A 576,716-nucleotide genomic window follows, 5' to 3' on the forward strand; every position below is an offset into this window, starting at 1 on the left:
GGGTGAGGGGTTCACTTGTAGGGGAAATTTAAAAACCATGAATTAAAGGAGGATGTAAAAGTACAGAACTCAGGAGAGGTTATTACAATCTCCAACACAAACAGTGTCTGGAAAGGGTCAGGAGTCAAATTTCAAACACGCTGGACAAACGAATGACACTGAGCAGAGGGACAATTAATACAGGACTGATGGTGTTATATTTGAATGAGCACAGTATAAGGAATAACGTAAATGAGTTTGTGTTGCAGATAGAAATTGGCAGGTATGACATGGTGGGCATCACGGAGAAGTGGCTGCTAGGGAATCAGGTTTGGGAGCTAAATACTCAAGAATATACATCCTATCGAAAAGATAGGCAGGTTGGCAGAGGGAGTGGGGTTGCCTTATTAGTAAGAAATAAAAATAAATCAATAATAACAAAGTAGAGTCAGATGGTGTAGAATCTGTGTGGGTAGAATTGAGGAATTGCAAAGGTAAAATTATGTACAGGCCTCCAAACAGTAGTCAGGAGCTGGGGTGCAAGATATATCAGGAGATAGAAAAGATGTGTAGGAAAGGCAGAGTTACAGTGATCATGAAGGACTTCACTGTGCAACTGGACTGGAAAATCAGGTTGGTAGTGGATCACATGGATAGGAATTTGTGGGATGTCTTGGAGCAGCTTGTGGTGGAGCCCACTGGGAACAGACAATACTGGATTTAGTGTTGTGCAATGAGACAGACTTGATAAGGGAGCTTAAGATGAAGGAACCCTTAGAAGGCAGTGATCATGCCTTGGTTGAATTTTCTCTGCAATTTGAGAGGGAGAAGATAGAATCAGGAGTAACGGTATTACAGCTGAATAAAGGCAACTCCAGAGGGAGGAGCTGGGTAAAATTGACAGGGAGAGGAGCCTAGCAGGAAAGACAGTGGAACAGCAATGGCAGGAGTTTCTGGGAGTAACTTCGGAGAGACAGCACAGAGTCATCCCGAGGAAAAGGAAGCATGGTCCAGGGAGGATGAGGCAAACATGGCTGACTAGGGAATTCAGGGACAGCATAAAAGCAAAAAAAAAGCATATAATATGGTGAAGGGCAGTGGGAAACCAGAGGATTGGGAAGCTTACAAAGACCACCAGAGGGCATCAAAAAAAATGAAGGAGAAATTTAATTGGGTAAGCTAGACAGTAATATAAAGAAAGACTGTAAGAGTTTCTTTAGATATATAAAGGGCAAAAGTGGACATTAGTCCACTGGAAAATGTCACTTGAGAGATAGTAGTGGGAAACGCTGAGGAACTGAATAATTTCTTTGCATACATCTTCATGGTGAAAGACACGAGTAATATCCTCAAAATTCAAGAGAGCGAGGGGGCAGGGTTGAGTATGGTGGCCATCACCAAGGAGAAGGTGATGGAAAAATTGAGTGACCTGAAGGTGGATAAATAACCTGGACCAGATGCACTACACCCCAGAGTTCTATGGGAGATTGCTGAAGAGATGGTAGAGGCATTAGAGGCGATCTTTCAGGAATTGCTAGAATCAGGGAACATCTCCGTGACACTCACACCAATCAACCCCACCGCCCTGTAGCCCAACATTTCAACGCCCCCTCCCACTCAGCCGAGGGCATGCAGGTTCTGGGCCTCCTCCACCGCCGTTCCCTCATCACCCGACGCCTGGAGGAAGAACGCCTCATCTTTCATCTCGGAACACATCAACCCCATGGCATCAATGTGGATTTCACCAATTTCCTCATTTCCCCTTCCCGCACCTCACCCCAGCTCCAACCTTCCAGCTCAGCACCGCTCTAATGACCGTCCTACCTGCCTATCTTCCTTTCCACCTATCCACTCCACCCTCCTCTCTGACCTATCACCTCCATCCCCACCCCCACTCACCTGTTGTACTCTATGCTACTTTCTCCCCACCCCCTCTCATTTATCTCTCCACTCTGCAGGCATCCTGCCTCTATTCCTGATTAAGGGCTTTTGCCCAAAACGTCAATTTTCCTGCTCCTCGGATGCTGCCTGACCTGCTGTGCTTTTCCAGCACCACTCTAATCTTGACTCTGGTTTCCAGCATCTGCAGTCATTGTTTTTACCTAGAATCAGGAAGGGTCACAAAGGATTGGAAAATCACTAACGTGACACCCCTGTTTAAAAAGAGAGTACAGCAAAAGATGGAAAATGACAGACCAATTAGCCTAACTTTGGTCGTGGGTAAGATTTTGGAGTCCATGGTGAAGGATGAGATTTCTGAATACTTGGAAGTGTATGGTATAATAGGGCAAAGCCAGCAAGGGGAGATCTTGCTAGACCAAGGAGAACCAATGGATGTTATCTACCTGGACTTCAAAAAGGTCTTTGACAAGGTGCCATACAGGAGGTTACTGAGGAAGATAAGGACCCATGGTGTTAGAGGCAAGGTGCTAGCATGGATTGAAGCTTGGCGCCAGGGACCTGGGTTTGATTCCAGCCTCGGGTGACTGTCTGTGTGGGGCTTGCACATTCTCCTCGTGTCTGCGTGGGTTTCCTCCAGGTGCTCCGGTTTCCTCCCACAGTCCAAAGATGTGCAGGTCAGTTGAATTGGCCATGATAAATTGCCCATAGTGTTAGGTGCATTAGTCAGAGGGAAATGGGTCAGGATGGGTTACTCTTCGGAGGGTCGGTGTGGACTGGTTGGGCCAAAAGGCCTGTTTCCACACTGTACGAAATCTAAAATAATTCCAGCCTACTGCATCCTGCTGAGTTTGAGTTCCAACTAAAAAGATCAACTGTGTACTCACCTTCTGGACCCTCAGGATCATGTAAATTTATGTCCATATTGAATGCAAGAGTAGGGAAGGGGGTGTTTCTGTTATACAAGGCCTGGTGAGCCTGTATCTGGGGTACTGTTTGTAGTGTTAGTCTTCTTACTGATGGAAGGACGTAAAGGTATTGGAAGCAGTTTAGAGCAAAGATTTGTTGCAGCTCATTTTTATAAAGGCTGTATTTATGGACAAAACAACTGCTCAGTGGAGAAATAATGCACTGATGCAGAAGCACAGTGTCTTAGCGCAGATCCTCTCTGGAAACAGGTGGCAGCATCCAAAATATTGAGTCCTAACTACTCCACAGCAAATCTCCAACTGCTGTGCATAATGTATCAAGAAGCAGTTTGCAATCTTGTCAGGAAAAGCTATGAGCTCACTCTGACACCGGAAGAATTGGCAGATTATATTCCTGCGTGGTCGGCAGGAAAGAATGGGGAAGGAAACATTGTGTTTTTAATGAATGCCTGGTACAGACAGTTCTGTTTGTATCTGCATACTTCAATTAAGGAAATGTTTGAGTCTCTGAAAGGCCAGTGCGGAGCGATACCTGTGGAGTGACAGTTGGGTTGTCAGTGCCTCGAGCTGCACAGTTGGACCTTGGTGTCATTTATAACATTTCACTGGCAGTGGGAACTCTCCATTGGGCTTCACAAACTTGGTGTTTGGGGGAATACACTAATAAGACCTCAATAGGAGCAGAAAGAAAATTAACAAACTCCTCTGCTTACTAATACAGGAGGAGTAAAAGATAGAATAATTCAATTTATCTCACTCCATCCATAGCAGGTCCATTGAGCTGCTCTTCCAGCTGCTCATCTTGTCTGATTTGTCTACCAATGCCATTTTCTTAAACTATCCCTAGACCTAGAGACCTCTTTAATTTCTTCAAATCTATCAATTTTTGTTTTGAGTGTGATCAATGACAGAGAGATCCCACAACCCCCTGAAGAAGAGATTTAATTTTAATCTCAGAGAAAGGGATTGATGACAGAGATGAAGAGGAATTTCCTCCCAGAGGCGAGTGAATCCATGGCCTTGTTTACCACAGAAGGCTGTCAAGGCTGGGTCAGTCAGTATGTTCAAGGCTGAGAGGGACCGATTTTTAAATGGCAAGGGAATGGAGGTTCATGGGGAAAAGGCAGGAAAGTTGAGAATAATCAGAGCAGTCATGACCTCATTGAATGGCAGAGCAGACTTGATGGGCTGAATGGTCTACTTCTGCTGCTATGTTTCATGGTCTTAGGGATGCCTTACATTGTCTCAGTTTGAATTGAAATCATTGCTCATTATTCTAAACATGTACAGATTCAATCTCCTGAGTCTCTCCTCCTAGAACAATCTGCTATTGCAGGACTGAGTCGGGTAAACCTTTATTGCATTCCCTCTGTGTAGATATATCCTTCCTTAGGGAAGGAGACCAAAGTTACAGACATGAAGACAACTCACCATCATCTTCTCAAGGATAGGAAAGGATGGGCAGTAAATGCTGGCCCACCCACTGACACTCACTGACACTCACATCCCATTTGTGGAAAACGTTAAAAATATGTTCCAGACAAAGTCTCAACAACTGCTACAAGACACCGTTACCCTGTTACTCAAATCCTCTTACAATTAAGGCTAATGCAATGTGATTTCATAGTTGCTTGTTCTACCTCTGTGTTACGCTTTCTGTGAGATATAAACACTGGGGTTCCTCTAAGTATCTTACTGAATACCCAACATTTCCTTCTTACTGAGGCAGGTCATCAGTTTGTTGCTCGGATTTGTCTCTCCCTTCTGCTTTATTTGCTACTGTCCAATCTGCAGGAACCATTCCAGAATCTATAGGGCTTTGAAAAATGATCAGTACAGCCACAATTATTTCTGCAGCTGCCTCTTTTAATGCTCTGGGACATATCAAGGGCAAAAGAGAGGCAGAAGTGGACATTGGGCTGCAGGAAAATAATGCTGGAGAGATAGGAGTGAGGAATAAGGAAATGGCTGAGGAACTGAAGCATCGGTCTTCATGGCGGATGATACAAGTAATATCCCAAAAGTTCAAGACAGTGAGGGGGCAGAGCTGAGTATGGTGGCCATCACCAAGAAGAAGGTGCTAGAAAAACTGCATGGCCTGAAGGTGGTTAAATAACCTGGACCAGATGGACTACACTCCAGAGTTCTAAGGGAGATAGCTGAAGTGATAGTGGAGGTGTTAGTGGTGATCTTTCAGGAATCACTAGAATCAGGGAGTGTCCCAGAGGACTGGAAAATCACTAACGTGACATCCCTGTTTAAAAAGGGAGTAAGGCAAAAGATGGAAAGTTACAGACCAATTAGCCTAATGTCGGTCATGGGTAAGATCCTGAAATCCATTGTGAAGGATGAGATTTCTGAATAAATGGAAGTGCACGGTAAAATAGGGCAAAGTCAGCGTGGTTTCATCAAGGGGAGGTCATGCCAGACAAATCTGTTAGCATTCTTTGAGGAGGTTAAACCAACGAAAACCAATGGATGTTATCTACCTGGACTTCAAGAAGGCCTTTGACAAAGTGGTGCACAGGAGCCTACTGGATAGGATAAGGGCCCATGGTGTCAGAGGCAAGGTGCTAGCATGGAGAGAAGCTTGGCTGTCTGGCAGAAAACAGAGGGTGGGGATAAAAGTGTCCTTCTCAGGACGGCAGCCGGTGACAAGTGATGTTCCTCAAGGCTCAGTATTGGAACAACTTTTCAGTTTATACATAAACAATCTAGATGAAGAAACAAAAGGTATTCTGGCTAAGTTTGCAAATGATACAAAGACAGGGACAAGTAGCACTGAGGAGATGGGAATGCTGCAGAAAAGGATTTGGACAGGTTAGGAGAGTGGGCAAAGAAGTGGCAAATGGAGTACAAGGTGGGAAAGTGTGAGGTCATGCACTTTGGTCGGAAGAATAGAGGCATGGACTATATTCTAAATGGGGAGAAAATTCAGAAGTCTGAAGTGCAAAGAGACTTGAGAGTTCTAGTCCAGGATTCTCTCAAAGTAAACTTGTAGGTTGAGACAGTAGTTAAGAAGGAGGAAGTAAGGAAGCAAAGGTGTCCTGTTTCCCTGATATAGAGGAGACCACACCAGGTGCAACAGATGCAGTAGATGACATTGGTAGAGGTACAGGTACATTTCTGACACGTGTGGAAGGATCTCTTGGGGCCTTGGACAGAGGTGAGGGGAGTGGTGTGGGCACAGGTTTTGCACTTCCTGTGGTGGTAGGGAAAGGTGCCAGGAGTGGGCTGTGGGCTGGTGGGGATGTGAACCTGATGAGGGAGTCGTGGAGGGAATGGTCTTCTTAGAATGCTGATAGGGATGGGGAGGGAAATATATCTCTGGTGGTGGGGTCCATTTGGAGGTGGCGGAAGTATCGGAGTATGATGCGTTCCACATGGATACCCGGCGCTGGCCTGTTACCTGCCCTTGATCTCTTCATTTCAAACTGCCACCGTGACATTGACCACCCCAACCTGTCCAACTGCTTCACCCACTCCAACCTCCCGTCCTCACAACGCGCAGTCCTCCACTCCAACTCCAACCTCACCATCAAACCCACAGACAAGATGGGGGAGTTGCAGTGATAGTTTGGCACACTGACCTCTACACCGCTGAAGCCAGGCACCAACTTACAGACATCACCTCCTACTGCCCCCTCGACATGACTTCACCTCCCATCACCAAACCATCATCTCCCAGACCATCCACAAATTCATCACGTCAGGGGATCTTCCACCCACAGCCTCCAAGCTCATTGTCCATGAACCCCATACACCCGATTCTACCTCCTATCGAAGATTCACAAATCTGACTGCCCCGGTCGACCCATTGTCTCAGCCTGCACTTGACACCATCCTGTTCCCCTTAGTCCAGGAACTCCCCACCTACGTTCAGGACACCACCCATGCCCTTATCTCCTCCAAGATTTTCATTTCCCCGGCCCCCAATGCCTCATCTTCACCATGGACATCCAGTCCCTGTACACATCTTTCCGCCACAACAAAGGTCTCCTAGCCCTCCATTTCTTCCTCTCATGCCGTCCCAACCACTAACACCTTCATCTACCTGGCTGAACTAGTCCTCATGTCAAGATTAGAGTAGTGCTGGAAAAGTACAGCAGATCAGGCAGCATCCAAGGAGCAGGAAAATCAACGTTTCGGGCAAAAGACCTTCATCAGGAATTCCTAATAAAGAGCTTTTGCCTGAAACGTCGATTTTCCTGCTCCTCAGATGCTGCCTGATCTGCTGTGCTTTTCCAGCACCACTCTAACTTTGACTCTGATCTCCAGCATCTGCAGTCCTCATTATCACCTATTGAACTGGTCCTCACCCTCAACAACTTCTTCCAATCCTCCCACTCCCTCCAAACCAAAGAATAACTGTAGGCACCTGAATGGGACCCAGCTATGCCTTTCCACTCTGCAGGCATCCTGCCTCTATTCCTGATGAAGGGCTTTTGCCTGAAACATTGATTTTCCTGCTCCTTGGATGCTGCCTGACCTGCTGTGCTTTTCCAGCACCACTCTAATCTAGACTCTGGTTTCCAGCATCTGCAGTCCTCGTTTTTACCCAGCTGTGTCTGTGTTTGTCAGATATGTGGAACAGTCTATCTTATGCAGCTACACCGGCACCACACCCCACCTGTTCCTCCGCTCCATTGATGACTGTATCAGTGCCACCTTATGCTCTCACGAGGAGGTTGAACAGTTCATCAACTTTACCAATACCTTCCATCCCAATATCAAATTCACCTGGACCATCTCATCAACCTCCCTCCCCTTCCGGGATTTCTCCATCACCGTCTCTGGCAGCCGACTAACCACAGAGAGAAACAACAAACCCACCGACTCCCACAGCTACCTGGACTACACTGTCTTCCACCCTACTTCCTGTAAAAACACCATCCCTTATTCACAATTCTCCACCTCTGCCTCATCTGTTCCCAGGATGACTAATTCCACATCAGAAAGTCTCAGATGGCTTCTTTCCTCCATGATCACAACTTCCCTTCCCATGTGGATGATGATGCCCTCCAGTGCACTTCCTCCACTTCATCCACCACTGCCTTTGAACCCCACCCCTCCCGCTGCAACAAGGACAGAACCCCCCCAGTCCTCATCTCCACCCCACCAACCTCTGCATACAATGCATCATCCTCCGCCACTTCAGCCACCTCCAAACGGACCTCACCACCAGAGATATACTTCTGTCCCCACCCCTATCAGCATTCCAGAGAAACCATTCCCTCCACAACTCCCTCATCAGGTCCATGCCTCCCACACCAGCCCATACCTCACTCCTGGCACCTTACCTCACTCCTGGCACCTTACCCTGTCACCGCAGGAAGTACAAAACCTGTGCCCACATCACTCCCCTCACCTCCGTCCAAGGCCCCAAGTGATCCTTCCACATCCGTCAGAAATTTACCTGTACCTCTCCCAATGTTACCTACTGCATCCGTTGCACCCGGTGCAGTCTCCTCTACATCAGGGAGACAGGACGCCTTCTTGCGGATTGTTTCAGAGAACATCTCTGGGACACCCACTCCCACCAACACCACTGCCCCGTGGCTGAACCCTTCAACTTCCCCTCCCACCCTGTCAAGGCCATGCAGGTCCTGGGCCTCCTCTATCACCAAACTGCTACCACCCGATGCCTGGAGGAAGAACAGCTCTTATTCCGCCTTGGGCCCTGCAACCACATGGGATCAATGTGGATTTCATCAGCTTCCTCATTTCCCCTTCCCCCCACATTATCCCAGTCCCAAGCCTCCAACTCGGCACCACCCTCTGGACCTGTCCAAGACTCCCCCCTCAATCTATCACCTTCTCCATCACCTTCATCCACCTATCACTTTCTCAGCTATCTTGCCCCCAACCCCACCCCCACCCCCTTCCATGTATCTCTCAGCCCCTGGCTCACAAGCCTTATTCCTGAAGAAGGGCTTATGCCTGAATCGTTGATTCTCCTGCTCCTTGGATGCTGCCTGACCTGCTGTGCTTTTCCAGCACCACACTCTTGATGTAGTAGTTAGAAAGGCAAATGCAATAATGGCATTTATTTTGAGAGGACTTGAATATAAAAGCAGGGATGTATGTCTGAGGCTCTATAAGGCTGTGGTCTGACTATGTTTGGAGTATAGTGCATGGTTTTAAGCCCCATGTCTCAGGAAGGATGTACTGGCCCTGGAGTGCGTTCAGAGGAGGTTCACGAGAGGGCCAAGAGTTATTGGTGGAAAGCGTGAGAATGAGGTTGAAAAACGTATCAGCCACGATTTAATGGTAGAGCAGACCCGATGAGCCTAATTTCTGGTCTTATAAGGATTACCATGTTCAGGGAATTTACCAGCTTTCATATTCATTATTTTCTCCAATACTAATAATTACTAATTGTTACCAATAATAATTTCTTTAGGTTTCTCATTCTCGTTAGTCCCTTGGTTCTCCAGTATCACTGGAAGGTTCTCCTGTATATTCCTCTGTAATTCTGTCATTTCGTTAGTCCCCTTCATAAATTATCCTGCCTTTCTCAATAATGGGCCTGTTGTCTTTGTTTTAATGTTGTTAATATCCAAATGACTGGATGGCCTGTCCACTATAAATATAGCCTGCCTTTCCAGCACCTACTCCCTACCAATTTTAATCCCAGCCATTTCTTCCACCCTTGCCACTTCTAATGTTATTTTTGTCAGTAACCCTGTCCTTAGTAAATACTGATCATAAGAACTCATTGAATGCTCCAGCCTTGTCCTGTGCCCCTTTGTGTATATCACCCTTTTGTCCTTGATATGACCCAACCTGCTTAGACTACCTGTTTAATACTTACTCATCAGTTGAAGATTTTTGGGTTTCCTTTTACATAGAAACATAAAAACACAGCAGCAGGAGTAGGCCATTTCGCCGCTTGAGTCTCCTGCACCATTCAATAGGATCATGGCTGATCATCCAGCTCAATAGTCTGTTTCTGCTTTTCCCCTCTGACCTTTGATCCTTTAGCCCTGAAGGCTATATTAAATTATATACCAGCAATGGAAGGTGCCTGGTAGAAACCAGAGTGCATGCAGAAATGGGACTTTGATGATTGGCAGCATATGGCAAGGGATTGTGCTCAGGCCTCAACATTTCACACTTTATGTCAAGTAAAGGATCGAACGTACGGCAGCTAAATGTGTAAATGACACCAAGCTCAGTAGGAAAGTATGTTGTGAAGAGAATGTAAGGAGGATACAGAAGGATATCGATAGGTTAAGAAAGTTTCCGAATCTTTGAGTATAATGTGGCAGTAAGAATAAAAAGCAGATTGTTATTTAAGTGGAGAATGGGTGCAGAATTCTAAGGTGCAGACACATTGAACATAGAACAATACAGCGCAGAACAGGTCCTTTGGCCCTCAACGTTCCGCCAACCTGTGGACTATTCTCAGCTCGTCCCCCAACACTATCGCATCATCATCCAAGTGTTTATCCAAGGATTGTTTAAATCTCCCTAATGTGGCTGAGTTAACTACTTTGGCAGGTAGGGTATTCCACACCCTTACCACTCTCTGAGTAAAGAACCTGCCTCTGACATCTGTCTTAAATCTATCACCCCTCAATTTGTAGTTATGCCCCCTCGTACAAGCTCTCAGCCTTTCCTCATAAAACCTTCCCTCCAGACCAGGCAACATCCTGGTAAATCTCCTCTGCACCTTTTCCAATGCTCCACATCCTTTCCGAAATATGGCAACCAGAACTGTACACAATATTCCAAGTGTAGCCACACCAGCGTTTTGTATAGGTGCAGCATGATATTGCGGCTCCAGAACTCAATCCCTTTACAAACGAAACCTAACACACATCTGAGTGTTTTACAACATGGGTCAGTATTCAGGTACAGCAAGTTATTAAGAATGCTAACAGGATGTTAATCTTTGTTAAGAGTGAAATTGAACATTAAAGTAAAGGATGTTATGCTTCAATTATACAGGGCATTGGTGAGACCATATTGTAAATACTGTGAGCAGTCTTGGTCTCCTTATTGAAGGAAGGGTATAAATGTGTTGGATGTGGTTCAGAGGAGGTTTACTGGATTGATTCCTGGAGTGAGTGGGCTGTCTGATGAGGAAAAGTTGGACAGATTGGACATTGTTTCCCCGGACTTTCAAAAGATATAGGAAATTAAGCAGGAATTTAAAAAGGAGGTCCTCGAGGGTAGTAATGTCTGGCTTACTCCTGGTGCTACAGGTTACTGAGGGTAGTAATAGGAGGATAGAGTAGATGAATGTGTGGCTGAGGAGCTGGTGCAGGGTTCACATTTTTGGATCATTGGAACGTCTTCTGGGGGTAGAAGTGACCTGTACAAGAAGGACGGATTGCACCAGAATTGGAAGGGGACTAATATTGGAAGAGAATTTGCAAGAGCTGCTCGGGAGAATTTAAACTAGTAAGGAGTGGGTGGGGGTGGGTGTGGGTATGGGGAACCAGGGAGATAGTGAGGAAAGAGGTCAGTCTGAGACTATTACTGAGAAGGTGGTGCTGGCTATCTTAAAATGCATAAAGGTGGATAAATCCCCAGGACCTGATCAGATATACCCTACAACTCTGTGGAAAGCTAGGGAAGTGATTGCTGGGTCTCTTACTGAGGTATTTGGATCATCAACAGTGAGGTGCCAGAAGACTGGAGGTTGCTAACGTGGTGCCACTATTTAAGAAGGGTGGTAAGGACAAGCCAGGGAACTCTAGACCAGTAAGCCTGATGTCAGTAGTGGGGCAAGTTGTTGGAGGGAATCCTTATGGACAGGATATACATGTATTTGGAAAGGCAAGGACTGATTAGGGATAGTTAACATGGCTTTGTGCGTGGGAAATCATGTCTCACAAACTTGATTGAGTTTTTGAAGAAGTAACAAAGAGGATTGATGAGGGCAGAGTGGTGGACGTGATCCATATGGACTTCACTAAGACATTTGACAAGGTTCCTCATGGTAGACTGGTTAGCAAGGTTAGATCACATGGAATATAGGGAGAACTAGCCATTTGGATACAGAACTGGTTCGAAGATAGAAGACAAAGAGTGGTGGTGGAGGGTTGCCTTTCAGACTAGAGGCCTGTGACCACTGGTGTACCACAAGGATTGGTGCTGGGTCCACTACTTTTCACCATTTATATGAATGATTTGGATACAAGCATAAGAGGTATAGTTAGTAAGTTTGCAGATGACACCAAAATTGGAGACCGAAGAGTGTGTTGCTGGAAAGGCACAGCCAGACAGCATCCGAGGAGCAGGAGAATTTACATTTTGGGCATAAGCTTTTCATCAGGAATGTGTCTGTTAAAGAGCTTATGCTTGAAACGTTGATTCTCCTACTCCTTGGATGCTGCCTGACCAGCTGCGCTTTTCCAGCACCACACTCTTCAACTCTGATCTCCAGCATCTACAGTCCTCACTTTCTCCTACCAACATTGGGGGTGTAGTGGACAGCGAAGAAGGTTACCTCACAGTACAACAGGACCTTGATCAGAGGGGCCAATGGGCTGAGAAGTGGCAGATGGAGTTTAATTCAGATAAATGCGAGGTGCTGCATTTTGGATTTGCAAATCAGAGCAGGATTTATACACTTAATGGTAAGGTCCTAGGGAGTGTTGCTGAACAAAGAGACCTTGGAGTGCAGGTTCATAGCTCCTTGAAAGTGGAGTCGCAGGTAGATAGGATAGTGAAGAAGGCGTTTGGTATGCTTTATTTTATTGATCAAAGTATTGAGTACAGGAGTTTGGAGGTCATGTTGTGGCTGTCCTGGACATTAGTTAGACCACTTTTGGAATATTGTGTGCAATTCTGATCTCCCTCCTGTCGGAAGGATGTTGTTAAACTTGAAAGGATTCAGAAAAGATTTAAAAGGACGTTACCAGGGTCGGATGTTTTGAGCCATAGGGATAGGCTGAATAGGCTGGGGCTGTTTTCCCTGGAATCGTTGGAGGTTGAGGGGTGACCTTATAGAGGTTTATAAAATCATGAGAGGCATGGATAGGGTAAATAGGCAAAGTCTTTTCCCTGGGGTCGGGGAGTCCAAAACTAGAGAGCATAGGTTTAGGGTGAGAGGGGAAAGATATAAAAGAGACCTAAGGGGCAAATTTTGCACGCAGAGGGTGGTGCTTATATGGAATGAGCTGTCAGGGGAAGTGGTGGAGGCTGGTACAATTACATTATTTAAAAGGCATCTGGATGGATAGATGAATAGGAAAGGTTTAGAGAGATATGGATCAAGTGCTGGCAAATGGGACTAGATTAGGTTGGGATATCTGGTTGACATGGATGAGTTGGACCGAAAGTTTCTATGCTATACATCTCTATGACTCTATGAGTGAGGGGACACTGGATTGAAATGTCTAGGATCCTGAATTGTCTGGACACGGTAGATGTGGGAAGGATGTTTCCTCTTGGGGAGTCAGTCCAGAACTGGGGTGGGGGATTGCTGTTTTAAAAGTAAGTCACATTTTAGGAAAGAGATAAGGAGAATGTTTCTCTGAAGGACATGCAACTTGGGAACTCTCTGCCTCAGAAGGTGGCAGAGGCGGAGTCACTGCATACCGTTAAGGCAGGGAGACAGGTCCATGGGAGATGGTGGGAGGCGGGTCAAAGGGCATTTGAAGAAAATGGGATGTGGAATCCAAAACATAAATAATCAGCTATGATCTTACTGAGTGATGGAATATGTTTGAATTAGTGGCAGAGACCGGGGAATTTTCATTGAGTAGGTGCCTGGTCTTGAGCTGACCTCTGATGAACCTGAAGCAGTTCTCCCTTGACCAGCTGAGGGGACATGTAAGCGATGTGCTCACCAGAATATGCTCCTGAGGCTAACCTGGATGGAGGGGACAGTCTCAGAGCTGCTGGGGGTGTCAGTGAAAATGTCACCATCTGCTCAGAGAGAGAGGTGGAACTGCCCTCTTCCTGGCAGATGTTCCATGGCTGCTGCGAGAGGAGAGGGAATTAATTATGAGAAATAGACAATAGATTAAAAATGAGTTAGCACTGGTGGTATGGGGAGAGCAGTGTAACACAGCACAATGAAACTTACTTGGTTGGGATTTCCCTTTCCCTGTTTGACTGATCATGCTTAGCTCCATCTAGATTGAGTACTTTCTCCTCTGAGGGAGTGAGGAGTCTGTTCCTCCTCCTCCTCCTGCCATCTTGGTCTGGATTTGGGCCAATGGCAAAGGGAGAGATTGAGTATTGAGGAAGGTGGATGTAAGAGCAGTCAGGAGAAGAAGAGAGTTGATGGCTGAGTGAAGTTATCACTGGACTGTTAATCCAGAGATCCTGGGTTCACATCCCACAATGGCAGATGGTGGAATTCAGTAAGTATCTGGAATTAAGAGTCTGATGATGATATTAAAGTTGTTACCAATTGTCAGAGAAATCCATCTGGTTCACTAATGTCCTTCAAGGAGGGAAACTGCCACCGTAACTGGTCTGGGCTACATGTGACTCCAGACACACAGCAACTTGGTTAACTCCCAAATGCCATCTGTGCAATACATGCTGGTGCTCTCATCCTGTAAGTGAATGGATGATAAAGAAAAAACAGGCTTCCACACACTGACTCTCACAGGGATACAAACCCACACACACTCACTCTCACTGGGGTATGGGTCCCACATACACCGACTCTCACTGGGGTACAGTCCCACACACACACACTGACTCTCACTGGGGTACAGTCCCACACACACACTGACTCTCATTGGGGTACTGTCCCACACACACTGACTCTCACTGGGGTACAGTCCCACACACACACTGACTCTCACTGGGGTACAGTCCCACACACACTGACTCTCACTGGGGTACAGTCCCACACACACTGACTCTCACTGGGGTACAGTCCCACACATATTGACTCTCACCCAATTACAGTCCCACACACACTGACTCTCACTGGGATGCTGTCCAACACACACTGACTCTCACTGGAGTACACACATACACTGACTCTCACTCGGTTACAGTCCCACACACACTGACTCTCACTGGAGTACAGTCCCACACACTGACCCTCACTGGGGTACAGTCCCACACACACTGACTCTCACTGGGGTACAGTCCCACACACATTGACACTCAGCCAATTACAGTCCCACACACACTGACTCTCACTGGGGTACAGCTCCCACACACACTGACTCTCACTGGGGTACACTCCCACAGATGCACTGACTCTCACTGAGGTACAGTTCCACACACACTGACTTTCACTGGGGTACAGTACCACACACACTGACTCTCACTGGGGTATGGGTCCCACATACACCGACTCTCACTGGGGTACAGTCCCACACACACACTGACTCTCATTGGGGTGCTGTCCCACACACACTGACTCTCACTGGGGTACAGTCGCACACACACACTGACTCTCACTCAGTTACAGTCCCACACACACACTGACTCTCACTGGGGTACACTCCTACACACTGACTCTCACTGGGGTACAGTCCCACACACACACTATCACTGGGGTACAGTCCCACACACACACTATCACTGGGGTACAGTCCCACACACACACTGACTCTCACTGGGGTACACTCCTACACACTGACTCTCACTGGGGTACAGTCCCACACACACTGACTCTCACTGGGGTACAGTCCCACACGCACACTGACCCTCACTGGGGTACAGTCCCACACACACTGACTCTCACTGGGGTACACTCCTACACACACACTGACTCTCACTGCGGTACAGTCCCACACACACTGACTCTCACTGGGGTACACTCCTACACACAAACACTGACTCTTACTGGGGTACAGTCCCACACACACTGACTCTTACTGGGGTACCCGGTACTAAACACACCCTGACTCTCACTGGGATACAGTCCCTCACACACTGACTCTCACGGGGGTACAGTCCCTCACACACTGACTCTCACAGGGGTACACTCCTACACACACACTGACTCTCAATGGGGTACTGTCCCACACACACTGACTCTCACTCGGTCACAGTCCCACACACACTGACTCTCACTCGGGTACTGTCCCACACACATTGACTCTCACTAGGGTACTGTCCCTAACACACTGACTCTCACTGGGATACAGTCCCACACACATTGACTCTCACTGGGGTACAATCCCACACACATTGACTCTCACTGGGATACATTCCCACACACACTGACTCTCAATAGCGTACATTCCCACACACACTGACCCTCTCTATGCTACAACCCCACACACACTTTCTCTCACTGGGGTACAGTCCCACACACACTGACTCTCACTGGGGTACACTTCTACACACACTGACTCTCACCTTGGTACAGTCCCACACACACTGACTCTCACCGGGTACAGGTCCCACACACACTGACCCTTACTGGGGTACAGTCCCACACATACTGACCCTCTCTAGGGTGCAGTCCCACTCACGCTGACACTCACTGGGGTACAGTCCCACACACGCTGACACTCTCTAGGGTACAGTCCCATACGCGCTGACACACTCTAGGGTACAGTCCCACACACGCTGACACTCACTGGGGTAAGTCCCACAGACTCTGACACTCACTGGGGTACAGTCCCACACACGCTGACACTCTCTAGGGTACAGTCCCACACATGCTGACACTCACTGAGGTAAGTCCCACACACACTGACTCTCACTGGGGTAAAGGTCCCACACACACACTGACTCTCACTGGGGTACACTCCCATACACACTGACTCTCACTGGGTACACTCCCACACACATACTGACTCGCACTGGGTGCCATCCCACACACACTGACTGTCACTGGGGTACGGGTCCCACATGCACTGACTCTCACTGGGGTACAGTCCCACACACACTGACTCTCACTAGAGTACAGTCCCCCACACACTGACTCTCACTAGAGTACAGTCCCACACACACTGACTCTCACTGGGGTACAGTCCCACACACACTGACTCTCACTAGAGTACAGTCCCCCACACACTGACTCTCACTAGAGTACAGTCCCACACACACTGACTCTCACTGGGGTACAGTCCCACACACACTGACTCTCACTAGAGTACAGTCCCCCACACACTGACTCTCACTAGAGTACAGTCCCACACACACTGACTCTCACTAGAGTACAGTCCCCCACACACTGACTCTCACTAGAGTACAGTCCCACACACACTGACTCTCACTGGGGTACAGCTCCAACACACACCTACTCTCACTGGGGTACAGTCCCACACACACTGACTCTCACTGGGTTACAGCTCCAACACACACCTACTCTCACTGGGGTACAGTCCTATACACACTAACTCTCACTGGGGTACAGTACCACACACACTGACTCTCACTGGGGGCAGTCCCATACACACATTAAATAATTGAGAATAATGATTGAAGGGAGGAAAAAGCATTACATAAGGGATAAGTATCAGATAGGGCAAAGAGGGAGGGAGAATAAGTCTGTGACTCAGAGTGGGAGAGATGCTCTTCAGTTGCACTCAGCAGGGTAGCAATTAATAATTTGAATATTCTATGATGGAGAAAAAGGAATTTTATCATTTCAAACTGAATCAAGTTTCTTATTCCTTTTGTCAATCTAATACAAAAGTTTCAAAAGATGATGTCATTTTTTATTTATACTCCTGGAATTATTCATGCAGAAATTAATTTTACAATAACTTTGCATGTCTTTTCAGTTCTTTTAACCCTGGTTTTTAAAATGTGTTTCTTCAGATGATTATGTAAAGCAGAAATATTTATTGTGAAGGTGAGCATCACTGCGGATAGGGGATCAGGCAGCTTTACCTCAGAATGTGGCCATTCTAATGATGCTACTTTTCTTCATTAGTTTCTGCCTTTCTGACTCCACCTTTCCCTAAACACACCAATTCCTGAGCAGTCACTTTGGGAGGCTGTAATTTTACATTCTTTCATGAGATGTGATGGAGATGGTTATTGCCTGACATTTGTGGGGCATAGATATTACTTGCCACTTGTCAGCCCAAGCCTGGATGTTGTCCCGATCTTGTTGCATTTAAACATGGTTCAGTATCTGAGGAGTTGTGAATGGTGGTGAACACTATGCAATCATCAGTGAACATTCCCACTTCTGACCTTATGATGGAGAGAAGGTCATTGATGAAGCAGCTGGAGATGGTGGGATCTAGGACACTACCCTGAGGAACTCCTACAGAGGTGTCCTTGAGCTGAGATTATTGCTGAGAGAGGCAGTGTGATTCTGGTATAAATATGATGGGCTGAATAGTGTTCTATGCTATGACATGTGAGTGATTCTGTGGAATGTGGTACAGCTGTCTTACTGAGACAGTGCCTATTATCAATCCTGATCATCATAGGAAAAAGTGGGACATTCAGTTCTTCCAACTGTAATCACCATTCAATTAAAACTCAGTTCTCCTACATTCCAAATGCATGTACTCCAAGTTCCTTGCTATCAATCTGTTCATCTCAAAGTTTACAATTTACCACACGTTTAGCAGCTTCTTGTGGCGTTTTTTGGCGTGGAGGGTAGAGTACCAGATTTATCTCAGTTGCCTGGACAGTTGGTTTCTGAAACTGTGTGGGTTCAATTCCCATCACCAGCTGAGGTTACCATGAAGGACTCTCCTTCTCAATCTCTCCCCTCGCCTGAGGTATGTCACCACCAGCCAAATCTCCCTAATGAGAACTGCCCTATGGTCTGGTAAGACTATGGTGACACATAGTTGTCATGGATGTTAGGGAGAAAATTGCAGAGCCCCATGCAGAAATATTTGTATCATCTATAACTACAGATGATGGAGAGCTAGAGGGTAACTAACATTGGGCCTTTATTTAAGAAAGACTGTAAGGAGAAGCCTGAGGACTATACGCCTGTGAGTCTGACATCAGTGGTGGGTAAGTTATTGGTAGCAATTCTGAAAGATAGGACTTATATGCATTTGTAGAGACAGGGGATAGGCAGTATGGTTTTGTGCATGGGAAATCATGTCTCACAAACTTGATGGAATTTTTTGAGGAAGTAACCAAGAAGATTGATGAGGGCAGAGAGGTAGACATTGTTTACTTGGACTTTAGTAAGGCATTTGACATGGTTCCACATGGTAGACTAATTAGTAAAGTTAGCTCACATAGGATTCAGGATGAGTTTGCCAATTGGATACAAAGTTGGCTTAATGGCAGGAGACAGAGGCTGACGGTGGAGGGTTGTTTTCGGACTGGAGACTTGTGACCAGTGGTGTTCCACAGTGATTGATGCTGGGTCCACTTTTATTTGTCATTTATATAAACAATGTTTTGAGAATATAGGAGGCATGGTTAGTAAGTTTGTGGATGACACCAGAATTGGTGGTATAGTGGACAATGAAGGTTATCTAAGGTTACAAAAAGATCTTGATCAATTGAGTAAATGGGCTAGAGTGGAAGATGGAGTTTAATTTGGATAAATGCAAGGTATCACATTTTGGTAAAACCAAACAAAGGCATGACTTATTCAATTAAAAGTAGGGCCTTGGGTAGTGTTGTAGAACAGAGATCAAGGGGTTCAGGTACATAATTCTTTGAAGTTTGCGTCACAAGTAGACAGAGTCGTTAAGAAGGTGTTTAACACCACTGCTCAGACCGGGTATTGGAATTGGGACATCATGTTGATGTTGCGCAAGACATTGGTGAGGCCTCTTCTAGAATTAGACAATAGACAATAGGTGCAGGAATAGGCCATTCAGCCCTTCTGTCTTAAGTTCTGGTCCCCCTGTTAGAGGAAGGATATTATTAAGCTGGAGAGGGTTCAGAAAAGATTAACAAGGATGTGGCCAGGAATGGAGGGTTTGAGTTATAAGGAGAGCCTGGGAATTTCTTCACTGGAGCAAGAGGATATTGATGGGTGACATTATAGAGATTTATAAAATCATGAGGGGTACTGATAAGGTGGATGGCAGGTGTCTTTTGCCCTAGGATGGCAATTTCAACACGAGGGGGCATATTTTTAAAATGAGAGGGGAAAGATGGAACTTTTTTTACACGGAGTGGTTCATGTATGGAACGAACTTCCAGAGGAAGTGGTGAATGTGGGTACAATTAAACATTTAAAACCGGCACGGTGGCTCAGTGATTAGCACTGCTGCCTCACAGCACCAGGGTCCCAGGTTCAATTCCAGCCTCAGGCGACTGTCTGTGTGGAGTTTGCACATTCTCCCCGTGTCTGCGTGGGTTTCCTCTGGGTGCTCCAGTTTCCTCCCACAGTCCAAAGATGTGCAGGTCAGGTGAATTGGCCATGCTGAATTGGCCATGCTGATGCTAGGTGCATCAGTCAGAGGGAAATGGGTTTGGGTGGGTTGCTCTTCGGAGGTCGGTATGGACTGGTTGGGCCGAAGGGCCTATTTCCACACTGTAGGGAATCTAATCTAATCAAAACTATAGTTCAGTTGCTTAAAATTTGTTACAACAGAGAGAGAACAAGCCAAACCAATTCAGACTCCCAATCACAGCCCAGTGTTCTTAAAACATTCAAAACTGACCCTCAAACTTGTCCAATTGTTCCTATCTAGACTCTGTGAACAGCAAATCTTCAACATCAAGTTTATAACTTAAACAAAAATTAACAATTTATTATTAAGAATATAACTTTGCAGAACAGATAAACTACAGGGTACTCAAATTGATATCGTTTTTATTAATTTGTGTGATATGGATATCCCTGGCTGGGCCAGTATTTAGTGCCCAATCCTAGCTGCCCCTTGAGAAGGTGGGGGTGAGCTGCCTCCTTGAACCTCTACAGTCCATGTGCTGTAGGTAAACCCACAATGCCATTAGGGAGGGAATTCCAGGATTTTGACAGTGACACTGATTGAGTAGCAATATATTTCTGAGTCAGGATGGTGAATGGTTTGGAGGGAACTTGCAGGGAGTGGTGTTCCTTTGTATCTGCTGCCCTTGCCCTTAAACATGGTAGTGATCACAGGTGTGGAAGGTGCTGTCTGAGGATCTTTGGTGAATTTCTGCAGTGCATCTTGTAGATAGTACATACTGCTGCTACTGAGTGTCGGTGGTGGAAGGAGTAGAGTTTTTTGGATGTGGCATCAATTAAGTAGACTGCTTTGTCCTGGATGGTGTCAAGCTTCATTAGTGTTGTTGGAGCCACACCCAACCAGGCAAGTGGGGAATATTCCATCACACTCCTGACTTGTGCGTTGTAGATTTAGGGAGTCAGGAGGTGAGTTACTCGCTGCTGTATTCCTAGCCTTTAACCTGTTCTTGTAGCTACTGTGTTTATTTGGCAAATCCAGTTGAGTTTCAGATCAATGGTAACTCCAAGGATATTGATTGTGGGTGATTCAGTAATGGTCACACCATTGAATATCAAGGGGCAGCTGTCTCTTATTGCAGACAGTCATAGCTTGGTATGTGTTGACAAATGTTACTGGCCAGTTGTCAGTCTAAACCTGAATATTGTCCATATCTTCTTCTTCAATGTGTACTGCTTCAAACTGTTTCATTATCTGACAAGTCACAAAAGGTACTGAACATAGTGCAATCATCAGCATACATCCCCACTTCTGACCTTATAATGGAGGGAAGGTCATTGATGAAGCAGCTGAAGATGGTTCCACCAAGGATTCTACCCTGAGGAACTCCTGCAGAGATGTCCTGGAGCTAAAATGACCTCTACAACCTTAACCATCTTATGTGCCTGATAGGACTCAGCCAGAAGAGGGGCTGTCCTGATACCTATTGATTCTGATTTAGCGAGAGCTCCTTGATGCCACACTCAATCAAATGCAGCCTTGTTGTAAAGAGGTGGCACTTTCACTTCCCCTCCCCTCTGGGATTCAGCTCTTTCGTCCATGTTTGAACCAAGGCTGTAATGAGGTCAGGAGCTGACTGGTCCTGGCATAATCCAAACTGGGCATCACTGAGCAAGCTATTGATGAGCATGACAGCACTGTTGATTGTCCCTTCCAGGAGTACAATTCTGTTGCTAAAGGCCACAGATTCCCAGTCTTGTGCTGCTATAGCTGTTTCAGGTCTGTCCAATTTAGCATAGTAATAGTGCCACACTGGATAGAAGGCATTTCCAATCGAAGATTGGACTTTATCTCCACAAGGATTGTGCAATGGTCATTCGTACCACTATCGTCATGCACAGATGTATCTGCAGCCAGTAGGCTGGTGATGTAGAGGGCCAGGGTATGTTCCCCACTTATTCATTTTCTCACCATCTGCCACAGATTCAGTCGAGCAGCTATGGTCAGTAGTGCTGCTGCTGAGCCACTTGCGATAGTGGGCATTGCAATACCCCACCTCACGTTAATAATGGGTGTATTCACTGACTAAACAGGGTGGCTTTCCTCCAGCCAACACAGGAGCTTCAAAGGTAATTTTAACTTCCTTTTCTGCAAGACACTACCACTACACCCTAAGCAGATTTAGTAGTAACACTTAGTTTTATCTATATTCCCCCAAATTACCTGTGGGTTTTTTTCATAGTGAGACAGAAAAATGAAGACAGTTGTGAATTAACTTTATTATGCATTTCTTTTTTGTTCCACACCAGGAAAGCACAAAGCCTGTTAAAGGCTATGCTACATCAAAAAAGCGAAGGCAGGGTTAGGGAGTGGAGGCAGGGGAGATAAAGCACTGTACCCCCTCACAGTGCCTACCTCTCTCTAAGGGCATTGAGACAAAGATGGACACCATGGGCTCCCTCTCCAGTGACATCCTGGCACAAATGTAACCATAGAAGAGTGGCACACAGCCTGCGACTTGGACCAGTTAATGGCCAGCCTAGTCAGGCCCAGGAATAGACCCACAAGGAGGTCCTCCAGTCTGCCCACTCCAGATGCCCAAAGATCAAGAGGTGTGAAGCTGAAGTGCAACCAAAAAACTTTTTTTTTTCAAATAACTAAAAAGTAACAAAATATTTAGACATCAGAATTCAACAAGAAACACTCACCCGATAGTTCAGCACATGTAAATTTAGCTCTACATTCTACCCATCAATCCCAACCCATATTCAAAACTCTATTGCTAGAGTCCAATCTCACACCAAGTCCCCTTCACGGGTCTCTCCTGTGCTCACTGGAGGGTAGCTAATGTTACTGCTTCAATTAAAAAAGGGATGTAAAGAAAAAACTAGCAATTATCGACTAGTCAGCCTAAATTTCAGTAATGGGGAAATAGGTTAGAGGCTGTTATAAAAATTTTAATGACTGATCACTTGAAAAACAGTGGCAGGGTCAAACAGAGTCAGTGTGGATTTACAAAAGGGAAACCATATTTGACAAATTACTGGAATTCTTCAAGGACCTAACCAGCAAGGCTAATGAAGGAGAGCAATTGAATGAGGTTTGCTTGGACATTGAGAGCGCGTTCAATCAAGTCCCACATAAGAGATTAATGTGTAAGATTAAAGGACATGGTATTGGGCGTGATATATAGAGATCTGGTTGGCAGACAGGAAATAGTAGGAATGGCAGGCAGAAATTAACGGACTACCGCAGGTATCAGTGCTAGGATCCTTGATTGCAATCATTACTGTATATGGTGACTATGAGGGAACTAAGTATATCGGAGTTTGCAGGTGACACAAAGCTGGGTGGGAGGGTGAGCTGTGTGGAGGATACAGAGATGCTTCAGTGTGATTTGGACAGGCTAAGAGTAGCAAATGATCGGCAGATGCAGTATAATGTAGATAATTGTGAAGTAAGCACTTTGGTAGCAAAAATAGATAGGCAGATAATTAGCTGAATGGCTATAAATGGAGAGTGAGCAATGTGCAATGAGATCTGGGAGTGACTGAACGTAAACATGCAGACATTAAAGTCAGCAATCAGGGTGTGCTGTCCTTCATAGGGAGTGGATTAGCGTATGGAGGAGGAATGTCTCATTGCATCTGTACTGAACCTTGGTGAGACCACACCTGGTTTATTATGGGGAAGATACTTCAAACACCTCATTAATACCTAAGAATGGTGGGGGAAGAATTAAGTACCATCACTAGAGATATAGTATTAGACAACATAATAAAAGCAGATAAACCCCCTGGCCCTGATGGCTTATATCCTAGGATCCTAAAAGAAGTAACTGCAGAGATAGTGGATGCATTGGTTAGAATTTTCCAATAATCCTTAGATTCTGGAGAAATACTGGAGGATTGGAAAACTGCCAATGTAACACCCCTATTCAAAAAAGGAGGCAAAAAAAAGTGTAATTAATAATTAAAGTAATAGCAGTACATTCAAAAAAGCTGCAATACAAAGGGACCTGGGAGTACTGTACATGAAACAGAAAGCTAGCAAACTGGTGCAGCAGGTAATCAGGCATTGTTGTGGTTCTGTTCGCCGAGCTGGGAATTTGTGTTGCAGACGTTTCGTCCCCTGTCTAGGTGACATCCTCAGTACTTGGGAGCCTCCTGTGAAGCGCTTCTTTCCTCCGGCATTTGAAGTGCTTTGTATCTGCCGCTTCCGGTTGTCAGTTCCAGCTGTCCGCTGCAGTGGCCGGTATATTGGGTCCAGGTCGATGTGTTTATTGATTGAATCTGTGGATGAGTGCCATGCCTCTAGGAGTTCCCTGGCTGTTCTCTGTTTGGCTTGTCTTATAATAGTAGTGTTGTCCCATTCAAACTCATGTTGCTTGTCATCTGAGTGTGTGCCTACTAAGGATAGCTGGTCGTGTCGTTTCGTGGCTAGTTGGCGTTCATGGATGCGGATCGTTAGCTGTCTTCCTGTTTGTCCTATGTAGTGTTTTGTGCAGTCCTTGCATTGGATTTTGTACACTACATTGGTTTTGCTCATGCTGGGTATCGGGTCCTTCGTCCTGGTGAGTTGTTGTCGGAGACTGGCTGTTGGTTTGTGTGCTGTTATAAGTCCTAGTGGTTGGAAGGGGGTTAGACTTTTAACAAATAGAATTATGTTGACTGTTGATAGCTGTTTGCCCTTGATTAGAACCTGTATTTTTTCATAAATAGCACAACTTTTGTACACAAATCTGGTCTGTGGGTTCAGTTAGCCTGGATCGATTTCATACATACATTTGCATACTCTGATAACATTTTTAATGTTTAATACAACTCTAGAAATAACAAGGCTTGATTTCACCACATTCCCAGAGTGTAGTGTAACACAATGAAGACCCAAGGATGCTTCGTTACTTTGGAAGGTGCTATGTAAATGTAAGCCTTTGTCAACACGATGTGTTATTTTTGTTTCTGGCTAAACAAATGCTGCCGCATGTGCATCCTTCCACTGCACTCCTTCAGAGACCCCACAACATAAGTCGGAGGGCCAGTGCTGAGGGAGTGGGCACTGCCGGAGGGTCAGCGCTGAGGGAGTGGGCACTGTCGGAGGGCCAGCGCTGAGGGAGTGGGCACTGTTGGAGGGTCAGTGCTGAGGGAGCGCCGCACTGCCGGAGGGTCAGCGCTGAGGGAGCGCCGCACTGCCGGAGGGTCAGCGCTGAGGGAGCGCCGCACTGCCGGAGGGTCAGCGCTGAGGGAGCGCCGCACTGCCGGAGGGTCAGCGCTGAGGGAGCGCCGCACTGTCAGAGCAGCCATCTCTTGGAAGAGACATTAAACCCCTTAGTTGAATTTGCATTTGATAACATCTTTAATAGATAATAAGTGCTCAGATGCTTCACAGCAGCATTAATGGGTAAAAAACCGGTACATAATCCTCTTCGGAGGATCGGTGTGGACTTGTTGGGCCAAATGGCCTGTTTCCACACTGTAGGGACTCTACAAGGTCCACGCTACCAGCATGGAGGAGCTCCACAACAGGCTCATCAAGATGATAATCACCCCAACAAAACTGCTCTTCCTTAATAACCCGTGACTCCCACAAGAGAGGGAGATTTGCTTCAACTCTTGCTGAAGATAAGATCGAGTATTGTCGGGGATTTACTCTGCAATGAGATGGTGGACAAAGCAGGACAATGAGGAATAAGGACGCAGTTTAATGTAAAACTCATTCAATGGGATTTCCAGGTGGGGAAGTATAACAGCCCCTCCCCCACGCAGAGTTTTGTTTAAGTTTGGAACTGATCCCAGCGATTAGAATTTCAAAGAAAGTTATCACTGACTCAATTTTTCAAAATATGAACACATTTAATCTCAAGAAAATGTATTACAAAGACCTTAAAGATTATAGAACATAACCACACAACATGTCACCCAGTCAGCTCAGTCAAACTCTGAATAAAATAAATTTTATACACGTTCTTGCTCAAATTCAAAACCGTTAATGCTGTTTGAGAGTAGGCCATCCCTCCCACACAGATTCCTGGTAGGAATGACGCAAGGCTGTTGGAACTACAGAAGCCGTGCTACATGGAATTAAAATTTAAAATACTTCAACAAAAAAACACATTAGAATTTAAGTTAGCACTTCAGAAAAAAACCCTGAATTATTTAACAACTAATCAAATTCTCTTGGCAAAACAGTACGCATAACAGCACAAGAGGGAGGCTCTGGGTTTTGTACTTCATCAGCATTAACTCATCTTTGTTTCTGTATCAAAGCTCTCCCAGTTCATTAGCATGGGCTTGAAGTCAAATAGGTGCTCAATTAACTAATCTCAGCAAAGGACAGTTACCTTTAGGACCCTGGACTAGATTAGGAGATATCAGCCAAGATTCCTGCTTGATTACTGTGCAGGGATCCTTGGGGTACAGCGTCCAGTTCAAACATTGCGCCATCCACATCAGACTTGGGATAAAAAGGAAGCGCAACAAGAGTAATTAAACCTTCAAGAAAGCAAAAAGCAGGGCTGAGACAGAGAATGAGGAGTTGGCGGGGAGCAGCAAGCAAGTTGAAAGGAGGATTACTAACTACTGCAAACTTCAGCCCACTTGGTTTACAGAGCACCGACAGTGACCGGCATGCAACCACAGACCCACTACTTCTCAAACTCGTACAGTGCCTCTTACGCACGAACACACTGCTCAGGATAAGGAGCCTCGGGCTCATGTTTTTCTTTCTCTGGTCTTGCATCATTTGTACTGAAGAGATCATCTGGTGGGTTTGATAAGTTCTCAGGCTCTTGAGGTTTTGATAAAGTTGACTAAGTTCAATTCACTCTTGAAATTGTCAAGACTGCTGGTTATTTAACAAAGGAAGATCAGGTGTTAATAAAAGCTCCTTGGTCAGGTCCGAATGTCTCCGGGCAAACAGTGTGACTCCTGACCTGTACGCAGCAGGAATGACCACATAGGATGAGTGAGAAACATTGTCTGGAGCAACATCTCCAGAAACCATCTGATTAATCTGCCCTGAGGAGAGAATAAACAGAGTCACCCCTTCACTCACTGCGGGTTACACTCAAGTGAGCATTCCTCTTAACATGTTGTCCTCCAATCCCAATTTATATTCTCAAAACTATTAAACTCTTCACCTCTTACAACTTTTCCTTTCCTGCATTTGACAAGATTCAAAATTGTCTCATCGGTATAAAGGGGGGGTAGTTTCAGGGCTTTAATGGGAAAGGAGAAAATAGAAAGACTTGCATTCACCTTTCATTACTATCAGACCACTCAAAGTGATGCAGAGCCAATAACCTACTTCTGAAGTGTAGGCATGGTTGTGATATGGAAATTAGAATAGCTGATCTATGTACATCAAAATGCCACACAAATCTGATAATCATCAAAAAACTAGTTGAGGGTCAAATTTTGATTTGAACACAGAGAAGAACTCCCTTACTCTTTTTCAAAATATTGCTACTGTACCATTGATATCCACCCTAGCAAGTCAATAGGCCTCAATTTAATTTCTAATCTCAATGACACACTAGCGGCAGGGCAATTTCCCCTTAGCACTGCACTGGAATATCACCTGAACCAATCAGGAAGGTGAGCGATTTTAAGGGGATCTTGTAGGTGGTAGGGTTCCCTGCTGCTTTTATCTTCTGGGTGGTAGAAGTTGTGGGTTTAGAAGGTGCTGTCCAAGGCACCTAGGTGAGTTGCTGAAGTGTATCTTGTAGATCGTACACACTGCTGCTATGGAGTATCATTGGAGGAGAAAGTGAGTCTTCAGACATGAACAGTTGGACTGTTTGACCCTGATGCAGTCAAGCTCCTAGATGTAGACAAGCAAGTGTATTCCACTAGCCTCTTGACTTAGGCACTGCTGATTGTGGACATCTTTTAAGGAATCAAGAGGTAGGCACTGGCCTTAGAATTTCCAAAATTGTCCTTGCTGTTAAGAGTGTAATAAATGCAGTGTGTTTCATACACTGGAAGACTGCCATTTCTGATCTGTATGACCCCTCGAGTGGGTAGCTCAGGGAAACATCACTGCACTCACCTACAACATCCAGCTCCTCCCACTTGGAACAGTCCACAGTCTCTTTAAGCAAAGAGAAGTCTGGGTCCCCCGACAACCGACTCATGATATCCTGCTTCCGAATCAGCAGCTGTGATTCACTGCACAGGCGTTGCTTAACAAGGCTGCTTCTCTCTGCAGAGAAGGGAGATATTGTTAGACTCAAGGGCTAGTCAAACACCTCCAGTCAGTTATCAACAGTAGCACATTGAAAGCCAAGATTTAGTCCTGAGGAGTGGGTAACACTGGAACTAGTAGAAAATCCCAATAATTCAGTTTCACAATTCCATCCATGTCACTAACCCCAGCACAGGATCTGGGTCATGGTAGAAGCTGCATGATAAATAATGGTAGGGACAGCACAAGATATTACAACACACAAGCTGACTGTATCTAAAAAGTAAAAATTGTCACTCACTCAGTTATCCGATTTACGTTGGCAATGTCAATATAGCTTATCAGATAGCAACCTGACTGCTGGCTGGTTGTGTTCAAGCTCCAGTCAGTAGACTTTCAAACAATGATGTGAGTTAACACTTCAGTACAGTACTGCCCCTCAAATGCATCATGCTCCCTCAATGTGACCTCAAAAAGAAGTAGGTGAGTGCCGCACTGACAGACAGCCAGTCCCAAGAGAGTGCCAGTTGTCTTTTGTTGAATCTGCTTTCACTACTTTTTCGGGTGCTGTGTTTTAAGCACAACAACCTCACGTTTAGCTCATCACCTCAGCTTAAAGTCTTAGAGTCATAGAGATATACAGCACGGAAACAGACCGTTCAGTCAACTCGCCCATGCCGACCAGATACTCTAACCTAATCTAGTCCCATTTGCCAGCACTTGGCCCATATCCCTCTAAAGCCTTCCTATTCATATACCCATTCAGATGCCGTATAAATGCTGTAATTATACCAGCCTCCACCACTTCCTCTGGCAGCTCATTCCATACACATACCACCCTCTGCGTGAAAAAGTTGCCCCTTAGCTCCCTTTTATATCTTTCCCCTCTCACCCTAAACCTATGCCCTCTAGTTCTGGACTCCCCCACCCCAGGGAAAAGGCATTGCCTATTTACCCTATCCATGCCCATGATTTTATAAACCTCTATAAAGTCACCCCTCAGCCTCTGATGCTCCACCTTCTGCCACTGGAAAGCTTTGCTTTCTTCCTTTAACAAAACCTCACGACTTTGAACACTTCAAACAAATTTTCCTTTCTCGGATTCATAATACCCAACATTAGCGGAGGTCTTTCAATCCTAGAAATCTAGTGATTCCCCTCTGCAACCTCTCCAAGACATTTTAAATTCGTTTCTACTGTATCGTACTCAGATCAATCCTCTAATTGAAGCATCAAGATTTCATAAAGATTTAACATAGCTTCCTTACTCTGGTCTTTCTGAATTAACCTGCCTTTCAACAGCTTTCTCAACTTGGTTATGACCTTCAAAGATTTGGTTACATATACCCCTTTAAAACTTTACCATAGAGTAAGTATGTAATAAAAATGTAAATCCTGAACCAGACAGTGAACCAGTACTGACTTTAATCTCCTTAATCCAAACACTTTCAGAGCAACTAACAGTTTGACAGGCTCAAAATGAAAGAAACAACTCAGTTTGACACTCAAAACTGCATCTCACCAAACAACATTTACACAAAATGAAAGGATATTGAGATCAGAAACCAGAGAAGCCGATCCCTACACCAAAATGAAAAAGGAAATTTCATTTCATTTTTTAAAGTTTGCTCACACAATAACTTGAATATGGTTATGTCCTCTTGAATAACATACTGCAATGATTTAGAACAGTTTGCTTCTGTCTGAAGTGATGAATCTTGGAATATTGTGCAAGTTGTTTATTTACTAAAATCTGGATCACCATTCCTTCTGGTACAGAGAGGATAAGTGTTGGGAATGGGAAACCAGGTTTTGTCTCCTGTAACTACCTATTTCTAATGGATTGGTCATGTAAATCCCTTCAGAGTCCACTCCAAAGATCATCTGATGATGCCAAGCATCTGGAATTCCTTCACCCTCCGGCACGGCAATTTGCATGTTCATGGTTGCTACAACAATAGCTCCTTTCTTCATCCAGCTGGCCAGCCAAGTGGTCAGATCTACATTTCGTTCAGGGTAAAAGCTGAAAAATCTCCCTGTAACCCTTCCTTCACTTGCCTTCTCTGCACCCTCTATCAGCTGCTGATGGGTGGCACCTGGAACACAGAAGACAGCAGTTATCGACAATTGAAACCATTCTGATCACATTCCCTATCCTAGCTCTCTGTTCTGCCTTCCAGATTCCCAGCCACCTCAAGCATCACAGAATAAAATCCTGCCCCGTATGAAATCATGGGCACCTCCCATACTCAAGAAACTTCTGTGTACCTTTCATCCCAATCAAAACCTCATCCAGTAAGATGTATGTATCACTGGCTGGCTAGCATTTATTGCCCATCCCTAATTGCCCTTGAGAAGATGGTGGTGAGCGACTTTCTTGAATTGCTGCAGTTCATGTCATATAAAGGCACCCAGGGTGTCTTTGATGACCAACGAACATCAAACAGCTAAAAGCAATTCTTACTATTAATGTTCTTTAAAAATCAAATATGCTACATACAGAAGCTACAGGGAGTCTGCGATATATAACATACTTTTTTACCAAGCACAGCACTGACATGTATCAAAAACATCAATGCCTGGAGACTCGGTGCTAGATGGTCTTGTACACTGCGGTATCAAGTGACAAAAAGTCAGAACGATACACGAGGTTTGTGTTTGAATTTGTCATTCATAACTTGGATTGAAGGGATCAAGGAATGGGTAGTCCCTACTTGGAAAACCAGGTTCAAAACTTCACTGATAAGGACCCAAACAGCCTGGTGAGCAGCAACAGTTGCACCAGTGAATTGGAAGGAAAGCGTAGTATGTACTTTGCTTGGAGGTATGTAACACAATATTGCCCCAAGTAACAGCCCTATCTCAATCTTTCTTATGAGAGAAGTTGCCCTGATACAGATTGAATCAGAGAGTTTAATGCTTTTACAATCCTATCTCCTCCACCCACCGACCAACCCCCACTAAACCCATTAATCTTATGGGGAAAAACATTCCCCAATATTGTTTTGATACAAGTTGCACTTTTTCCAACTTATATTGAGGATCCCCTCAGAGGGGATGAGATTGCAGAAGGACGCAGCTGGAGTAGGATTCTTGCTGATGTAGTGGCTTGGCCTAATGGCGGAGCCAGGGACTCTTAGTTGTAGTGTGCCTGGAGCGGGGACTCCTGGTTATCAGCATAGTGGCAGCTTCGGCAGAGCCGATTTTGCTGAGGATACAAAGCTGGGTGGCAGGGTGAAATGAGGAGGATGTTAGGAGATTACAGGGTGACCTGGACAGGTTAGGTGAGTGGACAGATGCATGGCAGATGCAGTTTAATGTGGATAAATGTATGGTTATCCACTTTGGTGGCAAGAACAGGAAGGCAGATTACTACCTAAATGGAGTCAAATTAGGTAAAGGGGCAGTACAAAGAGATCTGGGTGTTCTTGTACACCAGTCAATGAAGGTAAGCATGCAGCTACATTAGGTAGGGAAGAAAGCTAATAGCATGCTGGCCTTCATAACAAGAGGGATTGAGTATAGAAGCAAAGAGGTTCTTCTGTAGCTGTACAGGGCCCTGGTGAGACCGCACCTGGAATATTGTGTGTAGTTCTGGTCTCCAAATTTGAGATAAGACATCTGGCTATTGAGGGAGTGCAGCGTAGGTTCACGAGGTCAATTCCTGGAATGGCAGGACTATCTTATGTTGAAAGATTGGAGCGACTGGGCTTGTATACCCTTGAGTTTAGAAGACTGAGAGGGGATCTGATTGAGACATATAAGATTATTAAAGGATTGGACACTCTGGAGGCAGGAAACATGTTTCCACTGATGGGGGTGGGGTGGTGGGAGGGGTCCCGAACCAGAGGACACAGCTTAAAAATAAGGGGTAGGCCATTTAGGACAGAGATGAAGAGAAACGTGTTCACCCAGAGTGTGGTGGGTGTGTGGAATGCTCTGCTCCAGAAGGCAGTGAAGGCCCAGTCACTGGATTCATTTAAGAAAAAGTTGGATAGAGCTCTCAAGGAATCAAGGGTTATGGAAATAAGGCAGGAACAGGATACTGATTGAGGATGATCAGCCATCATAATGAATGGTGGTGCAGGCTCAAAGGGCTGAATGGCCTACTCCTGAACCTATTGCCTATTGTCCTTGTTGCGGGGTGAGTGGTGATCCAGCATGGGTCAATACAGTGTGGTGCTGGAAAAGCACAGCATGTCAGGCAGCATCAAAGAAGCAGGAAAATCGATGTTTTGGGTATAAGCCCTTCATCAAAATGTCATCTCTCTTGCTCCTCGGATGCTACCTGACCTGCTGTGCTTTTCCAGTACCACACTCTCTCGACTCTGATCTCCAGCATCTGCAGTCCTCACTTTCTCCTGATCCTGCATGAGACCTGGCATTGACAGCCTGTGGCGAGGATGGCCCAGTGATGATAAGATGGCACCTGAAGAGCGGCCAATCTGACGGTGGTGGGTATGGTGCAGGTGGCGCCGTGGGTATTGTTGGTCAGCTGGCTCAGTACTCCGACTTGTGGAGGAACGGGCAGAATGATGATGGACTCTTTCAGCTATGTCTTTTTAATTCTTGAAGTGTTCGAATGGTGCCGGATCGTGGCAACAGTTGAAGCTTTTCACTGTAGTTTATTGTATTGTTCATTGTGAAGCCCAGTGACAATAAGTCATCATTACAGAAACCATTCAGAGGTGGTTGGAAAGTATAAGACGAGAATGACAAACAGTATGGACTGTGGCATCATTTTGCAATGATGTGGCTTGACAGACTCACCAGCTTAAAAATGAGACTCATTTAGTTTCCCCTTCAGCAGAACATTCAAGCAAATTAAATCTGGAACCAGTTCAAACAGTCACAGAGGCCTCCTCTAGTAATCAGTATTAAATTCATGATTCAGTGAAAACAAATTTTGCTCCTTGTCCATTGCAGCACTGTTCAGATCATTAAAACATTGGTAGAATTATAGAGTTAGTTAATAATGTATGAGCCACATTAATAGAGGCGTAGAGGATAAGAGCAGAGAGGTGATGATGACTTTGTATAAAACACTTGTGAGATGTCAGCCAGAGCACTGTGTACAGTTCTGGGCATTTAGAAAGAATGTGAACACATTGGAGAGGCAACAGGAGGTTTACGAGATTGCTTCTGGGATAAGACAGCGCAGTTACGAGGATGAGTTGGAGAATTTGGGACTGTTTTCCTTGGAAAGAACATGGAGATGACTAATCTTTGGAATTCTCTACCTCAGAGGGCTATGAAAGCTCAGTCTGTTTCCGGTACAGATTGATAGAGGCATACAGGGCATAGTGACAGGGTAAAAGGCATGGAGAGATTCGATCAGCCATGATTTTCTGAAATAGCAGACGAGGCTCAAAAGGACGGAATGGCCAACTCCTGTTCCTAGGTCCTTCACAAGTACCTGCATAAGGAGATTTGATAGTTTTCAAAAACTGAATAGATGGGGAGAAACTATTCCTGCTTATAAAAAGATCAAGAACAAGAGGAACATAGAACATAGAACAGTACAGCACAGAACAGGCCCTTCAGCCCACGATGTTGTGCCGACCACTGATCCTCATGTATGCACCCTCAAATTTCTGTGATCATATGCATGTCCAGCAGTCTCTTAAATGCCCCCAATGACCTTGCTTCCACAACTGCTGCTGGCAACACATCCATGCTCTCACAACTCTCTGTGTAAAGAACCCGCCTCTGACATCCCCTCTATACTTTCCACCAACCAGCTTAAAACTATGACCCCTCATGTTAGCCATTTCTGCCCTGGGAAATAGTCTCTGGCTATCGACTCTATCTTGTATACCTCAATTAGGTCCCCTCTCCTCCTCCTTTTCTCCAATGAAAAAAGTCCGAGCTCAAAAAAGGACAAGCACATAATTTGATAATGTAGCAAATGTGATGTAGCAACTTTTGTTTTTACTTTGTTTTATTCCAGGCCTTGGTTGCTGTGTACTCAATGGGCCGAATGACCTAATTCCACACTGTGGGATCCTATGATTCTGTGTCTTGCAAAAGCACTGCCTGGAGTTGTGAAAGGGCAGGTTCAATTTAGGCATTTAAGAGGGTATTTGATGATTATTTACATAGAAACAATGGGCAAGGGTATGACGAAAGGGTGAGAGAATGCCACAATGTCATGATACTCATTTGTAGAGCCATGGTGATCTGAATGGTCTCCTTCTGTACTGTAACAATTCTGTTTCATTGCACTGAAATAGGTCATTCAGTTCATGGTGCTTATGCAGAGCTATCCAGGCAGTTGCATTATTTTGCTCTTGCCAAACCCCCAACAAAATCTCCCATTCAGCCCATCAAGTCCATACTGACCCTTCGAAGAGCAACCCACCCAGAACCCCCCTCCTACCCTATTCTGGATTAGTGGTGCTGGAAAAGCACAGCAGTTCAGGCAGCATCCAAGGAGCAGCGAAATCGACATTTCGGGCAAAAGCCCTTCATCAGGAATAAAGGCAGAGAGCATTAAGGGTGGAGAGATAAGCTAGAGGAGGGTGGGAGTGGGGAGAAAGTAGCATAGAGTACAATAGGTGAGTGGGGGAGGGGATGAAGGTGACAGGTCAGGGAGGAGAGGAGAGGGTGCCCTCCCCCACTCACCTATTATACTCTATGCTACTTTCTCCCCACCCCCACCCTCCTCTAGTTTATCTCTCCATGCTTCAGACTCTCTGACTTTATTCCTGATGAAGGGCTTTTGCCTGAAACGTCGATTTCGAAGCTCCTTGGATGCTGCCTGAACTGCTGTGCTCTTCCAGCACCACTAATCCAGAATCTGGTTTCCAGCATCTGCAGTCATTGCTTTTACCCCCTCCTACCCTATCCCTGTCACCCTATATTTCTCATGGCTAATCCATTTAGCCTGCACATCCCTAGATACTGGTCAACTTTGCATGGCCAATCCACCCTAACCTGCACATCATTGGACTGAGGGATGAAACCAGAGCACCTGGAGGAAACCCACGCAGAGTTTGAGGGAGGGGGAAGAAATGGGGGATGTAAACTGGGGAAACACTCTCACCTGCAACACTTCGTGATACTAAATATTCAATCAGGGGTGCATCGTTCTTCCGCATCCTGGTCTGGACACACTTCTCTACAACATCAGAGCAAACGTCAAATCCCAGAGCCTGCAGGGCATTAAGGACTGCAGTTGCACCACACGCACTCGATGCAATCTGCAGTACCTGCTTCTGCACAGCCTCCTCCAAACTCCACACCATCACAGAATCACAGCTCTCGGCCTCTGATGAACTCTCCGGATTCTCAGCTCCATCACACATCTCCCTTGAGTCCATTCTCCAGAATTCTGTCAGTGGGACCAGGAAGTCCAAATCTAAACGACTTCCCAAAATATTCAGGAGGATCTATCTTCTGGGTGTATGAAAGCTCTAAGTGTGAAAAAATTACAGTTATTGCTTTTCTGAGATCAGGGTCAAGATACACTGATGGAGAGTGCGCAATTAAGAGTTATAGAGATGTACAGTACAGAAATAGACCTTTCAGTCCAACTTGTCCATGCTCACCAAATATCCTAAATTAATCGAAGTTCCATTTGCTAGCATTTGGCCCACATCCCTCCAAACCCTTTCTATTCATATACCCAACCAGATATCTTTCAAATGCAGTAATTGTACCAACTGTCACCACTTCCTCTGGCAGCTCATTCCATACACGCACCACCCTCTGCATGATAAAGTTAGCCCTCAACTCCTTTTTCAAATCTTTCCCCTCTCACCCTAAACCCATGCTCTCTAGTTTTGGATTCCCCTACCCTGGGAAAAGGCCTGACTATTCACCCTATCCATGCTTTTCATGATTTTACAAACCTCTCTATAGTCACCCCTCAGCTTCCAATGCTCCAGGGAAAATAGCCCCAGTCTATTCAGCCTCTCCCTATAGCTTAAACCCTTCAACTCTGGCAACATCTTTGTAAATCTTTTATGAACCTCATCAAGTTTCACAACATCTTTCCGATAGCAGGGAGACCAGAATTGAATGCAGTATTCCAAAAGTGGCCTAACCAACATCCTGTACAACTGCAACAGGCCCTCCCAACTCCTATACTCAATGTTCTGACCAATAAACACCTTCTTCACTACCCTGACTACCTGCAACCCCACTTTCAAGGAACCACGAATGTGTACTCCAAGGTCTCTTTGTTCAGCAACACTCCTCAGGACCTTACTATTAAATATTAAGTCCTGCCTTGATTTGCCTTTTCAAAATGTAGCACCTCACATTTATCAAAATTAAACTCCACCTGTTACTCCTTGGTCCATATGCCCATCCGATCAAGATCCCATTCTATTCCGAGGTAATGTTCGCTGTCCAGTACACCACAAACTTTGGTGTCATCTGCAAACTTACTAACTATACCACCTATATTCACATCCAAATTATTTATATAAATGATGAAAAGCAGCGGATCCAGCACTGATCCTTATGGCACACTGGTCACAGGCCTCCAGTCCAAAAAGCTACACTCCATCACCAACATTCGAGCCAGTTATGCATCCAAATGGCTAGCTCTCCATAGCTATATGATCTAACCTTGCTAATCATGCAGAACCTTGTTGAACCCCTTATTGAAATCCACATAGACAATGCCCACCATTCTGCTCTCAACAATCATCTTCGTCACTTCTCCAAAAACCTCAATCAAGTCAGTGAAACACAATTTCCCATTCATAAGCCATATTGACTAACACTGATCAGTCCTTGCCTTTCCAAATACTTGTAAATCCTGTCCCTCACAGAATCCCATCCAACAACTTACCCACCATTGATGTCAGGCTCATCAGTCTGTAGTTCCCCTGCTTTTCTGTATCTAACAAACCAAAACAACTACTGGCTCAAAGCTCAGACAGAGACGAAAATAATTGATGGCTCAGATCCTCAGGTATCCTATCGTTAACTGATCATAGAATTGCTACAGTGTGGAAACAGGCCCTTTTGCTCAACAAGTCCACACCAACCCTGTGAACAGTATCCCACTCAAACCTATTCCTCTACATTTACCCCTAACTAAAGCACCTAACCCCTAACCTACACATTCCTGAACACTATGGGCAATTTAGCATGGCCAATACATTTCAGCTGCACATCTTTGGATTGTGGGAGAAAACTGGAGCAGCCAGAGGAATCCCACACAAAGAATGTGCAAACTCCACACAAACAGTCGCCCGAGGCTGGAATCGAACCTGGGTCCCTGGCACTATGAGGGAGCAGGACTAGCCACTGAGCCACTATATTGCCCCAGCAAAGTCTTCTGATAGAAGACTGTCCATGACTCCACTTCTATCCTCACTCCTTCTCTTCCCTCCCACAACAATAGACCACACCCCCCCAACTCAGTCCCCACCTTTCAAAGGTTCAGAAGCTAATTCCAGGAGGATGCTACCACACACATATTCTCCTACCTGCCTTGTCAGCATTCTGCATCGACTGATCCCTGGTCCACTCCTACTCCCCACACGCCAAAGCACTTTCCCTTGCAAATCACAGAAGATGCCCATTTACCTCCTCTTTCCTTGCTAGGCAAGGACTGAGACACACCTGCTAGGTGGCCCTGAGCTTGCAGTCACCTGCCATTTCAACATATCGTTGTATTCCCTGGCCAACATCTCTTTCTCTGGCCTGCTGCAATACTCCAATGAGCCTCATTCCAAGCTGGAGGAACAGCATCTCATTTTCCACTTGGGGACCTTGCAGCCTTCAAGACTCAATATCAAATTCAATAATTTAAGAAAATGATACACCTCCTTCCATGTCTTTTCCCTATCCCCAAACCTCAGATCCTGTCAATAACAGATTGTTTTCAGCACAGCAAACCCATTTTCACCCACACTGTCTCCATTATCACCAAACTGGCTTTTCTTCTCCTTCCCATTATCAATAATCTGCTCATTTCTTTTTCTCTTCAACCTCCATCTCTCTTCCACCACTTTTTCCTGAGATTCTATCCATCTGAAAAGTCATTAACTCTGATTTCTCTGCACAGATAGATGCTGCCAGGCCTGCCAAGCTTTACCAGCAATTTCTGATTTTGTTTGAATTACAGCATCCACAGTTCTTTCAGTTTTTATTGAGTTTTTATGGCAATTTGTTTTCATTAATAAAGACTTTAAATATTTTTCATTTGCACAAACCAAGCTCCACGAAACAAAAAAAAAAGCCACATAATTTGTTTCAGTAAGTTTGGTTGAGGGTGTCATAAAATAACTGATGAGCACGATCATACTGTCACAGAGTATGGGGGATCAACAGTAGAGACAAAAGACCTTCAGTCCATTAAATCTGCAGTCAAAAACATGCATCTAATAATTCTAATCCCACTCTCCAACACTTAGGCAACAGCCTTTATACCTTGGCATTGCAAGTGTTCATTGAAGTACTTCTCAAATGCCTGTATCACCATTACAGAGTACACAAGCAGGAGGCTGGGGGAACACAGCAAGCCAGGCAGCATCAGATGGTGGAGAAGTCAACACAATCCTTCTTCAGGACTGGGGCTGGGTGTGGGGGTGTAAGGGGAGCTGCAGATAAAGGCGGGGCGGGAGAGGGAGAGTGGTCAGGTAGGGATTGGTAATCACAGGTAAAGGGTACAACCTGGTTGGTTGATGGGAGGAATGAATCTGGTTGGTAGCTGAAAGGAAGGGTCGATGAAAGGAAAGGAAGGGTCGATGAAAGGAAAGGAAGGGTCGATGAAAGGAAAGGAAGGGTCGATGAAAGGAAAGGAAGGGTCGATGAAAGGAAAGGAAGGGTCGATGAAAGGAAAGGAAGGGAGGGGGGGAAAGGAAGGGAGGGGGGGAAAGGAAGGGAGGGGGGGAAAGGAAGGGAGGGGGAGAAAGGTTATTTGAAATTGGGGAACAATGTTGAGTCCTCCAGGCTGTAGTTGAGGGTGCTGGAAAAGCACGGCAGGTCAGGCAGCATCCAGGAGCAGGAGAATCGATGTTCCCAGCAAAGGCCCTTCATCAGGAATGAGCTGTGAGCAGAGGGGGTAGTGAGATAAATGGTACGGGATGGGACAGGAGGGAAGGAGCTGAGAGTGCAATAGGTAGGTGTAGGTGAAGGTGATAGATCAGAGGGGAGGGTAGAATGGATAAGTGGGAAGGAAGATGGACAGGTAGGACGGTCATGAGGGCAGTGCTGAGTTGGAAGGTTGGAATTGGGGGTGGGGGGGAAAATGAGGAAACTGGTGAAATTCACATTGATGCCATGGGGTTGGAGGGTCCTGAGGCGCAAGATGATGCGTTCTTCCTCCAGGCGTCGGGTGATTAGGGAGTGGCAATGGAGGAGGCCCAGGACCTGCATATTCTTGGCTGTGTGGAAGGGGGAGTTGAAGTGTTCAGCCATGGGGTGGTGGTGTTGGTTGGTGCAGCTGTCCCAGAGATGTTATCTGGAGCATTCTACAAGTAGGCATCCTGTCTCCCCAATGTAGACGAGACCGCATTGGGAGCAATAGATACAGTAAATGATGTGTGGAAGTGCAGATAAAACTCTGACGGATGTGGAAGGCTCCTTCGGGGCCTTCGATGGAGGTGGGGGTGGGGTGGAATGTGGGCGCAGATTTTGCAATTCCTGCGGTGACGGGGGAAGGTGCCGAGAAGGGAGGGTGGATTGCTGGATGGCTTGGACCTGACAAGGGAGTCACGGAGGGAATGGTCTTTATAGAAAGCAGACAGGGGTGGGGAGGGAAATATAGCTCTGGTAGTGGGGTCCATTTGTAGGTGGTGGAAATGGCTGAGGATGATTGATGTATATGGAGGTTGGTGGGCTGTAAGGTGAGGGCCAGGGGCTTCTGTCCTTGTTGCAGTTGGAGGGGTGTGGTTCAAGGGCAGAGGTGCAGGAAGTGAAGAGGATGCGCTGGGAGGGGAAATTACAGTCTTTAATGGAGGCCATCTGGTCCTCCTGGGAACAGATATGGCGGAGACAGAGGAATTGGGAATAAGGGTTAGCGTTTTAACAGGAGGCAGGGTGGGAGGAGGTGTACTCCAGGTAGTTTTGGGCGTCGGTGGGTTTGTAGAAGATGTCAGTGTTGAGTCGTTCACCATTAATGGAGATGGAGATGGAGAGGTCCACGAAGGGGAGGGAGGTGTTTGAGATGGTCCAGGTGAACTTAAGGTCAGGGTGGAATGTGTTGATGAAGTTGATGAACTGGGACTGGATGCCCATGGTGAAGACGAAATGTTAGAGTCTAGGAAAACAAAAGTCTTGGAGAAGGTGGAGGGCATGGGTGGTGTCCCAAACATACGTGGGGAGTTCCTGGACCAGGGGAAATAGGACAGTATCAAGGTATGTGGAGATGAGTTCAGTGGGGCAGGAGCAGGCTGAGATAATGGGTCGGCCAAAGTAGTCATGCCTGTGGATCTTGGGAAGGAGGTAGGAGAGGGCGGTTTGGGGTTCCCAAACTATGAGGTTGGAAGCTGTGGGTGGAAGATCCCCTGAGGTGATGAGGTTGTGTATGGTCTGGGAGATGATGGTTTGGTGATGGGAGGTGAGGTCATGTTTGGGGGGCAGTAGGAGGTGGTGTCTGCGAATTGGCACCTGGCTTTAGCAGTGTAGAAATCAGTGCGCCAAACTACCATTGCACCCCACACCTCGCAACCTTGTCTGCGGGTTTGATGCCCAGGCAGAAAATGAGGTGTTGTTCCTCCAATTTGCGGTTTGATTTGCTGTGGCAAGGGAGGAGGCCAAGGATTGCTATGTCGGAAAGGGAGTGGGGAAGGGGAATTAAAATGGGCAGTAACTGGAGGTCAGGTCGGCCCCTGTGGGCCCGGCTGAGACGCTCAGTGATATGTGCCCTGAGTTTATGTTCGGTCTCCCTGACGTAGAGTCTCCCCTCCCTCAGCACTGACCCCCACCCCCTCCTCGCCCTCAGCACTGACCCCCGAACAGTCCCCTCTCCCTCAGCACTGACCCCCCCGCCCCCGGACAGTCCCCTCCCCCTCAGCGCTGACCCCCCCAGACAGTCCACTCCCCCTCAGCGCTGACCCCCTCCCCCTCCCGGACAGTCCCCTCCCCCTCAGCGCTGAACACCCAGACAGTCCCCCCCCCCCCAGACAGTCCCCACCCCTCAGCACTGACACCCCCCCAGACAGTCCCCTCCCCCTCAACGCTGACACTCCCCCAGACAGTCCCCTTCCCCCCAGACAGTCCCCTCCCCCTCAGCGTTGACCCCCCCAGACAGTCCCCTCCCCCTCAGCGCTGACCCCCTCCCCCGACAGTCCCCTCCCCCTCAGCGCTGACCCCCTCCCCCGAAAGTCCCCTCCCCCTCAGCGCTGACCCCCCCGACAGTCCCCACCCCTCAGCACTGACCCCCCCCGACAGTCCCCTGCCCCTCAGCGCTGACACCCCCCCCAGACAGTCCCCACCCCTCAGCACTGACACCCCCCCCAGACAGTCCCCACCCCTCAGCACTGACACCCCCCCCAGACAGTCCCCACCCCTCAGCACTGACACCCCCCCCAGACAGTCCCCACCCCTCAGCACTGACACCCCCCCCAGACAGTCCCCACCCCTCAGCACTGACACCCCCCCCAGACAGTCCCCACCCCTCAGCACTGACACCCCCCCCAGACAGTCCCCACCCCTCAGCACTGACACCCCCCCCAGACAGTCCCCTCCCCCTCAGCGCTGACCCCCCCCAGACAGTCCCCTCAGTGCTGACCCCCCCCAGACAGTCCCCTTCCCCCCAGACAGTCCCCTCCCCCTCAGCGCTGACCCCCCCAGACAGTCCCCTCCCCCTCAGCGCTGACCCCCCCCAGACAGTCCCCTTCCCCTCAGCGCTGACCCCCTCCCCCTCCCCCTCCCGGACAGTCCCCTCCCCCTCCCCCTCAGCGCTGACACCTCCCCCAGACAGTCCCCTCCCCCTCAGCACTGACCCTGACCCCCTCCCCCTCCCCCTCCCCCTCCCGGACAGTCCCTTCCTCCTCAGCGCTGACCCCACCAGACAGTCCCCACCCCCAGACTGTCCCCACCCCCTCAGCGCTGACACCTCCCCCAGACAGTCCCCACCCCCAGACAGTCCCCTCCCCCTCAGCACTGACCCCCCCAGACAGTCCCCACCCCCAGACAGTCCCCTCCCCCTCAGCGCTGACCCCCCCAGACAGTCCCCACCCCCAGACAGTCCCCTCCCCCTCAGCGCTGACCCCACCAGACAGTCCCCTCCCCCAGACTGTCCCCACCCCCTCAGCGCTGACCCCCCCAGACAGTCCCCACCCCCAGACAGTCCCCTCCCCCTCAGCGCTGACCCCCCCAGACAGTCCCCTCCCCCTCAGCGCTGACCCCCCCCAGACAGTCCCCTCCCCCTCAGCGCTGACCCCCCCCAGACAGTCCCCTCCCCCTCAGCGCTGACCCCCCCCAGACAGTCCCCTCCCCCTCAGCGCTGACCCCCCCCAGACAGTCCCCTCCCCCTCAGCGCTGACCCCCCCGACAGTCCCCCCCCCCCTCAGCGCTGAACCCCCCCCAGACAGTCCCCCCCCCCTCAGCGCTGAACCCCCCCCCCCCCCCAGACAGTCCCCTCCCCCTCAGCGCTGACCCCCCCGACCCAGACAGTCCCCTCCCCCCGACAGACCCCCCCCCAGACAGACCCCTCCCCCTCAGCGCTGACGCCCCCCCGACAGTCCCCTCCCCCCCAGCGCTGACCCGACCCCCCCGGACAGTCCCCTCCCCCCCAGCGCTGACCCGACCCCCCGCCCCCCAGACAGTCCCCTCCCCCTCAGCGCTGACCCCCCCCCCCCGGACAGTCCCCTCCCCCTCAGCGCTGACCCCCCCGGACAGTCCCCTCCGCGGGCACTGACCGTTGACGTTGCCGCGTCTTTAAAATGACCAGAACTCTGCGACCGTTTGACCGGATATCGGTCCGGATGTCCCGCCCCGGTCGCTGATTGGCTGAGTGCGCTGTCCGTCATGTGGAGGGGCTAGGCCGCGGAGCCTGGGCCTGGATTTAGAACCGGCGCCACATGGAGAGCGGGAGGGAGGTAGGTAGTTGCCAACCGGGGCGCGGGCATTTCGGGAGAACCCAGCACGTGACGTTCGGTCACATGTTGTATCCCCCCCCCCCCCCCGCCGAATATTTACAACCCTTTCCCTCCCCTCACTCAGGCCTCCGCCACCCCCTTCCCTCACACCTAACCCCCCACGTCATCCACATTAACCTCCAGCCCATGCCCTCAGACCTCCCTCTACCCCCAACTCCAACACTGTTGTTGGAGCTGTCTCTGTTCAGGCAAGTGGGGAGTATTCCATCACATTTCTGACTTTATTTTTTATCCATTTGTTGGACTTGGGCATCACTGGCTGGCCAGCATTAATAGCTCATCCCTGTTTGCCCTTGAGACAGTGGTGGTGAGCTACCTTCTTGAATCACTGCAGTCCACTTGCTGTGCATTGACCCACAATGCTGGTGGGGTATGAATTCTAGGAATTTGACCCAACGACTAAAGGAACAATGGTATATTTCCAAGTCACGGTGGTTAGTGGCTTGGAGGGGAACTTGCATGTGGTGGTGTTCCCAAGTACCTGCTGCCCTTGTCCTTCTAGGTGGAAGTAGTTGGGGGTTTGGAACATGCTATCTAAGAATCTTTGGTGAATTTCTGCAGTGCATCTTGTAGATAGTACACACTACTGCTACTGAAAACTGGTAGTGGAGGATTGAATGTTTGTAGATGTAGTGCCAATCAAGTGTCTGGATTAGTGGTGCTGGAAAAGCACAACAGTTCAGACAGCATCCGAGGAGCAGTAAAATCGACATTTCAGGCAAAAGCCCTTCATCAGGAATACAGGCAAAGTGCCTGAAAGGTGGAGAGATAAATGAGAGGAGGGTGAGGGTGGGGAGAAAGTAGCATAGAGTACAGTAGGTGAGTGGGGGAGGGGATGAAGGTGATAGGTCAGGGAGGAGGGTGGAGTGGATAGGTGGAAAAGAAGATAGGCAGGTAGGACAAGTCATGGGGACAGTGCTGAGGTGAGGTGGGGGAAGGGGAAATGAGGAAACTGTTGAAATCCACATTGATGCCGTGGGGTTGAAGTGTTCCAAGGTGGAAGCTGAGGCATTCTTCCTCCAGGGTCGGGTGGTGAGGGAGCAGCGATGAGACCTCCAATCAAGTGGGTTGCTTTGTTCTGGATTGTAGGCGAAAGTGAGGGCTGCAGATGCTGGAGCTCACAGTCAAGATTCGAGTGGTCCTGGAAAGGCACAGCAGGTCAGGCAGCATCTGAGGACCAGGAAAGTCGACGTTTTTGGTAAAAGCCCTTCAGGAATGAGCTCGTTCTTGATGAAGCGCTTTTGCCCAAAACATCAACTTTCCTGCTCCTCTGGTGCTGCCTGACCTGCTGTGCCTTTCCAGCACCACTCGAATCTTGTCCTGGATGGTGTCAAGCTTAGGGTAATAGAGATGTACATCAGGGAAGCAGACCCTTCAGTCCAACCGTCCATGCCGACCAGATACCCCAACCCAATTTAGTCCCACCTGCCAGCACCCGGCCGATATCCCTCCAAACCCTTCCTATTCATATACCCATCCAAATGTCTTTTAAATGTTACAATTGTACCAGCCTCCGCCACTTTCTCTCAACGAGGTAAAAACAATGACAGCAGATGCTGATAACCTGATGTATTCCTGATGAAGGGCTTTTGCCCAAAACATCGACTTTTCCTGTTCCTCGGATGCTGCCTGACCTGCTGTGCTTTTCCGGCACCACTCTAATCCACCACTTTCTCTGGCAGCTCATTCCATACATATACAACCCTCTGTGTGAAAAAGTTGCACCTTAGGTCTCTTTTATATCTTTCCCCTCTCACCCTAAACCTATGCTGTCTAGTTTGGGACTCCCCGACACCAGGGAAAATACTTTGTCTATTTATACTATCCATGCCCCTCATGATTTTGTAAACCTCTACAAGGTCACCCCTCAATCTCCAATGCTCCAGGGAAAACAGCCCCAGCCTGTTCAGCCTCTCCCTATAGTTCAAATCCTCCAACCCAGGCAATATCCTTTTTACAAGTTTACAAAAATAAACAAAACTCTCAAGTACAAACATTGATATACAATTAAATCTTAAATAAATAATAACCAAAATTTAACAAAAGAAACGTACCGAGAAAGAAAAAAAAACAAAACTCAACTAACTACTAATCTAACCTACAACTAACCAGAGTGTATAATTAAGTCTCTTACATTATTCAAATAAGAGAAAGAAAAATAAAACCAACGAATAACACAGAAATTGGATAGTGAAATACATGCTCGGAATGTGTTAACATCAAATGTAACAAAACCCGTATTCGTGCGGGATTCCTCTCCCAAGGGGCCCCAGACCAGCCAGGTTCGCAATCTCAATTAAATAAAAGCCCTTGTTAGGATAGCCAAAATATCTGTATTCATATAATTCAAGAAGGGCTGCCATATTTTATAAAATAATTTGGTCTTTCGGTGCACCATATTTGTAAGGAGGTCAAGGGGAATACATTCCATAATTAATCTGTGCCAATTTGAAAGTCCAGGGGGGCCCTCAGCCACCCAGTTTACCAAAATATTTTTCCTTGAACAGAAAGAGAGAATAGAAAATAGTCTCTTCCCGTGCATATCCAGGGAGGGTAAGTTCGAAAAGCCCAAAAGGAGAGATACAGGGTCCACTTTAATTTCCATTCCTAAAATTTCTGTCAGGGCACTTGCTACTTTAATCCAGTATCTATGGATCTTATGACAGGTCTATAGGCAATGTACAAGAGTGTTCACCTCTATTTTACATTTGGGACACATTAGAGATGCTCCTGCCTTAAAATTTGCCAATCGATCCGGTGCTATATGGGCCCTATGAAGTATCTTCGCCTGGATAGCCTGAGTTCTGTTACAGATGGTGATTCTTCTGGCGTTTTCCCAAATGTCATTCCACGCTTCTATAGAGATTTCTAGTCCCAAATCCTGATCCCATGTTTTAAGCAGATTGTCCATATCTCCCGATATTTCATCATGTAGTAAATGATAAATAGTACTGACAGAAGGTACCCCCACTGGTCGTAGTATTCTACATTCTCTATCTGATTTATAAAAACTATCTAATAACGTAGTTTTCTTCTGTATAAAAAGTGAGGTTGTCCATTTTGGAAAGACAAATAAGAATGCAGAATACAGGGTTAACGGTAGGGTTCTTAGTCAGGTGGAGGAACAGAGGGATCTTGGGGTCTATGTACATAGATCTTTGAAGGTTGCCACTCAGGTGGATAGAGTTTGTAAGAAGGCCTATGGAGTATTATCGTTCATTAGCAGAGGGATTGAATTCAAGAGTCGTGAAGTGATGTTGCAGCTGTACAGGACTTTGGTTAGGCCACAGTTGGAGTACTGTGTGCAGTTCTGGTCGCCTCACTTTAGGAAAGATGTGGAAGCTTTGGAGAGGGTACAGAGAAGATTTACCAGGATGTTGCCTGGAATGGAGAGGAAGTCGTACGAGGATAGGTTGAGAGTTCTCGGCCTTTTCTCGTTGGAACGGCGAAGGATGAGGGGTGACTTGATAGAGGTTTATAAGATGATCAGAGGAATAGATAGAGTAGACAGTCAGAAACTTTTTCCCCGGGTACAACAGAGTGTTACAAGGGGACATAAATTTAAGGTGAAGGGTGGAAGGTATAGGGGAGATGTCAGGGGTGGGTTCTTTACCCAGAGAGTGGTGGGGGCATGGAATGCGCTGCCCGTGGGAGTGGTAGAGTCGGAATCATTGGCGACCTTTAAGCGGCATTTGGATAGGTACATGGATGGGTACTTAATCTAGGTTAGAAGTTCGGCACAACATCGTGGGCCGAAGGGCCTGTTCTGTGCTGTATTGTTCTATGTTCTATGTTCTAAACCCACGCAGACACGGGGAGAATGTGCAAACTCCACACAGTCAGTTGCCTGAGGTGGGAATTGAACCCGGGTCTCTGGCGCTGTGAGGCAACAGTGCTAACCACTGTGCCACCGCGCCGCCCAAAGAGATATTTGCCTCTTTCATCGAAGGCGGGAGACAGCCCTGACAGTATGCGTACTTATACATGTCCATAAGTGGACCAGCCAATATTCCTGTAAATTCTTTATAGATTTCAGCTTGAAAACCATCTGGGCCAGGTGCCTTACCGCTCTGAAGTTGCCTGATTGCGTCAAGTATTTCTTGGACTGTTAGGGGAGCATTTAAGACTGATACCTGTTCCGGAGTTAGGTCCGGAAAGGTCAAATTTTTAAAAAATGATTGCATCCTCCTAGTCCTGCCTTCACAATCCTGCGATTTATATAAATCAGAATAAAATTTTCTAAAGATTGCATTAATCCTTTTATGATCAAATTACCCGTACTTTCCTTGATAGACATGATAGTTTGAGGGGCCTTCTTTTTTCTTTGCTAGAAATGTGTAGTATCTACCCGGTTTGTCGCCAAATTCATATAACCTTTGTTTTGCAAATAATATTTCCCTCTTAGTCGTTTGGGAAAGCGTGGTGTTTAGAGCTGTCCTAAGGGCCGTAATCCTTTGCAGTTTGATAATAGAAGGTCTATCAGCGCATGCTGTTTCAGCTGCTTTTAAGCGAGCTTTGAGACGCTGTTGTTCTCCCTTTAATTTTTTCTGGGCCGCTGAGTAGGAGATGATCAAACCTCGCGCGTAAGCTTTGATGGTCTCCCACATCATTGATGGGTTGCTAGCCGTACCTAAATTAATTTCTAAAAAAGTTTTAAATTCTTGAGAGAAGTCTTTACAAATTTACTATCTTTCATCAGGAAGGGTCCATACGCCAATGCCGGGGGGATGTCCCGTTGTTCCTCGCCTTGTTTTCCATATGTACAGCAGCGTGGTCAGAAATTGCTATACGACCTATTTTACAGGATGATATGGAATTTTAAAAAATCGAGGGGGCAAAAAACATATTAATTCTGGTATGACATTTATGTGGATTGGAGTAAAAAGAAAAATCTCTGCCCTGTGGATGAAGACATCTCCATACATTTACTAATCCTAATTCTTTGTTCAGATCCACCAAGTGTCTAGATCTGGGAGATACTCCTGCAGTACTCTTGGGAATCCTATCTATTTCTGGATCCATAATACAATTAAAGTCTCCCCCTATAATTGTATGACGGGCACCAAGATCCATCAATTTTGAGAAGGTTTCCGTGATAAATTTAAAGGGGTGTGCCGGGGGGGCAGTATAAATGGATATCCCTCTCCATTTATAAGGGCTTTAATCAGAATATATCGTCCAAATTCTTATTTTATCTGATTTAGGATTTTGAAAGGGAAATTCTTCCGAATAAGAATAACAACTCACCTACTTTTTGAGCTAAAAGAAGAAAAAAAGGCCTGATCAAATCCACCCTGTCGTAATTTCAAGTGTTTTTTATCCAACAGATGTGTCTCCTGTAGGAGAGCTATATCAACTCTTTCTTTCTTGAGATTTGATAATATATTTTTCCTTTTGACTGGCGAATTACTCCCCTTGATATTCCAGGTGCACCACTTAACCGACTGATCAACCATAATCGTCCGGGCAAATCCGAGACCCCTCGGGAGTGGAAACCCTATCCAGAACATCCCGAGCATAGACCATATAAAATTCACAAAAATAAAGGCTCTCTAATACACTCACAACAGTATAATAAAAAATCATTTCTAAATAATAAAAAAAATTATTATTTAAATGGAGATTTTCCGCCTTGTTCCTAGGGGGTGTCACTTCCTTTCCAAAGGTCCATCATATCCTCTCCCAACCAATGCCCCACCCTTGACCCAGACGCTCCTCAATAGGATGAGGAGAATTCAAACATACCACAAAGCTAGAGTTAACAGTGAGCACCCTACCCCCACCCACCCCACCCACACCAACACCTGGATATATTTGGTAATGTTAATACCATATATAAACATATATAACTATAAAATTACAACCTCAACAAATAATAACAAGGGAAAACACCCCCGCTCCTAGAGACAGAGGTAAAATAGAATAAGGTAACCCACCAACATTAACTAGACCCCCCGGCTTATATATATATATATATATATATATACATATAGAATAATAAAGAAAAACCCAAGTAGAGAACAAATAAATAAATCCCTCTCCCCACCCCCCCAAGATAATATTAAACAGTAAGGTAAAAAAAGGGGAGAAAAGGGGGGGATATAAACCGGAGTAGGGGGAAGGCAAACCAACATCCATTATCTCTTACAATTTATCTAAGAGAGTCCAAAAATTCCTTAGCCTTTTCCGGCGATCCGAAGTTATATACGGATCCTTCATGGTTAAAGCGTAGCGTTGCTGGGTAGTGTAAGGAGTACTGAATATTTAAGTCCCTTAAACACTTCTTTGCCTCATTGAATGCCTTCCTCTTTCGGACCAAAGCTGGGGAAAAGTCCTGGAATAACATGATCTTGGATCCTTTATAGATCATGGCTTGGGAATCTTTTCCAAGATTTCTAGAAGCTTCTAGGAGTATCTGCCTCCCCTTATAGCTCTGCAGCCGGAACAGGACTGGGCGGGGGGGCTGGTTGGAGCCGGGCCTGCGTATTGCGACCCGGTTGGCCCATTCCACCCTTACCTGGCCTGATCCAGCATGCAGATTTAAAAGCTGTGGCAGCCACTGCTCGAGAAACACTGTAAGCTGGCCTTCCTCTTCCCGTTCGGGAAGGCCCAGCAAACGAATATTTTTTCGACGACCTCGATTATCGAGGTCATCAGTATGATTCTCTAAGGTCCAGACTCTCGAACAGCGAGTCTGGACCCGATCCACGGCCGATTGCGCTGTAGTTTCGGAGGTCGCGGCCTTTAGCTCCAACCCTCCGACTCGGCGCTCGATTTCCTTGATGTCTCGGTCGTGCTTTTGCAGCGCGGCAGAGAGTGAGTCCCATCGACTTCAGGATTCTTCAATAAAAGTGTTGATCTTCGCATCCAGTTTGAAGATGATTTCCATGAGGTTCGCCACCGTAGGTAAGTCCCCTGGGGCGGCTGCGGATGCCTCAGCTGCAGCTGGAGAGGGTGGGGGAGGGGTTCCTGCTTGCTGAGAGCTGCGGGCTCCCTTCCCTTTAGTCATTTTTACTGAAGATTAGATTGTTTAAATTTAATACTAAGCAACTAATTAAATTAAACAGCTGTTTTAAATGATTTGGTGAGTGTGGTGGGGGTGGGTGACCCACTTTGCCCAAGTCTTGGGAGGATCACTGGAGACTCAGACCTGCTGGGTCGCCGCCATCTTGGATCCCCCCTCCCGAGCAACTCCAACAAATCTCCTACCAGTATATTAGTCCCCTTCCAATTTAGGTGCAATCCGTTCTTGTACAGGTCTCTTCTACCCCAAAAGAAATTCCAATGATCCAAAAATGTGAATCCTTCTCCCATACACCAGCTCCTCAGCCATGCATTCATCTGCTCTATCCTCCTATCCCTGCCCTCACTAGCTCGGAGCACCAAGAGTAATCCAGATATTACTACTCTTGAGGACCTCCTTTTTATATTCCTGCCTAACTCTCTGTAATCTCCCTTCAGAATCTCAATCTTTTCCCTTCCTATGTCATTGGTTCCAATGTGGACAATGACCTCTTGCTGGCCTCTCTCCCTCATGAGAACACTCTGCACCCTCTCTGAGACATCCTTGTTCCTGGCACCAGGGAAGCAACACACCATTCTGATTTTTTGCTGCTGGCCACAGAAACAATAGACAATAGACAATAGGTGCAGGAGTAGGCCATTCAGCCCTTCGAGCCTGCACCGCCATTCAATATAATCATGGCTGATCATTCTTAATCAGTATCCTGTTCCTGCCTTATCTCCATAACCCTTGATTCCACTATCTTTGAGAGCTCTATCCAACTCCTTCTTAAATGAATCCAGAGAGTGGGCCTCCACTGCCCTCTGGGGCAGAGCATTCCACATAGCCACCACTCTCTGGGTGAAGAAGTTACTCCTGAGCTCTGTCCTAAATGGTCTACCCCGTATTTTTAAGCTGTGTCCTCTGGTTCGGCACTCACCCATCAGTGGAAATATGTTTCCTACTGCCAGAGTGTCCAATCCTTTCATAATCTTATACGTCTCAATCAGATCCCCTCTCAATCTTCGAAACTCAAGGGTATACAAGCCCAGTCGCTTCAGTCTTTCAGTGTAAGGTAATCCTGCCATTCCAGGAATTGACCTCGTGAACCTACGCTGCACTCCCTCAATAGCCAGAATGTCTTTTCTCAAATTTGGAGACCAGAACTGCACACAGTACTCCAGGTGTGGTCTCACCAGGGCCCTGTACAGCTGCAGAAGCACCTCTTTGCTTCTATACTCAATTCCTCTTGTTATGAAGGCCAGCATGCTATTAGCCTTCTTCACTACCTGCTGCACCTGTACGCTTGCCCTCATTGACTAGTGTACAAGAACACCCAGATCTCTCTGTACTGCCCCTTTACATAAATTGATTCCATTGATGTAGTAGTCTGCCTTCCTGTTCCTGCCACCAAAGTGGATAACCATACATTTATCCACATTAAACTGCATCTGCCATGTCCAGGTCACCCTTGTCCAGGTCACCCTGTAATCTCCTAACATCCTCATCACTTTTCACCCCGCCACCCAGCTTTGTATCATCAGCAAATTTGCTAATGTTATTGCTGATACCATCTTCTATATCATTAACATATATTGTAAAAAGCTGTGGTCCCAGCACGGATCCCTGCGGTACCCCACTGGTCACTGCCTGCCATTCCGAAATGGAGCCGTTTATCACTACCCTTTGTTTCCTATTAGCCAACCAATTTTCAATCCAATCTAGTACTTTGCCCCCAATACCATGCACCCTAATTTTACTCACTAACCTCCTGTGTGGGACTTTATCAAAAGCTTTCTGAAAGTCCAGGTACACTACATCTACTGGATTTCCCTCTTCCAACTTCATAGTTACATCCTCAAAAAATTCAAGAAGATTAGTCAAGCATGATTTCCCCTTCATAAATCCATGCTGACTCTGTCCTATCCTGTTACTACTATCCAGATGTGCAGTAATTTCATCCTTTATAATAGACTCCAGCATCTTTCCCACCACTGAGGTCAGACTAACTGGTCTATAATTACCTGCTTTCTCTCGCCCACCTTTCTTAAAAAGTGGTATAACATTAGCCACTCTCCAATCCTCAGGAACCGACCCCGAATCTATTGAACTCTGGAAAATAATCACCAACGCATCCACGATTTCCCGAGCCACCTCCTTCAGTACCCTGGGATGCAGACCATCAGGCCCCGGAGACTTACCAACCTTCAGACCTAACAGCCTCTCCAACACCAAATCCTGGCAAATATAAATTCCCTTAAGTTCAGGTCCTTCAGGCACTGTTACCTCAGGGAGATTGCTTGTGTCTTCCCAAGTGAACACAGATCTGAAGTACCCATTTAATTCCTCTGCCATTTCTTTGTTCCTAGTAATATATTCCCCTGTTTCTGTCTTCAAGGGCCCAATTTTTGTCCTAACCATTTTTTTGCCTTGCACATACCTAAAAAAGCTTTTACTATCCTCCTTAATATTCTTGGCCAGTTTACCTTCGTACCTCATTTTTCCTCTGCGTATTTCCTTCTTAGTAATCCTCTGTTGCTCTTTAAAAGCTTCCCAGTCCTCAGTTTTCCCACTTATCTTAGCTATGTTATACTTTTTCTCTTTTAACTTTATATGTTTCTTTACTTCCCTCGTCAGCCACGGCCGCCCATGCCTCCTCCTGGGATCTTTCTTCCTTTTAGGAATGAACTGATCCTGCAACTTCTGCATTATACACAGAAATATCCGCCATTGTTTCTACACGGTCATCCCTGCTAAGGTATTGCACCATTGAACTTTGGCCAGCTCCTCCCTCATAGCTCCATAATTCCCTTTATTCAACAAAAGTACTGTCACTTCCGACTGTACCCTCTCCCTCTCAAATTGCAGATTGAAGCTTATTGTATTATGGTCACTACTTCCCAATGGCTCCTTCACTTCGAGGTCTCTGACCAATTCTGGTTCGTTACACAATACCAGATCCAGAATTGCCTTCTCCTTGGTCGGCTCCAGCACCAGCTGCTCTAAGAATCCATCTCTGAGGCACTCCACAAAGTCTCTTTCTTGAGGCCCAATACCATCCTGATTCTCCCAGTCTACCTGCATGTTAAAATCCCCCATAACAACTGTAGTGACATCTTTGCGACAGGCCAATTTCAGCTCCTGATTTAACTTACATCCGACATCCAGACTACTGTTTGGGGGCCTGTAGATGACTCCCAAAAGGTTCTTTTTACCCTTAGTATTTCTAAGCTCTATCCACACTGACTCTACATCTCCTGACTCTAGGTCCCCCCGCGCAAGGGATTGAATATCGTCCCTTACCAACAAGGCCACCCCACCCCCTCTGCCCCGCTACTTAGTTTAAATGTAGCGGTGTTGCAGTAGAAAACCTGCCTGCCAGAATACTGGTCCCTAACCTATTAAGGTGCAAGCCGTCTCTCTTGTAGAATTTATGTTTACCACAAAATATACCCCAGTGATCCAAGAACTTAAATCCTTGCTTCCTGCACCAGTTCCCCAACCACACGTTCAAGTCCATTATCTCCCTGTTTCTGGCCACACCAGCCCGAGGAACTGGAAGCAAACCGGAGATAACCACCTTGGACGTCCTGCTTTTCAGCCTTCTTCATAGTTCTCCGAAGTCTCGCTGTAGTATGTTCCTCCTCTTCTTCCCGACATCATTTGTGTCGACATGTACCACCACCTCTGGCTCTTCACCCTCATCCTTGAGGATTTCCTGCACTCTGTCCGCGATGTCTTTCACTCTAGCACCAGGAAGGCAACACACCATCCATCCTTAAATCCCGTCTGCTGCCACAAAAACCCCGGTCAGTTCCTCTCACGATGGAGTCCCCTATTACCAGAGCTCTGTGCGATGTCCGACTCTTCCGCTCTGCCTCTGCGGCAACTTTTGATTGACAAACTTGGCCTGCCTTGCGAACTGGCAGTGTCATCAGTCTCTGTTTCCAAAAGCTTCAACTTGTTCCTGACAGGTACTTCTCCCGGGGTCTCTTGCACCTGTCTCCTCTCTGCCTTCCTCATCATTTGCTCTCTTCTGCTCTCTTCTGGCATAGTTGGTGTAATAACATCGCTGAAGGTCTTGTCCAGAAAGATCTCGTTTTCTCGGATGAGCCTAAGGTCTTTGAGTTCTTTCGTCAGCGCTGCAATATGCTCGGTCAATTGCTGAATGTGCACACAAACGTTTGTCTGTACCTCGGACTAGAGAATCCCCTAACACAATTGATCTCTTGGAACCCACCATAACTCTCGTTACATTAGAGCCAGTCTCAATACCAGAAACTTGGCTGTTCGTGCTACGTTCCCCTGAGAATCCATCACCCCCTACATTTTTCAAAACAGCATACCTGTTTGAAATGGGTATAGCCACAGAACACACCTGCACTAGGTGCCTACCTCTCTTAGGAGGAGAAAGTGAGGTCTGCAGATGCTGGAGATCAGAGCTGAAAATGTGTTGCTGGAACAGCGCAGCAGGTCAGGCAGCATCCAGGGAACAGGAGAATCGACGTTTTGGGCATAAGCCCTTCTTCAGGGCTTATGCCCGAAACATCGATTCTCCTGTTCCCTGGATGCTGCCTAACCTGCTGCGCTGTTCCAGCAACACATTTTCAGCCTACCTCTCTTACCTTTCCTGGAGTTAACCCATCTATGTGACTGTATCTGCAACTTTCCCCCCTTCCTATAACTGCCATCCATCACAAACTGTTGCTGTTGCAAATTCCTCATTGCTTCTTACTGTCTCTCCAACCAATCCATTTGATCTGATAAGATTCACAACCAACAGCGTTTGTTGCAGATATAATCCGCAGTAACCCTTAAACAAAAACTCCCACATCTGACAAGAAGCACATATCACTCTACTAAAGGCCATTTTTGCTCCCTCACAATCTCCAGACCCAGAAAATAACACAATTTTATTCCTCTACAAAACACTGCCCCAGGTTAGATTAATAGTTATGGCTTATATTTTAAGTTTAATCAAGAGACATATCTCAAAAACATATAATCAAGAAAGAACTCACTCTACTCACTACTGCAGACTTTCTTTCAGCCACTTAAAACAATTCACTTATCTGATTGTGTGCTTTGAACTTCGCCCAAACAGTACCTCCAAGATCAGTTGTGAATTTCACTGTTTGTTAATTTTCCCAGGTGCACTCTGATGTCCAGCGATACATGAATTCAAGCAGCAAAGGCAGTTACTGTGCAGGTTCTCTCTGGTGTCAGTTTTTTTCTCTCTCTCTCTCCTGCACTGACCTCACCATGTGCTTCCCTTGTCTATTCTTCTCCCTTTTAAAACTGCTGCTGTTTTGACTTTTCTTTTCCAAAGACCCAAAACAATGCACAGCATATAAAACAGTAATTGCTGCTCCTGGAATTCGAGGAAATCACCTCCAGCACCTAAAATACCTCAAAAAAGGAGCAGCTGTTACAGCCAGAAATTTTTCCTGTCCTCCATCTTGGATTACCCAGAATCTTCTTCTTCTTGAATGTTGTTGGAGGCAAGAGGGGAGTATTATATCATGCTCCTGACTTGTGCCTTGTGGATGGTGGATAGACTTTGGGGAGTCAGGAGTGAGTTATTTGCTGCAGTATCTCTAGTCTCTGACCTGCTCTTGTCACCACTGTGTTTATGTGGTGAGAGCAGTTGTGTTTCTGGTCAATAGTATGAGTTATGGTAATACAGTTGAATGTCAAGGGGCAGTGGTTAGTGTCTCTTATTGGTGATGGTCGTTGTCTGGCATTTGTGTGGCATGAATGCTACTTGCTACTTGTTGGCTCAAGCCTGGATATTGTCCAGATTTTGTGACATTTGAGTGCAGACTGCTTCAGTATCTGAGTCATCGCGAATGGTGCTGAACACTGCAATCATCGGTAAATATCCCCACTTCTGACCTCATGACAGAGGGAAGGCCATTGATGAAGCAGCTGAAGATGGTTGAGCCTAGGACACTACCCTGAGGGACTCCTGCAGAGATGTCCTGGAACTGAGATGACTGACCCTCCACAATTACAGCCATCTTTCCTTCTGCCAGATATGACTCTAACCAACGGAGTGTTTGCTCTCTGATACCCATTGATTCCAGTTTTGCCAGGACTCCTTGATGCTGTACTTGGTCAAATGCAGCCTTGACATCGAGGGCTGTCACTCTTACCTCCCCTCTGGAATTCTGCTCTTTTGTCCACGTTTGAACCAAGGCTGTAACGAGATCATGTAGCTTGTACCTTGTCGATGGTGGACAGGTTTTGGGGAGTCAGGAGGTGAGTTATTCACTGCAGAATTCCTAACCTCTGAGCTGCTGTTGTGGTTGCTGTGTTTATGTGGTGAGTCTAGTTCGGTTTCTTGTCAGTGGTAACCCTCAGAATGTTGATAGAAAGGTTTCAGTGATGGTAATGCTATCAAGGGATGTCAAGGGATGATGGTTATATTCTCTCTTTTTGGAGTTTGTCATCTTCTGGTGTCATAAATGAAGTAATACTAATCAACCTAAGCCTGGATATTGTCCAGGTCACTGTTGCCTCTGGAGTTTAGATCTTTTGACCTTATTTGGCCCATGTCTGAAATGAAATGTTGAACCAATGTCCATAGGAGGAAACCAAACTGGTATCAGTGAACAAGTGGTTATGGAGTGGTGTCAACCACCACTTTTCTAATCAGAGGAGACTGATGGGTAATTGGCTGGGTTGGATTTGTCCTGCTTCTTGTGTGCAGGACACACCTGGGCAATTTTCCACATTGTTGAGTCATTGCAGGTGTTATAGCTGTACTGGATCAGCTTAGCCAGTGGTGTGGAAAGTTCTGGAGCTGTGGGCCCACAACTTTTGCAGTGTCCAGTGCCTTCAGCCATTTTTTTTGTTAACATTTGGAGTGAAGGTGCTGCTAAGGCAACAAAGAATGAGACAATAATAACAGTGAGTAGGTTGAAAATGGACAAAGTGTTAGTTAATAGATCAGTTAACTTAAAGCAGAAAATCTTAGGATCAACTGGAAAGCATCATTGATCTCGGATGGAACAAAAGGTGGAAACTGATGAGGCTCTGGCCTTAATCTTCCTTTGATATGGAGTTAGAGAATTAACAACATGTGATCAGCAAATTAGGAGGAGTAGAAGGCCACACAAACCTACTCCACCATTGAATAAAATCTTAGCTGAGTTTAAAGACTCATGAGACCCCGAGAGAAAATGTTTGCCTCAACTCTCTCTTTTAAGTGGTGACCCTGATTTTAAGTTGTGATGTCTAAGTCTAGAATCTCCCATGGGAGACTGGTTAGCAAGGTTAGACCTCATGGAAAACAGGGAGAACTAGCTATTTGGATACAGAACTGGCTCAAAAGGTAGAAGACAGAGGGTGGTAGTGGTGGTGGAGGGTTGTTTTTCAGACTGGAGGCCTGTGACCAGTGGAATGCCACAAGGATCGGTGCTGGGTCCACTACTTTTTGTCATTTACATAAATGATTTGGATGTGAGCATAAGAGGTACAGTTAGTAAGTTTGTAGATGACAACAAAATTGAAGGTGTAGCGGACAGCAAAGAAGGTTACCTCAGATTACAACAGAATCTTGATCAGATGGGCCAATGGGCTGAGAAGTGGCAGATGGAGTTCAATTCAGATAAATGCGAGGTGCTGCATTTTGGGAAAGCAAATCTTAGCAGGACTTATACACTTAATGGTAAGGTCCTAGGGAGTGTTGCTGAACAAAGAGACCTTGGAGTGCAGGTTCATAGCTCCTTGGAAATGGAGTCACAGGTGGGTAGGATAGTGAAGAAGGCATTTGATATGCTTTCCTTTATTAGTCAGAGTATTGAGTACAGGAGTTGGGAGGTCATGTTGCGGCTGTACAGGACATTGGTTAGGCCACTTTTGGAACATTGTATGCAGTTTTGGTCTCCTTCCTATCGGAAAGATGTTGTGAAACTTGAAAGAGTTCAGAAAAGATTTACAATGATGTTGCCAGGGTTGGAGGACTTGAGCTATAGGGACAGGCTGAACAGGCTGGGGCTGTTTTCCCTGGAGCATCGGAGGCTGAGGGATGACCTTATGGAAGTTTACAAAATCATGAGGGGCATGGATAGGATAAATAGACAAGGTCTTTTCCCTGGGGTGGGGGAGTCCAGAACTAGAGGGCATAGGTTTAGGGTGAGAGGGGAAAGATATAAAAGAGACGTAAGGGGCAACATTTTCACACAGAGGGTGGTACGTGTATGGAATGAACTGCCAGAGGATGTGGTGGAGGCTGGTACAATAGCAACATTTAAGAGGTATTTGGATGGGTATATGAATAGGAAGGGTTTGGAGGGATATGGGCCGGGTGCTGGCAGGTGGGACTAGTTTGGGTTGGGGTATCTGGTCGGCATGGACGGGTTGGACCGAAGGGTCTGTTTCCTTGCTGTACATCTCAATGACTCTATGCTCCGCATATCTACCCTTTCAAGGTCCCTCAGGATCTTGTACATTTCAATCAAGACACTCTTACTCTCCTAAACCTCAGGAAATAGGAGTCTGGTCTGCCAGCTTTTCCTCATAAGACAACCTGTCCATTCCAAGTTTGAGTCTGGTCAACTTTCTAAAATCATTTGAAGTAGTTCATTTCTTTGATTGTTTTCAAAGAATCCCTACAGTGTGGAAGCAGCCATTTGGTCCATCAAGTCCACACCGACCTTCCAAAGAACATCCCACCCAGACCCACACCCTACACTATCCCTGTAACCCTGCATTTTTCCGTGGCTAATTCACCCAACCTACACATCCCTGGACACTATGGGCAACTTACTATGGCCAATCCACCTAAACTGCACGTCTTGGAATTTGGAGGAAACTCGTGCAGACGTGAGGAGAATGTCCAAACTCAACACAGTCGCTTGAGGGCACAATCAAACTCAGGTCCCTGTGCTGTGAGGCAACAGTGCTAACCACTGAGAGCCATTGTACTGCCCCAAAGTAAGGAGACCAATAGCATACACAGTACTCCAGATGTTATCTCACCAATGCCCTGTAAAACTTCCTTACTTTTGATTTCATTTCTCCTTACATTAAACATTAACATTCTGTTAGCTTTCCTCATTACTTACTGTACCTGCAGGTAACCTGTAATTTGTGTATTGGAACACCAGATCCATCTGCATCTCAGAGCTCTGCAAGCTCTCACTTAGATAATACTGTCAGTCCTCAGGTTACCAACCGATTCTGTTCTTGAGTATGTTTGTAAGTCAGTTTGTATGCAAATAGAACACAATACAGCATAAAGTAGCAATTCATAAGTACAAGCAAATGTTTGTATGTTGGATCTTTAAATTTATTGGAGAAAGTGAGGACTGCAGATGCTGGAGATCAGAGCTTAAATAACCCCACCTCCGCCCTGATCTCCGTCCCCGCCTCGATTCCCGCCCCCATGCCTAACCCCGCCCCCACTCCCAGCTCCAGCCCAACACCAGGTCCTAGGTCCCAGGTCCTAGCTCCCAGCCCTGCCATGTTTTTACCATCCCTCCAGAACTACCCCTCTCTGAGGATGAAAGATCAGTCCTCGGCAGAGGCCTCACCTTCATTCCCCTACGCTCTCGGATTAACGAGTTCAACACGCGGCGAGACATCGAACAATTCTTCCGCCAGCTTTGGCTCCGCACCTACTTCTTCAACCAGGATTCTCGCCCACCCTCTGACGACCCCTTCTCCCACCTCCAACACACCCCATCCACCTGGACACCCTGTCCTGGCCTCTTACCTGCCCTCAATCTCTTCATAGCCAACTGCTGCCATGACATTAACCGCCTCAACCTCTCCACCCCTCTCACCCACTCCAACCTCTCACCCTCGGAACGTGCAGCCCTCCACTCCCTCCGTTCCAACCCCAACCTCACTATCAAACCAGCAGACAAGGGAGGCGCGGTAGTAGTTTGGCGCACCGACCTTTGCACCGCTGAGGCTAAACGCCAGCTCGCGGACACCTCCTCCTACTGCCCCCTTGACCATGACCCCACCTCCCACCACCAAACCATCATCTCCCAGACGATCCATAACCTCATCACCTCAGGGGATCTCCCATCCATCGCCTCCAACCTCATAGTCCCACAACCCCGCACCGCCCGTTTCTACCTCCTGCCCAAAATCCACAAACCTGACTGCCCCGGCTGACCCATTGTCTCAGCCTGCTCCTGCCCCACCAAACTCATCTCTGCATACCTCGACACGGTCCTGTCCCACTTAGTCCAAGAACTCCCCACCTACATTCGGGACACCACCCACGCCCTCCACCTCCTCCATGATTTTCGCTTCCCTGGTCCCCAACGCCTTATCTTCACCATGGACATCCAGTCCCTGTACACCTTCATCCCCCATCACGAAGGACTCAAAGCCCTCCGCTTCTTCCTTTCCCGCCGTACCAACCAGTACCCTTCCACTGACACCCTCCTTCGACTGACTGAACTGGTCCTCACTCTGAACAATTTCTCTTTCCAATCCTCCCACTTCCTCCAAACCAAAGGAGTAGCCATGGGCACCCACATGGGCCCCAGCTATGCCTGCCTCTTCGTAGGATATGTGGAACAGTCCATCTCCCGCAGATACACTGGCACCACCCCCCACCTTTTCCTCCGCTACATCGATGACTGTATCGGTGCTGCCTTCTGCTCCCACGAGGAGGTTGAACAGTTCATCCACTTTACCAACACCTTCCACCCCGACCTCAAATTTACCTGGACCGTCTCAGACTCCTCCCTCCCCTTCCCAGACCTCACCATTTCTATCTCGGGCGACCGAATCAATACGGACATTTACTATAAACCGACCGACTCCCACAGCTACCTAGACTACACCTCCTCCCACCCTGCCCCCTGTAAAAACGCCATCCCATATTCCCAATTCCTTCGTCTCCGCCACATCTGCTCCCAGGAGGACCAGTTTCAATACCGTATAACCCAGATGGTCTCCTTCTTCAAAGACCGCAATTTCCCCCCAGACGTGATCGACGATTCTCTCCACCGCATCTCCTCTACTTCCTGCTCCTCCGCCCTTGAGCCCCGCCCCTCCAATCGCCACCAGGACAGAACCCCCTGGTCCTCACCTACCACCCCACCAACCTCCAGATACATCGTATCATCCATTGTCATTTCCGCCACCTCCAAACAGACCCCACCACCAGGGATATATTTCCCTCCCCTCCCCTATCAGCGTTCTGAAAAGACCACTCCCTCCATGACTCCCTCGTCAGGTCCACACCCCCACCAACCCAACCTCCACTCCCGGCACCTTCCCCTGCAACCGCAAGAAATGCAAAACTTGCGCCCACACCTCCCCCCTTACTTCCATCCAAGGCCCCAAGGAATCCTTCCATTTCCACCACAAATTCACCTGCACCTCCACACACATCATTTACTGCATCCGCTGCACCCCATGTGGCCTCCTCTATATTGGGGAGACAGGCTGCCTACATGCGGAACATTTCAGAGAACACCTCTGGGACACCCAGACCAACCAACCCAACCACCCCTTGGCTCAACACTTCAACTCCCCCTCCTACTCCACCAAGGACATGCAGGTCCTTGGACTCCTCCGTCGCCAGACCATGGCAACACGACGGCTGGAGGAAGAGTGCCTCATCTTCCGCCTAGGAACCCTCCAACCACAAGGGATGAACTCAGATTTCTCCAATTTTCTCATTTCCCCATCCCCTACCTTGTCTCAGTCCCAACCCTCGAACTCAGCACCGCCTTACTAACCTGCAATCTTCTTCCTGACCTCTCAGCCCCCACCCCCACTCCGGCCTATCACCCTCACCTTAACCTCCTTCCACCTATTGCATTTCCAACGCCCCTCCCCCAAGTCTCTCCTCCCTACCTTTTATCTTAGCCTGCTTGGCACACTTTCCTCATTCCTGAAGAAGGGCTCATGCCCGAAACGTTGCTGCGCTTTTCCAGCAACACATTTTCAGCTCTTTAAATTTATTATCAATTTGGGATCTTGTTTGTCAGTATTGAGCGTTCACAAATCAGGAACTGCCTGTATTCTTTTTCGTTCCTCCTGCCGAAATGGACACTTTTGTCCCATTTTCCTGCATTATGCTCCATTTTGATTAGACTCTCTACAGTGAAACAGGCCATCTGGCCCAACAAGTCCACATCTCCGAAGAGTAACCCACCCAGACCCAATTCCTTCTGACTAGTGCACCTAACACTATGGGCAATTTAGTGTAGCCAGTTCATCTGACCTGCACATCTTTGGGCTTAAAGGAGGAAACTGGAGTATCCGGAGGAAATTCACACAGACATGGGGAGAATGTGCAAACTCCACACGGACATGCGCTGAGGCTGGAATCAAATCCGGGTCCCTAGCGCTGTGAGGCAGCAGTGCTAACCACAGAGCCACCGTGTCAACTTATCATATTTGCCATATCTTTACCCAGTCACCTACTTTATCTATATCCTGTGTACCCTTTGTATGTTCATTTTACAAGTTAGTTTCCTACAAAGAACAAAGAAAATTTGCAGCCCAGGAACAGTCCATTTGGTCCTCCAAGCCTGAGCCGATCCAAATCCACTGTCTAAACCTGTTGCCCAATTCCTAAGCATCTGTATCCCTCTGCTCCCCACCTACTCATTGCATCTGTTCAGACACACCTTAAATGAATCTACTGTGTCTGCCTCTACTACCTCTGCTGGTAACATGTTCCAGGCACCTACCACCCTCTGTGTAAAGTACTTGCCATGTACATCCCCTCTAAGCTTTTCACCTCTCACCTTGAACACATGACCTCTCATTATTGAATTCCTCACCCTGGGAAAAAGCTTATCTCTATTGACCCTGTCTATACCCTTTATGATTTTGTAGACCCCAATCAGGTCCCCCCTCAATCTCCTTTTTTCTAATGAAAACAATCCTAACCTACTCAACCTCTCTTCATAGCTAGCACCTTCCATACCAGGCAACATCCTCGTAAACCTTCTCTCTACCCTCTCCAAAGTGTCCACATCCTTTTGGTAATGTGGCAACCAGAACTGTACACAGTATTCTAAATGCAGCCGAACCAATGCCTTGTACAATGTCCTATCTATCTTTGTGTTATCAGTCTCTTCATCCAAGAAGTTTATCTACTTTGTAAACCAATTTCTGTGGCACACCACCCAGTATATCTTGCTGACTAGAAAATGACACACTTATGCTTTCTCCCTGCTTCCTGCTAGCCAGTCAATCTTCTATACATGCCTCTTTATTACCTCGTACACCATTTTCTATTTTTGAATCTGAAGCCTTCCAGAAATCTGAAATACAGTTAATTCACTAGTTTTCCTTACCACAGCGTATGTTACTGCCTTAACCAACTGCTTAAAAATGATTTCTCTTACACAAAATTGTGTCGACTCTGCTTGATTAACTTTAACTTTTCTAAGTTAAATAGCTTAACAACTTAAATAATAGCTTTTAACATCTTCTTCTTGACACACATTAAACAATGTTTCACCTTGTTTACAAATAAAGAATAAACTGGTAAAGACCAGTTGACCTGTCCATCAGGAGTGGGAAACATTTTTAGAGGTAATAATCAAGGACAGAATTAACTGACTTTTGGAAAAGTGTGGGTTAATCAAGGTCAATGGGATTTGTAAAAGGCAAATTCTGTTTCACTAACTTTTAGTGAGGGCTTTGAAGTAACAAAGGGTTGTGTGACTGACGTGTAGAGACTTTCAACAGACATTTGATGAAGAGCCACATAATAGACTTTCTTGTAAAACTGAAGCCAATGGAATTAAAATGATGGTGGCAGTGAGATACAAAATTAGATGAGAGATAGAAAGCAAAGATTCATGGTGAACAATGGTTTTTCATACCATAATGTACATTGGAGTTCCACAGCAGTCTGTATTGGCAACACTAAATTACCTAGAGCACTGGGTGTATACTTTCAAAATCTGCAGATGAAATGAAACTGGGGAAGTGCCATAAACAATGAGGAGGATTATAACAGACTTCAGGGGAATACAGACTGGCTGGTGAAATGTACTCAGCAGGTAGAACTTAACAGAGAAATATAATATGATTCATTTTGATTACAGAAATGTGAGACAATGTAAACCACACAATATAGTTATTAAGATGATGCAAGATTGGAGATACCTAGAGGTGTATTCATATCAATCTTTGAAGGTAATAGGACAGGTTAGGAAGGTTGTTAAAAATAGTTACCCTTGGTTTTTATATAAGAGTAGAGTATTGCAAGATTGAAATTATGCTGAATCTTTATAAATATCTTGTTTGGGACCAGCTGGATAACTGTTCAGTTCTGGAAACCACATTTTAGGAAAGATATGGAGGTCTTTGAGAGAATGCAAGGGAGGGACTGCAGGTACATGGAGAAACTGGGGAATTGGAGCTGTTCTCCTGAGAACAGAGAAGGTTACAAGAAAATGCAACATATTCAAAAAGATGGTGATGAAATAAATCAGATGAACCTGTTTCCAGTGGCGGTGGTCAGTAAAATAAGTGGCCAGTGGTAGTGTCCCTTCTCCTTCAGAGATGTGTAATAATGTCTTTGAACAGATTGATTGGAAAAATAGGTTAAATTAAAATAAGAGAATCATTTGTCAAAAAATTCAGAGAGAATGTGTGGAATTTGTTTTGACGTAGCAAAGTCGTGTGATCTGCTTGAACAGGAGTGGGAGCAGATGCAACTTTCACTTTCAAAAGAGTATTGGATAAATTCCTGTTGGATAAAAGTTTGCAGAATTTTAGGGGAAGAACAGGAGAAACAGGACAGATCTTTAAAAGAGCCAACACGAGAAGGATGGGCTGAATGATCTCCTGCAGTGCTGCATCATTTTCGATAATGAGCATTTTCTGTAATATGTAGACCAAGGTCAAAAATATCATGATGTTGTGATGAAGCTCCTGCTTAACTGTGGCCAACAGCCTCACCTCCTGTCTCTCAGCAGTACTACAGCTGTAATGTAACGATGCAGGCAGGGACTTCTTTTTATTCCTTTTATGGGAAGTGGTGGCACTGGCTGGGACAGCATTTATTGCCTGACCCTAATTGCTTCAGGGAAAGTTGTAGTGAGCTGCCGATTTGAACCACTGCAATCCATGTGGTTTGGTATGTGCACTGTAATATAATAAAAGAAAAAAACCTACAGATACTGGAGATCTGAAAGAAAAACAGCTGGAGAAACTCAGCAGGTCTGGTAGCTTCTGTGGAGAGAGAAACTGTTAACGATTCAAACCAAATGACTTGTCAAAATCTGCAGTGTTGTTGGGGAGGGTTTTCCAGTAGTTTGACCCAGCCACACTGAAGAAATGGTGATATACAGGTTGAGTACTCTTTATCCAGATGTCTGAAAACTGAAAAGACCTAAAATCTGAATATCTTTTCAAAAGCAGATGTGAATGAACCTGTAGAAGTGCTGCATTCGTACCTTAGGAAATAAATATTGCCTTTAGTTCCATTTGGTTCTGTTCGGGTCAAGTAAAGATTTCTTCCACAAGAGCCCGAGGGCCAGAGTGGACCTGAGTGGTAAGAGTAGCAATAAATGGAGACTGAATAGCAAGATCAATGGAAAGAAAACATTTACAGATATCATCAGGTTTTGATGAACCCATTCCCCAACAGCCTTAAGTACAACAAGTTCAAGAGTAGACTGTGGTGGTAATTGACTAGGCTGGATTTGTTCAGCTTTCTCTGTGCAGAACAAATCTGGGCAATTTTCAATATTGTCAGGTAAATGCCAGTTTTGTAACTGTAGTGGAACAGTCTGGCTAGGATCGCCGCTAGTTCTGGAGCACAAGTCTTCAATATAAACCAACATAGGATAAAGAGTAGACTGTTCAGCCCCCTCAAACCTATTCCACCATTCAATGAGATCATGGTTGATCTGTGATCCAACTTCATATACTCAACTTTATCCATATTCCTTAATACTTTTGCTTAACAAAAATTATCTATCTCAAATTTAAAATTAACAACTGATTCTGCATCCACTGTTGTTTGTGGAAGAGAGTTCCAAAAATCTGCCACCCTTTGTCGAAGTGCTTCCTAACATCTCTCCTGAATGGTCTGACCCTAAGTTTCAGACTGTACCCCCTAATTCTAGAATCCCCAGCCTCTGGAAATGGTTTATCTGCTCTGATTTTCCTGTTATATCTTGAAAACTTTGATCAGATTACCCTTTAACCTTTGAAATTTTAAAAATGTCCCACTTACTGTGTATACTCAAGTAATAGCCTACTTGTTTTGACTACTTTTTAAGATTAAATTTATGGGGTTGCTTATTACATGGATATTACTTTTGAATGGCTGAAATTCATGACCGTCAAAATTCATACAGTATCATTAGCAACTGATCTCTGAATAAATATGAATTACGGTAATTCTGAAAACCTGGATCGGAGTATGCTGACTGGCACATTGACTCAGAAATGTTGATCCGTTATCTGTGAAGAACGAGGGTTGACTCTTATGAGATATGTAAAAGATTCCAGATTTTTTTTGGCCAAAAATAGGGGGTAAATTTTTACAAGATCACTTATTACTTGAGTATAATCAGAACTTGCATTGAACTCCATCTGCCAGAGTTTTGCCCATTCACTTAGTCAATCAATATCTCTTTGTAATTTTATGCTATCTTCTACACTCTGTTCAATGCTGCCTAAGTTAGTGTCATCAGCAAATTTGGATGTGTTACTCTCAATGACATTATTCAAGTCATTAATAAATACTGGGAATGATTAAGGTCTTTACACAGATCCTTATGATACATCCCATCCTACCAACTTGTGCACCCACCCATTATCCCTACTTTCTTTCACTTGCAACTGAACCAATTTTCTAGCCCTGTCAGTAATTTGCCCTCAATTATGTGGGCTTTTACCTTTGTTAACAATCTCTTATGTGAGACTTTATCAAGTGCCTTCTGGAAACCCATGTAAATGGCACCCGTAGACATCCCCCTGTCCAGTAACTTTGTCACCTCGTCAAAAAGTTCAATGAGGGTCATCAGGCATGACCCAGCTGTCATGAATCCATGCTGGTTCTCCTTGATAAACTGAAAATGTTCAAGATGTTCAGTTACTCTAGTCTTGATTATAGACTCCCAACAATTTCCCCACCACAGATGTTAGGCTAACTGGTCTGTAATTTCCTGGTTTCACTATTTTTCACCTTTCTTAAAAAGTGAAGTGACATGTGCAATTTTCCAATCCAGAGGGACGAGTCCTTAATCTTGGAAGTCTTAAAGGTATAGTTAGGGCATCTACAACGTGCTGCCCTACTTCCCATCCTCTGATGGAAATTGTCACAGAGATTTGTCTCTCTTTAATTCCATTAATTTCCTCATTACCATTGATTTACTTACATAATTTTATTCAGTCCCTGTCCCCGATCCACTATTAATTTCATTGGGACTTCCAGCAAGCTATCCTACTTTTCTACTGTGAATGCTGAGGCAAGGTTGGTGCAACAGCGAGGGCCAAAGGGCCTGTCCTGTGCTGTAATGTTCTATGTAATTATTCATCATGTCTGCCATTTCCCCATAGTAATTGACAATATCCTAACTTCTAGTCTTGTGTGGACCAACATTGCTCATGACCAACCAGTTTTCCTTTAAGTAACTATAACATTGCTACTTGATTTTGATATCCATGGCATGTTTCCTTTCGTAATCCCTTTAAGTAGTTCTTATAAACCGCTTTGTGGCCCTTTGTATCTTTCCCATTTAGTAGGATCTATGATTCCTTTTGTATTTTTGTAAGCCTTTTTGATTAGTTTTATGCTGCCTGTTATTTTTCTCATTATCCATGGCTTTTTTTCTGTCTATTGGAGGTTTTCCCTTGGAGGGGTATAAACTAATTTTATTGTGTTAAATATTTCTTTAAATACCATCCACTGTTCTTCAGTTCAGTTGTTTTACCCATGAGCAGATTTTCCCAGTTTAGTGTGTACAGTCCCTGTCTTATTTTATTAAAGTTGGCCTTACCTAAGTCTGAAATGCTTGTTGCTGATTCATGCTTTTCATTTTCAAATGCTATATTAAACTCGATTATGTAATGATCACTATTTGATCAATGTTCAAAAGTCCCCACAGTGTAGAAAGAGGCCATTCTGCCCAATGCATCTGCACTGACCCTCAGGGCATCCCACCCAAACTCAGCCTGATAACCCCATATTTCCCATGGCTAATTCACCTCACCTAGGAGAAAGTGAAGACTGCTGATGCGGGAGATCAGAGTCAAAAAGAGTGGCACTGGAAAAGCATAGCAGGTCAGGCAGCATCTGAGGAGCAGGAGTATTGACAATTCAGGCTGAGCCCTTCATCGGGACCTGCTGTGTTTTTCCAGTGCCACACATTTTGACTCTAATTGACCTAACCTGCACATCACTAGACACTATGGGGCAATTTGGATGACCAATCCATCTACCTGAACATCTTTAGACTGTGAGAGAAACCCATGCAGACATGGGGAGAACATGCAAACTCCACACAGTTGCTCAAGGGTGGAATCAAATCCTGGCCCCTGGCACTGTGACAACCACCGAGTCACCATATTCAATTCATGCACAATAAATTACTAAATAAATCCAACTCATTACTAAATCCAATATTACTTGTCCCCTTGTTACATCCAGTACAAGTTGTTGTAGGAACTGACACTGGACACACTCAAGAATTTCACTTCCTTTCTATCAGGTGCATGTCTGCCACTCCCATCTATGCTAAAGTGAAAATCACCATATAATACTACTTTAGCTTTGCTACATACTTATCTATTTTTTTCTATTTATGCAATCTAGCACTTCAGAAGTACTACCGGGGGGTCTATACACAACATCTGACATTTTTAGATCCTTTACTGTTCCTCACTTCCACCATATGGTTTCCACTGAATGCCTTGCCTTCATTATATAGTGCCTCACCTTCAAAGTAATTTTGTTTCTAATCCAGCTCCTCTGCCGCAATCTGTTGTTGGAATGTTGTCAAAGCCTGTACCTGTTGCATTATTTATGGCTTCAGCCATTTCATGATATCACGTGGAGTGAATCAAATTGGTTGAAGAGTGGTACGTGAGATGCTCGGGACCACTGAAGGAGGCCGAGATGGATCATCCACTTGGCACCTCTAACTGAGGATTGTTGCATATGCTTCAACCTTATCTCTACAATAAAGTGCTGGGCTCTCCTATCATTGAAGAAGTGGGTATTTTGGGGCCTTTTCCTCCAGTGAGTTGTTTAATTATCCACCACTATTCACGACAGGATGTGGCAAGACTGCAGAGCTAGATCTAATCCTTGCATACAATCACAGTGCTCCCATTGCAAGGGAGTTCTAGGATTTTGATCTAGTGACTGAAGGACCAAGGAAAAATTGTCAGGTCAGAGTGGTTTCTGCCTGAATGATCCATCCACTCTTATTTCAGGTGTTTTGTTTTGCACATTTTGGCACAACTCGTTTGTGTCGCAACCAGGATGGCAGGAGTACACCGTCTCACTCTCTGTCTGGTCCCACTGTTGATCTTTGCAGAACAAAACTTACTCATTCACACACACATATACTGGGCAAAGGAGGGTGAAATATTCTCTCAGCCGAGATTCATAGAACGTAGACCAGTACAGCACAGTACGGGGCCTTCGGCCCATGATGCTGTGTTGAGCACTTATCTTAATTTAAAATCAACCTAACCTACGCACCCCTCAATTTACTGCAGTCCATATGCTTGTTCAGCAGTCGCTTAAATACCCCTAATGTCTCTGACTCTACCACCACTGCTGGTAGTGCATTCCACGCACCCACCCCACTCTGCGTAAAGAACCTACCTCTAACATCTCCCCTATACCTTCCTCCAATCACCTTAAAATTATGGCCCCTCAAGCCATTTATGCCCTGGGGAAACGTTTCTGCCTTTCTATCTATGCCTCTCATTGCCTGGGACACCTCTATTAAGTCGCCTCTCTTCCTTCTCTCCAGTGTGAAAAGGCCTAGCTCACTCAATCTCTCTTCATAAAACAAGCCCTCCAATCCAGGCAGCATCCTGGTAAATCTCATCTGCACCCTCTCTAAAGCATCTCCCATCTTTCCTATAATGAGGTGACCAGAATTAGACACAATATTCCAAGTGTAGTCTAACCAGGGTTTTATAGAGCTGAAGCAAAAGCTTGTGGCTCTTAAACCCAATCCCCTTGTTAATGACAGCCAAAACACCATACGCTTTCTTAACAACCCTATCAACTTGGGTGGCAACTTTGAGGGATCTATGTATGTGGAACCCAAGATCCCTCTATTCTTCCATACTACCAAGAATATAGACAATAGACAATAGGTGCAGGAGTAGGCCATTCTGCCCTTCGATCCTGCACCACCATTCAATATGATCATGGCTGATCATCCTTAATCAGTATCCTGTTCCTGCCTTGTCTTGTCTTTAACCCTGTATTCAACATTCAAATTCGATCTTCCAAAATTAATCACTTCGCATTTATCCAGGATGAACTTAATCTGCCACTCCTCAGTCCAGTGCTGTATCCTGTCAATATCTTTTAGCCTGCAACAGCCATCGACGCTATCTACAAGACCATCAACCTTTATGTCATCAGCAAACTTACTAACTCACCCTTACACTTCTTCATCCAAGTCATTTATAAAAACTACAAAGAGCAGAGGCCCAAGTACCGATCTCTACAGGACACCACTGGTCACTGACCTCCAGGTGGAACACTTTCCATCCACTACCACTCACTGTCTTCTTTCGGCCAGTCAATTCTGTATCAAGACAGCCACATTTCTCAGTATCCTATACCTCCTAACTTTTTGAATGAGCCGATCGTAGGGAACCTTATCAAATGCCTTACTGAAATCCATATACACCACATCCACTGTTCGACCTTTGTCAACTTGTCTCATCACATCCTCAAAGAATTCAAGAAGGCTTGCGAGGCATGACTCCCCTGTGGAGAGTGAGGATAAAAGATCATCGCCACAGGCGCAGCAATCTCATTCCTCACTTCCCATAGTAACCTTTGATATATCTGGTCCGACCCTGGGGACTTGTCTATCTTGATGCTTCCCAGAATTTCCAGCACATCCACATTCTTAATATCAACTGTTCAAGTCTATTAACCTGGTCCACTGTGTTCTCACTATCAACAAGGTCCCTCTCTCTAGCAAAAAACTCATTTAAGGCATCCCCTACCTCTCCAGGTACAAGTTCCCTTCGCTAACTCTGATTGGCTCTACCCTCTCTCTGATCATTCTCTTATTCATCATATACGTGTAGAATGCTTTTGGGTTTTCCCTAATCCTTCCCACGAAGGCTTTTCCGTGTCTCCTCCTAGCTCACCTCAGGCAATTTTTGAGTTCTTTCCTAGCTACCCTGTAATCCTCTAAAGCTGTCTAAAGATTTACTTGGAAGAAATTTGAGCAGTATCTCAGTGAGAAGCAATGTATAGTGGAGATGTAGATATTTTTTAATCTACTTGTTCAGAGATATTATTGCACATCTGTGGAGCAGGCACGGCATGAACCCAAGGCTCCTAGCCAAGAGGTCAGGACACTATCACTGCACCACAAGAGCTCTTGCAGTGCAGCTGTATCCCAGTTGGCAGCAGTACCCAGAGGAGCTAAATGCCAGTGAGAAGCTGTGCCCAATGAAGTCATGAGAACTGACCAAGGGAGTTTATTCCAACCTGGCTATGAAGGAGTTGTGGAGTGGCTTAAAGTTAGCACTGCTGCCTCACAGCGCCAGGGACACAGGTCCCTGCGTGGGTTTCCTCCGGGTGCTCCAGTTTCCTCCCACAGTCCAAAGTTTAGGTGAATTGGCTATGCTTAATTGCCAATAGTGTTCAGGGATGTATTGGATAGGTGTATTAGTCAGGGATAGATATAGAGTAATAGGGTAGGGGAATGTGTCTGGGTGGGTTACTCTTCAGAGGGTCAGTGTGGACTTAGAGTCATAGAGATGTACAGCATGGAAACTTGTTGGGCCTAATGGCCTGTTTCCACACTGTAGGGATTCTATAAATCAGCCTTTGATCCATTGCATACATTCCTGTGTCTGGGTCAAGTTCCAGGTACTGATCCTGCTGCAGACAGTTCAAGAGACTGGAGTGGCATACTCCACCTGGTATTCAGTTCGGCTGGTTTGAGAATCTCCCTGCCCTTTCTCTATTAGACTAACTCTCTCTTTTGCGTAGAAGAAAGCTATGTCTTCAGATTGTGACCAGGTTGTTAATCAGCTGAGAATTGAGCCCATCTGCAACAACAACTGGGTGACGATAGCTGACATTAATCTGTTAAACCTGATGGGGTGAAGCTGACATTGAGATTGAAGGTTAAATACTGTTAATCAGGACACTTTACATACATGGAAAATTCCAGAATGCTGAAATAATCTTGTTTTGCAGGTAGGGCATGCGGAGGCAGGTCAGAGTTAATGAGAGAAGTGTATTTGAGTACAGGTTTTGTTATCTAATCTGAGCAGCTGTGATAAACTTACAATGTGATGTTCAATAGGAGAACAGTAACAACCAATGCTTTCAATAGCTGGCAAAGTAATGCAAGGTGGGAGTGGCAATGAGACTGGGGTTGGGATGCCAACATTTTAACCCCTTCCCTGAGCCTCTGATTGATGGGAGTTTAAATACACCTGATGATAGCTATTTGTGACTTTGAGGATTCTGTGAATGTACAGCTTTGGGTAAAGTTCTTGATGCTGAGGAATGTTAATCTCCTTCCTATTTATGTAAAATCTCATCCTCCAGAGCCAGAGACTTTGTCACTCCTTCAACTACAAACCAAACCTGTTCCTGGGTGGTTCTATTATTTTTGTCTTTGTTTTGTAGAGTGCAGTTACCAATTCAATACTCTTTGGAGGCTGACTGGGTAAGTAGTGAATTGGCTCTGCTAGTTTAATAATCCAGAGAAATGAGAGTTTAAATCCCACTGGGTAAATTTGAGATTTTAAATTCAGTCAAATGATTATTTGAAAATAAAATGCAGGTATGACAGTGACTACGGGTGGAATTTTATCCAGGACTGGGTGATACGGGCTATGGTGGGATTTGTGGTAGAATTAGATGAGAAGTCTAGCAAGGTCCATCTTGATATTGGATGTTGTGGCCATTAAGGAGACTTAGAAATCCCAGGGGCAGGAATGGTTGTTGGATGTTCTGGGGTTTAGATGTTTCAAAAGTAATAGTGAGGGAGGTAAAAGAGATGGGGGAGTGGCATTGCTAATCAGGGATAGTATCACAGCTGAAGAAAAGGAGGTTGTCGAGGTGGATCTGTCTACAGATGGAAGTCAGAAATGGGAAAGGAGTATCACTTTATTGGGAGTTTTCTATAGACACCCCAATAGCAATAAAGACATGGAGGAGCAAATTGGGAGGCAGAATTTAGGTGTAGGAATAACCGGGTTGTTGTCATGGGTAACATCAACTTCCCTAATATTGGTGGGAACTTCTTTAGTATGAATAGTTTTGGATGGAATAGATTTTGTCAGGTGTGTTAAGGAAGGATTCCTGACTTAATATGTAGATAAGCTGACCAAAGGGAGGCCATATTGTATTGGTGCTTGGCAATGAACCAGGTCAGGTGTCAGGTCTCTCAGTGGGAGAGCATTCTGGTGACCACATGACCTTCACTACAGTCATGGAGAGGGATAGGAGCAGATGGTGTGGGAAAGTATTTAATTAGGGGAGGGGCAATTACAATGCTCTTAGGCAGGAACTGTGGAGCATAAATTGAGAACATATTCTCAGGTAAATGCATGACAGAAATGTGGAGATTGTTTAGGGAGCACTTGCTGTTAGTGCTGGATAGGTTGTCCCACTGAGGCAAAGAAGGGATGGTAGGGTGAAGGAACCTTGGATGAAAAGAGACATGGAATATCTCGTCAAGAGGAAAAAGGAAGCTTACTTAATGTTGTGGAAGAAAGGATCAGACAGGGCTCTTTAGAGTTATAAGGTTCCAGGAAGGAAATGAAGAATGGACTTAGGAGAGTGAGAAGATGCATGAAAAACCTTGGCGGGTGGGCTTAAGGAAAATTCCAAAGATGTGAGGAACATGAGGATGGCCAGAGTGATGGTTGGGCTGATCAGAAATAGTGGAGGGAAGTTGTGCCTGGAGTTGGAGGAGGTAGGGGGATGTCCTTAATGAATACTTTGTTTTAATATTCACTAGTGAGAGGAACCTTGTCGTTTGTGAGGACAGTGTGAAACAGGCTGATATGCTCAAACAGGTTGATGTTAAGAAGGAGGATGTGCTGAAAATGTTGAAAAACATGTGGATAGATAAGTCCCCTGGGCCAGATGGGATATACCCAATGTTGATCCAGGAAGCGAGGGAAGAGATCGCAGCGCCTTTGCGATGATCTTTGTGTCCTCACTGCCCACTGGAGTAATACCAGATGATTGGAAGGTGGCAAATGTTATTCCCTTGCTCAAGAAAAGGAATAGGGATAACCCTGGGAATTACAGACCAGTCTTGCATTGGTGGTGGACAAAGTATTGGAGAGAATTCTGAGAAACAGGATTTATGATTATTTGGAAAAGTTTAGCTTGATTAGAAATAATCAGCATAGCGTTGTGAGGGGCCAGTCATGTCCCACAGGCCTTATTGAATTCTTTGAGGATGTGACAAAACACATTGAACGTCGAGCAGTGGGTGTGGTGTACATTGATTTTAGCAAGGCTTTTGATAAGGTTCTCTATGGTAGGCTAATTCAGAAAGTAAGGAGGCATTGGGTACAGGGAAATCTGGCTGTCTGGATACAGAATTGGCTGGTCCATAGACAGAGGGTGGTGGTAGATGGAAAGTATTTAGCCTGGAGTTCGGTGACCAGTGGTATTCCGCAGGGATTGGTTCTGGGACCTCTACTTGTGATTTTTATAAATGACCTGGATGAGGAAGTGGGAGGGTGTGTTAGTAAGTTTGCCAATGACATGAAGGTTGGTGGAGTTGTGGATAATGTTGAGGACTGTTGTAGGTTACAACAGGACATTGACAGGATGCACAGCTGGGCTGAGAACTGGCAGATGAGTTCAACCTGGAAAAGTGTGAAGTGATTCATTTTGGGAGGTCAAATTTGAATGCAGACTACAGGGTTAAAGTCAGGATTCTTGGCAGTGTGGAAGAACAGAAGGATTTTGGACTCCATGTCCATAGACCCCCAAAGTTGCTGCTCAAGTTGATAGGGTTGTTAAGAAGGTGTATGGTATATTGGCTTTCATTAGCAGGGGGATTGAATTTAATAGCCACGAGATTATGCTGCAGCTCTATAAGAGTCCTGGTTACACCACACCTGAAATATTGTGCTCAGTTTTGGTCCCCTCATTACAGGAAGGATGTGGAAGCCCTAGAGACGGTGCAGAGGAGATTTACCAGAATGCTGCCTGGACTGGAGGGCATGACTTATGAAGAAAGTTTGAAGGATCTAGGACTTTTCTCATCGAAGCGAAGGAGAATGAGCGGTGACTTGATAGAGGTGTACAAGATGATGAGAGGCATAGATAGAGTCGACAGACAGACTTTTTCCCAGGGTGGAAATGGTTATCATGAGGGGGCATAATTTTAAAGTGATTGGAAGAAGATTTAGGGGGGATGTCAGTGGTAGGTTCTTTACAGAGTGGTGGGTGCATGGAATGCACTGGCGGCAGTGGTAGTAGAGTCAGATACATTAGGGACATTTAAGTGACTCTTGGATAGGCATATGGATGATAGTAAAATGTAAGGTATGTGGGTTAGTTTGATCTTGGAGTAAGATAAAAGACCAGCACAATATCGAAGGCCAAAGGGCCTGTACTATGCTAAACTGTTCTTTGTTCTATGTCCACTGCTTGTTTTCATTTATATAAATGATTTGGGTGTGAATGTAGGAGGTATGGCTAGTAGGTTTGCAGATGATACCAATATTGACGGTGTAGTGGGCAGCCAAGAAAGTTACCTCCAAATACAGTCGGTTCTGATATAACACGAAAGCTGTGTTCTTGTGCAATCATGTTATAAGAATCATGCAATAGCCACACCATTTAAACAAATGGGGCCAGAATCATGTTGTAGCCAAGGTGGTGTTCTACAAATAACTGTCTAAATTCTTCAATCGCATTAAAACCAATAGTGCTGAAGAAACACACGTTATAGCAGAGCCGACTGCACAATGGGACCTTGATCAGACGGGCTGAGGAGTGGCAGATGGAGTTTAATTTAGATAAATGTAAGGTGCTACATTTTTGAAAGGCCGATCAGGACAGGGCGTTTACACTTAATGGTAAGGTCCTGGACTGTAATGCCGAACAAAACACCTTTACGTGCAGGTTCATAGCTCCTTGAAAGTGGACTCGCAGGTTGACAGGATCAGGAAGAAGGCTTTTGGTATGCTTGCCTTTATTGGTCAGTGCATTGGGTATATGAGTTGGGAGGTCATGCAGCTCCATGTTTGGAATACTGCATTCAATTCTGGTCTCCCAACTATAGGAAGGATGTTGTGAAACTTGAAAGAGTTCAGAAAAGATTTACAAGGATATTGCTAGAGTTGGAGGGTTTGAGCCAAAGGGAGAGGCTGCATAGTCTGGGGCTGTTTTCCCTGGAGCGTTGGTGGCTGAAGGGTGACCTTTACAGAGGGTTTATAAAATCATGAGGGACATGGATAGGGTGAACAGCCAAGGTCTTTTCCCCAGGGTAGAGGAGTCCAAAACTGGAGGGCATAGGTTTAAGTTGAGAGGGGAAAGATTTAAAATGGACCTAAGGAGCAGCTTTTTCACGCAGAGGTCTATGCATATATGGAATGAGGTGCCAGAGAATGAGGTGGAGGCTGGTATAATTAGTGTTTAAAAGGCATCTGGATGGGATAGTAGGAAGGGTTTAGAGGGATATGGGCCAACTTAGGATATCTGGTCAGCATGGATGAGTTGGACTGAAGGGTCTGTTTCCAAACTGTATATCTCTATCCACTGGCTCTCCTTTGTCTAATTTGCTTGTTACCACCTCAAAGAATTCTAACAGATTTACCAGGCAGGACCAGCTCTTGGCTTCGTCAGCCCTATTTTATCATGCACTTGCAAGTACTCTGCAATTTCATCCTTAATAATGGACTCTTAAAATCTTAGCAATGACTGAGGTCAGGCTAACTGGCCTATAATTTCCTGTCTTCTGCCTCCCTCCTTTCTTAAACAAAGGGGGTATTACATTGGCCATTAGTCCTCTTGGACCCTCCTGACTCCAGTAATTCCTGAAAGATCACCAATTCCTCTACAATCTTGGGTATCTCCTTCAGATCTCTGGGGTGTAGTCCATCTGATGAATGTGATTTATCCACCTTCAGACCTTTTAGTTTCCCCAGTACCTTGTCCTTCATGACAGCCACTACACTGACCTCTGTCCTGATTCTCTTGAAGTCCTGGTATGCTGCTGGTGTCTACCACTGTGGAAATGGATGCCAAGTATCTCTTCAGCTCCTCTGCCATTTCTTTGTTCCCCATTACTACTTCTGCAGCCTCATTTTTGAGTGGTCCATTGTCCACTCTTGCCTCTCTCTTAGCTTTTTTTTAAAGATATCTAAAAAGCTATTGCAATCATCTTTTATATGACTAACTAGCTTACACTCATATTTCATCTTCTCCCCTTTTTTTTAGTTGTGCTCTGTTTGTTTTTAAAGGTTTCCCAATCCTCTAGCTTCCCACTAATCTTCACCTTATAGTATGTTTTCTCCTTTGCTTTTATGCTGTCCCTGTCCCTTGTCAACCATGGTTGCCTCATCCTTCCCTTAGTTTGCTTTTTTAAAAATCATTTTGAGGGATGTGGATGTCGTTGGCTGGCCAGCATTTATTACCCATCACTTGTTGCCCTTGAGAAGGGGGTGGTGAGCTGCCACTTTGAATCGCTGCAGTCCATCTGCTGTAGATTGCCCCACAATGCCACTATGGAGGTGTGAGAAACAAAAGCTCACTCACTTCAATAATTTCAGTCCAAGACCAAAAATCTGAAACAGTGTCGTTTATTTGTACACTTGCAAGTGGGTGCAATGTCTAATGCCAGGTAAGGCAATGACAAATACACACCAAATCCAACAAACTCTCAAAATTTATACAGTTTGAATCCCCATATTTTTTTCTTATTTCATTGTTTGCCCCCATCCTCCGCTTACGTCATTCATTTCCTTAAGACTGATCCCACAACTTCTGTTTATCCGGCCTTGTCCGTGACAAATGCCTATCTCTGGCCCCCCATAAGGTTGTTTGACGTCATCCCATCCTTTGCTTACCATTATCTACTCCCTCCATCTGCGCTGCCCCTCACAGCATCTCATCACTAAGCCCTTTTAATTGGGGTTTGTTCCTGTGTCTCTGTACAAGTGGGAAACAGATGTTTTTCCTGTTTGCCCAGACATCTACCATTGTTCTATAATCATGTCTCATGCTAACATATCATTTTTTAGCTGAATATATATATTTCCTCATTCTTGTTCTGTATCAGAATTTATAGTTGCAGAAATAACATTAATTCATCTATATCCCACAATTTCCCCTTTTTCTTTTCATTACCATTTGTTATCTTCTGCATTTTTGTCTCTTTTTTTTTTAAACATCGTTCCCAAAATTCACAAGCATCATTTCAGAGATTTCATCCATCTTGGTTTCACTCATCTCCTCATTATTTAGCCGATAAAGTTCCTCTGTCTGATTCCCTCTTAGGGGCATCTGTTTCATCAAGGCTGTTTCAATCAGTCTTTGGGTGAGCCCTCATATACAGGGTATGACACAACAGCCAATGGCCACCAATACCCCGACTACTACTATCAGGGAAGTAAGAATAGAAACCACCACCCCCTTCCATTTTCCAAACCAGAATTCAAGCCATCCCGTGAGAGATGTGTCTACTCCTGAATTCTCAGCCAGTTCCTCTGCTAAGGTAGTCAATCCCCGTAAGGCCCGAGTAATTGAACCATCAGGCGCAGTATTATTAGGAATAAAGGTACAACAGCTTCCTCCTAACATCACACACACCCCCTTTTTCTGCTAAAATCATATCAAGGGCTATTCTGTTTTCCCATGCCATCCTACTTGTCGCATCAAGCTGTTCTGATATTCCTTTAACTGCCTCTCTTATATAATTTATAAATCGCTGCTGATTATAAAAAATGTAATTTATCCAATCTACATTTTCATTAGTTGTTACCCACCAAAAGAGAGCTGACTCAAAGCCTGCTGCAATCTGGTTACGAGCTTTGAATTCAGGTACTCCCCTAGGGACTCCTACCGAATCAAGATAAATCCTGTCATCAAAAGAAGTATCTAACAGTAATCTCTTACCCCTTCCCTTTTTCCCTACTATCTTTTCCTTCTCAAATGCCAAGGTAAATGAAATTGCCAATTGTACAATTGCGCATATCCCTCTCCAATCCGGAGGTAGGGTGAGTCTCAATATTTTGCCTCCACAGTACCACCACAGATCCGCTCGGGGAACCTTTAATGCTGAGTAGTTCCCTCCCTTCTCCGTTTCGGTAACGTTCTTAATCTCTGTACATAATTTCAGCTCCCCCAAATCTCTCGACCGACTTGTACCTTGCCTGCGCACACACGACGTGTGATTTCCAACTGCGGCGGAAAATGTGGGGGGAACTTTTGCATCTTTCTCCTCCAAGGGAGGGAACATTAGAGATAGGGAGGTACAATTCCTATCATTCCATGCAGTCTCATCCTGGTACAGGGCTATCATACATTTCATGCCCTTCCTGTCTCGCTTCCACCCGAGTGGAAAGGGAACCACCTGGGCCACTGGCCTACTGGAGGCACATGCACAGCAATTGCTTTTGTTCAGACTTTTTACAGTATACTTTACCCATTCAACCCAGGCATTGCATCCCCGTACCCAGTTTCTATCTCGATGATCTGTTTCAAATCCTTTACCTCTATAATTTTTACTACTTTAGGATCATCGGGAGGGGTGAAAGGTTATATCTTATTACCCAGTAATTCTATCCGTTTTCCCTGTCCTACGCTAATTCGAAAACAACAGCCCACGAACTCCTTCCCATTTGTTTTCATTTCAATCCCAAATGTTTCATTTAACTGTATCTCATAAGTGCCCCCCCCCCCCCCCCCCAGAATTGCTTTGTGCCATGTGGTTTTCCTTATCGTTAAGTATATTGGGTTACACTTCTTATCGAGACAATTGCGAGCTGGTCGGAAGGGGGCCCGGTGTACTGTGACGAGACCATAATACCAGGTACCATCCCCGAGGCCATCCCCATAGGACTTAAGATGTATCTCAGAACTGCGGTACTGTCTCTGATTAGCTACATTCCCACAATTTATAAGCTGCATGCATCAGTGTCTATTACTTGTGGATTATCAGACTCAGAAACCATTAATAATACATATGAAAATGATATTTGACAAAATCCCAATACCAAGAGGGCTAGCATCATAACTCTAAACATTCCCAGCATTCTAAACATCATGCTGAAGCACAAAAAGGCTTAATATACAATCTTACAGAAATAATCCCGCGCTCGCGTCGCCACTGTATAGTCAGTTACTCAAAGTCTCTTTAGTCTGAGTTTTAGCGGGTCTTGCGTTGATTCGGCTGTCCAGACTTCTTCCTCAACTGGAGGGTCCACTGGCCCTTTGATCCGAGTGTAATGAGTCCAGCCTTTCTCCGCCGTCCTTATTGCCGTTTCGGTAGTCAAAAGAGCCTGGTACGGCCCTTCCCAGTCCGGCTGCAATTTAGTCTCTGTCCATGATTTTACTAAGACCCAATCTCCTGGCCGAATGGGGTGAACAGCGAATTCAAGGGGCGGAGTCTGTGCCAATAGACTCTGTTTTCTGAGGAAAGATAAAGAGGAGGACAAGCCCAGTATATACTTCTTTAAAAACAAATCTTTAGTTTCGGGAATTGGCAATTCTCCATTCGTTCCCAGATAAGGTAATCCAAATAAGATTTCATAGGGGGATAGTCCCAAATCTTTCCTCCGCCAAGGGACAAGCCCAAAAGGCATCCTTTAAATCTATCACACTAAACCATCTGTGGTCATGAGGGATCTTACTTGACAACATATAGGGGTTTGGTACCACTGGATGCCTGACCTGTACTATTCGATTTAATGTTCTCAAATCCTGCACCAATCGATAAGTTCCATCAGATTTCCGCACTGGTAGAATTGGGGTATTATAAGGAGACATACATGGCTCCAACAGTCCATCTCTAATCAGTCCCTCAATTACTGGCTGCAGTCCTCGTTTACCTTCTATGGAAATAGGGTATTGTCGTTCACAGACAACGTCCCCTTTCCGTTTTAAATTTATTAAACGGGGAGGGATCTGTAGTTTTCCACAATTCCCTTCTCTAGCCCATACAATAGGGTCTATCTTTCTCTCTGCATCCTCTGTCAACATTGCCAGTTGTACAACTAATTCCTTTTCCTGAATTCCAATCTCCAGTCCTAAAAGGATAATTAAGTCTCTCCCCAGTAAGTTACTTCCTATATCAGGGATATCCTTAGGACCTTCTATCATCATAGGTTCAAATACCGGAACAGTAAATCCTTCCCCTTTTATCCCCGAAACAGTAATTGATCGTGTTGACATTTCTGCTTTCTTTGGTTTAAAATTCAGCGATGACCGTGCCGCCCCCGTATCTACTAGGAAGACTGCCTCTTCCCTACAGGGTCCCACCTTCAAGTTTATCAAGGGTTCCTGGTGGGCCCCCGAGGACAGGAACCCCTGACACACCTATTCTTCATCAAAATTCATAAGCGGAATTGCCCTTTCTTCCCTTTGTAGATCAGGACACTCCCGCTTAAAATGCCCTACCTTTCTGCAATAATAGCATCCTGCCTGTGGAGACTTCCATCTCTGCCCCTGTCGCCCAAACCCTCTATCAAATGTTCTCCCTTGTCCTCTCCCTCTTCCTCTTCCTCTCTGTCCTACATGCTGCCACCCGCTGCTCCGGTTGCTCACTATTGGTTCCATTCTCCTCTTAATTACCTCATCAACCGTAGCTACCATCATTTTCGCCTTCTGTTTTTGTCTCTCATCCTCCCTCTTTACAAAAACTTTCTGTGCCTCTCTCAACAATTCATCTAATGGTTTTTCACTCCACCCTTCTATCTTCTGTATCTTTCTCTGTATGTCTATCCATGCTTTTGTCACAAAATGTACTTTCAAAAGACCATGTGCCACTGGGTCCTCAGGGTTCATTCCAGAATATTTCCGCATTGAGTCCCTTAATCTTTTGCAAGCAAGCTGAGGGAGTCTCATCTTTCTCCTGCCTAACTTCAAAGGCCTTAGTCAAATTCTGTGACTTTGGAACTGCCTCTCTTATTCCTTTTAGAATCGGGTCTTTCAATTCCCTCATTTCTTCTCTATGCTCTGGGTTTTGGTTTTCCCACTGGGGATCTCTGAGGGGAAACTTCACCTCTCCCTGTCCAGCATCCCCATCTCCAATCGGGTGTTCGTTGTCCCATAGTTTAATAGCAGCTCCCCGTATGAGTCCCCTTTCCTCCCCAGTAAACAGTATATTCAAAATAGACATTAACTCAGCCCAGGTATACAGACTGGGCCCCAGAAATTGATCAATTTGTTCAGACAACCCCACCGGATCCTCAACCAGGACCTTCATTTCCTTTTTAAATGTTCTGACCTCCCCACTAGTGAGGGGGCACTTACAAACCCAATCTCTTTGTCCCCTATGGGTACCTCCCGAAGGGGATAAGTCCGTTACGTTCTTCCCCTTTTTCTTTTTTTTAAAGCAATATTGCAATATTTCTAGCTCCCCATAACTTCAAACACCAATTCATGCTTGACTAACCTTTAAAGCCTGTTCCTAACTTATAAATATATTTATATATTTATATATTTATGTTCATTTCTTCAGTATTTAATAGTTAAAATGCATACAGTTCCCAATTTTGCAATTCACTGTAATTACCCAGTTTTAGTCCTTTAATTTAAATCCAAAATTAGTTTTCTTAAATAGTCCTGACCAATCATTGCTCAATTACAATACTATAGGTCGTAAAATAATCAGAGCTGCCTTAAAAGAATTTGTCTACTCAAGTTTAAAAAAAACTTCTAATGCATGAACAATGGCTGAATCCAAGGTCACAGATATTAACCATAGAATTTTGCTTTTACTACAATCTAATGTCGAACTGAAACTTCAACTGTCCTCCATAAATCGCTTTTATGTAAAGATAAAAGAGATTAGTTAGAAACTGATAGTAAGGCAGTCATGATCTGTAAAAAGAACAGGAGTTATCATTTTTTTTTTCTTCATAATCTCGATAAAATCCTTAACCTTAAAAGAAATCATGTTAAGTTTCCATAATAAAAATCAGATTCAAAACAGTCCTGCAACTCAAGCTCCAGGGAATAAAACACAAACATTCAATCACCAACAAACAAATGTTCACTCAAACCAAATCACAAAGGGTTAAACTTCCTACCAGCTGTACAGCTCTTTTCATTCTCTCTCTCTCGCACATTGACATATAAATTCAGATATTTACAAACCCAGTCTTCGTCCGATCTGTACTTTGGCCAGAAGACAGCGGGACGAAGAATGGATTCCTTAGTCCATACAAAGCAACAATATTTAATCCTCTTTCTCCCTTGTACAAGTATTATTTTGCCAATTCCACAACATCCTGCCCAAAGGACTTTCTGGAGGTATGTTGTAAGGGACCCCGCCTCCATTTCCATTGCCTTTTCCTTACTTTGTTTTCCCGGAGGCTTTTTCCTTACCCACAGCAAAATCCATATTGAGTTCCTTCGTTAGTCCCTTATTAACTACTAAAACTCAATCCCGGCCACCAAGGCAATACTTAAAAGTCAATTTTCTTACCTTGGTCTGTGCACAGAGTTGCCTGGCCCCTTTTTCCCGTATTGTCTATCAACCTCCTATCACTGTCTGATTCAGATGTCTCTCTTGTAGGATTCACACCAGTCACCCAAGGGAGCAGACCAAACTGGGACACGAGACCGCTCCTCAATGGGGAACGGGACACGTCTTCCCAGTGTCCAAGGCCAGCCACTCCCCCTGGCGATGGAAGAAAATCCCGGATAGCCCCCAATTGTGAGAAACAAAAGCTCACTCACTTCAATAATTTCAGTCCAAGACCAAAAATCTGAAACAGTGTCGTTTATTTGTACACTTGCAAGTGGGTGCAATGTCTAATGCCAGGTAAGGCAATGACAAATACACACCAAATCCAACAAACTCTCAAAATTTATACAGTTTGAATCCCCATATTTTTTCTTATTTCATTGTTTGCCCCCATCCTCCGCTTACGTTATTCATTTCCTTAAGACTGATCCCACAACTTCTGTTTATCCGGCCTTGTCCGTGACAAATGCCTATCTCTGGCCCCCCATAAGGTTGTTTGACGTCATCCCATCCTTTGCTTACCATTATCTACTCCCTCCATCTGCGCTGCCCCTCACAGCATCTTATCACTAAGCCCTTTTAATTGGGGTTTGTTCCTGTGTCTCTGTACAAGTGGGAAACAGATGTTTTTCCTGTTTGCCCATACATCTACCATTGTTCTATAATCATGTCTCATGCTAACATATCATTTTTTTAGCTGAATATATATATTTCCTCATTCTTGTTCTGTATCAGAATTTATAGTTGCAGAAATAACATTAATTCATCTATATCCCACAGAGGGAATTCTAGGATTTTTGACCCAGTGAAAGTGAAGGAGCAGCAATGTATATCCAAGTCAGGAACTTGAAGCTGTTGATGTTCCCACGTGTCTGCTGCCCTTCCCCTTCTGGATGGGAGTGGTCGTGGCTTTGGAAGGTGCTGTCTGAGGATTTGAAATGGGCAATAAAACTGATCTAGCCAGTGACGTCCTCATCCTGTGAATGAATAAAAGAAACCCTGTGCCAATTTGCTTATGGCTTAGCTAGTAATTCTTTTTTGGTTCTGCTATTTAATTTAGCCCCAGCTGCTCATATTCTCTTAGCAGAACCTCTTTCCTCTTTCTAACAATATGGTTGGTACCTACATGGACTATTATAGTGATTTTAATGGGGTCATCCAGGTGATCCTCATAGAATGAGTTCCTTGATTGGGGCTGTTCATCTGGTCCAATCAGGGAGCCCTGTCTGACATGGGGAAAAAAGAAACAGGAGTGTCAGACATTCTGTTCACTGAGAGTTGAATTAGTGTCAAGGACTGTCCCCATGTAAATAAAGCATGACTTGGTGACGGGATACCACCCTCTGTGGAGTTAGTTGAACCAAACAACTGGATCTTTCTCCTCCCACTCCATGTTCCTCTGCAGCCCACATGAGATATCCTGAACCCAGGCAGCAGACAGGTAACACAGCATTTGGGGCTCTTGATTTTGGCCACAAAACAGTGCCTATTCCCCTGACTATACTCTCCCTGATTACAACTATATTTCTCTTTTCTCCCACCTCTTGCATGACTCCATGTACCACGTTGCTACGGTCAGTTTGTTCATCCTCCCTGCAGCCCCTACTCTCACCCACATGGGGCAAGAATCTCAAACCTGTCAGACAAGCTCAAGGGCTGAAGCTCCTTCAGCATTACCTCCCGGAACCCTCTACCTGCTTGGCTGGTAGTCGCAGCCTCCTGTCCCTGATCACTGACTGGATTTGAGGTAGTTCATCTGAGGGGTGTGACTGCCTCCTGAAACACAGCATCCAAATAACTCTCCCCTTCTTTGATGTGTTGCATAGTTCAAAGCTCAAGAGTCCAGCTCAACAACTGAGTCAGAGTTCCTTAAGTAACCAGCACTTGCTACAGATGTGGTCACTCTGAACCACAATGCGATCCACCAGCTCCCACACCATGCCTGGCCCAACATCTCTGATTAAATTAATTAATTCTTAATTTGATTTTAAAAGTTTCATGCAGGCCTTTTAATTTGTTGCCTGCAATTATTTATCCTTTTTTACCTTCAATCTGAAAGTAACCTATAATAATCAAATTAGCAGCTATCACCAACCAGTGAGTTTACGGGTTACCTGTGATATCACTCTTATGCTGGCCCCTTGATCCTGGGCTGCAGCTTATCCTGTTAAAAAACCTTATAGACTGAGCAAAAAATAAGCATAAAGCACCTCTTCCCCTTGGCACTGAATTTCCATTGTTATATCAATTCCCCGAATTATGTACTCACTCTGGATGTGATCTTCTTGACCTGTAAAAGCTTTCTGAAATGGCAAGTAACTTCTGTGCCAGGCAAAGAAAGTTACCTTGACATTCGATGGCATTACCATCACTGAATCCTACACTTTCAGCATCCATAATGACTCTTACCGATTATTTTTAAAAATTTTTTTTAAAAAGAAGAACCATAGAAATCATCCTCTCAGGATGCATCAGAGCTTGGTATTGGCAGCTGCTCTGTGCTAGGCCACAGGAAATTAGAGTTGTGAACACAGCCCAGTCCATCACAAAAAACTGCTTTCCTTCTATTGAATCTGTCTACATTACCCACTGCCTCAGGAAGTAACCAACATAATAAAGAGCCCTCATACCCCAGTTATACTCCCTTCCACCCTCTTCCATCTGACAGAAAATACAAGAGTTTGAAAACATGTACCCACAGATTTAAGAACAGCTCCTTCTCTGCTGTTGCCAGACTTCTGAATGAATCTCTTGTATACAGGGTGTATTAGAGTTGATCTTTCTCTGCACCTCTGACACTATATTCTGCATTCTGTTCTATTATCCTGATGTACTTATGTAAGGTATGGTTTGTTTAGGGTGTAGGTTTGCTCGCTGAGTTGTAGGTTTGATATCCAGACGTTTCATTACCTGGCTAGGTAACATCATCAATGGCGATCTCCAAGTGAAGCGAAGCTGTTGTCTCCTGCTTTCTATTTCTATCTTTCTCCTGGATGGGGTTCCTGGAGTTTGTGGTGATGTCATTTCCTGTTCATTTTCTGAGGGGTTGATAGATGGCATCTAGATCTATGTGTTTGTTTATGGCGTTATGGTTGGAGTGCCAGGTCTCTAGGAATTCTCCTACAGCCCTACCAATCATCAAACCAAAAATCTAGGTCCGCTACGTAGATGACACATTTGTCATCACAAAACGAAACAAGATAGAAGAGACATTTGACATCATCAACAACACCCTCACAGGCATAAAGTTCACAAAGGAGGAAGAAACCGACAACAAACTCGCATTTCTGGACGTCACAGTAGAAAGAAAGGACAAGGGAGAACTACAAACCTGCATATACAGAAAACCGACAAACACTGACCAAATACTTAACTACACCAGCAACCATCCCAACACACACAAACAAAGCTGTATCAGAACACTATTCCAACGAGCCACCACACACTGCAGCACAGACGAACTTCGAAAAAACAGAGGAGAACCACCTATACGACATATTCAAGAAGAACGGATACTCAAAAAACACAGTGCGCAGATTCCTCAAGAACAAACCACAACAAGCAGACCAAACACAGCCAGAAACCCTAACCACCTTACCATACATCAAAGAAGTTTCAGAAATGACAGCCAGACTACTAAGACCCCTCGGATGTCATTTCCTGTTCGTTTTCTGAGGGGTTGATAGATGGCATCTAGATCTGTGTTTGTTTATGGCATTGTGGTTGGAGTGCCAGGCCTCTAGGAATTCTCTGGCATGCCTTTGTTTAGCCCTTCCCAGGATAGAGCTGTTGTCCCAGTCGAAATGGTGGCTTTTTTCATCTGTGTGTAGGGCTACGAGGGAGAGAGGGTCGTGTCTTTTTGTGGCTAGCTGGTGTTCGTGTATCCTGGTGGCTAACTTTTTTTCTTCCTGTTTGTCCTATGTAGTGTTTGTGGCAGTCCTTGCATGGAATTTTGTAGATGACGTTGGTTTTGTCTATGGGATGTACTGGGTCTTTTAAGTTTGTTAGTTTTTGTTTGAGAGTCTTGGTGGGTTTGTGTGCTACTAGGAATGTCTGGATATCAAACCTACAGCTCAGCGAGCAAACCTACACCCTAAATCTCAACCTGAGCTACAAACCTTGTATGGTTTGTCTGTTTAGCATGCAAAATAAAACATTTAAGACCATAAGACATAGGAGCGGATGTCAGGCCATTCGGCCCATCGAGTCCACTCCGCCATTCAATCATGGCTGATGAGCATTTCAACTCCACTTACCCGCATTCTCCCCGTAGCCCTTAATTCCTTGTGACATCAAGAATTTATCAATTTCTGCCTTGAAGACATTTAGCGTCCCAGCCTCCACTGCACTCTGTGGCAATGAATTCCACAGGCCCACCACTCTCTGGCTGAAGAAATGTCTCCGCATTTCTGTTCTGAATTTACCCCCTCTAATTCTAAGGCTGTGTCCACGGGTCCTAGTCTCCTTGCCTAACGGAAACAATTTCCTAGCGTCCACCCTCTCCAAGCCATGTATTATCTTGTAAGTTTCTATTAGATCTCCCCTTAATCTTCTAAACTCCAATGAATACAATCCCAGGGTCCTCAGCCGTTCCTCATATGTTAGAGCTACCATTCCAGGGATCATTCGTGTGAATCTCCGCTGGACACGCTCCAGTGCCAGTATGTCCTTCCTGAGGTGTGGAGACCAAAACTGGACACAGTACTCCAAATGGGGCCTAACCAGAGCTTTATAAAGTCTCAGTAGCACAACAGTGCTTTTATATTCCAACCCTCTTGAGGTAATTGACAACATTGCATTCGCTTTCTTAATCACGGACTTAACCTGCATGTTTACCTTTAGAGAATCCTCAACTAGCACTCCCAGATCCCTCTGTACTTTGGCTTTACGAATTTTCTCACCGTTTAGAAAGTAGTCCATACTTGTATTCTTTTTTCCAAAGTGCAAGACCTCACATTTGCTCACATTGAATTTCATCAGCCATTTCCTGGACCACTCCTCCAAACTGTCTAGATCCTTCTGCAGCCTCCCCACTTCCTCAGTACTACCTGCCTGTCCACCTAACTTTGTATCATCGGCAAACTTCGCTAGAATGCCCCCAGTCCCTTCATCCAGATCATTAATATATAATGTGAACAGCTGCGGCCCCAACACTGAACCCTGCGGGACACCGCTTGTCACCGGCTGCCATTCCGAAAAAGAACCTTTTATCCCAACTCTCTGCCTTCTGTCAGACAGCCAATCCTCAATCCATACCAGTAGCTCACCTCGAACACCATGGGCCCTCACCTTGCTCAGCAGCCTCCCGTGTGGCACCTTATCAAAGGCCTTTTGGAAGTCTAGGTAGACCACATCCACTGGGTTTCCCCGGTCTAACCTACTTGTCACCTCTTCAAAGAACTCCAACAGGTTTGTCAGGCACGACCTCCCCTTACTAAATCCATGTTGACTTGTTCTAATCCGACCCTGCTCTTCCAAGAATTTAGAAACCTCGTCCTTAATGATGGATTCTAGAATTTTACCAACAACCGAGGTTAGGCTAATCGGCCTATAATTTTCCATCTTTTGCCTTGATCCTTCCTTGAACAAGGGGGTTACAACAGCGATCTTCCAATCATTCGGGACTTTCCCTGACTCCAGTGACTTTAGAAAGATCTCGACCAACGCCTCCGCTATTTCCTCAGCCACCTCCCTCAGAACTCTAGGATGTAACCCATCAGGGCCAGGAGATTTATCAATTTTAAGACCTTTTAGCTTTTCTAGCACTTTCTCTTTTGTAATGGCAACCATACTCAACTCAGCCCCCTGACTCCCTTTAATTGTTGGGATATTACTCATGTCTTCCACTGTGAAGACTGATGCAAAGTACTTATTAAGTTCTCCTGCTATTTTCTTATCTCCCATCACTAGGCTTCCAGCATCAGTTTCACTGTATCTTGGTACATGTGACAATAATAAATCAAATTCTAAAAAATAAAATCCTAGGGGTCATCATCGACCAAAAAAACTGAACTGTACCAGCCATTTAAATACAGTAGCTACAAGAGCAGGTCATGGGCTCAGAATCCTGCAGAACGTAACTCACCTCCTGACTCCCCAAACCTATCCACCATCTACAAGACACAAATCAAGAGGGTGATAGAATACTCTCCACGTGCCTGGATAGGTGTAACTCCAACAACACTCAAGAAGCTTGATGCCATCTAGGACAAAACAGCCCAACTGATTGACACCACATCCACTCCCTCCGTCGCCAACACTCAGTAACAGTAGTGTGTACCATCTACAAGATGCACTGCAAATATTCACCAAAAATCCTTCCAAACCATAGAACATAGAAGAACATAGAAGAATACAGCGCAGTACAGGCCCTTTGGCCCTCGATGTTGCGCCGATCCAAGCCCACCTAACCTATACTAACCCACTATCCTCCATATACCTATCCAATGCCCGCTTAAATGCCCATAAAGAGGGAGAGTCCACCACTGCTACTGGCAGGGCATTCCATGAACTTACGACTCGCTGAGTGAAGAACCTACCCCTAACTTCAGTCCTATATCTACCCCCCCCCCTTAATTTAAAGCTATGCCCTCTTGTAATACCCGACTCCATACGCGGGAAAAGGTTCACACTGTCAACCCTATCTAACCCCCTAATCATCTTGTACACCTCAATCAAGTCACCCCTAAACCGTCTTTTCTCTAATGAAAACAGCCCCAAGTGTCTCAGTCTTTCCTCATACGATCTTCCTTCCATACCAGGCAACATCCTGGTAAACCTCCTCTGCACCCGTTCCAGTGCCTCCACGTCCTTCCTATAGTATGGCGACCAAAACTGCACACAATATTCCAGGTACGGCCGCACCAGAGTCTTATACAACTGCATCATGACCTCAGGACTCCGGAACTCAATTCCTCTACCAATAAAAGCCAGTACGCCATATGCCTTCCTCACCGCACTATTTACCTGGGTGGCAACTTTCAGAGATCTGTGTACATGGACACCAAGATCCCTCTGCTCATCCACACTACCAAGTATCCGACCATTAGCCCAGTACCCCATCTTTTTGTTGTTCTTCCCAAAGTGAATCACCTCACACTTAGCTACATTGAATTCCATTTGCCACCTTTCTGCCCAGCTCTGCAGCTTCTCGATATCCTGCTGTAACCTGCCACATCCTTCCTCACTGTCAACAACTCCTCCGACTTTCGTATCATCCGCAAACTTGCTCACCCAACCTTCTAACCCCTCTTCCAGGTCATTTATAAAAATGACAAACAGCAATGGTCCCAAAACAGATCCTTGCTGAACACCGCTAGTGACGGCACTCCATGAAGAAACTTTGCCATCAACTACTACCCTCTGTCTTCTTCCATCCAGCCAATTCCTAATCCAAACCTCCAACTCACCCTCAATGCCATATCTCCGTATTTTCTGCAGTAGCCTACCATGGGGAACCTTATCAAACGCCTTACTAAAATCCATATATACCACATCTACCGCTTTCCCCTCATCAACCTGCTTCGTCACCTTTTCAAAGAATTCAATAAGGTTTGTGAGGCACGACCTGCCCTTCACAAAACCATGCTGACTATCCTTGATCACATTATTCCTATCCAGATGTGCATAAATCCTATCCCTTACAATTCTCTCTAAGACTTTGCCCACAACAGAAGTGAGACTCACCGGCCTATAGTTACTAGGGAACCACATTTGCTATCCTCCAGTCTTCTGGCACTACTCCTGTAGACAAAGAGGACATAAAAATCAAGGCCAATGGCTCTGCAATCTCCTCCCTTGCTTCCCAGAGAATCCTAGGATAAATGCCATCAGGCCCAGGGGACTTATCTATTTTCACCTTTTCCAGGATTTCCAACACCTCTTCTCTACATACCTCAAAGCCATCCATTCTACTTATTTGTGACTCAGTATTCGCATCGACGACAATGCCCTGTTCCTGAGTAAATACTGAAGAAAAGTATTCATTCAGTGTCTCCCCAATCTCTTCCGCCTCCACACGCAACTTCCCACTACTATCTTTGACTGGACCTATTCCTACCCTAGTCATTCTTTTATTCCTAACATACCTATAGAAAGCCTTAGGTTTTTCCTTAATCCTACCGACTAAGGACCTTTCATGTCCCCTCCTTGCTATTTCCCACAGCTATTTCCATCTAGAAGGAGAAAGCAGCAGATACATGGGACACTGCTACCTGCAAGTTCCCCTCCAAGCCACTCCCCATCCTGACTTGGAATGAAGAACAACACAGAACAGGAACAGCCCTTCGGCCCTCCAAGCCTGCACTGACACGTTTTGCCCTTCCATACTAAAACTGTCTTCACTTACAGGATCCATATCTCTATTCCCTTCCTATTTATGTATCCGTCCAGGTGTTTCTTGAATGCTGCTACTGCTACCACTACCACTTCTGGCAGCGCGTTCCAGGCAATCACCACCCTTTGTATGAAAACCTTGCCTTGCACATCTCTTTTAAATTCCCCCCCATCGCACCTTAAACCTGTATCCCTAGTAATTGACTCCTTCACCCTTGTATTTTCCACTCTATCCATGCCGTTCACAAACTTATAAACTTGTATCAGGAAATATATTGTCACCAGATCAAAATTTGGGAACTCCCTCCCTAACAACATTGTAGTCCTATACCAAGTGACTGCAATAGTTCAAGAAAGCAGCTCCTCACCACTTTCTGAAGAGCAACTAGAGACAGTCAATAATTGCTGGCTCAGATAGTGAGGCCCACATCCCATGAATAAATTAGAAAAGCCTTTTCAGAATTATCAACGCTTTTAATGAGATTCCTTCACATTCTTCTAAATTCAGTGAATACACGGGCAGTCCACTCAATGTCTCCTTATGGGACAGTCTGCCATCCCAGGACTCAGTCTGGTGAACCTTCACTGTACTTCCTGTATGACAAGTATATTTAGTAGGTTAGGAGACCAAAACTGTACACAATATTCAAGGTGTGTCTCACCAAAGTCCTGTACAGCTGCAGCATGACTTCCTTACTCCTGAACCCATCAAGGCCAACATGCCATTTGTCTTTCTAACGACTTTGTTTGCTCTCCGTTTGTTTTCAGTGACTGGTGTACAAGGAATTCCAGTCCCGTTGCACATCAAACTTTCCTAAACGATCATCATTTTATAAAGCCTGCCTTTCTGGAAGTTGTCAGCAAACTTGGAAATGTTACACTTGATTCTCTTGTCAATATTATTGATATATTGTGGATAGCTGGGGCCACATTGATCTCTGTAGTACTGTGCTTTTCACTGTTTTCCACTCCAAAAATGACCTCCTTATTTCTACTCTCTTCGAAATGCCACCTAATCCTCGGTACTTTGACTGTAGAATCGTACAGTGTGGAAGCAGGTAATTTGGTCCATCAAGCCCACACCAACTCTTCAAAGAGCATCCCACTCACATCCAACCTTCTATCCTATCCCTGTAACCCTGCATTTCCTATGGCTAATCCACCTAACCTATATATCTCTGGTCAGCTCCACGCTCCCCAACAACCCACCCTCCCATCCTGGCACCCTCCCCTGCCACCGCAGGAATTGCAAAACCTGCGCCCATACCTCCTCCCACACCTCCATCCAAGGCCCCAAAGGAGCCTTCCACATCCATCAAAGTTTCACCTGCACATCCACAAATGTCATTTATTGTATCCGTCGCTCCCGATGCGGTCTCCTGTACATTGGGGAGACTGGATGCCTCCTCGCAGAGCTCTCAGGGAACATCTCCAGGACACCCGAACCAATCAATCCCACCGCCCCGTGGCCCAACATTTTAACTCCCCCTCCCACTCAGCCGAGGACATGGAGGTCCTGGGCCTCCTCCACAGCCGCTCCTTCACCACCCGATGCCTGGAGGAAGAACGCTTCACCTTCCACCTCGGAACATTTCAACCCCAGGGCATCAATGTGGACTTAACCTTACTGCGAACCCTCTTGCAAGGATGCCTAACTTGAAGAAGTTCTCCTTCTCTCGCCAAAAGAATCTCAGTGAGTCTCTCTCTCACTGCAACCCCCAGGTCATCTCCTCTGCAACCCCAGGGTATCAATGTGGACTTCACCAGTTTCCTCACTTCACCTCCCACCCTTCTTTCCCCCCCCCCACCTTACCCCAGTTCCAACCTTCCAGCTCAGCACTGTCCTCATGACCTGTCCTACCTGCCAATCTCCCTTCCCACCTATCTGCTCCATCCTCCCCTTTGACCCATCACCTCCATCCCCATCCCTATTCACCTATTGTACTCTTTGCTACCTTCTCCCCACCCCACCCCCATTTATCTCTCCACCCTGCAGGCTCCCTGCCTCTATTCCTGATGAAGGGCTTTTGCCCGAAACGTCGACTTTCCTGCTCCTCGGATGCTGCCTGACCTGTTGTGCTTTTCCAGCACCACTCTGCTCTAAATTCTGGTTTTCAGCATCTGCAGTCCTTTTGCCTAGTTTAGCATGGCCAATCCACCGAACCTGCACATTTTGGCTTGTGGGAGAAAATCGCAGCACCCAGAGGAAACCCACACAAACAAGAAGATAACGTGCAAACTCCACACAGATAGTCAACTGAGGGTAGAATCGAACCTGGGTCCCTGGTGCTGTTAGGTAGCAGTGCTAACCACTGTGTCATGAAATGCACCAAAAAGCTTTCTGAAAATCCAAATATATCTCATCTACTGATTCTCTTCCATCTATTCTGCTAGTTACATTCTCAAAAACCTCCTGGTGGTTTCTAAAACATGATTTTCCTTTCATTAATCCATGTCGACTTTGTTTAATATTGTTGATATTTTCCAAGTATCTTTTCACTGTTTTCCTCTTCAAAAATGACTCTGCATTTTCGCTGATGTTATTGCTAACTTCTCTATTATTCCTGTATTTCTCTTCCTCTCCTTTTAAATAGTGGGGTTACATTTGCCACCTTCCAATCTGCTGTGACTGTTCCAGAATCTGTAGAATTTTGGAAGATGACCACCAATTAATTCCCTGTTGCCATGACCACCACTTTCAGTTTCCTTGGATATTGACTATAATGGCCTGGGAATTCAGTCTCATTAATTTCACCAATACTTTTTTTAATAATACTAATCTCCTTTGATTCATCCTTTGAATAGACCCTGCGTTGGAATACTGATCTGTCTTTTCTAGTGTAAACTCTGGAAACCTTGAGGATTCTTGTCTTTTTTAAAATTCACTCATGAGATATGGGTGTCACTGGCTGAGCCAGCAGCCCTTGAGATGAACTGCCTTCCTGAACCGCTGCAGTCCATGTGTTGTAGGTAGATCCACAATGCCCTTAGGGAGGGAATTCCAGAAAGTATACTGTAGCACTGATTTATCCAATTAGAGAATTGGTCCATCATTATATAATTAAATCATAAAACGTGGAGTTGGATTGATTAGGGATCAAAAGGGGGATATACACCTGGAGACAGAGGCGGAGGTGTTTAAATTAATATTTTGCATCAGTCCTTAATAAAGAGGGAGATGCTGTCCAGGCCATGGTGACAAACGAGGAAATGCTGTCACTAGAAGGGTTCAAAATTGATAAAGCAGAAGTGTTTATTAGACTTTTGGTACTTAAAGTTGACAAGGCAGTTGGACCACATGAGTTGCATTCAAGGATTTTGAAGGAAGTGAGGGTGGAAATTATGGCGTCATTGACCATGATCATTCAGTCTCCCCTGGAATCAGGGAGATGCCAGAAGATTGGAGAATTGCAAACGTTACAGCATTGTTCAAGAAACATTGTACGGATAATCCCAGCAATTACAGAGCAGTCAGTTTAACTTCATTGGTGGGAAAGCTTCTAGTAGCTATTATTCACGATAGAATTAGTAATCACATGGAAAAAGGTGAGTTAGTTACAATGGGTCAGCATAGATTTTTAAAGGGGGAAACAGGTTTAACTAACTTGCTGAGGCTTTTTGAAGAGATAACAGAAGGGCTCAATGAGGGTAAGGCTGTTGGTATAGTATATGTGGATTCTAGAAGATGCCTGATACAGTGCCACACAACAGACTTGAGGAATGTTATGGGCCATGGTATAATAACATGGCTAAAAAATTGGCTGACTGATAGAAACAGAGAGTTGTGGTCAATGAATATTTTTTGGGCTGGGGTTCCCGGAGGTCGGTGTAAAAATGGTTGAGGAACAAGAAACTTCAGTGATGAGGATAGAGTGAAGAAATTGAGACAGTTCACATTGGAAAGATCAAGGCTGAGAGAAGGCAGCTAAGAGGAGATCTAATAGAGGTTTTCAAAATCATGAGCATGGTAGACAGGAAGAAATTGTTCCCATTCATAAAAGGATCAAGAGGGCTTACATTTAAAGTGGTCATTGAGGTGATCATGTGAGCATTGTTGACATTTTTGTAGCATCTTCTCACACTTTTATGTCATGGTTACTGAAACAGAAACTTTGACAATGAGAGCTGCTCCTGGTGTAACCCTAAATACTGTACACACTAGGAAGAGGGAAAGGGTAGAAATTACAGCCAATCAGTTGTTGATTCCTGACTGTGTCTACTGTCAGTGTAAGTCATACTGTCAGCTTGCAAATTTACAGTGACTTGGAGAACTGATCTTACGGATTGGACGACTCCTGTTGCTTATTCTTATAATCTGTTTGTGTTGTTTACGGCTGAAGCAAAATGGATCAGAGTGAATGATTTCCTGGTACAGGGTATTCTATTCTGTAGCCGTTTGTCAATTCTGCTGCATTGTTCCTGATATCAGGCAAAAGCAGAGTAAATGCAAGAGAAAATATTCCCAAGAGATCTTACCAATTGTGCAAAGATTGGTGATGCGTTTTTTCCGAGTTTTAGTTCCTTGCTCATCTACATTCTTTGCTGTTGAATCTCTCTCTGATTAGATGATTGGGAATTTGGCTTCACCTCTCAACTTCTTCACATGCAAGAACACTCCAAGTTGCTTCATGGAAGCTGAATCAAATAATTGATTTAAAAGTTGAAAGAACAATCAAGCTGAATTGCAGAGGTGAGATTAAAGGAAGGGGTAGAAATGTTTACAGAGTGTGACAGTTAAATAGCTGGAGAAACTGAGTGGGTCTGGCAGCATCTGTAGAGACAGAAAGAGTTAGCATTTTAAGTCCAGGGAGGCAATTCCTAGCGGTATTACCATAGACTATTAATCCAGAGGTCCATGTGATTCTCTGCAGTCCCAGGTCCAAATCCCAGTAAAATCTATAGTGGCAATCATGAAGCTGTTGCTAATTGTCTAAAAAACCCATCTGGTTCACGAATATCCTTGTGGGAAGGAAATCTATCATCGTCGGTGTTTCATTTTATGGAAGAGTTCATTAGGATTGACCTAAGGAAAATGTTGCCACTTGAAACAGAGACCATAATGAGGGGCCAGAGGTATAGTGTAGTCACAAACACAAAGTGTTCAATTAATATAGTATTGAAATTTAGACCGTCTCATTCACTGGGGGAATTCAGGAGGACCTCCTTTTGCCCCAAGGTTTGTGAGAATGTGGAATGTACTCCCACAGGGAGTGGTTGTGGTAAATAGTTTAGATGTATTTAAGGGGGAGCTGGATAGGCACGTGAGGGGAAAAGCACAAAAAAAATAGACTGAGACGAAAAGGAATGGGAGAAAGTTCATGTGGCGCATAACCACCAACAGAGACTGACTGTGCTGAATGGCCTAGGACATTCCAAGTGAACGGCATCAACAATCAGAAACATTGAAGTGAGCATTGAACTGCCATAGTGCATCATTGAGAATACTTATACTGCCTTCCCGTTAACAGAGATTTTTTCTTCTGTTTCTCCCTCAGTTTTATATCAAGTAATTTACAATACGTTGCCCGGGTTTAACCTGAACAGGTCCACCTGTCACTCTGCAGCCATGATGCCCGTTCTGGAAGAGGAGGTGCTTCCCAAGGATGGGTCACTGACTGTCCCTGTCCTTATCGTAGGTACGTTCATTTTTGTTTGTTGGAGCATTATTCTTAGCATGACAGGCATTGTGATTCCTCACACTGGGTTCCAGATAAAACCACAGCCCACCCTGAGTGAGGAGTGTAAGGTAGCTAATGGCTCTGTGCTGAAGGTCAGTTGGCTTTAGCCACTTGGGCTTCACCAGTGTTCCTTGTACACGGTTTGGGACCTTTAAGCCTTATTTCTTTCGTAACATGGCTGGAATAATTGAAGGGGGTTGAATGGCCATTACCTTCCCTAACCCCCATCTTAGCCCCACCCTGTCTTATCACATGGGAAGACAGGTACCTCCACACTATGGGGAGAGCCTATTGATTGAGACATAGTGCAGATACACAGGAATCAGTTCTAGGCCTTAATTTTTCACCATTTGAATGAAGGAACAGATATCTGAGAGTCTAAATTCCAGGAACATATAAAGATTAAATGAGTTAAGAGAAGAAAGACAATGTTGGGAAATGTAGAGCCATTCACTTTTCAGTGAGGTTTTTGCTTCAAATTCATAAACTGTAGAGAAGCAGAGATTTGGGAGTCTGGTTATGTGAATCATTTAACCCTATTTCCTCCTGCTTTTGCACAATTGTCCCTGCTGTCTCTGTCTAATGATCAACCTCTTTCTTGACATCCAGAACTGACTGAATTGCAATTTCCTCCAAGTAAATGTTAAATCCTGCGATCCCTACAGTGTGGAAACAGGCCATTTGGGCCAACACGTCCACACTGACCCTCCGAAGAATAACCCACCCAGACTCATTCCCCTACTATTCTACATTTACTCCTGACTAATGCACCTAGCCTGAACACTATGGGCAATTTAGAATGGCCAGCTCACCTAGCCTGTAGAACTTTGGTCTGTGAGAGCAAACTAGAGCACCCGGAGGAAACCCACCGACACACAGGGAGAATTTGGAAGCTCCACACACAGTTGCCCGAGGCTGGAATTCAACCTGGTGCTGTGAGGCAGCAGTGCTAACCACTGAGCAACCTTGCCGCGTGTTTGAAAACTGAAACCACTGTCTTGATACTTGCTACAAACTCCCTGACTATCAACTCTAATCCTCAGGTATCCACCTGAGATTAAACTATGTTCATAATCTGTGTATCACATTTGACCCTGAGATGAGCTTGTAGCCATGAATCATCACGAAGACAACTTATTTCCCTGTCTGTGTGTCATGTTGCTGGTGAACATGCCTGTCCGGCCTTTGTTCCCTCCGACTCAACTATTCAGACACACTCCTGGCTGGCCTTCCATTTTTCATAAATTTGAGCAAATTCAGAATTTTACTGCCCGTGTTCTAACTCACACCAGGTTGTTGTCAGTTGTTACTCCTGCGTTCAGTGACGTATGTTGTCTTCCAGTTTGGCAACACTTCCAATTTAAAGCTCTTGTCCTTCTTTTCAAATGTCAACATTGTCTCACCCCTCCCTACATCTGTAATCTCCTATAACCTTCCAAGATCTCTGCATTCCTCTAATTCTGGCCTTTTGAGTATCTCTGCTTTCTATTGCTCCACTATTGGTAACAGTGCCTGGGCCTGGAATTCTGTCTATGTATTTCTTCACCTCTCTGTCTCTTACCCTCTTTATGAAATTCCTTAAAACATACCTCCTTGACCAAGCATTAGACAGCTCTCCTGATAGTTTCTCAGGTGGCTGGGTGTCAATTTTGTTTGATTATGCTCCTGAGAAGCAACTTTGGACATTTTATTTCACAAAGACTTGCTATGTAAATACAAGTTGTTATTGTATATGGGTGCTAATGGAATGTTGGCAATTCTTCACACATAAGTATTGAATCTCTTTCCACCTCTAAAGATGGTGTATGTTGAGCTGCAGTTGAGCTTTGAGATTGCTAATGTTTTGTTGGGAAGGTGTATCATGGAATATGGAGAAAGACAGGTAACTGGATTGAAGAAGAGGTCAGCCATAATCTAATGAAATGGGAAAGCAGGCTCAAGGACTGAATGACTTCCTGTGAATGTGCAGCCTCAAACTATGCAAATAAATGTTATTTATTCTTCAGGGAATGGTCCCTCTGGGATTTGCTTGTCCTACCTACTGTCTGGGTACAGGCCCTACCTGTCTCCTGCAGCGAGTCACCCAAACCCAATTCTACAGCATAAACTGGAAGAGAACCAACACCTATCAATTGTTGACCAGGTAATGTGTACATAATCACTGTCAAAATGCTGAGATAGATACTTAATCCAAACTCTTAACCGATTTCTTGATGTGAGATCCCGAGCTAGGCCAGGAGGTTATTGGTGTGAGATCCCTAGCTAAACCGGTTGATATGGTGTATATGGATTTCAGCAAGGCGTTCGATAAGTTTCCCCACAGTAGGCTATTATACAAAATGTGGAGGAATGGAATTGTGGGAGACATTGCAGTTTGGATCAGTAATTGGCTCGCTGAAAGAAAACAGAGGGTTGTAGTTGATGGAACATGTTTATCTTGGTGTCCAGTTACTAGCAGCATACCGCAAGGGTCGGTGTGGGTCCACTGCTGTTCGTCATTTTTATAAATGACCTGGATGAGGGCTTAGAAGGGTGGGTTTGTAAATTTGTGGACGACACTAAGGTCGGTGGAATTGTGGATAGCGACAAAGGATGTAGTAGGTTGCAGAGAGACATAGATAGGATGCAGAGCTGGGCTGAGAGGTGGCAAATGGAGTTTAATGTGGACAAGTGTGAGGTGATACACTTTGGCCAGAGTAATGGGAATGCAAAGTACTGGGCTAATGGTAGGTTTCTTGGGATTGCAGATGAGCAGAGAGATCTCGGTGTCCATGTACACAGATCCCTGAAAGTTGCCACCCAGATTGACAGGGTTGTTCAGAAGGCATACAGTGTTTTGGCTTTTATTAATAGAGGGATTGAGTTCCGGAACCAGGAGGTTATGCTGCAGCTGTACAAAGCTCTGGTACGGCCACACTTGGAGTATTGTGTACAGTTCTGGTCACCGCATTATAGGAAGGATATGGAAGCTTTGGAAAGGTGCAGAGGAGATTTACCAGGATGTTGTCTGGTATGAAGGGAATGTCTTACGAGGAAAGGCTGAGGGCCTTGAGGCTGTTCTCGTTAGAGAGAAGGAGGTTGAGAGGTGACTTAATAGAGACATACAAGATAATCTGAGGGTTAGATGGGGTGGACAGGGAGAGTCTTATGGGGACGGCAAACACGAGGGGACACAACTTTAAAGTGAGGGGAGATAGGTATAAGACAGATGTCAGAGATAGTTTCTTTACTCAGAGTAGTAAGGGTATGGAATGCTTTGCCTGCAACGGTAGTAGATTCGCCAAGTTTAAGTGCATTGAAGTCATCATTGGACAGGCATATGGACGTACATGGTATAGTGTAGGTGGGATGGGCTTCAGATTAGTATGACAGGCGGCGCAACATCAAGGGCCAAAGGGCCTGTACTGCGCTGTAATGTTCTATGTTCTAAGCCAGTAGGTTATTGGTGTGAGATCCCTAGCTAAGCCAGTAGGTTATTGGTGTGAGATGTGAGCTAAAAATGTGTTGCTGGAAAAGCGCAGCAGGTCAGGCAGCAGCCAAGGAACAGGAGAATCGACGTTTCGGGCATAAGCCCTCCTATTGGTGTGAGATCCCTAGCTAAGCCAGTAGGTTATTGTCATGGAGAAGGTGACTGTGTCTGTAAAGGGGTAGTGAGCTGCAAGTTTGAGCTGCTTTCTAATTATGTAATTAATGAACTTACCCTGTCACGGCAATGCTCAAACCGTAAACCTGTCTCTTAGCTTTATTCATGCAGCTTTCACCATGCACCATTCACTGATTACTGAAGAGGATTCTCTTTTCCAGTCTGATGCTCTCCATGAATAGCCTAGCTGATTCTGGACCCAGTAACACGTGAAATGAGGTGTATTGGGTCAGTAGGGGTATCTAGTGGGATCTTTGTGTGGGATTGGCTAGTGACAAGAACCATTTGGGGATATTTTTGTTGACTGGTCTGCTTTCTCTGGAGAGCTTGTGTGTGATTTACAGACTCCACATGAGAGAGAGGCTGGAGTTTTGTGTTTGATGATATTGGTGTGGTTAACTCTCCTGTGACAGACTCAGCATCGGACCTGGGATAGGTGTCCTGTTTTAGATCCTTGTTTCTCCAGGTCACCAAAGCAGATTTTCCTGTTAGTGAACCTTCTTGTATTGTTAGAGAACTTCTCCATATCAAGTGAAAAAGTGAGCTGGGTGGCTGGGGCTGACCTGTGACCTGTAATCCTTATCCATACCTGCCTTTGTAATGTTGCCAACGAGCTGACCCTGACTCTATCTGAGATGAGCTGCTCACTAAACCTTTTCTTATTTAAGTGTCATATTGCCTTGGGACAGGGCACTTTTAATTAACACACAAAACCATGTTAATGGTGCTTCTGAACCCTCAGTCACCCTTGCTGTGAAGATTAATAATCTTTGATAAGATTACTAGCACACTGCTTTCACTGCCCTCAGGATCTGGAATATCTCTCTGAAGGGTTAGAAGGACGGTCATCCAATCCAGTGGCTGTGCTCTTTGACACATTGCTGCTGCCTGATGGTGATTATGGGCTGGATCACACTTCCCCACTGTGCTGGAAGCTGGAGTCTTGGCAAGGCATACCTCACCTGGTCTTGGGTACAGGCCCACCTGGAGGGTCCTGGAATGTAAGTGACTGCTGTTTGAATCTCACATGGTTTATTTTCATTATTCATTCTACTCTTGAAAGGTTAACCCAGTAGGATATAGAGGAGGACTAGCCATTCCACCCCTCAAGTCTGCTCCATCATTCTAGATCTTGGCTAATGAGCTACCTCTACGGCATGTTCCCATGCTATCCCATTTCCCTGCATGTTGTTAGTATCTATAAATTTATCAATCTCTCTCTTAAACTTAGTTAATGACTAACCCTTCACGTCCTCTGTTGTAGAGAATCCCAAAGATTCACCAACTCTTGAGTGATGAAATTCCTTCTCATCTCAATCCTAAATAGATTGCCTTTTATTCTAAGACTGTGTCCCTGGCTCCAATTCCCACAACCAGGAGAAACATCTTTCCTGCATCCACTCTGTCTGTACCTTTAAGAATTTTGTAAGTTTCTATGAGATTACCTCTCATTTTTCTAAACTGCAGAGATTCCAGGCCCAGTCTCCTCCCTCTCTCCTTTGGGACAGTCCCACTCTCCCAGGAATCATTCAGGTAAATGTCTGCTGCACTCCCTCTGTGGCGATTCCATCCTTCATTAGGCAAGGGACCAGAACTGGACACAGTGCTCTGGGTGCTGTCTAATCAGTGCCCCATATCAGCGCAGCAAAACTTTATTTTACTCCTGTCCTCAGATCCTTTTGTGATAAAATCTAACATATTATTTACCTTCTGAATAGCCTGCTGCTTCTACATGCTAGCTTTCAGTGACTCACGAACAAGGATAACCAGGTCCCTGCGAATATCAACACTTTCCCATTTCTCGCTAGTTTAGAAATACTCTGTTCTACTGTTCCTCCTACCAAAGAGGATACCTCACTTTTGTACACATTAGAATCTATCTGCCAGGGTCTGGCCTGGCCCATTCACTCAGCCTGTCTAAATTCCCTTGAAGCCTTTTTGCATCGTCCTCACAACTTGTTATTGTGATCCCAGCTAACATTATTATTTGACAAATAAGATCCCTGACTGAAGTCTGGCATGATAGAGTTTTTTTTTGGTTTTAGCAACTTGGTCTTTCACTGAAAGCACAAACACACAATGCTGGAGATTCAAGTTTAATAATAAAACCTGCTTAATATGCAAGAGAAATAAAGATAAATAGAAAAAACAATTTACGTATGACACAAATTTAAAGATTTTGGAACACAATATAGAATACACTTGTCTTAATCCCAAGCACTTCTTTGCAAAACTCATACCAGAAAGTTATGATTTGGAGATGCCGGTGTTGGACTGGGATGGACAAAATTAAAAATCACACAACACCAGGTTACAGTCCAACAGATTTAATTGGAAGCACACTAGCTTTCGGAGCACCGCTGAAGGAGCAACTCTGAAAGTTAGTGCTTCCAGTTAAACCTGTTGCACTATAACCTGGTGTTGTATGATTTTTAACTTTGTATACCAGAAAGAATTCCCTTTTATTTCAGATCTGTAAAGTTTAGTTTAACTGTGACTCCAATTCCCTGTCTTGAGAATCTGATGGTCTGTTCCTTGATCTTCATATGACTGAGCTTAGACTTTCTCAGCTTTAATAACTTGTTTAGGTTTGTAACCAAACACTTCAGATCTGGAACTTTTTAAACTGAGCTGCTTACAATTTTTATCAGTCCTAAATTACTTCCCTTTCTCAAGGGCAATTGTTTTACAACATACAGTTTCAGCGAAGAGTTTTAGAAACTGCCATAAAGTGAAACCTTAAAATTTTCAAGTTATGGGTATTTCCTCAATTGGAAGGGAAAAAAAATCAAACTCAGACTGTCTAAACCGAGAGCCTGGTCCACCACTGTTTACCTTGTTCATCTGTAAACTCTGTCCAAACGGAAACACAGTTCTATTTGCTTGCTTTATCTCTCTCTTTCTTTCTTTCTCTCTCTCTATTTCTCTCTCTCTCTCTTTCTCTCTCTCTCTCTTTCTTTCTCTCTCTTTCTTTCTCTCTCTCTCTCTCTCTTTCTTTCTCTCTCTCTTTTTTCTCTCTCTTTCTTTCTCTCTCTCTCTCTTTTTCTCTCTCTCTCTGACTGACTGTGTTTTAAAATATGTCACCCTGGCTACAGAAATTCTTACAAGTTAATGATTAAACCCTTTCAGGCACACAGACCATACCCAAATGCCTCCAGCTCAGATCTAAACTTTAATATAAATAATATTAAAATATTGGTAAATCCCACACCTTACATCACAGCATTCCCACCTAGTTTTGTCATCTGCAAACTTAGAAATATTGCAGTTTAGTCCCCACATCCAAGTCATTGATGTATATTATGAACAATTGGGCCCCAAATACTGATCCTTATGGTACCTCAGTAGTCACAGCCTGCCAACATGAGAATGACCCTTTTTATTCCGATTTTCTGTTTCTTTCTGATTCTAAATCCACATCATCTCCCTCCCCTCCCCACCATGCCCTACCCCCTCTAGCCCATGTGCTCCAGTTTTTTTTTAACTGACTTTCTATTTGGGACCTGATCTGAAAATTCAAACGTTCCATGTCCACTGTTTTTCCCTTATTGTCTCTGCTAGTAACATCATGAAGAAACAGGTTTGTCAAGTATGATTTTCCTTTTCATAAATCCACATTGTTCACTTAATGTGTCCATTTATCTCCATAGCCATCTCTTCAATAGTCTGGGATGTAGACCTGGCTGGGGACTTGCAGGAAATTTGAAAATGATAATTTGCATTGTGGTGAAGGTGCAGTGACAGAGCTGGTAACCCTACAGAAACACAAAAAAATTCCAAATGTTAATAGCAGCTGCAATTGAGAACTCCTGTGTGATATGGTCCCCAATTTAAACCTCCCTTGTGTGAGTCCCATCTGCAGCTCGAGAGGTTTCAGCTCTGAGTTAGGGAGTGGGGATCTAAATATTGCACACTAAACATAAAGTCCATGTCGACAACATCCACTGTCCTACTTTCACCAATCATCTTCATCACTTCCTCAAAAAACTCAGTCAAATTTGTGAGACAAGACTTCCAAATTTATTCAAATACATACCGTTTAGCACGGTGATAGTGTCACGCATCACAGCGGATGTAAAGGTAGGACTTTGTCTCCACAAAGACTGTGTGCGGTGGTTACTCTTACTATACTGTCGTGGTCACGTCCATCTGCAGCCGGCATATTGGTGAGGATGGGGTCAGGTATGTTTCTCCTCGTTGTTTCCCTCACCACCTGCCGCAGAAGCTTACCTGGACACTTTGTTCAAGGAGTCAGAGACACCAGTTTACATAGAGATGCCTGATTTGGTCCAGAGTCATGAACAGGGTGGTGTGAGTATAAACCAATTCAGTATGGGAATCCGGATTTGATTCAGTGTGGGAATCAGATGGAGGGGGGGAGCTTAGCTGAGGGGCGAGAGCAGAAGACACATCACCAACAGCAATGTCAGCTGTTTCCTCAGCCACATGCCTATCTGCAGGGCAGTGGAGATGGACTCTGAGATCCTCCTGGCACAGGGTCTTCAGGTAGACCATCAGCTTTCGAGGTACTTGAGCTCCCTGTGCATCAGGAGGCCTGGGCTGACCTGGCAGGGTCACTGCTGACATCTCCAGCCTCTTCCTCAGTCCAGTAGGTGGGCACTGTGTGCCAGACCGAGGCCAGTGCACCTTCCAGGTCTCTGCCTTTCCTTGAGGTTTTGGGCTCTTCTGCAGGAACAGAGAGCAGAATGGAATGAGTGCCAGTCATGGGGAGCCTTTGTGGACAGGAGGGAGAACACTGCCTGTGGAGGGTGACTGTGAGGTATGATTGTGAGAGGGTCATCAGCTGAGGCTGAGTGAGAGCTTAGACTGTTCACATTTGATGTGAATTGTTGGGCGGGGGGGGGTGTCAGAATGAGTGGAGCTGTAAAGTGTTGATGTGTGCACCTGCAGATCAAGGTGGATTGTGGGATTCATCAGCTTACCTCCTGTCCTGAGGCTATCTCCAGGTGTGAGGGGACACACTATTGCTGTGGAGATGCTCAGCATTTCCATACTGCCTGCTCGCTCAAAGAAATTGTCCTCTTTCTCTTGCCCTTGGGAGAGTTCACCTGAACTCAACAATATTTCATGCGATCAGGTCCCAGTAATTACTGTAGGCTGCTATTTGAAAAATACTGTGATATCTTGAACATTGACCTAAAACATTAGCATATGCAAACATGGGACCTTCCTTTAATGTCTCCTGTAGAGTTCATGTCTCTCACACAGTTGTCCAGCACAATGGTCCTGATTTATGTGGACTCGGGTCTTGGAGCACAACTAGGTTCCATACCTTTGAACTCACCAAGTGTAGCCATGTGAATGACTCCGTGACACTGTTTTCATCTGATTATATGTACATTCACTGAAGTATAGTTGAGAATGAAGTGGGCTTGTTGACTTTGTACTGTTATTATGTGCACCCAATATCCCTCTATATATTAATGTTCCGAAGTGTCCTGCCATTTACAGAATACTTTTCTCTTGCATTTGATCTCCCAAATGCATCAGCTCTCACATGTCCAGATTAAACTCCATCTGCCATTTCTCTACCCAAACTTTCTAACTGACATATATTCTACTATATCCTTTGACCGCCTTCCTCACTGTCCACAATTCCACCAATTTTCTTGATGTCTGCAAGCTTACTAATCAGACCACAAATATTTTCATCCAAATCATTTATATATATATTATAAACAACCGAAGTCCCAGCACTGATTCTTGCAGAACAGCACTGGTCACAGACTTCCAGTCAGAAAAACATCCCTCCACAACTACCCTTTGTCTTCTATGACCAAGCCAATTTTGTAATCAACATAGCAACTCACCGTGCATCCCATGTGACTTAACCTTTTGGACCAGCCTACCAGGAGGACCTTTATCAAATGCTTTAATAAAGTCCATGTCGACAACATCCACTGTCCTACTTTCACCAATCATCTTCATCACTTCCTCAAAAAACTCAGTCAAATTTGTGAGACAAGACTTCCAAATTTATTCAAATACATACCGTTTAGCACGGTGATAGTGTCACGCATCACAGCGGATGTAAAGGTAGGACTTTGTCTCCACAAAGACTGTGTGCGGTGGTTACTCTTACTATACTGTCGTGGTCACGTCCATCTGCAGCCGGCATATTGGTGAGGATGGGGTCAGGTATGTTTCTCCTCGTTGTTTCCCTCACCACCTGCCGCAGACCCAGTCTAGCAGCAATGTCCTTTAGGATCCAACCAGCTCAATCAGTAGTACTGCTGCCGAGCCACTTTTGGTGGTGGACATGGAAATACCCCACCCAGAGTATGTTTTGTGACCTTGCCATTCTCTGTGCTTTCTCTAAGTGTTGCTCAACAATGAGGAGCATTGGTTCATTCGCTGAGGGACTACAGCACATGGTAAACAGCAGGAGGTTTCCTTGCCCATGTTTAACCTGAAGCTGTAAGACTTCATGGGGTCCACAGTCAATGTTGTGGACTCCCAGGGCAACTCCCTCTCTACTCTATCCCACTGTGCCCCTCTGTTGCGTCTGTCCTGTCGGTGAGACAGGGCATATCCAGGGATGGTGATGGTGGGGTCTGGGACATTGTCTGCAAGGTATGATTCCGTGAGTATGACTGTGTCAGGCTGGTGCCTGACGAGTCTGTGAGACAGCTCTCCCAATGTTGGCACTAGCTCTCAGATGTTAGTGAGGAGGACTTTGCAGGTTTGACAGGGTTGTTTCTGTTGTCTTTTCTGGTGTCTGGGTCAATGCCGGTGATCCGTGCGATTTGTTTCTTTGAGACTTTGTAGCGATTGATATCACTGAATGGCTTGCTCGGCTGTTTCCAAGGGCAACTGAGAGTCATCCACATAGCTGTGGGTCTAGAGTCACATGTAAGCCAAACTAAATGAGGATGGCAGATTTTCTTTCCTGAAGGACAGTAGTCCCACGATAATACCACTGAAAACAAACCCAACAGCTCAGCGAGCAAACTGACAACCTGAGAATACCCCCAGGCCATCACCTCCCTGCTTGAACTACCTAAACCCTGGAACGTTGAGCTGCCAGTCCTGCCCTTCACTCAATCGAGTTTCTGTAATGGGTACAACATTATAGGGCCATGTGCTGATCCAGGCTCTAAGGTCATCTGCCTCCCCTATTATACCCTTGCATTACAATCAATACACTTCAGACCACCAGTCCCACCGTGTTCATTAACCTGGCCCTGCATGTTCTTCCTATTAGACTGATTTGTCCTAACGTCTACCTCCTCCTCAATCACTCCACACTGCGTTGGTTCATACCCCACTGGCACAAAGGTTTAAACCCTCCTGAGTGGCACCAGCATATCAGGTAAATGACCAATTGATGATATTTCAATTAACATTTGAGTTAACATGCCTTCAGAACATGAGGCTGCTGGAATCAATAACTCCCTCGGTGCATTCTCATTTGTCATCAACCCTCAATGCAGCAACATTTCTTTCATAAAAGAGATTTTAAAATTTCATTTGGAATCTTTTAAAGTTCATTTCTTATCATCTTGCTTTCAGCAGACCCTTCAGATGGGGAGCTACCCTTCTCTGCCCTTTGTCTAAATAATCACTCCTCATGCATTACCAGAGATAGTTGGATATTTTCCCATTGCTGCAAGACCCACCTTTTCTGAATCGGTCACTATTGCTGTCAGCCTGTACAACACATAAAAAGGCCATTTGACCCAACTCCTCTTTGCTGATGTTTGTATTCCACATGAGCACCCTCTCCTATCCATCTTTACCTCTACCTATCAGCCTAAACTTCTATTCCTTTCTCCCTCATGTGTTTATTTTATTTTTCTTTGACTGCATCTCTGCTACTTACCTCAACCACTCGCTGTGGGAGCAACTTCCACATTCTCCCCATTTTCTGGATGAAGAGCTATCTTCTGAATTCCCAATGAGGCTTATGAGCAACTGTTTTATATTTATGATGGCCAAGTTCTGATCTTATCTGTGAGTGGAAACATTGTACCTACCTTATCAAACTGCTTTGTAATCTGAAATAAGTCTATGTGGTTTTATATACATTGCTGTTCTCACTGGCACCAGTTCAGTGCTACCATGTTGAAGGTGTGTTTTCTCACAGCTTCCTAATGTATTCATTCATTCTTTGTCTTCCAGGCTATGGAGGGCTCAATGCTCACACTGAGCTTTGGGAGCTGGATGGAATTACCGGGTCTGAAACTGAAGGATTGCATTGGAGAGAAGCGAAGGTTTGTAATAATCGCAGTTTCCTGTGGATGGGTTCAACCTAATAAGTTCAGGCACCTTGATAGGGAATATTATCGTGGGGACAGTGCAGACTGACCAGAGTGCGTCAAATATGATCTTATTGAGTAGCTTGGCTGAATGGCCTACTTCAGTTCCTACATTGTATGTCATTACATTACCTAAACCTGAAGGGTCAGACCGTGGGGAGAGATTTCATAAACTAGGCTTAAATTCCCAGGAATATTGAAGGTTACAGGGGGAACTGATTGAGGATTTCAGGATTTTGAAAAGCGTTGGTGAGAGAAACGTTTCTGCTTGTGAGTGAGTCCCAGCCATTCCAGAGAGAAGTTAGGAAATGCTTCTTCATGTACAGTATAGGATGGACAGAATGATGGAACACACTCCTACAACAAGCAATTGATACTTGCTCAGTGAACTATATTAATTCTGAGATTGGTCTATTTTGCTAGACAGGAGGGCAGTGATACTTGGGTGGACGGTGGAGCTGCAGTGTGCATCAGCCGGGGTCTCATTGACTGGGAGAAACAGCCCCGAATGGGTCACAGGATCCCACCCTGGTGCATTGCTGCAGCTCCTGCTGTTTGGTACCTCAGAGGTCAGATCCTGTTATAGTGTGTACACACCTCCTTGACCTTCTGGTTGTTAATCTCAGGGTGGGGTTGTGGGGGTGGGGTTGTTGGGGTGGGGGTGGGGTTGTTGGGGTGGGGGTGGGGTTGTTGGGGTGGGGGTGGGGTTGAAGGTGGAGGGTGGAGTTGTTGGGGTGGGTGTTGAGGGTGGAGGATGGGGGTGGGTGTGAAGTTGTTGGGGTGGGGTGGTGTGGAGGGTGGGAATGGGGTTGTTGGGGTGAGGGTGTGGAGGGTGGGACTGTTGGTATGAGGGTGTATCCAAACCACACCCCACCATAAACCGTAGATAGTACCCAACATTCTTCATTTATACCTTTCACCTTTTTTTTTTCTGTCTCTTTTGATTCCCACTCTCTTCCCTCCTTCCTCCTCCCTATCTGCTCTTCCCTTCCATCCGTTTCTGTTCCCTATTTACCCTCCTCTTGATATCCCTTGTATCCCCCAGGAACCTAAGGAACAACCGAGTGACCCCAGCTGAGGTTGCTGCCTATTACCAGCACTATGTCAGTGAGATGGCTCTCGACAAGAACTTTGTGCCCAGAAGCTGCCTGACATCGCTGTGTCGCATCAATGATGTTGCTGAGAGTGAGGATGCCAGCAAGAGGGGAGTGATCCAGGAGAGGGCACAGGAGGAAGGAAGCGGGGCAGCAACACGGTCGTTGTGGGAGGTCAGAGGTTACCAAAAGGGGAGCAATGGGGTGCAGACACCCTTTATGATCTTGGCAGAGAATGTGGTCTTAGCGACTGGGACACAGGATGAGCCTGTGAGGCTGGGTGTGGAGGGTGAAGAGCTGCCTTACGTCTGTCACAGCATTTCTGAGTTTGAAACAGCCATCGTGCACAGCCGGGTAAGTGAGTGCTCAGAGCCAGTGCTGATTGTTGGAGCAGGACTGACGGCAGCTGATGCTGTTCTGTGTGCCCATCACTATGGGATACCTGTTCTTCACATCTTCCGACAGGCAGTCACTGACCCCGACCTGATCTTTAACCAGCTGCCCAAAGTGCTCTACCCAGAATATCACAAAGTGCACCAGATGATGAGTCAGCAGAATGCTGGCAGAGACTCTGCTTCTTATCGAGGTTACACCAGCTTTCCCCAGTACCAGGTCAGCAGCTTCAAGCCGGACAGGAAATGTGTCCTGGAAAGGTGGGACAAGTGTCAGACGGTGGTGAATGTCTCCATGGCATTGGTGTTGATTGGGGCTAATCCCAGGCTCACCTTCCTCAGGGACAATGGCAGTTACCTGGGACTGAACTCTAAGATGCCAATTTCCTGCCGCTATAACCCTTTGCAGATTCATCCTTACACCTATGAGTTGCTCCAGGAGCCCAACCTTTTTGCAATGGGTCCCCTGGTGGGTGATAACTTTGTGCGGTTTGTGAAGGGTGGGGCTCTGGGTATCACCAGCTGCCTGGTGAAACGCCACAAGCAACAAAAGGAGCATGTCCTGGCAAAGTGAAGCAGGAAACTGGCAGCTTCTACTGATCATAAACCAGACAGAGGAGTCACCACTCGTTCTGTCTCACTCCTGAGCAGACTGATGGCTGCTGAGTGCATTAGGTGCAAGGTTTGCTGCTTTGTCAGCTTTCCTCCATGGGTCTGACTCAAAGACCACTCCACTCTCACATCTTCTAGGAATCTGCTTTTGGGAACTTTGAACTTGCTTCCTGTTCCTTTGGAATTTCTCCATGCATCAATAGAGGAGGGTGGGATCGAGACAAGGTAATGAAGGAGAGAGCTGGGGCTGTAGGGTCAAGGGTGCCCTGTCAGTAAACAACTGTGGTTTGCTCCATTACAGACACATGAAAATGTCCTGTCTTTTTGGTAAAACTGACAAAAACACTGGACAAATATTAGGCAGAATCTATATTCTCACCCATTGACACTCAATCCTACTGCAGAACTTTCTGAACCAGACGTAGATCCAAGCACTTGTTTGTCACTCATTGTCAGGTCACTGAGCGAAGATAGATAAAAAGTTAAAGAAATTCTTGATCTGGTTCCTGGAGAAGGTTGGGTTGTTAAAGTTGCAGTAACTTATGTAAAGTGAGAAACTGCATGCTTCAGGATGTGCTGGCTCAAACGTTGAGTGTTTTGTGCAGTATCTCCCTCTCTTGATGATATTCTGTCTATTGCCAGGAGTTAACTGGAATTGATAGGGAGTCTGGACACAGATGTGGTACCTGCTATGATGCCATCAGCCAGCACTGTCAGAGTTATTGGGCCCAGTCTGGTTGGAATGGAGCACCTCACTACTGCCTCCTTTAATTTAGACTTTTCTTTCAAATCAGATGAAAAATGTTTTGCAATTCTTTTTCAATTCAATCTGTTCAGAGATAATATTACACAGCTCTGCAGCAGTGGGAGTTGTTGTGAACTGGAGCTGGTAAAGGTTCCGAGACCAACACGATGTCTGGGACTTCAATGAATAATGGAACCAACAGTTTATCTCCTTAACAAATGAGTGTGAAAGAAACTCAGAATGTCAGAGAAGGAAACAGTGAATTTAAGTGAAAACAGACACAGAAAGAGAAATGGAACGAAGGAGAGATCAGCGTGAAAAAGGAAGGAGACTGAAGGGGAGAGATTTGCAGGAATGAGTGAACAGTTTAATTGTTCCCTGTCTGGGACAGGGAGAGGTTTGTATAAACAATGATCATGCTGCTTGAAAGCTAATTAATGCTGTCTTCAGCCCTAACACATTAATGAATTTAGTATGCAAATTCTGCAAGTTTTCTAAAACACTGGGGACGTGGACTGTGAGAAGCTGTTGGTGTAAACTGAGCAACGGTTTTGGGAGAATTAATTCTGCTTAATGTGCTTCCTGGATCCACACGATCAGTAGAATTAGGGAACAGCATTCCCAATTTGGATATTGCAAATCCAGGCATAATAATTAAACGCAGGAGAGATTGTGATCGTTGTGAATGTGTCCGATGTGGCTCATTGCAGGATATTGTTGTGTCTAATGGGAGGAGTCGGAGTGAGTGGGACAAGGGAGAGAGAAGAGGGCTCAGGGAGTGGGGAGGATGTTGTGTGTCGACTGTCGGGGCTGATCAATGTGATTCGGCTGTGTTTTAAACTGTGTGGCTGACTCTGTGTATGATCCTTTGCCAGTGCGCTTCTGTGAAACTGGTTTGAGGTTGAATATAATGACTGTAAAACTGGAACTGTGTAGTGAAGCTGATTATTGATCCAGCTGCTCTGGTTTCTTATATCCAAAGTCCTGAGCTGTTACTCTGGCTCAGCAGTTCTCCTGCTTGAACCTGCTTCAGATACATCCACTTTCTGCAGTCTCCTACCCAGCATGACCTCTCCACAGGGAGTCCTCTCCCTGTCACTACAACTGACCATAGATTAAAACTTACCAGAAAAAAGCCATCTCCAAACAAAACCTGATCCAAGAATTCCACAATCCCGATATGATCACAATCCTGATTCCAAGTTCAGTGAGGAATGCAGCCTTGCACTGACACATTAAGCACCTGGAACTGTTGGTAATTAACTGGCATGGATTGAGAATTGGTTCCCAGACTGGAAATAGTGTGAATAAATGGGTCATTTTCAGAGGGGAGGTGGTGACAAGTAGGGCATTGTTTGGCCATAGCAATTCACAAAATAGGTCAACTGTTTGACTGAGGGAATCAATTGTAATATTTCCAAGTTTACTGATGACACAAAACTAAGATGTGTGAAAGTGAGGAGGACGTAAAGAGACTTCAGTGTGATTTAGATAAGTTGAATAAATGAGTAAACAGGTTGCTGATACAGTATAATGTGATGAATGTGTCAAGTTGTTCATTTCTGTGGGAAAAACTGGCAAGCAAGGCAGTGTATTATTTAAATACTGATCGATTGGGAAATGTTGGTGTACAAGTGGGCCTGGGTGGCCTTGTGCACTAGTCGCTGTAAACATGCAGGTGCGACATGTTAGGTAGGATAGTGGTATGTTAGCCTTCATTACAAGACAGAGGTAAAAACAATGACTGCAGATGCTGGAAACCAGATTCTGGATCAGTGGTGCTGGAAGAGCACAGCAATTCAGGCAGCATCCGAGGACAGGCAAAATCCTCGGATGCTGCCTGAATTGCTGTGCTCTTCCAGCACCACTGATCCAGATTCATTACAAGACAGTTTGAGTACAGGAGCAAGAAAGCCTTAACTCCAGCTGGACAGGGCATTGCTAAGACCACACCTGGAGTATTGTGTGCAGTTTTAGTCTCCTTTCCTATGAAAAGCTATCGTCATCATAGAGAAGGTGCAGTGAAGATTCACCAGACTGATACCTGGGATGGTAGGACTGTCCTATGAGGAGTGGTTGGAGCGATATGGTCTATATTCAGTGGAGTTTAGATGAATGATAAGGATCCCATTGAAACATTCTGACCGGGCTAGACAGCCTGGTTTTACCTGCCTGGGGGAGTTGGCCTGAACGAGTCTGTCTCTGGTTATGGTGTAGGCCATTACAGACTGAGATGAGAAACCTTTTCACTAAGATGTCATTCTGGACCAGACCAGACCCCCTCAAAATATTTTAAGAAGGTGGCTAGACCGTAACCTTTTCTTATTTTAAAGGCAGATGTGAAGTACAGTGTTCCAGATGCAATGTGATTGGTCAAACTACTCGGTGTTAAGCAAAACATAATTTATTTAAACACTGTAGTTAAAATACAAACAAAAGGAAGAGGAATTTAGAATGACCTAACTATTAGAAAACTTAACCAAACAATAAGATACAATACTGTTACTAATGAATTGTTCCAAAATAGTAACATCCTATAAACACACCCTTTGGCAAAACAGCAAACTCAAACACAGATTTTCACATACAGTTCTCCAATCCAGGAGGAAGAAATATCAGGAGAAAATTCAGAGAGCGTAGCAGCCAAGAGATAATCACTTAAGCTTCCAACTCTTTTTGAGACTTCAGACAGCTTCTGATATTACTTAAAAAAAAATCAAACTCCAGAAACCTGGATCCGTGAGAGCTGGCTACACCCATTCAGGCTGCATCCATTGTTCCAGCTTTACAAAAGCCAAAAGGCCTCACTAGTTGTTTACTTAAGTCCTCAAGTAGCCAGTTCGGTACCTCTGCCTTACAACCTCTCTTCAAACAAAAGGACAAAATAATCTTTTAATGTGACAGCATCATTACAGTCATGAACCTATGGAATTCTCTGCCACAGGAGGCTGCGGAAGATGGGTCATTGAATATATTTGAATCAGAGAATCCCTGTAGTGAGGAAAGAGACCTTCAGCCCATCAAGTCTGCATGAACCCTCCAAAGAGCATCCCACCCAGACTCAGTCCCCTACCCTATCCCTGTAACCCTGCATTTGCCATGGCTAATCCACCCAACCTGCACATACCTACTCACTATGGACAATTTCCTATGACCAGTCCACCTAACCTGCACATCTTTGGATCATGGGAGGAAACCGGAGCATCTGGAGGAAACCCACGCAGATGCAGGGAGAAAATACAAACTCAACACTGTCGCTCCTAGGATGCTAACCACTGTGCAACCATGTTGTCCTTAAGAAAGAAATAGATAAACTTCTGGAAGCTAAAGATATTAAAGATATGGGAAGAGTGGAGTATGATGTTGAGACAGAAGATCAGCCACAATCATGTTGAGTGATGGAGCTGGTTTGATGGGACAAATGGCCAACTCCTGTTCCTAGATTCTATGTTGAACTCCATCTGGAGGAAGCACTGAGAATGGCAAGGAAACAAAATGTACTAAGGTCAAGGGACTTAGAATGTCCATCACCAAAATTGTCTCTGTAGTATCACTTCTGATTGAGCTGTCTCAGTTTTTAAGCACTTTGCTAAACTGGATCTGCAAAACAACAAAGAGAAATAAACCTGACTGACCTCATCCTCACCACAAAAACCAAGGCAGATCCAAATGATCGAAAGGGTCACCAACAGTGCTATCAAGCGGCACTTGCAAAGGAATATTCTGCTCACTGACACTAAGCTTGTGTTTTGCTGGGGCCATTTGGCTCCTGACCTCACTATAGATTTTGTTCAAACATGGACAAAAGAGCTGAAATCTACAGGTGAGATGGGAATGACCACATTTGACAGAGTGTAGCACCAAGGAGCCCTCACAAAACTGAAATAGAATTTCTTGAATGTTGCATTTAACATCAACTAAGATGAAGCAGCCTGCTTGATTAGCACCCCATTCACTAACTTGGTATGCATAGAGACATGCAGCATGGAAACTCACTCCAACTCATCCATGCTGACCAGCTTTCGTAAACTGAATTAGTCCCATTGCCTGAATTTGGCCCATAGCCCTTTAAATTTTTCCTATCCATGCACCTGTCCAAATGTCTGTTAAGTAGTGTAATTGTACCTGTCTCTACCACTTCCTCTGCAGCTCATTCCATCCATTCCCTCCACCACTGACATTCATTAACAGCAGGGTGTCATCTACAGCTGTCCATATTCCATGAATGAATTTAAAATGCTTTGTTTTATTCATTCATGGGAAGAGGACCTCGCTGGCTGGGCCAGTATTTATTGTCCATCCCTCGTTGCTCCTTGAGAAGGTGGGGGTGAGCTGCCTTCTTGAACCGCTGCAGTCCATGTGTTGTAGGTAGATCCACAATGCCATGAGGGAGGGAATTCCAGGAATTCGACCCAGCAACAGTGAAGAAATGACAATCTATTTCCAATTCGGGATGGTGAGTGGCTGAGACGGGAACTTGCAAGGGGTGGTGTTCTCATGTACCTGCTGCCTTTGTCCTAGCTGGAAGTGGTCGTGGGCTGGAAGGTGCTTTCTAAGAGTCTTTGGTGAATTTCTGCAGTTTTTCTTGTAGATAGTACACACCGCTGCTACTGAGTGTCGGTGGTTGGAGGGAGTGGGTGCTTGTGGGTATGGTGCCAATCAAGCGGCTGCTTTGTACTGGATGGTGTCAAGCTTCTTGAGTGTTGTTGGAGCGGCCCCCGTCCAGGCAAGTGGGGAGTATTCCATAATACTCCAGACTTGTATCTTGTAGACAGTGGATAGGCTTTGGTTCAGGAAGTGAGTTACTGGCTGCAGTATTTCTAATTTCTGACCTGCTCTTGTAGACACTTTTTAATTAAATTTCAAAAATATACTTTATTTTTAAAAAACATTCTTGTCTACATTCATTGTCACAAATGCATTTTGGTTTTGTATAGTATTTTCCCAACAAACAAACATTTACATTTGACTCTGTGACTGTAGACCGACAAACCAAAGGCATTTCTTTTACATACAAGACTATATTTACATACATTGAGACACTGGGAGGGTCTGATAACTGAATGAACCCCCCCCACCACTTGCCTTATTTGGAAAGGCAAGGACTGATTAGGGATAGTCAGCATGGCTTTGTGCGTGGGAAATCATGTCTCACAAACTTGATTGAGTTTTTTGAAGAAGTAACAAAGAAGATTGATGAGGGCAGAGCAGTAGATGTGATCTATATGGACTTCAGTAAGGCGTTCAACAAGGTTCCCCATGGGAGACTGATTAGCAAGGTTAGATCTCATGGAATACAGGGAGAACTAGCCATTTGGACAGAACTGGCTCAAAGGTTGAAGACAGAGGATGGTGATGGTGGAGGGTTGTTTTTCAGACTGGAGGCCTGTGACCAGTGGAGTGCCACAAGGATCGGTGCTGGGCCCTCTACATTTTGTCATTTACGTAAATGATTTGGATGAGAGTATAAGATGTACAGTTAGTAAGTTTGCAGATGACACCAAAATTGGGGGTGTAGTGGACAGCTAAGAGGGGTACTCAGATTACAACAGGATCTGGACCAGATGGGTCAATGGGCTGAGAAGTGGCAGATGGAGTTTAATTCAGATAAATGCGAGGTGCTGCATTTTGGGAAAGCAAATCTTAGCAGGACTTATACACTTAATGGTAAGGTCCTAGGGAGTGTTGCTGAACAAAGAGACCTTGGAGTGCAGGTTCAGAGCTCCTTGAAAGTGGAATCGCAGGTAGATAGGATAGTCAAGAAGGTGTTTGGTATGCTTTCCTTTATTGGTCAGAGTATTGAGTACAGGAGTTGGGAGGTCATGTTGTGGCTGGTACAGGGCATTGGTTAGGCCACTGTTGGAATATTGTTTGCAATTCTGGTCTCCTTCCTATCAGAAAGATGTTGTGAAACTTGAAAGGGTTCAGAAAAGATTTACAAGGATGTTGCCAGGGTTGGAGGATCTGAGCTACAGGGAGAGGCTGAACAGATTGGGGCTGTTTTCCCTGGAGCCTCGGAGGCTGAGGGAAGACCTTATAGAGGTTTACAAAATTATGAGGGGTGTGGATAGGATAAATAGACAAAGTCTTTTCCCTGGGGTCGGGGAGTCCAGAACTAGAGGGCATAGGTTTAGGGTGAGAGGGGAAAGATATAAAAGAGACCTAAGGGGCAACTTTTTCACACAGAGGGTGGTACGTGTATGGAATGAGCTGCCACAGGATGTGGTGGAGGCTTGTACAATTGCAACATTTAAGAGGCATTTGGATGGGTATATGAATAGGAAGGGTTTGGAGGGATATGGGCCGGGTGCTGGCAGGTGGGACTAGATTGGGTTGAGATATCTGGTCGGCATGGACAGGTTGGACCTAAGGGTCTGTTTCCATGCTGTACATCTCTATGACTCTAAGAAGACCTCAGACAGTGGTCTTTCCCACTGCGCCATGGCAGCAGATGCCCCAACCCCCAGTGTGTCCCTCAGCATGTATCCCTGGACCTTGGAATGTGCCAGTCTGCAACAATCGATCAGGGTCAACTCCTTGTTCTGAAGACCAATACGTTTTGGGCAGACCAAAGAGCGTCTTTCAGTGAGTTGATGGTCCTTCAGGTGCAATCGATGTTTGTCTTGGTGTGCGTCCTGGGAAACAGACCATAGAGCACACAGTCCTGCAACATGGAGCTGCTCTGGATGAACCTCAACAAAACCCACTGCTTCTCTTGCCAGACTTGCTTTGTAAAGGCACATTCCAGCAGATGTATGATAGTCTCAGCCCCACCTCTCACCCTGCAGCTGCTTACAGGGACAGCATATGAATAGCACAGACAGATGGGGGTACAAATGGATCCCACAGGCAGTGCCTGTCTCACCACCAGCCAATCAACGTCTTCGTGCTTGTTGGAAAATTCTGCTGATTCTCCTCAAAGCCTGTCCACCATCTTCATGGCATAATCCTGATGAAGAGCTTATGCTCAAAACGTTGACTCTCCTGCTCCTCGGATGCTGACTAACCAGCTGTGCTTTTCCAGTACCACACTTTTTGACTAATTTACATGGCACAAGGCAGGAGTGTGATGGAATACTTCCCCCTTGCCTGGATGGGGGCAGTTTCAACAACACTCAAGATGCTCAACACCATCTGGGACAAATGACTTTGACAGTCTGCTCAGGGAACCATGCAACAGGATCCACACTCTCCTTTTCCCTCAGGGTCTCTAGAACGCTCCGAGCTGACCATTTCCTGATGGACCTGTGGTCAACGGTATTTTTCTATGAAGGATGGTGATACAGAACGGTCCAATTACTTGGAGTGTTCTGCGGCAGCAAGGCCAGTTCCATTGTCCGTAACACCAGGGACAGGTAGAACCTGAATATGTAGTGCCACTTGGTGTTTGTGTACTGAGGGTCCACACACAACTTGATGCAGCCGTGCACAAAGGTGGTTGTCAGGTTGAGGGCGATGTTAGGTATGTTATCCTCCTCTTGCTCCCGCCCCTCCACACCCCATCCAGAGTTTTGTACATGGAGTCCATGCTGCCCTCGTCTATCCGAGGCTTCCAGATGAAGTAGAAGACAGCTCAGGTGCTGTTTTGGGGAATGGGCCAGACCTGTGGCATGTACAACAACAGAGAAAGGGTCTCACTCCTGATGACTAGGTTTTTAACCTCTTTGAGAGGAGTACTGCTCCAAAAGGACCAGTTTCTGCCTCATCTTGGTGATGAGCTCCTCTCAAGATTTAGTGCACTCCTCAGCCCCTCGGAACATCTTGCCAGCACCTTCAGGTAATCAGTATTGACGATGAGGCAGGATGAAGGATTGGTTGGCTTAGTTCCCAAAGAACAAAGCCTTGCTCTTGCTTCCATTTACCATGGCTCCCGAGACCTGTTGGAACTGGTTGCAGATGCTCATGAGTCTGCACACTGACAGTGGATCTGAGCAGAAAATGCGACGTCATCCATGTACAGGTAGAGGCTTTGAGCTGTAGACTTCCACTGCCTGGAATAGTCACCCCTCTCATGCTCACATCCTTCCTGATGGACTCAGCAAAGGGCTCTACAACACCCAAACAAGGCAGGAGAGAATGGGCAGCTCTGCCTGATTCCGGATCTAATCAGGAAGCTTTCTGATTCCCACTTGTTGATTGAGATTGTACTAATGATGTTGGTGTAGAGCAGTCAGATCCAATTGCAATTCCCTCCCCAGAGCCCATTTTGGACAGCAGGTGCCAAATGCATGTATGCAATATCCTGTCAGAAGCTTTCTCCATGTCCAGGCTGAGGAGGCAGGTGTGTCCCTCCACCTTTGCCTGCACGGAGGCGATCGTATCCCTGAGGAGCACGAGGCTCTCACAGATTATCCTGCCTGGTACAGCACAGGTTTTGTCAGGGTGGATCACCAATCCCAGAGCAGACCTGACCTGGTTGGTGATGACCTTAGACAGGATTTTGTTGTCTGCATTCAGCAATGAGACTAGTCATCAATTTCTAATTTCCTCCCTCTCCCTCTTTCGCTTGTAGAGGAGGGTGATGATGCCTTTCCTCATGGATTTGCTCATGGTACCTGCCAGAAGCATACTGACATACACCTCCAGCAGGTCCTGGCCAATCAATCCCAAAGAGCCGAATACAAATCAGCCAATAAGTTGTTGCTTTCGGGTGTTTTACTCTTTTGTAAGGATTCGAAGACCTTGGTCAGCTCACCCAAAGATAGTGACTGATCCAGCCTCTCCCTCGTGCTGTCGTCTAAGACCTCAGTGATAGAGACAGGAACTGGGAGACCACACTATAGGCTTCATGTCATACAGACTGGCATAAAAAGGATTTTGCTGATCCTCAGGATGTCAGACTGAGATGATGTTACCGAGTCATCTTCCTTCAGGCATCTGAGCACGGAGCTCTCCTTGTGCACCTTCTGGTAGAGGAAACACAAGCACGTCTCATCTTGCTTCGTGGTGCAGACCCTGGACCGGAAGGTTATCTTGGAGACCTCCGAGGCAGTGAGCGAGGATTGCTGGCTCTTCACTTCCTTGGGATTCTCCATGGCATCGACCCCCATCGTCTGCAACAGCAGCAGGTCCTGCATGGTTTTCTGGAGTTTGGACAGCTTTACCCACCTCTCTCTCACCTTCTGAACACCTTTGAGGATGAAGAACCTCTTGATGTTCCCTTTAACCAGTTCCCACCATCTGCTGGAGATTCAAAGAGGGTCTTTATGGTTCTCCAACCTGTGTAATCCTTTTTGACTTCCTCAATGTTTTGAGGTCAACAATTTCAGGTTTAGCTTCCATGTTCCCTTACCAGCCCGCTGCTCGTCCTGTAGGTGACAGTCGGCCAGCAGGAGGCAGTGGTCAGAGAAGAACACCGGCTTGACGTCAGTGGATCTGACCAAGAACGCTTGGGACACAAACAGGAATCCTGTCCTTGAGCGGATAGACCTGTCCGCCTGTGTCAAGGTGTATCTACACTGTGCTCCATGTGCAGGGGTGCTGAAGATGTCATGCAACTTGGTGACTTTAACCATTTCCATCAGAAATCTGCCCATGGGGTCCAGTTCGCTGTCAGCCCCTCCAGATCGTCCTTCCCCATCGCTGATGCAGTTGATGTCTGTGGCCAGAATGACTGGCCTGGACATCACCAGCAGCACTGGGAGTTGCTGCAGGCTGGCCAGCCGCTCATTCTTTCCCGCTGGGGCATACACATTTATTAGTCTCAGGGGAGCGTTTCTGTACATAACGTCTGCCCCAAGGAGGCGCCTGCCTAACACCTTCCTACCCTCAGAGATAGTGACACTCAGGATACCCAGGCCAGAGGCACAGCTATCATTTCCTCCCGACCAACTCGAAGGCCCATGGGACCCACAAGCTTGACCATCTCCTGTAGCTAGGCGAAAGTAAGGACTGTAGATGCTGGAGAATAGAGTGGTGCTGGAAAAACAAGCAGGTCAGGGAGCATCCAAGGAGCAGGAAAATCAACGTTTTGGGCAGGATCCCTTCATCAGGTCTTTCATCTCCTGTAACTGCTGAGGTGCAGTATCCCACACTCCTGCAGAAACAGGAGGTCTGCTTTGACATTGGCCACGTGAAAGTGAGGACTGCAGATGCTGGAGATCAGAGCTTAAAAATATGTTGCTGGGAAAGCGCAGCAGGTCACGCAGCATCACAGGGTCAGGAGAATCAACGTTTCGGGCATAAGCCCTTCTTCGGGCTTATGCCCGAAACGTTGATTCTCCTGACCCTGTGATGCTGCGTGACCTGCTGCGCTTTGACACTGGCCAGGTAAGCCAATAGATTGGATTGACTGACAGCTTCAGGAAAGCAATTGGCATGGTCCAGGATGTTTCCATGTTGCGGTCTGTCAACATTGAGAATGTGGCACTGGAGATTGTTGATAGACTCACACAGCAAGGCTTCACAATCACTTGTGATCGTCACTTGATGCTGAAGTCAACATACACAATGCAAAAGCTGCAGCAGCAGTTATTTCCCAGCTGAATAGGAGAATAGAATAACAGCAACAAATGTGAGGTGCTGCAGTTTGGTAAGACATATCAAGGAAGGACTTGTACACTTAATGGTAGGCTTTGGGGAGTGGTGCCAAGCAAAGAGACCGTGGGGTCACATTCATAGTTCCTTGAAGGTGGTGTCACATGTAGACAGGGTTGTGAAGAAGGCATTTGGTACTCTTGCCTTTATTGGTCACTGCATCGTAGGTTGTTCTGTATTAATGTGACAGTTGTGTTCCTTTGCAGCCTCGCACTATGGAAAACCGCTATAGAAAACATGCTGTAGAAGATTGCTAATAGAAAATCGCTAGACCCGATCAGTAGAAAGTTTGCATTATCCAAACAAGGTCCACAATTTGTCAATCACGTTATAGTGAATTTGCGCTAAGAAAATGCACATTCTAGCAGATCAACCTGTACAAGAGTTGGGATGTTGTAGCTTGTCTAGGACATTGGTTAGGCCACTTTCGGATTACTGCATTCATCGGAGACTGAGGGATGATCTTATAGAGATTTATAAAATCATCAGGGACGTGGATAGGGATAAATAGCCAAAGTCTTTTACCCAGGGTGGGGGTGTGCAAAACTAGACGGCATAGGTTTAAGGTGAGAGGGGAAAGATTTAAAAGGAACCTGGGGAGCAACTTTTTTTTCCCATCATCGAGTCATCCTTTATTTACACATGGAGTGTCCTTGACACTGACCCAGCTCCCTCTGAGACAGCTCTCAGAATAAGCAGGATGTCTAACACTCCTGTTTATTTTTTAAAAAAAATTTTCTTATTTTTTTTTCCCCAGCACCCTTGTGTGTGTGCAGGTGTGAGACACAGTGAAAGACACAAGGTGCATGAATCTTTATTCAAATTTCCACCACCAGGAAGAAAGGAAACACCGGAGTGGCCTGTGACAAGCAGTGCCCTTCACATCAAAGGGCAATGCTGTGTGATCAAACAGTGAAGGCGAGGGCAGGGACTAAATCAAAATAGAGTTGGAGGGGGAAATAATGCACTCCACTCCCTGCGGCACCCACCTCTCCCTGAACAACTCCAGGGTGTTGGTGGACACCGCGTGCTCCTTCTCCAAGGATACCCGGGCACTAACGTAACCGCGGAAGAGGGGCAGGCAGTCGGCCCTAACGACCCCCTCCACGGCCCGCTGCCTGGACCTGTTGATGGCCAGTTTGGCCAGGCCCAGGAGCAGACCCACGAGGAGGTCTTCAGACCTGCCCTCCCTCCTCCGTACCGGGTGCCCGAAGATCAGGAACATGGGACTGAAGTGGAACCAAAAGCAGAGGAGGAGGTTTTTAAGAAAATCAAAAAGGGAGTGCAAACGCCCACACCCAATATACACATGGTCCACGGACTCCACAGTGCCACAGAACAAGCAGTTGGGCTGGGAGTCCGTGAACCACCGCAATCTGCGGTTGCAGCACCCTCCACCCCAGATCCCCGAGAGAAAGAGGGGGGACCCCCACGTAGAGAGCCCTCCACTGGGGATCCCCACCGCCCCGCGGCAAATGGGCACGCCAAGGAGTGTCCAGGCAGTGGATGAGGGAGAAGAGGTGGATGGTGTGCAGCAGCAGTCGATACAGGACCTGCCTTTTTACATCCTTATTTATGTAGAGGGTGGTGTTTGTATGGAATGAGCTGCCAGAGGAAGTGGTGGAGGCTGGTACAACTAGAACATGGACATCGGGATGGGTATATGAATAGGAAAGGTTTAGAGGGATATGGGCCAAATGGGACTAGATTAACTTAGGATACCTGGTCGGCATAGACGAGTTGGACTGAAAGGTCTGTTTCCGTGTGTCTCTCTGACTCTATTTAGGTGTACGTTGGGTTGGTTGCTGTGCCTCCACACTGGTTACCTTTTCCTCCTCTCTGGTCTGACCTTCCTTCTGGGTGACCCTTGTATCAGTTTCTTTGCTCCTGGATGGCATCTTACTGTCCTTTGAGGGTCCATGGCTTGCATTGCTACTTCTGGCCATCTGAGTGTATGTTATGCCCCCAGCCCCGCCCAGTCTTCGGCAGACCTTATACAGGTGGCGTGCTTCCTCACACGTTGAAGCTCTTAGACTCCTTCCAGTCATTACTCAGGTGACCTTCACATTTGCAATTCCCACAGACAGTCACTTTGCAATCCACTGCCATGTGCCTTGCCCTCCTGCTGCCCAGTGTACATCAGGTAGCCTTGGCTCCTTCCAATTGTGAAGCTAAAGGATGGGTGGAGGATGTTCCCACTGGCATCTACCCTCAGGATTACCTTGACCTGCCGCATACTAGTTCAGATTCCAAAGGGGTTTGCAGCATTGGTGCTGCCCCATTCAAGCTGGGTGTACCTTCCCAGGAAGGTCAGGACATCTGCTGGGACGTGGGCGTTGTTCATACAGGTTATCACAGCCTGGCTCCTCTGTGCAGGGAGAATGACCAGTGGTTCTGTAGACAGGGCGGGGGCGGGGGGTACCCTCACCTCCTTTCCCCTTCTCTACCTTTAGGAGATGGTGACATTGCTTCACGCTCCTGAAGGTCATGTTGAAGTAGCCCATGTTGGGGAAATCCTGCAGGCAGAAAATACCTGCTGCTTGGAACTCACAGCAATCCAGGAAGACTCTCTTCACAAACGAGGTCTGGTCAACCAGTGAACCTTCCTCCACCTTCACAGTCACCCTGACTGTAGTGCAGACTCCCTGGCTTGGGGTGCGGGCACTAGCAGAGGCCATCTCCTTGAATTGGTGTGAGGCTGAAGCCCACATAAAGGTCCATCATGTTCAGCTCAGCTCAACCAATGAGCTTTCAGCTTCTGCTCACAATCTTCAAGTGATCAAGGTTCTTAGCTCAGACCCTGGGTCAAGGTGTCACCCTGCCATATGATTAGGTATGTTGGAATGCCTCATCATGCAACTTTAGTGGCAGTGGATATGGGATTGGGATCAGATATTTACACCATACAAGAGCCAGGTAATGCCCATCTTCAACAAGAAGAATATAATCATTGCCTCTTGGTAGCCACTGTGTTTATGCGGCAAATCCAGGTGAGTTTCTCTTCGATGATAATCAGTGATGGTAACATCATTGACTGTCAAGGTGAGGTGGTTAGATTGTCTGTTATTGGAGATGGTCATTGCATGGTATTTGAGTGATACGAGTGATTACTTGCCATTTCTCAGCCCAGGCTGTACTTGAACATGAACTGCTTCACTATTTGAGGAGTCATAAATGGTGCTGAACATTGTGCAATCATCAGCGAACATCCCCAATTCTGACCTTATGGTGGAGGGAAGGTCATTGATGGTTGGGCCTAGGATGCTACCCTGAGGAACTCCTGCAGAGATGTCCTGGAGCTGAGATGACTGACCTCCAATAACCACAGCCATCTTCCTGTGTAGTAATAAACTTGGTGAATGAGGAGGGGATTGCTCACTCTGGGTATTTGGATTTGCTAAATAAAAATAATAACAGACACTGATTGTGGCTTTGTCACTTCACTCTACTCAGAGTCTCAGCTTGAATCATTGTGAGAATTTGCCTGCTCTTACCTCCAACTGGGACCTCATTTTCGGTAAATTAAGGAAATTAATCTCTGTATTCGGTGTTCTGACCATCTGCTGCTGTTGACACACTATTCAATGTGGGATTTAACCTCATTCTGCCTTCAGTAGCAAGAGTTAACTTGGCCAGTTAGAGACACAGTCGAGGATAAAACTGGCAATTAATTTCCTTGTTCTTTGTGGATTTTATTGATTGACACCAAAAGTAAATCGTTACAAAGAGTATCAGAGCTGTGGCTACAAACAGCCGAATCGATGTGAGCTGTTTATTTCAATTTAATTGTATTTTATAGGAAACAGCAGGAATTATATATTCAGGTTTGGACTTCTTGCAAAGTCAATACTAATTAAAATTGAATTAATCGTTTTACCACATACCAGTACATTTTCAATTGAGAAACTGCCTCATCTGCACCACCAACTTTTGTCCACCAGAGAGCAGTCTTGACCAATGGATCCCAGGCCAGAAATTTCAAAACTGGAATCAAGCAGATACAGGATTCTGGATTAGTGGTGCTGGAAGAGCACAACAGTTCAGGCAGCATCCGAGGAGCAGTAAAACCGACGATTCAGGCAAAAGCCCTTCATCAGGAATAAAGGCAAAGAGCTAGAGATAAGTTAGAGGAGGGTGGGGGTGGGGGTGGGGAAAAAGTAGCATAGAGTACAATTGGTGAGTGGGGGAGGTGTTCTCTGTAGGATGAAGGTGATAGGTCAGGGAGGAGAGGGTGGAGTGGATAGGTGGAAAAGGAGCTAGGCAGGTAGGACAAGTCTGGAAAAGTCAAGGGGACAGTGCTGAGCTGGAAGTTTGGGACAGGGGTGAGGTGTGGGAAGGGGAAATGAGGAAACTGGTGAAGTCTACATTGATGCCCTGGGGTTGAAGTGTTCCGAGGCGGAAGATGAGGCGTTCTTCCTCCAGGCGTCTGGTAGTGAGGGAGTGGCGGTGAAGGAGGCCCAGGACCTCCATGTCCTCAGCAGAGTGGGAGGAGGAGTTGAAATGTTGGGCCACGGGGCGGTTTGGTTGATTGGTGCGGGTGTCTCGGAGATGTTCCCTAAAGCGCTCTGCTAGGAGGCGCCCAGTCTCCCCAATGTAGAGGAGACCGCATCGGGAGCAACGGATACAATAAATGATATTAGTGGATGTGCAAGTAAAACTTTGATGGATGTGGAAGGCTCCTTTAGGGCCTTGGATAGAGGTGAGGGAGGAGGTGTGGGCGCAGGTTTTACAGTTCCTGCGGTGGCAGGGGAAAGTGCCAGGATGGGAGGGTGGGTTGTAGGGGGGGCGTGGACCTGACCAGGTAGTCACGGAGGGAACGGTCTTTGCGGAAGGCGGAGAGGGGTGGGGAGGGAAATATATCCCTGGTGGTGGGGTCTTTTTGGAGGTGGCGGAAATGTCGGCGGATGATTTGGTTTATGCGAAGGTTGGTAGGGTGGAAGCTGAACACCAGGGGCATTCTGTCCTTGTTACGGTTGGAGGGGTGGGGTCTGAGGGCGGAGGTGCGAGATGTGGACGAGATGCGTTGGAGGACGTCTTTAACCACGTGGGAAGGGAAATTGCGGTCTCTAAAGAAGGAGGCCATCTGGTGTGTTCTATGGTGGAACTGGTCCTCCTGGGAGCAGATACGGCGGAGGCGGAGGAATTGGGAATACGGGATGACATTTTTGCAAGAGGTAGGGTGGGAAGAGGTGTAATCCAGGTAGCTGTGGGAGTCGGTGGGTTTGTAAAAAATGTCAGTGTCAAGTCAGTCGTCATTAATGGAGATGGAGAGGTCCAGGAAGGGGAGGGAGGTGTTAGAGATGGTCCAGGTAAATTTAAGGTCAGGGTGGAATGTGTTGGTGAAGTTGATGAATTGCTCAACCTCCTCGCGGGAGCATGAGGTGGCGCCAATGCAGTCATCAATGTAGCGGAGGAAGAGGTGGGGAGTGGTGCTGGTGTAATTACGGAAGATCAACTGCTCTACGTAGCCAACAAAGAGACAGGCATAGCTGGGGCCCATACGTGTGCCCATGGCTCCCCCTTTGGTCTGGAGAAAGTGGGAGGATTCGAAGGAGAAATTGTTAAGGGTGAGGACCAGTTCGGCCAAACGAATGAGAGTGTCGGTGGAGGGGTACTGTTGGGGACGTCTGGAGAGGAAAAAACTGAGGGCTTGGAGGCCCTGGTCATGGCGGATGGAGGTGTAGAGGGATTGGATATCCATGGTGAAGATGAGGCGTTGGGGGCCGGGGAATCGGAAGTCTTGGAGGAGGTGGAGGGTGTGGGTGGTGTCTCGAACGTATGTGGGGAGTTTCTGGACTAGGGGGGATAGGACAGTGTCGAGGTAGGTAGAGATGAGTTCAGTGGGGCAGGAGCATGCTGAGACAATGGGTCGGCCAGGGTGGTCAGGCTTGTGGATCTTGGGAAGGAGGTAGAACCGGGCAGTGCGGGGTTCCCGGACTATGAGGTTGGAAGCTGTGGGTGGGAGATCTCCTGAGGTGATGAGGTTCTGTATGGTCTGGGAGATGATGGTTTGGTGATGGGGGGTGGGGTCATGGTCGAGGGGGCGGTAGGAAGAGGTGTCATCGAGTTGGCGTTTGGCTTCAGCGGTGTAGAGGTCAGTGTGCCAGACTACCACTGCGCCCCCTTTATCCGCTGGCTTGATAGTGAGGTTGGGATTGGAGCAGAGGGATTGGAGGGCTGCGCGTTGTGAGGGTGAGAGGTTGGAGTAGGGGAGGGGGGGTAGACAGGTTGAGGCGGTTAATGTCCCGGCGGCAGTTGGAAATGAAGAAGTCGAGGGCAGGTAATAGGCCAGTGCGGGGTGTCCAGGTGGATGCCGTGTGTTGGAGGTGGGCGAAGGGGTCCTCGGAAGGTGGGAGGGAATCCTGATTGTGAAAGTAAGCTCGGAGGCGGAGGCGGCGGAAGAAGCGTTCGACATCACGGCGTGTATTAAATTCATTGATGTGTGGACGGAGGGGGATAAAAGTTTGTTGTACTTACAGTTTTTGATGTTTGAGATGGAATTGAAATACTGTTTGTTGAGAGTATGGATTCTCCTGAGGATGTAGTACAGAGTGGGTCCTTTGCAATTGTGAGAGAGTGTGGCCCTCAGCTGAGGCAGGGCTGACTGGAGAGTGGTTAGGTGCCGGCGCATTGCTGCAAACGTGGAGCGGAGGATCTTTAAGCAGATACACCATCACCATCCCTCCACCCCTCTCCCTTCCTCCTCATACCGATCCCTCCCTTCCCCATACTGTTCCCCTTCCCACGCCATTCCCACCCCATGTCCCCTCCCCATAATGTTCCCCACCCCATACCCCCTCCCCACACCATTCCCCGCCCCATAGCCCCCCACATCGTTCCCCTCCCATTACAGTTACCTTCCCCGTACCGTTCTCCTCCCCAGACCAGCCCCCTCCCCAGACCGTTCCCCACCCCATACCATTCCCCTCCGCGTACCTTTCCCCTCCCCATACCCCCTTCCCATACCGCCCCCCACCCCGTACCCCCTCCCCGTACCGTCCCCCTCCCCGTACTGTTCCCCTCCTCACACCGTCCCCCTCCCCGTACCGTACCACTCCCTGTAGCGTACCCCCGCCCCGTACCGTTCCCCTCCCCATACCCCCTCCACATATCGTTCCCCTCTCCCTACTGTACCCCACCCCGTACCGATCCCCTCCCCGTACCGTTCCTCATCCCGTACCCCCAACCCGTACCGTTCCCCACCCCATACCGTTCCCCTCCCCATACCGTTCCCCACCCCATACCGTTCCCCTCCCCGTACCGTTCCCCTCCCCATACCCCCTCCCCATACCGTTCCCCACCGCGTACCATTCCCCACCGCGTACCATTCCCTTCCCCGTACTGTTCCCCTCTCCATACTGCCTCCCCACCCCGTGCTGTTCCCCACCCCGTACCGTTCCCCTCCCAATACCGTTCCCCTCCCCATATCCCCTCCCCATACCCTTCCCCTCCCCATACCCCCTTCCCATACCGTTCCCCACCCCATACCGTTCCCCTCCCCGTACCGTTCCCCACCCCGTACCGTTCCCCTCCCAATACCGTTCCCCTCCCCGTACCATTCCCCACCCCATACCGTTCCCCACCCCATACTGTTCCCCTCCCCATACCCCCTCCCAGTACCATTCCCCTCCCCCTACTGCTCCCCACCCCGTACAGTTCCCCTCCCCATACCGTTCCCCACCCCATACCCCCTCACCATACCATTCCCCACCCCATACCCCTCCCCATACTGTTCCCCACCCCATAACCCCTCACCATACCATTCCCCACCCCATACCCCCTCCACGTATCGTTCCCCTCCTCCTACTGTACCCTACCCCGTACCGTTCCCCTCCCCGTACCGTTCCCCTCCCTATACGCCCTCCCCATACCGTACAGTTCCCCTCCCCATACAGTTTCCCTCCCCCTATCGTTCCCCACGCCATACTGTTCCCCTCCCCATATCCCCTCCCCATACCGTTCCCCACCGCGTACCATTCCCCTCCCCGTATTGTTCCCCTCCCCATACCCCCTCACCGTACCGTTCCCCTCCCCCTATTGTTCCCCACCCCATACCGTTCCCCACCCCATACCGTTCCCCACCCCATACCGTTCCCCTCCCCATACCGTTCCCCTCCCCATACCGTTCCCCTCCCCATATCCCCTCCCCATACCCTTCCCCTCCCCATACCCCCTTCCCATACCGTTCCCCACCCCATACCGTTCCCCTCCCCATACCGTTCCCCTCCCCATACCGTTCCCCTCCCCATATCCCCTCCCCATACCCTTCCCCACCCATACCCCCTTCCCATACCGTTCCCCACCCCATACCGTTCCCCTCCCCATATCCCCTCCCCCCCCACCCCATACCGTTCCCCTCCCCATACCGTTCCCCTCCCCATACCGTTCCCCTCCCCATACCCCCTTCCCATACCGTTCCCCTTCCCATACCGTTCCCCTCCCCATACCGTTCCCCTCCCCATACCCTTCCCCTCCCCATACCCCCTCCCCATACCGTTCCCCTCCCCATACCGTTCCCCTCCCCATACCCCCTTCCCATACCGTTCCCCTCCCCATACCGTTCCCCTTCCCATACCGTTCCCCTCCCCATACCGTTCCCCACCCCATACCGTTCACCTCCCCATATCCCCTCCCCATACCCTTCCCCTCCCCATACCCTCTTCCCATACCGTTCCCCACCCCATACCGTTCCCCACCCCATACCGTTCCCCTCCCTATACTGTACCCCTCCCCGTACCATTCCCCACCGCGTACCGTTATCCTCCCCGTACCGTTCCCCATCCTGCACAGTTCCCCACCCCGTACCCTTCCCCTCCCCATACCCCCTCCCCATACCGTTCCCCACCCCATACCCCCTCCCCATACAGTTCCCCTCCCCATACCCCCTCCCCATACCGTTCCCCTCCCCATACCCCCTCCCCATACCGTTCCCCACCCCATACCCCCTCCCCATACAGTTCCCCTCCCCATACCCCCTCCCCATACCGTTCCCCTCCCCATACCCCCTCCCCATACCGTTCCCCACCCCATACCCCCTCCCCATACCGTTCCCCACCCCATACCCCCTCCCCATACAGTTCCCCTCCCCGTACTGTTCCCCACCCCATACCCCCTCCCCATACAGTTCCCCTCCCCATACCCCCTCCCCATACCGTTCCCCACCCCATACCCCCTCCCCATACCGTTCCCCACCCCATACCCCCTCCCCATACAGTTCCCCTCCCCATACCCCCTCCCCATACAGTTCCCCTCCCCATACCCCCTCCCCATACCGTTCCCCTCCCCATACCCCCTCCCCATACCGTTCCCCACCCCATACCCCCTCCCCATACAGTTCCCCTCCCCATACCCCCTCCCCATACCGTTCCCCTCCCCATACCCCCTCCCCATACCGTTCCCCTCCCCATACCCCCTCCCCATACCGTTCCCCACCCCATACCCCCTCCCCATACAGTTCCCCTCCCCATACCCCCTCCCCATACAGTTCCCCTCCCCATACCCCCTCCCCATACCGTTCCCCACCCCATACCCCCTCCCCATACCGTTCCCCACCCCATACCCCCTCCCCATACCGTTCCCCACCCCATACCCCCTCCCCATACCGTTCCCCACCCCATACCCCCTCCCCATACCGTTCCCCACCCCATACCCCCTCCCCATACCGTTCCCCACCCCATACCCCCTCCCCATACCGTTCCCCTCCCCATACCCCCTCCCCATACCGTTCCCCACCCCATACCCCCTCCCCATACCGTTCCCCTCCCCATACCCCCTCCCCATACCGTTCCCCACCCCATACCCCCTCCCCATACCGTTCCCCACCCCATACCGTTCCCCTCCCCATACCGTTCCCCTCCCCATACCCCCTCCACGTATCGTTCCCCTCCCCCTACTGTACCCCACCCCGTACAGTTCCCCTCCCCGTACCGTTCCCCTCCCCCTACTGTTCCCCTCCCCGTACCGTTCCCCTCCCAGTACCATTCCCCTCCCCCTACTGCCTCCCCACCCCGTGCCGTTCCCCACCCCATACCGTTCCCTTCCCCATACCCCCTCACCGTACAGTTCCCCTCCCCGTACCGTTCCCCTCCCCCTACTGTTCCCCACCCCATACCGTTCCCCTCCCCGTACCGTTCCCCTCCCCCTACCGTTCCCCATCCCATACTGTTCCCCTCCCCATACCGTTCCCCTCCCCATGTCCCCTCCCCATACCCCCTTCCCATACCGTTCCCCACCCCGTACCGTTCCCCTCCCCGTACCATTCCCCACCCCATACTGTTCCCCTCCCCATACCCCTTCCCAGTACCATTCCCCTCCCCCTACTGCTCCCCACCCCGTACAGTTCCCCTCCCCATACTGTTCCCCACCCCATACCCCCTCCCCATACCATTCCCCACCCCATACCCCTCCCCATACTGTTCCCCACCCCATAACCCCTCACCATACCATTCCCCACCCCATACCCCCTCCACGTATCGTTCCCCTCCTCCTACTGTACCCTACCCCGTACCGTTCCCCTCCCCGTACCGTTCCCCTCCCTATACGCCCTCCCCATACCGTACAGTTCCCCTCCCCATACCGTTTCCCTCCCCCTATCGTTCCCCACGCCATACTGTTCCCCTCCCCATATCCCCTCCCCATACCGTTCCCCACCGCGTACCATTCCCCTCCCCGTACCGTTCCCCTCCCCCTACTGTTCCCCACCCCATACCGTTCCCCACCCCATACTGTTCCCCTCCCCATACCGTTCCCCTCCCCATACCGTTCCCCTCCCCATACCCCCTTCCCATACCGTTCCCCACCCCATACCGTTCCCCTCCACATACCGTTCACCTCCCCATATCCCCTTCCCATACCCTTCCCCTCCCCATACCCCCTTCCCATACCGTTCCCCACCCCATACCGTTCCCCTCCCCATATCCCCTTCCCATACCCTTCCCCTCCCCATACCCCCTTCCCATACCGTTCCCCTCCCCGTACCGTTCCCCTCCCTATACGCCCTCCCCATACCGTACAGTTCCCCTCCCCATACCGTTCCCCTCCCCATACCGTTCCCCTCCCCATATCCCCTCCCCATACCCTTCCCCTCCCCATATCCCCTCCCCATACCCTTCCCCTCCCCATACCCCCTTCCCATACCGTTCCCCACCCCATACCGTTCCCCTCCCCATACCGTTCCCCACCCCATACCGTTCCCCTCCCCATTCCCCCTCCACATACCGTTCACCTCCCCATATCCCCTTCCCATACCGTTCCCCTCCCTATACTGTACCCCTCCCCGTACCATTCCCCACCGCGTACCGTTATCCTCCCCGTACCGTTCCCCATCCTGCACAGTTCCCCTCCCCATACCGTTCCCCACCCCATACCCCCTCCCCATACCATTCCCCACCCCATACCCCCTCCCCATTCCATTCCCCACCCCATACCCCCTCCCCATTCCATTCCCCACCCCATACCCCTCCCCATACCGTTTCCCACCCCGTACAGTTCCCCTCCCCATTCCCCCTCCCCATACCGTTCCCCATCGCGTACCATTCCCCTCCCCGTACTGTTCCCCTCCCCATACCGCCTCCCCACCCCGTACCGTTAACCACCCCGTGCCGTTCCCCACCCCATACCGTTCCCCTCCCCATACCCTCTCCACGTATCGTTCCCCTCCCCCTACTGTACCCCACCCCGTACCGTTCCCCTCCCTGTACGCCCTCCCCACCCCATACCGTTCCCCTCCCCGTACCGTTCCCCTCCACATACCCCTCCCCATACTGTTCCCCTCCACATACCCCTCCCCATACTGTTCCCCACCCCATACCCCCTCCCCATACCATTCCCCACCCCATACCCCTCCCCATACTGTTCCCCACCCCATAACCCCTCACCATACCATTCCCCACCCCATACCCCCTCCCCATACCATTCCCCACCCCATACCCCTCCCCGTACCATTCCCCTCCCCATACCCCCTCCACGTAACGTTCCCCTCCCTATACGCCCTCCCCATACCGTACTGTTCCCCTCCACAATACGTCTCACCGTACCGTACCCCCTCGCCGTACCGTACCCCCTTGCCGTACCGTACCCCCTCCCCGTACCGTTCCCCTCCCTGTACCGTTCCCCTCCCCGTACTGTTCCCCTCCCCATACCGTTCCCCTCCCCGTACCGTTCCCCACCCCGTACCGTTCCCCACCCCGTACCGTTCCCCCCCCCGTACCGTTCCCCTCCCCGTACCGTTCCCCTCCCTGTACCGTTCCCCTCCCTGTACCTTTCCCCACACCGTACCGTTCCCCTCCCCGTACCGTTCCCCTCCCTGTACCGTTCCCCTCCCCGTACATAGAACATAGAACATAGAACATAGAAGAATACAGCGCAGTACAGGCCCTTGGGCCCTCGATGTTGCGCCGATCCAAGCCCACCTAAACTACACTAACCCACTATCCTCCATATACCTATCCAATGCCCTCTTAAATGCCCATAAAGAGGGAGAGTCCACCACTGTTACTGGCAGGGCATTCCATGAACTAACAACTCGCTGAGTGAAGAACCTACCCCTAACATCAGTCCTATATCTACCCCCCCTTAATTTAAAGCTATGCCCCCTTGTAATACCCGACTCAATACGCGGGAAAAGGTTCATACTGTCGACCCTATCTAACCCCCTAATCATCTTGTACACCTCAATCAAGTCACCCCTAAACCTTCTTTTCTCTAGTGAAAACAGCCCCAAGTGCCTCAGTCTTTCCTCATACGATTTTCCTTCCATACCAGGCAACATCCTGGTAAACCTCCTCTGCACCCGTTCCAATGCCTCCACATCCTTCCTATAGTATGGCGACCAAAACTGCACACAATATTCCAGATGCGGCCGTACCAGAGTCTTATACAACTGCATCATGACCTCAGGACTCCGGAACTCAATTCCTCTACCAATAAAAGCCAGTACGCCATATGCCTTCCTCACCGCACTATTTACCTGGGTGGCAACTTTCAGAGATCTGTGTACATGGACACCAAGATCCCTCTGCTCATCCACACTACCAAGTATCCGACCATTAGCCCAGTACCCCATCTTTTTGTTATTCTTCCCAAAGTGAATCACCTCGCACTTAGCTACATTGAATTCCATCTGCCACCTTTCTGCCCAGCTCTGCAGCTTCTCTATATCCTGCTGTAACCTGCCACATGCTTCCTCACTGTCAACAACTCCTCCGACTTTCGTATCATCCGCAAACTTGCTCACCCAACCTTCTAACCCCTCTTCCAGGTCATTTATAAAAATGACAAACAGCAATGGTCCCAAAACAGATCCTTGTGGAACACCGCTAGTGACGGCACTCCATGAAGAAACTTTGCCATCAACTACTACCCTCTGTCTTCTTCCATGCAGCCAATTTCTAATCCAAACCTCCAACTCACCCTCAATGCCATATCTCCGTATTTTCTGCAGTAGCCTACCATGGGGAACCTTATCAAACGCCTTACTAAAATCCATATATACCACATCTACCGCTTTCCCCTCATCAACCTCCTTCGTCACCTTTTCAAAGAATTCAATAAGGTTTGTGAGGCACGACTTGCCCTTCACAAAACCATGCTGACTATCCTTGATCACATTATTCCTATCCAGATGTGCATAAATCCTATCCCTTACAATTCTCTCTAAGACTTTGCCCACAACAGAAGTGAGACTCACCGGCCTATAGTTATTAGGGCTATCCCTACTCCCCTTTTTGAACAAGGGAACCACATTTGCTATCCTCCAGTCTTCTGGGACTACTCCTGTAGACAAAGAGGACATAAAAATCAAGGCCAATGGCTCTGCAATCTCCTCCCTTGCTTCCCAGAGAATCCTAGGATAAATGCCATCAGGCCCAGGGGACTTATCTATTTTCACCTTTTCCAGGATTTCCAACACCTCTTCTCTACATACCTCAAAGCCATCCATTCTACTTATTTGTGCCTCAGTATTCTCATCGACAACAATGCCCTGTTCCTGAGTGAATACTGAAGAAAAGTATTCATTCAGTGTCTCCCCAATCTCTTCCGCCTCCACACGCAACTTCCCCCTACTATCCTTGACTGGACCTATTCCTACCCTAGTCATTCTTTTATTCCTAACATACCTATAGAAAGCCTTAGGGTTTTCCCTAATCCTATCTACTAAGGACCTTTCATGTCCCCTCCTTGCTGCTTTTAGCTCTCTCTTCAGGTCCTTCCTGGCTACCCTATAACTCTCAATCGCCCCAATTGAACCTTCACGTCTCATCTTGAGATAGGCCGCCCTCTTCCATTTAACAAGGGATTCCAATTCCTTATTAAACCACGGCTCCCTCACACGACCCTTTCCTTCCTGCCTGACAGGTACATAATTATCAAGGACACTCAGTAGTTGCCCCTTGAACAAGTTCCACATATCATTTACACTCTTGCCTTGGAGTCTACTTTTCCAAGCCACACATCCTAAGTCATGCCTCACCGCATCATAATTTCCCTGACCCCAGCTATAACTCTTGCCCTGTAGTACACACTTATCCCTCTCCATCACGAGTGTAAAAATCACCGAATTATGGTCACTATCCCCAAAGTGCTCACCTACCTCTAATTCTAACACCTGGCCTGGTTCGTTACCCAGAACCAAATCCAGTATGGCCTCACCTCTTGTTGGCCTGTCTACATATTGTGTCAGGAAACTCTCCTGCACACATTGAACAAACACTGACCCATCTAACGAACTTGAGCTATAGCTTTCCCAATCAATATCAGGAAAGTTAAAGTCCCCCATAACAACCACCCTATTACTGTCACTCATCTCCTGAATCACCTTCCCAATCCTTTCTTCAATGATTCTAGGACTATTAGGAGGCCTGTAAAAGACTCCTAACAGGGTGACCTCACCTTTCCTATTCCTAACCTCAGCCCAAACTACCTCAGATGGCAAGTCCTCATCCATCGTCCTTTCCACCGCTGTAATACTATCTTTGACAAGCAATGCCACACCTCCCCCTCTTTTACCCCCACCTCTGACCCTACTAAAACATTTAAATCCCGGAACCTGCAACAGCCAATCCTGTCCCTGTTCTAGCCATGTCTCCGTAATAGCCACAACATCGAAGTCCCAGGTACCAACCAACGCTGCAAGTTCAGCGTTCCCCTCCCTGTACCGTTCCCCACCCCGTACTGTTCCCCACCCTGTACCGTTCCCCTCCCCGTACCGTTCCCCTCCCTGTACCGTTCCCCTCCCCGTACTGTTCCCCACACCGTACCGTTCCCCTCCCCGTACCGTTCCCCTCCCTGTACCGTTCCCCACACCGTACCGTTCCCCTCCCCGTACCGTTCCCCTCCCTGTACCGTTCCCCACACCGTACCATTCCCCTCCCCGTACCGTTCCCCACACCGTACCGTTCCCCTCCCCGTACCGTTCCCCTCCCCGTACCGTTCCCCTCCCCGTACTGTTCCCCACACCGTACCGTTCCCCTCCCCGTACCGTTCCCCTCCCCGTACCGTTCCCCACACCGTACCATTCCCCTCCCCGTACCGTTCCCCTCCCTGTACCGTTCCCCACACCGTACCGTTCCCCACACCGTACCGTTCCCCACCCTGTACCGTTCCCCTCCCCGTACCGTTCCCCACACCGTACCGTTCCCCACACCGTACCGTTCCCCACACCGTACCGTTCCCCACACCGTACCGTTCCCCTCCCCATACCATTCCCCTCCCCGTACCCCCTGCACTTCCTTGCACTGTTTATGCTTCCCTCCTCCAAACACTATTCCAACTCATCCTCCCCTCCCTCTGATGCCACTCCTTTCACTTCCCACAACCTTCTTTTCAGCAAGAATTTTTTAAAGACTTTCTCCCTGATCCTTTCTACCTTAGATTCATAGAAGCCATACAGTGTGGAAGCAGGACATTCAGCCCATCAAGTCCACACCCAGCCCACATGACCCTCCAAATAACATCCCACACAGATCCACCCCCTGTCCCTATAATCCTGCATTTCCCTTGGCTAATTCACCTAACCTGTACATCTTTAAACTGGGAGGAAACTCACGCAGACATGGGGAGAACGTGCAAACTCCACACAGACAGTTCCCTGAGGGTGGTCTCGAACCCGTGTCCCTGGCTCTGAGGCAGCAGTGCCTAGCACTGAGTCACTGTGACACTTCATCGCCCTTCACCAACAATGTGTCAGGAGCTCATGGACGTTGACACAATCTCATCGTTTTCCATTTGTTTGAGAAGCTGACACCGCCCAAAATTCACCAAGGTCACCCCCCCACCCTCACCCCCAACCCCTACTCACCCCCACCCACAGCTTACCTCACCCCTACTACTATCCTGTTGCTTGCTGCAAGTTTTAAAATAGAAAAACTACACGAAATACAATGGCAAAGGCACACAATGACTATACAAAATAAAATGTAATGTAACAAAAAGCAGAGTTCAGAGACTGCTGATTGCTCTTATAGAATGTCATCGTAGAAATCCGATTATTGAAGACTGTAGCTGAAAAAGCACAGAACAGCAGGTTGGATGAATGGATGGGCACCAAATACTCCAACATCAACTAAAAACGCCACCAATGCCCTATCCAAGTTCAAACTATTTAAATAAACAATACAATACTGCACAGACCTAGCTGCTTCACAACTGGTTAAGATGCCATGAAAATACTACAGTTCGAAATGGAGTTGGGGTCTACACAGAATCATTCTTCTGGCTTATCTAATGAGGCCCAGAAAATTCCTGAAAAAATGCAAGAGGATCAGCTCCATACAAGAGAAAATTTTACAACTCGTCACTTAGAACTGATCATACAGGCAGCAGCCAGAGGAATTTGTTAGTAAACACAATAACAAGGGCAGCAAACGTGATTTTCAAGAGGCAATCACCAGCCCAGATAAGGGAGTGGGTGATTGCCTCAATGCCTATCTAAATGTTCCAAAATAGACCTCCTGAAAATTAAGAGAAGTCACAGCGTTGATTCACTGTAAGCAGGTGGTTGACAATGTGAAGCCATTGTAGCTGAACAGCAGCACCACCAGGTGCAGCCAACAGTATTGGTAGGACATCAAGTGCAAACAAACTAGGAGTTTAAATGTGGTCTGTTGCACCCACTGTGATCAGTGCAACGTGTGTGGTACAAAAAGATACTGGACTCTGCCTCTGCAAGAAATCCAGTTCCAAAGGATTCTTAGGGGACTTTGCAGAGAAGATGCAGAAATGTCATTTAGCATTATGGGAGAGTCTAAAACCAGAAGTCATAATCTCCAAACAAGGGGCAATCCATTCAAAACAGAGATGAGGAGGAGTTGTTTCTCTCTCAGCTGACAGTAAATCAATGGAATCTTTTTACTATACAGGACTGTCAATGCTGGATCATTGAGCATACTCAAGACTGAGACAGACAGATTTTCAATCAGTAAGGGATTTAGGGGGTATGTAAAAAAGGCACAAAAGTGAAGTTGAAGATTATCAGAATAAAACCACGAACTGCGGATGCTGGAAATCAGAAACAAAACCAGAAATTACTGGATGAAATCAGCAGGTCTGGCAGCATCTGTCAAGGGAAAACAGTTAATGTTTGAAGTCCAGTCATCCTTCCTCAGAGCTTTATGTTGATTTAGCCAGTGATGCCCTTATTCTGTTCAGAACAGTCCTGAAAAAGGGTCACCAAACTCAAAACATTAACTCTGCTTTCTCTCCACAGATGCTGCCAGACCTGCTGAGTTTTTCCAGCAAGTTCTGCCTTTGTGGAGGATTATCAGACCAGTTATGATTTCATTGAATGGCAGAGAAAACTTGATGGGCTGAATGGCTTACTTCTGGCCCTACAACTTGTGGTCTTATGCTCTCTCAATAAGGGAAGGTAGTCACTATGGACCAAGAACTCTGATCAAACAGAAGTTGTTGAGTTAGTGTGGAGTCAGAGTCATTTACTATGAATAGGCCGATTGAAACACTGAATGCTTCTATTTTCTGATTAAGTATCAGTAATACAACCGTAATGATTGTGGCAGTGTGTTTGATGCTGATAGAACAAACAGTCGGTTGAATACAGCTTTAATCAGTTTAGTCCTGGGGATATGAATGAAGATTGCTGGAATGTGCATCATGATCTGCAGACAGACAGACACTAAGCTGCATAAACTGAACTGGTTCCAAAGATTAGGCTATAGTCCCAGTTAGTGTGCACTACCATGGGAAGTGCTGTATCATTGGAGGTGCCCGTTTCTAGGAACTGTTATGGCTGCACCATACTGTCACCTAAGAAGATGGTGAATTCTGTGTTAATCATTGTGTGGTGTGACTCAATCATACAGCACTCTCTGCGTATTTGCTTCAGAGGGAGACAAGAGACTGAGAAGGTGCATGATTCACTTGCCTCTGTTCTCACTGCCCCCTCTTGACCACCTACTCTCCATTACAGCCCACCTCTTTCAATGCCCTTCCAAACTATCACCCTCCTGAGGTCATATGCTGATGACATGTCTCCCACTTGTTACTGTCAATGTTTGCCATCTTCATCTCTCACTTTCACTGTCAAGGGTCCATGACCCAGTGGCCAGTTCACCCTATGGAAGGTGTTCGGGTGAATGGCAGAACAGTCCTCAGTGGCTTAGCAATGAGCATTTGGTGATGGAATTCCACATGCCAGCACATCCAAGACGTGTGTGGTACAAAAAGATACTGGACTCTGCCTCTGCATAGAGATGTACAGCATGGAAACAGACCCTTCGGTCCAACCCGTCCATGCCGACCAGATATCCCAACCCAATCTAGTCCCACTTGCCAGCACCCGGCCCATATCCCTCCAAACCCTTCCTATTCATATACCCATCCAAATGCCTCTTAAATGCTGCAATTGTACCAGCCTCCACCACTTCCTCTGGCAGCTCATTCCATACACGTATCACCCTCTGCGTGAAAAAGTTGCCCCTTAGGTCTATTTTATATCTTTCCCCTCTCACCCTAAACCTATGCCCTCTAGTTCTGGACTCCCCGACCCCAGGGAAAAGACTTTGTCTATTTATCCTATCCATGCCCCTCATAATTTTGTAAACCTGTATAAGGTCACCCCTCAGCCTCCGACACTCCAGGGAAAACAGCCCCAGCCTGTTCAGCCTCTCCCTGTAGCTCAGATCCTCCAAACCTGCCAACATCCTTGTAAATCTTTTCTGAACCCTTTCAAGTTTCACAACATCTTTCTGATAGGAAGGAGACCAGAATTGCACGCAATATTCCAACAGTGGCCTAACCAATGTCCTGTACCAGCCACAACATGACCTCCCAACTCCTATACTCAAGAATTGTTATAGTGCAGAAAGTGGCCATTCAGCCCACTGTGCCTGCATTGTCTTTCCCAATAAGCACCTCGCTCAGTTTCATTCTCTTGCCTTTTCTCCATTACTCTGAACAGTCTTCCTTTTCAGACAGCAGTCTAATTCTCTCTTGAAGGGCTTGGTTAAACCTGGCTCCACCACTCTCTCAGGCAATGCACACTGGACTCTAAACCTGACAAGGTGAAAATAGTTTCTCTCTTGTCACGTCTGCTTTTTTTAACCAATTAATTTCAATCTTCTCAACAGCTTCTCATTTCTGATCCTTTCATGAGTGGAAATGTTTACTTCCCACCTTCTCTGTCTCAACCCCTCATGATTTTGACCACCTCTCAAAACCCCGGACAAACAACTTTTCTCCAAGGGATAATAATTTCCAGCAGCTTCTCCAATTTATCTTCGTAACTAAAATTCTTCATCCCTTCAGCTGTTCTCATGAATATGGTTGACAGTGTGGTGCTGGAAAAGGACAACAAGTCGGGCAGCATCCAAGGAGCAGGAGAATCAACATTTCGGGCATAAGCCCTTTATCAAGAACGAGGCTGCTGGACCAGGGGCTCAGAGATAAATGGGAGTGGAGTGGGGCTGGGGGGAAGGTAACTGGAAATGCAGTTGGTCGATGAAGGTGGGAGTGATTGTCTGGGGTCCGGGTCAAGAGCGCTCAGGCTATGGTGGTGATGGTGGTGGTGGTGATGGAGGGGTCTGGGTCAGGGGTGTTCAGGTTATGGTGGTGATGGAGGGGTCTGGGTCAGGGGTGTTCAGGTTATGGTGGTGATGGTGGAGGGGTCTGGGTCAGGGGTGTTCAGGTTATGGTGGTGATGGTGGAGGGGTCTGGGTCAGGGGTGTTCAGGTTATGGTGGTGATGGTGGAGGGGTCTGGGTCAGGGGTGTTCAGGTTATGGTGGTGATGGTGGAGGGGTCTGGGTCAGGGGTGTTCAGGTTATGGTGGTGGTGGTGGAGGGGACTGGGTCAGGGGTGTTCAGGTTATGGTGGTGATGGTGGAGGGGTCTGGGTCAGGGGTGTTCAGGTTATGATGGTGATAGTGGAGGGGTCTGGGTCAGGGGGGTTCAGGTGATGGTGGTGGCGGTGCAGATGGTGGAGGGGTCTGGTTCAGGGGTGTTCAGGCTATGGTGGTGGTGGTGGAGGGGCCTGGGTCAGGGGTGTTCAGGTTATGGTGATGATGATGATGGAGGGGTCTGAGTCAGGGGTATTCAGGTTATGGTGGTGGTGGAGAAGGGGTCTGGGTCAGGGGTGTTCAGGTTATGGTGGTGGTGGAGAAGGGGTCTGGGTCAGGGGTGTTCAGGCTGTGGTGATGGTGGAGGAGTCTGGGTCAGGGGTGTTCAGGTTATGGTGGTGGAGGGGTCTGGGTCAGTGGTGTTCAGGTTATGGTGGTGGAGCGGTCAGGGGTGTTCAGGTTATGGTGGTGGTGGTGGAGGGGTCTGGGTCAGCGGTGTTCAGTCTATGGTAGTGGTGGTGGAGGGGTCTGGGTCAGGAGTGTTGAGGCAATGGTGGTAGTGGTGGAGAGGTCAGGGGTGTTCAGGTTATGGTGGTGGTGGAGGGATCAGGGTCAGGGGTGTTCAGGTTATGGTGGTGGTGATGGAGAGGTCAGGGGTGTTCATGTTATGGTGGTGGAGGGATCAGGGTCAGGGGTGTTCAGGTTATGGTGGTGGAGCGGTCAGGGGTGTTCAGGTTATGGTGGTGGAGCGGTCAGGGGTGTTCAGGTTATGGTAGTGGTGGTGATGGTGATGGTGGAGGGGTCTGGGTCAGGAGTGTTGAGGCAATGGTGGTAGTGGTGGAGAGGTCAGGGGTGTTCAGGTTATGGTGGTGGTGGTGGAGGGATCAGGGTCAGCGGTGTTCAGGTTATGGTGGTGGTGGTGGAGGGATCAGGGTCAGGGGTGTTCAGGTTATGGTGGTGGTGGTGGAGGGGTCTGGGTCAGGGGTGTTCAGGTTATGGTGGTGGTGGAGGGGTCTGGGTCAGGGGTGTTCAGGTTATGGTGGTGGTGGAGGGGTCTGGGTCAGGGGTGTTCAGGGTATGGATTTACAGATTACATTACAGTGTGGAAACAGGCCCTTCGGCCCAACAAGTCCACACCGACCTGCCGAAGCGAAACCCACCTACATTTACCCCTTACCTAACACTACGGGTAATTTAGTATGGCCAATTCACCTGACCCTGCACATCTTTGGACTGTGGGAGGAAACCTGGTGTTGTATGATTTTTAACTTTGTACACCCCAGTCCAGTCGGGACCGGCACCTCCACATCATGGTGTTGTGAAAATTGAAGATTGTGATTATGAAGCCTTGGATTGTGAAACTGTTGCCTGATGAAAGTTAGTACTTCCAAATAAACCTGTTGGATTATAATCTGGTGTTGTGTGATTTTTAACTTTGAGAAAGTGAGGACTGCAGATGCTGGAGATCAGAGTCGAGAATGTGGTGCTGGAAAATACAGCAGGTCAGGCAACATCTGAGGAGCAGGAGAATCGATGTTTTGGGCATAAACCCTTCATCAGGAGAGAGGCTTGTGGGCCAGGGAGTGGTGAGAGACAAATAGGAGCGGGGTGGGGCTGGGAGGGTGGTGGTAGCTGGGAATGTGATAGGTAGATGAAGATTGGGGGAAAGGTGATCGGTTGGAGAAGAAGGTGGAGCAGAGAGGTGGGAAGGAAGGTGGACAGGTCAAGTTGGAGGCTTGGGACTGGGATAAGGTGAGTGGAGGGGAAATTATGAAACTGGTGAAATCCACATTAATCCCCTGTGGTTGCAGAGCCCCAAGGCGGAAGATTGGCATTCTTCCTCCAGGCGTCAGGTGGTTAGGGTTTGGTGATGAAGACGGCCCAGGGCCCGCATGTCCTTGGGGGAGTGGGAGGGGGTGTTAAAGTGTTCGGCCATGGGGCGGTGGGGTTGGTTGGTGCAGGTGTCCCAGAGATGTTCTCTGAAACAATCCGCAAGTTGGTGTCCTCTCTCCCCAATGTAGAGGAGACCGCATCGGGTGCAACAGATACAGTAAGACCATAAGACATAGGAGTGGAAGTAAGGCCATTCGGCCCAACGAGTCCACTCCGCCATTCAATCATGGCTGATGGGTATTTCAACTCCACTTACCCGCATTCTCCCCGTAGCCCTTAATTCCTTGTGACATCAAGAATTTATCAATTTCTGCCTTGAAGACATGTAGCGTCCCAGCCTCCACTGCACTCAGCGGCAATGAATTCCACAGGCCCACCACTCTCTGGCTGAAGAAATGTCTCATTTCTGTTCTGAATTTACCCCCTCTAATTCTAAGGCTGTGTCCACGGGTCCTAGTCTCCTCGCCTAACAGAAACTATTTCCTAGCGCCCACTCTCTCCAAGCCATGTATTATCTTGTAAGTTTCTATTAGATCTCCCCTTAATCTTCTAAACTCCAATGAATACAATCCCAGGATTCTCAGACGTTCCTCATATGTTAGACCTACCATTCCAGGGATCATCCGTGTGAATCTCCGCTGGACACACGCCAGTGCCAGTATGTCCTTCCTGAGGTGTGGGGACCAAAACTGGACACAGTACTCCAAATGGGGCCTAACCAGAGCTTTATAAAGTCTCAGTAGCACAACGGTGCTTTTATATTCCAACCCTCTTGAGATAATTGACAACATTGCATTCGCTTTCTTAATCACGGACTCAACCTGCATGTTTACCTTTAGAGAATCCTCAACGAGCACTCCCAGATCCCTTTGTACTTTGGCTTTACGAATTTTCTCACCGTTTAGAAAGTAATCCATGCTTCTATTCTTTTTCCCAAAGTGCAAGACCTCGCATTTGATCACATTGAATTCCATCAACCATTTCCTGGACCACTCCTCCAAACTGTCTAGATCCTTCTGCAGCCTCCCACTTCCTCAGTACTACCTGCCTGTCCACCTAACTTTGTATCATCGGCAAACTTCGCTAGAATGCCCCCAGTAGATGACATGTGTGGAAGTTCAGGTAAGTCTCTGTTAGATGTGGAAGGATCCTTTGGGGCCTAGGATGGAGGTGAGGGTGGAGGTGTGGGCGCAGGTTTTGAACTTCCTGCATTGGCAGGGGAAGATGCTGGAAGTGGGGTGTGGGCTGGTATGGGCATGGATCTGACAAGGGGGTAACGAAGGGAATGATCTGTCCAAAACGCAGATAAGGGTGGGAAGGGAAATATATACCTCGTGGTGGGGTCTGTTTGTAGGTGGCGAAAGTGGTGGAGGATGATGCAATATATCCAGAGGTTGGTGGGGTGGAAGGTGAGGACCAGGGGTTTCTGACCTTGTTGCAGTTGAAGGGGGTTGAGTTCAATGACGGACATGCGGGAAGTGGAGGAGATGCACTGAAGGACATTGATGACCACATGGGAGGGGAAATTGCGGTCTTTGAAGAAGGAGGCTGTCTGGGATGTTCTATGATGGAATTGGTTGTCCCGGGAACAGATGCAACGGAAGCGGAGGAATTGGGAATAAGGGATGGCATTCTTACAAGAAGCTGAGTGGGAGGAGGTGTAGTCTAGGTAGCTGTGGGAGTCGGTGGGTTTGTAGTAGATGTCCTTGTTAGTCAGTCACCGGAGATGGAGATGGAGAGGTCCAGGAAGGGGAGGGAGGTGTCCGTGTTGGTCCAGGTGAACTTGAGGTTGGGGTGGAAGGTGTTGGTGAATCTGATAAACTGTTCAACCTCCTCGTGGGAGCGCGATGTAATGTCAATACAGTCATTGATGTGGCGGACGACAAGTTGGGGAACGTTGCTGGTGTAGCAGTGAAAGATGGACAATTCCACATACCCGAAGAAGAGGCAGGCATAGCTGGGGCCCATGCGGGTGCCCATGGCTACCCCTTTAGTTTGGGGGAAGTGGGAGGATTGGAATGAGAAGTTGTTAAGGGTGAGGATCAGTTCAGCCAGGCGAATGAGTGTGTCACTGGAAGGGTACTGGTTGGGTCGGTGAGAGAGGAAGAAACGGAGGACTTGGAGATCTTCATCATGGCGGATGGATGTGTGCAGGGACTGGATGTCCATAGTGAAGATAAGGCGTTGGGGGCCGGGGAAACGAAAGTCATGGAGGAGGTGAAGGGCATGGGTGGTGTCCCGAACATAGGTGGGGAGTTCCTGGACTAAGGGGGACAGGACAGTGTCAAGGTAGGAAGAGATGAGTTCTGTGGGGCAGGAGGAGGCTGAGACGATGGGTCGGCCGGGGCAGTCAGGTTTGTGAATCTTGGGTAGGAGGTAGAATCAGGCGGTCACTCTTGACTCTGATTTTTAACTTTGTCCACCCCAGTCCAGCAACAGCACCTCCACATCATGCCATTTAAATTAAAGCTCTCTCTGCACTGTACCCATCTAACACTCCCAGGATAAGTATGGCACAGTGTTAGAGACAGAGTAAAGCTCCCTCTACACAGTCCCCATCAAACACTCTAAGGATAGGGGCAGCTTGATCCAAAAGCAGAAATTGCTGATGAAACTTGGCATGTTTGGCAGCATTTGAGGGAATAAAGCAGAGTTAACGCTTTGAGTCCAAACTCTTCATCAGAACATTGGTCATTGCTGAAGAGTCATGGGATCTGACACATTAACTCTGCGTTGTTCCCACAGATGCTATCAGACCTGCTGAGTTTCACCTGCATTTTCTGCTTTTCTGTTTCAGATCACCAGCATCCTCAGTTCTTTGTTTTATTTCAAGGACAGCTTGAGGTTAGATACAGCATAAAGCTCTCCCCACAACTGCATTGCAACGTTTTACAACTCTAGAAGGTGCCATATAATTGCAATTATTACGAAGGCTACTGTTGATTCGGTTTAAACATCCTATTCTTTTGATGTGTCTGTCTCACCACAGCCAGCCATTGGTGGAGCTCTAGATTGCAGGCTGACTTGTGTTGGAGTGAAAGGTTTGGCTGATATTTTTGGCTCGTTCTCCTGCCAAAGGCAGTGGGTGGGTTAGAGACACAGTTATTTTTTGCACAAGCCCACCAGTGACCCTAAACCTTCCTGAAGAAGCAGGAGCAATCCCCTCACCCAGTGAGGTGGAAAATGTTCCCGTACTTCCTATTGTCCTCCCGGGAGTTTTATTCCAATTTGCAAGCTCACTGAAAACACGGGATCATCTTTATTGAAGCAACTGGATCTACTGAATCTTTTATTTTTGTTTCCTAAACAAAGGAGGCAGCTTTTGTGAAAAGATAACTGCTGTTAGAGAGTGGGTAAACGGGAGAAACAGGAAATCTCTCTCTCAGCAGCAATTCCATGTGTTAGCACAGACACTCAACACAGGCTGCTCAACCAAGGGGGGCATCACAACCCAGCCTGATCCCATTAACACCAACCCCACCTCCTCCCTCCATCCCCATTCTGAATTACCCCCACTCCCTCCCCCCAAACTTATCTGATGGCATTGATGCCAATTTCAAGACTGAACTATTGCTCAACATGAGCCTGGTTTCCATGGCAACAGCAGAGGCTCACTCACAACCCCAACCGGGGTGGAGGGGGAGACGGATTAGAAATTATTGTCAGAATGTCCAGGGGTGAGGGCTAATTGCTGAAAGGGGGGTTATGGAGAGGGAGGGGGGAGATGGAGGGGGTTATTGAGGGTGAAGGGGGATATTGAGGGTGAGGGGGGTTGTTGAGGGTGAGGGGGGTCGTTGAGGGTGAAGGGGGTTGTTGAGGGTGAGGCGGGTTATTGAGGGTGAGGGGGTCGTTGAGGGTGAGGGGGGTCGTTGAGGGTGAAGGGGGTTGTTGAGGGTGAGGGGGGTTATTGAGGGTGAAGGGGGTTGTTGAGGGTGAGGGGGGTTGTTGAGGGTGAGGGGGGTTGTTGAGGGTGAAGGGGGTTATTGAGGGTGAGGGGGTTGTTGAGGGTGAGGGGGGTTGTTGAGGGTGAAGGGGGTTGTTGAGGGTGAAGGGGGTTGTTGAGGGTGAGGGGGTTGTTGAGGGTGAAGGGGGTTATTGAGGGTGAAGGGGGTTGTTGAGGGTGAGGGGGGTTGTTGAGGGTGAGGGGGGTTGTTGAGGGTGAAGGGGGTTGTTGAGGGTGAGGGGGTTGTTGAGGGTGAGGGGGGTTGTTGAGGGTGAGGGGTGTTGTTGAGGGTGAGGGGGGTTATTGAGGGTGAAGGGGGTTGTTGAGGGTGAGGGGGGTTGTTGAGGGTGAGGGGGGTTGTTGAGGGTGAAGGCGGTTGTTGAGGGTGAGGGGGTTGTTGAGGGTGAGGGGGGTTATTGAGGGTGAGGGGGTTGTTGAGGGTGAGGGGGGTTATTGAGGGTGAGGGGGTTGTTGAGGGTGAGGGGGGTTATTGAGGGTGAAGGGGGTTGTTGAGGGTGAGGGGGTTATTGAGGGTGAGGGGGTTGTTGAGGGTGAGGGGGGTTGTTGAGGGTGAGGGGGTTGTTGAGGGTGAGGGGGGTTATTGAGGGTGAGGGGGTTGTTGAGGGTGAGGGGGTTGTTGAGGGTGAGGGGGGTTGTTGAGGGTGAGGGGGTTGTTGAGGGTGAGGGGGGTTATTGAGGGTGAGGGGGGTTGTTGAGGGTGAGGGGGGTTATTGAGGGTGAAGGGGGTTGTTGAGGGTGAGGGGGTTGTTGAGGGTGAGGGGGTTGTTGAGGGTGAGGGGGATTATTGAGGGTGAGGGGGTTGTTGAGGGTGAGGGGGGTTGTTGAGGGTGAGGGGGTTGTTGAGGGTGAGGGGGGTTATTGAGGGTGAGGGGGGTTATTGAGGGTGAGGGGGGTTGTTGAGGGTGAAGGCGGTTGTTGAGGGTGAGGGGGTTGTTGAGGGTGAGGGGGGTTATTGAGGGTGAGGGGGTTGTTGAGGGTGAGGGGGGTTATTGAGGGTGAGGGGGTTGTTGAGGGTGAGGGGGGTTATTGAGGGTGAAGGGGGTTGTTGAGGGTGAGGGGGTTATTGAGGGTGAGGGGGTTGTTGAGGGTGAGGGGGGTTATTGAGGGTGAGGGGGTTGTTGAGGGTGAGGGGGGTTATTGAGGGTGAGGGGGTTGTTGAGGGTGAGGGGGTTGTTGAGGGTGAGGGGGGTTGTTGAGGGTGAGGGGGTTGTTGAGGGTGAGGGGGGTTGTTGAGGGTGAGGGGGTTGTTGAGGGTGAGGGGGGTTATTGAGGGTGAGGGGGGTTGTTGAGGGTGAGGGGGGTTATTGAGGGTGAGGGGGGTTGTTGAGGGTGAAGGGGTTGTTGAGGGTGAGGGGGTTGTTGAGGGTGAGGGGGGTTATTGAGGGTGAGGGGGTTGTTGAGGGTGAGGGGGGTTATTGAGGGTGAGGGGGTTGTTGAGGGTGAGGGGGGTTATTGAGGGTGAAGGGGGTTGTTGAGGGTGAGGGGGTTATTGAGGGTGAGGGGGTTGTTGAGGGTGAGGGGGGTTATTGAGGGTGAGGGGGTTGTTGAGGGTGAGGGGGGTTATTGAGGGTGAGGGGGTTGTTGAGGGTGAGGGGGTTGTTGAGGGTGAGGGGGTTGTTGAGGGTGAGGGGGTTGTTGAGGGTGAGGGGGGTTATTGAGGGTGAGGGGGGTTGTTGAGGGTGAGGGGGTTATTGAGGGTGAAGGGGGTTGTTGAGGGTGAGGGGGTTATTGAGGGTGAGGGGGTTGTTGAGGGTGAGGGGGGTTATTGAGGGTGAGGGGGTTGTTGAGGGTGAGGGGGGTTGTTGAGGGTGAGGGGGTTGTTGAGGGTGAGGGGGGTTATTGAGGGTGAGGGGGGTTGTTGAGGGTGAGGGGGTTATTGAGGGTGAGGGGGGTTGTTGAGGGTGAAGGCGGTTGTTGAGGGTGAGGGGGTTGTTGAGGGTGAGGGGGGTTATTGAGGGTGAGGGGGTTGTTGAGGGTGAGGGGGGTTATTGAGGGTGAGGGGGTTGTTGAGGGTGAGGGGGGTTATTGAGGGTGAGGGGGTTGTTGAGGGTGAGGGGGGTTATTGAGGGTGAGGGGGTTGTTGAGGGTGAGGGGGGTTATTGAGGGTGAGGGGGGTTGTTGAGGGTGAGGGGGTTGTTGAGGGTGAGGGGGGTTGTTGAGGGTGAGGGGGTTGTTGAGGGTGAGGGGGGTTATTGAGGGTGAGGGGGTTGTTGAGGGTGAGGGGGTTGTTGAGGGTGAGGGGGTTGTTGAGGGTGAGGGGGTTGTTGAGGGTGAGGGGGGTTATTGAGGGTGAGGGGGGTTATTGAGGGTGAGGGGGGTTGTTGAGGGTGAGGGGGTTATTGAGGGTGAGGGGGTTGTTGAGGGTGAGGGGGTTGTTGAGGGTGAAGGGTGTTGTTGAGGGTGAGGGGGGTTGTTGAGGGTGAGGGGGGTTATTGAGGGTGAGGGGGGTTGTTGAGGGTGAGGGGTTGTTGAGGGTGAGGGGGGTTGTTGAGGGTGAGGGTGTTGTTGAGGGTGAAGGGTGTTGTTGAGGGTGAGGGGGGTTGTTGAGGGTGAGGGGGGTTATTGAGGGTGAGGGGGGTTGTTGAGGGTGAGGGGGTTGTTGAGGGTGAGGGGGTTGTTGAGGGTGAAGGGTGTTGTTGAGGGTGAGGGGGGTTGTTGAGGGTGAGGGGGTTGTTGAGGGTGAGGGGGGTTATTGAGGGTGAGGGGGGTTGTTGAGGGTGAGGGGGTTGTTGAGGGTGAGGGGGTTGTTGAGGGTGAGGGGGGTTGTTGAGGGTGAGGGGGGTTGTTGAGGGTGAGGGGGGTTGAGGGAATCTCCGCGGGTTGAGGGCGGGGATTTGCGGGAATTAGCGAAGTTTCCGACTCCTCCCAGGAAACGGCGGCCGAAGGAAAAAATGGAAACTGGGAAAGAGTGAGGGAGGGAGAGAGAGAGGGAGGGACAGGGAGGGTGAGGGAGGGGGGTGTGTGTGTGAGGGAGAGACAGTGTCAGGGAGTGAGCCTCTCACTGTGAGCGCGGGAGGCTGCCAGGCGGAGCCGGTCTCTCACACACGGACCGAGGGACACCGGGAACCGGGAGCCGGGAGCCGGGAGCGGGCGGTTCGGGAATGGCCGGTGGCCGCGGCTCGGGGCCCGGGAGCTGGAGCCTGTGAGCGCGGGGCCGGGAGCGGAGAGGCCGGAGCCCAGTGACCGGCAGCAAAATGGACGCGGGGGGAATGGAGAAGGACTGCAGCGCCTTGGGGGGGCTCTTCCAGAGTATCATGAGCGACATGAAGGTGAGGGGCCGGGGGGGGAGGGCGGGCACAGACCCCCGGGGGGCGGGGAGGGGAGTGCACAGACCCCCGGGGGGGGGGTGAGGGAGTGCACAGACCCCCGGGGGGTGAGGGAGTGCACAGTCCCCCGGGGGGGGGGGTGAGGGAGTGCACAGACCCCCGGGGGGGGGGGGGGGGTGAGGGAGTGCACAGACCCCCGGGGGGGGGGTGAGGGAGTGCACAGACCCCCGGGGGGTGAGGGAGTGCACAGACCCCCAGGGGGGGGGGGGTGAGGGGGAGTGCACAGACCCCCGGGGGGGGGGGGGGTGAGGGAGTGCACAGACCCCCGGGGGGGGGGGGGGGTGAGGGAGTGCACAGACCCCCGGGGGGGGGGGGGTGAGGGAGTGCACAGACCCCCGGGGGGGAGTGCACAGACCCCCGGGGGGGGGGAGTGCACAGACCCCCGGGGGGGGGGGGGGGGGGGTGAGGGAGTGCACAGACCCCCAGGGTGGGGGAGGGGAGAGGGAGTGCACAGACCCCTGGGGAGGTGGGGGGGGGGGGTTACAGACACATTCCCGGGGGTGGAGGGAGATTAGCCCCCCCCCCCCCCCCGGAGCTCGTGGGGGCGGGAGGGGGAGAGTCCCTGAGGGGCTAGTGTCAGAGGGACCCCCCTGGGGTGGGGAATGTCACAGAGAGAGCGAGTTTGTTGTTTTCCTAGATTGATATTGTTTAATCCTGAATCCACTGTTTAACTCTTTATTTAATTGTGGAATTCAAGTTTTCTCTAATAAAACTTCATTTTAATCTGTTACGTTGTGTGGGAAGAAGGGTGGATGGAGTTTGAGGAGTTGAACAATTGAACCTGATATTCCGTTTAATATTTTGACTGTGTTGGATCTGGGTGTTTGAGGAACAGATAGTGGAGCCTCTGCTACTGGTCAGGCAGAGCTGGGTGATTCTGTTTCTTATAGTAAAGAGGACAAGAAATAACAACTTCTGATTTGGAATAACAATTGATCTATGTTTTGGGATTCATTTGATATTTTTAAAAAAAATTCACATGGAGTGTGGGCACTGCTGGCTGGCCAGCATTTATTGCCCATCCCTAGTTGCCCCTTGAGAAGGTGGTGAGCTGACGTCCTGAACTGCTGCAGTCCACCTGCTGTGGGTTGATCCACAATGTCCCTTAGGGAAAGGGTTCCAGTGGCAGCAATGTAGTCCGTTCACTACCTAATGCTGTTTAACATCATGGAAACTTCAGGCATTAATGAACCTTGAAACCTTTAGGCACTTTTATTTTGTAAAATACTCTTTGTAGGTCACGTTGGAATATAATTCATTTTCTGAAGATTTCATTTGAAAATTTGTGCATTTAAAACTTGCATTATGATGGAGTCACTATTTATATTCTTGAAGGGGACATATTTGCAAGACTCTGGAGAAAGATCAGGGTGAGTGGGACGTAATTGGATAGGTCACTCAAAGACCTTCATGATGAAGGGCTTTTGCCTGAAACATCGGTTTTCTTGCTGCTCGGATGCTGCCTGACCTGCTGAGCTTTTCCAGCACCACTCTAATCTAGAATCTGGTTTCCAGCATCTGCAGTCCTTGTTTTTACCTACTCAAAGACCAGCACAGACACAATGGGCTGATTGGCCTGCTGTTTGGAATGATTCTATAACTGAAGAAGAACTCAGGTGCAGATGCTTTTCCAAAAAAAAAGTTAGCAAGAAAAAATCTTCAAATTAATTCTTGTTCGATTTAGTTTTGTTTTGGCAGTTCAGGAATTCCCTGTTGAAGGAATGATGAGAGACTCGGACATTAAGATTTAGTGAGCAATTCAGCTGTCTTCAGGATGGTGGTGGAGCAGGGGAATAAATTGTTAGTGATTGAAATGTGTTGACGTTCATGTGGTGCAGTGACAGTTGTGATAGACAGTTCAGTGTTTAGTGATCAGTTCTGTACCCTGGTTGTCACCAGGTATGATCAAAAATAAGTTAGACTTGAACCAGTCTGTTTAAACATCTGCGTTTGTTCACTGCTAGGTAAAAACAATGACTGCAGATGCTGGAAACCAGAGTCTAGATCAGAGTGGTGCTGGAAAAGCACAGCAGTTCAGGCAGCATCCGAGGAGCAGGAAAATCGATGTTTTGGGCAAAAGCCTTTCATCAGGAATACAGGCAGAGTGCCTGAAGGGTGGAGAGATAAATGAGTGGAGGGTGAGGGTGGGGAGAAAGTAGCATAGAGTACAATAGGTGAGTGGGGGTGGGGATGAAGGTGATAGGTACAGTGGGTGGATGGGGGTGGGATAAAGGTGATAGGTCAGAGAGGAGGGTGGAGTGGATAGGTGGAAAAGAAGATAGGCAGGTAGGACAGTGCATGGGGAGAGTACTGAGCTGGAAGTTTGGAACTGGGGTGAGGTGGGGGAAAGGGGAAATGAAGTTTCACTGCTGTCCATTTCAACGCATTCTTAACTGCCATCAGTAATAACCACCAACACAGCTTGACACCTAAATCCATACAATTAGATTTTACTGTGTGTGGAGTATGTCCATATTTGTAAATTGGGAAAACTCAAACTATTAGACTCCACACAAGCCTATGAATAGCTCCAACTTTAAAAACTGTATCTTTCAGTTAATGTGTAACCAAATATGAGAGCTTGACTAATCAGGAAAGATTGAATGGGCTGAAGGTCATTTCTGCAGAAAACAGAAGGTTAGGGGTGACCTTCTAGAGATTTGCAAAATTATGAAAGGTGTTGCTCAGGTCAACTGGGAGTGTAAAATTTCCCCTGGGATTAAACATTGAGTTCAATGTTTCTCTCCAATGTTCATTGTGTCTATATTAACAATAACTACAAGTCAACAGCAGGGGAATGCCACACTGTTGTGGATCAGCGCTGAGGGAGTGTGACTTGTTGAAATTCTGTTTCTAAAGGTGAGGTTTAAATACAACCCTGTAGCAATAGATCCCCAGGTAGTTTGGAAAGATGAAATTAATAGCTTCTGGTGTCTTGGCCTAAGTTCTCTGTCTTTCCAGATTGCCGGTATTTGTCAAAGACAGTATTATAGTGGCAGAAAGGACGTTTGAGACTCATCTACTGACATAGTATGGGCTGAGGTTATAAACAGAAAAGGAGGTCATTCTGTTGGAAGTTTTCTATAGGTCTCCGAATAGTTCCAGAGATTTAGAGGAAAGGATTGCAAAGATGATTCTAGATTGGAGCGAGAGTGACAGGGTAGGTGTAATGTGGGAACTTTCCAAATATTGACTGGAAAAACTATAGTTCGAGTACTTTAAATGGGTCAGTTTTTGTCTAATATGTTCAGGAGGGTTTCCTGACACAGTATGTGGACAGGCCAACAAGGGGCAAATCCAAATTGGATTTGGTGCTGGGTAATGAACTCGGCCAGGTGTTAGATTTGGAGGTAGGTGAGCACTTCAGTGATCGTAACCACAATTAAGTTATGTTTACTTTAGAGATGGAAAGGGATAGGTATATACCGCAGGACATGAGTTATTGCTGGGGGAAAGGCAATTATGATGCGATTAGGCAAGATTTAGGATGCATAGGATGGGGAAGGAAACTGCAGGGGGTGGGCACAATTGAAATGTGGAGCTTATTTGAGGAACAACTACTGTTTGTTCTTGATAAATATGCACCTGTCAGGCAAAGAGGAAGTGGTCGAGTGGGGGAACCATGGTTTACTCAACAAATTGAATCTCTTGTCAAGAGGAAGAAGGAGGCTTAAGTTAGGATGAGACATGAAGGTTCAGTTAGGGCACTGAGAGTTACAAGTTAGCTAGGAAAGACCGAAAGAGAGAACCAGAAAGAGCCTGGAGGGAACATGAGAAGTTGTTGGCAGATAGAAAGCTTTAGGGTTTTCCTTGACTCTATAGGTATATCAGGAATAAAAGAATGACTAGAGAAAGATTAGGGCCAATCAAGGAACTTGATTGGGAAGTTTTGCGTGGAGTCTGTGGAGATAGGATAAGTGCTAAATGAATTTTTTTAAATTGGTATTCACAATGGAAAATGACAATGTTGTCTGGGAGAATACTGAGATACAGGCTACTAGACAAGATGGGATTGAGGTTCACGAGGAGGTGTTAGCAATTCTAGAAAGTGTGAAAATAGGTCATTCCCCTGGATTGGATTTATCTGAGGATTCTCTGGGAAGCCATGGAGGAGATTGCAGAGCCTTTGGCATTGATCTTTAAATCGTCATTATCTACAGGAATAGTGCCAGAAGACTGGAGGATAGCAAATGTCCCCTTGTTCAAGAAGGGGAGTAGAGACAACCCTGGTAATTATAGACCAGTGAGCCTTACTTCGGTTGTGGGTAAATTGTTGGAAAAAGATTATAAGAGATAGGATTTATAATCATCTGGAAAGGAATGAGCTGTTTAGGGATAGTCAACACGGTTTTGTGAAGGATAGGTTGTGCCTCACAAACCTTATTGAGTTCTTTGAGAAGGTGACCAAACAGGTGGATGAGGGTAAAGCAGTTAATGTGGTGTGTATTGATTTCAGTAAAGCATTTGATAAGGTTCCCCAGGGTAGGCTATTGCACAAAATACAGAGGCATGGGATTGAGGGTGATTTAGTGGTTTGATCAGAAATTGGCTAGCTGAGAGAAGACAGAGAGTAGTGGTTGATGGACTGTTCATCCTGGAGTTCAGTTACTGGTGATGTACTGCAAGGATTTGTTTTGGGTCCACTGCGGTTTGTCATTTTTATAAATGAGCTGGATGAGGGCATAGAAGGATGGATTAGTAAATTTGCAGATGACACTAAGGTCGGTGGATTTGTGGACAGTGCGGAATGATATTTGCAGGTTACAGAGGGACATAGACAAGCTGCAGAGCTGGACTGAGAGGTGGCAATTGGAGTTTAATGTAGAAAAGTGTGAGGTGACTCACTTTGGAAGGAATAACAAGAATAAAGAGCACTGTGCTAATGGTAAGATTTTTGGCAGTGTAGATGAGCAGAGAGATCTTGGTGTCCATGTACATAGATGCCTGAAAGTTGCCACCCAGGTTGATAGGACTGTTAAGAAGGCATACGGTGTGTTAGGTTCTGTTGGTAGAGGAATTGCATTTCGGAGCCACATAGCCATGTTGCAACTGTACAGGACTCTTATGTGGCCGCAATTGGAGTATTGTGTACAGTCCTGGTCACCGCACTATAAGAAGGATGTGAAAGCTTTTTAAGGGGTTCAGAGGAGATTTACTCGGATGTTGCCTAGAATGGAGGGAGGGACTTGCAAGGAAAAGCTAAGGGTCTTGAGGTTGTTTTCGTTAGCGAGAAGGAGGTTGCGAGGTGACTTAATAGAGATATACAAGAAAATCAGAGAGTTAGATAGGGTGGACAGTGAGAGCCTTTTTCCTCAGATGGTGATGGCTAGCACAAGGAGGGATAGCTTTAAACTGCGGGGTGATAGATATAGGACAGATGTCAGAGATAGTTTTTTTACACAGAGCAGTAGGAGCGTGGAAAACCCTAACTACAACAGTAGTAGACTCGCCAACTTTAATGGCATTTATATGGTCATTGGATAAACATATGGATGAAAATGGAATAGTGTAGGTTAGATGGGCTTCAGATTGGTTCCACAAGTCGGCGCAACATCGAGGGCCGAAGGGTGTGTACTGTGCTGTAATTAGATTACATTACAGTGTGAAACAGGCCCTTCAGCCCAACAAGTCCACACCGACCCGCCGAAGCGTAACCCACCCATACCCCTACATTTACCCCTTACCTAACACTACGGGCAACTTAGCATGGCCAATTCACCTGACCTGCACATCTTTGGACTGTGGGAGGAAACTGGAGCACCCGGAGGAAACCCACACAGACACGGGGAGAATGTGCAAACTCCACACAGTCAGTCGTCTGAGGCGGGAAATGAACTTGGGTCGCTGCACTGTGAGGCAGCAGTGCTAACCACTGTGCCACCGTGCCGCCCACGTTTTTTAAAAGGTAGGGGAGAGGGGATTTGGGGGAGGGGCGCTGGGAATACGATAGGTGGAAGGAGGTGAGGGTGTTAGGCCAGAGAGGGGGAGGGGAAATGAGGAAGCTGGAGAAATCTACATTCATCCCGTGTGATTGGAGGGTTTCTAGGTGGAAGATGAGGCGCTCTTCACCCTGACCTCACATTTACCTGGACTGCCTCAGACTCCTCCCTCCCCTTCCTAGACCTCTCCATTTCTATTTCGGGCGACCGACTCAACGCAGAAATTGACTATAAACAGATCAACTCCCACGGCTACTTAGATTACACCTCCTCCCACCCTGCCCCCTGTAAAAACGCCATCCCATATTCCCAATTCCTTCGCCGCATCTGCTCCCAGGAGGATCAATTCCAATACCGAACGACCCAAATGGCCTCATTCTTCAAAGACCTCAATTTCCCCTCCAACGTGGTCGACGATGCTCTCCACCGCATCGCCTCCACTTCCCGCACTTCTGCCCTTGAACCCCGCCCCTCCAATCGCCACCACAACAGAACCCCACTCAATGACTGCTCATCTGGTTGTCTGTCAGAATTTCCTCTAAAACATGTGTGTCCATGTGTACCTAGATTTCTTGGTTCCATCTTCCTGACAGTCCAATACGTATATAGTGCGGTGTGGTCCAGTTTGAGTGCCTGTATTTCTGAAGGGATTGGCTGATATGGAAGAAGGCATGCAATCACACAGTGTGTCTATATTTATGGGATGTTCAGGATAGTTGAAGGTGTTTGTTTGAGTGTTGGGTGTGGTCTGTCCTGTTGCAAAGTTTGAATTGGACTTGGGTGTGTGTGAGAGATTTTTTATACAAGCTGCTGTGCTGACTTTCCAGATTAAATTGTGTCATTTGATCCACTGCTGGGGAAAGTTCATCGTCTGAATGCACTGTTGCCAGTTAATGCTCTGCTGCCTGGAACATACAGGGTTCTCCTTGCCCCAGTATTTGATCGCCTCTTCTATGCCTCCAATTTACATGGCCTGAAATCCTTTTCCTTTGAATGTGGATCTATGAAATACTCTGTTTTTGATGTAAATTCCTGTTGATGGTTATGATAGAAAGGCAATGATTAACTCGCTGTGTTAGATTTCAGTATAGCATCTGCTTGGTATATCATCAAACATATCTCTGGCCTGCTAGTTCCACCAACACTCTGCTTGTTTCAGCCCTCAGTTTATTGAAGACAGGCATTTGTGCCTGGGGACCATCAGCATTTGACAGATTGAGGCTGTTGTCAAATTCAAGCAGATGGAAGTGATTGGCTGTCACTTGACACTTGTCTTGAAGTTGAAGTTGCTCTCAAAGTATCGGAGCCCAGGCCTTGCGTGTAAAGGGACCTGTTCTTACCGGAGATCATGACATCACTGAGGAAGTTACTTGGGATGTTACATTTTTGACAATGCCTGTCTTGTCCTTGTGTCTCAATAGTGCATGGGGTCAGTCCAGGTGTTGAACTACAGGAAACTTATATACTGGAACAAAGTGAGAGTTGTAGAGGAACAGTGTGAAAATAAGAGTTCAACGATGACACGTATTTGTGGCATTTTTTCCAGCCACATCCCCTCCTTCCACATGAGCAGCAGTTGTGAACAGGAACTTGGGCCAACTCGAAGCAGAGATCAGGTGTAAACCCATCACTGATCCAGCTGTAATTTGCTCATCCAGTAGTGGTCAAAGATTTTGTAAGAACACAGGAGCAACCAATTTCCTGACTGATTTTTCAATTAGAATGTTCCTGATCTGTACCTTACTTCCCATGTACTCATCTTGGAGTTGTGACCATTAATGCCCTTGTCTGCCAAAAATATCTCAACCTCAGTCTCCTGGCCTGCACATCTAAAATGCTTAGATACTGCCAGAATTTCTAAGTTAACACTCACAAGAGATTAAGCGAATTAGTGCTGTTGAATTTAAATTTGCTGTTAACTTGAGTTGGTGATAAGACTGGCTCCATAATATCCTTTAATTGCTAACCGTTACTATGTAGCTGTGCTTGGGCTAGTCTGCGAATTGCCCTTGAGACTGGTTAGGGACAGTCCTAATCCAATATTTGTGGTTTTGCTGTGAAAAGGAAACTGTTCATTTTCACAATGAATAATCTCTTGTTTATACCTGGCTGGATAAGGCGAGACTATTTGTATTTATCTGGGTGGAAAAAGCTGGTCACTGTGTGCTCAATCGAGACTGAAGCCTCATCAAGGGGTGAAAACAAGGTCCTCCTGGGGGAGAATTGCAGAGATAGCATGTGAAATGAAGGAAGCAACAGTCCAGTACTGCAGGTGGGTTTGAGCTATGGGCTATATTGTGAAGGTGGAGTAAGCCACCATAGTGGGAGGTAGATTGTGGAGTGTTAATGGAATGAGAGTCTTTGGATACAGCCTGGTTAAACCCCAGTGAGAAGCCAGCAATGGTCTTGGCGTGTCTAGGTGAATTGTAAATGGGGAGTTTGAGAAGTCAGTGAAGACTTTCAGCTGATGGAATATTGAGTGGGTTTTGTTGAATGACAGAGGCGCAAGTTGCACAATTTAACAGGGGGATTTTGTTTAACATGGATTAAAGAAAATTAGCTTTTTATCCTTACACTGGGTATGTTAGAAAGATTGAAGATTGTTTGGTACAAACATTGATATTTTTGAAATGTGCCTTAGCCTATAACACTGTTTAAAGATTTCAAAAGGAATTTTTCTGAGATTTTGTTTTATTGTAGAGGTTGGAAGATGATCAGTTCAGAGTAATGTGAAGATTGGACTTAAAGCTAACGTCAGTTTTCTCTGACAGGTATATGAGGTAGTGAGTCCTCAGTTGATTAAAGCAGTGTATGTGTATCTCTCTGATTTTCGGTCTCCTACTCTCCAGCTGCCACATTGGGTGTGCTGATCCCTCCTGAACAATGAATAAACTAGGTGCTTTGCCTGAATGTCACATCGCTGACATTCTAGCTTCCATTTTCACTCTGTTCGTGTATTTTCTCAATTTTTCCTTTCACCACCTGGATTTGACACCTGTTTGTGTGATAAATTAGTAGAAGTTACTGGTGAATGATGTGAGGGAACCCAACTTGTTGAAGTGAACCACTTTAATTGTAGCCCTTCATAGCAACACTGAACTTGTGATCGAGGCACTCAGTACAAATTGGGAATTCCATCTTTGTTTCCTGTCTGACCACCTCAGTCCCAGAAAAAGGATGGGAGCTGTCTTGAGACTCTTTAACGTTCATCTTTCATGCTGGTGAAACAACAATCCTGTTTATTTCCTCTTTTCCTTTATTCCTTCCCAGTGGGTTTTGTGCTGGTTAAGTTGAGGGATGTCAGGGAATAGAAGAAATGGCATAACTTCCGATTAATGAGTCAGTTTTGTTATTTTTGGAAAGTTACTAAATGGTGACAATTTACACATGATCCTTAAACATATTGAGATTCCAATTCTCAACTAAATTTCTATTCTTAATTCTGTATGTCATTGGGGATTTGTGTTTAGTTTAATTATATTATTCCAGTGTTGACATACAGAGTAAAGGTCTTTCTGTACTTGTCACCATGGAATGCTTTCAGGGCAGTCCCCACAGCTCAGTGAATGTTTCTGGTGATCGTCCTAACCACGCAGATTACGGGAGTGCAGCTGGGAGCAGGTTGGGGTTTGCTGACTTTAGTAAGGCAGAGAGTAAAGGTGGAGCAATTCTAGGGAGTAGGAAGAGGAAGAAGAGACCAAATCCTCCTCCAGAGATTGGCAACCTCAGCTGAAAGTGCCATGTGACTGAGAATGGGATCAGGCTGTGCTGTGATTCCCTAGCAGCTGAAAAACTGGCACTGCTGAATCGGTGCAGTGACCAACATCTAAATGACTGCATCCCAAGAATCACTCAACAGCTTGGAGTGGAGTAGGGTGGAGGCTGGGGGCATCTGGCTGTGAAGTAGGAGTGTATTTTACAGAATCTCCATTTTATGTGCACTTCTAATGCACCCCACATAGCGAGCACGATTCCTCTCTCAGGTGCTGAGCTCCCATGGTTCATAATTCAGGGCAAAATTAACCATGTCATTTCAACACAAGCAGATTAATAAGCGAAACTCACAAAGGTTTATTCATGGCAAATCTTATTTAATTAACATTTTGTAAAGGAAACAAGGGGTTATTGGAGGTAATCATGTTGCTGTAGTGTGGGATTCCAAAAGGCATTTGATATAGTATCAGATCGCAGGTTTGTGAGCAAATTCATAGCTGGGAAAGAAAAGGGACAGTCGATCATGGAAGGTTAGATCGCATGGAATCCAGGGGGAGCTGACCAATTGGATAGACAATTGGCTTGATGGTAGGAAGCAGAGGGTAATAGTGGAAGGGTGCTTTTCAGACTGGAGGCCCATGACTAGTGGAGTGCCCCAGGGGTCGGTACTGGGCCTATTGATATTTGTTATCTACATCAGTGATTTGGATAAGAATGTACAAGGCATGATTAATAAATTTGCAGACGACAGTAAAAAAAGGTGGTATTGTGGACAGTAAGGAAGGTTATCAGAAATTGCAGCAGGATCTTGATCAGCTAGGGAAGTGGGGCGAGAAATAGCAAATGGACTTTAACTTAGATAAGTGTGAGGTCTTGCATTTTGGAAAGTCAAATCAAGGTGGGAGTTCCATGGTGAATGGTAGGGCCGTAAGGGGTGTCGTGGAACAGAGGGACCTTGGAGTTCAGGTGCGCGGTTCTCTGTAAGTGGAGTCCCAGGTAGACAGGGCAGTGAAGAAGGCTTTTGGAACACTGGCCTTCATCAGTCAGGGCATTGAGTATAGAAGCTGGGAAGTTATGTTGCAGTTGTACAGGACACGAGGGAGGAAGCTGTAGAGCGCGGGAGCCGTGGTTTACGAAGGAAGTGGAATCTCTGGTCAAGAGGAAGAAGAAGGCTTATGTTAGGATGAGATGTGAAGGCTCAGTTAGGGTGCTTGAGGGTTACATGGTAGCCAGGAAAGACCTAAAGAGAGAGCTCAGAAGAGCTCAGGGAGACATGAGAAGTTGTTGGCGAATAGATCAGGGTAAACCCTAAGGCTTTCTATAGGTATTTAAGGAATAAAAGAATGACAAGAGTAAGATTAGGGCCAATCAAGGATAGTAGTGGGAAGTTGTGTGTGGAGTCAGAGGAGATAGGGGAAGCACTAAATGAATATTTTTCAACAGTATTCACTCTAGAAAACGACAATGTTGTTGAGGAGATTACTGAGATACAGGCTACTAGACTAGGTGTGATTGAGGTTCACAAGGAAGAGGTATTAGAAATCCTGCAGAGTGTGAAAATAGATAAGTCCCCTGGGCCGAATGGGATTTATCCTAGGATCCTCTGGGAAGCCAGGGAGGAGATTGCCGAGCCTTTGGCATTGATCTTTAAATCGTCATTGTCTACAGGAATAGTGCCAGAAGACTGGAGGACAGCAAATGTGGTTCCCCTGTTCAAGAAGGGGAGTAGAGACAATCCTGGTAATTATAGACCAGTGAGCCTTACTTCAGTTGTTGGTAAAGTTGGAAAAGGTTATAAGAGATAGGATTTATAATCATCTAGAAAAGAATAATTTGATTAGGGATAGTCAGCACGGTTTTGTGAAGGGTAGGTCGTGCCTCACAAACCTTATTGAGCTCTTTGAGAAGGTGACCAAACAGGTAGATGAGAGTAAACCGGTTGATGTGGTGTATATGGATTTCAGCAAGGCGTTCGATAAGGTTCCCCACAGTAGGCTATTGTACAAAATGCGGAGGAATGGGATTGTGGGAGATATAGCAGTTTGGATCAGTAATTGGCTTGCTGAAAGAAGACAGAGGGTGGTGGTTGATGGGAAATGTTCATCCTGGAGTCCAGTTACCAGTGGTGTACCGCAAGGGTCGGTGTTGGGTCCACTGCTGTTTGTCATTTTTATAAACAACCTGGATGAGGGTGTAGAAGGGTGGGTTAGTAAATTTGCAGATGACACTAAGGTCGGTGGAGTTGTGGATAGTGACAAAGGATGTTGTAGGTTACAGAGAGACATAGATAAGCTGCAGAGCTGGGCTGAGAGGTGGCAAATAGAGTTTAATGTGGACAAGTGTGAGGTGATTCAATTTGGTCGGAGTAACCGGAATGCAAAGTACTGGGCTAATGGTAAGATTCTTGGTAGTGTAGATGAGCAGAGAGATCTTGGTGTCCAGGTACACAGATCCTTAAAAGTTGCCACCCAGGTTGACAGGGTTGTTAAGAAGGCATACAGTGTTGTAGCTTTTATTAATAGAGGGATTGAGTTATGACCCTAAGACATAGGAGCGGAAGTCAGGCCATTCGGCCCATCGAGTCCACTCCGCCATTCAATCATGGCTGATGAGCATTTCAACTCCACTTACCCGCATTCTCCCCGTAGCCCTTAATTCCTTGTGACATCAAGAATTTATCAATTTCTGCCTTGAAGACATTTAGCGTCCCAGCCTCCACTGCACTCTGTGGCAATGAATTCCACAGACCCACCACTCTCTGGTTGAAGAAATGTCTCCTCATTTCTGTTCTGAATTTACCCCCTCTAATTCTAAGGCTGTGTCCACGGGTCCTAGTCTCCTTGCCTAACAGAAACAATTTCCTAGCGTCCACCCTCTCCAAACCATGTATTATCTTGTAAGTTTCTATTAGATCTCCCCTTAATCTTCTAAATTCCAATGAATACAATCCCAGGATCCTCAGCCGTTCCTCATATGTTAGACCTACCATTCCAGGGATCATCCGTGTGAATCTCCGCTGGACACGCGCCAGTGCCAGTATGTCCTTCCTGAGATGTGGAGACCAAAACTGGACACAGTACTCCAAATGGGGCCTAACCAGAGCTTTATAAAGTCTCAGTAGCACAACGGTGCTTTTATATTCCAACCCTCTTGAGATAAATGACAAGTTCTGGAACCATGAGGTTATGCTGCAGCTGTACAAAACTCTGGTGCGGCCGCACTGGAGTATTGTGTACAGTTCTGGTCACCGCATTATAAGAAGGATGTGGAAGCTTTGGAAAGGGTGCAGAGGTGATTTACTAGGATGTTGCCTGGTATGGAGGGAAGGTCTTACGAGGAAAGGCTGAGGGACTTGAGGCTGTTTTCGTTAGAGAGAAGAAGGTTGAGAGGTGACTTAATAGAGACATACAAGATAATCAGGGGGTTAGATAGGTTGGACAGGGACAGCCTTTTTCCAAGTATGGTGATGGCGAGTATGAGGGGGCATAGCTTTAAATTGAGGGGTGATAGATATAGGAGAGATGTCAGAGGTAGTTCTTTACTCAGACAATAGTAAGGGTATGGAATGCTTTGCCTGCAATGGTAGTAGATTTGCCAACTTTAAGTACATTTAAGTCGTCATTGGACAGGAATGTGGACGCACATGGAATAGTGTAGGTGGGATGGGCTTCAGATTGGTATGACAGGTTGGCGCAACATCGAAGGCCGAAGGGCCTGTACTGCGCTGTAATGTTCGATGTTCTATGACATTGGTGAGGCTGCACTTGGAGCATTCTGTTCAGTTTTGGTCACCTTGCTGTAGGAAGGATGTTATTAAATTAGAAAGAGTTTAAGGATGTTGTCGGGACTCAGCGGTCTGAGTTATACGGAGAGGTTGGCCAAGCTAGGACTTTTGTCTTTTAGAACATAGGAGATTGAGGGGAGACCTTATAGAGGTGTATAGATCATGAGAGGCGTGGAGAGGGTGAATGCTCTCAGGCTTTTTCCCAGGGTTGGGGAATCACAGACGCGAAAGCATCAGTTTAAAGTTCGAGGGGAAAGAATAAAAGGGAACTCGGCAACTTTTTTACACATATGGAATGAGCTGCCAGCGGAAGTTGTTGAGGTGGGTACACTAACAACATTAAAAAGGAATTTGGAACAATCCATGGATAGGCAAGAGTTAAAAGGATATAGGCCAAGTGCAGGGAATTGGGGTTAGTGTGGATGGGCATTTTGGTCAGTATGGACCAGTTTGGGCCAAAGGACCTGTCTCTGTGCTGGAGGACTCTATGACTGTACTCTAGTAATAACAGGATGACTAGGTTGGTGGAGTGATTAATGAATGTTTCTTGAACTGGAAGAGGATTTCCATTGGATTTTCCTAGGGGTCTGTGTAGCACCTGTGCTCTTCCTGATATGCATGAATGACCCAGACATTGGGATACAGGCACAAGTTCAAAATTTGTAGATGCTTCACAACTTGAAAATTTAAAAGCATGGTGAACTGTGAGGAGAACAATGTCGAACTTCAAATGGATATTGACAGGTTGATGGAGTAGGCTAGAGTGACATAATGAATTTAATGCAGAGATGGGGAAAGTAATCAATTCTTGATCACCAGGACATGAAAAAACAATCTAAATTTGAAGGTACAATTTTAGAGGTGGTGCAGGAACAGACGGACCAGGGGGTGCCTGGAGAAATTGTTTGAAGCTGACGGTTGAAAAAGCATACAGTATCCTGGGCTTTATTGGTAGGGCACACAGTACAAATCAAAGGAGTTGATGTTAACCTTACTTGGACACTGGGTCAGGCTCAGCAGGAGTATGGCATCCAGTTCTGGGGATTATATTCATGGAAAGATGTGAAAGCACTGGAGAGGGTGAGAAATGTTTGTGAGAATGGTTTCAGTGTTGAGGACCTTCAGTAATATAGATAAATTTAGAGAAATTGGAACTGTCCTCCTTGCAGAAGAGTAGGTCAAGAGGAGATTTGAAAGAGTTGTTCAACTCATGAGGGATCTGGACAGAGTAGTGAGGGAGAAACTATACCCTTTACTGAAAGGATCAAGAAACATGGGCCAGTAATTTCTGGTGATTGGCGAAAGGGACAAAGAAGACTAGATTAGGAAAACAAAGGCTTTTAAAGATACAAAGTGAGCAAGCCAATGGAGGCCCTAGACCTAAAGAAAGCAATTAGGAAAGCAAAGAAGGGGCATGAAAAGACACTAGTGGGTAAGATTAGGAAGAATTCAAAGACATTTTATTTGTATGTGAAGGGGAAGAGGATAACCAGGGAAAGAGTAGGGCCCATTAGGGATGAAGGGGCCAATCTGTGTGTGGGTCTGGAGGACATGGTGGGATGTTACAGAAAGGGTATATGAATATGTTGCTGGGACTGGAAGAGTTTGAGCTTTAAGGAGAGACTGAGTAGGCTGGGAAAACAGGCTACACCGACCTTCGCGAAGAGTAACCCACCCAGATTCATTCCCTGATCCTATTACCGTACATTTCCCCTGGCTAATGCACCTAACCTACACATCCCTGAGCACTATGGGCAATTTAGCATGGCCAATTCACCTAACCTGCACATCTTTGGATTGTGGGAGGAAACTGGAGCACCCGGAGGAAACCACACAGACACTGGGAGAATGTGAAAACTCCGAAGCTGGAATTGCATCCGGGTCCCTGGCTCTGTGAGGTAGCAGTGCTAACCACCGAGCCACCATGTCACCCTATAAAGCTTTAAAGGCTGAGGGGTCATGTTATAGAGGTTTGTAAAATCATGAGGGACATGGATAGGGTGAATAACCAAGGTCTTCAGATTGGTACTTCAGATCTGTTGAATTGGTACTTCAGATCTGTGTTCACTGGGGAAGACACAAGCAATCTCCCAGAGGTAACAGTGGCTGAAGGACCTGAACTATAGGGAATTTATATTTGCCAGGAATTGGTGTTGGAGAGACTGTTACGTCTGAAGGTTGATAAGTCCCCAGGGCCTGATGGTCTACATCCCAGGGTACTGAAGGAGGTGGCTCGAGAAATCGTGGATGCGTTGGTGATTATTTTCCAGAGTTCGATAGATTTGGGATCAGTTCCTATGGATTGGAGGATGGCTAATGTTATACCACCTTTTAAGAAAGGTGGGAGAGAGAAAGCAGGAAGTTATACTCCAGTTAGTCTGACCTCAGTGGTGAGAAAGATGCTGGAGTCTATTATACAGGATGAAATTACAACACATCTGGATAGTAGTAACAGAATAGGTCAGAGTCAGCATGGATTTATGAAGGGGAAATCATGCTTGACTAATCTTCTGGAATTTTTTGAGGATGTAACTCTGAAGATGGACGAGGGAGATCCAGTAGATGTGTACCTGGACTTTCAGAAAGCTTTTGATAAAGTCCCACATAGGAGGTTAGTGAGCAAAATTAGGACGCATTGTATTGGGGGCAAAGTACTAACTTGGATTGAAAGTTGGTTGGTTGACAGGAAACAAAGAGTAGTGATAAACGGCTCCATTTCAGAATGGCAGGCAGTGACCAGTGGGATACCGCAGGGATCAGTACTAGGACCGCAGCTTTTTACAATATATATTAATGATATAGGAGATGGTATTAGTAATAACTTTAGCAAATTTGCTGATGATACAAAGCTGGGTGGCAGGGTGAAATGTGAGGAGGTTAAGAGATTACAGGGTGACCTGGACAGGTTAGGTGAGTGGTCAGATGCATGGCAGATGCAGTTTAATGTGGATAAATGTATGGTTATCCACTTTAGTGGCAAGAACAGGAAGGCAGATTACTACCTAAATGGAATCAATTTAGGTAAAGGGGCAGTCCAAAGAGATCTGGGTGTTCTTGTACACCAGTCAATGAAGGTAAGCATGTAGGTACAGCAGGTAGTGAAGAAGGCTAATAGCATGCTGGCCTTCATAACAAGAGGGATTGAGTTAGAAGCAAAGAGGTTCTTCTGCAGCTGTACAGGGCCCTGGTGAGACCACACCTGGAGTATTGTGTGCAGTTCTGGTCTCCAAATTTGAGGAGAGACATTCTGGCTGTTGAGGGAGTGCAACGTAGGTTCACGAGGTCAATTCCTGGAATGGCAGGATTACCTTATGCTGAAAGACTGGAGCGACTGGGCTTGTATACCCTTGAGTTTAGAAGACTGCGAGGGGATCTGATTGGGACATATAAGATTATTAAAGGATTGGACACTCTGGAGGCAGGAAACACGTTTCCGCTGATGGGTGAGTGCCAAACCAGAGGACACAGCTTAAAAATACAGAGTAGACCATTTAGGACAGAGATGAGGAGAAACTTCTTCACCCAGAGAGTGGTGGCTGTGTGGAATGCTATGCCCCAGAGAGCAGTGGAGGCCCAGTCTCTGGATTCATTTAAGAAAGAGTTGGATAGAGCTCTCGGGGATTGTGGAATCAAGGGTTATGGAGATAAGGCAGGAACAGGATACTGATTAAGGATGATCAGCCATGATCATATTGAATGGTGGTGCAGGCTCACAGGGCAGAATGGCCTACTCCTGCACCAATTGTCTATTGTCGTTTTCTGAAGATGGGGGGGGGTCCAAACTAGAGGGCATAGATTTAAAGTGAGAGGGTAAAGATTTAAAAGGGACCCAGAGGGTGATGCTGTGTATGGAATGAGCTGCTAGAGGCAATGGTGGAGGCAGGTGCAATTACAACATTTTAAAAAGCATCAGGAGGGTCTATGAATAAGAAGGATATAGAGATATATGGGCTAAGTGCTGGCAAATGGGACTAGGTTAGATTGGGATATCTGGTCGGCATGGATGAGTTAGACCAAAGCATCTGTTTCCATGCTGTATGATGCTATGGCTAGATTCCACATCTGTCTTCACTTTGGAGAAGGATATAGGTACAGAATTCGAGAAGAGAAACTGAGAGGTTCTTAAGCTGTTTGACAGAGATTCTACAAGTACCTTAAGAGTAAAAAGAACAACTAGGGAGAGAATAGGGCCCCGTATACATCAATGAGGTCATCTATGTATGGAGCCATATAAAATTGGAACAATATTAAATGAATATTTCTCACCAGCTTTTACTGTGGAGAAAGATATAGAGTCTGGTGATCTTGGGAAATAAATATTTGTTGTCTTGAAAACAGTCCACATTATGGAAAAGGAGATGCTGAAGGTCTTAAAAAAAAAACAAAAAGGTGGATAAATCTCTGGGACGTTGTAGGAAGCTAGGGAAGAAATAGCAGGGCACCTGGTGGAGATGTTTGCATTATCCATAACTATGGAAGAGGTGCCAGAGGACTGGAAAATGGCTAATGTTATGCCTGTATGAAGAAAGGTGAGATGGATATGAGGAGCAACCTTTCACACAAGAGAGTTGTTCATATGTGGAATGAACTGCCAGAGGAAATTGTAGATGCAGGTACTATTGCAGCATTTTGAAAGACATTAACATGAATAGGAAAAGATTAGAGGGATACGGGCCAAATGCAGGAAAATAGGGCGAGTTTAGGTTAGTAAACCTAGGTCGGCATGGACAAGTTGAACTGAAGGGTCTGTTTCTGTGCTGTATTACTCTAGAATGCTCTTTCAAGACAACGATGAGGCAATATTTTTCTAACAGAGTGCCATGATGAGTCTTTGGAATTCTAACCCCAAAAGACTGTGGAAATAGTGTTTTGAATGTTTTTAAGGCACAGGTGGATGGAAAGGGTGTAAAAGGTTATGAGGGGAGGCAAGATTGAATATCTAGTTGAGATTGCAATCTGATTAGCTGTGATCTTATTAAATGACTAAGCAGACTCCATGGTTCAAGTAGCCTACTGCTGCTCATACATGTATTTGTATGTTCAGGCACCTGTTGAGGTAAATTGCTCTTACAAAGCCCGCATGTGTATGGACGGAATGGCCTTGTCCTGTGTTGTAACAATTCTGTGATTGTAATTGTCTGCTCAATTAATTTGTGTCTTAATGGTGTTTATTATTCTGTCAATGATTTGTTTTGCAGAGGACAGTTTAAGAGAAACAGTGTCTTGTTGTAGGAAATTTTCTTTTTCCTTTGACATTTCCAGTGCTCAGTTTCTCCTTGTATTGTAGTTCTGTGGCCTGTCCCTGGGTGCATGCCATGAATTTGTTTGAAACTCCAAGTTGTTCCTGAAGTTGTTAGTCTCTGACCATGACCTGTTCATTGTTTGGTTTTGCCCCTGTTGCTGTTTGATCCTTACTACTCTCTTTTCTCTCCAGCAATTGTTAATCCCTTTCTGGTGTATTAGATACCCTACAGTGTGGAAACAGGCCCTTCGGCCCAACCAATCCACACCGACCCTCCAAAGAATAACCCACCCAGACCCATTTCCCTTTGACTAATGCATCTAGCACTATGGGCAATTTAGCATGGCCAATTCACATGACCTGCACAACTTTGGACTGTGGGAGAAAACCCACGCAGACACAGGGAGAATGTGCAAACTCCATACAGACAGTTGCCCGAGGTTGGAATCGAACCTGGGACTCTGGTGCTGTGAGGCAGCAGTGCTAACCACTGAGTCAACGTGTCACCCTGAATGTTATTCAAACATCCCTTGACAAACAATGCACTTATGGGAGCTTCACAAATGAGCAATAAGAATGTGAGGAAACTGGGATGCTGCAGCTATAGCCTGTTCACTCTTTTGGGAATGACTGCATGTATGCACTTGCCTTTACTGTTGAATTGTGATTGGAAGTGGCAATTTGTAAAAAGAAAACCATTCATGGGCTGGCTAAGCCAGTATTTATTGCTCATCCCAAATTGCCTGAGGGCAGTTAAGTATCAACCACATTGTTGTGGATCTGGAGTCACGTAGGCCAGACCGGGTGAGGATGGCAATTTTCGTCCCTAAAGGACCGGTTGAATGAATCTCTCCACCCAGCTCAGCTTTAGTAGATCCCTGAGCCTACCCTCTCTCCCCAGCCACTCTAGCACAACTGCTGTGAGGTTTATTTAATTCATGCCAGATTCCAAATCATATTGCTCATCCTTGTTTACAAACCCTCCACCCTGGCTGCTTATCCCTTTGGACCTGTAACTTCCTCAAGGTCTCTGTATAGGTAGAATTCTGGCATCTTGTGTAACAGTTCCATTAATTGTACCATTTGTGGCCATGGCTTCAGCTGTCTGTGCCCAGCTTCTGGAATTCCTTCCCTACATCTTTGTGTCCTACCTTCTTTAAGCCACGCCTTAAAATCTTTGACTCAGCTTTTAGTCATGTGTCCTCATACCTCCTTATGTGGCCTGAGTCATAGAGATGTACAGCACGGAAATAGACCCTTCAGTCCAACTCGTCCATGCCAACCAGATATCCCAATCTAATCTAGTCCCATTTGCCAATACTTGGCCCCTCTAAACCCTTCCTATTCATATACCCATCCAGCTGCCTTTTAAATGTTGTAATTGTACCAGCCTCCATTACTTCGTCTGGCAGCTCATTCCATTATAATCTCGCATATGAACCACCTTGAATTGTTGCACCAATTAAAGGTGCTATATAAATGTACATTGCTGTGTTTGAATTCACACCAGGCCCCCAAATCAGTAGAGATTGAGAATTGGATTGAGTTACAGCTGAGTGAATTCCAAGATGAGATGGGCACTCTGAGGAAGCTGTGCTCCTCACTATTAAGTGCTTGGATCTCTGGTCCGATGGTGATAACCCTGTTTATAACTTTGTTTTCTTTCTGTGATATTGGCAATGCAATGTAAATGATTGAAGCTTAGAAAAGTTTTTAAAAAAAAATTCTAACCTCTTTGTGCAAAGCCTATTCCTTTCTCTGCTTCTGGTTTGACAGTACAACTTTTGCTTGGGGTTTAATCCCCACAGAAGGAGCTATGTTCAGATGTGAATGTTGGGCATTTTCACTTGGGACTTCATGCATTTCTCCTCTCCTCAAATGTTTATCCAACTTCCCCTTAAATGTCACAGCAACAACATTCTCAAAACAAACTACTCCCTGTGGGAACAACTTCCATAATTTCACTGCTCCCTGGGTAAAGAAGTTTTGCTTGAATTCCCAGTTGGAATGATTATGGCTCTAGTTTGGACTCCTGCCGTTAGAGATGTCTTCTCTGTGCCTATCCCAATGTTAGGTCACTCCTCCACTTTCTACAGAAAGGTTCCCAGCCTGTTCAGTCTTTCACTTGAGCCTCAACTCTGGTACTAAGTTTGTGAATCTTACACCTTCTGGTGAACCGCATTACAGTACTGTGTAGTTTACTTGAGGAAGGATGTAATTGCATTGGCAGCATTTCAGAGAAGGTTCATTTGATTAATTTCAAAGATGAAAGGCTTGTCTTAGAAGATTTTCAACAGTTTAGGCCTAGACAGGCAGCATGGTTTTGTGTGGGGCAGTTCACGTCTCACCAGATTGAATTTTTATGAAGATGTGACAAAGGTAATTGATGAGGGAAGGGCTGTGGATGTAATTGAGATGGACTTTAAGGCATTTGATAAAGTCCCACATGGCAGATTGGAAAAATAAAATCACATGGGATTTGGAGTAGGCTGGCTGGATGGATACAAAACTGGCTTGGTCATATAAGATGGAGGGTAGTGGTGGGAGGGTGCTTTTCAGAATGGAGACTGGTAGCTCGTAGTGTTCCACAGGGATCAGTCTTAGGTCCTCTGCTGTTTGTAGTGTATAAACAGAGGAACCTCAAAGGACATAGGACAGCAGTATTTTGTTTGATTAATTGAATTCCAGATAATCGAATGCTGGATAACATAGTTTAGCCAAGCACCGGGACCTTGCGAGCTTGCCGGATAATATGATATTTGGATAATAGAGGTTCCTCCGTAAATGATCTGGAGGAAAATGTGGGTAGCCTGATTAGTAAGTTTGCAGGTGACACGAAGATTGGTGGAGTTGCTGATCGTGCGAAAGATTGTGAAAGGATACAACAGAATATAGTTTGATGACTTGGACCGATGCATTTTGGAGGATCAAGTTTTGGTGAGAATTATACTGTAAATGGCAGAACCCTTAGGAACATTAACAGACGGATCTGGGTATGCAGGCCCACAGTTCCATAAAAGTGGTAACATGGGTGGCCATGGTGATCAAGGAGGCTTATGGCAAGTTTGTCTTCATCAGCTGGGGCATGGTGTACAAGAGTTGGCAAACCATGTTGCAGCAATATGAAACCCTTGTAAGGTCACATTTGGAGTATGGTGTGCAGTTTTGGTCACCACACTATCAGAAGGAAGTGGAAGCTTTGGAGAAAGTGCAGAGAAGGTTCACCAGGGTGTCGCCTGGTCTCGAGGGCATTGGCCAATGAGGAAAGGTTAAAAAGACTAGGATTGTTTTCACTGGAAAGTTGGCGGCTGAGAGCAGACCTGATGGAGGTCTACACAATTAAGAGAGACATACTTAGGGTGGACAGTCAGAGGCTTTTTCTCAGGCTTGAAAGGGGGCACAGGTTCAAGGTGGGGGGGTGGGCGCGGGGAGGTTTAAGGGAGATGTGTAAGGGAGGTTTTCACACAGTGTGTGTGTTAGGAGTCTGGAATGCACTGCCAGAAGGGGTGGTGGAAGCATGGCTACATTTAAGAGGCATCTGGATGGTTACATGAGTAGGGAGGGAATAGAGGAGTATGGACAAAATAAGGGCAGAAGGTTTGTTTCCCAGTTTAGTTCGGGCATGATGATTATACTCGCTAGAGTTTAGAAGAATGAGAAGAGATACAATTATGATAAATAAGAAGCTAAAGGTGTTTAATGAAGATGTAGAGATGATGGCTCCCCTTATGTGTGACCCAGAATGAGAGGTCATAGTTTTAGGATAACGGGTGGCAGATTTAAAACAGATGAGAAATTACCTCTGTCAAAGGATCATGAGTGTGGTGCATGCTGGGACACTGAATCAATTTGAGGAAATAGGTTTTTAATTAGTAATGGGTTGATGGGCTATAGGAATGGGCATGAAAATGCAGTTGAGGCAGAGGTGAGATCAGCCCTGATTGTATTTAATGGTGTAGCACTCTCGAGGGGCTGAATGACCTCCTGCTCCTTCTTCTTACCTTCTCATTTTCTCTTTTCTCTCTCTCTCTATTCTCTCTCTCTCTCTCTCTCTCTCTCTCTCTCTTTTTCCTTTTATTATACAGACACCAGCATTGTGCCCAATACTCACGTTATTGCCTAACCCTGTTTTGATACAAGTTTGAGTTCTAATCCTGCCGGAATGCACCCTGTGCTTTGTTTTGGTTCAATTCCTACCCTTGTCCCAAGTTACTGAGGCCATCTGATGGGGATCAGCTGACAATGTAATCTGGGGATCCACTGGTGCCAGATTTAGCTTTTATCACCTGGTTTCTCTAGTTGCTGCGTTGTGGCCCCTGGGTGACAAGGGGCTCTCAATTAATTCATGTTTGGGCTGAATTGATGTTGACCCCTCCCCAAAGCAATGTGGTGGGGGTTTGATCACTGTGAACTTTGATTTTTTTTTGCACAGCAGCTGGGTGCACAGTATTGTGTTTGACAGTGTTTTATCCTCTGTGTTATTGTCCCTCAAGGGCATCTACCTTATCTTGACCTCTATCTGTGATGGATCTTCTGGAGTGTCTGTCACCATTTCCTCCACAGCTCCAAGGCAAACGCCACCTGTGTTGGTGTGGGTTGGTAACTTTGATATGATCACCAGGTGTGTGAAGTTTGCTGCTTTAGCTCATCCTCACTGGGACCCCTCCCATCTCCACTCCTCCACATATGTGTGTGTGATGCTCCCATGGCACACAGGTACTTCACATGCATAACCCCGATCACCCTTCCTCCAGCCCACAGGACCCTCTGCAGGCTCACCTACCTACTGCTCCGGCCTCTTCTCCAATGGTCTCCATCATGTTGTCTCAAGAGTAGTGAAGATATGATCATGCTTCTGCAGATATCATGATGGGATGCAAGGGAAAGCAACTGTGACCAGGAAGAAAGAACTGTCAGAATTTTGCATGTGAATAATCAGTACATTCAAGAGCTTTCTGATGTCACTTTTTTTTTAATAATCAGAAAATCCTTTTAAACCAGGAATAGGAAATGATTTCAATTGGAAATGGAGGAAGTTGGATGATTTTTGAATCTTGCCTTTGTTGATGTGGAGATGAATGATTTATCATTTTTTGATTTATCCACTAGTACCATCAGCTGGTATCAGAACAGTGTGGAAAAATATTGTGTAGTGCTTATAGAGACCCTAAGTATTTACAGAGAACTTCAGTGAGACTGAATTCTTTAATTGCGGTAAATCATTAAGTGCAGTTACAGGAAGCAGTTGTTTTGTAAACCATCAGCTAAAGGAATGAGTCACTGATCCCAGCAGAGGAACGGTGCTGGTCTGGAGGCCAGGAAATGTTTTCATGGGATAGGGTGTTGCTGCCTGGACCAGCATTTTCTGTGCATTTATAATTGCCCTGAAAGATTGATAGTGAGCTGCCACTTTGAACCTCTACAGTCAGTGTGGTTTGGGGACATCCGCAGTGCTGATTGTGGTTGCAGGGTGTGATGTTTGAAAATTAGTAACAGTGAAGGAATGCCAATGCAGTTCTGAATCAGGGTGTTGGGCAAGTTATTGAAGTTACACCATCCAAGGAAGTGGTTGTTAATCCAGTTCTGACCTTGCATGAATGGTATTGAGATGCCTGAGATGGATGATGAGCCACACATTGCTTGATACCCAGCTCTAACCTGATACTGTTCAATTCAGCTCCACCTGAATTATTGGAACATGCAGTCACAATCTCAGCTCAAAGAAAAAACATTACAGTTTCATTAAAAATTGCCATTTTAACATAGTTCAGTACAAAGGGGTTTGGAGGTCTCACGGCTCCCAAATCAGGTAAATCATTGTTTAAGTGTTCATTCCACTAGTAGAAAATAGTGGGTGCAACTTTAACTTGGTCTCACTTTTTGCACCCCCATCCTCCAAGTTTTAACAGACTTCCACTGGATTTGCATTTCAGCAGCACTGTTCAACATGTTAATAGTCCAAGGTAGTTTATGGCCAATAAAATGAAGTGTTGTAGGAAATGCAGCAGTCAGCTTCCACATATCAATATTCCACAACCTGCAGTGTGATTAAAAACAGATTATCTGGTTATTGAGATTTTGTTTGAGCAATAAATATTGGCCACTCCTCTGAAAAATGGCCTTGATTTAAATCTCTGTCTTCTGAAAGACCGATCTTTTGACAGTGCAGCAGTCCTTCAGTACTGTACAATGTGTCAGCGGAGTTCAGGACTCCAATCTCAAACATAAACCGAAAATCCTCTGACTCAGCCAGGATTAAATGGACCAGACTGATATATATCTTGGTTTGTAAAGCAGGTAGTGACTTAAATATCTGTAGCAATGCCCTTAGCTATGTTCTTGCTCTTGCTCAAGATTGATTCACGATGAGACACCCTGCAGTTTCCTATGCCAAGATAAGGTGGGGCTTGGATTGAGAAATGTTTTGTGCATTGGAATGCACTGAGCCCATGGGGAGGATCTATCAAGTAATATTTATAGGTGTTTCTTATTCCAGCCATTCGTTACCCAATCTCCATGGTGGCAAATGCATACTTTAACCTTTTAATCTTTATAGTTTTTTTTAGTTCTGAGTGGCTTTGTAAGAGAGGCATTAACTGGGAGTCACTGATTTCTGGCAGGAAGTGTACAATGACTCTCCCAGGATGGTGGAAAATGAACTCCGATTCCCTGTCCCGAGTGTTCCTGCCTGTCTATCTCTCCCTCTTTCTGCCTGGAGCCTCCTGCCTCTTTCTGTAGTTATTCTCCCAACTCTACCTGTGTTTTCCCTCTCGCCCTCTCTCGGTTCCTCACTCTGCCTATCTGTGTCTCTCTGGGATGTTTCACCTTCCAAGAGCATGGACCTGGAGAACAAACATTAAATATTCAGACATTTATCTGTCAATGATTTTATAAAATGTATTTAGATATCTATGTGTAGTTACTTTGTAGGAGTCATTCAGGGCGTTGCCCATTAAAGAGATGTGACTGAAATATGTTCTGGGAAGGTCAGGTTAAACCAACAGTTTGGTTTTTTTTGGTTAGCCCAGGTCTAGACAAGACCAAATGGTAAGCCTATACTTTATTACAGCAATGTTTTCTCATAGATTGCTTGTAATATTTCAGGTGATATAATTGTAAAAAAAAACCAGGGGGTGCAGCCTTCAGAGAGTCGCTGATTACAAAAGAAAACTACCGTCCACACAGTGATGGGTTTCAGGTTAAGTGCATCTGTTTCCTTTGGAATGTGGCAGAGTTTATTTCCTGTCTTTCCCCTGGGTGTTGACTCATCACAAGCTAAATTCCAGTCGCTCGCCTTTGGGAGCACTGTCAAAATGTGCGTTTCCCTGACTGTGTGCATGATTACTTGTCTTTGGTGGAGTAACCAACTGTTGTGCTGCCCAGACTCTCTGGCCCTCCTTTATCAGCACCACTGAGAGAACAAAGAAAATTACAGCACAGTAACAGGCCCTTCGGCCCTCCAAGCCTGCGCCGATACAAATCCTCTATCTAAATCTGCTGCCTATTTTCTAAGGATCTGTATCCCCTTGCTCCCTGCCTATTCATGTATCTGTCTAGATACATCTTAAATGATGCTATTGTGCCTGCCTCTGCCATCTCCGCTGATAATGTGTTCCAGGCATTCACCACCCTCTACATAAAGAACTTTCCATGCATATCTCCCTTAAACCTTTTCCTTCTCACCTTGAACTTGTGACCGCTAGTAATTGAATCACCCATTGAGGGAAAAAGCTTCTTTTTATCCACCCTGTCTATACACCTCATGATTTTGTAAACCTCAATTAGGTCCCCCTAAAACTCTGTCTTTTTAATGAAAATAATCCTAATATACTCAACCTCTCTTATTAGCTAGTGCCCTCTATCCCAGGCGAACCTCCTCTGAACTGTCTCCAAAGTATCCGCATCCTTTTGGTAATGTGGCGACCAGAACTGTATGCAGCATTCCAAATGTGGCCGAGCCAAAACCCTATACAACTGTAACGTGACCTGCCAGCTCTTGTACTCAATACCCCGTCCGATGAAGGAAAGCATGCCGTATGCCTTCTTGACCACTCCATTGACCTTCATTGCCACCTTCAGGGTACAATGGACCTGAACACCCAGGTCTGTCTGTGCATCAGTTTTCCCCAGGGCTTTTCCATTTACCATATAGTTCGCTCTTGAATTGGATCTTCCAAAATGCATCACCTCACATTGAACTCCATCTGCCATTTCTCTGCCCAACTCTCCAATCTATCTATGTTCTGTATTCTCTGACAGACCCCTTCACTATCTGCTACTCCACCAATCTTGGTGTCATCTGCAAACTTGCTAATCAGACCACCTATACCTTCCTCCAAATCATTGATGTATATCACAAACAACAGTGGCCCCAGCACTGTTCCCTGTGGGACACCACTGGTCACAGCTCTCCATTTTGAGAAACTCCCTTCCTCTGCTGCTCTCTGTCTCCTGCCCAGCCAGTTTTCTATCCATATGTATCCTTATGTATGTATAAAAGATTTTGGGATTTTCCTTAACTCTGTTTGCCCATTGTTGCACCCTCATGTTTCGCTCAAACCTGTAGTTGACTATGGACATGTCTGATATGCATGATTCAGTTATTTGTTCAATATACCCAGGGTATCACTAAGATCTAATCCAAACTGTTTGTCTATAATGCAGATTAATCTCTGTCAGCCTGACTTCCATTCAGAAAAGCCTCGTCCAATTTAATTTGGATTTTAAATTATGCATTGTATCAAACAATCATTGTCTCCATCAAACACTTCCAGAAAAGGTACAGAATGAGGTTAGTTACAGAGTAAAGCTCCCCTTACACTGTCCCCATCATACGCTCTCAGGAGGGGTACAGTTCATTTGGGACAGTTATGTGCCAAAATGTTCTATGTTGAGCTGTTGCAGTGAGTGGTTGGAATTTTAATAGTGATTACTGCCTGGTGCCATCCTTAAACAACACCTTCCAAGCCTGTGACCACTAGATTTGGAAGGTGTTTGAAAGGAAAGACAGAAATTATATAGGAACACCATCACCTGCAAATTCCCCTCCAAGCCACTTACCATCCTGACTTTGAAATAGATCACCATTCCTTCACTGTCACTAGGTCACAATGCTGGAATTCTCTCCCTAATGGCATTGGGGGTCAATCTGCAGCAGGTGGACTGCAGCTGTTCAAGGAAGCAGCTCCCCACCACCATCTCAATAATCAATAAATGCTGGCCCTGCTTTACCCGTGTCTCATGAATGAATAATAAAAAACACATTCTGCTCAAGTGGAATTGAGATCTGACTGACAGGTGGAAGCGTTGCTTCAGTCCTAGAATAAAGAATTTGTTCTAATCCAGTTGTCAGTGAGTGTTTGCATCTGACACCCGATCCTGTGAGAGTGTAGCAGGCCCTTCTGTCCTTAAGCTGTCATTGGAATTGAGTGAATTGCAGTCAGCATGTTGTTTCTATGGTTTTTATTGAGCTGAAGTCCAGAAACTGTCTTTGCTCATATTTAAATTTAGAGTTTAGCAAGAAAAATTAAGAAGATTAGTTTACAGCAAGAAACAATAATGTTGTTATATGGAGGAATTTCACCTCTAGACCTGGAATGTCAAAATTAAAATGAAAATCTTTGAACTTATAAAAGACCCACTAAACCTGGCCCCCTCAAATCACTTTCAATCATTTCAGCACTTTCAGAATGTAGTCAGTGTTCTCATGTTGAAATCTTGGCAACTAATTTGTGCTAAAGAAGTTTCCACAATGTGAGTATGCCTAAGTAGTCTATTCTTCTAATGTTGATAGTGATGTATATTGTGCAAGGCGAAAGTGAGATTAGAGTCTAGAGTGTGTTGCTGGAAAAGCACAGCAGGTCAGGCAGCATCCGAGGAGCAGGAGAATTGACGTTTCGGGCAAAAGTCCTTCATCAGGAATGTTGCATATCATCAGGATGCATATTGTGCTGCCTGCCCCTCTGACAGTGCACCATTGCTGGGCACTGCTCTGGACGTCTGACCATGTTAAAGGCTCTGTATAAAAGCAAATAGTTCTCTTCTTATTCTCTTTACTGCTAATCACCTGACTTGCTGTTTTGCACTGGCTGAGTGTGTGGGGTTGAAGACCACAAGAGGGGAAGCAATGGCCTAGTGATATTATCGGTAGGTGATTAATCTCGAGATCCAGGTAATGTTCTAGGAACCATGTTTGAATCCTACCATGGCAAATGGTAGAATTTGAATTCAATAACAAATCTGAAATTAAGAGCCTAATGACTGTGAAACCATTGTCTGATTCATTAGTGTCCTTTAGGAAAGGAAATTGCTGTCCTAAATCTGGTCTGACTTATGTGTGACTCCAATCCCACTGCAATGTGGTTGACTCTTAACTGCCCTTTGGATAATTAGGGATGGGCAGTAAAATGCTAGACTATGCCCACATCCCATGAAAGGTGTTTTTCTGTGTTGTCTTGGATTCGAGAGCTGGATCTCTACCCACTGGCTAGGAGATTGTGAGATCATCCTCAGACCATTCTAATAGCATGCATGGTATGTATATTCTAAATATAACCAAATAGTGATTTGCTTCCTTGACCTTGAACAGTCAGATAGGGAATGGAACTGCAAGTGGTAGGATTGCAGGTACTGTGTGTACACAGTCTCTGGGAGAACATTATTTTGGTGTGGCTGGGCAGAATGGATACAGGTCCAGGTTAGGGAGGTGGGGAGAATGGTTGCAAGTACTGCCTCAAAGTTAGTGATGGGAAGCAGCAATGACAGGAATTCATCTCACCAAATACGTTTAGTCTTGACTGTTTCAATCTGAGCATCCACTCAGTGATGCAGTTACTGCCAATCAACCTCTCAGGCACTGACATCAACAATTAATTATATGGAATCTCAATCCTTCAGGTGTGGATTGGTTTTAAAAAGGCAAATTTATAGTTTTGTCTTTCACCTCTTTCCTATATTTAATTTTTCTTTCTCTCACTTTATTGCTTTTGTACCTGATTTGGCATTGAATTTATCCATTCTAATTTACATTTCCTTCATAGTTCTTGCACTATTAATTTTAGAATTATTCAGTTGGATTGGTTAAGGAGCTAAACATTATTTAGCCTGGTGAATCTGATCTCTAACTCCTTTCTTTCTGTGACATTATCAGCTCTCACTTTCTGTAAATTGCCACAAAATATTTGAAAGCCAAACTTTTCATGAATAAGTCTAAGTAGCAATTAATAGTTGATGATCTGCAGCAAATTTGGTACATTATTTCCTAGAATTAGTGGCTCTAGGTAAACTGATAGATTGTCCAGTTTAATATCTGTACAATACTGTAAATAAAACTGAGGGGACTGAGTTTGTGCTTGATGCTGGATACCTCTATTGGTGGTTCATTGCTTTAATCTCATCCGAACTAATCATTGCACATGGCTTTCCAATGGCTAAATTTTTGAATGGTGTGTTTAGGGTGGAGAATGTATGCTCTTATCGAGAGAGGAAGTTTTTGTGTTTGATGCAACATTATAAAGAGGTTGTAGCTGAGGAGGGTGAGGCAGAAAATATGGGTGTCGTTATTTAACAAAGAGCAACTCGCCGAAATCACTACACCAGAGGCAGAAAACAGCAAAGGCATTTTTTTTTGGAGAACCATAAAATAGAAAAGAATATCGAATCTGATGGAGGGCATTCAGCCATTATGTCTCTGCCAGCTCATTGGAAAAATTAATGATTTGGTCTCACTTCCCTGCTCTTTCCTCAGAGCCTTGCTGATTTCTTCTTTACCAATATTTATCTGATTCTCTTTAGAAAATTATTATTGAACCTGTTTCCACTGTCCTTCCAGGCAGCACGTTTCAGATCATAACAACTCACTTTGTTTTAAAAAATAAATTCTCATGTAGATTCTGATAATTCATGTCTCTCTGGGTACTGACTTGAAACTGGAATTTACTGTATTTACTCAGTCAAAGCACTTCATAACTGTGAACACCTCCATTAAATCTCCTGTCACTATAGCTGCTGTAGCAAGCGTAATCCCACTATCTCCTGTCTCCATGAGACTGAAGTCCTCCTTCACTGGTACTGTTTTCTAAATCTCCACCACATCATCTGCGAGGCCTTGACATTATTCCTAGAATTTTAATATTCCATCTGGGACCTAAGCAGTTTGCTTTTGTGTCATTACTTTCTGAATGAAACGAAGCATCTAATTTGCCTATTATTTGAGTATAGGAGCAGGGATGCCTTGCTGCAACTGTACAGGGCATTGGTAAGACCACACCTCGAGGATTGTGTGCAATCTTGGTCACCTTATCTGAGGAAGGATGTTTTGTTCATTGAGGGAGTGCAAAGAAGGTTTACCTGACTGTACCTGGGAAGGTGGGACTAATGTAAGGGGTTGAGTAAGACTATATTCACTAGAGTTAGAACAATGAGGAAGGGTATCTCATAGTAATCTATAAAACTCTAATAGGATTAAATGCAGGAATGATGTTCTCAATAAACAGAATCCAGAACCAGGGGTCACAGTCTAAGGATAAGGGAGAAGTCTTTTTGATCTGAGATGAAAAATGTCTTCACCCAGAGTGGTGAGCCTGTGGAATTCACTACTACAGAAAGCATTTGAGGCCAATTCATTGAATGTTTTCAAGAAGGAGTTAGATACAGTTCTTAGGGTCAAAGGTATCAAAGGGAACGTGGAGAAAGCAAGAACAGGTACTGAGTTAGATGATGGGTCATGGTCATGTTAATTGGTGGTGCAGGCTTGAAGGGCTGAATGGCATACTCCTATTTTCTATGTCTTGCCTTGCCACTTGGGAAAATATACACCAGTCTCACCATCCTGTTGGTGTTGACTTGTCGCTAAGGGCTAGTTTGCCCAAATATTTCCTTCTAATGTAATTCAGGCAGATCATTGAAGAGTAGAAATATTTGAAGAACCAGTGGGCGGCACGGTGGCACAGTGGTTAGCACTGCTGCCTCACAGCGCCTGAGACCCGGGTTCAATTCCCGCCTCAGGCGACTGACTGTGTGGAGTTTGCACATTCTCCCCGTGTCTGCGTGGGTTTCCTCCGGGTGCTCTGGTTTCCTCCCACAGTCCAAAGATGTGCAGGTCAGGTGAATTGGCCATGTTAAATTGCCCGTAGTGTTAGGTAAGGGGTAAATGTAGGGGCATGGGTGGGTTGCGCTTCGGCGGGTCGGTGTGGACTTGTTGGGCCGCACGCTGTAATGTAATCTAATCTAATCTAAAAAATGATGCCCCTAGTGGCTGATAGGCTGTTTGGGAGCACAACTGAGAGTGTTCATACCTCATGATCGTCTGCATGCAATTAATTTATAAATTCAATAATAGACATTAACTGCAGATTACAGACTGGAATCTCATTAAAGGAATTGGTGGAGCAAGTCAATCCAGAACTGCTCTGGACAGAGATAATCAACTAGAGTTTCTCTTCCTGCTACCTACTAAGTACTGCCAGATAATCCACTGGCATCCAAATTACAAGTCTGCAACCTGCCTTCGTGTTTGAATAGTTAGTGACACTCTGTCCAGATTTAAACTTGAGGAATCAATGAGTGATCACAGTTTCCTGGGGCTCATCCAGCTGGTCGCTCTTCCTCCAGGAGATAGGAAGATCCTGTCTCTCATCTGAATGATATAACCACTGAACTGTCTGTCTTTTACAACTTTGGTCAAATTCTTTGACCTTGGTGACATGCTGGTTTACAGGACTTTGATGCTATGCATTGTCTCTGTTGGCTAATGAATTTCTAAAATTCACTATTAAACTATTGTGATGTACAGTCCTTGAATATTTCACACACTGCTCAGCACAGTGCTCCAGGCGACATGAACAAACAGACCTTGTGTTCAAGGGAGTGGAGTCAAATTCAGACCCAGGATCCTAGCCAGCTGTTAGCTATAGAATTAATTATTGTTACTCTTTCACAGCCATCATTCTCACCTCCCCCTTGCCTGGGCAGAGATTCTACCCTGATTGAGAGTTATCACCTTCAGAAGTAAATGACAAGAATGCTTTTAGCACCTGTCCGAGTGACCTGTTTATAGGAGCAACTGGTTATGTGGCTTGATGAGTCTGAATCAGTTACAGGAAAACTCTGGTGGACTCCTCTCGGGCTTTCAATTTCCTGGACAGAATACCGTGGTTTCCTAATCACGAGAATACTGCCTTCCTCGGAGCCAGGTGATGCCCTTTCAGACAGTGCTGCAATATAAATTGTCCCAAGTTCTCAGTGTGGGCTGTCTACTCACTACTGGTCATTGACTTTTTTTCCACATGGATTTTTTCCTTTTCAGTATTGACTCGATATTCCCTGCTGACTGGACTCTTTGGGGGATAGCTGACGTACTCCATTAATGTGGCAGCCCCAGCAATCAAGGGGATGGCATTTTACAAGTCCTACCCTCTTCTCTGATTACCTGTGGTTGAATTATTTTGTGGATTGGTTTGTGTGGGGCTGAATCTGAGTCACAATGCAGCTGTGCGAAGCCTGTCACTTCCAGCTTGGGGTGTGGAATTAGAAGCAGATTTCATGATCCTGCTCAGCTGTGGAGGATTGCAGTTTGTGGACTCTTTAAAAAGAAGCTATTCTATTTCTGGAGACGTTTTGAGATGTCTGTGAAATATATTCTGTACACCTCCCTCTGTTAGTACACCTTGCAGACAGAACAACTGTGTGCCAAATATAGTCCAAGTATGGGAGACTTGTCACAATACTCTGAATATAAATAGTACATGTGGGAGGAGAGGCCTTTGAAGGAACTGAAGCTTCAGAATTGATTGTAAAATTCATGAAGTGAAATCTTTGGACTTCAAATATTCAATATTTAAACCTCGCATATAGTGAATGAGCATACTAACCAGTGTTAAAGTCAGTCAGCTATCTGAGACTGAAGCTCCAGCTGCAATGTGTGGAAGAAGTTGGGTTGGATCATCCACTCAACAACCGTGTCTGTGCTGAGTCTGGATGAATCACTTGTTTAGGAATTTCTTTATGTTCGGTTATGGAATGTGGGCATTGCTAGCTAGGCCAAAATCTATTGCCCATCCCTAATGTCCCAGAGGACAGTTTAAGAGTAAATCACTAAGAATAGATTGAGAAGAGGACAGTGAATGATGGCAGCCTGCCATGCCCATAGAAGAATAAACCTGATCTTGTCATAGAGTCATACAGCACAGAAAACAGACCCTTCAGTCTAATCAGTCCATGCTGAACATAATTCCAAATTAAACTGGTCCCACCTGCCTGCTCCTATATCCCTCCAAACCTCTCCTATTCCTATTCACGTATCCATCCAAATGCCTTCTAAATATTGTAATCGTATTTACATCCACCACTTTCTCAGGACGTTCATTCCACACGCAAACCACCCTCGGTGCAAAAAGATCTGCCTTGCCTTTTTTGAATTTCTCTCTTCTCACCTTAAAATTGTGTCCCCTAGTCTTGAAATTTCCCATCTTGGGGTAAAGACAACTACCATCACATCTAACTATACTTCTCATTATTTTATAAACTTCTATCGGGTCACCTCTCAACCTCCTGCACTCCAGTGAAAAGAGTCTCAGGCGACTGACTGTGTGGAGTTTGCACGTTCTCCCCGTGTCTGCGTGGGTTTCCTCCGGGTGCTCTGGTTTCCTTCCACAGTCCAAAGATGTGCAGGTCAGATGAATTGGCCATGCTAAATTGCCCGTAGTGTTAGGTAAGGGGTAAATGTAAGGGTATGGGTGGGTTGCGCTTCGGCGGGTCGGTGTGGACTTCTTGGGCCGAAGGGCCTGTTTCCACACTGTAATGTAATCTAATCTAATCTAATCTATCCAGCCTTTCTTTATAACTCTAGCCTTCAACAGATGGCAACATCCTGGTAAATGTCTTCTGAACCCTCTTCAGCTTAATAATATCCTTCCTTTAACTGGGTGACCACAACTGGACACATTCTTCCAGAAGCGGCCTCACCAGTGTCCTGTACAACCTCAACATAACATCCCAACTCCTTAACTCAAAGGGCTGAGCAATGAAAGCAAGTGTGCCAAATGCCTTTTTAACCACCCAGTCTGTGTTAGGCAAACTGTTTTAAAGAATGATGTACCTGCACCCCTAGGTCCCTCTTCTCCAACACTACCCAAGGGTCTACTATTAATTGTATAAGCCCGACTCTTGTTTGTTGTACCAAAATGCAATAACTCGCATTTATCTGGATCGAAATCAATTTGCTGTTTTTCAGCCCATTGACCCATTTGATCAAGATCCCTTGACTAATGAATGTAAGCATGACATCACTGGGTAGCAATCTGAAGCAGGAATGCTGACAGTGGTAAGAGTAAACCATGTTGATATAGCTCTTTAGTCACATGTGAGCCAGTCCAGGTAAAAGGTTGGAAATCTTTATCCTTCAAGGACATTAATGATCGAGATGATTTTACAATGATTGCCAATGGTCGCTATTAGGCCATCTTTTTATTCCCCAATTGTATTGAATTCAAATTTCTTCTGTCTACCGTGTCCTGAATTGAACCCATGTCCCGAGAATGTTAATTTAGGGCTCTGAATTACTAGGCCAGTGACATTACAATTACACTGCTGCTGTGATGATGGACTTTACAGTCTACTCTTATATTTCTTGTCACTATTCTATAATCATTAGTGGATATTTCCATTTTGGATTTTGCGAGAATGGGGAAATTATTAAGGAAGCACCTGACGATTGTTTGGCCTGGGAAACTCATGAGGGCATCCTGTAATATCCTGGAGCTGAGATGATTGACCTCCAACAAACACAACCATCTTCTTTTGTGCCAGATATGACCCCAATCAGTGGAGGTCAATAAAATGTTTGACCTTGTAACTTGTCTCACCAGTTTCCCACCTGTTGCCATATCCCTCCGTTTGCTGAGAGAACCCAAATCTGTCCACCCAGCCCTAAATGTGTTCAATAATAGTGCACCCATAACCTTCTGGGGTAGAGACCTCCAAAGATTGTTGGGTAGATGCTGATATTGAAGCTGTACTGGAACAGGTTGCCTAGGGACACAGCAAGTTCTGAAACATAGGTCTTCAATGCTATTCCTGAAATGTTGCCTGGCCCCATAGCCTATGCAGTATCTGGATATGTTTGCTCGCTGAGCTGGAAGGTTTTCAGACTTTTCATCACCATATTAGTTAAGATCATCAATGAGCCTCCAGTGAAGCACTGGTGGTATGGCCCCCGTTTTATTTATGTGTTTAGGTTTCCTTGGGTTGGTGACGTCACTTCCTGTTCCTTTTATCAGGGGGTGCTAAATGCGTTTGTTGATAGAGTTCCAGTTGGAATGCCATGCTTCTAGGAGTTTTTGTGCGTGTGTCTTTTGGAAATGACATCACCAACCCCAGGAAAACCTAAACACATTAAAAAAAAGCAGGTCATACCAGAGGCTCACTGATGATGTTACCTAGTATGATGACGAAACATCTGAAAGTGAACCTTCCAGCTCAGCAAGCAAACTTACACCCAGAACCTCAACCTGAGCTCCAAACCTTCTCAAAACTTGCTTCACAGTATCTGATGCTTTCTGTTTCTTTACGCAATGTGGAGTGAATCAAATTGGCTGAGGACTGGCATCTGTGATTATTTACATAATGTCCTTTTTAGCTAATGAAGCACTTTAAGAAATAAGTAACAGTAATGAATGTTGGACAGTTGGCAACTTATTAGCACACAGCAAACTCCCACAGTCATGTGCTAAAGAATAGTTATTCTGTTTTAGTAAGTTTGTTTGTAGGATGAATAATGCCTGCAACACCCTTGCTCTTTGAAATGCATGGCACCTTTACATCCGGTTGAGATGGCAGCATTCTGACAGTTGAAGCTTGGGGTTTATGTGTAAATGAGGAGGAACGAATGTTATCCATCACGATCTTTATAACTGACTCATCTGTTCGTAGTTTTCTTCCAAGAACCTAGTCACACATTTAAGTATGAATTACTAAGAAGTTTAAATTGCGGAGTTAATAGTTCTATTAGTGAAAGCATTGCAGACAATCTTAGATTGTTCTATCATGTTTTATCTGACACCTTTGGAAGCTGTTTTCATTAACAGCTACTGGTCTCCTGACTATCCTGTGATGCATCAGGAGGTGGAGAAGTCAACGCTTCCAGTGTAACCTTTCTTCTGGACCCTGAAGAAGGGTTACACCCAAAACGTTAACTTTACCTCCTCGTGCTGCCTGGCTTGCTGTGTTCTTCCAGCCTCCTACTCGTCAAAGACTAGCCACCTGATGAAGGAGCAGTGCTCCAAAAGCTTGTACTTCCAAATAAACCTGCTGGACTATAACCTGGTGTTGTGATTTTTAACTTTGTTCACTGCAATCCAACACCGGTTCCTCCGCATCATGAAAACATTCAGTTTGACCTCATCCTCTTCCTGTGGCAGAGAATTCTACAGGCTCATTGCATTCTGTGGCTTAAAAATTGTCCTTCTCTCCATCTTAAATGGCCTACTCTGCATCCTTAAACTATGACCTCTGGCTCTGGACTCCCTGGTCATCCCAGAACATACCTCCTGTGTTTTCCCTGTCTAATCTTGTTAGAATTCTATGTTTCTATAAGATCAGCCCTCATTTTTTAAAATCCAGCCCCTCTTCATACATCAGTCATGCCATCCCAACAACCTTTATTGCACTTCCTCCAGAGCCAGAACATCCTTCCTCAAATAGTGACGAACACTGCACACAGTACTCCAGGTGTTTTCTCAGTAGGGCCCTGTACAACTGCAGCAAGACATTTCTGCTCCTGTAATCTAATCCTCTGACTATGAAAGCCAACATACCACTTGTCGCCTTCACCACCTGCTGCATCTGCATGCTTCCTTTCAGAGACTGGTGTATGGGGACAACCAGGTCTCATTGCATCAGTCCCTTTCCCAATCTATCACCATCAGCTAATCTGCCTCCCTGGTTTTGCTACATTATACTGCATCTCAATGCATTTGCGCACTTGCTCAGCCTGTTCAAGTCACACTGAAGCATCACCCCCACTAATCACTTGCTGTCACTCGCAAAATGTCAAATTTATTCCTGCTGTTTGTTTCCTGTCTGTCGATAAGTTTGCTTTCCACATTAGTACAATACCCGCAATCCCATGTACTTTAATTTTACACGTTAACCTCTTATGTGATATTTTATCAAAAGCCTTCTGAAAATCCAAGTGAACCACATCCACTGGCTCCACTCCAGTAGTTAGCTTCTCGTACAACTTTGTACACAACAAGAGGTCCAACAGCAGCATCTTCTCCCAACCCAACATGGCCAGCAGTGAGATGTTCATCATTCAAAACAAGTTCCTCTGGCTAGGATGTCATTTGTTCACCTGACATCAGACCTCAGAAGCAAATGCTCTACTCTGAACTTGGTCATGGCAAGTGATGCCCACAAAGACAGTGGAAACACTTTAGGAATGTCCTCAAAGAACCCTGAAAAAAGTCAAACACCCCGCTGTCTTATGGGAGACCCTGGCTTGTGCCCAACCAGAATAGAGAAGGTTCATTCAGGAAGGCACTGAACACATCATGACATTTTGTTGAGGTGAAAGTGAAACATCACAAAAAATATACAAACCTCAGAACAGCATCTCTACTCAACCCTTTCAGTACAACTTCAATTCAGTGCAATGCCACAGGCACTCTGCTTAATCTCCTGGGATTCTTTAAAGAATGTTCCAAGTCAATATTTGAAATGGTAAGAAAATCAAAAGGTAGTTTTCTCAATCCACAGTGTAATGAAAGGAACTTATAAAATTCCAGGAATCTGGAATGTCAGTAATGCTTAACTGTAACAATGCAATTAATTTCCCTTTCTCTGCACAAACTGACTTATACATGTCCTGAATAGGAATCTGAGTCTAGCCAATTGGGCAGTCTGAGAGGAGGAAAGCAGGATTGCTCTTCTTACTGACAATATTCCAAGTGTTTGGTGGAATTCTGACTATAACATGATTCTGTTTGTCCAGGTTAATAGGAATTTAGTTTAAAACCCTGATGAGGAATTGCTTTTCTCGCCCCCACTTGTGGGACATAGGCATCACTGGCCGGGCCAATGTTCATTGTCCGTCCCTAGTTGTCTTTGGAGAGGTTGGTGATGAGCTGTCTCCTTGAACTACTGCCATTCGTTTGCTGGAAGTAGGTTCACAGCGCCCTTAGGGAGGGAATTCTAAGATTTTGACCCAGTGACTGTGAATGAACAGTGATGTATTTCCAAGTTCGGATGGTGAGTGGCCTGGAGGGGAACTTGAAGATAGTGGTGTTCCCGTGTATCTGCTGCCCTTGTTCTTCTAGATAATTGTGGTCAAAGGTTTGGAAGGTGCTGTCTGAGGATCAATGGTGAGTTTCTGCAATGCATCTTGTAGAATAGTACACACTACTACTACTGAGCATCGGTTTTGCAACCATGAATGCTTGTGGATGTAGTGCCAATGTAGCGAGCTGCTTTGACCTGGATAAAACATAGAACAATACAGCACAGTACAGGCCCTTCGGCCCATGATGTTGTGCCAAGCATTTATCTTAATCTAAGATCAACCTAACCTACACACCCCTCAATTAGCGACTGTCCATGTACTTGTCCAGTAGTCGCTTAAAAGTCCCTAATGTCTCTGACTCTACTACCACTACTGACAGTACGTTCCACGCACCTATCACTTTCTGTGTAAAGAACCTATCTCTGCCATCTCCCCTATACCTTCCTCCAATTGCCTTAAAAGTAAGACCCCTTGTGACAGCTATTTCTGCCCTGGGGAAAAGTTTCTGGCTATATACTCTACTATGCCGCTCATTACCTTGTACACCTCTATCAAGTCACCTCTCTTCCTCCTTCTCTCCAGTGTGGAAAGCCCGAGTTCACTCAACCTCTGTCATAAGACAAGCCCTCCAGCATTGTGGTAAATCTCTGCACCCTCTCTAAAGTATCTACATCCTTCCTATAATGAGGTGACCAGAACTGGACACAACTTGGATATCAGTAAGGCATTTGATAAGGCTCCTCAAGGTAGGCTCATTCAGAATGCCCCTTGCAAAGTCATGCTGACTATCTTTAATCAACCATGTTTCTCCAAATAGTCATCAATCCTATTTCTCAGAATCCTTTTCAGTACCTTGCTTACCACAGACGTAAGACTGACTGGTCTGTAATTCCCAGTGATTTTCTTATTCCCCTTTTTTTGAACAGAGGAACAACATTCGCCTCTCTCCAATCATCCAGTACTACTCCCGTGGAGAGAGAAGATGCAAAGATCATTGCCACAGGCACAGCAATCTCATTCCTCACTAACCGCAGTAACCTTGGTTATATCTGGTCCAGCCCTGGGGACTTATCTATCTTGGTGCTTCCCAGAATTTCCAACACATCCGCTTTCTTAATATCAATCTGTTCAAGCCTATTAACCTGGTCCACTGTGTTCTCACTTTCCCTCTCTCATGAATACTGAAGCAAAACACTCATTGAAGGCCTCCCCTACCTTTACACACATGCATTGCCTAGAAATATTAGATTACATTACAGTGTGGAAACAGGCCCTTCGGCCCAACAAGTCCACACCGCCCCGCCGAAGCGCAACCCACCCATATCCCTACATTTACCCCTTACCTAACACTACGGGCAATTTAGCATGGCCAATTCACCTGACCTGCACATTTTTGGACTGTGGGAGGAAACCGGAGCACCCGGAGGAAACCCACGCAGACACAGGGAGAATGTGCAAACTCCACACAGTCAGTCGCTCTTCAGACACTAGGTACAAGTTGCCTCCACTATACCTGATTGGCTCTACCCTCTCTCTGATCATTCTCTTATTTCTCATGTAAGTGTTAAAATATCTTTGGGTTTTCCCTAATCCTTCCCACCAAGGCTTTCTCGTGCCCCCTCCAAGCTGTCCTCAGCCCATTTGAGTTCTTTCCTAGCTACTATAATCCTCTAAAGCTGTGCCAGATCCTTGTAACCTCAACCTGAAGTCAGCTTGCTTCTTCCTCATGATAAGAAGCTCCTCTTCTCTTGTCATCCAAGTGTCAAACTTATTGAGTGTTGTAAGATACGCACCCATCAGGCAAGTGGAGAATATTCCATCACACTCCTGACTTGTGGGTGGTCGATAATGGACGGGCTATGGGGAGTCGAGAAGTGAGTTACTCACTGCACTTGCTAGCTTGCTCACTGTGACTGTCTCTGTGTCCTGCTCTTGTAGCCACTGTGTTTATGTGGTGAGTCCAGTTGAGATCTGGTCAATAGTAACCCCAAGGATGTTGATAGTTGGATAATTACTGATAGTAATGCCATTGAATGTCAAGAGACGGTGGTTAGATTCTCTCTCATTGCTTCTTCTAGCTTTCAACATGAATTGGTGGCACAGTGGTAATGTCAGTGCAGTAGTAATCCAGAACCTCAAGCTGGTGTCCTGGGGATGTGACACTGTAGCAAATAGTGAACCTTTTTGAATTCAATAAAAAAAAGTACAGGTACTGGAATAAAAACTGGCCTAATGGTGACCATAGAACCACCATCGATTGTCTTAGAAAGCCACCTGGTTCATTGTGTCACTTAGGGAAGGGAATCTGCCATCCTTACCTGGTCTGCCCATATGTGACTCCAGACCCAGAACAGTTGGGTTGACTCTTAACTGGGATGAAAGGATTACACAGCAGTTCGGCTGTGTAATAAATGCCGACATCCTGTGAAGGAATAAGGATAAAGTCAATGCATCAAATGCTTTATATAACACTTTCAAGTTTGTGATATTTCAGTTTTTATTCATTGTACTCAGTGTCATTACTGATTCAATTCAACTGTTCTTCATCTTACCTATATTTTTTATTCTCTAGGGTGGTTACCCAGTTTGGGAGGATTTCATTTCCAAAACTACAAAACTGCAATCACACTTAAGGTATTAATTTATTAGTCCAACTCATCGTAAGTAGCTTGCTTTTTGCCGTGGTAATTTTTCTTTGCTTTTTACCTGGTCGAGGCAGTGCTCAGGTTCCCAATAATCATCGTTTAATTGGTCATTTGAGAGTGCTAGTAGGCCATTCAATTTGTGAATGCAGCTCAGTGGCTCAGTGGTTAGCACTGCTATCTCAGCGCCAGGAACCTGGGTTCAGTTCCACCCATGGATGACTGTCTGTGTGGAGTTTGCACATCGTCCCTGTGTCTGTGTGGGTTTCCTCTGGGTGCTCTAATTTCCTCCCACAGCCCAAAGATGTGCAGGTTAGGTGAATTGACCATGTTAAATTGCCCATAGTGTCCGGAGATGTGCAGGCTAGGTGGGTTAACTATGGTAAATGTGGGGTTTGGGGAAAGGGTGGGATGTTGTTTGGAGACAGACTCAATGGGCCAAATGGCCTCTGCACTGTAGGGATTCTATGATTCTAGTGGGCGGCACGGTGGCACAGTGGTTAGCACTGCTGCCTCACAGCGCCAGAGACCCGGGTTCAATTCCCGCCTCCGGCGACTGACTGTGTGGAGTTTGCACATTCTCCCCGTGTCTGCATGGGTTTCCCCTGGGTGCTCCGGTTTCCTCCCACAATCCAAAGATGTGCAGGGTCAGGTGAATTGTCCGTACTAAATTGCCCGTAGTGTTAGATTAGGGGTAAATGTAGGGGTATGGGTGGGTTTCGCTTCGGCGGGTCGGTGTGGACTTGTTGGGCCGAAGGGCCTGTTTCCACACTGTAATCTAATCTAATCTAAAAAAAAATCTAAACCTCCCTCCCCCTCCCGCTCTGCGTGCTCTCTTTTTCCCCCCCCCCCCCATGTCTCGCTTGCGCTCTCTCTCTCTTCCCCCCACTTCTCTGTCTGTCTCCCCCCACCCCTCTCTTTCTCTTCACCTCTGCCCTGCCCCCTGCATCATCCTACCCTCTCACCACTACCCTGTATCAATCACTTGCTGCAGCTTGTATCAATCCCAGTCATCCCTCTGCCCTGCTCTTACTGCATATCCCTCTGTCCCTTCCAGAGTACACCCATTCGTCTTTATCCCAATAGCTCTGCATGTTCTTGTCCTTGTTCCTGTTTCATTTTGACAGTTCCATGATCTCTGTCTTTATCAATCCCTGTGGTAAATCATTCTGTATTCCTAAAATCCATCAGACAAAATAGTTTCTCCTCCTTGCTTAGGTCCACTGTTTTCAATTGATGATGTCACATCACTGACTTCCCAAGCTGAGAAATTGGTCTTGCCTTTTTAACCTGTGTAGATATTTTCTAAATAACCTATTCAGCGAAACTAATATGCACCTCTAGAGTGGGTGGGACTTGAACCTTGACCTCCTAGCTCCATATCACTGCCACAAATCTTTTAACTTTATAAAACTCAAACTCTTTTTAAAGGCTTCATTAAAGCTCATCCTGTCTGCTCTGTATGTTTGCAATTGGCCCAGTATTTCACAATTCATTTTGCATCTCCTGTTAAGCTGTGATAGTTGGAGGAGGGATTGTCACTGAGTAGTACTCAGGTGTAGAAAGATATTTGCCTCATCTCGGTTTTAAATGGGAATCCCTAATTTTTAAATAGTGACCCTGTGTTTTCCTAGCTGCAGTGTGATTTTACCAGTCAGTGTTTGAACTGTATTGCTGAATAATGTAGAATTACCGTTAACATAATTAACGCTCATTTTATTTCAGGACTACCATTGTAATTGCTGGATCCTTTCTCGATGCCTTTCAGAAAGTAGCAGACCTGGCAACTAACACACGAGGTGAGTGAGGCAGGCTCTTCAGCTGAGTGCATTGACAATTACAGCTCGTTTGGTCAGATACTGTTTAAGGTCCATCTAGCTGTTGACCTCCTGCAGTTGAAGAGAGGCACAGTTATCACGTGGTAACCGTCCATTTGGCCAGACTACTTCATGCCAGTTACAAAAAAGCCTCCTCTCAGTGTTTCCTTCTGTTTCTTTCTCCTGCACTGTGTGCACCCTTGACATTGTTGTCTTGCATTTACATGCTCCTTCTGTAGAGTCACCAGGATCTGAAGCATCCATTAGTTTGACCTTGCCCATTTCTAATCCTGCCTCAGGCCAAATATGGCTAGAATTCTCTGCCTGAAAGAGTGCAGATTAAAAGCAAAATCAATAGCAAGTTCAAGAGGCAACAGAATATGTGCCTGAGGAATTTAAATTTGCACTATTGTGAGGAAGAGCAGGCAAGTGTGACTACCCAGACATCTGTATCAAAGAGTCAGCATAGGAACAGTGGGTGGGATGGCCTTTTCCCATGCAGTAGTATGAAAGAAATCTTGTTGCCATTGTCATCTGTTGAAAATATTTAAAGGCAAAAAGTGTAACCTTTGAGATTGTGAGGGGATGCATTGTAATGGTATCCCAGTGTTGCATTTAGAATATACAGAAGGCTGAGTTTATAAACTACAGTCACTTTTTAAAATGGACCAATGAATCTAAACTGAGCTATTCATATTCTTTTTAGTGGTTAGGGAGTCAGAGGCTAGTCCTGGGATATATGCTGATGTAACCTTGTACATTTGATGGATCATGTGATTTGCAGAAAGCTGCTTTAAGGCTGTTTTCCATTGAGGTGTACAGTCATTCATTGTTACATCTCCCAGAATACTAGGCAGCAGAGTGAGCTGCTTAAACCCCCATCTTGTATTAATTGTGTCCAGCACCTGGCAGTCCATAATTCATTCCTTGAAGTGTCTGACTTTGCCTGTGGAGTCCAGCAGGTACAGCTGTTCCCAAAATGAAAAACAAGATTATCAAACGTGACCCTGTACAGATGCAACAACTGCAATCCAACTTTTCAAATGTAACCCTCTGAGCACCGTGAGGACAATGGCTTGTCTTCAAACTCCTGGACAGGAGACAATCAGCAGCCTGTCTGATGGAGATTCACTTCACATCTCTGCATGTCTACGTTCTATCATTCTCCCTTGGTCACTCAGTTCCCCATTCCTCTTTGATTCCCTTCCCCATTCATACCCAACACCCTTAGTTTGTGTCTTTGGTCACAAGCTGTCTGGTGGTTTCCCTGTGTATCTGCTGCCCTTGTCCTCCCAGGTAGTTGTGGTTGCTGTGGTCCATCTTGTAGAGGGGCACATTGTTACCATTACGCACAGAAGTGGAGGAAGTAAATTACCGAAGTTAATTGAGTGGCTTACAGTACCATAGAGTCACAGATTCATAGTGATGTACAGCATGGAAACAGATCCTTTGGTCCAATCCGTCCACGCCGACCAGCTATCCCAGCTCAATCTAGTCCCACCTGCCAGCACCCAGCCCATATCCCTCCAAACCCTTCCTATTCATATACCCATCCAGATACTTTTTAAATGCTGTAATTGTATCAGCCTCCACCACTTCCTCTGGCAGCTCACTCCATACACGTACCACCCTCTGTATGAAAAAGTTACTCTTGGGTCCTTTTTATATCTTTCCTCACTCACCCTGAACCTATGCCCTCTAGTTCTGGACTCTCCCCACCCCAGAGAAAAGATGTTGTCTATTTACCCTATCCATGCCCCTCATGATTTTATAAACCTCTATAAGGTCATCCCTCAGCTTCCGACAGGAAAACAACCTCTCCCGACAGCTCAAATCCTCCAACCCTGGCAATATCCGTGTAAATCTTTTCTGAACCCTTTCAAGTTTCACAACATCTTTACGATAGGAAGGAGACCAGAATTGCACACACCATTCCAACAGTGGCCTAACCAATGTCCTGTACAGCCGCAACATGATCTCCCAACTCCTATACTCAGTACTCTGACTAATAAAGGAAAGCATACCAAACGCCACCTTCACTATCCTATCCACGTGCGACTCCACTTTAAGGAGCTATGAATCTGCATTCCAACATCTCTTTGTTCAGCAATACTCTCCAGGACCTTACCATTAAGTGTATAAATCCTGCTCTGATTTGCTTTCCCAAAGTGCAGTACCTCACATTTATCTAAATTAAACTCCATCTGCAACTCCTCAGCCCATTGGCCCATCTGATCAAGATCCCGTTGTAATCTGAGGTAACCTTCTTCGCTGTCCACTACATCTCCAATTTTGGTGCCATCTGCAAACTTACTAACTATACCACCTATGTTCACATCTAAATCATTTATATAAATGACGAAAAGCAGTGGACCCACCACTGATCCTTTTAGCACACCACTGGTCACAGGCCTCCTGTCTGAAAAACAACCCTCCACCAATCAAGCTTTGACCTGGATAGTGTTGAGTTTCTTGAGTTTCACACTTTGAGACAAGGTGAGAGTATTCCAACGTGTTCCTGACCATGTAGTTGATGGACAGGTTTTGGGGAGATGGGATTCAAATTATTCTGTGCAGAATCCCAAGCCTGTGACCTGTGAGGAAGCAACATGCAGTCAGGGTTGCAGAGCACTGTTATTACAGTAGAGTGATATTTCACATTATTCTTATGTGACCTGAGGTTGCAAAAGGTCTCATGGAAATGCAAATATGCTTATTTTCCCTTATGTCAGTGCTTGCCTCTGTTATCCTTCTCCTTTGCTATTGAAGCTGAGCCTACTTTACGGTAGAATGGAAAATCAATATATAGTTTAAATGGAGAGAGATTGAACACTGCCCAGTGCCTCTGACCTCCATCATTCTGAAGTGCTTCGAGATGTTAGTCATGGCTTACATTAATCCAACCTACCAAATTGCTTTGATCCTTTGCAATGTGCCTGCCGACGCAGCAGATCCACAGCAGACGCCATCTCCCGGGCCCCATGCTCGTCTCTGGAACATTTGGATAACAAGGATATCTATATCAGGCTCCTACATATTGACTACAGCTCTGCCATCAGCATCATGATTCCACACTCCGAGACATAGGTCTCAATTCCCTCTCTGTAACTGGATCCTTGACTTTCTAACCCATAGACACAATCATTAAGAATAGGTGGCCGCATCACATCCACCATAATCCTCTACACAGTACTCCTCCGCAAGGTTGTGTACTCCTTATACACACGACTGTGTGGCCAAATTCCATTCCAACTCCATTTACAGGTTTCCTGGCAACACCACCATGTAGGTCGGATCTCAAGCAATGACGAGACAGAGTACAGAGAAGAGATTGAGTGCTTAGTGGCAGGGCACAAAGACAGCAATCTCTCCAACGATGTCAGCAAAATGAAGGAGCTGGTCATTGACTTCAGGAAACAGAATGGTGAGCACGCCTTCCCTCTGCATCAATGATGCAGAGTTGGTTGAGAGCATCAAGTTTCTGGGAGTGGTGATCACCAACAATCTATCCTGGTCCACCCACATCGACATGACAGTTGTGAACACAACCCAGTCCACCATGCCAACCAGCCTTCTATCTAGCCACCGACACTTCCCACTGCCTAGAGATAGCAACCAATATAATCAAAGACCCTGACCACTTAGGTTATACTCTCCTCCATCCGTCAGGCAGAAGGTATAAAAGTTTTAATATACATACAAGCAGATTCAAGAAAAGCTGCTTCCCTGCTGATATCAGAATGGACATCTCAAATGGTATTGTTGATCTCTCTCTCTGCACTTTCTCTGTGGCTGTAACACTGTACTCAGTACTCTGTTCTGCTACACTGATGCACTTTGTATGGTACGGTCTGCTTGTAGACCACTTAAAACAACACTTTTCACTGTATATCAGTACATGTGAAGACAATCAATCAAATCAAAATCAGATCCACAACCCAGTGGTGGCCAGGGATCTAGAGGTCCTGGTGCGTGGGTTACAGCAAAGCAAGTGATTAGCAAGTAAATGGAATCTTGATATTATTGCTAGGGGAATAGAATATAGAAGTAGGAAGGTTTTATTACATGTGTTCAGGGCCGTAGTGAGTCTACATCTGGAGTGCAGTTTATAGTTTTGGTCTCCTTATTTGAAAAAGTCAATATAATTGCTTTAGAAACAGTTCAGAGGATGTTTGTTCGACTCTTTCCTGGGATAAAAGGCTTTTGTTCTAAGAAGATTTAAACAGATTATGGCTATACCGTTTGGAGGTTAGAACAATTGAGAAATGATCTCATTGAAAGATGCAAGATCTCCAGAAGGCATGATAGGGTGGATACTGGGAGGATATTTCCCTTGAAAGTGGCCACAAAAACTAGGGAATGTAGTTTTAAGAATAAGATAGAAACTTGCAGAGACTGTAAGAATTAACCTTTTAAAACAGATGGGATTATTTTCTCTGAGTTGTTTATCTGTGGAGTTCTCTTCCCATGAAAGTATTGGAGACTAGGCATCTGGCTTTTATTCAAGGCCAATTTGGACAGTTCCTTAGGACATAGGAACAGAAATTAGGCCATTCAGCCCATCAAGTCTGCTCCACCATTCAATCATGGCTGATAAGTTTCTCAACCCCATTCTCCTGCTTTCTCCCAGTAACCCTTGATCCCCTTGATCATTAGGGACTTATCTATCTCAGTCTTAAATATACTCAATGATCTGGCCTCCACAGCTTTCTGTGGCAATGTATTCCATAGATTCCCCACTCTCTGGCTGAAGAAGTTTCTCCTTACCTCTATTCGAAAAGGTCTTCCCTGTGGTTCTAAGCCTGTGTCCTTGGTTACTAGTCGCTCCTATCAAAGGAAACATCCTCCTAACATCTATCCTGTCCAGGCCGTTCAGTATTCTGTATGTTTCAATAGAACCCCCCTCACTTTTCGAAACTCTGAGTATAAACCCAGAGTCCTCAAACATTTCTCATATGTTAAACTTTTCATTTCTGAGACCATTCTTGTGAACCTCCTCTGAAAGCACTCCAGAGCCAGTACATCCTTCCTGAGATATGAGCATAAAACTGCACACAATATTCCAAATGTGGTCTGACCAGAGCCTTATAGACCCTCAGAAGTACATCCTTGCTTTTATATTCAAGTCCTCATTGCATTTGCCTTCCTAACTACTGACTCAACTGCAAGTTTACCTTGAGAAAATCCTGGACTAGAACTCCCAAGTCATAGAGATGTACAGCATGGAAACAGACCCTTTGGTCCAACCTGTCCATGCGGACCAGATATCCCAACCCAATCTAGTCCCACTTGCCAGCACCCGGCCCATATCTCTCCAAACCCTTCCTATTCATATACCCATCCAAATGCCTCTTAAATGTTGCAATTGTACCAGCCTCTACCACATCCTCTGGCAGTTCATTCCATACACATACCACCCTCTGCGTGAAAACGTTGCCCCTTAGCTCTTTTTTATATCTTTCCCCTCTCACCATAAACTTATGCCCTCTAGTTCTGGACTCCCCGACCCCAGGGAAAAGACTTTGTCTATTTATCCTATCCATGCCCCTCATAATTTTGAAAACCTGTATAAGGTCACCCCTTAGCCTCCGACGCTCCAGGGAAAACAGCCACAGCTTGTTCAGCCTCTACCTGTAGTTCAGATCCTCCAACCCTGGCAACATCCTTGTAAATCTTTTCTGAACCCTTTCAAGTTTCACAACACCTTTCCGATAGGAAGGAGACCAGAATTACACGCAATATTCCAACAGTGGCCTAACCAATGTCCTATATAGCTGTAACAAGACCTCCCAACTCCTGTACTCAATACTCTGACCAATAAAGCAAAGCGTACCAAACACCTTCTTCACTATCCTATCTACCTGCGACTCCACTTTCAAGGAGCTCTGAACCTGCACTCCAAGGTCTCTTTGTTCAGCAATACTCCCTAGGACCTTACCATTAAGTGTATAAGTCCTGCTAAGATTTGCTTTCCCAAAATGCAGCACCTCGCATTTATCTGAATTAAACTCCATCTGCCACTTCTCAGCCCATTGGCCTATCTGGTCAAGATCCTGTTGTAATCTGAGGTAACCTTCGCTGTCCACTACACCTCCAATTTTAGTGTCATCTGCAAACTTACTAACTATACCTCTTATGCTCACATCCAAATCATTTATGTAAATTACAAAAAGTAGAGGACCCAGCACCGATCCTTGTGGCACTCCACTGGTCTCAGGCCTCCAGTCTGAAAAACAACACTCCACCACCACTCTCTCTCTTGAGCCAGTTCTATATCCAAATGGCTAGTTCTCCCTGTATTCCATGAGATCTAACCTTGCTAATCAGTCTCCCACAGGGAACCTTGTTGAACTCCTTACTGAAGTCCATATAGATCACATCTACTGCTCTGCCCTCATCAATCATCTTTGTTACTTCTTCAAAAAACTCAATCAATTTTGTGAGACATGACTTCCCACGCACAAAGCCATGTTGACTATCCCGAATCAGTCCTTGCCTTTGCAAATACATGTACATCCTGTCCCTCAGGATTCCCTCCAACAACTTGCCCACCACCGAGGTCAGGCTCACCGGTCTATAGTTCCCTGACTTGTCTTTACCACCTTTCTTAAACAGTGGCACCACGTTAGGCAACCTCCAGTCTTCCAGCACGTCACCTGTGACTATCGATAATACAAATATCTCAGCAAGAGGCCCAGCAATCACTTCTCTAGCTTCCCACAGAGTTCTCGGGTACTCCTGAACAGGTCCTGGGGATTTATCCACTTTTAACCATTTCAAGACATCCAGCACTTGCTCCTCTGTAATCTGGACATTTTGCAAGATGTCACCATCTATTTCCCTACAGTCTATATCTTCCATATCCTTTTCCACAGTAAATACTAATGCAAAATATTCATTTAGTATCTCCCCCATTTTCTGTGGCTCCACACAAAGGCTGCCTTGCTGATCTTTGAGGGGCCCTATTCTCTCCCTAGTTACCCTTTTGTCCTTAATATATTTCTAAAAACCCTTTGGATTCTCCTTAATTCTATTTGCCAAAGCTATCTCATGTCCCAGTTTTTCCCTCCTGATTTCCCTCCAAGTCTCTTTGCACTTCAGACTTCTGAATTTTCTCCCCAATTAGAAAATAGTTCCTTGGTAGACACCAGAGTTGAGGCTTATGAGAGGTTGGAGCAGAAAAGTTGAGTCTACAACCAGATCTTGTTAGAAGGTGCAGCAGGTTGCTGCTATGTTCTTATTAATTATTCATTGATTTGAGGCTTGACTCACCACATCCACCTTTTTCTAGATTCGCTCGTTCACTTTTCTAGGATCGTAATCAGACCTTCTATCTGCACTCTTTGAAATCTCAGCTTTTTTCAATTTTTTTCATTGCCCTTTTCTCTTTCAATTTGCGACAATCACAAACTTTACTTGTCTGCATTCTCCGTTCCTCCGCCTACTGAGTTTCTCCCTCCCTCCCTCCCCAGGCTCCTGCTAGCGGGGGATTTTGACCTAGTTCCCTTCTCTTTGTCCTTCTGATCCTCACCATTCTCCTTTATCCAATACCCTGAGGCATCCTCTGGCTAAATGTTAATGCAATAAGCATTTGCTTAGGAATTGAAAGCCATTGCCCAGTTTCCTACCCTGAACTAATTCCTCGAACCTCAAATGCACAGAACTCCTCACGCCCCTTGTTCCAGCTACTTCAGTTTTCAGGCTTTCAAACATTGTGCTCGTGCAGTTTCTTGCCTCCTTTCACTGCAGCCTTGTTGCTGATGTAAGGATGAGGGCAGCTCCTCGATGAAAAAAATTCTTGTGTTGCTTTTTTCCATGTTGTGATCTGGGTCAAGGTTTCCTGTATTTTTCCACTTCCCCTGTAAAGCTCAGTCTGTTCCTTCAATAAAGAAATATTTGTTCCAAAGATTCAAATATCCAAGTTAAATAAAACCAGTAAAATATTGAGATATTATTGCCAGTTAGTTCAGTGTGACTGTATCCTTCTGTTCAAATATAGTCTTAGCTGCAAACTGCCTAATGTTGTTTCCTGAGAATCTGCAAGTCTCTTGCTAGGCTAAGTGAGTTGGATTTGGTGCAAATCCCAGGAGCCAGCTCATTGACGAGGTCAGTCTCCCAGCATTGCAAATAAAAATGATTCCATCATAAAGACAGTTTGTTAATATGCAAGATAATATCTGGAAGTGAACATTTGGAACTTTATCTCCCAAGATTTGTTGAGGCTGGGGGTGAACTGAAAATTTTGAAAATGAGTTTGCTAGATTCTTTTTGAGTTAAGGCTAATATGGGGTATAGACAGGTGGATGGATTTAAGATGCAGATATGTGATTATAAGAACCATATCTTGTTATTTTTCTCTACTTTTGATTGCGGACTAATTTGGGAAAAGGACTGTTTTAAAAACCAAGGATTGTAGAAAGGATTACTGCACTTTTTAAAAACAACGGGTGGCACGCTGGCACAGTGGTTAGCACTACTGCCTCACAGCGCCAGAGACCCGGGTTCAATTCCCACCTCTGGCGATTCTCTGTGTGGAGTTTGCACATTCTCCTCCGGGTGCTCCGGTTTCCTCCCACAATCCAAAAATGTACAGGTCAGGTGAATTGGCCACGCTAAATTGCCCGTAGTGTTAGGTAAGGGGTAAATGTAGGGGAATGGGTCTGGGTGGGTTATGCTTTGGCAGGTCGGTGTGGACTTGTTGGGCCGAAGGGCCTAATTGCACACTGTAAGTAATCTAATCTTATAAGTGCTGTTTGTTCAAGTAGTGGGAAAGGTGAGCTGGAGCCGGAGGTATGTGCGGAGGGAGATTTCGCTGACAACAAATAGCTAATTGGTCTGTGGGCTGATCAGTTATCGATAAGAGTCCTCTTCTATTAACCATATCTTGGCTCCCAGGTAGCTGGACAGTAATTTGTTGGTGTGAATGTTTGGCCAGAAGCCATCAGACCTCTGGAAAGGAAGGAGCTGTCCGCTCTGCACTTCAAGGCTGACTGAAGCCAATTTCTTTGCCCTCATCAGTTGATATAAGCTGTGGCTTTTAACCAGTAATTTAGAGACATCTTCCATGTGGAGCAGTTGGTCCTGACAAGTGAAAAGCATTATCTCAGTGAACCCCCATGTGGACAGTGATCAGTGAACTGCCTTCCTAGTCTCTCCCTCTGCCCAGAACACCCATTCTCTTTGTGTCTATCTGCGTGTGTGTAGGAGAGTTTCAAGTCCAAATTCAGCAAAGATCTAGATAACATCCGGGTCAGGAGTTGACAAGTGGCAAGTAACATTTGAGCCACACAAGTGCCAGAGATTGACCATCTAACTATCCCCTCAATCTAATGGCATCATCATCCCCGAATTCCCCTATTGACCAGTAGTCAAACTGGACCAGCAACATAAATACTGTGGCTGCAAGAGCAGGTCAGAGGCTAAGAATCCGGCAGCGACTAATTCCCTGAAGCCTGTCCCCACACACTGCAGCATAGGGTGGAAGATGGCAGCAGAATAGGTGGGCTGAGCCCAAGACTCATCTGCTCCTGTTGGAGGAGTGAGAAAAGTGGTGTCTTTGTCTTCAGCTTTCCGATGTTATGGCAGCCTCAGCATGGCATGATGGTCCTTGTTGGCAGAGGCCTCTGGCCCAGTAATCCAGCAGCCCAGCATGGCAGTCTCATTCCCAACTGCATCTTCAGGGTATTCCATCATTCTTAATCGGCTATCCCTAAACCCAGGAGCCGTTAACGGAACCGTGATGATCTTTATCTTAATTTTGCTTTTTTAAGATTATTGTGTATGACTTCTATTATTCATATAGGTGACACAGTGAGGTGATTTAAAACTTTTCCCTATATTTTTCATGTAAAAGTACACATGACAATAGATGCAGGAGTAGGCCATTCGACCCTTTGAGCCAGCACCACCATTCATTATGATCAGTATCCTGTTCCTGCCTTATCCCCATAACCCTTGATTCCACTATCTTTAAAAGCTCTATCCATCTCTTTTTTGAATGTACCAGAGACTTGGCCTATACTGCCTTATGAGGCAGAGCATTCCATATATCCACCACTCTCCGGGTGAAGACGTTTCTCCTCAACTCTGTTCTAAATGGCTTACCCCTTATTTTTAAACTGTGTCCTCTGGTTCTGGACTCGCCTATCAGCGGAAACATGCTTCCTGCCTCCAGAGTGTCCGATCCTTTAATAATCTTACACATCTCAATCCGATCCCCTCTAGTCTGCTCAGATATGTGATGGAATTAAACCTCACTTGCCTAGATGAGTACAGCTCCAACAGTACTCAAGCTCATACCATCCAGGAAAAAGCAGTCTGCTTGGCACCCCATTCATAATCTTCAGCATTCAATCCTTCCACTACAGTGGCGGTGGTGCATACCTTCTGCAAACATGCACTGCAACAGCTGGCCAAAGTACCTTGACAACACTCTCCAAATCCACAAACTATCCCATCTGAAAGGACAAGGGCAGCAACAGATACATGGGGACATCATAGAACATAGAACATTACAGTGCAGTACAGGCCCTTCGGCCCTCGATGTTGCACCGACCTGTCATACCAATCTGAAGCCCATCCCACCTACACTATTCCATGTGCGTCCACATGCTTGTCCAATGACAACTTAAATGTACTTAAAGTTGGCAAATCTACTACCATTGCAGGCAAAGCATTCCATACCCTTACTACTCTGAGTAAAGAACTACCTCTGACATCTGTCCTATATCTATCACCCCTCAATTTAAAGCTATGCCCCCTCGTGCTCGCCGTCCCCATACTTGGAAAAAGGCTGTCCCAGTCCACTCTATCTAATCCTCTGATTATCTTATGTCTCTGTTAAGTCACCTCTCAACCTTCTTCTCTCTAACGAAAACAGCCTCAAGTCCCTCAGCCTTTCCTCGTAAGACCTTCCCTCCATACCAGGCAACATCCTAGTAAATCACCTCTACACCCTTTCCAAAGCTTCCACATCCTTCCTATAATGCGGTGACCAGGACTGTACACAATACTCCAAGTGTGGCTGTACCAGTTTTGTACAGCTGCAGCATAATCTCCTGGTTCCAAAACTCGATCCCTCTATTAATAAAAGCTAAAAAACTGTATGCCTTCTTAACAACCCTATCAACCTGGGTGGCAACTTTCAAGGATCTGTGTACCTGAACACCGAGATATCTCTGCTCATCTACACTACCAAGAATCTTACCATTAGCCCAGTACTTTGCACTTCAGTTACTCCGACCAAAGTGACACTTGTCCGCATTAAACTCCATTTGCCACCTCTCAGCCCAGCTCTGCAGCTTATCTATGTCTCTCTGTAACCTACAACATCCTTCGTCACTATCCACAGCTGCACCTACCTTAATGTTGTCTGCAAATTTACTAACCCAACCTTCTATGCCCTCATCCAGGTCGTTTACCACCTCCAATTCCCCTCTAAGTTACTTGGTCACTTAGAAATATATCACCATTCCTTCACTGTCACAGTCCAGGAGCTGCTTTCCCAAATGCATTGTCCTTGCACCAGTTGGACTGGAGTGGTTCAAAAATATAAGGCCATAAGACATAGGAGCGGAAGTAAGGCCATTCGGCCCATCGAGTCCACTCCGCCATTCAATCATGGCTGATGCTGGATATTGGTGCTGGAAGAGCACAGCAGTTCAGGCAGCATCCAAGGAGCTTTGAAATCGACTTTTCGGGCAAAAGCCCTTCATCAGGAATAAAGGCAGTGAGCCTGGAGCTTGGAGAGATAAGCTAGAGGAGTGTGAGGGTGGGGAGAGAGGAGCATAGAGTACAATGGTGAGTGGGGGAGGGGATGAAGGTGATAGGTCAGGGAGGAGAGGGTGGAGTGGATAGGTGGAAAAGGAGCTAGGCAGGTCGGACAAGTCCGGACAAGTCATGGGGACTGGAAGTTTGCAACTAGGATGAGATAGGGGAAGAGGAAATGAAGAAGCTGTTGAAGTCCACATTGATGCCCTGAGGTTGAAGTGTTCCGAGGCGGAAGATGAGGCGTTCTTCCTCCAGGCGTCTGGTGGTGAGGGAGTGGCGGTGAAGGAGGCCCAGCACCTCCATGTCCCCGGCAGAGTGGGAGGGGGAGTTGAAATGTTGGGCCACGGGGTGGTGTGGTTGATTGGTGCGGGTGTCTTGGAGATGTTCCCTAAAGCGCTCTGCTAGGAGGCGCCCAGTCTCCCCAATGTAGAGGAGACCGCATCGGGAGCAACGGATACAATAAATGATATTAGTGGATGTGCAAGTAAAACTTTGGATGTGGAAGGCTCCTTTAGGGCCTTGGATAGAGGTGAGAGAGGAGGTGTGGGTGCAGGTTTTACAGTTCCTGCGGTGGCAGGGGAAGGTGCCAGGATGGGAGGGTGGGTTGTAGGGGGGCGTGGACCTGTCCAGGTAGTCACGGAGGGAACAGTCTTTGCAGAAGGCGGAAAGGGGTGGGGAGGGAAATATATCCCTGGTGGTGGGGTCTTTTTGGAGGTGGCGGAAATGTCGGTGGATGATTTGGTTTATGCGAAGGTTGGTAGAGTGGAAGCTGAGCACCAGGGGCGTTCTGTCCTTGTTAAGGTTGGAGGGGTGGGGTCTGAGGGTGGAGGTGCGAGATGTGGACGAGATGTGTCGGAGGGCATCTTTAACCACGTGGGAAGGGAAATTACGGTCTCTAAAGAAGGAGGCCATCTGGTGTGTTCTGTGGTGGAACTGGTCCTCCTGGGAGCAAATCCGGCAGAGGCGGAGGAATTGGGAATACGGGATGGCATTTTTGCAAGAGGTAGGGTGGGAAGAGGTGTAATCCAGGTAGCTGTGGGAGTCGGTGGGTTTGTAAAAAATGTCAGTGTCAAGTTGGTCGTCATTAATGGAGATGGAGAGGTCCAGGAAGGGGAGGGAGGTGTCAGAGATGGTCCAGGTAAATTTAAGGTCAGGGTGGAATGTGTTGGTGAAGTTGATGAATTGTTCAACCTACTCGTGGGAGCACGAGGTGGCGCCAATGCAGTCATCAATGTAGCGGAGGAAGAGGTGGGGAGTGGTGCTGGTGTAATTACGGAAGATCAACTGCTCTACGTAGCCAACAAAGAGACAGGCATAGCTGGGGCCCATACGTGTGCCCATGGCTACCCCTTTGGTCTGGAGGAAGTGGGAGGATTCGAAGGAGAAATTGTTAAGGGTGAGGACCAGTTCGGCCAAACGAATGAGAGTGTCGGTGGAAGGGTACTGTTGGGGATGTCTGGAGAGGAAAAAACAGAGGGCTTGGAGGCCCTGGTCATGGCGGATGGAGGTGTAGAGGGATTGGATATCCATGGTGAAGATGAGGCATTGGGGGCCGGGGAAACGGAAGTCTTGGAGGAGGTGGAGGGCGTGGGTGGTGTCACGAACGTATGTGGGGAGTTACTGGACTAGGGGGGAATAGGACAGTGTCGAGGTAGGTAGAGATGAGTTCAGTGGGGCAGGAGCATGCTGGACATCATGGCTGATGGGCATTTCAACTCCACTCACCCGCATTCTCCCCGTAGTCCTTAATTCCTTGTGACATCAAGAATTTATCAATTTCTGCCTTGAAGACATTTAGCGTCCCAGCCTCCACTGCACTCTGTGGCAATGAATTCCACAGGCCCACCACTCTCTGGCTGAAGAAATGTCTCCGCATTTCTGTTCTGAATTGACCCCCTCTAATTCTAAGGCTGTGTCCACGGGTCCTAGTCTCTTCGCCTAACAGAAACAATTTCCTAGCGTCCACCCTCTCCAAGCCATGTATTATCTTTTAAGTTTCTATTAGATCTCCCCTTAATCTTCTAAACTCCAATGAATACAATCCCAGTATCCTCAGCCGTTCCTCATATGTTAGACCTACCATTCCAGGGATCATCCGTGTGAATCTCCGCTGGACATGCTCCAGTGCCAGTATGTCCTTCCTGAGGTGTGGGGACCAAAACTGGACTCAGTACTCCAAATGGGGCCTAACCAGAGCTTTATAAAGTCTCAGTAGCACAACAGTGCTTTTATATTCCAACTCTCTTGAGATAATTGACAATATACCACCTTCAAAGACAATTAAGGATAGGCTTAACCAGTGACCTACCACATCTCTTAAATAACTAAATAAAAAGCCCGCAATTATACTAATTTCAATTCCCTATATGAAAAATAACACTTTGGGTGTTTGGGTTTAGTGTCAATGATTATTTTATAAATAGACTTAAGGTCCTTTGTGGTCCAATGCCCAGATGAACATATATGTTCCAAGGGAATTTATTAGAATTTTAAGAGGGCCCATGGCAGAATTGATGAGGAATGATATTACAGTTCTAAGCAAGCTGGAAAATTTGGTTTTAAAAATCAAGCACACTGAGCTTGAGTTGAGGAATGTTATGATATTATGAAGTCCCGTACACCGATCAGAAAGAGATTACCAAATATTAACCAAGTACTACAAAAATAATCATGTTACTGACAAAGACAATTTTGTTGAAGCTTTTTGTCATTCACTCATCAGGACAATTTGTAGGAATATCTATTTCAGGGAGAAAACCCAACATTTATATAGTGAGAGGAGAGACCTCATTGAGATCACATCAGTTAATAGTGATTGACAGTTAACTGTCAGACTTTGTTTGAATGTTAAACCAGGCACGTTGACTCTGATTAGTCGAGGTATTGTTCTGAGAAATGAACCAATGAATTTCCATCAACTATTTTATTGAGTTGAAACAGGATACCATGTGTACATTTTTGTGTTCTGTCAATCAATTGTCCAATACTGTGAGCCTGTCTGATAACCCTACACCAGTTGCAAATGTAATTCTTTGCAAGTTCCAGATTATCCAGCAAATATCCAATTGCATCTATTTTCGGCAGTGTGTTTCGCAAGACTGGGCTTATTGGCTATTGCTTAATACCACTGCTAGGTGAAAATCTTTCAACACTCTTTCTAACAGCACTGTGGCTGTTCCTACTGCCCAATAACTACAGTGACTCTCGAGGTAGCTCACCATCACTTAATCCAGGAATGGGCATTAAATGCTGGTCCAGCCAATAAAACCCACATACCAGGAACAAATAAAAAACAGACATCATAAAGAGGTGAGCATTACTAAACTATGTCTCCCAGACCCAAATGGAAATACATTCCTGTTTGCTGAAAGAAGCAAAAATCAACCTAGCATTAGTCACAATCTTTCAATTCTCATTGGACACGGGTATAGTGATGGAGAACTACATTATACCACTATTATTTGAAGTGGAGAGGGATAAAGCAGAAGCTACAGATCGTATATGTCAAGTTGCCATTTATATTTGAGAGGTTATCTGAAACCATTATCAGAAGCAAAATAAACTTTTGTGAAGTTTTGGGTTGAGAAAAGAAAACCTGAGTGAATTTATTAAAATTAATTTGTGTCTGACTATCTTGATCGAATTGTTTAAGAAGGTATCACAGAAAATTGATCATGCCTGTGCAACAGTTGCTGTCATTTGGACTTTGAGGAGGTATTTGACAATGTGCCTACAAGGAGTTTTAAGGAATTGGAGGTCAGTGGAATTTGAGGAAACTGGGTTATGATGCATGGGATTAGCTCAGTGACACGGGTGGGTGGGTGTCTTCAGATTGGGAGATTTTGCAGTGGCAGTCCACAAGGATTAGTGTAGGTGCATTACGTATTGCAATTTTTATAAAATACTTAAACTACAGTGGAGATTGTAGCATCATAAAGTTGGCAGGCATTACAAAATTTCACAAAGTTCAAGTTAGTGCTGAGATAGTTGCAAGCCTTTTGATAGCAGGAAGAATAGCTAACAAATGACTGAAAGAACTGTGGATGCTGGAAATCTGAAACAAGGAAGGATAGTGAAAGGATTTGGCCTCAGCTGGAGTATTGCATCTAGTCCTGAGCATAACACTTCAGCAAGAATGTAAAAACATTAAAGAGAACACAGAAGAGAGTAATGAGAGACAAGTGGGGAGTTACTTGCTACCGAACTCTTAGCCTTTGACTTTACTCTTGCAATCTTGCAATCATTCAACCCCAGGACATCAATGTGGACTTCACCAGTTTCCTTATTTCCCCTCTCCACCGCCGCCCCCCCACCTTACCCCAGTTCCAAAGTTCCAGCTCAGCATTGTCCCCATGACCTGTCCTACCTGCCTATCTTCCTTTCCACCTAACCACTTCACCCTCCTCTCTGACCTATCACCTCCATCCCCACCCCCATTCACCTATTGTACTCTTCGCTACCTGTCTCTTCCGCCCCCCCACCCAATTATCTCTCCACCCTGCAGCTCACTGCCTCTATTCCTGATGAAGGGCTTTTGCCTGAAATGTCGATTTTTCTGCTCCTTGAATGCTGCCTGGCCTGCTGTGCTTTTCCAGCACCACTCTAATCTAGACTCTTGCAATCATGGTATTCCCATGGTAACCAGTGTTCCCTCTACGATCAACGTGCCAATGCCAGTTTTGTTTCCCAGAAATTGTTGCCATGACTTCAGAGGAGGCCCAAAAAAAATTAGAGTGAACACTGCGTAAAGCATAGGAGCAGAAAAACACCATTTGACCTATCAACTTTGCTCTGTCATTCAATGAGATGATGGTTGATCTGATGCTCCTCAACTCTGCTTTCCTGTTTTTTCCGCATAACTCTTGATTCAGTTACTGATTAAAAATCTGTCAGTCCTAGCCTTCAATATGTTTGACGATCCAGCTTTTTATAGCCGTCTGTGGTAAAGAATTCCACAGAATGACTACCTTCTGAGAGAAGGTGGTGCAGCACGGGTGACTCAGTGGTTAGCACTGCTGCCTCACAGCACCAAGGTCCAATTCCAGCCTCAGGCGACTGTCTGTGTGCAGTTTGCACAGTTTCCTTGTGTCTGTGTGGGTTTCCTCTGGAAGCTCCGGTTTTCTCCCACAGTCCAAAGATGTGGAGATTAGGTGGATTGTCCATGGGAAATGCAGGGTTACAAGGATAGTGGGGAGCAGTGGTGGTGGGGTCTGGATGAAATTTTCTTTGGCGGGTCAGTGCAGACCTGATCAGCCAAATGGCCTCTTTCTGCACTGTGGGGGTTTTAGTTTACAAACAAGAGAAATTCTCATCACCTCTGTCTTAAATGGATGACTTATTTTGAGATTATGCTCCCTGATCCGAGACTCTTCACAAGGGAAACAACATTTTCGCATCTATCCAGTCAAGTTCAGTAAGAATAATGTATGTTTCAATGAGACCACCCTCGTTCTTCTAAGGTCCAGCAAGTACAGGCCCAACCTACTTAACCCTCGCCTCATAAGAAAATCCCTCCATACCTGAGATCAACCTAATGTCCTTCTCTCATCTGCCTCCAACGCCATTATATCTTTCCTGAGGTAAGGGGACCAAAACTGTTCCAGTATTCCAGGTGCAGTCTAACTAGTGCTTTGCGTATATTATGCAGACTTCCCTGTTTGCAGGTGACACCAAAATAGTTGGCATAGTAGACAGTGAAGAAGGTTTTCTAAGATTACAAAGGGATCGTGATCAAATGGGTCAATGGGCTGAAAAAATGGCACATGGAGTTCAGTCTGGATAACTGTAAGGGATTGGTTTTGGTACAACAAAGAAGGGTAGGGCTTATACAATTAATGGTAGGGCCTTGGGTAGTGTTGGAACAGAGGGACCTTTGGAGTGCAGGTATATAGTTCTTTGAAATATGCATCACATAGACAAGGTGGTGTAAGGAAAGCATTTGGCACGCTTGCTTTCATTGCGCAGACCTTTGAGTGTAGGAGTTGGGGGCGTCATGGTGAGGTTGTACAGGACGTTGATGAGGCCTCTTCTGGAGTACAGTGTACAGTTCTAGTCACCCAGATATAGGAAGGATATTATCAAATGGAGAGGGTTCAGAAGAGATTTACCAGGATGTTGCTGGTTATGGAAGGTTTGAGTTATAAAGAAAGGCTGGATAGGCTGGGAGTTTTTTTTCGCTGAAGCGTAGGAAGTTGGGCAATCTGACAGAAGTTTATAAAATAATAGGTATGGATAATGTTAATGGTAGTTGGCTTTTCCCTACAATGGGGGCATTTCAAGACTAGGGGGCCCATTCTTTCGGTGAGAGGAGAGATTTAAAAAAGACATGAGGCAAATAATTTATACAGAGATGATTTGTGTGTGGAATGAACTTCCTGAGAAAGTGGTGGATGTGGGCACAGTTACAACATATAAAAGACATTTGGATAGATAGATGAATAGGAAAGGTTTGGTGGATATGGACCAAGAGCAGGCAGCTGGGACTAGTTTAGTTTGGGGTTATGTTCGGCACGGACTGATTGGACTGAAGAGTCTGTTTCCGTGCTCTATGACTCTAAGGAATGTGTTTTCATTTACATCATAGGCTAATATATTTTAATATTTATGTGTAGGCACTGATTGTCCATCTGAATTTTGATTAATGCATCAATATATATTTAACTTGAAATACTAATACAAGCAATTGTAGACATGTACAGTTAAAGAGGTAAAAACAATTACTGCAGATGCTGGAAACCAGATTCTGGATCAGTGCTGCTGGAAGAGCACAGCAATTCAGGCAGCATCCGAGGACAGGCAAAATCGACGTTTCGGGCAAAAGCCCTTCATCAGGAATAAAAAGCTCCTGATGAAGGACTTTTGCCCGAAACGTCGATTTTGCCTGTCCTCGGATGCTGCCTGAATTGCTGTGCTCTTCCAGCAGCACTGATCCAGAATGTACAGTTAAAGAGCAATCTTTGCATACTGATACATTGTTTTATATTCTCAATAAAAAGCATTATTTTTAATTAGTCATAGAGATGTACAGCACAGAAACAGACCCTTTGGTCCAACTCGTCCATGCCAACCAGAAATACCAACCCAATCTCTTCCCACCTGCCAACACCCAGCACATATCTTTCCAAGTCCTTCCTATTCGTATGCCCATCCAGATATCTTTTAAATGTTGCAATTGTACCAGCCTCCACCACTTCCTCTGGCAGCTCATTCCATACACATACCACCCTCTGTGTGAAAAAGTTGTCCCTTAGGTCTCTTTTATATCTTTCCCCTTTCACCCTAAACCTATGCCCTTTAGTTCTGGACTCACCCATCCCTGGGAAAAGACTTTGTCTATTTATCCTATCCATGTCCCTCATGATTTTATAAACCTCTATGAGGTCGCCCCTCAGCCTCCGACGCTCCAGGGAAAACAGCGCCAGCCTGTTCAGCCTCTTCCTATAGCGCAAATCCTCCAACCCTGGCAATATCTTTTCTGAACCCTTTCAAGTTTCACAACATCTTTCCGATAGGAAGGAGACCAAAATTGCATGCAATATTTCAACAGTGGCCTAACCAATGTCCTGTACAGCCGCAACATGACCTCCCAACTCCTGTACTCAATACTCTGACCAATAAAGGAAAGCATACCAAACGCCTTCTTCACTATCCTATCTACCTGCGACTCCACTTTCAAGGAGCTATGAACCTGCACTCCAAGGTCTCTTTGTTCAGCAACACTCCCTAGGACCTTACCATTAAGTGTATAAGTCCTGCTAAGATTTGCTTTCCCAAAATGCAGCACCTCACATTTATCTGAATTAAACTCCATCTGCCACTTCTCAGCCCATTGGCCCATCTGGTCAAGATCCTGTTGTAATCTGAGGTAACCCTCTTCGCAGTCTACTACACCTCCAATTTTGGTGTAATCTGTAAACTTACTGACAATACCTCTTTTATGGTCACATCCAAATCATTTATATAAATGACAAAAAGTAGAGGGCCCAGCACCGATCCTTGTGGCACTCTACTGGCCACAGGCCTCCAGTCTGAAAAGCAACTCTCCACCACCACCCTCTGTCGTCTTCCTTTGAGTTAGTTCTGTATCCAAATGGTTAGTTCTCCCTGTATTCCATGAGATCTAACCTTGCTAATCAGTCTCCCATGGGGATCCTTGTCGAACGCCTTACTGAAGTCCATATAGATCACATCTACTGCTCTGCCCTCATCAATCTTCTTTGTTACTTCTTCAAAAAACTCAATCAAGTTTGTGAGACATGATCCCCCACGCACAAAGCCATGTTGACTATCCTGAATCAGGCCTTGCCTTTCGAAATACATATACATCCTGTCCCTCAGGATTCCCTCCAGCAACTTGCCCATCACTGACATCAGACTCACTGGTCTATAGTTCCCAGGCTTGTCCTTACCTCCTTAAACTGTGGCACCACATTTACCAACCTCCAGTCTTCTGGCACCTTACTTTTGACAATTGATGATACAAATATCTTAGCAAGAGGCCCAGCAATCACTTCTCTAGCTTCCCACAGAGTTCTAGGGTACACCTGATCAGGTCCTGGGGATTTATCCACTTTTAACCGTTTCAAGACATCCAGCAGTTCCTTCGTTGTAATCTGGATATTTTGCAAGATGTCACCATCTGTTTCCCTATTACTCCTTCGAATCCTCCCACTTCCTCCAGACTAAAGGGGTAGCCATGGGCACACGTATGGGCCCCAGCTATGCCTGTCTCTTTGGCTACGTAGAGCAGTTGATCTTCTGTAATTACACCGGCACCACTCCCCACCTCTTCCTCCGCTACATTAATGACTGCATTGGCGCCACCTCGTGCTCCCGCGAGGAGGTTGAGCAATTCATCAACTTCACCAACATATTCCACCCTGACCTTAAATTTACCTGGACCATCTCTGAGACCTCCCTCCCCTTCCTGGACCTCTCCATCTCCATTAATGACGACCGACTTGACACTGACATTTTTTTACAAACCCATCGACTCCCACAGCTACCTGGATTACACCTCTTCCCACCCTACCTCTTGCAAAAATGCCATTCCATATTCCCAATTCCTCCGCCTCCGCCGTATCTGCTCCCAGGAGGACCAGTTCCACCACAGAACACACCAGATGGCCTCCTCCTTTCGAGACCGTAATTTCCCTTCCCACGTGGTTAAAGATGCCCTCCAACACATCTCGTCCACATCCCGCACATCCGCCCTCAGACCCCACCCTCCAACCGTAACAAGCCCCTGGTGCTCAGCTTCCACCCTACCAACCTTTGCATAAACCAAATCATCCACCGACATTTCCGCCACCTCCAAAAAGACCCTACCACCAGGGATATATTTCCCTCCCCACCCCTTTCCGCCTTCCGCAAAGACCGTTCCCTCCGTGAGAACCTGGTCAGGTCCACGCCTCTTCCTACAACCCACCCTCCCATCCTGGCACCTTCCCCTGCCACCGCAGGAACTGTAAAACCTGCGCCCACACCACCTCCCTCAAGTCTATCCAAGGCCCTAAAGGAGCCTTCCACATCCATCAAAGTTTTACTTGCATATCCCTAATATCATTTATTGTATCCGTTGCTCCCGATGCGGTCTCCTCTACATTGGGGAGACTGGGCGCCTCCTAGCAGAGCGCTTTAGGGAACATCTCCGGGACACCCGCACCAATCAACCAAACCGCCCCGTGGCCCAACATTTCAACTCCTCCTCCCACTCTGCCGAGGACATGGAGGTCCTGGGCCTCCTTCACCGCCGCTCCCTCACCACCAGATGCCTGGAGGAAGAACGCCTCGTCTTCCGCCTCAGAACACTTCAACCCCAGGGCATCAATGTGGACTTCAACAGTTTCCTCATTACCCCTTCCCCCACCCTAGTTCCAGACTTCCAGCTCAGCACTATCCCCATGACTTGTCTGGAGTTGTCCTACCTGCCTATCACCTTTTCCACCTATCCACTCCACCCTCTCCTCCCTGACCTATCACCTTCATCTCCTCCCCCACTCACCTATTGTACTCTATGCTACTTTCTCCCCACCCCCACCCTCCTCTAGCTTATCTCTCCACGCTTCAGGCTCTCTGCCTTTATTCCTGATGAAGGGCTTTTGCCCGAAACGTCGATTTCGCTGCTCCTTGGATGCTGCCTGAACTGCTGTGATCTTCCAGCACCACTAATCCAGAATCTGGTTTCCAGCATCTGCAATCATTGTTTTTACCTAATCTATTTCCCTACAGAGTATATCTTCCATATCCTTTTCCACAGTAAATACTGATGCAAAATACTCATTTAGTATCTCCCCCATCTCCTGTGGCTCCACATAAAGGCCGCCTTGCTGATCTTTGAGGGGCCCTATTCTCTCCCTCGTTACCCTTTTGTCGTTAATATATATATAAAAACCCTTTGGATTCTCCGTAACTTTATTTGCCAAAGCTAGCTCATGTCCCCTTTTTGCCCTCCTGATTTCCCTCTTAAGTATACTCCTCCTGCCTTTATACTGTTCTAAGGATTGTTGTGGTTCTGTTCGCCGAGCTGGAAGTTTTTGTTGCAAACGTTTCGTCCCCTGGCTAGGCGACATCATCAGTGCTTGGGAACCTCCTGCGAAGCGCTTCTTTGATGTTTCCTCCGGTGTTTATAGTGGTCTGTCCCTGCCGCTTCCGGTTGTCAGTTTCAGCTGTCCGCTGTAGTGGTTGGTATATTTGGTCCAGGTCGATGTGTTTGTTGATGGAGTTTGTGGAGGAGGCTCCCAAGCACTGATGATGTTGCCTAGCCAGGGGACGAAACGTTTGCAACAAAAACTTCCAGCTCGGCGAACAGAACCACAACAACGAGCACCCGAGCTACAAATCTTCACACAAACTTTGTTCTAAGGGATTCATTTGATCCATCTTGTCTATACCTGACATGTGCTTCCTTTTTCTTAACCAAATCCTCAATATCTTCAGTCATCCAATATTCCCTACACCTACCAACCTTTTCTTTCCTTTCACCTTAACAGAAATTTACTGTCTCTGGTTTCTTGTTATCTCATTTCTGAAGGCTTTCCCTTTACCTGCGAACATCTGCCCATACTCAGCTTTTGAAAGTTCTTGCCTAATAGCGTCAAAATTAGCTTTTCTCCAATTTAGAACTTTAACTTTTAGACCTGGTCTATCCTTTTCCATCGCTATTTTAAATCGAAAGGAATTATGGTCGCTGGCCCCAAAGTGCTCCCCCACTGACACCTAAGTCACCTGCCCTGCCTTGCACCTTCTCTAGTAGCTACATCCACATACTGAATCAGAAAATTGTCATGTACACACTTAACAAATTCCTCTCCATCTAAACCCTTAACACTACGGCAGTCCCAGTCTATGTTTGGAAAGTTAAAATCCCCTACTATAACTACCCTATTATTCTTACAGATAACTGAGATCTCCTTATAAATTTGTTTCTCAATTTCCCTCTGACTATTAGGGGGTCGATAATACAATGCCAATAAGGTGATTCTCCCTTTCTTATTTCTCAGTTCAACCCAAACAACTTCCCTGGATGTATTTCGGGAATATCCTCCCTCCGTACAGCTGTAATGTTATCCCTTATCAAAAACTCCACTCCCCCTCCTTTTTTGCCTCCCTTTCTGTCCTTCCTGTCGCATTTGTATCCTGGAACATTAAGCTGCTGGTCCTTTCCATCCCTGAGTCTCTGCAATTGCTATGATATCCCCGTGCCATGTTCTGAACTATGCCCTGCGTTCATCTGCCTTCCCTGTTAGGCCTCTTGCATTGAGATAAATGCAGTTTAATTTGTTAGTCCTACCTTGTTCTCTGCTTTAACCCTGCCTGTCCTGACTGTTTGACTTGGTTCTGTTTTTACCTCTGTTCTCAACTGTACCAGTCTCAGATTGATCTCATTCCTCGTTATCTCCCTGGGTCCCAACCCCCATCCCCCCACTTACCAGTTTAAATCCTCCAGAGCAGCTCTAGCAAATTTCCCTGCCAGTATATTAGTCCCCTTCCAATTTAGGTGCAATCCGTCCTTCTTGTACAGGTCACTTCTACCCCAAAAGAGATTCCAATGGTCCAGAAATGTGAATCCTTCTCCCATACACCAGCTCCTCAGCCATGCATTCATCTGCTCTAACCTCCTGTTCCTGCCCTCACTAGCTCGTAGCACTGGGAGTAATCCAGATATTACTACTCTGGAGGGTTTCCTTTTTAAATCCCAGTCTAATTCTCTATAATTCCCCTTCAGAATCTCATCCTTTTCCCTTCCTATGTCATTGGTTCCAATGTGGTCAATGACCTCCTGCTGGTCCCTCTCCACCTTGAGAACATTCTGCACCCTCTCTGAGATATCCTTGTTCCTGGCACCAGGGAGGCAATGCACTATTTTGATCTTTCGCTGCTGGCCACAGAAATGTCTTTCTGTGTCTCAAACTAGAGAGTCCCCTAACACAGTCTTGATATGAGAAACTTGGCTGTTCATGCTACATTCCCCTGAGAATCCAACACCCCTTACATTTTTCAAAATAGCATACCTGTTTGAAATGGGGATAGCCACAGAAGACTCCTGGACTATCTACCTACCTCTCTTCCCTTTCCTGGAGTTAACCCATCTATGTGACGTATCTGCAACTTTTCTCTCTTCCTGTAACTGCCATCCATCAGATCCCCTTGCTCTTCTAAATTTCTCATTGCCTCGAACTGTCTCTCCAAACAATCCATTCGATCAGATAGGATTCGCAACCAATGGCATTTATTGCAGATATAATCCTCAGTAACACATAAACTCTCCCTAAACTCCAACATCCAACAAGAAGAGCATATCGCTGTACTACAGGTCATGTTTGCTGCCTCCAATCTACAGACCCAGAAAATAGTACTGTCTTATTCCTCTACAAAACACTGCTCCAGGCTAACATAATACTAATGGCTTATATTTTTAAGTTTAATCAAAAGACATATCTCAATATAATATATAATATAGAAAGAACCCACTCTACTCACTACTGCAGACTTCCTGTAAGGCCACACTTAAAAATATTCACTTATCTGTTTCTGTGCAGTGACCTCTCCCAAACAGGTTCCTCCAGGATTCATTGTGAATTTCACTGTTTGTTAATTTTCCCAGACGCACTCCAATGTCCAGCGATACATGAATTCAAACGGTAAAGGCAGTAACTGTGCAGGTTCATTGCTGTATCAGTTAGCAGAGTGAGTTTCTTAATTTGGAACAATTTGGTCCTGAGGCTTCCTTTCTTGGATACCTTGTCAAATTAATTGGCAGGTCCTGAAGCTCAGGGACAATTGGGTTTCAGCGCCATCAGATTATCTAGATGCAGATCATCTGTATTACATAACTAGGGTAGGCTTTATTTGTGTTAGCTATGCTTTGGATTTCATTTGTTGCCTATTGAGCCATAACAGACACATGGAGTGTAGGTCCTACTTGATTAACTCTTCAGGAATTGGAACTTTGGGATTTAAGCAAGCATTAATCATGTTCCTGATGCAGGTCTAGCTTTGAGTGTGGTTAATCATGACTTTTCATTTTGTATCCAAGAAGGTTATTGTTCCAATTTCAGTAAAACTGCAGTATTCCCTTTGCTACTATTTGCAACGAAGCCAGTTGCACTGTATTCTACTTTTAGTTTTGGACCCTAAATTGCAATCTTACATTACTACTTTCTAAACCTTGTAAGGTCTTAGACTGTGGCACAATTATTGATGTAAATGTAGGAATCAGGGTTTTCTGTTTTTATTTCTGGCTTTACTGAATTTTAAGTGTTGGACTTATGAAGGCAGTGTCTGGTTATGGTGCACGTTTCCCTGAGGGTTGGTGTATCTGTCTAATTAAGCTGCAAGCTGAGGAATGAGGCTCACTAAACAGGAGTCTTCTATGATTCTTATGTTAAGTGAGTTCCAGCAAGATTTAAGATATCCATGTGTGTCTATGCAGAAAAATATTAGCATTTATGTTGCTGGGTCAACTGTATTCACCTGGCTGCTGCTATATATATTTTCCAGAATGTCTTAAATGTCTCCTTGGTTTTTTTAAAATCATACTTTAAATCATAAAGGGGTGACCTTTTATAGGTGTTTTATAAAATCATGTGGGATATAGATAAGGTGAATGGCAGGTGTTTTTTGTCCCCCCGAGGGTGGAGGATTTCAAGACTAAGGGGCCTATATTTAAAGTGAACGGAGAAAAATTTAGAAAAGACATGAGGGGCAATTTTTCCACACAATGGTTGGTGAGTGAAATGAACTTCCAGAGGAAGTGGTGGATATGGGAACAGTTAGAATGTTTAAAAGACAATTGGATGAGTACATAAATAAGAAAAGTTTGGAAGAATCTGGGCCAAGTGCAGGCAGTTTGGTTTAGAATTATGGTTGGCATGGACTGGTTGGACCAAAGGGTCTGTTTCCATGCTATATGACTTTGATTCTGTGATTCCCTTTGAATAAAGACAAAAGTCTCATTTGTTTTCCTATTACATGCTGAACTTTATTGCTAGCTTTTTGTGATTTAGTTTAGTCACTGTTACCCACTAGTTTTTTGATTGTGGGGAATTTTGTGATGGTAATTCCATTGAATATAAAGTGGCACTGGTTAGGTTTTTCTTTTTTTGGAAATGGTCGTTGCCTGACATTTGAGTGGATGAATGATACTTACCACTTGTCAGCAGGCACTGGGATATTGTCCAGATCTTACTGCTTGTGAATATGGTCTACTTCAGGAGTTGAGTTTGTGAATGGTGCAGAAAGTTGTGCAATCATCAGTGAACTTTTGTCATGAGGCGATTTTACACAGAGTAGTTCAGATCTGGCATGTTCAGATCTGCCTCGACTACCTGACCGTGTAGTAGAGGCAGATTCAATCAGTGCCTTCAAATGAATTGAATAATTAACTGATAAAAACAATTGTTGGGTTTTGGGGAAAAAGGTGTGCAAATATGTCTCAGCAAATTACGCAGGACAGCTGGCACAAACTCAACTGGTAAAATGCCCCCCATCTGTACTTTATCTGTAGAACATAGAACATTACAGCGCAGACCAGGCCCTTCAGCTCTCGATGTTGCGCCACTCTGTGAAACCAATCTGAAGGCCATCTAACCTACACTATTCCATTTTCATCGATATGCCTATCCAATGACCATTTAAATACCCATAACGTTGGCGAGTCTACAACTGTTGCAGGCAGTGCGTGCCAGGCCTTACTACTCTTTGAGTAAAGAAACTACCTCTGACATCTGTCCTATACCTATCACCCTTTAGTTTAAACCTATCCCCCCTCGTGCTAGCCATCACCATCCGAGAAAAAAGGCTCTCACTGTCCATCCTATCTAATCCTCTGCTTATCTTATTAGTCTCTATTAAGTCACCTCTCAACCACCTTCTCTCAAACGAAAGCAGCCTCAAGTCCCTCAACCTTTCCTCGTATGACCTTCCCTCCATACCAGGCAACATCCTAGTACATCTCCTCTGTACCGTTTCCAAAGCTTCCACTAACGCAGTGACCAGAACTGCATGCAGTGCTCCAAGTGTGGCCACACAGGAGTTTTGTACAGCTGCAGCATGACCTCATGGTTCCGAAACGCGACCTCTCTACCAATAAAGCCTAACACACCCTATGCCTTCTTAACAGCCCTATCAACCTGGGTGGCAACTTTCAGGGATCTATGTACATGGACACCGAGATCTCTCTACTCATCTACACTACCAAGAATCTTACCATTAGCCCAGTATTCTTTATTCCTGTTACTCCTTCCAAAGTGAATCACCTCACACTTTTCCACATTAAACTCCATTTGCCACCTCTCAGCCCAGCTCTGCAACTTATCTATGTCCCTCTGTAACCTACAACATCCTTCGGCACTATCCACAATGTGCTGACCTTCGTGATGTCCGCAAATTTACTAACCTATTCTTCTACACTCTCATCCAGGTCATTTATGAAAATGGCAAACAACAGTGTACCTAAAACAGATCTTTGCGGTACACCACTAGTAACTGAACTTCAGGATGAACACTTCCCATCAATAGGGTTAGGGTTAGCTATCTCTATCTCTTTGGGCTAGCCAATTTCTGATCCATGCCTAAATCCCATGCCTCTGTATTTTGTGCATTAGCCTACCATGGTAAATCTTATCAAACACCTTACTGAAATCCATATGCACCACATCAACCGCTTTACCCTCATCTATCTGTTTGGTCACCTTCTCAAAGAACTCAGTAAGGTTTGTGAGGCATGACCTACCCTTCAAAAAAAAACCATGTTGACTATACCTAATCAAATTATTCCTCTCTCGATGATCATAAATCTTATCTCTTATACCCTTTTCCAACGCTTTATCCATAACCGAAGTAAGACTCACTGGTTTATAATTACCAGGGTTGTCTTTACTCCTCCTCTTGAATAAGGGAACAACATTTGCTATCCTCCAGTCTTCTGGTATTATTCCTGTAGAAAATGACGATATAGAAATCAAAGGCAAAGGCTCTGCAATTTCCTGCCTGGCTTCCCAGAGAATCCTAGATTCTCCTCAACAATATTGTCTGTTTCCAGTATGAATACTGGAAAATATTCACTTCGCGCTTTCCCTATCTCCTCTGACTCCACGCAAAACTTCCCACTACTGTCCTTGATTGACCCTAATCTTACTCTAGTCATTCTTTTGTCCATTTATATACCTATAGAAAGCTTTAGGGTTTTCCCTGATCCTATCCACCAGCAACCTTTCATGTCCCATCCTCGTCATCTTAGCTCTCTTTAGGTCTTTTCTGGCTACCTTGTAACAATTGCCCTAACTGAGCCTTCACAGCTCATCCTAACATAAGCCTTCCTCCTCTTGTCAAGAGATTCAACTTCCTTCGTAAACCATGGCTTCTGCGCTCACCAACTTCCTTCCTGTCTGACAGGTGCATACTTACCAAGGACACACAGTAGCTGTTCCTGGAATAAGCTCCACATTTCTATTGTGCCCATCCTATGCATCCTAAATCGTGTCTAATCGCATCATAATTGCCTTTCCTCCAGCCGTGGTTCTTGCCCTCCGGTGTATACCTATCCCTTTCCAATACTAAAGTAAACATAACTGAATTGTGGTCACTATCACCAACGTGCTCACCCACCACCAAATCCAGCAGCTGGCCAGGTTCATTACCCAGTACCAAATCAAATGTGGCCTCTCCCTTTGTTGGCCTGTCTACAGACTGTGGCAGAAAACCCTCCTGCACATAATGGACAAAAACTGACCCATCTAAAGTACTCGACCTATGGTATTCTCAGTCAATTTTTGGAAAGTTGAAGTCCGCCATAACAACTACCCTATCACTCTCGCTCCTACCAGGAATCACCTTTGCTATCCTTTCCTCTACATCTTTGGAACTATTTGGAGACCTATAGAAAACCTCCAACAGCGTGACCCCCTTTCCTGTTTCTAATCTCAGCCCCATACTACTTCAGTTTATGAGCCCTCAAACGTCCTTTCTGCAGCCGTAGTACTGTCCTTGACTAACAATGCTGCACCCCCACCTCTTTTACCATCTTCCCTATTCTTAGTGAAACATCTAAACCCCAGAACCTGCAACACCATTCCTGTCCCTGCCTTACCCATGTCTCTGAAATGGCCACAACATTGACATACCAGGTACCAACCCATGCTGCTAGTTCACCCACCTTATTCCAGATGCTCTTGGCATTGAAGTAGACACACTACAAACCAACATTTTGCTTGCCGGTGCCCTCTTGCGAGCCTGAAACCTTATTTTGGACTTCCCTACTCTAAACCTCCTCAATACTCAAATTACAATGTATGTTCCCATTCCCCTGCTGAATTAGTTTAAACCCAACCAAGGAGCATTCCCAAACTCCCCCACCCCAAACTATTTTATAAATATACGATGCAATGATTCATGATGGACAATTCATGAGTGTTGAAAGACTATGGGGAAGTATTGCTGAAGGATGTTTACTTACTAACTTGTCACAGGCTGAGATAACACCCCATTTCATCACTTCTTGACTGGTTTCTGAGTTTGTTCAGAAAGGGATTTTCTCAAATTGTTTTGGCTCGTGTCTCCCACGAAATTGCATGCTAAGCAGGAAGAGAGGGATGAGTTTTCCAGTTGTGTGAAACAGGCACAGATGGAGGAATGTTTTGTACGGCATGATGTGGTCTCTCTAATGCTTCACCGTGGGAGATCCCATCCTTTTGAGGTGTTAAATGGAGACATTACTTGCCCTGTCTGATTGATATTAGAAATGCAGTAAAGTTTTCCCCAAAAAAAGCTGGCAACTTAAAATGGACTGACTGGGAAGCACAGTAGCAGTGACCAGTTGTTTTTCACACTGGTGAATCAGTTTGTAGTGGAGTTCTCCAAGGATTTATATTAGCACCCATACTTTTCCCTATTTACTAGATTACTTACTAGATTACTTAGTGTGGAAACAGGCCCTTTGGCCCAACAAGTCCACACTGACCTGCCGAAGCGCAACCCACCCAGACCCATTCTCCTACATTTACCCCTTCACCTAACACGACAGGCAATTTAGCATGGCCAATTCACCTAACCTGCACATTTTTGGACTGTGGGAGGAAACCGGAGCACCCGGAGGAAACCCACACAGACGCGGGGAGAATGTGCAAACACCACACAGTCAGTCGCCTGAGGCGGGAATTTAACCCGGGTCTCTGGCGCTGTGAGGCAGCAGTGCTCACCACTGTGCCATCGTGCCGCCCATAATTTAGATTCATCAGGCAAAATTTTCAAATTTATGAACAACATGGAAGTTGAAGGTATTGTTGCATGGGATAGTGCTGAACTTCAGAACTTGATGGGTTGTTAAAATGATAGATAAAAGACAAATTAAGTCTAATGTGGAGAAGTGTGAACTCATTCATTTTGGTGAAGAATATGGGAATGCAATATAAAATACAGGGTGCAAGACTAAAGGGGGTGTAGTAGTGTAAGTGAAAGTTATTGAAAGTGGTAGAGCAAGTTTGGAGAGCAACTAGCATGGTATACAACATCCTGGACTTTATAAATAGGGGCGTGAAGTACAAACACAAGGCTGTTTCTGTTAAAACATTTTTCAAACACTGAAATAACATGTCCAATTCTGGGTGCCACACTTTAGGAATGTCTTGAAGGCAGTTGAGAGAGTGTAGAAAAGATTCATGGGACTGGACCTTGGGCTGAGGGATTCCATTGTGCAGATTCATTGGAGAAACTGGGCAAGAGAAGATTGACGGGAGACTAGATATAGATCAAAATCACAAGGGGTTTGGTTGGCGTGGTTAGGGAATAAAGCTGTTCCCGGCGGTAGAGGATTATGAACCAGAGGGCTTAGATTTAGAGTAATTCACAAAAGAAGTATTCACGATGTGAGGCAAAGCATTTTTTATGCAGCAAGTATCTGGAATGCACTGCCTGAGGGTGTATTTGAGGTAGATTCGTTTGAGAGACCCAAAGAGAATTGGGCAGTAACTTGGAGAAGAGGAATGTGCACAGTGATATGGTGAAGCTGGAGGAATGGCATGAAGATAAAGTGCTGCTTTGTTGGGCCAGCAAAGATATAATGGGCTGAATGACCACCCATCGGCTGTAATAATTGTAATGCCTCATTCTGGCCAATGGACTTTACGGAAACAAAACCTCCAAAAGAACAGCAGATGTTTGAATTTGTGTGTCGCTGGTCATCAGAGTGCATCTGGGAAAATTAACAAACAGTGAAATTCACAACTAATCTTGGAGGAACTGTTGGGCGAAGTTCACAGCACACAATCAGATAAGTTAATTGTTGTTTTAAGTCTGTCCAAGAGAAAGGCTGCAGTAGTGGGTACAGTGGATTCTTTCTTGATTATATGTTTTTGGAGATACGTCTCTTGATTAAACTTAAAATATAAGCCTCAGCTATTAATTTAACCTGGGGCAGTGTTTGTAGAGGAATAAAACGGTGTTATTTTCTGGGTCTGTAGATTGTGAAGGAGCAAAAATGGCCTTTGCAGTGATATGTACTACTTGTCAGATGTGGGAGTTTAAAGAGAGTTTAAGGGTTACTGCAGATTATATCTGTCATAAATGCTGTTGGTTGCGAATCTTATCAGATCGAGTGGATCGGTTGGAGAGACAGATAGAAGCGATGAGGAATTTGCAACAGCAACAGTATGTGATGGGTGGCAGTTATAGGAAGGGGGGAAAGTCTCAGATACAGTCACATAGATGGGTTAACTCCAGGAAGGGTGAGAGAGGTCGGCACCTAAGGCAGGAGTCTTTTCTGGATATACCCATTTCAAACAGTTATGCTGTTTTGGAAAATGTAGTGGGTGATGGATTCTCAGGGGAACGTAGCACGAACAGCAAAGTTTCTGGTATTGAGACTGGCTCTAATGTAACAAGTGGTACGTCGGTTCCAAGAGATCAATTGTGTTAGGGGATTCTGTAGTCAGAGGTACAGACAGACGTTTCTGTGGCCAGCAGAGAAAAAGCAGAATGGTGTGTTGTTTCCCTGGTGCCAGGATCAAGGATGCCTCAGAGAGGGTGCAGAATGTTCTCACGGGGGAGAGGGGCCAGCAGGACGTCATTGCCCACATTAGAACCAATGACATAGGAAGGGAAAAGGTTAAGATTCTGAAAGGAGATTACAGAGAGTTAGGCAGGAATTTATAAAGGAGGTCCTCAAGGGCAGTAATATCTGGATTACTCCCAGTGCTACGAGCTAGTGAGGGCAGGAATAGGAGGATAGAGCAGATGTATGCATGGCTGAGGAGCTGGTGTATGGGAGAAGGATTCACATTTTTGGATCATTGGATTGTCTTTTGGGGTAGAAGAGACCTGTACAAGAAGGACGGATTGCACCTAAATTGGAAGGGGACTAATATACTGGCAGGGAAATTTGCTAGAACTGCTTGGGAGGATTTAAACTAGCAAGGAGAGGGGGCGGGTTGGGACCCAGGGAGATAGTGAGGAAAGAGATCGATCTGAGACAGATACAACTGAGAACAGAAGTGAGTCAAACAGTCAGGGCAGGCAGGGACAAGGTAGGACTAATAAATTAAACTGCATTTATTTCAATGCAAGGGGCCTAACAGAGAAGGCAGATGAACTCAGGGCATGGTTAGGAACATGGGACTGGGATATCATAGCAATTACGGAAACATGGCTCAGGGATGGGCAGGACTGGCAGCTAATGTTCCAGGATACAAATGCTACAGGAAGGACAGAAACGGAGGCAAGAGAGGAGGGGAGTGGCATTTTTGATCAGGGATAGCATTACAGCTGTGCTGAGGGTGGATATTCCTGGAAATACATCCAGAGAAGTTATTTGGGTGGAACTGAGAAATAAGAAAGGGATGATCACCTTATTGGGATTGTATTATAGACCCCCTAATAGCAGGAAATTGAGAAACAAACTTGTAAGGAGATCTCAGCTATCTGTAGAATAATAGGGTAGTTATGGTAGGGGATTTTAACTTGCCAAACATCGACTGGGACTGCAATAATGTTAAAGGTTTAGATGGAGAGGAATTTGTTAAGTGTGTACAAGACAATTTTCTGATTCAGTATGTGGATGTACCTACTAGAGAAGGTGCAAAACTTGGTCTGCTCTTGGGAAATAAGGCAGGGCAGGTGACTGAGGTGTCAGTGGGGGAGCACTTTGGGGCCAGCGATCATAATTCTATTCAATTTAAAATAGTGATGGAAAAGGATAGAACAGATCTAAAAGTTGAAGTTCTAAATGGGAGAAAGGCCAAGTTTGACGGTATTAGGCAAGAACTTTCAAAAGCTGATTGGGGGCAGATGTTTGCAGGTAAAGGGATGGCTGGAAAATGGGAAGCCTTCAGAAATGAGATAACAACAATCCAGAGAAAGTATATTCCTGTCAGGGTGAAAGGGAAGGCTGGTAGGTATAAGGAATGCTGGATGACTAAAGAAATTGAGGGTTTGGTTAAGAAAAAGAAGGAAGCATATGTCAGGTATAGACAGGATAGATCGAGTGAATCCTTAGAGTATAAAGAAAGTAGGAGTATACGTAAGAGGGAAATCAGGAGGGCAAAACAGGGACATGAGATAGCTTTGGTAAATAGAATTAAGGAGAATCCAAAGGGTTTTTACAAATCTATTAAGAGCAAAAGGGTAACTAGGGAGCGAATAGGGCCCCATCAAAGATCAGCAAGGCAGCCTTTGTATGGAGCCACAGAAAATGGGGGAGATACTAAATGAATATTTTGCATCAGTATTTACTGTGGAAAAGGATATGGAAGATATAGACTGTAGGGAAATAGATGGTGACATTTTGCAAAATGTCCAGATTACAGAGGAGGAAGTGCTGGATGTCTTGAAACGGTTAAAAGTGGATAAAACCCCAGGACCTGATCAGGTGTACCCTAGAACTCTGTGGGAAGCTAGAGAAGTGATTGCTGGGCCTCTTGCTGAGATATTTGTATCATCGATAGTCACAGGTGAGGTGCCAGAAGACTGGAGGTTGGCAAACATGGTGCCACTGTTTAAGAAGGGCGGTAAAGACAAACCAGGGAACTATAGACCGGTGAGCCTGACCTCGGTGGTGGGTGAGTTGTTGGAGGGAATCCTGACGGACAGGATGTACTTGTATTTCGAAAGGCAAGGACTGATTCGGGATAGTCAACATGGCTTTGTGCGTGGGAAATCATGTCTCACAAACTTGATTGAGTTTTTTGAAGAAGTAACAAAGATGATTGATGAGGGCAGAGCAGTAGATGTGATCTATATGGACTTCAGTAAGGCATTCGACAAGGTTCCCCATGGGAGACTGATTAGCAAGGTTACATCACATGGAATACAGGGAGAACTAGCCATTTGGTTACAGAACTGGCTCAAAGGTAGAAGACAGAGGGTGGTGGTGGAGGGTTGTTTTTCAGACTGGAGGCCTGTGACCAGTGAAGTGCCACAAGGATCGGTGCTGTGCCCTCTACTTTTTGTCATTTATATGAATGATTTGGATGCGAGCATAAGATGTACAGTTAGTACGTTTGCAGATGACACCAAAATTGGAGGTGTAGTGGACAGCGAAGTGTGCTGAGTCCGCCTACTTGCAGAACGTTTCAGAGAACACCTCTGGGACACCCGGACCAACCAGCCCAACCGCCCAGTGGCTGAGCACTTTAACTCCCCCTCCCACTCCGCCAAGGACATGCATGTCCTTGGCCTCCTCCATCGCCAGACCATGGCAACACGACGCCTGGAGGAAGAGTGCCTCATCTTCCGCCTAGGAATCCTCCAACCACAAGGGATGAATGCAGATAATTCCAGCTTCCTCATTTTCCTCCCCCCCTGCCCACCTTATCTCAGTCCCAACCCTCAGACTCAGCACCACCTTCTTGACCTGCAATCTTCTTCTTCCTGACCTCTCCGCCCCGACCCCCTCTCTGGCCTAACACCCTCACCTTAACCTCCTTCCACCTATCGTATTCCCAACGCCCCTCCCCCAAGTCCCTCCTCCCTACCTTTTATCTTAGCCTGCTTGGCACACCTTCCTCATTCCTGAAGAAGGGCTTATGCCCGAAACGTTGATTCTCCTGTTCCTTGGATGCTGCCTGACCTGCTGCGCTTTTCCAGCAACTCATTTTTCAGCCATTTACTTTTTCTGTTTGGGATCTTACTGTGCACATTTGATCAAATTTGTCTCCAGGAGTGATTACATTTCAAGTACTTATTTCAGGCAGCCCTGAATCATGAAAGTTACATAAGTATGATTATTTTTATACATCCATCTGAAAGAGCAGATGGGGTTTATTCTCATCCGAAAGAAACTTGAATTCTGTCTCAGCAATGCAGTCTGAGCCAAGTATATATTCTCCGATCGTTGTCTGGATTTGGCTCAGAGTCTGATGCCTTGAAAGTGATGGTGCTCCTCCTTCACTGAAAAACTGATGTTGCTCTTTCAAAGTTGGAAAGTTGTCCCGGTCCTTGCTGACCATTTAACCACTCTCCTCCCCTCCCCTCCTCTCCCCACATTCTGTCTCTTCTCTCCACCTGCCTTCTTCCCCACCCCCCCTTATCCAACACACTCCCCCAGTGTTTGCACTTGCTAGCAGACAGGATTAAAACTTTTGAAAGTGCCTTTCAGAATGTATTTGTTTATGAAGTGTGCCTTTATCCTGTTGTAAAAAATAGGTAGTTTCTTGCATTGAACAAACAAAGTGTAAAGTTAACTTGGAAGACTTGGATTCAGAGTTGGTTCAGCCTGTCAGGCTTGCTGCTACCTGTCTGCTTTCATGTTTATTCACATCTTCCAGGCTCAGGCATTCAGAGACTCCCAGTTAGTATTTCAAGAGTCAAACTGCTTGGCAGTGACATGGGTTCTGTTTGCTTATCAACTTGTAGCTGAGTTATGGTCATTTGGCAAGGAACTGAAGGGGAACAGTATTACAAAGCAAATTCATTAAAGACTAACTGGCGTTCTCCCTCCACCTTCCAGAGTCTTCACACCTCCTATGAGTGGTGGTACCTGGCTTTGTGCTTTGTTTATTAGTTGGGCAAATCAATTTTATTGCTTGTTTTGAAATATGCTAAATGGAACACAAGGCTGTAACTCCGGTGAAGGTCATTTGACAGTGGGGATGTTTTGGGTGTAATACACTGTAAAACAAAACAGGAGACAGATGCGTCAATCTTGGGCCACTTCTCTGAGCTCTTGTAAAGTCATCATTTGCAACTTTTGAGCTGGTGCGTGTCACTGAGTCAGACATGAATTAAACAAACACATGCAATTGATACTGAAAGCCATGTCATTGAGCTGAATGTTGAAGCCCCTGGAGAAGCCAGCGGTTTCTAATTGAATTCCCTGAGCTGCTTTTGCTCACAGTCCTGTAAAGATTGAATTGTTAATAGCTTTGCACCAGTACAGCCTATTAAATCAGATATCTTTTTAAAGGAAAGAACAGCCACTAAGAGGATATTAATTCCTCATTGAAAATGAGCAGTTTATTGGGCTCTTTTTTTTAAAAAGGACAATGGTTGCTATTGTTAGACAAGATTCTTTAAAATGTGGTGCTGAGATTGTTTGTTTTTGCTTTATTGTGTTGAGCATGTTAATTATTTCCACGTCCCATTGCGTAGTTGCTCTCTAATGATGCATGATCAGTTTCATAAACTACACCAGTTTCTTTCACTCTAGCCTGTTCCTTTGTAGGAGAAACTGAGGATGGCAGATGCTGGAGATCAGAGCTTAAAAATGTGTTAGTGGAAAAGCGCAGCAGGTCAGGCAGCATCAAAGGAACAGGAGAATTGACATTTCGGGCATAAGCCCTTCTTCAGGAATGAGGAGGGTGTGCCAAGCAGGCTAAGATAAAAGGTAGGGAGGAGGGACTTGGGGGAGGTGCATTGGGAATACGATAGGTGGAAGGAGGTTAAGGTGAGGGTGATAGGCCGGAGAGGGGGTGGGGCGGAGAGGTCAGGAAGAAGATTGCAGGTCAAGAAGGCGGTGCTGAGTCTGAGGGTTGGGACTGAGAAAAGGTGGGGGGAGGGAAAATGAGAGAGGTGGAGAAATCTGCATTCATCCCGTGTGGTTGGAGGGTTCCTAGGCGGAAGATGAGGCGCTCTTCCTCCAGGCGTCGTGTTGCCATGGTCTGGCGATGGAGGAGGCCAAGGACCTGCATGTCCTTGGCAGAGTGTGAGGGGGAGTTAAAGTGTTCAGCCACGGGGCGGTTGGGTTAGTTGGTTGGTGCGGGTGTCCCAGAGGTGTTCTCTGAAACGTTCTGCAAGTAGGCGGCCTGTCTCCCCAATGTATAGGAGGCCACATCGGATGCAGCAGATGCAGTAAATGATGTGTGTGGAGGTGCAGGTGAATTTGTGGTGGATATGGAAGGATCCCTTGGGGCCTTGGGGGGGAGGTATGGGCACAAGTTTTGCATTTCTTGAGGTTGCAGGGGAAGGTGCCGGGAGAGGAGGTTGGGTTGGTGGGGGTGTGGATCTGACGAGGGAGTCGCGGAGTGAGTGGTCTTTCCGGAACGCTGATAGGGGTGGGGAGGGAAATATATCCTTGGTGGTGGGGTCTGTTTGGAGGTGGCGGAAATGATGAAGGATGATACGATGTATCTGGAGGTTGGTGGAGTGGTAGGTGAGGACCAGTGGGGTTCTGTCCTGGTGGCGATTGGAGGGGCGGAGTTCAAGGGCAGAGGAGTGGGAAGTGGAGAAGATGTGGTAGAGAGCAACGTCAACCACGTCTGAGGGAAAATTGCAGTCTTTGAAGAAGGAGACCATCTGGGTTGTATGGTATTGGAATTGGTTCTCCTGGGAGCAGATGCGGCGAAGGCGAAAGAATTGGGAATATGGGATGGCGTTTTTACAGGGGGCAGGGTGGGAGGAGGTGTAATCTAGGTAGCTATGGGAATCGGTCGGTTTATAGTAAACGTCCGTGTTGAGTCGGTCGTCCGAGATAGAAATGGAGAGATCTAGGAAGGGGAGGGAGGAGTCCGAGATAGAAATGGAGAGGTCAAGGAAGGTAGGTCCTTGGCCTCCTCCATCGCCAGACCATGGCAACATGACGCTTGGAGGAAGAGCGCCTCATCTTCCGCCTAGGAACCCTCCAACCACAAGAGTTGAATGCAGATTTCTCCAGCTTTCTCATTTCCCCTCTTTCCACCACCCCCCCCCCCCCCCAATCTTTTCTCAGTCCCAACCCTCAGACTCAGCACTGCCTTCTTGACCTGCAATCTTCTTCCTGACCTCTCCGCCCCCACCCCCTCTCCGGCCTATCACCCACACCTTATCACCCTCACCTTAACCTCCTTCCACCTATCGTATTCCCAACGTCCCTCCTCCCTAACTTTTATCTTAGCCTGCTTGGCACACCCTCCTCATTCCTGAAGAAGGGCTTATGCCCGAAACGTCAATTCTCTTGTTCCTTTGATGCTGCCTGACCTGCTGCACTTTTCCAGCAACGCATTTTTAAGCTCTGTTCCTTTGTAACCAGTATCAAAGAATGGCTCTTATGGTTGTAATAATTACATTCATTCATGAATGGTTTTGGTGTATGTATTTTTTTAATTTGAAAGCATCTTCCAATATGATTAATTTAGAAATTATCCAATCATCCCGAAGATGGATAATCACAGCCAGGTGAGCTGAGGGTTGTGATCTGGATAACTCTGACTGGGAGTCTGTAGGAAGAGAATTTAGACCCAGCAAACTCATCTCGATCACCTCTTCACACCATATCTCCCATATCCCTTAATTCCAAGAAAGACACCTAACTTTCTCCTATCTGTTATTCTGTTATTCCTGCAACATTAAGGAGCATTAACTTCTGTGGGTAAGATCCTGAGAGTTTATATTTTATACTTATTTTGAGTTTGGCTGAGTAGCAGTATCAAAATGATATTTCACCAACTGTTTAGATTAGATTACATTAGATTACATTACAGTGTGGAAACAGGCCCTTCGGCCCAACAAGTCCCGCCGAAGCGCCACCCACCCATACCCCTACATTTACCGCTTACCTAACACTATGGGCAATTTAGCATGGCCAATTCACCTGACCTGCACATCTTTGGACTGTGGGAGGAAACCGGAGCACCCGGAGGAAACCCACGCAGACACGGGGAGAACGTGCAAACTCCACACAGTCAGTCGCCTGAGGCGGGAATTGAACCCGGGTCTCTGGCGCTGAGAGGCAGCAGTGCTAACCACTGTGCCACTGTGCCACCCACTAAGGATGTTTACCTGAGGATGTTTGAAAGGACCCTTGGCTTTATAAACTGAAACAAAGAGGACGAAGCAAGGAAATAATGCTAAACCTTTCTGAAGCATTAATTAGACCCCCTTGTACAATATTGTGATCAATTCGGGAAGGCTCTCATGGCCTTGGCAAATCTATGTAACATTGAGGAGAAACTGGCAAAGTTGGAACTATTCACCTTTAAAGCCAGAAGGTAAAGGGATGTTTCATTCTGGTGAACAGTATCATGAGCAGTTTCAATACAGTGGGCAGAGAGAAACAGTTTCCACTGGCAGGAGGATGAGTAACTAGAGGACATTAATTTAGAATGATTAGCAAATAAAAAAGGGGTATGATATTGTTTAACATGATGTAGAGGTGCCGGTATTGGACTGGGGTGTACAAAATTAAAAATCACGCAACATTAGGTTATAGTCCAACAGGTTTGTTTGGAAGCACTAGCTTTCGGAGCGCTGCTCCTTTGTCAGATAGCTAGTGGGGCAGGATCATTGGACATAGAATTTATAGCAAAAGATCAAAGTGTCACGTAACTGATGCGGTGTATTGAACAAACCCAGATTGCTGTTAAGTCTTTAAACATTTAAATTGGGGATGCAGGTTAATATGTAATTCCCAGAACTTCTTTCAAGTCACAGTCCCTAGATAATTTAAGGTTTTATCAGTATTAAAGAAGAAATGACATCTCAACAGGCTCTCAAACTTTATTGAGTTTTTTGCAAAAGTAACAAAGAGGATTGATGAGGGCAGAGTGGTAGACATGATCTAAATGGACTTCAGTAAGGCGTTTGACAAGGTTCCCATGGGAGACTGTTAGCAAGGTTAGATCTCATGGAATACAGGGAGAACTAGCCATTTGGATACAGAACTGGCTCAAAGGTAGAAGACAGAAGATGGTGGTGGAGGGTTGTTTTTCAGAATGGAGGCCTGTGACCACAAGGATCGGTGCTGGGTCCACTACTTTTCTTCATTTAAATGAATGATTTGGATGTGAACATAAGAGGTATACTTAGTAAGTTTGCAGATGACAACAAAGTAACTGAACTCCAGGAAGAACATTTCCCATCAACCACCACCCTCTGTCTTCTTTCAGCTAGCCAATTTCTGATCCAAACTGCTAAATCACCCTCAATCCCATGCCACCGTATTTTCTGCAATAGGCTACCGTGGGGAACCTTATCAAACGCCTTACTGAAATCCATATACACCACATCAACCGCTTTGCCCTCATGTATCTGTTTGGTCACCTTCTCAAAATAACTCCAATAAGGTTTGTAAGGCATGACCTACCCTTCACAAAACCATTTTGACTATCCCTAACCAACTTATTCCTTTCCAGGTGATTATAAATCCTATCTCTTATAATCCTATCCAACACTTTACCCACAACCGAAGTAAGGCTAACTGGTCTATAATTACCAGGGTTGTCTCTACTCCCCTTCTTGAACAAGAGGGCAACATTTGCTATCCTCCAGTCTTCTGGCACTGTTCCTGTAGACAATGGCGGCATAAAGATCAAAGCCAAAGGCTCTGCAATCTCCTCCCTGGCTTCCCAGAGAATCCTCAGATAAATCCCATCTGGCCCAGGGGACTTATCTTTTTTCACAATTTCCAGAATTACTAACACCACCTCCTTGTGAACCTCAATCCAGACTCCATGAAATCTCAAGCGTAGAGTGCCAAGGATGCAGAGTTACTCTGGGTAGAGAAATTCAATGTCTGGCACCAGTAGTAGCAGAGTTGGCCATTTCATGAAGGACAGTGTCTGCAGCAGCCGTGGTGATGGAACCAACAAGAAAGAAAAGCCGAAAGCATTTCTCCAGAACTTTATTGAACCACTGCACCGTCCTTGTGGAGGTCAATTCCATCTTCATGTTCAGGGTACACTCTGTTGTGTTGTGTGGTCCTATCATAGTATCAGATGGAATAGGTTTCAAACAGATGTGGCAACTCAAAACCCCCATCCATGAGGTAATGTGGGCCATTAGGAACAGATTGGCCTCCAAAACTATCTGAGACTGCAGGGCCCAGAATATCCCTACTCTTACCATGACCATCAAGCTGAGATATCAACTCTGGTTCAATGAAGATTGCAGTCTTGAGGGCATGATGGGAATAACGCCAGGCAAACCTAAAACCCAGCAGTCAATCTGGCAAAGCTTCACCACTGGACTCATACCTGTGAAAAACAAAATCAGCATGCTGAGCGATCCCACAGCAAATTAATATAATCTGAGCTCTGAAGTCTCGCCATATCCAGCTCTGAATGGTAGTGGATAATTAGATAAAATCAGAGAAGACTCCATACATATCTTCAACAATGGGAATCAGCTCATCAGTGCAAAAGACAAGGCTGAAGCATTTGTATCCATCTTCAGCCAGAAATACTGAGTGAAGACTCAAGCCCCTGAACTAACCACATCCACTGTCAAGCTTTTCCAGTGTAGCTATAACACTTATTTGGCAGTGTGCTATTCACAAAAAGCAGGACACACCTTACCTGAATAATTCCAGTCCTGTCAGTCGACACTTGATCATCAGTAAAGTTACAGAAGGGGCTGTCATCACAGCTGTCAAGTTGCACATGTTTGGCAATAATCTACTCACATTCTCTTTTTGGATTCTGCCAGTGCCATGCTGCTTCTGTCCTCATTACAACCTTGGCCTAAACATAGACAAGAGAGTTAAACTCCAGAGGTGAGGTGAAAGAGACTGCCTTGATATCAACGCAGCATCTGACTGAGTATAGCATCAAGACACCGAGGATAATTGGATTCAAAGTAGAAAACTTTCCACTGGTTGCTGTTGTGCCCAGTAGTTGCGGAAACTCAGTTCTCTCCGGCCCATCACTGCGTGTGTTCCTTGGTTTCATGTCCAAGGTCCAACCATCTTTAGCTGCTTCATTAATGACCCTCTTCCGCCAAAGCGTAAGAAGTGAGGCTGCTCCCTGATGACTGCACAATGTCCAGCACCATTCATGGCTTCTCATACTAAAGCAGCCATTTCCAAATGTAGTTAGTGATCACTTCAACAATGATCTCGTCAGGTAGTTTATCAGCTTCTTGGAAATCCTGTTTTGACCCACAGCTTTAAAAATAGTCAGTTTCTGACCTTTAACACACAAGCCCTTTACATGGAAATGAAAACCAAGTTCTCAAATAAAGTTTCATAAATCTTGATCACACCACCACCTTCTCGGGAACTATTAGGGAATGGGTGATAAATGTTGGCCCAGCCATTGTTTCCCACATCCCATGAGACTAGGAATATAAGCCTAGAGAGTTTTAGTATGGAAGCGAGCTTACTGACTGGGTTGAATTGACCTTCCTCAGCGTTATGACCAGATGAGGATCACTGGACAATAATCACGGCCAGTAATGATGTTTGGAAAGAGATGAACAGCTGTAGGTCATGACCCATTATGAATCAAGGCCGAATCAGTTATACAGTCGTAGAGATGTACAGCATGGAAACAGACCCTTCGGTCCAACCTGTCCATGCCGACCAGATATCCCAACCCAAACTAGTCCCACCTGCCAGCACCTGGCCCATATCCCTCCAAACCCTTCCTATTCATATACCCATCCAAATGCCTCTTAAATATTGCAATTGTACCAGCCTCCACCACATCCTCTGGCAGCTCATTCCATACACATACCACCCGCTGTGTGTAAAGGTTGCCCCATAGGTCTCTTTTATATCTTTCCCCTCTCACCCTAAAACTATGCCCTCTAGTTCTGGACTCCCTGACCCCAGGGAAAAGACTTTGCCTATTTACCCTATCCATGCCCCTCATAATTTTGTAAACCTCTATAAGGTCACCCCTCAGCCTCCAACATTCCAGGGAAAACAGCCCAGCCTGTTCAGCCTCTCCTTGTAGCTGAAATCCTCCAACCCTGGCAACATCCTTGTAAATCTTTTCTGAACCCTTTCAAGTTTCACAACATCTTTTCGATAGGAAGGAGACCAGAACTGCATGCAATATTCAAACATGGCCTAACCAATGTCCTGTACAGTCTCAACAAGACCTCCCAAGTCCTGTACTCAATACTCTGACCAATAAAGGAAAGCATACCAAACACCTCCTTCACTATCCTATCTACCTGTGACTCCACTTTCAAGGAGCTATGAACCTGCACTCCAAGGTCTCTTTGTTTAGCAACACTCCCTAGCACCTTACCATTAAGAGTATAAGTCCTGCTAAGATTTGCTTTCCCAAAATGCAGTACCTCGCATTTATCTGAATTAAACTCCATCTGCCACTGCTCAGCCCATTGGCCCATCTGGTCCAGATCCTGTTGTAATCTGAGGTAACCCTCTTCGCTGTCCACTACACCCCCAATTTTGGTGTTGTCTGCAAACTTACTTACTGTACCTCATATGCTCGCATCCAAATCATTTATGTAAATTACAAAAAGTAGAGGACCCAGCACCGATCCTTGTGGCACTCCACTGGTCACAGGCCTCCAGTCTGAAAAACAACCCTCCACCACCACCCTCTGTCTTCTACGTTTGAGCCAGTTCTGTATCCAAATGGGCGGCACGGTGGCACAGTGGTTAGCACTGCTGCCTCGCAGCGCCAGAGACCCGGGTTCAATTCCCGCCTCAGGCGACTGACTGTGTGGAGTTTGCACGTTCTCCCCGTGTCTGCGTGGGTTTCCTCCGGGTGCTCCGGTTTCCTCCCACAGTCCAAAGATGTGCAGGTCAGGTGAATTGGCCATGCTAAATTGCCCGTAGTGTTAGGTAAGGTGTAAATGTAGGGGTACGGGTGGGTTACTCTTCGGCGGGTCGGTGTGCACTTGTTGGGCCGAAGGGCCTGTTTCCACACTGTAAAGTAATCTAATCTAATCTAATCTAAAATGGCTAGTTTTCCCTGTATTCCATGAGATCTAACCTTGCTAATCAGTCTCATATGGGGAACCTTGTCGAAGGCCTTACTGAAGTCCGTATAAATCACATCTACTGCTCTGCCCTCATCAATCCTCTTTGTTACTTCTTCAAAAAACTCAATCAAGTTTGTGAGACATGATTTCCCACGCACAAAGCCATGTTGACTATCCTGAATCAGTCCTTGCCTTTCGAAATACATGTACATCCTGTCGCTCAGGATTCCCTCCAACAACTCACCCACTATCGAGGTCAGGCTCACAGGTCTATAGTTCCCTGGCTTGTCCTTACCACCCTTCTTAAACAGTGGCACCACGTTAGCCAACCTCAAGTCTTCCAGCACCTCACCTGTGACTATCGATAATACAAATATCTCAGCAAGAGACCCAGCAATCACTTCTCTAGCTTCCCACAGAGTTCTCGGGTACTCCTGATCAGGTCCTGGGGATTTATCCACTTTTAACCGTTTCAAGACATTCAGCACTTCCTCCTCTGTAATCTAGACATTTTGCAAGATGTCGCCATCTATTTCTCTACAGTCTATATCTTCCATATCCTTTTCCACAGTAAATACTGATGCAAAATATTCATTTAGTATCTCCCCCATTTTCTGTGGCTCCACACAAAGGCCACTTTGCTGATCTTTGAGGGGCCCTATTCTCTCCCTAGTTACGTTTTGTCCATGATATATTTGTAAAAACCCTTTGGATTCTCCTTAATTCTATTTACCAAAGCTATCTCATGTCCCTGTTTTGCCCTCCTGATTTCCCTCTTACGTATACTCCTACTTTCTTTATACTCTTCTAAGAATGCACTCGATCTATCCTGTTTATACCTGACATATGTTTCCTTCTTTTTCTTACCCAAACCCTCAATTTCTTTAGTCATCCAGCATTCCCTATACCTACCAGCCTTCCCTTTCACCCTGACAGGAATATACTTTATCTGGATTGTTGTTATCTCATTTCTAAAGGCTTCCCATTTTCCAGCCATCCCTTTACCTGCGAACATCTGCCTCCAAACAGCTTTTGAAAGTTCTTGCCTAATACCGTCAAAATTGGCTTTTCTCCAATTTAGAACTGCAACTTTTAGATTTGGTCTATCCTTTTCCATCACTATTTTAAATTGAATAGAATTATGATCGCTGGCCCCAAAGTGCTCCCCCACTGACACCTCAGTCACCTGCCCTGCCTTATTTCCCAAGAGTAGGTCAAGTTTTGCACCTTCTCTAGTAGGTACAACCACATACTGAATCAGAAAATTTTCTTGTACACACTTAACAAATTCCTCTCCATCTAAACCTTTAACACTGTGGCAGTCCCAGTCAATGTTTGGTAAGTTAAAATCCCCTACCATAACTACCCTATTATTCTACAGATAGCTGAGATCTCCTTACAAGTTTGTTTCTCAATTTTCCTCTGACTATTGGGGGGTCTATAATACAATCCCATAAGGTGATCTTCCCTTTCTTATTTCTCAGTTCCACCTAAATAACATCCCTGGATGTATTTCCGGTAATATCCTCCCTTAGCACAGCTGTAATGCTATCCCTTATCAAAAATGCCACACCCCCTCCTCCCTTGCCTCCGTTTCTGTCCTTCCTGTCGCATTTGTATCCTGGAACATTAAGCTGCCAGTCCTGCCCATCCCTGAGCCATGTTTCTGTAAATGCTATGATATCCCAGTCCCATGTTCCTAACCATACCCTGAGTTCATCTGCCTTCTCTGTTAGGCCCCTTGCATTGAAATAAATGCAGTTTAATTTATTAGTCCTACCTTGTCCCTGCCTGCCCTGACTGTTTGACTCTCTTCTGTTCTCAGCTGTACCTGTCTCAGATCAATCTCTTTCCTCACTATCTCCCTGGGTCCCACACCCCCCACCTCACTCGTTTAAATCCTCCCAAGCAGCTATAGCAAATTTCCCTGACAGTGTATTAGACCCCTTCCAATTCAGGTGCAATCTGTCCTTCTTGTACAGGTCACTTCAACCCCAAAAGAGATTCCAATGATCCAAAAATGTGAATCCTTCTCCCATACACCAGCTCCTCAGCCATGCATTAATATGCTCTATCCTCCTATTCCTGCCCTCACTGGCTCGTAGCACTGGGAGTAATCCAGATATTACTACCCTTGCGGACCTCCTTTATAAATTTCTGCCTAACTCTCTGTAATCTCCCTTCAGAATCTCAACATTTTCCCTTCCAATGTTGTTGGTTCCAATGTGGACAATGACCTCCTGCTGGCCCCTCTCCCCCGTGAGAACATTTTGCACCCTCTCTGAGACATCCTTGATCCTGAGATGTAACTGAAATTATACATTGAAGAATTGATTGTCTGTTAAGCCTTAAGGCTTAACAGACAATCAATTCTTCAATGTATAATTTCAGTTACATCACACTGCAAATTTTTGCTATAAATTCTGTGTTACGATCGAGCCCTCCACTATCACCTGATGAAGGAGCATCGCTCCGAAAGCTAGTGCTTCCAATTAAACCTGTTGGACTATAACCTGGTGTTGTGTGACTTTTAACTTTGATCCTGAGAGGAGGAGTCATTTTGAACTCAAAATGTTAACTATTTCCCTCTCCATCAATGCTGCCAGACCTGCTGAGTTTCTTCAGCAATTTCTGTTTTTAGTTTAGATTTTGAGGATCTTAAAAAGGAAAGTAGGGAATTGCAGAACAATGAGGCCAGAGCCCATGGGTTCCTTTGGACGGTTCAAGATTGAGGATGGTCAAGCGATGGGAATTAAAGGAGTGCAGGTATCTGACAGTCTGGTGTCACTGGAGGAGATCACAGAGCCTCAGAGAGGCAAGGCCTTGGGTGGAATTTCAACACAGAGGTGTGAGATTAAAGCCAAAGTGTTGTGCTCTCTTACTGGCCCACTCTTGGTCTCTGCCTCTCTATGCTGACCCTCTCCCACCTTACTGTCTGGCTGTCTCACTACTCTGTGCACACTCCCTGTCCCTCCTCCACCCTTCTGCCTGCTCTCTCTTGCTTCGTTGCTCCCCCCACCCGCAGTGTTTGCCCACTCGCTTGCGCTGTCTCGGTACATCTGGAAGATCTGCCTTCTGAGTCCAAACCTGCAAGTAATAAAGCTGTTGTCGTGGCAACATCCTGCAGCATGCCTGCACAGTGTGTTACGACTCAGTTGAAATGTTTTGAAGTTCAGGTGTCTGATGTTAGGATGGGGGAGGGTTGAAAAATGGTAATTCCAGGTTTGTCCTTCACTCAAAAATGTAAATCCCAGGAATAATGAGAATAATGTGCTGGTCCTGAGCACTGCCTATATAAAGCATTCACTTACATCAAGTAAATGTTCTGCTGTAAAATGTGACAATGTCATCCTTACAAGCTAAAAGGTGTAATTACTTTGTACCTTAACTCTTTCGATGAAAACAGTCAGTTCCCCAATCTCAGCTCTTCTGTCTTGAGCATGTCTCTCCACTGCCCTTGGATCACATTGTAACACTATCCCTATTCGAAATGGGTGGTGACTGGTTTCTTACAAGTCGGGTCGGCCCTAGCCCTCGACTCCCCAGTGACTCATGAAGAGTAGCATCATCAGTGCTTGAACTGTCCTCTGGTCTGTTCACCATCGGGTAACATTTGACCCTGGGATGAGCTTCTGATGTCCTATGTGCTGATTTCCACCTCAGTAACATAGAGATGTACAGCACGGAACAGATATCGCAACCTAATCTAGTCCCATTTGTCAGCCTTGACCCATATCCCGCTAAACCCTTTATACTCATATACCCATTCTGATGCCTTTAAGTGTCATAATTGTACCAGCCTCCACCACATCCTCTGGCAGCTCATTCCATATATGCACCACCCTCTCTGTGAAAAAGGTGTCCTTTAGGTCCCTTTTAAATTTTTCCCCTCTCACCCTTAAACCTATGCCCTCTAGTTCTGGACTCTCCCACCCCAGGGAAAAGACTTTGTCTATTTACCCTATTCATGCCCCTCATGATTTTATAAACCTCTATAAGGTCACCCCCCGCCCAACCTCTGACATTCCAGGGAAAACCGTTCCAGCCTATTCAGCCTCTCCTGACAGCCCAAATCTTCCAACCCTGGCAACATCCTTAAGTCTTTTCTGAACCCTTTCAAATTTCACAACATCCTTCCAATAGGAAGGAGATCAGCATGGCACACAATATTCCAAAAGTGGCCTAACCAATGTCCTGTACAGCCACAGCATTTCCTCCCAACTCCTCTATTCAATGCTCTGACCAATAAAGGAAAGCATACCAACGCCGCCTTCACTGGACTCTGCCCTATCTCGGTTCTCTGAGTGCTGAAACCCTCATTCTTGTATTGATTCAGAAATTCTCAAGCGCCTCCCCTCCCTCATCATTTATCTGCACTGTTGTGATCCCTCAGTTTAATTGCTGCTCCACTAGTTGCACTGTCAGCTGCCAAGGACCTAAGAAGAAGTAACAAAGAGGATTGATGAGGGCAAGAGTGGTGGACGTGATTTATATGGACTTCAGTAAGGCATTCAACAAGATTCCTTGTGGTAGATTTGCTAAAAAGGTTAGATCACGTGGAATACAGGGACAACTAGACAGTTTGGATACAGAACTGCCTCGAAGGGAGAAGCCAGAGGGTGGCGGGTTCCCTTTCAGACTGGAGGACTGTGACCAGCAGGTGCGCCATAAGGATTGATGCTGGGTCCATTGCTTTTTATCATTTATATAAATGATTTAGATACGAACATAGGAGGTATGGTTAGTACGTTTGCAGATGACACCAAAATTAGAGGTGTAGTGGACAGCAAAGAAGATTACCTCAGAGTGCAACGGGATCTTGTTCAGATGGGCCAATGGGCTGAGCAGTGGCAGATGGAGTTTAGTTTAGAGAAATGTGAGGTATTGTATTTTAGAAAGGCAAATCAGGGCAGAGCTTATAAACATAATGGTAAGGTCCTGGGGAATGTTGCTTTAACGAAGGCACCTTGGAGTGCAGGTTTATAGTTCTTTGAAAGTGAAATCGCAGGTAGACAGGATAGTGAAGAATGCATTTGATGTGTTTGCCTTTATTGGTCAGAGCATTTGAGTATAGGAGTTGGGAGGTCATCTTGCAGCTCGACAGAGCATAGGTTACTGGAATGTTGAATGCTGTTCTGGTCTCCCTGCTATAGGAAGGATGTTGTGAAACTTGAAAGGGTTCAGAAAAGACTTCAAAGGATGTTGCCAGGGTTGGAGGAATTGAGCTATAGGGAGAGGCTGAATAAGCTGGGGCTGTTTTCCCTGGAGTGTCGGAGATTGAGGGGTAACCTTTATAGAGGTTTATAAAATCATGAGGGGCATCGATAGGGTAAATAGACAAGGTCTTTTCCCTGGTGTGGGGGAGTCCAGAACTAGAGGGTATTGGTTTAGGATGAGAGGGGAAAGATATAAAAGAGACCCAAGGGGCAACTTTTTCATGCAGAGGGTGATATGGGTATGGAATGAGCTGCCAGAGGATGTGATGGAAGCTGGTACAATTACAACATGGTAAAGGTATCTGGATGGGTGTATGAATAGGAAGGGTTTGGAGAGACATGGGCCGGGTGCTGGCAAATGGGACTAGATTGGGTTGGGATATCTGGTCGGCGTGGACGAGCTGGACCGAAGGGTCTGTTTCCGTGCTATACATCTCTATGGCTCTATGTGCTAAATGCTGGCAAACGGCACTAGATTTATTTAGGCTATGTGGTCAGCGTGGGCAAGTTTGACCGAGAGGTCTGTTTCCATGCTGTACATTTCTGTGCCTTTCTGTGATTCTGGGCAGCTAAACTAATAGCTGTTTCTGTGATTCCGTCGTGTTTTGGTTTTAATACTTTTGTGAAGTATCTTGGTTCATTTCATTAAGTTGAAGTTGTTGTATAATACAATGCTAAAGATGGATAGAGGATTTGTATTTAGACTTTCAGAAGGTGTTTGACAAGGTATCTCAAGGTTAAGTCATAAGATAAGAGCCCACAGTGTTGGAGGTAGTATATTGGCATAGATAGAGTTTTGAAGGATATACTGATCGGTTGAGATTGAGAGAAAACAGCGACTGGGTAAAAGGGGTTCTTTCTCAGGTTGGCGACCTGTGACCAGTGGTGTTCCACAGGAATCAGTGGTGGGATTGCAACTGTTTACAATATATGTTAATGACTTTGTGGAACAAAGTGAATATATTGTAGCTATATTTACAGATTACACAAAAATAGGTGCAAAGGCAAGTTGTGAGAGAGTATTGAACACTTTACAGAGAGACATTGATAGGTTAAGTAAGTGAGCAAGCAATTGACAAATGTAGTATTATGTGTGAAAATTTGAAGTTTATTTTGGAATGGTGAATAAAAAATCAGAATATTATTTAAATGGCAAAAAACTGCAGAAGGCTGCAACACAGCGAGAGGTTAGCTCAGGTGGCGTTATGGCTGGCTGGTTTGTGACGCAGCGTGATATCAATAGTGTGGGTTTAATTCCTGCAGCAGCTGGGGAAGGAATGTCCTTCGCAACCTCTCCCCTCGCCTGAGCCGTGGTGATCCTCAGGTTAAACCAGGTGTGTGCCTCTCTAATGAGGAAGCAGTGCTGTGGTCCAATGGGACTTTGGTAACTTTATTTTTACCTATATTGCCAAACATTCTCTCTAGTATCTCTATCTATTGAGAGAGTTATAAAGAATGTCCAATACGACCTTCCTACGTCTCATCCTATCAATGTATCCTTTTGTTCTTCACTAGCAAATGTGTTGAAGGCTATTGAACTGTGTAAGGCATGTCAAAAACTTGAATAATCCCATTCTCCCTCAATTCTCCACTGAAGTTTGTAACTGCCATTCAAGTGGAACCCTTTTTCCAGTTGGCCTTCTAAGTTCTTCTTTGAATATTTGTCGCAACTAATGAGATCTTTCTAGCCAGAATCACCAGATGGTGGTGACAAATGGGAACCTTGCCTGACCCCTCTCTACTAGGCAGAAGTGAGGACTGCAGATGCTGGGGATTAGAGATGCCTCTCGGATGCTGCCTGAACTGCTGTGCTTTGCCAGCACCACTATAATCTTGACTCCTCTCTACTCCCCAGTCTGAGGGTTTATGGGTGTTGAGGCCAATTTGAATGCTCCAAATCCTACTCTGGTTTACTCTTAGAATGATAAAACACTGAAGGAGGCCATCTGATCCATTATGCCTGTATCGAATGTTTAAAAGACCTAACATGAAACAGCCTGGAATTGAAATTGGGACTGTTTTGTTTGTGTGTCACAGAATCCTAGCCAAGTTACCCATGAACTATTGAGATGCCCACATTTCTTCAGTAATTCACAACTCAGAGGAAGTAATTGAAAGTGCTCCTTAAATCTACCCTGAAAATGCTTCAACCCTGGTTGAAGACTGCTCAAACTAGAGAAGTAGCATCCATAAAAATGCCAATGATTTCAAGCGCATCTGATCGGCCCTGGGGAATGTCAAACCAAACAGTGGAAGGAGTGTGCAAAAGCCATGAATGCCACCCAGCCAGTTCAGCAAACACCACCAGTGCCAAGGCATGGGGGTCCTGCAGTCGGTTGTTTATTCGCCACACGATCCACAACACTGAAGTGGAAAAAGGTCATCTTTGCTCACGAGGGGCGAGTTAAGACTGAGAAGGAAAAGAACCATTCAGTTCAATATTACTGACTGCAAGATGTTTTTTTAACTAGTGAGCTGTAACCCTAGATATAGTTGTGCACATTTGGATTTTGATAGTATTTTTCCTGCTGGTGCATTGATTTGTGAGTCATCCCCAGATGGGGAAGGACAGAGTTACACTGAGCTGCTCTGTCTAATGAATAAGGGAGCTCTGTGGGTGGACAGTGTGTTTAAATAAGGGCGGTTAATGGGACCCACTGTATCACATTGGAATACCTGTGTGGGCCATAAGATGCAGTGCTCACAGTGAGCTTTCTGTGGTGAGGGACATGAGGAACGATCTCCCACGCCTTAAAAAGGACATGGAGAGAAAGTGCTGGGCTGAATGTAGGCTGTATGTAAGGTGGAAAGAGTTCAGTCAGCCATGCAGTGCATTAGTTCAACAGCTTCTCAGTGCTGCTGTTGGAACCAGGAAGATTAACCTTCTGTTGGACGGGGATGTGAATGCCAGGAATTCTCCCCTAGGTTGGAAAAATGCTTCCCAAGTTTCCTTCCTGCATGTCTTTTGAAAGAAGCTTTGTAGCAATGATATCAAGGGTTACTTCAATATTCTATGGCTTTGGAAACAAATTCATGCGTAGCTGCCTGGGATTCTGGACCCTACAAACACAGCCTGTATGAGTGGGTGAATAACTGACACCAACACAGACTGGGATGAAGAGGAAGGAGCAGTGTGATATTACTCTGGGGCAAAAGGCTTATCATAGGTTGGGGGGAATCCCAGAGCTTTCTCATCTTTCCTTCACCCCCACATCAGAGGCTGCATTTAGCAAGCTGCAGCACCCAGCCAATCAACTTTGCCTCTTGCCTCATTGCAACCAGCCATTCATTTCAGTAGGAGTATGTCTCACTTCCTGATTTTAACCCTGAAGTGACCTGTCCATCCTGGGTGATGGAGAGAGAGAGAGAGATTAATCAAAGAAATCTGAAGAAATTGTTGGAGTATTGCATGAAATTCTGGTCTCCCTGCTATAGGAAAGATGTTGTGAAACTTGAAAGAGTTCAGAAAAGATTTACAAGGATGTTGCCAGGGTTGGAGGATTTGAGTTATAGGGAGAGGCTGAACAGGCTGGGGCTGTTTTCCCTGGAGTGTCGGAGGCTGAAGGATGAGCTTATAGAACATAGAACATTACAGCGCAGTACAGGCCCTTCGGCCCTCGATGTTGCGCCGCCTGTCATACTAATCTGAAGCCCATCCCACCTACACTATTCCATGTACGTCCATATGCCTGTCCAATGAAAACTTAAATGTCCTTAAACTTGGCGAATCTACTACCATTGCAGGCAAAGCATTCCATACCCTTACTACTCTCTGAGTAAAGAAACTACCTCTGACATCTGTCTTATACCTATCTCCCCTCACTTTAAAGTTATGTCCCCTCGTGTTTGCCGTCCCCATACTTGGAAAAAGGCTCTCCCTGTCCACCCTATCTAACCCTCTGATTATCTTCTATGTCTCTATTAAGTCACCTCTCAACCTTCTCTCTAACGAGAACAGCCTCAAGGCTCTCAGCCTTTCCTTGTAAGACAGTCCCTCCATACCAGGCAACATCCTAGTAAATCTCCTCTGAACCCTTTCCAAAGTTTCCATATCCTTCTTATAATGCGGTGACCAGAACTGTACACAATACTCCAAGTGTGGCCGTACCAGAGCTTTGTACAGCTGCAGCATAACCTCCTGGTTCCGGAACTCAATCCCTCTATTAATAAAGGCCAAAACACTGTATGCCTTCTTAACAACCCTGTCAATCTAGGTGGCAACTTTCAGGGATCTGTGTACATGGACACCGAGATCTCTCTGCTCATCTGCAATCCCAAGAAACCTACCATTAGCCCAGTACTTTGCATTCCCATTACTCTGGCCAAAGTGTATCACCTCACACTTGTCCACATTAAACTCCATTTGCCACCTCTCAGCCCAGCTCTGCATCCTATCTATGTCTCTCTGCAACTTACTACATCCTTCGTCACTATCCACAACTCCACCGACCTTAGTGTCCTCCGTAAATTTACAAACCCACCCTTCTAAGCCCTCATCCAGGTCATTTATAAAAATGACGAACAGCAGTGGACCTAACACCAACCCTTGCGGTATGCCACTAGTAACTGGACACCAAGGTGATCATGTTCCATCGACTACAACCCTCTGTTTTCTTTCAGCGAGCCAATTACTGATCCAAACTGCAATGTCTCCCACAATTCCATTCCTCCACATTTTGTACAATAGCCTATTGTGGGGAACCTTATCGAACGCCTTGCTGGAATTCATATGCACTACATCAACCGGTTTACTCTCATCTACCTGTTTGGTCACTTTGTCAAAAAACTCAATAAGATTCGTTAGGCACGACCTACCCTTCACAAAACCGTGCTGACTGTCCCTGATCAGATTATTCTTTTCTAGATGGTTATAAATTATATCTCTTATAACCTTTTCCAACACTTTACCAACAACTGAAGTGAGACTCACTGGTCTGTAATTACCAGGGTTGTCTCTACTACCCTTTTTGAACAAGGAAACCACATTTGCTATCCACCAGTCCTCAGGCACTATTCCTGTAGACAATGATGATTTGAGGATCAATGCCAAAAGCTCGGCAATCTCTTCCCTTGCTTCCCAGAGGATCCTAGGATAGATCCCATCCGGCCCAGGGGACTTGTCTATTTTTACACTCTGCAGTATTTCTAATACCTCTTCCTTGTGACCTTATAGAGGTTGACAAAATTATGAGGGGCATGGATAGGATAAATAGAAAAAGTCTTTTCCCTGGGGTCAGGAAATCCAGAACTAGAGGGCATAATTTTAGGGTGGGAGGGGAAAGATATAAAAGAGACCCAAGGGACAACTTTTTCACGCAGAAGGTGGTATGTTTATGTAATGAGCTGCCAGAGGAAGTGGTGGAGGCTGGTACAATTGCAACATTTAGGAGGCATTTGGATGGATATATGAATAGGAAGGGTTTGGAGGGGTATGGGCTGAGTGCTGGCAGGTGGGACTAGATTGGGTTGGGATATCTGGTCGGCATGGACTGGTTAGACTGAAGAAGGGCTTATGCCCGAAACGTCGATTCTCCTGTTCCTTTGATGCTGCCTGACCTGCTGCGCTTTTCCAGCAACACATTTTTAAGCTAGGGTTAGACTGAAGGGTCTGTTTCCATGCTGGACATCTCTATGGTTCTTTGACTCTAAATTTCCAGAGCAACTGATCCTGATACTGACTGCCAACTCACTTGTAACTAATGTAACTTCTATTTCCAGCACAGAAACAGGCCCTTTCACCTTGCCAGCACCTGTACTGTATCTGCTCCACAGGAGCCTCCTCCCTTTTCTCTCAATCTCAACCAATCAGTATATCCTTTGTCCTACATCTTGTTAAATACAGCAATACAGTTTGACCCAATTCCATTTGAAATAGATTTGCTATATGTCCCACATTCTTTTCTTTCTCTCTCTCTGGTACTGTTGTAGTGTCTCTGTTCTGCATCTCTTTTCGAACATTAGTGTCTTTTTTTCAATATGGAGATCAAAATTGTTTGCAGTGTTCCAACCAATTTTAATGTAATGTTTGAGGATAATTGATTTTGCTGCTGTGGACAGAGTATGTCTATCTCCACGGCACTGGCTGGAAGTGGACCTGTCATGATGTAAAATTTGTTCCAGCAGTCTCATAGGAGTTTAAACTACAATGACATCAAAGTGACATCTCAGGTCAGGGTGTGTGGGGAATTTGTCAGCAAATTTCAGTAAGCATTGCATCTTCCCTGGCCTCGGTTAATTCACACTTGCGCTTGCTAAGGAATCTTTTCGTGAAGCTCCTCTGCACAGCTGCCTGCCCTCTGGGATTTTGTCCAAATACCTGACTTTCAAGTGTGCGCCTCACTGTTGAGTTGTGATCATCTGGTACTGTCACGTTCAAGACTGTTCCTGGTTTTGCATCATATTGGGAAGCAGCATTTTGGATTGTGAAGATGGGAATGAGCTGACCAATTTAGCACCTGCTAAGACAGACACAAAATATTTATAGCACAGGAGGCCATTTAGTCCATCCTGTCTTATGAGAGTTATCTAGACTAATCCCACTCTCCAGCTTTGTAGTCCTATGCAGAAACCTCAATATGCAAAATCCTTTAATGAAGGATTCTGCATCTATAACCTTGTCTTGCAGAGAATTCCATACTGCCACAAGGTAAACCTCTGATACAGTTTTACCAGAAATAGTTAAAAATCACACAACACCAGGTTATAGTCCCAACAGGTTTAATTGGAAGCAGACTAGCTTTCGGAGCACCGCTCCTTCATCAGGTGCTCTGAAAGCTAGTGCTTCCAATTAAATCTGTTGGACTATAACCTGATGTGTGATTTTTAGCTTTGTCCACCCCAGTCCAACACTGGCATCTCCAACTCATGACCAGAAGTACAGTGTGTGCTATCACTTCTGTGTTGTTAATATTAAATGTATCAGCCCAGAGAATTCTCCCATACTCTTCCCTTCCTCCACCTTGTTCCCATTTGGAATGACTTTCTCATTTTGTCTACTGTTGAGGTTTGTTTCACTTTAACTGAGGGTCAGGCTTGGTGCCTGCACACAGAATCAACCTCAGGAAACTCACTCACAAACAAATCTCATTTCCCGGATGTGCAGTCCCTAAACAATTTGGTTCTATTTACAGCAGCATTTCCATCTCCGCTCTGGATTTTGTGATTAAAAGCATGTCACCCTTTGGGTTATTAATGGGTAACAAAAAAAAATCCTACAAAGATGTCACTGTTTGGAGGGATTGCTGGTAACTTGTTTCATTTTGCTTTGGGTTCTGTCAAGGCCAGTTTACCATACACCTCCTTATAACCTCGACCCAAACATGGAGAAAACATGGTGGTGAGGTAAATGTGACAGTATCAGGACAGCTTTCTTTCCTACTAAAACTGAAATCATTGTAAATCCAGAAATTTCTTCAACGGTTGGAATCATACATAGCGTAAAGGAAAATAACTTGTGGTTGTTGGAAGTCAATGAACTCAGTCCCAGGAAATCTGCAGAAGTTGCTCAGTGAAGTGTCCTCGGCCTAGCATCTTCAGCTGCTTCGTTAATGCCAATGATCTTTGCTGCATTATTAGGTCAGAAATGGGGATGTTAATTGAACAATCATCAATGTTCATCACCATTGGGTGGTATGGTGGCTCAGTGGTTAGCACTGCTGCCTCACACTGCCAGAGACCCAGGTTCGATTCCACCCTTGGGTGACTATCTGTGGGAGTTCACACATTCTCTCCCTGTGCCTGCATGAGTTTCCTCTGGGTGCTCCAAAGATGTGCAGGTTAGGTGGATTGGCCATGCTAAATTGCCCCTTAGTGCCAGGCTAGATGGAATAACTGGGAAATGCAGAGTATGGGGTTAGGGTAGGGGTGGAAATGTGTTGCTGGAAAAGCGCAGCAGGTCAGGCAGCATCCAGGGAACAGGAGAATCGACGTTTCGGGCATAGGGTAGGGGGTTGGGTCTGAGTGGGATGCTCTTCAGAGAGTCGGTGTGAACTTGATTGGCTGAATGACCTGCTTCCACACTACGAATTCTATGATTCCCAATGACCCAGTTACTGAAGCAGTATGTGCCCCTATGCAGGAAGACTTGAACAACCTCTTTAAGTTAAATGTCAGGAAGTACTAATGCTACACAAAGGCTTGTCATTGACCATCTCCAACAAGTGAATCGATCTAACCCTCCTTCAAGGCATTAAAAACAGTGCATCAATATCCTGGAGGTTACCATTGACCAGAAGCTGAACTGGCCTAGCCATATAGATACTGTGGCTGCGAGAATAGCTCAGAGGCTGGGAATACCATTGAACCATAGAAATGATATGGCACATCCTGTGTTCTGAGGGATGGTCACCAGACCCGAAATGTCAACTTTGATTTCTCTTCACAGATGCTACCAGACTTGCTGAGCTTTTCCAGCAACTTCTGTTTTTGTTTCTGATTTACAACATCCACAGTTCTTTTGGTTTTTATTCAGCACAGAAGGGGGGCATTTGGTCCATCTTGTCCATGCTGACCCAAAGATCCCAGATGCCCTTTCTAATCCCATTTTGCTGCACATGGCTCGTAGCCCTGCAGTTTACAGCACTTAAACTACAGACCCAGGTACTTTTTCAAAGAGTTAGGCACTCTGCCTCCACCACCAACTCAGGCAGTGAATTCCAGACACCCACCACCCTCTGAGAAAAAAGCTTTTTCCTTATGCCCCCTCTAATCTTTCTGCCACTTAGCATAAATCTGTAACCCATGGTTTTTGAACTCTCTGCCAAGGGGTGCAGATTTCTCCTGCCTTTCTCTACCCCTTATAATGTTGTATCTCTCAATCATGTCAGCCATCAATCTTCCCTGTTCCAAGGAAAACAACCCTAACCCCTCTAATCTCTCCTCATAGCTACAATTGTCCATCTCTGGCAACATTCTAGTAATCTCCCCTGCACTGTCTCCAGAGCAATTATGTTCCTCCTATTTGCAATTCTGGTCACCACATTACAGTACTCCAGTTGTGGCCTCACCAATGTCTTATACAGTTTCATCATGAAATCCCTACTTTTGTAATCTATTTTATAAACTATACAATACCGCAGCAAGTAACTGCCATCACTCCCGGAAGTCTGTTCACCATTTATGCAGCAAGGTCAATGCCACTTGCCTGGACAAGTGCAATTCCAGCAACCTTCAAGACGTTCGACACTCTCCAAGAAAAGCAGCCTACAATTGCAATAATTAAACTGAAATAACCTTGGTATAAGTTGGCTTTATTGTGTTGATTCACTTGTCAGCAGAATTCTGTCCCAGGCTCAGAGAAAAGAATGTCTAGTCGCAATCCCTACTTTTTTATATTAAAAAATTGCCAAGAATGCTCCACCTTGTTGCATTGAGTCCAATACTCTAGACACCACAATACCAACAAGACCCTTGTCCATGGCTCCGCTCTCATTGAGGTCACTGAGTACAGAATCCCCAGACCCTTTTCAACAGTCTGGAAAACTTTGATAATACCAAAACAGCACCAATGGAACTTGGCCAGTCCATAATCCCTTTTTTTCTGTTCACTCATGGGACATGGGCATTGTTGGCTTCGTCAGCATTTACTGCCTATCCCTGGTTTCCCTTAAGAATGTGGTAATGAACTGTTGCCTTAAACTGCTGCAGTCCATGTGCTGTAGGTAGATCCACAATGCCCTGAGGGAGGGAATTCCAGGATTTTGTTGCAATGATGCATGGCTAAGAGGGAAGCCCTTGCTTTGCCCACTGCTTTCAGTTGTAGAACACACAGTAACGCAGTCTCTGCCCCATTCTCAAAGTCCTGCTTCAACAGGAAGATTTGTTCAAAAACACCAACATCAAGAGAAAACTTGGTGAGAATTTTATCTTTGCTCTCTACACAGATTCTGTGTGGTTTGAATTGTCAAAGACACAAGCTGATCCAGCCCTACTGCAATTAGGTTTCCATTTTCACTATGCTCCTTAGCTGTTCATCCCTATGGCAACCTGAAGTTACATGGATATTTTTTTAGAACCTGTGATGTCATTATCATGAAACCAATTAACCACCTTTCAGAATACTATCCAATGCACTCATCTGTTAAAGGGGCATGGCGCAAATGAAAACACAAACTGTTCCCAGCAAAGAACTGTGGATGCAGGAAACCCAAAACAAAAACAAAAGTTGCTAGAGAAACTCAGCATGTCTGGCAGCATCTGTGGAGACAAGGCAGAGTTAACATTTCAGGACCAGTGACCCTCCTCCAGAACTAGAGATGCTGCCAGACCTGCGAGACTTTTCCAGCAATTTCTGTTCCCAATATATTGGTCACCCTGGCTTTCTGCTGCTATTGCTCACCGTGTCTTCATTTCAGTAAGATACTGTGCCACCATACACAAAGTGGAACCATTTGGATAGAATATCAGAGACCTGTGAAATTTCATCCTGTGGTGAGTTAGTATCTTTGGGAGAATGAGTTGGGGGAAGGGAAGTAGCCACAGGCTGAACATTCCATGGGATTCACGCTCTGCTGTTAGCTGGCACATCCAAAGAAAATCACAGCAAAAGTCAAAATGTTTCAAGCCAGACTTTTGAAATGAGGCTAAAGGCTGCATCACCAAACTTCAAACACATAGCTCACACTGCCTTGATGTCCGCGATGTTAGTTCACAGCAGAGAAAACAAAAAGGTGTTTTGTTCGTGGTGTTTTCTCTGTGGAACAGGGTTTTCTTGTTCAGGCCGCCTGAGCACGTGGCTCATATGTACACACACAGCTTGTTCTGTTCAAACAAGCCCTGCTCAGCTGGCTAGCTTGCCCATTCTGAGGTGCAGGTAGTAATTAACTGGGTGGGGCTGTCTACTTGTCAAAACAGCAACTTCCAAATGTTTCCATGTATGTGTAATGGCTCTTTAATGAAAGATTTAGATGGTGTTTCTGTTCCATTTTTACCTGTTCAGTGGGGCTGCTGAGATTGGGGTAGTTTTGTTTTAAGCAAGACTGTAGTATGCCCTTTGGTGATCAGTACCTGAGGCGAGTCTTCACAGGGTAGATGTCAGTGGGTTGTTCCACAGTGGACCAGGTGACAGTTGCACTTTGCATGAAACCCACAGCACAGCAAATGCTGACTAGCTTTAGAAGCAGGAAGACTGCAGTCTCCTGTTTTCAGCTGAGTTTCACTGCATCGCCCTGTCCTTAGTCATTATTCTTCCTAAATGTCCCCATGATGCAATAGCAAGCATCAGCCCTGGGTAATAGGTAGCATATTTGCCTCTGAGTCAGAACCCATGGGTTTAAGTCCCTTTTCAACAAGTTGACTACAAAATCCAGGCTGACTCCCAGTGCTGAGGAAATAGTGCACAGTTGAAGATGCCCTTTTTGAATGAAGTTCCAGCTTCCCCCTAAGGTGGATGTTAAAGATCTCATGTCTGCTGCTCAGAGAAGAGTACAGTTCTTTCCAGCCCAGAGTTAGCCAGCAATCAAGATCGACAAAACAGATTGTCTGGCTGTCATCCATTGCTGTTTCTGAGCTCTTATTATGTCCAAATTTACATCCTGCTCTACAATTGTAATCACATTGCAAAAGTGTATGTTGAAGGGGGCAGTATCATTTGTTAGTCAAGTAATCCTGTGGTTCCACATGAGAGTCTGTCTCCATTTTATATCTCACCACGCTTGAGTGGGAGGGTGAGCAAGTGGGTGGCACCAGACAATTTGGGTAAAATGTAGTGGTCTCTGCCAAGACTAGTTTAGTGGCAGGGTGCTGCCTTTGCTCTGATTAATTTCATAGCAGGAAGGCCAATGGACGACCCTCCTGCCCTGATGTAACATAGCCCCCTTAAGTAACTAATGCCCATTTAAGGGCCTTATCCCACCAATGCTGGTCATCACCCAGCAAGGAGAGGGGGTGTTTATGGGTTCTTTTTGTTCCAAGGTACTCTGCCTAAACAAGGAACACAGTATCATTCCCTTGCTGCGGACCCCCATCCTCTCCCTCCTTTCACTTTCCCACTCTGCAACTCACCTTGCTGCCATCACTCCCCTGCAATGCAGACCCTCAGCCTTGGCTGGGTATATGACTGACAGCAGTCACTGCCTCCCAGTGGCAATGCTGATCAGTGAGAATCGGCCAGCTCCTTATTGATGAGCACCTCTTAAATCATACAGTTTTACAGCATCGAAACAGACCCTTTGATTCAGCTCGTCCATGCCGACCAGATATTCTAAATAATCCAGTCCCATTTGACTCATATCCCTGTAAACCCTTCCGATTCATATACCCATCCAGATGGCTTTTAAATGTTGCAAGTGTACCAGCCTCCACCACTTCCTCTGGCAGCTCATTCCATACACATACCACCCTCTGCATGAAAACGTTGCCCCTTAGGTCCCTTTTAAATCTTTCCCCTCTCACTCTAAACCTCTGCCCAACCCCAGGGAAAAGCCCTTGACTATTCACCCCACCCATGCCCCATATGATTTTATAAGCCTCTATCATGTCACCCACAGCCTCCATCCCTCCAGGGAAAACAGCCCCAACCTATTCAGCCTCTCTCTATAGCTCAACCCACCACTGGAAGTTCTGTCTCCAGGGTCCTCGATCCTGGATGGGGGAATTCCGCCTCTGCCTAGTAAACTGTCAATGAATACAAAGGACCTTACCGAGCGAATGCAGTATGGCCCCGTGCCACGCCTCCTGTTGCTTCCATTAACTGCATCTTTCTTTGCAGCTCAATCTAGCCGTAAAACAGTAAAAATAATTTTCTCACCTTCACAGCAACTGTCTCCTTTGGCAGCATCCTTATCCAAAGGAGCCTTTTGGGATTATGTGGAATTGTACCAGGCTGTGTACCCCTACTCAAGTATGTGATTGTGGATTACTGATGTGGATGTGTTTTGCCAGAGTGTGTCCCACCATCCAGGTCCCTGTGATGTCAAGGCAGTCAGTGAAAGTCAGCCATGTAAAGTAGTCATTTGTTGAGTTATGAAGTTAGAAATTTTGCGTGTGTCTGAGACGCTTACTTTGTATCTGTGATATTTAGAACTTAGTGAACAAGTTCGTTGGTGGCCTTTTTTTGCTGTGCTGATCTGGCCAGTTTAACTCTTCCACATGTGCAAATGATTCTGCTCCCACAGAGGGCCTGGTTTAATTCCTGTGCACATTGTCTGCTCTGAGAGTAAGGGACATTTCCATTAAACTCTTACAGGGAGTGTAAAACATAGGTTAAATACAGGCTATTGCTCACTCCACACTGTTCAATTGTCTCTTAGGGAGTGGCAAATTCTCTTGTGAAACTGAACGACTTGTGACAGCACAACGTTGTTCCGTGGGCAGGTGTCTTACATTGGGCCGAATAGCCTCTCTGTGCTGTAACAGAGCTGAGCACAGGCTGATCCCAGCATTGATCAGCACAAGCTGCCCTATGAAGGTGGCAAAAATCATCTGATGTTTGATGGCCACCTTGTAGCTGAAGGGGAATCTACAGCATTCAGTGTCGCAGTTAAAAATAGCAGCTCAAATTCAGTTCTTGAGGAATCAGACCATCAAACAGACCAGGCAATGGTACATTTGGTAACTCATGGCAACAGGAGAAAACCTCTCCTTGGAGAAATATGATATCTGAGATGTATTTCTTTAACTGGAGCAAAGCAGACAATAATGATAGAAAATTGCAGAGGAGCTATGGAGGCTCGTTTGCAGTTTTCTGATTCACTTGTGGGACATGGGCACTGCTGGCTGGGCAAGCATTTATTGTGCATCTCTAGTTGCCTTTGAGAAGGACTGGTGAGCTGCTTGCTAAACTGCCGCAGTCCACCTGCTGGGTGTATTGTAGTGATGGCTTTTTATGTCACTGTGTAAATGAACAGCGTTTCTATACAGAATCCAGAGCACCGGCTCAAATCCAGGTTTCCTTTTCAAGCACTTCTTCTCGGACATTCGTTTAAGCTCAGTATCACAGAGGAAAATATGTTAGCAACACGGAACAGTGGGAGGATTTCCTGTTCGTTCTTTCTAGAGAAATCATTACCGTTTTGCAAAAGAATGCATTTAGAATTCTGCAACAATTAGCAATTGAGAGAGCTCTGTCGTTATTTTTGAAAACTAACTTTTATCCATTTGAGCCAGTATCTCAGCTCAGTCACCACTCTTGTTCTGATTAAGGGTCGCTGGACTAAAAATGTTTCTCTCTCTACAGCTACTACCAAACCTGCTGAGTGTTCTCAGCATTATCTGTTGATAAGCACCTAGGTTTCCCCACCAAACAGTCAGATTTATTTACAGCACAGACAAGCTATTCAGTCCCACTGATTCAAACCACCTCCCGATGGAGCAGTTTGTGCTGTCACAGGTCGTTCAGGTTCACAAGAGAATTTGCCACTCTTGTGTGGAATACTCTGTATTTAACTCCATGTTGTCCCCTCCCTGGAAGTGTTTCATGAAACAGTGTCTGTTGCTCTCAAAGCAGACAATTTGCATTTTAATTAAACCAGGCCCTCTGTGGATGGAGAATCACTTGCACATATGGAAGGATTAGCCATAATGCCACAGTTTGATGCTGAACACAAACTTAATTTTCTACCTTTTGACTCCATCCAGTCTGGTATGGGGGAGCATCAACACTATCAGACTGACCTCTTTTCCCAGGCCTGTGCCATCCAGCTAAAGGTATTTGCCATCTTTACAAAGAGTTGGGACATAGCAATTAGAACAAGATCCAGAGTTGTTTGATCTTTTAGAGCAGCTCATGAATAAGCTGAAACCAAGCTCACGTACCAAATGAAGTGCCGTTGTTTCCACAGCATCAAGAATCTGTGTCCCTTAAACTGAATCCTGTTCATAGATTCCAATCCTAGTGTGTCAGTGATTCCCAAACACTAGCATCCTACTGTCTCCTTGGTCCAGTGGGTATTTTGGGAATATGGAGCGAACGAGCTCCACAGAGCTGCGTGTGAGAGGCTCACTTCCTCTCATTCCAGTTACAGCCACTACTCAAAGCTTCAAGCCACTGGCTTTGTCTAACCACCTTGCAGATTGGTTAGAAGATGACGCAGAGTTATCTCTCTTCCAGACTGTTGACACCAGCCTAATTGATGACAAACTGTAGCTCATGGTGTTTGATTTACATGGCGTTCAATTGTGTAAGCCACATGGTGTTCACACACTTACTTTGTTCTGGGAGGTGGGTGGGAGGAACAAAGTGGAGCATGCAGCTTTTGAGCTAATTCAAACCATTCACCAGGCACTGAACTGGACTAGCCATAGAAATCCTGTGGCTGCCAGAGCAGGATAGAGGCATGGAATCCTGCAGTAAGTACTGTAGCTTACATCCTAACACCTCCACCCCCCTCAGCCTCAACAAAAAAAAACAACGTTCCCTCTCATTTTCTTATTGACTACACAAGCCTTTGAGTCCCATGCCATGGCAATGATTTCCAGAAGTGGATCTCAATGCTGCAGTTGGTGTGTCAATGCTGACCGCGGAACTTGGAATGGCTGCATATTCTCACAGCTGTTAAACTTGGAGGGAGCCATTGACAATGCACAAGTCAGGCATGTGGTGGAGTATTCCCCACTTGCCTGGATGGGAGCAGCTCCGGGAAAAAGTGAGGACTGTAGATGCTGGAGACCAGAGTTGAAAAATGTGGTGCTAGAAAAACACAGCAGGCCAGGCAGCATCCGAGGAGCAGGAGAATCGATGTTTCGGGCATAAGCCCTTCTTCTGGGAGCAGCTCCACCAATACTCAAAGTTTAACACCCTCCAGGACAAAGCAGCCACTTGATTGGCACCACATATTTGTCAGATATATTAGGGACATTTAAGCGACTCATAGATAGGCACGTGGAAGTCTGTACAGTGAAGTGTATGTAGGTTAGTCTGATCTTTAGAGTAGGGTAAAAAGCCAGCACAACACAGAGGGCTGTAGGGCCTGTACTGTGCTGTTATGTTCTCTGTTCACATCTTCAAACATTCACTCCCTCCACCACCAACACTCAGTAACAGTAGTGTGTACCATCTACAAGATGCACTGTAGAAACTCACCAAGGTTAATTAGACAGCACCTTCCAAAATCATGACCGCTATAATTTTGAAGGATAAGGGCACCAATATATATAGGAACACGACCATCTGCAAGTTTCCCTCCAAGCAGCTCACCATCCTGACATGGAAGTATATCACTGTTCCTCACTGGGTCAAAATCCTGGAATTCCCTCCATATAAGGGCATTGTGGAGCTATCTACAACACGTGGACTGCAGCGGGTCAAGATGGCAGCTCACCCTCACCTTCTCAAGGGGCAACTAGGGATGGGTAGTAAATAGGGCCCAGTCAGCAATAACCACATCCCATGAATAAATTTAGAAAAGGATGCAGTTTCAATTTTGAGGTTAGTGAATTCATTCATTCCCTCCGCCAGGGCTCACTGGAGACATTATATGCAGCTGCATTTTGAATTCAACCAAGAGGAGCTTTATCTGAGGCTAGTATTCCTTCCAATTACTTTATCCTGATAGAGTACCTGCTCTTAAGCTTACTATTAGATTAGATCCCCTACAGTGTGGAAACAGGCCCTTTGGTCCAACAGGTCCACACCGACCTGCTGAAGATTAACCCACCCAAACCCCTTTTCCGTCTGACTAATGCCCCTAATTGATCATTTAAACATGGTCAATTCACCTAACCAGCACATGTATGGACTGTGGGAGGAAACCAGAGCACCCGGAGGAAATCCATGCAGACACAGGGAGAATGTGCAAACTCCACACAGACAGTCACCCGAGGCTGGAATCGAACCCAGGACCCTGGTGCTGTGAGGCAACAGTGCTAACCTTTGAGCCACAATACCGCCCCAAACAACACCTGTATTGTGCTCACACAGGGGAAATACAATATAGTACTCCAATTTAGTTACTCTGGCAGTGTACCAACACCTTCTATCCAAGCTCAGCAACAAACATTCCAAGGGCAGATACATCGCAAAGTTTTCTAAAAGCTACCTTGAGAGGGAATCCCTTCTTTTTAAGCACAGTGCTAGCATTAATCAATCACAGGGCAGACTGAATATAGCTCTGTCTCTGTTATTCTGACAGAGAATAGAGAGCGGTATCCAGCCTTTAAATACATTTTAAAATTTTTAAACATATTTTCACTTGTAATTCTACATTCTATCACTTTTTTTTTCCTGCAAAATGAACCTGATCAGAGACAAAAGGTTAGCAATCGTTTAAGTTTTTAATTCTTGCTGTTAAAGTAGCCAGGATCTTTCCTGACTCCATTCCTGGGAAATCTAAGTCAAACTGTGGAGGCTTCAGCTGAACTTGGTGTTTGTGATCCTGAGGTACAACTATCAGATCAGTTCCTGATCAACTTTGACTCCTTCACTTTTCTTCCAAAAGGAAATGATCCCCGTTCCGAGCCATGCAGTATTACCACCATTTTCCCCTCATTTAAACATTTACCGAGTTGTTCGTGGTCTTCAGACAAAATTTTTTGCTTGCAAATGTAAAATATCAGGGTTTTTTTGGAGGGAGTGGCATTTAACCTGTTGTGTTAAACGCACAGTTGTACCTTGATACACCGTTGTTATATTTAATTTGGACACGAGTTAAAGTCAGTGCAGACACTGGTTTCCAGTCCTCCTGCTTTGTCCCTGAGTGATTGATTGGTTGAAATCTTAGCAAAGGCATTAACGTGCCATTTGGGACAGTCAGCTCTTGTGAGGAAATGCAATGTGAATCATTCCAGGTTCATTTAATGTTGTGTTTGCCTTTGATTGGTGATTTGCATGAATTTTTCAGGGAGTGGCAGTGTTGGTGTAAGTCAACCTTTGAGCAACAATCAGTGTTTTGTTGCCGTGGTAATGGGTGTTCTTCATGCATATGGTAGCAGAACACCTAATATTAAAGGTATTATGCATTCAGGGTTTAACCTTCCTGGAAGCTTACAGTTGCACTAGAGGGGATTAAGCATTGGTTGATAATTCTTTGCATTTGTGCATATTTCATATTCCTCATGGAAAATTATATTTTAAAATGAAAATGGAATAAGATTGCAATGCTTGTAAATCTTATCGGCGTTACTCTGATCCATTTCCATGGTTTCACAAAATCTGTGCAGAACTTAGAACTAGAATTGAATTTTGTTGTTATGTGTACTCAAGTTCAGGAATAAGAGTACAACAAAAAGTGTACAAAGTCAACATTTCTGGTGTCGTCTTAGGTACAAAATCTTGGCTATAAATTGGAAAATGGAAAAGAAAGTTAAGATCAGAATTACCGTCCTTATAAAGCTAGGTACAAAGATACCTAAGTACAAAAGCTTACGTTTAAATTCAAAAAATAAAGAAATAAAGGTAAAAGTTTGGCATTGCAGTCTTTCTAAAGCAGGGAGTCTGCACTGGGCTTCACCTCGAGGGGGCCAGGTGTCCCTTGTGTCCATGCAGGCTCACCGACACCATGTGAGGAAGGGAGGTGAGTTAGAGAGAAAAGCAAGAGAAGTGAAAGACAAGAAAGAAAAGACAAAAATGAAAAAAGAAATAGATGAAGAGACTGCTATCTTGAATGATCAGTAGAACGTCTAATGTAATGAAAAATCAGGACATCGCACAGAAGTTCACTCTAAAGCAAGGTGTGGCAGCCAGCTAAATAAGAGGACTTTTCACCATCAGGAATGATGAGGTCCTGATTGTACTTGAATATTAGGATGAAATTTCAAAAATTGAGACATCGATGATTTGGAAGCCAATGTCAGCTAGTGAAGATGGCAGCCAATAGGTGAACAGAATGTAGTGCAAGTTGGGGCTTAAGGGAAATCAACCTCTAGTTTTGAGAACGTCTAAGAGGAGAGCATTCAACTATTAAAATCTTGTGTAGATGAGGCATGAAGAAAGATTTCAGCAGGAGATAAGCTGAGGCAGCAGTGGGACGATGGTGACCCAAAAGTAGGTGGAGGGGCAGGCAGTGTTGGGGAAGCAAAGAGGCTGCAGAAGGACTCTGACAGGTTAGTAGAGTGGGTGAGGAAGTGAGAGATGGAATACAATGTGGTAAACTGAGAGCTTATGCACTTTGGTAGGAAGAATAGAGAGATAGACTTTTCTAAATATAGAAAGACTTTGGAAATCTGAAGCACAATAGGGACTTGGGAGTCCTGGTTCAGGATTCTGTTAAGGTTACCATGCAGGTTAGGTGGCAGTTAGGAAGGCAAATTCAATGTCAGCATTCATTTCAAGAGGACAAGAAACAGCAGAAATGTACCGCTGAGGCTGTATAAGGCTCTGGTCAGAACACATTATGTACATACAATATTGTGTGTAGTTGGAGGGGGTCTGGGGAAGGTTTACGAGAATGATCCTGGGGATCCTGCCACAAGGATCGGTTTTGGGACCACTGCTGTTTGTCATTTTTATAAATAACGAAGACGCAGACGCAGGCATAGGTGGATGGATTAGTAAATTTGCAGACAGCACTAAAGTCGGTGGAGTAGTGGACAGTTTGGAAGGATGTTACAGGTTTCAGGTGGACTTGGATAAAAGTGCAGAATTGGGCTGAGAGGCGGCAAATGAAGTTCAATGCAGCTAAATGTGAGGTAATTCACTTTGGGAAGAATAACAGGAAGGTAGAATACTGGGTCAATGGAAAGATTCTTGGTTGTGTGGATGTGCAGAGGGATCTTGGAATCCACGTACATAGATCCCTGAAAGTTGCCACCCAGTTGGATCGTGCTGTTAAGAAGGCATACAGTGTGTTAGGTTTCATTGGTAGAGGGATTTAGTTCCGGAGCCGCAATATCGTGCTGCAACTAAACAAGTGATCACACTTGGAATATAGTGTACAGTTCTGGTCCCCATATTTTGGGAAGGATGTGGAGCATTGGAAAAGGTGCAGAGGAGATTTACCAGGATGTTGCCTGGTCTGGAGGGAAGGTCTTATGAGAAAAGGCTGAGGGACTTGAACCTTTTCTCATTGGCAAGAAGGAGGCTAAGAGGGGATTTGATAGAGACATACAAGATGATCAGAGGATTGGATAGGGTAGACAGTGAAAGTCTTTTTCCTCGGATAATGACATCACCTTGTACGAAGGGGCATAACTACAAATTGCGGGGTGATAGATTTAGGACAGATGTCAGAGGCAGGTTCTTTATGCAGAGAGTGGTAAGGGCGTGGAATGCCCTGCCTACCAATGTAGTTAACTCAGCCACATTAGGGAGATTTAAACAATCCTTAGATAAGCACGTGGATGATTTTGGGATAGTGTAGGGGGACGAGAATAGTTCACAGGTCGGTGCAACATCGAGGGCCAAAGGGCCTGTTCTGCACTGTGTTGTTCTATGTTCTATGCAGGGCTTGTCATATGAGGAGCTGTTGAAGTCTCTGAGTTTGTATTCAGTGGAGTTTAGAAGGATGAGGGGGAGTCTGAATTTTACAGAATGCTTTTTGTTTCTTCATTCACAGGATACTGGTGTGACTGGCTGAGTGAGGATTTATTTGCCTATCCCTAGTTGTCCGTGAGAAGGTGGTGGGTGAGCTGTGAATTGCCACAGTACATATGCTGTAGGTTGACCAGCAATGCTGTTAGGGAGGAATTCCAGGATTTGGTGAATTTTTGCAGTGCATCTTGTAGATAGTACACACTGCTGCGACTGAGCGCTGGTGGTGGAGGTGGGTGTTTGTGAATGAGATATCCATCAAGAGGCTGGTGTCGAGCTTTTTGAGTGTTGTTAGAGCTGCACTCATCCAGGCAAATGGGGAGTATTTCATCACGCTCCTGACTCTTGTCTTGTAGATGGTGAACAGGCTTTGGGGAGTCAAGAGGTGAGTTCTCACCACAATATTCCCAGCTTCTGACATGCTCTTGGAGCCACTATTAATGTAGTGAGTCCAGTTGAATTTCTGGTCAGTAGTAACCCCCAGGATGTTGATAGTCAGGGAATTCAGTGATGGTAACACCATTGACTGCCAAGGGGCTTTGGTTAGATTGTCTCTTGTTGGTGACGGTCATGATCTTGCATTTGAACATGAACTGCTTCCAAATCTGAGGAATCACAAAAGGTACTGAACAATGTGAAATAATTGGCGAAGGTCTTTGATGAAGCAGCTGAAGATGGTTGGGCCTAGGACACTACCCTGAGGAACTCCTGTAGAGATGTCCTGGAGCTGAGATGACTGACCTCCAACAACCATAGCCATCTTCCTGTGTGCCAGGTATGACTCTAACCAACGGGCAGTTTACCCCCTGTTACCCATTGATTCCAATTTTGTTAGGGCTCCTTGATGTTTAGGGCTGTCCCTCTTCCCTCCCCTCTAGGATTCAGCTCTTTTGTCCATGTTTGAACCAAGGCTGTGATGAGGTCAGGAGCTGAGTGGCCCTGGCAGAACCCAAACTGGGTGTCACTGAGCAGGTTATTGCTGAGCTGGTGCTGCTTGATAGCACTGTTGATGACACCTTCCATCACTGTAACTGATGATTGAGAGTAGACTGCTGGGGCAGTAATTGGTTGGGTTAGATTTTCCCTTTTCTTTTGTGTACTGGACATAACCTGGGCAATTTTCTACACTGTCAAGTAGATGCCAGTGTTGTACTGGAAGAGCTTGGCTAAGGGAGCAGCACGTTCTGGAGCACAAGTCTTTAGTACTGTTGCCAGAATGTTGTCCGGGCATATAGCCTTTGCAGTATTCAATGCCTCCACCCATTTCTTGCTATCACATGGGATAAATCGAATCAGCTGAAGACTGGTATCTGTGATGCTGGCGACTACTAGAGCAGGCCGAGATGGATCATCCACTCAGCATCTCTGGCTGAAGATTGCAGCGATAGCTTCAGCTTTATGTACTGAACTTATGTTCTGGGCTCTTCCATCAATGGGGATGGGGATATCTGTGGAGCCATCTCCTCTGGTGAGATGTTTAATCATTCGCCACCTTTTATGACGGATGGGGCAGGACTGCAGAACGTAGATCTGATCCATGGATTGTGGGATTGCTTAACTCTCCCTATCATTTGTTGCTTAGGACTACTTGCATGCCACACAGCATGTTTGGCAGCTTCACCAGGTTAATACTTCATTTTTAGATATGCCTGGTGCTGCTCCTGGCATGCCCTCCTGCACTCTCCATTGAACCAGGGTTGATCCTCTGGCTTGATGGTAATGGTTGAGTGGGGCGTGTGTCGACCATAAGGTTACAGATTGTGCTGGAGTGCAGTTCTGCTGCTGCTGATGGCCCACAGTTCCTCATGGATGCCCAGTCTAGAATTGCTGAGGAGGAATTCAAGTATGTCTTTCCCTCTTGTTGGTTCCCTCCAACATCTGCAGCAGACCCAGTCTAGGGGTTATGTCCTTTCGGACCCTATCAGCTTGATCAGTAGTGCTGCTGCTGAGCCACTCTTGGTGGCGATGGACAGTTGAAATCTCCCACTCAGAGTACATCTGCAAACCTGCCACCTTCCATGCTTCCTCCAAATGTTGTTCACCATGGAGGAGGCACGTGGTAATCATGGTTTCAGGTTTAACATGAGACTTCATGGGATCCAGAGTCAGTGTTGAGGACTCTCAGGGCAACTCCCTTCTGTCTGTATACCACTAAACACCTTCTGCTGGATCTATCCTCCTGGTGGAACAGGACATATCCAAGGATGCTGATGTCATACTCATGGAATCATACTTGATGGATATTGTCCAGCTGGTGCTTGACTAGTCTGTGAGATAACTCTCCCAATGTTGGCACTAGCTCCAGGTGTTAGTTAGGAAAACTACACAACGTCAACAGGGCTGTCTCTTCCTGATGCCTCGATCAATACCAGGTAATCCGTTCAGTTACATTTCTTTATTGAGACTTCATAGCGATCGAGGAGCAGAACCTGCTCCTCGGATGCTGCCTGACCTCGTGTGTTTTTCTAGCATTACTCTCTCAACTTCATAACGATCGATACAACTGAGTGGCTTGCTGGGCCATTTTCAGTGAGCAATTCAGAGTCATCCATAGAGCTGTGGGTCTGGAGTCACACATTAGCCAGATCAGGTGAGGATGGCAAATCTCCTTCCCTGAAGGACGTTAGTGAACCAGGTGGGTTTTTCCAACAGTCAACATTGGGTTCATGGTAACCAGGAGATTCTTAATTCTAGATTTTATTCTATGAATTCAAATTCCACTATGCTGTGGCAGGATTTGAACCACATCCCCAGAATGTTAGCTGAATTTTTGAATTAGTAATCTTTCAATAATATACTAGGCCATTGCCTCCTTACACTAAGAGATGTGGTTGTGGAGAAAATGTTTCCATTAGTAAGAGAGAGTAGGACCCAAGGTCACAGCCTCAGAGTGAACAGATGCCCCTTTAAAACTGAAATAAGGATTTTTTTTTCAGCAAGAGGGCTGTGGGTGAATCTGTGGAACTCATTGCCTCAGAAGGCAGCAAGGCCAAGTCATTGAGGGTATTTAAGAATGAGATAGGTGATTCTTGATTAGTAAGGGGATCAAGGGAAGGCAGGAGAATGGGGTTCAGAAACATATCAGCCATGATCAAATGGTGGAGCAGACCTCATGGTGGGCTGAATGGCCTAATCCTGCTCCTGTGTGTTATGGTATTGTGGGCGTAATGGAAAAACAAAACAAAGAACTGTAGATGTTGGAGATCTGAAACAAAATCAAAAATTGCTGGGGAAACTGAATCTGATCTGGCAGCATGTGTGAAGTGAGCAGTTCTGAAGAAGAGTCACCAGGCTCAAAGGCTAACTCTGCTTTCTGTCCACTGTTGCTGCCATACCTGCTGAGTTTCTCCAGCACTTTCTGGGTTTTGTGACATTATGGAGTTGGAAATGAATGACATCAATGATGGCTCCAATAAATGATTGGAAGCTCACCTTGGAGTCAAATACAGTGTCAAAGTTGTGACTGGTCTTGTCTGGTTTCAGACAGTTAGCTGGCAGAGAGATAGCTCCAGTGCTAAACAAACAGTGTTTGTGGCGAGAATAAGAAAATAAAGACCTCATTCATTACCAGAATTAATTGAAGGAAATTTCTGCTTATCCTGTTCTGGACATCAGACAAACAGCTGACAGTTTAGACACAGTGGAGTAATTGAGTGAGGTGGAGTTGAGGATGATGTCACAGGATTAGGGTGTGAATGAGAAATAGGAGAGGTCAAGGATAGATCTTTGGGGAACATCAGAGGTAACGGTGTGGGAGCAGGGAAAGAAATCATCGCAAATGATTCTTTGGCTACAGTTGGACAGAAAAGAATGGAACTGGGTGACAGCACCCCTCCACCCACCCACCCGTCCCCTTCCCCAGCTGGGTGACAAGGGAGAGGGGTGGGATGGTCAAAATCTGCAGGCAGGGCAAGAGAGAGGGTTGGCCCCTTTCATGGTTAGACAAGATGTTATTTGTGATTTTGATCAGAGCTGTTTTGGTATTATGGCAGGAGCAGAAACCTGGTGGTTCTGGGAACGATGAGCTTTCAGCATAACCTTATGGTAACCGTGGGACTAACTTGTTTGCAGGGTGAGTGTGTGGTTCCCACTAATACATGGACAGGGTCAGAGAAATCTGAGAAAATTTCTCTTGATGGCTGATTTTGGGATTGAGGCAACACTGGCTGGCAAATGAATCTTTGATTCCATTTGCGTTCCGAATGCTAACTTCTCATTGTTTCTGTGGCACGTTGATGTGAGAAATGTAAAGATACAGTTGTACTATGACTTTGAAACCAAGTTTGCAAATGAGTGGAAAGGAATTTTACTTTGAGAGTTTGTCATGATCTCAGATGGTTAATGCTGAGGAATGCATCTCTATTGGAAGGTCAGTGAGGCAGAGCAGCACTTTGGGGGCGTACACTACTGAGGGAGCACTGCACTATAGGCCAGTGCTGAGGGTGTGCCACACTGTTGGAGGATCAGTGCTGAGGGAGCGCCGCCCTGTCGGAGGGTCAGTGCTGAGAGAGCACCGCCCTGTCGGAGGGTCAGTGCTGAGAGAGCACCGCCCTGTCGGAGGGTCAGTGCTGAGGGAGTGCCGCCCTGTCGGAGGGTCAGTGCTGAGAGAGCATCGCCCTGTCGGAGGGTCAGTGCTGAGAGAGCACCGCCCTGTCGGAGGGTCAGTGCTGAGAGAGCACCGCCCTGTCGGAGGGTCAGTGCTGAGGGAGTGCCGCCCTGTCGGAGGGTCAGTGCTGAGGGAGTGCCGCACTGTCGGAGGGTCAGTGCTGAGAGAGCACCGCCCTGTCGGAGGGTCAGTGCTGAGGGAGTGCCGCCCTGTCGGAGGGTCAGTGCTGAGGGAGTGCCGCACTGTTGGAGGGTCAGTGCTGAGAGAGCACCGCCCTGTCGGAGGGTCAGTGCTGAGGCAGCCCCACCCTGTCGGAGGATCAGTGCTGAGGGAGCGCTGCAGTGTCGGAGGGTCAGTGCTGAGGGAATTCTGGACTACTGCAGAGGCTGACATTTAGATGACGTTAAACCCTAGGGTCTGTGCCCACTTGAGTGAATAAAGATGATACCATGGTGCTATTTCAGTGAATAGGAGGAATTTTCCCAGGTGTTCTTGTCAATATATAGACCATTACCCCAGATTATGAAACTAGGAATTTGATTGTTTATCTCAGAAATCACTGCTTTGGCTGGATATTGTTGAGTCACATGTTTGAGGTATTGGAAGGAATTTGTGTGTAATGTAACTGAACCCAACAGTAATCAGCCTCTTCAGGAGAGTGGATTGAACTTTGGAAAAATAGTCAGCATCTGTCTTCCTCAGATACTGGTCCAATTGTTTAATAATCAGACCACACTTCAGTAAATATTTATATCCAATCCGTACTCGGTCAGGGTTTGATTCATTGACTGCTCGTTGATGCAATTCTCCAGCCAACGTTCATTCTACCCAGCTGTGGAACAGATGTTCTCTGTTGGAGTTCTGATGTTGGAACAAGGAGTAGAAGGTCAGACAGTTACTGCAACTCAGGATTCCAAACCGTCACTCACCTGCAGAATGATTTTCAAGTTCTGACTGTTTATGTTGCATCATACGTCCACGTGTTTTGGTCACATTCTTTCTTCATTCTCTAGAACCTTCACACAATCACTGGTCACCTCCACCTCACCCTGAAATCTTCCTCATTGTTCACCTTCCTTCTCAAACCACCCCTTCTCTCTCATTCTCACCTTATTGTCCTTTCTTCTCTCTCTCATTCCTCCAAAGAGGTCGCTTAGCATCCCCCATCTCCAGTGACTGGATCGGAATTCTCAATGTTTCCTGTTTTGAACTTTCTGCAGGTTCCTCAATTTATACAGTTTCATTCTTAAAAACTAAGAATCTCTGTGCAGTTTGGAACCTTGTACCAGACAAAACTACTGGGAACCATTGGCATGATGAGGCTCTCTTGAAAATAAAATCCAGATTCCAGTGTCAAATTTGAAGACAAAACTAAATGTGTGTACTGGGATTTTGCAGCATTGGCTGAGAGATTCTGTCTGGTTCTATAGCAGCAACGATTGCTGGCTGACAAATCACTGCAATCCATTTGATAATTTGGAGGTGCCGGTGTTGGACTGGGGTGGACAAACTTAACAAATCTCACAGCACCAGATTATAGTCCAAAAGGTCCATTTGATAGCACTAGCAGCGCTCCAAAAGCTACTGCTTCCCAATAAACCTGTTGGACTATCATCTACAATCCATTGATGTGAGTGTCACTGACAGACATGACTGAGGATAGACTGGGAGGCTGTGCTGTATCAGTCCTGCACTGGTGGCATTCTCGACTGCCGAGAGGGTTTTTTGTGAGTGTCCAGTCTGTGTTTGCAATGGACTGGAGCTGGCTGTAGTCAACACACTATTGGAATGAAATCCTGGTTTCCACACAGTGTGAAAGTGAAAAGGTTATCTCACCATTACCAATATAAATTGCTGCAGTTACATTGTGAACTCAATGCTGGGAGCATCTGGGATCTGAAAAGGCTCTGAAATGCACCCTCCAAAGGGGACTACTTACTGCAGTCCTCCCCACTTGCTGGATGGGTGCAGCTGCAACACACAAGCTTGACATTATCTAGGACAAAGCAGAAATAGAGTCATAGAGATGTACAGCATGGAAACAGACCCTTCGGTCTAACCCGTCCACGCCGACCAGATATCCCAACACAATCTAGTCCCACCTGCCAGCACCCGGCCCATATCCCTCCAAACCCTTCCTATTCATATACCCATCCAAATGCCTCTTAAATGTTGCAATTGTACCAGCCTCCACCACATCCTCTGGCAGCTCATTCCATACACGTACCACCCTCTGCGTGGAAAAAGTTGCCCCTTAGGTCTCTTTTATATCTTTCCCCTCTCATCCTAAACCTATGCCCTCTAGTTGTGGACTCCCCGACCACAGGGAAAAGACTTTGTCTATTTATCCTATCCATGCCCCCCATAATTTTGTAAACCTCTACAAGGTCACCCCTGAGCCTCCGACGCTCCAGGGAAAACAGCCCCAGCCTATTCAGCCTCTCCCTATAGCTCAGATCCTCCAACCCTGGCAACATCCTTGTAAATCTTTTCTGAGCCCTTTCAAGTTTCACAACATCTTCACAACTTCCACAAGCACCCACTCTCCTTCATTGATGCTCAATAGCAGCAGATGCACTGCAGAAATTGCCCAGGACTCCTTAGAGCCTTCCAAACCTATGATCACTTCCATCTAGAAGAACAAGGACAGCGAATACATGAGAACACAACAATCTACAAGTTCCACTCCAAGCCACTAACCATCCTGACTTGGAAATATATTGCCATTCCTTCAGGATTAATGGGTCAATAACCTGGAATAAAAGCATAACTGGAAATTCTGAAACAAACACGCAGTGCTGGAGTAATTCAGTAGGTCTGGCTGTGTTTGTGGAGAGGGGAACAGTACTGATTTTAAAAAGAAAAAAACCCTGTATTTAAGCAGTAACACGATTTCCTAGAATCGACTGTTACTGATCGAACTGCTGTGGGATAACTTCCCGTGCTGCTACCTGGAGAACTTTTGTTTGAGATGATGGTACACTTTTTTGTGTTTCCTATCTTTCTCAACTTTCACCACAACAGCTCATCACAAAGCATCAACTTGCCAATCAAGTCAATATTTGAGGTGTTGTCAATGCTGTAAGCTACACTTGGACTTAACATATTCTCCACAAGTGCATGGATATAATCACTAACTAATCTATATTTGCTTGGTTGAGTGAAAGATAGTCATTTAATTTTCACAAGTTACATGCCTGCTTTTCTAATAAATTGTGCTACACCCTCCCCTTCACTGTTTGATCACACAGCGTTGCCCTTTGATGTGAAGGGCACTGCTTGTCATTGGCCACTCAGGTGTTGCCTTTCTTCCTGTTGGTGGAAACTGAATAAAGATTTATACACCTTGTGTCCTTTACTGTGTCTCTCACCTGTACACACAACATGGGTGCTGGGGAAAATATAAGCACTATCGCAGTTAGGCGGTAATGTGGGGAAAATAGTTGGAAAAAAATATAAACAGGAGAATATTTTTAAAAGTTGTGCTACAGGAACATTAACATGCACCTGAGAGGGAGAAGTAGGGTTGAGGTTTAATGATTCAAAAAAAGTTATTCCGATAGTGCAGCGCAGACCCTCCGACAGCGCGGCGCCTCCTCAGCCCTGACCTTCCAACAGCGCGGCACTCCCTCAGCACTGACCCTCCGACAGCGCGGCGCACCCTCAACCTTGACCCTCCGACAGCACTGTGCTCCCTCAGCACTGACCCTCCGACAGGGCGGCGCTCCCTCAGCACTGACCCTCCGACAGCACTGTGCTCCCTCAGCACTGACCCTCCGACAGCGCGGCGCACCCTCAACCTTGACCCTCCGACAGCACTGTGCTCCCTCAGCACTGACCCTCCGACAGGGCGGCGCTCCCTCAGCACTGACCCTCCGACAGCACTGTGCTCCCTCAGCACTGACCCTCCGACAGCGCGGCGCTCCCTCAGCACTGACCCTCCGACAGCACGGCGTTCCCTCAGCACTGACCCTTCGACAGCGCGGCACTCCCTCAGCACTGACCCTCCGACAGGGCGGCGCTCCCTCAGCACTGACCCTCCGACAGCACTGTGCTCCCTCAGCACTGACCCTCCGACAGCGCGGCGCTCCCTCAGCACTGACCCTCCGACAGCACGGCGTTCCCTCAGCACTGACCCTTCGACAGCGCGGCACTCCCTCAGCACTGACCCTTCGACAGCGCGGCACTCCCTCAGCACTGACCCTCCGACAGCACTGTGCTCCCTCAGCACTGACCCTCCGACAGCACTGCGCTCCCTCAGCACTGACCCTCCGACAGCGCGGCGCTCCCTCAGCATTGACCTTCCGACAGCGCGGCGCTCCCTCAGCACTGACCTTCCGACAGCGCGGCGCTCCCTCAGCACTGACCTTCCGACAGCACTGCGCTCCCTCAGCACTGACCCTCCGACAGCACTGCGCTCCCTCAGCACTGACCCTCCGACAGCGCGGCGCTCCCTCAGTACTGACCTTCCGACAGCGCGGCGCTCCCTCAGCACTGACCTTCCGACAGCACTGTGCTCCCTCAGCACTGACCCGCCAAGCATCTGGATTTTCACCCTGTGTTGTGCTGTCAAATCTCTGGAGTGTGTCCCAAGCCCCAGAAGGGAATGTGTTGCCCAGACTTCCACAGCTGAGCAAGCCATTACAGTGATGACAGACTTGGAAACGAGAGACAACCCATGGGACAGAGAGTGAACTGTTGCAATAGAGCTGGAATGACAGGTGTGTCTCCAGGCACTATCTCTACTTTTGCTAACTCTGTGTTCATTGAATCACTCACCTTCAACTGCCGCAGTCAAGGTGAAGTCTGTTTCAACTGGTCACTCAGCTGTTGGCTGCAGCTTGCCAGTTGCAACTTGCTTGCCTATTGAGGGAATAACTCCCTTGCAATCTTGTTATATCTGGATTCTAGTTGGAGTTGTGGGGAATAACCAAGAGACAGTGGACCCCAGGAACAAGCAATACATTGCCAAAATCTTGCAGTTTTCAAGCTTCAAATAGTTTGTGCCTCCATCTGTCTCGACCATATACCCTGGAATTCTCCCTGAACTTTCTCTTGCTTCTACCCAGCTTCCTTCCCTCCCCCACCTGCCCCATGGTGTACTTTCAGTTTTGAATATGTTTGTATGTTTGTAACTACTTAATGATTCTTTGGGCGTTGGTCTTTTTGTGCTCCTATGACGTAGTCAGGATATTTTCATATGTTAAAAGTGTGTGTGTAATTGCAAGTTTTGTTGTATTTGACAGAAATTGTTGGAAAATTTAAAAATAAAACCAAATTAAAATTAGTTTTAAGACAATGTGACACAGTGTGAAATACATTTTGGGTGTTCTATTTGATTAATGATAATCTCTGCAGTACTTGCTGAGCTGTGGAATCCTGAACAAATTAAAAACTCCGTCTGTGCTAAAAGAAGTAATGAAGTTATTTAAGCTCAAAATGTTAACCTCAGAATCTTCTAAACCAGAATGGCTTAGAAATAGAAACCAGAAATAAGGCTTCAAGGAATCCCAGCTTGTCTTGTGATCTGGGTATTTTTGATGGTCTGGCAGAAGATGTGTAGTCTGCCTCTAACCAAGTTAACGTTTTCTGAGGGTCTCTGTCTTTTTGGGAAAGAGGGCCATTAGATACTGTCTCCCTATTTCTCCATCTGCCTCCAAGCTATAGCTTGGCACTGGGCAATATTCAGGTCAGAAACAGTGAACCAAAAATGGAAATGCTGGAGAAACTTGGCAGGTCTGGCAGCATTTGTACAGAAAAAAAGACAATTAATGTTTTGAATCCAATGACTTCACTGGAACCAAGAAAGGTCACTGGATTTGAAGCGTTAACTTTGTTTTCTCTCTGCTGTTGGATCTGCTGGGTTTCTCCAGCACTTTGTTTTTGCTTCAGATTTCTCGCACCTCCATTTTGCTTTTGTTCTGCAGAGACAGTGGATACTGTGCTGGAACAATAGCTGGATCATAGGGAACATGAGATCAAACTGAATGAAGAATTCTTTGATTCAGGCTGCAGATGGCTTATGTCATCAATGGAGAGGATCAGCAGTTTGCAAGTCTCTCAGAAACACCCTGCCAGCCACCCAAACATCCTCACTGATTATTCAGGGAATCAGTTTGATGTGCTTTTCATGGTATGTGGAGGGTTTGATATTTCAAAATGTAAACTGTGGGGAGAAAAACAATAATGAAGGATTCTAGCTCCTGTTTTCCAGTTGTGGGTGAGTTTGAAGAGAAGGTTCCAAGCTGTATAACATGGGGTGAAACAATGTGGATTCGAGACCAGTTCTGATGGTGAAGCTTGTGGGCGATGTTTAAATATCGCACACTGACACAAAGAACAATACAGCACATGAACAGGTCCTTCAGCCCTCCAAACCTACACTGCCACATTCTGCCCTTCCATATTAAAACTGTCTTCACTTACAGGATCCATATCCCTCTGTTCCCTTCCTATTCATGTATTCATCCAGGTGTTTCTTGAATGCTATTATGTCTCCTTCCACCACCTCCTCTGGCAGCATTTTCCAGGTACTCACCACCCTTAAGTATGGAAAAACATGCCTTGCACATCTCTTTTAAAATTCTCCTCCCCCACCTCGCACGTTGATCCTGTGTCCTCTAGTAATTGACCCCTTCACCCTGGGAAAAAGCCTCATACTTCCCACTCTATCCATGCCATTCACAATCTTCTAAACTTCTGTTAGGTCATCCCTCAACCTCCTGCGTTCCAGTGCAAACAAACCCAGTCTATCCAACCTTTCTTCAAAGCTAACATCCCCCCCCATACCAGGCAACATCTGATAAACCTTTCCTGTGCCCTCTCCAAAGCATCCACATCCTTCTGGTGGTGTGATGACACATTGAGTCAGGTTGGCTGTGGGAACTTGATCTTCTGTGTTAGTTCTGAATCACTCTGTATACTCCAGTGGGAATATAGAAGTCGGGTTGTTAACACCGTTGAGTGATCATTACTTGAAATGGAACTCTCTCCAAATCTCAAGTCCTGATCCTAGCTCCATTATTGCAGGGAATTTGAGTACTTCAGATCCATTTTCCCCCACCACTCCTAGCTTTTTTTGTGCTTAGTTCTCATTAAATGACCCTTCTCAGCCCCTTACTCACCCTCTTCCACCTTTTGCTTGTAAATTTAGCACCAGCTTGCACGCAGCAGCATCTTTATACGGTTCACTTCCAAACTTGCTACTCACTCAGACAGTCTGCTCTCTCCTCACTGTCACAGACAGTGAATAATCTATGGATAAAATGTGCTTAGTGTCACTGCCAAGATATAACTTGATCCAGGTGCTCAGTCTGCTTGTGGAATGTGGGATTGAATTCATTCTCTCTCCTAAGCTTCCTTGCAGTGCTGGGGGGAGAGTTTACAGCACTCTGAATCCCCTCAAACTGCGCAGCATTTTCAAGCCCTCCTCCAAGTTGCTCAAACAATCACCAGGTTGGCTTTCACATGCAGAGATCAAGCAACAGAGGTCATATATCTTTTGTTTTTCAGTTTTTTACAGGGATCAATCAGTCACGTGGGAAAGGTTAAGATTGCCGACTGCTAACAGGCTCCAAGCTTGCAGTCTGACCTTCCATAGGCAGCAGTTCACATCAGCCTTTGTATCCTTCTGCCTTATTGGCCTTACAGCTTGGTCTGGTATTTTTCCCTGGAACTTTAAGAGCTGAGGGGGTCCTTGAACCTGGAGCATTGCTGATTCAGCTGAGATGGTGATCAAAATCATTCACTGAATGAAGAAGTGGGATAGACAGCCAGTCTGCTGCACAAAGTGCTGCCCATCAGCCCCCTGGGGAACTGAGTAAGTGAACGCTGGAGTCTGTGATTAGCCTTCATTATGATGCTCTCCATGGTGTCTGCTGTCACATAACATTCATCTTCTGCCTGGACAGCCTACAGCCCAAAGGACTCAACATTGAATTCTCTCAGTTCAAACAACTTCCCTTCCCTTTGCCCAATTCCCTTCCCAGCCCCTCCCTCCACTGCCACTCCTCCCAGCGACCTATCGGATTCATTCCTCCCACTGATCAACCAGGTTGTACTCTCTACCTGTCTTCACCTATTCCCACTTCACCACCCTGCTCCCCACCCTCTCTATCTGCAGCTCCCCCCACACCCACCCCCAGTCCTGAAGAAGGGTTACACCCGAAACATCCTGATGCTGCCTGGCTTGCTGTGTTCTTCCAGCCTCCTGCCTGTCTACATCACATAGCTAGGTAAAAACAAGGACTGCAGATGCTGGAAACCAGAGTTTAGATTAGAGTGGCGCTGGAAATGCACAGCAGGTCAGGCAGCATCCGAGGAGCAGGAAAATCGACATTTTGGGCAAAAGCCCTTCATCAGGAATAGAGGCAGGGTGCCTGCAGCGTGGAGAGATAAATGAGAGGAGGGTGGAGAAAAAGTAGCATAGAGTACAATAGGTGAGTGGGGGTGGGGATGGAGGTGATAGGTCAGAGAGGAGGGTGGAGTGGATAGGTGGAAAGGAAGACAGGCAGGTAGGACAGGTCATGAGAGCGGTGCTGAGCTGGAAGGTTGGAGCTGGGGTGAGGTGGGGGGAGGAGGAATGAGGAAACTGGTGAAGTCCATATTGATGCCATGGGGTTGAAGTGGTCCGAGGCGTTCTTCCTCCAGGCGTCGCCATTCAGCCCATTAGTCAGTAAAACTATATCTCTGGGTAAATGGACACAATCCTGGGGTTACAGGGAGCAGATGATGATTTCAAACTCAATCAAACAGTGTGCTGATTTTTATGAAGAATGATATGCTGCAAAAGGCCATTCAGCCCCTTGATCCCATCAGCTCTTTGAAAGAGCAATCCAATCAATCCAGTCTACTTGATTCCCCAGCCTTATAATATTTATCCAATTCCTTTTTGAAAGTGATGATTGAATCTGCTTCTGCAGCTTGATCCGAATCATGAGAACTTACCATGAGAAGGTTACTTCTGAACACCCTCAGCTTCCTTTTTCATTACCTTCAATCTGGTTCCTTTGCTTTTGTGATTAATTTACTCACTTAACATTTGATAATATTGAACATTGGTGTCCAATCTTTCATTGTCTTCCTCTGTTCTAAAAACAGCAATAACTCCATGTCCTAAAATATGCAGGGCATTAGACAAGTTTAAAATACTCTATGCCGAGACAAAAATGAGGAAATTCAAATGCGGAATTGAATAGAAAACAATTGAAATGCAGAGTTGGGCAGTCGATATGTGGTTGGTGTCTCAGATGGGCTTTTTTCAGGCTGAGTCTTCTGGGGTATTTTTCCAAGTTTATCGATATTTTTCAATATTTCTTTCTGTAAATGTGCCATGGCACCAGATTAATCATATGAGCTTTATGTAGCTGTCTCTTGAATGACACTGCACCACAGGTTACTGCTTCATTGTAATACAGGAGAGAAATCAAATAAATTGAATCTGTGTTCCTTTTGTTCTTGTGTAATCAAATCTCCTTTGGTGATATTTCTCAGCACTGCCCCTCTGACAGCACGGCACTCCCTCAGCACTGACCCTCCGACAGTGTGGCACTCCCTCAGCACTGACCCTCCGACAGTGTGGCACTCCCTCAGCACTGACCCTCCGACAGTGCGGCACTCCCTCAGCACTGACCCTCCGACAGTGTGGCACTCCCTCAGCACTGATCCTGTAACAGTGCCTGCTCCCTCAGCACTGACCCTCCGACAGTGTGGCACTCCCTCAGCACTGATCCTGTAACAGTGCCTGCTCCCTCAGCACTGACCCTCTGACAGTGCGGCACTCCCTCAGCACTGACCCTCCGACAGTGCGACGCTCCCTCAGCACTGACCCTCCGACAGTGCGGTACTCCCTCAGCACTGACCTCGGACAGTGCGGCACTCCCTCAGCACTGACCCTCCAACAGTGCGGCTCTCCCTCAGCACTGACCCTCCGACAGTGCGGCGCTCCCTCAGCACTGACCCTCCGACAGTGTGGCACTCCCTCAGTACTGACCCTCCAACAGTGTGGCACTCCCTCAGCACTGATCCTGTAACAGTGCCTGCTCCCTCAGCACTGACCCTCCGACAGTGCGGCTCTCCCTCAGCACTGATCCTGTAACAGTGCCTGCTCCCTCAGCACTGACCCTCCGACAGTGCGGCACTCCATCAGCACTGACCCTCCAACAGTGCGGCTCTCCCTCAGCACTGACCCTCCGACAGTGCGGCGCTCCCTCAGCACTGACCCTCCGACAGTGTGGCACTCCCTCAGCATTGACCCTCCAACAGTGCGGCTCTCCCTCAGCACTGACCCTCCGACAGTGCGGCGCTCCCTCAGCACTGACCCTCCAACAGTGTGGCACTCCCTCAGTACTGACCCTCCAACAGTGTGGCACTCCCTCAGCACTGATCCTGTAACAGTGCCTGCTCCCTCAGCACTGACCCTCCGACAGTGCGGTACTCCCTCAGCACTGACCCTCCGACAGTGCGGCGCTCCCTCAGCACTGACACTCTGACAGTGCCCACTCCCTCAGCACTGACCCTCCGACAGTGCCCACTCCCTCAGCACTGACCCTCCGACAGTGCGATGCTCCATCAGCACTGACCTCGGACAGTGCGGCACTCCCTCAGCACTGACCCTCCGACAGTGCGGCGCTCCCTCAGCACTGACCCTCCGACAGTGTGGCACTCCCTCAGTACTGACCCTCCAACAGTGTGGCACTCCCTCAGCACTGATCCTGTAACAGTGCCTGCGCCCTCAGCACTGACCCTCCGACAGTGTGGCTCTCCCTCAGCACTGACCCTCGGACAGTGCGGCACTCCCTCAGCACTGACCCTCCGACAGTGCGGCGCTCCCTCAGCACTGACCCTCCGACAGTGTGGCACTCCCTCAGTACTGACCCTCCAACAGTGTGGCACTCCCTCAGCACTGATCCTGTAACAGTGCCTGCGCCCTCAGCACTGACCCTCCGACAGTGTGGCTCTCCCTCAGCACTGACCCTCGGACAGTGCGGCACTCCCTCAGCACTGACCCTCCAACCGTGCGGCGCTCCCTCAGCACTGACCCTCCAACCGTGCGGCACTCCCTCAACGTTGACCTGGCCATTATAAGGCTACTTCTTCAATGTCTCCAAAATCCTGGAATTCCCTCCCTAAGGACATTGGGTCCACCTACAGCACACGGACTGCTGCAATTCAGGAAGGCAACTCACCACCACCATCTCAAGGGGCAACTAGGGACAGGCAATAAATGCTGGGCCCAGTTAATGATGCCCATACCATGTGAGTGAATTCAAACAAACACTAAGCAGTGAAATTGCTGAGGTTTGATGTAGCAGCTATGGAGGGATTTAAAACGATGTCACACTGAAGGTTGTGTGAAGTAACCAAATTAATTGAGATATTTACTGAAGTTGTGAGAAGCCTGTAACTTGGAGGAAAAAGAGCAAACAAAAACAGAAAATGGTGGAGAAACTCAGCAGGCCTGGCAACATCTGTGGAGAGAAAGCAGAGTTAATGTTTTGAATCCGGTAACCCATCTTTAGAAGTTCTCTAACTCTGTTTTGTCTGCCATGATGCAACCAGATCTGCTGTGTTTCTCCAGCTGTTACTGGTTTTGCTTCAGATCTTCAGCATCCATAATTCTTTGTTTTTTGTTTAAGAACAAGTTTGATTTCCTCCAAGCATCCAGATGGTTTGTATTTTGTACAATCACAGATATCTCTATTCTCTTTCCCTAACTCCAAATATTCAAATTCAATGAAAAAAATGGTCTCAATACTTTGAATGTTTTGAGTTAGAGTATTAAAATCTGATTAAACAAGCCTGTTGTGAGAATGAGTGTACCAGCAGTGAAGGTATTGTTATCATTTGTTTCTGATTTTTACTTTAACTTTTATTTCATTAGTTCTTTGATCAACCATCTACACATAACATAATCACTCCCAGGATGGGTGTAGCGCAGTGTTAGATACAGAGTAAAGTTCCCTCTGCAACACACTAATATCAGCAAATTACTGAAGTAACCCAGGAATGGCCTAATGGTATTATCATTAGAGCAGACACTCAGCTGGTGTTCTGGGGACCCAGGTTTGAATCCTGCCACAGTAGATGGTAGGATTTGATTCTACTAATGAAAAATGTGTGGAGTCAACCATTGATTATCTGGTTCACTAATGGACATTGTTCAGGGAAGGAAACTGCCTTCCTCATCTGGTCTGGCCAGCATGTGACTCCAGAGACAGCAATGTGGTTGACTTTCGGCTTGGTGGCTCAGTGGTTAGTACTGCTGCCTCACAGCAATAGGGTTTGATTCCAGCCTCGGGGGACTGTCTGTAGAGTTTGCGCACTCTCCCCGTGTCTGTGTGGGTTTCCTCCGGGTGCTCCGGTTTCCTCCCACAGTCCAAAGATGTGCAGGTCAGGAGAATTGGCCACGCTAAATTGCCCATATTGTAAGGTGCATTAGTCAGAGGGGAATGGGTCTGGGTGGGTTACTCTTCAGAGGGTCGGTCTGGACATGTTGGGCCGAAGGGTCTGTTTCCACACTGTAGGGAATCTAATCTAATCTAATCTCTGAAATGGACTAGCCTGCCACTCAATTCAGAACAGCTAGCGATGGGAAATAACTGCTGGCCAGCCTGCGACGCCCATGTCTTTCAAGTGAATGAAAAGAAATTCTGATGTCTCTGTTTTTGTTTCAGGTGCTACAAAAGAGATTGGTTCAGCTCTGACCAGGATGTGTATGAGACATCGCAGTATTGAGTCAAGGCTCAAACAGCTCACTGCGTAAGTCTGCTGTAGAAGTTCACCAAATCACAATTGTTACAGTGCAACGTTCAGTCCATTCACCCCACCCTATGGAAATTAGCTCGAGTAACCTGAATGGTGTAGTGCCCTTGTTTGTCTTTAATCCAGCTAGTTAATTCTGTTTCAATAATGATCTGTGAGTGGGAATAGTTTCTACCTAACTACTCTGTCCAGCCCCCTTAAGATGTTGAAAACTCCTCTCCAAGGAAAACAATCTGAACTTCAGTAGACTGATTTTCTATCCGAGGTTTCTCATATCTGGAACATTCTCATCAACCTGTTCTGCACTTTCTCCAGTGCTCACATCCTGCAGGAATCCCATAATTGTACACCTAGAGCCAGTTGAGTCTAACCAGCGCCTTATACAGTTCAATATAACCTCCCTGCACTTGTACTCCATCCCATCACCAATAAAATGTAACACACTGTATGCCTTATGAACTGATCTCTCCCCGTGTCCTCCCACCTTTAATGACATAGAATTATGCATTCAGGTCTTACTACTCCTGAACACTGTTTAGAATCACATTGTTAATTTTATATTTTCTCTTCATGTTCTTTACTGTCACTGGGGAGGCAATACACCAGATGGGAGCTGTGTCCATGGTGATAGAAACACCTATCCATTCCCCTAACTAATGAATCCCCAATCAGTACTGCTCTTCAGCTGTCTTTCTTCCTTCCTGTATAGCTAGGCCACCCGTGCTACCCTGGGCTTGGCACATGCTGAGGCACTAACACCCTCACCAGTATCCCAAATGGAAAGTAGTTCTTGAGCAGGACCTTGGTGGACTGTCTAGTGATCATCCGATCCCTATTCAAGTTATTTGTATTTTTTTAAACAAAACCTTTGTCCATCACGTTTTGATGGCTCTTGCTCATCTCAGCCACTTCACTGTCCAACCGTCTCTTTCTTTCGCTTTTTCTCTTTTTCACAGACATATGCATTTTCATTCACGTTCTAAGTTGTGTTGATTTTCTTTTTCCTTTGGCAGTGCTCTGACTGACAGTTTGATAAACCCTCTGGAGGGTCGGATTGAGGAGTGGAAGAAAATTGCCAACCAACTGGACAAGGACCATGCCAAAGGTAACATCCGACCCCTGATCCTGACGCTCGCAATTCGGCCCTGAGTCTCCTCTCACGTTGGCTCTTCGATCAAATTTCATCAGCCAATAGGAACAGCTTTTCCTTTTCTACCCTATCCAAACCTGTCATAATCTGATAAACACCTGCCAAATCTCCCCTCAGTCTCCTTGGAGCAAAGGTGAATGGCACCAGCTTCTCCAGCTTACTCTTGTAAATAAAATCACCAATATTGTCGCAGAGTCACAATGAAGTATACCCGTGCTGCAGGGTTACATGCTCGAGTGTTGACGGCTAGGATGAGCAATTACTCCCAGTAGCAAGTGGACCCGTTGGGTTTCTTACTGCAGTAAGTAGTTCTCACATCCCAAGTTCAGATCTTCAGGAACAGGGCATTGTCGTCGATGTGAATACTGAGTCACAAATAAGTAGAATGGATGGCTTTGAGGTATGTAGAGAAGAGGTGTTGGAAATCCTGGAAAAGGTGAAAATAGATAAGTCCCCTGGGCCTGATGGCATTTATCCTAGGATTCTCTGGGAAGCAAGGGAGGAGATTGCAGAGCCATTGGCCTTGATTTTTATGTCCTCTTTGTCTACAGGAGTAGTGCCAGAAGACTGGAGGATAGCAAATGTGGTTCCCTTGTTCAAAAAGGGGAGTAGGGATAACCCTAGTAACTATAGGCCGGTGAGTCTCACTTCTGTTGTGGGCAAAGTCTTAGAGAGAATTGTAAGGGATAGGATTTATGCACATCTGGATAGGAATAATGTGATCAAGGATAGTCAGCATGGTTTTGTGAAGGGCTGGTCGTGCCTCACAAACCTTATTGAATTCTTTGAAAAGGTGACGAAGGAGGTTGATGAGGGGAAAGCGGTAGATGTGGTATATATGGATTTTAGTAAGGCGTTTGATAAGGTTCCCCATGGTAGGCTACTGCAGAAAATACGGAGATATGGCATTGAGGGTGAGTTGGAGGTTTGGATTAGGAATTGGCTGGATGGAAGAAGACAGAGGGTAGTAGTTGATGGCAAAGTTTCTTCATGGAGTGCCGTCACTAGCGGTGTTCCGCAAGGATCTGTTTTGGGACCATTGCTGTTTGTCATTTTTATAAATGACCTGGAAGAGGGGTTAGAAGGTTGGGTGAGCAAGTTTGCGGATGATACGAAAGTCGGAGGAGTTGTTGACAGTGAGGAAGGATGTGGCAGGTTACAGCAGGATATAGAGAAGCTGCAGAGCTGGGCAGAAAGGTGGCAAATGGAATTCAATGTAGCTAAATGTGAGGTGATTCACTTTGGGAAGAATAACAAAAAGATGGGGTACTGGGCTAATGGTCGGATACTTGGTAGTGTGGATGAGCAGAGGGATCTTGGTGTCCATGTACACAGATCTCTGAAAGTTGCCACCCAGGTAAATAGTGCGGTGAGGAAGGCATATGGCGTACTGGCTTTTATTGGTAGAGGAATTGAGTTCCGGAGTCCTGAGGTCATGATGCAGTTGTATAAAACTCTGGTGCGGCCGCATCTGGAATATTGTGTGCAGTTTTGGTCGCCATACTATAGGAAGGATGTGGAGGCACTGGAACGGGTGCAGAGGAGGTTTACCAGGATGTTGCCTGGTATGGAAGGAAGATCGTATGAGGATAGACTGAGACACTTGGGGCTGTTTTCATTAGAGAAAAGAAGGTTTAGGGGTGACTTGATTGAGGTGTACAAGATGATTAGGGGGTTAGATAGGGTTGACAGTGTGAACCTTTTCCCGCGTATGGAGTCGGGTATTACAAGGGAGCATAGCTTTAAATTAAGGGGGGGTAGATATAGGACTGAAGTTAGGGGTAGGTTCTTCACTCAGCGAGTCGTAAGTTCATGGAATGCCCTGCCAGCAGCAGTGGTGGACTCTCCCTCTTTATGGGCATTTAAGCGGGCATTGGATAGGTATATGGAGGATAGTGGGTTAGTATAGGTTAGGTGGGCTTGGATCGGCGCAACATCGAGGGCCAAAGGGCCTGTACTGCGCTGTATTCTTCTATGTTCTATGTTCTATCTGACCTGATCTTGCGGAAGGTGGTTGTGGGGATAAGTTTCTAGTTAGCACAGGTTGACATTCTCCTCAGTCCCTCCTCATTCGATGTTGCATGAAAGTCTCAATAAAGACAGGTCTGTGCGTGTCCCACGCTATTCATTGGGTAAGTGATTCATTAAAGCTGCTCCCACGATTTTGGTGCAAAGTTGTGGTCTGGAGAACAGATCATGATGTGTGGCAAGTGTAGCGATTCACAGTGGATTCCAGCATCTGCAGTAATTTGCTCTTTAACCATTCACAGTGTTGGTTGGAGAGTGCCAAAAAATATCAAAGTGATTGCTGATGTGTGACAAGACTACACTGTTACTTTTGTCAGATTCAGTTCCTTTAAACCCTCCTTATTAATGATGTCTCCACTGGTAATTGTTGCAGAATACAAGAAAGCTCGACAAGAGATCAAGAAGAAATCGTCTGATACACTAAAATTGCAGAAAAAAGTGAAGAAAGGTTTGTGATTTTTTATTGTGGGGTTGAGCAATCTGCATTTACCAAGTTGAAACCTTTGCAAGATTTTCATGGAGCTGAATAACATTTATTGACTGATCTTGTGAGTCCCATTGAACAAGTGTAAACAAACTGAGGAAGGGAGCAATGTGCAACCAGGCAACTGAATGCAACTCTCAATAACCAGGAAGTATTACAAACCTAAATAATTAAAACGCTCACTTAATCCCTTCACACTGTTTCCAGTCACCAGCTACTGTCCTTCCATTGGTTCATGCAGAGACTAAAAACAAAATGCCACACGTATGAGTAATAACTGGAGATTTCTAGAGAAACAATAAAGCTTACTTAAAATTTAGTTAAGTGTTTGATCCTCAGACACATATTCCCTTTTAGTGTTTTACAGCAGTAAAGCTGTGCTGCACATTTGGGGTAAGGTTTATTGTCTAATGTTCATCTTCCACCAGATGTTTGGAATGATTTGTTGCTGGGAAAGAGATGAAAAGTTGGCCTGTTGGCTGGCCTCTGGCTGTAGATTGTGACCACTAGAAAGAAGGATAAATTGAGATTTGTCCTGCACCTTGTTTTACAGCCAACAAAGTTCTGTTGAAACACTGTTGTGGTGCAGGAAATGCAGCAGCCGGTTTTGCACAGCAAGAGCCCACAACAGCGATATGAACATGGTTGGTTTATTTGAGTGCCAGAATACAGGGAACAGCTCCTTTTCTCTTTCCAGTAATGCCTTGGTCTCCACCATTCCTTTGTACCGACATTCCAAAACTTCCTCAGTACTGATCCTCCAGCAGCACTGATTCTCTGAGAATGTGGCGCTCCCTCAGCACTGATTCTCTGAGAATGTGGCGCTCCCTCAGCAATGATTCTCTGAGAATGCGGCGCTCCCTCAGCACTGATTCTCTGAGAATGCGGCGCTCCCTCAGCACTGATTCTCTGAGACTGTGGCGCTCCCTCAGCACTGATTCTCTGAGAATGCGGCGCTCCCTCAGCACTGATTCTCTGAGAATGTGGCGCTCCCTCAGCACTGATTCTCTGAGAGTGCGGCGCTCCCTCAGCACTGATTCTCTGAGACTGTGGCGCTCCCTCAGCACTGATTCTCTGAGAATGCGGCGCTCCCTCAGCACTGATTCTCTGAGAATGTGGCGCTCCCTCAGCACTGATTCTCTGAGAGTGCGGCGCTCCCTCAGCACTGATTCTCTGAGAATGTGGCGCTCCCTCAGCACTGATTCTCTGAGAATGTGGCGCTCCCTCAGCACTGATTCTCTGAGAATGCGGCGCTCCCTCAGCACTGATTCTCTGAGAATGTGGCGCTCCCTCAGCACTGATTCTCTGAGAGTGCGGCGCTCCCTCAGCACTGATTCTCTGAGAATGTGGCGCTCCCTCAGCACTGATTCTCTGAGAATGTGGCGCTCCCTCAGCACTGATTCTCTGAGAGTGCGGCGCTCCCTCAGCACTGATTCTCTGAGAGTGTGGCACTCCCTCACCACTGATTCTCTGAGAATGTGGCGCTCCCTCAGCACTGATTCTCTGAGAATGTGGCGCTCCCTCAGCACTGATTCTCTGAGAATGTGGCGCTCCCTCAGCAATGATTCTCTGAGAATGCGGAGCTCCCTCAGCACTGATTCTCTGAGAATGCGGCGCTCCCTCAGCACTGATTCTCTGAGAATGCGGAGCTCCCTCAGCACTGATTCTCTGAGAATGTGGCGCTCCCTCAGCACTGATTCTCTGAGAGTGCGGCGCTCCCTCAGCACTGATTCTCTGAGAGTGTGGCACTCCCTCAGCACTGATTCTCTGAGAATGTGGCGCTCCCTCAGCACTGATTCTCTGAGAATGTGGCGCTCCCTCAGCACTGATTCTCTGAGAATGTGGCGCTCCCTCAGCAATGATTCTCTGAGAATGCGGAGCTCCCTCAGCACTGATTCTCAGAGAATGCGGCGCTCCCTCAGCACTGATTCTCTGAGAATGCGGAGCTCCCTCAGCACTGATTCTCTGAGAGTGCGGCGCTCCCTCAGCACTGATTCTCTGAGAATGTGGCGCTCCCTCAGCACTGATTCTCTGAGAGTGTGGAGCTCCCTCAGCACTGATTCTCTGAGAATGCGGAGCTCCCTCAGCACTGATTCTCTGAGAATGCGGCGCTCCCTCAGCACTGATTCTCTGAGAGTGCGGCGCTCCCTCAGCACTGATTCTCTGAGAATGTGGCGCTCCCTCAGCACTGTTTCTCTGAGAGTGTGGCACTCCCTCAGCACTGTTTCTCTGAGAATGCGGCGCTCCCTCAGCACTGATTCTCTGAGAGTGTGGCGCTCCCTCAGCACTGATTCTCTGAGAATGCGGCGCTCCCTCAGCACTGATTCTCTGAGAGTGAGGCGCTCCCTCAGCACTGATTCTCTGAGAGTGTGGTGCTCCCTCAGCACTGATTCTCTGAGAGTGTGGCACTCCCTCAGCACTGTTTCTCTGAGAATGCGGCGCTCCCTCAGCACTGATTCTCTGAGAGTGTGGCGCTCCCTCAGCACTGATTCTCTGAGAATGCGGCGCTCCCTCAGCACTGATTCTCTGAGAGTGAGGCGCTCCCTCAGCACTGATTCTCTGAGAGTGTGGTGCTCCCTCAGCACTGATTCTCTGAGAGTGCGGCGCTCCCTCAGCACTGATTCTCTGAGAGTGTGGCGCTCCCTCAGCACTGATTCTCTGAGAATGCGGTACTCCCTCAGCACTGATTCTCTGAGAATGCGGCGCTCCCTCAGCACTGATTCTCTGAGAATGCGGCGCTCCCTCAGCACTGATTCTCTGAGAATGCGGCGCTCCCTCAGCACTGATTCTCTGAGAATGCGGCGCTCCCTCAGCACTGATTCTCTGAGAATGCGGCGCTCCCTCAGCACTGATTCTCTGAGAATGCGGCGCTCCCTCAGCACTGATTCTCTGAGAATGCGGCGCTCCCTCAGCACTGATTCTCTGAGAATGCGGTGCACCCTCAGCACTGATTCTCTGAGAATGCGGCGCTCCCTCAGCACTGATTCTCTGAGAATGCGGCGCTCCCTCAGCACTGATTCTCTGAGAATGCGGCGCTCCTTCAGCACTGATTCTCTGAGAACATGGCACTCCCTCAGCACTGATTCTCTGAGAATGTGGCGCTCCCTCAGCACTGATTCTCTGAGAATGTGGCGCTCCCTCAGCACTGATTCTCTGAGAATGCGGCGCTCCCTCAGCACTGCTTCTCTGAGAATGCGGCGCTCCCTCAGCACTGATTCTCTGAGAATACGGCGCTCCCTCAGCACTGATTCTCTGAGAATGCGGCGCTCCCTCAGCACTGATTCTCTGAGAATGCGGCGCTCCCTCAGCACTGATTCTCTGAGAATGTGGCACTCCCTCAGCACTGTTTCTCTGAGAATGCGGTGCTCCCTCAGCACTGATTCTCTGAGAGTGTGTCGCTTCCTCAGCACTGATTCTCTGAGAGTGTGGCGCTCCCTCAGCACTGATTCTCTGAGAATGTGGCACTCCCTCAGCACTGATTCTCTGAGAATGCGGTGCTCCCTCAGCACTGATTCTCTGAGAGTGTGGCGCTCCCTCAGCACTGATTCTCTGAGAATGCGGTACTCCCTCAGCACTGATTCTCTGAGAATGCGGTGCTCACTCAGCACTGATTCTCTGAGAATGCGGTGCTCCCTCAGCACTGATTCTCTGAGAACATGGCGCTCCCTCAGCACTGATTCTCTGAGAGTGTGGCGCTCCCTCAGCACTGATTCTCTGAGAGTGCGGCGCTCCCTCAGCACTGATTCTCTGAGAACATTGCGCTCCCTCAGCACTGATTCTCTGAGAGTGTGGCGCTCCCTCAGCACTGATTCTCTGAGAATGCGGTGCTCCCTCAGCACTGATTCTCTGAGAATGCGGCGCTCCCTCAGCACTGATTCTCAGAGAATGCGGCGCTCCCTCAGCACTGATTCTCTGAGAATGTGGTTCTCCCTCAGCACTGATTCTCTGAGAATGCGGTGCACCCTCAGCACTGATTCTCTGAGAGTGTGGCACTACCTCAGCATTCATTCTCTGAGAGTGTGGCGCTCCCTCAGCACTGATTCTCTGAGAACATGGCGCTCCCACAGCAATGATTCTCTGAGAATGTGGCACTCCCTCAGCACTGATTCTCTGAGAGCGCGGTGCTCCCTCAGCACTGATTCTCTGAGAGTGCGGCGCTCCCTAAGCACTGATTCTCTGAGAGTGCGGCGCTCCCTCAGCACTGATTCTCTGAGAGTGTGGCGCTCCCTCAGCACTGATTCTCGGCGAACATGGCGCTCCCTCAGCACTGTTTCTCTGAGAATGTGGCACTCCCTCAGCACTGATTCTCTGAGAATGTGGCACTCCCTCAGCACTGATTCTCTGATAGTGCGGCGCTCCCTCAGCACTGATTCTCTGCGAATGTGGCGCACCCTCAGCACTGATTCTCTGAGAATGTGGCGCTCCCTCAGCACTGATTCTCTGAGAGAGTGGCGCTCCCTCAGCACTGATTCTCTGAGAACGTGGCACTCCCTCAGCACTGATTCTCTGAGAATGTGGCGCTCCCTCAGCACTGATTCTCTGAGAATGTGTCGCTCCCTCAGCACTGATTCTCTGAGAATGTGGCACTCCCTCAGCACTGTTTCTCTGAGAATGTGGCACTCCCTCAGCACTGATTCTCTGAGAACATGGTACTCCCTCAGCACTGATTCTCTGCGAATGTGGCGCCCCCTCAGCACTGATTCTCTGAGAATGTGGCGCTCCCTCAGCACTGATTCTCTGAGAATGTGGCACTCCCTCAGCACTGTTTCTCTGAGAATGTGGCACTCCCTCAGCACTGATTCTCTGAGAACATGGTACTCCCTCAGCACTGATTCTCTGAGAATGCGGCGCTCCCTCAACACTGATTCTCTGAGAATGCGGCGCTCCCTCAGCACTGATTCTCTGAGAACATGGCGCTCCCTCAGCACAGATTCTCTGAGAATGTGGCGCTCCCTCAGCACTGATTCTCTGAGAGTGCGGCGCTCCCTCAGCACTGATTCTCGGAGAACATGGCGCTCCCTCAGCACTGATTCTCTGCAATTGTGGCGCTCCCTCAGCACTGATTCTCTGAGAATGTGGCACTCCCTCAGCACTGATTCTCTGAGATTGGGGCGCTCCCTCAGCACTGATTCTCTGAGAGTGTGGCTCTCCTACAGCACTGTTTCTCTGATAGTGCGGCGCCTCTCAGCACTGATTCTCTGAGAGTGTGGCGCTCCCTCAGCACTGTTTCTCTGAGAGTGTGGCGCTCCCTCAGCACTGTTTCTCTGAGAGTGTGGTGCTCCCTCAGCACTGTTTCTCTGAGAACATGGCGCTCCCTCAGCACTGATTCTCTGAGAATGCGGCGCTCCCTCAGCACTGATTCTCTGAGAATGTGGCCCTCCCTCAGCACTGATTCTCTGCGAATGTGGCGCTCCCTCAGCACTGATTCTCTGAGAATGCGGCGCTCCCTCAGCACTGATTCTCTGAGAATGCGGCGCTCCCATAGCACTGATTCTCTGAGAATGTGGCGCTCCCTCAGCACTGATTCTCTGAGAATGTGGCGCTCCCTCAGCACTGATTCTCTGAGAGAGTGGCACTCCCTCAGCACTGATTCTCTGAGAGTCCGGCGCTCCCTCAGCACTGATTCTCTGAGAGTGTGGCGCTCCCTCAGCACTGATTCTCGGCGAACGTGGCGCTCCCTCAGCACTGTTTCTCTGAGAATGTGGCACTCCCTCAGCACTGATTCGCTGAGAATGTGGCACACCCTCAGCACTGATTCTCTGAGAATGCGGCACACCCTCAGCACTGATTCTCTGAGAATGCGGTGCTCCCTCAGCACTGATTCTCTGAGAATGCGGAGCTCCCTCAGCACTGATTCTCTGAGAATGTGGCACTCCCTCAGCACTGATTCTCTGAGAGAGTGGCGCTCCCTCAGCACTGATTCTCTCAGAATGTGGCACTCCCTCAGCACTGATTCTCTGAGAATGTGGCACTCCCTCAGCACTGATTCTCTGAGAGTGTGGCGCTCCCTCAGCACTGATTCTCTGAGAATGCGGTACTCCCTCAGCACTGATTCTCTGAGAATGCGGTGCTCACTCAGCACTGATTCTCTGAGAATGCGGTGCTCCCTCAGCACTGATTCTCTGAGAACATGGCGCTCCCTCAGCACTGATTCTCTGAGAGTGTGGCGCTCCCTCAGCACTGATTCTCTGAGAGTGCGGCGCTCCCTCAGCACTGATTCTCTGAGAACATTGCGCTCCCTCAGCACTGATTCTCTGAGAGTGTGGCGCTCCCTCAGCACTGATTCTCTGAGAGTGCGGCGCTCCCTCAGCACTGATTCTCTGAGAATGCGGTGCTCCCTCAGCACTGATTCTCTGAGAATGCGGCGCTCCCTCAGCACTGATTCTCAGAGAATGCGGTGCTCCCTCAGCACTGATTCTCTGAGAATGTGGTTCTCCCTCAGCACTGATTCTCTGAGAATGCGGTGCACCCTCAGCACTGATTCTCTGAGAGTGTGGCACTACCTCAGCATTCATTCTCTGAGAGTGTGGCGCTCCCTCAGCACTGATTCTCTGAGAACATGGCGCTCCCACAGCAATGATTCTCTGAGAATGTGGCACTCCCTCAGCACTGATTCTCTGAGAATGTGGCACTCCCTCAGCACTGATTCTCTGATAGTGCGGCGCTCCCTAAGCACTGATTCTCTGCGAATGTGGCGCACCCTCAGCACTGATTCTCTGAGAATGTGGCGCTCCCTCAGCACTGATTCTCGGCGAACATGGCGCTCCCTCAGCACTGATTCTCTGAGAACGTGGCACTCCCTCAGCACTGATTCTCTGAGAATGTGGCGCTCCCTCAGCACTGATTCTCTGAGAATGTGTCGCTCCCTCAGCACTGATTCTCTGAGAATGTGGCACTCCCTCAGCACTGTTTCTCTGAGAATGTGGCACTCCCTCAGCACTGATTCTCTGAGAACATGGTACTCCCTCAGCACTGATTCTCTGCGAATGTGGCGCCCCCTCAGCACTGATTCTCTGAGAATGTGGCGCTCCCTCAGCACTGATTCTCTGAGAATGTGGCACTCCCTCAGCACTGTTTCTCTGAGAATGTGGCACTCCCTCAGCACTGATTCTCTGAGAACATGGTACTCCCTCAGCACTGATTCTCTGAGAATGCGGCGCTCCCTCAACACTGATTCTCTGAGAACATGGCGCTCCCTCAGCACAGATTCTCTGAGAATGTGGCGCTCCCTCAGCACTGATTCTCTGAGAGTGCGGCGCTCCCTCAGCACTGATTCTCGGAGAACATGGCGCTCCCTCAGCACTGATTCTCTGCAATTGTGGCGCTCCCTCAGCACTGATTCTCTGAGAATGTGGCGCTCCCTCAGCACTGATTCTCTGAGAATGCGGCGCTCCCTCAGCACTGATTCTCTGAGAACATGGCGCTCCCTCAGCACAGATTCTCTGAGAATGTGGCGCTCCCTCAGCACTGATTCTCTGAGAGTGCGGCGCTCCCTCAGCACTGATTCTCGGAGAACATGGCGCTCCCTCAGCACTGATTCTCTGCAATTGTGGCGCTCCCTCAGCACTGATTCTCTGAGAATGTGGCACTCCCTCAGCACTGATTCTCTGAGATTGGGGCGCTCCCTCAGCACTGATTCTCTGAGAGTGTGGCTCTCCTACAGCACTGTTTCTCTGATAGTGCGGCGCCTCTCAGCACTGATTCTCTGAGAGTGTGGCGCTCCCTCAGCACTGTTTCTCTGAGAGTGTGGCGCTCCCTCAGCACTGTTTCTCTGAGAGTGTGGTGCTCCCTCAGCACTGTTTCTCTGAGAACATGGCGCTCCCTCAGCACTGATTCTCTGAGAATGCGGCGCTCCCTCAGCACTGATTCTCTGAGAATGTGGCCCTCCCTCAGCACTGATTCTCTGCGAATGTGGCGCTCCCTCAGCACTGATTCTCTGAGAATGCGGCGCTCCCTCAGCACTGATTCTCTGAGAATGCGGCGCTCCCATAGCACTGATTCTCTGAGAATGTGGCGCTCCCTCAGCACTGATTCTCTGAGAATGTGGCGCTCCCTCAGCACTGATTCTCTGAGAGAGTGGCACTCCCTCAGCACTGATTCTCTGAGAGTCCGGCGCTCCCTCAGCACTGATTCTCTGAGAGTGTGGCGCTCCCTCAGCACTGATTCTCGGCGAACGTGGCGCTCCCTCAGCACTGTTTCTCTGAGAATGTGGCACTCCCTCAGCACTGATTCGCTGAGAATGTGGCACACCCTCAGCACTGATTCTCTGAGAATGCGGCACACCCTCAGCACTGATTCTCTGAGAATGCGGTGCTCCCTCAGCACTGATTCTCTGAGAATGCGGAGCTCCCTCAGCACTGATTCTCTGAGAATGTGGCACTCCCTCAGCACTGATTCTCTGAGAGAGTGGCGCTCCCTCAGCACTGATTCTCTCAGAATGTGGCACTCCCTCAGCACTGATTCTCTGAGAATGTGGCACTCCCTCAGCACTGATTCTCTGAGAGTGTGGCGCTCCCTCAGCACTGATTCTCTGAGAATGCGGTACTCCCTCAGCACTGATTCTCTGAGAATGCGGTGCTCACTCAGCACTGATTCTCTGAGAATGCGGTGCTCCCTCAGCACTGATTCTCTGAGAACATGGCGCTCCCTCAGCACTGATTCTCTGAGAGTGTGGCGCTCCCTCAGCACTGATTCTCTGAGAGTGCGGCGCTCCCTCAGCACTGATTCTCTGAGAACATTGCGCTCCCTCAGCACTGATTCTCTGAGAGTGTGGCGCTCCCTCAGCACTGATTCTCTGAGAGTGCGGCGCTCCCTCAGCACTGATTCTCTGAGAATGCGGTGCTCCCTCAGCACTGATTCTCTGAGAATGCGGCGCTCCCTCAGCACTGATTCTCAGAGAATGCGGTGCTCCCTCAGCACTGATTCTCTGAGAATGTGGTTCTCCCTCAGCACTGATTCTCTGAGAATGCGGTGCACCCTCAGCACTGATTCTCTGAGAGTGTGGCACTACCTCAGCATTCATTCTCTGAGAGTGTGGCGCTCCCTCAGCACTGATTCTCTGAGAACATGGCGCTCCCACAGCAATGATTCTCTGAGAATGTGGCACTCCCTCAGCACTGATTCTCTGAGAATGTGGCACTCCCTCAGCACTGATTCTCTGATAGTGCGGCGCTCCCTAAGCACTGATTCTCTGCGAATGTGGCGCACCCTCAGCACTGATTCTCTGAGAATGTGGCGCTCCCTCAGCACTGATTCTCGGCGAACATGGCGCTCCCTCAGCACTGATTCTCTGAGAACGTGGCACTCCCTCAGCACTGATTCTCTGAGAATGTGGCGCTCCCTCAGCACTGATTCTCTGAGAATGTGTCGCTCCCTCAGCACTGATTCTCTGAGAATGTGGCACTCCCTCAGCACTGTTTCTCTGAGAATGTGGCACTCCCTCAGCACTGATTCTCTGAGAACATGGTACTCCCTCAGCACTGATTCTCTGCGAATGTGGCGCCCCCTCAGCACTGATTCTCTGAGAATGTGGCGCTCCCTCAGCACTGATTCTCTGAGAATGTGGCACTCCCTCAGCACTGTTTCTCTGAGAATGTGGCACTCCCTCAGCACTGATTCTCTGAGAACATGGTACTCCCTCAGCACTGATTCTCTGAGAATGCGGCGCTCCCTCAACACTGATTCTCTGAGAACATGGCGCTCCCTCAGCACAGATTCTCTGAGAATGTGGCGCTCCCTCAGCACTGATTCTCTGAGAGTGCGGCGCTCCCTCAGCACTGATTCTCGGAGAACATGGCGCTCCCTCAGCACTGATTCTCTGCAATTGTGGCGCTCCCTCAGCACTGATTCTCTGAGAATGTGGCGCTCCCTCAGCACTGATTCTCTGAGAATGCGGCGCTCCCTCAGCACTGATTCTCTGAGAACATGGCGCTCCCTCAGCACAGATTCTCTGAGAATGTGGCGCTCCCTCAGCACTGATTCTCTGAGAGTGCGGCGCTCCCTCAGCACTGATTCTCGGAGAACATGGCGCTCCCTCAGCACTGATTCTCTGCAATTGTGGCGCTCCCTCAGCACTGATTCTCTGAGAATGTGGCACTCCCTCAGCACTGATTCTCTGAGATTGGGGCGCTCCCTCAGCACTGATTCTCTGAGAGTGTGGCTCTCCTACAGCACTGTTTCTCTGATAGTGCGGCGCCTCTCAGCACTGATTCTCTGAGAGTGTGGAGCTCCCTCAGCACTGTTTCTCTGAGAGTGTGGCGCTCCCTCAGCACTGTTTCTCTGAGAGTGTGGTGCTCCCTCAGCACTGTTTCTCTGAGAACATGGCGCTCCCTCAGCACTGATTCTCTGAGAATGCGGCGCTCCCTCAGCACTGATTCTCTGAGAATGTGGCCCTCCCTCAGCACTGATTCTCTGCGAATGTGGCGCTCCCTCAGCACTGATTCTCTGAGAATGCGGCGCTCCCTCAGCACTGATTCTCTGAGAATGCGGCGCTCCCATAGCACTGATTCTCTGAGAATGTGGCGCTCCCTCAGCACTGATTCTCTGAGAATGTGGCGCTCCCTCAGCACTGATTCTCTGAGAGAGTGGCACTCCCTCAGCACTGATTCTCTGAGAGTCCGGCGCTCCCTCAGCACTGATTCTCTGAGAGTGTGGCGCTCCCTCAGCACTGATTCTCGGCGAACGTGGCGCTCCCTCAGCACTGTTTCTCTGAGAATGTGGCACTCCCTCAGCACTGATTCGCTGAGAATGTGGCACACCCTCAGCACTGATTCTCTGAGAATGCGGCACACCCTCAGCACTGATTCTCTGAGAATGCGCTGCTCCCTCAGCACTGATTCTCTGAGAATGCGGAGCTCCCTCAGCACTGATTCTCTGAGAATGTGGCACTCCCTCAGCACTGATTCTCTGAGAGAGTGGCGCTCCCTCAGCACTGATTCTCTCAGAATGTGGCACTCCCTCAGCACTGATTCTCTGAGAATGTGGCACTCCCTCAGCACTGATTCTCTGAGAGTGTGGCGCTCCCTCAGCACTGATTCTCTGAGAATGCGGTACTCCCTCAGCACTGATTCTCTGAGAATGCGGTGCTCACTCAGCACTGATTCTCTGAGAATGCGGTGCTCCCTCAGCACTGATTCTCTGAGAACATGGCGCTCCCTCAGCACTGATTCTCTGAGAGTGTGGCGCTCCCTCAGCACTGATTCTCTGAGAGTGCGGCGCTCCCTCAGCACTGATTCTCTGAGAACATTGCGCTCCCTCAGCACTGATTCTCTGAGAGTGTGGCGCTCCCTCAGCACTGATTCTCTGAGAGTGCGGCGCTCCCTCAGCACTGATTCTCTGAGAATGCGGTGCTCCCTCAGCACTGATTCTCTGAGAATGCGGCGCTCCCTCAGCACTGATTCTCAGAGAATGCGGTGCTCCCTCAGCACTGATTCTCTGAGAATGTGGTTCTCCCTCAGCACTGATTCTCTGAGAATGCGGTGCACCCTCAGCACTGATTCTCTGAGAGTGTGGCACTACCTCAGCATTCATTCTCTGAGAGTGTGGCGCTCCCTCAGCACTGATTCTCTGAGAACATGGCGCTCCCACAGCAATGATTCTCTGAGAATGTGGCACTCCCTCAGCACTGATTCTCTGAGAATGTGGCACTCCCTCAGCACTGATTCTCTGATAGTGCGGCGCTCCCTAAGCACTGATTCTCTGCGAATGTGGCGCACCCTCAGCACTGATTCTCTGAGAATGTGGCGCTCCCTCAGCACTGATTCTCGGCGAACATGGCGCTCCCTCAGCACTGATTCTCTGAGAACGTGGCACTCCCTCAGCACTGATTCTCTGAGAATGTGGCGCTCCCTCAGCACTGATTCTCTGAGAATGTGTCGCTCCCTCAGCACTGATTCTCTGAGAATGTGGCACTCCCTCAGCACTGTTTCTCTGAGAATGTGGCACTCCCTCAGCACTGATTCTCTGAGAACATGGTACTCCCTCAGCACTGATTCTCTGCGAATGTGGCGCCCCCTCAGCACTGATTCTCTGAGAATGTGGCGCTCCCTCAGCACTGATTCTCTGAGAATGTGGCACTCCCTCAGCACTGTTTCTCTGAGAATGTGGCACTCCCTCAGCACTGATTCTCTGAGAACATGGTACTCCCTCAGCACTGATTCTCTGAGAATGCGGCGCTCCCTCAACACTGATTCTCTGAGAACATGGCGCTCCCTCAGCACAGATTCTCTGAGAATGTGGCGCTCCCTCAGCACTGATTCTCTGAGAGTGCGGCGCTCCCTCAGCACTGATTCTCGGAGAACATGGCGCTCCCTCAGCACTGATTCTCTGCAATTGTGGCGCTCCCTCAGCACTGATTCTCTGAGAATGTGGCGCTCCCTCAGCACTGATTCTCTGAGAATGCGGCGCTCCCTCAGCACTGATTCTCTGAGAACATGGCGCTCCCTCAGCACAGATTCTCTGAGAATGTGGCGCTCCCTCAGCACTGATTCTCTGAGAGTGCGGCGCTCCCTCAGCACTGATTCTCGGAGAACATGGCGCTCCCTCAGCACTGATTCTCTGCAATTGTGGCGCTCCCTCAGCACTGATTCTCTGAGAATGTGGCACTCCCTCAGCACTGATTCTCTGAGATTGGGGCGCTCCCTCAGCACTGATTCTCTGAGAGTGTGGCTCTCCTACAGCACTGTTTCTCTGATAGTGCGGCGCCTCTCAGCACTGATTCTCTGAGAGTGTGGCGCTCCCTCAGCACTGTTTCTCTGAGAGTGTGGCGCTCCCTCAGCACTGTTTCTCTGAGAGTGTGGTGCTCCCTCAGCACTGTTTCTCTGAGAACATGGCGCTCCCTCAGCACTGATTCTCTGAGAATGCGGCGCTCCCTCAGCACTGATTCTCTGAGAATGTGGCCCTCCCTCAGCACTGATTCTCTGAGAGTGTGGCGCTCCCTCAGCACTGATTCTCTGAGAACATGGCGCTCCCACAGCAATGATTCTCTGAGAATGTGGCACTCCCTCAGCACTGATTCTCTGAGAATGTGGCACTCCCTCAGCACTGATTCTCTGATAGTGCGGCGCTCCCTAAGCACTGATTCTCTGCGAATGTGGCGCACCCTCAGCACTGATTCTCTGAGAATGTGGCGCTCCCTCAGCACTGATTCTCGGCGAACATGGCGCTCCCTCAGCACTGATTCTCTGAGAACGTGGCACTCCCTCAGCACTGATTCTCTGAGAATGTGGCGCTCCCTCAGCACTGATTCTCTGAGAATGTGTCGCTCCCTCAGCACTGATTCTCTGAGAATGTGGCACTCCCTCAGCACTGTTTCTCTGAGAATGTGGCACTCCCTCAGCACTGATTCTCTGAGAACATGGTACTCCCTCAGCACTGATTCTCTGCGAATGTGGCGCCCCCTCAGCACTGATTCTCTGAGAATGTGGCGCTCCCTCAGCACTGATTCTCTGAGAATGTGGCACTCCCTCAGCACTGTTTCTCTGAGAATGTGGCACTCCCTCAGCACTGATTCTCTGAGAACATGGTACTCCCTCAGCACTGATTCTCTGAGAATGCGGCGCTCCCTCAACACTGATTCTCTGAGAACATGGCGCTCCCTCAGCACAGATTCTCTGAGAATGTGGCGCTCCCTCAGCACTGATTCTCTGAGAGTGCGGCGCTCCCTCAGCACTGATTCTCGGAGAACATGGCGCTCCCTCAGCACTGATTCTCTGCAATTGTGGCGCTCCCTCAGCACTGATTCTCTGAGAATGTGGCGCTCCCTCAGCACTGATTCTCTGAGAATGCGGCGCTCCCTCAGCACTGATTCTCTGAGAACATGGCGCTCCCTCAGCACAGATTCTCTGAGAATGTGGCGCTCCCTCAGCACTGATTCTCTGAGAGTGCGGCGCTCCCTCAGCACTGATTCTCGGAGAACATGGCGCTCCCTCAGCACTGATTCTCTGCAATTGTGGCGCTCCCTCAGCACTGATTCTCTGAGAATGTGGCACTCCCTCAGCACTGATTCTCTGAGATTGGGGCGCTCCCTCAGCACTGATTCTCTGAGAGTGTGGCTCTCCTACAGCACTGTTTCTCTGATAGTGCGGCGCCTCTCAGCACTGATTCTCTGAGAGTGTGGCGCTCCCTCAGCACTGTTTCTCTGAGAGTGTGGCGCTCCCTCAGCACTGTTTCTCTGAGAGTGTGGTGCTCCCTCAGCACTGTTTCTCTGAGAACATGGCGCTCCCTCAGCACTGATTCTCTGAGAATGCGGCGCTCCCTCAGCACTGATTCTCTGAGAATGTGGCCCTCCCTCAGCACTGATTCTCTGCGAATGTGGCGCTCCCTCAGCACTGATTCTCTGAGAATGCGGCGCTCCCTCAGCACTGATTCTCTGAGAATGCGGCGCTCCCATAGCACTGATTCTCTGAGAATGTGGCGCTCCCTCAGCACTGATTCTCTGAGAATGTGGCGCTCCCTCAGCACTGATTCTCTGAGAGAGTGGCACTCCCTCAGCACTGATTCTCTGAGAGTCCGGCGCTCCCTCAGCACTGATTCTCTGAGAGTGTGGCGCTCCCTCAGCACTGATTCTCGGCGAACGTGGCGCTCCCTCAGCACTGTTTCTCTGAGAATGTGGCACTCCCTCAGCACTGATTCGCTGAGAATGTGGCACACCCTCAGCACTGATTCTCTGAGAATGCGGCACACCCTCAGCACTGATTCTCTGAGAATGCGGTGCTCCCTCAGCACTGATTCTCTGAGAATGCGGAGCTCCCTCAGCACTGATTCTCTGAGAATGTGGCACTCCCTCAGCACTGATTCTCTGAGAGAGTGGCGCTCCCTCAGCACTGATTCTCTCAGAATGTGGCACTCCCTCAGCACTGATTCTCTGAGAATGTGGCACTCCCTCAGCACTGATTCTCTGAGAATGTGGCGCTCTCTCAGCACTGATTCTCTGAGAATGTGGCGCTCCCTCAGCACTGATTCTCTGAGAATGTGGCGCTCCCTCAGCACTGATTCTCTGAGAATGTGGCGCTCCCTCAGCACTGATTCTCTGAGAATGTGGCACTCCCTCAGCACTGATTCTCTGAGAATGTGGCACTCCCTCAGCATTGTTTCTCTGAGTATGTGGCACTCCCTCAGCACTGATTCTCTGCGAATGTGGCGCTCCCTCAGCACTGTTTCTCTGAGAATGTGGCGCTCCCTCAGCACTGATTCTCTGAGAATGCGGCACTCCCTCAGCACTGATTCTCTGAGAATGTGGCGCTCCCTCAGCACTGATTCTCTGAGAATGTGGCGCTCCCTCAGCACTGATTCTCTGAGAATGTGGCGCTTTCTCAGCACTGTTTCTCTGAGAGTGTGGCGCTCCCTCAGCACTGATTCTCTGAGAGTGTGGCGCTCCCTCAGCACTGTTTCTCTGAGAATGCGGCGCTCCCTCAGCACTGTTTCTCTGAGAATGTGGCGCTCCCTCAGCACTGTTTCTCTGAGAATGCGGCGCTCCCTCAGCACTGATTCTCTGAGAATGCGGCGCTCCCTCAGCACTGATTCTCTGAGAATGCGGCGCTCCCTCAGCACTGATTCTCTGAGAGTGCGGCGCTCCCTCAGCACTGATTCTCTGAGAATGCGGCGCTCCCTCAGCACTGATTCTCTGAGAGTGTGGTGCTCCCTCAGCACTGATTCTCTGAGAATGCGGCGCTCCCTCAGCACTGATTCTCTGAGAATGCGGAGCTCCCTCAGCACTGATTCTCTGAGAATGCGGCGCTCCCTCAGCACTGATTCTCTGAGAATGCGGCACTCCCTCAGCACTGATTCTCTGAGAATGCGGCACTCCCTCAGCACTGATTCTCTGAGAATGCGGCACTCCCTCAGCACTGATTCTCTGAGAATGTGGCGCTCCCTCAGCACTGTTTCTCTGAGAATGCGGCGCTCCCTCAGCACTGATTCTCTGAGAATGCGGCGCTCCCTCAGCACTGATTCTCTGAGAATGCGGCGCTCCCTCAGCACTGATTCTCTGAGAGTGCGGCGCTCCCTCAGCACTGATTCTCTGAGAATGCGGCGCTCCCTCAGCACTGATTCTCTGAGAGTGTGACGCTCCCTCAGCACTGATTCTCTGAGAATGCGGCGCTCCCTCAGCACTGATTCTCTGAGAATGCGGAGCTCCCTCAGCACTGATTCTCTGAGAATGCGGCGCTCCCTCAGCACTGATTCTCTGATAGTGCGGCGCTCCCCAATTTGTCAATCACGTTAAAGTGAATTTGCATGAATGAAAAGCACACTATAACAATTACTGTATTGTGAGCAGTGTTGGGCCCATGTATATAAGAAAAGATGTACTGGAGTTGGAGGGGTCTTGAAGAGTTTACAAGAATGATCCTGGGGATGAAAGGCTTGTCCTGTGAGGAGCAATTGAGGACTCTAGGTCTGTCGTCACGGCTTAGAACAATGAATGGGGATCTGATTGAAACTTACAGAATACTGAGAGGCCTGGATAGAGTGGACATGGGCAAGATGTTTCCACCAGTCGGAGAGACTAGGACCCGAGAGCACAGCCTTAGAGTGAAGGGAAAACCCTTTAGAACTGAGATGAGGAGGAATGTCTTCTTCCAGAGGATGGAAACTCTGTGGAACTCATTGCCGCAGAGGGCTGTGGAGACCAAGTAATTGATTGTGTATTTAAGACAGCGGTAGATAAGATATTGATCAGGAAGAGAATCAGAAGATGCAGGGAGAAGGCAGGAGGTTGGCGTTGAGAAACACATCAGCCATGATTGAATGGCAGAGCAGACCTGATGGGTTGAATGGTCTAAGTCTGCTCCTGTGTCTTATGGTTTTGAGAGATTTGGGAGTGTGTAGAGATTCATGGCAGGTGGCCCCCAATACACCAACATCCACCACGGCAGGTGACTGAAAGAACTGGAAACCAGACGAGACATTTTATTATCATGTGGAAAACATAGGTTCTTTTATTAAAAGTGATTACCTCACTTCCTCCCCAGCATCTTGACATCTTTTATTTGTCAGCGATGTTTAACAGCTTCTCCTTAGAAAACGGGTCTGAAAATGATTTAACATGTTCTCTTATTTTTTTAAGCTTCCTTTCTGACTCAGTTTTTTTAAGCCAAGAGGCTTATCTTGGCTTTGGGTTATGTTCTGTCAGTGCGTAGAGTGAATCACTTTCCCATATTTTTGCAGCTAAGCTTCGTCAATGGAAATGATGACCTGTGAGTTATTGGTTAACCACTGGAATTGGAAAATTCTCCCTCTAGGTGATTAGCAACAAATATTCTTCAGCTCCCACTGCCCCTCCAAAAAAAAAACACACACACAACTGTCTCCCTCTTTTCCTTCCTGATTAGAAAGCATTAACTCATCTGAAGTGAAGCCTTGTGATTGTACCTTTGGATTGCAGCCTAGTCAATGATGATGAATGCTTATATTCTCTATCAGATTCTAAGAGATGGGAGTGTACTTCTGTGCTCAGTGTGATGTACAAGGTCCGCAGCCAAGCTCTGAACCACACCGGTTCCGATTGCAGAGGGAGCCACCTTCCAATAAACAGTGACCCCAACACAATAGGAAATTACCTTGAAGGGACTATCAATTAGCATGATTCCTTTATTCTAGGTGAATATTCTGAATTAAAAGAGGCCATGATATGAAAGTACTGGTGTTGGACAAAGTCAGAAGTCAACAACAACAGGTTTACTTGAAATCACTTCACCTTCACCTGACAAAGGAGCAGCGCTCTGAACACTTGTGGTTTCAAATAAAGCTAATGGACTAAAACTGGTGTTGTGTGACTTCTGAATTAAAAGAATTTAGCTGACTCTCACTTTGCAAGCTAGAATGTATGTTTATTTCATATTTGAAATTGTACCTATTTGATGTTTTCAGTTCAATACACTAACATGCACCATCCCTTAGAGTCGTAGAGATGTACAGCACGGAAACAGACCCTACTGTCCAACTAATCCATGCCAACCAGATATCCTAAACTAATCCTGTCCCATTTGCCAGAGTTTGGCCCACATCCCTCCAAACACTTAGTACTCATATACCCATCCCGATGCCTTTTCCATGTTGTAACTGTACCAGCCTCTACCACTTTCTCTGGCAGCTCATTCCATACACGTACCACCCTCTGCGTGAAAACGTTGCCCCTTAGGCCCCTTTTAAATCTTTCCCTTCTCACCCTAAGCCTATGCCCATTAGTCTCGTACTCCCCTACCTTCGGGAAAAGAACTTGACTATTCACCCTATCCACGACCTTCATGGTTTTATAAACCTCTATAAGGTCACCCTAAGCGGCCTTTCCCTGTGAGGAGTCTATCAATCAGAGGCCCCGCAGAAAGCAGTGAGGAAGAAAGGAGAGTTCGAGCAATACTTCCTGACGTCAACCCCGAACAGTGTGACTGATCTTAAACCTTTGCCCTCTTGTTCTGAACACTCTTCTCGAGAAATATCTGCCTTATCAAATCATTTAAATATTCAGAATGCTTCAATTAAGTTCCCCTTAATCATCTTGACGAGAGGGAGTACAAACCTAGGCCATGCTCCTGTCCTCATATTTTAATGCTAGACCTTAGTACCATTCTGAATCTGTACGTGAGACAACCCTAACCCTAACATCTTTAAACAAGTTAAAAATCGCACAACACCAGGTTATAGTCCAACAGGTTTAATTGGAAGCACACTAGCTTTCGGAGTGACGTTCCTTCATCAGGTGATTGTGGAGGGCTCGATCGTAACACAGAATTTATAGCAAAAGTTTGCAGTGTGATGTAACTGAAATTATACATTGAAGAATTGATTGTCTGTTAAGCCTTTCCTCTGTTAGAATACAGTGATAGTTTCACTTCTTTCATGTGTAAATCACAAAACCCTTTTTTTTAAAGTTGCATTCTCGGGTTAGCTGTTAACAATGGTGATAGCTAGACCATATGTTGAAGGTAAAAATCAACGAGGTAAAATCTCTCCACGCTTCAGGCTCACTGCCTTTATTCCTGATGAAGGGCTTTTGCCCGAAACGTCGATTTCGCTGCTCGTTGGATGCTGCCTGAACTGCTGTGCTCTTCCAGCACCGCTAATCCAGAATATGTTGAAGGTGTTAGCCCCCTGTGTTCTCGTCTATGACCTGATGTTTAGATTGATTCTAATCTAAAAAGTGAGATAACAGAGTTTTACATAAATTCATGCAGTTTTTGAGCTCAGAGTTCAACATGAATGTATGCAGTTTTTGAGCAAAGTGCAATGTAACTCTGCCAGTACAAATTCACCACACAAAATATATGTGTGCATGTGGGTCTTTGTCTGTCTGTGTATGTGTGTCTGTCTGGGGTGGGGGTTGTAAGTGTGAGAAAGTGTGTGTGCGCATGTAGTGAGTGCAGAGTGTCTTAAGTCTGTGAGGGGGTGCATGTGTGAGTGTGGGAGTGTGTGTGTCTATAAGGGTGTGTGTGGGTGTCTGTGTGCGCGTCTGTGTGTACCTGTGTCCGTGTGTATGTGAGAGTGTGTGTGTGTAGGAATATCTGTGTGTGTGTGTAGTGCAATGGTGATCACCTGTAATGTGACATGAACCCAAGGTCCTGGTTGAGGCCCTCCCTATGGGTACCAAACTTAGCTATCAGCCTCTGCTCGGCCACTTTCCTCTGCTGCCTGTCCCGAAGTCCACCTTGGAGGATGGTCACCCGAAGGTCCGAGGCTGAATGACCTTGACCACTGAAGTGTTCCCCAACTGTTCATTGTTGTGCGGTGCCCATTCATCCGTTGTCGTAGTCTTTGCTCGGTTTCCCCAATATACCATGCCTCCGGGCATCCTTGCCTGAAACGTGTAAGATAGACCACGTTGGCCGACAACATTCGAACAAGATTTCTTCTCTATGCAGGATCTCCAACCAACATTGTACACCAGGTACATTGATGACATTTTCTTCCTCTGGACCCATGGCAAGGAGTCACTGATAAAACTACACAGTGATATCAACAAGTTTCATCCCACCATCAAACTCACCATGGACTACTCTCGACCGTCTGTCTCATTCTTGGACACGTGCGTCTCCATCAAGGACAGACACCTCAGCACCACACTCTACCGCAAACTCACAGACAACCTCACAATACTACACTTCTCCAGCTTCCACCCAAAACATATTAAAACAGCCATTCCCTATGGACAAGCCCTACGCATACACCGGATCTGCTCAGATGAGGAGGAACGTGACGGACACCTGGAAGTACTCAAGGATGCCCTCACAAGAACGGGGTACAATGCTCAACTCATCAACCGCCAGCTCCGACGGGCCACAGCAAGGAACCGTAATGACCTCCTCAGGAGACAGACACAGGCTGCAACTGACAGGGTACCCTTCATTGTTCAGTACTTCCCAGGGTTTGAAAAATTACACCATGTTCTTTGTAACATGCAACAAATATCAATGAGGATGAGCACCTCACCAAGACCTTCCTCACACCTCCACTACTTGCCTTTAAATAACCGCCAAACCTCAAACAGATCATTGCTCGTAGCAAACTGCCCGGCTCTCAGGACAACTCCATACAACCCTGTCACGGTGGACGCTGCAAGACGTGTCAGATTGTGGATATAGATACCACTATTACGCGTGGGAACACCTCCCACCTTGTACGTGGCAGGTACTCATGTGACTCAGCCAACGTTGTCTATCTTATACATTGCAGACAAGGATGCCCAGAGGCATGGTACATTGGGGAAACCGAGCAAACGCTACGACAACGGATGAATGGGCACCGCACAACAATCAACAGACAGGAGGCTTCCCTCCCAGTTGGGGAACACTTCAGTGGTCCAGGACATTCAGCCTCGGACCTTCGGGTGACCATCCTCCAAGGTGGACTTCGGGACAGGCAGCAGAGGAAAGTGGCCGAGCAGAGGCTGATAGCTAAGTTCGGTACCCATAGGGAGGGCCTCAACCGGGACCTTGGGTTCGTGTCACATTACAGATGATCACCATTGCACTACACACACACACAGATATTCCTACACACACACACTCTCACATACACACGGACATAGGTACACACAGACGTGCACACAGACACCCACACACACCCTTATAGACACACACATTCCCACACTCACACATGCACCCCCTCACAGACTTAAGACACTCTGCACTCACTACACACACACACTTTCTCACACTCACAACCCCCACCCCAGACAGACAGACACCCACATGCACACATATATTTTGTGTGGTGAATTTGTACTTGCAGAGTTGTGGGCGGCATGGTGGCACAGTGGTTAGCACTGCTGCCTCACAGCGCCAGAGACCCGGGTTCAATTCCTGCCTCGGGCGACTGACTGTGTGGAGTTTGCACATTCTCCCCATGTCTGCGTGGGTTTCCTCCGGGTGCTCCGGTTTCCTCCCAGAGTCTAAAAATGTGCAGGTCAGGTGAATTGGCCATACTAAATTGCCCATAGTGTTAGGTGCAGGCGTAAATGTAGGGGAATGGGTCTGGGTGGGTTGTGCTTCGGCAGGTCGGTGTGGACCTGTTGGGCCGAAGAGCCTGTTTCCACACTGTAAGTAGTCTAATCAGTTACATTGCACTTTGCTCAAAAACTGTATACATTCATGTAGAACTCTGAAAACTGCATGAATTTATGTAAAACTCTGTTATCTCACTTTTTAGATTAGAATCAATCTAAACATCAGGTCATAGAACACAGGGGGCTAACACCTTCAACATATGGTCTAGCTATCACCATTGTTAACAGCTAACCCGAGAATGCAACTTTTAAAAAAAAGGGTTTTGTGATTTACACATGAAAGAAGTGAAACTATCACTGTATTCTAACAGATGAAAGGCTTAACAGACAATCAATTTTTCAATGTATAATTTCAGTTACATCACACTGCAAATTTTTGCTATAAATTCTGTGTTACGATCGAGCCCTCCACAATCACCTGATGAAGGAACGTCACTCCGAAAGCTAGTGTGCTTCTAATTAAACCTGTTTGACTATAACCTGGTGTTGTGTGATTTTTAACTTTGTACACCCCAGTCCAACACTGGCCTCTCCAAATCTTCAAACACGCTCCCCACGCCCCTTTTGCTGAGAGCTGACAGTTCCTTGCGTTTTGCCTGGAAGATATGATGCACACTCAAGAGACTTGCACAAAATATCATTGACAGCTGATGATTCCCAATACAAGCCATAAAATGTGTTTTCATTGCAAGTCCCCTTTAAGAACATAAGTTTAAAGATCTGTGTCTGTCTATGACCAGAAGGAGCTGCACGGGTTGCCATGTTTTAGAGACATTGAGTTTTTAGAGCATGGTGAAAGGCCCATTGACCCATTGAAGGCGGAAGTGGGTACTACAGATGAAGGGCCTTTGCCTCAGATGCTGCCTGACCTGCTGTGCTTTTACAGCGCCACTCTAATCTTGACATTGACCATTGTGCTCTGTCATCGAACATGTCTGAGGATGTTAACAATGGGTTTGAGTGAAGGGCAGAGATGTTTGAAATAATAAATCACAGGAGTTTTGAAAAGTGCTTTGGGAAACTGTTTGACAGTCCCATTTCCTCCACCCAAACCAATCCCAGGAAATAACTGAAAACTGCTGAGTAAGCTGCCATTGTGGGTCACATGAAGTCTCAGGCTTGTGGCAATACCTGGAATTGGGCAAGTGGTTTTTGATAGACTGCCTCGGGATTTGTAACGCTGGACATTGCAGGAGGTTGCAGTTTGAAATGTCGGACTGGAAAGGCAGTTCTGTAAAGAAAGAAAGGGGTTTTTTTTTCTGGTCATCGTTATGGTGAGGATCACTTGGAAAGTGTTCCTAATTTTGTTTAAAATTGTGAACAGAGGAAATTTTATCACTTCCTGATGAATATTAGATCTGTGCCCCTCCCTGTCACCTCCTTTGTTCTCAGATCAGTTATTCCCTCCCCAAAAGGGCTGCTTCACAGCCATTGGTTTTTGCAAGCAGTACAGTAAACAACTAGATAGTCAGCCCAAATCCTGAAAGATACATGGAAGGCAAACAGGGCTTCTGTTTAATGTTTCATTTTAAAGACAGCATCTCTGGCCAAATGACAATTTAGATTTTAGCCTTAATTGTGTGTTCATGTCTCTGAAATGGGGATTCAACCCACAATTGCCGACTCAGACAAGATTGTAATCCCTAAGAATGAAGAAGTTTGTTTCTGCAGCCCTTTCAATAAAGCATCAGCCCTTTCCAAATTTTCTGCCAAAGCTTTGAGTTCTATTGGTATCTGAAATTGAATTATTTTGTTACTACTTTGTCCTAACTTGGATGAATCAGTAATGGCATTGACTTCTGCTTTGGTATGTAATTGAGATATGCTTCTTTATGTCAAGATGAAAGGCAATGGATATTGTGTGTTTATATATTTTACTCCATTAAGCCATTGAGATCTGAAAAGGTCACACATTAATGAGACAAAGAACATCGAGAGAGTTGGGCTGAAATCCCAGTGTAACCAAATCATTGCTTATTGTGCTGTCTTGTAAACTGAGCTTTTAAAGAATTTCTCACTCAACTGGTTAAACAGGACTATTTGGTTCATAAGTAGCTGACCAGAAAGTCCACTGTCTCATAGAATTAACCCTTCAACTGTTGATTTTAAGAGCAGAAATTTTCAAGCTCTGTTGTTTCCATAACATCTTCCATGAGCTGTGTTCCCTGTCCAATTCCAAAAGTTGGGAATTAATTCCAGGCTGACAGTTCCGGAGGGTCAGTGCTGAGGGAGTGTCACACTGTCAGAGGGTCGGTGCTGAGGGAGTGCCGCACTGTCGGAGGGTCAGTGCTGAGGGAGTGCCGCACTGTCGGAGGGTCAGTGCTGAGGGAGTGCTGCACTGTCGGAGGGTCAGTACTGAGGGGGTGCCACACTGTCGGAGGGTCGGCACTGAGGGAGTGCCGCACTGTCGGAGGGTCACTACTGAGGGGGTGCCACACTGTCGGAAGGTCAGTACTGAGGGGGTGCCACATTGTCGGAGGGTCACTGCTGAGGGATTGCTGCACAATCAGAGGGTCAGTGCTGAGGGAGTGCCGCACTGTCGGAGGGTCGGTGCTGAGGGAGTGCTGCACTGTCGGTGGGTCGGTGCTGAGGGAGTGCTGCACTGTCGGAGGGTCAGTGCTGAGGGAGTGCCGCACTGTCGGAGGGTCAGTGTTGAGGGAGTGCCGCACTGTCGGAGGGCCGGTGCTGAGGGAGTGCTGCACTGTCGGAGGGTCAGTGCTGAGGGAGTGCCGCACTGTCGGAGGGTCGGTGCTGAGGGAGTGCCACACTGTCGGAGGGTCGGCACTGAGGGAGTGCCGCACTGTCGGAGGTTCGGTGCTGAGGGAGTGCCGCCCGCACTGTCGGAGGGTCGGTGCTGAGGGAGTGCTGCACTGTCAGAGGGTCAGTGCTGAGGGAGTGCCGCACTGTCGGAGGGTCAGTGCTGAGGGAGTGCCGCACTGTCGGAGGGTCGGTGCTGAGGGAGTGCTGCACTGTCGGAGGGTCAGTGCTGAGGGAGTGCCGCACTGTCGGAGGGTCGGTGCTGAGGGAGTGCTGCACTGTCAGAGGGTCGGTGCTGAGGGAGTGCCGCACTATCGGAGAGTCGGTGCTGAGGGAGTGCTGCACTGTTGGCGCTGAGGCGGTTCTGTGTTCTCAGGCGATCAGTGAGTGTTGTACTGTCGGAGGGTCAGTACTAAGTAGGATAGCATTAGACCATAAGACATAGTAGCAGAAATTAGACCATTCAGCCCATTGAGTCTGCTCAGCCAATCAATCGCTGATAAGTTTTCAACCTCATTCTCCCACTTTCTTCCCACAACCTTTGATCTATCTCTGTTTAAATATACTCAATGACCTGGCAGTGTGGCAGTGAATTCCATAGATTCCCCACTCTCTGGCTGAAGAAGTTTCTCCTTATCTCCATTCTGAAGGGTCTTCCCTTTACTCTAAGGCTGTGCCCTCGGGTCCTGGTCTCTCCTGTTAATGGAAACATCTTCCCAATTCCCAGTCTGTCCAGGCCGTTGAGCATTCTGTAAGTTTCAATGAGATCGCCCCCCACATCCTTCTAAACTCCATCAAGTATAGTTCCAGAGAGACCTCAAACATTGCTAATTTGTTTAACCTTTCATTCCTGGGCGCATTCTCGTGAACCTCATCTGGGCCCGCTTAGGGCCAGTACATCCTTCCTGAGATATGGGGCCCAAAATTGCTCTCAATACTCTAACTGTGGTCTGACCAGAGCTTTATAAAGCTTCAGAAGTATATCCCTTTTATATTATTGAGATGAATGACAACATTGTATTTGCCTTCATAACTACCAACTTAACCTTTAAGTTTACCTTGAGAGAATCTTAGATTAGAACTCCCAAATCCCTTTGCAAGGTTCCCAAATCGCTTTGCACTTCTGATTTCTGAATTTTCTCCCCATTTAGAAATTAGTCCATGCCTCTATTCTTCCTATCAAAGTGCATGACCTCATACTTTTACATGTTGTATTTCATCTGCCACTACTTTGCCCACTCTCCTAACCTGCCAATGTTGCTGCAGCTGCCGCACCTCCTCAGTGCTACCTGGCCCTCTACCTATCTTTCTATTATCTGCAAACTTAGCCAGATTTCGCTCAATTCCTTCATCCAGATCATTAATGTATAAAGTGGAAAGTTGTGGTCCCAACACTGATGCTTGTGGAACACCACTAGTCACTGGCTTCCATCAAGAGAAGGACCCTTTCATTCCCACTCTCTGCCTTCTGCCAGACAGCCAATCTTCTATCCATGTAAGTACTTTGCCTCTAACACCATGGGCTCTTAACTTACTCAGCAGCCTCCTATGCAGCACCCTATCAAAGGCCTTCTTAAAGTCCAGGTAGATAAGGTCCAAGACCAAGCTTTTCTTGGTCTAACCTGCTCATTATGTCCTCAAAGAATTCTAGTAGATTTGTCGGGCATGACCTCCCCTTGATAAAACTATGCTGACTTTACCCTGTTTGTTCGAGAGTCGATACTGAGAGAGTGCTGCACTGTCGGAGGTGCTGTCTTCTGTTGAATTGAGGCCCTATTTTGCTCTAAAGCATAGCGTGGCACAACATCAAAAGACACAAGGTTCCCCTTGCATCCATATCATGAACTGTCCCAGAACCAAAATTTCTAACACAGAATATGTAGTCACTAACATGTTTAATGTGGGATTTTGCTGTATGCAATTTCAACGTTCCCTTTCCTGGAATACAGTAGTGACTATACTTCAGGCTGAGTGCCTTTGTGACATTCTGTAGTAAGACGTGGGCTTATATAAATGCAAGTCTTCACAAGGATTCTCTCATCTTATTCCTGGAACTTTTCATGGAGAAACAGGCCATTCACCCCAAAATAGTCCATGCTGATCTAAAAGTAAAATATAAGCGTGCTGGAGATTGAAACATAAACAGAAAGTGCTAGAGAAATTTGCAAATCTTGCAATTCTGAGGAGGAGTCACAATAGTCTTGATGTTAACTGTTTCTCTCTTGACAGGTGCTACCAGACCTGCTGAGTTTCTCGAGCACTTTTTGTTTTCAGTCAGTGTTCCATGTCAATTGCCTCCCACCATCTAACGTACCAGTATACCACAAATTGCTTTTAAAAAGCAGGGATTAAAGCAAATGCAAAATTTTTTCTGTTATATTAGCACAAAATTAGCAATAAGGGCACTTACAGTAGCCCAGTGGTTAGCACTGCTGCCTCACAGCGCTGGGGACCTGGGTTCGATTCCAGCCTCAGGCGACTGTCTGTGTGGGGTTTACACATTTTCCCCGTGTCTGCGTGGGTTTCCCTCCGGGTGCTCCGGTTTCCTCCCACAGTCCAAAGATGTGTAGGTTTGGTGAATTGGCCATGCAAAATTGCCCACAGTGTTCAGGGATGTGTAGGTTAGGTGCATTAGTCAGGGGAAATGTAAAGCAATAGGGTAGGGGCATGATCTGGGTAGATCTTCAGGTGGTCGGTGTGGACTTGTTGGGCCAAATGGCCTGTTTCCACACTGTAGGGATTTTACGATTCTACGAAAATCAGTCATGGGAATATTTAATTCCTGACTCTTCCGAGTAATCCTCGTACTGATGTTCTTGCCTAGGGGGCAATGTTGCTGGAGGGCAGGCTCCTTGACATTATGTGAATATTTGAGCTCAGTGCCAGTTGCTCCATTCATTCCAAAACAATGCTAGCAAAGGTCATGCAAACACATTTGACAACATCCCTCTGGTTTTCTTCTCTATTTTACACATATTACTTTGACTTATCTGTATTTCTCTTTCTCTGAATGATGCCCCAGCTATTCTGGGGGTACCATCCATGGCATCCTGCCAGTCTGAAGCAGCTTGCTCTTCTGGTTAGCCAGTTGTTGTGAATGAACTGTCTCTGGATAGTATTCTGAAAAGTTACCGTGTGCCAGTATACAACAAAAGATATGCACTTACTCAGAGCATTTGTGACCTTTGGATGTCCCAAAGCACTCAGGTTTAAGACAAGTAGCTTGTGCAGGGAAGAGAAAATAGAGAAAATTACCTATGAATAACTTATTATAGATGTAGGTTTACTGGCTGACAGCTCAGCGAGCAAACCTACATCCAGAACATCAACCTGAGCTACAAATCTTCTCAAAACTTGCTAACTTATTATAATTAAAATATGCATCTATAGATTGTGCAACTTGGGCAGTGTCCCTTGGGGGTGATGGGTGCATGCTGTTACCCTTCACTGGGCTAGTGCACTGAAATACAAACCATGTTCATAGTTCCTTGAAAGTAGAGTTGCAGGGAGTTAGGTTGAGAAGGGGTGCTGGCAGATGGGACGAGATTGGGTTGGGATATATGGTCGGCATAGATGAGTTGGACCGAAGGGTCCGTTTCCATGCTGTACATCTCTGACTCTATGACGGTGTTATTCCTGGAGTCACCATGAAAGTTAAAGGTTTTTAGTGGTCTGTTACTACTTGGTATTTGTCAGTAATTTGAAAGATCCTGATTAGAGAAATTGAGAGAGGATCTGGGCGCGAGGTGATAATGAGTGGTAGTTTAACTATCCTGTCCAGGAAGGTGGAGCTTTGTGAGTGAGAAAACATATTCATGTTGCTCAAGATCAGAACAGGCTGCTCAGCACATGGCGGACCCCATGTTTCCCAAATGCCTTATGTACGCAGAAGCGACTAGATGTCTCTGCATTGGAATGTAGTTGTTATGGCAACAGATTAGGCTGCCGTGAGCCTGTTAATGGTGTTGCAGCATCCCCTGTACAAATGACCTAGAATATTCAGTGGGAACGTGCGATTTGAAAGCTACTGAGTCAGCAGTCAGCCATGTGAGGCTTGTTTACCAAGCAGCCTGGCGAGAGAGAGATCTTGTGATCTTTCACATGGTACTCCTCACACAGGAATCAAAAAAAAGGACAAAATCTGATTTTAACTGAGATTGAGCAACTTTACATAATCGACGTACTCGTAATGATCCAATATCATTAACTAGTTCTACATTCTTACCAGTTTTGAAGAGTTGTTCAGCATGTGAATAATTAAACCAGTGCCCCTCATACTTTAACCTCTCAATTCATTAAAGGCGTGGTGCCAAGTATCCCTCAACCTCCTCTTAGCACTGCTTGTTTATTTGGTAAAATCACTCATGACATGGCTCACTGATGTCCTTTAGAGAAGGAAATCTGCTTTCATCACCTGGTCTGGCCTACATGTGACTCCAGACGCGCAACAATGCCCTTTCAACTGCCCTCTGAAATGGCCTAGCAAGCCACTCATTGTAAGGGCTGCTAGGGACTGGCAATATGTTTTGACTAGCCAGCAAACCCATTTCCCACAAGTTAACTAAAAATAAAATTCCCCAAAGCCTGTTCACCATCTACAAGGCGCATGTCAGGAGTGTGATGGAATACTCCCCACTTGCCCTGGCTGGATGCAGCTCCAACAACACTCAGGAACTCGTGAAGATCCAAGACAAGCCAGCCCACTTGATTGGTACCACATCCACAAACATCCCCTCCCTCCACCACCGATGCTCAGTAGCAGCAGTGTGTATTATCTACAAGCTGCACTGCAGAAATTCACCAAAGATCCTCAGGCAGCACCTTCCAAACCCATGACTACTTCTATCTAGAGGGACAAGGGCAGCAGTTTCATGGGAACACCATCCCTGCAAGTTCCCCTCCAACCCACTCACCATCCTGACTTGGAAATACATCACCGTTCCTTCAGTGTCACTTCATTAGTCCTGATGCTGCCTGACCGGCTGTGCTTTTCCAGCACCACTCCAATCAGGGTTCTCTGGGCTTGTTGTTCCTACATTTCACCTGAAAGTAACATGTTGAGCTTCTACTTTCACCAATTCCTTTTCAAGCACACTCATCTCCTCCTGGTTCTGCAGTAGATATATCCTGAAATAGCTGTTCCCAGTCTACATTGGCCAGATTTCATAAAAGCTTTCCTTCCCTCAATTCTAAACCCTTTTTAACAGGCCATCTTTTTCCTTTTCCATAACAAACTCTGCTCTGTTTGAGAATAACCCCTGTAGCCAATATTAATCCATCAATCAATATCACAAATCTGTGTCTGCATTGCTGTTTGTTTGGTATTGTTGCTGTATTCATTGCTGTAACAGTCAGACCTGTGGATTATTGCATGAAATAATCCAAGCCATTTCAGAATAATCCTGATTCCTGAAGAAGGGCTTATGCCCGAAACGTCGATTCTCCTGTTCCTTGGATGCTGCCTGACCTGCTGCGCTTTTCCAGCAACACATTTTCAGCTCTGATCTCCAGCATCTGCAGTCCTCACTTTCTCCTCCCATTTCAGAGTAATGTAAATCTCGCTCTGGGTGAGATTGTGGAGTAGTTGGAAGTGCATGGTAAAGTTGGGCTGAGCCACCACAGCTTTGACAAGGGGAAGTCATACCTGACAAATCTGTTAAAATTCTTTGAGGAGGTAATGAGCAAGTTAGACAAAGGAGCACCAGAGGATTTGATCTATTTGGATTTCCAGAAGGACTTTGAACAAGTGGCACACAGGAGGCTGCTAAATAAATTAGATCAAATGATGTTAGGGCAACGTGCTGGCATGGAGAGAAGATTGGCTGATTAGCATAAGGCAGAGAGTGGGGATATGGGGGCTTTTTTAGGATGGCAGCTGGTGACTAGTGGAGTCTCACAGGGGTCAGTATTAGGCCCACAACTATTCACATGATATATTAACGATCTGGATGAAGGAAATGAGGGAATTGTTGCTGAGTTTACAGATGTCACAAAGATAGGTGGAGGGCAGGGAGGCTATAAAGGACTTGGACAGGCTGCGAGAGTGGACAAAGAACTGGCAGGCGGAATTCTGAAGCACATAGGGACTTGAGAGAATCCTCTACTTGGACTCCTAAGATTAACATGCAGGTTTGTATGGCAGTTAGAAAGGCAAATGCAATGTTAGCATTGTTTTCAAGAGGGCTAGAGAGGAGCAGGTGTGCACTGCTAAGGCTGTATGGGGGGGGCAGGGGGAGGGTGTGGTTGGAGGATATGGGGCTGCATTCCCTGGTTGTGGTTTATTATGAATGGGAGACTTTTTCTGAGAATTTGAAACTGATATCCCATTAAACATCAGAGTTTTCGCTGGAGGGTGAACATCAGAAAGTTGAGAGGAAATATTGTGGTCAGGTCTGTCAATCCAATCATCTCTCAGGATATCGGCACATAATCAGAAGCAGACTGACTGTGTGTCACACAGCTTCATACCCTGTGTGACCAAAGGCCATGTCTCCGAACAATGGAATCTCACTTCAGCCATTGCATTTTTCTTTGTTGAGTGTGTTGCATTTACTGTGAGTGCAGAGATAAAGTACATTCGTCGCTATAACCATTAGACATGCCATTCTCAGAAACCTCTTCCTATCTCAGTCCAATTTTCTCCTGTCCCTCAATAAATCTTATTCTTGCACACACTGCTAGCCCCCCCAACATGTTACCTGAGACGGTGACTCAGCTGTACTGGGTAGAGTATAATCACTGATAAAAGGCTGCAGTAGGTTAAGAATTTTGACATCTGTTTAGAAATGATAACTGCATCATCAGGCAATCAAAGTTATTTTGGAAAGCCAACCCCAGGTCCTGATGAACCTATCCCAACAGAAGTCAAATCAGTTTTCTTTTGGGTGAATCCAAGGAAAGCGATGGGACCAGACGGAGTACCAGGCCGTGGCCTCAGAGCATGCGCAGATCAACTGGCAGAGGTCTTCTCAGACATCTTCAACCTCTCCCTGCAGCAGGCCACTGTCCCGGCCTGTTTCAAGAGGGCCAACATCATCCCTGTGCCTAAGGAGGCTCATGCAGCATGTCTCAATGACTACCGCCCAGTGGCCCTAACCTCGGTGGGCATGAAGTGCTTTGAAAGGCTGGTCACGGCATTAATCAACTCCAGCCTCCCCACTACTCTTGACCCACTCCAATTTGCCCATCGGACCAACAGATCCACGTCAGATGCCATATCACTTGCCCTTCACTCCTCCCTAGAACATCTTGACACCAAGAACAGCTACGTAAGAATCCTACTCATTGACTACAGTTCAGCCTCCAACACTAATATCCCCTCGAGACTGATTACTGAGCTTAGTGATCTCGGACTAAGCCCCACTCTCTGCAACTGGATCCTCAGTTTCCTGACCCACAGGCCACAGTCAGTGAAGATTGGGGACAATATTTCATCCTCACTAACACTCAACACTGGAGCCCCCCAGGGATGCATACTCAGTCCCCTACTGTAATCACTGTATACCCATGACTGCGTCGCCAAACACCAGACTAATACCATTTACAAGGTCGCTGATGACACCATCATAGTTGGTCAAATCCCAGATGACAATGAAACAGACTACATCAGGAGGTGGAAGACCTAGAAAAATGGTGCACTGAGAACAATCTCGCTCTCAATGCCGGCAAACCCAAGGAACTCATTATTGACTTTCAGCGGGATGGTACTCATGCCCCCCCTACAGATTAACAGCACAGAGATGGAACGAGTGGAGAGTGTCAAGCTCCTGGGAGTGGTCATCCACAACAAACTTTCTTGGACTCTTCATGTGGACGCACTGGTTACAAAGGCCCAACAATGTCTCTTCTTCCTCAGGCAGCTGAGGAAATTTGGCATGACGGTGAATACCCTTGCCGACTTTTATAGGTGCGCCATCGAGAGCATTCTGTCTGGATGTATCACCACCTGGTATGGCAACTGTACCATTCAAGATCGGAGATGATTACAGAGAGTGGTGAACTCAGCCCAGACATTCACAAAGGCCAACCTCCCATCTATAGAATCCATCTACCAGGCCCGCAGTCAAGGAAAGGCCCCCAGCATTCTCAAAGATCCATCCCACCCTGGCAATGTTTTTCTACAACCTCTACCATCGGGGAGAAGGTACAGAAGCCTGAACGCACGCATCTGCCAGTTTTGTAACAGTCTCTACCCTCCTGTTGTTAAAATACTGAATATACTCACATACTCTTAACATTCGCCTGTTCCTGTGTTTTTGTTTTTGCCGCTGTTTACCTATTATTTACTATCTATGCTACTCAACTCTGTGATCTGCCTGTATTGCTCGCACAACAAAGCTTTTCACTTGCCTCTGTATACATGACAATAAATTCAATTCAATTAGTAGACTAGCCGCAAACACAGACCATTTAATATCTTCCAGTTTTCTTCACTCGGGCTAAACCTGTGAAATAAATGCCAAGCATTAGCATGGGCTCCTGCCCACACTGACTCAGCCAATCTACAGAAGTTAGCAGTCAAATAATGTGTGCTCCTGCGAGAATTGGAAAGCTGTCTTACTGAGCCCACAAATTGATTGAGGATCTTACAAGAAATCCCTGGTGCCTGCCCAGTTAGCTACAGATTAACATCTCTGAGAATGAAGTGTGGGTGTCCCCACAGACTGCTTCAGAACCAAGCTTTTGCGCTGCGTGATGATGAGCTCAGGCCAAGCTGTGATGCGGCAATGTACAATTTACACCTTTACATGTTCTGTAGAGACTATTCTCAATACTGACTACGGGGGAGAGATACTGAAAGACGATCAGTGTCACTAACATCTGTGTAACTTGAGATCTAATTCAGAGACCAGAGCACAGAATCTAGGTTTAGACTTCACTGCATTACTCACAAAGTGCCGCACTGTCGGAGGGTCAGTACTGACAGAGCATCGCACTGTCAGAGGGTCAGTGCTGAGGAAATGCCGCACTGTCGGAGGGTAGGTGCTGAAGGAGTGTCACACTGTTGGAGGGTCAGTGCTGAGGGAGTGCCGCACTGTTGGAGAGTCGGTGCTGAGGGAATGGGCACTGTCGGAGGGTCAGTGCTGAGGGAGTGCCACACTGTCAGAGGGTCAGTACTGAGGGAGCGCTGCACTGTCGGAGGGTCAGTGCTGAGGGAGTGCCGCACTGTTGGAGGGTCAGTGCTGAGGGAGTGCCGCACTGTCGGAGGGTCAGTGCTGAGGGAGTGCTGCACTGTCAGAGGGTCAGTGCTGAGGGAGTGCTGCACTGTCGGAGGGTCAGTGCTGAGAGAACTCTGTACCATCGCTATTACAGTGGAGCAGGAGTAAAGCCATTTGGTGCTTCGAGTTTGCTTAGCCATTCGATTCGATCACACTGATCTATGTCTCAACCTTCCTGCCCTTCAATTAACTGCTTTTGTTGCATATCCCTCAGCACTTTTGCCCAGCAAAAATGTATCTATTTCAGGCTTGATAGCTCTAATTGACCCACAGCCTCAGCGGCTCTGTTGTGGCCCAAAGTTCCAGATTGTCCCTGTCCCTTGTGTAAAGTGCTTCCTGTCATCAACCCTGAACAACCAGCCTCGGGTTTTAATATTCCACTGCCTTGGTCTGGACATGCACACACACAGCCCTGTGAGTTGATTCTGTAAGCACCCTGTTCAGGTATTTTATGTGACATCTCGAGCAGGTGGGACTTGAACCCAGGTCTCAGGGCTCAGAGTTAGGGAAACTGTCTCTGCCATAAGAGGCTCCTAATAGTTTCCTTGTATCGAGCCCCTTAGTATCCCAATTTTTCTAAACTTCAAGAACACAAGGCCAGTTCCTGGAGCCCTGTGCTCACAACGTAACCCTTTGAGCTGTAGGATCTTTCTGGTGAATGTGTGCTTTATCCCCACCCAAGGCGAGTTCCATCTCGCTGAGGTGTGGCTGTCCTGTGCAGTGCAGTTACTGCGGAAGTGAATCCGTTCTCTGTGTCACCATTTCCTCAACTATGTCCACATACCCTTCAGATATAGACCAGATCTACATGAAAATAATTGCTCTGGTGATCTTCCTGTTGTGCTGAAGAATCAGTTAATTGTCGATTTGAACAAGAAATAAAGCCATTTCTTTGAGATAAGCCACATTGCTTTTGAAACCCTGTTTGGTTTCTGTGGTTGAGGCCTGTCGCTCAGCACTGCCACCTGCTGGCCTGTGTAGGGTGAGGGGTTGTAATTCAAAATCACGGTCTGTTTCTCTTATGAAACTGAAGCTACTTATCCATTCTGTTACATTTTCATCATCTGCATCTTAGAGGAATCTGGGAGCCAGGAAGAAAGATATTTCTTTCATCTGCCACACTCATGAATACTGTTAGTTTTTCTTGCTGGAAGACAGAGTGTGGGCTCAATGTATTTTCTCCGAAATACTTAACCTCCATGTATAAACCCCAGAAGACATCTGCATGTGGTCTATCTTCCCCCATCCTGACCTGATCCCACTGCACATATGGTTTCCAGTCAGAGTCACTGAGACTGCCCAGCACAGAGAGAGGCCCCAGGTCAATGCCAGGCCACCCTCTGTATCATGTGGATCAAACTGAGGACACATCACGTTCTATGTCAGGACTAGACCCCTTTCCCAAGCTGCAGAATAATCTGATGCCCTCTCCTTTCCCCTGGCCCCACTTCTTCCCTATTGGCACTGAGTTAGCCCCTTCCCACAAAGAGGCTGGCACTCAGTGACACTCATGCTCTAGGCTCCTTTTAGCCCACGTTCACCAAATCAACAGAGGCTGAGGAGCGTTAGACATGACCTTTTTAAGCCACTCATTCAAGTGTTTCCTGTACCTCCTGTATCTGAGTGACTGCTAACCATCACTGTTCACTGTCAGTGACACCTTCTCCTCAGCTCTTCCCAGTCAATACTTTTGAACTGTGCCTATCATTTGAACAGAGTAGAATCTATTCTGTTTTGTTTTAGTTGTGATGGTGATTGAATAGAAACACTGAGCAGGATATAAGGAGAAATCTTCAAACATAAGCTGTCCTCAGGTGTTTCACGTTCACAACTGACCTGGCCAACTGGAGCTTCAGTTACAGAATTCATCCCAAAACCGCCAGCTCTATCCTGCACAGAGTGTCAGCCAAGACATAGTAATTCTCGGGTTGTGAACATTGCTGGCTCAGCTGAAATTTATTGTCAATTCCTATTTTGCCCCTTGAAAAGGTGCTGGTGATGTTGACTGTTTTCTTAAAGTCCATGTGATGAAGGTTGCTGCCCAGTATAGTGTTTCTGAAGGAGTCGATGTTCATGTTAACTGAAAGACATTCCAACAGTGTTGGTACGGAGTATTACAGCGCAGAGACAAGCCATTCTGCCCACCTAGTCCATTCTGGTGTTTTTGATCGACGTGAGCCTCCTCACAGCCCTTGTTCATCTCCCTGTGCCATCCAATTCCCCCTCTCCCTCATGCCATTCTCCACCTTCCTCAAATCAATACCACTCTCCTCGACTGCTTGCTGTGGGAGCAACATCCAGATTCTCACTTATCTCTGTGTAAAGAAATTTCTTCTGAATTCCCAGTTGGATTTTTGATGATTATCTTACATTGATGGCCCCAACTTCTGGTCTCCCTCACAATTGAAAACATTTCTTTTCATATACTGTATCAAATTCTGTTATAATTCTAAAGATCTCTATCAGGTCACCTCTAAGTTGTTTTGTTTCTAGATAAAACAGTCCCAGCTGTAGCTTTCACAGATAATTATAACCCCTCCTTTCTGTACCTTCTCCAATATGTCTCTACCCTATATGAACCACAACTGTTAGCGTGGGACTTCCACAATTTTTGACTGAGAATATTGTCACAAAGCTGGTGCCTTTTTCTAAAAGCTGTTCCTTTTCTCAAGGAACACTGTGTCCTTGGTTTTTCTCAGAGGGGTGGTAAATGGCTCCCGGTTCCAATTAGACTCTTTGGTACAGAGAGTAAAGGGCATTGAGAGGCCTTTTTGTTTGTACGTAAACAGACGAGACTTCAGCCCAAAGTGGTCATGTTTTAGAAGTGACCTGTATAATGAAAGGGGATTGGTCAGCTCTCTAGCTGAACAGTTCAGTCCAGAACTAGTTAGGAATTCTGCTGTGTGGAACCAGGCTCGCTCTCTCTCTCTCCTTCTGTCCTTCTAACCTCAACCTGTAAGCATTTGTTCCATTTTTACTTTTTTTTATTGCGTATTGCGACAGTTGTGTATATTTGGAACAGCATAATTAAGTCTAGTTTAGACTGAGTTCTGTAGGGGTTCTTTATTCTATTCTCTGTGTTTCATTGTGTAATTTTGTGAATTATTTTTTTGTCTGTTTTAAAACCTGGTAGTCAACCTAGCTAACTTACTGCAGGTACGTTTCACTGTACACTTACCAAATCAAATTGCAAAATTATGGTCTGGGCTGCCTGTTTAAGAAGGTTTTGAGTGGTCTGGTCTAGTCCATAACAGATTGAGGGCAGTTTGTGGGATTTTAAACAGCGAGTGGTAGGTGCTAGTCTCTTTATTTTGGGTGTTGGTTTGGTTGGTAGACAAAGCTTGGGATAGTAATGGCTCTTTCAGTCGCCAGAAACTTTCTGGAAGTGGATACGGTGACTTTGGAAGTTTTGCAAAACGTGAATAAGACCAAGCTGCAGGAATTAGCAGACCAGCTGGGATTGGACCTGCCTGCGTCTGTGAGGAAAGGAGAGATAATTACAGCGGTAGCTCAGCATTTAAACTTGCTGGAGAAACCATCAGAATCTATAGAGATGGCAGGAATTCAATTGCAAATGAAACAGCTTGAGTTAGAGGCGAGAGATAAGGAAAGGGCAGCAAAAATGAAACCGTTTGAGTTATGATTAAAAGCAGAAGAGAGGGAGAAAGAGTAAAAGAAGAGAGCAGCAGAACAGAGAAAAAGAGAGCGTTTGAACTTCAAAAACTGACCCTTAAAAAGGAAAGTCAGCTTAAAAGGCTGGCGATAAAGGTGGAAGGTAACCTTAGCGAGGAAGTAGTATGAACACATGTTGAAGAAGTAAGAGTTAAAATGGCAAGGTTAGCAGCTGAAGTGGCTGATGATTATGAGCTCCATAAAACACGGTTTGGCTTCACAAATCAATTTCAGTTCATGAGGGATAGAAATTGGGGCAAAGAGAAATCCTCATGTGGAAAGGGAGAGATCGCTCTCAGTGAAGATCATAAGCATAACTTACTACAGGGTAAAAAAGTAACACTTGAGGGGGACAAAAAAAGTTTAAAAGCTCAGATGTTTTCATTGTAATAAAGTGGGCCACATAAAATCAGTGTTCGTCGGCTAGAAGAAAGCCAGATGTTGGAAAACCGGACAAGCCTGGGAGTTTTGTTGGACTGGTAACAGGAAGCACAAGGGAAGTTAGACAACTGCCTCAGAGTGTACAAGATGATTAGAGGTTGGTTAAGGAGGAAGTGCCAGATCTGCTTAAAAAATGTACATGCAAGGGTAAAGTTTATTCACATAGGCCAGGAATAGCAAGTAAAGAGGTTACAATATTAAGGGACACCGGATCCTCTGTCCGTAATGTTGAAGGATGAGGAGATATGTACTCCTGAGGAACTGTTGCCAGAAAAGGTGATGGTAACAGGAATTCATGGTGAGACAAAAAGCACTCAATTATGTAAAGTGAGGCTAGAGAGCCCAGAGAAGAGTGGAGAATTTGTGGTAGGAGTATTGGACAAACTCTCAGCTCTGGGAATGCAGTTTATCCTTGCAAGTGATATCGCTCATTCACCGGTAGACATGCTGCCTACTTTAGTTGAAAAGCCAGTGGAGACGCAGGCAACTGAAAAAATGAAGTATGTTTATCCAGGAATTTTCCCAGATTGTGTGATCACAAGAGCACAGAGGGCACAGTTGAAGCAGGAGAGTTCAAAAGGCACAGATAAGGAAACTGATGTAGTTTTATCAGCGACTTTTTTTGACCAGATAAGTGGGACAGAGTAGGAGCAACTAGGTAAACAAGCAAGTATCTTTAGCTCTGCTAGACTAATTGAGTTACAGCAGAAAGTTGAGAAGTTAAAACAGTTATATCAAAAGGCAGAGACAGAGAAGGAGAGTGAATACATCCCTGTGTGTTATTACTTAACAAATGATGTCTTAATGAGGAAATGGAGACCATCACACATTCAAGCAGATGAGAAATGGGCAAAGATTCATCACATTGTTTTGCCAGTAGGGTACAGAAAGGAGGTGCTGCGAGTAGTGCATGAGTTACCACTTGGAGATCAGTTAGGGGTGAGGAAAACACAGGCTTAAATATAAAGACATTTTTACTGGCCTGGACTACACAAGGATGTAGTTGAATTTTGCCAGACACGTCATACATGTCAGCTAATCAGAAAACCACAGGCAGTAATAAAACCTGCATCTTTAATACCTATTCCAGCATTTGAGGAACCTTTCACAAGAGTCTTGATTGATTGTGTAGGTCCCCTACTTGAAACGAAAAGTGGGAATAAGTATTTATTAACAATAATGGATGTATTGACTAGATTTCCAGAGGCAATCCCATTATGCAAAATTACAGCTAAAAGGGTGTAGAAGAAGTACTTAAATTTTTTTTTACTAGATACGAACTGCCAACAGAGATCCACTCAGATCAAGGATCACCCAAACTATTCAAGGAGGTTATGAATAACTTGGGAATATAGCAATTCAAATTTACTGAGTACCATCTATAATCACAGGGAGAGCTAGAGAGAGATGGCATCAAACACTAAAGACCATGTTGAGGGCTTATGGTCAGGATTACCCAGATGATTGGGATATGGGAGTTCCGTTTGTACTTTTTGCGATCAGATTGATTAAAATTGATTAAGAAGAAATTAATAAGTCAGAATTCAGAAGCCGGTCAGGCAGCATCTAGGGAACAGGAGAATCGACGTTTCGGGCATTAGCCCTTCTTCAGGAAGGGCTAATGCCCGAAACGTCGATTCTCCTGTTCCCTAGATGCTGCCTGACCTGCTGCGCTTTTCCAGCAACACATTTCCATCTCTGATCTCCAGCATCTGCAGACCTCACTTTCTCCTCAAAGAATTCAGAAGCCACCTATTTTGACTTTGTGTCAAATTTTAGAGAACGATTAAATAGAGCTGGAGAGTTGACTAGACAGCATTTAAAAGTATCACAGCATACAGTGAAACAGGAAGCAATTCACAATTTTGCAATTGGGGATACGGTATTACTTCCTATAACAGGTGAGCCCTTTAAAAGTAAGGCTTAGTGGACCTTATCAAATAGAAGTAAAATTGAGTGAGGTGAACTACTTGATAAGGACTCCAGGCAGGAAGAAATCTCACGAAGTGTGTCCAGTTAAAATGCTCAAAAGGTATTTTGACAGGGAAGGAAAGCAAGAGGAGAAGGTGTTAAAGATTACAGCACAGAACAAAGAACCAAGTTCAGAGGATTCTGAATTGATCATTCCTCAAATCAAATTGGTCAATGAGGAAGTTGTCAAAAATTGGGATAAATTATTGAGTTACCTTCCACAAGAAAATCAAAATGAGCTGAAAGAGTTATTACTATCACATCAGGGGATATGTGGAAATAATCTGGAAGTGCTAACCTAATTGTACATGATGTAGAGATAGGAGCTGCTGTTGATTAAGCAACATCCTTATAGGCATAACTCTTTAAAGTTGGCACAGGTTCAGCAGGAGATAGCGCGGATGTTCCAAGATGGCATAATTGAAGTGAGTTACAGTGACTGGAGCTCACCCATAGTCATGGTGCCAAAACCAGATGGTACCCAGCAGTTATGTGTGGACTATCACAAAGTCAACGCCATTACAAAGACTGATACATATCCAATTCCATGGTTGGAGGACTTATTGAAAAAGTGGGACAAGCAACTTGCATTTCTAAGTTGGACTTGCTCAGAAGCTACTGGCAAGTACCTCTGTCAGACAGAGCAAAGGTAATTTCGGCTTTGGTAATGCCAAATGGACTACATCAGTTCAAAGTCATGCCATTTGGAATGAAAAACACATTTCAGAAACTGATTAAGGTCAATGCTAAGTTACCCAATTGTGTTATTTACATCGATGACCTGGTGATTTTTAGTCACTCATGGAAGGAACACTTACAGATTTATCGGACTTGTTCCATTGACTTCGGAAGGCTGGTTTGGTGATAAACCAAGCTAAAAGTGAATTTGCCAAAGCCCAAGTCACCTTCCTGGGCCATTTTATTGGACATGGATAAATGGCCCCACGGATGCAAACACAAAAGTAATTCAGGAATTTCCCACACTGTCAACAAAAAAAGCAGTACTACAGTTCCTGAGAGTGAATGGATTGTACCAAAAGTTTATGCTGAACTTTAGCAGTGTGGCTGCTCCATTCACCGAATTGTTAAAAAAGGGCAAGAAGTTTCAGTGGACAGCGGACTGTCAAAAGGCATTTGACAGCCTAAAATCTGTGTTAACCACTGCCCCGGTATTAGCCACATCGGATTACCCGAAGCCTTTTAAGGTGGCTGTCGATGCCAGTGATGTGGGTGTTGGTGCGGTGCTCCAGCAGAATGATGACAAGGGAATAGAAAGACCTATCAGGTATTTTTCCAGAAAGTTGAACATTCATCAATAGAAATATTCAACGATGGAGAAAGAGACTTGAAGTATGGTATTGGCATTACAACATTTCAGTGTTTGTATTACCAGTAATTCATCTGAGGCAGTGGTATAGATAATCATAACCCATTGACATTTGTGGAAAAATTTAAGGACAAAAACACCAGCCTGTGTAGGTGGAGCTTGTTGTTGCTGCCGTTCCGTTTGACAATTGTGCAGGTGGCAGGTCATGGAGACGTGATTGCCGATGCGTTATCGAGACTTGAATGAGATACAGAGGCATTCGGTGGTGCGTGTGCCACGGCCTGAAATTGCATGTGGTTGTGCATGTTTGCATGTGTGTAGTTAGTATCGTGTATATGTGTATTTTAAACTACTAACCAGGTTTTTGAAGGGTTTTAAAAATGAAGCCATCTTTTGATGTTGATGGGTTTTTTTAATGGAGGTGTCACAAAACTGGTACCTTTTTTCTAAAAGCTGTTCCTTTTCTCAAGGAACACTGTGTCTTTAGTTTTTCTCAGAGGGGTCATAAACAGCTCCCGGTTCCGATTAGATTGGTTTGGTACAGAGATTTAAGGGCATTGAGAGGCCTTTTTGTTTGTACGTAAACAGACGAGACTTCAGCCCAAAGTGGTCATGTTTTAGAAGTGACCTGTATAATGAAAGGGGATTGGTCAGCTCTCTAGCTGAGCAGTTCAGTCCAGAACTAGTTAGGAATTCTGCTGTGTGGAACCAGGCTCTCGCTCTCTCTTTCCTTCTGTCCTTCTAACTTCAACCTGTAAACATTTGTTCCATTTTTACTTTTTTTTTAAGGGGGTTTGCTTATTGGGACTGTTGTGTATATTCAGAACAGCATAATTAAGTCTAGTTTGGATAGACTGAGTTCTGTAGGGGTTCTTTATTCTGTTCTCTGTGTTTCATTGTGTAATTTTGTGAATAATTTTTTTGTCTGCTTTGAAACTTGGTAGTCAACCTAGCTAACTTACTGCGGGTAATTTTCACTTACCCGAAACAAATTGCAAAGTTATGGTCTGGGTTGGCAGCTTAAGAATGTTTTGACTGGTCTGGCCTAGTCCATAATAATATTAATTAAAGACCTGGAGTGGAGCTTGAACCCATGGTCTGCTGACCCAGAGGTGAGAGTGATATTGACAGAACCACACTGGCCTGAGGTGAGAGGGTGTCTGGGACAGTGGGGAATCATGTTGGATTTATCCACACACACCAGTTGCTATTTCAGGCCCAATACATCAAGTAGGAACCCTCAGGAGAATGTGCTGCTACTGTTTCTTCTTCTCTGTTACAGGGAAGGAAGAAGTGAGGCTACAGTTGGACACAGCTTTACAGGATGTCAATGAAAAGTATGTGCTGCTGGAGGAGACCGAGAAGCAGGCTGTGTGCCGGGCTCTGATTGAGGAACGCAGTCGCTTCTGTACATTTGTTACCCTTCTGCGACCTGTACTGGTAAGTTAAACACTGGGGTGTGGTGTGGTAGCAGAGAGAGGCAACTCAGCATCTGGGCTGAGTGTACCAACAGTCTGGGGAGAGTGTTAATATTTATTTGTTGTGAATGTATTATTTCTCCTTGCTAGGGTGAGATTGGAAAATCATTCAGATGCTGACCCTGATGAACAGAGGGAGGCCATTCAGCCCCTCGAGTCTGTTTGGCTGTTCCATCATAACTCCTACACAGCTTGACCTTAATCCCATTCCCAGCAAGATTGATTAATCTCAATTTTGTCATTTCAGTTGGCTTCCAGCCTCAATAGTTTCTTGGGGAACTAGTGTTCCCGATTTCTGTTCCACTTAAACTGAGAAGAGGTGCAAGCCACTGCAGTCCCTGTCCTGTGGGTTGACCCACAATGCTCTTAGGGTGGGAATTCTAGGATTTTGACCCAACAATACTGAAGGATGTTAATAATGGAGGTTCTAGTGATGGTAACACCATTTAGATGTCATGGGGCAGTGGTTAGATAGTTTTTTAATGAAGATAGTCGTTGCTTGATATTTATGTGGGTCAAATGTTAGTTGCCACTTGCCACCCCAAGCCTGGATATTGTCTAGATCTTGTTGCATTTGAATATGGATTGCTTCAGTATCTGTGGAGTCGTGAATGGTGCTACATTGTGCAATCATCAGTGAACGTCCCCACTTCTGACCTTATAATGGAGGGTAGGTCGTTGATGAAGCAGCTGAAGATTGTTGTGCCTGGGACACTACCTTGAGGAACTCCTGCAGAGATGTCCTGGAGCTGAGATGACTGACCTGTGTGACAATGCTGTGGTTTTAAGAGGTGTGTTTTGTCCTGGTTTCTTTTAGAGAGATTGGGAGACTGGTACAAAGCAGTCTATGAGAAGATAAACAACTTCTGAGGCCTTGGGTTTTTTTTAAATTGGAACAATTGTAGCAGCCTGAGTGGGTGTGGTCAAGCTCCCTCAGAACCAGGACTTTTAGTTAGCTCTCAGCAGTTGCTGGGCTCTCAGAATTTTCCGAGGACTCAGCAGTTGCTGGGTTGGGAGGTAGTGAATCTCTTCTGTGCTACACCCCCATCTCTGCATTTTCTCTCAGAACTGCCTTTTGATGTTCTTTCCTCCTGGATTGGAAAGCTGCATGTGAGACAATTGTTTTCTGAATTTGCCTTTTCCCAAGGGTGTGGTTATGGAATGTTACCATATTGAACAGTTACTGTATGGTACTAAAATAATCTATATTCTGTTAAGTTTTCCAGTAGAGTTAAGTTATTCCAAGTTCCCCTTTGTTTTGTTGTACTTTAACAATAGTGTCTGAATAGTTGAGTAGTTTGACCAATTGAATGTGCATGTGGAAAACAGTATCTCGCATTTATCTTTGAAATAAGAGAAAGTTCGGCTCTAGGCTACCTTCTTAATATATTTTAAGGGGATCAGCTCTGGTCCATAACACCTCTAGTAACCATAATCGTCTTTGTATGTGCCCGTTATGACTCCAACTAGCAGAGAGGTTGCCCCTGATTCCCATTGATATGAGTTTTGCTAGGATTCTTCATGCCACACTCAGTCAAAGGCAGTCAATCTTACTTCCCCTTTTCTAAGTTAACAAAACCAAAGCCACATACAGTTTGCTCACTCTGTGTTATCCATGGATTCACTGCTGCATTGACACTCAGTCACCTCACAAGTTCGGCTCTATTGCTTTTTCTTTGTCCTATTGACTTGTCAAGTCTGATCATGCGGCCCTTAGCAGTACATGGGAAATTTATCTTCTAGAGGTATCTCTGTCTTCCATTACCTACAGGATGTCCTTGCCCCTATGCGCTCGTGCATGCACACACACCACACACCTCAGTAACGAAGATTTGGTGTACTCCAGCCACGGTCTGACCAAGCTCCTGTACAATTGAAACAAGAATATTTGTGCATTTAGATTGTCTACCTTGTTCTGAATGATGCATGTTTTCAGGTAGAATGCCCTTAACTTTGTCTTTTTCACATCATTCCACATTCAAGCTCAGCTTTGTTTCTCCTCTCTTCGAATCCCCCTCATGGCCAAAGGCTGATTTGTAATTAGCCAAACTCCTTCCCAGCTCCGGCTCTCATCCCCCTGCCAGCTCATGGTGTAAAAGCCCTGACTCCTTGCGAATTATTCTCTCTATTTAATTTGTTCACTCGAGTTATGAACATGTGGAATTCTCTCCCACAGGAAGCTGTTGAGGCCAGTCATTAGATATGTTGAAGAGGGAGCTGAAGGGACGTAGGGAAAAAGCAGGAATGGATACTGAGATTGCATAGTCAGCCATGAGCATATAGGAGCAGGTCCGAATGGCCGACTTCTCAACCTGTTTTCTCTATTTGTATCAAATATCCAATGGGCTAGTTTTCATTTAAAATGTCCATTTCACTTCTTCTACACAGGGTGAGGAAATTGGAATGTTGGGAGAGGTTACACACTTGCAGTCTATCCTAGAAGACCTGACAAACCTGACAGCTGACCCCCAGATACTGCCTCCTGCCAGCGAACAGGTAAGTGGCTTTTGGTTCCTCTGCACAGGGGGAAGCTCAATCCCCTTTCAGCATCATTTTCTCTCACTCCAACATTGGTAAGGACCAGTCCAGATGGCCAACAACTACATGGGGTCTTACTGTTCGACTGTTAGAGGTCCCACACTGAATGTGTCCAATGCACATTCAGTGATCAAGCCAGATGTGCTGGGTTACAGCCCATCTCCTGCTCTGTCACAGTTGCTGATCAAACTCAAAATTGCACAATCCAGGGAGTGATGTTGCTCTGGTAAGACTCGCAGGGTTTCTGATTGAATGACTTTATTGTCAGGTGGATTTGTGAGATGCATTTTTAACAGTTACAATATGCAACAATTTTCAATGTCGCTGTTCTGCAGCACCATCTCAAAACACAGAAACAAGCCAAACATACACATAATGGTAGAAAAATAAAGCAATAACGCTAAAAGTTCAACATTACAGTTCTCAAGTGCTTGGCCATGGGCCTGGATCTGTGCTCTGCCACCCACCCATCATGGAGACTAACACCAGCACGACGCGGTCAGCTGGCCCCTAAAACTCCAACACAGAGACCAACATCAGCACGACGCGGTCAGCTGGCCCCTAAAACCCCAACACAGAGACCAACATCAGCACGAGGCAGTCAGCTAGCCTCTGAAACCCCAACACAGGGACTAACATCAGCACGAAGTGGTCAGCTCGCCTCTGAAACCCCAACACAGGGACTAACATCAGCACGATGCGGTCAGCTAGCCTCTGAAATTAGGAGAAAGTGAGGACTGCAGATGCTGGAGATCAGAGCTTAAAAATGTGTTCCTGGAAAAGCGCAGCAGGTCAGGCAGTTTCAAAGGAGCAGGAGAATCGACGTTTCGGGCATAAGTTTCCTGAAGAAGGGCTTATGCCGAAATGTCGATTCTCCTCCTTTGATGCTGCCTGACCTGCTGCGCTTTTCCAGCAACACATTTTTAAGCTCAAGCCTCTGAAACCCCAACACAGAGACCAACACCAGCACAACGCAGTCAGCTAGCCTCTGAAACCCCAAAACAGGGACAAACATCAGCACAATGCAGTCGGCTAGCCTCTGAAACCCCAACATAGAGACCAACATCGGCTCGAAATGGTCAGCTAGCCTCTGAAATCCCAACATAGAGACCAACATCAGCACGACGCGGTTAGCTAGCCTCTGAAACCACAACTCAGGGAACAACATCAGCACGAAGTGGTCAGCTAGCCTCTGAAACCGCAACACAGGGACCAACCTCAGCACGAAGTGGTCAGCTAGCCTCTGTAGCCCCAACACAGTGACCAACATCAGCATGACGCAGTCAGCTAGCCTCTTAAACCCCAACACAGGGACTAACATCAGCACGACGCGGTCAGCTAGCCTCTGAAACCCCAACACAGGGACTAACATCAGCATGACGCAGTCAGCTAGCCTCTTAAACCCCAACACAGGGACTAACATCAGCACGACGCAGTCAGCTAGCCTCTTAAACCCCAACACAGGGACTAACATCAGCACGACGCGGTCAGCTAGCCTCTGAAACCCCAACACAGAGACCAACATCAGCACAACGCGGTCAGCTAGCCTCTGAAACCCCAACACAGGGACTAACATCAGCACGAAGTGGTCAGACAGCCTCTGAAACCCCAACACAGGAACCAACATCAGCACAACGCAGTCAGCCAGCCTCTGAAACCCCAACACTGGAAAAAACATCAGCACAACGCAGTCAGCCAGCCTCTGAAACCCCAACACAGGGACTAACATCAGCACAACGCGGTCAGATAGCCTCTGAAACCCCAACACAGGGACCAACATCAGCACGAAATGGTCAGCTCGCCTCTGAAACCCCAACACAGGGACTAACATCAGCACGATGCAGTCAGATAGCCTCTGAAACCCCAACACAGGGACCAACATCAGCATGACGCAGTCAGCTAGCCTCTGAAACCCCAACACAGGGACTAACATCAGCACAACGCAGTCAGATAGCCTCTGAAACCCCAACACAGAGACCAACATCAGCACGAAATGGTCAGCTAGCCTCTGAAACCCCAACACAGAGACCAACATCAGCACAACGCGGTCAGCTAGCCTCTGTAACCCCAACACAGAGACCAACATCAGCACGAAATGGTCAGCTAGCCTCTGAAACCCCAACACAGGAACTAACATCAGCACAACGCGGTCAGCTAGCCTCTGTAACCCCAACACAGAGACCAACATCAGCACAATGCGGTCAGCTAGCCTCTGAAACCCCAACACAGGGACTAACATCAGCACGATGCGGTCAGCTAGCCTCTGTAACCCCAACACAGGGACCAACATCAGCACAATGCGGTCAGCTAGCCTCTGTAACCCCAACACAGAGACCAACATCAGCACGATGCGGTCAGCTAGCCTCTGTAACCCCAACACAGGGGCTAACATCAGCACGATGCGGTCAGCCAGCCTCTGTAACCCCAACACAGGGGCTAACATCAGCACGATGCGGTCAGCTAGCCTCTGTAACCCCAACACAGGGGCTAACATCAGCACGATGCGGTCAGCCAGCCTCTCAACCCTGTGCAGGTGCTGCTGCTGCAGAGGCTAATCCATGTCATTGTTGAGAATGACATTGAATCTCTATGTAGAGTAGCCGAATGTTCTCTTATTGCTGCTAGTTTCTACATTTCTGAGTTAAATATTAAAACAGGCAGGTTACAGCATAGCTTGCAGTTATGTAACCCCTTCAACATGGTGACACATCCCAATGTATTTCACTGGAGCGATTAGCAAACATGATTTGATCCCAAATCCGATAAGGAAATATTAGCACCAGGTGGGAGAGGAGCATCATAAAGGACAAGAGTGAAGGCCTGCAGATGTCATGGACTAAAGGGCCTGGATTCAAGACCCACCCGGTGGGTGAGACCATGGAAAGATTTGAAAATGAAGATGAGAACTTAAAGTCCGGGATGTTACTTGTATTTGTTTAGTTCCCTGTGGGTACAAACATAATCTGTTGTTGGAGAAAGAATTCAGGTATTATGGTCATATCGATGTTAGCTTATGATTGAAAATCCAACTGGCTCAGTAATGTCTTTTAGGGAAGATATCCTGTTGTCCTTACCTTACCCAGTCTCGGTCTGTATGTGACTCCAGACTGACACCAACAGATCCAAGTAAAATGCAGCTTTTATCGAGGTCACTTATAAAGTGAAAAGGTAATTTAGAAAACATTAGGCAAATTGCTCACCAGATTTGAATTCAAATTTGCGATACATGTGTTGGAGCGTTCTGATGTCCAGTTAACTGTTCGCCCTTCCTGTTATTACAAACAGTGGCAGGTTGATTGTTTCCTGCTGCTCCTCTGACCAGCCACCGTTTCTGACTGTGTTTGTCTTTTTTATCGACAGGTAATCTTGGATTTGAAGGTGGCAGATGATTATGGCTACACATACCACACCCCTCCATCATCCCCTAGCAGCTCTCACTCGCGGAGGGGCACTGTAAGCAGGTGGGCAGTTAGCTCATTTACCTGGCTCACTCTCATTGTATTTGCCAGCACTGACTGCAGTCTCACTCCTTCCTACGTGTTCCTCCTTATCTTACACCCAGATTGTTTTCAAATTGAAAGTCATTCTCAAAATGTACTTAATGGAATTCCTCTATACTTTTTTAAGTTAAGCTTGAATTCATCTGAAAACACTGCTTATTTGACCTTTGCTGGTGGTACCTTCTAGATCACACCTGACAGTAAGTTGCCGACACACTGCACAGTGGACGGGTCTTGAACTAATATATTTTACATAAAAATAACTCTGGTCTGTATATTATAGAAATGATATTGTGGCAATGGGGAGAGTGCAGGAAATATTGACAGGCTGGGCTCTTTTCTCTAAAAAGTAGATCTGGTAAAGATCTTTAAAACTGTGAAGTGTTTTGATAGAGTGCTTGTGATTAAATTATTTACATTTTCAGTCAAGACCAGAACCTGAGGCAGTAAATACAAGGTGCATAAATAAGTTCAAAAGGGAACTCTGAGAAACTTTTCTTTAACAATCAAGCAAGTGATGTAAGAGAAACTAACAGATTCTATCTCCCATTCCCTCAGCATATACCATTACCCACAAAGTACAGGGAAACATCCCAGCATTCCCAACTTTGAATCAGCCTCGGCATCAATGGAAACACTTCATATACAACCCCCGTCTGTCTCGACAGCTGATGGCACCAGCCAGGTAAGAATGGAATCTGACTGCAAGCCAGCCTTACTGTTAGAGTGCACTGAGTCGTGGTGTCTGTACGGTGCTTTATTATTGCACAGACAAGGTCTTTAGTCCATTGGAGGGTTAGTTTGCATGAACCATGAGAGGTAATCTGATTGAAACATGCCCAATTCTCATAGGGCTCAGCAGGATAGAAACGTGAGCAATGTTTCTGCTGGCTTGGGGTGGATGTGGTGGGCGAGTTCTAGAGCAAGGGGCCATGGTCTTACTTGACCCTTGGGGATCTCCACTTCCTCCAATTTGAAAAATATCCCATTTACCCCTTACTCCCTGTATCCTATCACTCAGTTAATTTCACACCCAATGATATGTTGCAGCTGCTCCTTTTATTTCATGAGCTATAGCTTTGCTAGTATATTTGTTGGGAGGTACTGTAGCAGAGAACATAAAACAATACAGCACAGAACAGGCCCTTCGGCCCACGATGTTGTGCCGAACATTTGTCCTAGCTTAAGCACCCATCCATGTACCTATCCAATTGCCGCTTAAAGGTCACCAATGATTCTGACTCTGCCACTCCCACAGGCAGCGCATTCCGTGCCCCCACCACTGTCTGGGTAAAGAACCAACCCCTGACATCCCCCCTATACCTTCCACCCTTCACCTTAAATTTATGTCCCCTTGTAACACTGTTGTACCCGGGGAAAAAGTCTCTGACTGTCTACTCTATCTATTCCCCTGATCATCTTATAAACCTCTATCAAGTCACCCCTCATCCTTCGCCGTTCCAATGAGAAAAGGCCTAGTTCTCTCAACCTATCCTTGTACGACCTATTCTCCATTCCAGGCAACATCCTGGTAAATCTCCTCTGCACCCTCTCCAAAGCTTCCACATCTTTCCTAAAATGAGGCGACCAGAACTGCACACAGTACTCCAAATGTGGCCTTACCAAGGTCCTCTATAGCTGCAACATCACCTCACGACTCTTGAATTCAATCCCTCCGCTAATGAACGCTTAATACACCATAGGCCTTCTTACAAGCTCTATCCACCTGAGTGAGAACTTTCAAAGAGCTATGAACATAGACCCCAAGATCCCTCTGCTCCTCCACCTTACTAAGAACCCTACCATTAACCCTGTATTCCGCATTCTTATTTGTCTTTCCAAAATGGACAACCTCACACTTGACAGGGTTGGACTCCATTTGCCACTCCTCAACCCAGCTCTGCATCATATCTAAGTCCCTTTGCAGCTGACAACAGCCCTCCTCACTATCCACAACTCCACCAATCTTCGTATCGTCTGCAAATTTACTGACCCACCCTTCAACTCCTCTTCCATGTCATTAATAAACATTACAAACAGCAGAGGACCCAGAACTGATCCCTGCGGAACTCCACTTGTTAACTGGGCTCCAGGCTGAATATTTACCATCTACCACCACTCTCTGACTTCGACCGGTTAGCCAGTTCTCTATCCAACTGGCCACATTTCCCACTATCCCATGCCTCCTGACTTTCCGCATAAGCCTACCATCCATGCCTTACTAAAATCCATGTACACTACATCTACTGCTCTACCCTCATCCATATGCTTGGTCACCTCCTCAAAGAATTCAATAAGACTTGTAAGGCAAGATCTACCCCTCACAAATCCGTTTTTGGAAAGGCCACCACATCAAGCTGCCTTGTCCTTAGCAACATTCTGTGTTATCTCTTCAAAAATTCAAATTCAGTTAAACAAATCTCTGCTGTCCTTTCTTAATTAACCCACATTTATAGGTATTAAAGACATCAATGGATAATGACAGTGCAGGAAAATACTGTTGGAATAGATGATGCAGCCTCTAATTGAATGGTGGAATAGGCTAGAGGGGCAGAATGTCTTAATCCTGATCCTATTTCCTCAGTTCCAAAAGTTTAGCTGAGTTTCCCAGCTTGGCCTGTGATCTACAGCGGAATTCTCCATCGGAAAGGAGAGGAGCATCTCCTCTGGTTTGCTGGAGTATGTAGCATGCCCCATAGTTCAGGGAAATGTGGATCTAATTAGATTAGATTACTTACAGTTTGGAAACAGGCCCTTTGGCCCAACAAGTCCACACCGACCCTCCAAAGAGCAACCCACCCAGACCCCTTCACCTAACACTACGGGCAATTCACCTGACCTGCACATCTTTGGACTGTGGGAGGAAACCGGAGCACTCGGAGGAAACCCACGCAGCCACGGGAAGAATGTGCAAACTCCACACAGTCAGTCGCCTGAGGCGGGAATTGAACCCGGGTCTCTGGAGCTGTGAGGCAGCAGTGCTAACCACTGTGCCACCGTGCCTCAATGCACTGTCTGTCACTGGGATGCAACCTGAATGCATTGTCCTAGAATGAAACCATGCTGTCTGGGAATGTGGTGAGGGATTCAGAATGGTTCTGGGAATGAGGAGAGTTCACCAATGTGGGTTTCGTTTGATCAGAGTAACGATCACAAGCAAATCTGATGAAGATGTTCCCAATGATGAGGGACTTTAATAGAATACATCACCAAAAACTGTTTCCATTGATAATCAGAAGGCATCAATTTGAATGACCAGCAAATGAACAGCGGGAAAGATGAGGATGATTTAATACTGTTGATTGTTGGAGCACATGACATCTGTTCAGAAACTGAGGGAAACCAATTACATTATAAAAGTTAATTGGACCTTACAAACAAGGAGCTGCAATAGACCATTCGTCCCCTCGGGCCTGCTCCACCATTCACCAAGGTAATGTCCGGTCTGATTGCAGCCTCAAATCTGCATTCCCAGCCATTCCTCATTCACTGTCCTCTTTTGTTGAACTAGAATCTAACCACCTGTACCTTAAAAATATTCAAGCGCTCTATTCCTGCCACCTTTTCAGGAAAAGTGTTCCAAACACGCTCTACACTCAGGAAAAAAAAATCACCTCAGGGTTCTTAGAATATTTCAGTCACCTCTTAATCTTCTCAACGCCAGTGGATACTGACCTAGCTTCTCCAAACTTTCTGCATAAGATAACCCATTTATTCCAGGTATCAGTCTGGTAAACCTTCTGTGAACAGCCTCTAATGCATTTACATCCTTCCATAAATCAGGTGATTGATACTGTACACAGTACTCCAGATGCAGGCTCACCAGGGCCTGTGTAACTGAAGCATAACCTCTCTGCTTTTGTATTCAATTTCCTTTGCAATAAATGATGACATTCTGTTAGCTCTCCTATTTATTTGCTGTACGTGCACATTAACATTTTACGATTCATGTACCCACACCTCAATCTGTTTATATTTTGAAGGTGAAATGCCTTTTATTCTTCCTATCAAAATGGACAATGTCACATTTTCCAATATTATGCTTTATTTGCCTGATCTTTGCCAATTCACTTAGCCAATCTATATCCCTCTGTCCTCTTCACAGCTTACTGTTATCCTATCCTTGTGCTACCAGCAAATTTGGCAACCATCCCTTTGGCTCATTTATCCATGTCATTTATCTAAATTTCAAACAGATGAGCCTCCAGCTGTGGCAGATCACAATATTACATCTTACCAACCTGAAAAAACCCATTATGCCTACCTTTTGTTTCCTGTAAGCCTACCAATATGCTGCCGCCTACACTATAAGCTTATATTTTCCACAATAATCTTTGCTATGAAACTTTATCAAATACCTTCTGGAAAACTAAGTACAGTACATCCACCAGATCCTCAAAGAATTCTGATACATGGATTAAACATGCATTCCCTTTCACAAAACCATGTTGACTCAACATTTTCCCTATAACAGACATTAAGCCAACTGGCCTGTAACTTCCTGTTTTGGCTTCTTCTTAAATAAAGGAGTTGTACTTGCTGTCTTCCAATCTAATGGGAAAATATTTGGAACAGGAACTGTAAAACATTTTGGAGCAAGGGTAAAGAAATAATTCAAGGAGATGGCAAAGGTACAATGGGCTGAAGAGCTGAACCACATCCAGAGTCATACAGCACTGAAACAGAGTCTTCGGCCCAACATGCCCAGGTTTCTCCACCTGGACTGGTCACATTTGCCAGCGTTTGGCCCATCTCCCTCTAACCCTCCTGTTCATGGACATGTCCAAATGTCATCAAGTCATAAAATCGTAAGACAGAAACAGGCTCGTCGTTCCAATTCATCTGCGCTGAGCAGATATCCTAAATGGATTCAGTCCCATCTGCCAGCACCCAGCCCATATCCTTCCAAACCCTTCCTATTCATTTACCCATCCAGATGCCTTTTAAATGCTGTAATTGCACCCACCTCCATCACTTCCTCTGGCAGCTCATTCCATACATGTACCATCCTCTGTGTGAAAAAGTTGCCCCCAGGTCCCTTAAACCTATGGCTTCTAGTTTTAGACTCCCTACCCTGGAAAAAAAGACCTTATCTATTCAACTATCCATGCCCCTCATGATTTTTTAAACCTCTACAAGGTCACCCCTCAGCCTCTGACACTCCAAGGGAAAGAGACCCAGCCTACTCAGCCTCTCCCTATAGCTCAAACCCTCCATTCCTGGCAACATCTTTATAAATCTTTTCTGAACCCTTTCAAGTTTCACAATATCCTTCCTGTAGCAGGGAGATCAAAACTGCACAGAGTATTCCAAAAGTGGCCTAACCAGTGTCCTGTACAGTCACAACATGACCTCTCAACTCCTATACTCAATGTACCTACATATAGAACATACAACATTACAGCGCAGTACAGGCCCTTCGGCCCTCGATGTTGTGCTGCCCTGTGAAACCAATCTGAAGCCCATCTAACCTACACTATTCCATTTTCATCCATATGCCTATCCAATGACCATTTAAATGCCCGTAAAGTTGGTGAGTCTAAAACTGTTGCAGGTAGTGCATTCCATACCCCTACTACTCTCTGAGTTAAGAAACTACCTCTGACATCTGTCCTACATCCATCCGCCCTCAATTCAAAGGTCACCATCCAAGGAAAAAGGCTCTCACGGTCTACCTGATCTAACCCTCTGATTATCCTGTATGTTTCAATTAAGTCACCTCTCAACCTCCTTCTCTAATGAAAACAGCCTCAAGTCTCTCAACCTTTCCTCGTAAGACTTTTCCCCCCATACCAGACAACATCTTAGTAAATCTCCTCTGAATCCTTTCCAAAGCTTCCACATTCTTCCTATAATGCGGTGACGATTGTTCTCTGAGATAACCTTCACTGTTCGCTACACCACAATTTCCATGTCATTGGCAAACTTACTAACTGTGTCTCCTATATTCTCATCCAAATCATTTATATGAATTACAAACCACCGTGGACCCAGCACCGGTGCTTTTGGCACACCACTGGTCACAGACCTCCAATCCCAACTATTACTGTCACCACCACCCTCTGTCTCCTAACCATCAAGCCAATTTTCTATTCACTTGGCTAGCTATCCCTGGATCTCATGAGATCTAACCTTACTAACCAGTCTACCATGCGGAATCTTGTCAAAGGCCTTGCTAAAGTCCGTGTCGGCAAGGTGTGCCACCCTGCCTTCATCTATCTCCTTGGTCATCTCTTCAAAGAATTCAATAAAGTTTGAGACACATGATTTGCCACGCACAAAACCATGCTGACTATCCCTAATCATCCCTTGCCTTTCCAAATGCATGTAGATCCTATCTCTCAGAATCCTCACCAACAGCTTAACCACCACTGGCATCAGGCTTACCAGTCTATAGTTCCCTGGCATTTCCTTGGAGCCTTTCTTAAATAGTGGCGCATCATTCATCGCCATCCATTCTTCTCAGCCATGCTGTTGATGATACAAATATCTCGGCAAGGGGCCCTGCAATTTCTTCTCTCGCTTCCCACAAAGTTCTGGGATACACGTGATCGGGTCCCAGAGATTTGTCTACGTTCTTGTGTTTTAAGCACTTCCTCTTTTGTAAGATGGACTCTTTATTTTTAAAGACATCACTATTTATTTCTCCAAGTTCCCTAGCTTCTGTGCCTTTTTCCATAGTACATACTGAGGCAAAATATTAATTTAGTATTCCATCCATCTGCTGTGATTCCACACATCAATGGCCATGGTGATCTTTAAGGACCCTATTCTCTCCCTAGTTACTCATTTGCCTTTAATTTACTTGTAAAACATCTTTGGATTCTCCTTAACCTTAACTGCCAAAGCTATCTCATGTCCCCTTTTGTCCCTCCTGATTTCCCTCTTAAGTGTGTTCCTACTCCCCCATACTCCTATAGTGATTCACTCTCCCAGTCATCCATACCTGACATATACCTCCTTTTGACCAGAGCCTCAGTATCTCTAGTCATCTCATGTTCCCTACTTCTACCAGTCTTGCCTTTCACACTAACAGGTACATATTGTCTCTGAACTCCCGTTATTTATTAAAAAAACAAGGGCAGGGCTTAATGGAAGGGCCCTGGATGATGGAACACGCGCACCAAACAACTCCACCGCCCTATGGCCGACCACCTCAACTCACCCTCCCACTCTGCCAAGAGCATGCAAGTCCTGTGCCGCCTCCAACACCAAATCCAAGCCACCCAACATCTGGGGGAAGAAGGCTTCATCTTCCACCTTGGGACCCTCCAACCACACGACATCAACGTCAACTTCACCAGTTTCCTCATCTCCCCTCCCCACCTCATCCTAGATCCAACCCTTCAACTCGGCACTGCCCTACCTCCATCTTCCTTCCCACCTATCCATCCACTCTCCCCGCCGATCTAACCCCATCACTCCCCGCTTGCATCTACCTATTGCCTTCTCAGCTACTTCCCACCCCCCCCCACCCCTACATCCTCACGCCCCATCCCCACCCTCCTCCCCACGCCCCAACACAACATTCCTGATGAAGAGCTTATGCCCGAAACGTTGACTCTCCTGCTCCTTGCATGCTGCCTGACCTGCTGTGATTCTCCAGCACCACACGTTTTGACTCTCATCTCCAACATCTGCAGTCCTCACTTTCTCTTTGGAAAATGTTGTAGAACAGAGAGATTTAGGGGTTCAAGTATGTAATACTTTGAAATTTGTGTCACATGTAGATAGCATGGTTAAGGAGCCATTTAGCACATTTGCTCAGTCTACGAGTTGGGATTTCATGTTGAGGTTGTACAGGACGTTGTGAGGTCTCTCTGGAGTACCCTGTCCGGTTCTGGTCGCCATTCTATAGGAAAAATATTATTAAGTTGGAGAGGGTTCAAAGTTTGAATCATAAAGATAGACTGGGACTTTTTTTTATTGGAGCATAGGAGGTTGAAGAGTGACTTTATTGAGGTTTATAAAATCCTTGGCATAGAAAAGCACAATAGCAAACGTCGTTCCTTAGAGCGGGGGAGTTCAAAATTAGGGGGCATATTTTTAAGGTGAAAGGAGAAAGGTTTGAAAAGGACAGGAGGGGCAACATTTTTACACAGGGTGGTTCTTTTGTAGAATGAATTGCCAGAGGAAATGGTGGATGTGGGTACAGTTACAACTTTTAACAGACATTTGGAAAAGTACATGAATAGGAAAGATTTACTGGGATATGATCCAAACGCTGACAAGTGAGACTTGGTCAGCGAGGGCCAATTGGATCAAAGGGTCTGTCTGCGGGCTGTATGACTCTGACTTAATAATAAAATGTAATGTTTGTTCTAACTACCTGCCCATAAAATCTTACTTCCTGGTGTCCACTCTTCTCATAGCTTCATGCCTTCATTTATAACATAAACAGATCACTCTGTAATTATAGGCTGCCAAACTGTGATGGCACTGTGAAGGTTCAATTTTACAGTTTCACTCCAGCAGAAGATCCCATCTAACTCAGTGAAATGCCTGGTTGTGTGTATACGCTTTGTGCTGGGTTGTGTAGAGTCAATGAGAGTTCACTCGGGGTTAAACCTGTTGGATATTGCAATGTTGAGATGAGTTAGACCAGCCACTTCTGATTGATGTTTAAGATCATGATTTCTAATCTCTATTTCCTCTCTCCTTTATTTCTCTCTTTATCTTTCTCTTTACTTTTTGTTTTGCTTTAATTATTGGCTTAACCTGCAGAAATCCACCAGTTCAGCATCCTCCGAGGCTTCAGAAACCTGGAGGTCGGTTAGCGAATGCAGCTCTCCCACCTCTCTCTGCTCTGGCTACAAGACTGGGCTGTGGACAGCAGCCAGCAAGGTGATAGCAGCCTGTTCCAAGCCAGGTTTGAGTGCTGGGTCCTGAGGGAGGGTCAGAATAACGCATGGGGAGCAGTGACTTCCACCCAAGCTGTGTAACTGTGGAGCTGCAGTGTATGTTGGGAAAGGCAGTGGAGTGTTTAACTGCATCATGTCTGGATGAATTTTATTCCCTTTCAGTTTAGGAAAGCAATGTACCTTTCAGTGGGAGGGTCAGCAATGAGTGGGAGGAAATCTACTGGGGTGGAAGAAAGTATGTTCAGAGAGTGGCGATTTAAGGATTAAGAATCCATGGGACAAAGGGACTTGGCTAGAAGCTGTGAGGCAGCACAAGATACTGGGCCTTTTGTTACTGACGGTGACTAAAGTAGATCTGTTAACTGCTCTAGTTTGATTTGATCAACTGGGACAGATTAATCGATGGTCATTTACCAATTTTAGCAGCCCAACATTCAGGAATCTGTCTCATCATCTTCCTTCAGTGGAATTTCTTTTGTGTCGATGTCTCCCATTTTATTTCTGTCTTTTTTTAACTCTTTAGCCAAAGGGGACTTGGCAGAGGGCAACTAATGTGGTTCCCCTTTTCAAAAAGGGTGATAGCGACAGACTGTGGAGTTACACGCCATTGGGTCTCACATCAGTGATCGGGAAACTCTTGGAGAAAATTATTAATCTCTACTTGGAGATGCCACGTTATGTCAAAGAGCGAAAGTGAGGGCTGCAGATGCTGGAGATCAGAGGGCGGTCATGCCTTGTAAATTCGAGGAGGTGACCAAGTGTGTAGCTGAGGTGATGCAATTCGTGTCGTTTAGTTGGATTTCAGCAAAGTTTTTGACAAGGTTCCACATGAGGGACTGATAAAGAACGTAAAAGCTCACAAGATCCAGGGATTTTAGCAATTGGCTTAGTGACAGGAGACTGTGTGTGATGGTAGAAGACAGTTTATGCAGCTGGAGACAGGTGTGTAGTGGCTCTCCACAGGGATCAATGCTGGCTGGGTCCCTTATTGTTTATGACATGTATAAATGATATAGAAGAAAATGTGCAGAAAAGTTTGCAGATCACGGAAGATTGACCAGGTGGTTGACAGTGAGGAAGAAGGTCTTAGGTTACAGTGGGATATAGACAGATTGGTCAGGTGGGCAGATCAATGGCAGATTAAATTTAACGCTGAAAAGTGTGTTACTTATAAAGTGCAAGATGAGAGTACTGGATACATGCAGGACATGAGGAAGTTCACAGGAGCAGAGAGATCCTGGAGTGCTTGACTACAAATCCCTGAAGACAAGATGGGTTAATAGGGTAGTTAAGGAGTACAGGTAACTTAACTTTGTCGGTTGAAGCATAGCTTATAAGAGCATTGAGATTTTGTTGGAGCTGTATAAAACTTAGGCCACAGCTGGAGCACTGTGTGCAGTTCTGGTCCCCACACTGTAGGAAGGATGTGATTGTACTGGACGATGGAGAGGAGATTCACTCAGATGGAGCATTTCAGTGATGAAGAGAGGCTGGATAAGCTCAGGTTGATTTCTTTGGAGAGGAGAGGGTTGAGAGGCGCTTGATTTGAGGTGAATAAGATTATGTGGGGCATGGACAGGGCAAATCGAAAACAGCTGTTTCCCTTAGTTGAAAGGTCAGTTCCAAGGGGACATGGGGTCAGGATGAGAGGCAGGGAGTTTAGGGGGGATTTTAGGAAATCGGTTTTCACCCAAAAGGTGGTAGGAGTTTGGAGTGTGCTGCCTGGGAGGGTATTTGAGGTGGGAAAGTTCACAACCTTTATAAACTACTTGGAATGTCAGAACATTCAAGGCCAGGGGCCTAGTACTGGAAGGAGGGACTAGTGCAGATTGAGAGCAGTTCTTGTTGTTACAGACTCAGTTCCGTGCTGTATGATTATGTGATTATATGCCTTCCTGTTTCTGTTGCATTAAATGAAGGATGTGGGCGAGGATGTGAGAGGGGAGGGGCTGCCTGGTTGAGTATAGGGTTAGGGGCAGGAGTGAGTGAGAGGGAGAAGTGAATGATGATATGGATGGTTGCAAGGAGAGGCTGAGTGAGTGAGTCACTGCCTGCTACATAATGTACTTTCAATCCATTCAAGAACAGCTCCATCTCTCTAATGTGAAAGAATTCATTGAGTCCAGTGCACACAACAGCAGCCTGCTCTATTACAGGGAATGATGGGGTACCATACTACTGGGGACAGGGTCTGTCACTGTAGATAATAAGGAGATACAGTACGACTGGGGCTATGTCTGTCACTGTGTAACACTGGGGTACAGTACTGGTGGGGACAGGTCTGTCACTGTATAACACGGGTACAGTACTGGTGAGGGCAGGTCTGTCACTGTACAACACGGGTACAGTACAACTGGGGGCAGGTCTGTCACTGTATAACACTGGGGTACTGTACCGGTGAGGACAGGTCTGTCACTGTATAACACGGGTACAGTACTGGTGAGGGCAGGTCTGTCACTGTACAACACGGGTACAGTACAACTGGGGGCAGGTCTGTCACTGTATAACACTGGGGTACTGTACCGGTGAGGACAGGTCTGTCACTGTATAACACGGGTACAGTACTGGTGAGGGCAGGTCTGTCACTGTACAACACGGGTACAGTACAACTGGGGGCAGGTCTGTCACTGTATAATACTGGGGTACAGTACTGGTGAAGACAGGTCTGTCACTGTATAACACTGGGGTACAGTACTGGTGGGGACAGGTCTGTCACTGTATAACACTGGGGTACAGTACAACTGGGGGCAGGTCTGTCACTGAATAACACTGGGATACAGTACTGGTGAAGACAGGTCTGTCACTGTATTACACTGGGGTACAGTACTGGTAGGGACAGGTCTGTCACTGTATAACACTGCGGTACAGTACTGGTGGGGACAGGTCTGTCACTGTATAACACTGGGGTACAGTACAACTGGGGGCAGGTCTGTCACTGAATAACACTGGGATACAGTACTGGTGAGGACAGGTCTGTCACTGTATAACACGGGTACAGTTCAACTGGGGGCAGGTCTGTCACTGTATAACACTGGGATACAGTACTGGTGGGGACAGGTCTGTCACTGTATAACACTGGGATACAGTACTGGTGGGGACAGGTCTGTCACTGTATAACACTGGGGTACAGTACTGGTGGAGACAGGTCTGTCACTGTATAACACTGGGGTACAGTACTGGTGGAGACAGGTCTGTCACTGTATAACACTGGGGTACAGTACTGGTGGGGACAGGTCTGTCCCTGTATAACACTGGGGTACAGCACTGGTGAGGGCAGGTCTGTCACTGTACAACACTTGGGTACAGTACTAGTGGGGTCAGGTCAGTCACTGTATAACACGGGTGCAGTACAATTTGGGGCAGGTCTGTCACTGAATAACACTGGGATACTGTACCAGTGAGGGCAGGTCTGTCACTGTATAACACGGGTACAGTAGAACGGGGGGCAGGTCTGTCACTGTATAACACTGGGGTACTGTACCGGTGAGGGCAGGTCTGTCACTGTATAACACTGCGGTACAGAACTGGGGGCAGGTCTGTCACTGTATAACACTGGGGTACTGTACCGGTGAGGACAGGTCTGTCACTGTATAACACGGGTACAGTACAACTGGGGGCAGGTCTGTCACTGTATAATACTGGGGTACAGTACTGGTGAAGACAGGTCTGTCACTGTATAACACTGGGGTACAGTACTGGTGGGGACAGGTCTGTCACTGTATAACACTGGGGTACAGTACAACTGGGGGCAGGTCTGTCACTGAATAACACTGGGATACAGTACTGGTGAAGACAGGTCTGTCACTGTATTACACTGGGGTACAGTACTGGTAGGGACAGGTCTGTCACTGTATAACACTGCGGTACAGTACTGGTGGGGACAGGTCTGTCACTGTATAACACTGGGGTACAGTACAACTGGGGGCAGGTCTGTCACTGAATAACACTGGGATACAGTACTGGTGAGGACAGGTCTGTCACTGTATAACACGGGTACAGTTCAACTGGGGGCAGGTCTGTCACTGTATAACACTGGGATACAGTACTGGTGGGGACAGGTCTGTCACTGTATAACACTGGGGTACAGTACTGGTGGAGACAGGTCTGTCACTGTATAACACTGGGGTACAGTACTGGTGAGGGCAGGTCTGTCACTGTACAACACTTGGGTACAGTACTAGTGGGGTCAGGTCAGTCACTGTATTACACGGGTGCAGTACAATTGGGGGCAGGTCTGTCACTGAATAACACTGGGATACTGTACCAGTGAGGGCAGGTCTGTCACTGTATAACACGGGTACAGTAGAACGGGGGGCAGGTCTGTCACTGTATAACACTGGGGTACTGTACCGGTGAGGGCAGGTCTGTCACTGTATAACACGGGTATAGTACTGGTGAGGGCAGGTCTGTCACTGTATAACACGGGTACAGTACAACTGGGGGCAGGTCTGTCACTGTATAACACTGGGGTACAGTACTGGTGAGGGCAGGTCTGTCACTGTATAACACTGGGGTACAGTATTGGTGGGGACAGGTCTGTCACTGTATACCACTGGGGTATAGTACAACTGGGGGCAGGTCTGTCACTGTATAAGCTGAAACTTTATTGCTGGAACAGCACAGCAGGTCAGGCAGCATCTAGGGAACAGAAGATTCGACGTTTCGGGCACATGCCCTTCATCAGGATTCCTGTGCTGTTCCAGCAATAAAGTTTCAGCTTTGATCTCCAGCGTCTGCAGACCTCACTTTCTCCTGTCACTGTATAACACTGGAGTACAGCACTGGTGAGGGCAGGTCTGTCACTGTATAACACTTGGGTACAGTACTAGTGGGGTCAGGTCTGTCACTGTATAACACTGGGGTACAGTACAACTGGGGGCAGGTCTGTCACTGAATAACACTGGGATACAGTACTGGTGAGGACAGGTCTGTCACTGTATAACACTGGGGTACAGTACTGGTGAGGACAGGTCTGTCACTGTATAACACTGGGGTACAGTACTGGTGGGGACAGGTCTGTCACTGTATAACACTTGGGTACAGTACTTGTGGGGACAGGTCTGTCACTGTATAACACTGGGGTACAGCACTGGTGAGGGCAGGTCTGTCACTGTATAACACTGGGGTACAGTACTAGTGGGGTCAGGTCTGTCACTGTATAACACTGGGGTCCAGTACAACTGTGGGCAGGTCTGTCACTGAATAACACTGGGAAACAGTACTGGTGAGGACAGGTCTGTCACTGTATAACACGGGTACAGTACAACTGGGGGCAGGTCTGTCACTGTATAACACTTGGATACAGTACTGGTGAGGACAGGTCTGTCACTGTATAACACTGGGGTACAGTACTGGTGGGGACAGGTCAGTCACTGTATAACACTGGGGTACAGCACTGGTGAGAGCAGGTCTGTCACTGTATAACATTTGGGTACAGTACTAGTGGGGTCAGGTCAGTCACTGTATAACACGGGTGCAGTACAACTGGGGGCAGGTCTGTCACTGTATAACACTGGGGTACTGTACCGGTGAGGGCAGGTCTGTCACTGTATAACACTGCGGTACAGAACTGGGGGCAGGTCTGTCACTGTATAACACTGGGGTACTGTACCGGTGAGGACAGGTCTGTCACTGTATAACACGGGTACAGTACTGGTGAGGGCAGGTCTGTCACTGTACAACACGGGTACAGTACAACTGGGGGCAGGTCTGTCACTGTATAATACTGGGGTACAGTACTGGTGAAGACAGGTCTGTCACTGTATAACACTGGGGTACAGTACTGGTGGGGACAGGTCTGTCACTGTATAACACTGCGGTACAGTACTGGTGGGGACAGGTCTGTCACTGTATAACACTGGGGTACAGCACTGGTGAGGGCAGGTCTGTCACTGTATAACACTGGTGTACAGCACTGCTGAGGGCAGGTCTGTCACTGTATAACACTGGGGTACAGTACAACTGGGGGCAGGTCTGTCACTGAATAACACTGGGATACAGTACTGGTGAAGACAGGTCTGTCACTGTATTACACTGGGGTACAGTACTGGTAGGGACAGGTCTGTCACTGTATAACACTGCGGTACAGTACTGGTGGGGACAGGTCTGTCACTGTATAACACTGGGGTACAGCACTGGTGAGGGCAGGTCTGTCACTGTATAACACTGGGGTACAGTACTGGTGGGGACAGGTCTGTCACTGTATAACACTGCGGTACAGTACTGGTGGGGACAGGTCTGTCACTGTATAACACTGGGGTACAGCACTGGTGAGGGCAGGTCTGTCACTGTATAACACTGGTGTACAGCACTGCTGAGGGCAGGTCTGTCACTGTATAACACTGGGGTACAGTACAACTGGGGGCAGGTCTGTCACTGAATAACACTGGGATACAGTACTGGTGAAGACAGGTCTGTCACTGTATTACACTGGGGTACAGTACTGGTAGGGACAGGTCTGTCACTGTATAACACTGCGGTACAGTACTGGTGGGGACAGGTTTGTCACTGTATAACACTGGGGTACAGCACTGGTGAGGGCAGGTCTGTCACTGTATAACACTGGGGTACAGTACTGGTGGAGACAGGTCTGTCACTGTATAACACTGGGGTACAGTACTGGTGGGGACAGGTCTGTCCCTGTATAACACTGGGGTACAGCACTGGTGAGGGCAGGTCTGTCACTGTACAACACTTGGGTACAGTACTAGTGGGGTCAGGTCAGTCACTGTATAACACGGGTGCAGTACAATTGGGGGCAGGTCTGTCACTGAATAACACTGGGGTACAGCACTGGTGAGGGCAGGTCTGTCACTGTATAACACTGGGGTACAGTACTAGTGGGGTCAGGTCAGTCACTGTATAACACGGGTGCAGTACAATTGGGGGCAGGTCTGTCACTGAATAACACTGGGATACTGTACCAGTGGGGGCAGGTCTGTCACTGTATAACACGGGTACAGTAGAACGGGGGGCAGGTCTGTCACTGTATAACACTGGGGTACAGTACTGGTGGGGACAGGTCTGTCACTGTATAACACTGGGGTATAGTACAACTGGGGGCAAGTCTGTCACTGAATAACACTGGGATACAGTACTGGTGGGGACAAGTCTGTCACTGTATAACACTGCGGTACAGTACTGGTGGGGACAGGTCTGTCACTGTATAACACTGGGGTACAGCACTGGTGAGGGCAGGTCTGTCACTGTATAACACTGGGGTACAGTACTAGTGGGGTCAGGTCTGTCACTGTATAACACTGGGGTACAGCACTGGTGAGGGCAGGACTGTCACTGTATAACGCGGGTACAGTACAACTGGGGGACAGGTCTGTCACTGTATAATACTGGGGTACAGTACTGGTGAGGGCAGGTCTGTCACTGTATAACACTGGGGTACAGTACTGGTGGGGACAGGTCTGTCACTATAACACTGGGGCATAGTACAACTGGGGGCAGGTCTGTCACTGTATAACACGGGTACAGCACTGGTGAGGGCAGGTCTGTCACTGTATAACGCTGGGGTACAGTACTAGTGAGGTCAGGTCTGTCACTGTATAACACTGGGGTACAGTACAACTGGGGGCAGGTCTGTCACTGAATAACACTGGGATACAGTACTGGTGAGGACAGGTCTGTCACTGTATGACACTGGGGTACAGTACTGGTGGGGACAGGTCTGTCACTGTATAATACTGGGGTACAGCACTGGTGAGGGCAAGTCTGTCACTGAATAACACTGGGATACAGTACTGGTGGGGACAGGTCTGTCACTGTATAACACTGGGGTATAGTACAACTGGGGGCAGGTCTGTCACTGTAAAACACTGGGGTACTGGACCGGTGAGGGCAGGTCTGTCACTGTATAACACTGGGGTACAGTACTGGTGGGGACAAGTCTGTCACTGTACAACACTGCGGTACAGTACTGGTGGGGACAGATCTGTCACTATAACACTGGGGTACAGCACTGGTGAGAGCAGGTCTGTCACTGTATAACACTGGGGTACAGTACTAGTGGGGTCTGGTCTGTCACTGTATAGCACTGGGGTGCAGTACAACTGGGGGCAAGTCTGTCACTGAATAACACTGGGGTACAGTACAACTGGGGGCAGGTCTGTCACTGTAAAACATTGGGGTACTGGACCGGTGAGGGCAGGTCTGTCACTGTATAACACGGATACAGTAGAACTGGGGGCAGGTCTGTCACTGTATAACACGGGTACAGTAGAACTGGGGGCAGGTCTGTCACTGTATAACACTGGGGTACTGTACCGGTGAGGGCAGGTCTGTCACTGTATAACACGGGCACAGTACTGGTGAGGGCAGGTCTGTCATTGTATAACACGGGTACAGTACAACTGGGGGCAGGTCTGTCACTGTATAACACTGGGGTACAGTACTGGTGAGGGCAGGTCGGTCGCTGTATAACACTTGGGTACAGTACTGGTGGGGTCAGGTCTGTCACTGTATAACACTTGGGTACAGTACTAGTGGGGACAGGTCTGTCACTGTATAACACTGGGGTACAGTACTAGTGGGGTCAGGTCTGTCACTGTATAACACTGGGGTACAGTACAACTGGGGGTAGGTCTGTCACTGAATAACACTCGGATACAGTACTGGTGAGGACAGGTCTGTCACTGTATAACACTGGGATACAGTACTGGTGGGGACAGGTGTGTCACTGTATAACACTGGGGTACAGTACTGGTGGGGACAGGTCTGTCACTGTATAACACTGGGGTACAGTACTGGTGGGGACAGGTCTGTCACTGTATAACACTGGGGTACAGCACTGGTGAGGGCAGGTCTGTCACTGTATAACACTTGGGTACAGTACTAGTGGGGTCAGGTCTGTCACTGTAAAACACTGGGGTACAGTACAACTGGGGGCAAGTCTGTCACTGAATAACACTGGGATACAGTACTGGTGGGGACAAGTCTGTCACTGTATAACACTGCGGTACAGTACTGGTGGGGACAGGTCTGTCACTGTATAACACTGGGGTACAGTACAACTGGGTGCAGGTCTGTTGCTGTATTACACTGGGGTACAGTACTGTTGGGGAAAGGTCTGTCACTGTATAACACTGGGGTACAGTACAACTGGGGCAGGTCTGTCACTGTATAACACTGGGGAACAATACTGGTGGGGACAGGTCTGTCACTGTATAATACTGGGGTTCAGTACTGGTGGGGGCAGGTCTGTTGCTGAATTACACTGGGGTACAGTACTGGTCGTGAAAGGTCTGTCACTGTAAAACACTGGGGTACAGTACCGGTGGGGACAGGTCTGTCACTCTATAACACTGGGATACAGTACTACTGGGGACAGGTCTCTCATTGTATAACACTGGGGTACAGTAGTGGTGGGGAAAGGTCTTTCGCTCGCTAACACTGGGGTACGGTACTACTAGGCGCAGGTCTGTTGCTGTATAACACTGGGGTACGGTACTGGTGGGGAAAGGTCTGTCCCTGTATAACACTGGGGTACAGTACTACTGGGGACAGGTCTCTCATTGTATAACACTGGGGTACAGTAGTGGTGGGGAAAGGTCTTTCGCTCGCTAACACTGGGGTACGGTACTACTAGGCGCAGGACTGTTACTGTATAACACTGGGGTACAGTACTGGTGAGGGCAGATGTGTCACTGTATAACACTAGGGTACAGTACTGGTGAGGACAGGTCTGTCACTGTATAACACTGGGGTACAGTACTGGTGAGGGCAAGTCTGCCCCTGTATAACACTGGGGTACAGTACTGGTAAGGACAGGTGTGTCACTGTATAACACTGGGGTACAGTACTAGTGAGGACAGGTCTGTCACTGTATAACACTGGGGTACAGTACTGGTGAGGACAGGTCTGTTGCTGTATAACACTGGGGTACAGTACTGGTGAGGACAGGTCTGTTGCTGTATAACACTGGGGTACAGTACTGGTGGGGACAGGTCTGTCCCTGTATAACACTGGGGTACATACTGGTGAGGGCAGGTCTGCCCCTGTATAACACTGGGGTACAGTACTGGTGAGGACAGATCTGTCACTGTATAACACTGGGGTACAGTACTAGTGAGGACAGGTCTGTCACTGTATAACACTGGGGTACAGTACTGGTGAGGACAGGTCTGTTGCTGTATAACAATGGGGTACAGTACTGGTGTGGACAGGTCTGTCCCTGTATAACACTGGGGTACAGTACTGGTGGGGACAGGTATGTCACTGTATAACACTGGGGTACAGTACTGGTGGGGACAGGTGTGTCCCTGTATAACACTGGGGTACAGTACTGGTGAGGACAGGTCTGTCCCTGTATAACACTGGGGTACAGTACTGGTGAGGACAGATGTGTCACTGTATAACACTTGGGTACAGTACTAGTGGGGTCAGGTCTGTCACTGTATAACACTGGGGTACAGTACTAGTGGGGACAGGTCTGTCACTGTATAACACTGGGGTACAGTACCAGTGGGGTCAGGTCTGTCACTGTATAACACTGGGGTACAGTACAACCGGGGGTAGGTCTGTCACTGAATAACACTGGGATACAGTACTGGTGAGGACAGGTCTGTCACTGTATAACACTGGGATACAGTACTGGTGAGGACAGGTGTGTCACTCTATAACACTGGGGTACAGTACTGGTGAGGACAGATCTGTCACTGTATAACACTGGGGTACAGTACTGGTGAGGACAGATCTGTCACTGTATAACACTGGGGTACAGTACTGGTGAGGGCAGGTCTGTCACTGTATAACACTGGGGTACAGTACTGGTGAGGGCAGGTCTGTCACTGTATAACACTGGGGTACAGTATTGGTGGGGACAGGTCTGTCACTGTATACCACTGGGGTATAGTACAACTGGGGGCAGGTCTGTCACTGTATAAGCTGAAACTTTATTGCTGGAACAGCACAGCAGGTCAGGCAGCATCTAGGGAACAGAAGATTCGACGTTTCGGGCACATGCCCTTCATCAGGATTCCTGTGCTGTTCCAGCAATAAAGTTTCAGCTTTGATCTCCAGCGTCTGCAGACCTCACTTTCTCCTGTCACTGTATAACACTGGAGTACAGCACTGGTGAGGGCAGGTCTGTCACTGTATAACACTTGGGTACAGTACTAGTGGGGTCAGGTCTGTCACTGTATAACACTGGGGTACAGTACAACTGGGGGCAGGTCTGTCACTGAATAACACTGGGATACAGTACTGGTGAGGACAGGTCTGTCACTGTATAACACTGGGGTACAGTACTGGTGAGGACAGGTCTGTCACTGTATAACACTGGGGTACAGTACTGGTGGGGACAGGTCTGTCACTGTATAACACTTGGGTACAGTACTTGTGGGGACAGGTCTGTCACTGTATAACACTGGGGTACAGCACTGGTGAGGGCAGGTCTGTCACTGTATAACACTGGGGTACAGTACTAGTGGGGTCAGGTCTGTCACTGTATAACACTGGGGTCCAGTACAACTGTGGGCAGGTCTGTCACTGAATAACACTGGGAAACAGTACTGGTGAGGACAGGTCTGTCACTGTATAACACGGGTACAGTACAACTGGGGGCAGGTCTGTCACTGTATAACACTTGGATACAGTACTGGTGAGGACAGGTCTGTCACTGTATAACACTGGGGTACAGTACTGGTGGGGACAGGTCAGTCACTGTATAACACTGGGGTACAGCACTGGTGAGAGCAGGTCTGTCACTGTATAACATTTGGGTACAGTACTAGTGGGGTCAGGTCAGTCACTGTATAACACGGGTGCAGTACAACTGGGGGCAGGTCTGTCACTGTATAACACTGGGGTACTGTACCGGTGAGGGCAGGTCTGTCACTGTATAACACTGCGGTACAGAACTGGGGGCAGGTCTGTCACTGTATAACACTGGGGTACTGTACCGGTGAGGACAGGTCTGTCACTGTATAACACGGGTACAGTACTGGTGAGGGCAGGTCTGTCACTGTACAACACGGGTACAGTACAACTGGGGGCAGGTCTGTCACTGTATAATACTGGGGTACAGTACTGGTGAAGACAGGTCTGTCACTGTATAACACTGGGGTACAGTACTGGTGGGGACAGGTCTGTCACTGTATAACACTGCGGTACAGTACTGGTGGGGACAGGTCTGTCACTGTATAACACTGGGGTACAGCACTGGTGAGGGCAGGTCTGTCACTGTATAACACTGGTGTACAGCACTGCTGAGGGCAGGTCTGTCACTGTATAACACTGGGGTACAGTACAACTGGGGGCAGGTCTGTCACTGAATAACACTGGGATACAGTACTGGTGGGGACAGGTCTGTCACTGTATTACACTGGGGTACAGTACTGGTAGGGACAGGTCTGTCACTGTATAACACTGCGGTACAGTACTGGTGGGGACAGGTCTGTCACTGTATAACACTGGGGTACAGCACTGGTGAGGGCAGGTCTGTCACTGTATAACACTGGGGTACAGTACTGGTGGAGACAGGTCTGTCACTGTATAACACTGGGGTACAGTACTGGTGGGGACAGGTCTGTCCCTGTATAACACTGGGGTACAGCACTGGTGAGGGCAGGTCTGTCACTGTACAACACTTGGGTACAGTACTAGTGGGGTCAGGTCAGTCACTGTATAACACGGGTGCAGTACAATTGGGGGCAGGTCTGTCACTGAATAACACTGGGATACTGTACCAGTGAGGGCAGGTCTGTCACTGTATAACACGGGTACAGTACTGGTGGGGTCAGGTCTGTCACTGTATAACACTGGGGTACAGTACTAGTGGGGTCAGGTCTGTCACTGTATAACACTGGGGTATAGTACAACTGGGGGCAAGTCTGTCACTGAATAACACTGGGATACAGTACTGGTGGGGACAAGTCTGTCACTGTATAACACTGCGGTACAGTACTGGTGGGGACAGGTCTGTCACTGTATAACACTGGGGTACAGCACTGGTGAGGGCAGGTCTGTCACTGTATAACACTGGGGTACAGTACTAGTGGGGTCAGGTCTGTCACTGTATAACACTGGGGTATAGTACAACTGGGGGCAAGTCTGTCACTGAATAACACTGGGATACAGTACTGGTGGGGACAAGTCTGTCACTGTATAACACTGCGGTACAGTACTGGTGGGGACAGGTCTGTCACTGTATAACACTGGGGTACAGCACTGGTGAGGGCAGGTCTGTCACTGTATAACACTGGGGTACAGTACTAGTGGGGTCAGGTCTGTCACTGTATAACACTGGGGTACAACACTGGTGAGGGCAGGACTGTCACTGTATAACGCGGGTACAGTACAACTGGGGGCAGGTCTGTCACTGTATAATACTGGGGTACAGTACTGGTGAGGGCAGGTCTGTCACTGTATAACACTGGGGTACAGTACTGGTGGGGACAGGTCTGTCACTATAACACTGGGGTATAGTACAACTGGGGGCAGGTCTGTCACTGTATAACACGGGTACAGCACTGGTGAGGGCAGGTCTGTCACTGTATAACGCTGGGGTACAGTACTAGTGAGGTCAGGTCTGTCACTGTATAACACTGGGGTACAGTACAACTGGGGGCAGGTCTGTCACTGAATAACACTGGGATACAGTACTGGTGAGGACAGGTCTGTCACTGTATGACACTGGGGTACAGTACTGGTGGGGACAGGTCTGTCACTGTATAATACTGGGGTACAGCACTGGTGAGGGCAAGTCTGTCACTGAATAACACTGGGATACAGTACTGGTGGGGACAGGTCTGTCACTGTATAACACTGGGGTATAGTACAACTGGGGGCAGGTCTGCCACTGTAAAACACTGGGGTACTGTACCGGTGAGGGCAGGTCTGTCACTGTATAACACTGGGGTACAGTACTGGTGGGGACAAGTCTGTCACTGTACAACACTGCGGTACAGTACTGGTGGGGACAGATCTGTCACTATAACACTGGGGTACAGCACTGGTGAGAGCAGGTCTGTCACTGTATAACACTGGGGTACAGTACTAGTGGGGTCTGGTCTGTCACTGTATAACACTGGGGTGCAGTACAACTGGGGGCAAGTCTGTCACTGAATAACACTGGGGTACAGTACAACTGGGGGCAGGTCTGTCACTGTAAAACATTGGGGTACTGGACCGGTGAGGGCAGGTCTGTCACTGTATAACACGGATACAGTAGAACTGGGGGCAGGTCTGTCACTGTATAACACGGGTACAGTAGAACTGGGGGCAGGTCTGTCACTGTATAACACTGGGGTACTGTACCGGTGAGGGCAGGTCTGTCACTGTATAACACGGGCACAGTACTGGTGAGGGCAGGTCTGTCATTGTATAACACGGGTACAGTACAACTGGGGGCAGGTCTGTCACTGTATAACACTGCGGTACAGTACTGGTGGGGACAGGTCTGTCACTGTATAACACTGGGGTACAGCACTGGTGAGGGCAGGTCTGTCACTGTATAACACTGGGGTACAGTACTAGTGGGGTCAGGTCTGTCACTGTATAACACTGGGGTACAACACTGGTGAGGGCAGGACTGTCACTGTATAACGCGGGTACAGTACAACTGGGGGCAGGTCTGTCACTGTATAATACTGGGGTACAGTACTGGTGAGGGCAGGTCTGTCACTGTATAACACTGGGGTACAGTACTGGTGGGGACAGGTCTGTCACTATAACACTGGGGTATAGTACAACTGGGGGCAGGTCTGTCACTGTATAACACGGGTACAGCACTGGTGAGGGCAGGTCTGTCACTGTATAACGCTGGGGTACAGTACTAGTGAGGTCAGGTCTGTCACTGTATAACACTGGGGTACAGTACAACTGGGGGCAGGTCTGTCACTGAATAACACTGGGATACAGTACTGGTGAGGACAGGTCTGTCACTGTATGACACTGGGGTACAGTACTGGTGGGGACAGGTCTGTCACTGTATAATACTGGGGTACAGCACTGGTGAGGGCAAGTCTGTCACTGAATAACACTGGGATACAGTACTGGTGGGGACAGGTCTGTTACTGTATAACACTGGGGTATAGTACAACTGGGGGCAGGTCTGTCACTGTAAAACACTGGGGTACTGGACCGGTGAGGGCAGGTCTGTCACTGTATAACACTGGGGTACAGTACTGGTGGGGACAAGTCTGTCACTGTACAACACTGCGGTACAGTACTGGTGGGGACAGATCTGTCACTATAACACTGGGGTACAGCACTGGTGAGAGCAGGTCTGTCACTGTATAACACTGGGGTACAGTACTAGTGGGGTCTGGTCTGTCACTGTATAACACTGGGGTGCAGTACAACTGGGGGCAAGTCTGTCACTGAATAACACTGGGGTACAGTACAACTGGGGGCAGGTCTGTCACTGTAAAACATTGGGGTACTGGACCGGTGAGGGCAGGTCTGTCACTGTATAACACGGATACAGTAGAACTGGGGGCAGGTCTGTCACTGTATAACACGGGTACAGTAGAACTGGGGGCAGGTCTGTCACTGTATAACACGGGCACAGTACTGGTGAGGGCAGGTCTGTCATTGTATAACACGGGTACAGTACAACTGGGGGCAGGTCTGTCACTGTATAACACTGGGGTACAGTACTGGTGAGGGCAGGTCGGTCGCTGTATAACACTTGGGTACAGTACTGGTGGGGTCAGGTCTGTCACTGTATAACACTTGGGTACAGTACTAGTGGGGACAGGTCTGTCACTGTATAACACTGGGGTACAGTACTAGTGGGGTCAGGTCTGTCACTGTATAACACTGGGGTACAGTACAACTGGGGGTAGGTCTGTCACTGAATAACACTGGGATACAGTACTGGTGGGGACAAGTGTGTCACTGTATAACATTGGGGTACAGTACTGGTGGGGACAGGTCTGTCACTGTATAAAACTGGGGTACAGCACTGGTGAGGGCAGGTCTGTCACTGTATAACACTTGGGTACAGTACTAGTGGGGTCAGGTCTGTCACTGTATAACACTGGGGTACAGTACTAGTGGGGACAGGTCTGTCACTGTATAACACTGGGGTACAGTACTAGTGGGGTCAGGTCTGTCACTGTATAACACTGGGGTACAGTACAACTGGGGGTAGGTCTGTCACTGAATAACACTCGGATACAGTACTGGTGAGGACAGGTCTGTCACTGTATAACACTGGGATGCAGTACTGGTGGGGACAGGTGTGTCACTGTATAACACTGGGGTACAGTACTGGTGTGGACAGGTCTGTCACTGTATAACACTGGGGTACAGTACTGGTGGGGACAGGTCTGTCACTGTATAACACTGGGGTACAGCACTGCTGAGGGCAGGTCTGTCACTGTATAACACTTGGGTACAGTACTAGTGGGGTCAGGTCTGTCACTGTAAAACACTGGGGTACAGTACAACTGGGGGCAAGTCTGTCACTGAATAACACTGGGATACAGTACTGGTGGGGACAAGTCTGTCACTGTATAACACTGCGGTACAGTACTGGTGGGGACAGGTCTGTCACTGTATAACACTGGGGTACAGTACAACTGGGGGCAGGTCTGTCACTGAATAACACTGGGATACAGTACTGGTGAGGACTGGTCTGTCACTGTATGACACTGGGGTACAGTACTGGTGGGGACAGGTCTGTCACTGTATAATACTGGGGTACAGCACTGGTGAGGGCAAGTCTGTCACTGTATAACACTAGGGTACAGTACTGGTGAGGACAGGTCTGTCACTGTATAACACTGGGGTACAGTACTGGTGAGGGCAAGTCTGCCCCTGTATAACACTGGGGTACAGTACTGGTAAGGACAGGTGTGTCACTGTATAACACTGGGGTACAGTACTAGTGAGGACAGGTCTGTCACTGTATAACACTGGGGTACAGTACTGGTGAGGACAGGTCTGTTGCTGTATAACACTGGGGTACAGTACTGGTGAGGACAGGTCTGTTGCTGTATAACACTGGGGTACAGTACTGGTGGGGACAGGTCTGTCCCTGTATAACACTGGGGTACATACTGGTGAGGGCAGGTCTGCCCCTGTATAACACTGGGGTACAGTACTGGTGAGGACAGATCTGTCACTGTATAACACTGGGGTACAGTACTAGTGAGGACAGGTCTGTCACTGTATAACACTGGGGTACAGTACTGGTGAGGACAGGTCTGTTGCTGTATAACAATGGGGTACAGTACTGGTGTGGACAGGTCTGTCCCTGTATAACACTGGGGTACAGTACTGGTGAGGACAGGTCTGTCGCTGTATAACACTGGGGTACAGTACTGGTGGGGACAGGTATGTCACTGTATAACACTGGGGTACAGTACTGGTGGGGACAGGTGTGTCCCTGTATAACACTGGGGTACAGTACTGGTGAGGACAGGTCTGTCCCTGTATAACACTGGGGTACAGTACTGGTGAGGACAGGTGTGTCACTGTATAACACTTGGGTACAGTACTAGTGGGGTCAGGTCTGTCACTGTATAACACTGGGGTACAGTACTAGTGGGGACAGGTCTGTCACTGTATAACACTGGGGTACAGTACCAGTGGGGTCAGGTCTGTCACTGTATAACACTGGGGTACAGTACAACCGGGGGTAGGTCTGTCACTGAATAACACTGGGATACAGTACTGGTGAGGACAGGTCTGTCACTGTATAACACTGGGATACAGTACTGGTGAGGACAGGTGTGTCACTCTATAACACTGGGGTACAGTACTGGTGAGGACAGATCTGTCACTGTATAACACTGGGGTACAGTACTGGTGAGGACAGATCTGTCACTGTATAACACTGGGGTACAGTACTGGTGAGCTGAAAATGTGTTGCTGGAAAAGCGCGGCAGGTCAGGCAGCATCCAAGGAACAGGAGAATCGACGTTTCGGGCATAAGCCCTTCTTCAGGAATCCTCTGATCTCCAGCATCTGCAGCCCTCACTTTCTCCTACAGTACTGGTGGGGACAGGTGTGTCACTGTATAACACTTGGGTACAGTACTGGTGGGGGACAGGTGTGTCACTGTATAACACTTGGGTACAGTACTGGTGGGGGACAGGTGTGTCACTGTATAACACTTGGGTACAGTACTGGTGAGGATACGTGTGTCACTGTATAACACTGGGGTACAGTACTGGTGGGGACAGGTGTGTCACTGTATAACACTGGGGTACAGTACTGGTGGGGGACAGGTGTGTCACTGTATAACACTTGGGTACAGTACTGGTGGGGGACAGGTGTGTCACTGTATAACACTTGGGTACAGTACTAGTGAGGATACGTGTGTCACTGTATAACACTGGGGTACAGTACTGGTGGGGACAGGTGTGTCACTGTATAACACTGGGGTACAGTACTGGTGGGGACAGGTGTGTCACTGTATAACACTTGGGTACAGTACTGGTGGGGGACAGATGTGTCACTGTATAACACTTGGGTACAATACTGGTGAGGATACGTGTGTCACTGTATAACACTGGGGTACAGTACTGGTGGGGACAGGTGTGTCACTGTATAACACTAGGGTGCAGTACTGGTGGGGGGCGGTCCATCTGGTGATAGTAAATGAACCGGTTAAACCAGTGTTTAAAACTTCTGTAGGTGATGTGATGTTCAAGGCTGTTGGATTATGTAATTGCTTCTTATTACTTGCTGATAACTGTTCACCAACCCTGGAGAACCCCTGGTGATAGTTCAAATTATTCTTATTCAGTAATGTACAATCTCAATTACCGGGTAATACACAGTGTACATAAACAACCCCTCCAGCTCCTGGACACCAAACACATCAGTGAGCAGACAGTGTGATGTTGTGTCTTTTAGCCCTCTATCCTGAAGCACACTGTAACCTTATCCAGTAAAGCTAGTTAAGGTGTGCCATAACTGCTGATTATTTGACAGTGTATTCCAAAGGAGTGCATTTTTAAAATCATTTGCTTATAAAAGTATTCAGAATGTAGTATCTCTGAAATCCTATAATAATTGTAGTCTTGGTCTTGTCTTAAACCAGGATTGGGCAAAAGTAGCACCGATGGAGCAGCTGCAGACTAACAGCCTCCAGCAGAAGGAAGCAGCTTCTTATCAAATGGTTGGAGAGAATGGAGCCCAGACACCGCTGGAGGCTGGTGTGTATACACAGGCCATGGAGAGAGCACAGTCTACAGGAGGGCCTGTTGCGTACAAGGTAACCCCCAGTGAAAGATAAAGACTTTCATTTCTATAGTGCTTTCCAACATAAGTGTGATCTTGTTGTGGTGTAAGAAACATAGCAGTCCATATGCACAGCAAGATCACACAAGCAGCAATGTGATAATGACAAGGTATGCGTCTTTCTGGTTGAGGGAAAAAATATAGACCATTGGAGAGATATTCTGCCCTTGTCGAAACAGTCTGATGGAGTGGGTTACATCCACCTGAGAGCAGGTGTGCTCATCAGTAGCTGCCACATCTGACAGTGCTGCACTCTCTCTTTACTGTCCTGGCACTTTCAGCTTGGATTAAGAAGCTTAGAGTGTGGATTAAACCCACAATTTTCTGATTCCTGAGTGTGAGTAGTTGGGGTCTAGATTAGAGTGGTGCTGGAAAAGCACAGCAGGTCAGGCAGCATCCGAGGAGCAGGAAAATCGACGTTTCAGGCAAAAGCTCTTCATCAGGAATAGAGGCAGGGAGCCTGCAGGGTGGAGAGATAAATGAGAGGGGAGGAGAAAGTAGCATAGAGTACAGTAGGTGAATGAGGGTGGGGATGGAGGTGATAGGTCAGAGAGGAGGGTGGAGTGGATAGGTGGGAAGGAAGATAGGCAGGTAGGACAGGTCATGAGAGCGGTGCTGAGCTGGAAGGCTGGAGCTGGGGTGAAGTGGGGGAGGGGAAATGAGGAAACTGGTGAAACCCACATTGATGCCCTGGGGTTGAAGTGTTCCGAGGCAGAAGATGAGGCGTTCTTCCTCCAGGCGTCTGTGGTGAGGGAGCGGCGGTGGAGGAGGCCCAGGACCTCCATGTCCTCGGCAGAGTGGGAGGGGGAGTTGAAATGTTGGGCCACAGGGCGGTGGGATTGATTAGTTCGGGTGTCCCGGAGATGTTCCCTGAGAGCTCTGCTCGGAGGTGTCCAGTCTCCCCAATGTAGAGGAGACCACATCGGGAGCAACGGATACAATAAATTACATTGGTGGATGTGCAGGTGAAACTTTGATGGATGTGGAAGGCTCCTTTGGGGCCTTGGATAGATGTGAGGGAGGAGGTGTGGGCACAGGTTTTACAGTTCCTGCGGTGGCAGGGGAAGGTGCCAGGATGGGAGGGTGGGTTGTAGGGGGGCGTGGACCTGACCAGGTAGTCACGGAGGGAACGGTCTTTGCGGAAGGCGGAAAGGGGTGGGGAGGGAAATATATCCCTGGTGGTGGGGTCTGTTTGGAGGTGGCGGAAGATGTGGTTTATGCGAAGGTTGGTAGGGTGGAAAGTGAGGACCAGAGGGGTCCTGTCCTTGTTACGGTTCGAGGGGTGGGGTCTGAGGGCAGAGGTGCGGGATGTGGATGAGATGCGTTGGAGGGCACCTTTAACCACGTGGGAAGGGAAATTGCGGTCTCTAAAGAAGGAGGCCATCTGGTGTGTTCTATGGTGGAACTGGTCCTCCTGGGAGCAGATACGGTGGAGGAATTGGGAATATGGGATGGCATTTTTGCAGGAGGTAGGGTGGGAAGAGTGTAATCCAGGTCGCTGTGGGAGTCGGTGGGTAGTTGGAACTGAATCCTGAATACCAACTTCATTCAAGGCAGTCATGTAACTGAACCTGCTAAAGAAGCTGCTGGGCTGGGAGGTGTTCGTTACCCGCCACATTTCACCTGCAGCTGAATTTCTAATTGGCCATACTTCAGTGGCAAATCCTGGGCAATGAATGAATGCTGCTGGTCTTTGGAGAAACAGAGGAAAGGTTTTGAGATAGCTCACCTCCTCAAATTCCTGTGACGTATCTCCTTAGGGCACTGTAAATCTGGTGAACTAATTGCACACTGCACTCTTACTGAGCATCAGTGTGTGGGTCTGACATTTTGGGGTGAGGAATTTTGTGGTGCTATGATTAAACCCATTTTTCTATGAAGAATGCTTGGATAATTCCTGACTTCCTGTAATTCTGATCAGGAGCCTCTGATTTTTACCCAGCCTCATAACCCCTTGGAAAGTCCAGTCACTTAATACATGCCCCTCTATTTTAACTGTGATGCATTGTGGCTGTATCATAAAGAGTTGTCATTGTTTGAGGTAGTGGATGAATAATATTGTGCTGTGGCTGTTATACATGGAGAGTATGGGAGTTTGTGATGATTGACTGCACACTGTGGGATCACACATTACCACTGGGCTTGATGTGAACAGATTATTTAACCTTGTGTATTTTAATTCCTGTTGATTCTCACTGCACCCAGTCAGTTGAGTGCTGCTTCCCCACTGAGTAATATTAGTAATCAAATTGTATCCACTTCATTGTGGGGTATTTTGCAGCCACAGATTGGACAGATGAGTGCTCGCGAACATCTTGCCTTAACCTTGAGTCAAGGAATGAATGTGGATACACAAAGGAGCAGCCGGGACTCTCTGCATTGTTCGAGTGGTTACAGCACCCAGACAACTACACCATCCTGCTCAGAGGACACCATCCCCTCACAGGGTAAGGAAGACCAATGGGACAGTAGCAAAGGCTAGGATTGTACCAGAGTGGGTACAGTAGCATCATCACCGTTAGTGAATTACTAACCTGGGGCCTGGCATAAGCCAAGTTCTGCAAGCAGGGACAGAGTGGAACGCAGTAATGTTCACAGGTGATACTAAAATAGGTGGGAAAGCAGGCAGTGAACAGGAGATAAAGAATTTACAGATGCATATAGGTAGGCTGGGAGAATGGACCAGACCCTGGCAGATAGAGTTTAATGTGGATAATTGTGAGGTTATCCATTCTGGTCTGAAAAAGAAACAGACAAATTATTATTTAAATGGGAAGCAAATTCAAGGTGCATCAGTGCAGAAGGATCTGGGTGTCCTTGTGCATGAATCATGGAAAGTGGATGTGCAGATCCAGCATAGAATAAGAAAGGCAAATGGAATCCTGGCATTTATTGCAAAGGACTGGGTTATAAAAGTACAGAAGTGATGTTGCAATTATGTAAGACGTGGGTGAGACCATTCCTGGAATATTGTGTTCAGTTTTGGTCTCCTTACTAGAGGAAGGATGTAGTGTCACTGGAAACAGTCCAGAGGAGGGTCACCAGGTTGATTGCAGGGATGAAAGGGCTGGTGGACGAGGAGCAGTTGAATAACTTGGGCTTGTACTCACTGGAGTTCAGGAGAATGATGGGGATATAATTAAAGTTTTATGTTCCTCCTTGTAGGACAGTCTTGAACAAGAGAGCATAGATATAGAGTGAGAGGAGGTCGGTTCAAAACTGAGATGAGAGAAAGTACTTCTCTCAGAGGGTTGTGGATTTATGGAACTTCAGTGGAGGCAGAATCAAACAATATATTCAAGAACGAAATAGGTATGTTTCTGATGAAAAGTGGGATAAAGGGCAATAGGGTGCAGGCAGGAGAGTGGAGCTGAGACCAGGATAAGATCAGCCATGTTGAATGGCAGAATGGGCTCGAAGGGCTGAATTGTCTACTCCTGGTCCTAATTCCTATGTTCCTAAGTCATGGTTCAGATCCTATATGTCATGCTTCCAGTATGTGGAAACTAAATTCAGTTAACTATGTAAGTTTGTAATAACAAGTTTATCAACATGAGCATGAAACTGCTGACATTATTTTTGAAAAAACACTGCTTTATTAACATCCTTTAAAAAATAAATCTGTCATCCTTCCTTGGTCTGGCCTTCATGTGACTCCAGACCCATGTCCTAGACTCTTAACTGCCCTCAAAATGGCTGACTGAGATACTATGTCCAATTCAGAAATCACTCTGGTGTGCTACAGAAGGTGACACAAGGTCAATTAAGGGTGAGTAATAAAATCTGACCTTGTCAGAAACACCTACACCCTGTGAATGAATGTAAAATAAATGATTAATAGTGCAAGAAGATTTTAAAAAGGTGCCAGTGTATTTTCAGGAAGCAATGCAGTTTGGGTGATTGAGAGGTTGCATCAAATATTAATTGACAAAAGAAATTGATTAGAGAACATTTGACTTCAGCAAGCAAGCCTTTGACAAGATGCCACATTAAACAAATCTTTGATAAGGTAAAGATCAAAGGCAAATGCACACTGGATCCAGGGTAATTTGATAAAATGGATTCAAAATTGGCTCAGTTGTGGGAGACAGAGGGTGATGACAGAGGCTGCTTTACTGACTGGAAGCCAGTGGCATACCACAGGGGTCTGTGCTGGGTCCTCTATTATTTGTCATTTATAGAAATAACACAAATGACTATGGGGGAGGTTGGATGAGTAATTTTGTGGATGACACAAAGATTGGTCAGGTCATTAACAGTGAGGTTGAGTGTCTTGGACTACAAGAAGATATAAATGGGATATAAACCTTGAGAAGTGAGGTGACACACTTCAGAAAGAGTAATTTGACAAGGAAGTTTTCAATAAACAGCAGAATACTAGGAAGTTCTATAGAATAAAGGGACCTTAGAATGTTTATGGTAGAGCTTGTTAGTAACGTGGTGAAAAAGGCATGGTTTACAAAAGCTGGGAAGTCATGTTGGAGTTGCCTAGAATTTTGGTGAGACAATATCTGCAGTACTGTGTGCAGTTGTGGTCACCGCACTAAAGGAAGGATATGATGGCACTGTAGGGGCTACAGAGGAGATTCACCAGGATGCTTTCTGGGATGGAAAATGTAAGTTATGAGGAAAGGTTGGACAGGCTTGGGTTGTTGTCATTAGAGTAGAGAAGACCGAGAGGCAATCTGATTGTGATATATAGGTTATGAGGGACATGGACAGGATGGGTAAGGAGAAGCTAATCCCCTTAGTTGAAGGGTCAGTCAAGAGGGGACACGGGTTCAAGGTGAGATGTAGGAGGTTTGGGGGGATGTGAGAAAAAGCTTTTTACCCAGTGGGTGTTGACGATCTGGAATGTGCTGTCTGGGTGGGGGATAGAGGTGAGTTGTCTCACATCTGTTTAAAAGAACTGGATGAGCACTTGGCATGTCAAAGCTGTGGGCTAAGTAATGGTAAATAGGATTAGGTTGAAGGTCAGGTGTTTTCTCAAGTATTTGTTCAGCTCAATGGGCCGAAGAGCCTCTTTTGCTCTGCATGATTCTAGAAAAGACAGAAAGATCTTAGGAAAGCGATGGAAAGATTTTTTAAAATACTTCAATGAGGTGTCGGTGTCATGAGCAAAGCCAGCATTTATTGTCCGTTGCTAATTGCCCTTAAATTAAACTGCCCTTGGATATTTCAGAGGGCAGTGAAGAGCCACCCACATTGCTGTGGTCTGGAGTCACATGTAGACTAGGCCAGGTAAGGATGGCAGACTTCCTTCCCTAAAGGATATTAGTGAATTAGATGGGGGTTTTAAAACAACCAAATGGCACTTTTTTCCCCACATCACCCAATCACTCGAGGTATTTTATATTTATTAAACATCACCAGTAAATCACTTGTTTCTAACTGATCAATTTACATACAAAGCCCTTGAAGGATAAAACAGATCATAGGTGACAGGAGCAGAATAAGGCCATTTGGTTCATTGAGACTGCTCTGCCATTCGATCATGGCTGATACGTTTCTGAACCCTGTTCTCCACCTTTTTCTCCATGACCCTTGATCCCCTTACCCATCAAGAACCCATCTGTCTTAAATATACTCAATAATTTGGCCTCCACATCCCTCTGCAGCAATGAGTTCCACAAAATCACTTCCTTTTGGGCTCAAGAAATTCCTCCTTATCTCAGTTCTAAAGGGTCACCCCTTCAGCCTAATGTTGTGCCCTTGGGTCCTTGTCTTCCTACGAGTGGAAACATCTTCTCCATGTCCACTGTATCCAGGCCTCCCAATATTCTGGAAGTTTCAATCAGACCCTCCCTCATCCTTCTAAATTCCATCGAGTACAGACTCAGAGTCCTCAACTGCTTCTCACATGACAAGCCCTTCATCCCTGGGATCATTCTTGTACATTTCATGTGGACCCCTACCAATGCCAATACATCCTTCCTTAGATATGTGACCCAAAACTGCTCACAGTATTCCAAATGCGATCTGACCAGAGCCTTGTACAGCCCCAGTGTACATCTCTGCTCTTGTATTCTAGCCTTCTTGAAAATAAGACTAACATTGCATTTGCCTTCCTAACTGCCAGCTGAACCCAGATGTTAAACTTAAAAGAATCCTGAACTAAGTCCATCTATGCTTCAGATTTCTGAAGCTTTCCCCCATTTGGAAAATAGTCTATGCTTGTATTCTTCTGACCCAAGTGCATAATTTCACACTTTCCCACATTGTATTCCATCTGCCATTTCTTTGCCCACTCTCCTAACCCGTCCAAGTCCTTCTGCAGCCTCCCCACTTCCTTGGCACTACCTGGCCCTCTACCTTACATTGCTGCTAAGTTTGCAGATGAAACAATGCCCTCAGTTCCTTCATTCAGATCATTAACATGTAACATGAATAATTGTGAAATCAACACCAACCCCTGTGGAACTCCACTTTCTGCCAGTCAGCCATTCCTCTGTCCATGCCAGGACCATCCCCCTAACACCATGGGCTCTTATCTAGCAGCCTCTCATGTAGCACCTTGTCAAAGGCCATCTGGAAATCCAAACAGATCACTTTCACTGGCTCTCGTTGTCTTAACTGGCTCATTACCTCCTCAAGAATTCTAACAGATTTGACCTTACCTTGATGAAGCCGTGCTGACTCAGCCCTATTTTACCATACACTCCCAAGTATTCCACAATTTTATCCTTAATTTTGCACTTTAAAATCTTACCAACAGTTGAAGTCAGGCTAATTGGCCTATATTTTGCTGTCTTCTGCCTCCCTCCCTTCTTAAATATGGGTGCTCCATTAGCCATTTTCCAGTCCTCTGGGACCCTCCCTGACTCCAGTGATTCCTGAAAGACCACCACCCTCTATAATCTCCTCAGCTATCTCCTTCAGTACTCTGGGGTATAGTCCATCTGGTCCAGGTGATTTATCCATTTCAGACCTTTCAGTTTCCCCAGGACCACCTCCTTAGTGACAGCCACTACACCCCCCCCCCCCCCCCCCCTGTCCCTGAGTCTCTTGAAGTTCTGCTATGCTGCCAATGTCTTCCACTGTGAAAATTGATGCAAAGTACCTATCCAGCTCCCCGCCATTTCTTTGTTCCCCTGTACTACTTCTCCAGTTTAATTTTCCAGTGGTCCAGTATGCACTCTTGAATTCTGATGAAGGGCTTTTGCCCGAAACGTCGATTCTCCTGCACCTTGGATGCTGTCAGATCTGTTATACTTTTCTAGCCACACTTTCGACAGTATGCACTCTTGCCTATCTCTTAATTTTTGCATATCTGAAAAACCCTTGTCTATTACTAGTTAGCTTGCTTTCATATTTCATCTTCTGTCTCCTTATTGCTTTTCCAGTTAACCTGTACTGATTTTTAAAGGCTTCCCAATCCTCAGGCTTTGCACAAATCTTCACAGCATTGTATGCTTTTGTGTTTGTGCTGTCCCTGACTGTCAGCCACGGTCACCTCATCCTCCCCTTAGTATGTTTTTTTTCCTTCCTCCAGATGAGTTTCTGCTGTTCCTCCCAAATTACCCCCAGAAATTCCTGCCATTCCACTGTCTTCCCTGCTAGATTTCCTTTTCAATCTTGTCCCATGAATTTGAACCCAGCTCAAAGATTGCTGTGGGCCAAACAGGTCAGAATTCCTGGGACTTTGACACCTATACTGGGGAAGGAGAGACCTGGATGGGCCATGCTAAATTGCCCATAGTGTTAGGTGCATTAGTCAGAGCGAAATGGGTCTGGGTAGATTACTCTTTGGAGGGTCGGTGTGGACTTGTTGGGCCAAAGAGCCTGTTTCTCCACTGTAGGGAATCTAATAAATCAACTCCTTGTAAACTCTTGGGACAAAATTAACAAAAATCAAAATAATCATTTAAAATTTCATCAAGTGGCATTGCTGGTCATAAAAGCATAGTCTGTTATCACATAAATTTCCCATAATGTCCATGTAGGCATTTAGCATAAGCAATCCCAAACTGATCCCTTGTCCAACTCTCTCCTCATTGCCCTGTATCAATCTCAAATTGATCCTACTGCCCCACTCTGTCCCCATTGCCCTGTATCAATCCCAAACTTGTCCCATTGTTCCTCGTATATCAAGACTTTCAAGTATAGACCTGTACAGGTTTCGAGACAGACTGTACTGGGCGGAGTTAGGAATTGTTGAAGGTGAAGGTTCTTTGTAACATTTGACTGACATCTGTTTGAATTTTGCTGGTTGTGTTACAGCAGTGAAGAAGGAACAATCCCTGATTGGTGAGTTATAAGATTATGTGTCATTTATTATAAACTAGTAAATTGGAGGCTGGTAGTTTTAAGGGGTTAACCTAAGAGGCACAAGTTGTTGACAGTCAGCAATCTCTGGGGAGAGCGGGATGCAGGGGTTAATATGAAGCAACTTCAGGTATTGGGCCATTCTTGAGTGCTCCCATCATGTACACATCAAGATCCCATAATCACCGGTAAGATGAGTGACAAATATAATCAATTTATGATGAATGTTATTGAAAACTTGGGTTCCTTGATCACCTCTTGCACTGAAAGACAAAGACAGGATCTCAGTTTAAAAACTCATCAAAAGGACAGCATTTCTGACAGTGTGGTGTTCCCTCAACGCTGACCCTCCGGCAGTGAGGCAATCCCTCAGCACTGTCCCTCCAACAGTGTGGTGCTACCTCAACGCTGACCCTCTGGCAGTGCGGCAATCCCTCAGCACTGTCCCTCCAACAGTGCGGTGCTCCCTCAGTGCTAACCCTCCAACAATGTGGCAATCCCTCAGCGCTGTCCCTCCGAAAGTGCGGACACTCCCTCAGTGCTGACCCTCCAACAGTGTGGCACTCCCTCAGTGCTGACCCTCCAACAGTGCGGCACTCCCTCAGTGCTGACCTTCCAATAGTGCGGCACTCCCTCAGTGCTGACCCTCCAACAGTGCAGCACTCCCTCAGCACTGACCCTCCAACAGTGTGGCACTCCTTCAGCACTGACCCTCCAACAGTGCGGCACTCCCTCAGCACTGACCCTCCAACAGTGTGGCACTCCTTCAGCACTGACCCTCCAACAGTGCGGCACTCCCTCAGTGCTGACTCTACCTTCTGAAACAGTAAGTAGAAGGGCAGCAGATACATGGGAACACCACTGCCTTTGGTTTTGGGAAAGACTTCTTCCTGTCTTTGACTAAGCTTACAGCAATTTAATGGAAAGCTCCCAGCAAGGCTCTATCATTCAGTGATGCACAGACATTTCAGACAGCCTTACAGCTGCAGAGTATTGGGAGTGCTTGCTGTGTTCAGTATTTCCTTCAGTATGTGTCTTAATTTCTCTCTCTCTCTGTGTCTCAGTGCCTGATTATGATTACCTGTCTCTGCATGGAGAGCAGGAACTGCCTGATCAGATTGACTTTGATAAATCGTCCACCATTCCCAGGAACAGTGACATCAGCCTGAATTACAGGAAGATGTTCCAGGTGAAGCGGCCAGCTTCCACAGTGAGTCTCTTGGTTGACCCTGAGCCCACGATGACATCTCATGTTGCTACGATTCGCAGAAAGCCTTCCAGCAAACCAACCTTTCGGCGTGGCACCATCGGCGGTGTGCCCATTCCCATCCGGACTCCGATGGTGCCAATTCCAGGGCCACCTGTGGCCAGCAAGCCGATGGGGCTGGCAGTGTCTCGGACGGGCAGTGAGGAGTGTGTTAGTCTGCACGGAGGGCGTTCCAGTTTTGTGCAAAGGAAGCAGGGAATCTGCAGCTCGACCCAAAGCCTAAGCATGGCCCAGACCCCTGGCTACACCCTTGTACCAGAGAAACCTCTCCAGGTCAGTGGCCTCCAGCGATCAGCCCCCAATCTCCAGAATGCCCGAGAATCGATGCAAGCAACAAATAATACAGGAAACGGACTGACTCCACACTTGGGACCCGCTGAGGATTCCCAAAGGACTGCAGGGGTCCACATTGCTGCTGCTACCCCCTCACCAACTGAGGGAGGTGATGATGTTCTGTCTATGATTCGCAGGGGGGTCAAACTTAGAAAGACTTTAACCAATGACCGATCAGCCCCCAGGATCATTTAACACCCTCAGCCCCTGGGAGAAATGCAAATTGTTTCAAAGCCAACAACTTTGTCCCCTTGCTCTCTTTCTCTGCCTTTTGTTTTTAAACTGGTGACAATTCTTTCTCCTCATTCTCAGATTAAACTGCTCATACACACATCGTCATCAAGAACCTGTCAAGTGCCAGTTCCCCTGATGGCTCAGGAATCCTTGCCTGCTCCTGTACCCAATTACAGAGTGGGAGGCTGACCCTCTCAGATGCTGTGGGCTCGGGAGGGATAGTGAACGCTGGTGTTTGCAAGACTGGATCACACAGCCCAGCAGGTGATGAGCTGAGACTCCAGCGAGGGGATAGGCTGCCATTGGTCCAAATACCCTGGTTAGCGATGGAAATCCAGGCCAGGTTCTTCCTTGTGATCACTGAAGAATGAATCCTGAAATGGGGCTGTGTAGATATTGGGTGACGGTGAATCAGAGCACAGTGTCTCTCACTCCACCCAGTTAACATTAACCCTCTCTGCTCAGCATTTGGAGAAAACCATTTGTGGGAAAGTGGCAGAATTTTCATGCATCTTACCCCACCTACAGCTTCAGAAGAGAATAGCAAGAAATCAGAGTGGGGTGGGGAATGGGAGTATGTACCTCCCTCTCCTGAACTCCTGAAACAAACTGACCCTGTTCCTTGCAGAAACAAGCACTGCCAGGAACGTGATTCATCCATTTGAAGTGTGTTTTGAGGTGGAAAACACGGAAATAACATTATGACACTTCAGGGGATCTGCTCAGGATTTCGAACTAGAAACTTCTTACAAAGGATTTGATTTAAGTTGCTCTGGGTTTGTAAAGAACTCTGTTCTCTTAGTGAAAAGCAGCAAAATTCATCTTCACACAGGAACTCCAGCAGTTCACTTGTTTTCATGGTTTTTTAAAAAACTGCATGGTGGAGGGCAACAACAGATTTATTTTCTTTCCTTAACATCAAAAGATATTTATTTGTGTCAAAATTGTGAAAGCTTTTGTTGTACAATGAGTTCTTGCAGCAAATATTGCTGTTAAACTCCACCACACTCATTGATGCGAAAGGCTTTAAATGGTAACGAATTAGTTTGTATATGTTAGTTTTTAAATCCCTTTTAAAGTTTATCTTTTACTGCTGGGGCCTGTTGCATTGCTTTGTAGTTCTGGCATCTTTGCAGTTTGGGTTCGAAGTGTTCAGGGGTGACAGTGTTTAATTATCTGTTCTTTTGGCTTAAGTGGGCAGTGTTTTAAAATTGTCCGCCCATCCCAAACTTTAATTGGCTATTAAACTATGTTAGTTAGCTTGCAATGTGAACAGTCCGCTAAATATTTTCTTTTATATGATAGGTTTAGCATTTGTACATCAGCACATTCCTGTAACTGCTGCCTGAGCTGTGTGCACTGTGATGTTATGAAGAGCTAACATGCAGCCTTTAACCACTGGCTGCAGCTGGTGCCTGCCCCGGCTGGTGCTAAATAATCTTTTCTTATTCACTCCAACAAACCTCAATGGAATCTCCATTGTGTCTCCTGAGATCTATAGTGAGAATTCTTGAAGGATCAGAAAAGCTGTTGCTAAATAATTGCATCAAACAGCATAGAACTGAAATTCAAAACCAACTTTGGGATGCATCCTATATTTAGAGCAATATTTCTCTGCTTCAATATGGTAAACTGTCAAAAAGTTCAAATTGTACTGGGAGTTGGGAGATTTTTAATTCAGATTTTAACTAAGATGGAGGAATAGGTTGGAATTGCAAATGTAATTGTAGCAAACAAGGACCAGGACTGGAGCTGGTGTGAAATGGGTTCGCACCATCAAATAGTGATTACTGTTCACCGCAAACACGCAGCTCGCTTGAGATGCTTGCAATTATTAAGTGAAGCATTCACTAGCAGGGTGTGCTTTGACTAATGCTGTCTGCACAAATAGCCTTTTTTAATCATTTTTGATAAATGGAGGGAGTGATGGCTATATATTAATGTCAAATGGTGATTTCTACAACCTCGGGACAGCTTATCAGCATTTGTTTTAAAAAGACATTTTCCAGTTTTGTTTTTTATTGTGCTTACTCTAGGATTGTGCAATGGTTTTGGGAGCTGAAGAATTGTCCGGTTCCCTGGTGCCCTTGTAGAATCTCAGCCTGTCATCTCATCTCTCTCTGGTCATATTTCTCACACCAGCTCTCACCCACTGTATCTGATGCTCTGATTCTATGCCTCACCTCACAAGGGAATACTGCCTCGTAACTTCAAAAACCTGCTTTGTTCTCACTGCAAGTGCCTACTCTTCCCAATTTTGTACTTATTTCAGTCTCAAAGTTAAGGACCATCTGCCTTTGAATTGTGTGTTAAATTCTGGCCCCAAGGAGCAGCCGCAGATCATCTTTGATTTCCAAATTGCACATGACCGATGTAATTAACTGGGAGCTTTCAAACTGACATCACTGCCTTATGGCTGTAACTGGATTTGCCAATCTTTAATTTTTTTCCCAATATTTTTTGTAAAATCAGAGAAGTCTATCACAAAGGAGTGGCCTGTTTTGGGGAGAATTAGTTTGAGCTTGTTTGGATTTTAATTGTAAACACAATGTTCCTCTTTGATAAATTGATACTAAGTAAGGAATGAATTTAATCTTTTAAGACCAGGTGTCTGCAGGAACTCCACACTTGCTCATTCTTGCTACTTATACTATACCCAGTCTCAAGGAGTTTATTTAACCCTGGCCATCCCAGAGAGGGGAGCCTGAGATTTCCACTCTGCTTTGTAGTAAAACACCTTCCTGACAGCATCCCCTGAAAGGCCTACCTCAGGACTACTCCCTCCAGAGGACAAACTCTCCCTGTAATAACTGTAGTGAATCACTTCAAACACCTTACCCAAATCGCCTCTTGCCCTTTTAAACTCGAGAGTAATTGTCAGGTCTGTGCAACCTGTCCTCAACCCTCTACACTCCCCCTACCCTAAAAATTGGCAATACATCCCTCAAGATGCAGTGCCCAGACCATTCTCCAGCTGGGAACTGACCACCGCTGAGTCAAGCTGAACTTGGTATTTGAGGATTAACCCGGGCTACACCCTATGCCCTTCATTGAGGTAAAGTTACCATAGTCACAGAGGACCACAGGGCTGCTTTCTCATTCAAGAAGAGCTGACTAGTGTTGAGTTTAACCTGTGCATCACCATGCCTAATGTGAAGGGTGTCAGTACAGTTTAAGTGTTTAATTCTGATATTTAAGATGAGGGTGAGCTTTACTGACCAGAGTGTTTTTCTGCAGTATTTTAAGTTTTCTCATCAGTAACAACAATCACTAACCCAGCTGGTCTGGGCATTAAGGAAAGATGAGTAGATTTCATTGGAATTATATCTCCCCTTCACCATACAGATTTACCCAACGTTTAAAAACAGTCAGTGGTCATTATTAACTAGGTGTCACAGAACAAGATTCAGTCTCTCAATCCAGCAAGTTCATCCTTTGCACTGTTGGTCTCTCCTGGTTCCAGTCTCTCCAGTGCACAGTTCAGCTCCTGAGGGAAAGTTCTTCAAAAAAACTCTCTTCAGTGCAAGGTTCTAAAATATTCATCCATCCTCACAGCTTCCCTATACAAAGAAAACTGTGAATGATATCTGTTTCCACTGCTCCCCCTGTTGCCAAAGGCTCTGAGCCAGCCCTGACTCTTCTATAATGTCTATTGCTATTCCCACTCTTATTTCTCTTGCTTCTAAGTAAAGTTGAAAAATCACTTTTCTTCCAAAATAAATCCAGAATTTGGGCCCTCTTACCATATGAAATCATACTTGAATTTTCAGTAAAATTCCTGAAATCTTAAAATTTTCTTGCAGCTTGTGAATTGGTGCTGAGGCCAGTGACATTTGCTGACAGTTACTCTGCGCTTTGTGGTGAATTGCAATCTCTTAATGTAACTATGAATCAGCCTTTATCTAAGGAAGCACAGAGATTAGAAAAGCCTTTGGTAAGTGCTGTGTTTAATGGAAACCCAAGAGTTGTGCCTAGCCTCAAGATGCAGGAGTATTGAACCAAGGTTCAATGAATTGTATTAGCAGACAGTATTCTCTGCTTGGGCTTGTAAGATTGAGGGTTGTCAGAGAAAAGGAAATAGTGACGGGTGTTAAGACAGGAGGTGGAAGGACAGTGTGAAAGATCATTTGTTTTGGGATTGAGAGTCTGAGCAGTGCAGGGAATTGTCCAAGATCTTTGAACCCATGAATAAGTCAACATGTAATTGTGAATCCTTTGCAGTGCAATCAATGTGCCAAATTTTGAGTGTGTGTCCCTTTAAGAGATGTAACTCTCACTCTGCTTGTAATCTGTTATACAGCAGTGCCCAGCAGTTAGTAAGTTCCCGAGAGAGAGATTTGTAAACACAACAATAGCAATGACCTTGGAAAGCAGGAAGTCAGCAACACTGCCAGATTTCCCAAAACTGAGCTATTTTAATTCAGGCGTGGCAATTTGCTGTCGATTTTAACTGTGGGGTGTACAGTTCTCAAAGTAAAAACCAAAGTTGAAATATTTATATGTAGAAAAAAAGTAGGAATTGCAAAATAAGCACAATCTGTAATTCTCTGCAGTGGTTTGGCCTGTTTTATCCAGTCCAGGCTAGCAGAACGAAAGCCTAGAGTACCTGCGGAGGTTAGTTCAAAGGATTCTGTGTGAGGCAAGTTGGGCAGGTCTCAGTTCATCGATCATTGCATCATAAACCTACCAATACATACCTAAGGACAAATCAACACTAGTCCACCAATCTCACAGAAGCTCTCATTTTGTTACAACCCTGGGGAAATTAAGCAAGTGGCATGTTCTCACATTGACTCTGTAGTGAGCAGTAGGGTTCTCCTGTCAATACCTTTTCATTAACCTGTTAAGAGATGTAACAACACAACTTTGGAGAAGGTGGGGCTTGAACCTGGGCTTCCTGGCTCTGAGGTACCATAATGGCTCTCAGTGTTGTCCTGAATCCTGGCTTTGAGAATACGGGCTCAAGCTTCTGCTTATGTGTATGACTGGGCACAGTGCTTTAGCCATTTTGTAGACTTGGACTCTGTATGTGACAATGTCACAATAACAAGAAAAATACATCATGATGTTAGATTTGAGAATCATGTGCTTACTGATTCCAGTGGTAGGATGGAGGAAAACCAGTAAGAAGATTATTTTCACTGGTTTACAAATCATCCCAGCAGATTTGTCTTAGCATGTGTGTAGTCTGTGGGAACAAGCAGTAATAAAGGAATGCAAAGCAGCAGCAGTGGTGCAGTGGGATGAGCAATGGAGGAGCCTTGTACAGTGTCTGGTTAACTGGCTCATCTTTCAGCTGGGGACACACAGGAAAGAGCATGATTCAGTCTCATGTCAGTTTTATTCCAGTTGGGGCATTTGATACTGACACTGCCAGCTAAAAGTAACACAATTTCATTCCCAACACTAACACCTCTGACCTCAATAAGCACAAAAGAAAAATACACAAATATTTTTGCATAATCATGGCACTTTAGAACAGAAACCAGTTTACTGAGGTGTAGGTTTGGAGGAATCGAAAGAGTTTTTTATTGAATGCCATATACTTTGGGGAATTGTGCTAATCATTTGCAAGTGCACCAATCACAGTTCAATTTTCTACTCCATCTTACCATGTGGGAAGGTGAAAAAGTCATTATTTTTTGACAAATTTTCATAGAGCATTTTTCTTCCAGTTTGTTGAATACAAAATGTTTATTAAAATTGACATGATTTAAAGAGACAGTATTTCTTTGTGTACAAATTAAGCCAAATACTGCAGAGGGACTGTGAACAAAACAGTGTTTAATTTATCAACATCCAGATCAAACTTCTAAAGTTTCTTTCATAAAATGTTTGGTATTGATACTATATTAATATAAACAATTAAGATCTTTGTGGCCTGACAGTTTATAGTCCATTATACATTGCCCTACATAGATAGCTGGTTCACAGTAAGTCGGATTGTAAATGGAATCTTGGTATTCTGTCGATACTCGAACTACAGTTAGCAAATCTTCCTGGGAACATCTTCAGGTCAGACGTTAGTAGACAAGCTGAGAGTCTGGACACAAACTCTGCCTCAACATCAGTTATTTTATTCTCTTACCTTGCATTGTTTTGGTGGGGTCTTCACCAGTTAGTAAATATGTGGCAAGCTTATTGCCTGTGTCTAGCCCACTGGCCACAAAAACTCAAAGCAGCCACTGCAAGATGTTTAAGAGCCAACCGAATGGGCTCATTCTCCAATCTCAGCTCTTCTTCAGCAACGGCTCAAAGATCAGACAAACCTGATTTCCATCTGACTCTCTAGAATCTGACTGTGGCGATGAGCCTTCACTGTGCTGTGTATTTGAGCTCCTGTATTCCAGTTGAATAAATTTTCCTTTTTTGTAATGGTCAGAATTCCCTAGAGTTATATGCAAGAAATAACTAAGTTCACCCTCCTAAATGCTCTGATGGTCATGACCACCAGTCCTGCTCAGCAATTGAACCACTTCCTGATTTTATAGCTTTATTTTTTGGGGGCTTTTTAAAACAGTGGTTTTGGAAGAAAGATGGTACTGAGAGGGCCAGTGAGTTGGGCAATTCTTGGAGCTCACTGTTGATAAATTTCAGTGTGGAGTTCTTTTTTGTTGCTGTTCCCAGAGCATACCACCTCACTTTGGAGCAAGCCAGTGCAATGATGTTTGCTTCAAGATTTGCTGTGCTTCAATCCTGACCGCACTGTCTTGGTAATTAGTACATTTGCGTTCAAAGGCACCAACACAAACTCAAGACAATTGAAATCTTCCAAGTATGATGGCTGTTGTAAGAGTTCTTCTGTTTCGGAGTCTCTGACTGAATGGTGTTGGAGGCTTGTCTATTGAGCTAAACTGACTTCAGTGACATCACCTTCCTGCACAAAGTCTTTGTAAAAGGAAATGGAACGTTAGGACCTGATTCTCATTCTAGTTGTCTGAAAATGGTAACAAGGGCTCTTGACCTGCAAAAATCTGATTCCTGAATGTTGCAAATACATTTCTCAGCACGATGACCATAAAGAATACTGTCTCTTTAAAGCTGTATTGCTACAGTTGTTTGATTGTTGGATTGTTTGAGAGTTGATCTCTTCTCCTTTGTTGTATAAGGATTCTAGTAATTTTTTTTGTTTTCTTTGTAGTGACTGCTGCAGCCTTAAATTAAAGGAATATGGGGGAATATTCTCCTGTATTGTGTCTCTCTTTTATGTACATGTTTGAGAAACATACAGATTTTTAGTCAGCAGTCCAACAAACGGACACAAAGTTCTCCCCAGGCGCTAGATCCATTGAGAATTCAAAATTTGGTGTATACAAGATAAAACTTCAAATCAGTGGAGTGAGTTCTTCAATTTGTGAACATTCTTTTCAATTTTCTGTTGAAATGATTTCTTCAAATTGATTAATGACTAAAATCTCAAACATTTAAAACACAGGAAGATGCCATTCTGTCTGTTATCTCTCTGTTACTCAAGTTGATGCTGTGTCCCTGCTCTTAATACACTGCCCTGACACACAATACCCCATGCTCCAAAAATCCCTTTGAATCTACAACCTTCAGTCGTGGGCCCTCCAGTCAAAACCGGGGCCTGTATGGGTCAAGCTGACTTGGATCAGACCTTACTGGTCTTTCTGGATTAGGTGCAATTTGGACAACACAAGTAAAGTGACTTTTGTCGGACTTGAACTTTGTCACCATGATGGTGCACGGTGACCTTGAAAGGAACTGGATGGGCAACACTCGTGTCACTCAGGGCCAGCAAACTGGACTGGGCTGGGCCGTGGCTGCAACAGACTGGAAATGTGCAGGTTTGTCCAGTTCATGAGGAGTAAGACAAGGTTGAATTCATGTTGAACTGTGTCATTACAGTTAAATACTCTGAGTAGTCCAAAGTTGTTTCCACCACATTGATTACACAATTTGAATTCAGTTAAATAAATCTGGAATAAAAAGTTTATTGAGCAAAAGTGACCACAAAAACAACCCATTGCCATAAAAACCCAAGAGATTCACTAATGTTCTTTAGGGAAGAAATTCTGCCATCCTTACCTGGCCTGGCCTACATGTGACTCCAGACCTACAGCAATGTAGTTAACTCTTATCCAGGCCCTCTGAAATGGCTGAGTAAGTCTCTGTTGTATTTTAAATAAAATACGTCATTGTGATTTAAGAAGACAGCCCACCTTCCGAACAGCAATTAAAAAAGGGCAACAAATGTTGATTGAGCCAGTGATGCTCCTATCTGATCAACAGAGTCCATGCTTTGGGATCCAGCCAGCCTTTGGCTACCTGATCCAGAATGAGGGATCTGGGCCATTAATGTTACAGATCAACTTTTATTTGGGGACAGAAACTAAGTCGATGCAATTGATTTCTGAAAACAATCAGCTCATCTTAAAATACTTTGCCTGAGGTTTACAGAACACTGGTGGAAGAAAATACGTGGTTCTATCCATCTTAGGTTCTCCCAACTGTCAGGTTTGTTTCTGTGCATTCTAACTGGATCAGTCTCTGTGATGAATAGCTGTACAGTTTGGCGAGTTTCGTTTTGCTGAGTTCAGGAAGTTCCAGGTCTGCCCCTGTATAGTTGGATTTTCCCAATTTCTGCCAAACGGGTGATGACATTCATCTCGAAGGTTGCATTATGTACTCCTGTTACACGGAATGCTCCACCTAACCGATTATTTTCCCAATAGTGGTGCCAGTTGCCTTGCCTGTCCCAACCATAGCCAAATACCGATAGCTGTTGGTTAAAATATGGTTAGTTAATAACAATAAGATCCTTTCAACTTTTGTACTTTGGGCATTTCTCTGAAGAGGGAGCAGCATAGTCACAGGCGCCTTCTGTCCCGACAGCTGTAACAAAGACGGTCAGAGACAATTTCCTTACTCCAAACTGTGGTCTTTATCATAGAGTAACAACAAGAGAAATTGACCAATGGACTCAGATTTAGTAACCGTACTAAAGGCATCAAATATCAAAACAAAAGCATTTTGCAAAATGCATTTCAAGGTATCAAATATCTTGCTGCTTCAAATCTTTAACAGTCATGAAGCAATTTCATTTACTGCACTGGGACTACATATTAGGCAAAAGTGAGGACTGTAGATGCTGGAAATCGGAGTCTAGATTAGTGTGGTGCTGGAAAAGCACAGCAAGTCAGACAGCATCTGAGGAGCAGGAAAATCGATGTTTCGGGCATAAGCCTCTCATTATTCCTGATTCCAGCACCACACTCTCCATTCAGCCCATCAAGTCTCTCTGCCATTCAATGAGATTATGGCTGATCTGATTATTCTCAACTTCACTTTCCTGCCTTTTCCCCAAAACCCTCGTTTCTGTGGTAAGGAATTCCATTGATTTACTACGATCAGAGAGAGGAAATCCTTCCTCAACTGTTTTAAATTTATGACCCCTTATTGTGAGATTCCACCATCTGGTCTTTGTTTCTCCTTGTGGGAGAGACTGCTTTTTCACACCTATCCTGTCAAATCTTCTAAGAATCATGTAGTTTACAATGAGGTTTCCCCTTTCATTCTTCTAAACTGCAATGAATACAGACCAAATCTACTGAACAGCTCCTCAAGACACTCCCTCCATTCCCAGGAACAACCTAGTGAACCCTCTTAGACTGTCTCCAGTGTAAGGACCCAAACTGTTCACAGTATTCCAGCTGTGCTCTGACTAGTGCCTTGTATAGCTCTAGCAAAACGTCTCTCGCTCTATACTCCATCTCTGTGAAATAAAAGCCAATATTCTATTTGCATTCCTCCTTACCTGATGAACTTGATTATTAGTTTTTTATAATTTATGCAGAAGAATGTCCAAATCCCTCTGTTCCATAGCTTTCTGCAGTCATTGTCCATTTAATAAAATTCACTTCCTGTATTCTTGCTGCCAAAGTGCATAACCTCACATTTACCTACATTTCCTCCATCTGCCAAGTTTTGCCCACTTGCTTAACCTGTCTATATCTCCCTCCAGATTCTTTATGTCATCCTCACCAATTGCCTTCCTACCATGGTGGCACAGTGGTTAGCACTGCTGCCTCACAGCGCCAGAGACCCGGGTTCAATTCCCACCTCAGGCGACTGACTGTGTGGAGTTTGTACATTCTCCCCGTGTCTGCGGGGGTTTCCTCCGGGTGCTCCGGTTTCCTCCCACAGTCCAAAGATGTGCTGGTCAGGTGAATTGGCCAGGATTTCTCCCCAGCTTTGGTCCGCAAAGAGGAGGGCGTTTGATGAAACAAAGAAGCATCTCAGGGACTTAAACATCCAGTATTCGTTGCGTTACCCAGTGACGCTGCGTTTTAACCACGAAGGATCCGTCTATAACTTTGGATCGCTGGAGAAGGCCAAAGAATTTTTGGACTCTCTTAAATAAATTGTAAGTATTAATCCATGTGGTTAATGATGCTGTTTTGCCTCCCCCCGCCCCCTCCCTGGTCTATCCTTTTTTTCCTCTTCTTATTTCCTTTATTGTTTAATATCGTCTCCGGGGGGGAGGGAGGGGGACTTATTTGTTCTCCAGTATGCGATTTCCTTTTTATTTATATAGGCCGGGCAGTTTAGTTGATTCGATTAGATTAGATTACTTACAGTGTGGAAACAGGCCCTTCGGCCCAACAAGTCCACACCGACCCGCCGAAGCGTATACCATCCAGACCCATTCCCCTACATTTACCCCTTCACCTAATACTACGGACAATTTAGCATGGTCAATTCACCTAACCTGCACATTTTTGGATTGTGGGAGGAAACCAGAGCACCCGGAGGAAACCCACGCAGACACAGGGAGAATGTGCAAACTCCACACAGTCAGTCGCCTGAGTCGGGAATTGAACCCGGGTCTCTGGCGCTGTGAGGCAGCAGTGCTAACCACTGTGCCACCGTGTGGGGAGTGCGTTTGCTTTGTCCTACCTCATTTCTTATTAGAGCAGGGTTTTCTTTTTCTGTTATTATACTTAGTTGTTACCTACTGAGATTGTAACTTTATAGTTTTATATGCTTATACTTGGTATTATCTTTACTAAATGTATCTAGGTGTTGGAGTGGGTGGGGAACTCACTTTCAACTTTAGCTTTATAGTACACTGGAATTTCTTTATTTTACTATGTGGTGCCTGGGTTGAGGGTGGGGCGCTGGTTGGGAGAGGATACGATGGGTTTACTGATAGGAAGTGATGCCCCCTGGGAGCAAGGGGGAAAATCTCCTTTTAAATGTGTTTTATATTTTTCTTATTTAGAAATAGTTTTTTATGATATTGGCATGAGTGCTTTAAAGAATTTCTACTTATGTGAATTTTCTACGGTCTGTGCTCGGGGTGTTTTGGCGGGGGGTTCTTCCTCCCGGGGGGTCTCGGTCTTGCCTGGATGATCATGGTTAGTCATTCGATTAAGTGGTGCACCTGGAATGTCAAGAGGAGTAATTCACCAATCAAAAGGAAGAAAATACTATCAAACCTCAAAAAAGAAAGGGTTGATATCGCTCTCTTACAGGAGACACATTTACTGGATAAAGAGCACTTGAAATTACAACAGAGAGGATTTGATCAGGCCTTCTTTTCATCTTTTAATTCAAATAGTAGGGGAGTAGTCATTCTCGTTTGGAAGAACCTTCCTTTCAAGATAAGTCAGATAAAGGATGAATCTGGACGGTATATACTGATCAAAGCCCTTATAAATGGAGAGGAGTATGGGATTTTGAATCTTTATTGTGCCCCGGCACACCCTTTCAAATTTATAGCTGAAGCATTCTCCAAACCGATGGCTTTCGGGTCTCGTTACATAATTATAGGAGGAGATTTTAATTGTATTATGGACCTGGAGGTAGACAGGCTACCCAAGAGTACTGCGAGTATATCTCCTAGATCCAGACAATTGGCGGATTTGAATAAGGAGCCTGGATTAGTAGATTAGTAGGCAGAGATCTTTCTTGTTATTCTTGCTATTCTAATCCACATAAGTGTCACATTTGAATTGATATGTTTTTTGTTCCCTCTACCTTTCTGAATTCCATACTATCCTGCAAAATAGGTAATATAATAATCTCTGATCATGCTGCAGTGTAAATGGAAACCAAGACTAGGGAAAATGAAACGACCCCCCGACATTGGCGTATGGATTCTTTTTTAATGAAGGATAGTAAATTCGTAAAATATTTTTCTCAAGAATTCAAAATCTTTTTGGAAATTAACTCAGGTACGGCCAGTAACCCATTGATGATGTGGGAGACCATTAAGGCCAGGTGCGGGGTCTGATCATTTCATACTCGGCGACCCAGAAACAACAAAAGGGAGGACAACAGCGTTTACTCGAGGCTCACTTAAAGGCAGCTGAGACAGCGTACGTTGATAGGCCCTCTGTTGCTAAATTACAAAGGATTACAGCCCTTAGGACAGCCCTGAATACCGCGCTTACCCAAACAGCAAAGAGGGAAATATTATTTGCAAAGCAAAGATTATATGAATATGGCGATAAGCCTGGTAGATACCTAACGTTTCATGCAAGGAAAATAAAGGCCCCTCAAGCTATCACATCCATCAGGGAAAGTGCTGGTACTTTGACTCATAATCATAAAAGGATCAACACAATCTTCAGAGAGTTTTACTCTGATTTGTATAAATCGCAGGATTGTGAAGGAAGACAGAGCTAAGAAGATGGAGTCCTTTTTTAAAAGCCTGGCCTTTCCGCACTTAACCCGAACAGGTGTCGATTCTGAATGCTCTCCTGACAACCCAGGAGGTACTTGACACAATCAAGCAGCTTCAAAGTGGTAAAGCACCTGGCCGAGATGGATTCCAGGTTGAATTCTACAAAGAGTTTACAGGAGTACTAGCTGGTCCACTTATAGACATGTATAATTACTCATTTGGTCAGGGCTGTCTCCCCCCCCCTCGTTGAGAGAAGCGAATATTTCTCTCATTCTCAAAAAAGGAAAGGCCCCAGAACATGATTACCAATGGCTTAGGCTCAGATAGCTTCAGTGTGGGTAGGGGCTGCCGTCAGGTTTGTCCTCTTACCGTTGTTATTTACGCTAATAATTCAGCCACTAGCGGAAGCTATACGGGCTGATTCTAATATAATGGCTCCGAAGGTTAGAACATAGAAAAATACAGCGCAGTACAGGCCCTTTGGCCCTCAATGTTGCGCCGATCCAAGCCCACCTAACCTACACTAGCCCACTATCCTCCATATGCCTATCCAATGCCCGTTTAAATGCCCATAAAGAGGAAGAGTCCACCACTGCTACTGGCAGGGCATTACATGAACTCACGACTCGCTGAGTAAAGAACCTACCCCTAACATCTGTCCTTTACCTACCACCCCTTAATTTAAAGCTATGCCCCTCATAATAGCTGACTCCATACGTGGAAAAAGATTCTCATGGTCAACCCTATCTAAACCCCTAATCATCTTGTACACCTCTATCAAGTCACCCCTAAACTTTCTTTTCTCCAATGAAAACAACCCCAAGTGCCTCAGCCTTTCCTCATACGATCTTCCAACCATACCAGGCAACATCCTGGTAAACCTCCTCTGCACCCGTTCCAGTGCCTCCACATCCTTCCTATAGTATGGTGACCAAAACTGCACACAATACTCCAGATGCGGCCGCACCAGAGTCTTACACAACTGCAACATGACCTCAGGACTCTGGAACTCAATTCCTCTACCAATAAAAGCCAGTACGCCATATGCCTTCTTCACCGTACTATTTACCTGGGTGGCAACTTTCAGAGATCTGTGTACATGGACACCAAGATCCCTCTGCTCATCCACACTACCAAGTATCCGACCATTAGCCCAGTACCCCATCTTTTTGTTACTCTTACCAAAGTGAATCACCTCACACTTACCTACATTGAACTCCATTTGCCACCTTTCTGCCCAGCTCTGCAGCTTATCTATATCCCGCAGTAACCTGACACATCCTTCCTCACTGTCAACAACTACTCCGACTTTCGTATCATCTGCAAACTTGCTCACCCAACCTTCTAGCCCCTCCTCCAGGTCATTTATAAAAACGACAAACAGCAATGTTCCCAAAACAGATCCTTGCGGAACACCGCTAGTAACTGCACTCCATGATGAACCTTTACCATCAACTACTACCCTCTGTCTTCTTCCAGCTAGCCAATTCCTAATCCAAACCTCCAACTCACCCTCAATGCCATACCTCCGTATTTGTTTGCAGTAGCCTACCATGGGGAACCTTATCAAACGCCTTACTAAAATCCATATACACCACATCTACCGCTTTACGCTCGTCCACCTCCTTAGTCACCTTCTCAAAGAATTCAATAAGGTTTGTGAGGCACGACCAGCCCTTCACAAAACCATGCTGACTATCCTTGATCACATTATTCCTATCCAGATGTTCATAAATCCTATCCCTTACAATTCTCTCTAAGACTTTGCCCACAACAGAAGTGAGACTCACCGGCCTGTAGTTACTAGGGTTGTCCCTACTCCCCTTCTTGAACAAGGGAACCACATTTGCTATCTTCCAGTCTTCTGGCACTATTCCTGTAGACAACGAGGACATAAAAATCAAGGCCAATGGCTCTGCAATCTCCTCCCTTGCTTCCCAGAGAATCCTAGGATAAATGCCATCAGGCCCAGGGGACTTATCTATTTTCACCCTTTCCAGAATTTACAAAACGTCTTCCCTACAAATCTCGAAGCCGTCCATTCTAATTAATTGTGACTCAGTATTCACATCGGCAACAATGTCCTGTTCCTGAGTGAATACTGACGAAAAGTATTCATTCAATGTCTCCCCAATCTCTTCAGCCTCTATACGCAATTTCCCACTACTATCCTTGACTGGACCTATTCCTACCCCAGTCATTCTTTTATTCCTGACATACCTATAGAAAGCCTTTGGGTTTTCCCTAATCCTACCAACTAAGGACCTTTCATGTCCCCTCCTTGCTGCTCTTAGCTCTCTCTTCAGGTCCTTCCTGGCTACCTTATAACTCTCAATCGCCCCAGTTTAAATAGGCCGCCCTCTTCCCTTTAACAAGGGATTCCAATTCCTTATTAAACCACGGCTCCCTCGCACGACCCTTTCCTCCCTGCCTGACAGGTACATACTTATCAAGATTTGGAGATGCCGGTGTTGGACTGGGGTGTACAAAGTTAAAAATCACACAACACCAGGTTATAGTCCAACAGGTTTAATTGGAAGCACACTAGCTTTTGGAGCGACGCTCCTTCATCAGGTGATTGAATCACCTGATGAAGGAGCGTCGCTCCAAAAGCTAGTGTGCTTCCAATTAAACCTGTTGGACTATAACCTGGTGTTGTGTGATTTTTAACTTTATACTTACCAAGGACACTCAATAGTTGCTCCTTGAACAAGCTCCACATATCAATTGCGCCCTTTCCTTGAAGCCTACTTTTCCAAGCCCGCATCCTAAGTCGTGCCTCACCGCATCATAATTTCCCTGCCCCCAGCTATAACTCTTGCCCTGCAGTGCACACTTATCCCTCTCCATCACCAGAGTAAAAGTTACGGAATTGCGGTCACTGTCCCCAAAGTGCTCACCTACCTCCAATTCTAACACCTGGCCTGGTTCGTTACCAAGAACCAAATCCAGTATGGCCTCACCTCTTGTTGGCCTGTCTACATATTGTGTCAGGAAACCCTCCTGCACGCATTGGACAAACACCGACCCATCTAACGAACTAGAGCTATAGCTTTCCCAATCAATATCTGGAAAGTTAAAGTCCCCCATAACAACCACCCTATTACTTTCACTCTTCTCTTGAATCATCCTCGCAATCCTTTCTTCTATGTCTCTAGGACTATTAGGAGGCCTGTAGAAAACTCCTAACAGGGTGACCTCACCTTTCCTATTCCCACCTGATCCAAGTTATTAATATATTTAGTGCATTCTCAGGTTACAAATTATTGGACGGATCTCATTTTCCCTTTCGGTGGTCTCTGAAGGGTTTTTTATATTTAGTTATTTTTATCACCCCAATATTTGGTCAGTTGTATAAAGTCAATTTTGTGCATCTATTGGAGAGGATAAGGCAGGACCTTCAACGTTGGGGGGATCTACCAATATCTTGGTTAGGCAGAATAGCTCTAATTAAAATGAATATTTTGCCCCGTCTCTTATACCCGATGAGAATTCTCCCTGTGATGCTACCGAGGCCAGCATTGCACAAGCTACATGGTTGGCTTGGTTCGTTCATCTGGAATCATAGACGGCCCCTTATTAAGTTAAGGAAGCTGCAGTTTCCACAAGGTAAAAACAAGGACTGCAGATACTGGAAACCAGATTCTGGATTAGAGTGGTCCTGGAAAAGCACAGCAGGTCAGGCAGCATCCAAGGAGCAGGAAAATCGACATTTCAGGCCAAAGCTCTTCATCAGGAATAGAGGCAGGGAGCCTCCGGGTGGAGAGATAAATGAGAGAGGGGTGGGGATAGGGAGAAAGTAGCATAGAGTACAATAGGTGAATGGTGGTGGGGATGGAGGTGATAGGTCAGAGAGGAGGGTTGGGGGAAGGTAGCAAAGAGTACAATGGGTGAATGGGGGTGGGGATGGAGGTGATAGGTCAGAGAGGAGGGTGGAGTGGATAGGTGGAAAGGAAGATAGGCAGGTAGGACAGGTCATGAGAGCGGTGCTGAGCTGGAAGTTTGGAGCTGGGGTGAGGTGGGGGAAGGGGAAATGAGGAAACTGGTGAAGTCCACATTGATGCCCTGGGGTTGAAGTGTTCCGAGGCAGAAGATGAAGCAAGGGAAGGGCTGGATTTTCCAGACTTTACGAAGTATCAGCTGAGTTCTCTATTAAGCTACATAGCTGATTGGGTCTCGTGTGACCCGCAATCAATCTGGATGGACATCGAGGCCTCTCAAGCAAAGTGTCCCCTAATTAATCTCCTATTTTTAGATAAAATTAAAATCATTATGGACCATTGCAAAAACCCTACTGTATTAAATACAATTAAAGCATGGAAGCTAATGCGGCAAAACGAGGGCAACTCACAAAAAAACCTCCCCTTATGCTACTATAGTGGGAGCATGGGGTTTTCAACCAGGGCTCACAGATGCCACATTTAAATCCTGGAGGTCCAGGGGTATTTCCTGTTTAGGGGATCTGTTCGATGAGGAGGTTATGATGTCTTTTGAACAGTTACACCAGAAATTTGGACTACCCCCTAATGGAGACCTCTTTCGGTACTTCCAAATTCGAGATTACGTACAGAAGAAAACTACGTTATTAAATTGCTCTTATAAATCAGATAGGGAACGAAGAGTGTTGTGCCGATGAGTTTACCCTCGGTCAGCACTCTCTATCATTCACTACATAACGAAGTTTTGGAAGACATGGAAAGATTGTTTAAAACATGGAATCAGGAATTGGGGTTGGTAATCTCTTCACAAATGTGGGACGACATCTGGGAAAATGCCAGAAAGATTTCTATCTGTAATAGAACCCAAGCTATTCAAGTGAACTTACTCCATATGACTCATATAGCACCAGAATGATTGGCAAAATTTAGGGCAGGAGCATCTCCAATGTGTCCTAAATGTAAAACAGAGGTGGGCACTCTCACACACTGCTTATGGACATGTCATAAGATCCGCAAATACTGTCAGAGTAGCAAATGCTCTGACAGAAATCTTGGGAGCGGAAATTAGGGTGGATCCAGTATCTCTTCTCCTGGGCTTTTCGAGCTTGCCTTGCCTGGATGTGCACGGGAGGAAATTATTCTCCATTCTCTCCTTTTGTGCAACGAAACATATCTTAGTAAATTGGGTAGCTGAGGGCCCTCCAGGACGTCTGAATTGGTATAGGTTGGTTATATGTATTCCCCTTGACTTCCTTACAAATATGGTGCATCAGAAAACTGAATTATTTTATAAAATATGGCAGCCCTTTCTGAACTATATAGATACAGATATTTCGGCCATTTTGTCAAGGGCTTTTATCTAGTTCTGGCTGGTCCGGGGGCCCCCAGGGAGAGGAATCCCGTACAAATACAGGTTTTATTATGACTTGATGTTAATTCGTTCTGAGCATGTACCTCATTATTTAATTATTGTTTTTTTTTTATTTTATTATACGTTCTGGTTAGTTATAGGTTAGATTAGTAGTTAGTTTTTTTTATCTTTTCTCTTTGTTTGCTATGTTTTGGCTATTATTTATTTAATATTTAATTGTATATTAATGTTTGTATTTGTATGTATTATTTTGTAAGTTTGTAATAATATGTTATAAAAAAATTTTCTTTTTTAAAAATATCTATCAAAAAAAATGCTCTGCTATTTATAACAGACACTAACATCTCCCAGTAACAATAAGTAACCTGTAATGTCCTGTTTAATGTCTCCTTTTTATTTAAATAAAGGTGTTACATTGTTGTTTTCCAATCTTTTGGGACTGTTCCAGAATCTAAGAATTGCTTGAAAAGTACAGCTGTCCATGTTCCCACTCTGTTAGAACCTGCAGCAGTTTAATGATTTCTACACAGTCACACTTCAGTTTGCTTTCCTGTCAGCCCTTTCCTGATATTTATGTCCCGTACTTCGATTTACTTTATCTTATATTTATGGTCTCCAGTTTTGGATTTCCCCTACAAGTTAACACATCTCTATCTTTATTCCATTAACAGCCAATCAATTATAAAGATCTCTATCAGCTCGAGAGAAAAGAATTTTTGATCCTGATCTTTCAATGAATAGCTCTTAAAATCACTGACTTGTTAAAAAATACCTGTCATTGTACAAGATGGATTGTACAAGCTGCTCTGCAGTAATTCACCAAGGTCCCTGCAACAGCCAGCTTCCAAACCCATGACCACTTTCATCTAGAAGGACAAGGGCAGCAGATACATGGGAATACCACCCCTGCAAGTTCCCCTCCAAGGCACTCATCATCCTGACTTGGAAATACATCGCCGTTCCCTCACTGTCACTGGGTCAAAATCCTGGAATTTCCCTCCAAGTGCATTGTGGGTCTACCTACAGCACATGGACTGCAGCGGTTTAAGAAGGCAGCTCGCCCCCACCTTCTCAAGGGGCAACTGTATCTCTGCTGTAGGACTCTATGATTCTATAACTAGGGATGGGCAATAAACACTGGTCCAGGCAGAGACACCCACATCCCATAAATAACATTTTTAGAAAGTCTATGTGAAGTTCCTCCAGGAGGGGTGCATCACCAAGTGAATGGTAAAACAAAATTAGTTGCATGCTAGCTACAGACAAGACTTTTGGAAAGCTATTGTCAGTTAACTCACTGATCTTCAAACTAATCCACTCTCCTTCAAACCTGTGTTCCTCAGAACCTGAAACTGTTTCTTTCTGCACAGATGCTGCCCAATGTGCTGAGTATTTCCCAGCATTTTCAATTTTATTTCAACGGCAAAGCACTCACAGGGCAGTTTGCTGCTCTGCTTGAACCAGGTTAATCAAAACAATCCAGCCGCTGTCAGCACGAGCAGATCAATCATACTTGGGGTTTCTCTGCCTTTACCTGATCACAGATGTGAAGCCCAAAGATAAGAGCCAGCATCCCAGTGGATGGGTACTTCCCATAATGCTCAGTCCATTTGTCATGGACATACTTGAAGAAGACTGGATGAAAGATGATGACCTGGTGAGAGAGTGATGTGGGAAATAATCACCTGCTGTTGAACAACATGAGTGATCGCAGAGAAAACATTCACAGGAGAACAATCTGAACATCTGATGATCCTGGTCACTGTCAGTTTCTGTACACACATCACACACTGTACTCTCTCTCTCACACACACACACACACACTGCTCACACTCACATCACACACTGTACTCTCTCACACACACACACTGCTCACACTCACATCACACACTACTGTCTCACATACACAGTGTTCACACTCACATCACACACTGTACTCACACAGTGTTCACACACACACCACACACTGTACTCTCTCACACACACACACAATGTTCACACTCACATTACACACTGTACTCTCTCACACACACAGTGTTCACACATCACACACTATCTCTCACACACACACAGTGTTCACACATCACACACTATCTCTCACACACACACAGTGTTCACACTCACATCACACACTGTACTCACACACACTGTTCACACTCACATCACACACTGTACTCACAGTGTTCACACTCACATCACACACTGTACTCACACACACACACAGTGTTCACACTCTCATCACACACTGTACTCACACACACACACAGTGTTCACACTCTCATCACACACTGTACTCACACACATCACACACTACTACACAGTGTTCACACTCACATTACACACTGTACTCTCACACACACAGTGTTCACACTCACATCACACACTGTACTCACACAGTGTTCACACATCACACACTGTACTCTCACACAGTGTTCACACTCACATACATATACTGTACTCACATAGTGTTCACACACATCACACACTGTACTCACACACTGTTCACACTCACATTACACACTATTCATACAGTGTTCACACACACACATATACTGTACTCACACACACACACTGTTCACACTCACATCACACACTGTACTCACACACAGTGTTCACACTCATACATATACTATACTCCTACACACACACACATGTGCACACAATTTATTTTGATAAATGTATACTTGCGTATGCACATTTTCTCACACCTACACCCTAGACTGATATACCTCAATCATGTGGAAATGGTGTATGTCTCTACTACAATAACATCTCACCTTGCCGCGATCAGCGGTAATGGGACCTTTCAGTTTCCTGAACATCCTGGAAAGGGAGAAACACAAGAGAGAGGTTTCCTGTCTGTGTAACAGCGGAATGTGGTCAGACAGCAACAGGCAGGCAAGAGGAGATTCAAGAGGGACCTACACCTAGGAAATACCTAGAGAAAAAAAAACCAGAAAAAAAACACCAGAAAACACAGCAGGAGCAAAACCAGGAAGCGTGGCTTCAGATCAACTGGGGGTCAGTTGGAATATTCGGAACTGTGAAGTCTACATCAAAGATGCCCCTGTCATCAACCTCAGTCATTTGGATGTGAAATGCCTTTGGAAACAGACCTAAAGAGAACTGGATAAAGTCGCAAAGGGTAAATGAAATGTACTTGGCTATGGGAGAGGGACAGGGATGATGGATTTATTGATTTATTTATGGGGTGGGAAGGCTCCTATAGTGGTGAATCATTCTCTGATTCTCAAATGTGTTGACAGAAGGAGGGCGGGTGGAACTTACACAGAGAGCAAAGACTGTGTGCAGCATCACCTGAAGACTGCAAGGAAGACTTGTATTTATATAGCACCTTTCATAGCCTCAGAATGTCTCAAAACATTTCTCAGGCAATCGAGTCCATTTAAATGTCAAAAACTTGGTGGCCAATCTGAGCACTGCAGGATCCCATACACCAACCTGCTAGTTCCCAGATGATTTGCCTATTTGGTGTTGTTGGTGGATTGGCCAGAATAACTGGTAACCACACACCTCCCCTTCAAAAGGGGGTTTGGTGGTGGAGGTGGTTGTATCAAGATCTTATCTAAAAGCAACTCCTTATGCTGTAGCAGTATTCTCTCTATACTACATTGGAGGGTCAGCCTAAGAATTTTGTGTTCAGGTCCCAGAGTGGGATTTGAACGGATTGACTCAGAACCAAGAATTCAGCCACTGATATGACCTGGCATTGCAGTGGCGGGGTCAGAAGCCGAGTTGGGATGGGATGTTGGATATCATGCAGAAAGCCACAGAGTGCTGAGGGTCTGTGTTGATTGTGGAAACATTGGCTTATCCAGGAGACAGTGACCAGCAGTCAGATACAATCAGACAGATAGAGTCATAGAGATGTACAGCACGGAAACAGACCCTTCGGTCCAATCCGTCCATGCCGACCAGATATCCCAACACAATCTAGTCCCACATGCCAGCACCCGGCCCATATCCCTCCAAACCCTTCCTATTCATAAACCCATCTAAATGCCTCTTAAATGTTGCAATTGTACCAGCCTCCACCACTTCCTCTGGCAGCTCATTCCATACACGTACCACCCTCTGCGTGAAAAGGTTGCCCCTTAGGTCTCTTTTGTACCTTTCCCCTCTCACCCTAAACCTATGAGGAGAAAGTGAGATCTGCAGATGCTGGAGATCAGAGCTGAAAATGTGTTGCTGGAAAAGTGCAGCAGGTCAGGCAGCATCCAGGGAACAGGAGAATCGACGTTTCGGGCATAAGCCCTTCCTCAGGAATGAGGAAAGTTTGTCCAGCAGGCTAAGATAAAAGGTAGGGAGGAGGGACTTGGGGGAGGGGCATCGGAAATGCGATAGGTGGAAAGAGGTCAAGGTGAGGGTGATAGGTCAGACTGGGGTGGGGGTGGAGAGGTCAGGAAGAAGATTGCAGGTTAGGAAGGCGGTGCTGAGTTCGATGGATTTGACTGAGACAAGGTGGGGGGGAGGGGAAATGAGGAAACTGGTGAAATCCGAGTTCATCCCTTGTGGTTAGAGGGTTCCAAGGCGGGAGATGAGGCGCTCTTCCTCCAACCGTCGTGTTGTTGTGGTCTGGCGATGGAGGAGTCCAAAGACCTGCATATCCTTGGTGGAGTGGGAGGGGGAGTTGAAGTGTTGAGCCACAGGGTGGTTGGGTTGGTTGGTCCGGGTGTCCCAGAGGTGTTCTCTGAAACGCTCCGCAAGTAGGCGGCCTGTCTCCCCAATATAGAGGAGGCCACATCGGGTGCAGAGGATGCAATAGATGATGTGTGTGGAGGTGCAGGTGAATCTGTGGCGGATATGGAAGTTTCCTTTGGGGCCTTGGAGAGAGGTGAGGGGGGAGGTGTGGGCGCAAGTCTTGCACCTCCTGCGGTTGCAGGGGAAGGTGCCAGGAGTGGAGGTTGGGTTGGTGGGGGGTGTGGATCTGACGAGGGAGTCACGGAGGGAGTGGTCTTTACGGAATGCTGATAGGGGAGGGGAGGGAAATATATCCTTGGTGGTGGGGTCCGTTTGGAGGTGGCGGAAATGACGGCGGATGATACGCTGTACATGGAGATTGGTGGGGTGGTAGGTGAGGACCAGTGGGGTTCTGTCCTGGTGGCGGTTGGAGGGGCGGGGCTCAAGGGCGGAGGAGCGGGAAGTGGAAGAGATGCGGTGGAGGGCATCATCGACCACGTCAGGGGGGGGAAATTGCAGTCCTTGAAGAAGGAGGCCATCTGGGTTTTACGTTTTTGGAACTGGTCCTCCTGGGAGCAGATGCGGGGGAGATGAAGGAATTGGGAGAATGGGATGGCGTTTTTACAGGGGGCAGGATGGGAGGAGGTGTAGTCCAGGTAGCTGTGGGAGTCGGTCGGTTTGTAGTAGATGTCCGTGTTGATTCGGTCGCCTGAGATAGAAATAGAAAGGTCGAGGAAGGGGAGGGAGGAATCTGAGACTGTCCAGGTGAATTTGAGGTCGGGGTGGAAGGTGTTGGTAAAGTGGATGAACTGTTCAACCTCCTCGTGGGAGCACGAGGCCGCCCCGATACAGTCATCGATGTAGCGGAGGAAAAGGTGGGGGGTGGGGCCAGTGTAGTTGCGGAAGATGGACTGTTCCACATATCCTACGAAGAGGCAGGCATAGCTGGGGCCCATGCGGAAAGAGAAGTTGTTCAGGGTGAGGACCAGTTCAGTCAGTCGAAGAACTGGTCCTCACCCTGAACAACTTCTCTTTCCAATCCTCCCACTTTCTCCAAACGAAAGGAGTAGCCATGGGCACCCACATGGGCCCCAGCTATGCCTGCCTCTTCGTAGGATATGTGGAACAGTCCATCTTCCACAGCTACACTGGCACCACCCCCCACCTTTTCCTCCGCTACATCGATGACTGTATCGGCGCCGCCTCGTGCTCCCACGAGGAGGTTGAACAGTTCATCCACTTCACCAACACCTTCCACCCCGACCTCAAATTCACCTGGACAGTCTCAGACTCCTCCCTCCCCTTCCTCGACCTTTCTATTTCTATCTCAGGCGACCGAATCAACACGGACATCTATTACAAACCGACCGACTCCCACAGCTACCTGGACTACACCTCCTCCCACCCAGCCCCCTGTAAAAACGCCATCCCATTCTCCCAATTCCTTTGACTCCGCCGCAACTGGTCCCAGATGGACCAGTTCCAAAAACGTAAAACCCAGACGGCCTCCTTCTTCAAGGACCGCAATTTCCCCCCCGACGTGGTCGACGATGCCCTCCACCGCATCTCTTCCACTTCCCGCTCCTCCGCCCTTGAGCCCCGCCCCTCCAACCGCCACCAGGACAGAACCCCACTGGTCCTCACCTACCACCCCACCAATCTCCATGTACAGCGCATCATCCACCGTCATTTCCGCCACCTCCAAATGGACCCCACCACCAAGGATATATTTCCCTCCCCTCCCCTATCAGCATTCCGTAAAGACCACTCCCTCCGTGACTCCCTCGTCAGATCCACACCCCCCACCAACCCAACCTCCACTCCCGGCACCTTCCCCTGCAACCGCAGGAGGTGCAAGACTTGCGCCCACACCTCCCCCCTCACCTCTCTCCAAGGCCCCAAAGGAAACTTCCATATCCGCCACAGATTCACCTGCACCTCCACACACATCATCTATTGCATCCTCTGCACCCGATGTGGCCTCCTCTATATTGGGGAGACAGACCGCCTACTTGCGGAGCGTTTCAGAGAACACCTCTGGGACACCCGGACCAACCAACCCAACCACCCTGTGGCTCAACACTTCAACTCCCCCTCCCACTCCACCAAGGATATGCAGGTCTTTGGACTCCTTCATCGCCAGACCACAACAACACGACGGTTGGAGGAAGAGCGCCTCATCTTCCGCCTAGGAACCCTCTAACCACAAGGGATGAACTCGGATTTCACCAGTTTCCTCATTTCCCCTCCCCTCACCTTGTCTCAGTCAAATCCATCGAATTCAGCACCGCCTTCCTAACCTGCAATCTTCTTCCTGACCTCTCCGCCCCCACCCCAGTCTGACCTATCACCCTCACCTTGACCTCTTTCCACCTATCACATATCCGACGCCCTTCCCCCAAGTCCCTCCTCCCTACCTTTTATCTTAGCCTGCTGGACAAACTTTCCTCATTCCTGAGGAAGGGCTTATGCCCGAAACGTCGATTTTCCTGTTCCCTGGATGCTGCCTGACCTGCTGCGCTTTTCCAGCAACACATTTCCACCGTAAACCTATGCCCTTTTACACAAACCAGCAATTCAATGGTCACTCACAGAGTTTCGTCTTTTTTAATTCTACATTTTCTCTGGTTAACTAAGTTAAATTCCCAGCTGTATGGTGTGATATGAATGTTTCCCCAGATCATCAGCTTCAGCTATGGGATTAGCCGTCCTGTGACATAACCACTCTACCATCGATGCCATTTCATTCCATTATCTTCATCTGTTTTTAAACTTAAAGCCATGACATTCATCCTCATTTAAGTGAAGATGGCGATGACAAGTCCCACCCACAAACAGCAGTAATTAACTGAGGAATCCTTTCATGATCATGGGTTAGGTTCTTCTCAGGTTATGCTTTACTTACAGAAAGAAGTTTCTGTTCAGCAGGACATTGTCTAACCACAGCAGGTCCAGAGGTTTAAATGGGACCAGTACCAGATGAACATTGGCTCCCAGGTCCTTTGCACTCTCTGGGTACATGAAGTGGTGGGTGGTTTTCTTGCCCACATCCAACTCATATCCCTTGGTCACTGCCCTGTTCATTCTAAGTAGAAAAACCAAAATGTTACTGCTGTGGACTAATTCACACATATTCAAAAGCGATCCTCTATCAAAACACAGAAACGCAGAAAATAGTGCAGAAGTTGACCATTCAGCCCTTTGAGTCTGTTCCCCCATTTAATGTCATCATGGCTGATCATCCAACTCCGTCCCCTGTTCCCACTTTCTCCCTATACATTTTGATCTCTTAAGCCCTGAGAATGATAGCTGATTCTTTCTTGGAAGCATTCAATATTTTGACCTCAATCCCTTTCTGTGGCAAAAAATTCCACAGACTCATCATCGCAGGGTGAATAATTTAAGTAAAATTTAAGGAATGGCACAGTGGCTCAGTGGTTAGCACTGCTGCCTCCCAGTACCAGGGTCCCACGTTCAATTCCAGCCTCGGGTGACTGTCTGCATGGGTTTGCTCTGGTTTCCTCTCACCGTACCAAAGATATGTATGTTAGGTGGATTATTCATGGCATATTGTCCTACTTTGTCCAGGGTTGTGCATGCTAAGTGGGTTAGCCATGGGAAAAACCCCACACTGGGTCACAGGGTGGGGCATGGGATGCTCTTCAGAGGGTTGGTACAGACTTGCTGGGCTCAATGACCTCTATCTGCACTGTAGGATTCAGTGAAAATGTTTAAGGTAAACTGGATAATAACTGGCCAGCACTTGAGATTCACTACCTATTAACATCCCAAATTCCATAACGTTCAGCATGGAGCATAACCTACTTTATGACAGTAACAGTTCATAATGATGTACTCAAATCACCGCACTGCACTATTTGTGGCTAATGGATGGTTGATTCACTTCAGCAGAAGATTCTGAATTCCACTCAGTAAATGAACAATTTCACGGGCTGTCAAAGGAGCCCACAGTCTTGCTGAAAACACGTTTCCCCTTGTCCAGACAAAATGCGCAGGGTAATCGGAGTTTGTAAAAAATGACACTAACAATCAATTTGGGCTCATCGGTCAGGTTCACAGTGTAGCATGCTGTCATCTACTGGAAACAGGGTTCTGTTCTTTTGAGACAGAAAGAACACTTACATACACAAAGAACAAAAACTGCTGAAGATCACAACGGATCAGGCACCCCTCATGGAGAGAGAGCAAGCTAACATTTTGAGTCTTCAGCTCTGATGAAGAGTCATCTCGATTCAAAACGCTAGCTTACTCTCCACGGATGCTACCTGACCTGCTGTGATCTCCAGCATTTACTGGTTTCTGTACAGATTCCAGCATCAGCCGTAACTTGCTCCTATTTACATACACAGCTTCTGTATCAACTCAACAAACTAGATGACCGCTATTCGCTAGTTCATTTCTTAGGGTATCGTCTTAACCAATCAGATTCAACCTTTCTGAAGTCCAGCAGCTAATAGCAATGAGTGTATTAATGAGTGTATTCTCTTTGCGAACACCTCTAACAATCAGATTCCACTTGCTAACTAATCAGCATTCTCCTTTCATGCAGTTGTAATGTTGGTTTTCCCCTCGAATAGATATTCTTGCAAAATGTCCTGATAAGTGCAGGATAAAAGCCTCAACAAAATGTGTCTTTATTTTAGTAATACTTATGATCTGTGCAAAAAAACTAATGAGAAACCCACTTAATTGAGGAAAGAGCTCAGCAGTTCCTCTTCACTGAGGTTACAACCCTAGCACATGTGACTAAGCGGATTCAATTAACCTTCTGCTCAATGGGCCAAATCCAGGACAGAGGATTTATCAGGGTCAGGAAGAGATGAGCCACAATAATTTAAAATTAAACAAAAACATCTCTTCCACTTTCAGCAACCCATTCTGGCCTGCTGGGAGATTCGGGGGAGTCTGCTGCCTGCCCTTTAGTATTTCAGAACGATGCTGGGTTTTCACCAGGTTTGAGTTGGCCTTCAGGCTAACCCAGGGCATAGATGTTGAAAATCCCTGGGGAATGGAAACATCAGGAAAGTGCCTTTCTTGTTATGGAGCTAGGAATTTTTGGAATGCCACTGTCACCTTATTGTTGTACAAAGTGAGTTAAAAGTGTTGCTGATAGAATTTAAAACTTGCCTTATTACATAGTCCTGAGAGTCAATCAACTGCCCATAGCTTGATCCTTTGAGATTCCCAGAATTTCCAACAATGGCACATCTCCGACAATGACAGGACCGGCTATTCTCTATAGAATTAAACTTCGGCATAGTCTCGAAAAGTCTGCTGTACATCATCCTCATCCTTGGGTGCCGAGACTGTAACCCCTGAGAAGAGAAACAGCAACTGCAGCTGTTAGAAAAACATCAGGGTCAGCGCAGGTCAAAGGGTAGGATCAGGGTCAGAGCAGGTCAAAGGTTGCGACCAGAGTCAGGGCAGATCAATGCTGGGATCAGGGGTCACCATGGGTCAGATTGTGGATCTGGGGAGGATCAGGGTCAAAGGGAATGGAGCTGATGTGGGATTGGGGATGGTTTAGAGTCAGGTCAGTGTAATGTGGGATTGTAAGCTGACAGAGGCCAATGAGCACAGGGAGAGAATGCAGGTTGGTGGGAGGTTACAGAAGAGGCTGTGGGGGAGATGACCAGGAGAGGTTTGGGCTGGAGGCAACGAGAGAATATCTGAGGGTTCAGCAGCTGATTGGCTGAGACCAGCCCAAAAACAAGAGTCAGAAATAGCAGTTTTTCAAATGATACAAATTGTGAAATTTACAAAAAGCTGGACACTGAATAACAACAAAAGGTTGCTCAGAATTAAATCTGATTCCAAATCCAGTTAGCCCCGATAATATCGAAGAGAATTGTCTGGATATGATCAAGTGGTTAGGCGTCCTGGACCTGAGGAACTGACGTTAAGAATTCCTGCCACTGAGTGTGGTGCCTTCATAACTGAATAGGAAGCAAACTAAAGCACCCACCTTAATCCATTCCATTTTCCTTTCCCCCAGTTGCCTCCAACTCATCTCCTGCAACAAACCATCCACTGGTCCACTCCCAGAGATTGCTCCCCCGACACTGTTACTGTTAGCCAATGTTATTGAGGATTCCATGGTCAGAGACTAGCACAGCACGAGTCTAACCACTGCCTACACTCACAATGGAGCTGCCAAAACCAGGGGTGATAAATGGGTCACAACTTCAAGATTGATAGGGGTACGATGAGGAGAAACATCGTTAGGATTTGGAACGTGCTGCCTGGAAGAGTGGGAGAGGAGGATTCTACAAGAAGTTTCAAAAGGAGCTGGAGGTATATTTGGAAGTGATGAAGTCAGAGGGGTTGTGAAGGTGGGGCTGGAGAGTGGCACTAGCTGGGTAGCTTTCTTGGGACTAGGGCAAACATGATGGGCTGAATGGCCTCTTGCTGTGCTGTAACATTCTATGATTCTGTGATAAATTTGAGGAACATTGCACTAGCACATGTCTTCAGGAGATGGTGAGGAAATTGTCAGAGGCCTTGCCTTCATCAGTTTTATATTTAAAATGGAACCATTGACACTCTGAGACATTGCAATCTGATACAGAGAGAACCCTGTCCCATTTCCCATCAATCAGTACTTTATCCAAAAATTCAGCATTTGGGTTGGAGAAGCCTTCTGAGGAGAGTGTCACTTTGTGCTAGAGAACATTAAAACACCAACAACAAGAAAACCACACAGGCCGTACGCCTTCTGTCTGGATCAGGGAATGGCTGGGGTTAGAGCAATGAAAACCTCCATGACTGGTGACGACAGAAATTTGTGGGCAACATTGGAGCCTGATTGCCTGGAGCTCATTGGCCAGGGGTTAGGATAAGAATCTGGATCAAGCTTGTGTCGGCAGCACCTGTCAAAACGCACCGAAAAGTCAAGACCTGTCAAGACATTTTAGGCACTGTGAAAGTAATCGAGACCTGTCAAAATATGTGTTTATTTTAATCAATGAGAGTGCTTTGGTCAATAAAATATAGTGTCCAACAAAGAACTTTAAATAATAGAGCTTTATTCCTTTCCTATGGTTGGGTACCTGAGGGATACACCAATGAGTTGGCAAGTAGATGTTGTGGGGGGCACATTAAACTGGCATAGGGGTCAGGGGAGTGAGTGGATTGAGGGAGAGTGAGGGCTGGAGGAATATTTTGTTCTTTCATTTGGATTTTTACTTATGGTGGAAAGTCATTTCACTTTTCACCCAGACTTCCTCAGTAACTGACAGCTCTTCCTGTGTCACCCGATCTGACCCCCAGATCAGCTCCATGAACCCTCCCACCCCCCCCCCCCACTACCACCCAGAAAGCATCAGCAGCTTCTTCTGAAAAGTCAAGTTGGAGGAGTTGGGATTTCTCGTGTCTGCGCACATGACCCAGAAATAGGAATCTCCGCAAAGGGAACATACTTGTTTTAGATTAGATTCCCTACAGTGTGGAAACAGGCCCTTCGGCCCAACAAGTCCACACCGACCCTCTGAAGAGTAACCCACCCAGACTAATTTCCCTCTGACTAATGCACCTTACAATATGGGCAATTTAGCATGGCCAATTCACCTGATCTGCACATCTTTTGGACTGGAGGAGGAAACCGGAGCACCCAGAGGAAACCCACGCAGACACGGGAAGAATGCGCAAACTCCACACACGCAGTCGCCCCGAGGCTGGAATCGAACCTGGGACCCTGGTGCTGTGAGGCAGCATTGCTAACCACTGAGCCACCGTGCCATTTTATTCTATTTTATAACCAACCTGTTCAGAGAAGGTACCACACACTTCTGAGGTAGGTGGGACTTGCACCCAGGCCTCCTGGTAAAGAGGAAGAGGCAGTACCACTGCACCACAAGAAAAGGGAACACACTTCGTTCCCTGCTTTAATGTCCCTCATTTGAAAATAAAACACAATAATTGCTTCACTGAGCTCTCAGCCTTCCCCCCCCCCCCCCCCCGACATTAACAGATAGAAAAAGGGATAAATGCTAATGGTGCCCATTAAACTCACAAGCACTACCATCCCAAAGGACAAGAATAATGGGAGCATCACTCCCTGCAAGATCCCCTCCGATCACTCGCCATCCTGACTCGGAAATATTCAACTGTCCCTGGGTCAGAATCCTGGAACTACCTTTGTAGCAGCTTCACAGAGCACAGTGCATCGTGCCACACCAATACTTTCAAGGATTGTTAGGGATGGGCCACAAAATTCCATGTTTAAAAATTCCATGCTTAAAAATTCCGTGTTTAAAATCAATTCTGGATTGACTTACCAACCACCACAGGAGGATGTCCTGAGGGATCTTTTCATTGCTGCTGGTCAATTGTGGCTGAATACTTGAGTTAAACCGCACGTCAAACCAATGGGAGATACCTCGGTCTGAAACACAGCTCTCACAGCTACAGGCTTTGTTTGCACACAGAGCTCCTTCCTTTACCAGACTGTGACTGTAGATAAAGTATAACGGAAGTACAAAACAACAGATCACAAGGAAAACTTTTATCCTTTTGCAAAACTTCCTTGAATTATAGGCCATGTTGCAGCTCAGCTGAGAATCTTTCAGCTCCCGCTTGTCTTGAAGGCGTGGACAGTGTTAAAATCCATCTCAATACCGAGGAAACCATGACCTTCGATGGTCTTTATCATCCTTCAACACCATTCTGAACTGAAAATGTTTAACGTATAAGACAGTAATTTAGTCAAATTTGATCATTAACCAAAGTGATGATTTAGCTCACAATAAGGAAACACCACCCTCTAAGTCACTCTCCTTCCTGCCTGAGAAATATTTCACCACAGTTTCAACACCAACAGAGCTCCCTCAACCACTCAGATAGCCCATGATCTCAAATGAATAGTAAAGCAGGCTCGAAGGGCAGAATGGTCTACTTATTCCTCTAGGACCAAGGTTCCAGTGCTACCAAAAAGCAGTGTGGCTGCACCTCAAGGACTGCAGGAATCAAGAAAGCAGCTCACCATCATCATCTCTGGGGCAATGAGGCACGGACAATACAATACTAGCTCAGCTGTGCTAGCAGCAAATCTGACCATCTCAGAATGTACCTATTTAGAACAATTACATCTCGTAACCTTAGAAACAGTCTTTGTGCATCAAACTCCACCTCAGCCGCTATTTAATGTACTTTCTGTGTTACTCCACCCTGCCTCACTATCTAATAGAGGCTGCTACAACTCACTGTGAACCATCGGGCACAATTATTATTGGCCAAAAACAATAAATGACAGGTAGTTCACACTGTCTAAACAGTTTTTAGGCACAGCTTCTGTCTCTCTCTCTCGCTCACTCTCTCTCAAAGGAGATATTCCTCTGTAGTAGAAAAGCTTCTCTTACACAATGAACTCTCAATGTTCCTGCTGACCCTCCTGTAAATTAAGGGCGATGGAAACTTTCTAAAATTCATTCACAGAACGAGAACATTGCTGGTCAGCGATTATTGCCCATCCCAGAGGGCAGTAAAGAGTCAACCACATCGTTGTGGGTCTGCAGTCCCATGTAGGCCAGACTGGGTAAGGATGGCAGTTTCCTTCCCGAAAGGATATTAGTGACCCAGATGGGTTTTTCCAACAATCGACAGTGTCATCATTAGACTCTTAATTCCAGATTTTTACTGAATCTCACCTGCCATGGTGGGATTTGAACCCGGGTCCCCATAACCTTCCCTGGGTCACTGGATTAAGTCAGTGATAACACAACTCAGCTGGATCTCCCTATTTGAGAGTCGGCCAAAAGAAGTTACATCCATGTCCTGGCTGGACATTTGTGTTATGGTGGTAACACAAAGCCAAGCTCAATGACACATTACTCAGTGACAGGCAGCTCCTGAGAAACTCCCCCAGTCAGATTCAGAGAGGGAGCCACAGGCAGCCATGCGTCCTCCTACCTCTGAGAGCTGCTCCCCTCAATACCCAGCTTGAGACTGTGGCGAAACGGTTTCGGAGGCAGAGAATAGCAGAAAAGCTCCAGCAAAAACCAGTTAGCAGAGAATTGGAGATTGTTGCCGGAAGATATAAGACCAAAACCATTGGAACGTAATCAGTAAACAGTCTCACTTCCTTCCTGCTCAAAGCTAACTCAGCGGGTTCACTGCTGAGGAACAGGGTGCGCCCACACGTTCCTTGATTCACAAAAACCTGTGTAGAATTCCCAGCACAGAAACAGGCCATTCAGCCCATCTTCTACATACTGCTGTCTGTATCCTACATGAGCATTCTCCCACTGCACGTCATCTCTGTCCATCAGCAGATTCTTCTCTGTGCAAGCACAGTATGGTCAGGAAGGAGCAATCACATCCAGAGTGAGACACAGCCCGAGAGAGACTGAAGCCCAGGTTTGGGGCCCAGCACTGACATCACAGGAAAATCAGAAGCCCATTGGTTGGGGACAGCTGCTAACTTGACAATTGATGATAGGTTACTTTCCGGTGAAGGTAAATAGAGGAAATATTTACAGGCCACTATGAAATTTTTAAAAATCAAATTAGGAACTAAATAATTAAACAGGGAGGCCAGATCAACTGCATGATGTGAGAGATGGTGAACCCCATTGGGGTTGAGAGTGACCACATCTGGAATAAGTGCTGAGTGCCTGAGGAACTCTGGCTCCAAGTGCATGAGCTGCAGTCTAAGCATCGAACTCTGCCACACATCAGGGAGGGGGAAGAGTTACTTGGATGCTGTGTTTCAGGAGGCAGTTACATCCCTTACATTAACTACCTCAAATCCAGTCAGTGATCAGGGACAGGAGGCTGCGACTACCAGCCAAGCAGGTAGAGGGATCCGGGAGGTAATGCCGAAGGAGCCTCAGCTCTTGAGCTTGTCTGACAGGTTTGAGATTCTTGCCCCGTGTGGGTGAGAGTAGGGGCTGCAGGGAGGATGAACAAACTGACCGTAGCAACAACATACAGGGAGTCATTCAAGAGATGGGAGAAAAGAGAAATGATTTTGTGATCAGGGAGAGTATAGTCAGGGGAATAGGCACTGTTCACTGTGGCCAGCATAGAGAGTCCCAAACGCTGTGCTGCCTACTTAGTGCCCGGGTTCAGGATATCTGATCTGGGCTGCAGAGGATCTTGGAGTGGGAGGGGGAAGATCTAGTTGTGGACCATGTAGGTACCAATGATATTGGCAGGAAGAGGAAAAAGATTCTGCTGAGGGAATATGAGCAGCTCAGACTAAATTAAAAATCCAAACCAGAAAGATAATTGTTGCTGGGTTACTACCTGCACCACAAACAAATTGGCACAGGGTCAATTAAAGAGGCAAATGTGTGGCTCAAAGATTGGTGTGGGAGAAATGGGTTTGAAGTACTGGGGAAGGAGGGGCCTGTTCTGATAGGACGGGCTCCATCTGAATCATATGGGGAGCAGAGTCCTGGCAAGTCAAATAACTAGGGCTGAGAACAGGGCTTTAAACGAAAGGTTGTTTTCAGTTGCATTGAGGGTAATTAAGACTGAGATAGTTTCTTAATTGGTAAGGGGATCAAAGGTTATGGGGAACATGCAGGAGAATGGGGTTAGGAAACATATCAGCCACAATCGAATGGCAGAGCAGACTGACTGGGCCTTATGGCCTAATTCTATTCCTATATCTAATGGAATTATCGTCTCTCCTCCTCAGGTTTATCCAGTTTACTGTTAAATTATCAACACTACACAAGCCTACAGGAATGAGTTCCACATTCTCCCCACTCCCTGGGGAATAGCTTCCTCCCGAATTCCCACCTGGATTTGCCGCTGTCTGTCTTATTTTTATATAGCCCTCGTTCTGGTCTCACCCACAAAAGAAAACATCTTCTCTACTTGGTCCCTTCCTGAATCTGAATGAAGTTACTCCTCAATCCTGTCCTCTCTGAAGATAAATCCTAGTCTTGTGCTTCTCTGTATTGCTGTTATTTATCATGGTGTTAGCTCAGGTGTCAGCTTTCTTAATCTTTTCTCTACCTTCTCTGATGCCTCTATATTGGAAAATTGAATACAGAATTGTTACAACACAGGAGGCCATTTGGCCCATTGAACCTAAAATGGCATTTCAAACCAGCATCATTACTCAGTGTCAATTCCTGCCTTTCTCATATACCTTTGCAAACTATCACTCTCCAAATGGGTGGCACGGTGGCACAGTGGTTAGCACTGCTGCCTCACAGCGCCAGAGACCCAGGTTCAACTCCTGCCTCAGGCAACTGACTATGTGGAGTTTGCACGTTCTCCCCGTGTCTGTGTGGGTTTCCTCCGGGTGCTCCGGTTTCCTCCCACAGTCCAAAAATGTGCAGGTTAGGGTGGGTTGGCCATGCTAAATTGCCCGTAGAGTTAGATGTAGGGGAATGAGTCTGGGTGGGTTGCTTTTCAGTGTGGACTTGTTGGGCCGAAGAGCCTGTTTCCACACTGTAAGTAATCTAATCTAAATAACCATCCAATAGCCTCTTGAATGTCTCCATTGAACCTGCCTCCACCACATTTCCAGGCAGTATATCCCAGACTTTAACTACTCGCTAAATGCAAGTGGTCTTTTTCCTCATTTTGCATCTTGTGTCCTCTCCTCCTTGTACCTTTTACAAGTGGGAACAGTTTCTCCTTAACTATTCAGTCATACAGCACGGAAACAGACCCTTTGGTCCCAATTGCCAACACTTGCCCATACCCCTCCAAACCCTTCCTATTCATATCCCCATCCAGATGCCTTTTAAATGCTGTAATTGTACCAGCCTCCACCACTTCCTCTGACAGCTTAATCCACTCATGACTTTTAAAATCTCTATCAAATCCCCTGTCAGCCTTTTCCCCAACAATCAATCCTCACTGTTGAATTTCCTCATTCCTAGAATCATTCTTGTAAATACTAGTTTAATAATTTCTGTGCTTTGGAATTTTATTTTCAAACTTTCAATAGACAATAGGTGCAGGAGTAGACCATTCTGCCCTTCGAGCCTGCACCACCATTCAATATGATCATGGCTGATCATCCTTAATCAGTATCCTGTTCCTGCCTTATCTCCATAACCCTTGATTCCACAATCCCCGAGAGCTCTATCCAACTCTTTCTTAAATGAATCCAGAGACTGGGCCTTCACTCTCTGGGTGAAGAAGTTTCTCCTGAGCTCTATCCTAAATGATCTACCCTGTATTTTTAAGCTGTGTCCTCTGGTTCGGCACACACCCATCAGCGGAAACATGTTTCCTACTGCCAGAGTGTCCAATCCTTTCATAGTCTTATACGTCTCAATCAGATCCCCTCTCAGTCTTCTAAACGCAAGGGTACACAAGCCCAGTCACTCCAGTCTTTCAGTGTAAGGTAATCCCGCCATTCCAGGAATTGACCTCGTGAACCTACGCTGCACTCCCTCAACAGCCAGAATGTCTTTCCTCAAATTTGGAGACCAGAACTGCACACAGTACTCCAGGTGTGGTCTCACCAGGGCCCTGTACAGCTGCAGAAGCACCTCTTTGCTTCTATACTCAATTCCTCTTGTTATGAAGGCCAGCATGCTATTAGCTTTCTTCACTACCTGCTGTACCTGCATGCTTACCTTCATTGACTGGTGTACAAGAACACCCAGATCTCTTTGTACTGCCCCTTTACCTAAATTGATTCCATTGAGGTAGTAGTCTGCCTTCCTGTTCTTGCCACCAAAGTGGATAACCATACATTTATCCACTTTTATTCCATACATTTATTCCTTCACTGGAGTTCCAGCACCAGCAACCTGCAGTGAAATGGTCAGCACAGACATGGAAAACAGCTCCATGTCGAGGGAATGTAAAATAACTGTGGTATCAAATGTTAGTTGAGTAGTAGTTCACATATTGGCAGGCACTTCATTAAAGCTGGTAATTACACATTCACCCCAGAGCAGTTTAAGGGGCTGGGGGGATGGGGGTCACTGTCAGATGGGGGATGGGGGATGGGGGATGGGGGATGGGGGATAGGGTGGTCAGTCTGTTGTGACAACGGAGGCCCCAAGATGATGAGGCTGACAACTGGGGGATCGGCTTCAGACCAGCGCAGACCAGCCCAGCCCAGCCAAGCCCAGGCCAGCCCAGCCCAGCCCAACCCAGCCCAGTCCAGCCCAGCCCAGACCAGCACAGACCAGCACAGACCAGCTCAGTCCAGCACAGCCCAGCCAAGCCCAGGCCAGCCCAACCCAGCCCAGTCCAGACCAGCCCAGAACAGCCCAGACCAGACCAGCCCAGCCAAGCCCAGGCCAGCCCAAACCAGCCCAGCCAAGACCAGCACAGCCCACTCCAGACCAGACCAACCCAGTCCAGACCAGACCAACCCAGCCCAGACCAGACCAGACCAGCCCAGCCCAGACCAGAGCAGACCAGCCCAGCCCAGTCCAGATGAGACCAGACCAGACCACACCAGACCAGACTAGCCCACTCCAGACCAGACCAACCCAGTCCAGACCAGACCAACCCAGCCCAGACCAGACCAGACCAGCCCAGACCAGCCCAGCCCAGACCAGCCCAGCCCAGTCCAGATGAGACCAGACCAGCCCAGACCAGACCACACCAGACCAGACCAGACCAGACCAGCCCAGACCAGACCAGACTAGACCAGCCCAGCCCAGACCAGACCAGACCAGCCCAGCCCAGCCCAGACCATCCCAGACCATCCCAGACCAGCCCAGCCCAGACCAGACCAAATAGGCCCAGAGCAGCACAGCCCTGACCAGACCAGACTAGCCCACTCCAGACCAGACCAACCCAGACCAGACCAACCCAGCCCAGACCAGACCAGACCAGACCAGCCCAGCCCAGACCAGCCCAGCCCAGCCCAGCCCAGACCAGCCCAGCCCAGCCCAGACCAGAGCAGACCAGCCCAGACCAGTCCAGATGAGACCAGACCAGACAGCCCAGACCAGACCACAACAGACCAGACCAGACCGGACCAGCCCAGACCAGACCAGACTAGACGAGCCCAGCTCAGACCAGACCAGACCAGACCAGCCCAGCCCAGACCAGACCAGACCAGACCAGACCAACTAAGCCCAGACCAGACCAGAGCAGCACAGCCCAGACCAGACCAGATCAGCCCAAACCAGCACAGACCAGACCAGACCAGCCCAGATCATAGAACATAGAAGAATACAGCGCAGTACAGGCCCTTTGGCCCTCGATGTTGCGCCGATCCAAGCCCACCTAACCTACACTAGCCCACTATCCTCCATATGCCTATCCAATGCCCGTTTAAATGCCCATAAAGAGGGAGAGTCCACCACTGCTACTGGCAGGGCATTCCATGAACTCACAACTCGCTGAGTAAAGAACCTACCCCTAACATCTGTCCTATACCTACCACCCCTTAATTTAAAGCTATGCCCCTCGTAATAGCTGACTCCATACGTGGAAAAAGCTTCTCATGGTCAACCCTATCTAAACCCCTAATCGTCTTGTACACCTCTATCAAGTCACCCCTAAACCTTCTTTTCTCCAATGAAAACAGCCCCAAGTGCCTCAGCCTTTCCTCATACGATCTTCCTACCATACCAGGCAACATCCTGGTAAACCTCCTCTGCACCCATTCCAGTGCCTCCACATCCTTCCTATAGTATGGCGACCAAAACGGCACACAATACTCCAGATCCGGCCGCACCAGAGTCTTACACAACTGCAACATGACCTCAGGGCGCTGGAACTCAATTCCTCTACCAATAAAAGCCAGTACGCCATATGCCTTCTTCACCGCACTATTTACCTGGGTGGCAACTTTCAAAGATCTGTGTACATGGACACCAAGATCCCTCTGCTCATCCACACTACCAAGTATCCGACCATTAGCCCAGTACCCCATCTTCTTGTTACTCTTACCAAAGTGAATCACTTCACACTTACCTACATTGAACTCCATTTGCCACCTTTCTGCCCAGCTCTGCAGCTTCTCTATATCCTGCTGTAACCTGCCACATCCTTCCTCACTGTCAACAACTCCTCCGACTTTCGTATCATCTGCAAACTTGCTCACCCAACATTCTAGCCCCTCCTCCAGGTCATTTATAAAAATGACAAACAGCAATGGTCCCAAAACAGATCCTTGCGGAACACCGCTAGTAACGGCACTCCAAGATGAACCTTTACCATCAACTACTATCCTCTGTCTTCTTCCAGCCAGCCAATTCCTAATCCAAACCTCCAACTCACCCTCAATGCCATACCTCCGTATTTTTTGCAGTAGTCTACCATGGGGAACCTTATCAAACACCTTACTAAAATCCATATACACCACATCTACTGCTTTCCCCTCATCCACCTCCTTAGTCACCTTCTCAAAGAATTCAATAAGGTTTGTGAGGCACGACCTGCCCTTCACAAAACCATGCTGACTATCCTTGATCACATTATTCCTATCCAGATGTTCATAAATCCTATCCCTTACAATTCTCTCTAAGATTTTGCCCACAACAGAAGTGAGACTCACCGGCCTATAGTTACTAGGGTTATCCCTACTCCCCTTCTTGAACAAGGGAACCACATTTGCTATCCTCCAGTCTACTGGCACTACTCCTGTAGACAAAGAGGACATAAAAATCAAGGCCAATGGCTCTGCAATCTCCTCCCTTGCTTCCCAGAGAATCCTGGGATAAATGCCATCAGGCCCAGGGGACTTATCTATTTTCACCCTTTCCAGAATTTCCAACACCTCTTCCCTACATACCTCAAAGCCGTCCATTCTAATTAATTGTGACTCAGTATTCACATCGGCAACAATGTCCTGTTCCTGATTGAATACTGACGAAAAGTATTCATTCAGTGTCTCTCCAATCTCTTCAGCCTCCACACGCAACTTCCCACTACTATACTTGACTGGACCTATTCCTACCCTAGTCATTCTTTTGTTCCTGACATACCTATAGAAAGCCTTAGGGTTTTCCCTAATCCTACCAACTAAGGACCTTTCATGTCCCCTCCTTGCTGCTCTTAGCTCTCTCTTCAGGTCCTTCCTGGCTACCTTATAACTCTCAATCGCCCCAATTGAACCTTCACGCCTCATCTTTACATAGGCCGCCCTCTTCCATTTAACAAGGGATTCCAATTCCTTATTAAACCACGGCTCCCTCACACGACCCTTTCCTCCCTGCCTGACGGGCACATACTTATCAAGGACACTCAATAGTTGCTCCTTGAACAAGCTCCACATATCAATTACACCCTTGCCTTGAAGCCTACTTTTCCAAGCCACGCATCCTTGGTCGTGCCTCACCGCATCATAATTTCCCTGCCCCCAGCTATAACTCTTGCCCTGCAGTGCACACTTATCCCTCTCCATCACTAGAGTAAAAGTCACCGAATTGTGGTCACTGTCCCCAAAGTGCTCACCTACCTCCAATTCTAACACCTGGCCTGGTTCGTTACCCAGAACCAAATCCAGTATGGCCTCACCTCTTGTTGGCCTGTCTACATATTGTGTCAGGAAACCCTCCTGCACACATTGGACAAACACTGACCCATCTAACGAACTAGAGCTATAGCTTTCCCAATCAATATCAGGAAAGTTAAAGTCCCCCATAACAACCACCCTATTACTTTCACTCTTCTCCTGAATCATCCTCGCAATCCTTTCTTTTACGTCTCTAGGACTATTAGGAGGCCTGTAAAAAACTCCTAACAGGGTGACCTCACCTTTCCTATTCCTAACCTCAGCCCAAACTACCTCAGATGGCGAGTCTTCATCCATCGTCCTTTCCACAGCTGTAATACTATCTTTGACAAGCAATGCCACACCTCCCCCTCTTTTACCCCCACCTCTGACCCTACTAAAACATTTAAACCCTGGAACCTGCAACAGCCAATCCTGTCCCTGTTCTACCCATGTCTCCGTAATAGCCACAACATCGAAGTCCCAGGTACCAACCCACGCTGCAAGTTCACCTACCTTATTTCGTATACTTCTTGCATTGAAGTGTACACACTTCAAGCCACTTTCCTGTTTACAGACACCCTCCTTGGAAATTGGTGCCATGTTCCTAACCTCCCTACACTCCAGGTCCTGCACCCTAAAGCTACAGTCTGAGTTCCCATGCCCCTGTAGAGTTAGTTTAAACCGCCTCCCCAAGAGCACTAGCAAACCTCCCACCAAGGATACTGGTGCCCCTCAGGTTCAGGTGTAGACCATCCTGTTTATAGAGGTCCCACCTTCCCCAGAAAGAACCCCAGTTATCCAGATACCGGAATCCCTCCCTCCTGCACCATCCCTGTAGCCACGCATTTAACTGTTCTCTCAGCCCAGACCAGACCAGACCAGCTCAGACCAGACCAGCCCAGAACTGACCAGACCAGACCAGACCAGCCCAGCCCAGACCAGACCAGACCAGACCAGCCCAGCCCAGACCAGACCAGCCAATCCCAAACCAGACCAGCCAAGTTCAGACCACACTAGCCCAGATCAGCCCAGCCCAGACCAGACCACCTCAGCCCAGACCAGCCCAGCCCAGACCAGCAAAGCCCAACCCAGACGAGACCAGACCAGCCCAGACCAGACCAGCCCAGACCAGACTAGCCCAGCCCAGCCCAGACCAGACCAGACCAGACCAGCCCAGCCCAGACCAGCCCAGCCGAGCCAAGCCCAGCCCAGCCCAGACCAGACCAGACCAGCCCAGCCCAGCCCAGGCCAGACCAGACCAGCCAAGCCCAGCCCAGCCCAGGCCAGACCAGCCAAGCCCAGTCCAGACCAGACTAGCCCAGATCAGCCCAGCCCAGCCCAGGTAAAAACAATGACTGCAGATGCTGGAAACCAGATTCTGGATCAGTGGTGCTGGAAGAGCACAGCAATTCAGGCAGCATCCGAGGACAGGCAAAATCGACGTTTCGGGCAAATGCCCTTCATCGGCTTTTGCCCGAAACGTCGATTTTGCCTGTCCTCGGATGCTGCCTGAATTGCTGTGCTCTTCCAGCACTACTGATCCAGCCCAGCCCAGACCAGACCACCCCAGCCCAGCCCAGCCCAGCCCAGCCCAACCCAGACGAGACCAGACCAGACCAGACCAGACCAGACCAGACCAGCCCAGACCAGCCCAGCCAAGCCCAGCCCAGCCCAGACCAGACCAGAACAGCCAAGCCCAGACCCGCCCAGCCAAGCCCAGCCCAGCCCAGCCCAGACCAGACCAGACCAGCCCAACCCAGCCCAGACCAGCCTAGACCAGTCCAGACCAGCCCAGACCAGTCCAGACCAGCCCAGACCAGCCCAGACAAGACCAGACCAGCCCAGCCCAGCCCAGCCCAGCCAAGCCCAGCCCAGCCCAACCCAACCCAGACCAGCCTAGACCAGTCCAGGCCAGCCCAACCCAGCCCAGACCAGCCTAGACCAGTCCAGACCAGCCTAGACCAGTCCAGCCCAGACCAGACCAGCCCAGACCAGACCAGCCCAACCCAGCCCAGACTAGACCAGCCCAGACCACCCCAGACCAGACCAGCCAAGCCCAGACCAGACCAGCCAAGCCCAGACCAGACCAGCCCAGATCAGCCCAGCCCAGACCAGACCATCCCAGCCCAGACCAGCCCAGACTAGACCAGCCCAGACCAGACCAGCCAAGCCCAGACCAGCCAAGCCCAGACCAGACCACCCCAGCCCAGACCAGCCCAGCCCAGACCAGATCAGCCCAACCCAGCCCAGACCAGACCAGCCCAGCCCAACCCAACCCAGCCCAGACCAGCCCAGCCCAGCCCAGCCTAGACCAGTACAGACCAGCCTAGACCAGTCCAGACCAGCCTAGACCAGACCAGACCAGACCAGACCAGACCAGTCCTACCCAGCACCCTTCCCATTCCGCGCAGCCTGGCTACACAGCAAACCCTGTCTGTCCCACCATGCTGACCTGGACACAGTGTGTATCTGCAGCCAGGAACCTGTCAAATCGGTTTCACTAATCCCTGACTTGTCCTGGATATGTGCAGAGCTCAGTACCTGCATCAGGCTCACACCCTGTAAGACTGTGACAAAAGTAAATGTTTCGTCTTCTGTTTTCCCACTTTGCACCTTTTTAAATTCATTCATGGGTTTCACTGGATGGGCCAGCATCTATTATCCAGAGGGCAGTTAAGGGTCAACCACATTGCTGTGGGTCTGGAGTCTCGTGTAGGCCTCACTAGGTAACCATGGCAGTTTCTTTCCCTAAAGGACATTTTCCAACAATTAACAATAGTTAAATGGTCATCATCAGAAAAGCTTTTATTTCCAGATTTTTATTGAATTCAAATGTTACCTTTGGCCATGGTGGGTTTTAACCCATGTCCCAGATCACAAACCTGTGCTTCAGGATTACTCGCCCAGTGACATTACCGCCACACCAGGCCACACTCCCCCTCAACCCTTAACAGCTTGGACTCAATGATCACACTGAGCTCCATTAGCCCCTCCCCACCATCACCCAGGTGTGGGGGCTGCTCTCACCTAGCTCTGTCCCTACCTGTCTCTGTCCCTACCTGTCTCTGTCCCTACCTGTCTCATTGCAACAGACAATCTTCCTTTCCTGTTCCCACTCTGGTGTCCTACACGTGTCTATCCTTGATCCTTCCTATTTCTCATCCATACCCTGTGTATTGAACACATCAGACAAACACACAGTGCTCAGTTTCAGGAGTACTCAGCTCACCACTTCCACTTACATTTCTCTATTGTTGCTAAATTATCAGGTTGTATGACATCCAGAACTGAGCAGAATTTCCCACCAATTGGCAAGACTGAAATCATTGCTTCCAAATAACAACTACCTGGCACCTGCTTTGGACTAAACCCATCAGTCCACAATCTCATTTGACCGAGACGAACTCTCAATAGCAAAACCATGTCATCATCAAGTCCAACAATTTCCAATAACCTCGGCCAACAAGTAAAGAACGAGCCATGGATCATGCTCAGCGGGCACATGACAGACAGTGGCATTCTAATTCAATAAAACGGGAATGAGAAGTTAACAAAAGGTGACCATTGCTGATTCTCAGAAAGATTGATTCACTAATATCCTTCAGGGAAGAAAATCTGCCTTCCTTACCTGATCTGGCCTACACGTGATTCCAGACCCACAGAAATGTGGTTCACCCAAAATTACCCTCTAGAATTTTAATTTTGATTCATTCATGGAATGTGGGTGCCATTTGTTGGGCCAGCATTTACAGGAATTAGCCATCCCTACACTGAGAAAGTGAACTGCCTTCTTGACCTGCTGCAGTCCATCTGCTGTGGAATTCCAGGATTTTGACCCAGTGACAGTGAAGGAACTGCAACATATTTCCAAATCCGGATTGTGAGTGGTTTGGAGGGGAACTTGCGTGGGCTGGTGTTCCCATGTATCTGTTACCTGTGTCTTCTAGGTGGAAATGGTCATGGGTTTGGAAGATACTATCTAAAGAACCTTGGTGAATTTCTGCAGTGTAGCTTGGAGATAGTATACACTGCTGCTACTGAGAGTGAATGAATGTTTATGGATGTGGTGCCAATCAAACTACTTTGTCTTCAATAGAGTCAAGTTTCTTGAGTGCTGTTGGAGCTGCCCCATCCAGGCAAATGATGAGTATTCCATCACACTCCTGACTTGTGCCTTGTAGGTGGTGGACAGGCTTTGAGGAGTCAGGAGGGGAGTTACTCACCGCAGTATTCCTAGCCTCTGACCTGCTCTTGAGGACATATTGTTCATGTGACTAGTCCAGTTCAGTTTCAGGCCAATGGTAATCCGCTGGATGTTGATAGTGGGTCATGTCACTGAACATCAATGGGCAATGGTTAGATTCTCTTGTTGGATATAGTCATTGCCTGGTATTAGTGTAGCACAAATGTTACTTGCCACTTGTCAGCTCAAGCCTGGATATTCTCCAGATCTTGTTGCATTTGAAATGGACTGCTTCAGTACCTGAGGAGTTGCAGTGTCAATAAAGATAAACCATTTCCACTGGTTGGGGATTCTAGAACTAGGGAATAGTCTGAGAATGAGGGCCAGACCATTCAGGAGAGACGTTCGGAAGCACTTCGACACACACACAGGGTGGGAGAGGTTTAGAACTCTCTTCCACAAATAACAATGGATGCTAGGTCAATTGTTAGTTTTAAATCTGAGATAGATAAATTTTTGTTAAGCATATGAATGAAAGGCAGGTATGTGGAGTTAGGCACAGATCAGCCATGAGCTTAATGAGAGGTGGAACAGGCTTGAGGGGCTGAATGGCTTCCTACTGTTCCTTTGTTTTTCTCTCTCACTATGTTCCTATTCTGACTTCACTGAAATGTCCTCTAAAACTGCCCTAAAACATGTCATTCTCTGAGTTTGTTCTAAGCTGAAGTAATTCTTGATTATACTGAAGAAGGGCTCATGCCCGAAATGTCGATTCTCCAGTTCCTTGGATGCTGCCTGACCTGCTGCGCTTTTCCAGCAACACATTTTTCAGCTCTGATCTCCAGCATCTGCAGCCCTCACTTTCTCCTTGATTATACTAAACCAAACACCAGCTAACGGCTTCAATGTTTACACATTAAACAGACAAAATGGGAGCAGGGGTAGACCATTCAGCCCCTCGAACCGACCCTATCCTATAAGATCTTGGCTGGTCAGACACAGACCTCAACTCCTCCTCCAGGCCACCTTCTTGTGGCCTCAAATTCCCTGACACTTCAAAAATCTGTCCCCATCCTCGTTAAATACTTCCAGTGACTGAGCCTTCACAACGCTCTGAGATTGAGAATTCCAGACATTCATATGCCTCTGGGAGAAGAAATTCCTTCCCATCTCAGTTTAACTGAGTGTCCCTGATTCTGTAACTCAGTCCCTTAATTCCAGACTCCCCCCCCCCCCACCCCCCACTGGTGGAAACATCTTCTCAACATCAAACCTGTCAAACTCCTCAGAGGTTTCAATACGAACACCCCTTAACCCCTTATTCTTCTAAACTCTCACGACGAAATGCCTAACTTCACATTTAACTGTTCTTCATATGTCAATCCCTTCATCCCATGAATCTCTTTTGAACTGCTTTCAGTGTCAATCTATTCTTTCCTAAATACAGGACCAAAGCTGTCCACAGTGCTCTGGGTACAGTCTCACCAACACTCCGGAGAGCTCAAAACAAGATTCTCTATTTTTAAACCCCAAGCTCCAAAGAAAAGCTCACAATTCCATTTGCCACTTTAGTTACTTGCTAACATTTTGTGTTTCTTGCACAAGAACACTCAGAATCCCCTAAACTGCTCTTTTTAGAGTCTCTCCTCATTTAAATAATAACCTACTTCTTTGATTGTCCATACCACATGTTTCTCCATTAAACTCTATCTACAATGTTTTTGTCCACTCACTCAATTCCTGGCAAGTTCCTTATATTCTCATCATAACATGCCCCCCCATCTATTTTTGAATCTTCAGCAAATTTGGATACATTATTCTCTGACCCCTTCCCCCAGCCACTAATATAGATAGTAAATAATTGAGGCCTTAAGACTGATCCTTGTGGCATTTCACTCTTTACTGAAAAAGTTCCATTAATCCCCGACTCCCTGTTTTCTAAGCTAACCAATCCTCGATCCATGTTAATCCATTAGCCTGAATACTGTGAGCTCTATCTTGTGTAATTAACTTTTATGAGGCACCTCATGGAATGGTTTCTAGAAATCCAAATACATACAATCTGTACCAGTCCCCCTTGTCAAGTCTGCTTTTTATATTCACAAGAACTGCAGGAAGTTGGTCAAACGTGATTTCCCTTTCACAAAACAAACCAATGTTGTCTCTGTTTAATTGTATTGAGCTTTTCTAATGGCTTGCTATTTCTTCCTTTAATAATGGAACCTTGCATTTTACCAAACACAGATGTTAGGAAACTGGACTATCCTTTATGTTTTCTGTCTCTCTCTCTTCTTGAATAGGGACATCACATTAGCAGAGTTCTAATCCACTCCACCCTTCCAGAATCCAGTGAGTTCTGGAATATTTTCTGTTCCATGTCACAAATCCCACAATATCAACACACCAGGAGGATTACTCTCATCTGCTCTCTCGGATAGACTGAACTTAAACCACAGTCCCACAAAGGACTCTTCACCCTTAATCTTTTGTCAACCTTTCACAAAAATAACCGACATTCATACAACACTAGATTAAAATCCAAACTCTAAATATGATAGTAATTTAGACACAAACAGTACAGATCCTTCATCACAATGTCCAAAGCAAAGATAAACATGGGCTCTACACTCTACATCAGCACTTAATAAAATTGTTGGCTATTTCTGTTTTAAATATAACTCTACATGGAGCATCATTACGTTCATAAGTAGGAAATGAGAAAACTCAGAAAAATCCTCAAAGTCCCTTTGTTTCGTTGCTGCATTTACAATCGTAGAGTCATACAGCACAGAAACAGACCCTCCGGTCCAACTTGTCCATGCCAACTAGGCATTCCAATCTGACCTAGTCCTGTTTGCCAGCATTTGGCCCGTAACCCCTAAACCCTTCCTATTCCTAGGCCTCCAGATGCCTTTTAAATGCTGTAATTGAGAATGTGTTGCTGGAAAAGCACAGCAGGTCAGGCAGCATCCGAGGAGCAGACGAGTCAACGTTTCAGGCTGGAGCCCTTCACCAGGAATGAGCGTTTCATCAATCCTGATGAAGTAACCTGGCCCGAAACGTCAATTCTCCTGCTCCTCGGATGCTGCCTGACCTCCTGTGCTTTTCCAGCAACACACTCTCAACTCTGATCTTCAGCATCTGCAGACCTCACTGTCTCCTTTTAAATGCTGTGATTGTACCAGCCTCCACCACTTCCTCTGGCAGCTCATTCTATACACGCACCACCCTCTGTGTGAAAACGTTACCCTCAGGTCCTTTTTAAATTTTTCCCCTCTCACCTTAAACCCTGTGCCCTCCAGTTTTGGACTCCCCCACCCTGGTTACTGAAATGTTGACAATACTTGCAATCATTATCTTCTCACTGAGGAAGATAGGAAGAATAATCCCAGTAAGCTCACCTTGTTGAGTGTTTCTTCTCTAATCCTCATGGTGAGCGGTCATTGCTGACAGACACTCTGTGTGTGTATGTGTGTGTGTGTGTGCGCGTGCGCGTGCATGTGGTGTGGGGGGGGTGGTGGTGGTGGTGGGGGGGTGTGGTGTGGGATTATGCAGATTTTGCCAGGTACTCACAGGCATCAATAAATAACATGGAACTGATCACTCAGAGGCCATTGTATAATAGGGACATTGCACAGACTGTTACAAAATAGAGAGCAGGTTTATTATTAACCTTGAGAACCTTGCACTGGCTTGATCAAAATACTAATGTGGAAAGTGGGGATAAGGCCTCAGATTAAATTAAATCAAATGAAGCATCACAGCGCACTGAGCCGAGGGATATTGAGGATGGCTTAAAGAGAGAACAGGTTTGCTGAGGTACAGGGGAAATTGCAGGAGAGACAGCAGCAGGAAAGCTTGTGAGATGTAGGTGGCATGACCCAGCTCAGCTTGTGCTGCCCTTTGAACTGAGTGACTCATTCAGCAACTTTAAAGGGCAATTAGATAATAGTTAACCACATTGCTGAGAGTCTGGAGTCACATGTACCAGATGACACTAAAATAGGTGGGAAAGGAAGTTGCAATTAAGAAATAAGAAATTTACAAATAGATATTGATAGGTTCAGTGAATTGGCCAGAATTTAGCAGGTGCAGTTAACACAGATAAGTGTGTGACAATCCATTCTGGTTGGTGGAGTAGAAAGGCAACTTATCAAAATGGAGAGAAACTTCAGAGTGCTTCGGTGCAGAAGGATCTGGGGGGGGGGGGGGGTCCTTGTGCATGAATCGCAGAAAACTAGTCTCCAGGAATAGCAGGTAATAAGTTGAAACTTTATTGCTGGAACAGCACAGCAGGTCAGGCAGCATCCAGGGAACAGGAGATTCGACGTTTCGGGCACAGGCCCTTCTTCAGGAATCTTCATTCCTGAAGAAGGGCCTGTGCCCAAAACGTCAAATCTCCTGTTCCCTGGATGCTGCCTGACCTGCTGTGCTGTTCCAGCAATAAAGTTTCAACTTTGATCTCCAGCATCTGCAGACCTCACTTTCTCCCCATAGCAGGTAATAAGGAAGGCAGATGGAATTTTGGCATTTAGCATTAAAGGAATAGAGAATAAAAGTAAGGAAATGTTGCTGCAATTGTACAAGGCATTAATCTAGAATCATAGAAACCCTAAGTACAGATAGAGGCTATTCGACCCATTGAATCTGTACCAATCCTCCACAGAGCAATGCACCCAGACACAACCCCTGAACCTATCCCCATAACCCCACATTTACCATGGCTAACCCATCTAGCCTGCACATCCCTGGACATCACAATACTACAACTGATTACTATATAAAATCAATAAAGTTTAAAGGTCTGTAAAGAAATATGGAAAAAGGAACTTGATTGAACATAAGGACATTGGTCAGGCCACTGCTGGAATATTGCTGCGATTCTGGTCTCCTTCCTATTGGAAAGATGTTGTGAAACTTGAAAGGGTTCAGAAAAGATTTACAAGGATGTTGCCAGGTTTGGAGGATCTGAGCTACAGGGAGAGGCTGAACAGGCTGAGGCTGTTTTCCCTGAAGTGTCAGAGGCTGAGGGGTGACCTTATAGAGGTTAATAAAATCATGAGGGGCATGGATAGGATAAACAGACAAAGTCTTTTCCCTGGGGTCGGGGAGTCCACAACTAGAGGGTATAGGTTTAGGGTGAAAGGGGAAAGATATAAAAGAAACATAAGGGGCAACCTTTTCACGCAGAGGGTGGTACGTGTATGGAATGAGCTGCCAGAGGATGTGGTGGAGGCTGGTACAATTGCAACATTTAAAAGGCATCTGGATGGGTATATGAATAGGAAGGGTTTGGAGGGATATGGGCCAGGTGCTGGCAGGTGGGATTAGGTTGGTTGGGATATCTGATCGGCATGGACAGGTTGGACCAAAGGGTCTGTATCCATGCTGTATATCTCTATGACTCTATAACTAGTGGGTGGCACGGTGGCACAGTGGTTAGCACTGCTGCCTCACAGCGCCAGAGACCCAGGTTCAATTCCAGACTCAGGTGACTGTCTGTGTGGAGTTTGCACATTCTCCCCGTGTCTGCGTGGGTTTCCTCCGGGTGCTCCGGTTTCCTCCCACAGTCCAAAGATGTGCAGGTTAGGTGAATTGGCCATGCTAAATTGCCTGCAGTGTTAGGTAAAAAGGGGTAAATGTAGGGGTATGGATGGGTTGCGCTTCGGCGGGGCGGTGTGGACTTGTTGGGCCGAAGGGCCTGTTTCCACACTGTAATGTAATCTAAACTTTATAACTAGGAGCCATCTGGCCTGCCCTGCCATTCAATAAGATCGTGGTTTTCATGGATTAGCTCCACTTACCCACACTCTCACTGTAATCCTTAATTCCTTTATTGTTCAAAAAATTATCTACCTTAGCTTTAAAACATTTACTGCAGCTATTTCACTGGGCAGGGAATTCCACAGATTCTCAACCCTCTGGATGAAGAAATTCCTTCTCAATTCAGTCCTAAGTTTGCTCCCCCTAATTTTGAAGCTGTGTCCCTTTGTCCTAGTTTCACCTGCCAGTGGAAACATCCTCTCTACTTCTATCTTATCTATTCACTTCATAATTTTATGTGTTTCTATAATATTCCCCCATATTCTTCTAAATCCCAATGAATATAATCCCAGTCTACTCAGTCTTTCCTCATAAGCCAACCCCCTGTGGAATAAACCTAGTGAACCTCCTCTGCATGCCCTCCAGTACTAGTACATCCTTTCTTAAATAAGGAGACCAGAACTGCACGCAGCACTCCAGGTGTGGCCTCACCAGCACCCTACAGCTGCAACATAACCTCCCTGCTTTTAAACTCAATCCCTTTAGCAATGAAGGACAAAGTTCCATTTACTGCCTTAATTACCTGTTGCACCTGCAGACCAACCTTCGATGATTCATGCAGAAGGACACCCAAGTCCTCTCTATTCATAAATCACACTGAGATATAAATGAATCACTCAGGCTGCTAATTAATTTATATCTGAAGCAAGGACAGTGTTTCAGACAACTGAAAGAGGTGTAAATTTCAACACTGGACCAGAAACACAACTGCAATCTTAAAAAATAATTATTAAAGATTTAGATATTGGGGAAAAAGGCATATTTCTAAATTTGCTGATGGCACAATGATAGCTGACATTTTAAGAAACTGTAGATGAAAGTATTAAATTAAAAACCATACAACACCAGGTTATAGATCAACAGGTTTATTTGGAAGCACTAGCTTTTGGAACGCTGCTCTGAAGGATACAGCTGTGTCCTCCTCCACAACCACCTGATGAAGGAGAGGGTGAGAAAGTGAAAGCTGTGGTTATTGTTATTACCACCACAAGGTGGCAGCAATGGTGCACATACACCTTGGTAGCAGAAAGAAGGTCACACACGGATGGATCAGCTCCTGAGCATCCACTCCCCCATTTCAACATCATCCTCACCTCTAATTACAGTTACCACTAGGAAAATCTCAATACAAAATTTCAAACTTTGAAAGTAGAGCTTAGAAATCACAGTTCAGGCAGTCTCCAGGTTTCCAATGGTTCTGCACTTGAGCCCATTTTCGAGTTCATTTGTTCACAAGTCAGAACACAACACAGGACAATATAGAGCAGCCACTGGTAAGGACAGGAAAGGTTCTGAATCATTAAAATTACATCTCTGTATGGGATCACCCTCTTAAGGACAAGTGGTTGTTCATAAATTAGGGACCTCCTGTAACGTTTGATTAGATTAGATTACTTACAGTGTGGAAACAGGCCCTTTGGCCCAACAAGACCACACCGCCCTGCCGAAGCGCAACCCACCCATACTCCTACATCTACCCCTTACCTAACACTACGGGCAATTTAGCATGGCCAATTCACCTAACCTGCACATCTTTGGACTGTGGGAGGAAACCAGAGCACCCGGAGGAAACCCACGCAGACACGGGGAGAACGTGCAAACTCCACACAGTCAGTCGCCTGAGGCGGGAATTGAACCTGGGTCTCTGGCGCTGTGAGGCAGCAGTGCTAACCACTGTGCCACCATGCCGCCCAGTTTGATGGAACTCTGGAAAACAGGAAAGTAATGGGATGTGTGTGACACTGAGTGTGAGATGCATTCCTTTTAAAGAAGGAAAATTCATCACAGCAAACAGGCTGACAACCTGTTCCTGGCACCCACAGAAATACAAACAGATCTGGCTGAAAAATGCTGTTTTGCAACAAGAGCCACCAATGGCTAGTGGCCAATTCACTATTTGGACAAATTACTCCATTAGGTGCATGGAGTAATTTCAATTTGAACATTTGTACATAAAGAGGATGGAACAAGTTACTTCCTAAACAGTAAAAAGCTGGGATCAGCTGGAAATGTGGAGAGATTGGGGAGTGCCGGTATACATATCCTTCCAATACAGGAATCAGAGATAACACCAGGACAGAAATGCTGGTCTCTATATCACAACAGACTGCTCCTGCTGCAGTGATACAAAGCCCTGGTTAAACCCCCACACCCTCTGGACTCCACACTCAGGAAGGAGAGACTGACCTCTTGCAGAGAGAGCTGCGTCTGTTTCCCAGAATGAGACCTCGACTACAAAAGGCTGACATTACAAGGACAGGTTGCACAAACGACAGGTGTATTACTTGGAAGGTGGAAGGTTTAGGGAAGATTGGATTAAAGTTTTCAAGGGTCTGTCTGCTGCTGCATGACTCCATTAAGTGAAGGTGATGGTGTGGAGAGAAACTTTCTGCTGATGGTAAGTCTAGGATTGTGGAGGCAGCCCTTCCATGAGAGAAACTAAGAAACAGCGCTTCACACAGACTGTGAGAGAGTCTGGAATTCTCTTCAGAAAAGGGCAATTGATATTAAATCAACTGAAAATATTAAATTTATGATTGCTGTAAGTTTTAGCAACTGAAGGTGTGAAGGGGATGTTGACCTAAGATGGATACGTGGAGTTAGGCCACAGATCAGCCATGATCTCATTGAATAGTGGAACAGGCTGGATGGGCTGAATGGTCTACTCCTGTTCCTATTTGCCAAGAGTAGGGAGGAGTGAGGGCTGATGAGGGGGTGGATGGGAAGAATTAGGGAGAGGGAAGGAGCAGGAGGTGATGTGTAGTTAGAAAAGGGGAGAGAGTGGGACAGGAAGGGGGTGAGAGGGCGATAGGGAAGAGGTCAGGAGGCGGGTTTTATTATGGAGCCAAACAACCAATCAGCTTCAACTCCACAGTAAAGGAATAAAATGTGGAACTTACCTTCAACACCATCAATCACCCTGTGACAGAGCGGTCAGTCCAAGACTCACAGGAAGGGAATGTGCTATAGACTGACCTCACTGGCAACTCAGGTTGACAAAGGAGCAAAGAAGCTGTCCAGCATCAAGTTAGAATTCACATGACTCTTGTATCAAGGCACAGGCTGCACAATGATGAAAAGACTAGTATTCACCTTCCAGCCTGAATCAGACCCAGTCACAAAATGCCAAGTATGTTCACCGACTCAATCCTTAAGCACGCTAAAGGAATTTTAAAAAAAATCACAGGTTACAACATGACAAGCGTGGACTCTGTTCAACTTGGTAACAGCCAGACTGTTTTTCCTGCAGCAGTTAACCCTGCAGCTGGGCAGCTCTATCTGTTTACCCATCTGTTGCCAATGTACTCCGAACCGGTTTCAGTGATCCAGTCAGCTTTCCCGGGATCCTGGGTGTCTCACTGCTACGAAGGAGATTCACATTCATATGCACAGACTACACCATTCCAGAGGCTCTCCTTCAGTAATAAGCTTGGCCCCTCTCTGTGATCTGTCTGTTTCTAAAGTTCTGTCAATGCAATAAAACACTGCTCGATTTTTTTTAGGACTGATTGTCAGGCAACAGCATTTCAAATTAATTTAACTTTCAATGCCTCCACCTGAAATCCATCTCATGTTTGTTATTGTTCTCAGTGGTACTGACTGAATATTTCAAGTTGGACTTTTCAGATTGACACTCCATCTGCCACTTCTCAGCCCATTGGCCCATCTGGTCCAGATCCTGTTGTAATCTGAGGTAACCTTCTTCGCTGTCCACTACACCTCCAATTTTGGTGTCATCTGCAAACTTACTAACTGTACCTCTTATGCTCACATCCAAATCATTTATGTAAATGACAAAAAGTATAGGGCCCAGCACCGATCCTTGTGGCACTCCACTGGTCACAGGCCTCCAGTCTGAAAAACAACCCTCCACCACCACCCTCTATCTTCTACCTTTGAGCCAGTTCTGTATCCAAATGGCTAGTTCTCCCTGTATTCCATGAGATCTAACCTTGCTAATCAGTCTCCTATGGGGAACCTTGTCGAATGACTTACTGAAGTCCATATAGATCACATCTACTGCTCTGCCCTCATCAATCTTCTTTGTTACTTCTTCAAAAGACTCAATCAAGTTTGTGAGATTTCCCATGCGAGGTGCTGTATTTTGGGAAAGCAAATCTTAGCAGGACTTATACGCTTAATGGTAAGGTCCTAGGGAGTGTTGCTAAACAAAGAGACCTTGGAGTGCAGGTTCATAGCTCCTTGAAACTGGAGTCGCAGGTAGATAGGATAGTGAAGAAGGTGTTTGGTATGCTTTCCTTTATTGGTCAGAGTATTGAGTACAGGAGTTGGGAGGTCATGTTGTGGCTGGTACAGGACATTGGTTAGGCCACTGTTGGAATATTGTTTGCAATTCTGGTCTCCTTCCTATCGGAAAGATGTTGTGAAACTTGAAAGGGTTCAGAAAAGATTTACAAGGATTTTGCCAGGGTTGAGGGATTTGAGCTATAGGGAGAGACTGAACAGGCTGGGGCTGTTTTCCCTGGAGCGTCGGAGGCTCAGGGGTGACCTTATAGAGGTTTACAAAATTATGAGGGACATGGATAGGATAAATAGGCAAAGTCTTTTCCCTGGGGTCGGGGAGTCCAGAATTAGAGGGCATAGGTTTAGGGTGAGAGGGGAAAGATATAAAAGAAACCTAAGGGGCAACCTTTTCACGCAGAGGGTGGTACGTTTATGGAATGAGCTGCCAGAGGATGTGGTGGAGGCTGGTACAATTGCAACATTTAAGAGGCATTTGGATGGGTATATGAATAGGAAGGGTTTGGAGGGATATGGTCGGGTGCTGGCAGGTGGGACTAGATTGGGTTGGGATATCTGGTCGGACGGGTTGGACCAAAGGGTCTGTTTCCATGCTGTACATTTCTATTACTGTATAAGTCCAGAAGGTGCCCCATATCACTGAGTATTCTCACCAAGTGTCAATGCTTTGGCTAAAAAAATGTTTAATGTTAATTTGACGAAGCTGAAATCAGCGTGGAACATCCTAACGCTCGGATTCTGTTACAGCACACCAGTCCTGTCTCCAGGTGAAACACAGAAAACAGCAGGAGACCATTCAGCCCATTTACCCTGTCCCACCATGCAATGTGATCATGGCAGATTGTCAATCTCACCACCATATTCCTGTTGTGTTCCCTGAGCTGCCTTCAGCGGTGTTCCGTGGTAGAGAATTCCACACCTTCATCACCCACACCCCACCCACTCCCCCCCCCCCCCCCCCCATCTGAGTGAGGCAACTCTCCTCATTTCCATTCAAAACAGCCAACCCTATTTCCTGAGACCCATGACCCCTGGTTCTAGACGTCCCAACCTGTGGAAACATCTTCCCTGGGACCAGTCTGTCTAGCCCTGTCAGAATTTTAAATGTTTCAATGAGATCCCCTCTCATTCTCCTAAACCCCAGTGAACACAGGCCTCCTCAACCCAATCTCTCCTCATAGGAAAGTCCCCAGGACTCAGTCTGCCTGATCTCTCTCTCTCTCGATGGTGAGTGTATCGTTTCTACAGTAAAGAGACTAAAACTGGCCTGATTATGATCTCACCCAGGCCCAGTACAGTTTCAGGAAGACCTCTTTGCTTCTCAAATACTCCTGCAATGAAGGTGAGCAGATCATTTACCTTCCTAACTGCTCACTGGAGCTGCCTGTTTGCTGATGTACCCAGGCCCCTTTGTAAATCAGCCTTTCCCAATCGATCACCATATCAATAATCCTCTGCTGTTCCCTGTTTCCCACTAAAATGAACAGCTTCACACAAACACAGAAATGTTACAGTGCAATAGGAGGCCATTCGGCCCATTCTGCCAGCACTTGTTCTTCAGTCGAGTATCATTCCCTCATGCCAATCTCCTGCTGGTTCTCCATATCCCTGCGCACCATTCCAATTCCTATTAATTATCCAATAGCTCGACTGAACCTGCCTCCACTACATTTTCCAGTAATGCATTCCAGACCCTAACTACACACAGTGTGTTTCCTCACTTCACACTTTAAGACAATAAAAAATAGGAACAGGAGGAGGCCATTCAGCCCCTTGAGCCTCTCCCCCATTCAATAGGATCATGGCTGATCTAACATTCCTCATGTCACTTTCCCGCCTTTTACCTGTAAACTATGATTCCCCGACTGATCAACAATCTATCTCAGCCTTAAGTAGAGACAAAGACTGTGCCCTCACAGACTCATAACCCTCTGCAGCTGATGAAAAGTCCCGACCTGAAACATCAACATCCCTGCTCCTCTAATGCTGCTTGACCTGCTGTGCTTTTCCCAGCTCCACACTTTATCAACTCCATGGTATATTGAGGAAGTTATTCCTAATGCGCTCTATGAATTCATTGGCATAGCTATCCTTTCCAATCAACATGATGATTAAAGTCATCCATAATTATTGCTCAAATCTTTTTCCATGCTCCTATTATTTGTTGATTTCCAGCTTTTCCTACAGTGTAGCTACTGTTTGAGGGTATGTACATTGCTCCTACCAATGTCTCCTTTGGTATCAAACCCACACTTGGGTTTGTCCTGGTCTCCCTCCAATACCTCATCCTTTCACTGCCCCTGTTAGCTGTCAATCACAACCTAATCAATTCAACATCTGAACAGTCTATCTCCCAGGGTTACCCTACCTGGGCAGGTCAGGTCACATGATGGGCATCATGAAGGAGTGGTGCAATCTCAGGTGACAACTGAAGATGTTGTCCAATTCCTCTGCTCCCTGTCTCCCTGCAGCACCTTCTTCATTTCTGTTTTCAGTGGCGGTAAGAACAGGAGATGGAATGAGTATCCTGCGATGCAGTTTTGCTGTTCCAGTGAAAAGTACGGTCCTTAAGTAGAGCAATAATTCCTGATCCATTAAAGAGGAGTGATACAAACAAGAAAGTACACACTGAGTCACTACAATTCATACCTGAACACTATTAAAGGGCTGAGCAAGGTTCATTGGAACAGAAATGTTAACTTGGAATTCTCTCCAGAAATTTCTGCTTTTGTTTCTGATTTACAGCATCCACAGTTCCTTTAGTTTTTATTTACTATTGAGAGGTTGTTGCTTCAGTTAGGTGTATGACTGAGCCTCCAAATTGTGAGCAGGAAACAGGAGAAGAATTCTGCAGCGAGATTCAAGATAAACATATTTCACAAAAATCCTGCTCTGGGAGAGGTTAATCATTTATTTCTCTATTCAGACAGAGAGGGTGGTAATGGGAAACAGACCACAGAATTCCAGCTGTATTTCAGGAATCTTCCCTTAAGGAGAGGGTCGTTAAAACAACAAGCTCAAACAGGATGATAGTCCACAGGGAGGGTCAATCCGTCCATTATTATGTACCATTTCTTCCACAGAGCAGTCCTGTTCACATACCCTCCCCCATGTATCACATACCCTCCCCCGTGTATCACATACCCTCCCCCGTGTATCACATACCCTCCCCCATGTATCACATACCCTCCCCCGTGTATCACATACCCTCCCCCATGTATCACATACCCTCCCCCATGTATCACATACCCTCCCCCGTGTATCACATACCCTCCCCCATGTATCACATACCCTCCCCCATGTATCACATACGCTCCCCCGTGTATCACATACCCTCCCCCGTGTATCACATACCCTCCCCCGTGTATCACATACCCTCCCCCATGTATCACATACCCTCCCCCATGTATCACATACCCTCCCCCGTGTATCACATACCCTCCCCCATGTATCACATACCCTCCCCCATGTATCACATACGCTCCCCCGTGTATCACATACCCTCCCCCATGTATCACATACCCTCCCCCATGTATCACATACCCTCCCCCGTGTATCACATACCCTCCCCCGTGTATCACATACCCTCCCCCATGTATCACATACCCTCCCCCGTGTATCACATACCCTCCCCCATGTATCACATACCCTCCCCCATGTATCACATACCCTCCCCCGTGTATCACATACCCTCCCCCATGTATCACATACCCTCCCCCGTGTATCACATACCCTCCCCCATGTATCACATACCCTCCCCCATGTATCACATACCCTCCCCCATGTATCACATACCCTCCCCCGTGTATCACATACCCTCCCCCGTGTATCACATACCCTCCCCCATGTATCACATACCCTCCCCCATGTATCACATACCCTCCCCCGTGTATCACATACCCTCCCCCATGTATCACATACCCTCCCCCATGTATCACATACCCTCCCCCGTGTATCACATACCCTCCCCCATGTATCACATACCCTCCCCCGTGTATCACATACCCTCCCCCGTGTATCACATACCCTCCCCCATGTATCACATACCCTCCCCCATGTATCACATACCCTCCCCCGTGTATCACATACCCTCCCCCATGTATCACATACCCTCCCCCATGTATCACATACCCTCCCCCGTGTATCACATACCCTCCCCCGTGTATCACATACCCTCCCCCATGTATCACATACCCTCCCCCATGTATCACATACCCTCCCCCGTGTATCACATACCCTTCCCCGTGTATCCCCCCACCTTTCCCCCTATTACCTTACAGTTTCTATACTGCCCTCTATTAGGCGTTTTATTCCAAACCATAGTGCAGCAGGAACCTCAAACTGTACATTGTGGAATTAACTTTTGGCAGATTTCTCGTCTTGTCTTGCGACCAGGCACACAGCCCTTTTTGTTTTTATATAAATATTTTTATTGAGAAGAAGATTTTGAAATTTTTACAAAAATTATAAAATTACTACAAAATAATAGAACAATCTTGCAATATAACAACAATAAAAGTAAACAAACCACGCCTCTACTCCACAAACAATTTAGGAGAAAAAAGAAACTCTGCACAAACTCCAATTCAATAAATAACTGGATCAAAACAAAAAAAAATTAAATTAAACAGAGTTGAACCAAGGCAAATTAAATTAACTCAAGTGAAGTTACAACACTCATGGCAATCCCACCAAAGCTCCCCATCACCGGGAGCATCAGTATGCAAACCTGTATTTGTTCAGAATTCTTCTTCCCAGGGCCCCCTGGGCCACCAGACACAGCCCTCATGGCCACACAAAGGCCCTGACCAATATAGCCAGCAAATCCACGTCTATAAAGTTCAAAAGAGCTGGAACATCCTATAAAAAGTTTTACTTTCTGATGCGCCATACTCATGAGGAAGTCCCGCTCCATAACTAACCTATGCCACCCTGAGAGACCTGGGGGATTTTCCGACACCCAGCTCATCAGAATGTTCTTCCTTGCACAAAATGAAAGAATATTAAACAATTCCTTCCCATGTACATCTGCAGAGGGGAGATTCGGCTGAACCCAAGAGAAGAGATACTGATCTCCCTTGACCTCGGTTCCCAAGACCCCTTCCCAAACACTCACTATGGCACCCCAATACCTATGAAGCTTACGGCATGACCACAAGCAATGAGTAAGAGTACCAACATCTGTTTTACATTTGGGGCACATTGGGGAACACTCCTATCTTAAGTTTCGTAAGCTCTGCAGTGCCAAATGAGCCCTGTGGAGTACCATCAATTGCATAGCCTATGTCCTATTGCAAATCGAAATCTTCCTTACACTCTCCCAAATATCCTCCCACTCCTCTGGTGAAATCTCCACCCCAAATTCCTGAGCCCAAATTCCACACAGCCGCTCGATTTCCCTTGAGACACTACCTCCTAATAAATGATCGAGGGTGCTGACTGAGAGAGTACTCATGGATCTCCATATCCGACTTATAGGGACTAACCATTCATGCAGTCTTTTTCTGTATAGAGTCTCTAATCGGAAAGTAACGAAAGAGGCCCCTCCTAGAAAGCTCATATTTCTGGCTCAGCTCCTCAAAAGACATCATGACCTCCCCGTCAAATAAATCTCTCAAACAGGAAACTCCTCTGGACTCCCAGAGTCGAAAGCCGGAATCCCAACGTTCCTACTGGGGAGTAAAAGGGGAAGTTTTTTATACATTGCCCTCACTTTGTCACATCATTCACCATGCTTTACCCGTGTTACGGACAATCGGATTTCTGCAAGGGTCCACAACAGTCCTCATGTGTCCATGAACAACAAATTAATGAGGGGGCATTTTGTCCAAGAAGCTTCGATATCTTGCCAGGTCCTGGCAAGCCCTGAATTAATGTCCCAAAAAAATTTAAATTCCCGCAAAAAATATTCAATGAACTTGTTATCCTTTAGAAGGAAAGGGTCCATGCGCCAGTGACCCGAGCCTGTCCCATCACCACCGGCCTTGACCTCCATGTACACTGCCACATGATCAGAAATGACTGTGTTCCCAATTCTGCAGGACAGCACCACATTCAAAAAGGCTAATGAGGCAAAAAATGTCAATCCTAGTGTAACACTTATGTGGATTAGAGAAAAAATATGAAGTCCCTACCTGCAGGGTGAAGACATCTCCATACATCCACCAATCCTAGCTCCCTGTTCAGGTCCACCAGCTGCCTGGATTGTGGGGATATAACCATGAGACCTCTAGACATCCTATCCACTTCAGGGTCAATAGATGATTAAAGTCTCCCCTATAATTGTATGATGCACCCCAAGGGCCATCAACCTGAAGAGTGCATCTGTTAAGAATTTGAGGGGATGTGCTGGGGGGCAATTTAATTCAAGATCTCATATTCCTCTCCATGTATTCAAACTTTAAGGATCAGAAACCGCCCACATTCATCATTAATTTGGTCTAACAACTGAAATTGGAAGGTTTTTCTGAATGAGTATCACTAATCCTCTACTTTTTGAATTAAAGGATGAAAAAACACCCGGCCAAACCCTCCATGCTGTAACTTTAAGTGCTCCTTATCGGTTAGATGTGTTTCTTGCAGCAAGGCTACATCGACCCTTTCCTTTCTAAAGCTTGAAAGTATCTTTTTTCTTTTAATCGGTGAATGACTCCCCTGAATGTTCCAGGTGCACCATTTAAATGGGCGGTTAGCCATAGCCATCAGAAGCAACCCGTGACTCTCCCCCTGCTGGGAGGAAGAACCTTACTCATACCGCGCCGAGTGAGAACAGTAAACAGTTCATATAAACTTGAAAATACAACTACAAAAACTACCAAATCAAAACTTCTAACATCTACTTCTACAATGAACCAACATAGAACACAAATAAGAGGAGACTTTCCCCCTTGCCCACAGGGGACGCTCATATTACCCACTAACCCCTTGAAGGCTCCTTCAGGCTGAAGCCGCTCCCCAAAACCAGACAAAACAAAGTACAGAAACGTTACATGTGTCTTACAACAAGAAAATTAAAAGTGGGCATTCAACCCGTCCCATCTATATTTGATCCGCGGTTAAAAAGAAATGTAACCCCCCTCTCCCCCCCCCCCCCCCCCCCACTCCCTGTCTTCCCCAACCCCCTCCATTCTGTACTAAGAGAGAGAAATGAAAAGGAAATGATAGAAGAACAAAGGATAATGAGCGGGGAGGAACAAGGGAGAAGAGAGAGAAAGAGAAAAAAAAGGGACCCCCACATATTAAAACAAACCCCTAAAACCAGGTAAACCAAGCAAACTACAGAGAAAACACAGTGAACGTGACTGTCCATATCATTTGAACCAGTCGGTCTATTTTAAGGTCTCCTCTGTGGCTGAAACATAATAATGTCGGATATCTTACCGTATACTGAATATTTAAGTTCCTCAGCCTCCTTTTTACCTCATCAAAGGCCTTCCTCTTGCAGATCACGACTGCAGAAAAGTCTTGGAAAAACATCATTCATGATCCTTTGTATACCAGAGCCTGTGAATCCTTCCCCCGTGCTCGAGAGACGTCTAGCATTATTTGTTTATCTCCGTAATGCTGGAGTCGCACTAGGACCGGGCGGGGGCACTGGTCCAACCCGGGCCTGCAAACTGTGATCTGGTGGGCCTGCTCGACCCACACCCGGCCTAACGCGACCTCCAGTTTCAGACACTGCAGGAGCCATTTCTCCAAGAAGCTGATGAGCTGGCCTTCTTCCTGTTCCGGTTGCCCGTGGCATGTGCCTCTTGCTTGATGTGGGAGCTCAGGGACGTGTCTGACATTCCTGACTCTTACACTTGCAAGAAGTCTGTCCAGCTGCAGCTCTTGTTTGACCACATGACGGCTCTGAAGCTGCGGATGGACTCACTGTGGAGCATCTACGATGCTGAGGAGGTTGTGGATAGCACGTTTAGTGAACTGGTCACACCTCAGGTTAGAATTGCTGAGCGAGACAGTGAATGGGTGACTAAAAGGCAGAAAAAGAGGAGGAAGACAGTGCAGGTGTCCCCTGTGGTCATCTCCCTCCAAAACAGGGACACCGTTTTGGATACTGTTGGGGGAGATGGATCACCAGGAGAGGGCAGCAGTTGCCAGGATCATGGCACCATGGCGGGCACTGCTGTTCAGAAGGGTGGGAAAAGGACTCGTAGGGCCATAGTCATAGGGGATTCTATTGTGTGGGGAGTAGATGGGCGGTTCTGTGGCTGAAAACGGGACACCCAGATGGTATGTTGCCTCCCAGGTGCTTGGGTCAGAGATGTCACCGATCGGCTGCAGAGCATTCTAAAAGGGGTGGGTGAGCAGCCAGTTGTCTTGGTGCATATAGACATCAATGATATAAGTAAAAAATGAGATGAGGTCCTGGAAGAAGAATTCAGGGAGCTAGGAGAGAGGTTAAAGGGGAGGACCTCAAAGGTAGTGATCTCGGGTTTACTATCAATGCCACGTGCTAGCCAGCGTAGAAATGAAAAAATAGGCAGGATGAACACGTGGCTTGAGAGATGGTGTAGGAGGGAGGGGTTCAGATTTGTTGGACATTGGGACTGGTTCTGGGGAAGGTGGGACTATTACAAAAGGGACAGTCTACATCTGAACCAGACCGGAACCAATGTCCTTGGGGGAGTTTTTGCTCCTGCTGTTGGGGAGGTTTTACACTAATGTGGCAGGGGACTGGGAACCAGAAGAGAAAACAAATAGGCAGCGAGGTGGAGACTGGAGACTGTAAGAATCATGAAGATAGCATTAATAAAGGGAAGAGTAGGCAGAGAGCAGGTGAGAGCAAAAGAACTGGTGGCCTGAAATGCATCTACATTAATGCAAGGAGTATAGTGTGTAAGGCAGATGGACTTAGGGCTTGGATTGGTGCCTGGGAGTATGACGTTATTGCAATCACAGAGACTTGGTTGAAGGAAGCGCATGATGATTGGCAACTAAATGTTCCAGGATACAGACGTTTCAGACAGGACAGGGAGGGAAGTAAAGGTTGGGGGGGTGGGGGGGGGGGGGTTGCATTGTTGGTCAGGGACGATATCACAACTGTGCTAAAGGAGGACACTATGGAGGTCTTGAGTAGTGAGGCATTATGGGTGGAGCTGAGAAATAAGAAGGATGCAGTTACATTGTTGGGGCTGTATTACAGGCCTCCCAACAGTGAGCGTGAGATAGAAGAACAAATAGGTAAACAGATTATGGAAAGATGTAGAGGCAATAGGGTAGTGGTGATGGGAGATTTTAATTTTCCCAACATTGACTGGGATACACTTAGCGTCAGAGGTCTGGATGGGATGGAATTTGTAAGAAGTGTCCAGGAGAGTTTTCTAGAGCAGTATGTCAATAGTCCGACAAGGGAAAGGGCCATATTGGGGAATGAGCCAGGCCAAGTGGTAAAAGTTGCAGTGGGGGATTTCTTAAGGAATAGTGACCACAATTCGGTAAGTTTCAGAATACTCATAGACAACGATGATAGTAGTCCTAAGGGAAGAGTACTAAACTGGGCCAAGGCCAATTATATCAAAATGCGGCAGGAGCTGGGAAATGCTGATTGAGAGGGGAAGTCTACATTTGATGTGTGGGAGGCTTTCCAAGATAGGTTGAAGATAGTGCAGGATAGGCATGTCCCTTTGAAAACAAGGGATAGGAAAGGCAAGATTCATGGACTGTGGATGACAGGAGAAATCGTGCGACTAGCCAAGAGGAAAAGGGAAGCGTACATAAGGTCCAGGCAGCTAAGAGCAGAACAGGCCCTGGAGAAATATTGGGAGAGTAGGACCAGTCTTAAATAAGGAATCAAGCGGGCGAAAAGGGGTCATGAAATAGCTTTAGCGAGCAGAATTAAGGAGAAACCCAAAGCCTTTTATTATAGAACATAGAACATTACAGCACAGTACAGGCCCTTCGGCCCTCGATGTTGCGCCGACCCATCATACTAATCTGAAGCCCATCTAACCTACACTATTCCATGTACGTCCATATGCCTGTCCAATGACGACTTAAATGCACTTAAACTTGGCGAATCTACTACCGATGCAGGCAAAGCATTCCATACCCTTACTACTCTCTGAGTAAAGGAACTACCTCTGACATCTGTCCTATATCTATCACCCCTCAATTTAAAGCTATGCCCCCTCGTGCTCGCGTCACCATACTTGGAAAAAAGACTCTCCCTGTCCACCCTATCTAACCCTCTGATTATCTTGTATGTCTCGATTAAGTCACCTCTCAACCTTCTTCTCTCTAACGAAACAACCTCAAGTCCCTCAGCCTTTCCTCATAAGACCTTCTCTCCGTACCAGGCAACATCCTTGTAAATCACCTCTACACCCTTTCCAAAGCTTCCACATCCTTCCTATAATGCGGTGACCAGAACTGTACACAATACTCCAAGTGCGGCCACACCAGAGTTTTGTACAGCTGTAGCATAACTTCCTGGTTCTGGAACTTGATCCCTCTATTAATAAAAGCTGAAACACTGTTTGCCTTCTTAAAAATCCTGTCAACCTGGGTGGCAACTTTTAAGGATCTGTGTACCTGGACACCAAGATCTCTCTGGTCATCTACACTAACAAGAATCTTACCATTAGCCCAGTACTTTACATTCCGGTTACTCCGACCAAAGTGAATCACCTCACACTTGTCCGCATCAAACCCCATTTGCCGCCTCTCAGCCCAGCTCTGCAGCTTATCTATGTCTCTCTGTAACCTACAACATCCTTCGTCACTATCCACAACTCCACCAACCTTAGTGTCGTCTGCAAATTTACTAACCCACCCTTCTACGCCCTCATCCAGGTCGTTTCTAAAAATGACGAACAGCAGTGGACCCAACACCGACCCTTGCGGTACATACTAGTTACTGGACTCCAGGATGAACATTTCCCATCAACCACCACCCTCTGTCTTCTTTCAGCAAGCCAATTACTGATCCAAACTGCTATGTCTCCCACAATCCCATTCTTCCGCATTTTGTACAATAGCCTACTGTGGGGAACCTTATCGAACGCCTTGCTGAAATCCATATAGAGATGGAAATGTGTTGCTGGAAAAGCGCAGCAGGTCAGGCAGCATCTAGGGAACAGGAGAATTGACGTTTCGGGCATTAGCCCTTCTTCCTGAAGAAGGGCTAATGCCCGAAACGTCGATTCTCCTGTTCCCTAGATGCTGCCTGACCTGCTGCGCTTTTCCAGCAACACATTTCCATCTCTGATCTCCAGCATCTGCAGACCTCATTTTCTCTTCAATGAAATCCATATACACCACATCAACCAGTTTACTCTCATCTGCCTGTTTGGTCACCTTCTCAAAGAGCTCAATAAGGTTTGTGAGGCAGGACTTACCCTTTACAAAACCTTGCTGACTATCCCTAATCAAATTCTTTTCTAGATGATTATAAATCCTATCTCTTATACCCTTTTCCAACACTTTACCAACAACTGAAGTAAGGCTCACTGGTCTATATTTACCTGGGTTGTCTCTACTCCCCTTCTTGAACAGGGGAACCACATTTGCTGTCCTCCAGTCTTCTGGCACTATTCCTGTAGACAATGACGATTTAAAGATCAATGCCAAAGGCTTGGCAATCTCCTCCCTGGCTTCCCAGAGGATCCTAGGATAAATCCCATCCGGCCCAGGGGACTTATCTATTTTCACACTCTGCAGGATTTCTAATACCTCTTCCTTGTGAACCTCAATCCCACCCCCAGTCTAGTAGCCTGTATCTCAGTATTCTCCTCAACAACATTGTCGTTTTCTAGAGTGAATACTGTTGAAAAATATTCATTTAGTGCTTCCCCTATCTTCTCTGACTCCACACACAACCTCCCACTACTATCCTTGATTGGCCCTAATCTTACTCTCATCATTCTTTTATTCCTTAAATACCTATAGAAAGCCTTAGGGTTTACCCTGATCCTATCCGCCAACAACTTCTCATGTCTCCTCCTGGCTCTTCTGAGCTCTCTCTTTAGGTCTTTCCTAGCTACCTTGTAACCCTCAAGCACCATAACTGAGCCTTCACATCTCATCCGAACATAAGCCTTCTTCTGCCTCTTGACCAGAGATTCCACTTCCTTTGTAAACCACGGCTCCCGCGCTGGACAAAAACTGACCCATCTGTAGAACTCGTACTATAGTGTTCCCAGTCAATATTTGGAAAGTTGAAGTCCCCCATGACAACTACCCTGTCTCTCTCACTTCTATTGAGAATCATCTTTGCTATCCTTTCTTCTATATCTCTGGAACTATTCGGAGGCCTCGAGAAAACTCCCAACAGGGTGACCTCTCCTTTCCTGTTTCTAACTTCAGCCCATACTACCTCAGTTGACGAGTCCCCAAACGTCCTTTCTGCAGCTGTAATACTGTCCTTGATCAGCAATGCCACACCTCCCCCTCTTTTACCATCTTCTCTGTTCTTACTGAAACATCTAAATCCTGGAACCTGCAACAACCATTCCTATCCCTGCTCTAACCATGTCTCCGAAATGGCCACAACATCGAAGTCCCAGGTACTAACCCATGCTGCAGGTTCACCCACCTTATTCCGGATGCTCCTGGCGTTGAAGTGGACACACTTCAAACCAACTTCTTGCTTGCCGGTGCTATCTTGCGTCCCTGAAACTTGATTTTGGACCTCCCTACTCTCAACCTTTTCTGTACTCAAACTACAATTTTGGTTCCCATCCCCCTGTTGGATTAGTTTAAACCCACCCCAATAGCCTTAGCAAATATCCCCCCCAGGATATTGGTACCCCTCTGGTTCAGATGAAGACCATCCTGCTTGTAGAGGTCCCACCTGCCCCAGAAAGAGCCCCAATTATCCAAGAATCCAAAACCCTCCCTCCTGCACCATCCCTGTAGCCACGTGTTCAACTCCTCTCTCTCCCTATTCCTTGCCTCACTAGCACATGGCACGGGCAACAAACCAGAGACAACAACTCTGTTCATCCTCGCTCTAAGCTTCCATCCTAGGTCCCTGAATTTCTGCCTTAAATCCCCATCTCTCTTCCTACCTATGTCATTGGTGCCTATGTGGACCACGACTTGTGGCTGCTCCCCCTCTTCCTTAAGGACCCCAAAAACACGATCAGAGACATCACGAACCCTGGCACCTGGGAGGAAACACACTAACCGTGAGTCTCTCTCGTCCCCACAGAACCTCCTATCTGTCCCCCTAACTATGGAGTCGCCAATGATTACTGCTCTGCTCCTCTTCCCCCTTCCCTTCTGAGCAGCAGGGACAGACTCTGTGCCAGATCCCTGTGCCCCACTGCTTTCCCCTGGTACGTCGTTCCCCCCAACAGTATCCAAAACAGTATACTTATTGTTGAGGGGAATGGCCACAGGAGATCCCTGCACTGCCTGCCGGTTCCCTTTCCGTCCCCTGACTATAACCCATCTACCTTTTTCTTGTACCTGAAGAGTGACTACCTCCCTGTAACTCCTCTCAATAACCCCCTCTGCCTCCCGAATGATCCAAAGTTCATCCAGCTCCAGCTCCAGTTCCTTAACGCGGTTTTCGAGGAGCTGGAGTTGGGTGCACTTCCCGCAGACGTAGTCAGGAGGGACACTAGTGGTGACCCTTACCTCCCACATTCTGCAGGAGGAACATTCTACTGTCCTAACCTCCATTCCCACGATTCTAAATTCCCAAAGAGACTGTTGAAAAATATGGAATAAAAAATAAACTCGTTACCTCACCAATCTGGTACACAGAACCTTTTTTTTGGTTAGAGGAGGAGGAGGATGGGTGCGAGACACTACCCGAGTAGTGTTTCAGGTAACACACCCACACAAATATATGATTTCCCTGAAGTCCTTCGATCCTCCCTCGCACCTCTCGGCAAATGGAGGCCTGACTCCCGAGGTAAGTCCCTTTTAATGCGGGAAAACTCACCCTTCCCGGCAGCCCTCGGTTCACCACTCCTCTCTTATTCTTATATAAGAAGCAAGTGGGTAACTAGAGAAAGGGTTGATCCATTAAAGGATAAGGAAGGAAGGTTGTGTGTCGAACCTGTGAAAATGGGTGAGATTCTGAATGATTACTTTGCATCAGTGTTCACTGAGGAGAGGAACATGATGAATGTTGGGATTAGAGATAGAGGTTTGTTTACTCTGGATCACATTGACATAAGGAAAGAGGGTGTGTTCGGTGGGCTGAAGGTGGACAAATCCCCAGGACCGGATGGCATCTATCCCAGGTTGCTGAGGGAGGCGAGAGAGGAAATAGCTGGGGCCGGAGGACTGGAGAGCTGCTAATGTTGTCCCCCTGTACAAGAAGGGTAGTAGGATATACAGGGTAACTACAGACCAGTGAGCCTGACATCAGTGGTGGGAAAGTTGCTGGAGAAGATACTGAGAGATAGGATCTATTTGTATTTGGAAAAGAATTGATAGGCAACATGGTTTTGTGTGGGAGAGATCGTGCCTTACCAATTTAATAGAGTTCTTTGAGGAAGTGACCAATTTGATAGATGAAGGAAGGGCTGTTGATGTCATATACATGGACTTTAGTAAGGCGTTTGATAAGGTTCCCCATTGTAGACTAATGGAGAAAGTGAAGTCACATGGTGTGCAGGGTGTTCTAGCAGGTGGATAAAGAACTGGTTAAGCAACAGGAGACAGAGAATAGTAGTTGAAGGGAGTTTCTCGAAATGGAGAAAGGTGACCAGTGGTGTTCCACAGGGGTCAGTGCTGGGGCCACTGTTGTTTGTAATATATATAAATGATCTGGAAGAGGGCACTGCTGGTATGATCAGTAAGTTTGCAGATGACACGAAGATTGGTGGAGTAGCAGAAAGCATAGGGGACTGTCAAAGAATACAGGAGAATATAGATAGACTGGAGAGTTGGGCAGAGAGGTGGCAGATGGAGTTCAATCCAGGCAAATGTGAGGTGATGCATTTTGGGAAGACTAATTCTAGAGCAAATTATACTGTAAATGAAAGAGCCTTGGGAAAAGTTGATAGGCAGAGAGATCCGAGAGTGTAGGTCCATTGTACCCTGAAAGTTGCTGCACAGGTGGATAGAGTGGGCAAGAAGGCATATAGCATGCCTGCCTTCATTGGACGGGGTATTGAGTATAAGAGCTGGCAAGTCTTGTTAAAATTGTACAAGACATTGGTTCGGCCGCATTTAGAATACTGTGTACAGTTCTGGTTGCCAAATTACCAAAAGGATGTGGACGCTTTGGAGAGGGTAGAGAGATGGTTTACGAGAATGCTGCCTGGTATGGAAGGTGCTAGCTGTGAAGACAGCTTGAGTAGGTTAGGTTTATTTTCACTAGAAAAAAGGAGATTGAGGGGGGACCTGATTGAGGTTTACAAAATCATGAAGGGTATAGACAGGGTGGATAGAGACAAGCTTTTTCCCAGGGTGAAGGATTCAATAATGAGGGGTCACGGTTTGAAGGTGAGAGGTGGAAAGTTTAAGGGGGATACACGTGGCAAGTACTTCACACAGAGGGTGGTGGGTGTCTGGAACGCGTTGCCAGCAGAGGTGGTAGAGGCAGGCACGGTAGGTTCATTTAAGATGTGTCTGGACAAATGCATGAGTAGGTGGGGAGCAGAGGGATGCAGATGCTTAGGAATTGGGCAACAGGTTCAGACAGTAGATTTGGATCAGCTCAGGCTTGGAGGGCCGAAGGGCCTGTTCCTGGGCTGTAAATGTTTTTGTTCTTCGCCCGACCAGGCGGATGTTCTTCCAAAGGCTTCAATTTTTGAGGTCGTCAACCTGCTCTACTAAGGCCCGTACCTGCCGTTCCAGACCCGTTGAGGATTCCACTGCGGTTTCGGAGACTGCGGTCAGTTACTCGACCTCCATGATGTGCTGCCTGAGACACTGGAGCTCCTGGTCATGCTTCTGCAGCGTGACTGAGATCGGTTCCAGCCAGTCCGGGTCTCCTTCATCGCTGAATCGATCTTCTCTCGGAGTTTCATGAACTCTGAGACCAGGCTGTGCTCCACAGTTGAGTACCCTGGGGTGTTCACAGAGGCTGACGCTATGGCTGTGGACGTGTCTGGTACAGCAGAGAGGTGCCCTGCTGGTGGTGATACTCATGGTATTTTTCCCTTCGTCATTTTCCTTACTCAGTTAAACAGACATGCAGCAATTCTGGGAACCAAACACTACCGATTTTTACCACAATGGGTAAGAAAGGGAGGGTGAATGCACCACTTTGTCTGGGTTTTGGTTCAGAGCTCAGCACGGCAGACCTATTGGATCACCGCCATCTTGGATTTCCCACAGCCCTTGTTTGAGGTCAGCACGAGAAGTTCTCATTGGCCAACACAAATGCCTGAAATATGGAGCCGAGAGTTGGCTTGTGCTCCAAACCCGAGCTCAACGTGTGCCTTAGAGACTCACCCTCTGTGAGACTAATACATTTAAGACAAGATTCTCTTTCAATGAGATCTTGGCTGATCTGCACCCAGATCTCATTTACCTGCTGTACCCCATGTCCCTTTTACTTAACAAAATGTTATCCACCTCAGGTTTAGGATTAAGCTGATGTTTGAAGACGGCTGGATTTCCCGGGTCACCCACGGTAGTGGTGGTGAGTGGAGAGAGCGCAGTGGCACATTCCCACTACTAGGAACACCAACTCCTGACCCACTAATGGAGCACAGGGAGCAGCCAATCCCATCCAGGGTCCATGTGAGGCTGGCAATGAATGCTCAGTCTGTAGGTGACAGGAGAGAGCTGTGTAAGGGCTTGGCAGCTTCAAACGGGGCCGGGGGGTGGTCTGGGGAGGTGAGAGAGTATGGTTGTGGGGTGGGGGGGGATGTTGCTGGTCGGTGAAAGATTGAGGTGGATGGGGGATGGGGCTGAAGTGTGTTCTTCCCAGCATACATCCTCCCCCAACCCTCACGCACTATCCCACCCCTGGGTCTCCACCGTGTGTCCATCCCCCAACCCCATCAGGTCAAACACCCCACTGCCCCCATCCTCACAAAGTCCATCCTTGCCCCCACACTCCACCCCCACCCCTCCAGTGAGGGCCCTTTTTTTGGGGTGGATGGCAGAGGAGGGGATCCATGGTTTGGCCACCTCAAGGTCTGCAATACCGGGAGTGGTCACCGAGCCTGGGGTGGTGCTGAACAGTGACCTCTGATTGGTCAGCAGCTCTGTAAGGCGGAGCAGCAGCTCTGGAAGTCCCACCCCTTTCTATTTAAAGGACCATCACCTGTAACATTCCATTCGGAGATTCCTAACAGAATCTGGGCAGCGGGGTTGGGGTTGGGGTTGGGGTCAGGGCTGGGGGGCAGGGTGGGTCCAGGCAACATGCGGGAGGGGGGGCAGGGTCCTGGGGTGGCATTCCTGCTAACTGACCGTCTTCCATGGTTAGGTTTGAGCCGGGTGTCTCTGGTGATGGAGCACGTGGTGTCCACCAATGCTCTCACCGTGGGGGGGTGGCGGGGGGGGGGGGGGGGGTACAGTGCTTCAGTCTCCCTCCAATTCCATTCTCATTTAGCTCCCTCCCCCTCCCTCTCTCACAATTGATGGTCATCATTGCTCTGAATGGCCTTTTACATAAATTATTCAATTAGAAAAACTGGGTGATTTACTGTTGCTGGTTAATGGATAACAAGCAAACCATGGTGATGGGGAAAAAAAACAACTGTTCAGTTGTGTGTAAGAGCACTTCTGGATCCAAATAACCTACCCTCGGGAGGAGAGAGACCATTCTCAGTGTAATCTCTTTAACCTCCAAAACTTCAGGAAACAAAACCTCCATTTGTGTAAATTCTCCTCAGATCTTACCTCCCGGGATCCAGGTGACAATCTCCACTCCCTCTGCGGCCAATATATCGCTCAGAAGGTGCTCTCTCAGAAGGCTTGCTGTAACTATGGGTATGGTCTAAGCTGGGCTTTGTCCAGCTGAAGCTGGGATTCTCCAGGGTGTAGCTATCCAGCTGCAGAACTGGGCAGGGTGTCTCTATTTGTTCAATGGGAGCATCCAAACAAGCTGCAGTGAGCATGGGGAGGGGGCAGCTGCTATAGGCTGGTGAAATCCAGAAGAGGTGTCTTCAGTTGGTGGTAGACAGATTCCTCCAGCACTGGGGCCAGGATGAGACACAGAGGGGAATGTCTGATGCAGGTAAAACGCACATCATGGCTTTTCCTGGGGAATTGGGAACAGTTTATACATTAATGGAGTGGGAACGCTAACACAGGATCCTGATTGGTCTGGGAGGGATTTGGGGCTCAGGTGGCCAGGTGTACCCAGTCCAATCAAGCTGCCAGCCTCAATGCCCCTCCCTCTGGTGGATGTGACCAGCTGAGGAGCAGCTTTCACAACAAAATAACAAGATAGGTTACCGGACGCAACCAATCACAGGTGCTAGAGATCTGAAACAAACCAAAACAGAAACTCAGCAGGTCTGGTAACATCTGTGGAATGAACACAGAGTTAATGTCTCGAGTCCAATGCCAATTCTTCAGAAGAAGCACTTCTACTCAAGAAGGGTCACTGAACTCGAAACATTAACTCTGTTTCATTGAATATAGAACATAGATCAGTTGCCAAGCATTTATCTCAATCTAAGATCAACTTAACCTACACACCCCTCAATTTACTGCTGTCCATTTGCTTGTCCAGCAGTTGCTTAAATGTCCCTCGTGTCTCTGACTGTACTACCACCGCTGGCAGTGCATTCCATGCACCCACCACTCTCTGTGTAAAGAACCTACCTCTGACATCTCCCCTATACCGTTCTTAAAATTATGGCCCCTCACAACAGCTATTTCTGCCCTGGGGAAAAGTTTCTGGCTATCTACTCTATCTATGCCTCTAATTACCTTGTACACCTCTATCAAGTCACTCTCTTCCTCCTTCTCTCTAGTGTGAAAAGCCCGAGCTCACTCAACCTCTGTCATAAGACAAGCCCTCCAATCCAGGCAGCATCCAGGTAAATCTCCTCTGTACCCTCTCTGAAGTATCCAAATCCTGGATGTAGGTTTCCTCACTGAGCTGGAAGGTTCATTTTCAGACATTTCATCACCATACTGGGTAACATCTTCAGTGAGCCTCCGGATGAAGCCCTACTGATGATTCCTGATTTCTCCCCTACATCAAAGACATCTTGGAAATGACTGCCAGACTACTCAGACCCCTTGGCATCACGGTAGCCCACAAACCCACCAACACACTAAAACAACAGCTAATGAATTTGAAAGACTCTCGACAGACAACAAGCAAAACTAGTGTCATTTACAAAATACCGTGCAAGAACTGTAACAAACACTACATTGGACAAACAGACAGAAAACTAGCCACCAGGATACATGAATATCACCTAGCCACAAAATGACATAACCCTCTCTCACTAGTATCCTCACATACGGATGAGGAAGGACACCACTTCGACTGGAACAACACAACGATCCTAGGACAAGCCAAACAGAGACATGCACGAGAATTCCTAGAAGCATGGCATTCCAACCAGGACTCTACCAACAAACACATCGGGTTAGACCCCATCTATCACCCCCTGAGAAAAAGAACAGAAAATGACATCACCACAGGAAATGATATCACCAACCCAAAGAAACCTACACATTTAAATAGAAACCAGGAATTATCAACAGTGTTTCACTCGGAGGCCCACTGAAGATGTTACCGAGTATGGTGACGAAACGTCTGGAAATGAACCTTCCAGCTCAGCGAGCAAACCTACATCCAGAACCTCAATCTGAGCTACACATCTTCTCAAAACTCGCCATCTACATCCTTCCTGTAATGAGGCGACCAGAATTGAAAACAATATTCCAAGTGTGGTCTAACCAGGGTTTTACAGAGTTGCAGCAAAACCTTGTGGCTCTTAAATCAGTCCCCTGTCAATGACAGCCAAAACACCATACGCGTTCTTAACAACCCCATCAACTTGGGTGACAACTTTGAGGGATCTATGTTATGTGGATCCCAAGATCCCATTGTTTCCTCCACACTGCCAAGAATCCTGTATTTAACCCTGTATTCAGCATTCAAGCTTGACCTCCCAAAATTAATCATTCGCCATAGATGCTGCCAGACCCACTGAGTTTCTCCAGGATCTTCTGTTTTGGTTTGTTTCAGACCAGATCCCCGACCTGATGAATCACACATGTCTGACTTTGACAAGTTTGGAACAAGTTTGATTTCAGATAAATCACAGAATTTGACAGGAGGCCATTCATGCCATTGTGTCTGTACTGACTCCCAGCTAGTCCCACTCTCCAGCCGTGTCTCTGTAGCAGTGCTGGGATTGATAAAGGGTCTTGGTGGTGAGGTTTGGAGTTTGTGTGGAGGGAGGGAGCCTTAACATTCAGAGTGTCCTGGCGCACCCCAGTTCCTTGAAGTTCAGGCTCCCTCTCAGTGTACCGTGGGGTCTGGGTTGACACCTGTGAGTGTGAGACAGCTGGGTACTCCCTGATGATCAGTGTCCCGATCTCGGCACTGATGTTCCTCCTGAATAGCAAGAACTGCTCGCAGAATCCAATTCCTGTTCCTCGAATACGGCCAGACGCAGACAGTGATTACTGAACCACAGCCTTCAGTGAAGGAGAGCAGCAGATTTATTCAGATCATGTTCCCTTTGATTCTCAGACATGGGTCAGCTCCAAGGCCATCCCATGGAGCCTGCTGGGACCATGTTCTCCTGTCAAACTGAAATCGAGCTGTTCCCTGTGTTAGCACACACGGACTCCTGCTGTCCCTTGAGATGGAATCTCGCCAATCCTGGCACATCCCACGGTTAATATCCGAACTCTAGGAATGTGGTAACTTGGCAGCAATGTGGGTGGCACGGTGGCACAGTGGTTAGCACTGCTGCCTCACAGCGCCAGAGACCAAACTTCATTTCCCGCCTCAGGCAACTGACTGTGTGGAGTTTGCACATTCTCCCCGTGTCTGCGTGGGTTTCCTCCGGGTGCTCCAGTTTCCTCCCACAGTCTAAAGATGTGCAGGGCCAGGTGAATTGGCCATGTTAAATTGCCCGTAGTGTTAGGTGAAGGGGTAAATGTAGGGGTATGGGTGGGTTGCACTTCGGCGGGTCGGTGTGGACTTGTTGGGCCGAAGGGCCTGTTTCCACACTGTAATGTAACCTAATCTAATCAAAGTGGGATTTCCTGGACTTTAATCACATGCTGCGTTATCCTTTCCTGCCCAGCTCAAACATTGCTGCTGGGTCCATGGGGTTAAACTTCAGGCGGTGCTGTCAGGTCCCACATCTATGTCGGTAACAGCCAGTTCTATATCCCCCAATGCCCTTTTCAACCCCTGCACTGCCTCCATGTTATTAGAAAGGTTGCCTGACAACCAGTGATATCCTTTCTTCCAGTGAAAGGTGAGGCTGATCGAAGCCATTTGCAGGCAATTCCATCCTTCTCCACGTCACTTTTTTGGGTTCAATCCTGACCTGAGGGTCTGAACCCATGTCCTTCAGTTGTGAATGTCACCTCCTCAGTATCTGTCACTGCCTCAGCTCCTGCTGAAACTCCCATCCAGGTATTTGGATAGGTATGTGAATAGGAAGGGTTTGGAGGGATATGGGCCGGGTGCTGGCAGGTGGGACTAGTTTGGGTTGGGATATCTGGTCAGCATGGATGGCTTAGACCGTAGGGTCTGTTTCCATGCTGTACATCTCTATGACTCTATGCTGTTGTTACATCCTACCATGACCTGTCTGCACTGTCCAGGCTGACCTCCCAGCTTCAACCCTCCAGATAGGTGGTGGTGTTCTCGTGGGAATGTTAATGAATCCAGTGATCCATAACCCAATCTAATACATTACAAAACACTGACATCCAAATTCAACAGGTAACAGGGAAGACAAATTGAATGTTGGACTTTATTAAAAGGGAACAGAATATAAACATGGGGTGATCCTGTTAAAACTGTACAAAGGCTTTAAGTCAGACCACAACTGGAACACAGTGAACAGTTTTGAATCCCCTTCTCTAAGACAGACCAGTATTGGAGGCATTCTACAGGAGATGATGTGGAGATGTCGGTGTTGGACTGGGGTGTACAAAGTTACAAATCACACAACACCAGGTTATAGTCCAACAGGTTTATTTGAAAGCACTAGCTTTCAGAGCGCTGCTCCTTTGACAGGTAACGAGTGATCCTGCCCCAGTTGTTACCCGTGACAAAACAGCAACACTCCGAAAGCTTGTACTTCTAAATAAACCCGTAGGAGTATAACCTGACATTGTGTGATTCTACAGAAGGTTCACTCGGCTGATCCTGGGGATGGAGGTAATGTCTTACAGGTGAGTTACAAATCTCACCACACCAGGTTATAGTCCAACAGGTTTATTTGGAAGCACTAGCTTTCGGAGCGACGCTCCTTCATCAGGAGGTTGTGGACGGTGAGTAGGGCCGGCCTGTACTCACTCAGATTGAGGAGAATAAGAAGCGACTTTATTAAAACACACGGGATCCCGAGGGGATTTGACAGGGGAGATGTGGAAAGGTCATTTCCCTGGGGGGACACTCTGGGACCAGACGGTGTAACCTCAGAGAAAGGGGCCACATATTGAAGACGGATAATCTCCTCTCTCTCCGCGGGGAATGAATCTGTGGAATACAGAGGGATGTCAGGGCGGGCTCACGGAGTATATTTACAAAGAGGTTTACAGGGAAAAGGCCTCAGGAAAGTGGAGCTGAGGATGATCAGATCAGCCAGCAGCAAATCCGATGGGCTGAATGGTCTGCTCCTACATCCGATGGGCAAACGGTAAAGTTCAAATTCAGTAAAAATTCAGTGTTTAAAGCTAGTTTCACGACAATTACATAATATTTATGTTGTTTACTCAGTGAACAGGATATTGCTGTTATATAGCACCTGGCACGTCCCTAAACAGCAAAGTGTTCGTCCTCGGTCGGTGTTAACGAGGCTGATTCAGGTCACCCCCCCCCCCCCCCAGCAGCTGCTGACTGGGCCCCATGGCCAGAGCCACAGCCACCGACACTACCCGCTGGACCCAGAGCCCGGACCCCAGGGCAGCGGCAACCGGGACCACTGAGTCCTCCCAGCCGCAGGGGGCGACAGAGCGGGTCCTCCCAGCCGCAGGGGGCGACAGAGCGGGTCCTCCCAGCCGCAGGGGGCGACAGAGCGGGTCCTCCCAGCCGCAGGGGGCGACAGAGCGGGTCCTCCCAGCCGCAGGGGGCGACAGAGCGGGTCCTCCCAGCCGCAGGGGGCGACAGAGCGGATCCTCCCAGCCGCAGGGGGCGACAGAGCGGGTCCTCCCAGCCGCAGGGGGCGACAGAGCGGATCCTCCCAGCCGCAGGGGGCGACAGGGCGGGTCCTCCCAGCCGCAGGGGGCGACAGAGCGGGTCCTCCCAGCCGCAGGGGGCGACAGGGCGGGTCCTCCCAGCCGCAGGGGGCGACAGAGCGGGTCCTCCCAGCCGCAGGGGGCGATAGAGCGGGTCCTCCCAGCCGCAGGGGGCGACAGGGCGGGTCCTCCCAGCTGCAGGGTCGACAGGGCGGGTCCTCCCAGCCGCAGGGGGCGACAGAGCGGGTCCTCCCAGTCCACAGGCGCGCCGAGACCTCCCAACCTGCAGGGGGCGACAGGGCGGGTCCTCCCAGCTGCAGGGGCGACAGGACGGGTCCTCCCAGCCGCAGGGGGCGACAGAGCGGGTCCTCCCAGCCGCAGGGGGCGACAGAGCGGGTCCTCCCAGTCCACAGGCGCGCCGAGACCTCCCAACCTGCAGAGGGCGCTTAGAAGTTTAAGGTATTCCGTTTATCCACCGCCAGAATAATTGCGAAAAGGGATTAAATTTTCCTAAAATGATAAACAATTGAATAAAATGTGAAATTTTTAGATTTCGCATCGTATAATCGCGTGTTGAAACAGAGTGCAGTCTGGGAGTGAGGGCGGTAAAGATGGCGGAGGGCAGCAGCCGCAGTGCTGTCTGGGAGTGAGGGCGGGCAGTGGAAGATGGCGGAGGGGAGCAGCCGCAGTGCTGTCTGGGAGTGAGGGCAGCAGCCGCAGTGCTGTCTGGGAGTGAGGGCGGGCAGTGGAAGATGGCGGAGGGGAGCAGCCGCAGTGCTGTCTGGGAGTGAGGGCAGCAGCCGCAGTGCTGTCTGGGAGTGAGGGCAGCGGCCGCAGTGCTGTCTGGGAGTGAGGGCGGGCAGTGGAAGATGGCGGCGTTGAGGGCGGCGGCGGTGAGCGGGCGCGGGCTCCTCCAGACTCGCCAGAGAACCTTCCAGCTGTGCAAGGTGAGGGCGGCCTAGGCCCCGGGCCTTCGTGCACCGACACTGGGAGCCGACCGACCGGGCGGGCGGTGCCGGGGTCTCAGGAGGAGCCCCGCGGTTCACACTCTGACTCGGGCTGTCCTCAAGGTCACCCCCTGCGGCCCCCACCCCCGGGGCCTGAGCCCCCCACCCCCGGGGCCTGAGCCCCTCACCCCCGGGGAAGGTCATGGGACCCCCGGCCTCTGCACCCCCCTCCCCCCGGTTATTCTACAATAGGTTGGAGAGGCCATTCGGCCCCTTACACCGCTGCTGCTTTTCATTGTTGACCTTAATTCCACCTCAGACCCCAACCTGCTCCATTTACACCTGAGCCCGTCCTGAATTAATCCTGAATTAATCCTGAATTAATCCTGGTGTTTGTTCAATAAATCGCATCGGGTGTTTGACACTTTGGTCTTTTATTATAAATCCTGCCGCAGTCGGGACTTGACGAAGGAGCGTCGCTCCTGGAGCTAGAGCTTCCCGTTAAACCTGTTGCGGTATCACCGGCAGGTCCATATCACAGGAATATTGTACATTGTCTGGTTTCCATTTAGACAACCTACTTATTACATCTCTCATAAACTTGACAAGTGTGATTTCTCTTTCACAAAATCATGGTGAGTCTACCTTATTGTATAATTGTTTTCTAAACACTGTGCCGCAAACTCCTTAAACCTGAATTCAGCTATTTTTCCCACCGACAGGCGTTTGGTGAACTGCCTTTGTCCCTCCATTTATTCATGGAGATGGTGCATTTTTTTTGGCAGTGGGGAATGAAAGGTTACAGCTAATTCATCTATTATCTATGTAGCTACTTCCTTTAATGACTTACAATGGAGGCCAATCAGGTCTTGGGGTTATCAGACTTTAGTCCTGTTAGTTTTTCCAGCAGCCTTCCTTCAAGTGACTTTGAATGTTTTTAGTTCCTGTCTTTTCTTTCTCCCAATTCCTACCTCAATTTTCTACTACCATTGAAATGTTTTTTGAATTTTCTGATTACTGATTATTCAAAGAGTCTTGCAATGCCATGTTTTCCATAATTAATTCTGTCAACTTATCCTCTAAGGGATCAACACAAGAATTTGGTGCAAATGTAAATATTTGGGCAGTGGAGCCCGCTCTGCCTTTCAGTACGATCATGGCTGATCTGGGATTTCAGCTCCATTTCCTGTCCTCTCCCCATACCTCAAGTTCCTGAGAGATATCCCAGTGTGAGACATAGACAATAGTGGAATATCCTCTTGGAGAATCCCAATGATTCGCAACCTTCTGAGTCCTAAACGATTGGTCCCTTGTCCTGAAACTGTGTTCCCATTTGACAGAGCTTTTCTGCCTTCTGGAGTCATAGAGATGTACAGCACAGAAACAGACCCTTCGGTCCAACCCGTCCATGCCAACCAGATATCCCAACCCAATCTAGTCCCACCTACCAGCACCAGACCATATCCCTCCAAACCCTTCCTATTCATATACCCATCCAGATGCTTTTTAAATGTTGTAATTGTATCACCCTCCACCACTTCCTCTGGCAGCTCATTCCATACAAATGCCACCGTCTGTGTGAAAAAGTTGTCCCTTAGGTCTCTTTTATATTTTTCCCCTTTCACCCTAAGCCTATGCCCTCTAGTTCTGGACTCACCCACCCCAGGGAAAAGACTTTGTCTATTTGTCCTATTTATGCCTTTTGTGATTTTATGAACCTTTATAAGGTCATCCCTCAGTTTTCAACACTCTAGGGAAAACAGTCCCAGCTTTTTCAGCCTCGCTGGAGCTTAAAATGTGTTGCTGGAAAAGCGCAGCAGGTCAGGCAGCATCCAAGGAGCAGGAGAATCGACATTTTGGGCGGATTTAGCCTTGCCCTATAGCTCAATCCCTCCAAACCCGGCAACATCCTAACATATTGTAGAGGATCTTTCTGCTTGTGTTTGATTTTTGCAAGTTTAAACATAGAATATAGACAGTACAGCACAGAACAGGCCCTTCGGCCCACGATGTTGTGCCGAGCATTTGTCCTACCTTAAGCACCCATCCATGTACCTATCCAATTGCCGCTTAAAGGTCACCAAAGATTCTGACTCTGCCACTCCCACAGGCAGCGCTTTCCATGCCCCCACCACTCTCTGGGTAAAGAACCCACCCCTGACATCTCCCCTATACCTTCCACCCTTCACCTTAAATTTATGTCCCTTTGTAACACTCTGTTGCACCCGGGGAAAAAGTTTCTGACTGTCTACTCTATCTATTCCTCTGATCATCATATAAATCTCTTTCGCCGTTCCAACGAGAAAAGGCCTAGCACACTCAACCTATCCTCGTACGACCTATTCTCCATTCCAGGCAACATCCTGGTAAATCTTCTCTGCACCCTCTCCAAAGCTTCCACATCTTTCCTAAAGTGAGGCGACCAGAACTGCACACAGTACTCCAAATGTGGCCTAACCAAAGTCCTGTACAGTTGCAACATCACTTCACGACTCTTGAATTCAATCCCTCTGCTAATGAACGCTAATACACCATAGGCCTTCTTACAAGCTCTATCCACCTGAGTGGCATCTTTCAAAGATCTATGAACATAAACCCCAAGATCCCTCTGTTCCTCCACCTGACTAAGAACCCTACTGTTAACCCTGTATTCTGCATTCTTATTTGTCTTTCCAAAATGGACAACCTCACACTTGGCAGGGTTGAACTCCACCTGCCACTCCTCAGCCCAGCTCTGCATCATATCTAAGTCTCTTTGCAGCCGACAACAGCCCTCCTCACTATCCACAACTCCACCAATCTTCGTATCATCTGCAAATTTACTGACCCACACTTCGACTCCTCATCCAAGTCATTAATAAAAATTACAAACAGCAGAGGACCCAGAACTGATCCCTGTGGAACTCCACTTGTAACTGGGCTCCAGGCTGAATATTTGCCATCTACCACCACTCTCTGACTTCGACCGGTTAGCCAGTTTTCTATCCAATTGGCCAAATTTCCCTCTATCCCATGCCTCCTGATTTTCCGCATAAGCCTACCATGGGGAACCTTATCAAATGCCTTACTAAAATCCATGTATACTACATCCACTGCTCTATCCTCATCCACATGCTTGGTCACCTCCTCAAAGAATTCAATAAGACTTGTAAGGCAAGATCTACCCTTCACAAATCCGTGCTGGCTGTCCCTAATCAAGCAGTGTCTTTCCAGATACTCATAAATCCTATCCCTCAGTACCCTTTCCATTACTTTGCCTACCACCGAAGTAAGACTAACTGGCCTGTAATTCCCGGGGTTATCCCTATTCCCTTTTTTGAACAGGGGCACAACATTCGCCACTCTCCAGTCCCCTGGTACCACCCCCGTTGACAGTGAAGACGAAAAGATCATTGCCAACGGTACTGCAATTTCCTCTCTTGCTTCCCACATAATCCTAGGATATATCTCGTCAGGCCCGGGGGACTTGTCTATCCTCAAGTTGTTCAAAATGTCCAACACATCTTCCTTCCTAACAAGTATCTCCTCTAGCTTACCAGTCCGTTTCACACTCTCCTCTTCAACAATACGGTCCCTCTCGTTCGTAAATACTGAAGAAAAGTACTCATTCAAGACCTCTCCTATCTCTTCCAACTCAATACACAGTCTCCCACTACTGTCCTTGATCGGACCTACCCTCGTTCTCATCATTCTCATGTTTCTCACATACGCATAAAATACCTTTGGGTTTTCCTTGATCCTATCCGCCAAAGATTTTTCATGCCCTCTCTTAGCTCTCCTAATCCCTTTCTTCAGGTCCCTTCTGGCTATCCTGTATCCCTCCACTGCTCTGTCTGAACCCTATTTCCTCAACCTTATGTAAGCCCCCTTCTTCCTCTTTACAAGACATTCAACCTCCCTCGTCAACCAAGGTTCCCTCACACGACCATTTCTTTCCTGCCTGACAGGTACATACATATCAAGGACACGTCGTTTACATTCATTCTAATTTCTCCTCTTCTAATCATCCATGCTGATTTCTAAACTTCCCCTAACTCTGGCCTGACAATAATTATTGTGACATTTTCTTTCAGTGTGTCTGAGTAAAAGGTCAGTCTGGACATTGCACAGAGGTTTGAGGGGTGGAGCACAGATTATTCCCTAGTATAATTACTGGTGAGAGAGATTACACTGAGGATCCTGAATTCTGTGTTTAAGTCTAAACTGCGAAGATATTGGAGCAATAAGTGTCTGTTTCATCGGAATGGGAAAGGGAATGAATTGCAAATGAAAATCTGAGGTGGAATTTTTCCGTAACTTTTGTTTAATGTTTATCAAGGATTAATTTAAAATTGGAAAGACCTCTGTCTACTCTGTGGTATGATTTCTGTATTGAATTCTGACCAGTTTCAACATCTGACCTCTTGTGTCTTGTAGGCGAAGATGTCCTTTGCTAACCTGTCCCGTGGGAAGAAGATAGCGTTGTCAACGTTAGGTGTTCTTGCTGCTGGGGGTAGTGCACTTGCCTTGACGCTGCACCATTCAGTGTATGCAGAGCTGGAAATCCACCCTCCCAGCTACCCCTGGAATCACAGTGGATTCTTGTCTGCCCTTGATCATGACAGGTGAGAGAATTACATTCTTGATGAAGAGCTTGTGCTTGAAATGTCGAATCTCTTGCTTCTCGGATGCTGCCTGACTGGCTGTGCTTTTCCAGCACCACACCTTTTGTCACTGATCTCCAGCATCTGCAGTCCACAGTTTCTCCTAGAGAATTACGAGCCCAAGGCTGTGTAATTGGACAAGACTTTATTTTGGTGTTAATTAAAATGGCCCTGAGCCACTCGCTTGGTTTAGTCAGTTGATCAGTTTGAAATTGAACAGTACAGATCTGGGTTCAGAAAAATACTGTTCAGGGTTATGGGGAAAAGATGGCAGATGGTGCACTGCTTGTTTGGAGAGCTGGTGTAGACACAATGTGCCAAATGGCCACTTTCTGCACCGCACCAATTCTGAGGTTCAATGTGGCCTGTGCTATTAATGTATCCAAGTTATTGATGATGCCAGTATTAGATGGGAAAGTAATTTGCTAGAATATGAAGAGACTGCAAAAGAATTTAAATAAATAAGTTAAATAAATGGCTGAGAACACAGGAAATGGAGTAAATTGTAGGAAGTGTGAACTTCGGTCAGAAAAACGATATTTTTAAGTGATGAAAAATCCCACTTTCTTGGGATGTTTGTATCTCTGGCAAGGCCATCCCTAATAGACCAGGAGAAGCTGATGAGAAGCTGCCTTCTTGAACTGCTGCAGTCCTTGGTGGGGATAAGTAAACTCCTTAGGGAGGGAATTCCACGGTTTGGATCCAGCGACCGTGAAGGAACAGAATATATTTCCAAGTCAGGATGATGAGTGGTTTGGAGGGAAACTTGCAGGGAGTGGTGTTCCCATCTATCTGCTGCCCTTGTCCTTCTAGATGGAAGTGGGCGTGGGTTTGGAAGGTGCTGTCTGGGGAGCCTTAGTGAATTCCTGCAGGGCAGCTTGTACTCACTGTGCATTGGTGGTGAGGGGAGGAGTGAATGCTGAAGGAGATGGGTTGGATTTAATTCAAGAGGGTTACTTTGTTTTGGATGGTGTTGGGTGATTGACAGATAAATAAAAATGTGCAGTGGGAATAAATTGATCTGTTTCTGGGTAGCTGCGTGTACTACGGATCAGTGCTTGGGCCTCAGCCATTCACGTTAGATAGAAATGGCTTGGATGAGGGAGCTAAATGATTCAAAATTAGGTGGGGTTGTGAGACCAATGCAAGGTGGCTTCAAGGTAATTTAGACCAGTCGAATGAATGGGCAGACACGGCAGCTACAATATAATTGTGGACAGATGTGGAAATCTGCGCTTCAGTATGTGAAAGAAAATATAGTTATTTAAATAGTGATACACTGCGCCATGCAGATGGACAAAGGATCTGGTTGTCTATTCCAATCAAAGAATGTACACAAGCAGGCGCAGCAAACAATTAGAAAGGTCAATGGTGTGTGGGCCTTCATAGTAAAGAGAATTGGAGTTTGGAAGTAAAGATGTCTTACTGCAGTTATGCAGGGCCTTGGTGAGACCACGGCTGGAGTATTGAGTGCAATTTTAGTCTCCCACCTTCCACTGAGAGTGAAGCAGAGGTTCACTAAGCTAATACCAGGGATGCCTTGTGAGGAGATTCGTTTGTCTGGGCCTGTATTCACGAAAGTTTAGAAGGACTAGAGAGGATCTGATTGAAATGTTGAACCATCTAACAGGACTAGACAGATTAGTTGCAGGGAAGATGTTTCCTGTGCTCGGGGAATCAAGAACTCGGGCACACAGTTTCAGGATATTGGGGGGTGGGCCATTTAGAATGAGATGAGGAAGCATTTTTTCAGTTGGCAGCTGGTCAACCTGTGAATTCTCAATGACAGCATGTGTGGAGGCCAGGCCACTGAATTGTCTGAAAATGTACTGTCAAAGGCATCGCAGGGTATGGTGGGAATATGGCATTGAGATAGAGGCTCAGCAATGAGCATACTGAATGACGAAGCATATTGGAAAGGTCAAGTGACCTCCTGCTGCTCCTGGTTTCTATATTTCCTCAGTGTTGTTGAAGCTGCTCTCATTGGAACAAATATGGAGTATTCCACCACATCCCTGACCTGTGCCTTGTGGTCTGGCTCTGGGCTGAGAGGAAGTGAGTTAGTCTTTCCTGAATTTCTGGCCTTAAACATAGAAGATAGGATCAGGAATAGGCCATTCAAGCCTGCTCTGCCACTCTTTATGATGGCTGATCATCAAGCTCCATACACCAATAACACTCTCCCCCACCACCACCACCCCATTAACCCTTGATCCACAAGTGCTATATCTACCTCCTGGTAAATGTTTTGACCTCAACTCCTGTCTGTGGTAGTGATTTCCACAGGCTCACCACTCTCTGGGTGAAGAAATTTCTCCTTGTCTCAGTCCTAAATGGTTTACTCCTTATCCCTGGTTCTGGACTGCCCCATCATTGGGAGCATCCTTCCTGCGTTGAACCTGTCTGGCTATGTTAGAATTTGATAGATTTCATTGAGATCCCCCCACCCCCAATTCTTCTAAACTCCAGTGAATATAATCCTGATCAACTCAATTCCTCCTCATACGGCAGTCCTGCCATCCCAAGAATCAAGCTGGATAAACCTTCGCTGCATTCTGTCTACAGGAAGAACGCCCTTCCTCCAGTAAGGAGATCAAAACTGCACACAATATTCCAGATGTGGAGAGGCTGTGGCTTTTTTTCCCTGGAACGTTGGAGGCTTGAGGTTGTCCCAGTGACTAGCACTGCTGCCTCACAGCGCCAGGGACCCGGTTTTGATTCCAGCCTTGGGTGATTGTCTGTGTGGAGTTTGCACATTCTCCCTGTGTCTGTGTGGGTTTCCTCTGGGTGCTCCAGTTTCCTCCCACAGTCCAAAGATGTGCAGGTTAGGGTGGATTGGCCATGGGAATTGCCCATAGTGTAAGTTAGGTGCATTAGTCAGAGGAAATGTAGAGTAATAGGGTAGGGGAATGGGTCTGGGTGGGTTACTCTTCAGAGGGTCGGTGTTGACTTGCTGGGCCAAATGGCCTGTTTCCACACTGTAGGGAATCTAAAAATCGTGGATAGGGTGAACAGCCCAGGTCTTTTCCACAAGGTAGGGGAGTCCAAAACTGGAGGGCATAGGTTTAAGTGAAAGGTGAAAGATATAAAAGGGACCACATGGGCATCCTTTTTCAAATATGAGTGGTATGTGTATGGAATGAGCTGCCAGAGAAAGTGTTGGAGGCTGGTATAATTACAACATTTAAAAGGCATCTGAATGGGTACATGAGTAGATAGGGTTTCGAGGGATATGGGCCAATTGCTGGCAAATGGAACTAGATTGGTTTAGGATATCTGGTTGGTGCAGACGAGTTGGACCAAAGGACCTGTTTCTGTGCTGTATTACTCTGACTCTGTGTGGCTTCATTAATGTCCTGTACTCGAATCCTTTCTTTGTGAAGACCAATTTATGGTTTCATTCTTTACTACCGCTACACCGGTACATTTACTTTCAGGATCTAGTGCACAAGAACAGCCAGGTCTTGTAGTCGCTGTGTTTTTGTGGCTGTTCAGTTTAGTTTCTGGTCAGTGGTAATCCCAAGATGTTGGTATTCAGAGGGACCTAGCTGTCCATTCAGAGTTTACATGCAATTACAGTAAATAATCATAAAATCTCTCAATCTTTAAGTGCAGAAGGAGGCAGTTTGGCCCATTGAGTCCACACTGACCCTTTAAAGAGGATGGTGTTAAAGTGCACTGATGTGAGGTTGCTGTCCTGTTTTATTTCCAGTGTTCGTCGTGGTTACCAGGTCTATAAGCAGGTCTGTGCAGCCTGTCACAGTATGGAATACGTGGCCTTTCGGAACCTGGTTGGAGCAACACATACAGAGGAAGAGGCCAAGGCTCTAGCTGAGGAAGTGAGTGCCACAGACTCATTCTTCTCTTGTTAAGCCGAGGGTTGTGTGCCTGGGCTGTCACTCAGGGATAATACCATCCAATATTCTTATCTCAGCGTTAAATATACACAAGGACTCTGCTCTACTGCGCTCTGTAGAAATGAGTTCTAAAGATGACAACCCTCAGAGAAGATCTCTCTTATCTCAGTCTTAAATTGGCAGCCGTTTACTTGGAGACTTTGCTCTGGTCCTGATTCTTTAAGAAAATGCAGCATCAATTGTTCTGAAACAGGAATCATAACATGATAAAACACAGGAAATGACCAATCTCACTTCCTTGCTTTCCCCCATATCCCAACAATGTTTTGTTTTCTCCAAAATATTTATCCCATTTCTTTTTGAATGTAGTTATTGAATTTGCTTCCACTGCCCCTTCAGGCTCTCTATTCCAGATCACAACTTGCTAAAATATTCCTTAATCGTGTCTCCTGTGCCCTCTTTTGGCACCAAACTGTTCTATTTGCTTTCTATTCAATTTACTCACTTTATAAATAAAAATTAAAGATTTTTGAACATTAACAAATCTCCTCTAAACCATCTGAATTCTAAGGAGAACAATCCTAGCCTCTCCATATGTCCCCCTGTCCTGATACCGTTCCAATGAATCACCTCGCACCCCCAAGACCTTGACATCTTTCTTGAAATGTAGTGCTTACAATTGGATACTGAGGGCAAACTAGTGTTTTATAAAGGTTAGGGTTATACCCTGAAACTGTGCCCTATTTCCGACCATGAACATGTATTAAAAACAACAATAAACCTAACAGCAACCTGTGGGAATACCACTATTTTTCACTGCAGTGTAGTTTGGGAGAAGAGTGAGTGAGTTACTAGGAATAAGCCTGTGCTCAGAAGAGAAGTGGGGGAGAGGAGCAGAGCATTAGTCACTGGGGACTCCATAGTTAGGGGGACAGGAGATTCTGTGGGAATGAGAGAGACCCACGGTTGGTGTGTTGCCTCCCAGGTGCTAGGGTTTCTGATGTCTCTGATTGTGTTTTTGAGATTCTTGAGGGGGAGAGGCCCAAGTCATGGACCACGTAGGCACCAACAACATAGTTAGAAACAGAGATGGGGATTTAAGGCAGAAATTCAGGGAGCTGGGGGGAAGCTTAGAGCTAGAGCAAACAGAGTTGTTATCTCTGGTTTGTTGCCCATGCCACATGCTAGCGAGGTGAGAAATAGAGAGAGAATGGAGTTGAGCACATGGCTAAAGGGAATGTGTAGGGGAAAGGGTCTCAGATACCTGGATAGTTGGAGCTCATTCTGGGGTAGGTGGGACCTTGACAAACAGGATGGTCTATATCTGAACCAGAGGGATACCAATATCCTGGGGGTGGGGGTGGGATTTGCAAATGCTCTTCAGGAGGGTTTAAACTAATGCAGCAGGGGGGTGGGAACCTAAATTGTAGTTTGTGTCCAGGAGGTTGAAAGCAGTGAGGTCAGAAATATGGTTTCAAGGTCGCAAGAGTTCACCAGCAAGCAGGAAGGTGGTTTGAAGTGTGTCTACTTGAATGCCAGGAGCATCCGGAATAAGGTGGATGAACTTGCAGCATGGGTTGGTACCTGGACCTTTAATTTTGTGGCCATTTCGGAGACTTGGATAGAGCAGGAACAGGAATAGTTGTTGCAGCTTCCAGGGTTTAGATATTTCAGTAAGAACAGGGCGGCATGGTGGCACAGTGGTTAGCACTGCTGCCTCGCAGCGCCAGAGACCCGGGTTCAATTCCCGCCTCAGGCGACTGACTGTGTGGAGTTTGCACGTTCTCCCCGTGTCTGCGTGGGTTTCCTCCGGGTGCTCCGGTTTCCTCCCACAGTCGAAAGATGTGCAGGTCAGGTGAATTGGCCATGCTAAATTGCCCGTAGTGTTAGGTAAGGGGTAAATGTAGGGGTATGGGTGGGTTACGCTTCGGCGGGTCGGTGTGGACTTGTTGGGCCGAAGGGCCTGTTTCCACACTGTAAAGTAATCTAATCTAATCTAAAATCTAATCTAATCTAAACAGAGAAGGTAGTAAAAGAGAGGGAGGTGTGGCATTGTTGATCAAGGACAGCATTACAGTGGCAGAAAGGACATTTGAGGACTCGTCAACTGAGGTAGTATGGGCTGAGGTTAGAAACAGGAAAGGAGAGGTCACCCTGTTGGAAGTTTTGTATAGGCCTCTGAATAATGCCAGAGATTTAGAGGAAATGATAGCAAAGATTCTGGATAGGAGCGAGAGTAACAGGTAGTTGTTATGGGGAGAAAGTGAGGCCTGCAGACGCTGGAGATCAGAATTGAGTGTGTTGCTGGAAATGCACAACAGGTTAGGCAGCATCTGAGGAGCAGGAAAATCGGCGTTTTGGGCCGGAGCCCTTCATCAGGAATGAGGTTTTCATCATTCCTGATGAAGAGCTCCGGCTCAAAACGTCAATTCTCCTGCTCCTAGGATATTGCCTGACTAGTTGTTATGGGGGCTTTGACTTTCCGAATGTTGACTGGAAATACCATAGTTTGAGTACTTTAGATGGGTCAGTTTTTGCCCAATGTGTGCAGGAGGGTTTTCTGTCTACAGTATGTAGACAGGTCAACAAGGGGCGAAGCTACATTAGATTTGGTACTGGGTAATGTACCCAGCCAGGTGTTAGATTTGGAGGTAGGTGAGCACTTTGGCGATAGTGACTACAATTCAGTTATGTTTACTATAGAGATGGAAAGGGATAGCTTTATACTGCAGGGCAAGAATTATTGCTGGGGTAAAGGCAATTACGATGCGATTAGGTGAGATTTAGGATGCACAGGATGGGGAAGGAAACTGTGGGGGATAGACACAATTGAAATGTGGAACTTGTTCAGGGAACAGCTACTGCATGTCCTTGATCAGCATTTACCTGTCAGGCAGGCAGGAAGTGGTTAAGCGAGGGAGCCGTGGTTTACTAAAGTAATTGAATCTCTTGTCCAGAGGAAGAAGGAGGCTTAAGTTAGGATGAGATGTGAAGGCTCATTTAAGGCACTGAGAGTTACAAGGTAGCCCGGAAAGACCTAAAGAGAGATAAGAGGAGCCAGGAGGGGACATGAGAAATCGTTGGTAGATCGGATCAAGGGAAGCTCTAAAGCTTTCTATAGGTGTATCAGGAATAAAAGTTTGGCTAGACTAAGATTAGGGCCAATCAAGGACAGTAATGCGAAGTTGTGCATGGAGTCTGTGGTGATAGGGTAAGTGCTAAATGAATATTTTTCGTCAGTATTCACACTGGAAAAAGACAATGTTGTCGAGGAGAATACTGAGATATAGGCTTCTAGACTAGATGGGATTGAGGTTCATAAGGAGGAGGTGTTAGCAATTCTGGAAAGTGTGAAAATAGGTAACTTCCCTGGGCCAGATGGGGTTTATCCTAGGATTCTCTAGGAAGCCAGGGAGGAGATTGCAGAGCCTTTGGCTTTGATCTTTATGTCGTCATTGTCGACAGGAATAGTGCCAGAAGACTGGAGGATAGCAAATGTTCAAGAAGGGAAGTAGCGACAACCCTGGTAATTATGGACCAGTGAGCCTTACTACTTGTGGGTAAAGTGTTGAGAAAGATAATCAGAGATAGAGAGGAATAAGTTGATTAGGGATAGTCAACATGGTCTTGTGAAGGGTAGGACATGCCTCACAAACTTTATTGAGTTCTTTGAGAAGGTGACCAAACAGGTGGATGAGGGTAAAGGGGTTGATGTGTTTATTGATTTCAGTAAAGCATTTGATAAGGTTCCCCAGGGTAGGCTATTGCAGAAAATACAAAGGTATGGGATTGAGGGTGATTTTGCAGTTTGGCTCAGAAATTGGCTAACTGGAAGAAGACAGAGGGTGGTGGTTAATGGGATATGTTGATCTTGGAGATCAGTTACTAGTGGTATACCACAAGGATCTGTATTGGGGCCACTGCTGTTTGTAAACAACCTAGGTGGAGGCGTAGAAGGATGGCTTAGTAAATTTGCGGATGATACTAAGGTTGGTGGAGTTGTGAATAGTGCTGAAGGATGTTACGCAGGGACATAGATTAACTGCAGAGCTGGGCTGAGAGGTGGCAAATGAAGTTTAATGCGGAAAAGTGCGAGAAGATTCACTTTGGAAAGAGTAACAGGAATGCAGAGTACTGGGCTAATGGTAAGATTCTTGGTAGTGTAGATGAGCAGAGAGATCTCAGTGTCCATGTACATAGATCTCTGAAAGTTGCCACCCAGGTTGATAGGGTTGTTAAGAAGGCATACAGTGTGTTAACTTTTATCGGTAGAGGGATTGAATTTCGGAGCCAGGAGGTCATGTTGCAGCTGTACAAAACTCTGGTACAGCCGCACTTGGAGTATTGCGTACAGTTCTGGTCACCGCATTATAGGAAGGATGTGGAAGCTTTGGAAAGGGTTCAGAGGAGATTTACTAGGATGTCGCCTGGTATGGAGGGAAGGTCTTATGAGGAAAAGCTGAAGGACCTGAGGCTGTTTTCTTTAGAAGAAGGTTGAGAGGTGACTTGATTGAAGCATAAGATAATCTGAGGGTTAGATAGGATGGAAGTGCGAGCCCTTTTCCTTGGATGGTGATGGCAAGCACGAAGGGATATAGCTTTAAATTGAAGGGGATAGATTTAGGACAGATGTCAGAGGTAGTCTCTTTACTCAGCATAGTAGGGGCTTGGAATGCCCTGCTGCAACAGTTGTTGACATGCCAACTTTTAGGGCATTTTAATGGTCATTGGATAAACAAATGGATGAAAATGGAATTGTGTAGGTTAGATGGGTTTCAGATTGTTGCACTAAACCTGTGGAACAATTGAGGGCTGAAGGGCCTGTACTGCGCTATGTTCTTCTCTGTTCTATGATAAATGCTGGTCTAGTCAGCAAGCCCCTCATGAATAAAAACAACAAAGCCATTCTTTATTACCACATTAATGAACATGTTCAGGATAGTCATATACAACTAGCCTTTAATGTCTTTGCTGCCTTTCATTTATTATCCATATTTTTTGCAAATGCCAATTATTTATGTCTCTCATTAAAGCTTCTAAAAATTTCCTCTTCACCAACATGAGGTTGCTTGGCTGAATTGCTGTCAGACAGCAGCAAATTGAAGGATCAGTCAAATTGTTCTTCCAGTTGATGCTTTATGGTAAATATGAGTCTCCATCCCCAGATAAGTGTTGGATTTGTAACACCTGAGCAAGCAGTAAATGTCAGCCAAGATGATATGATCCAAGTCTGAGTCTGGCATTATAGAGGTGGCTGCGGGAAGAGCTTTAGGTGTTAAAAGGTGGTGATTTGAAATTTCAATGTTGTGAAAGACAAATACCGCTGTTGCTGTTTCTATGAATTGATCCTGAACTAAGAGTGGATCTAAATGAACCAATTCACAAACTAATAACTGTATAATTATATGCATTGAGTTGAGAATCTTTGTAGAATAAGAGAGCTGTACAGCATGGAAATAGCCCCTTCAGTCAAATTCGTCCATGCCAACCAGATATCCTAAAATAAATCTCGTCCCATTTTCCACCATTTGACCCATATCCATTCATATTCATATACCCATCCAGATGTGTTTTCAATGTTGTAATTGTACCAGCCTCCTCCACTTCCTCTGGCAGCTCATTCCAGACACGCACCACCCTCTGTGTGAAAAGCTTGCTCCTTTGGTCCCTTCTATATTTCTCCCCCCTCATCCTAAACCAATGCCCTCTACTTCTGGACTCCCCCACCTCTGGGAAAAGGCCCCGTCTATTTATCCTATCCATGCCCCTTTTAATTTTATAAACCTCTAAAAGGTTACACCTCAGCCTTCGATGCTCCACAGAAAACAGCCTCAGCCTGTTCAGCCTATCCCTATAGCTCAAATTCTCCAATGTTAGCAGCATCCTTGTAAATCTTTTCTGAACCCTTTCAAGTTTCACAATATCCTCCCTATAACCAGGAGACCAGAACTGAACGCAGTATGCAAATAGTGCCCTCACCAATATTCTGTACAGCCACAACATGACCTCCCAAATCCCATACTCAATGCACCGAACAATAAAGGCAAGTATATCAAATGCTGCCTTCACTATCTTGTCTACCTTAACTCTGTTTTCAAGGAACTATGAATCCGCACTCCATGATCTCTTTGTTCAGCAACACCTACCAGGACCCTGCCATTAAGTGTATAAGTCCTGCTCTGATTTGCTTTCCCAAAATGCAGTACCTCACATTTATCTGAATTAAACTCCATCTGCCACTCCTCAGCCCATTGGCCCATCTGATCAAGGTCCCGTTGTAATCTGAGGTAACCCTCTTCGCTGTCCACTACACCTCCAATTTTGGTGTCATCTGCAAACGTACTAACCATACCACCTATGTTCACATTCAACTCGTTTAGGTAAATGCCAAAAAGCAGTGGACCCAGCACCAATCCTTGTGGCACTCCATTGGTCACAGGCCTCCAGTCTGGAAAGCAACCCTCCACCACCACTCTGTGTTCTACCATTGAGCCAGTTCTGTATCTAAAAGGTTAGCTTTCCCTGTATTCCATGTGATCTAACCTTGCTAACCAGTCTCCCATGAGGAATGTTGATGAATGCCTTACTGAAATCCGTATGTTTTTGTTAGTGATCAGCCATTCTTCACAGGAAAAGCAGGAATTACACATTTCTCATATTTCTTACCATTTTTCTATCTATTTCTGTGCTGCTTGTAGGTTGAAGTGCTGGATGGACCAGATGAAAATGGGGAAATGTTCACTCGCCCTGGAAAGCTTTCTGATTATTTCCCTCAACCGTACCCCAATTCTGAGGCTGCAAGAGCAGCAAATAATGGATCTCTTCCACCTGATCTCACGCACATTGCAAATGCGAGGTACCTTCCTCCTACTCACTGCTGCCCTTGTTGGGTTGTTTTCATTGTGATGTTTCCAAGGGTAAAAGCTGCTCCTTCATTACTGTGATTGTATTTGCTTCCTATATAAAACTTCAAACTCCTTTCATGGAATGTGGGTGTCTGTGGTTTGGCCAGTGTTTGTTCCACATTCCTAGTTGCCTATGAGAAGGTAGTGGTGAACAACCTTCTTAAACCGCAGTTGTATTTGGGCTGTAGATTAACTACAAAGCTGTTAGGGAGGGAGTTCCAGGATTTTGATCCGACGATGCTGATGGAATGGCTATTGTAAATCCAAGTCAGGATAATGAGTGGTTAGAGGGAATCTTTTGGCTGATGATGTTTGCATGCATCTGCTGTTCTCATCCCTCCAGATGGGGGAGGCTGCGCCTTTAGAAAGTGCTGTTGGAAAGGCTCTAGGTGAATTTCTGCAGTGCAGGTTCTAGATGAAATGGACACTGCTGCTACTGAGCACTGATGGTGAAGGGAGGGAATTCTGAACTTTGGGGATGGGCTACTAGTTAACAGAGCTGTTTTGTCCTGGATGGTGTCAAGTTTCTGAAGCTGCACCCATACAAACAAGTGGGGAGTATTCCATCACTTCCTGACTAATGCCTTGTAAATGATGGACAGGCTTTGGGAAATCAGGAAGTGAGTTATTCTCTGTAGAATTCCCAACCTCTGATGTGTTCTTGTGGCCATACTGTTTATTTAGTCTGGACGCATTCAGCTTCTGATCAATAGTTATCCACTGGATATTTTAGCATTAATATTGCCACTAAACGCCAAGGGCAGTTCTGTGGTACAAATGTTACTTGCCACTTGTGAGCCCAAGCTTGGATGTTGTCTGGATCTTGTTGCATTTGGACATGGACCTGCTTCAGTATCTGAAGGGTCATGAATGATGCAGAACATTGTGTTCTCATCAGTATTCATCCCACCTCTGACCTTTATGGTGGAGAGAATGTCACTGATGAAGCAGCTGAAGATGGTTGGGCCTAGGACACTACCTGAGGGACTCCTGCAGAGATGTCCTGGACACTGACCAACAGAGTTTTCATCCAATTTCCATTAGCTACAGTTTTGTTAGGGTTCATTGATGCTGTACTGTAGCCTTGACATCCAGGGAAGTCATTCTCTCTCATTGTATGGAGTTCACCTCTTTTGTCTGTAATTGGATGGCAGCTCCAATGAGATCAGGGCAAAGGTGCCCTAGAGGACCCCAAACTGACTGTCAGTGAGGAGGGCTGTTTGATTGCATTATTCATGGCACAGTTGCCTTGTTGGGAAAAAAGGACTCTACCCACATCGCAAAGGCAATGAAAATTGCCGAATGTTTGAGAATGCACAAATGTTGATTGAATGCAGTTGTGTGTATATAATCTGTGTAAGTGTTCTGTGGATCCATTCTACATAAGAGGTTTCCTCGATACACTTGTGTACAGCTGCTCCTTTCCAAGTAACAGTGTGGAGTCAAATATTTACAGTTGCACTCTTTCATTACTCAGGATTGCTGTGCAGTGTCGGTGGAAGAACGAACACCTCATTGCCAGGATGACAACTGAGTGTCATGCACCCACATGTCTGTGGAGCCCTAAAGCTCTCTGGTAGCTGCTTTATGTTCTTCTGTTAGGTCTATAGGGCCACTTGGTAAGGAGTTTTAAGTGAGCAAAAATATTTCTGTACTTACAGAGAAGGCTTGGAACGAGAGATACCTGTTCACACAACTGTATTCTTTAAGCAGAAATATTTGAGCTTTAGGGAGATGGTGGAATCAGTTGAAAATTCACACATCGCCATCAAGAGAGAGTGACATATTAGGATCAGTTTGAGTTGTTACTGGGCTATGCCAAGAGAGTGGGATTAATTAGGGGTTGGTACTGGATGATGGGGAGAGGTCAGGATGTTGCAATTAGTTTGGGATCTACACTGGGCAATGGGAAGAAACAGGACAGTGAGATTAATTTGTGATTGTTACTGGGTGCTACGACAGGCTAAATACTATCCCATCCTATGCTGTAAAATCTATGCTGCTTAAAAGAAATCTAGAGCTATGACATCCCACCCTGGCTCCAGTCACACTCCATTTGAAAGCCTGCGTTTGTTTTTACCAAAAAAAGCCAGAGATTGCACCTTTCAAACTCACAACCATTCCATTTAGAAAAGCAAGTTTAGCAGATTGATTTAAGCACCACCACCTGCCACTCACCATGGTTGGAAATCTATCGCTGTCCCTTCACTGTCGCTGGGTCAAATTCCTGGAATTCCCTCCCTCATGGCATTGTGGATCTACCTACAGCACATGGACTGCAGTGGTTCAAGAAGGCAGCTCACCCCCACCTTCACGTCGGACAACTATGCATGGGAATAAATGCTGGCCCAGCCAATGACACCCATGTCCCATGAGTGAATAAAAGAATCTGATGTAGGATTTTGTGGAAAATTCGTGATGAAAGTTTAAAGCCTTGAACTTGCTTGTGAGACGTAGAGACTGATTTTGTTCTTTGCTTATGTAGGCACGGTGGTGAGGATTACATCTTCACCCTGCTGACTGGTTACTGTGACCCTCCTGCTGGCATCAGTCTCCGAGAAGGGCTATACTACAACCCTTACTTCCCTGGTCAAGCTATCGGAATGGCCCCTCCCATCTATGATGAAGCTGTTGAGTATGAGGATGGTAGGACTTGATCTTATATTCCTGAAATGATTGACTCTCACTGGACTGTCCCAGGCCCACTTTCTAATCTTTGCTTTCCCTTTAGTGCTTTATTTGATCATTTGTTGCATTCAGAGCTCTGGTTAACTCTCAGCTAGAGCCATGTGTACCATTCTGGGCACCACACCTTAGAATATAAGCCTTGGAAGAAGTGCAGCCCACATTCAGCAGTCTGTTAGCTGGACCCAAGGTATGCATAAACCAGACTGGTAGTTCACGTTGATTTTGATTGAGGTTTTTCAGATTTTGACAGCGATTGATCAGCAGAGAGAGAGAGAGAGACTCTCCACTGTTCAGAGTCCAGGACAAAGGAAATAAAAGTTCACTCTGTTCAGTCTCGAAGTTAGGAACCAGTTCTTCTTAGAAAGTATGATAGAAGAATGAATGTTCATTTAAAAGTAGCATCAATCTCTGATTTAAAATTATTAATTGAGGATCATGTAGACAAAAGTACAAAAGGACATGGAATCAAAGCTGGTACCGAGAGTTAGGGTGTGAATGATAGAACGATTCAAGGGGCAGAATGGCCTCCCTCAAATCCTGTTATAGAGCTGAGAAAAGTCCACTAATCAGAACACACAAACTCATTCATGGTTTGAGTGTTAATTGCACTGTTCAGGTTAGAGCTGAGCTGCAGTGGTAAGGCTGATTCTGGTATGTACAGAGTCCTGCAGCCCCTCACACCTGTTCTATCATTCATTGAGATCATGGGTGGTCTGTGATCTAACTCCATATCTCTGCCTTTGGCCCATATCCCTGAATACATTTACTTCACAAAAACGCATCCACCTCAGATTTAAGATTAACAACTGATTGAGCATCCACTGCTGTTCGAGGAAGAAAGTTACAACATCTCCCACCCTTTGTATGTAGAAGTGCTTCCTAACATTTCCCCTGAAGTCTCAGACTACGTCCACTAGTTCTAGAATCCCCAATCAGTGGAAATATTTTATTTTCACCCTGACTTCTCTTTTTAATATCTTGAAGGCTTTGATCGATCATCCTTTCTGAATTCTAGAGAAAACAGGTTTAATTTGTATAATCTATCCTCATAACTTAATGCCTGAAACCCAGCTATTGTTGTGCTCCCTCCAAGGCCAGTATATCCTTCCTGAGGGGTTGTGCTACATTATTCCAAGTTGAGCCTAACCAGGTTTTATAACGATGAGTAACGTCTGCATCTGTATACTCAATGCTCTAGATATAAAAGGCCAGCATTACATTAGCTTTCTTAGTTTCTGTCCCAGTTTGTGACATTTTAAATAGCTAAGCACCTGAACCCTACCTCCCTCAGTCTCTGACATCCACTATATTTAACCTTATACTATCTAGAAAATACTCTGATCAATCCTTTTTCAGTCCAAAATGGATCTGTTTCAGTTGGAGGATACAATTGACCAACACTACTGAGAAGGAGAGTCCTTCATATCTGATGGGAACAGGACAATGAAGCAGGAAGACCTCAGCGAATTTAATCAAAGTCTCAGATAAAATGATTGTTGCTGTATACTCCAGCCCCACATTTTCCCTTATCTGTCATAAGCCTGGGTCATTGAGGAGCCTGAATGGATGGATGTGATTCTGTGAGAATTCCCATTGTTGTGTGATTGGCTGCCAATGAAACAGTTTGCATATTACCACTTCTGTTGTGTTATATGAGCCTTTGAGATTTCTGAAGTTTTCTGATTTAGTGTTGAACTCCTCTCATTCCCAGGTACTCCAGCCTCGATGAGTCAGATTGCTAAGGATGTCTGCACATTCCTGCGCTGGACTGCTGAGCCGGAACACGACCAGCGCAAACGTATGGGCCTAAAGGTCAGCTCCACAACCTAACCTTGTTACAATAACAATGTCTGCCTTTATCACCCATTCCTGTCGAGACAAGTGAATGATTGGCTGGGTCACCAATAAGGCCATGTATGTAAATGTTTATCACATAGGCCCAGAGTGGGTAAACAGCAATAATGAACATCAAAGCAAAGCTTTAATGCTGTAAGGTCTGGAGAACAGCTTTTCAGGTTCTTTTCCTGAGGTTCCACACATGCGATGCAATTCGCACACACCTGGAAACAGTTAAAGTTTATGAAAGCCTGTACAAGGGAGGTGACCCCCTTTTTGACCCTCTTCGCAAGCATGCAAAGCTGAGTCAGAGACCCCGAACAAAGGAAATACATCCCCTTTATACGGGTCAGTTGGTAATGCTCACAGGCACTCCAGCCACCCCCCACTCCCCCATAACCACATGTTACTCCAGGTACAATGGTAGAATGAAGTCATCGTTTGAGATCATGTCAATGTAAATGCCCTAATCCTGGGGAATCGTTATGCAAATGATTTCCTGACTCAGTGATTCCCAAGACAGTGTAGGTGTGATATGCCCTAGCTTTGGGGCAGCCCTGCAAATGAGTTCTGGCTCCGCTACTTTGCCAGACAATGTCAATGTGATATACTTCACTAATGGGGGATGATCCCGCACGCTAACTTGATTGGCTGGGGGGTGGCTATGAAAGCACTTCTGAATGGAAGGGACTGAATGAGAGTTTACTATTCTACTGCTAGGATCAAATTAGTAAATCGATGCCTAAATGAAGCGTGGGCTACAATGGATAGTCATCTAAATTCCTGCATGCTGTCTGTGAGACAGAATGTCACCTCCACCCACTTCCAAAATGTTCAGCTTCTTGGAGAAAGACAGTACAGTTTAACCCTTTAACATTACATTAATCGTCATAGAGATGTACAGCACGGAAACAGACCCTTTTGGCCCAACTAGTCCATGCCGACCAAATATCCCAACCTAATCTAATCCCATTTGCCAGCACTTGGCCCATACCCCTCCAAACCCTTCCTATTCATATACCCATCCAGATGCCTTTTAAATGTTGCAATTGTACCAGTCTCCACCACATCCTCTGGCAGCTCATTCCAAACACTTACCACCCTCTGCGTGAAAAAGTTGCCCGTTGGGTCTCTTTTATATCTTTCCCCTCTCACCCTAAACCTATGCCCTCTAGTTCTGGACTCCCCAACCCCAGGGAAGAGACTTTGTCTATTTACCCTATCCATGCCCCTCATAATTTTGTAATCCTCTGAGGTCACCCCTCAGCCTCTGATGCTCCAGGGAAAACAGCCCCAGTTTGTTCAGCCTCTCCATATAGCTCAAAATCTCCAACCCTGGCAACATCCTTAAATCTTTCCTGAACCCATTCAAGTTTCACAACATCGTTCCGATAGGAAGGAGATCAGAATTGCACGCAATATTCCAAAAGTGGCCTAACCAACGTCCTGTACAGCTGCAACATGACCTCCCAACTCCTATGCTCAATACTCTGACCAATAAAAGAAAGCATACAAACGCTGCCTTCACTATCCTATCTACCTATGACTCTACTTTCAAGGAGTTATGAACCTGCACTCCAAGGTCTCTGTTTAGCAACACTCCCTAGGACCTTGCCATTGAGTGTATAAGTCCTGCTGAGATTTGTTTTCCCAAAATTCAGCACCTCGCATTTATCTGAATTAAACTCCATCTGCCACTCCTCAGCCCATTGGCCCATCTGATCAAGATCCAGTTGTAATCTGAGGTAACCTCCTTCGCTGTCCACTACACCTCCAATTTTGGTGACATCTGCAAACTTACTATACCTTCTATGTTCACATCCAAATCGTTTATATGTAGTGGACCCAGCACCGTCCTTGTGGCACTCCACTGGTCACAGACCTCCAGTCTGAAAAACAACCCTCCACCATCACCCTCTGTCTTCTACCTTCGAGCCAATTCTGTATCTAAATGGCTAGTTCTCCCTGTATTCCGTGAGATCTAACCTTGTCAAACACCTTCCTGAAGTCCATATAGATCATATCTACTGCTCTGCCCTCATCAATCCTCTTTGCTACTTTTTCAACAAACTCAATCATGTTTGTGAGACATGATCTCTCACACACAAAGCCATGTTGACTATCCCTAATCAGTCCTTGCCTTTCCAAATACACGCATATCCTGTCCCTCTGGATTCCCTCCAACAACTTGCCCACCACTGAAATCAGGCTCACTGGTCTAGAGTTCCCTGGCTTGTCCTTACCACCCTTCTTAAATAATGGTACCATGTTAGCCAACCTCCAGTCTTCCGGCACCTCACCTGTATCGATGATACAGATATCTCAGCAAGGGGCCCAGCAATCACTTCCCTAGCTTCCCACAGAGTTCTAGGGATTTATCCATCTTTATGCGTTTCCAGGCATCCAGCACTTCCTCCTCTGTAATATAGACGTTTTTCAAGATATCACCATCTATTTCAACACATTCTATATTAATGTCCAGAAAAATAATACAATTTAATCTTTTAACATTATAAGTCATATTGGGTTCAGTATTAATGGTGTCTTTTCACAGATGATGCTAGACCCCCTGAGTTTCTCCACATTGTGTTTCTGTTACATTAATAATGAAAATAGCATTGATTAGATTACTTAGTGTGGAAACAGGCCCTTTGGCCCAACAAGTCCACACCGACCCTCCAAAGAGCAACCCACCCAGACCCAATCCCCTACCTTTACCCCTTCACCTAACCGGCACATTTTTGGACTGTGGGAGGAAACCCACACAGACACTGGGAGAATGTGGTAAAAACAATGACTGCAGATGCTGGAAACCAGATTCTGGATTAGTGGTGTTGGAAGAGCACAGCAGTTCAGGCAGCATCCAAGGAGCAGGAAAATCTTGGATGCTGCCTGAACTGCTGTGCTCTTCCAGCATCACTGGGAGAATGTGCAAACTCCATACAGACAGTTGCCTGAGGCAGGAATTGAACCCAGGTCTCTGGCACTGAGACAGCAGTGCTAACCACTGTGCTGCCCACCTTGGTGTTGGGCATGTTGTTGGAAGGAGCTGTGTTTGAGAAAGGGAAAGATGTTAATCAGGTAGCAGCATTATTGGTGAATGTCTTTATAGACTGCACTGTTGAAGCCTCTTTCTCACAAGAATTCAAAGCAAGAATGTTGCGAAAATGATTGGTACAGAAACTCCAGATTCCTGAAGAGGCAGAATGTGTTCATGTACACAGTTCCTTGACAAACTCGACTGGAAAAGGTGGGCACTGTGTTTCCTTCTGGCTCAAAGGGAAAAATGTACAGCCTGAAATGCTGCTGATCCTATGTTCAATATTCTGGTCTCTGTCTAGTTTGCTACCTTTCCTTGGAGGGGCCATGAGGGGATGAAAATAGTGGGCCATTCTCTCCTGATTGGTTTCTGTGGTTCTTCACTGGAACTTGCCTGATTATATGTTGACTGAGGGCAGTATTGAACTCAGCCTTACTGTCGTCTCTGCTTACAGGAGGGAAATGATGATATGATCAATTTGTACCCAACAGTTTCATACAACTGAGATTTTTATGGTGCTTTTCGTGATCTCAGGACATCCCAAAATGCTTCACAGTCAATCTGGTACTTTTGAAGTCCAGTCATGTGTATTACAGCAGAGGAAGTGGGACTAATTCAGTAGCTCTTTCAAAGAACTACCACAGAAATAAGGGGCTGAACGATCTTGTTCTGTGCAGTAAGACACTACAGTTGAGCTTATTTTCTCTTCCAGGTGCTGATGTTCTCTGCTGTGTTTTGGCCACTGCTTTACTACTTGAAGAGGCACCGATGGTCTGTTTTAAAGAGTAGGAAGATCGCCTACAGGCCTCCAAAATAATTTCCGATTTGGGACACTCAACTCCAGCAGCACCTTGACCTCCTGCACTCTTGGCCAAAGTGTACACAATCTGGACTTTCACGGGGATAGTTTCTGGGGCAGGGGGGTGGGGAGACAAAACAAACTGTTTAAAATAACTGGGCATTCAACAGGGGCTTTATTAAAGCATGGCATTATCAAAAAATATCTATTGTCAAACTCCTCAGATCAGTGGACGGATTGCTGGCTATGATTAAACTATTGATGATTTGCTGCATTGTGTCTAACAGAAGGCCTTGATACTTTTAAAAGCAGTTTTAGAAATAAACTTGGAAGAATGCTGCTCTCCAGTGGCTGGTGAATATTGTCTTTCACAAGCAATAACTTGGATACAAGTTCTCTTTTTCTCTTCACAGAATTCAACCTCCAAACAGGGTAAGAATTCTGAAGGCCTTACAATAGTAACAAATCAGTGGCACCAGAAATGGAGAAGGAGATTCCCTTGTCTTACTGGGACTTCTTTGAGACTTTGAGCAGCTCAATGGCCTTCTCCATGGGTATAAATGCAAGTTGAAACAGTTGCTAAGAGAACTCACCATTCCGAATGATTTAAGGAGGCATTGGAATCCCCACGTTGTCTGTCATATGGAGATTCATCCTCATTTTAATTTACCTCCAGAATATACTGTTTTTGTGGTAAGATGTGTTTGGTCCTACTGAGAGTTGAAGGACTCCCTTCAGTAAATTATTACTGTACACAGCATTTGTGTAAATATTTAATGTTTAATAAATAATATGCTACAGACCTGTTCTGCATTAGTCCTCCACCTTGTGTCCATCTCTGTCCTGTCTGCATTTTTTTTACATCTACTTGCAGACGTCATTAAATCGGAGCAGGAGTAGAGCTTTAGCCCACTGAATCCATTCTACCATCCAATCGCTGATCTACCTTGACTCCATTTCACTGTCTGCTCATTGTATCCATTGATTTCTAGAATCAAAGATCACTTCTCAGCCTTGGCTATATCTAGAAGTATATTTGTGGTGCATCCACAACCCTGTAGGATACAGAATTCTAAATATTCACAACCTGAGTGAAGAAATCTCTCCTCATCTCAATTCTAAACATTAGGCCCTTTCCGCTGAGACTGTTCCTACGTTCTAGATTTCCCAGCCTGGGGGGGAAAACAAACCTCTCTCATATCAAACCCTTCTCATGTCAAACCCCTTCAGAATTGTGTAACTTTGAATGAATTTGCCCTTCCTTTTTTCTCAGCTCTCCCCTGTTCATCCTAGCCATTCATGCAGCTGGTAAATAGCTGAGGCCTAGTCATTGCAACAGGCACAGTCTGCTTTATGCTCTGATTTACATCTCTGCTTTGGGTTAATTATCCAATCCTTTAACCGTGCTAATACATTACCCCCAACTCCATGAGCCTTGACCATCTTTAGTAACTTTGTGTCACACCTCATCGAAAAGTATTTGAAAGTTCAGGTACATGATATTGCTGGTGTCCATTATCTGCCCGATCAGTTTACATCATGAAAACTCAAGTTTTCTTTCATGATTTTCTAAACACCTTCAGACATCTTGCAAGGTATCTATCACTCTGCATTAAGTCGTGTTACTTTGCTAAATTCCAGTCTGTAAGCACCATTGTAGAATCTGTGGGATTTTATGAAGTTGAGAATTAGTACATACACTAACTGCTGCAGTATTTGAAAAAACCTTAGAGTGGAGGCTATCAGGTCATGGAAATTCCACTTCATCCTGACTGAGAATGAAAGTTATTTCACCTAGCTGTGGTTATACGGGGGATATTCTATTTTTTTCCCTCTCAGTTTGACAGTAGGCTCATTGGGAATTTAGAATAGTGGGAATGGAGGTTAGGGCAGTTGAATGTTCCTCCTGCAGGATGTGGGAGGTAAGGGTCACCATCAGGGTCTCTGCTGACTGGATCTGCAGGAAGTACACCCAACTTCAGCTCCTCAAACTGCATTCTGGAGCTGGAGGAGCTTCGGATCATTCGGGAGGTGGAGGGGGCTACTGAGAGGAGTTACAGGGAGGTAGTCACACCTCTGGTAAAAGAAGATAGATGGGTTACTGTCAGGGGATGGAAAGGAAATCAGCAGGCAGTGCAGGGATCCTCTGGCCATTTCCCTCAACAAGTATGCTGTTTTGGAAATTGTTTGGGGGGGACTTACCGGGGTAAGCAATGGAGCACAGAGCCTATCCCTGTTGCTCAGCAGGGAAAGGGGAAAGAGGAGCAGAGCATTAGTCATTGGACACTCCACAGGGGGACAGATAGGAGGTTCTAACAAGAGAGACTCACGGTTGGTGTGTTGCTTCCCAGGTGCCAGGATTCAGGATGTCTCTGATCGTGTTTTTGGGATCCTTGTGGGGGAGGGGGAGCAGCCCCAAGTCATCGTCCACATTGGCACCAACGACGACATAGGTAGGAAGAGATGTGCGGTTTTAAAACAAATTCAGGGAGCTAGGACAAATAGACAATATGTGCAGGAGTAGGCCATTCAGCCCTTCGAGCCTGCACCACCATTCAATATGATCATGGCTGATCATCCTTAATCAGTATCCTGTTCCTGCCTTATCTCCATAACCCTTGATTCCACAATCCTTGAGAGCTCTATCCAACTCTTTCTTAAATGAATCCAGAGACTGGGCCTCCACTGCCCTCTGGAGCAGAGCATTCCACACAGCCACCACTCTCTGGGTGAAGAAGTTTCTCATCTCTGTCCGAAATGGTCGACTCTATTTTTAAGCTGTGTCCTCTAGTTCGGCACTCACCCATCAGCGGAAACGTGTTTCCTGCCTCCAGAATGTCCAATCCTTTAATAATCTTATATGTCTCAATCAGATCCCCTCTCAGTCTTCTAAACTCAAGGGTATACAAGCCCAGTCGCTCCAGTCTTTCAGGGTAAGGTAGTCCCGCCATTCCAGGAATTGACCTCGTGAACCTATGCTGCACTCCCTCAATAACCAGAATGTCTTTCCTCAAATTTGGAGACCAGAACTGCACACAGTACTCCAGGTGCGGTCTCACCAGGGCCCTGTACAGCTGCAGAAGAACCTCTTTACTTCTATAATCAATCCCTCTTGTTATGAAGGCCAACATGTTATTAGCCTTCTTCACTACCTGCTGTAGTTGCATGCTTACCTTCGTTGACTGGTGTACAAGAACACCCAGATCTCTTTGTACTGCCCCTTTACCTAAATTGATTCCATTTAGGTAGTAATCTGCCTTCCTGTTCTTGCCACCAAAGTGGATAACCATACATTTATCCACATTAAACTGCATCTGCCATGCATCTGACCACTCACCTAACCTGTCCAGGTCACCCTGTAATCTCCTAAACATCCTCCTCACATTTCACGCTGCCACCCAGCTTTGTATCATCAGCAAATTTGCTAATGTTATTATTAATACCATCTTCTATATCATTAATATATTTTGTAAAAAGCTGTGGTCCCAGCACTGATCCCTGCGGTACCCCACTGGTCACTGCCTGCCATTCCGAAATGGAGCCGTTTATCTCTACTCTTCGTTTCCTGTCAGCCAACCAACTTTCAATCCAAGTTAGTACTTTGCCCCCAATACCATGCGCCCTAATTTTGCTCACTAAACTCCTATGTGGGACTTTATCAAAAGCTTTCTGAAAGTCCAGGTACACTACATCTACTGGATCTCCCTTGTCCATCTTCAGAGTTACATCCTCAAAAAATTCCAGATAATTAATCAAGCATGATTTCCCTTCATATACCCATGCTGTCTCTGACCTATCCTGTTACCACTATCCAGATGTGTTGTAATTTCATCCTTTATAATTGACTCCAACATCTTTCCCACCACTGAGGTCAGACTAACTGGTCTATAATTTCCTGCTTTCTCTCTCCCACCTTTCTTAAAAAGTGGTACAACATTAGCCACCCTCCAATCTGCAGGAACTGATCCCGAATCTATCGAACTCTGGAAAATAATCACCAATGCATCCACGATTTCTCGAGCCACCTCCTTCAGTACCCTGGGATGCAGACCATCAGGCCCCCGGGACTTATCAACCTTCAGACCTAACAGTTTCTCCAACACCAATTCCTGGCAAATATAAATTCCCTTAAGTTCAGGTCCTTCAGCCACTGTTACCTCAGGGAGATTGCTTGTGTCTTCCCCAGTGAACACAGATCTGAAGTAGCAATTCAATTCTTCTGCCATTTCTTTGTTCCCCGTAATATATTCCCCTGTTTCTGTCTTCAAGGGCTCAATTTTAGTCTTAACCATTTGTTTTCCTTTCACATACCTAAAAAAGCTTTTACTATCCTCCTTTATATTTTTGGCCAGTTTACATTCGTACCTCATTTTTTCTCTGTGTGTTTCCTTCTGAGTAATCCTCTGTTGTTCTTTAAAAGCTTCCCAGTCCTCCCTTTTCCCACTTATCTTTGCTATATTATACTTTTTCTCTTTTAACTTTATATGTTTCTTAACTTCCCTCGTCAGCCACGGCCGCCCATGCCTCCACCTAGGATCTTTCTTCCTTTTTGGAATGAACTGATCCTGCATCTTCTGCATTATACACAGAAATATCTGCCATTGTTCCTCCACTGTCATCCCTGCTAAGGTATTGTACCATTGAACTTTGGCCAGCTCCTCCCTCATAGATCCATAGTTCCCTTTATTCAATAGAAATATTGTCACTTCTGATTGTACCCTCTCCCTCTCAAATTGCAGATTGAAGCTTATTATATTATGGTCACTACTTCCCAATGGCTCCCTGCTCCATTCTGGTTCGTTGCACAGTACCAGATCCAGAATTGCCTTCTCCCTGGTCGGTTCCAGCACCAGCTGCTCTAAGAATCCATCTCGGAGGCACTCCACAAAGTCTCTTTCTTGAGGTCCAATACCATCCCGATTCTCCCAGTCTACCTGCATGTTGAAATCCCCCATAACAACTGTAGTAACATCTTTGCGACAGGGCAATTTCAGCTCCTGATTCAACTTACATCTGACATCCAGACTACTGTTTGGGGGCCTGTAGATAACTCCCAAGAGGGTCTTTTTACCCTTAGAATTTCTCAGCTCTATCCACACTGACTCTACATCCCCTGATTCTAGGACCGCCATGCAAGGGACTGAATATCATCCCTTACCAACAAGGCCACCCCACCCCCTCTGCCCGTAGTCTGTCCTTACGATAGCACGTGTAGCCTTGAATATTCATTTCCCAGGCCCTGTCCACTTGAAGCCACAAGTTTGATGTTTCAGGAAGAACAGAGAAGATGGTAAAAGAGGGGGTGGTGTGGCACTATTAGTCAAGGATGCTATTACGGCTGCAGAAAGGACATTTGAGGCCTTGTCAACTTAGGTAGTAATGGGCTGAGATTAGAAACAGGAAAGAAGAGGTCATCCTGTTGGGAGTTTTCTATAGGCCTCCACATAGTTCCAGAGATGTAGAGGAAAGGATAGCGAAGATGATTCTTGATAGGAGCAAGAGTAACAGGGTATTTTGAGAAAATTTGTAGCTCAGGTTGAGGTTTTGGATGTAGGTTTGCTCGCTGAGCTGAAAGGTTCACTTCCAGACGTTTTGTTACCCTACTGGGTAACATCATCAGTGGACCTCACGCGAAGCAATGCTGAAAATTCCTGCTTTCCATTTATATGTTTGGGTTTCTTTGGGTTGGTGATGTTATTTCCTGTGGTGAAGTCACTTCCTGTTCCTTTTCTCAAGGGGTAGTAGACAGGGTCTAACTTGATGTGTTTTTTCATAGATTTCCGGTTGGAATGCCATGCTTTTAGGAATTCTCATACGTGTCTTTATTAGGCTTGTCCTAGGATGGATGTATTGTCCCAGTCGAAGTGATGTCCTTCCTCATCTGTATGTGAGGATACTAGTGGGAGAGAGTCATGTCTTTTTGTGGCTGGTTGATGTTCATGTATCCTGGTGGCTAGTTTGCTGCCTGTTTGTCCAATGTAATGTTTGATACAATCCTTGCACGATATTTTGTAAATGGCATTAGTTTTGCTTGTTGTCTGTATAGGGTCTTTCAAGTTCATTAGCTGCTGTTTTAGTGTGTTGGTGGGTTTGTGGGCTACCATGATGCCAAAGGGTCTGAGTAGTCTGGCAGTCAATTCCAAGATGTCTTTGATGTAGGGGAGAGTGGCTAGGATTTCTGGACATGTTTTGTCTGCTTGTTTGGGTTTGTTGCTGAGAAATCGGCAGACTGTATTCATTGGGTACCCATTCTTTTTGAGTATTGGGTGTAGTTCTGGTCACCACGTTATAGAAAGGATGTGGAAGCTTTGGAAAGGGTTCAGAGGAGATTTACTAGGATGTTGCCTGGTATGGAGGGAAGGTCTTACAAGGAAAGGTTGTGGGACTTGAGGTTGTTTTCGTTAGAGGAGAAGGTTGAGAGGTGACTTAAATGAGACATATAAGATAATCAGAGGGTGAGATAGGGAGGACAGTGAGAGCTGTTTTCCTCCGATGGTAATGGCTAGCACGAGGGGACATAGCTTTAAACTGAGGGGTAAGAGATATAGGACAGATGTCAGAAGCAGTTTCTTTACTCAGTAGTGGGGGCGTGGGATACACTGCCCGCAACAGTAGGAGACTCGCCAACTTTAAGGGCATTTAAATGGTCATTGGATAAACATATAGATGATAATTGCATAGTGGAGGTTACGTAGACCCTCCGACAGTGCCCACTCCCTCAGCACTGACCCTCCGACAGTGCCCACTCCCTCATCACTGACCCTCCGACAGTGCCCACTCCCACAGCACTGACCCTCCGACAGTGCCCACTCCCTCAGCACTGACCCTCCGACAGTGCCCACTCCCTCAGCACTGACCCTCCGACAGTGCCCACTCCCACAGCACTGACCCTCTGACAGTGCCCACTCCCTCAGCACTGACCCTCCGACAGTGCCCACTCCCACAGCACTGACCCTCCGACAGTGCCCACTCCCTCAGCACTGACCCTCCGACAGTGCCCACTCCCTCAGCACTGACCCTCCGACAGTGCCCACTCCCTCAGCACTGACCCTCCGACAGTGCCCACTCCCTCAGCACTGACCCTCCGACAGTGCCCACTCCCTCAGCACTGACCCTCCGACAGTGCCCGCTCCCTCAGCACTGACCCTCCGACAGTGCCCGCTCCCTCAGCACTGACCCTCCGACAGTGCCCGCTCCCTCAGCCCTGACCCTCCGACAGTGCCCACTCCCTCAGCACTGACCCTCCGACAGTGCCCACTCCCACAGCACTGACCCTCCGACAGTGCCCACTCCCTCAGCACTGACCCTCCGACAGTGCCCACTCCCTCAGCACTGACCCTCCGACAGTGCCCACTCCCACAGCACTGACCCTCCGACAGTGCCCACTCCCTCAGCACTGACCCTCCGACAGTGCCCACTCCCACAGCACTGACCCTCCGACAGTGCCCACTCCCTCAGCACTGACCCTCCGACAGTGCCCACTCCCTCAGCACTGACCCTCCGACAGTGCCCACTCCCTCAGCACTGACCCTCCGACAGTGCCCACTCCCTCAGCACTGACCCTCCGACAGTGCCCACTCCCTCAGCACTGACCCTCCGACAGTGCCCGCTCCCTCAGCACTGACCCTCCGACAGTGCCCGCTCCCTCAGCCCTGACCCTCCGACAGTGCCCACTCCCTCAGCACTGACCCTCCGACAGTGCCCACTCCCTCAGCACTGACCCTCCGACAGTGCCCACTCCCTCAGCACTGACCCTCCGACAGTGCCCACTCCCTCAGCACTGACCCTCCGACAGTGCCCACTCCCTCAGCACTGACCCTCCGACAGTGCCCGCTCCCTCAGCCCTGACCCTCCGACAGTGCCCACTCCCTCAGCACTGACCCTCTGACAGTGCGGCACTCCCTCAGCACTGACCCTCCGACAGTGCCCGCTGCCTCAGCACTGACCCTCTGACAGTGCGGCACTCCCTCAGCACTGACCCTCTGACAGTGCGGCACTCCCTCAGCACTGACCCTCCGACAGTGCCCGCTCCCTCAGCACTGACCCTCTGACAGTGCGGCACTCCCTCAGCACTGACCCTCTGACAGTGCGGCACTCCCTCAGCACTGACCCTCTGACAGTGCGGCACTCCCTCAGCACTGACCCTCTGACAGTGCCCACTCCCTCAGCGCTGACCCTCCGACAGTGCGGCACTCCCACAACACTGACCCTCCGATACTGCGGCACTCCCTCAGCACTGACCCTCTGACAGTGCGGCACTCCCTCAGCACTGACCCTCTGACAGTGCAGCGCTCCCTCAGCACTGACCCTCTGACAGTGCGGCACTCCCTCAGCCCTGACCCTCCGACAGTGCCCACTCCTTCAGCCCTGACCCTCCGACAGTGCCCACTCCTTCAGCCCTGACCCTCCGACAGTGCCCACTCCTTCAGCCCTGACCCTCCGACAGTGCCCACTCCTTCAGCACTGACCCTCCGACAGTGCCCACTCCTTCAGCACTGACCCTCCGACAGTGCCCACTCCCTCAGCACTGACCCTCCGACAGTGCGGCACTCCCTCAACCCTGACCCTCCGACAGTGCCCACTCCCTCAGCACTGACCCTCCGACAGTGCCCACTCCCTCAGCACTGACCCTCCGACAGTGCGGCACCCCCTCAGCACTGACCCTCCAACAGTGCCCACTCCCACAGCACCGACCCTCCGACAGTGCCCACTCCCTCAGCACTGACCCTCCGACAGTGCGGCACTCCCTCAGCCCTGACCCTCCGACAGTGCGGCACTCCCTCAGCCCTGACCCTCCGACAGTGCGGCACTCCCTCAGCACTGACCCTCCGACAGTGCGGCACTCCCTCAGCACTGACCCTCCGACAGTGCGGCACTCCCTCAGCACTGACCCTCCGACAGTGCCCACTCACTCAGCACTGACCCTCTGACAGTGCGGCGCTCCCTCAGCACTGACCCTCCGACAGTGCGGCACTCCCTCAGCACTGACCCTCTGACAGTGCGGCGCTCCCTCAGCACTGACCCTCTGACAGTGCGGCACTCCCTCAGCCCTGACCCTCCGACAGTGCGGCGCTCCCTCAGCACTGACCCTCCGACAGTGCGGCACTCCCTCAGCACTGACCCTCTGACAGTGCGGCTCTCCCTCAGCACTGACCCTCCGACAGTGCGGCACTCCCTCAGCACTGACCCTCCGACAGTGCGGCACTCCCTCAGCACTGACCCTCTGACAGTGCGGCACTCCCTCAGCACTGACCCTCCGACAGTGCGGCACTCCCTCAGCACTGACCCTCCGACAGTCCAGCACTCCCTCAGCACTGACCCTCCGACAGTGCGGCTCTCCCTCAGCACTGACCCTCCGACAGTCCAGCACTCTCTCAGCACTGACCCTCCGACAGGGCGGTGCTCTCTCAGCACTGACCCTCCGACAGTGCGGCGCTCCCTCAGCACTGACCCTCCGACAGTGCGGCACTCCCTCAGCCCTGACCCTCCGACAGTGCGGCACTCCCTCAGCCCTGACCCTCCGACAGTGCGGCTCTCCCTCAGCACTGACCCTCCGACAGTGCGGCACTCCCTCAGCCCTGACCCTCCGACAGTGCGGCACTCCCTCAGCCCTGACCCTCCGACAGTGCGGCACTCCCTCAGCCCTGACCCTCCGACAGTGCGGCGCTCCCTCAGCACTGACCCTCCGACAGTGCGGCACTCCCTCAGCACTGACCCTCCGACAGTGCCCACTCCCTCAGCACTGACCCTCCGACAGTGCCCACTCCCTCAGCACTGACCCTCCGACAGTGCCCACTCCCTCAGCACTGACCCTCTGACAGTGCGGCTCTCCCTCAGCCCTGACCCTCCGACAGTGCGGCGCTCCCTCAGCACTGACCCTCCGACAGTGCGGCGCTCCCTCAGCACTGACCCTCCGACAGTGCGGCGCTCCCTCAGCACTGACCCTCCGACAGTGCGGCTCTCCCTCAGCCCTGACCCTCCGACAGTGCGGCGCTCCCTCAGCACTGACCCTCCGACAGTGCGGCGCTCCCTCAGCACTGACCCTCCGACAGTGCGGCGCTCCCTCAGCACTGACCCTCCGACAGTGCGGCGCTCCCTCAGCCCTGACCCTCCGACAGTGCGGCGCTCCCTCAGCCCTGACCCTCCGACAGTGCGGCGCTCCCTCAGCACTGACCCTCCGACAGTGCGGCGCTCCCTCAGCCCTGACCCTCCGACAGTGCAGCACTCTCTCAGCACTGACCCTCTGACAGTGCCCACTCCCTCAGCCCTGACCCTCCGACAGTGCGGCACTCCCTCAGCCCTGACCCTCCGACAGTGCGGCACTCCCTCAACACTGACCCTCTGACAGTGCGGCACTCCCTCTGCACTGACCCTCTGACAGTGCGGCGCTCCCTCAGCCCTGACCCTCCGACAGTGCGGCACTCCCTCAGCACTGACCCTCCGACAGTGCAGCACTCTCTCAGCACTGACCCTCTGACAGTGCCCACTCCCTCAGCACTGACCCTCCGACAGTGCAGCACTCTCTCAGCACTGACCCTCCGACAGTGCCCACTCCCTCAGCACTGACCCTCCGACAGTGCGGCACTCCCTCAGCACTGACCCTCTGACAGTGCCCACTCCCTCAGCCCTGACCCTCCGACATTGATGACAAACGGCTGTTGACCTCTGACCCGCTGGTGCCCGGCCCCTGCCTCTTCCCCCGGGAAACCCGTCGCGGTTTGGCGGCCAATGGGAGGCGGTGCCGGTTCCCCCGGAAGTGCAGGTTGCGTTTCCGGGGGCAGTATGGAGGCGCTACGGAGGCTGCGGCGGTTCGATGCTTATCCGAAAACCCTGGAGGATTTCCGAGTGAAAACCTGCGGAGGGGCCCTGGGTGAGGGGGAGGGAGACCCCGGGGGGGGGGGGGAGGAGGGGGAGGGGGAGGGAGACCCCGGGGGAGGGGGAGGGAGACCCCGGGTGAGGGGGAGGGTGACCCCGGGTGAGGGGGAGGGTGACCCCGGGGGGAGGGTGACGGGGAGTGTGAGGGGGTGACCCCGGGGGGAGGGGGAGAGAGTGAGAGACCCCGGGGGGAGGGGGAGAGAGAGACCCCTGGGTGAGGGTGACCTCGGGTGAGGGTGACCCCCGACCCCCGTCCCCCGTCCCCCGTGGGGGGAGAGAGAGAGACCCTAGCCCTGGGGGGGATGAGAGAGAGAGAGAGACCCCTGCCCGTGGGGTGGGGGGGGAGAGACACCCCAACCCCGGGGGTGGAGGGAAGACGGAGAAAAGCTGGTGATGGGGAGGGGGAGTGACAGGAGCAAAGATAGAATGGGGCAGAGGGGAGGTGGAATTGGACAGTGAGGGGAATGCGACATAGGAGGAGGGAGACTGTGAATGGGACAGTCAGAGGGGAATTGATCTGTCAGAGTTCTGATGTTGGTTGTCATGGGAGTGTCCCTGACTGCAGCCTCTTGACCTTTTGTCTTTCCTGCTCCACAGTGACATTGGTCAGCAGCCTTATCATGTTGCTTCTGTTTTTCTCTGAGCTCCAGTATTACCTCACAAAGGAGGTGAGTGTCTCCTGTGAACATCTTCCCCAAATCAGCTACCTGACTCTGTCTGATATTATCACCTTTAGTTACTTGATTCCGGAGTAGTAATATTTTCAGAAATTTATTAATGATAAAAATATGGTTTAGATATTTTCCACGGAAGTTTGATTTGAACCTGGGTCATTCTGTTAATTGTGGAGCTTCGCATGGGAATCGTATCCAGTACCTGGGAATCTGCTCCCAGGCTTGGGAGATGCTGAGATCGTGGCCCCTTTGATCCTGTGTTTGCAAGTTCGAAAAACATTTGGCTTTTAATCCTCCATATTTCACACCCTATTAGAGGTGTAAGGTCAATCCTTGTGGTACTTGAATTTGATTATACCAATGGTTTTCAGAAGATACAGCAGTGACTTGTTGGATTTTAAAGATTCTAGACCACAGTCACTTAATGTGGACAGTCGATCATTCATCAGGAACTTTCCGATAGTTTGAAGAAACGTAGTTTAGATATGATATGTCAGTTAATTAGACTGAAAAGTAAACAACCTGTGACAGATTGAAGTGGTGGAGGCAGCAGACTAGTCTTCATGTGAAGGACTTCTTGAGTTGTCGCCCTTTCTCCTGCCTCATTTTCACCTGAAGGAAGCAGCTGGTGAGGACTGGTCGATATCCCCTATTTCTAGGGGCTGGTAGAGTGGTAGAGATGTTCAGCATGGAAACAGACCCTTCGGTCCAACTCGTCCATGCCAACCAGATATCCTACAACCTTCACAAACCTTGCAAAAAAGATATCCGAAATGAATCTAGTCCCATTTGCCAGCATTTGGCCCATGTCCCTCTAAACCCTCCTATTCGTATGTATAATGATGCCTTTGAAATGTTGTAATTGTACCAGTCCCCACCATTTCCTCTGGCAGCTCATTCTATATACGCACCACCCTCTGTGTGAAAAAGTTGCTCCTTAGGTATCTTTTAAATCTTTCCTCTCTCACCTTAAACCTATGCCCTCTAGTTTTCGACTCTTCTACCCTGGGGGAAAAGACCTCGCCTATTCACCCTGTCTATGCCCCTCATGTTTTTATAACCTTCTCTAAGGTTACCCCTCACCTGATAATGCTCCAGGGAAAATAGCCCCAACCTATTCAGCCTCTCCCTTTAGCTCAACCAGGCAACATCCTTCTAAATCTTTTCTGAACTCTTTTAAGTTTGACAATATCATTCGTATAGCAGGGAGACCAGAAGTGAATGCAGTATTCCAAAAGTGGCCTAACCAATATCCTGTACAACTGAACCATGACCTCTCGATTCCTATACTCAGTGCACTGACCAATAAAGGAAAGCATACCAAATGCCTCCTTCACTATCCTATCTACCTGTGATTCCACTTTCAAAAAACTATGAACCTGCACTTCAAGGTCTCTTGGTTTGCCAACATTCCTTAGGACCTCACCATTAATTGTAGAAGTCGTGCTCTGATTTGCCTTTCCAAAATGCAGTGTTTTGCATTTATCTAAATTAAATTCCATCTGCCACTCCTTGGTCCATTGCCCATCTGATCAAGATCCCGTTGTACTCTGAGGTAACCTTCTTCATTGTCCACTACAACTCCAATTTTAGTGCCCTCTGCAAATTTACTAACCGTGCCTCTTATATTCACATCCAGATCATTTATATAAATAACAAGAATGCTTAAGACTTGCAATTTTCTCCCAAACTCTGCATTTACCCAGCTGATATGTTGAGATGTTAATGCTCAAAATATGATTAGAGAAGGATTATACTTGAAACGTTGACTTCTCCACCTCCTGCTGCTTGCTGCATTCCTCCAGCCTCCTGCTTGTCTAAAAATTCTAATTAGAGCTGTTATAAACCGCAGTGAGTGTGGGAGTTGGGAAGGCAGGTCAACAAGGTGCACGTGAAACTCCAGTGCCCATTTGGTATTGGCAGGGTCAAAACTCAACAATTAACTTCCATGGAGAAAATGAGGACTGCAGATGCTGGAGAGTCAGAGTCAAAAAAGGTGGTGCTGGAAAATTTACAGCAGGTCAGGCAGCATCCTAGGAGCAGGAGAGTTGACGTTTCGGGTATAAGCCCCTCATCAGGACTGACATTCCTGATGAAGGGCTTATGACCGAAAAGTCAACTGTCCTCCCCAGATGCTGCCTGACCTGCTGTGCTTTTCCAGCACCACCTTTTTCGAATCCCAATTAACTTCCATGCTTTTGTTCATGCTACCAGCCAACTGCCCTCCTGAAACGACCAGGAACTGACAACTGGTCAATAGCAGCAGCGAAGATTTAGGCAATAGGTGATGCATTGCTTTCCCATTGTCTTTTAAGTGGCAGGAAAACCACAACGGCTTCCCTGCATAATTTGCAACAGGACCCGATAACGTCACAAATCCCAATTTTCATTGTTAGGACAGGACCATGCCAGTTAGATGCCCTTGTATTCTGCTTAGAACAGCTGATTAAAACTGAAGACAGCAGTATCCAGAAAAATGATGAATAAATCACATGCAATTTGAACTGCGTGTTTGCCTGCTTTGCATCAAGTGGGACATTAATTAAACCTTCAGGTCCCAGATATAGTACAGGGAAGAGGCACAGGATTGAACCTAAATGTCACAGGATTGAATTATTGGTAGTAATGAGAAGAATATAAAGTTATCAGAAAATTATGTTTCGCATGAGTAATGAGCAGCAGGGTAATATTCATTCCAAAAAGATTAATCTGTCTTGAGAGGATTGTAGATTGTTTTTGGACAAGTGAACCAAGTTAGGCTAAATGACTATCTTAGGATCTGTACAAAATAAAACCATTATTTTATCAGCTCCTATGCTTTTTCTAAGACCAACTCCTACTTATAATATATTTTCTAAATGGCTTTTAACTTTATACTGTACTTCTTCAGTACCATTACTACAAATCTAGTGTTTGACACTGCCACTGTACCATATAAATTGAAGCAGTGTTAAATAGGGACTTGCAGTCTTCTGCCCATCCTTGATTTGATTTTCAAAGAAATTAATTGATTTTGTCATCAGACAGCCTGGGCATGTACAACTGAAAGATGAAGGCGACCTAGTATGTAATCTGCTAGTCTCATGTAAAACAAAGCAAAATCAGTGAAGCCATGTACCTCCACACTAAAGGTTGGGATTTTAGCTGAGAGATATTGGAATTACTTTCTTATATCCAGAGTATTATTATTTATAAAATTGACTACGAAGCAGTAGTAATAGTTTTTAGATGCAAGGGGATGGAAAATTCAGATAAACATGGAAATTTTGAAAAGTAACAAAAGTATGCTAAGTCAATTGCTGAAGTCTGCTATGCACAAAATTAAAGTTGAGTAGAGTAAGGATAAGAAGTGGGCCAGGGTTATGCCATCGTTCCTTTTTCACGTGTAGTTGGAATATCATGCTTATAGTTAGTGCTTTCGGAGTGCCATGAGTGTGTCAACATTTACTTCATATCTTGTTTTTTTCTACCCAGAAGTGCTGTTACACATGACTGAGGGACCTTCCCACACCCAAAATCACTGCGACCTTTTTTCTATTTTTTTCCAACTCATAAGCACCCTAAGTAAAAAAAACCCATGTAGCCAATTCAATATTTACATGCAAAGACAACAAGAGTGAGGGGGGAGATAGGTTGTCTTAATTTTTCATTTTTATGAAGAAGTAATCTATTTTTCAAATCAACCTGTTCAGATGAGTTATTACAGACCTCTGGAGCATAGAACATTACAACGCAGTACAGGCCCATCGGCCCTCCATGGTTCCACAGGTTGGCGCAACTGTCTGAAGCCCATCTAACCTACAGTATTCCATTCTTGTTCATATGTCAATTCAATAACCATTTAAATGCCCTTAAAGTTGGTGAGGCTACTACTGTTGCAGGCAGGGTGTTCCATGCCCCGACTACTCCCTGAGTAAAGAAACCACCTCTGACATCTGTCCTATATCTATCACCCCTCAATTCAAAGCTATGTCCCTTTGTGCTAGTCCTCGCCATCCGAGGAAAAAGGCTCTCTCTGTCCACTCGATCAAACCCTGTGATTATCTTGTATGTCTCAATTAAGTCACCTCTCAACCTTCTTCTCTCTAACGAAAACAGCCTCAAGTCCCTCAGCCTTTCCTCATAAGACCTTCCCTTCATACCAGGCAACATACGAGTAAATCTCCTCTGAACCTTTTCCAAAGCTTCCACGTCCTTCCTATAATGCATTGACCAGAACTGTATGCAATACTCAGTGCGGCCGCACCAGAGTTTTGTACAGCTGCAGCATGACCTCATGGCTCTGAAACTCAATCCCTCTACCAATTAAAGCGAACACACCGTATACCTTCTTAACAACCCTATCAACCTGGGTGGCAACTTTCAGGGATATATGTACCTGGACACCCGAAATCTCTCTGCACATTTATACTACCATTAGTATAAATCTTACCATTAGCCCAGTACTCTGTATTCCCGTTACCCTTTCCAAAGTGAATCACCTCACACTTTTCCACATTAAACTCCCAGCTCTGCAGCTTATCTACGTCTCTCTGTAACCTACAATATCCTTCATCACTATCCACAACTCTACTGACCTTCGTGTCGTTCGCAAGTTTACTAACCCATCCTTCTACACCCTCATCCAGGTCATTTATAAAAATGACAAACAACAGTGGACCCAAAACAGATCCTTGCGGTACCCCACTAGTATCTGAACTCCAGGATGAATATTTTCCATCAACCACCACCTTCTGTCTTCTTTCAGCTAGCCAATTTCTGATCCAAACTGCTAAATCACCCTCAATCCCATGCCTCTGTTTTTGTGCAATAGCCTACCGTGGGGAACCTTATCAAACGCCTTACTGAAATCCATTTACACCACATTAACTGCTTTACCCTCATCCACCTGTTTGGTCACCTTCTCAAAGAACTCAATAAGGTTTGTGAGGCACAACCTACCCTTCACATAACCATGTTGACTATCCCTAAACAACTCATTCCTTTCTTGATAATTATAAATCCTATCTCTGTGCCCACAACCGAAGTAAGGCTTACAGGTCTCTAATTGTCAGGGTTGTGGCTACTCCCCTTCTTTAACAAGGGAACAACATTTGCTATTCTCCAGTCTTTGAGCAGTTGGGACTTGAACATGGGCTTCCCAATCCAGGGGTAAGGACACTGCCATTGTGCCACAAGGCCCCTATATCTTGTATTCCTTTTCCTTGAGAAAGTGTAGCATCCCATTGATACCGAGGAAACACTGGCCCAAGGTTGCTGAAAGTAGGGGGAGAACATTGGAAAACCTTGAATTTCATTGTTGATGGCAAATTGAACAGAAAACTGTCTTTAGAAAAAAGGCTACATAGCAACTCAGGCGTTCCACCCTCCCATTCCCTCAATGATCATCTGCCCTACTTAGGACAGACACTGTAGATCATGCATTTGACCTGAGAACTAATTGTGATGTGAAAGCAAATCATCCTCAAACTCAAGGAACTGCCTAACAAGGAGAAGGAAGAAATATCATCTAGGACATCATAGGAAAGGCATTCCCTTGCTCTGAAGAACCTCGTGGGATTTTATACCCCCCTGAACGGAGCCTTGGTTGAACATCTCATTCAAGAGACAGCACCTACGAAAGTAACACTCCATCAGAATTGTATCACATAAGTCCTTTGGTCTTGAGCACGTAACCTTCTGACTAAGACACAAGAATTGCTACCAATCAATTCTGAACAAAGTAAGGAATGTTGCACATGTCTACCAACAGCTACACAACTCATGAAAGTAATTGATTTATCGTGTCAGGGCCCTTCTTGGGTAATGTGTTTAGTCGTTTTTTTTAAAGACTAGCATGTAAATTGGCTGCTAATGAAATTTCATTGATAACTTTATTTATCACTGAAAAGTCCCAATAAGTGGACTGTTCTTTTAAGGAACAAACCTTCTTGATGTCCAGTTTGTATTTTGGAAATTTCAAATATCTCTTCTACAATGGAACTTTTAGCTCAAAACCTGGAGCTGTCACAATCCTCCACCTACAGAGCAAACTTTTATGTCGTCTATGAATTCTGAAGAGCCATAGAGTCTTACAGCACAGAGACAGACCCTTGGGTTCAACCAGTCCATGCCAACCATAATCCTAAACCAAACTAGTCCCAGCTGCCTGCAATTGGTCTGTAGCCCTCCAAACATTTCTTATTCATGTACTTTTCTGAATATCTTTTAAACATTGTAACTGTACCCTTATCCACTACGACATTTTACACACGAACCACAGTGTTTTTAAAAAAACTGCCCAACATCCTTTTGTAAATCTTTCTCCTCTAACTTTAAAAATATGCCCCCCTAGTCTTGAACTCCCCATCCTATGGAAAAGGCACCTGCTTTATACCTTATCCATACTTCTCATGATTTACAAACCTGTATACGGTGAGCTCCTATGCTTCAGTGAAAATAGTCCCAGACTACCTCTCCCTGTAACTCAAACCATCCATTCCTGGCAACATCCTAGTAAATCTCTTCTGAACTCTCCAGTTTAATAATATCCTTAGTTTACACTGTGACAATCAGCCGTTTGTATCCCAGCCGATGGACATGGGACAACTACTGGATAACTGCTGACCTTTTTCCTACCTCATTTGAAGGTTAGGTCTCATTCCATTTGGGAACAAAACAACATTTTCATAAACTCTGCACTGATGATCGAACTGTCTGACATTATATATACTCTTTGACCTCTCATTATGGAATATTTTGGCCTGTTTGCCTTTGTTGTCACTTTATTCTTGTTTACTAGAAATTATTTATGTTTTGGGAAAGGAAGTAGCAATATAACAGTCATTCCACAAACAGTTGTGGGTAAAATTGCAAGTAATCTCAAGATAGACACTAAAAGGTTCTTTAAATATACAGAAAGGAAGAGTGAAGCTAAAGTGAACATTGGTCAGTTGTAGAAAGAGGCTGGGAAATGACAGAGGAGTTGAATAAATACTTTCCATCAATCTTCACAGGAGAAGACACTAATAACTTAGTCATTGAGATGTATAGCACAGAAACAGACCCTTCAGTTCCACTATCCATGCCAGCCAAATATCCTATATAAATCTAGTCCCATTTGCTAGCCCTTGGCCCTTATTCCTCTAAACCTTTCCTATTCGTATACCCATCCAGATGCCTTTTAAATGTTGTAATTGTACCAGCCTCCCATCACTTCCTCTGGTATCTCATTCCATACCCGTACCACCCTCTGTGTGGAGAAGGTTGGCCCTTCGTATTAAATCTTTTTCCTCTCACCATAAAGCTATACCCCACTAGTTTTGGACTCTCCCACCCCAGCATCCCAAAATTGTCTCCGAACTATCCCTAAATATTCAAGGGGCAAAATGAGAAGAGGAAATAAATACAATAACAGTCACGAGGAAGAAAGTGCTAGGGAAACTAATAGAGCTAAGGTCAATGCTTCCCCTGGACCTGATGGGACACACCCTTGGATATTAAAAGAAGGTGGTAGCTGCAGAGACAGTGGATGCACAGCTAGTAATCTTCTAGGAATCCTTAGATTCTGGAAACATCCCGAAGGAATGGAAAACTGTCAAACGAGCACCTTTATTTAAAAAGAGAAGGAGACAAAACATAGGTAACTATTGGCCAGTTAGCTTCACATCTGTTATTGAGAAAGTCTTAGACTCAGTTATAAAAGATGTGATAGTACAGCATTTAGAAATACGTGAAACGCTCAAACACACTCCGCATTTGATTTATTGCCACATATATAGTTACAAAAAAAAGTGAAAAGTGTTATATAGTAACTCTCTGATGCCAACTTAAAACACAGAAAAATAAACCAAAACATAGAATATTAAGGCAAAAGAATGAAGAAAGAAATAAAAATAAAAGCATGGCATCGTGAAGGGGAAATCATGCCTGACACATTTACTAGCCTTCTTTAAGGCAGTAGCAAGCAGGATGGATAAAGGGCAAACAGTGAATGTAATACATTTGGAGTTTCTGAAGGTATTCAATAAGATGCCACACATTTGGCTGTTTAATAAGATAAGAGCTCAAGGTGTTGTCAGTACACCAGGAATCCTTTCTCCTAAAACCTTGGGACCAACTGGTTTTCAAATAGTGTATTTTCGGTTTTTGAATATACTTACCATTGTGGTCAATTTTTTTTTCACCTTTCACTGTACAGAAATCAAACGCAGGTAATCTTGTTAAAAGGTGATGTATAATTTCTATTTTCTGATTTTTTCTCTCTCTCTCACTCTCATGATGATGCTGGCATTTTCCTTCCCTCTCTAGGTTCATCCAGAGCTCTATGTCGATACGTCACGAGGTGAAAAGCTAAAAATCAATATTGACACTATTTTCCCACACATGCCCTGTGCTTGTGAGTACTAATGCAACTTCTCAAATATACTTTCTTTTCCTTGTCTTCTCTTTCACTGTCATTCATTCCTAATTCCCCCTACTGTCTCCACTGTAAATGTTTTGTTTTCACAGCTTTCCCTTGTGAATTAGTCCCATCCTTTTTGAATTATAGATTCCCTACAGTGTGGAAGCAGGTCATTTGGCACATCAAGTCCACATCCTTTAATGGTCAGAGTATTGAGTACAGGCGTTGGGAGGTCATGTACAGCTGTACAGGACATTGGTTAGGCCACTGTTGGAATATTGCCTGGTCTCCTTCCTATCGGAAAGATGTTGTGAAACTTGAAAGGGTTGAGAAGAGATTTACAAGGATGTTGCCAGGGTTGGAGGATTTGAGCTATAGGGAGAGGCTGAACAGGCTGGGGCTGTTTTCCCTGGAGCTTCAGAGGCTGAGGGATAATCTTATAGCGGTTTACAAAATTATGAGGGGCATGGAAATGGTAAATAGGCAAAGTCTTTTCCCTGGGGTCGGGGAGTCCAGAACTAGAGGGCATAGGTTTAGGGTGAGAGGGGAAAGAGACCTAAGGGGCAACTTTTTCACACAGAGGGTGGTACGGATATGGAATGAGCTGCCAGAGGATGTGGTGACGGCTGGTACAATTGCAACATTTAAGAGGCATTTAGATGGGTATATGAATAGGAAGGGTTTGGAGGGATATGGGCCAGGTGCTGGCAGGTGGGACTAGATTGGGTTGGGTAGGTCTGTTTCCGTGCTGTATATCTCTATGACTCTGACCTACCCTCTAAATAGCATCCCACCCAGACCCAATCTACTGCTCATGCCCTGTTCCTGAAACCCTGCATTTCACATGGCCAACCCACCTAACCTGCACATTCCTGGACACTATGGGACAATTTAACATGGCCAGCCCACCTAATTTGCGTATCTTTGGACTGTGGGAGGAAAACGAGCACCCGGACAAAAAACAGGCAGACACTGCAAAGATGCAAACTCCACGCAGTTGCCTGTGGGTGGAGTTGAACCTGGATCCCTGCCCTGTGACGCAGCCGTGCTAACGGCTGAGCCACAATGCCACTCTAAAATCCTTAATGTAGGTTCCTGTGCTTTCATCAGCTTTGGGTTCCTTCCTAAATCCCTGTTGTGCCTGCAAGTTTTTGTCACTATCCCTCCCTCTCTCTCTCTCTGGCTGCTGGTAGATCTGCTTTTGTGATCCTCTGGGATCTTTCTGGAAGCACTGAATTCAGCTGTTGTTCTGAGTTTGCTTTCTGATTTGTGATGGCAGCAGGCTGTATTGAGTCACAGCTAACTCCAGAAATAATCTGTCGTCTATTCTCTCTCCGCCCCCCCCGCCCACCACCACCCTGCGACCAAAGACAGATTCCAAGCTTGATTCGCATTAAAAAAAAAGTCAAAATGAAAGAAAGATCCCTTAAGGATGCTTGTGCTTTTGTGTGTATGTTTCAATGTTAATGATAAAGCTCCATGTCCACTGACAGATCTCAGTATCGATGCAATGGATGTGGCTGGAGAGCAGCAGCTTGATGTAGAGCACAATCTGTTCAAAAAGAGACTGGACCTGGTTGGCAATGCCGTCAGTCCAGAGGTGGAGAAGCACGGTAAGCAAAGACTGACAGGGAGCAGAGATGACCAAGTCCTCTACACACAGCTTTTTAAACTGAAATTACAATGTAACTGTTCACGGGGACACAATGGGACATTGAGATCGAACGTTAATCTGTTAAGGATTTGTGTAAATGTTGATGTCACTGGGCAGCGTTCTAAAATAGGTTGTACTTTGAGAACAAAACTGCAGGTTTTTCTATCCATTTCCCACGGCCTGAGGTGCTTCCATGGGAGTCAGTGATGCACAACACTTCACATCAATGTTCCTTCAGGAGAAACCCAACTTTGGTTTTCCTCCAAATGATTTCTCTGCATTTATGAAGCCTGTATGTAATCCATCAGCTATTCATTGAAGATTAAGGATAGCATTTGAGCCCAGTACTTTCTTCAGTCTGTGCTGATACACACTCGTAGATGTATTGTCTATTGTGGGGCTGGGTCCAATTTAAAATTATAGACAGTAGCCAATAGGTGCAGGAGTAGGCCATTCTGCCCTTCGAACCTGCACCACCATTCAATATGATCAGTATCCTGTTCCTGCCTTATCTCCATAACCCATGATTCCACTATCTTTGAGAGCTCTATCCAACTCTTTCTTAAACGAATCCAGAGACTGGGCCTCCACTGCCCTCTGGGGCAGAGCATTCCACACAGCCACTACTCTCTGGGTGAAGGCGTTTCTCCTCTTCTCTGTCCTAAATGGTCTACCCCGTATTTTTAAGCTGTGTCCTCTGGTTCGGGACTCACCCAGCAGCGGAAACATGTTTCCTGCCTCCAGAGTGTCCAATCCTTTAATAATCTTATACGTCTCAATCAGATCCCCTCTCAGTCTTCTAAACTCAAGGGTATACAAGTCCAGTCGCTCCAATCTTTCAACATAAGATAGTCCCGCCATTCCAGGAATTGACCTCGTGAACCTACGCTGCACTCTCTCAATAGCCAGCATGTCTTTCCTCAAATTTGGAGACCAGAACTGCACACAATACTCCAGGTGTGGTCTCACCAGGGCCCTGTACAGCTGCAGAAGAACCTCTTTGCTTGCCTTCATTGACTGGTGTACAAGAACAGCCAGATCTCTTTGTACTGCCCCTTTACCTAAATTGATTCCATTTAGGTAGTAATCTGCCTTCCTGTTCTTGCCACCAAAGTGAATAACCATACATTTATCCACATTAAACTGCATCTGCCATGCATCTGTCCACTCACCTAACCTGTCCAGGACACCCTGTAATCTCCTAACATCCTCCTCACATTTCACCCTGCCACCCAGCTTTATATCATCAGCAAATTTGCTAATGTTACTATTAATACCATCTTCTATATCATTAATATATATTGTAAAAAGCTGTGTTCCCAGCACTGATCCCTGCGGTACCCCACTGGTCACCGCCTGCCATTCCGAAATGGAGCCATTTATCACTACTCTTCGTTTCCTGTCAGCCAACCAATTTTCAATCCAAGTCAGTACTTTGCCCCAATACCATGCGCCCTAATTTTGCTCACTTACATCCTATGTGGGACTTTATCAAAAGCTTTCTGAAGGTCAAAGTACACTACATCCACTGGATCTCCTTTGTCCATCTTCAGAGTTACATCCTCAAAAAATTCCAGAAGATTAGTCAAGCATGATTTCTCCTTCATAAACCCATGCTGACTCTGACCTATCCTGTTACTGCTACCCAGATGTGTTATAATTTCATCCTTTATAATAGATTCCAGCATCTTTCCCACCACTGAAGTCAGACTAACTGGTCTATAATTTCCTGCTTTCTCTCTCCCACCTTTCTTAAAAAGTGGGACAACATTAGCCACCCTCCAATCCATAGGAACTGATCCCGAATCTATCGAACTCTGGAAAATAATCACCAATGCATCCACGATTTCTCGAGCCACCTCCTTCAGTACCCTGGTATGCAGACCATCAGGCCCCGGGGACTTATCAACCTTCAGACCCAACAGTCTCTCCAACACCATTTCCTGGCAAATATAAATTCCCTTAAGTTCAGGTCCTTCAGCCACTGTTACCTCGGGGAGATTGCTTGATCCACTATTGCCCTGACTCTGGCTAATTAACTGAACTATGTATGAGCATGAATCAAAACTAGAGTCTACCTAAGGATAATTTGGCAATTACTCTCCGAGCCACTGGAATTCAGGGTCAGTCTGCACTTTTTTCAAATTTCGATTGAGTTCTGGTTCTAATCCATAGATTTCTGATTAATTTTCCGTGATGGTTGTCAGTGGTTAATCTGGGTGGGTCATTTTGCTTTGTTGAGCAGTGGCACATCTTTGTATCATTCTGTTATCTTCCCCGAGTGTTTCTTCTACTTGGTCCATGTCTCATGTACTACTTTAGTATATTCAAGTCACAGATTGATATTGGATAGAAAGGAAGCAAGCGATAGGTGGACATGATCAAATAGAATAATTCAGGTGGAAGATTTTATTGAATAGCAGATTAAGCCACTGGCCAATTGCTGCTTCTATTTCTGATTCTCTTTGGGTCTGTTCCATGTGCTATTTCTTGTAGAATCATTTGGCCTATTGGATTGATGCTGACTCCCCATAAAACAATCCAGTCAGGCTCCATCCCATAACCTCTGCAAGTTAATTTCTCTCAAGTGCATATTCATTTTACTTTTGAAACAATCAAAGATCTTGGGTTCCATGCAGTGAATTCCAGATCATCACCAGTTGCTGTTTCTCACATTCCCTTCCCAGCATCTCTTGACCAAAACTTTAAATCTGTATTTCCTGGTTCTTGTACCATCAACCAATGGAACTCGTTTTTCTTTGCTTATCTAATCAGTTAAATCTCTCCTTAATCTCCTTTGCTCCATGGAGAACAGTCCCCACTTCTCCAACGAATCCTATCTTTAAAATTCTACTTCCCTGGAATCATTCTGGTAAATCTTCCAAGTACTCTTGACGATCTTCCCATTCTTCCTAAAGTGCTGTGACCAGAGCAGGATGTAGCATTTGTTGGCCTAACCAAAACTTTGTGTAAGTTCAGTTTCTGTCTTTGAATGTGTGTTCTCTCTCTCTCTCTCTCCATTCCATATTGTTGTTTCTCGCTCTCTGGCCCCAGTTCCTTGTTATTTCTCTCTCTCAGTATGTACTTCATGTGCTGTTCCTCTGTCTCTTCTCTCTGGATCTGGGTCCATTTTCTATGTGTTATTTCTCTCTCCAGACCCATGTTTTGTGTTTTGCTTCCCCCCTCTTCTCGCTTGCTGCGAATTCCTTGTGTTGTTTCTATTTGTTTCAGAGTTGGGAAAACAGGAGGAGGTATTCAATTCAACAAAGCTGGACCCAGACCGATGTGAGAGCTGTTATGGGGCAGAATCTGAGGACATGAAGTGAGTGTCTCTGATCAGTTCTTGGCAATTGAGATAATCAGAATGAAAGGAAACCTTCTTTGAGCTGAAGACCAGGAGGATCATGGCTCCAGACCCTGGGTCCAAGGGGAGTTAGAGCACATCCTGATTGGGAAGGAGCATTAACAGGTTAGCCGGCCCCTCAGTCACCATCCTGCAATCCCCAGTAGCAGACAGTAGAGGTGCTTTGCTGTGTTTCCTTCAGTTGGTGCTCACCAACTTCACCCATCAGTGCTGTGACAGTCTCCAATTAGACTCACTCCACTACTCTTTCTCCTTTGCTTTGCATCTGTTTCTTTGTCCAATTCCTGTTTGGAAGTTCTTGAATCTCTTTTTGCCATATTCTAAGGTGGTGATTTTAAGATTGATTTCCTTTTATTTTGCTAATTACTTAGCCATATCCTTTGGCTACTGACATTCCAATCAGTAAAAACAGTGTCTTCCTTCATATCAACACCCCTCAGTTTTGAACACCTTTATGAAATCTCCATTAATCTTCTTCACTCTGAGAAAAAATAACCTCAAGTTTTTTAGTCTCTCTGTAACTCCAATCTTTATTTCCTGGGACTGTTTTGATAAGTCTTATACCCTGAATACCCAAGACCAGCTTTTAACGTATATTAAGAAGAGCATTTGTCACAACATTGAGGTTTAGGGACACTGTTTTCCCCCAGTCTATAAAGCAACCTTTTACTCGAATGCTCAAATATGAACAATAACTCTCAACTTCATGCTGCACTTTCTCTCCCCTGACCATGTTGGTATTTGTCATTGCCACTGCTGTTTCAGTTTGCCAACAAGTCTAATATGTTGCATATTTTTCAAAAGGTTCACGGACAGCCATTAGTTGGTTTATTGCCCATCCCTACTGTCCTGGAGAATGTGGTGGTGAGTTACTTTCATGAGCCACTGCAGTCCACATTCTGTCTTGTCCACTAACAATGAAATTGTGTTCCAGAGTCCAATATTTTATATAGCTAGTAAAACAATAGTCATAATATTGATTTCTGAACTCCTGTGCCTGTCCCCCAGTCAGAACAATATTTGTTCACCACAATTGTCTATTCCCTTAGCCAATCCTGTTCCAAGTTAACATCATCCATTTAGTCCTGTGCTTTAGTGTGAGTAAGTCTGTATGTATTACTTTATTAAACCCATTCTGAAAGTCCATATCCACCTCTCACCCAGCGGCAACCCTCGTCCTTCAGGAGGACAGATGCAGTGATCTTCCCCAACATGATGCTCTGGAATGTGCCCAAAGAGGATGGGAGAGAGATGTCCCTCTCCAGCTAGAACTTCTGATCTGCAGACTCTGGCTGCTGAGAGCTCATGTGTCATTACAGATGAATAATACTTCCCTGTGCAGCAAGTATCTACAGTAACACGTGCTAATTTGTCCACACAGATGCTGCAACACATGTGCTGATGTACGTGAGGCGTACAGACGGAAAGGCTGGGCGTTCAAAAATGCAGACACCATTGAGCAATGCATGAGGGAAGGATTCACGCAGAAGCTGCAGGAGCAGAAGAATGAGGGCTGCCAGGTGTATGGATTCCTAGAGGTCAATAAAGTGAGTCTGCAAGGAGAAGGTGGGATAATAATTGTGGTTAAACATTGGTTATCAGGGTCAATTGTTCCGGTGTTTGTGGTAAGCTGTTGTTAATTGTGGACGGGAGAGTTCTGTGGTGAGCTGTTGGTTTGTGGGGACAGGAGGCCTCTGTGGTGAGCTGTTGGTTATTGGGGACGGGAGGGTGGTGTGGTTAGCTGTTGGATATTGGGGCCGGGAGGGCTCTGTGGTCAGCTGCTGGTTATTGGGGCCGGGAGGGTGGTATGGTCAGCTATTGGTTATTGGGGACGGGAGGGCTTTGTGGTCAGCTGTTGGTTATGGGGGATATGAGGGTGGTGTGGTCAGCTGTTGGTTATTGGGGACGGGAGGGTGGTGTGGTCAGTTTTTGGTTATTGGGGACAGGAGGGCTCTGTGGTTAGCTGTTGGTTATTGTGGACGGGAGAGTTCTGTGGTGAGCTTTTGGTTTGTGGGGACAGGAGGCCTCTGTGGTGAGCTGTTGGTTATTGGGGACAGGAGGGTGGTGTGGTTAGCTGTTGGATATTGGGGCCGGGAGGGCTCTGTGGTCAGCTGCTGGTTATTGGGGCTGGGTGGGTGGTATGGTCAGCTGTTGGTTATTGGAGACGGAAGGGCTCTGTGGTCAGCTGTTGGTTATGGGGGATATGAGGGTGGTGTGGTCAGCTGTTGGTTATTGGGGACGGGAGGGCTCTGTGGTTAGCTATTGGTTATTGGGGATGGGAGGGTGGTGTGGTCACCTGTTGGCTATTGGGGACGGGAAGGTGATGTGGTCACCTGTTGGCTATTGGGGACGGGAGGGTGGTGTGGTCAGCTGTTGGTTATTGGGGACGGGAGGGTGGTGTGGTCAGTTTTTGGTTATTGTGGACGGGAGGGCTCTGTGGTTAGCTGTTGGTTATTGGGGACGGAAGGGTGGTTGTGGTCAGATGTTGGTTATTGGGGACGGGAAGGTGGTGTGGTCAGCTGTTGGTTATTGGGGACGGGAGGGTGGTGTGGTCAGCTGTTGGTTATTGGGGACGGGAGGGTGGTGTGGTCAGCTGTTGGTTATTGGGGACAGGAGGGTGGTGTGGTCAGTTGTTGGTTATTGGGGACGGGAGGGTGGTGTGGTCAGTTTTTGGTTATTGGGGACAGGAGGGCCGGGAGGGCTCTGTGGTCAGCTGCTGGTTATTGGGGCCGGGAGGGTGGTATGGTCAGTTGTTGGTTATTGTGGACGGGAGGGCTCTGTGGTTAGCTGTTGGTTATTGGGGATATGAGGGTGGTGTGGTCAGCTGTTGGTTATTGGGGACGGGAGGGTGGTGTGGTCAGTTTTTGGTTATTGGGGACAGGAGGGCTCTGTGGTTAGCTGTGTTGGTTATTGGGGACGGGAGGGTGGTGTGGTCAGTTGTTGGTTATTGTGGACGGGAGGGCTCTGTGGTTAGCTGTTGGTTATTGGGGACGGGAGGGTGGTTGTGGTCACCTGTTGGCTCTTGGGGACGGGAAGGTGGTGTGGTCAGCTGTTGGTTATTGGGGACGGGAGGGTGGTGTGATCAGCTGTTGGTTATTGGGGACGGGAGGGTGGTGTGGTCAGTTTTTGGTTATTGGGGACAGGAGGGCTCTGTGGTTAGCTGTTGGTTATTGGGGACGGGAGGGTGGTGTGGTCAGTTGTTGGTTATTGTGGACGGGAGGGCTCTGTGGTTAGCTGTTGGTTATTGGGGACGGGAGGGTGGTTGTGGTCACCTGTTGGCTCTTGGGGACAGGAAGGTGGTGTGATCAGCTGTTGGTTATTGGGGACGGGAGGGTGGTGTGGTCAGCTGTTGGTTATTGGGGATGGGAGGGTGGTGTGGTCAGTTGTTGGTTATTGTGGACTGGAGGGCTCTGTGGTTAGCTGTTGGTTATTGGGGACGGGAGGGTGGTTGTGGTCACCTGTTGGCTCTTGGGGACGGGAAGGTGGTGTGGTCAGCTGTTGGTTATTGGGGACGGGAGGGTGGTGTGGTCAGCTGTTGGTTATTGGGGACGGGAGGGTGGTGTGGTCAGCTGTTGGTTATTGGGGACGGGAGGGTGGTGTGGTCAGCTGTTGGTTATTGGGGACGGGAGGGTGGTGTGGCCAGCTGTTGGTTATTGGGGATGGGAGGGTGGTGTGGCCAGCTGTTGGTTATTGGGGACGGGAGGGGGTGAGGTCAGCTGTTGGTTATTGGGGACGGGAGGGTGGTGTGGTCAGCTGTTGGTTATTGGGGACGGGAGGGTGGTGTGGTCAGCTGTTGGTTATTGGGGACAGGAGGGTGGTGTGGTCAGCTGTTGGTTATTGGGGACGGGAGGGTGGTGTGGTCAGCTGTTGGTTATTGGGGACGGGAGGGTGGTGTGGTCAGCTGTTGGTTATTGGGGACGGGAGGGTGGTGTGGTTAGCTGTTGGTTATTGGGGACGGGAGGGTGGTGTGGTCAGCTGTTGGTTATTGGGGACGGGAGGGTGGTGTGGTCAGCTGTTGGTTATTGGGGACGGGAGGGTGGTGTGGCCAGCTGTTGGTTATTGGGGACGGGAGGGTGGTGTGGCCAGCTGTTGGTTATTGGGGACGGGAGGGGGTGTGGTCAGCTGTTGGTTATTGGGGACGGGAGGGTGGTGTGGTCAGCTGTTGGTTATTGGGGACGGGAGGGTGGTGTGGTCAGCTGTTGGTTATTGGGGACAGGAGGGTGGTGTGGTCAGCTGTTGGTTATTGTGGACGGGAGGGTGGTGTGGTCAGCTGTTGGTTATTGTGGACGGGAGAGCTCTGTGGTTTGCTGTTGGTTACTGAGGACACAAGGGTTCTATGGTTCAATATGAATTGCATTTTTTTAAACTATCTCCTATCTTTTTATTTCTTGTTAGGTGGCAGGGAATTTCCATTTTGCTCCTGGGAAAAGTTTTCAGCAGTCACATGTCCATGGTAAGATAGTACTGAATCCCCCTAAAGGGATTTTAGGTCGGGAATGTGAGTGGATGTGTTTGCAACAGTTTGGGGGCTGGGGTAATGTTTGGAAAGGGGGTTTGAAGTAATTATTTAAAGAAGGACAAGTTACGTTTATTGACGGCTTCACGAAGGTGCTTTACTGCATTGGGTCACCTGAAGCACAAGAGCCAAAGTATCAAAAGATTTTATAATTCAGTGCAAGGATTAGCAAGGGAACTTCAGAGCCCAAGGCCATAAGGCTAGGAGCATGTCTATCAATGAATAGCAATTAAAATTGCTAAAACCAATAGGCTGGAATTGGAGGAACACAAAGTGTTGTTGGTTCAGAGAACAATAGAGAGATAAGGAGGGCAGGCACGATAGATGTGTTTGAACACAATGTGTCATCATCAGTTTGTGTTTTTGTTGGTCAGTGAGCCCGGCAAAATGAGACAGCAGGACTGTAAGGGTTAGAATATGAGCATGAATGAGAGTGTAAGGAGATGAACTGAGGCAGGTAGGGATGGACATATTGCGGAGATTGAATTTTGATGATGGACTGCTTATGGATTTGGATTCTGCTTGGGATCAGATAGATTGCATTGTCTAGTTCAGCGTCAGACAGTGCCAGATTGAGGGGTAGAGTCAGTGTCTAGTGAACAGACTTTGTGCTGGAGACCGAAAACTATGACTTTCTCAGCACGTAATTTAGAAATGTTGTCTTATCCAGTATATGTCCGACGAGCAGAATGAGAAATGAGACCGAGAAGGGAGGTCATGCTGAGCTACAGCTGCCTGATATCAGCACACATATGGAGTCTGGTGTGCTTTTGGTGGAGATCAGAAGTGTCTTCACCCAGAGAGTGGGGGAGCCTGTGGGATTCTCTGTCACAGAAAGTGGTTGAAGCCAAAATATTGAGTGTTTTCAAGAAGGAGATAATGTAGTTCTTCGGGATAAAGGAATCAAATGATATGGGGCAAAAGAGATCAGCCATGATCATATTGAATGTGGAATGGGATCGATAGACTCCTATTTTCTATTTTTATCTATAGCTGACTGGCAATATGTCAGTGAGGATTAGCTGGTGCCAAGGGTTTGTCTTGGAGGATAGCAGCTGTAACTGAGGGAAACCATAGCAAGGCATTTTCAGGCTGACATTGAAAGACAAGAAAGACCAGCTGAGAGCAGTCCCACCGAGCTGGATGGGACGGGAGAGGGTTGCAGACAGGATGAGAAAGGGTAATTTGCATGGTGATGTAGCATTCTACTTGAGCCTTTTGGTCCTATGTCAGGGACAGAATCGAGGGAGTTCAGGGAAACATGGATTTGTATTAATGAAATGACAACACAGTGAAAGATTGGAGATAAATGAGAAGGTGATGATGGAGTGGTAGTTTGCAAGGATAGAAAGTTGTTAATGGATATTTGAAGAGACAGATGGTAATAGCAGAATATTTAAGAAGGGCACAGTATTTGGGGGAAGAGAGCTGTTGACAATATCCATTAATATCCATGGCAGTAGGAGGGGAAGTTGAGTGGTCACCTGTTTGATCAGATCAAAGAAGCAAGAGGTGGGACTCGTGGATAAGATGACTTTGCAGTGGGGATAAAGGGAGATGGAAGAGAAACATAAGAGTTTCAGGGCGAGGACAGGGAAGTTTTGGGGAAAGAACATTTGGTCTCTCCCTTCCACTAACCCATAGGACCAACAGAAAGCTGAACTTGTGGGCGGCACGGTGGCACAGTGGTTAGCACTGCTGCCTCGCAGCGCCAGAGACCCGGGTTCAATTCCCGCCTCAGGCGACTGACTGTGTGGAGTTTGCACGTTCTCCCCGTGTCTGCGTGGGTTTCCTCCGGGTGCTCCGGTTTCCTCCCACAATCCAAAGATGTGCAGGTCAGGTGAATTGGCCATGCTAAATTGCCCGTAGTGTTAGGTAAGGGGTAAATGTAGGGGTATGGGTTGGTTACGCTTCGGCGGGTCGGTGTGGACTTGTTGGGCCGAAGGCCCTGTTTCCACATTGTAATGTAATCTAATCTAATCTAATGGTCTCTATGTTTGTAACTAAGGAGCTCAAGACTTCATTGTAATGGATGGTGGATGGTGAAGGAGTGGCAGGTTTACAAAGACAACCTAGAGTGAAGTGGAGCAAGTCATTGTCATTGCATTCCTAACTGATCCTGAAGCAGTGAACGGTTTTAGCAGAACCAAAATGTTACATCCGATTTGTCCAATTAAATCGGATAGGGAATGGCCAAGCTAGTTAACCACCTTCCTTCCAAATTTGTGTTCCCTCAGACTTTAGGGAGTGGAGATGGTAGCAGAGGAATAAGCCGATTTAATAACAAATATTTCACTGGGGCTGAGCATCAGGTAAGGGTGTGATTGAATCTATCAACAGCCACAAGTAATGCTTCAAATAGTGAGCTAAAGGCTGAGGACAGGGAGTATTTTCCTCAGATTGCACACGTGAGGAACTGAGTTAGAAAGGGGAAACTGACGAGCGATTCAAGGGTAGGGGTGACTTTATCTGTGATACAGACTAATTGTGGACTTAGCAAAAGCTCCAAGCTCTGTCTGATTCTGTATGTTCCCCAGTATTTTACACCTGTGTGATTCTACCTGCATTCTCCAAGAAACAGTCAGATTTTCTGTGTGATTGCCCAATGATGCTTCCCTACTTTTAAAAATTGTTTCTTTTCTTCCTTGCAGTCCATGCTGTTGAGAGTAAGTGACTAATTCTCGATTCTGTTCCCTCTACATGCCTTTAATAGTTCTCCCCATCTTGTAAAACCTGATTTGTTGGAATGCCTGTTAAACACTGTCTTTTGCTGAAGCCCATTTGCTCTGTCTAGTTCCTGGCTATGCTTTGTATTAATCATGATCACGTTGCATGAATCTGTAGAATGTGCTGAGAATTCAGTAGACCAAATGGGCAGGTGGATGGATTTTCACTGTGTCACTGACCTGAAAATCACCATCATGTTTCTGTCCTGTAAACCAAAAAGATGATTAATTATGTAACACTAGTTCTGGATACAGATCTGCTAACGTATAACACTGGGGTACAGTACTGGTGGCGACATGTCTGTCACTGTATAACACTGGGGTACAGTACAGGTGGGGACATGTCTGTCACTGTATAACACTGGGGTACAGTACAGGTGGGGACATGTCTGTCACTGTATAACACTGGGGTACAGTACTGATGGGGACAGGTCTGTCTCTGTATAACACTGGGGTACAGTACTGGTGGGGATAGGTCTGTCACAGTGTAACACTGGGGTACAGTACTGGTGAGGACAGGTCTGTCACAGTGTAACTCTGGGGTACAGTACTGGTGGGGACATGTCTGTCACTAACACTGGGTTCAGTAGTGGAGGGACAGATCTATTACTAAGGCATAGGTACGAGACTGGTGGGTATCAGTCTGACTGTATCTAAGGAAAGTCATGATTTGGAGATGCTGGTGTTGGACTGGAGTGTAAAAAGTTAATAATCACATAATACCAGGTTACAGTTCAACAGGTTCAATTGAAAGCACTAGCTTTCGGAAGCTGATGAAGGAGCAGCACTCCGAAAGCTAGTGCTTCCACTTAAATCTGTTGGACTATAACTTGGTGTTGTGTGATTTTTAACTATTTAAGGAAAGATGTGCTAGCCTTCGAATGGGTCCAGAGAAGGTTTACAAGAATGTTCCTGTGGGTGAAGGGCTTTCTCGTATGAGGGAAGAGTATAAGGACTCTGGGTCTGTATTCGATGTAGTTCAGAAGGACGAGAGGGGAATCTGATTTTAAGTTACAGAATACAGAGAAGCCTGGATAGAATGAACATGGGGAAGATGCTTCCATTAGTAAGAGAGACTAGGACCCGAGGGCACAGCCTCAGAGTGAAGGGATGATCCTTTAGAACGGAGATGAGGAATTTTTTCAGCCAGAGACTCTGTGGCCCTCAGAGGACTGTGGTGTCCACGTCATTGAGTGTCTTTAAGTCAGAAATAGGTAGGTTCTTGCTTGGAAAGAGGATCAAGGGTTGTGGGGAGAAGGCAGGAGAATGGCTTTGAGAAATGTATTAGCCATGATATGGTGGAGCAGACTCACTGAGCTGAATGGCCTCATTTTGCTCCCATATCTTATGGCCTTTTAACACAGGTACAGTGCTGATGGTTACAGCGTTGTTGTGTATCACAGTGGGATACAGTACTGGTAGGTATATTGGAAATGGCATTCCTGTAAGATGCTAAATTAAGGGCAAATATATATTTTTCATTCGAGTGATGAGTGTGTCACTGGCTGGACAGTATTTATTGTCTGTTCCCAGCTGTCCTTGAGAAGGTGGTGGTGAGTTGTCTTCTTGAACTGTTGAAGTCCATTTGGTACAAGTACACCCACAATGCTGCTGGAAGTTCCAGGATTTTGACCCAGCAACAGTGAAAGGACGGTGATATATTGTCAGGTCAGGATGGAGAGTGGGTTGGACAGGAACCTGCAGGGGGCGGTGTTCCCATTTATCTGCTGCCCTTGTCTTCTGGATTGAATAGGTTATGGGTTTGGAAGGTGCTCAGTCATGAGCCTTTAGAAATTTATGCAGGCCATCTTGTGGATAGTACACACTGCTACTACTGTGTGTAAACGATGGAGGGAGTGGACACTTGTGGATGTGGTGTCAGTCAAGCAGACTTCTTCATCCTAGATTGTGTCAAACTACTTGAGTGTTGTTGGAGCTGCATCCATCCAGGCAAGTGGGGAGTATTCCATCACACTCTTGTACCTTGCAGATGGTAGACCACCTTTGGGAAGTTGGGAGCCACTCCAGGATTCCTAGCCTCTGACCTGCTTTTGTAGCTACAGTGTTTGTATTATTGTGCTAAGCCACTGACCATTAGTGTCACAACGGCTACTGTATCTGAGAGAGAATGGGCGCAAGATCTTTAACTTTGATTTTAAAAGCCTGTTTTGCAGTGTTGTTACTAATGCTTGTGGCTTTTACTGCTGATGCCTGTTTCAGGGATATTTATACATGAATTAACTGATATTAACAGCAGAGATAAATGGATATTAAATAACTCAGAATGGCTGCAAAGAAATAACAAGCTTGCTTATGTACAATAATTAAACAGATTCTTTTCCAATCGAAATGAAATGCTTCCCATTGGTTATTGGACACTGTTCACCAAGTTGACAGCAAATATCTCTCTCCCTAAACAAAACTAAGCAAAGAACTGTGGATGCTGGAAATCAGAGGCAAAGAGAGAAATTGCTGGGAAAACTCTGCAGGACTGGCAGCATCTGTGGAGAGAACGCAGTTAACGTTTCACATCCAGTGACCCTTGTTCAAAATTCTTCTGAAGAAGGGTCACTGGACTGGAAATAGTAACTCTGTGTTCTCTCCACAGATTATGCCAGACCTGCTGTTTGTAACTCTCTTTGAATATTAACACCTGGGAATGCAGATGGACAACCAGAACCTGATTAACTGCAGAAGATTTTAATTACAGTCCTTGTGTTTTATAGAATATTATCTTTTATTTTTAGTCATTCACATTTTTTTCCGATGGGGTGTGGGTGTCACTAACTAGGCCAGCATTTATTACCCATCCCTAATTGTTCTGAGATGGTGTGGTAAACTGCCTTCCTAAACCACTGCAGTTGATGTGATTTGGAGACTGGGATGTACAAGATTAAGATCACACAACACCAGGTTATAGTCCAACAAGTTTATTTGGAAGCACTAGCTTTTAGAGCGCTGCTCCTTCAGGTGTTTTTGGAGTATAAGATTGTAAGTCACAGAATTTATAGCAAAAGTTTACAGTATGCATTAACTGAAATTATATATTGATAAAGACCTGGATTGTTTGTTAAGTCTCTCATCTTTTAGAATGACCATGTTGGTTTCAGTTCTTTCATATGTAAATTGCAGAGCATTTTTAAAGTTACATTCTCAAGTGAACTTTAACGACAGGTGCCATGTTAGCACAGATAATGCATTGAAGGTGTGAGGTGCCCTGTGTGAGGCTGTCAGTGCCCAAATGTTCAGACTGATTCTAATCTAAAAAAGGGATTTATAGGCTCTCACATGGATTCATGCAGGTTTGAGCAAAATGAAATGCAAGTATAAATTCACTCCACAAACTTGTGTGTGTGTGTTTGGGGGGGGGGGGGGCGGGCGGGGGATGAGTGTCTGTCAGAGTGTGTGTGAACGTGTGAGAGTGTAAAGGGGTATAGGTCTGTGAGAGGGTGCGTGTGTGAGCATATGAGAGAAGGTCTGCATGAGTGAGTCTTTAGGAGTGTGTGGGTATCTGTAGGAGTGTCTGTGTCTCTCCATCTATTTGTGTGTAGTGCAATAGTGCAGTGGGGTCACCTGTAGTGTGACATGAACCCTTTTTTACATTAGAATCAGTCTGAACATTGGGGCACAGGCATCCCCACACAGGTCACCTCACACCTTCAATGCATTATCTGGGCCAACATGGCACCTATTAGACAATAGACAATAGGTGCAGGAGTAGGCCATTCTGCCCTTTGAGCCTGCACCACCATTCAATATGATCATGGCTGATCATCCTCAATCAGTATCCTGTTCCTGCCTTATCTCCATAACCCTTGAGAGCTGTATCCAACTCTTTCTTAAACGAATCCAGAGACTGGGCCTTCACTGCCCTCTGGGGCAGAGCATTCCACACAGCCACCACTCTCTGGGTGAAGAGGTTTCTCCTCATCTCTGTCCTAAATGGTCTACTCTGTATTTTTAAGCTGTGTCCTCTGGTTCGGGACTCACCCATCAGCGGAAACATGTTTCCTGCCTCCAGAGTGTCCAATCCTTTAATAATCTTATATGTCTCAATCAGACCCCCTCTCAGTCTTCTAAACTCAAGGGTATACAAGTCCAGTCGCTCCAATCTTTCAACATAAGATAGTCCCGCCATTCCAGGAATTGACCTCGTGGCTACGCTGCACTCCCTCAATAGCCAGAATGTCTTTCCTCAAATTTGGAGACCAGAACTGCACACAATATTCCAGGTGCGGTCTCACCAGGGCCCTGTACAGCTGCAGAAGAACCTCTTTGCTTTTATACTCAATCCCTCTTGTTATGAAGGCCAGCATGCTATTAGCTTTCTTCACTACCTGCTGTACCTGCATGCTTGCCTTCATTGACTGGTGTACAAGAACACCCAGATCTCTTTGTACTGCCCCTTTACCTAACTTGACTCCATTTAGGTAGTAATCTGCCTTCCTGTTCTTGCCACCAAAGTGGATAACCACACATTTATCCACATTCAACTGCATCTGCCATGCATCTGTCCACTCACCTAACCTGCCCAGGTCACCCTGTAATCTCCTAAAATCCTCCTTGCATTTCACCCTGCCACCCAGCTTTGTATCATCAGCAAATTTGCTAATGTTACTATTAATACCATCTTCTATATCATTAATATATATTGTAAAAAGCTGCGGTCCCAGCACTGATCCCTGCGGTAGTGTTAAAGTTTATTTGAGTATGTAACTTTTAAAAAGTTCTGGGATTTACATATGAAAGAACTGAAACCAACATGGTCATTCTAAAAGATGAGAGACTTAACAAACAATCCAGGTCTTTTTCAATATATAATTTCAGTAACATCACACTGTAAACTTTTGCTATAAATTCTGTCTCTTACGATTTTATACTCCACAACCACCTGATGAAGGAGTAGCGCTCTGAAAGCTTGTGCTTCCAAATAAACCTGTTAGACTATAACCTGGTGTGGTGTGATTTTTTTTTACGCAGTTGACGTGGCTTAGGTACACCCACAATATGGTTAGATGTTGAGTTCCAGGATTTTGATTCAACAGCTTTTGGCAACATCGTCCTTTGTGCTGGATTTGTCTTCAGCCAGTGGGAAGTTTTCCCTCATTGACTTCAGTTTCGCTGGATTCCTCAATGCCACACTCTTGTCTCTGGAATTCTGTGTTTTCCTCCATGTTTGGATTGAACCAAGGCTGTAATGAGGTCTGGAGTTAAGTATTTGCTGCAAAAGCCACTGAATATCACTGAGTGGGCTGTTATTGATTAAGTTCTGCTTGATTCCTCTGACAGCAGCCCCTTTTCATTACTGATCACAATTTACTATAGATTTTAAAAAGCATCTGGATGGCCATATAATTAGGAAGGGTCTAAACGGCTATGGGCCAACTGCTATCAAGTGGGACTAGATTAATTTAGGATATCTGATTGGCATGGACGAGCTGGACCCAAGGGTCTGTTTCCATGCTGTTCATTTCTGACTGTATGATTGATGGGGAAGTAATTGGCCAATAAGATTTGTCCTGCTTTCTGCACACATGATATAACTGGGCAATTTTCTACATTTTGGTGGTTGCAGATATTGTAGCTGTACTGGAACAGGTTGACTAGGAGCACAGCTAATTTGTGGTCACTAGTCCTCAAATATAGCTGGGATATTGGTACGACCCTTAGCCATTTCCTGCTATCATATGGATTGAATAGAATTTGGTGGAAATTGACTTGATGGTGTACGGCTCAGGAAGAGATCAAGATGTATTTTCATCTCAACTGATATAATATTTGTAATTGTTATAACCTTGTCTTTTTACACTAGCTTGCTGACACCCCATTGAGAATGAGGATGTTGTATTGAACCTTGGTTGATTTCCCACAGCTTAATGGTGATGTGAGGAATATGTGTGGTCCAATATTCTGTTGTGCTGATCGCCTATAGTGTCTCATGGATGTGCAGTTTCAACAGTTAGATCTGTTCTGAATCTATCCTATTTAACACCATGGCACATAACGGAAGGTATCCTCGCTGTGACAACATGATTTCATCCCCTTATTTTCTGATTCTGTTGTTTGACTAGTCCATGGGACAGTTGTCCCGAATTTGACAATCCTCCCAAATTTGACATGTGAGGTTTATTTGGAAGTACAAGCTTTCGGAGTGCTGCTCCTTCATCAGGTAACTATGGAACAGGATTTATAGCAAAAGATTACAGCACCATGCAGCTGAAATGAAACTTTGAACAAACCTAGATTGCTGTTAAGTCTTTCATCTTTTGGAATGGGTTGCAAGTTTTGGTTCATTAATATGTAAATCCAAGAACTTCTTTTAAGCCACATTCTCAAGATAATTTAAGGTTTTATTAAAAAAAAAGTGACACCTCAACTCAGACAATGCTTCAAGGTATGTGGTTAGAGTCTGTCTGTATCCCAATCTTGAGTCAGACTGGTTCGATTTCTAAAATAGGAATATATAGAACATTATATTGATTGACTGCAGATTGTGCTCTTTTGGAGCAAAATAGAATGTATCTGCAAATGCAAATTCACCCCATAGACTTATGTGGGTGTGCATGAGTGTGAGAGAGAGTGAGTGTGCTTGCGCGTGTGCATGAGTGTGAGAGAGAGTGAGTGTGCTTGCGCGTGTGCATGACTGTGACAGAGTATAAGTCTGAGAGGGTGTTTGTGTGGGAGGGGTTATGTGTCTGTATAAGAGAGGGTCTGTGTGTGTGTGATAAGTGTGTATAGTGTAGTGGTCATCTGTAATGTGACATGAACCCGAAGGTCCCAATTGAGGCTATTCTCATGGGTACTGAGCGTGGTTATCAGCTTCTGCTCGGCCATTCTGCATTGTTGTGTATCCTTAAGTCCACCTTGGAGGACAGTCACCCGAAGATCCGATGTCGAATGTCCCGGACCATTGAAATGTTCTTTGACTGGGAGGGAACAGCCCTGTCTGGCGATTGTTGCACAGTGTCCATTTATCTGTTGTCGTAGTGTCTATTTGATCTTGCCAACGTACCATGCCTCAGGGCTTCCTTGCCTTCAGTGTATGAAATAGACAACGTTGGCCAAGTCACACGAGTACCTCCCACATACATAGTGGGCAGTGTTCCCATGTGTAATGGTAGTATGCATGTCGCACTCTGACACATCTTGCAGTGGTTGCCATGACAGGGTTGTACGGAAGCGAAAAAATGACGCCATGTTCTTCTTTACAGCCTGCAACACATTATCGATGAGGATGAGCATGTCACCGTGACCTTCCCCACTCCTCCACTTCTCGCCTTTAAACAACCACCAAACCTTAAACAGATCATTGTTCGCAGCAAATTGCCCAGCTTTCATTAAAACATCAACCACAACACCATACAACCCTGTCATGGCAAGACGTTTCAGAGTGTCAACATGGATACCACCATTACATATGGGGACACTACCCACTGTGTATATGGCAGGTACTCATTTGACTCAGCCAATGTTGTCTATCTCATATGCTGCAGGCAAGGATGCCCTGAGGTATGTACATTGGTGAGACGTAGCAGATGCCATGCTAATGGATGAATGGACACTGCGCAACAATCACCGTATGGAGATGTTCCCTCCCAGTTGGGGAACACTTCAGTGGTCAGAGACATTCGGCCTCAGATCTTCAGGTGACCATCCTCCAAGACAGACTTCGGGATACGCAACAACGCAGAGTGACCGAGCAAAAGGTGATAGCCAGGTTCAGTACCCATGAGGATGGCCTCAACTGGGACCTTGTATTCATGTCATCCTACAGATGACCCATGACACTGTATTTTTTCTCTCTCTCTCTCACATGCACACAACCACACATAAAGTCTATGGGGTGAATCTGTATGTGCAGTATTGTATTTGAAGAAACATTCTAATTTGCTCAAAAAGCATACAATCTGCAGTCAATCCACGTAACATTTTATAAATTCCTACTTCGGAAATAGAACCCGTCTGACTCAACATTGGGACACAGACAGGCTCTAACCTCACACTTTTAATGCATTGTCTGAGCTGAAATGTCACACTTTTTTTATAATACCTTAAGTTAAGTTCTGGGATTCACATATTGATTAACCAAAATCTGCGACCCATTCTAAAATATGAAAAATTTAAAACAGTCTAGATTTGTTTAATATACTGTTTCAGTTGCATGACACTGTGATCCTTTGCTATAAATTCTCTGCCTTATGATTCTGCTCCACAGCTACCTGATGACACTTCAAAAGCTCATACTTCCTAGTAAATCTGTTGGACTATAACCTAGTGTTGTGTCATTGTTAACTTCATTCTTCTCGATTGTAATAGTAGTTTGGTACAACTGAATGACAGAGGCAATTAAAGGTCATGTTTCTGTGGGTCTGGCATCATATGTAGACCCTATCTGGTAAGGACATCAGATTTCTATCTGTGAAAGGATTTGCTGAAATAGAACTGTTGTGATGTGGTTACCATTGTTTACACTACATTTCTATTCTGTATTTATTCAATTAACTGAATTTAAAGTCCCCAGCTCCCATAGTGGAATCTGAACTCATGCCTGGATTGTTACTCCAAGCTGTTGATTTAGTAGTTTAATAAGAGAACCACTATGCAATGTTCCTACTGTAAATTGTTTTTAAAAAAGTCATGTTGTTAAATATTGTTTCTAATTTTTTTCTCCCCTTTTTCAATCAGTTCATGACCTGCAAACCTTTGGATTGGACAATGTAGGTATTGCTGCAATCTCATGGAATGCTTTATATTAACCTATTAAATACTGATTTATGTTTCACCTTGAACATTAAATCTCAACTCATTAGACAAGTACAATTTTTTTTTGCTATGTGATGAAATTAAAAACATTTCAAAAGGTTTATACTGTCTCTACAAGTAGCACAGATGGAAGCAGAAAATTGCAAAGGGACACAGATGAGTTTTAAACATGGGAAAGTGAGAGATCATCCACTTTGGATCAAAAATGAGGAAATGAAGTCAAGGTGCAGATGGTCTGGGATTGTCATCAGGTTTTTGGAATGGTGGAGTCCCTCATACATCAAGCTCTCGGTTTTTACCCAATGTCTCAAATTCAATACCATCCTGTAAAGGGTGACACATTGGTTCAGTGGTTAGCACCGCTGCCTCACAGCTCCTGGGACTCAGGTTTGATCCCCCTCAGGCGACTCTCTGTGTGGAGTTTGCACATTCTCCCTATGTCTGCATGGGTTTCCTCCCACAGTCCAAAGATGTGCAGGCCAAGTGGATTAGCCATGGGAAATGCAAGTTTACAGGTATAGGGTAGGGGGATGGGTCTGGTTGGGATGCTCTTTGGAGGATCAGTGTGAACTCTGGGCCTGTTATTCCTGATGAAGAGCTTTTGCCCGAAACGTCGATTTCGCTGCTCTTTGGATGCTGCCTGAACTGCTGTGCTCTTCCAGCACCACTAATCCAGAATCTGGTTTCCAGCATCTGCAGTCATTGTTTTTACCTCCTCTGGGCCAAATGGCCTGTTTTCACACTGTAAGGATTCTATGATTTGGCTTTTGAGAGTTCTTTCCAAATTCTGAGTATACAACTGATGATCTGGAATGAAGAATCGCTGCTTGTGATTAACTTTACACCTTTATAACATTGGTTCAATACTGGAATTTACTCAATATCCTTGAACAGCAACTTGCATCGAAGTACCACGAAACATTCCAAGATGCTTCACAGGAGGTGTTTGTTGAACAGAATTGATACCAAACCACGTGTTATTAAGCAGGATTCCAAAAAAGCTGAAGTGGTAGGTTTGAGGGAGAATTCCAGAGCTGAGGGCCGAAGCACCTAAAGTCAAGTCCACAGTTGATGGAGTGATTACATGGATCATTCAGTCTCTATAAAGGTTTATGGGGCTGTTCACTGGGACATATCTAGAAAAGCATCCTGTTGTGAAATACAGTTTTCGAACAACACGTTCTACTTCTCTTCCCCTTCAGATAAACATGACTCACTATATCCGACACCTGTCCTTTGGGAGTGATTATCCAGGAATTGTGAATCCGCTGGATGGAAGTAATATCACAGCACAACAAGGTAAGTGGGACAGTCCTGCAGGGAAACACAAGGTTGGGTTGAAAGAATATCATTTGCAAGTTTAAGACTCTTGTCTCCAGTGAGTGACAAAACTTATGGTGTACCATACCTTATTATATAATTGACAATTCAGTTTAGTGAAGGTTAAATAGATAGTATTATTTTGATTGGGTATTGTTACCCCACTCGACTTGGAAGTTGCTGATTCCTTCACCAGGAACAAATCATCAGTAGATGTGTTTCCTACTGAATCACTATTCAGTGTAAGACATGATAACTGTTTTAAACAACTGTGGATGGCCATTAAGAACCAGTGAAGAATGGTCAGAAACACATAATTAGCCAATTCTTTCTCACCTCAGTCCATACTCACTTGATTAACTGCCCCAATATAAAAGTGAAGTTAGAACAATTTTTCTGTTGGATGTTGCAAGTTCTTTACCTCTGACAGCTGCTTATTGTTCTGGTTCTGAGGCCAAAAACACTACAATCACAACAGCTTGGGTGCAACATAGAATCAACATTTAATAGGTTATTAAAACATAAGTGGAACTGGTACAAGTCCAATTTCCTGAGAATCATACGGCAAAGAAACACTTTAAGCCAGTACCAGTTCCCCATATTCATTTTTGAATGTTACCGCTGAATCTGTTTTCACTGTTCTGTCAAGCAGCATATTTTAGATCACAACTCAGTTTGGTCAACAACCTTCCTACTGATGCAAGATTTCTTAGTTACTTGATCAAACTCCTTTGTTGTGAAACACTATTATTATCATCATCATCCTCCTTGTTCCAAAGACAGTAACCCAGCTGTAAATTTCCCCCATGTGCACACAATGAGGTTTTGATGTTGCACAGAATTAAATGCCTTGAATCAGATATGGCCGAAGCATTTTTTCTAAAGCGTCATCATAACTCCCCTGCTTTTGTTCTGTTTTTCTTTTATAAAGCCAAAGATTTGATGCATTTTTAAAACAGTATTCTCAACTTTTCCTCCCAGATCCAAAGATTTCTGTCCACGCAGCCCCTTTAAAATTGTGCCATTTATTTTGGACTGCCTCTAACATTCCCATTAAAATCACTGCTTCACACGTTTTTATTTTAGGAGGATGGTGGCAGACTGCCCAAAGTGGATGGACACATATAAGAAACAAAATGATGTGTGGATGCTGGAAGAACTCAAGAGGTCTGGCACCATCAGAACCAGAATCATAACTGCGAGACTATGTTTCTGTCTCTGCAGATTCTGCAGGACTGACTTGAGTTCTCCAACATTTATACTTTGTTTTTTCATGTTCTCCTAAAGTCTGTTCTATCTTCATCAAACATCATGCAGCAAAAGCTTCCCCTACCAGATATATTTCATTTGTATTTTGCTATTGACCTCTGGTCCTGTTTGTGCTATTTGTCACCCTCTTGTGCTACTGTTAGCAACCTTTTTAGAAGTTCACCTACTGCTGGAGAAATACCTCAGTCCATTTCCAAAACTTGAAGCAACAGTAAATCATACACTTTAATTTCCATTATTATACAGCTTGTAATCAGGGGGCAGAGCCAGTTGATACATTATCTGCAATATTTGAAATTTCAGCAGAAAGGAAGAAAAACAATTTTGTTAACATCTGATTCCCATTCCAATTGCCATGAAGGTTCCAAAGGTGCCTCCGCTCTGCATCATGGTCTTCCCGACACCACCCAGCAGCTCTCGGCCTCTCAGCCCCAACCTGGAAACCAAATAGTGGGACAGTTACACTGTTGTAGTTGCTAAATGGATAGTAAAATCAAAATTCTTGATCTCTCATTTTCTAATTCAATGAGGCTCAGCTATTCAAACAATATACAGCTCGTTCTGTTATAAAGCAGGTTTCATTAACGCAAACTTAGTGTAACATGATTGATGAACTGGGGACACTGTTTCTAAAGTGCAAACCTTTAAAACGTGTTGACTGTAACACGATTACAGAGCCAACACTTCAGTCGCTGTTTCTATCCTGCAATTTTTATATAAAGCAGAGTTGCACGACACAATCATCGTATTATAGAAGAACTGACTGGAGGTCAAACTCAATCTCTAGCTGCAGGCAAGACATTGGCTCCATTGTTTTGCTATGCAAATGCTGACAAACTGAAGTTTGGTTCTTTCTGATCAGTGAGATTGTAGACTTCAGTTTAGCTGGACCCTCTAATGATGTATTGGTGGTCTTTCCTTTCAATATGACATGAAACTAAGGATGACTCCATACTGAAAAGGACATGGTTATAACAGGATCTTCACATGAAATGATAAATAGGAGCTGGAGTCCCACTGAGTCTGCTTTACCACTTACTATGGTAAATCTACCTCAAGTTAGCCTTTCACAGATAACAGCAGTGGATTATACCTGTCCTGGATACAATCAGGCTTAATAATACTGAAAATCTGTGACCACTTATACAAACCCGATTACTGATCCCTACTTAAAGCATTGTTGAATACTTTTTGAACTCACACGATGGAATGTTTATCATGAATGTATTAACAATCAGTGGTTTAGAAAGCTTCGCTTGATTAGTATTTCATTCCAACTGTGATATCTCTTAGCAGCAAATAACCAGGATGGTGCCTTTACAGTTCTCAAAAACTTGCTGTATTCAGTAATATTGTCCAGATTCTCAGATATATCTGAGCTGGTCATAGTGCCTGTGCAGGTGCATACTGACAGATATCATGGGAGCATCTATATTGGCTCATCTTTGACATTTGGGAAACACATCCGATTATATTTGTGTTTCCTTTCAGCAAAGGTGGAACAGTGAAGCGATTATACTAACCTGAGGCATGAGAAACTGCCAAAAAGTGCACCAGCTGCCATGCCAACTGCACAGCCCATCATGAAGCCCATTTTAACCCTGTCAAAGCAGCTGGGCTGTGACTGCCCATACGGTCCCACAGTGACTGGCATCTAGAGAGAGAAAGGCAGTGATTAGAGAATACCATGACTGATTAGTAACCCACGCTTCTTCCCCCAGAGTCATATAGCATGAAACAGACCCTTCAGTCCAATTAGTCCACACTGACCATGTTCCTAAACCAAACGAGTTCCACTTGGCCCACATCCCACTAAACTTTCCTATTCGCGTACTTATCCAAATGTATTTTAAATGCTGTAACTGTACCTGCATCCACCACTCCCCCTGGCAATTCACTCCACACACGAACCACTCTGTCCTTTTTAAAACTTTCTCTTCTCACTTTAAAAATATGACCCTAGTTTTGAACTCCCCCTTGCTATTTGCCTTATGTATGCCCGTCATGATTTTATAAACCTCTAAGGCCACCCCTTAACCTCATTCAGCCACAGACACTAATTCCAGATTTAACAAAATTGGGTCTGGAACTGACACCGGTTTCTTGCAATTCGTTGTCCACAATTCTTACTTTGGTTGGCCTTTTCTGATATCTAACAATTCCCCAACTAGGGCAAATAAGTAACTATTTAGGAGATTCTCCTTTTTTGTTGCAATTTCAGTTATTAGTTTGATTCTAGTTTATTCAGCAACCTTTATTTTGACTACTGTTTTTAAGACCTAATATCAAGCATAATATCGAGAATTTTGGACTGATATCAAATGATCTTTGTTAACCTACAGTAGATAGCAAACAGGTCTCTTATATCCCTCCAACTCATTCCCACAAATATGGAGATGTTAATGGGAATGTAACTATTAGTAATCCAGAGGTTAAATTCTGGTGACCCGGGGATTAAAAATCTCTCAATGGCACAAATTTGATCAATAAAACCCTCTAATTGAAAACTAACCTCTGGAATGGTAAACATGAAACACTTTTAAATTCATACATGTAGTGGATCGCAAGAAAAGGACTTTGTGGAATGTCTATGAGATGGCTTTTTGGAGCAGCTTGTGGTGAAACCCACTAGGGAACAGGCAATACTGGATTTAGTGTTATGCAATCAGGCAGACTTGATAAGGGAGTTTAAGGTGAAGGAACCCTTCGGAGGCAGTTATCATAATATCGTTGAATTTACTCTGAAATTTGCGAGCGAGAAGGTGGAATCAGAGGTAACGGTATTACAGTTGCATAAGGGCATCTACAGAGGCAAGAGGAAGGAGCTGGGTAGAATTGACTGGGAGAGGAGCCTAGCAGGAAAGACAACGTAATAGCAATGACAGGAGTTTCTGGGAGTAATTTGAGAGACAGATTCATCTCAAACAAAAAGCAGCACAGCACAGTACAGGATGAGACAACAAGGAAAGTCAGGAACAGCATAAGTGCAAAAGAGAAAGCACATAATGTGGCAGAGGGCAGTGGGAAACCAGGGGATTGGGAAGTTTACAAAGACCAACAGGGGACAACTAACAAAGTAGTAAGGAGGGAGAAGAGTATATGAGGGTAAGCTAGTTGGTAATTTAAAAGATTGCAGGAGTTTCTTTAGATATATAAAGAGCATAAGAGAGGCAAAACTTTGGTCATGGATAAGATTTGGGAGCTCATTGTGAAGGCTGAGATTTCTGAATACTTGGAAGTGCATGGTAAAATAGGACAAAGTCAGCATGGTTTCATGAAGGGGAGGTCATGCCTGACAAAGCTGTTAGAATTCTTTGAGGAGTTAATGAGTAGGTTAGATCAAGGAGAGCCAATGGATGTTATCTACCTGGACTTCAAGAAGGCCTTTGACAAGGTGCCACCCAGGAGGCTACTGAGTAAGGTAAGGGCCCATGGTGTTAGAAGCCAGGTGCTAGCAATGGATAGAAGCTTGGCTGTCTGGCAGAAGGTGGAAAGCGATGGGACAAGGGTCCTCCTCAGGATGGCAGCCAGTGATGAGTGGTGTTGTGCAAGGGTCAGATCAGACCACATTTAGAATATTGAGAGCAATTTTGGGTTCCATAATCTTAGGAAGTGGCACGGTGGCTCAGTGGTTACCACTGCTGCCTCTCAGTGCCAGTGGACCAGAGTTCAATTCCAGCCTTGGCCCACTGTCTGTGTGGGTTTCCTCCCAAAGTCCAAAGATGTGGGGGTTAGGTGAATTGTTTATGCTAAATTTACCTGTAGAGTTAGGTGCATTAGTTAGGGGGAATGGGTCTGGGTGGGTTGCTCTTCGGAGGGTCGGTGTGGACTAGTTGGGCCGAAGAGCCTGTTTCCACACTGTAGGGAATCTAATCTAATCTAATGTACTAGCCCTGGAGTGCATCCAGAGGAGGATCACAAGAATGATCCCAGGAATGAAAGGCTCAACGTATGAGGAATATTTAAGGACTCGCTCTGTGGTCGATGGAGGTTAGAAGGAATCTAATTGAAAATTATAGAACACTGAAAAGCTTGGACAAAGTGGATGTTGGGAAAATGTTTCCATTAGCAGGCACCCGAGGGAACAGCTTTAGAGTAAAGGGAAGACCCTATTGAACGGAGATGAGGAGAATCATCTTCAGCCAGAGTGGTCTATCTTTGGAAATCATTGCCACAGAAGATCAAGTCATTGAGTATATTTAAGGCTGAGATCGATAGGATGTTGAATGGTAAGGGGATCCAAAGGTTACAGGGAGGTGGTGGGAGAATGGCAGAGCAGATATGATGGGCCAAATGGCCTAATTTCTGCTCCTGTGTCTTATGGTCTTACACGTGTGGCTGGGTTGGGCCAGCATTCATTATCAATCCAAATTGCCCTGGAAAAGGTGGCAATGAGCTGCCTACTTGAACAGTTGCAGGTCTCGAGTTATAGGTACACCCACAGTGCACTGAAGATGGGATTTGCAAAATTTCAACATGGCAACACATTTTCAAGTCCCAAGTGGAGTGGATCTTGGAACTGCTGGTGCCCCCACTTATCTGCTGCCCTTGCCCTGGATGGGCGAGATCATGAGTTTGGCGGATGCTAAGAAGCCAGATGAGCTATAACACTGCATCTTCTAGACGTACACTGCTGCGTGTGTATTGGGGGTGAAGGGTGTGATTGTTGAAGGTGGTGGATGGGATGCCAATCGAGTGGGCCACTTTGTCCTGAGTGGTATCAAGCTTCTTCAGTGTTGTTGGAGTGGCATTCATCCAGGCAAGTGGAAAGTTTTACATCGCACTTCTGACTCGTGTCTTGAAGATGATGGTAGGTGTTTGGAACAGGAGTTATTTGCCAGAATTCCTAGCCTCTGACCTGCTCTTGCAGCCAATATTTGTACAGCTGATCCAGTTCAATTTCTGATCATTGTTAATGTCTGAGGATGTTGATGGAAATGCCATTGAACATAACGGGGTGATAGTTAGATTAGAAAGTGAGGTCTGCAGATGCTGGAGATCAAAGTTGAAACTTTATTGCTGGAACAGCACAGCAGGTCAGGCAGCATCCAGGGAACAGGAGATTCGACGTTTCGGGCACAGGCCCTTCTTCAGGAATGAGCAGAGAGTGTTCAGCAGGAGAAGATAAAAGGTAGGGAGGAGGGACTTGGAGGAGGGGCGTTGGAAATGTGATAGGTGGAAAGAGGTCAAGGTGAGGGTGATAGGTCGGAGTAGGATGGAGGCGGAGAGGTCAAGAAGAAGACTGCAGGTCAGGAAGGCGGTGCCGGGCTGGAGGGATCCGGCTGGAGGGTTCCGGCTGGAGGGTCCAACGCCCCTCCTCCAAGTCCCTCCTCCCTACCTTTTATCTTCTCCTGCTGAACACTCTCTGCTCATTCCTGAAGAAGGGCCTGTGCCCGAAACGTCGAATCTCCTGTTCCCTGGATGCTGCCTGACCTGCTGTGCTGTTCCAGCAATAAAGTTTCAACTTTGATAGTTAGATTATCTTGTTGAAGATGGTCATTGTCTGGTGTGAATGTTACTTCCCAATTATCGACTCCAAATGTGACGATCTTGTAGTAGTTGAACATGGACCGCTTCAGTATCTGAAGAATCATGAATTATGCTGAATATTATGCAGTCATCAGTAAACATGCCCACTTCTGACCTTCAGATAAAGCCGCTGAAGATAACTGGGCCTGAGACACCATCCCGAGGAACCAGGGATCTGGTGGTAGTGATAGTGTCTGTATCTGAGGGCCAGAAGTCCCAGGTTCAAATCCCACTTGTTCCAGAGGGGAAAACCTGCAGAACTTCCATGTGATAACCTCGGGCAGAGACAGCAGGCCTCCTCCCATAGCAAGAAGAAAGGAAGGTGGCTATGACTCCAACCCATGAGTTTTTCACCCAATTCCTATTGACCGCAGTTTAATTGGCTGTTTAATGCCATACTTGGTCACATGTAGCCTTGTTGTCAAGGTCAGTCACTTTAGTTGCCTCTGGAATTCAGCTTTTTTAAAAACAAAATTTGGACAAATTGTAATGAGGTGGGGAGCCTAATGGACTGGGGAGAAGGTTCCTTCAGTGAGAGTGCTGCTTGAACAGCAGGAGAGGCCGCTCGGGCAAGCCCTGTGTTTGGGTAGAGGATACCCCACATGGAAGTGATGACCACAGGGCCCGGAGACAACCACCTCATTCCAGCACACGGGCCCCGAGCAGGGACCCCCGGCCCCCGGGCCCCGGGCCCCGGCCCCCGGCCCCCGGCCCCGGCCCCGGCCCCACTCACCGTAAAGTCGGTCTTACACCCTCAGATAATCTTCTCATCCCACCGGACGTGGCGTGTGCACAGTGGCCGGATGTGCGTTGAGCAGTGAATGCCCCGCCTCCTGCTTGACGTCAGTTGACCCGGTGAAGGGTCAGAGTTCGGGATCAGTGGTGCTGGAAGAGCACAGCAATTCAGGCAGTATCCGAGGAGCAGGCAAAATCGGCGTTTCGGGCAGAGTTGATGAGGCAGCTCCAGCCCAGGGCTAAGCCACGCTGTTGGGTAACTGTGTGAGTGAGTGTGTAAGTGTGTAAGTGTGAGTGCTGGCACAGTGCAGTCATTCCATTACTGAGCAAACACCCAACAGCCTTCACAGTCAGGAACAATAAATACTGCAACAAATGGACATCGACACTGAGGCAAAACTAGCAGAATATTCATCAACAAATTAGTTCAGTGCCTCTCCAACCATCACCAGTGTTATACAGTGACAGACCTGTCCCCACCAGTACTGTACCCCAGTGTTACACAGGGACAGACCTGTCCCCACCAATACTGTACCCCAGTGTTATACAGAGACAGACCTGTCCCCACCAGTACTGTACCCCAGTGTTATACAGAGACAGACCTGTCCCCACCAGTACTGTACCCCAGTGTTATACAGAGACAGACCTGTCCTCACCAGTACTGTACCCCAGTGTTATACAGAGACAGACCTGTCCTCACCGGTACTGTACCCCAGTGTTATACACTGACAGACCTGTCCCCACCAGTACTGTACCCCAGTGTTATACAGGGACAGACCTGTCCCCACCAGTACTGTACCCCAGTGTTATACAGGGACAGACCTGTCCCCACCAGTACTGTACCCCAGTGTTATACAGAGACAGACCTGTCCTCACCGGTACTGTACCCCAGTGTTATACAGTGACAGACCTGTCCCCACCAGTACTTTACCCCAGCGTTATACAGTACAGACCTGTCCCCACCAGTACTTTACCCCAGTGTTATACAGGGACAGACCTGTCCCCACCAGTACTGTACCCCAGTGTTATACAGTGACAGACCTGTCCCCACCAGTACTTTACCCCAGCGTTATACAAAGTACTGGTGGGCACAGGTCTGTCACTGTGTACCACTGGGCTACAGTACTGGTGGGGGACTGGTCTGTCCCTGTATAACACTGGGGTACAGTACTTTACCCCAGCGTTATACAGAGACAGACTGGGGTAAAGTACTGTACCCCAGAGACAGACTGGGGTAAAGTACTGTACCCCAGTGTTATACAGGGACACACCTGTCCCCACCAGTACTGTACTCCAGTGTTATACAAAGACAGACCTATCCCGACCAGTACTGTACCCGAGCGTTAGACAGAGACAGACCCGTCTCCACCAGTACTGCACCCCAGTGTTATACAGTGACACACCGGCCCCCACCAGTACTGTATGAGGAGAAAGTGAGGTCTGCAGATGCTGGAGATCAGAGCTGAAAATGTGTTGCTGGAGAAGCGCAGCAGGTCAGGCAGCATCCAGGGAACAGGAGAATCGACGTTTCGGGCATAAGCCCTTTTTCAGGAGTCCTGAAGAAGGGCTTATGCCCGAAATGTCGATTCTCCTGTTCCCTGGATGCTGCCTGACCTGCTGCGCTTCTCCAGCAACACATTTTCAGCCCACCAGTACTGTACTCCAGTGTTATACAGGGACAGACCTGTCCCCACCAGTACTGTACCCCAGTGTTATACATTGACAGACCTGTCCCCACCAGTACTGTACCCCAGTGTTATACAGTACAGACCTGTCCCCACCAGTACTGTACCCCAATGTATAACACTGGGGTACAGTACTGGTGGGGACAGGTCTGTCAGTGTTATACAGTGACAGACCTTTCCCCACCAATACTGTATCCCAGTGTTATACAGTGACACACCTGTCCCCCAGCAGTACTGTACCTAGTGTTATACAGTGACACATCTGTCCCCAGCAATACTGTACCCCAGTGTTATAGTTACAGGCTTGTCCCCCGCCAGTACTGTATCCGAGTGTTATACAGAGACAGACCTGTCCCCATCAGTACTGTATCCCAGTGTTATACAGGGACACACCTGCCCCCACCAGTACTGTACTCCAGTGTTTTACAGTGACAGACCTGTCCTCACCAGTACTGTACCCCAGTGTTATACAGTGACAGACCTGTCCTCACCAGTACTGTACCCCAGTGTTATACAGGGACAGACCTGTCCCCACCAGTACTGTACACCAGTGTTATAGTGACACACCAGTCCCAACCAGTGCTGTACCCCAGTGTTATACAGAGACAGACCCGTCCTCACCAGTACTGTACCCTAATGTTATACAGGGACAGACCGGTCCCCACCAGTACTGTACCACAGTGTTATACAGTGACACACCTGTCCTCACCAGTACTGTACCCCAGAGTTATACAGTGACAGACCTGTTCCGACTAGTACTGTACCCCAGTGTTATACAAAGACAGACCTGTTCCGACCAGTACTGTACCCCAGTGTTATACATGGACAGACCCATCCCGACCAGTACTGTACCCGAGCGTTTGACAGAGACAGACCTGTCTCCACCTGTACTGCACCCCAGTGTTATACAGTGACATACCGGCCCCCACAATACTCTACCCCAGTGTTATACAATGACAGACCTGCCCCCACCAGTACTGTACCCCAGTGTTATACAGTGACAGACCTGTCCCCACCAGTACTGTACTCCAGTCTGATACAGCGACAGACCCGTCCCCACCAGTACTGTACCCCAGTGTTATACAGTGACAGACCTGTCCTCACTAGTACTGTACCCCAGTGTTATACAGTGACAGACCCGTCCCCACCAGTACTGTACCCTAGTGTTCCACAGTGACAGACCTGTCCTCACCAGTACTGTACCCCAGTGTTTCACAGTGACAGATCTGTCCCACAATACTCTACCCCAGTGTTATACAGTGACAGATCTGTCCCCACCAGTACTGTACCCCAGTGTTATACATTGACAGACCCTTCCCTCACCAGTGCTGTACCCCAGTGTTATACAGTGACAAACCTGTCCTTACCAGTACTGTATCCCAGTGTTTTCTCAGACAGACCCGTCCTCACCAGTACTATACCCCAGTGTTTTACAGTGACAGACTGGTCCCACCAGGACTGTACCCCACTGTAATACAGTGACAGACCTGTCCCCCCCAGTACTGTACCCCAGTGTTATACTGTGACAGATCTGTCCCCACTAGTACTGTACACCAGTGTTATACATTGACAGACCCCTCCCTCACCAGTACTGTACCCTAGTGTTATACAGTGACACACCTGTCCCCACCAGTACTGTACTCCAGTGTTCTACAGCGACAGACCTGTCCTCCCCAGTACTGTACCCCAGCGTTATACAATGACAGACCTGTCCTCACCGGTACTGTACCCCAGCGTTAGACAGAGACAGACCTGTCCTCACCAGTACTGTACCCTAGTGTTGGAAATGTGTTGCTGGAAAAGCGCAGCAGGTCAGGCAGCATCTCGGGAACAGGAGAATCGACGTTTCGGGCATTAGCCCTTCCTGATTCTCCTGTTCCCTACATGCTGCCTGACCTGCTGCGCTTTTCCAGCAACACATTTCCATCTCTGATCTCCAGCATCTGCAGACCTCACTTTCTCCTCAAAGATGTACCCTAGTGTTACACAGTGACAGACCTGTCCCCACAATACTCTACCCCAGTGTTATACAATGACAGACCTGCCCCCACCAGTACCGTACTCCAGTCTTATACAGCGACAGACCCGTCACCAACAGTACTGTACCCCAGTGTTATACAGTGACAGACCTGTCCTCACCGGTACTGTGCCCCAGTGTTTTACAGTGACAGACCTGTTCTCACCAGTACTGTACATCCGGGGTTACACAGTGACAGACCTGTCTCCCACCAGTACTGTACCCCAGTGTTATTCAGCGACAGACCTTTCTCCCACCAGTACTGTACCCTAGTGTTCCACAGTGACAGACCTGTCCTCACCAGTACTGTACCCCAGTGTTTCACAGTGACAGACCTGTCCCCACAATACTCTACCCCAGTGTTATACAGTGACAGATCTGTCCCCACAATACTCTACCCCAGTGTTATACTGTGACAGATCTGTCCCCACCAGTACTGTACACCAGTGTTATACATTGACAGACCCTTCCCTCACCAGTGCTGTACCCCAGTGTTATACAGTGACACACCTGTCCCCACCAGTACTGTAGTCCAGTGTTATACAGCGACAGACCCGTCCTCACCAGTCCTGTACCCTAATGTTATACAGGGACAGACCTGTCCCCACCAGTACTGTACTCCAGTGTTCTACATCGACAGACCTGTCCTCCCCAGTACTGTACCCCAGCGTTATACAATGACAGACCTGTCCCCACCAATACTGTACCCCAGCGTTAGACAGAGACAGACCTGTCCTCACCGGTACTGTACCCCAGCGTTAGACAGAGACAGACCTGTCCTCACCAGTACTGTACCCTAGTGTTGGAAATGTGTTGCTGGAAAAGCGCAGCAGGTCAGGCAGCATCTCGGGAACAGGAGAATCGACGTTTCGGGCATTAGCCCTTCCTGATTCTCCTGTTCCCTACATGCTGCCTGACCTGCTGCGCTTTTCCAGCAACACATTTCCATCTCTGATCTCCAGCATCTCTAGACCTCACTTTCTCCTCAAAGATGTACCCTAGTGTTACACAGTGACAGACCTGTCCCCACAATACTCTACCCCAGTGTTATACAATGACAGACCTGCCCCCACCAGTACCGTACTCCAGTCTTATACAGCGACAGACCCGTCCCCACCAGTACTGTACCCCAGTGTTATACAGTGACAGACCTGTCCTCACCGGTACTGTGCCCCAGTGTTTTACAGTGACAGACCTGTTCTCACCAGTACTGTACATCCGGGGTTACACAGTGACAGACCTGTCTCCCACCAGTACTGTACCCCAGTGTTATTCAGCGACAGACCTGTCTCCCACCAGTACTGTACCCCAGTGTTATTCGGCGACAGACCTTTCTCCCACCAGTACTGTACCCTAGTGTTCCACAGTGACAGACCTGTCCTCACCAGTACTGTACCCCAGTGTTTCACAGTGACAGACCTGTCCCCACAATACTCTACCCCAGTGTTATACAGTGACAGATCTGTCCCCACAATACTCTACCCCAGTGTTATACAGTGACAGATCTGTCCCCACCAGTACTGTACCCCAGTGTTATACATTGACAGACCCTTCCCTCACCAGTGCAGTACCCCAGTGTTATACAGTGACAAACATGTCCTTACCAGTACTGTACCCCAGTGTTATACTGAGACAGACCCGTCCTCACCAGTACTATACCCTAATGTTATACAGTGACAGACCTGTCCCCCCCAGTACTGTACCCCAGTGTTATTCAGTGACAGGTCTGTCCCCCCCAGTACTATACCCCAGTGTTATACAGTGACAGATCTGTCCCCACCAATACTGTACCCCAGTGTTATAGTGACACACCTGTCCCCCACCAGTACTGTACCCCAGTGTTATACATTGACAGACCCTTCCCCCACCAGTCCTGTACCCCAGTGTTGTACAGGGACAGACCTGTCCCCACCAGTACTGTACCACAATGTTATACAGTGACAGACCTGTCCTCACCAGTACTCTACCCCAGAGTTATACAGTGACAGATCTGTCCCGACTAGTACTGTACCCCAGTGTTATACAGTGACAAACCTGTCCTTACCAGTACTGTACCCCAGAGTAACACCGTGACAGACCTGTCCCCACCAGTACTGTACTCCAGTCTTAAACAGCGACAGACCCGTCCCCACCAGTACTGTACCCCAGTGTTATACACTGACAGACCTGTCCCGACCAGTACTGTACCCCAGAGTAACACCGTGACAGACCTGTCCTCACCAGTACTGTACCCCAGTGTTATACAAAGACAGACCCATCCTGACCAGGACTGTACCCCAGCATTAGACAGAGACAGACCCGTCCCGACCAGCACTGTACCCCAGTGTTATATAGTGACAGACCTGTACGCTCCAGTACTGTACCCCAGTGTTATGCATTGACAGACTCTTCCCTCACCAGTGCTGTACCCTAGTGTTATACAGGGACACACCTGTCCCCACCAGTACTGTAGTCCAGTGTTATACAGCGACAGACCTGTCCTCACCAGTACTGTACCCCAGTGTTATACAGGGACAGACGTGTCCCCACCGGTACTGTACCCCAGTGTTATACAGGGACAAACCTGTCACCACCAGTACTTACCCCAGAGTTATACAGTGACAGACCTGTCCCGACTAGTACTGTATCCCAGTGTTATACAGTTACAAACCTGTCCTTACCAATACTGTACCCCAGTGTTATACAGAGACAGACCCATCCTCACCAGTACTATACCCTAATGTTATACAGTGACAGACCAGTCCCCACCAGTACTGTACCCCAGGGTTATACAGGGACAGACCTGTCCCCACCAGTACTGTACCCCAGTGTTATACAGTGACAGACCCGTCCCCTCCATTTCTGTACCCCAGTGTTATACAGTGACACACCTGTCCCCCACCAGTACTGTACCCAGTGTTATACAGTGACACATCTGTACCCACCAATACTGTACCCAAGTGTTATATTTACAGACTTGTCCCCCACCAGTACTGTATCCGAGTGTTATACAGTGACACATCTGTACCCACCAATACTGTACCCAAGTGTTATATTTACAGACTTGTCCCCCACCAGTACTGTATCCGAGTGTTATACAGAGACAGACCTGTCCCCATCAGTACTGTACCCCAGTGTTATACAGGGACACACCCGTCCCCACCAGTACTGTCCTCCAGTGTTATACAGTGACAGACCCTTCCCTCACCAGTACTGTACCCTAGTGTTACACTGTGACAGACCTGTCCCCACCATTACTGTACACCAGTGTTATAGTGACACACCTGTCCCTCACCAGTGCTGTACCCCAGGGTTATACAGGGACAGACCGGTCCCCACCAGTACTGTACCCCCAGGTTATACAGTGACAGATCTGTCCCCACCAGTACTGTACCCCAGTGTTATAGTGACGCACATGTCCCCACCAGTACTGTACCCCAGTGTTATTCAGCGACAGACCTGTCTCCCATCAGTACTGTTCCCCAGTGTTATGCATTGACAGACTCTTCCCTCACCAGTGCTGTACCCAGTGTTTTACAGTGACAGACCTGTCCCCACCAGTACTGCACCCCAGCGTTATACATAGACAGACCTGTCCTTACCAGTACTGTACCCCAGAGTTACACCGTGACAGACCTGTCCCCACCAATACTGTACTCCAGTGTTATACAGCGACAGACCTGTCCCGACCAGTACTGTACCCCAGCGTTAGACAGAGACAGACCCATCCCGATCAGTACTGTACCTGAGCTTTAGACAGAGACAGACCCATCTCCACCAGTACTGCACCCCAGTATTATACAGTGACAGACCTGTCCCAACCAGTACTGTACCCCAGTGTTATACAGTGACAGACCTGTCCCCACCAGGACTGTACCCCAGTGTTATACAGTGACAGACCTGTCCCCACCAGGACTGTACCCCAGTGTTATACAGTGACAGACCTGTCCTCACCAGGACTGTACCCCAGTGTTATGCAGTGACAGACCCGTCCCCTACCAGTACTGTACCCCAGTGTTATATATTGACAGACCCTTCCCCCACCAGTACTGTCCCCCAGTGTTATACAGTGACAGACCTGTCCCCACCAGTGCTGTACCCCAGTGTTATACAGTGACAGACCTGTCCCCACCTGTACTGTACCCCAGCGTTATGCAGAGACAGACCCGTCCCCACCAGTACTATACCCAAATGTTACACAGAGACAGACCCGTCCCCACCAGTACTATACCCAAATGTTATACAGGGACAGGCCGGTCCCCACCAGTACTGTACCCCAGTGTTATTCAGCGACAGACCTGTCCTCACCAGTACTGTTCCCCAGTGTTATACATTGGGGTACAGTAGTGGTGAGGGAAGGGTCTGTCAATGTATAACACTGGGGTACAGTACTGGTCGGGACGGGTTTGTCTCTGTATAACACTGGGCTACAGTGCTGGTGAGGACAGGTGTGTCCCTGTATGACATTGGGGTACAGTAGTGGTGAGGGAAGGGTCTGTCAATGTCATACAGGGACACACCTGTCCTCACCAGCACTGTACCCCAGTGTTATACAGAGAAAGACCAGTCCCCGCCAGCACTGTACCCCAGTGTTATACAGAGACAAACCCGTCCCGACCAGTACTGTACCCCAGTGTTATACTGAGACAAACCCATCCCGACCAGTACTGTACCCCAGTGTTATACTGAGACAAACCCATCCCGACCAGTACTGTACCCCAGCGTTTGACAGAGACAGTCCCATCCTGATCAGTACTGTACCCCAGCGTTAGACAGAGACAGACCTGTCACCCCCAGTACTGTACCCCAGTGTTATACAGTGACACACCTGTCCCCACCTGTACTGTACTCCAGTGTTATGCAGTGTCACACCTGTCCTTACCAGTACTGTACCCCAGCGTTACACAGTGACAGAACCATCCCCACCAGTATGTACCCCTGCGTTATCCAGTGACCCACCTGTCCTCACCAGTACTGTACCACAGTGTTATTCAGCGACAGACCTGTCCCCACCATTACTGCACCCCCAGTGTTATACAGTGACTGACCTGTGCCCACCAGTATTGTACCCCAGTGTTATACAGGGACAGACCTGTCCCCACCGGTACTGTACCCCAGTGTTATACAGTGACAGACCTGTCCTCACCAGTACTGTATCCCATTATTATACAGGGACACAGCCGTCCCCACCAGTACTGTACCCCAATGTTATACAGGGACAGACGTGTCCCCACCGGTACTGTACCCCAGTGTTATACAGGGACAGACCTGTCCCCACCAGTGCTGTACCCCAGTGTTATACAGTGACAGACCTGTCCTCACCTGTACTGTACCCCAGCGTTATGCAGAGACAGACCTGTCCCCACCAGTACTGTACCCCAGTGTTATACAGAGACAGACCCGTCCCCACCAGTACTATACCCAAATGTTATACAGGGACAGACCTGTCCCCACCAGTACTGTACCCCAGTGTTATACAGGGACAGACGTGTCCCCATCGGTACTGTACCCCAGTGTTATACAGGGACAGACCTGTCCCCACCAGTGCTGTACCCCAGTGTTATACAGTGACAGACCTGTCCTCACCTGTACTGTACCCCAGCGTTATGCAGAGACAGACCTGTCCCCACCAGTACTGTACCCCAGTGTTATACAGAGACAGACCCGTCCCCACCAGTACTATACCCAAATGTTATACAGGGACAGACCTGTCCCCACCAGTACTGTACCCCAGTGTTATACATTGACAGACCCTTCCCTCATCAGTACTGTACCCCAATGTCATACGGGGACACACCTGTCCTCACCAGCACTGTACCTCAGTGTTATACAAAGAAAGACCAGTCCCCACCAGTGCTGTACCCCAGTGTTATACAGAGACAGACCCGTCCCCACCAGTACTATACCCAAATGTTATACAGGGACAGACCTGTCCCCACCAGTACTGTACCCCAGTGTTATACAGAGACAGACCTGTCTCCCACCCGTACTGTTCCCCAGTGTTATACATTGGGGTACAGCGCTGGTGGGGACAGGTCTTTCACTGTATAACACTGGGGGACAGCACTGGTGGGGACAGGTCTGTCCCTGTATAACACTGGGGTACAGTACTGGTGAGGACAGGTCTGTCACTGTAAAACACTGGGGTACAGTACTGGTGAGGGACAGGTGTGTCACTGTATAACACTGGGATACAGTACTGGTGGGGACAGGTCTGTCACTGTATAACACTGGGGTACAGTATTGGTGGGGACAGGTGTGTCCCTGTATAGCACTGGGATACAGTATTGGTGGGGACCGGTATGTCCCTGTATAACACTGGGGTACAGTACTGGTGAGGACAGGTCTGTCACTGTAAAACACTGGGGTACAGTACCGGTGAGGACAGGTGTGTCCCTGTATGACATTGACAGTCCCTTCCCTCACCAGTACTGTATCCCAATGTCATACAGGGACACACCTGTCCTCACCGGTACTGTACCCCAGTGTTTTACAGTGACAGACCTGTCCTCACCAGTACTGTACCCCAGTGTTATACAGGGACACACCGGTCCCCACCAATACTGTATCCCAGTGCTATACAGGGACACACCTGTCCCCACCAATACTGTACCCCAGTGTTATACAGTGTCAGACCTGTCCCCACCAGTACTGTATCCCAGTGTTATACAGTGACACACCTGTCCCCCACCAGTACTGTACCCCAGTGTTATACAGTGACAGACCTGTCCTCACCGGTACTGTACCCCAGTGTTTTACAGTGACAGACCTGTCCTCACCAGTACTGTACCCCAGTGTTATACAGTGACAGACCTGTCCCCACCAGTACTGTACCCCAGTGTTATACAGTGACACACCTGTCCCCCACCAGTACTGTACCCCAGTGTTATACAGTGACAGACCTGTCCTCATCAGTACTGTACCCCAGTGTTATACAGGGACAGACCTGTCCCCACCAGTGCTGTCCCCCAGTGTTATACAGTGAAAGACCTGTCCCCACCAGTACTGTACCCCAGTGTTATACAGGGACAGACGTATCCCCACCGGTACTGTACCCCAGTGTTATACAGGGACAGACCTGTCCCCACCAGTACTGTATCCCAGTGTTATACATGGACACACCTGTCCCCACCAATTCTGTATCCCAGTGTTATACAGGCACACACCTGTCCCCACCAATACTGTACCCCAGTGTTATACAGTGACAGACCTGTCCCCACCAGTACTGTACCCAGTGTTATACAGTGACACATCTGTCCCCCACCAGTACTGTACCCCAGTGTTATAGTTACAGACTTGTCCCCCACCAGTACTGTACCCCAGTGTTATACAGGTACAGACCTGTCCCCACTGGTACTGTACCCCAGTGTTATACTGGGACAGACCTGTCCCCACCAGTGCTGTACCCCAGTGTTATACAGTGACAGACCTGTCCTCACCAGTACTGTACCCCAGTGTGAGGCAGGGACAGACCTGTCCACACCAGTACTGTATCCCATTATTATACAGGGACACAGCCGTGCCCACCAGTACTGTACCCCAGTGTTATACAGGGACAGACGTGTCCCCACCGGTACTGTACCCCAGTGTTATACAGGGACAGACCTGTCCCCACCAGTGCTGTACCCCAGTGTTATACAGTGACAGACCTGTCCTCACCTGTACTGTACCCCAGCGTTATGCAGAGACAGACCTGTCCCCACCAGTACTGTACCCCAGTGTTATACAGAGACAGACCCGTCCCCACCAGTACTATACCCAAATGTTATACAGGGACAGACCTTTCCCCACCAGTACTGTACCCCAGTGTTATACATTGACAGACCCTTTCCTCACCAGTACTGTACCCCAATGTCATACAGGGACACACCTGTCCTCACCAGCACTGTACCTCAGTGTTATACAAAGAAAGACCAGTCCCCACCAGTGCTGTACCCCAGTGTTATACAGGGACAGACCTGTCCCCACCGGTACTGTACCCCAGTGTTATACAGGGACAGACCTGTCCCCACCAGTGCTGTACCCCAGTGTTATGCAGTGACAGACCTGTCCTCACCAGTACTGTACCCCAGTGTTATACAGTGACAGACCCGTCCCCACCAGTACTATACCCAAAAGTTATACAGGGACAGGCCGGTCCCCACCAGTACTGTACCCCAGTGTTATACATTGACAGACCCTTCCCTCACCAGTACTGTACCCCAATGTATAACACTGGGGTACAGTACGGGTGGGAGACAGGTCTGTCGCTGAATAACACTGGAGTACAGTACTGGTGGGGACCGGCCTGTCCCTGTATAACATTTGGGTATAGTACTGGTGGGGACGGGTCTGTCACTGTATAACACTGGGGTACAGTACTGGTGAGGACAGGTCTGTCACTGTATAACACTGGGGTACAGCACTGGTGGGGACAGGTCTGTCCCTGTATAACACTGGGGTACAGTACCGGTGGGGACAGGTCTGTCCCTGTATAACACTGGGGTACAGCACTGGTGGGGACTGGTCTTTCTTTGTATAACACTGAGGTACAGTGCTGGTGAGGACAGGTGTGTCCCTGTATGACATTGGGGTACAGTACTGGTGAGGGAAGGGTCTGTCAATGTCATACAGGGACACACCTGTCCTCACCAGCACTGTACCCCAGTGTTATACAGAGAAAGACCAGTCCCCACCAGTGCTGTACCCCAGTGTTATACTAAGACAAACCCATCCCGACCAGTACTGTATCCCAGCGTTAGACAGAGACAGACACATCTCCACCAGTACTGCACCCCAGCCTAAGACAGAGACAGACCCGTCCTCACCAGTACTGTACCCCAGCGTTATACAGTGACATACCCGTCCCCACCAGTACTGTACCCCAGTGTTTAACAGTGACACCCCTGTCCCCACCTGTACTGTACTCCAGTGTTATGCAGTGTCACACCTGTCCTTACCAGTACTGTACCCCAGCGTTACACAGTGACAGAGCAGTCCCCACCAGTACTGTACCCCAGTGTTATACAGGGACAGACCTGTCCTCACCAGTACTGTACCCCAGTGTTATACAGGAACACACCTGTCCCCACCTGTACTGTACCCCAGTGTTATACAGGGACACACCTGTCCCCACCTGTACTGTACTCCAGTGTTACGCAGTGTCAGACCTGTCCTTACCAGTACTGTACCCCAGCGTTACACAGTGACAGAACCATCCCCACCAGTACTGTACCCCAGTGGTACACAGTGACAGACATGTCCCCACCAGTACTGTACCCCAGTGTTATACAGTGACAGACCTGTCCTCACCAGTACTGTACCCCAGTGTTATACAGGGACAGACCTGTCCCCACCAGTACTGTACACCAGTGTTATACAGGGACACACCTGTGCCCACCAGTACTGTACCCCAGTGTTATACAGTGACAGACCTGTCCTCACCAGTACTGTATTCCAGTGTTATACAGGGACCGACCTGTCCCCCCCAGTAGTGTATCCCAGTGCTATACAGGGACACACCTGTCCCCACAAGTATTGTATCCCAGTGTTATACAGGGACAGACCTGCCCCCCCCAGTAGTGTATCCCAGTGTTATACAGGGACACACATGTCCCCACCAATTGTGTACCCCAGTGTTATACAGGGACAGACCTGTTCCCCCCGGTAGTGTATCCCAGTGTTATACAGGGACACACCTGTCCCCACCAATAGTGTATCCCAGTGTTATACAGGGACACACCTGTCCCCACCAGTACTGTACACCAGTGTTATACAGGGACACACCTGTCCCCACCAGTACTGTACACCAGTGTTATACAGTGACAGACCTGTCCTCACCAGTACTGTATTCCAGTGTTATACAGGGACACACCTGTCCCCAACAGTACTCCACCCCAGTGTTATACAGGGACCGACCTATCCCCTCGGTAGTGTATCCCAGTGTTATACAGGGACACACCAGTCCCCCCCAGTAGTGTATCCCAGTGTTATACAGGGACAGGAGAAAGTGAGGTCTGCAGATGCTGGAGATCAAAGTTGAAACTTTATTGCTGGAACAGCACAGCAGGTCAGGCAGCATCCAGGGAACAGGAGATTCGACGTTTCGGGCACAGGCCCTTCTTCAGGAATTCCTGAAGAAGGGCCTGTGCCCGAAACGTCGAATCTCCTGTTCCCTGGATGCTGCCTGACCTGCTGTGCTGTTCCAGCAATAAAGTTTCAACTTATACAGGGACACACCTGTCCCCACCAGTAGTGTATCCCAGTGTTATACAGGGACACACCTGTCCTCACCAGTACTGTACCCCAGTGTTATACAGTGACAGACCTGTCCCCATCAGTATGTACCCCATTGTTATACAGTAGCAGACCTGTCCCCACCAGTACTGTACCCCAGTGTTATACAGTGACAGACCTATCCCCACCAGTACTGTACCCCAGTGTTATACAGTGACAGACCCGTCCCCCACCAGTACTGTACCCCAGTGTTATACATTGAAGGCCCCTTCCCCCACCAGTGCTGTGCCCCAGTGTTGTACAGTGACAGACCCGTCCCCACCATTACTGTACCCCAGTGTTATACAGTGACACACCTGTCCCCCACCAGTACTGTACACCAGTGTTATACAGTGACAGACCTATCCCCACCAGGACTGTATCCCAGTGTTATACAGGGACAGACCTGTCCCCACCAGTACTGTACCCGGTGTTATACCGTGACACATCTGTCCCCACCAATACTGTACCCGAGTGTTATAGTTACAGACTTGTCCCCCACCAGTACAGTACCCGAGTGTTATACAGGGACACACCGGTCCCCACTTGTACTGTACCCCAGTGTTATACAGTGACAGATCTGTCCCCACCAGTACTGTACACCAGTGTTATAGTGACACACCAGTCCCCACCAGTGCTGTACCCCAGTGTTATTCAGCGACAGACCTGTCTCCCACCAGTACTGTTCCCCAGTGTCATGCATTGACAGACTCTTCACTCACCAGTGCTGTACCCCAGTGTTATACAGCGACAGACCTGTCCTCTCCAGTACTGTACCCCAGTGTTATACAGTGACATACCGGCCCCCACCAGTACTGTACCCCAGTGTTATACAGTGACAGATCTGTCCCCACCAGTACTGTACACCAGTGTTATAGTGACACACCAGTCCCCACCAGTGCTGTACCCCAGTGTTATACAGTGACAGACCTGTCCCCACCAGTACTGTACCCCAGAGTTATACATTGACAGACTCTTCACTCACCAGTACTATACCCTAATGTTACACAGTGACAGATCTGTCCCCACCAGTACTGTACCCCAGTGTTATAGTTACAGACTTGTCCCCACCAGTACTGTACCCCAGTGTTATAGTTACAGACTTGTCCCCACCAGTACTGTACCCCAGTGTTATACAGTGACAGACCCGTCCCCCACCAGTACTGTACCCCAGTGTTATACATTGAAGGACCCTTCCCCCACCGGTACTGTACCCCAGTGTTATACAGTGACAGACCCGTCCCCACCATTACTGTACCCCAGTGTTATACAGTGACACACCTGTCCCCCACCAGTACTGTACCCCAGTGTTATACAGTGACACATCTGTCCCCACCAATACTGTACCCGAGTATTATAGTTACAGACTTGTCCCCCACCAGTACTGTACACCAGTGTTATACAGTGACATACCGGCCCCCACCAGTACTGTACCCCAGTGTTATACAGTGACACACCTGTCCTCACCAGTACTGTACTCCAGTGTTATACAGAGACAGACCGGTCCCCACCAGTACTGTACCCCAGGGTTATACAGGGACAGACCGGTCCCCACCAGTACTGTACCCCAGGGTTATACAGTGACAGATCTGTCCCCACCAGTACTGTACCCCAGTGTTATAGTGACGCACGTGTCCCTAGTACTGTACCCTAGTGTTATTCAGCGACAGACCTGTCCCGACCAGTACTGTACCCCAGCGTTAGACAGAGACAGACCCGTCCCGACCAGTACTGTACCCCAGTGTTATACAGAGACAGACCCGTCCTCACCAGTACTATACCCTAATGTTATACAGGGACAGACCGGTCCCCACCAGTGCTGTACCCCAGTGTTATACAGTGACAGACCTGTCCCCACCAGACCTGTCCCCACCAGTCCTGTACCCCAGTGTTATACAGTGACAGACCTGTCCTCACCAGTACTGTACCCCAGCGTTATGCAGAGACAGACCTGTCCCCACCTGTACTGTACCCCAGTGTTATACAGAGACAGACCCGTCCCCACCAGTACTATACCCAAATGTTATACAGTGAAAGACCTGTCCCCACCAGTACTGTACCCCAGTGTTATACAGGGACAGACGTGTCCCCACCGGTACTGTACCCCAGTGTTATACAGGGACAGACCTGTCCCCACCAATACTGTACCCCAGTGTTATACAGTGACAGACCTGTCCCCACCAGTGCTGTCCCCAATGTTATACAGAGACAGACCTGTCCTCACCAGTACTGTATCCCAGCGTTATGCAGAGACAGACCTGTCCCCACCAGTACTGTATCCCAGTGTTATACAGGGACAGACCTGTCCCCACCAGTACTGTACCCCAGTGTTATACAGTGACAGACCTGTCCCCACCAATACTGTACCCCAGTGTTATACAGAGGGGACAGCACTGGTGGGGACAGGTCTGTCACTGTATAACACTGGGGTACAGTACTGGTGGGGACACGTGCGTCACTATAACACTGGGGTACAGTACTGGTGGGGACAGATCTGTCACTGTATAACCCTGGGGTACAGTACTGGTGGGGACCGGTCTGTCCCTGTATAACCCTGGGGTACAGTACTGGTGGGGACCGGTCTGTCACTGTATAACCCTGGGGTACAGTACTGGTGAGGACAGGTGTGTCACTGTGTAACACTGGGGTACAGCACTGGTGGGGGCTGGTATGTCACTGTATAACACTGGTGTACAGTACTGGTGGGGGACAAGTCTGTAACTATAATACTCGGGTACAGTATTGGTGGGGACAGATGTGTCACGGTATAACACCGGGTACAGTACTGGTGGGGGACAGGTGTGTCACTGTATAACACTGGGGTACAGTAATGGTGGGGACGGGTCTGTCACTGTATAACACTGGGGTACAGTACCGGTGGGGGAAGGGTCCTTCAATGTATAACACTGGGGTACAGTACTGGTGGGGGACGGGTCTGTCACTGTATAACACTGGGGTACAGTACTGGTGGGGACAAGTCTGTAACTATAACACTGGGGTACAGTACTGGTGGGGACAGATCTGTCACTGTGTAACATTAGGGTATAGTACTGGTGAGTGAAGAGTCTGTCAATGTATAACTCTGGGGTACAGTACTGGTGGGGACAGGTCTGTCACTGTATAACACTGGGGTACAGCACTGGTGGGGACAGGTCTGTCAATGTTATACAGTGACAGACCTGTCCCCACCAGTACTGTACCCCAGTGTTATACAGTGACAGACCTGTCCTCACCGGTACTGTACCCCAGTGTTTTACAGTGACAGACCTGTCCTCCCCAGTACTGTACCCCAGTGTTATACAGGGACAGACCTGTCCCCACCAGTGCTGTACCCCACTGTTATACAGTGAAAGACCTGTCCCCACCAGTACTGTACCCCAGTGTTATACAGGGACAGGCCGGTCCCCACCAGTACTGTACCCCAGTGTTATTCAGCGACAGACCTGTCTCCCACCCGTACTGTTCCCCAGTGTTATACATTGGGGTACAGTACTGGTGGGGACAGGTCTTTCACTGTATAACACTGGGGGACAGCACTGGTGGGGACAGGTCTGTCCCTGTATAACACTGGGGTACAGTACTGGTGGGGACAAGTCTGTCACTGTGTAACATTAGGGTATAGTACTGGTGAGTGAAGAGTCTGTCAATGTATAACTCTGGGGTACAGTACTGGTGGGGACAGGTCTGTCACTGTATAACACTGGGGTACAGCACTGGTGGGGACAGGTCTGTCAATGTTATACAGTGACAGACCTGTCCCCACCAGTACTGTACCCCAGTGTTATACAGTGACAGACCTGTCCTCACCGGTACTGTACCCCAGTGTTTTACAGTGACAGACCTGTCCCCACCAGTGCTGTACCCCACTGTTATACAGTGAAAGACCTGTCCCCACCAGTACTGTACCCCAGTGTTATACAGGGACAGGCCGGTCCCCACCAGTACTGTACCCCAGTGTTATTCAGCGACAGACCTGTCTCCCACCCGTACTGTTCCCCAGTGTTATACATTGGGGTACAGTACTGGTGGGGACAGGTCTTTCACTGTATAACACTGGGGGACAGCACTGGTGGGGACAGGTCTGTCCCTGTATAACACTGGGGTACAGTACTGGTGAGGACAGGTCTGTCACTGTAAAACACTGGGGTACAGTACCGGTGAGGACAGGTCTGTCACTGTATAACACTGGGGTACAGTACTGGTGGGGGACAGGTGTGTCACTGTATAACACTGGGATACAGTACTGGTGGGGACTGGTCTGTCACTGTATAACACTGGGGTACAGTATTGGTGGGGACAGGTGTGTCCCTGTATAGCACTGGGATACAGTATTGGTGGGGACAGGTGTGTCCCTGTATAACACTGGGGTACAGTACTGGTGAGGACAGGTCTGTCACTGTAAAACACTGGGGTACAGTACCGGTGAGGACAGGTGTGTCCCTGTATGACATTGACAGACCCTTCCCTCACCAGTACTGTACCCCAGTGTTATACAGTGTCAGACCTGTCCCCACCAGTACTGTATCCCAGTGTTATACAGTGACACACCTGTCCCCCACCAGTACTGTACCCCAGTGTTATACAGTGACAGACCTGTCCTCACCGGTACTGTACCCCAGTGTTTTACAGTGACAGACCTGTCCCCACCAGTACTGTACCCCAGTGTTATACAGTGACACACCTGTCCCCCACCAGTATTGTACCCCAGTGTTATACAGTGACAGACCTGTCCTCACCGGTACTGTACCCCAGTGTTTTACAGTGACAGACCTGTCCTCACCAGTACTGTACCCCAGTGTTATACAGTGACAGACCTGTCCCCTCCAGTACTGTACCCCAGTGTTATACACTGACACACCTGTCCCCACCAGTACTGTACCACAGTGTTATACAGTGACAGACCTGTCCCCACCAGTACTGTACCCCAGTGTTATGCAGTGACACACCTGTCCTTACCAGTACTGTACCCCAGTGTTATACAGGGACAGACCTGTCCCCACCAGTACTGTAACCCAGTGTTATACAGTGACAAACTTGTCCTTACCTGTACTGTACCCCAGTGTTATACAGTGACACATCTATCCTCACCAGTACTGTAACCCAGTGTAACACCGTGACAGACCTGTCCTCACCGGTACTGTACCCCAGCGTTATACAGTGACAGACCTGTCCCCACCAGTACTGTACCCCAGCGTTATACAGGGACAGACCTGTCCCCATCAGTACTTTTCCCCTGTGTTATACAGAGACAGACCAGTCCCCACCAGTACAGTACCCCAGTGTTATACAGAGACAGACCCGTCCACACCAGTACTGTACCCAGCGTTATCCAGTGACACACCAGTCCTCACCAGTACAGTACCCCAGCGTTATACAGTGACACACCTGTCCTCACCAGTACTGTACTCCAGTGTTACGCAGTGACACACCTGTCCTTACCAGTACTGTACCCCAGTGTTATACAGCGATAGACCTATCCCCACCTGTACTGTACCCCCAGTGTTATACAGTGACAGACCTGTCCCCACCAGTACTGTACCGCAGTGTTATACAGTGACAGACCTGTCCCCACCAGTACTGTACCCCAGTGTTATACAGTGACAGACCTGTCCCCACCAGTACTGTATCCCAGTGTTATACAGTGACAGACCTGTCCCCACCAGTACTGTACCCCAGTGTTATACAGTGACAGACCTGTCCCCACCAGTACTGTACCCCAGTGTTATACAGTGGCAGACCTGTCCCCACCCCATTACTGTACCCCCGTGTTGTACAGTGACAGACCTGTCCCCACCAGTACTGTACCCCCATGTTGTACAGTGGCAGACCTGTCCCCACCAGTACTGTACCCCAGTATTACACAGTGACAGACCTGTCCCCACCAGTACTGTACCCCCATGTTGTACAGTGGCAGACCTGTCCCCACCCCTGTACTGTACCCCTGTGTTATACAGTGATAGACCTGTGCCCCAGTGTCAGACAGCAACAGACCTGTCCCCACTAGTATCCCAGTTTTATACAGTGACAGACCTGTCCCCACCAATTCTGTGACAGAGAGAGCATTGTTCTTTCTGTGTCGACCCATCATGATATTTCAATCTTTTGTCAAATGTCCCCTTGGCCTTATTCTCTTCAAGGAGTACAATCCCAACCTCTATTCTATCCCACTGTCTGAAATGTCCCAGGTTTGGAGTCAGGATCAGAGTGGTGCTGGAAAAGCACAGCAAATGAGGCAGCATCCGAGAAGCAGGAAAATCAATGTTTCGGGCAAAAACCCTTCATCAGGAATGCTTCTCTCATTCCTGATGAAGGGCTTTTGCCCGAAACATTAATGTTCCTGCTCCTCGGTTGCTGCCTGACCTGCTGTGCTTTTCCAGCACCACTCTAATCTTGACCCTAATCTGCAGTATCCACCTCCGCTTGTCCCATGCTTACGACTATTTCCATAAATCTCTTCTGCACTGTCTCCAATGCATTCACCTAATTCCTAAAGTGTGACGACACTCCAGTTGAGATCTGAGAGCTTCTCCAGTACCTCCTTCTAATTAATTTTAAACCCTTTTCGTGACTGAAATATTGCCACTGTCACTATGACCGGGCAGCATCTGCCTCATGGGTAAAGATCGATGCAAAGTATTCATTTAACACCTCAGTTATGCCTTTTTCCTCCAAGTCTAAGTCCCAGTTTTAGTGCCTACTTCTCCATTTGCTGTCCTTTTACTGTTAATGTGCTTACAGAAAACTTTGGGATTGTTTTATGCTCGCGTCCAGGTTTTTTTTCATAATTCCTTTTTGCTTTTTCACCTGTCTTCTGAACCTTCTGTTTCCTTTTGGTTCTCAATATTATTTACCACTAGGTACCTGTCAGAAACACACCTTTTCTTCTTTTTCTTTTTTTCAGTCTCCTCCTTCACCATAAGAAATCTTAAATTGTTTGACCTACCTATCCCTTTTGACTGTGCTGAACAGTCTCCTCATTCAAGGTAGCCCATTGTTCGCCACTGTCTTTCCTGCCAACCTCTGATTCCTGTCTCTCCATTCCAGCTCTGTGCTGGCTCCATTGAAGTCAGCTCTCCGCTAGTTAATTAATTTTTCTTCAAGTTGACCAATGTCATTTTCCACTCAACCCTCTGCTACATTACAGCAACAACCTGTCCCCACCAGAGAAAGTGAGGACTGCAGATGCTGGAGATCAGAGTCAAGAGTGTGGTGTTGGAAAAACACAGCAGGTCAGGCAGCATCCGAGGAGCTGGAGAATTGATATTTCAAGCAAATGCCCTTCATCAGAAGGTGGCACGGTGCCTCAGTGGTTTGCACTGCTGCCTCACAGCGCCAGGGACCTGGGTTTGATTCCCGCCTCAGGCGACTGTCTGTGTGGAGTTTGCATGTTCTCCCCGTGTCTGCGTGGGTTTCCTCCGGGTGCTCCGGTTTCCTCCCACAGTCCAAAGATGTGCAGGTCAGGTGAATTGGTCATGCTAAATTGCCCAGCATGTTAGTCAGGGGTACATATAGGATAGGGGAATGGGTCTAGGTGGGTTACTCTTCAGAGGGTCGGTGTGGACTTGTTGGGCCGAAGGGCCTGTTTCCAAACTGTAAGGAATCTAACCTAATCTAGTCAAACGTCGATTCTCCTATTCTTCGGATGCTTCCCGAACTGCTGTGCTTCTCCTGTCCCCACCAGAATTTGAATCATCTTGACACCATTGCTTTATTAAAGGTGCCATTAAATACAATTTGTTGCGAACCTGAGTATGAATGTGGCAACATTAGATTCCTGACTTTTGATGTGAAACGTTGACAATCAATTTTCAGTTTTCATGTTTTTCACTCTTCACTGAATTCTCTGACATCAGTTGCTACAAGGTGAGTATGTTAAGGTCAGTGCCAGTTACTGTGACCTTTCAGATGTTACTGTAGTGTGAGCAGTCAGGAATTGCCCAGACAGTATTCCCAGTTTTCCCTTTCTCATGGAATTCAGTGACGTTCCGCTCCATTCTCGTGTCCAGGATGACACAAACATTTAAGGAAACAGTTTGTAAGAAATTTATGTGACAATTATTTGTTGAATTTTCTTTTGGTCTGCCCTAGGATCAGAAGAGTAAGTTGCTGATTGTAAAACAACATTTAATTTTGCTCCTTTTTTTTTAGCTTCCATGATGTTCCAGTACTTTGTGAAAATTGTCCCAACAATTTATGTGAAGTTGGATGGTGAGGTGAGTTCCAGCTTCTTCTCTCATTCTGTACTTTATATCAGATGGGGCGTCAAATTAATATCTAATCCAAAATCCACAGCACTCTTTCAGAACTGACCCTCTGACAGTGCCCACTCCCTCTGTACTAATCCTCCAACAGGGCAGCACTCCCTCAGTACTGACCCTCCAACAGTGCAGTACTCTCTCTGCATCAACCCTCCAACAATGCGGTGCTCCCTCTGCACTGACCCTCTGACAGCGCAGTACTCCCTCTGCACTGACCCTCTGACAGCGTGGTATTCCCTCTACACTGACCCTCCGACAGGGTGGTGCTCCATCAGTACTGACCCTCTGACAGTGCGGTACTCCCTCAGTACTGACCCTCCGACAGGGTGGTGCTCCATCAGTACTGACCCTCTGACAGTGCGGTACTCCCTCAGTACTGACCCTCCGACAGGGTGGTGCTCCATCAGTACTGACCCTCTGACAGTGCGGTACTCCCTCAGTACTGACCCTCCGACAGTATGATGCTCCCTCTGCGCTGACCCTCTGACAGTATGGTGCTCCCTCTGACAGTGTGGTGCTCCCTCTGCACTGACCCTCTGACAGTGTGGTGCACCCTCTGACAGTGTGGTGCTCCCTCTGCACTGACCCTCTGGTTAGGGAAGGAAGCAAATAACAGGTAACTATCGGCTGATAAGTGTAAAGCCTAACATATTTTGTTGGAAAAGCATTGGAATCAATTTTTAAGAAATAATAGCAGAACATTTGGAAAATCATAATCCAGCATGGCCTCATGAAGGAGACATCATGCCTAACTAATTTATTAAAGTTTATCAACCAGAGTGGATACAGCGGAACCAGTAGATGTGTTGTATTGGACTTTCAGAAGGCACATAATGAGGTATCTCACAAGAGATTAAGTCATAAGATAAGAGCCCACATGGAGGTAGTATATTGACGTGGATAGAGATTTGGCTCATCGGCAGGAAACCGCATTAGGGGATATGGAGCTCTTTTTCAATTTGGCAACCTCTACCATTGGGGTTCCATAGGGATCTGTAAAATTTAATGACTTGGATGAATTTAATGAATTTGCAGATGACACAAAACAGGTGGAAAGACAGTTTGTGAGAGGGATAAGAACTATTGGTTGGAGAAGTAAATGGGCAAAAAATCAACAAATGGAGTATAATGTGGAAAAATGTGAAGTTCATTTTGGAAGGGAGAACAAAAGAACAGAATATTATTTAAATGGGGAGAAACTGCAGAAAGCTGTAACACTAAGGGACTTGGGGGAACTTGAGCACAAAACATGAAAGGCCACAGGGTGCAGCAGGTAATTAGGAAGGCTAATGAAATGTTACTCCTTATTTCAAGGGGTTGGGAGTATAAGAGTAGGGAAGCCTTACTGCAACTGTACAAGCTGCTGGGGGGACCACAGCTAGAGTACTGTGAGCAGTTCTGATGCCCTTATATAAGGAAAGTAATCACTTCATTGGAGGCAGTTCAGAAAAGGTTCACAAGGATGGAGGGATTGTCCTGTGAGAAAGATTAAACTGGTTCAAACTGTCAGGGTTTGGGGACTGAGGCATTATGTATATTCAAGGCAGAGACAGGTAGATTCATGATCAGTTGTAAAATCAAGAGTTACAAGAAAAGTGGATGTGAGAAATGTCAGATTCACCACGATCCAATGAATGGTGGAGCAGGCTTGAGGGGCCAAATGCCCTACCCCTATTTGTTGTAGTCTGTGATGGTGTTGCATTCCCACTGTACTGATCCTTATTCGCTCAAATGTTTTGCTTTGTGTCTCATTTTCAAGTGTATTTTATTCCGTGAGCTCCATCTGTGTTCTCAGTCCCATTCTTCCATCCCTAATTCCTTGTCTCTCATGACAGTCACTCTCACACAGCGTGCTGCCACATTTTCTCCAGTCACTATAATGTGTAATGGGTTGACTTTGATCCTGTGTGAGTTTGAACATGTGTTCCTAAGTCCAGAGGATCTTAGTACGCACGATGTCATCCAGTGCCTATGCTGTCTTTGGGCTGGTTAGCCTGCAGCCTGCGAATTGCCACTGGCTGTGATGTTCCGAGCTGCATTGATTCAGCCACCTCTTTAGCTCTGTGTCCTGACTGAGCCACTTTTCTGCATTCCAGGTGGTGAGGACAAATCAGTTTTCAGTCACACGGCATGAGAAGGTTGCGAATGGGCTGATCGGGGACCAGGGGCTCCCAGGCGTCTTTGTGCTTTATGAGCTATCTCCAATGATGGTAAAATTTACAGAGAAACACAGGTATATAAAATCCACACAGTATTTGTTGTGTCGAGCTGCAGCCTGTGCAAATTGAATATCAGGCTTTTTTTTAATGTTGAGTAAATACTGAAAACATTTGATTTGGTCTTTGAGCTGAAACTGTTCAATACTGACACATTCTGAGATGCAAGTGCAATACTGAACTTAATGCTGATATCGTCAATATTGCAATGCTGAGTACAGCACTGAACCAGTTTGTGGTTGTTGTCTTACAGATCATTCACACACTTTCTCACTGGAGTCTGTGCCATCATCGGAGGAGTATTTACAGGTAATAACAGTGGGACTGTTTTTTAAGTTCAATACAGATCTTGTGTGTGTGCTGTTTGTCCTTATATGGTCAGATGGTGAACAGCAGTCTGGAATCAGGTTTCTGTGTCTGAATACCTCAGTGATCAGTGACTCAGTGGTTAGCACTGCTGCCTCACAGCGCCAGGGGACCGGGTTCGATTGCAATCTCGGGCGACTGCCTGTGTGGAGTTTGCATATTCTCCCCGTGTCTGCGTAGGTTTCCTCCAGGTGCTCCAGTTTCCTCCCGCAGTCCAAAGATGTGCAGGTTAGGTGAATTGGCCATGCTAAATTGCCCATAATGTTTAGGGATGTGTGCGTTAGGTCATTAGTCAGGGGCAAATATAGGATCATTAGGTAGAGGAGTGGGTCTGGGTGGGTTACTCTTGGAAAGGTTGGTGTGGACCTGTTGGACCAAAGGGCCTGTTTCCACACTGTAGGGATTCTATGACCCATCATGGGTTCTGATACATACTCTCATACAACAGTACTCTGTTAGCTCAATGCAGCCCAAGGGCTGCTCCAGTCATGCATGAGCTACACCAAAGAGGTGCTGGGAAGTAAGCACTAGACATGAATTCCCCTTTGTTAAGGTTTGAGGGAAAAATCAACAGGTCTGAAAACCATCTTAAAATGTTTTCACCAATTCTTTAACGAATTTTAATGACCGTCAATGAACATTCAGAGCACTTAAAATGCCCAGACTGCCCCCTAGTTTGTGAGCTACTCAGTTTGAAAGATTCAGATCAGAGCTGTCCAGGTTTGCACAGCTTTAATTGCCTGCATGGTAAAGCTGCTAAAGTTACCTTCAGTGCCCTTGACCCAATCTGTCCTGCTGGTCTCAATCCAGGAACTCACATGAAGAAAAGCCTCATTTGAATACAGGCTTGGCTATGATGCCTTGGACAGTTGGCACTGTCACATGCTCATTGGCACGAGGATATACTCAAACTTATTCAGAAAGATACAGATGCTCAAACTCTTACACACTTGTATTAATGTACTCGCGTTCAATTACCTGTGCATATACACACCCTCTCTCTTTCTGTCACTGTCACATGTACTCTCTCTATCATTTTTCTCGAACAATTTGACTCACACACTGTCTCTCTCACACACATTCACTTGCACAAAAATTCACATATTCATACACAAACTGTCTCGCGTGCGCACACTCACTGTCAACAACAATCCCTCCCTCACTTGCTCCCTCCCCTTTATGTGCTGCCTCCCCCCTCACTCACTCTCAAACATTTGCTTGTGTGCTTTCTATTGCTTATTCATTCACACCCTCTTGCTCTCTTAAGAGGGAGGGGAGAGCAACCAGAAGTCATGGTACACATAGATACCAATCACATAGACAGGGAAAGGGAGGAGGATCTGAAAAGAGAATGTAGGGAGTTAAGTTGAAAGCTGGAAGGCAGGACGAGCAGAGTAGTAATCTCAGGATTGTCACCAGTGCCACAGGCTAGTGAGGCTAGGAACAGAGGGCGAGTGCAGATGAACATGTGGCTGGCAGGGCTGGTGAAGGAGGGAGATTTAGATATGGGGATCATTGGGATACCTTCTAGGGAAGATGGGACCTGTACAAGAACAATGAGTTGCACCTGAATGGTAGGGGCACCAATATCCTGGTTGGGAGGTTTGCTCAAGCTCTTCAGGAGGGTTCAAGCCAGATTGGTAGGGGGGTGGGAACTGGAGTTATGGATCAGATGATGGAGTAGGTAATGAACAGCCAGACACAGTGTGCAGAGAGCTTGTGAGGAGGGATAGGCACTTGATAGGGCAAAAATGCACTCAGTGTGATGGGTTGAAGTGTGTCAATTTTAATGCAAGAAATATCAGAAATAAGGGTAATGAATTCGGAGCATGGATCAGTACTTGGAACTATGATGTTGTGGCCATTACAGAGACTTGGATATCACGGGGGCAGGAATGATTGTTGGATGTTCCAGGGTTTAGATGTTTCAAAAGAAAATAGGAGGGAAGGTAAAAGGGGTGGAGGAGAGGCATTGGTAATCAGGGATTGTATCACAGCAGCAGAAAGGGAGGTCATCGAGGAGGGTTTGTCGACAGAGTCAGAATGGGTTGAAATCCGAAACTGGAAAGGAGCAGTCACTTTATTGGCAATTTTCTACAGACCCCCCAGTAGCAACAGAGACACAGAAGAGCAGATTGGAGGCAGGTTTTGGAAAGGTGCAGAAGTAACAGGGTTGTTGTCATGGGTGACTTTAACTTCCCTAATATTGATTGGAACCTCCTTAGTTCAAATAGTTTGGATGGAATATCTTTGTCAGGTGTGTCCAAGAAGGGTTCCTGACTCAGTGTGTAGATAGGCCGATTAGAGGGGAGGCCGTATTGGATTTGGTGCTTGGCGACGAACAATGCCAGATATCAGATGGGAGAGCATTTCGGTGATAGTGATCACAATTTTGTGACCTTTACTATACTCCTGGAGAGGGTTGGGAGCAGACGGTATGGGAAAGCATTTAATTAAGGGGGAATTACAATGCAACTAGACAGGATCTGGGGCACCTAAACTGGGAATGCCAGATGTTCTCAGGGAAATGCACAATGGAAATGTGGAGGTTATTTCGGAAGCACCTGCTGATAGTGCTGGATAGGTTTGTCCCACCAAGGCAAGAAAGAATCTTGGGTGACAAGGGATGTGGAACTTCTAGTCAAGAGGATGAAGGAAGCTTACTTGGGGTTGAAGAGGTAAGTATCAGACAGGGCTTTAGAGAGTTACAAGGTAGACAGGAAGGAACTGAAAAATGGAGTGAAGAGAGCTACAAGGGGGCATGAGAAAGCTTTAGCAGGTAGGATTAAGGAAAACCCTAAAGCATTCTACACTTATGTGAGGAACAAGAGGATGGCCAGTGTGAGGGTAAGGAAGATCAGGGGCAGTGGAGATAATTGCGCCTGGAGTTGGAGGAGGTAGGGGAGGTCCTTAATGAATACTTTGCATCAATATTCACTAGTGAGAGGGATTTTGATGTTTCTGAGGACAGCGTGAAACAGACTGATATGCTCGAACAGGTCAATGTGAGGAAGGAGGATGTGCTGAAACTTTTGAAAAACATAAGGAAAGATAAATCCTCTGCTCCGGATGGTATATACCCAAGGTTACAATAGGAAGCGAGCGAAGGCATTGTTACGCCTTTGGCAATGATCTTTGTGTCCTCACTGTCCACTGGAGTAGTACCAGATGATTGAAGGGTGGCAAATGTTATTCCCTTATTCGAGAAAGGGAATATGGCTAATTCTTAGAATTACAGACCAGTCAGTCTTACGTCAATAGTGGGCAAATTATTGAAGAGAATTCTGAGAGACATAATTTATGATTACTTGGAAAACCACAGTTTGATTAGAGATAGTCAGCATGGCTTTGTGAGGGGCAGGTCATACCTCACAAGCCTTATTGAATTCTTTGAGGATGTGACAAAACACGTTGATGAAGGTCGAGCAGTGGATGTGGTGTACATGGATTTTAGCAAGGCTTTTGATAAGGTTCCCCATGGTAGGCTAATTCAGAAAGTAAGGAGGCATGGGATACAGGGATATCTGGCTGTCTGGATACAGAATTGGCTGGCACACAGAAGACAGAGGGTGGTGTTAGATGTAAGGTATTCAGCGTGGAGCTCGGTGACTAGTGGTATTCCACAGGATCAGTTCTGGGACCTCTACTATTTGTGATTTTTATAAATGACTTGGCTGAGGAAGTGGAAGGATGGGTTAGTAAGTTTGCCGATGACACAAAGGTTGGTGGAGTGGTAAATAGTGTGGAGGGCTGTTGTAGTTTGCAATGGGACATTGACAGGATGCAGAGCTGGGCTGAGACGTGGCAGATGGAATTCAACCTGGAACAGTGTGAAGTGATTCACTTTGGAAGGTCGAATTTGAATGCAGAATACAGGGTTAAAGACAGGATTCTTGGCAGTGTGGAGTAACAGAGGGATCTTGGGGGTCCATGTCTAAAGATCCCTCAAAGTTGCCACCCAGGTTGATAAGATTGTTAAGAAGGCGTATGGTATGTTGGCTTTCATTAGCGGGGGATTGAGTTTAAGAGCCACGAGGTTATGCTGCAGCTCTATAGATCCCTGGTTACACCACACCTGGAATATTGTGTTCATTTCTGGTTGCCTCATTACAGGAAAGATGTGGAAACTTTAGAAAGGGTGCAGAGGAGATTTCCCAGGCTGCTGCCTGGACTGGAGGGCATGTGTTATGAAGAAAGGTTGAGGGAGCGAGGGCTTTTCTCACTGGAGCAAAGAAAGCTGAGAGGTGACTTGATAGAGGTGTACAATATGATGAGAGGCATAGATAGAGTGGATAGACAGAGACTGGTTCCCATAGCGAAAATGTCTATCATGTGGGGGCATAATTTTAAGGTGATTGGAGGAAGGTTTAGGGGAGATGTCAGAGGCAGGTTCTTTACACAGAGTGATGGGTGCGTGGAATGCACTGGCAACGGTGGGAGTAGAGTCAGATACATGAGAGACATTTTTGTGACTCTTGGATGGGGATATCGAAGATAGTACAATGAAGGGTGTGTAGGTTAGTTTGATCTTAGAGTAGGAGAAAGTGAGGTCTGCAGATGCTGGAGATCAAAGTTGAAACTTTATTGCTGGAACAGCACAGCAGGTCAGGCAGCATCCAGGGAACAGGAGATTCGACGTTTCGGGCACAGGCCCTTCTTCAGGAATTCCTGAAGAAGGGCCTGTGCCCGAAACGTCGAATCTCCTGTTCCCTGGATGCTGCCTGACCTGCTGTGCTGTTCCAGCAATAAAGTTTCAACTTTGATCTTAGAGTAGGATTAAGGACCAGCACAACATCGAGGGCCAACAGTACTCTGCTGTACTGTTCTACTGCTGAAAAATGTGTTGCTGGAAAAGCGCAGCAGGTCAGGCAGCATCCAAGGAACAGGAGAATCGACGTTTCGGGCATAAGCCCTTCTTCAGGAATGAGGAGGGTGTGCCAAGCAGGCTAAGATAAAAGGTAGGGAGGAGGGACTTGGGGGAGGGGCAGTGGGAATACGATAGGTGGAAGGAGGTTAAGGTGAGGGTGATAGGCCGGAGAGGGGATGGGGGCGGAGAGGTCGGGAAGAAGATTGCAGATCAAGAAGGCGGTGCTGAGTCCGAGGGTTGGGACTGAGATAAGGTGGGGGGAGGGGAAATGAGGAAGCTGGAGAAATCTGCATTCATCCCGTGTGGTTGGAGGGTTCCTAGAGGGAAGATGAGGCACTCTACACCTTCACACCATCTCACTTTCTCTCCCACTCCCTCGCGTGCTCTCACCCTCTTGCACTCTCACACCCCTTTGCTCACTTTTACATGCATACACATATGGTGTCTGCTTACGCCTCACTTACTTTACATTCATGCTCACGCAGTATCACAGGCCAAGACAGCATGGTGCTTAAGTTACTGCACTAGTAATCAAGCGCCTGCACTAATACTGCAAACACATGTTCAAATCTCACGTTGGCATTTGAATAATTAATTACATCTGGAAATAAGAGCTGGTCTCTGTAATAGTGACCATAAAACTAATTTAGATAAACCAATTCAATTCAGTAATGTCATTTAGCAACAGAAACCTTCCAACTTTACCTATATGTGCCTTCAAGTTGCAATGTAATTGGACTCTCTGAGATGGTTGAGCAAGCCACAGACTGCTCATCACCACCTCGTTAAGGGAATGAGGGATTGGCACTAAATGCTATCCTTGTTTACGGAACCTCCTGTGTACATTGAATATACACACATGTATATGAGCACATGGGCAGCATTAACATTCCTTCAGAGATTGTTTAATTCCAGGTACGCAGTACTACCTTCCCAATAACTGCTGTCTCTCCCGATAACTCTCTCCCGATAACTGCTGTCTCTCCCAATAATTCCCTCCCAATAACTGCTGTCTCTCTTGCAGTGGCAAGTCTGATTGATTCGTTGATCTATCACTCTGCCCGTGCTATACAGAAGAAGATCGAGCTGGGAAAAGCTGCATAGCGCAAGGGGCTAGTAGCAAGTGACTGAGTGCACACGCTGACTCTGGATATCTCAGTATCAGAAGGATCATTCGTGCAAAGTGTCGGATAACCTGGGCGAGGTTTCATTGAGGCCGTTACAGTTAGTTTGTTCACACTGAAATAATGCCTGGCATATACATGATTCTGAAGCTGGATGTTTGTAAGGGAATTTAATTTATAAAATGTGGTGAGCAGGTTTTTATGTGTTTGTGATCTTGATCTCTAAAGGTGAATCCTCACAATCTTCCTCCCTAAATCCTCTTGCTTCCTGACCCATCTCTCCCAACACTTCCCCTCCCTTAATTTTCATCTAAAACCAATCCGAGTCCTCAATTGCAAGAAGCATTGATTTAGCTTGGGCAGCTCTGTCCTCCCTGTAACAGGAGCTTCTCTGTTCAGACACAGCTGCTTATGGGCTCATTAGCCTCAGGTATAGTCTTCTCCTGTGTTGGTGACTGTAGAGACAGAAACAGACCCATTGTCCTACCTCAGTGCCCCCCTACTGCATCTTCACCACAGCTTTCCTTCCAACCAGGGTCAGCTCCTGATGTGAACTATTTTACTTGCTTTAAGATGTATTCTGGGGTTTTTGTTGGGACAGTGTAGAGGGAGCTTTACTCTGTATCTAATGCCGTGCTGTCCCTGTCCTGGGAGCGTTTGATGTGGACTTTAGTCAGTTGAACAGCACCTTCTCTGATTACAATTTCTGAAGTTGAGCTAAAAGAATAATTTTAAATAAAATCTCCATTATTTCCAATTGTTAAAATTTGACAATATTATTAACAGTGGTATTTTTGTTTGATGAAAAGTCTGTATTGAAGCCTTTCCTGTTGAATGTTTGTTTATTAAAGTGAACAGGTTTCTCTTTGTGATTACCCAGAAGCAGTCACAACATTCTCCCTCCAGTTCAGGCAGTTGTTCTGTTTCAAGAACTAAATCCTAAATATCATGGAAGTTTGTGCCTGATTGGAAGCTCTTTATGGATTTGGGATCTCTGTGGGTGGGGATCTTGACATCGTCATTAATCTAAGACTGTTCAGGGTGAGAGGACATTGAGTAATGCGATGTGCATAACTGGAGGTGAGAATGAGATGTTGAGCATGGATAATAGAATTGGTTTTACTCTAGGTGTGAGATTTAGATTTCTGGGTTTAGATTTTACATTTTCAGTCCCCCTCCAAACATTTTGCCTTTGTAAGTCTGAGACCTGAGGTACTCCTTATAGAAGAACAGTTTGTAAGAGGACTTCATGTGATTTTGGAAAGAGCAAGGTGGGATAAGTACAGCACCCTGACAGTGTAGGTGGGAGGGACAAGAGGGATGAGGTATGCTGTGACTAGACACGGAGGGAGTAGAGAAGTGCTAGAAAAGGAAGAAGCCAGATGAGGGTCGGAGGGACTTTTTGGAGGTGGTGGGCTGGAAAAGGATATGAAGGAACAGAGTGTGGGTACAGCAGCTACTGTGCTAAAGGAAGTGGGGAATCCCAGTGATGCAGTGATCAGGGGGACAGTCCCTGTGATGGAGGGTCTGGAGAGGGGGGCAGTCCCTGCGATGGAGGGTCTGGAGAGGGGGACAGTCCCCGCGATGGAGGGTCTCGAGAGGGGGAAGTTGGAGGGTCTGGAGAGGGGGACAGTCCCCGCAATGGAGGGTCTGGGGAGGGGGACAGTCCCCGCGATGGAGGGTCTGGGGAGGGGGACAGTCCCCGCGATGGAGGGTCTGGGGAGGGGGACAGTCCCCACGATGGAGGGTCTGGGGAGGGGGACAGTCCACGCGATGGAGGGTCTGGGAAGGGGGACAGTCCCCGCGATGGAGGGTCTGGGGAGGGGGATAGTCCCCGCGATGGAGGGTCTGGAGAGGGGGACAGTCCCCGCGATGGTACTCAGCCTGTCCCTATCTCCTTCCATTCATGATGTTAAAGTGAAGATAAATGAAATAAAGATTGTCTTTGTGGGAAAATTAAATCAAACTAAAAAATCAGATTTAATTTTCAGTTTTGTTTGTTTTGAAATTATTGACTAAATAAAAAAATGCAAGTAAGAATAAGATAATATTTTGAAAGAGTTGGTTCTCCAAGTTTCCAAAGATGGTGTGAGTAATAAAGATGGTGAGGCCACCATTATACCTTTGATTGAAATATGGGACAAATGAGAGGAGCTGAGAGTAGGAGATAGACAAGGGAGGAGCTCCATGAGTAACTAACAGCCATTGACTTGGATAAACTGTTTGCTTTCCTGCATAAATGTCAGTAAAAGTTTGGGATCTTGGTTGATGGAATTGGAAAGATGACTGGGAATGCTTGTTTAAAGTGATGCCAAGAATCCAATTTATTGCTCCATTGCTCTGAGCTGGTGTTACCCAGCTGTGCAGTCACGCCATTGAAAATATAACCTTTGCAGTGTTGATCAAGAACCCTGGACAGCAGGAGGAGCACACAGATACCAACTACTTGGTGATACAACACTTGGATATTCTTGGGCATGCTGTCAAAACTTATCATTGTGCAGTCATCAGGACAGGATTTCAAGAATGTAAAACCTCAAAGGGCACAGCAGTTAACACTGCATGAGAAGAGGATACTGATTGGTTAGGCAGTAGCCCTGATTGGTTGGGGTATTGATATGCAGAATATACAGGGAATAGTTAACTGCCAAACCTTTATTTAAATACAGCCAGGCAAGTCAATTGTGAGTGGACAAAGTATTACCACAGGGGATGTCCCAGGCAATGGTTGTCTCCAAACCTTTGTCCATTTGAAGAGAATGCGATGTGTGCTCATGAAATTATCTGATCAGTGTAGCCACTATCCTGCAGAATAGCTTTGATGTCCCCAGGTTCCACATCGAGCTTGCACAGTGAACAAATGTATCTGATTGCTCCTGAGGCCATTCCTGCAGCACATGGAGCTGCAGGAATCTCAATGCAGATATTGACCAGTGAAGGAGGGTTTGCAATCAATCACAGTGGAGAGCAATCAGCAACATTTACACCCAACATGTCAGGATAGGAAGCTGCTTTGACTGCTTCACTTTGAAGGTGAGCACAGGCTGCAGTTTACAGACCTGTGTAACCTGCAGCTGCAGATTCAAAAAAGCAAATGTATCATCCACATTTTGGGAATATGAATATGAGATTAGGGGGGTCATTCCATTTATGATGTGTGTCATGGACTAGGCCAGACCACTCAAAACATTCTTAAGCAGACAGCCCAGACCATAACTTTGTAATTTGTTTTGGTAAGTATACATTGACAATTACCCGCAGTAAGTTAGCTAGGTTGACTACCAGGTTTCAAAACAGACAAAAATGTATTCACAAAATTACACAATGAAACACAAAGAACAGAATAAAGAACCCCTACAGAACTCAGTCTACCCAAACTAGACTTAATTATGCTGTTCTGAATATACGCAACAGTCCCAATAAGCAAACTCCCTTTAAAAAAAAAGTAAAAATGGAAAAAATGCTTACAGGTTGAAGTTAGAAGGGCAGAAGGAGAGAGTGTCTAGGAGCCTGTTACTACACTTTCCGCTGCTGAACTCCCTGACTAGTTCTGGATTGAACTGCTCAGCCAGAGAGCTAGCCCCGCCCCCTTGCCTTCTAAAAACATAAAAGCTTTGGCCCAAAGAAGCATCTGTTTACGTCTGAATGAAAGGCCTTTCATCTCTGTACCAAACCCGGCTGTTTCGGAGCCCGGAATGTTTTATGACCCCTCTGAAAATAATCAAGAACACAGTATCCTTGAGAAAAGGAACAGTTTTTAGGAAAAAAGGACCAGCTTTGTAACATGTTTCTTGTTGAAACTGATAGAGGTTAGTGACAGGTCAGGCAGTGTCTGAGGAGCAGGAAAATCGACGTTTCAGGCAAAAGTTCTTCAGGCTTTTCTGATGAAGGACTTTTGCCCAAAACGTTGATTTTCCTGCTCCTCGGATGCTGCCTGACCTGCTGTGCTTTTCCAGCACCACTCTAATCTAAACTCTGGTTTCCAGCATCTGCAGTCCTCACTTTTGCCGAGAGGTTAGTGCCAGCTGGGGCCGAGGATTCCATGGCACTGCCAGTTATTTGGGTCAAAGCCAAGTATCGTGCATGTTGGCAATCTGCAATCAAACCAGCCCCCACTGGAGAAACTCAAACAACAGTCATTGGATTCAATGTTCACTCTGTTTTTCTCTCTCTGCAGAAGCAACCAGATCTGCTGAGTTTTTCTGACACCTTCTGTCTTTAACCCATGTATTTGTAGGAAAATCCCGGTGCTAGCAGGAATCCGCAGGATAAAGTAGGATAATTTCCTTCATGGTTTTGGATTTATTCTGAAACCACTTGGTAAGAGAGGTAAAGATTTTCTGGCCTGACCAACCTGGGGACCTAACAAGCAGACCATGACTAGTGGGCGACTGGAGAGATCAGGTCAGGGGCCCCAGGTGTGTTTACATTCTGTAGCAAGAATTCAGGTGTGGGGATTAAATATAATATTTCCAAGTTTGCAGATGTCACAGATGGGAAGGGTAAATGAGTGTATAAACAAAAACAAAAATGACAAATGAAATGTAGAGAAATGTGAACTTCTCTAAATTGATTGGAAAAGCAGAAATTCTGTCGAGATTTTATTTGGGAAGAAGCTGAGAATTATTGAACTTCAATGGGACTTGGGTGCCTTTGTTCATGAGTCACTGAAGGTTAATCATTTAGGTACAATAAGCAGTTAAATTGGTAAATGGCATGTTGACCTTTTATTACAAGAGTGTTTGATTATAGGAGTAAACATGTCACCCTGCTGATATACAGAGCCTTGCTGGGACTCCACCTGGAGTATTGTAAGCATATTTAGTCTCCTTCCCCATAGAAAGACCGACTTGTTAGAGTGTGCAGTGAAGGCTCGCGCATCAGTCTAATTCCTGGGATGGAGGGGTTGTCCAATGAGGCAATAGTAAGTTCATTGGCCCTTTGTTCTCTGGAGTTCAGCAGAGTGAGAGATAGTCCCATCAATCCACCAGATTTTTACAGGATGTAACAGGGTAGATGTCGGAGGGATGTTTCCTCTGACCTGGCTGGGCTGGGTGTGGGGGACTAGAACACAGATACACAGTCTCAGAATAAGGAACAGGCAACTGAGGCCTGAGATGAGGAGGAATGTCTTTATTGCAGAGGCTGTGGAAGCATAAACATTGACCACGTTCAAAACTGAGATTGATCTGCTTCTACAAATGAAAAACATCAAGGAATCGGGGGATAGTTCAGGAATTTGCTGTTGAAAGAGAATATTGGCCACAATCTAGGGGCAGAGTTGTGAAGCAGATGTTTGGTATTCCTGCCTTCACCAGTCACAGCACTGAGTACAGGAGTTGGGAAATCATGTTGTGGCTGTACAGAACATTGGGGTTAGGCCACTTTTGGAATACTACGTACACAACTCTGGTCTCCCTGCTATAGGAAAGATATTGTTAAACATGAAAAGGTGCAGAAAAGAACTTACAAGGATGTCACCAACACTGGAGGGTTTGAGCTGTAGGGAGACACTGGAGTTTTTATCCCTGGAGTGTCCGAGGCTGATGGGCAGCATTATAGAGGTTCATGACATCATGAGGGACATGGATAGGTGAATAGACAAGGTCTTTTTTCCCCAGAGTGGGAGAGTCTAAAACTAAAGGGCATAGGTTTAAGGTGAGAGGGAAAGATTTAAAAGGGACATAAGGGGCACCGTTTTCATGCAGAGGATAGTGTGTGTATGGAACAAACTGCCAGAGGAAGTGGTGGAGGCTGGTACAATTACAACATTTAAAATGCATCTGGACAGGTACATGGATAGGAAGCATTTGTAGGGATATGGGCCAAGTGCTGACAAATGGGACTAGTTAAGTTAACCTGGTCTGCATGGATGAGTTAACCAAAGGGTCTGTTTCTGTGCTGTATGATTGTATGTATCTATCTTAGAGAATGGCAGAGTGGCCTCAATAGGCTGAATAGCCTCCTCATTTCTCTTCTGTTCAATTGCTTCAATGATGAATCTGTTGTAGTTTCTGTGAAATGAAATTTCTAAGTAAACAATATAAGAAAATAAAGGGAAACCCTGTTTGACATTTATTGTAAGTTTTTGAAGATGTAACTGGTGGAGAGGGTGGATGTAAGGTACAAAGATTTCCAAAAGGTATTTAATAAAATTCCACATGAAATCCGCAAGAGGAGAGCTAATGAATTTGAGTAATATATTCACATGGATTGGTCAAACAGCAAAGAGAGAGTAAAATTATATTTTCACATTGTCAGACTGTGGCTGTTGGAATGCCATAATGGTCGATGCTGGGGCCTCACACATTGTGTTAATGACTAAACATGTAGGTGGTTGGGAATGTAAGCTGTAAAGAGGACATGGGTTGTCAGGAGATATTGACATGTTAATAAGTTGCCCTGGAGGCAACAAGGTTTTAAAGGATGTGCAAATGAAGCAAAGACTGTGTGAGAAATAACATTTTCAGTGTGTAGTTAGGATCTGGAATGCACTGCCTGGAAACGTGATGGAGGCAGGTTCAATGGAGGCATTCAAGAGGGACATTGGATGGTTATTTGGAGTGCGCAGGGATGTGGGGAAAAGGCAGGACGTTGGCACTAGGAGATAGAACCAGAGCAGGCATTGTGGGCTGAATGGCATCGTGTGCTGTAACAATTCTGTGATTCTGTGGCAGATAGAGTATGATGTTGGGAAATTTAACTTTCTCACTTTGATGTTTGATTAGGAAGATTTAAACAATCCTTGGATAAGCACATGGATGATGATGGGATAGTGTCAGGGATGGGCTTCGATTAGTTCACAAGTCAGCGCAACATTGAGGGCCGAAGGGCCTGTTCTGTGCTGTATTGTTCTATGTTAAGAATGGAAAAGCATAATTTTTTTTAGAAAGTGAAACTTATTTTCTTGCCCACAAAAGGAACTTTAGCACCAAGCAATAGGAAGGCTGATGGTAAGAAGAGAAAGTGAGGACTACAGATGCTGGAGATCAGAGTCAAAACGTGTGGTGCTGGAAAAGCACAGCAGGTCAGGCAGCATCCGAGGAGCAGGAGAGTCTACGTTTCGAGCTTAAGCCCTTCATCAGGAATAATGAGGTGGCCCAAGGGGACTGAGATAAATGGGAGGGGGGTGGGACTAGGGGTGAAGGTGATAGGTCAGAGGGGAAGGTGGAACGGATAGGTGGGAAGGAAGATGGACAGATAGGACAGGTCATGAGGGCAGTGCTGAGTTGGAGGGTTGGATCTGGGATAAGGTGGGCGGAGGAGAGATGAGCAAACTGATGAAATCCACGTTGGCCCTGTGTGGTTGGAGGGTGCTGAGGCAGAAGATGAGGCGCATCGGGTGCAACAGACGCAGTAGATGACGTGTGTGGAGGTACAGGTAAGTCTCTGTCAGATGTGGAAGGGGCCTTGGGGGGAGGTGTGGGCGTAGATTATGTCATTTTTGCTGTGGCAGGGGAAGCTGCGAGGCCTGGACCTAACAAGGGAGTTGCGGAGGGAATAGTCTTTACGGAACACAGATAGGGATGGGGAGGGAAATATATCTCTGGTGTTGGGGTCCGTTTGGAGGTGGTGGAAATGGTGGAGAATAATGCAATCTATGTGGAGGTTGGTGGGGTGGAAGGTAAGGGCCGAGGGAGTTCTGTCCTTGTTGTGGTTGGACGGGTGGGGTTCAAGAGTGGATGTGCGGGAAGTGGAGGAGATGCACTGGAGGACATCGCCAACTATAGCTATTGCATTCCCAGCTACTTTCCTCACCCCCTCCCATTTATCTCAGCCCCGTTAGGCTACCTCCTCATTCCTGATGAGGAGCTTATGCTTGAAACGTCTACTCTCCTGCTCCTCGGACGCTACTTGACCAGATGCGCTTTTCCAGCTTCGACTCTAATGGTAAGACGATTAGAGTACAGGAGTAAAGGAATCTCGCTACAACTCTACAGGAGTTTAGTTGAGACCAGATGTGGGATATAAGATTTCCACATTTAAGGAGGGAAGGCAAATGTGGCCAGTAAAGAGATTGGTAAAGAAAGGCTAGGTCTGGGGTAGAAGCAACCAGCCACATCAGGACGATCACTGACAGCTCCTTGATAACAGGAACCACAGGGTGAAGGTCTGAGGTTGAATGTTGATTGCGGAAAGTGTAATGAATCTTATTATTGATGTTATTGGGCTGTGGAAGGTGCAATGGCATTGTTCCTACCTCAGCCAAGAGGCCTGGGTTCAAGTTCCACCTTGCTCCACAGGGTGTGTAATTATATCTCTCAAGTCATTGTAAAATTTCTATTGGACTGTAGAATCTCCAAGTCAAACCACACGAGGGCAGCAGTTGCACGTGGCTCTGAAATGCCTGATTATAGTCATAGGGATGTACAGCATGGAAACAGATCTTTTGGTCCAACTCATCCACGCCAACCAGATATCCTCAACTGATCTAGTCCCATTTGCCAGCATTTAACCCATATCCCTTTAAACCCTTCCTATTCATATACCCATCCAGATGCCTTTTAAATGCTGTAATTGTACCAGCCTCCACCACTTCCTCTGGCAGCTCATTCCATACACACATCACCCCCTCTATGTGAAAAAGTTACCCTCAGGTCCCTTTCAAATTGTTCCCCTTTCACCCTAAACCTATGCCCCCTTGTTCTGGACTCCCCCACCTCTGGGAAAAGACCTTGTAAACCTTATAAACCTCTATAAGGTCACCCCTCAGCCTCCGATGCTCCAGGGAAAACAGCCCCAGCCTATTCAACCTCTCCCTCTAATTCAAATCCTCCAACCCTGGCAACATCCTAGTAAATGTTTTTGCACCTTTTCAAGTTTACAACATCTTTCCTGTAACAGAGCAAGCGGAATTGCACACAATATTCCAAAGGTCACCTAACCAATGTCCTGTACAGCTGCAACATGACCTCCCAACTCCTGGACTCAATGGTCTGACCAGTGAAGGTGCCAAACACCGCCTTCACCATTTTGCCTACCTGCAACTCTACTTTCAGCTCTGCACCTCCAGGTCTCTTTGTTCAGCAACACTCTCATTAACTATAAATGTACTGCCCTGGTTTGTCTTACCAAAATGCAATACTTCATATTTATCTAGATTAAACTCCATTGGCCCATCTGATCAAGGTCCCGTTGTACTCTGAGATAATCTTGTTCACTGCCCAGCACACCATTTACTTACAGCCATACCTCCTATATCCTCATCCATATCAATGATGTAAAGCAGTGGACCCAGCACCAGCACCTCACCTCACCGCAGGTAATGATTGGTGTGAGTCTGTTGACAAGCTGTTTATCTGGGGCTTGTTCTGACTCTCCATCTGCAGAGCAGAAACACAGTAGCTCAGACCTGAATAAGCCACTTTCTTTCATGCCAGTTGGAATATCCAATTTCTCAGCTATATCAGGACACTGCAAACAACTGTTGACCCAGAGCTGGAGGGGGTGGAGGGCACGTACCCCCCAGGGTGGAGGGGGTGGGGAACATACCCCCCAGGGTTGAGGGGGTAGGGGGCACATACCCCACCCCAGGGTGGGGGTGGCTCACTCTCTGGGCCGGCCATGTGGCAGCTGCTTGGCAAAGATGCAGAGGCTGACAAAATAACAACTACTTGTGAAATAACAGAGGCTGTTCCTGAACAAGAGTGAGTGTGACACTGTTGGTGTGACAAGGTGAGTGTGACACTGTGAGTGTGACAGTGTGAGTGTGACAGGGTTGTGTTTCTTTTCCTGAAGCCCCCTTTCCCAAAAATAACCCTTGAAATAAAAAAAATTCAGACAAATTAAAATGGGCCCCAGTTGTGTCCTAAATGACGGTTGGAGTTTGTGAGGAAATGTTGAAATATAAACGATTCCAGATAACAATTTATTTTCTGTCAGACACCACATTTCCCAGAAAACCTTGTCAGCAGCTGAACTCCATCTCTCCTCAACCTCCACCCTCTCATCTATCTCTCCAAAGCAGACCTGGGTTATCATTTCTCCCTCCCTCACACTCTCCTCGACTTCATTGTCTGATCTCTCTCTCATTGCATCTCATTCTCTCTGCCTCTCTCACTCTAACTCTCTTTTCATTTGTCTCTCTCTCTCTGGGGTTTTCCTCTTCCCTCCCTCTCTGATTCTAGCCTCGAGTAAATTTGAGAGGATGTGGTAGGGTTTGGTCAAGTGCTAACCATAAGTTCTTGAGGTTTATGTTGCTGCTGGTTCAGAGCTGGGATTTTACCCAGTGATAGAGACAGCTGCTGGAGATAAGTAGAATGTCTTTAACAAGTGTGACTTGGGAGGAAGGGGGGAACATAAGGTACACAAGGTCGTTACTTACAATTGAGGCCCAGAGGAATTTTCACCTCCCCCACTCCCACCCCAGTCAGCATTTTCCCACCCTGGTCCTGGTCAGGATTCAGACTCCAGATTCCTAGTCCCTCACCAACACCAAGCGAGGTCACCAATCGCCACCTCCACCTCTCCACTCCTGATTACCATCTCTCTGTCACTCTGTTTTCACCCTGAACATGGTCTTTCTGCCCAAGCTGTTGCCTCTCACTTTTCACTGCTGCTGTCACTTTATCCACGAACCTACTCTTGTTTTTGTTTCCCTTTTCTCATCTCTCTCTTTCTCTCACTCTCTCTCCTTACTGACTGCCTCTCTCTCTCCCCCTCTCTCTCTCTCTCTCTCTGTCTCTGTACAAGTGTCCCTTTCACTGGAAGTATGTCAGGAATGGGAGGGGAGAGCTATGTGGTTCTGTATTGGGACATGGAATTCCAGGAAGCTGATCTCATTCTGCCAGAGGCTGCTGCCTACCTACCACAGCTTGTGTTGCTTGGTTAAAGTTCATGCAGATTCATTGTTAACGGTTTCCTGCAACAGGAATATTGCAGAATTCAGTTACTCTCACTCCCATCTGCCCTGTATTAGAACATGGGGAGGGGTACAGGGGAGATGGGATTCAGTGTCTAAATATTCCTCATTTTTAACCCTGGATGGGGAAGGGTCATGGAGCCAGAGTGGTGGAGGGAGGGATGATGATTTTGGAAGGTGAGGGGATGAATTCAGGAGATAGGATGTGATTTTGTTGGGGCTGATTTCAGGAGAGGCGGGGAGATGATAACATCCAATAATAACATTGCCTTGATATGACCACAAGACAGAGGAGCATAAGTAGGCTGTTCAACCCATCAAGCCTGCTCTGCCATTCAGTGAGATTATGGCTGATCTCTTCATCCTCCACTCCACTTTCCTACATTATCTCCATAATCCTTGATTCCCTTACTGAATACAAATCTCTCTATTGAAAGCAAAAAATGGTGGTGATCACCGCAGGTCAGGCAGCATCTATGGAGAGATGATGTGGAGGTACCAGCGTTGGACTGGAGTTACCAAGGTCAGAAGTCAGAAGACACCAGTCGGAAAGGGGCCAGAACATTACAATGAAGGCTGGACCATTCAGGGTGATGTCAGGCAGTGGTTCCAATCACAAAGAGGGTGGAACTATGAAAGGATTATAGGGCAGATACTTGGAATAAAGAAACATCCAGATCAGCCAGGGTGTTGCTGACTAGTGGGAGAGACTCAAAGGGCAGAATGGCCTCCTGTTGTTGTGACCCACAATGCGGACATTTGCTGACAATCCAACCGAACCTGTTTTAAATCAATCTAACAGAGACACTGTTTTCAGTTCAGTTGTATTTCTGTACGAATTTCATTACATCAAGGTTATAGGATACATTATAAATGTAGCTGACAGTACTTACTAAGAGGTGATCTCTCTCACTATCTTATTAACAGAAGGAAGACACAGAGACAATAGTGCCATAGAGTTACACAGCACAGAAACCGATCCTATGGTCCAAATAGGGCTGACAAAGAACAGGACAGGAACAGGCCCTTCGGCCCTCCAAGCCTGCGCCGATCCAGATCCTCTATCTAAACCTGTCGCTTATTTTCTAAGGATCTGTATCCCTCTGCTCCCTGCTCATTCATGTATATGTCTAGATCCATCTTAAATGACGCTATCGTTCCCGCCTCTACCACCTCCACTGACAACACATTCCAGCTCCCACCACCCTCTGTGTGAAGAACTTTCCACGCATATCTCCCGACAAGTTTTCCCCTCTCACCTTGAACTCGTGACCCCTAGTAATTGAGTCCCCCACTCTGGGGAAAAGTTTCTTGCTATCCACCTGTCTACACCCTTCATGTTTTTTGTAAACCTCAATCAGATCCCCCCCCCAACCTCCTCCTTTCCAATGAAAATAATTCTTATCTACTCAACCTCTCCTCATAGCTAGCACCCTCCATATCAGACAACATCCTGGTGAACCTCCTTTGCACTCTCTCCAAAGCATCCACGTCCTTTTGGTAATGTGGCGACCAGAACTGTACACAGTATTGCAAATGTGGCCAAACCAAATTTTATACAACTTTAACATGACCTGCCAACTCTTGTACTCTATACCCCGTCCGATGAAGGAAAGCATGCCGTCTGCCTTCTTGACCACTCTACTGACCTGCGTTGCCGCCTTTAGGGAACAATGGACCTGAACACCCAGATCTCTCTGTACATAAACTTTCCCCAGGACTTTTGCATTTATTGTATAGTTCGCTCTGGAATTGCATCACCTCACATTTGTCCGGATTGAACTCCATCTGCCATTTCCCTGCCTAATACTCTAATCTATCTATATTCTGCTGTATTCTCTGACAGTTCCCTTCACTATCTGCTACTCCACCAACCTTAGTGTCATCTGCAAACTTGCTAATGAGGCAACCATTACCTTCCTCCAGATCATTTATGTAGATCACAAACAGCAGTGGTCCCAGCATGGATCCCTGTGGGACACCACTGGTCACAGATCTCCATTTTGAGAGCAAACTCCTGATTTAACCTATTCTTCACAAACACCTGTAATCTCCTGAATGTTTTCCATCTAAATGTTTTCTGAATGTGGCCAAGTGATTTCAATCTGAAAGTAAGGCTCTCCAAAGATTTCAGCATTAAATTGAGGGTGATACTACTATTCATTCAGTACTGAGGGAGTGCCACACTGTTGAAGGGTCGGTATTGAGGGAGTGCCGCATTTTGGAAGGTCAGAGTTGAGGGAGTGCCGCACTGTCAGAGGGTCAGTACTGAGTGAGCGCCACTCTGTTGGAGAGTCAGTACTGAGGGAGCACCAGACTCTCGGAGGGTTAGTGCTGAGGGAGTGCCACACTGTCGGAGGGTCAGTGCTGAGGGAACTCCACATTGTTGGAGAGTCAGTACCAAGGGAGCATCACACAGTTGGAGAGTCATGATTGAAGGAGTGCCACACTATTAGAGGTGCTTTTCTTCAGGTGAGAGAGTATACCAAGTCCCTCTGCACCTCTGAGGTGAATGTATAAGATGCTGTGGAACCATTTTGAGTTTGGCATGGGAGTTGTGTCCTGGATCCCCCAATCAATATTACCAAATGATTCTTGTATCATTATTACGTTGCTTTTTGTGGGTGCTTGCTATAAAATGTGCTCTAGGATTCATGAGTAATTGATAGAAATATAAGTTTTCCATCATTCCCTGTGTAAAAGGTGATGTTATACACAAGGCCTCAATACTTATCCCAATTCTAACACTTCCCCAAAGAAACATTGTAATAGCTTTTCGTATCCCCTGCCCCTTGATTTTATTTCCCTTTAATCTGTAGTCTGTCGGTCACTGGTTTATCTGATTAACTGGTTTATTCTAGTTTAGTCTTCTCTCCCAATCCTCTGAACAGTTCTGATCTCCTCTGGTAACACTCTGTTTCTTTCCAAGAGCTGTGAGGAGATCCCTCGCTTCTTGCTGTCATTTCCCATTCACTGGCCACCCTGCAGCATGTTCCAGTCTCCAACTGGTGAGTTTTCAAAAGGATCGGACTTCACATTGGGGTTGATCCAGGTAAAGGGAGCTTCATTAACATCTGCTTGAGTTAGCACAGTGACTGCATTTCAAAGTATATCATTTGCTGTGAAGCTCTTTGCAATATCCAATGGCTATTGTTAGAAGGAATGAGAGGAGCAGAGTGAGGTCATTCAGTTGCTGAGCCTGTTCTGCCATTCCGTAGGATCCTGGCTAATTTTCCACTTAAAAACCACTTCCCTGCACAATTCTAGGTGTTTTTAATATTGATCTCAGTCTGGAACGTACTCGATGACTGGCCCTCCACAGTACTCTACAGCAAAGACTGTCACCAATTCACCACCCTCTGAATGATCAATCCCTCATTGCAATCCAGAATGACCAGCCACTATGTTCCCCGAATGCCCCACTTTCATTCACTAAACTTTCGTATATGACCTTCTCAAAAGTTTCTGGAAAAGTGCTATAGAAATAACAACTTTTCTTCCTTTAAACATCAGGCCTGAATATCATCTAGATTCAAAACCAAGGCTGTGACATTTAAAATTAAAGTTTTTCATTTGACCCAGATTGACACCCTCAACCCCAACAAACAGAACCCAACAGAGAACCTTTGAATGCAGGAAGACTCATTGGGCAAAAACCCTGCATTTGGTCATTTTTATCCTTTGATGTATCAATAAAAGTGAAATACAGTCGTTATTTCACACACAATGCAATTTAAGTACCTTTCTCTGATGAAAAGAATGTGATCTGATACAAACAACATGTGTTATGAATTTAGACAGTTATTGTGGTGCCCCTACCACAGGCCATAGCTGCTGTGACCCTGCATGATATACTGAGTTCACTGAGCGCTCACAGGTCATGGACCACAATGTTTTTAATGTTTTTTTGGGAGGGCGGGGCAAAACCTTTTTTTTCTGTTCATGAAGATTTGAGGTTTTCGCTGTAAACAAACAGTTCACTTTGTATCTCCATGTGCCTCTCCTGTAAAAAGATTCTTCCTTGTGACTTCAATTTATCTCAAGTCTGTTCGAGCAAGAAACGATGTTGACGCAACAATGGACTGCAGCCACTACAGCAGCCTCAGAGTGACAACCCCTTACTGCACTGATTCATTCTGTGTTTTAGGCTAAAAACAACAAAAGAAATTTGCATTTATACAGTAACTTTAACAATGCTTTCCAACCAAAGTGTAGGTCATATTGAAATACATAGTTTCCTGAACAGACATGACAGGAAGAAATTGGAAAGGATGTTTCCCTGGTAAGAGAAACTATAACTGGGGACACAGTTTAAATCTAAGGGCTTTCCTGATTAAATCGGAGATGAGGAGATCATCGCTTTTCTCAGCAGGTCATGAATTTTTGGGACTGTTTCTTGTCAGAGGGAGTCATTGATTCATGTGGGTGAGCAAGGATATGGAGATGATGTTAAAACCAGGTGGGTCTAGACAGTGACTCCTGATTCTAAAACCTTTCCAAGTATGTTTGTGAGATTCAGGCATTAACAAACGATCACGTTGCTGTGGATCTGAAGTCACATGTAGGTCAGACTGGGTAAGGACAGCAGACTTCCCTCCCTAAGAGGTATTAGTGAACGGAATGAGTTGTTATTATAAGTTTGTGGTCATGGTCACCGATACTGAGAGGTTTAAATGAAAATAAACCACGGAACAAGGTTTGATAAAACAGGGCAGATTCCTGTCATTCACTTTACAAAATTTGAGCTAAATAATGTGAAACCAATTTAACAGACGCTACTGCCGTCTTATCTCTGGGGGAATCGCATTGGGTTGGAAATAACCTATCAGTGTATTCTGTTTGTTCAGAATGTACATTTCTTGTTTGTGTCAATATCTGCATTTAGAAATTAATTAGCAAACGTTTACTTGGTGGCATTGTTAAAAACAAGAAGTAAATCGAAGGGCTTTCTGCAGCTGAAATTGCAGCTTTTGGAAGGATGTCATAGTGGTGGGTGGACTGGAAATTCACATCGACACCATCTGGTGAATGACAGTTTCATCCAAACAGCCGGACAGAATGTGAGAAATGAGTTATCAAAAGAGAACTTAAACTCCTCTGATTTATAATTCTAGATTTATTAATTGAATTTAAGTTTCACCAGTTGCTGTGATGGGATTTGAATCTGCAGTAGCATTAGCCTGGATCTCTGAATTACTAAATTCAGTGACATTATCACTTTACCACCATCTCTACTGTAATATAGGAGATGCAGTTGCCAATTTGTACACAGCAAGCTCCCGTAAACAGCAGCATGATAATGGCCACATAACGTGAATGTTCCCAAATACAAATATAATCACCATGATCCAGCTGGCTCCGGCACGTTTATACCCTGACATCACACCAGCCCAGAATAAGTAACTGGTGTTTTTATTATCGGAGTTATAGTTTGTTACCTCTGTTTATCTAAGTGGGTTTAACTGCCGTGAAATTTGACAAACTAACTTTATTCCAAATCAAAGCTTCTTTGACATGTTCTGGTTTCACTGTGCCCATTAAAAAAAAACAAATCCTAAACTGAAGCCATCTTCTGGCTATTATTAGGTCATCGTTTTAGGTTAAGGGCAGCAGATTTAAAACTGAGATGAGGAGAAGTGATTTCTTTCAAAGGGTCATGAATCTGTGGAGTTCACTCCCCCAGAATGTGGTGGATGCTGGGACATTGAGTAAATTTGGAAGAGATGGACAGACAAATGATTAATTAGTAATAGGTTGAAGGGCTATGGGGAACAGGCAGGAAAGTGGAGTTGAGGCCGAGATAAAATCAGCCAGGATGGTATGAAATAGGAGCAGGCTTGAGGGGCTGAATGGCCTCCTCCTGCACCTAGTTCCTATGTACAGGCAGGTCAGAGAAGGCCAATATCACACCTGCTGTACTTTTTAAAGAGAACTATAGGGGGGAGAAAAAGAACGAATAAGAAACAAACAGGCAAAAGTAGACATTGGGCCACTTCAAACTGATGCAGGAAGCCGAGTGATGGGAGATAAGGAAATAGCAGGAGAACTTAACAAGTACTTTGCGTCAGTCTTCACAGTGGAAGACATGAGTAATATCCCACGGGGCTGAGTTGAGTATGGTTGCCATTACGAAAGAGATAGTGCTAGAAAAGTTAAAAAGTCTTAAAATTGATAAATCTCCTGGCCCCGATGGGATACACCCTAGAGTTCTGAGAGAGGTGGCTGAGGAAATAGCAGAGGCATTGGTTGAGATCTTTCAAGAGTCACTGGAGTCAGGAAAGGTCCCGGATGATTGGAAGATGGCTGTTGTAACCCCCTTGTTCAAGAAAGGATCAAGGCAAAAGATGGAAAATTATAGGCCAATCAGCTTAACCTCGGTTGTTGGTAAAATTCTAGAATCCATCATTAAGGATGAGGTTTCTAAATTCTTGGAAGAGCAGAGTCTGATTAGAACAAGTCAACATGGATTTAGTAAAGGGAGGTCATGCCTGACAAACCTGTTGGAATTTTTTGAAGAGGTAACAAGTAGGTTAGACTAGAGAAACCCAGTGGATGTGGTCTATCTAGACTTTCAAAAGGCCTTTGATAAGGTGCCACACGGGAGGCTGCTGAGCAAGGTGAGGGCCCATGGTGTTCGAGGTGAGCTGCATTGGATTGAGGATTGGCTGTCTAACAGAAGGCAGAGAGTTGGGATAAAAGGTTCTTTTTCAGAATGGCAGCCGGTGACGAGCGGTGTCCCGCAGGGTTCGGTGCTGGGGCCACAGCTGTTCGCATTATATATTAATGATTTGGATGAGGGAACCGGGGGCATTCTAGCGAAGTTTGCCGATGATACGAAGTTAGGTGGACAGGCAGGTAGTACTGAGGAAGTGGGGAGGCTACAGAAGGATCTCGACAGGTTGGGAGAGTGGTCCAGGAAATGGCTGATGGAATTTAACGTGAACAAGTGCGAGGTCTTGCACTTTGGCAAAAAGAATAAAAGCATAGACTACTTTCTAAATGGTGAGAAAATTAATAAAGCCAAAGCACAAAGGGATCTGGGAGTGCTAGTCGAGGATTCTCTAAAGGTAAACATGCAGGTTGAGTCCGTGATTAAGAAAGCGAATGCAATGTTGTCTCTTATCTCAAGAGGGTTGGAATATAAAAGCAGAGATGTACTACTAAGACTTTATAAAGCTCTGGTTAGGCCCCATTTGGAGTACTGTGTCCAGTTTTGGTCCCCACATCTCAGGAAGGACATACTGGCACTGGAACGTGTCCAGCGGAGATTCACACGGATGATCCCTGGAATGACAGGTCTAACATATGAGAAACGGCTGAGGATACTGGGATTGTATTCGTTGGAGTTTAGAAGATTAAGGGGAGACTTAATAGAGACGTACAAAATAATACATGGCTTGGAAAAGGTGGATGCTAGGAAATTGTTTCAGTTAAACGAAGAGACTAGGACCCGTGGACACAGCCTTAGAATTAGAGGGGGTCATTTCAGAACAGAAATGCGGAGACATTTCTTCAGCCAGAGAGTGGTGGGCCTGTGGAATTCATTGCCACGGAGTGCAGTGGAAGCCGGGACGCTAAATGTCTTCAAGGCCGAGATTGATAGATTCTTGTTGTCTAGAGGAATTAAGGGCTACGGGGAGAACGCTGGTAAGTGGAGCTGAAATGCGCATCAGCCATGATTGAATGGCGGAGTGGACTCGATGGGCCGAATGGCCTTACTTCCACTCCTATGTCTTATGGTCTAAAACATCTATTGAGAACTCAACTCTGGTGAGACAGTCCCTGGTTCCAATGAAAAGAATGCATTTGTCAGACAATGTCACACTGCAATTCTCTATCTACTGGTGTGTGTTGTCCTTAAACACAGCCTAATTGAATATTAATATCAAAAAGGTTCTAATGATACTTGTTGTCCGAAGTTTATTGGCTATCCGTGAGGTTTGGAGGGGATCTTCCAGGGGGTTGGTGTTCTTATGTATCTATCTGGTTGGTAGAGGTTGCAGGCTTGAAGGGTTTGATTTGATTTGATTTGATTTCTTATTGTCACATGTACCGAGTTACAGTGAAAAGTATTGTTTCGTGTGCTATCCAGAAGTACACCAGGGTAATAGAACAGAATACAGAATATAGTGTTACAGCTACAGAGACGGTGCACAGAAAGAGCAACTCTTCATGGTTTGTGTAAAGATTTGTAGCCTGGGTGTCAGTTGCCATGATTGTGGTATGTTTGCTGAGCCGGGAAGTTGATTTGTAGACATTTTGTCCCCTGTCTGGGTGACATCTTCAGTGCTTTAGAGTCTCCTGTGAAACGCTGCTGTACTGTATCTTCTGGAATTTATTTGGTTCTGTTCCTGCTGCTTCAGGCTGCCGACTCTAATATATGGGAGGTCCATTCACAAGAATGTAAGAACTAGGAGCGGGAGTAGGCCGTCTGGCCCTTCAAGCCTGCTCCACCATTCAATAAGATCTGACTGATCTTTTTTTGTGGCCTCAGCTCCACTTACCCGTGCTCTCACTGTATCCCTTAGTTCCTTTGCTGTTCAAAAAAAATTATCTATCTTAGTTTTAAAAACATTCAATGAGGAAGCCTCCACTATTTCACGGGGCAGGGAATTCCACAGGTGAAGAAGTTCCTTCTCGATTCGGTCTTCAACCTGCCCTCTTATCCTAGTTTCACCCACCAGTGGAAACATCTTCTCTACTTCTATCCTATCTATTCCCTTCATAATTTTATATATTTCTATAAGATCTCCCCTCATTCTTCCAAATTCAGTGTCTCCGCATAAACCAACCCCTCAACTCTGGAATCAACCTCATGAATCCTCCCACTTCCTCCAGATCTCCTTTGAATCCTCCCACTTCCTCCAGATCTCCTTTGAATCCTCCCACTTCCTCCAGATCTCCTTTGAATCCTCCCACTTCCTCCAGACCAAAGGGGTAGCCAAGGGCACACGTATGGGCCCCAGCTATGCCTGTCTCTTTGTTGGCTACGTAGAGCAGTTGATCTTCCATAATTACACCGGCACCACTCCCCACCTCTTCCTCCGCTACATTGATGACTGCATTGGCGCCACCTCGTGCT

At 46.4% G+C, this 576,716-nt stretch overlaps 8 protein-coding genes across 31 annotated transcripts; 4 read left to right on the forward strand and 4 right to left on the reverse strand.

Moving 5' to 3' along the window:
* Nucleotides 1-22,016: 22,016 nt before the first annotated feature.
* Nucleotides 22,017-43,192, reverse strand: LOC122560337 (uncharacterized). Of its 6 annotated transcripts, XM_087994645.1 has the most exons (6): nucleotides 43,036-43,192; nucleotides 38,600-39,218; nucleotides 35,253-35,622; nucleotides 30,037-30,303; nucleotides 28,073-28,225; nucleotides 22,017-24,645 (listed from the first exon to the last, which is right to left on the reverse strand). In XM_087994645.1, the coding sequence occupies exons 3-6, from the start codon at nucleotides 35,527-35,529 to the stop codon at nucleotides 23,996-23,998; spliced, it is 1,347 nt and encodes a 448-aa protein (XP_087850771.1). In that variant the 5' UTR covers nucleotides 35,530-35,622; nucleotides 38,600-39,218; nucleotides 43,036-43,192; the 3' UTR covers nucleotides 22,017-23,995. The 6 variants fall into 6 exon arrangements, with proteins under 6 accessions (XP_087850771.1, XP_087850770.1, XP_087850772.1 ...); XM_087994644.1 differs by lacking the exon at nucleotides 38,600-39,218 and having other exon boundaries at nucleotides 43,036-43,174; XM_043710985.2 differs by lacking the exons at nucleotides 22,017-24,645; nucleotides 43,036-43,192 and adding an exon at nucleotides 25,855-27,039 and having other exon boundaries at nucleotides 38,600-41,032.
* On the forward strand, nucleotides 43,077-114,679 carry osgn1 (oxidative stress induced growth inhibitor 1). 5 transcript variants are annotated; one of them, XM_087994640.1, is made up of 7 exons: nucleotides 43,118-43,215; nucleotides 97,032-97,156; nucleotides 97,962-98,102; nucleotides 100,151-100,287; nucleotides 102,597-102,788; nucleotides 109,930-110,021; nucleotides 111,112-114,679. In XM_087994640.1, the coding sequence occupies exons 3-7, from the start codon at nucleotides 98,033-98,035 to the stop codon at nucleotides 112,124-112,126; spliced, it is 1,506 nt and encodes a 501-aa protein (XP_087850766.1). In that variant the 5' UTR covers nucleotides 43,118-43,215; nucleotides 97,032-97,156; nucleotides 97,962-98,032; the 3' UTR covers nucleotides 112,127-114,679. The 5 variants fall into 5 exon arrangements, with proteins under 5 accessions (XP_087850768.1, XP_087850766.1, XP_087850767.1 ...); XM_087994641.1 differs by lacking the exon at nucleotides 43,118-43,215 and adding an exon at nucleotides 50,091-50,181; XM_087994642.1 differs by lacking the exon at nucleotides 97,032-97,156 and having other exon boundaries at nucleotides 43,077-43,215.
* A 37,877-nt stretch (nucleotides 114,680-152,556) lies between these two features.
* On the forward strand, nucleotides 152,557-381,074 carry mtss1 (MTSS I-BAR domain containing 1). Of its 6 annotated transcripts, XM_087994654.1 has the most exons (16): nucleotides 152,558-152,859; nucleotides 194,446-194,507; nucleotides 196,241-196,314; nucleotides 283,579-283,663; nucleotides 284,680-284,771; nucleotides 287,218-287,292; nucleotides 329,496-329,653; nucleotides 332,080-332,187; nucleotides 335,590-335,690; nucleotides 336,288-336,414; nucleotides 344,454-344,573; nucleotides 363,597-363,770; nucleotides 366,078-366,243; nucleotides 372,017-372,043; nucleotides 373,126-373,601; nucleotides 373,974-381,074. In XM_087994654.1, the coding sequence occupies exons 1-16, from the start codon at nucleotides 152,785-152,787 to the stop codon at nucleotides 374,082-374,084; spliced, it is 2,031 nt and encodes a 676-aa protein (XP_087850780.1). In that variant the 5' UTR covers nucleotides 152,558-152,784; the 3' UTR covers nucleotides 374,085-381,074. The 6 variants fall into 6 exon arrangements, with proteins under 6 accessions (XP_087850776.1, XP_087850780.1, XP_087850777.1 ...); XM_087994650.1 differs by having other exon boundaries at nucleotides 152,557-152,859; nucleotides 372,020-372,043; nucleotides 373,126-381,074; XM_087994651.1 differs by having other exon boundaries at nucleotides 366,084-366,243; nucleotides 373,126-381,074.
* LOC148147598 (uncharacterized) lies at nucleotides 177,385-199,577 on the reverse strand. Its single transcript, XM_087994661.1, has 3 exons — nucleotides 199,241-199,577; nucleotides 194,192-194,295; nucleotides 177,385-177,632 (listed from the first exon to the last, which is right to left on the reverse strand). The coding sequence occupies exons 1-3, from the start codon at nucleotides 199,313-199,315 to the stop codon at nucleotides 177,458-177,460; spliced, it is 354 nt and encodes a 117-aa protein (XP_087850787.1). The 5' UTR covers nucleotides 199,316-199,577; the 3' UTR covers nucleotides 177,385-177,457.
* Nucleotides 381,075-382,217: 1,143 nt separating the features above from the next.
* On the reverse strand, nucleotides 382,218-431,050 carry LOC122560333 (CMP-N-acetylneuraminate-beta-galactosamide-alpha-2,3-sialyltransferase 2-like). 9 transcript variants are annotated; one of them, XM_087994659.1, is made up of 8 exons: nucleotides 430,878-431,050; nucleotides 430,597-430,713; nucleotides 404,856-405,248; nucleotides 401,707-401,894; nucleotides 399,464-399,643; nucleotides 394,635-394,680; nucleotides 393,392-393,511; nucleotides 382,218-382,638 (listed from the first exon to the last, which is right to left on the reverse strand). In XM_087994659.1, the coding sequence occupies exons 3-8, from the start codon at nucleotides 405,117-405,119 to the stop codon at nucleotides 382,453-382,455; spliced, it is 984 nt and encodes a 327-aa protein (XP_087850785.1). In that variant the 5' UTR covers nucleotides 405,120-405,248; nucleotides 430,597-430,713; nucleotides 430,878-431,050; the 3' UTR covers nucleotides 382,218-382,452. The 9 variants fall into 9 exon arrangements, with proteins under 9 accessions (XP_087850785.1, XP_087850782.1, XP_087850783.1 ...); XM_087994656.1 differs by lacking the exon at nucleotides 430,878-431,050 and having other exon boundaries at nucleotides 430,597-430,822; XM_087994657.1 differs by lacking the exons at nucleotides 430,597-430,713; nucleotides 430,878-431,050 and adding an exon at nucleotides 426,866-427,018.
* A 21,270-nt stretch (nucleotides 431,051-452,320) lies between these two features.
* On the forward strand, nucleotides 452,321-477,007 carry cyc1 (cytochrome c-1). Its single transcript, XM_043710981.2, has 7 exons — nucleotides 452,321-452,431; nucleotides 456,848-457,035; nucleotides 460,787-460,913; nucleotides 467,630-467,787; nucleotides 470,322-470,482; nucleotides 472,236-472,336; nucleotides 476,113-477,007. The coding sequence occupies exons 1-7, from the start codon at nucleotides 452,354-452,356 to the stop codon at nucleotides 476,215-476,217; spliced, it is 918 nt and encodes a 305-aa protein (XP_043566916.1). The 5' UTR covers nucleotides 452,321-452,353; the 3' UTR covers nucleotides 476,218-477,007.
* Nucleotides 477,008-486,955: 9,948 nt separating this feature from the next.
* Nucleotides 486,956-558,750, forward strand: ergic3 (ERGIC and golgi 3). Of its 2 annotated transcripts, XM_087994662.1 has the most exons (14): nucleotides 486,956-487,069; nucleotides 487,672-487,742; nucleotides 496,038-496,125; nucleotides 497,625-497,744; nucleotides 501,017-501,107; nucleotides 502,531-502,696; nucleotides 505,545-505,602; nucleotides 508,317-508,331; nucleotides 517,077-517,108; nucleotides 518,357-518,453; nucleotides 548,091-548,155; nucleotides 550,297-550,433; nucleotides 550,670-550,725; nucleotides 556,674-558,750. In XM_087994662.1, the coding sequence occupies exons 1-14, from the start codon at nucleotides 486,982-486,984 to the stop codon at nucleotides 556,751-556,753; spliced, it is 1,164 nt and encodes a 387-aa protein (XP_087850788.1). In that variant the 5' UTR covers nucleotides 486,956-486,981; the 3' UTR covers nucleotides 556,754-558,750. The 2 variants fall into 2 exon arrangements, with proteins under 2 accessions (XP_087850788.1, XP_087850789.1); XM_087994663.1 differs by lacking the exon at nucleotides 508,317-508,331.
* Nucleotides 518,954-526,110, reverse strand: romo1 (reactive oxygen species modulator 1). Its single transcript, XM_043710976.2, has 3 exons — nucleotides 526,006-526,110; nucleotides 521,267-521,397; nucleotides 518,954-520,179 (listed from the first exon to the last, which is right to left on the reverse strand). Exons 2-3 carry the CDS (start codon nucleotides 521,395-521,397, stop codon nucleotides 520,071-520,073), a joined length of 240 nt encoding a protein of 79 aa, XP_043566911.1. The 5' UTR covers nucleotides 526,006-526,110; the 3' UTR covers nucleotides 518,954-520,070.
* Nucleotides 558,751-576,716: the final 17,966 nt, after the last annotated feature.

The sequence above is a fragment of the Chiloscyllium plagiosum genome, unplaced genomic scaffold, assembly GCF_037043375.1.
Source record: "Chiloscyllium plagiosum isolate Xiang-an unplaced genomic scaffold, Cpla_swu_hap1 HiC_scaffold_15, whole genome shotgun sequence".
NCBI classification, from domain to species: Eukaryota; Metazoa; Chordata; class Chondrichthyes; order Orectolobiformes; family Hemiscylliidae; genus Chiloscyllium; species Chiloscyllium plagiosum.

Coding starts and splice junctions, on each gene's coding strand:
- LOC122560333 (XM_087994659.1), bottom strand. CDS start 405,119: ATGGCCTATAATTCAAGGAAGTTTTGCAAAAGGATAAAAGTTTTCCTT. Junction 401,895..404,855: donor ACATCCTCCTGTGGTGGTTG/GTAAGTCAATCC, acceptor TTCTCTTCTCAG/GGGTTACAGTCTCGGCACCC. Junction 394,681..399,463: donor CTGAACAGAAACTTCTTTCT/GTAAGTAAAGCA, acceptor CTCCCTTTCCAG/GATGTTCAGGAAACTGAAAG.
- LOC122560337 (XM_087994645.1), bottom strand. CDS start 35,529: ATGGACTCAAGGGAGATGTGTGATGGAGCTGAGAATCCGGAGAGTTCA. Junction 28,226..30,036: donor GACCAATCCATTAGAAATAG/GTAGTTACAGGA, acceptor CCTTCTCTGCAG/AGAGAAGCAGCCTTGTTAAG. Junction 24,646..28,072: donor GGAGGAGCTGGATGTTGTAG/GTGAGTGCAGTG, acceptor TCCAACCACTAG/GACTTATAACAGCACACAAA.
- LOC148147598 (XM_087994661.1), bottom strand. CDS start 199,315: ATGGGGCCCGGGAGATGGCGTCTGCTGTGGATCTGCTGCGTCGGCAGG. Junction 194,296..199,240: donor CAAAGGATCAAAGCAATTTG/GTAGGTTGGATT, acceptor ATTCCTTCACAG/GATGTCGGCATTTATTACAC. Junction 177,633..194,191: donor GTCACATATGGGCAGACCAG/GTAAGGATGGCA, acceptor ATCACACTGCAG/GTTGTGGAATATTGATATGT.
- ergic3 (XM_087994662.1), top strand. CDS start 486,982: ATGGAGGCGCTACGGAGGCTGCGGCGGTTCGATGCTTATCCGAAAACC. Junction 502,697..505,544: donor GATTCCTAGAGGTCAATAAA/GTGAGTCTGCAA, acceptor ATTTCTTGTTAG/GTGGCAGGGAATTTCCATTT. Junction 550,726..556,673: donor CATCGGAGGAGTATTTACAG/GTAATAACAGTG, acceptor TCTCTCTTGCAG/TGGCAAGTCTGATTGATTCG.
- osgn1 (XM_087994639.1), top strand. CDS start 50,154: ATGATTTCCATGAGGTTCGCCACCGTAG. Junction 100,288..102,596: donor ACCTATCAATTGTTGACCAG/GTAATGTGTACA, acceptor CACTGCCCTCAG/GATCTGGAATATCTCTCTGA. Junction 110,022..111,111: donor TGCATTGGAGAGAAGCGAAG/GTTTGTAATAAT, acceptor TGTATCCCCCAG/GAACCTAAGGAACAACCGAG.
- cyc1 (XM_043710981.2), top strand. CDS start 452,354: ATGGCGGCGTTGAGGGCGGCGGCGGTGAGCGGGCGCGGGCTCCTCCAG. Junction 457,036..460,786: donor TCTGCCCTTGATCATGACAG/GTGAGAGAATTA, acceptor TTTTATTTCCAG/TGTTCGTCGTGGTTACCAGG. Junction 470,483..472,235: donor AGCTGTTGAGTATGAGGATG/GTAGGACTTGAT, acceptor TCTCATTCCCAG/GTACTCCAGCCTCGATGAGT.
- romo1 (XM_043710976.2), bottom strand. CDS start 521,397: ATGCCAGTCACTGTGGGACCGTATGGGCAGTCACAGCCCAGCTGCTTT. Junction 520,180..521,266: donor GGCAGTTTCTCATGCCTCAG/GTTAGTATAATC, acceptor TTTGGTTTCCAG/GTTGGGGCTGAGAGGCCGAG.
- mtss1 (XM_087994649.1), top strand. CDS start 152,785: ATGGACGCGGGGGGAATGGAGAAGGACTGCAGCGCCTTGGGGGGGCTC. Junction 194,508..196,240: donor AAACTGCAATCACACTTAAG/GTATTAATTTAT, acceptor ATTTTATTTCAG/GACTACCATTGTAATTGCTG. Junction 363,771..366,077: donor GAGGGCCTGTTGCGTACAAG/GTAACCCCCAGT, acceptor GGTATTTTGCAG/CCACAGATTGGACAGATGAG.